The sequence below is a fragment of the Pristis pectinata genome, chromosome 22, assembly GCF_009764475.1.
Source record: "Pristis pectinata isolate sPriPec2 chromosome 22, sPriPec2.1.pri, whole genome shotgun sequence".
In the NCBI taxonomy this organism is placed as follows: domain Eukaryota; kingdom Metazoa; phylum Chordata; class Chondrichthyes; order Rhinopristiformes; family Pristidae; genus Pristis; species Pristis pectinata.
Genome location: NC_067426.1, coordinates 2,271,565 through 2,763,588, shown reverse-complemented (window position 1 = coordinate 2,763,588; position 492,024 = coordinate 2,271,565). Strand labels below are relative to the sequence as shown.

The 492,024-nt window shown below is 44.4% G+C and overlaps 4 protein-coding genes across 15 annotated transcripts; 3 read left to right on the top strand and 1 right to left on the bottom strand.

The window, feature by feature from the left end:
* Window positions 1–82,383: 82,383 nt before the first annotated feature.
* On the bottom strand, window positions 82,384–344,260 carry LOC127581677 (tyrosine-protein kinase Fyn-like). Of its 12 annotated transcripts, XM_052036284.1 has the most exons (16): window positions 343,292–344,259; window positions 332,277–332,408; window positions 331,981–332,108; window positions 295,990–296,066; window positions 230,038–230,097; window positions 141,545–141,805; window positions 127,628–127,727; window positions 118,194–118,292; window positions 117,829–117,932; window positions 114,352–114,501; window positions 108,519–108,683; window positions 105,226–105,405; window positions 97,155–97,231; window positions 93,504–93,657; window positions 86,943–87,074; window positions 82,384–84,245 (listed from the first exon to the last, which is right to left on the bottom strand). In XM_052036284.1, exons 6-16 carry the CDS (start codon window positions 141,792–141,794, stop codon window positions 84,037–84,039), a joined length of 1,620 nt encoding a protein of 539 aa, XP_051892244.1. In that variant the 5' UTR covers window positions 141,795–141,805; window positions 230,038–230,097; window positions 295,990–296,066; window positions 331,981–332,108; window positions 332,277–332,408; window positions 343,292–344,259; the 3' UTR covers window positions 82,384–84,036. The 12 variants fall into 12 exon arrangements, with proteins under 12 accessions (XP_051892244.1, XP_051892247.1, XP_051892246.1 ...); XM_052036287.1 differs by lacking the exons at window positions 331,981–332,108; window positions 332,277–332,408 and adding an exon at window positions 210,976–211,018 and having other exon boundaries at window positions 343,292–344,260; XM_052036286.1 differs by lacking the exon at window positions 331,981–332,108.
* Window positions 344,261–393,373: 49,113 nt separating this feature from the next.
* On the top strand, window positions 393,374–419,337 carry LOC127581679 (digestive cysteine proteinase 1-like). Its single transcript, XM_052036293.1, has 11 exons — window positions 393,374–393,427; window positions 393,850–393,909; window positions 396,741–396,833; window positions 398,951–399,123; window positions 402,154–402,394; window positions 404,780–404,978; window positions 407,120–407,313; window positions 412,920–413,011; window positions 415,337–415,498; window positions 417,080–417,269; window positions 419,150–419,337. Exons 1-11 carry the CDS (start codon window positions 393,376–393,378, stop codon window positions 419,335–419,337), a joined length of 1,644 nt encoding a protein of 547 aa, XP_051892253.1. The 5' UTR covers window positions 393,374–393,375.
* A 1,762-nt stretch (window positions 419,338–421,099) lies between these two features.
* LOC127581680 (digestive cysteine proteinase 2-like) lies at window positions 421,100–455,626 on the top strand. The gene is made up of 11 exons (XM_052036294.1): window positions 421,100–421,180; window positions 427,005–427,061; window positions 433,121–433,213; window positions 435,041–435,213; window positions 436,351–436,591; window positions 438,523–438,721; window positions 440,876–441,069; window positions 445,902–445,993; window positions 447,721–447,882; window positions 452,735–452,924; window positions 454,180–455,626. Exons 1-11 carry the CDS (start codon window positions 421,141–421,143, stop codon window positions 454,365–454,367), a joined length of 1,629 nt encoding a protein of 542 aa, XP_051892254.1. The 5' UTR covers window positions 421,100–421,140; the 3' UTR covers window positions 454,368–455,626.
* Window positions 455,627–464,060: 8,434 nt separating this feature from the next.
* Window positions 464,061–483,907, top strand: LOC127581882 (uncharacterized). The gene is made up of 8 exons (XM_052036710.1): window positions 464,061–464,072; window positions 465,322–465,601; window positions 470,656–470,767; window positions 472,067–472,242; window positions 475,521–475,684; window positions 477,307–477,463; window positions 480,009–480,130; window positions 482,773–483,907. Exons 1-8 carry the CDS (start codon window positions 464,061–464,063, stop codon window positions 483,451–483,453), a joined length of 1,704 nt encoding a protein of 567 aa, XP_051892670.1. The 3' UTR covers window positions 483,454–483,907.
* The last annotated feature ends 8,117 nt before the right edge of the window (window positions 483,908–492,024 follow it).

Below are 492,024 nucleotides of genomic sequence, written 5' to 3'. Positions count from 1 at the left end.
AGCCAGTCAGGATGAAAAGGAAGATGTTACACAAGGGTCAACAATTAGCAGTATTGCATTTCACTCTGCCTCATTTTCACAGTGTATCACCTGAATAAAACCTTTTATTTCAACTAGATAAATCCTTCCAGTTCTTCTGTGTAGTTTCTGTCATTAATAAGCTTATTCACCCTGAATCTGTCAGTGCTCGCTTCCCATTATGTTTCTTTGTTTCCTTGACAGTTTGATTTTTCTTAAATTCCTCTTCTGCTTCCTTCTATAACCTTTGCACATTATTAGATTTTTAGTACACTTTCTTTCCTGCATTCAACACATTCACCCCCACCAAATGTCCAAACACAATATAAAAAAAACACAATAAACATTAACTGTCTTCTGTTTCCATCTGCAGAATTTAAGGATATTTTTCTTCACACTTCTCCACTGATTGTTTCATCCATTCTCTTGAGAATAACATATACAGGGGTAAATTGAGTTATGGGGAGAGGTTGGCCAGGCCAGGTCTTCATTTCTTGGAATGTAGGAGAATGAGGGGCAACCTTGCAGAAGTGTTTAAAATTATGGGAGGCATAGATAAGGTGGACAGTAACAGTCTTTTCCCCAGCATAGGGGAGTCCAAAACTAGGGGGCATAGGTTTAGGGTGAGAGGGGAAAAATTTAAAAGGGACCAGAGGGGCAACATTTTCATGCAGGGGGTGGTGAGTATACAGAATGAGCTCCCAGAGGAAGTGGGTGAGGCAGGTACAACAGTATCATTTAAGAAACACTTGGATAGGTACATGGAGGGGCGGGGCTTGGATAGGTACATGGACGGGGAGGGGGGGTGGGTCTCAGAGGGATATGGGCTGATTGCAGGAAATTGGGACTAGCTAGGTGGACAATGTGGTCGGCATGATCTCGTTGGGCTGAAGAGCCTGTATCTGTGCTGTATTGCTCTATGACTCTATAAAACCCCTTGAGTTTGTCGTTCAGTATAGTCATGTCTGAAACTGTGCCTCGTTCCCCATGTACTCTGACTCTCTTCATACCCAAAGATCTATTGATCTCAGCCTTGAATATACTCAGTGAGGGAGCATCTACAATTTATGTTAATTGTTGGACATTACAATGTCTAATCAGACTGCTTTATTCCATTGGACTCATCCATTCCCTGATCACCAAGTTTGATGGGTGGCAGGATACATTGTATTGTGGAATCTGTTTCACAGCTCAAGACTTCTGTGAGGCTGAAGCTGTGTTGGCAGCAAACTGTGGAAAGTGTGAGAGTTTAAGGCACAGTTCACTTGTTATGAGTTTGAAAGTGACAGATAATTGTTTCAGCATATCTTTTCTTTGGAACTTACGTCTAAGAAACATGCAGAATTTCTTCAAATGTCAGTGGGTTTATTTATGTGACAGTTAAAAATGTGTGGCTCTTATATAAAACACAGCAACAACTTCAAACATTGGTGCCTGGTCTTTGAAAAATTTGTCATCTGTCGCACCACATCACAAGATACGAAGAACTACATACCGTTAGTGACTCCCTAATACATCTTTAAGTTATTGACATTCGTAAAATGGAAGTTAGGGAAGAGATTGCTTGAAAAGTGAATAATAGTGACTTGGAAACAGGGACATATTTCACCATCAGACAACATTGCATTGAGCAGAATTGAAAGGACAAAAGTGGACAAGCAACCAGACTTTCCAATTTCATGAACGGCAGCTGAGCAAATACGTAGATTAGGCCAACTGGTTCAAAGCTTGCTTGGCATTAAACTCCAAAACTGGTTAATAAACATAGCAATAGAAAAAAAAGCCCAGCTTTTATATGTTAAAGCTTTGTTAACGTTGAGTATCATCCGGGACATGCCCTCTTCTCATTACTACCATCAGGAAGGAGGTACAGGAGCCCGAAGACCAGGAACAGCTTCCTCCCCTCCGCCATCAGATTTCTAAATGGTCCATGAACCCATGAACACTCACTTGTTATTCCTTTATTTCCCCACTATTTATTTATTTTGTCATTTATAGTAATTTTATGTCTTTATGCTGTACTGTTGCCGCAAAACAACAAATTTCATGACATATATGTCAGTGATAGTAAACCTGATTCTGATATGGAGAAAGAATGAGAGAGAGAGAGAGAGAGAGAGAGAGAGAGAGAAAGAAACAGGCTCTTCAGCCCACCAAGTCCATGCTGACCATTAAATACCCAGTTTTACGCTCACCCTACCCCAACTCACTTTATTCTCTCCACAGTCCCATCAACTTTCCTCTGATTCTACCACTCATCTACACACTAGGGGCAATTTACAGTGGCCAATTAACTTGCCAACCTGCACATACTTCTATTTTTCTTGCAACACAGGCCAAGTTCTCAGTTGTGATGCTAACTACTTGCTCTACCTGCACATTAATTTCCTGTGTTTCAGGCTTGAAGACTGCGGAATCCCTTGTACTGCAGCATTCTGAGGTCTCTCTCCACTGAATCAATTTAATCTTCAGTGTTTCTGTTCCTCATCCCAAAGTGGATAAACCTCACATTTCTGCACATTCTACCCCACCTGTCCAAGGCTTAACAATGTGTGGACCTTCTCACAGCGTGCACCTCTGCACAATCATCACTAATGGAAACACACCCACTTTAATGTAAAACTCCAATAACCCCCTATCTAACCATACACTGTCTGGCTCACTGGGTAATGTCTCCCTTCCAACTCACTGAGGACCCAGTACCCACACTCTCTTTAAACTGACCGTGGTCCTGTTTCCTACGCTCCCTGAAAAATTCACCAGGTTCACTAGGAAATTTATTATAATACTGTGCAACATCTAAAATAAAATAATTTAAGAAGTGTTTTGAGGTACTAATGGGACTAACATCCAATAGTCCAGAAAATCTTCTGTGACAGCACCACCAAAGTCCTGAGCATGCTGGATTATCGGACTTTTACTATCTCTAGTCCAGATCTACTTCCATTCACTGATGTGCTAAAGATATCAGAGCATTTCCTTTCCAGTTTAAAGAAATTTTCAGCAGTCTTTAGGAACGTAAATTGAAGCAGTTCCAATGATTTATACAGGTTTAAAATCTTCAACATGAATCAGTCAGGAGATTCCCAGGAAATATATCTGCAACTGACGGCTGTGCTTTAAATGAATTTACTGTGGGTGGATTGGCATTGTTCAGGAAAAGTCCTTGTTCATTAATGTCCATTGTGTGTAATCATTCCTGGACTGCAAAATCATTCGGCCATTAAGGAGTTGTTCCTGATGTAATGCGAACTCACTAATTACAGGTCCAGATTAAATTTCCTGGCAACATTTGTCAAAAATTAAGTCTCATGAAAGCTAAACTTCCAAATAAACATAATTTTCTCCTTGTGCAGGAACACTAATTATTTGAGGCTTTGGCACTCGGGTGGTCTTAATTCTTCACTGAGAACTGCTCACAGTGGAACAGTCCAGCCGTATCTTCATAAGGCTACATAACTATAAAAAAATGCTTTAGAGATTAATTGGACCAACAAAGTAAGTGTGTGGTGATCTGCAACAGGTAAGTTGGAGATTAATAAGTGGTGGGAAACGGCAACAGCAGAAGCTGCCCTTGTAGGATAGTCACCAACTCCCCCATTCCGGGTTGAGATGGTGTTAATTATAAGCAGCAAAGGGGTTGGCCAGTGTGTGAATAAAGCACAGAGAGAAACCATTTCTTTATTTCACTGACAGGATGTGGGTGTTGCTGGTGAGACCCTCTCTAGTCACGATTGAGAAGGTGGAGTGTGCAGCAGCCCCTCTTGTGAAGATGCTCCCACAGTGCTGCCGGGGAGGGAGCTCCAGGATTTAGATCTAGTGACACTGAACGACTGGTGATGTATTTCCAAGTCAGGAGAGTGCGTGATTTGGAAAGAACTCAGAACAGGGACAGTCTGAACCTCCTTGTAGGGGCTGACAGTGTGTCACTGGTCTTATTGATCTCACAGGGAAAGCATTCTCCTGACTCACAAACAGACCAAATACATTTACATTTAGAGTCATAGAATACTAAGGCAGAGAAACAGGCTCTTCAGCCCATCTAGTCCACACTGATCTGATCTTCTGCCTAGTCCCATCTACCTGCACCCAGACTATATCCCTCCAAATCCCTCCCATCCATGTACCTATCCAAAACTCTCTTAAATGTTACAGTTGAACCCAAATCCACCACTTCTGCTGTCAGCTCGTTCCACACTCGCACCATCCCCTGAGTGAACTAGTTTCCCCTCAGATTCCCCTTATATATTTCACCTTTCACCCTAAACCTGTGACCTCTAGCTCTAGTCTCACCCAATTTAGGGGAAAAACCCTGTATGCATTCACCCTATCTATACACCTCATCATTTTGTATACCTCTATAAGATCTCCCCTCATTCTCCTGTGCTCCAGGGAATAAAGTCTTAACCTATTCAACCTTTCCCGAGAACTCAGGTCCTCAAGTCCCAGCAACATCCATGTGAATTTTCTGTGCACTCCAGCCCTCTCACCTTCCATACAGCTGTCGAGTTTCTGAAGCCCTGCTTTACCCAATTGTCTGGACATATCTGAAGCAGTGATATCACCAAAGCATTTGAACAAAAAATGTACCTCAAGAAAGCAGGTTTGTCACTTCTCCAGCACACACACCCCAGCTCACTTCCATTAAGACCAGGTTCTGCTCTCGGTTTTGGCAACTACTCTGCCCGAGACCGCAAGAAACTGTGGAGAGTTGTGGACACAGCTGGGCACATCATGGAAACTGGCCTCCCCTCCATGGACTCTGTCTAAACTTCTCACTACCTCAGTAAAGCAGCCGGCATAATCAAAGACCCCATCCACCCTAGGCATTCTCTCTTCTCCCTTCTCACATCGGGTAGAAGATAGAAAAGCCTGAAAGCACGTACCACCAGGCTCAAGGACAGCTTCTATCCCGCTGTTCTAAGACTATTGAACAATCCCTTTGTACAATAAATTGGACCCTTGACCTCATAATCTACCACATTATGGCCTTGCCCCTTATTGTCTGCCTGCACTGCACGTTCTCTGTAACTGTAACACTTTATTCTGCATTCTGTTAGTGTTTTCCCTTGTACTACCTCAATGCACTGATGTCAAAGTCAAGGTTATTGTCATATGCAGAAGTACATGTGTGCACAGGTACAATGAGAAACTTAATTGCAGCAGCATCACAGGCACATAGCACCAGATAAGCAGCATTCACAAGACAAATATAAATTAAACATAAATTATACACAATTTTAACAAGAAAGAACACAATTAGAACAAAAAAAACAAAGTCAATTTCAGTGCAAAGTGGTCAAAGTGGTCATAGTGTGACTAAACTGTAGTGATTAGGGTTGTGCCGGTTGGTTCAAGAACCAAATGGTTGAAGGGAAGTCGCTGTTCCTGAACCTGGTGGTGTGGGGACTTCAGGCTTTTGTACCTCCTGCCCAATGGGAGCTGTGAGAAGATGGCACGGCCCGGATGGTGGGGATGGATCGATGATGGGTAATCATACCAATTACCAGTTAAAACCATAGTCACTCCCCATCCCACACACCCCAGCTCACTTCCATTAAAACCAGAAATTGGAGACATGTTGGAGCAAGGCGCCTCATTTCTGAAGAATTTTAACTTGCCACAGGCTCAGCCTGAAGAGTTAACAGCACCCCACTCCTAAACCTGCCTTATTCACTGTAACAAGGCATCCAGATGACTGAACATGGGGAAGGCAGGATGATTGAACACAGCTGCCACAGGCTGAAGAATAAATCCTGGGCCATGATTGTTTCAGGATCCCTGACTGGCTGTGATCCCATTTCTGCAAATCAAACCAGGAGGATATTTCTACCTGTATGAAGTGCCCCTATTGAGAATGAAGATCAGCTTAAGTGTACAGTCAGTTCTTGATTATCCAGTACTGATTTACCAGTTTATGAATTATCTGTGTAAGGTTTAAAAGTCTCTTCCTCCAGGATTCCACTGAGCCTGTTCGATGAAGTAGAGAGGCAAAATGCCTTATCTTTGCACGACAAGCTCTTTCTACACCTATTGCCGATGTCTTGGAGAAGCACAAGCCAACCAATAAAACAAACTGATGTGGCTGAGCATTTTAACAAATAATGAGGTAATGTCCAACATTGTTGGTGAGTTTTATATTAACCTTTGTATTAACTGTACTCTGGTGTTATCCATGGAGGCACCCTCCTCAGATACTCTGGGGAACTGAGAGTCAAGTGCATTTCTGAAAAAGATCAAACTCAGGATTAACACAAGGAACAAAAGCAGAAAATGCTGAAAATACCCATCAGGTCAGGCAGCACAGATGGAGGGAGAAAGAGAGTGCATCGTTTCAGGTCATTGATTCTTCATCAGAACTAGAAAAGTGAGAAAACATGTGTGCTTCTGGTGTTTTCTGTCTTTGTTTTGGATTTCCAACATTACTCCAATTGATACAAAAAGGACCTGACCCCATGTTCATTAACCAGAGAGGATTCTGCTGAGGATCTCTCTTTGTCCCTCCCCAGTGCAGGATCTTTGAGCTCAGAAAATCAGAAAATGTATCTTTCATTGTCTGATGTTTCAAATATTTCCATGGGCACTTGGCTCTGGTACCTTCCCTTCTTTTGATCCTCAGGGGATTCTGTTATTGCTCTCAGAGTCACAGAGACATCCAACACAAACACAGGCCCATGGACCAACCATGTCCACACTGACATCAAGTACCCATCAATACTAATCCCAGGTGCATCCCAGCACCTGGTCTATAGCCCTGATGATTCAAGTGTTTGTTCAGATACTTTTTACATGTTGTGAGGGTACCTGCTTTCAGCATCCCCTCAGGCAGTGCATTCCAGATTCCAACTACCCTCAGGGTGAAAAAAATATTTCCTCAGATTCCCTCTAAATCTCTTAATCCTAACCTTAAACCTACAACCACTGGTTTTAGATGTCTCTGTTATGAGGAAAAGTTTCTCAATATCAACCCTGTCTATGCCCCTCATAATTTTATACTCTTCTCTATGGCCTGTATAGTCTCTCCTCCTTACTGAAATGTTCCATCCCAGGCAACATTCTGGTAAATCTCCTCTGCACCCTCTCCAGTGCAACCACATCCTTCCTGCAGTGTGTCAACCAGAAGTGGACATAGTACACCAGCTGTGGCCGAACCAAAGTTTCATAGAGTTGTACCATGACCTCCATGGTCTTTTATTCTAGACTCAGCTAATGAAGGACAGCATCCCACATGCCTTCTTCACAGCCTGTGCTGCCACCTTTCCCGATCTATGGACTTGTACACCAAGGTCCCTCTGTTCCTCAATATCAATCAGGGTAGGACATACCATTCTTGGTGTACGTCCTACTGTTAGTGACCTCCCAAAATGCATCACATCACACTTACCAGGATTAAATTCCATCTGCCAATGCTCTGCCCAATTTGCCAGCTCATCAATATCATTCTGGAACATAAGACCATCCTCCTATCAACAACATCACCAAGTTTTGTGTAACAAAAAGATACATGATTGAAATCTTGGTACTCCCTGGAACTTGTAATCATTTTAAATCAAGTATCAAGTATCTTTGTTGAAACGTGCTAAGAGACACCATGGGTTGGTAGATCGCAACATCCATTACCCTATTTGAATATGTCTTAATACTAATCATGTTAAACATTAATCGTGCTTTCCTGAATTATTATGGCAATATTTCATTGAAACAGTAACAAATAGGGTGAACAAATCTTTATCAAAACAATGGGATTATTCACAGTGCAATCTGTAATTGGTGTGTTGAAGCATCTCTGCATCTGATGAGGATGACTCTTGATATTATCACATGAATGTTACTTTACAGGGTTCAGGAATCAAATTATTTTAGTCAGACAAAAGCCTCATTCACCTATTCACCTTCCAATAAAAATTCAAACTTTTAATTTTCAGATGCCAGATGTTCAGACTCCATCTCTGACTCTCCTCGCAGCTGTGTTTGATCCACTTCTGTGGTATGTAAATTGGGAAGGAAGATGGGCTTCAATTCTGTTTAAAGTTCAGCTCTCCCACAGGACTTGACTGTAGGGCACGGACACATTTACAGCCTCCCCGACCATGATATTGACTGGTTATGGTGCCTTTAAATGTTGGAGGGATTCATTTTTATTACTTTTGTCATCAAAGGCACCAATTTTGAAGGAGACGGATCGCTGCAGCTCACTCACTCACTCACAGACAGCTTGATTCACTCTTACTGTTAGCTTCATTTTTGATGCAAAACCCGACTGCAAAAACCTGCACAAGATTGTTACTTTACTTTGGTGGCATGAGGCTCAAATGCCTCTCAATGCTGATTAATGAGAAAACCTAGTCTCGACAATATTGATGCACAGAGGGATCTTGGAGTCCAAGTCCATAGCTCCCTGAAAGTAGTCGCACAAGTTGATAGGGTGGTAAAGGAGGCATATGGCAGGCTTGCATTTATTAGTCAAGGCACTGAGTTCAAGAGTCAGGAAGGTATGTAGCAGCTTTATAAAACTCTGGCCAGGCAGTATTTGGAGTATTTGGAGTATTGCATTCAGTTCTGGTTGCCTCATTATAGGAAGCTTTGGAGACGGTGCAGAAGAGGTTTACCAGGATGCTGCCTGGATTAAAGGGTAGGTGTTATAAGGAGAGGTTGGACAAACTAGGGTTGTTTTCTCTGGAGCGGTGAAGGCTGAGGGGAGACCTGATAGAAGTTTATAAAATTATGAGGGGCATAGATAGGGTAGACAGCTGGTATCTTTTTCCATGGGTTGAAATGTCTATTACTACAGGATATGCATTTAAGGTGAAGGGGGAAAGTTCAAAGGAGATGTGTGGGGCAAGTTTTTTACACAGAGAGTGGTGGGTGCCTGGAATGTGCTGCCAAGGGTGGTGGTGGTGGAGGCAGATACAATCGAGGTATTTAAGAGGCTCTTATATTGGCACATGAATATGCAGAGAATGGAGGGATATGGACCGTGGGCAGGTAAAAAAGATTAGGAGTCATTAGCTTAATTAGTTCAGAACAACATCGTGGTCCAAAGGGCTTGTTTCTGTGCTGTACTGTTCTATGTTCTATAATACTTACACCCACAAAGTAACAACTAAAGCCAGTCATCTGGTCACAATCCCATGTTTGTTTGTGGGATCTTGCTGTGTACCAACCAACTGCATTGCAACTGTGCCCACACTTCAAAATACTTCACTGCGGTGAAACGTTTTGGGTTGCTCAGGACAGAATGTGAGGGACATTCCAGGAATGCAAATCGTTCTTTTCTTAGAAATGCAACAAAGTCCAGATGCTGGATATCTGAAATAAAAATAGTAAATGCTGAAAATGTTCAGCAGGTCAGGCAGCATCTGTGGAGAGAGAAACAGAGTTAATGTTTTGGATCAATAACCTTTCATGTTAATTCTTTCTTCTTACTAACTCAGAGACCCGGTCATTCTCTCGTCTCCCCGCTTCCATCAGGCAGAAGATACAAAAGCCTGAGAACATGTACTACCAGGGTCAAGGACGGCTTCTATCCCACCGTTATAAGGCTCTTGAACAGATGCTTGCACAATAAAGATGAACTTTTGACCTGACAATCTACCTCACCGTGGCCCTTGCACTTTATTTGTCTACCTGCACTGTACTTTCTCTATATATTGTGCCATCAGATTTCTGAATGGTTTATGAACCCATGACACTACCTTGCACTGTTTATTTATCTTCGTAATTCATAATAATTTTATATTTTGCATTGTACTGCTGCTGCAGAGCAACAAATTTCATGTAATTTATGTCAGTGATAATAAATCTGGTTCTGATTCTGTTATTGTTTTCCATCTGTAATACCTCAATGTACTTAGGTACAGAATTATCTGTATGGATGGCAAGCAAACAAAAGCTCTTCACTGTATCTCAGGACATGTGGCAATAATAAAAGATAAGATATCTTTATACATCAAAACACACAGTGAAATGTGTCGCCACAAGTGTCTCCACGCTTCCGGCGCCAACATAGCATGCCCACAACTTCCTAAACTGTACGTCTTTGGAATGTTGGAGGAAACTAGAGCACCCGGAGGAAACCCACGCAGACACGGGGAGAATGTACAAACTCCTTACAGACAGCGGCCGGAATTGAACCCGGGTCGCTGGCGCTATAATAGTGTTATACTAACCGTTATGACTACCAAATGTTGGAACAAGTTACCTGCAGCCACATTTCACCAGAAAATCAAACAATTAATGGAGGCAATGATTACATGAATGAACTAAGTAACAATGAAAAGTATAAGGAGTGTCACAGTGGCACAGCTCAGAGAGCTGCTGCTTTGCAGCTCCTGAGACCCAGGGTCAATCCTGACCTCAGGTGCTGTCTATGTGGAGTCTGCATGTTCTCCCTGTGAGTTCTCCCTGTCCGCTTTCCTTTCACATCCCAAAGGCATGGGGGTTGGTAAGTTAATTGGTCATTGCAAATTGCCCGCAGTATGTGGGTGAGATGACAGCAATATGGGATTAATGTCGGATATCTGTAAGTATGTGGTCGATGTTCAGCATGGACTTGACGGGCTGTTTCAATGTTGAATATCTCTGTGACTCTATGACAAGGAAAAAAATAGTCTTTGCAAGAGACTGGATGCCACACATTCTCAACTTCTGCACTTTGATTCTATTTGCTGCAAAAAAAAAGCAGATGTACAAAGGAAGTTGAAAGTAACGAGATGCAAAAGCAAATTTCTTTCCACTGCTGTATTACACAATGCAATGTGTCTTCAGAATCAACTTTGAATAAGATGTTGAATATCCAGTTTGCATTCCAAATTCATTCATTTGCATTGGTTAAATGTGTTTCTTTTACGTTACTGCTTAAACCTGAGTGCTTCCGTGCTTTTACATAAATTTTCTTTCCTTATGAACCAATCCTTTGACTGCAGAGTCTAGAAATGCAGGCCTGTGCACATTGAGTTTATTTGAAGTTAGGATCGATGTGCTTTTGAACGCTGAGGGTGATGTGGAACATGGGGATCGGGTGGATACACATGATTTGACATGATCGTGCTGAACGGCAGGTTCAAGGAGGTGAAAGCTGACTCCTCCTCCTATCTCTCACGTCCTTCGGAAGTGGCTGGGCTCCCCCTTCCCAGAAGAGGAATCAGACTCACCCAAAATGGCTGAAAACTCTGACCCACCAAAGTATTGGAGCGGATCCATTGTGACCTTCTTCAACAGACTCTCATGCTTGGTGTACGGAAGGACAGTCTCTTTCAGGGGTGCTCAGTTAGACCTTTCCTCTTCCAAGAGGGGCTGTCCCACACTAACAGGTACTCACAGGAATGCCATCCAGGAACATAGAAGAATGTCCAGTGTGCCTTATCTGCTGGTTGCTCTGAAAGCTGGGTGTCCAGAATCCTTCAAATGGGGATGGGTTACATGCACAGGAGCATGCAACGTGTCGTGGGTGTTAATTGCATTTCCTTTGCAATTCCACATATCAATTCAATCTTACGCTGCATAAAAAATATTCACCATGCCACAGAATTCCTGACTACATGTCCTGGTTTACATCCAAACTCCTTTCCATTGCACCTCTCTGCTCTATCAGATCTGCCTCCACACCAGGGGTTCGACACACAGCTCCTAGCAACAGTCTCCACTGGAGCTGACATCACTGCATAATGCAGCTGACATCAGCCTGGGTCCAGCCACGACTCTGTAGGAGATCAGTAAAAATGCCGTGGAATTAATGTGATGAAAAGTGCTTTGATTTTTCTAAAGCTCCAAATGTTTTCATCTTCAGATTCAATAAGGATAAAAGTCTAACACACAGTCTGGGTTACTGTCTTACTATATTGAGCTCTAAGAAGGTGATCTCCACATCAAACTCTTTCTGATGGCCACACACCATAGAACTCCTGTTTGATACCATGGGCAGGTTGACACAGACACTTGTGGGAAATAATGGTGGGAGTCATCACCAGAAATATGTGCTGATGTTATTGGAAGCACCCTGTCAGCACCATCAGAGCTGACGGTGTGCCTGTTAATTCATAGGGCTTGTGAGACCAACAACAAGATATATTGATGTAGTGCCTCGAATGCAGCAAACACACCTCAAGATAACTGACTCTGAGCAATAAGGAGAGGTTGGACAGACTTGGATTGTTTTCTCCGCCATATCTGGGGCTGAGGGGTGTCCTGATAGAAGTTTATAAAATATAGATTTTATATATATAGATAGGGTAGATAGAGTCTTTTCCCCAGGGTAGAAATGTCAAATATTAGAGGGCATAGCTTTATGGAGGTTTGAAGGAGATGTGTGAGGCAAGCTTTTATCTCCAGGGAGTGGTGGGTGCCTGGCATGGTGGTGGAAGCAGATGTGATAGTGGTGTGTAAGGGGCATTTAGACAGGTACATGAACAGGCAGGGAATGGGGGTGTGTGGATCATGTACAGGCAGATGGGATTAGTTTAATTTGGCATCATGGTCAGCACAGACGTGGTGGGCCGAAGGGCCTGTTCTTGCGCTGTTGTATATTCTATGAGCCAAGTTAGGAGCTCTTTGAGCAGGCAAACAAAAACATAATCAAATAGGGAGGTTTGATTAACATCTTTAAAGGAAAAAATTAAGACAACACAGAGAAATCTAGGGAAGGAAATCTGGATCTCAGGATTTCAACAAATGTTGGCAGGACCACCCATTTTGGAAAGAAAAATTGAGGAATTTCAGAACTGGAGGAGTCCAATTATAGTGCTGGAGGAAGTTCTGGAGATAGGGAGGGCCAAGGCCATGGATAGATTGGTTAACTGGCAGCCAGCAGGGGCTAATGATCACAGGGGGATGGGTGAAAGGGAGTCGGTAGGTGGGCTTCAGAGTTTTGGGTAACTTCAAGTTGATGGATGAAGCAAGGAGGGAACCAATCAGGGATGATATTGTTTTTTTTTTGTCACACGTACTGAGATACAGTACAAAAGTTAGTTTTGCAAGCCATCCATATGGATCATTTCAAAACATGTCAGGAGGTGATGAGGGTTATTGATGAAGGTAGAGCTGTGGATGTTGTCTACATGGATTTCAGTAAGGCATTTGACAAGGTCCCTCATGGGAGGCTCACCCAGAAGACTAAGATACATGGCATCCATGGTGAATTGGCCGTTTGGATTCAGAATTGGCTTGGTCATGGAAGTTAGAGGATAATGGTCGATGGAACTTATTCTGGCTGGAGGTCCATGACTAGTGGTGTTCCGCAGGGATCCGTCAGGGACCTCTGCTGTTTGTGATGTATATAAATGACCTGGATGAAAATGTACCTGGGTGGGTTGATAAGTTTGCAGACAATACGAAGGTTGGTGGAGCTGTGGATGGTGTAGAAGACTGGCAAAAGGATCCAGTGGGGATATAGATCATTGCAGCTGCAGATATGGGCTGAGAAATGGCCAAATGTGAAGTGTTGCACTTCGGGAGATCAAATGTAAAGGGACAGTACACGGTTAATGGCAGGACCCTTAACAGTGTGGATGTGCAGAGGGACTTATGGTCCAAGTCCATAGCTCCCTGAAAAAGGCTGTACAGGTTGATAGGGTAGTAAGGAAGACATAGGGCATGCCTGCCTTTATTAGTTGAGGAACTGAGTTCAAGGGTCGGGAAGTTATGTTGCAGTTTTATAAAACTCTAGTTAGGGCCACATCTGGAGTATTGAATTCAATTCTGTTCGCCTCATTTCAGGAAGGATGTGGAGGCTTTGGAGAGGGTGCAGAAGAGGTTTACCAGGATGCTGCCTGGATTAGGGAGGCATGTGCTATAAGGAGAGGTTGGACAACTGGGTTGTTTTCTCTGGCGCGGCAGAGAGCTGAGGGGAGACCCGATAGAAGTTTATAAGATATGAGAGGCGTAGAATGAGTAGACAGCTGGTATCTTTTTCTCACGGTTGAAATGTCTAATACCAGAGGACATGCATTTAGGGTGAGAGGGGGTAAGTTCAAAGGAATGTGCAGGGCAAGTGCTTTACACAAACCACGGTGGGTGCCTGGAATACATTGCTAAGGGTGGTGGTGGAGGCAGATACAACAGTGTCATTCAAGAGGCTCTTAGATAGGCACACAAGTGTGCAGGGAATGGAGGGATATGGACGTTGTGTAGGCAGAAGGGATTAGTTTAGTTGGGCATTTGATTACTAAGTTAATTAGTGTGGCATAACATCATGGGCCAGAGGGTCTGTTACTGTTGTCACGAACCAGCAACAAAAGAAACACACTGAGCATGATTTAGTGTTAAAAACTATTTTATTAATCACTACTTATGATAATACGTAAAATAAAAGTAAAAATGTTAGTATGTTAGAATTCAAAAATGTTAAACCTCGAACGTTAACCCCAAAACTAAACTCGTCGTGTGTGTGTGTGACAAAGTCCAAAACTCCCAGTTCCGGAATGGTTCTTAAAGTTCAGTTCCGCAAGCCATAAGGTGAAACATGAGCAAGGGCTTCTTCAACAACCACCGTTGTCTGAAGATAAGACGTAGATGGAGAGAAACATAGGGAGAGTAAATACGAAATCCAAATGTTCCACGATGGAACCCAAACGACACTCCAGCGTTTACTCGGTAGTGACTTCCTCACCCCGAAAAGCATCCGAATCGTGGTCGTCCACACACAAATACCTGTTTCCTTCTACAGGTCAGCAACAAAGTGAACTCCACCGGATTACTTCCAACTTCCATAACATGGATTTCAGTGGCAAACACAGTATTGTTTCTCATCCATCGATAGAGAAAACTAGCAGGCTGGTGTCTCTCTCTCGTCTCTCTCTCTCTCTCTCCTTCTTCTTCTGACTTCTCCAACAACGTCATTATGTCCTTTATCTTCTATTGACGTAAGCACGCCCCACACACACATACACACACACTCTCTATCTTAAAGGGACTTCACTGAGTCCCTAACATTGTACTGTACTGTTCCATGTTCAATGAGTACTTTGAGGTAGCACAAGGGAAAAGCAATAACAGAATGCAGAATACAGTGTTACACTTACAGAGAAAGTGCAGTGCAGGCAGACAATGAGGTGCAAGGTCCATGATGCGGTAGACTGGGAAATCTAAAGTTCATGTTCAATGTACAGGAGGTTCATTCAAGAGTCTTACAACAACGGGATAGAAGCTGTCTTTGAGCCTGGTGGTACGTGTTTTCAAGCTTTTGTACTGTATATCGTGCCTGATGGAATTGGGGAGAAGATAGAATGTCTAGGGTGGAGGAGACTTTGATTATATTGGCTGCTTTACCGAGGCAGGGAGAAGCATAGACAGAGTCCATGGAGAGGAGGCTGGTTTTCAGATGGACTGAGCTGTGTCCAAAACTCTCTGCAATTTCTTGCAGTCTTGGACATAGCAGTTGCCATACCAAGCCGTGATGCATCAGGATAGGATGCTTTCTGTGATGCATCTATAAAAATTGGTGAAGGTCGACGGGGACATGCCGAATTTCCTTAGCCTTCTGTGGAAGTAGAGGTGCTGGTGAGCTTTCTTGGCCATGGCATCTACACAGTTAGACCAGGACATCTATTGGTGATATTTACACCTAGAAACTTGAACCTCTCAACCATGTCCAACTCAGCACCATTGATACATACAGGGGCATCTGCTCTGCCCTGCTTCCTGAAGTCAATGACCAATTCTTATGTTCTGCTGATGTTGAGGGAAAGTTTGGTGTCATGGCACCATGCCACTAGGCTCTCTATCTCCTTCCTGTATTCTGTCTTGTCATTATTTGAGATCCAGCCCACTACGGTGGAATTACCTGTGAACATGTAGATGGAGTTAGAGCAGAATCTGGCCACACAGTTGTGAGTGTATAGGGAGTAAGGTAGGGGGCTGAGGACACAGCCTTGTGGGGCACCAGTGTTGAGGATGACCGTGGCAGAGGTGTTGCTGCCTATCCTCACTGATTGTGGTCTGTTGGTCAGCAAATCAAGGGTCCAGTTGCAAAGGGAGGTGCTGAGTCTCAGGTCTAGGAGTTCGGAGATGAGTTTGTTTGGAATTATCATATTGAAGGTGGAGCTTTGTTCAATAAATAGGAGTCTGACTTAGGTGTCTTTGTTATCCAGATGCTCCAGAGATGAGTGTAGGACCAGGGAGATAGCATCTGCTGTGGACCTTTTTTGGTGGTAGGCAAATTGAAGTGGGTTGAGGTTGTCTGGGAGGCTGGAGTTAATGCATGCCATGACCAGCCTCTCGAAGCACTTCATGTTGGTGGATGTCAGAGCCACTGGGCGGAAGTCATTAAGGCACGTTACCTTATTTTTTATTGGCACTAGAATGCTAGTGATCTTCTTAAAACAGGTGGGAACTTCAGATTGAAGTAGGGAGAGGTTAAAGATGTCTGCAAATACCCCACCAGCTGATCCGTGCATGATCTAAGGACATGGCTGGGGACTCCTTCTGGCCCAGATGCTTTTCATGGGTTCACTCTCCGGAAGGCTGATCTGACGTCTGCAATGGTGACCGTGGGTACAGGTGCGTTGGAGGCTGTCAGAATGGGTGGTGTCAATTTCATTGCCCTTCTGTTCACAACGTTCATAGAATGCATTGAGCTCATCAGGGAGGGATGCGTTGTTGTCAGCGATGCTGCCCATCCTTGGTTTGGTAGCCCATTACAGCATGCAAGCCCTGCCACAGCTGATGCTTGGCCTAGGACCCAATCTTGGACTGGTATTGTCTCCTGGCATCCCTGATAGCTTTACAGAGGTTGCATCTCGATTTCTGGTACAGGTCAGGGTCAGCTGATTTGAACGCCACATTCCTGGAATTCAGTAGGGAGTGGATCTCCTGGTTCATCCATGGTTTCCGGTTTGGGAATGCCCGGAATGTCCTCTTTGGTACACAGTCCTCAACACACTTGCTGATAAAGTCTGGTGATGGTGGTGGCATACTCATCTAGGCTGGCAGCTGAATCTTTGAACATGGACCGGTCCACTGACTCAAAGCAGTCATGTAGAAGCTCATCTGTTTCCTCAGACCAGCACTGCACGACTCTCCGTACCAGATCCTCCTGTTTCAGTTTCTGTTTGTATGCAGGGAGAAGGAGCGCAGCCTGGTGGTCTGATTCCCAAGTGAGGGCAGGGAGTGATTGGTAGGTGCCTTTGATGCTTGTGTAGCAATGGTTTGAGGGTGTTTGGACCCCTGGTGGGACAGGACACACGTTGGTAGTATTTTGGTAACACACGCTGGAATTGGCCTGGTTGAAGTCACCAGCTATGACGAAGAAGGCCTCAGGGTATCATGTTTCAAGGCTGTTGATCACAGAGTATAGTTCCTGGATGTGTTGGAATGGCAAGTTTAGAAGGAACAACTGGATGAACGAGAAGCAGTTGATATGTCCAGCCGGTGCTACAGGGGACTAACTCTTTGCTAAATCAGCAGCGACAGAACATAATTGAAGTTTGTCTTGGTGGCAGCTGTCGTTGGTTTTCAGATGAGTGGAGAATCTGATTTACATCCTCTGCTGTTAAACAAGTCTCCTGCGGTATTACAAATAATGTCATCTGCTAGTCTAGTAGCAAATCACATGCACTCACCCATCCAAAGCAAACTAGCATCCAAAGATCACATTACCTCTGCTTATATGTTCTCATTACAGGATGCAATAAAGAAGCCTGTTGTGAGGGTAGAGATATTGTTCCATCCCTTTTATCCTCTATTTGTGAATTATGTCCATCATTACCAAAGTGCAAAAATCAATAATTGTTGGCAGAATTGTTGTCAATGCTGTTATCTAGTGTGATGCAAGGGAATATATAAACTCAATGTTCTGCCAACTAAATTCATAATGAAAATGATTCATTGGGCTATTGATAATAGTTACCAAGTCTTCACTTAAAGCAGCTTCGGTGTCTGTGAAAGTTCCTGCTGGTGATATTAGATCTACTCAAATATTAATGCAAACAACTAAAGCCCAAGCCATTATTAGTTATTTCTGTAGCTACTTGGGCATTATCCAGAACCAATTTTCACCGACTGCTGGGCCACTAACAGAGACATACTGTCCACCTATATTTCTTGACTCCTTCCAGCAGTGAACTTATCAAGTAGCCTTACCTCAGTGCTTCCTTGGAGCCAGAATTGCTTTCCTGAAATGAAGACTTGGTCATAGAGTTATACAGCATAGAAACAGGGCCCTTCAGCCCAACTGGTCCATGCTGACCGAGATGGCCATCTAAGCTTGTCCCATTTGTCTGCGTTTGGTCCATATCCTTCTAAGCCTCTCCTATCCATGTACCTGTCCAAACTGACTTTTAAAAGTTGCTATTGTACCAGCCTCAACCACTTCCTCTGGCAGCTCGTTCCACATGGATACCACCCTCTGTGTAAAAAAGTTGCCTCTCAAGTTCCTATTAAATTTCTCCCCTCTCATCTTAGACTTCCTTATCCCTGGGAAAAGACTGAGTGCATTCACCCTTTCTATGTCGTTGTACACACACATCACCCTTATACACCTCTGTAAGAATCACCCCTAGGTTTCATGGGATTAAAACACACTCAGACTGGAGTGAAGCATGCTAAACATGTAACGAAATTCACCTAGTTTTAACAACACATCTGGTATGACTAACGATTGCTATTTTCTGGTTCTGAAACCCTGCCTACTGGAGTATAGTAAGATAAATTGGGGGTCAGAATGTGATAGATATTTTCCTTGGCATGCACTTTTATTAATGTATACAGACGTTTCTGTCAGATTTCCAGGTGCAGAGACAACACAATTATTGCTGTAACATTAAGTGTTGTTACAAATGACATCCAGGATGTTCCAAAGTGTTGTGCCAGCATTTCGAGTAAACTTTTGGTTATACAATACATGCAATTTGTGTAGAAGCCTTACAACATGAAAATAATTATGCCTAGATTGTTGCATTTTTATTCACTCACAATTTGAATGCGCAGGACTGTAAGAATCTGCAGAAAGTAATGACTCTGCCCAATACATTACGGGCATGTCCCTCCCCACTACTGGTAATCTATACAAGAGGCGCTGCCTCAAGAAGCAACACCCATCATCAAAGATCCCCACTATCTGGGCTATGCCATCATCTTGGCAGCTACCATCGGGCAGGAGGTACAGAAGCCTGAAGTCCGACACCACCAGGTTCAAGAACAGCTACTTCCCTTCAACCATTCGGTTCTTGAACCAACCAGCAAAACCCTAATCACTACAGTTTAGCAACACTGTGGCCACTTTGATCACTTTGCACTAAAATAGACTTCTTTGTTGCTCTAATTGTGTTCTTTCTTGTAAAAGTTATGTAGAATTTATGTTTAATTTATATTTTTTCCTGGTGAATGCTGCTTAAATGATGCAATGTGCCTGTGATGCTGTTGCAAATAAGTTTTTCATTGCACCTGTGCACACATGTACTTGAACATATGACAATAAACTTGACTTTGACTTTGACTCAGTCTCGAACTTGTAGTGAGATCATTAAAATCTGCTTTTGTACAATGAAAGACTTTTTTGAGAATTAAACTTGCTGACCTGATCTTTGGAGGTTCATTTGTCTGACTTCCTACTTGGAATCAATTTCCTTACTTCAGTAAAGTTGGTGATAATTTACCAGATTGAAACACATAGAATGGGCCACTTTGTTTCCAGTGTTTAAGTACTGTCAATGACTGCCTCTAAGACCCTAAGAAAGGCTAAAAGAGTGCAGGAGTTCAGACCTGGGGTCAATATCAGTGGGAGGGGTCAGTCATTAAGGAGAAATCTCTTCACTCAAGTGGGCAATGATTCTTTGGAATATTTTTCCTACTCTCTACCCCTCCCTTCACCAAGTTTTGTGGATGTTCAAATTTATTTCAGCCAGCAATGGATAGATGTTTAGGCACAGAATGAATCTGGAGATATGAGGACTGAGTAGGAAAGTGGAGTTGAAGGTAAGGATCAGCCTTGATCGTATTGAATGGTGGACAGACTTGAGGGGCTGAATAGCCTATTTCTGCTCGCAGTTCTTACGCCAAGAAATTTGGAGTGTGCGAACTCTACAGCAAATGGGAACCCTGTGTCAGAACCAAATGAGCAAGAGGACTGTGTGAAAGTGGTTGCGTATTATTAGGGTGCAGGTTGGTATCACTCGGTCACTGCCAGGAAGCAGTGGTCCACATGCAAGGGTGGTGACTGTCCGAAGGATGAGAGCACTGGTTTTGGGGCTGTTCGGTTGCCAAGGGATAGAGAGTTGAGCTTAGGGGAATGGAATGGGAGTGCAATGGGATGTGAGGACAGCGGGGATTTGCTGGAAGTATTTACTATTACAAGGGGTCCTGACAGGGGAGATAGAGAGAATCTGTTTCCTCCAGCAGATCAGAGTTGGAATTGGAATTGGAATTGGTGTATTATTGTCACTTGTACCAAGGTACAGTGAAAAACTTGTCTTGCATACCGTTTGTACTGATCAATTCATTACACAGTGCATCGAGGTAGTACAGGGTAAAAACAATACAGAGTGCAGAATAAAGTGTTATGGTTACTGAGAAAGTGCAGTGCTGGCAGACAATAAGGTGCAAGGTCATAACAAGGTAAATTGCGAGGTCAAGAGTCCACCTTATCGTACTAGGGAATTGTTCAATAGTCAGAAGCTGACCTTGAGCCTGGGGTATGTGCTTTCAGGCTTTTGTATCTTCTGTCTGCTGGGAGAGGAGAGAAGAGAGAATGTCCAGGTTGGGTGGGGTTTTTGATTATGTTGGTTGCTTTACTGAGGCAGCGAGAAGTGTAGACAAAGTCCATGGAGGGGAGGCTGGTTTCCTTGATCTGCTGAGCTGTGTTATGACTCTCTGTAGTTTCTTGCAGTCTTGGGCAGAGCAGTTACTATACCAAGCCGTGATGCATCCAGATAGAATGCTTTCTATGGTGCATCGATAAAAATTGGTGAGTGTCAAAGGGCACACGCCAAATTTCTTTATCTTCCTGAAGAAGCAGAGGTGTTGGTGAGCTTTCTTGGCCGTGGCATCTACGTGGTCAGGACTACATGGTCAGATAGTCAGGATCCAGTGGATGTAGAATAAAGGTGATTGGCAAAAGAGTCAGAAATGACATGAAGAAAAACATTTTGACTTCCACAGGAGCAACACAGGAGGACCAGGAGGAGCTGCGCTGGAGGAACGCAGCGGGTCAGGCTGAAACGTTGACAATCCATTTCCCTCCACAGATGCTGCCTGACCCACTGAGTTCCTCCAGCACTTTGTGTGTTGTTCCAGATTCCAGCATCTGCAGTCTCTTGTGTTTTGATTTTCACAGGGTGTGGTTGGGGTCTGGGATGACCTGTCAGTGGGAGTGCTGGAGGCAGTGTGCATTGAAGCATTCAACAGGAGGCTGGAGAAGGACTGGACAGGAAAGTATTTGCAGGGTCATGGGCTGAGGTTGGAGCAGTGGGACTGCTGAATTATTCTCACCTAGGGCTGGTTCTGAGCAGACAGCCCAATGGTCTCCTTCTACTCTGTAACTCTGAGGCGGACATCAATGGCCCACAATTTTCAGCAACGTTCAGCAGGATCCCTCCTGCTCCACCAAGTTCTTCCTCCCTTCTGTCGCATCGGCACTCCAAGGACCGCAAGTTGGGTATGTCGAGAAAACCGAAGGCAGCATGCTCTGGTGTAACTGTTGTCCAACAGCAACCACTCCTCCAAGTCAACACCAGACCCAAGGGCTGCTTCTGTGGATGTTGGGGGAGCCCTCTGGATGAATCCAGGTGGCCTTAGCCACCCACATTGAGCGGGTGGACACAGCACATCTCATTGACCCACAGTACGAATCCCTTGTTGCAAGAAAATTGTTACTGCGCAAAGCCAATGTGGGGAGTTTGAGCAGGAGCAGGCAGTATTCAACAGATTTACAGTTAATTTTCCCAGCTGGACATACAGCAGATCCTAATAAGTGGTCTTAATGCCCAGTGACTTCATATATAAATATACCAGGAGAACTGGTCTCAGTGCAGTCATTTTAGGTTTATAGAACAATTCACAATTTAACTTCTTCTACACCATTCTCATTCTGTGAACCTGTGTTTTACTTCTTATGACCCCAGCTTTCTTCTTCTTCTTCTTCCTTCCTTCAGAAGGATGAGGGGGGGATCTCATTGAAACCTGTCAGATGCTGAAAGGTCTGGATAGAGTGGATGTGGAGAGGATGTTTCCATCAGTGGGAGAGTCTAGGATCCCAGGGCACAGCCTCAGAATAAAGGGACGTCCCTTTAGAACTGAGGTGAAGAGGAATTTCTTCAGCCAGAGGGTGGTGAATCTGTGGAATTTATTGCCACAGACGGCTGTGGAGGCCAAGTCATTGGGTGTATTTAAGCCAGAGATTGATAGGTTCTTGATTGGTAAGGGGGTGGAGGGTTACGAAAAAAATAATCAGCCACGATTGAATGGCGGAGTAGACTCGATGGGCTCAATGGCCTAATTCTGCTCCTACATCTCATGGTCTTATGGAGCGAGGAGTACAGACGGAAAACAATGTTCCCATCCCTTGCTGAGCAGGTCTCTGCAGAACCAAATCATAACACTCCAATGACCAAAACAGTAGCCACAACAGAGGACAGTGTTGCTTGCTAATCTCCAGAAGTACATGGCTTTAATTGCTTAAAGTATAAAAAGATAGATTCCTCCAGCCCTTACTGGACATCCCAAAGCACGTTACATCCAATGAAGTCCTTTGGAAGGGTAGTCAATGTTAACTTGTTGCAAATGCAGCAATCAACTTATACACAGCAAACTCCCATAAACAACAATGTGACACAGTCAGATATCTTGTCACATGACTTGTAGGATAACTATTGGCTCCAGTATTCCGGGAAAACCCCAAACCTTCTTTGAAATAATCCATGAAATCATTTATTTCCACTTGAGAAGACAGACAAGATTTTAGTTTAAGGTTCCAACATAAATGGGATTTGATGTAATTATGGAGGAAAGCCCTAAATTAATTGCCTCCTGGCTAGATCATGGAACATATTGTTCAATTATTCTTCAGGCAGTTCAGCATTGTTGTATGGAAGCACAAACATTATTCTGACCTGTGCACTTTTAGAGCAATGTGTTAAGCATTCCAAGAGTATACTCCTATTTCACATCTTGAAATTAATTTTATGACAGAGGGGGTTATACATGCAGATGTCAGCCTTCTGAGGCTGAATGGAGATGAACTTCTACTGATCACCTTCACCTCCCCTTGACTGGTAAAGAAGGTGTGCAACATGCTTGCTTTCATCGTTGGGGCACTGAGTACAAGAGTCAGGAAGTCATGTTGCAGCTGTAGAAAACTTTGGTTAGGCTGCACTTGGAGTATTGCGTGCATTTCTGGTCATCCCATTACAGGAAGGATGTGGAGGCTTTGGAGAGGGTGCAGAAGAGGTTTACCAGGATGTTACCTGGATCAGAGGGTATTAGCTGTAAGGAGAGGTTGTACAAACTTGGGATTGTTTTCACTGGAGCATTGAAGGCTGAGAGGAGACCTGATAGAAGTTTGCAAGATTATGCAGTGGACAGCCAGAATCTTTTTCCCAGGGTAGAAATGTCAAATACTAGAGGCCACAGTTTTAAGGTGAGAGAGTGAAAGTTTAAAGGAGATGTGCAGGGCAACATTTTTACACAGAGTGTGGTGGGGGCCTGGGAACAGGCTGCCAGGGGTGGTGGTGGAGGCAGATACAAAAGTGATGTTCAATTGGCTTTTAGGCAGACACATGAATATGTGGGGGATGCATGGATAGGGATCATGTGCAGGCAAAAAGGATTTGTCTAATTTGGCATCACAGACATCATGGGCCAAAGGGCCTGTTCCTGTACTGTACCGTTGTATGTTGTGTGTTGTGTGTTCTATGTTGTATGTCCTATGACTCTTCCCTCCAAACTCACCTTCAAAGCCGTGCTCCATCAACCAGTTGGAGGTGTTCATGAATAGTTTGGCTTCCCATTAAATAAATTTCATTCACCACAGGAAACAAGTGTTTGAGAAAATTCCTATGTGGAAATTCTCTTATCAACACTTCTTAACCATGTTTTTGCATTCCAGATTTATTTAGACATATACAGTACTCTGTCACTATTAGTTAGTCAACAGGATAAAGCTGAATCAGCCCAAATGCCACAGAGAATTTCAGTCCTTATTCTGGGTCCGTGGAGCTGGTATGGATTCAGGTCAATGTAAATTACATTATAAACATCACAGCGTTTGTACAGACACTGCTGTTCCTTGTCATTTCATTTTTATTTTCTGCAATAAAGTTGCTTTTTAAAGGTTACACTTTTATTTGGTAGAGTCTTTCTGCATTTTCAAAAGGTCTGATAAAGGCCCACACAGAGGCATGAGTCTGTCAGAGAATGTGCAATCACGAGCAGAATAGTTTACAAGCTGCATGGAAGAGATTAAAGACACTTACTCAAAGATGCTGGGAGTGTCCAGTAGGGTTTAGTACTGGGACAACATTCACCATTTGCTCATAAAATCAGGAATCAGAAGAACAATTTAAAATTTGTTGTTGGCACCAAATCGAGGTGAGGGTGACTGAGGCAAAATACAGACACAGGAGACGGCAGACACTGGAATCTGGAGCAACACACAATCTGCTGGAGGAACCCAGTGGGTCGAGCAGCGTCCGTGGATGGAAACGGACAGTCGACGTTTTCAGGTCGAGACCCTTCATCTGGACTGAAAGATAGCCGGTATAAAGAGGTGGAGGGAAGGGGTGGAGCAAGAGCTGGCAGGTGATGGGTGGATCCAGGTGAGGGGGTGATAGGCAGATAGAGGAGGGGAGGGTGGGAATAGCGACAGAGGCCGGGGTGTTGATGTGTGGAAGCGGCAAATGGCTGAAGACGATGGAGTCCGGCAGGACAGGAAGGTGGAGCGTGGAATCAAGGTGGGGAGGGCAGAGGGGAACGGCAGGGGAGGGGAACCAGTGGGAGGGGTGTGTGGGTGACGGACAGATGGAGAGGGTGGGGGAGGGGAAAGAAACGGGGTGATGGGGGCTGGGGTAGGTGTAGGAAGAACTGGGTAGATCAGAAGGAGGCAGAAAAGGGGCAGAGGACCTCCATAGATGCTGCCTGACCTGCTGATTCCCTCCAGCTTTTTGTGTGGCAGGACGCAGGCTACCCGGAAATTCCATCACATTTTTATCCACTGCTTAAAAAATGATCGGGAGCTTACTACATGTCGCCTGGTTTGCAGTGTTCCTTCCAGATCCTTGTACACCTGATGTGTGAAGCTTCAGAAGAGGCCGGATATGGGGAATCCACATCTGGATGCCAGCTGTGGAGTCTTGGATTGCGTACAGCTGACTGACACCTTCCATCAGTTGTCAGATGATAGCGACTGGGCTGATTCTGTAAAAAACATACAGAATGAATTTGTTCTGCTTTTTAAGAACAGGTCAATTTTCAACATTGTCAGCTAAGTGTCAGAGTTACAGTGCTGTGAATACTCAAAGGGGATGTACCTGAGCAGTTCCCAGGTTGTGGACTCACAGAACACAGAACATAGAACACTACAGCACAGAACAGGCCCTTCCGCCCACAATGTTGCGCTGACATAGCTATTCTCTCCTACCTACAGAATGCCCATATCCCTCTATTTTCCTCTCTAGTAGACTCCATTTCTAGTAGCCCCATCCCCACCCCCTTCAGTGAGGTGCTCTTTAACTAATACCCTCTCCTGATGCAGCAGGCTTTTCCTTGGCCGCCCACCAGAACCTGATTTCCTGGAGCAGAGGAGGCTGAGGGGAGACCTGACAGGAATTTATAAAATGATGAGAGGTGTAGATAGGGTAGAAATGTCAAATACTAGAGGACCTGCATTTAAGGTGAGAGGGGAAAGTTTAAAGGAGATGTGTGGGCAAGTTTTTTTTATAAAAGAGAGTGGTGGGTGCCTGGAACAGGCTGCCAGGGGTGGCGGTGGAAGCAGATATGATAGAAGCATTTAAGAGGCTTTGAGATAGACACATGAATATGCAGGGAATGGAGGGATCATGTGCAGAAGATGGGACTTAGTTTAATTCGGTATCGTGTTTGGCACAGACATGGTGGGCTTAAGGGCCTGTTTCTGTGCTGTACTGTTCTATGATCTGTGTTCTATGTTCTAATCCAGTGCCTCAGTTAAATCATAGCCTGAGCGTGGTGAACAATTCTAATTGTTGACTTGCTCTGGAGAGTGTGCAACAAAAACTAGAATGATATCGGAACTGAGAGGTTATACCCGCGAAGAATAGTTGAGCAAGCTGTGGCTCATTCCTCTTGGAAAGAGAAATCTGAGTGTTCAGCTGATGGAGGCCTCTGAGACGCTGGAAGGGTGGTAGTGGAGGGTTGCTTTTCGGATTGGAGGCCTGTGACCAGCAGTGTGCACTGGGGTCAGTGCTGGGTCCCTTCCGTTTGTCATCTTTATGATCAATATGGATGAGAATATAGGTGGCATGGTTAGTAAGTTTGCAAGTGACACCAGAATTGGTGGCATAGTGGACAGTGAAGAAGGTTGTCTCAGATTACAACAGGATTGAGATCAACTGGGAAAGTGGGCCAAGGAATGGCAGATGGAGTTCAACTTGGACAGGTGCAAAGTGTTGCATGTTAGCAAGTTAAGTCGGGGCAGGACCTATACAGTAACTGGCTGAGCCATGGAGAGTGTTACAGAGCAGAGAGACTTCGGGGTACAAGGGTATAGTTCCCTAAAAGTGGCGACACAGGTAGTGAGGGTGGTGAAGAAGGTAGATGGCATGCTTGTCTTCATCAGTCAGGACATTGAGTACAAGACTTAGGACATTGCGTTATAGCTGTACAAGACATTGGTGAGTCCACACTTGGAGTATTGTGTGCAGTTCTGGTCACTAGGCTATAGGAAGGATGTCATTAAGCTGGAAAGGGTGCAGAAAATATTCACAAGGATATTGTCGGGAATGGAGGGCATGAGTTATAAGGAGAAGCTGGATAGGCTGGGATTGTTTTCCCTGGAGTGTAGGAGGCTGAGGGATGACCTTATAGAGGTTTATAAAATCATGAGGGGCAGAGATAATGTGAATGATCACCGTCTTTTTCTCAGGGTTGGGAAGTCTAAAACTAGAGGACATAGGTTTAAGGTGAGAGGGGAGAGATTTAAAAGGGACCTGAGGGACGACTTTTTCACACAGAGGGTGGTGGGTATGTGGAACGAGCTGCCAGAGGAAGCAGTGGAGACATTTGGACAGGTACACAGATTGGAACGGTTCAGAGGGATATGGGCCAGACATGTGCAAATGGGACTAGCTCAGGTAGGCTTCTTGGTTGGCATGGATGAGTTGGGCTGAAGGGCCTGTTTCCATGCTGTATGAGTCTATGACTCTGTATCTAGCTTTTGTAATACTGGGTGTGTGCATCCTGGCTGTTGTACTGCAAACCTGCACTCCCAAACCAGCAGTGTCTTTTGCCAAGCTGGTCCAGCATAGTTTCAATATCATCTCTTATCCAATGATGTTGAAGTTTGCCTTGAGATGTCCTGTTCACAAGGCCTGAGACAAATCCAATCTAGATAATTACAGCCCAATCAGTCCACTCTCAATCATCAGTAAAGTGATGGACCGTATCATGGACAGTGTCTGCAAGCAGTACTTACTCACCAGTAACCTACTCACTGACACTCACTTTGGGTTTTGCCAGGACTACTTGACTCCAGACTTCATCACAGCCTTGATCCAAACACGGACCAGAGAGCTGAGTTCCAGAGGTGAGGTGAGAGTGACTGCCCTTGACATCAACGCAGCGTTTGACTGAGTGTGATATCAAGGAGCTCTGGTGAAAATAGGCATCAAAGGGAGATACTCCAGTGGTGGGAGTTGTACCTTGTACAAAGGAAGGTGGTTGTGGTTGTTGGATGTCAATCCTCCCAGCCCCAGGACTTCACTGCAGGAGCTTCTCAGGGCAGTGTCCTGGGCCTAACCATCTTCAGCTGCTTCATCATTAAGCTCAGAAGTGAGGTTGTTCACCTCTGATTCCACAATGTTCAATCCTATTTCCAATACATTAGCAAATGGGCGAGTCCATGCCTGCATGCAGACAACGTTCAGGGATGGGCTGATAAGCAGCAAGTAACATTCACACCACAAATGTTCCAGAAAATCACTATCCCCTACATAAGAGTCTCACGACCTATCCTTGACGTTCAATGGCATTACGGTCGTGAGACCCAACAACAGCATTCAGAAACTCACCTGAGGCAGCTACAAGAGGTCAGAGGTTCGGTATTCTGTAGTGAGTGACCGATGTCAGTGTACCTGATCTACAGTTCCCTGTTTTCTCCCTCCCTTTCCTAAATAGTGGGGTTACATTTGCTACCTTCCACTCCATTTTAGAATCTGAGGAACTTTGGAAGATGACACCCAGTGCATCCACTAGGTCCAGAAGCAGATTCCTGGGATGGATCCTTATGATTTATCACCATTCATTTCTCCAATGTGAACCTCACTAATGCTCACTTCTTTCTCATGCTCTTTAGATTTGTACTTCTCTGCTACTTCTGAGAGGTTTTTCTGTGAATGCAGATGTAAAATATTTGTTTAATTTCTTTTCCATTTCCTTATTCCCCAAGATGGTTTCTCCTGCCTCAGTCTGAAATGTTGCTAATCTTTGCCTTTTTAAACAGCTGGGGAAACTCTTGCAGTCAGTTTTCATGCCTCTCCCCAACCTTCTTCTTCCACCTCCCTTTTCAATGGTTCTCCTTCCAGAATTCTGAAATATTCCCAATCCTTAGCTTTATTGTTCTTTTTGGCAACATTATAAGCATTTTCTTGATGTTCTGTCCCTCTCTGTAAGCTCTTCTGTTTCACGGGTTGACATTTCAACGTACTGGCTGTTCTTGTGTGCATGAGAGGGAGGCACTGATGTTGGGCTGGTAAGAAAGAGATGGAGCAGCTGTTTCAGGTAACCAAAACCCTGAAACTACCAATATACAAAAGTCAATAATAAATCCAATAAGGTATTCGATAGAAGCTTCCTTTACCTGGAAAGCAGTGTGGATCAGACTCAGAACCACAATCAGGTTTATTATCACTGACTTATATGACGTGAAATTTGTTGTTTTGCAGCAGCAGTACAGTGCAAAGACATAAAGTTACCATAAATTACAAAAACAAATAGTGCTTAAAAAAAGGAATAATGAGGTAGTGTTCAAGGGTTCACAGACCATTCAGGAATCTGATGGCGGAGGAGAAGAAGCTGTTTTTGAATCGTTGAGTGTGGGACTTCAGGCTCCTGTACCTCCTCCCCGATGGTAGTAATGAGAAAAGGGTGAGTCCCAGATGGTGAGGGTCCTCAGTAATGGATGCCGCCTTCTTGAGGCTCCGCCTGTTGAAGATATCCTCAATAGGGGGGAGGGTTGTGCCCGCGATGGAGCTGGCTGTCTACAACACTCTGCAGCCTCTTGCAATCCTGTGCATTGGAGCCTCCATACCAGGCTGTGATGCAACCAGTCAGTATGTCCTCCATCGTACATCTATAGAAATTGGAACCTGCTCCTACAGTCAGTGGTTGATACAAATAGTATTGATATATTTAGGAGTAAGAAAGAAACCTGGATGAAAGGCTTGCATTCCTGCACCTTCTGTCATTTTATGGTCAATGAAATACTTTAGACGTGGGGTCATTGCTGTGATGGAAGAAATATGGAGGCAGATCTGCACACAGCAAGCCCCCACAAACAGCACTGTGTTAATGATCAAGTCATCTGCAATCCTTTAGAAACATTGAGGATGTTCAAGTTCAATTTTATTGTAAATGGATATAAATGCCATAAAAATTTGCTTTTTGCAGCAACAGTACAGTACATGACAAACATAAGTTAACATAAATTAACATAAATTATACATAATTTACACGACAAAATAAACATAACAACAGTAGTGAAAGTTGAAAGAGAAAAAAATGAATATCTTCTGAGGTAGTGTGAGGGTTTTTCAGGTGGGTTCAAGAACCTGCCAGCAGTGGGGAGGAAGCTGTTGTTGAATCTTGAGGTGGGAGTCTTCAGGCTCCTGTACCTCCTGCCTGATGGTAACATCAAGAAGAGGGCGTGGCCTGGATGGTGGGGGTCCCTGATGATGGATGTCGCCTTCCTGAGACATCACCTCTTGTAGATGTCCCTGATGGTGGGGAGAGCTGTACCCGTGATGGAGCTGGCTGAGTCCACCACACTCTGTTGCCTCTTGCCTTCCTGTACATTGGATGTCAGGGATACATCTCCTCCCCTGCATCAAAACGATGAGATGACAACTTCTGTGTCTGCCTAAGAAAGCTGACAGGATCTTGGTTTAAAATCTCAAATGAGAAACAGTACCTCCAATTCAGCAGAGTTCCTTCAGTACTCCAGTGGAATGTCATCCCGGATTTCTGTGCCCATCTCTACGATCTCCTGACATTAAGTAAGCATCTGACCTGCTGAACTGAGCTGTAGTATGGCAGAGGAAGGAATAGAGGCCATGTTGATGAAGTTAGATCAAATGAAGAAGCCAGAGGCTTATACAGCCTTAAATACTGATTCAGACCTTTTGCGGTTACTGGTTGCTCCTGTGCTGAATATGATGGTGGGTTTATTATACTCAGAATGTACTTCAAAGGGTTGTTTTCAACAAAAACTTGATACAGCCATACTTGTGACTAAATATCTTTCAAAAAGTATTGTGCTTGTCATAAGGGAAAACACTAATGACTATATTTCAAAGGAGCACTCACAGATGTCAAATTTAATAACCGAAGTATTCTATCTGTTGTCTGCTAACTCTTCGATCTTGCATCAAAGGCTCATCTACAAGTAGAAAATTGAATGGAGTAGAATCCAGTAGGATTCGTCAGCCCGCACTCCATCTCACCGGGAGCACAGTGAGCGGTTCTGGTCAACGCATCTTGGAAAGGAGAGGCTGGCCCTGCAAGAAGTGCAGCTGAAAGGACCAAAACACAAAATGGGGTTTTATTCTCTGGAACCTTGAACGGTAAGAGTGATTCGACCTATGCTTTTAAAATATTTAGGAGAACCAATAAAGTAGATGGAGAGAAACAATTTCTGTGGGTCGGTGGGGTAGAGGTGAGTGCTGAGATTTGGAGGGCAAAGTCTAACAATTAGACCCAGGGTTCAGGAATGGAATTAGAACCCATTCCCCCACATAGAACATGGGACTACTCTTGCATATGCAGTACTCGACAATGCATTAATTGTTAACTTTAAATCTAATTTTGATAGGTTAGAACATGTGGAAACATTGGGTGTGCAGATTTGGGTCGTGTATCAGCCATGATGTCATTGAAAGATAGAACATAGAACAGTACAGCACAGGAACAGGCCCTTCAGCCCACAATGTCTGCATTGAACATGATGCTGTTAAACTTCTGCCTGCACATGATCCGTATCCCTCCATTCTCTGCACATTCACGTGTCAATCAGCCTTTTAAACACCACTATCATATCTGCTTCCAACACTACCCCTGGCAGCCTGTTCCAGGCATTTGCACCACAAAGGACTTTTCTTTTGTTCTAATTGTGTTCTTTCTTGTATAATTTTGTATAATTTATGTTTAATTTATGTTTTTCTTCTAAATGCTGCTTATCTGATGCTATGTGCCTGTGATGCTGCTGCAAGTAAGCTTTTCATTGCACCTGTGCACACATGGATTTGTGCATTTGACAATAAACTCAACTTTGACTTTGACCTACCACTCTCTATGTAAAAAACACTTGCCCCGCACATCTCCTTTAAAAGTTTCCCTTCTCTCCTTAAACTTCCAGCCCTGCCACTGTCTTGAAGGGTGAGTGGCCTCCTTCTGTTCCCATCTGTCCACCTTCCTACCAGAATACAGAAAGACTGCCAGAAGTTTCTGGGCATTAAGAAAAGCTGAGGGTAGACTTTTACTTTCTAAATCAATCACTTCCTAACTGTCAAGTTTGTAGTGAGAAATGAAGCTGAAAGAGTCAGCCATTGAGTCTGCACGCAAACCTGACTGGACCCCGGGCTCTATCACAGACTGGTCCACATTACTCAGACTAGCAAACTCCACAGTGATCCTTCTAATATCTGTCAGTCATCCTACCGTGTGCACTGCACTTGCATCGCTCAGATGTCACCCAAGGTGACCCCAACATCTATTTCTCTTTCAGCACACCACTCTACTTCACCACTCAGAGCTCATTGTAAAAGAGACTCAGGCACTGAAATATATCACAGATCTGCAGGAGAACGGGAGAGTTGCTGGGGGGAGGGGGGAGCTGGATGTAAGGCATTCAGATGCTGTGCCACTGCAGAATCCTTGAAGGATGGAACAATCTTCAGACGTTAATTGATGTCTTCAGATGCTTCAAATAATCCACATTTTCAACTCACCATGAAAGGAGATGATCAAAGATCACATAAAAGCAATGCAGGAATAGGCCTGAATGTAACCTTACGTCTATCTGTTAAAGCTGCAGCATTTCGGCTGTCCAAGGACTGCTGTGCTCGGGAAACAAATCCCAAACAAATTGCACAGCGACAAAGTTGTCCATGGCGTGAATGTTGTGGACAATGTCTGGGGCCTTTATGAAAGCAGGATTCTGGCTGCAACACATCAATAACACAGAAAACAAACCCCCCGTCTGATGACAAGCTGAATACAGCAGTAAAAAGGGACCATTCCTGATCAATTTAAGAGGACAAAATTTAAAAGATTACTTTTCCACATGAGCGTCTGGCGTTTACTGTTAAAAACATCCTAAGGGTTAAGGAAACAAGTCTCATGACAAATTGAGATGATGGAATAAAAACAGAATATGATGCAAATAGCTGTTGGTGCAGGAGGTACAGGTAATAAAACTGATTTCAGGCTCAATATTCTCAGCAGCTAAATGCCCCAAACAGCAGGGTGCCCTTCCTTGGCCACACAATGGAAGAGAGAGCACGGTGCTGCCGAGTGAGCAGTAATATTGGCTCCCAAGTGAAAACATATTAGCTCAATAAGTATCAGAATTAGACTAATGAATTCCCTCAGCTGAATCTGGTGTTAGAATCATTTTCAGAGTTTGAAATGTTCATTGTGCCTAATGCACAAATCCAAGAAAATGATTTTGTATCTCTCTGCTCAAAATGTGCTTTGGGTCATAGCTAGAATCTGCCATTCATTTTCAAGAACTATTTAAAAATATTGTCATGCTTGCCGCCTCAACAATGCCAAGTTTGTAAAGTAGTCTAAACAATTATCAAATGTAATGTTTTAGGGTCATGGGTTCATAGAGTCACACAGCAGGGAAACAGGCCCTTCGGCCCAACTCATCCATGCCGACCAAGACGCCCATTTAAGCTAGTCCCACTTCTCCACGTTTGGTCCATCTCCCTCTAAACCTTTCCTATCCATGTACCTGCCCAATGTTGTCATTGTACCTGCTTCAACCACTTCCTCTGGTGGCTCGTTCCATTCATGCACCACCCTCTGTGTGAAGAAGTTGCCCCTCAGGTCACTTTTACCTTAAACCTCTGCCCTCGAGCATTTGATTCCTTTTCCCTGTGAAAAGACTGTGTACATTCACCCTCTCTATGCCCCTCATGATTTTATACACCTCTATAAGGTCACCCCTTATACCCTTCATACACCTCCATAAGGTCTCCTATACTCCAAGGAACGAAGTCCTAGCCTGCCCAACCTCTCCATATAACTCGGGCCCTCGGATCCTGGCGACAATGTCATAAATCTGGAGCAACACACAAAGTGCTGGAGGAACTCAGCGGGTCAGGCAGCATCTATGGAGGGAGATGAACAGTTGACGTTTCGGGCCGAGACCCTTCATCAGGACAGGAAAGGAAGAGGACAGAAGCCGGAATAAAAGGGTAGGGGGAGGGGGAGGAGCACAGGCTGGCAGGTGACAGGTGAGTTCAGGTGAGGGGGGGAAGGTAGGTGGGTGGGAGATAGGGGAAGTGGGAGTGATGTGAGAAGCTGGGTGGTGATAGGTGTAAGAAGCAAAGGGCTGAAGAAGAAGGAATCTGATAGGAGAGGACAGTAGGCCATGGAATTAAGGGAAGGAGGTGGGTAGGTTGTGAGGGTGGGGGAGGGGAAAGAGAAGGGGTGAAGGCACCACAGGAATTAGAGTAAACGGGGGGGGGGGGGGGGGGGGAAGGAAAGCAGAGGGGTGGGGTTACCAAAAGTTAGAGAAATCGACATTGAGGCCATCAGGTTGGAGACTCCCAAGACAGAACATGAGGTGTTGCTCCTCCAACCTGCATCTCAATGTGACAGTAGAGGAGGCCACGGACAGACATGTCAGTGTGGGAATGAGAACTGGAACTAAAACGGCTGTTGCAGTGGATGGAACAAAGGTGTTCGATGAAGCAGTCACCCAATCTGTGTTGGGTCTCACTGATGTACAGGAGGCTGTACCAGGAGCACCGGATGCAATAAATGACACCCTTGGACTCACAGGTGAAGTGCTGCCTCACCTGGAAGCTCTGAATGTCTGGGGCTCTGAATGGTGGTGAGGGAGGAGGTGTAGGGACAGGTGTAGCACTTGGTGCAGTTGCAGGGTTAAGTGCCAGGAGGGTTATCAGTGGGGAGGGACCAGTGGACAAGGGAGTCACGGAGTCATGGAGAGAGCAATCCCTGCGGACAGCAGAAAGGGAGGGAGAGGGGACGATGTGGCTGGTGGTGGGATCCCATTGGAGGGGGTGGAAGTTACAGACAATGATGTGTTGGATGTGTAGGCTCGTAGGTGATAGGTGAGGACAAGGGAACCCTGTCCCTGTTATGTTGGGGGGGAGGGGGGAGGTCAGATGTGCGGGAAATGGAGGAGACGTGGGTGAGGGCTGCATTGATAGCAATGGAGGGGAAACCCTGGTTAGTAAAAAAAGGAGGACATCTCGGATGTCCTGGAACGGAAAGCCTCATCATGGGAACAGATGCGGTGGAGGCGGAGGGACTGGGAGAAGGGGATGGCGTCCTTACAAGTGACAGGGTGGGAACAGGTGTAGTCAGGGTAACTGTGGGAGTCAGTGGGTTTGTAGAAGATGTCTGTGGTTAATCTGCCTCTGGAGATGGAGACAGAGAGATCCATAAAGGGGAGAGAAGTGTCGGAGACGGACCGGGTGAATCTGAGGACAGGGTGGAAGTTGGAGGCGAAGCTGATGAAATTGATGAGCTCAGCACGGGTGCAGGAAGCAGCCCCAATGCAGTCGTCAATGTAGCCGAGGAAGAGTTGGGGGGACGTTACTGGTGTAGGCTTGGAACATGGACTGTTCCATGTAGCTGACGAAAAGGCCGGCGTAGCTGGGGCCCATGTGAGTGCCCATGGCTACCTCTCTTTGTAATCTTTGCAGGTTAATGATATCTTTCCTGTAACAGGGTAACCAAAACTGCACATAATACTCCAGGTGTGGCCTTGCCAACGTTTTGCTGAGGATGCATGACTTACCCTTTTTACTTATGCGTGGGATCTGGATATCCCAGGCAACTCTGGCATTTATTGTCCATCCCTAATTGCTCTAGGTTAAGAGTCAACCACATTTGTGGGACTGGAGTCACATATAGATCTGACTAGGTAGACGACAGATTTCCTTCTTTGAAGGACATTAGTGAATCAGATGAATTTTTAGAACAATTTGATGGCTTCATGGTTACCATTACTGAGGCAGGCTCCTTTTTTTCACAATTCCAAGTTCACGCCATGGTGGGATTTGATCTCATGTCTTTGGATCATTGGTCCCAAACCATAGCTGCTGGACTAATGATTTAACCACTATGGGCTGACAACAAATAATGCCTTGCCAATGATGCCCTGAACTCGAAAATGAATATTTAAAAAGTACTGAGAAATGTGTCAGGCTATGGGTCACACAAAGCTATCATCCTACTAATGGTTTGGAATATTATTTTAAGACTTTGGGGACTGCAAATCCTTAAGTTAGTAAATCGCAAGTTTAGCCAGCAAAGCAAGTACCCATAGACATCCTTTACATTGGAAAGAAAATATACAGACTCTGTTGGGAATGGCACATGAGTACAATTTACTACGATATTTAGTTTTAGCTGTTGGATAGTCACTTAGAATTATATTTGCTAAAATCTTGTATGAGCTTGAAAGTTGAAAACTCCTCTGGTTTACATGGCTACACTATTATAACACCAACCACAATCATCTTCCAAATTCAGCAAAGCATACTTTCAGATGCTGGCATGGGATTTAATGTGTGAAACTTTACAAGCAGGTAGCTCAAGGTCTCCAGAACAGAACCAATATTTGAAGGGAGGCATATCTTTTTTCATCGAGAGATCTCATTCCCAATGATACCGCCCAAAGTAGATGGTTTGAAACTCCACTTGTAAATGTTTTCATTTTATAAGGATAATTGTGGACTAAGCGGTTGTTGATTTTTGTGTGTGTGAGAGATTAAGATGATATAAAGGTACCTATTCATTATTTCAATTAAGGCCCATAGATGAAGGAAGGGCAAGACGTTGATTGCAATCAAGGGGAGATAGAGGAAAGAAAAGGCTTGCATTCCAATAGCCTCTTTCACCTTAGAACAACACTTTGTCACCAGTCAAGTAATTGTGTGATGCATTGTCACTTTTGTAATGTATGAAATATGTCAGCCAATTTATTCTAATGAAAGGTTATTGATCTGATCCATTAACTCTGCTTTTCTCCACAGATGCTGCCTGACCTGCTGAGTTTGCCCAGCAGTTACTGCCTTAGACCACAAAGAATTCCGCTGCTTTCCAAATTAAGGCCATGAGATCTTTAATGCTTTGATAAGAGCAGGCAGGGCCTTGGTTCAATGTCTCTACTGAAAGATGGTGCCTCCAATAATGCAGCACTGCCTCAGAAGTGTACAGGAGTGTAAGCCAGGAGTTAATCTAAATCATTTTAACTGAAACTTGAACCCAGAGACTTCTGAATCCAAGACACAAGTAACAGTCACTGAACAATGGCTTACTTTTTACATTAATTCCGAAGATGCCTGGGCAAAATATCAGAAACTGTATAAAGTCCTCAGATTCAACTTAGTCCTCAGTATCTGCTGATTTGCTGTCCCTGGATTCCCATCTCATGGGTCAGTCCCAGGCCCCACGTTGAACTTTTTCAGACAAATATATCAATGTATGTGTACACATTGAGGAACCAATCATAGAACCATAGAACAATACAGCACAGAAAACAGGCCATTCGGCCCTTCTAGTCTGTGCCGAAACCTTATTCCGCTAGTCCCATTGACCTGCACCCAGTCCATACCCTCCAGACCTCTCCCCTCCATATATTTACCCAATTTACTCTTAAAACTTAAGAGTGAGCCCGCATTTACCACGTCAGATGGCAGCCTGTTCCACACTCCCACCACTCTCTGAGTGAAGAAGTTCCCTTTAATGTTCCCCCTAAACCTTTCCCCTTTCACCCTAAAGCCATGTCCTCTCGTACTTATCTCTCCTAATCTAGGTGGAAAGAGCCTACTCGCATTAACTCTGTCTATACCCCTCATAATTTTGTAAACCTCTATCAAATCTCCCCTCATTCTTCTCCGCTCCAAGGAATAAAGTCCTAACCTGTTCAATCTTTCCTTGTAACTCAACTCCTGAAGACCCAGCAACATTCTAGTAAATCTTCTCTGCACTCTTTCAATCTCACTGATATCCTTCCTATAATTAGGTGACCAGAACTGCACACAATACTCAAAATTTGGCCTCACCAATGTCTTATACAACTGCACCATAACATCCCAACTCCTATACTCAATACCTTGATTTATGAATGCCAGGATGCCAAAAGCCTTCTTTACAACCCTGTCTACCTGTGACACCACTTTCAGGGAATTATGTACCTGAACTCCCAGATCCCTTTGTTCCTCCACACTCCTCAGTGCCCTACCATTTACTGTGTATGTCCTACCTTGATTTGTCCTTCCAAAATGCAACACCTCACACTTGTATCTCACAACACCTCACAATTACTCTCTGTATAAATACCATGACCATTTTCCAGACCACTTGTGTTAAATGGCTCCCTCTCTCTAATAGAGAGGCCTTTGTTTACACAACTCCACCTTGGGATTTCAAAATGGACTACTCCTTGTAGGTTTAAATGGAAGTAGTTTGTTAGTTAATATCATTTACTTTGAGGTAGTATAAATGTTTTAATATGTTTATTGACATGTGGGGGGAAATGGAAAGTTAAAAGGTTTGCATTTATTTTGAATCAGAGCATGTTTCAGGAGCTTTTCAAAATATTTTGCATCCACAGTTAATTCATAATCCAGCTACCACTGCCATGGGAGAAATTTTCCATTCATTGAAGACTCTGCAAAATCCATAAACACCAATTAACTGAATGAGCCAAAAAGTGTTTTTTTTACCAAAGAAGGGATGGTGGCCAAAATGTTGGAAATATTCACGGCTCCTCCCTATAGGGATCTTTAACATTCCACTGACCTGTTCCAACAAAGATGATATCCCAAGTTCTGGGATAACAGGCCATGCCCTTGGTGATGTGGATTTTCTTGAGAAAAGCAAAGAAAAATTAGAGCTTTGCAGATTCATTTAAATGAGCAAAATGTCTTTGGAAATATCACAAAATACACACCCCTCCTTGGTTTGGAAATATATTGTGTTCAGTTTTGGTCACCCTGCTATAGGAAAGATGTTATTAAACTGGAAAGAGTGCAGAAAAGATTTACAAGGATGTCGCCAGGACTTGAGGGACTGAGTTATAGGGAGAGGTTGGACAGGCTAGGACTTTATTCCTTGGAGCGTAGGAGACTAAGAGGTGATCTTATAGAGGTGTATAAAGTCATGATAGGCATAGATAGGGTGAATGCACTCATTTTTTTTTCCTCCAGGGTTGGGAAATCAAGAACTAGAAGGCATAGGTTGAAAGTGAGAGGGGAAAGATTTAAGAGGAACTTAGGGGCAACTTTTTTTACACTAAAGATGGTATCCATGTGGAATGAGCTGCCAGAGGACTTGAGGGACTAAGTTATAGGGTGAGGCTGGACAGGTACAATGTTTAAAAGAGAGTTGGACAGGTATTATGTATTGGAAAGGATTAGAGGGATATGGGCCAAACGCTGGCAAATGGGACTAGCTTGGATGGGGCATCTTGGTTGGCATGGACCAGTTGGGCCAAAGGGCCTGTTCCGTGCTGTATCTCTATGACTCTATATCACTGGTCATTCACTGTCCCTGGCTTGAAGCTCCCTCCCCAACATCACAATGAAAGCACCTTCAGCTCATGAAGCTGTTGAGGGTGGCTCAGTGTCACCTTGTCGAGGGTGATTGCAGGTGGCATCAAACACTGGTCTTGCCAGCAATGACTACATCCCAACAGTGAACAGAAGAAAAACAAAAATACACACCAATTTATTTAATTGCCTCAATTAAGTAAATTTGCTTATATCACCTTCAAAAATGACTAGAGTATAGAACGTAGAACAGCACACCACAGGAACAGACCTTGCGGCCCATGCTACCTGTGCCGACCTTGATGGTAACCTACACTAATCCCACCTGTCTGCACATGGTCCATATTCCTCCATGTCCTGCCTGTTCATGTGTCTGTCTAAATGCCTCTTAAACATTGTTATTGTGTCTGCCTCCACCTCCTCCCCGGCAGCACATTCTTTTCCTTATCTTTTTTTCTTTTTTCTCTTTATTTATGCCACTGTGACATCCTCCCTGATCAGGAGTGCCTACTGGATAAAGTAGAGGAATGAACAAAGTTTGAAATTTACCATTAAAAGTTGTTTGAAGTGCAATAAAAAACAGCTCCTGATTTGGTGGAAGAACTGCATTTTGAATGTTGAACTGGTGCAAGTTGCTTCAAAGCAGCTTAGAGTGGATCAGTCATACAGGAGACACCGTTCCTACCTTTAACATGAAAAGATAAATGCTAGTAGTGCACAGACTGATTTGAATACTCATTAGGATGGGGTTTGTAAGGGAGAGGGAGAAACTGCAGCTGAACCAGAGCAAACTGTATCAGGCAGGCAACGGCAAGTTCAGAGACGTGTTGACAACTGAAGTGTCACGTAATATGGAGCTCTCAGACTACCGCTGGAGAAAAGATGCAAGCTGGCATTGCCTCTAGAAATGCCTCATGGGTCAAAATCACCTAGGCTGACAATCAGGGATGATTTATTGAAAATAAATGGTTCACTGCCAGCCAGAGACTATTGAGTTAAGTCAGCTTTCCAGCAGAAAAATCCCACTGCTCTCAAGGACAGAACCACCTCTATTTCCTCAGATGGCGCAGCCCTGAGGTAACATGAGGAGGTCAGCAATGGTCGTGTTACTTCTGCTTTCAGTTATGTGAGGAGCATCAGTAACTCCAGTCTCTGTGTGTGAAAGTGTGTGTGAGTGTGTGTGTGAGACAGAGAGACAGGGAGAGAGCATCAGGAGAGAGAGAGAGAGAGAGAGAGAGAGAGAGAGAGAGAGAGAGAGAGAGAGAGAGAGAGAGAGAGAGAGAGAGAGCGAGAGAGAGAGAGAGAGAGAGAGAGAGAGAGAGAGAGAGAGAGAGAGAGAGAGAGAGAGAGAGAGAGAGAGAGAGAGAGAGAGAGAGAGAGAGAGAGAGAGAGAGAGAGAGAGAGAGAGAGAGAGAGAGAATATATTGGTGTGTGTGAGACAGAGAAAGTATGTGCAGGCACAGTAGTGTAGCGGTTAGCATAACGCTATTACAGCGCCAGTGACCAGGGTTCAATTCTGGCCGCTGTCTGTAAGGAGTTTGTACGTTCTCCCTGTGTCTGCGTGGGTTTCCTCCGGGTGATCCGGTTTCTTCCCACATTCCAAAGACGTACGGGTTAGGAAGTTGTGGGCATGCTATGTTGGCGCTGGAAGCATGGCGACACTTGCAGGCTGCCCCCAGAACACTCTACGCAAAAGATGCATTTCACTCTGTGACTAATAAAGATATCTTATCTTATCTTATGCAAGAGAGAAAATGTGTGAGATAGTGCAAGTGTGTGTATATGTGTGTGTGTGTGTGTGTGTGTGTGTGTGTGTGTGTGTGTGTGTGTGAGAGAGACAGAGAGGAAGTGTTTGTGTATGTCTGAGAGACAGAGAGTGTACATCTGTGTGTGTGACAGACAGAGGACAGAAAGAAAGTGTTTGCCTGTGTGTGTGAGAGATAGTGAGAATGTGTGAATGTATCCACGTGAGAGGAAGTCTGTGCATATGGGTGTAAGAGAGACTATCCATGGAGTGATGTGAAAGCACGTGTGAGTGAAAGAGTGTGAGTGTGAGCGAGTGTTTGTGACAGAGAATGTGTGTGGGTGAGACACAGAGAGACAGTGAGAGTGTACATGTGAGAGAGACAATTTGAGTGTACTTATGAGAGAGAGAGATCGTGTGTGCTTGTGTGTTTGAGAGGGTAAATATGTGTGTGAAAGTGGGTGTTTCTGCACGTGAGAGTGCATGGTGAGAGTGTGTGTACATACATGTGTATGTGAGTGTGTCTATTGCATGTGTGTGTGAGAGAGAGAGTTTGTGAATGTGAGTGTGAATGTGAGTTAGTGAATGAAAGGGTTTCTGTTTATCAGCTGGACACTTTACTAGTGTAGGTGGGTTGCAGGAAAATAAGTGACAGGGAAATGAGGGGAATGGGCCTGATGGGAACGCACTGAGAGATAGCACAGACTTGATGGGCCGAGCAGTCTCCATCTATGTCACAAGCTGATATGAAACAAATCTATGACATGAAGAATATGGGGATAAAACTAAAATATCCCACATACCTCTTTGAGATACAGCAGAAGGGGACCAAGGTGGCTCCACCTCAGGGTGAAGGTGAAGAGATTCCTCCCTAATGTTCCTCAGTCACCATGGGGAAGGCTGCTCAAGGAAGACCATGGTTAATGACCTTGGCACAAAAAGCAAGGTAAGAGCCTTATTCCAGGCCACCAAGGAAGCCAAGGTGTGACCAGCGACAACACTGCTGCCTGAAAGGTTTGTTGGTAATTCATGCATTATATAATTTGTGGATTTCATGCAAACTCAAAGTCTTAACAAGGGAGGATAAATACAGACTACAAAATATATCAATAAATCCATTCACAATGACATGTGAGCTTCTGCAATTTTCTCATGAAATTTCTAGCTCTTGTCATTTTTCTTTCCCGTTATTTATGTCACGTGTTGAACAAATCCAGTTCCACCGCACTCAGAGCGATCTAGGGAGCTGGCAGAGACAAGAATTTTTTTAATTTTTTCAGACAGCTCTGCGTCACCAGACCATGAACTTTCCCCCAAGCTTTCAGCTGCCACCCCTCCCAAAGCAGAACGCAATCAACGCACCAAGGCTCATTATTATTAATCACTTGCAAGGCCGCATGTTAGAGAGTGCAAAGCAGATTAGAATCTGTTGAAATCATGTTCTGTGATATTCACAATTGGGCTGATAAAAATGCTCATGAAATCTTTAGCTCCACTATTTTAACTGAAGTTACTTTATTGTTAATTTGTTTGCTGGTGGCATCACACAACATGGTCTTCTGCACAAAATATTTCTAAGAGGATGAGCAATTGTACACTGACCTATTGGTTTGACTGCAGAGGAATGGGAATGTCAAGTGTCACACAAGGCTGTAAAGATATGATTCTGACAAAGGGTGGTTGATTAACCTTGTCTTCTCTTCTGACCTGGTCTGAGGTCCAACATTTCCTCTTAATTTACTGTAACTGAAACACTGTATTTGTCAGACATTCTAAATCAATAATCTGTAGATTACTAACTCTTGGAAGAGACGGCACATGTAGGAATCTGGAGCAACAGACAAACTGCGGAAGGGACTCATTGGGTCGGGCAGCAGCTGTGGAGGCAGAGGGATGATTGCATTTCAGGTTGAGACCCTGCATCAGGATTAGGACTGAATTCAGAGGATCAGGACTGGGTATTAACACTTAATTTGTAATGAGGAATAACGTAGATTAGACATTAATAAATTGCGTTTTAGAATATTACTTCTGAAGCAAATTGGCAAGAAAATATTTCCTTCTTTTTGTCAAAGGCTGCACCCAGTGACAATTCAACAGTCAGCCAGAGTGGAGATGATTGGATAATTCCCCTGTCAATCTTACCTGGTGAACTAAATGGTATAAATAACTCAGAGTGATTTTATGCACATAATTTATATATAACAATTCTTCCATCACTGCAATTTTCAGGAAAAATTACCCTGCTTTTACTAGGAAAAGTTGCTGTAGTTTGCTTCTTCTGCTCTCTAAATGGACTATTTACTGAATAAATTGACTTTGCTGTTCGTGGTGAGACCTATGTATTCCCCCATCTCCAACTCATTGAGTGAGGTAGCATTGGCAATAAATACTCTGCCAAATTCAAAGCTATAATTTTCATTGCCTTTCTGTTGTGACATCTGTGTGGGATATTTGATAAAAAATATCTAATAAACCCATGTTCAAAATATATAGGCAGTTGACATTTCTTGATCGCACACTACAGCTAATCTTTTAAAAACTGTAAACAGTCAATTTTTATTGGCATTTTGTATGTTTTATTAGACAAAGGACAGAAAAATGCCGGCATTCTTCAGAGTGTGCACCAGCTGTAATACGGCAGTGCATTTGCTTTTGAGGTTTATGTTTGGTTTCGGCTATCAGTGCCCATCTGTGAGATCCTCCACAACCGGTTCAACTTACAGCTTCACGCAAAGAGAATGATAGAGGTGACAGCTAGCTGCCATGAATGTAGAACTGTACTCTGTCAGACGACCATCTGGGTGTTAATACCCAGTCCTGATCCTCTGAATTCAGTCCTAACCCTGATGCAGGGTCTCAACCTGAAATGCACCCATCCCTCTGCCTCCACAGATGCTGCCTGACCCACTGAGTTCCTCCCACAGTTTGTGTGTTGCTCCAGATTCCTGCATCTGCCGTCTCTTCCAAGAAGGAACTGCAAAAGGCAATGGGCTGCATCTTCCTGAGGTTGCCCTCCCATCTGGAATCCCCGCCCACGGTCTGGATGTGAAGGGCTGATCTCATCAGCCGTCAGCATCCTTGAGCTGGGAAGCTGAGCTCCAGTGATAACCACATCTCAGCCCATGTAATTAGAAACTCCATCCTGGAACATCATCAGGGTTAGGCAGAAGGGCAAGGCTGGGGGTGTAGCTTTGTCCTTTGTCAAAGCTGTCAAGAATATTAAAGGCTTTAAAATATCTTTGACATTCAGAGACATTTAAAGTGATTATAATTGAATGAATCATAGAAGCACAGAATTGTACAGCACAGAAATTGGCCCACCTCGCCCATGTCGATTGAGATGCCTATCTACATTAATACCATTTGCCTGCAGTGGGCCTGTATCCCCCCCCCAATGCCTTCCCCCTCCAAGTACGTGTCCAAACACCTTTTAAATACTGTAATTGTATCTGCCTCCACCACCTCCTCTGTCAGCTCGTTCCATACACCCACCACCCTCTGGATGGAAAGCTTACTCCTTCACTCTCCTTTAAATTTCTCCCCTCTCACCTTCAGCCTGTGCCCTCTAGTTCTAGACTCTCTTGCCCTTGGAAAAAGAATCTGACTGTCCTATCCTTGCCCCTCATAACTTTATAAACCTCTGTGAGATCATCCCTCGACCTCCTGTTCTCCAGTGAGAATAAACCCAGCCTATTCATCCTCACCCTTTAACTACAGCCCTCCATTGCAGGCAATGTCCTGGTGAATCTCTTCTGCACTCTCTCTCTTTTGCTGCCACATCCTTCCTGTGGTCTGGCGACCAGAACTGTACACAATATTCCAAGGTCGGCCCGATCAGTGTTTTGTATAGTTGCCCAACTCTTATACTCAATGCCTTTGTCTATGAAGGCAAGCATGCCGAATGCCTTCTTCACTACTCTATCCACCTATGTCACCACTTTCATGGAGCTATGGGCTTGCACCCCAAGGTCTCACTGTACATCAACACTCCTGTGGTTCCAGCTATTTACTGCAGATGTCCTACCAGAATTTGACCTCCCAAAGTGCATTACCTCAGACTTGTCTGGATCTAATTCCATATCTGACTGCTCCGCCCGACTTTCCAGCTGATCTCTGTCCTTCTGTATCCTGAGACAACCTTCCTCACTATCTCCAAATGCAGCAATTTTTGTGTTGTCTGCAAACTTACCTGTCAGACCAGAGATTCTCATCCAAAGCATTTATAAATGTTACAAACAACAAAGGTCCCAGCACCAATCCGTTTGGTGCACCACTTATTACAGACTTCCAGTTGGAGAAACACCCCTCCACCATGACCCTCTCCTTCCTATCACCCAGGTCAACCCTAGATCCAGTTGCCAATTCGGATTCCTTGTGCCTTAACCCTCTGGACCAGCCTACTGTGTGGGACCTTATTCAAAGCCTTAGTGAAGTCCACGTGAACCATGTCTACAACTTTGCCTTCAACAATTTTCTTAGCTACTGCCTCAAAAAATTCATTCAGATTGTGAGACATAATCTCCCCTGCACAATACCATCCTGCCTTTCCAAGTGAACATAAATCCTGCCCTTCAGAATCTATTCCGACAGTTTCTCTACCATTGATGTAATGCACACTGGCCTGTAGTTCCCAAACTTGTCCCTACCACCCTTTTTGAACAAGGGGACAACATCAGCTATCCTCCGGTCTTCTGCTAGCTCACCCGTGGCTAACAAAGATGCAGAAATTTGAGTTAAAGCCCCAGCAATTTCCTCCATTGTTTTCTTTGGTATCCTGGGATAGATCCTATCAGGCTCTGTGGATTTATCCACCCTAATGTGTACCAATATTTTTAGTGTTTCCTCCTTCTTAACGCAGACATGCTCCAGAATATCAGTCTACCCTTCCACAGCCTCCTCCCTGCTGAGAGGTATTCATTTAGCACCTCACTTGTATCCCCTGGCTCAACAAACAGATGACTCCTTTGGTCTCTGAGGGGGGCTACTCTTTCCTTAGCTACACTTTTGCTTCTAATCAGTAATTAGTTTATTATTGTCACATGTAGCGAGGTACAGTGAAAAGCTTTTATTTGCCTGTCATGCTGACAGATCATTCCATACATGAATACATTGAGGTGGTACTAAAGGAAAAACAACAAGAGAATGCAGAATATAGTGTTACAGTTACAGAGAAAGTGCAGCGCAGTCAGACAAAAAAAAGTGTAAGGGCCATGACAAGGTAGATTGACACATCAAGAGTTCATCTTTATCGTACAAGAGGTCCGTTCAATAGTCTTATTACAGCTGGAGAGGAGCTGTCCTTGAGCCTGGTGGTACACGTAGCTACCTCGAATATACTTCTGAGCTCATTAAAAAAGTATGAATTAAAAATGGATCAAACGATTTTTTTGAAAATAAACAGTAAAGTTAATTAAAAGCAAAAACATTTAGAAATAATTCAAAACATTAAACACGAAAAGTAATGTTTTTAAAAGTTACTTTGTTTTGCCGTTGCCTCCTTATTCTTTGTCCTGTTGGAATTCCAGACCCTGACATTCCATGCTTGTCTCATTCCCAGTGTAATGCTGGGGAGTTCCAGTTACCATGGGGTTCCACCATTGGCCTCCACATGGAAGCGAGTGTCAGAGCACAGAGGCAGGAGTGGTGGCCGTGTGTAGGGTCCGGGATATCCTGCCACTTACTGACCAGAGTGTACGTGGCTGAAGTCCAGCTGTTCCAATTACAGCAGTTGTACCAGCCAGCAAGGCTCAGCCCACAGCTGATGCTCACTGTTCACAGACAATGGAGGATCCCTTTGATCTATTACACACATCTGCAGTCTGCACTGTGGTTACTCACCCAAACCTGCCACCTCTCTCACCAAGGAGGACAAGGGCAGCAGGTTACACCACCACCTGCAGGTTCCCCTCCAAGTCGCCACCGACCTGACTTGGAGTTATATCACTGTTCCCTCAACATCTCTGGGTCTAAATCCTGGAACCCCATCCCTAACAGTACAGTGGGAGCACCTTCACCAGAAGGACGGCACCAGTTCAAGAAGGTGGCTTGCTCCCACGTTCTGAAGGACTACCAGGGATGGGCAGTGAGCTCTGTCCATCCAAGTAAATGACCAAATTAAAAGAGACGGAGCCAGCATCAGGTATTCCGGATAAGGGTAGCTCAAGTTGGAAAGTGAGAGCTTGTCAGAGCTTCCCCAGTGTGACTCCAGTAATGAGGCTGAACATCAGCTGTAATCTGGTTTGCATCACTTCGATACTGACAGTAGGCTGCAAAGCTCTCTTGCATTGCTGTTTCATAAGATAAATAACAAAAAAAAAGAGCTACAAATAAAACGTCATATGCTGAAGGCAGCCTACAGCAATTAACAGCGATGGCTGGTAGAACAATATATTAAAAACCACACTTGTAGTTTTGAAACATACATTCACTCAATGTATACCAGCATCTCAAGTTCCAGTTGTACTCAACTTTTAGTTTTAATCTAATTTCCACAATTATCCACAGCTCCAAGTTTAAACAAGTTGAGGAAAAATGCCTCAGGTAACAGGTAGATTTAAAGGGACAGGAACAATTAAAGGGAAATGTCACAAGGAAGTGGACGACGATCTAGGAAGCTTTAAGAGTGCTCTTAAAGATAGTTCAACTCCTCAGAGACATTGTAATTTCCATTGATAGTCCATCAAACTCCACGGTAATAATTAGTGAAGTTTACTAATTCAAAAGAGTCATTTACTGTGTAACTCCACTTTATCCAGTCTGTGACAAAATCTATTGTTGTTGAAAAGCAACAGCAATTCACACTGCAGCATCAACCAGGCAGTTGGACAATCAGTTAACCTATGGGTCAGGGTGCTGGTCAACCTACTACTTGGGTAAATGTCCCACGAGCTGACACTTACTGTCCATTCCCAACTACCCCTGAACTGATTAGTTTAACAAGCTATTCAGAGGGCAGTTAACAGGCAGCCATATACTGAGATGATCACCCAGAGTGGAGAAGGAGCATTCCAGATGACATTGAGAACCTTGAGTCCATGCACCTGGAGCCCACCGATGTCCAGCGTAAATTGCAGAGGGAGCTCCCCACCTCACATACAACCCATCCACCTACCTCAACAGCCACTTTCTGCTCCGTCTGAGGAAGAGTCTGTGGTTTCTATGTCAGCCTCATCAGTCACCTCAACTGGTATGGAAACAAGTCATCCTTGATTCCGACGGAACGTCTAAGGAGACAACAATGTTGGTGGAGCCATGGAACAGATGGCAGATATTACTTCCTGAAGGGCAGCATTGAATCGAATGGGTTTTTATGACAATCCATTGGTTTCGTGGTCACTCTTATTGAGACTGGACATTTGGTAAAGAACTTGCAAATTTATTTAACTATTTTGAATTTAACTTCCCTAGCCACAGTGTTGGGAATCATCGATGGCCTCTGGAGGCTAATGCAATAATTTAATCATCATGTTGCTATACCCATCTCTGGAAGAAGTGCCAACTGAATTGAGTTGTTTATTACTGTCACATGTACCGAGGTACAGTGAAAAGCCTATTTTGCATGCCACCCACAGAGATCATTTCATTACAACAGTGCATTGAGGTAGTACAAGGGAAAACAATAGCAGAATGCGGAATAAAATGTTACTGCTACAGAGAAATTCAAGTGCAGGCGGACAATGAGTTGCAAGGGCATAACGAGGTAGATTGTAAGGTCAAGAGTCCATCTTATCGTACAAGGGGACCATTCAATAGTCTTATAACACCAGGATAGAAGCTGTCCTTGAGTCTGGTTGTACGTGCTTTCAGGCTTTTGTATCTTCTGCTGGATGGGAGGGGGGAGAAGAGAGAATGTCCGGGGTAGGTGGGGTCTTTGATTACGTTGGCTGCTTTACCGAGGCAGCGGGAATTGTAGCCAGAGTCCATGGAGGGGAGGCTGGTTTCCGTGATGTGCTGAGCTGTGTCCACAACTCTCTGCAGTTTCTTGTGGTCCTGGACAGATCAGTTGCCATACCAAGCCGTGATGCATCCAGATAAGATGCTTTCTGTGGTGCATCAATAAAAATTGGTGAGGGTCAACGGGGACATGCCAAATTTCTTTAGTTTCCTGAGGAAGTAGGTGTGCTGGTGAGCTTTTTTGGCTGTGGCGTCCACGTGTTTGGACAAGGACAGGTTATTGGTGATGTTCACTTCCAGGAACTTGAAGTTTTTAAATTTAAATTTTTTTAAATTAAATTTTATTTACAGCATGGTAATGGGCCCCTCCGGCCCAACGAGTCCACACCACCCACTTTAAACCCAATTAACCTACCCATACGTCTTTGCAATGTGGGAGGAAACCGGAGCACCCGGAGGAAACCCACGCAGACACGGGAGAACATACAAACTCCTTACAGACAGTGACAGGAATTGAACCCGATCGCTGGTGCTGTAATAGCATCGCGCTAACCGCTACACTACCGTGCCGCCCAACTCTCTTGACCTCAGCACCATTGATGTAGACAGGTGCATGTACACTGCCCCCCATTCTGAAGTCAATGACCAGCTCTTTTGTTTTGCTGACATTGAGAGAAAGGTTGTTGTCATGACACCATGTCACTAAGCTCTCTATCTCCCTGCTGTACTCAATTCATCGTTTTTTGCGATATGGCCCACCATGGTGGTATCATCTGCAAACTTATAACATAGGACATTACAGCACAGTACAGGCCCTTCGGCCCACAATGGTGTGCCGACATTTTATCCTACTCTAAGGTCTATCTAACCCTTCCCTCCTACATAGTCCCCCATCTCTCTATCATTCATGTGTCTCTCTAAGAGTCTCTTAAATGTCCCTAATGTATCTGCCCCCACAACCTTTCCATGCACCCACCACTCTCTGTGTAAAAAAACGTACCCCTTATATCTTCCTCCAATCACCTTAAAATCATGTCCCCTCCTGTTAGCCATTGTCGCCCTGGGAAAATGTCTCGGACTGTCCACTCGATCTGTGCCTCTTATCATCTTGTACACCTCTAAAAGTTAGATGGAGTTAGAGCAGAATCTGGCCACGCAGTCATGAGTGTATAGGGATTAGAGTAGGGGGCTGAGGACGCAGCCTTGTGGAGCGCCAGTGTTGAGGGTAATCATGCCGGAGGTGTTGCTGCCTGTCCTTGCTGATTGCGGTCTGTCGGTCAGAAAGTCAAGGATCTAGCTGCAAAGGGAAGTGTTGAGTCCCGGGTCTAGGTTGAGTCCCAATATAATTCACATTGATTTGCTGGGCAGTGTGAGGAGTGGAATATGAATAGGAAACACTCAGAAGGTCAGGCAGCATCTGTGGAGAGAGAAACAAAGTCATATTTCAGGTCGGTGATCTCTCATTAGATTGTCAATCTGAAATGGTAACCCTGTCTCACTCTCCACAGATGTTGCCTGACTTTGAATATTTCCACCATTTTCTGTCTTTGTTTCAAATTTCCAGCATCTGTACTGTTCTTCACTTTGAGTGGTGGCATTAATTTTATTCCCAGGCTCTGTACAATCAATAGTGAGATGATATGTCTCTAGCATTAATTTCAACTACCCATTTCTTTCATTAAACAAATAATTCATCATCTGTACTGACGATATTATTGGTGTTTAAGGGATTGTTGGAGGGAGCATCTATGTAAATACTTAAGGTTGCCAGAAGTTGCAGAAATAAATAAATCAGGAGATAAGGTGGAGTCACACCAGGGGCAGATATTCCTCAGACTGAGTCCCTGCATCATGGTCAGGATGGACCTTCCCCTGCCAGCCCGCCCCATGTTTTCAATTGGGCTGACAGATGACCCTGGAAAGATTTGGTTTAGGCCAATATTGCCAAACAGCATCCTTGTAACCTGGTGTCGAATCTACACAGGTCTAGTCGTGAAATTTGGAAGTTGTCAATGCAAAGATAGTTTAAACAAAGTTGTAAACAAAGCTCCAGAGCAAATGTGATTGAACAGTTTGAAGGTCTTGAGATACTGATGGTGTTTCAGTGCAAGAGCCATGTGACTCAGAAGGAAGGATTTCATGTTTTAGCTGCAGTGAATTCTTATCTAATATACATGACTCAATTCACCTCTGTCAAAGTGACAAAAAGGATTGAAACTAAAACATTAGATCTCTTATACTTTCATTCTTCAACCTTTTCTAACTTTGTATCTTACTCACAATTCAAAAGCAGAATTATACTGTTCAGTCTGGTGACATTTACAAACTAATGCAAACATTTTACAATAATCACAGCTAAATCAGACCACCACTCACAGACAGCATATACTATTTGTCAAATGCATCTAATCAAGACCAGCAACAAATTATTCTGAAGCTGGAGTATTTCATAATGACGAATGATGAAAAATTTGGAGGAATGCTCCCCAATCAGGTTGAACATGTTCAAATTGCCTTGGGTGGCATCTATTTGCAAACTGAAATATGCAAATACTAAAGAAACTCTTTAAAAAATTAACACCAGTTATTCAGTGCTATCAAACTGCATGCCTTGTCAGCAGAAGATGATTTAGAATCAATTAAAAGAGATTCCTAAATTGATGTGAAATCATAAGGGAAGAATTCACCCTGCTTTTTAAGCATTCTTTCCCACCCTCTGACAGTGATTACACTTCAAAACCACTTAATTGTCTGAAAAGTGCTCTGGAACAACCTGAAAGGGATTTAAAAGTACATGGAAATTCAAGTCTTTCTTTTGCTTTTTAGTAGTGTTTGATTTGCTCTATTTCAGCAAAGTTACCATAATCAAAAAATGTTTTGAGGCAACAGGCAGGAATATTGGCTGCCAGCAACTTTGGAGTTTCTGTTTGAATCTGGAAGCCCCAAAGTCACTGCATTCCCACACTGGACTCTTCACTTTGATGCGAGAAGTGTTAAGAACATATAACACAGAACGTAGAACACTGCAGCACAGAACAGGCCCTTTGGCCCACAATGTTGTGCCGACATTGCTAATCCCTCCTACCTACAGAATGCTCATATCCCTCCATTTTCCTCTCATTCATGTGCCCATCCGAGCCCCTCTTAAAAGCCCCCAATGAATTTGCCTCCACCACCCTATCAGGCAACGCATTCCAGGCATCCACCAGTCTCTCAGTAAAAAACGTACCCCTCACGTCTGTTCTGAACCTACCCCCTCTCACCTTAAATGCATGCCCTCTGGTATTGGATCGCTCAATAATGGGAAAAAGATATTGCTTGTCCACCCTATCTATGCCCCTCATGATTTTATACACTTCCAACAGATCACCCCTCAGCCTCTGCCGCTCCAGAGAAAAGAGCCCAAGTTTGTCCAGCCTCTCCTGATAGCACATGCCCTCTAATCCAGGCAGCACCCTAGTAAACCTCCTCTGCACCCTCTCTAAAGCCTCGACATCCTTCCTATAGTGAGGTGACCAGAATTGCACGCAATACTCTAAATGTGGCTTAACCAGAGTTAGGCGACTAATTTGTGCAGCCTAATCAAAGGTGGTTAAGAAGGCGTATGGTGTGCTGGCCTTCATTAGTCGGGGTATTGAGTTCAAGAGCAGAGAGGTGATGTTGCAGATCTATAGAACTCTGGTCAGACCACACTTGGAGTATTGTGTACAGTTCTGGTTGCCACATTATAGGAAGGATGTGGAAGCTTTGGAGATGGTGCAGAGGAGATTTACAAGAATGCTGCCTGGATTGGAGAACATGTCTTATGAGGAGAGGCTGAGCAAGTTAGGGCTTTTCACCTTGGAGAGACTGAGGGTGAGAGGCGACTTGATGGAGGTGTATAAGATTATGAGAGGTATAGACAGAGTGGACAGCCAGCAGCTTTTCCCAGGGCGGTAATGGCCAATACTCGGGGTCACTTGTTTAGGGTGTGTGGAGGAAATTTCAAGAGGGATGTCAGAGGTAGGTTTTTTACACAGAGAATGGTGGGTGCCTGGAATGCACTGCGGGAGGGGTGGTAGAGGCTGATACGATAGGGTCATTTAAAAGACTCTTAGATAGGCACATGGATGAAAGAAAAATAGAGGGTTATGGGAGTTGGAGAGTGGGATAGATAGAATGTGGATAAGGTTTATATAGGTTGGAACAACATTGTGGGCCAGAGGGTCTGTACTGTGCTGCATTGTTCTATGTTCTACGTTCACGAGGTGGGAGTTGTGGCAATAGCCCCCCTCTCACAATGGGATATCCAATGTCCAGGTGCAAATCAGACTGAGTGCTGGGAGCTGTTCCTCCATTATCACATTGGAGGGGATCGGCTCTCAGCCACTAAGTATTGGCTTGTCTGGGTATTTAGATTGTTTAAGTGCTTTTAAAGATGAACTCCTGATCTCCCAATCTACCTCATCATGGCCCTTGCACTTTACTTGTCTTCCTGCACTGCCCTTTCTCTGTAACTGTAACACCCTATTCTGCAGTCTGTTATTCTTTTCACTACCTCAATGTACTTATGTATGGAATGATCTGTCTGGATGGCACGCAAACAAAAGCTTTTCACTGTATCTTGGAGACACCAGAGACTGCAGATGCTGGAAATCTGGAGCAACACACAAAGGAGCTGGAGGAACTCAGCGGGTCGGGCAACACCTGTGGAGGGGAATGGACAGTCGACGTTTCGGGTCGAGACCCTTCATCAGGACTCACTGCATCTTGGTACATGTGGCAATAATAAACCAATACCAAATGTTACTCAAAGTCAGTGGTGACTTTTCGAGGATAGAATTGTACCCTAACTAGACTTATTCTATGAACTCTTCATCTATTTGCAGTTATTCATTTCTCAGCTATTTTGATTAAGTTGGTATCATAGCAAACAATGGGTTAATGCCTCTGTTGAAGCAATGAAGAGAGGAATTAATCACATAATTTCATCAGAAACAGTAATTCTACCCTCCGGTCTTTGAATAAACCATCAATTTTGGGCTCAACCAGAATACCAAGTGCCTGGATTTAGAAGAAACTAATTATATGATTTAAAGTGCAATCCGCATCCTGCGAAATGCTAATGATAGCCCTGAATTTACTCAGTCAGCGAGCACCTCGAACCCTGTGTCTGCCTCCTGACTGAAGCCACTCTTACCTGAGGCATTGTGTCCACCAAGACCTTCCGCCATGAAGCTGACTCTGATGTGATTGGTGGAGTGTTGCCGGGGGGGGGGGGGGGGGGGGGGGGCGGGGTGGGGGCGGCCCTTCCAGTGATAAACCTCAGAGGAACACGTTGATATCTGATGAAGACACACCCTCAGCCTGAGCCAGTTATGAAAGATATAAATCACTGCAGTCACAGACATTGAAAAACTAGTGAAATTTGTATGTTGTGTTATGATAGTTACTTCAATTTATTTAAAAGCATTTAAATAGAATTGAAACACCTAAGACTTAACACTTAAAGCTCCTGAATCCCAAAGCCCTTCACCATCTACAGGGCATAAGTCAAGAACATGATAGAATATGCTTTGCTTGCCTGGGTCAATGTAACTCTGATAACTCTGAAGAAGGGCAACACCATCCAGGACAAAGCAAATCCCTTGAAGGGAATCCCATCAACCATGTTTATTGTTCTGGGCCTAGATACCCAGGGTATTAAATACCTTGAAAATCAGCCTTTTGCAGCAGCAGCACAGTACATTACAAGCCAAGGACAAACATAAGTTAACATAAACAAATTAACAAAAATTATACAAACTTACACGACAAAATAAACATAACAGTGGTGAAAGGTGAGAGAGAGAAAAAGGAATATAGTCCAAGGGAGTGTTAGGGTTCTTCAGATCAGTTCAAGACCCTGATGGCAGTGGGGAAGAAGCCGTTGTTGTACCTTGAGGTGTGGGTCTTCAGGCTCCTGTACCTCCTGCCTGATGGCAGCATTGAGAAAAGGTCATGGCCTGGATGGTGGATGTCGCCTTTCTGAGACATCGCCTCTTGTACGGTGGAGAGGGCTGTGCCCGCCACCACTGGTGCACTGTGGCTGCTGTGTGCACCACCGATAAGTTGCAGGTTACTCTGAGAGAACTTCCCAAAGCTGCCACCTCTACCCCGAACAAGTGCTGCAGGTACATGGGGACACTGCCACCTGGTGGCCATCCTTACTTGGTTGAACATTGTCACCGGGTCTGAACCCGGGAACTCCTTCCCCAACAGCAGCTTCACCACAACGACTGCAACAGCTCACCCCCACCTCCTAACTCTCCTCAGAATCCTGATAGAGTTCTTCTCAAGGGCAATTCAAGATGAGTACTAAATGCTGGACTCAGATCTTGAAAAATTAATTTAAAATATGAACACAATTAAATCATATAAAATGTAAGTAAATTAAATCAACAATGTGTAAGCTACGTAGAGTCCTATAGCACAGAAACAGGCCCTTTGATCCAACGTCCCACATATCAGCACTTGGTCCGTAACTTTCAATACCTTGACAATTCCAGCTCTTATCTAGATACTTCTTAAATGTGAGACATTGAAATGTGAGACAGCCTGTGTGTTCCAGATTCCAACCACCTTCTGGGTAAAAAGACTTTTTTCTCAGATCCCTCCTAACCCCTTTCCTCCTCACCTTAAACTATGCCCTCTGGTTTTAGATGATTATGGGGGAAATATTCCTCACTATCCATGCCCTCAGGATTGTGCACACCTCTATCAGATCCCCCTTCGGCCTCCTCCACTCCGAGGAAGACAAATCCAGCATGAAACTTCCTCTCCATTAGAACGAACAGACCCTCTGAACTTGCACAGGTTTAATGGGAAGATTTTCCAGGGTAACTGCTGGGAAACTGCTGGAAGTTTGTGCTCCAGTGCTGGATTCCAGGAGTATGAGAGGTGACCTTATTGAAGCCAGTTAGCAGGGCAGATGTTACAAGAATGCTTCCCCTTGTGGGAGAACCTAGAATTGGGGGGGGGGGGGGGCATCAATTCAGAGTAAGGTGTCATCGATCCAAGAGGGAGAGGAGGAGGAAATTCTTCTCTCAGAAGGTTGTGAATCTTTGGAATTTCCTACCTCAGAGAATTGTGGAGGCGGTATCACTGAAAATATTCAAAGTGGAGATAGACAAATGTTTGGATTGGATGGGAGAGGAGAGCGGAGATGTGGCCAAGCTCAGATCAGTTGTAATCTTATTGAATGGCAAAGCAGGCCAGCTCCTGCTCCTGTTTCGCATGTGTTCCACAGTCAGTGGAACGAAGGTAGCGACCAGCTGTGAGGAAGGTGGGGTGTCCACAGCCATGTCCTGGTGTGCAGGAGTAACCAACCTGCGTACACGTGGAACTGCGAGCTTGGCCTGGTAAATGTTGGTACAAGTTCTGAACATGCCAGCCATGCCCTAGACCAAGAGAGGGTGCTAACTGTGCAGTAAACATTTGTTCAAAATAACAATCTCGCTGTTACCTCTCAGAAGCACGACTTGATTATGTAACAGGTTTTTACATGAACAGAAAGGTGTGTGGGGGCAGTTTTGATCCCCTTATCCAATGTGAGGAACCAAAGGCTTGGAGGAATCTTTGGTGCTAAACAGGTACCATATTATCAGCTGCAAAGAGTAAACTGTAGGTGGAACTCAGCAAGTTGAGCAGCATCTGTGGGGGGAAAAGGAACTGTTGACGTTTCGGGCTGAGATCCTGCATCAGGACTGGGACCACCACTCTCAGTCCTGATGTGGGGTTTTGACCTGAAACATCGACTGTCCATTTCCCCTCATCGCTGAGTTCCTCCACAGAATGTTGGAATGTCATGGAGATCACAGAAACTAACTGCTGGTGCTGGAAATCTGAAATACAAACAGAAAGTGCTGAAACACTCAGCAGGTCAGGCAGCGCCTGTGGAGAGGGAAACAGGGTTCTGAAAACAGTCTTTGACCTGAAATGTTAACTTTGTTTCTCTTGCTACAATGCTGTCTGATCTACTGGGTGTTTCAAGCATTTTCTGTTCAATTCTGTTAATTGTTGTTCTGAATCATTGTCCCTGTTGATCTTCAGATGGAATGTCATTTGTTCACTTGCTGGGATATCACTTTGGCAATTCTGCGATCCCAGAACAACAATCTGGGTTGCAGCATTCTTCAGTTTGTATTTCAGATATAGAGTCATAGAGTTATACAGCACAGAAACAGGCCCTTCGGCCCAACTGGTCCATGCTGACCAAGATGCCCATCCGAGCTAGTCCCATTTGCCAGTGTTTGACCCATAATCTCCTAAACCTTTCCAATCCATATACATGTCCAACTGTCTTTTAAAAGTTGTTATTGTACCTGCCTCAACCACTTCCTCTGACAGCTGATTCCACGTAGATACCACCCTTTGTGTAAAAACGTTGCTCCTCAAGTTCCTCTTAAATCTTTCCCCTCTCACCTTAAACCTATGTCCTCCAGTTTTTGATTCCTCAACTATAGGAAAGAGACTGAGTGCATTCACCCTATCGATGCCCCTCATGAGTTTATACACCTCGAAAAGAACACCTCTCAGTCTCCTACGTTCTAAGGAATAAAGTCCTAGCCTGTCCAACCTCTCCCTATAACTCAGTCCCTCAAGTCCTGGCAACATCCCAGTAAATTTTTCTGCACTCTTTGCAGTTTAATAACATCTTTCCTATAGTTGGGCGACCAAAACCGAACACAATGTTCCAAGTGCAGCCTCACCAGCCTCCTGTACAATCGCACCATGACCTCCCAACTTTTATACTCAATGCCCTGACTGATGAAGGCCAATGTGCCATACGCCTTCTTCACCACCCTGTCTACCTATGACTCCACTTTCAGAGAACCATGTACCTGTACACCAAGGTCCCTCTATTCTACAACATTCCCCAGGGCTCTGCCGTTCACTGTGAAAGTCCTACCTGGATTTGACTTTCCAAAATGCAACACCTGGCACTTATCCGAATTAAACTCCATTTGCTGTTCCTCGGCCCAATTACTCAGCTGATCAAGCACCAGCAGTTACTTTTTTGATTTCCATGTTATTCTTTACTACAACTGTATACTAAACTGATGCAGAATCACCCCACCCTGCAGAGAATCAGTGTTGTTGTTGCTGACTGGTGTAAATTTGGTGCACCTTTTGAAAGGAGTAGACAGTGTACCTGGGGAGGCACTCACGATGTTATTCATGCAACATGGCATTGACCTGCCACTGCGTGGGGAACAGGGTGAATGAAGTGCCAGAAATTAACATTCTGTCATGAATTCGGAAAAGTCTACACCTACCTCACGTTGTGCAATGTCCTGAATATCACAATTTTATATGCAAAGTCCTGCAAGCAGGGAAAATAACGACTTCTGAGTGGAAGAAGTTGATTTCTTCAACAATGCATTATTCCTTGTTAAGAACATGGGCGATTTACTTTAAAAGCAATTTAATTTTCTCAAAATATGCCTGCCGTTAATCTTAATTTTCCTCTCAGTATGGTGCACTGTAACTGCTGAAGACACAAAATGTCGCTGTGTTGCAATAGCTCACTTTCATAATGCCCAATGCCCTATCTAAAAGCGTAACTCCTCAAAGCCTGAAGTTCCCATTGTGTGACGTGCAGATGCGTCTTTGGAATGCTGCCATTGTAATTTGGTCACTCCGCACTGGAAATTTGAAATTTCCATTTGAAATTTCAACTCTATTTCCCAAAATATACTTTGTTCATAATACATACAGTAAATATGATCAGGACTTTATCTCCACTAATTGTACCAAACTATTCAATACATCCCCTTACAATATGTCAGCACCACTGATGTTTCATCCTTAAACACGGTGAAGCTTTGAGAGGCTGTTACACAGGGTGAAGCCGCTTGGTGTCTGGCCTGTCAAAAGACTAGCTAAAGTCCATCTAGACAACGTCTACCTCCCTGCCCTCATGAATCTTCTTGTTCACCTCTTCAAAAAACTCTATTTAGTTCATGAGATACAATTTCCCACACACGGACTATCCCTAATTAGTCTTTGCCTTTCCAAATGCAGGTAGATCCTGTCTCTCAGAAACCTCTCCAGTAACTGACCTACCACTCACCTCAGGCTCACCAGCCTGTGGTTCCCTGGCTTGTCCTTGCTGCCCTTCTTAAATAAAGCACAATGTCACCTACAAGAGCTGATGATCTTTCTTTGACTTTTAATTAGTTCTCAGTAAGAAACATAAGAAAGAGAAGAAACATAAGAAAGAGAAGCAGGAATGTCCCATTTGGCCCCTCTATGCCTGCTCTGCTACTCTATAAGATCATGGCAGATCTTTTACCACACTGCTACTTTCTGGTGTTAACCTCATTATTCTTGGACCCTCTCAGTGCCCACTTGCAGCTAATATCTCAGCACCAATGAGGGACAATACATTTCAGCATTGCCAGCAACACCACATCCCAGGAATAGGTTAAACAAAATGTAACGAAAAGAACTGCATTGGCTGTAAAACAATTCAGGAGATTCTGAATAGGATGGGAAAGGTGCTATGGAAATGCAAGTCTTTAATTTGAACATGATCGTTGCAATTCCTGCATTACAGAATCAAGTTCACTTCAACAGTATTTCACTTGCCATTCAAAGGCACCATGCAAATGTAAACTTTTCTGTTCTTTAATAAACAAATGTGTTCTCCGAAGACTTTTTTTACCTGCAGTGATTTGCAGAAATTTAGACAGAACAAATTTATGTCAGAACTAGTTGTGTCAATGACAATTAATTAGCCACCTCCTACGTAAATGAGATCAAACAGCATTCTCCAATAAAACCTAGGGAGGAGGGGAATTCTCGTCTAACAAGAAACCCAGTAACAGTCTAGGTTTGTCTGAATGTTAACAGTTACGGGAGTGTACCTCTGCCATTCTGGAGATTTTCTGAGGATAGGTTTATCATTAGCCAGGTAAAAATTGCAGTGGACTACATCAAAATATTACAATTCCTTTAAAAAGATGAGCGAAAGTAGGAGACAACCATTCATTGAGGTACAGAAAGTGTATTACATAGCTTTATGTGCCCTTGGAATTCCAGGTATGAAATGCTTCTTCTGTTAGCTCTCAGTTCAACAGCTTGGGTTTTGTACTGTTGGTTTTTTTACTTGTGTTTTAGAGAGTAACAGTGTTAAGTGATTAACACACCAATAGAACATCAAACAATCAAAAGGCTTTGAAAAATTGTACTGTTTCCCAAAGGACCAATTGATGTAAGAAATTGTACAACGTTTGTCTGGCTTTAATTTGGGAACATTTTTAAACTATAAAACCTCCAAATGATCACATAAGCAGAATGTTAGAAAAGAACTCAATTTCTGTAAATTAGAAAAAAAACTTATGGAATAAATAACAATGGCAGGTGAAACGGGTCAAAGCGTTGATTCAACCAAAGGATTTTTATCATGTAAAATGGCAAATTTCTTCATCAATTATTGTGCCAAAACTGCTTCTTTGAGAATCAGTGTGGATCACACCTTAAATTGTAATGATTCACGCAAGGGTGTATTGAAAAAGATCGATGCTTAACGGCTGATATTTTACTTTTTCTTTCAAATGATGGATAGCACAAAGCCAAAACTTTCTGAGATGACATTTCATTACTTGTGTTAATGTTTGCACACATGCTTTTAAGATTTACTTAACTGAACCTTCATCCTAAATAGTAAAGGACAATTCAGATCTTAAGTAAAAATTTACGTTGAGTTCTGTGATTCTTTTGAGGCTGCTTAATGTGTGTTGCAGAAATTTAGAAACGAGACTGGTATGTGACATTGAAATGGATTGGTGCATGGACCAATATTGGGATGTGTGAAATGGCTGGAATTCAGTGCACATTCTACTTACCGATCTCAGTAAGTTGCCTCAAATTAACAGTACGAGTTAAAATTGTTCCCCAAAGAGGAGGAAAGCTCTGTCGGACAGTCACTGAGCTGGGTTCTCGTCTGTCCATTACAACAAGATAAGAAGCTTTAGAGTTGATGAAACACACAGCCAACAATGATTATGTGTGAACTGTCTTGGATAGGTGGCATCGCACATTGAGAGAAACAGAAGGATAACCACACTTCTCGGACACTTGTCTCTGCACAGGAACAAAAATGTAAAGTCTGGGCACTATCGTCTTCTGTTTGCAACCTTGCTCTGGATCAGAAAACAATGGGGTTTCAACTTCACACCAGGACCTTAAGGAAGTCTCTTGCTGTCCAAAAGGACTGAAATTTTCCAGAATTCCTTTTCTTCAGACCAGAACCTTCTCGTGGGCCTTAAGATGACAATAGATTAGGAATGTGGAAAGATGTGATCAACTGAGCTGAAGGATGTTTCTGATTCTAACTGGGTAATATAGAGTTGTAATGAAGTAATATTATACGAACATTTCCTCCTATAATAGGAGGTTTACAAAATTAAGAGGGGTATAGACAGAATAAATGCGAGTAGGCTCTTTCCACCTAGATTAGGAGAGATAAGTATGAGAGGACATGGCTTTAGGGTGAAAGGGGAAAGATTTAGGGGGAACATTAGGGGGAGCTTCTTCACTCAGAGAGTGGTAGGAGTGTGGAACAGGCTGCCATCTGATGTGGTAAGTGTGGGCTCACTCTTAAGTTTTAAGAATAAATTGGATAGATACAGGGATGGGAGAGGTCTGGAGGGTTATGGACTGGGTGCCGGTCAATGGGAATAGCGGAATAAAGTTTCAGCACAGACTAGAAGAGCCAAATAGCCTGTTTACTGTGCTGTAGTGTTCTATGGTTTTATGGTTCTAAGCACTATCCCAGTGGACATCTCTACATTCATGGGTTGGATAGCCTCCTGCATTGTAATCAGCTCTACAATTCAATGGTGAAAACCTAATCTGTGATGAGCCACTTATTAACTTGAACAAATCATCGCTTTAGAACTTCCCTACAGTGCAGGGTGTTCTAGAACCCACAACCAATTCCAACCTCCTTCCCAGCGAGGGTCCCAGCCTACATTCCTCATCACCAGGACTATCACAGGATTTGGGCACTTGGCCAGAACAGTGCTTGAACCAAGGACGAAGCTTGTGCTTCACTTTGCCTGTAACCACAATTGAAGTATCCTGCTGCTCCACTCCATCTTTTGGCAGCTCAGCCTGGAACTGACAGAACTAAGTCCAAAACCGTCAGGTGAGGGTGGGAGTTAGCCAGCCCTCTGACTCACTCCGAGATCACCTGGTTCAGAGCCTGACTCCCGAGCCCAGGAAAGAGGAAGTTGCTTTGTATATAAAAGTTCAGACTGAGCACTAATGTCATTCCATTAACGGATGAATACCACAGCATTGGGTCATAGAAAATGTAAGCACAGAAAGAGATCGTTCTGCCCATCACATCTGTGCCAGTTGTAAAAGAGGTCCTGAGCCTAACCACCTTCCAGTGTTGGGTCCATGGCCCTTCAAGTGATGGCTAGTCAAGGAAATGCCCAATCCTATTTGAATGTGATGAGGGCTTCTGTCTGTTCTATGCCATCCAACAGTGAGTTCCAAAGCCACAGCAGCCTAACTGGTTTAAAAAAAGAATTCTTCATCTCCCCTCTAATTCTTCTGCCAATTACTTAAATCTAGGACCTCTTTTCTGACACCCAGGGCAATAGTTCCTTCCTATTTACTCTGTCAGGGCCCCTGATAATTAACTTCATTTAATTGCTCCCTCAGCCTCTTCTGTTCCAAAGAAAACAGCTCCAACTGATTCAATCTTTCCTCATACCTATGATATCCCTCTGCATCCTCTCTGGTGTAATTGTGTCTTTCCTGTAACGTGTGATCAGAACCGTGCGCTGTATTCAATCTGTGGTATAACTAGTGTCGTATTCAGTTCTAGTATAACCTCTCTGCTTTATTCATTGGAGCATAGGTGACCATATAGAGGTGTATAAAATCATGAGGGGTACAGATAAGGTGAATGCACACCATCTTTTTCCCAGGGAAAGGAAATCAAAAACTAGAGGGCACAGATTTAAGATGAGAGGGGAAAGATTTAAAAGGGACCTCAAGGCCAACTTCTTCACGCAGAGTGTGGTGCGTATATGGAATGAGCTGCCAGAGGAAGTGGTTGAATCAGGTACAATGATAAAATTTAAAAGACAGTTGGACAGGTACATGGATAAGAAAGATTTTGAGGGATGTGGACCAAATGCAGATAAACTGGACTACCTTATATGGGCTTGTTTCTGTGCTGTATGACACTGCGATGATAACTCTTTTACTCTATGCCTTGGTTGATGAAGGAAAGCTTCTTTAGCTACCTTAGCAATCTTCCCTACCACCTTCAGGGAACAATGGCCACACACTCTAAAGTCCCTCTTCCTCCATTCCTTTCAATAATATCCTCCCATTTACTGTGTCCTCCCTTGTTGCCTCTCTCCAAATGCCTTGCCGCTCACTTTTTTAGATTAACTTCCATTAGCCCCTTTACTGTCCAACATCCAGACCACCCTGCAGTCCAAAGCTTTCGTTCTCAGTACATTACTAGCACCAACAGATCCGTACGCAGCGCTGGCTAAAGTTCAAAATAACATGGGATTCGTCACTTGTTCATCTGCACCGGTTTTGTTTTGAATGTGGAATAATAACTAGTTTTCATTGCAATATTTCCTGACTGATGTTAACTTATTTACCTCTATTTCTCTTTCGCAGGAAATCTGTTTGCTATCTATATTATCTGCTGTCGAGCATGTAGTTTGTCAAGAACCACAACCATTTATTTGGTTTCTCTGGCTGTCTCGGACACCCTCTGCCTCATCTGGGCAGGTATTTTGAATCTAACCAAGTTATGGCTAGGCCCACATTCTAGCTGGGTCTACACCACTTGGTGGTGTGCATCCGTCGTGTTAGAATATGGCACCATCCTCCTCTCTGTCTGGATCATCATGGCCTTCACCGTCGAAAGATACGTCATGCTATTCAACAAGAGGCTTAAGTTCCACATATCCAAACCAAAGAATACTCTGTGGATAGTTCTGGCAGTTGTAATCATCTGTTACACATTGACCATCCTTGCTTTTTTGATGAATAAGTTTGCAAAACGTTCGGTTGGAGCAACTACCTGGGTTTCAAGGAATTACACCAGTGCCCGGCACAAGGAATGTGCCCTCTTCAACCACACCTTTCCAGCAACAATTTGGCTGCACACCATTATATCTGGTGGTGTTCCTTATCTACTAATCTTGGTCTTCAGTATTCTGATAGCCTACAGGTTACATTATGAAACCAAGGTCCATTCAGAATTTGAAAATGCAGCGTTCAAAATCACCCGGATAAAAACCAGGAAGTCAGCGCAGGTCCTGCTTGCCGTCTCTTTTGCTGCTGTTGCTCTCGGCCTCCCCAGGTTCATTACCGAATGCTTGCCGAGTAGCTCAGGGGGTGTGAATTACTTTGATTACAGTGTTGTTACGAGTATGGTGCCGGACATCCTGTTCATGCTCCAGTGGTTTAATTCGGCGATCAACTTTTGGCTTTTCTCTTCTGCATCATCTGCCTTTCGACAGGAGTGTGTGGCAATCCTCACGTCCAGTAACTGTAGGAAAAAGCCTTCGGGGAGTGTGGCAACTGTACCAGTCAACACCCTGGTGACGGTGTTCCAAAGCAAGTACCACTTCACCAAATGAAGACATCTTTGCTGCAAATCACTTCAGCAACTGAAAAACTGAGGCCAAAGATTCTCCAATCAACATACCTTCTTCATGGAACAGAGAGACACTGGAGCTGCTGCTTTTGTGAATGGAATTTAACTTGCAGTAAAATGCAACCGTTGGAGTGTAGGTTCTCATTTATATCACTTACCTCTCTTGCATTCTGCTGTAATTTAAAAATACATTTATTTCAGATGGTTAGACCATGACTGTTCTCCTTATCCAAACCTCATTTCCTTTGCCAATTTGAAAATCAAGAAACTGCAGATGCTGGAAATCCAAAACAGGAATAGAAAATGCTGGAAACACTCAACAGGTCAGGCAGCATCTGTGGAGAGAGAAACAGAGTTAATGTTTCAGGTTTAGGAGCAGGGAGGTTATGCTGCAGCTGTACAGGGTGCCGGTGAGGCCACACCTGGAGGACTGCATGCATTTCTGGTCTCCTTACTTGAGGAAAGATATACTGGCTTTGGAGGCCGTGCAGAGGAGGTTCACTAGGTTGATTCTGGAGATGAGGGGTTAGCCTATGAGGAGAGATTGAGTCACCTGGGACTATACTCACTGGAATTCAGAAGAATGAGAGGGGATCTTATAGAAACGTATAAAATTATGAAAGGGATAGATAAGATAGAGGCAGGAAAGTTGTTTCCACTGATAGGTGAGACTAGAACTAGCGGACATAGCCTCAAGATTTGGGGGAATAGATTTAGGATGGAGATGAGGAAAAACTGCTTTTCCCAGAGAGTAGTGAATCTGTGGAATTCTCTGCCCTGGGAAACAGTAGAGGCTACCTCACCAAGTATATTTAAGACACAGTTAGATAGATTTTTGCACAGTAGGTGAATTAAAAGTTATGGGGAAAAGGCAGGTGGGTGGATCTGAGTCCATGACCAGATCAGCCATGATCTTATTGAATGGCGGAGCAGGTTCGATGGGCCAGATGGCCTCCTCCTGCTCCTATCTCTTATGTTCTTATGTTGAACATCCTTTGTCAGAACGTGTGTTATTATTAAGACTCTATGGCCTCCTGTGCTAACTCTGCTTCTCTTTCTGTAGAAGCTGCTGCAACTTTCAGCTTTTCTGCTTTTGTTCCTCTTCCAGTCTGTTATGGATTTCTTTTTAATTTTGGGGGAGGGGGGTGAGGTGTTGCAGGCAAGGTCTGCACTTACAGTAGATCCTGATTGCCCATCAGAAGGTGGTGGGGAACTGCCGACCTTCTGGTGAGCTGCTCCCATGGTGCTGTAGGGTAGGGTAGTCCACACAGAATGAGTTTTGCCAGGTTTTGTTCCTTTCCCGTGGGCATAAGTTCAGAGGGTTGGGAATAAAAACCCCTCAAACTGATTAAACACAGAAAGGAGCTGGAGGAACTCAGTGGGTCAGGCAGCATCTGTGGAGGGAAATGGAGCTCCTCTGTGTGTTACCCCAGATTTTCAGCACCTGCAGGTTCTCGTGTCTCCATCAAACTGATTAAGACCCTGACGAGAGGTTGCTGTGGAAAATGACAGAAAGCCAGATGGTGGAGATGTGGGCTGGTCAAGATGTGGTGAGGCTGAGGCAGTCTATTCAGGGGCAGAGTGAGTTTCACTCTGAGCTCCAGCCACACACTCTGCTGTCTCTCAGTGTCTGTTCCCTTCTCCCACACTGTCATCTTCATCTTGGTTCTTAAAGAACGTGCATTAACAGTGTGTATTTTAAGTTCTCTGTAAAATGTGGAAAACTGTCTGCTTCATTAAACCATTCTTTATGTCTGGGAGTTATACCACTGTGCCCAAGTTCTGTAGCCCCTGGTTCATACTTAACTGAACTGCAATTCAAAGAATTGTGCAAAATACAAGCTGATCACTGGATACCCCTCCATCCTTGCCTCGTGTTGCTCTCCAACCCCAGTGTCTGCCGCTGTGAGTCTGAGACAGGCTAAGCATTCTGGTTGGAAGGTGCAGACCAGGTCAAAGGTTGTTGTGAATCAATCTACAAACATCTCCCTCACCATGGAAACAGTCCAGATGCAGGGCAAGCACCTCACAGGTTTCCAGATGTAAAAATCAGCTGAGGAAAACCACAACCTGTTTAATGTGAAGGGGGCAGTGCGAGATGGACTGCCTCATACACCAGCAGTCCCAGGGACCCCAGCATACAGATCACAGCACCTCTCTGATCATTATGTTCAAGGTATTAGATAGTCATAGGCCGTTGTAAAATGTGTTTAATAAAACAAAATGGCACATTAATTTTTTAGTCAGAAATTCACTATTTCAAGCTTCCAATCATTGTCTGTAATATTACTGAATAACTGGCAGATTAACTAACAAACTGTGGCTTTGCAAGCAGTAGGTGCAACATCTTGATGTCTTAATTCAGTGATTCTGCACTTGTTCATTTTTTGCACAGTAGCAAATAAATTTTTATCTATGGGTGTGGTCAAGGATGGGGTAAGGAGAGAGTTCCATTCATTTGCAGCAAATATTGTGAATGCATTAATAGGTGTTAAAATCTCTTGACAAAAAGTGACCTGAATAATTCTTCTATGATCTGTTGTGGTAGTTTGATGGTATATAAAATAAATATCATGTTTTATACATAACAAAGAGGAAATAATTGGTGTCACATGCTTAAATATTATGCAGGAAAACTTAATTATATTATTAATAAGAACAGAAAACACTGGAAATACTCAACAGGTCGAGCAGCATCTGGAGAGTGAAACAGAGTTAATGTTTCCAGTTGATGGAGATTTAAGATGCCTTGCATCAACATCTGTATGGCCGTTCAATCTCTCCTGATCTCCACCCTATCATTAACCTGTCCTTCCATTCTCTCCCTCCTTCCCCCTTTCCTCTAGTAAAACATTTATTTTGGTCCCAGTATTTATTGACAACACTACCTCAGTCAATGAGTTGGAGGTACACGTGCGGCAAACTGAAACTAATCTACAACAAACGAAATATTTATATAACAACGTCTATTTAAAGAGTGAAGGAAGGAGAAACGACAACTTCTTCCAGTAAAGGGCAGGAAAGTGCAGTGAGTGGAGGACAGCTATGCAAACATTTTATCCATAAAATCAGTCTTAGTCCCTTACTGCAGTGAGTTCCAAGCTTAATTGACAGAGGACTGAGCCAACCTTCTCCACTCTGCAAGAGAACAGTATTGTCATTTATTTGGGAAGTATTTTTATGATATTAGGATTGCTCTTGCCCTGCCTTTGCTGCAGTTATCAGCAGGTGAGTAGTCATTATTTTCTTTTCTCCAACTACTCTAACAAAAATCCCAAGTGGTAAGTGGGCTCCTTGAGGTCAAGGTTTCTTAATTACTGTGGGGGTGGGGGTGGGGGGTAGTTGGGTGCACTTGTCAGTGGGGAGGTGTACAGCTCACCGTGGCACTGGGCAATCTCATTTTAGTGGGGCAGTGACTGCAAGGTTACCACCTACAGCCGAGTGAAGGAGTGATAAAACTCAGCGCAGGCAGTGGGATTTATAATAACAGATCCCAGGTGCCATCTGCTTGACAAGCTACTGTGGGAACGAGTAATCTTCCCTCTGCCAGATTTTTTTTAATAAAGTACTGCTTGTGACAGAATTTATTATCTCCTACCACACAGCACACTGCCATCTGCTAGATGCACAGGCTCAGAAGATTAGAGTTTAGAGGCAGTGCAGTTTGGGGAGGGATTTTGGACGAAAACATTGAGTGTAACACAAACATTTCACGTGTCATTTGCTCTGTGCATGATATGTCTGAAAGTCCATCAGCAACGGTCTCTGAGCTTTAATACTGGCAGAAGTGTTAAAATAAAGGAAGTCCCCGGTATAGCAAAGATTGCAATGTTTTGAGAGAGTTCCGTGGAATTATTGGAGGGGATGCAGACATTTAAAGGGACATTCTTTTTCTGAAGAAGGTATTATCCAATTTTCTCTTTTGTTTCAGAGGCAATGGATGGAAGTCAGGCTGATTACTGGCCTGCAATTTCTTCCTGCAACAGGCCAATGACAAAGTGGAAATCAAAAAACTGCAGATGTTGGAAAACTGAAATAAAACCAGAAAAAACTGGAAACACTCAGCATGTCAGGTCTGTGGAAAGAGAAACAGAGGTAAAGTTTCAAGCCCACAACATGAATTCTGCTTCTCTATTCACAGACACTGCCTGACCTGCTGAGTGTTTCTAGTATTTTCTGATTTTTATTTCAAATGACAAAGAAAGATTTGTTGTGTATACTTAAACAACACACACAAAATTCTGGAGGAACTCAGCAGGTCAGGCAGCATCTATGGAAATATGGAGTCCTGATGAAGGGTCTCGACCTGAAGCATTGACTGTTTATTTCCCTCCACAGATGCTGCCTGATCTGCTGAGTTCCTCCAGCATCTTATGTGAGTTGCTCCAGATTCCAGCAGCTGCAGAATCTCTGGTGCCCCTCATTACTTAAGCAACAGCAGTTTGGAACTTTATAATGTCTTTATCTTCCTAAGGTGCTTCTCAGGAACAATTATCAAACAAAATTTGTAATTCAGCCACCATGCGGAGACAGGGCAGATGACAAAAAGCTTGCTCAAAGATGTAAGTTTTATTAAGGACAAGGCAAGAGGTGACAAGAGTTAGGGAGTGCGTTCATGGGCTCGGCAGCTACATGCACAACCACCAGCGGTGGAGTGATTAAATGCTGGAATGATTAAAGTTGGGATGTTCGAGTGACTGGAATCGGAAGAGTTCAAGGGCTGGAGGAGAGTGCAGGAAAGTAGAACAATAATTGCAAAATTAAGGCAATGCAATCAGCAGACACAGCAATGATGGGTAAACATAGAACAAAGAACAGCATAGTACAGTGCAGGCCCTTTAGTCCATGACCTATATAAACACCTACTCTATGATCAATCTAACCCTTCCGTCCTACACAGCCCATAAGGGAGAGAGTCTCTCTCCCTGGTGAGCACTGAAACAAAGTATTCATTAAGGACCTCCCCTACCTCCTACCTCCAGGCACGTGTTTCCCCCTTTATCCCTGAGCGGTCCTACCCTCACTCTGGTCATCCTCCTGTTCTTCACGTACGTGTAGAATGCCTTGGGTTTTCCTTAATTCTACTCACCAAGGCCTTCTCATGTCCCCTTCTAGCTCTCCTAAGTCCCTTCTTAAGCTCCTTCCTGTCTACCTTATAATTCTCAAGAGCCCTTAAGTAAAAAATGTGAAGTTATTATATGTTTGATGTAAAAGAACATCAGAACCGGTAAGCAACATCAATAACTGGGATTTTATAAGACATGCTAGCTCCTCCCCAACAAGAGAGATTGGAAACAGGAAAATCACAAATCCTATTTTGCCACTGATATTTTGCTGGCACTTGGAGCCAACGATTAGTTCACTGCTGATCCATCAGGTAAGTAGCTGCTTACCTTCTACAGACCTGTTTGTGTCGACTTGTGGCTGGCACTGGCTAGCTTTACTGGGCAAGGATCCTCATAGCAGTGGGGCATGCATGATGTAATGCAGTCACTTGGGTGAGCCAGGGCAAGCCTCACACACAGAATGGATGAGAAAAGCATTAACAATTGGCTAAACTACACTCCCAACTGTTAAACCCACCAATGGTGTTTCTGAAGCACACGACACACGGAATTATTCAAAAACATTTTAAAAACAATTAAGAAAGTTTGAAAGTTATTAATAATTAATACAAATAAAATGCAAATGTTTAAAACCACTGAAAATGATTAGAATATTTAAGTGGAGACACAAGAGATGGAATCTGGAGCAACACACAATCTGCTGGAGGAACCCACAGGACAGGGGAGCCTAAAACTAGAGGGCACAGGTTTAAGGCAAGAGAGGAAAGATTTAAAGGGGACCTGAGGGGCAAATTTTTCACACAGAGGGTGGTGGGTATGTGGAATGAGGTGCCAGAGGAAGTGGTAGAGATGGGTACAAATATAACATTTAGAAGACATTTAGACAGGTGGGAAAGATTTAGAGAGATTTGGGCCAAATGCAAACAAATGGAACTAGCTCATGTAGGCACCTTGGTCGGCATGGACAGGTTGGATCAAAGGGCCTGTTTCCATGCTGTATAACTCTATGACTCTGAGTAAGCATTTCACATCAACCCCGGAACATCAGCTCTCATTGTGTGGCTTCACCTCACGTCTCTGGATTATTAATCTCAACTCTTCGGCTGACTCACCTGGTGACAGAACTATTATACCACCATACTGTAAGAAACTAAATACAAATATCATGGGCATTAAAGGGTCCATTCCAGTGTGTACAAGAACACAACAAAGAGCCAAATAATAGCAGCAAAGTCCAGATGCAAACTGCTTTTATTTTTCACCACAGCTGCTGTCTGACCTGTTGAGCATTTCTAGCTTCTTCTGATTCAGTTTTTCAACTTTGCACCTGTTTAATATTTTGGTTAAATACTTTGAATAAAAATTGTTAATTAGCCAAAGCCATCCAACCCCTTAAGTCTGAATCATTTGCTCCTTCCAAATTAAGATAAGCATTGTAATTAAAAATGGTTATCACGCTACCTCGGTTTTTGTAGAATCTGTCAGTTATCGTGCTCAAGGTCTTCTGAAAAGATATCCCAGGGAGGAAGAAATCAGGGCAATTCCAACGAACATTCTCAGCCACAATTTGCCAGACAGTTCCCAAACATCCATCACTAATCCTGAAAAATTAGACCCCTTCTCTTCAAAATAATGAAGAGCAGTTTGGAGGAGGAGATCTTAAAGATAGATCGAGCAACCTAAGGTGTGTGGTTTAATCTCAAAGCAGAAGTGATGATGAGTACAGGGTCAGTTCTTGCAGAATTACAAGTAGCTTGGAAGGAAGCTAATCAAATGCTAAAAATAACTGGACTCAATTTTTTTAAACGTATCTTCCTTCCTGACCCACTGCAGTCTCTCCATGTCTGGCAGTTGAGTTGTCAAAATAAATAGCAATATCATTCAGGGTAAAAGCTTATCTCAAGAGAAATGTGAACTTCAAAGGATTAAACTGCATTACAAGTAAGAGACCTGAGCAAATCCTTTTTAAGCTCCGAAGGCTATGTGTCATTTCACCCCCACCCCTCTCTCTTCTCACCATCTAAGGACACGAATAACCTCCCATTTAGAAAGCTGTGCACATAATCTCAGCAGGAATTGGAGGCGAGACAGTGAAAATGCATCCCAAATATATAATTCACAATCCTTCCACAGATTCACCTCAGAACAGATTTATATGGCTTATTGTGCAACTATTCACAAAATCATCAGTACATTAAAGTTTGGCTTAATGTTGCTGCTTGAATTCTTTGTCCATCCTTTGTATTAAACTGCAAATTTATCAAAGTTGGAACATTTGGAATTCTATATATAAAGATTACCTTAAAGCCTAAATATATTGTGTTTAAACAATATCAAACTGTAGAACTTGATGAATTAAAACCACAGAGACTAGCTGATATCACAATGTTTGAACATTTCTTGACATAAATAAAGACCTGGGTGATTAACAGTTAAAGTGATTGTTAATTTCCAGTCACCAGAAGAATAAAAACCGATCTCAAACCACAAAAATTTAGACTGGGTGGATTACACATTGGTTCGTAACCTTAATAATTAAAGAACATTTCACTCAAACAGGCTATTTGACAACATGTTTTGGATGTTGATGTATTTTTCAGCCTAAGTGGGATCCAGGCTTTGGTGGAAACATTCACTGCCCATTCTTTGAACTGAGTGTTTTGCTGAGTCACCACATTCACAGTCAAGGGACAACCTAACTGGTGTGTCTGGAGTGACATATTGGCCAGATCCTGTAAGAACATTAATGAACAAACGGACTTTATTGGCAATAATCTGTCGATGGGACCCAGACTATTTCTCCTTCCACAGAAGCTGCCTGACCTGCTGAGTGTTTTCATCATTTTCTGCTTCTGGAGAGAGTGGTGACCTTGGGTTTAGGGTGGGAGGAGCTTTAGCAAAGCAAAGACCAAAGTCTCTTCAGGGGTTGGAACAAGCCTGGCCACAGATGGTGAGAATTTCCAAACTGAGTCATTGTATAACTGGGAGCCAACATGGGTCAGCGACCAGGGGTGACTGATGAACAGACCTTGGTGCAAGTTAGGACACGAGCAGCATTGTTTTGTTTCCTCCTGAAAATAAAAGGAAGGAGGTCAACCAGGAGGGGTTGGGAATAGGTAAGAAGGATAGGGACAGAAGTACGGATGAGGGTTTCAGCAGAAGTTGAGTTGAGGAAGGAACTGGGTCATGTGACATTACAGTGGTCCACAATGGTGAGAGAACATGGAACATTACAGCACCGTACCTTCAGCCCACAGCCCATGGTGATGTCTCCTCCTCAGCTCTTCCTGTAACCTCATTACCATTGAAGAGGTGAGAAAGTTAGGTTTAGAATGGTTGGATTACTATTAGGTGAGGCAGAGAAATTGGATACATGTTGATGAAGATCTAAAGCACTTCAAGTGAAGTAATGACCGAAAACTGAGTCAAAGATGAAAGCTTAAAAGAGCATCTTAAAAGGAGAGAGCGAAAGAGAGAGAGAAGTGGACTGGTGTGAAGATACATTGCGCGTGTGAAGGAATGGATTATGAAGTGACTGAGAACTGACTTTCTGGATGTAAATGAACTAAAAGGCACCTCTTACCTGCATGTAACTATGGAATCGTTACTATTTCTGTAATATGTATACATTTTCAATCATTATGACGATGACCATTTAATACAGTAGCGGTAAATCTGAGATCTTTTAATTTGAATAGATTTAATCAACTGAAGATTAATCATAGCTAAAGCAGTAAATTTATTGTAAAAATGCATCTATCTTAACAATATGTTCTTATTTTCAGGAATTGGGGGCTAAAATCCCATCCATAGAACATTGTACAGCACAGGAACAGGCCCTTCAGCCCATGATGTCTGTGCTGACCCTGATGCCAATTTAACATTACCTGCCTACACATGGTCCATATCCCTGCCTGAACATGTGCCTGTCTAAATGTTTCTTAAATGTTGCTATCATGTCCCTGGCAGTGTGTTCCAGGCACCAACCACTCTCTCGCACATCTCCTTTAAAGTTCACCTCTCCTCCCTCCCTCCCCTCACCTTAAAGCTATGCCCTCTAGTATTTGACATTTTCACCCTGGGAAAAAGTATCTCACTGTCCATCCTATCCATGCCTCTAATAATTTTATAAACTTCTATCAGGTCGCTCTTCAGCCTCCAACGCTCCAGAGAAAACAATCCAAGTTTGTCCAACTTCTCCTTATAGCCAATACTCTCTCATCCAGGCAACATCCTGGTGAACCTCTTCTGCACCTTCTCCACATCCTTCCTGTAATGTGGCGACCAGGAACTATACACAATGTGGCCTAACCAAAGTTTTATACAGCTGCAGCATGACTTCCCAACTTTTATACTCAATACCCCAATCGATAAAGGCATGTATGCCATATGCCTTCTTTACCACCTTATCTACTTGTGTTGCCGCTCTGACGGAGGTGTGGACTTGTGCCCCAAGATCCCTCTGCGCATAAATGCTCTTAAGGGTTCAGCCATTTACTGCATACTTTCCTCTTGTGTTGCCCTCTGAAAGTGTAACACCTCACACTTGTTTGGATGAAACTCCATCTGCCACTTCTTCACCGATATTTCCGACTGATCTCTATCCTGCTGAATCCTTTGACAACCTTCCTCACTATCCTCAACTCTGTTAATTTTCGTGTTGTCTGCAAACTTGCTAATCAGCCCACTTACATTTTCATGCCAATTTATATATGTATATCACAAACAACAGAGGTCCCAGCTCTGATCCCTGCAGAACAAAGACCTCCAGTCAGAATAACTCCCCTCCACCACTACCCTCTGTCTTCTATGGCAAAGCCAGTTTTGAATCCAATCTACCAAGTCCCCAAGCATTAATGTCAGAGAACTCAGACAGTGTTTGAAGAGATTAAAGGGCACAACAAGCTGTGAATCTCTAGAACTTGCTGCTTGATTGAAGTTAACCCCATCCAGTTACATTGCCCAAACTGCACTTTCTCTTTCGCTTCTCCGTAATTGTTAAAAACTTGTTTGAGTTGCACATTAATGCCTCAGAAAGTTAGAGTTCAAACATAAAATGCTAAGCCACTTATCAACATGATCATTGTTAATGCAAAACCTATCAATCTTTCTCACCCAGAAAGAAAATTATTTAAAACATTCAATCTCATTTTCTCCAAATGGTCAATTATTAAAGGTCTGAAGTTGTCAAACTGAAAATTGTTTTCTTACCTTACCGTTCTCCCTTATTACAACCTTGTTTTCCATTCCTCTTTCTGCATCTGATTCACCTTCTTTCTCCATTGCTCCTTCTCTGAGCTGGTACTCTGGTATCCCCATCATTAACAAAGATCACAGATAGTCTTCTTCCCACAGTGCATTGTTTCAATTTGGAAATTCGGCAAAAAAAATGACTCAAGGGATTTAACAAAAAGTGGATGTACTGTGAGATCATGTGCTTGGTGAGATCCTTTCAATTCTGTCTGATGTATTTGTGGTGCAGTTGATGCCTGAGGGAAACCTCTCTAGCTAATCCACTGATTCCTGTCATTTAAATACATCTGCTACACATCCAAGCATCTTTTGCCTGGAATCGTTGGGTGGTACAGTGCATGAGGAAGCTCTTCATCACACTGAGTCTAAACCAGCTCTTATGGAGAGCAATCCAGTTTCATTTCATTCATGAAGATATTCATATAACTAGTAATTCCAACAATTATTGACCCTAATTTCCTTGTGGGGACAGTGGTCTAAACTCCTAAACTAAAGTAACTTTCATGCCATATAGGAAATGACTATCTCATGAAGGTTGTAGACTCAGCCAGCTCCATTACAGGCACAACCCTCCTCACCTTCGAGGACATCTTCAAGAGGCAGTCCCTCCAGAAAGCGGCATCCATCACTAAGGACCCTCATCATCCGGGACATGCCCTCTTCTCATTACTATCATCAGGGAGGAGGTACAGGAGCCTGAAGACCCACACTCAACGATTCAAGAACAGCTCCTTCCCCTCTGCCATCAAATTCCTGAACGGTCCATGAACCCGTGAACACCACTTCATTATTCCTTTTTTGCACTATTTATTTATTTTTGTAATTCATGGTAATTTTATGTCTTTCCACTAACTGCTGCCACAAAACAACAAACTTCATGTCATCTAAGTCAGTGATAATAAATCTGATTCTGATTCTGATTCCAAAGAGAGTCTACCCTTTACATCTCCCACCATCAGCATTCTGGGGGTCACTATTTATCAGACACTCAGTTGCACCAGCCACATTACCACAGTAGCTATAAGAGTAGGATATCCTGCAGTAAAAGACTCAGCTCCTGGTGCCTCAAGGCCTTTCCATTAGCTACAAGCCACAAGTCAGGAACATGATAGAACACTCTTCAGTTGTCTGGATGAGTGCAGCTCCAGCAACACTCAAGACATCATCCAGGGCAAAGCAGCCCATTTAATTGGCAGTTTATCCAGCACCCTAAAAGCCCCTGCAGTATCACGGCTGTGGCATGTACTATCTCCAAAATGCGCTGCACTTATTCATCTAAGTTAATCAGGCAGCACCAACTAACTATCTCTACTACCAAGATGAACAAGTCTAGGAGACACATGGCATCATCTCCCCTAAGGCCAATTAGGGACAGGCAATAAATGGTAGTCCAATCAGCAATGACCATGTTCTGTCAATGAATTACAAAAAAGAGGTATCTCATTTCTTCAAGGATATTGCGAGTACTCCTTAATCAACGCTCCAGAAACATTTTAAGATGATGTGTAATGTCCCCAAAGTAAGCAGTAGATTTGCCGAATTCACACTCCTGGAATGCCTTGGTTATAAACATTAGATGAAAATGATTTGAATTTGGGAATCTAAACTTTCCAATGTTTCATTAATAGAATTATGAATCAAGGAAGTTAAATGCTGAACATTTTAGAATTCTCCACCTGAGATCTAGGTTGTATGTGTACGATTTTGGGCATCAATCTTTTGGGAAGGAATCCTGTGGAGATTGTAAAAGGGATTTACTTGGGCACAGAGGTAGGCCATTCTGTCTATCCACTGCATGCTCCAGTCCAGTCTCCTCTTGCCTCTTTTCATCTAAATCTACTCATTCCATTTTCTTTCAGACACTTTCCCTGCCTTCCCTTAAATACATCTGTAGTGTTTACCTGCAGGTTCCCTTTTGAATCACACACCCCATCCTGACATGGAAATATTTCACCAGTCTGTCATCGTCTAAATCCTGGAACTCCCTCCCACCTGCACCAGAAGGACTACAAAGAAGGCGGCTCACCACTCTGCTCAGTTAAGAATGGGCAAAAACTGTTGGCCTTACCAGCAATGTCTAAATCACAAACATGAACTGAACCTTGTGTGGGAGCGAGCACCACATTTTCACTGCTCTTTAGGTAATAACGTTTCTCCTGAATTCCTCATTAGATTTCTTGGTAATGACCTTACATTGACGGTCTCTGGTTCTGCTCTTCCTCACAACTGCAAACATTCTCTCTGTCTCCACTCCATCAAAACCAGTCATTGGAATGGACCCAGGGATGAGTGACCTCATATATAGGGAGAGAGTGTAGGAGTTTGCTTGCTTTCTTTACTGCAAAAGGGAAAGTGAATAATGTGGGATTAACAGCTTTGATCAATTTTGATCATACAGGAAGCACTGTTTCCCATGGCAGAGTGGTCGTTAAGTAAAGGCACACAGTTCAGGCAATCGTCCAAAGAGGCAGCATTTCCTGTTCACACAGTGAGCAGTTGTGATCTGAATCACCTTCCTGAAAGGGCAGTGGAAACAAGTTCAACTGGAATTTCTGAAGGGGGCAACAAACTGCTGGAGGAGCTCAGCAGGTCGAGCAGCATCTGTGGGGGGGGAGGGGAGGAATTGTCCACTTTTTGGGTTCTGATGCAGGGTTTTGACCCGAAACGTCAACAATTTCTTGTCTCCCACAGATGTTGCTCAACCCTCTGAGTTCCTCCAGCAGATTGTTTGTTGCTCCAGATTCCAGCATCTGCAGTCTCCATTTCTGAAAGGAGATCGAATAAATACTTAAAGAGAAAAATTAACATTGTTGTGGGACTGAACAGGAAGGGGGACTAATTGGAGAGCTCTTGTTGAAGAGATAGCATGAGCACTATGGGTCAAATGGCCTTTCCTGTCACGCATTATATTATGATTTTACATTATAGAGTTGTGGACATTAATCCCACCAGAGAGCAATTTCTCTCCCTCAGAGGAACAGTTGGCGATGACTAGGTTGAGGCTAGAGTGGGGAATATGACCCTGATCAACTGAAGAGAACTTGGTGTGAAATCGGAGAATAAACCAGCAAAGAAATAATACTGTTACTTAAGTGATGATTAAATTTTAATTATCTAATATATATCTAGTCTTTTAGCTTCAGTAAAGAGGAACGCCTCAGGGTGTGGAGCTAGACTGATCAGGCTGACTTAATTTCTGTACTCCAATATTGGAATGACTTCCACTGGCAGCTTTTCAGCTCAGGTACAGCAGTGGCTTCACAAACAAAGAGTAAACTGTTTTACAGGAAAACCAAGTTAAAATGGTCTATAATCAATAAAATAAACCAGCTTGATAGCAAAATAATTGATTAAGGATCAGGGAATCTAAGGATTAATTCCTGAGGAGTACTCTGAACTTTTAAAATTGAAATAAACCACCAGAAATACGTTTTTATGAGACTGATAATCCACCCCTTTAGCTGATTACTGCCTCCAAATGATGCTTTCCTCATCTGAGTGATTTAAGGAGACTGAAAGTTCTAAGATTCATTTCATGCTAATCATCTTCCAATCTATTGATAATGAATTTAGTTTAATTTAACCTAATCAAGGATATAAGCAACATTTTAATCATAGAACTGAGATCAGCAGCGAGGTTCTGCTAAAGTATGTTTCAGGCATGGTGATGCTAGGTGAGTGGGCAACAGTTTAATTAAGATTTTCTCAGTTATACAAATCTTCAAATGTTGATTTAATGAATTTAGTTTGATGCGAATCAGAGTGGTGCAGTGTTCCAATGTACACCGTGCATGTAAATCTGCATGGTAGCAATTAGACTGACATATTCTTCGTTCTCTCGCTCTGTCAGGTTAACTCTTAACTGTCTAAAATAGCAAACCTGTGAATAATATTCTTATAATGCAATAACTACCTAGGAACTACAATAACTTCTTTAAAGGGGTCTCTTTAAAGAATATTATGAGAGGAACATTTCAGGCTATTTCGAAGGTATCAACCCTTCCACCCCTGGAAGAGTGCGTGTGACTCTAATTAGCAAGCAGTTCCCATAGAAACAGGGAAAATGAGGAGCTAAAGAGGTGGCTGCGCTGATAACCAATCTATTTATGGCTGATCCTCCAGTTCAATGCCATATTCCCACTCACACTCCATCCCTTCTGTGTCTAGAAATCTGTCTGCCTCCTTCCGAAATATGTTCAGCGACCTGGCCTCCACAGTCATGGAGTTGTACAGCACAGAATGGGGCCCTTCAGCCCATCACGTACATGCCGACCTTTTTGCCCGTCTACACTATTCCCATTTGCCTGCATTGGGACTGTATCCTACTGTGCCTTGCCTATTTAAGAGTCTGTCTAAATGCCTCTTAAACATAGTGATTGTATCTGATACCAGCACCTCTTCCGCCACTGAGTTCCAGATAACAACCAGACTCTTGTCCTCACAATCTACCTCGTTGTGACCTTGCACCTTATTGTCTGCCTGCACTGCACTTCCCTGTAGCTGTGACACTTTACTCTGCACTCTGGTATTGTTTTACCTTGTACTACCTCAATGTACTTTTGTAATGAATTGATCTGTATGGATGGTGTGCAAGACAAGTTTTTCACTGTATCTCGGTACATGTGACAATGGTAAACCAATTTACTAATTTGCCAGTCTCTGTATAAAGATTTTTCCCTTCAGATCCCCTTTGATACTCTTTCATCTCACCATAAAACTATGTTATTGATATCCCTACCATGGAAAAAAGATTCTGACCATCAACATTTCTTAGTGCTCTACCATTTACTGTATGTGTCCTACCCCCAGCTGATTTTCCAAAATGCATCACTTTGCACTCGTAGGGACTAAATTCCATCTGCCAATGCTCTGCCCTACTTTCCATCTGACCTATATCCTGCTGTAGCCTTCGACAACCTCCCATACTATCCAAAACACCACCAATTTCTGTGTCATCCACAAACTTACTAATCATACCTCCCACATTTAAATCCAGGTCATTAGTAAATATCACAGACCAATCCCTGTGGTACACCACTGGTCATAGATTTACAATGAAAAGCATCCTTCCACACTATCCTCTACCTCCTATCACCAAGCCAATTATCAATCTAATTAGCTAGCTCACCTTGAATCCCAAGTGCCCTAACTTTCTGTTCCAGCCTATCCTGTGGGACCTTGTCAGATGCCTTACTAAAGCATATATAGATAACATCTACAACCCTGTCTTCACCAATTTTCTTATTTAACCTTCAAAAAACAACCAGATTAGTGAGAGAGGATATCTCCCAGACAAAGCCATAATGACCATCCCTAATCAGCCCCTGCCTTTCCAAATGTACACAAGTCTTATTCCATCGAATTTTCTCCAATAATTTCCCAACCCACGATGCCAGGCTCACTGGCCTGCAGTTACCAGGTGTGTCCTTGCTGTCCTTCTTAACTGAAAGAACAACATTTGCCATCGTCCTGTCCTCAGAAACCCACCCCCATGAAAGACCACTCTCTGTGGACCCAATACTGGCCCATCCTTCCATTCACTCTCCCAATTGGCTGGCCTCAGAGGCAGAACCTTTGGGCTTCACAGGTCAGTAAGCTTTTGCAACCATGTCAGCACTCACACAGGTATGGCCAAACCAGGTCAACAAGGCTGCCCCAGTACAGATACATGGTCCAATCATCCCAGGCACCGATTTTAATTTCCCTCTTACATACAGAGCTAAGTTGGTTTATTATTGTCACATGTACCTACTTACAGTGATAAACGTTGTTTTGCAAGCCATCCGTACAGATCATTTCATCACATCAGTACATTGAGGTAGTTCAAGGGAAAAGCAATAACAGAATGCAGAATATAGTGTTACAGTTACAGAGAAAGTGCAGTGCAGGCAGACAATAAAGTGCAAGGACCCTTACGAGGTAGATTGTGAGGTCAAGAGTCCATCTTAATGTACAAGAGATCCCTTCAATAGCTGTCTGCATCCTGGAGACATTGGAATGGGAATTATCATCCAAATATATACTTACTAGAAATAATATGTTTGAAAAATTGTGATAATGTCAGAAAATACTAGAAATAAGGAAAACATAGGAATATTTTCACCCTAATGGTCCAGGTGGAGCTATTTTGAAACTGTTTACATGTCTGCTTTATTCAGTATTTCCAGCACTTCATAGGATACGATGAAAATGCAATAAAATGCAATGAAAGTCGGGCTTCCTGACCCCACAGTGAAGCAGCGAGACAGAGTGAGGCTTCAGGGCTGGTCAGTGTGTTGATGAGGCCCCGCCTCCTGGAACACTCTGACACCCTTTGACAGGTCACTGGGGCACAGCTTCACCTTCTTTCAAAGTCTTTGAGGCTTTTTAAACTCTTATTTGTTGCTGATTATTGGAAACTTTCAAAAAGAGTTGTAAATAATTGAAACAAAAAATATTACTTTAGAAAATGAAAAATAAAGTTGATTAAAATAATCGAAAACACTAAACAAAATAGAATAACTAATTGAACTTACGTTGTTCCTGATCCCAAGGCAGGAATCCCCTTTCAGCTGTTGGGGTGCCTTAGCCTGATCATGTCCACATGCAGTCCATTGCAAGGTGACAGCAGTGATCAAATAAGTGTGGAATAAGCTTGGGTTCCCATCCAGCTGGGCTACTGATACCCAACCAGGAACATTGGGCTGGTCTCTCACAGGTGTCACTGGGATGCAGTCGGGGCACTCTCCCGAGAAGCCCACCCATTGTGCTCCAAGTGGTGACACAAGAGATTGCAGATGCTCGGATCCAGGGTGAAAGGATCTTAGTGGTCAGGCAGCATCTGTGGAGCTAGAGAGATGGTTGACATTTCAGCCCTGCATCAATACTGAGAGTGTAGATGGGAGGTAGCCAGTATAAAGAGGTGAGGGGGAGGGGTCAGGTAGGAGCTGATAAGCGATAGGTGGATCCAGGTGAGGAGGGGTTGGTAATTGATTTATTATTGCCACATGTACTATGATACAGTGAAAAGCATTTGTTTCTGTGCCATCCAGGCAGATCATTCCACACATAAGTACATTGAGGTAGTACAAACGGGAAAAGAAAACAGAATACAGAATAAAGTGTTACAGTTACAGAGAAAGTGCAGTGCAGGTAGACAATAAGGTGCAAGGGCCATGATGAGGTAGATTGGGAGATCTAGAGTTCATCTTTTAGTGTATGAGAGGTCCATTCAAGAGTGTGTTTACAGCGTGATAGAAGCTGTCCTTGAGCCCGGTGGTAGGTATTCTTAGGCTTTTGTATCTTCTGCCCGATGGGAGGGGGGAGAAGAGAGAGTGACCGGGGTGGGAGGGATCCTTGATTGTGTTGGCTGCTTTTCCGAGGCAGTGGGAAGTGTAGGCAATGGAGGGGAGGCTGGTTTGTCTGATGGACCGATAGAGCCAGATGGGGGAGGGATAAGTACTCCGAGGAGTATTGTGCATTTGAAGTGTGAGGATTCCAGAGGGGTAGCAGAGGAGACATGGAACATGCGGAACGTGTCACAAAAGACAAAAACAAAAACTCCTCCACATTTTATTGGAGTCTGGTTGCCAAGACTGACTGCAAAAGTAACTTTAGTTCCATTTTATTTTGTTGTAATTGGGTCAATTACGAATACATCAAACAACAAATTTACATAATGTGCAACAGAGGCTGTGCAGCCCTGCTCTGGTAAGAAAATCCACTAAAACAATGTTCTACTCCAAGACATGCTAAGGAATAATGCAGCTTTTAGAGCAAGCAGAAATTTAATCTTCAGTAATCTGCACAAGTAACAATGAGAAAATAATTATCAGATTGGCAGTTGGGATCATGTTAGGTGGGTGAATAAAGCACTTAAATAATGCAAAATTAATCCTTCTGTAAAAAAAAATCAGTTCCTTTTTGCTCCAAAGCACTGCTGAAATTCAATCTGATCCCGATCCTCAAGCTTCTCCTCTGTCCCAAGCAGGTCTGACCTTCATCAGTGAAGAACTGTCGGACACAATTCACAGCTCAGAATGATCACGTTGATTAATTTCAGGGCTGGATTGGACATCAGCTCACTGACGGATTTTCTCGCGCTGCTCTTGGTACGGTCAGTTGTTGGATAGCATTGGGAGTTATAAAGATACCAGTGTATTTTCAAAAGTGGCACTTAATGAAAATTGAAGTATCAACAGCCAAGGCCAACAATGAAGTCCAATCACCATGGCAGTGACACCCTTAACTTCTCACTGGGTGTGGGTGAGCTGACCTGCCCCATGTACCAAAACCCAGTGTTTAAAAGTGGTTAACACCATGGAATGATTATAATCTTCAGTCTCATGGTGATGGAATGAATCACCTTTTTGATTTACTCCCTGGCATGGTTCCTTTACACCATATCAACATTTCAGACCAGTAACCTCCACATTTCAGCTGCTCACAAGTAATGTCATGCAGTGACTCAAACACTGTGGCATCACAGTATCCCATATTTCATCTTGTAAATTATTCACTCTTGTTTCTTCTCCATTACCATTACTTGTACTCACAAAATATTGGTGCTAAACAGACTCCATTCACAGCCAAAGTACAGGTTATTCAGTGATTAAACTAGACAAGTTGTTGGCTTCACATCACTGTAAAAAAACAGTAGCCATTTTAAATACATCTCTTTTTTCAAGGGCCTACAAAATTGTACAAAGAAGAGAATAAAATACGTCTGGAATATGGCAAATCAAATACAAAAGCTCAGTGAAATATTAATTAGAAAGAAAATAGCCATTTTAGTATGGTCCTATGCAACATTGTTAAATAAGCATCGCAGATCAGTCAATGCTTTTTCATGGTACAGTGTGCCTGAAAACAACATTCCAAGAAACAATGCAGTGACAGGCTGTGAGACAATTGCCCTGTTCTGCATTCATATCTGGTAGATCTTGATCTCAGTGTCTGGGCCCCAGCAACAGCATCAGTAATTTTCGGTAATATCCACCCCAACCTCCCAATTACCCCTCTTCCCATGCAACCATTCTGCTGTGTCCTGCATTTGTCATTAATGTACTTGGCTGTATTGGTGGGGGTGGCTGGGGTCCTGTTAATTGCAAGTGTGTGAGATGGTCTCATCCTGGACGAATTCCTTCAAGTTTTAGGCTGCAGTCCCATTAAAGCTAACTCTCCATCATCCTCTGCACAGCTTGATCACATGGTCAGAAATATTTCAACACTGGTGAAGGAATGTTCCGACAGGCCTGGCAGCTAGAGGTTCTCTCCGGGTTGGTACTGGGGTTCCGTGGCCGTGAAGTAGTCCTCCAGGAAGGACTGTAAGTACTCGAAGGTGTGTCTCTCCTCCGGATCCTTCTTCCAGCACTGCACCATGAGTTCATGAAGAGAGGCCGGGCACGCGTTTGGACATGGCATCCGATAACCTCGCTCCACCTGTTCCAAAACCTCACGATTGTTCATTCCTGAAGTAAGACGACAGAGAGGGTGAACAAAAGCCCAGCTGTCCACAATGTTCCTTATTTCTGCCTGTCTCTGGCACCGAAACCCACACAATAACCCTGCCTTTAATGTTCACTCAGCAATTTTATTACTAAATAAAGTGTTATATATGGCTTGTGTTAAACAGTGTTAAACAGTCCACCTCAGTATTAAAACCCAGTTCATTATTCAGTGCCCAACTATGAGCGATGATTTTATAAATGCACCTACAAAGTGTATGGTGGGATAAAGTGATAAAAGAGCAACAGGGTTAAGGTCCAGGACAACCTGCTGTTGAATGTCTAATGAGCTGAAACAATGGCCCAGTTGCCCTTTCTTGGTCCACCCACCCAACACATACCTGGGTGGATCTCAATGACCGTCCATTGCCTTGAGTCCAGTGGTGAGCTTTAGATGGTGATAGGGCATCAGGTCGTCCTATCCCTGGTGCTCCCCTGACAGCTGGCGAGGCTGGTGCCAGAACCTTGCCAGCTGCAGAAGTTAAGTTTTGAAGTCTCTGAATATCAGAGACATTTATAAATGCAGGCGTGGTAGGGTAGCAGTTAGCGTAATGCTATTACAGCACCAGCAACCTGGGTTCAATTCTGGCCATTGTCTGTAAGGAGTTTGTACGTTCTCCCCATGTCTACGTGGGTTTCCTCCGGGTGCTCTGGTTTCCTCCCACAAATGACGTACAGGTTAGGAAGTTGTGGGCATGCTATGTTGGCGCCGGAAGCGTGGCGACACTTGCGGGCTGCCGCCAGAACACTCTACGCAAAAGATGTATTTCACTTTGTGTTTCAATGTACATGTGACTAATAAAAGATATCTTTCTTAACTATTAAACTTGAGATAAATCGTTATTTTAATACATTAATTTAATAAACAGTCAATTAAAAACACATAATATACAAATGATGATAAACATTAAACTAAAGTAAAATAGGTAACCCACTTTGCCCCCATTCCTAGGGTCTCAGATCCCGCAGCAGGGTTGGGTGGTTTGTTAACTGAAGCCCCCTCCTGCTCTAATCCCACACAGCTCTTTGTAGGAGAATTTACTCAGGCATTGTTTGAGGCTTGTCCTCAGTAACGAGCTGGGATCTAACATTGTGCTGGAGACTTCCAAATCATTATTTCCAAACGTATATTGTTTCCTAGGTGGAACACTTCCCTTGGGAATTGTAACAAAAGTGTACAGTGACCTGGTCAAAGGAAACTGGAGGGTCCACTTTTGTATGGAGCTCATTGACCTTAATCATTGTCTCTCTCTCTCTCTCTCTCTCTGTCTCTTCTCTCTCTCTGTCCCTCTCTCTATGGGTAATGAGCATTTTCATGACCTTCACTTTTTATTTAAGCTATCCAGCATGTGCAGTATTTTGCATCTGTTCAAGGGGCAGGGCCGTCCTCACACTGCTTTGCACAGCAACCTCCTGATCCCATTAGTGAGGGAGGGAACGAGCAAATCAGACAACTCACTCACGACACCTTCTTACATTGCAAGATGGGGGCTGGCAGGTCTCCAGCCCATCTCCTCCAACACAGGAGCTCATGGCGGTAAAGAGAAAACCATAAAGGAACCTGGTGGAGCAGTTCACCACCTGAACTTTTCTTCTCGAGCTCATCTTCCTTTTTGTTTCTTCTCCAATGTATTTCCCCCCTCAGGGCCAAACCCCAAAGATTATGTTATTGATGCTCCTCCCTTTACACAAGGTGCAAACATTCCAGCCTTCCCACCTGGGGATTGCCAAAGGGTCTTCCGCCTGAAACATTCACTCAGTATCTCTCTCCATGGATGCTGTCTGACCTGCTGAGTTTTTCCAGCATTTTCTGTTTTTTACATTTTCAGGGATTGCAGATCTTAGGATTTCCATTATGAGTAACTAATCTACCTTTTTGAATCTAGGTTGGAATAGATCATTCTACCAAAGCCAGCTTCTCCTCCATTGTCTCATTCCCTCCATCTCTGTAGTTTTCTCCAATTCTGCGCTCCTGTCTATCCCTGATATTAATCTTTCCACCACTGACTTCAGTTGCATGGGTTTTGAGCTCTGAACTTCCCCCTCTCTCTCTTTTGCTCCTTTAAGGAGCCCTTTGAAAGCTACCTCTGTGAGTAACCTTTGGACCATCCACCTCAACATGTGATTTGCTTGATGACGCTCCTGTGAAACACCATTTTTACTTCATTAAAGGCGCAATATAAATGAAAATTGTTGCCAGACTGACTGTACACACTTTGTTCAAGAGTCTGGTTGGGTGCTATTGTAGACATATAGAGACATACAGCATGGAAAATGGCCCTTCAGCCCATCGAGTCCATGCCAACCATGAAGCACCCATTTACATGAACCCTATTTTATTCTCCTCACTTTCCCTTCAGATTCTACCACTCACTACACACTAGAGGCAATTTGCAGAAGCCAATTAACTTACCAACCTGCATGCCTTTGGGATGAAAGAAACCAGAGCACCCAGGGGAAACTCGCAGGGACAGAGGGAAACAGTACTGGAGGTCAAGATTGAGCCCAGGTTGCTGGCATTGAGAAGTAGCACCGTCGTTACAACTTAAACACGAGTGCCTCAGTTAGTGCAGCAGACACACGATGTGCACGTGATAATGTATGGTACAACTTCATTTACCTGGGGCTCATATGTCTGTTGATATGCATTGTCACTCTTACCTGGGTATGGAACCCTTCCCTTGGTAACCAGCTCTGTCAAGAGGATTCCAAATGACCAAACATCAGACTTGATTGTAAACTTTCCATAAAGGGCAGCTTCAGGTGCTGTCCACTTTATAGGAAACTTCGCCCCTGTAAAGGATAGCAAAGGTGATCATTTTACTTTGCTCATTAACTTTGTCTATCTATCATTTATCATCAAGAATCGCTACCATCCGGGTCATGGCCCCTTCTCATTAATACCGTCAGGCAGGAGGTACAGAAGCCTGGAGTCCCCCACCACCAGGTTCAGGAACAGCTACTTCCCTTCAACCACTTGGTTCTTGAACCTACTTGCACAACCCTAACCTTACCTCAGCAATGGAACACTACAGACCTCCTCTTGCACTGTCATGGACTTGTCTTCGATTGTGTCTTTGCTCTTTTTGCACTGAGGTCTCATTTTTGCACACTTTCTTTTCACTATGGCATAATTTTAATTTATATTCTGTGTTTCATCTGTACCTATGTGCTTATGATGCTGCTGCAAGCAGGATTTTCATTGTACAGTACCTCACTATACTTGTGCACATGACAATAAACTTGACTTGTTTCAAAGGTGACCAGAATTGCCTGTAACATTCCTGCAGCATTCTTCTCTACTCCAGAGACGTGAGAGACTACACAGTGGTACCTGAAGAAAGGTTTAACATGGCATTGGGCTCTTCAAGACTGTCACATTGCAGAAAGGTTACAGAGATTAATGTCAGTCAGTGGACTACAGGAACAGAGGTGCACCATCCAACTACATAAAGATGTAAACAGTGATGAAAATGTCAGAGTACCTCAGCATCACTCCAAGTCCAGCAACAACTTCAGAAGAGCAGTTAAACACAGAAATTCCAAGTCATTGTCAGTGATTCCCTGCTCTCCCACAGAGTGTTCTGCCATAGTTGTGGAGGTGGGATCAATTAAAGATCACTGATTTGATGAACTCAATGTAAAATTCATTTCCGGTCTCTGGGGCTATATAATGGTGGCTGAGTGTTCCACTGACTTTAATGGAAAGATTTGGCTAATTCAGAACCTCAGAGCTGCACACTTAATGCTCTGGACCAGGGAAGGACTTCTAGGCACTGATGCATTGTGCTTGAGGAAAAATGAGGTTTTAATGATCAACCAATCCATAATTACTACTGACACTGCCAGTCCTGAAAACGTAATGTTATGTTTGGAGTGGCATTCCCTCAGGATTATTATTCCAGATTTCCAAGTATTTTTAATAGAAAATGATATTTTGTTATGATAGTTTAGTTTCAATCTTTACATTACTTCTGTAAAAAATTTAAAAAGTTAATTAGAACTTTCAACTTCCTGGATCTTGGCTGAAAAAAATTCAGTCTCATTGGCTAATGGCAGCTTGATGACATCACTGCTGTTGATGATAGCTCAGACTGTTATTTACTCTGGTAAACAGGACCTTAATGGGCAGCTTCTCTCAATCCCAGTGGACAGCACCTTCTCTTCACTGCTGAGCACAAGATCCAGGCCAACGTCCCATGGACCGACGTAATGTCATCAACCTGAAATATCACCTGTTTCTGTCTTCACAGATGCTTCCTGACTTGCTGAGCATTTCCAGTATTTTCTGATTTCCAGCATCTGCAGCATTTTGCTTTTGGGGTGTTCCATATTATTTTATTGCAATAAATCATTCTGTCTGAAAATGTGTTTAAAGGGATCAAGCTGTTTCATTCAATCACAAACTTTTAATTGAAAATCAAAAACAGGAACAGAAAATGTCAGGAACGCTCAGCAGGTCAGGCAGCATTTGAGGAGAGAGAAACAGCATTAATGTTTCTGGTCCAAGAGATCCCTTATCTGAACTTGTTCTTGTTTGTCAGATCAGCTCTGACCAAGAGTTCTCAACCAGACACCTTAACTCCGTTTTTCTCCCCACAGATGCTGTCTGACCTGCTGAGTGTTTCCAAAATTATCTGTTTTTGTTTCAGCCTTTTATGAGATCTGATCAAATGTGCATTTGATTCTTTTTACTATCAATTAAAGCAGTGGTTTAACCCATGGCTTCCCCCATTGAGAAGGACAAGGGCAGCAGACACATGGGACCACCAGGACTTGCAGGTTGCACACCATCCTGGAACTCCCACCCCAACAGAGCACCAAGAACATCTTCACCGGGTGGACGGCAGTGGTTCAAGAAGGGAGTTCACCACTACCTTCTCAGCAGCAATTAGGATGGCCAATGAGTGCTGGCCTTGCTTGTGATGCCTGCATTTTGAGAGCAAATGAGAAACAAAATTTAACTCCCACTAACCAGGCTACAGTAATGGACTCTAATGAATAAATTTAACAGGCACCATTTATCTGCAGCAAAGTCAACTTTACAATTGCACAAATGATAAAGTGAAGCTTCATTAAAAGGCCTGTCAATAACATCACTGCCTTGATCTTTCTATGCATGGTTCTTGTTCAAAGTATCACTGCATGAATCCCTGTAAAAGTACTTCAGTGGTGAACTACAACTAGGAATATGGGTCGTTATAGTTACAATGATACGAGTATCAAATAATTGCCTCACTAAGTTTATCCTGTTAAGGAACTGACATGAAAGAAATAATTAAGTCAATAATTCACCAGCAAGCTCAACATGAGGTGAGGGAGGTAGATTTTCAACAGTAGAATTTGTCACTCACTGACGAGCCAAGATAATGATTCTGAGCATCAAAATACAATTTCTGCCCTGACAAATCCAAGTTAAAGATGTAGTTACTTCACCACATTTTGCACATTAATAAACACTCTTTTGCACTTCTCATAAACTATCTGACTTCTCAGAAACAATGCTTCTGCTGAAAGTGAACGTCATGGCAGAAAACAGGAGAAGAAAGGTCCTGTTTGGGGGCAGAATGTTGTGGCAGTTCCTCTCTGGAATTTCGAGAGGCTGGGCGGCTGCCTGCAGTGGGACTTTATAGATATAGGAGCTGGTTGAATGCCAGTGTTAGCCATCCCCTCCTCCTCACCCCTCCCACAGATGCAGGTTCTAGTGAGCAGCTGTTGGGCCAGAATTCCTTATTCAAAGGTCCTTGACCTAAAGCATTAGCTGTTTCTCTTTCCACTGATACTGATGAGCTGCTGAGATCTTCCAGTATTTTCTGTTTTTATTTCTGAATTCCTTACAGTTGGCATCACCCATGGACCTGAAATTCTCCTGCTGGGACTTAACATCTGAGCCCCTGACAGAATCAGAATCAGAATCAGAATCAGAATCAGAATCAGATTTATTATCACTGACTTATAGAACATAGAACACTACAGCACAGTACAGGCCCTTCAGCCCACAATGTTGTGCCAACATTTTATCCTGCTCTAAGATCGATCTAACCCTTCCCTCCCACATAGTCCCTCATTTCTCTATCATTCATGCGTCTATCTAAGAGTCTCTTAAATGTCCCTACTGTATCTGCTCCCACAACCTCTGCAGGCAGTGCGTTCCATGCATCCACCACTCTCTGTGTAAAAAACTTAGCTCTGACATCCCCCTTATATCTTCCTCCAATCACGCTAAAATTATGCCCCTCCCAACCTCCTTCTCTCCAAAGAGAAAAGCCCCAGCTTGCTCAACCTATCCTCATAAGACATGCTCTCCAATCCAGGCAGCACACTGGTTAATCTCCTTTGCACCCTCTCTAAAGCTCCTACATCCTTCCTATAATGAGGCGACCAGAACTGAACACAATACTCCAAGAGTGGTCTGACCAGAGTTTAACAGAGCTGCAACATTACCTCGCGACTCTTGAACTCAATACCCAGCTAATGAAGGGCAACACTCCATACACCTTCTTAACAACCCTATCGACCTGTGTGGCAACCTTGAGGGATCTATGGGCGTGGACCCCGAGATCCCTCTGTTCCTCCATGCTGCTAAGAGTCCTGCCATTAACCTTGTATTCTGTCTTCAAATTCTATCTTCCAAAGTGTATCACTTCACACTTCTCCGAGTTGAATTCCAACTGCCACTTCTCAGCCCAGCTCTGCATCCTATCAATGTCCTGTTGTAAGCTACAGCAACCTTCTACACTAACCACAACACCACCAACCTTCATGTCATCTGCAAACTTACTAACCCACCCTTCCACATCCTCATCCAAGTTATTGACGAAAATCATAAAGAACAGGGGTCCCAGAATAGATCCCTGCGGAACACCACTAGTCACCGACCTCCAGGCAGCATACACTTCATCTACCACCACCCTCTGTCTTCTATGGACGAGCCAATTCTGAATCCACACAGCCAGGTTTCCCTGGATCCCATGCCTCCTGACCTTCTGAATGAGCCTTCCATGAGGAACCTCATCAAGCACCTTACTAAAATCCATGTACACCACATCCACTGCTCTATCTTCACCAATGTGCTTTGTCACATCCTCAAAGAATTCAATCCAGCTCATGAGGCACGCCCTACCCCTCACAAAGCCATGTTGGCTGTCCCTAATCAGCCTATGCTTCTCTAAATGCCCATAAATCCTGTCTCTAAGAATCTTCTCCAGTAATTTGCCCATCACTGAAGCAAAACTCACTGATCTGTAATTCCCAGGGTTATCCCTACTCCCCTTCTTGAACAAAGGAACAATATTTGCCACCCTCCAATCATCTGGCACTACTCCCATGGCCAGTGAGGATGCAAAGATCATCACCAAAGGCACAGCAATCTCTTCCCTCGCTTCCCATAATAACCTTGGATATATCCCATCTGGCCCTGGTGACTTAGCTATCCTTATGTTTTTTTGAAAGTTTTTATATGACATAAGATTTGTTGTTTTGTGGCAGCAGTACACTGGAAAGACATAAAAATCTATAAGTTACAAAAATAAATAAATAATGCAAAAAAAGGAATAATGAGGTGGTGTTCATGGGTTCATGGACCGTTCAGTAATCTGATGGCGGAGGGGAAGAAGATGTTCCTGAATCATTGAGTGTGGGTCTTCAGGCTCCTGTACCTCCTCCCCGATGGTAGTAATGAGAAGAGGGTATGTCCTGAATGGTGAGGGTCTTTAGTTATTGGAAACTATCTCCACAATTAGTGTCACAGAGTCATAACAGCAGAGGCTCTTCAGCCCATCGAATCCACACTGACTAGCAAGCACGTATTTACATTCATCCTACACTAATCCTATTTTGTTCTCCTCAAGTCCCATCAACTCCTCCTGATCCTCCCACACTAGGGAAAATTTAAAGCGGCCAACTAATCTACTAACCTGCACATTTTCAGGATGTGGGAAGAAACTGGAGCACCTAGGGGAAACCCATCTATGCAAGCTCTACACAGACAGCATTAGAGTCAGGACTGAACCCGGACACTGGAGCTGTGAGGCAGCAGCTGCACAAGTTGTGCCACCGTGTGACCTCATTTAACTAAATGCCATCACGGCCTCTGGAGACGAATTTCAAGTCAGGCTCAGAAGTTCTTGTCGAGATGTGACAGCAGAATATGAACTCAAGAAATCAGGATGTGCTGATGGAGTCATTAGTGAGAGAAGTCTGTGGAACAGTTAGCTACACTTTTCTAGGTCCAGGCTCTTCCAACAGTGCCAACTCCTCCAAGTCCTGCAACTGGACACCAATGAAGCTGAGGAAAGCCCTCCTCATTGGCTGAGTTCCATGCTGGTCAACTGGCCCTGGGTTTGGTGAGTGGCCAACCCTTGACAACACAGACCACTGTCGGAATGTCTTCAGGGTGTTGCCCTCAGAGGCAAAGTCTAACTGCATACACACCCAGGTCTAAGGCTGACTGCACAAACTCCTAGGTCTGAGGCTGACTGCACACACTCCATGGAAAGAGTGCAAAGAAGGAATTGAGGGCCTGAGTTATAAGGAGAGGTTGGTCAGACTAGGATTTTATTCTTTGGAGTGTAGGAGACTGAGGGGTGATGTTATAGACAAATGAGTCCACACAGGGTTTTTCCCAGGGTTGGGGAGTCAAGAACTAGAGAACATGGGTTTAAGAGGAGGGCGAAAGATTTGAAAGGGACCTGAGGGGCAACTTCTTCATCCAGAGGATGGTGAGCATATGGAACGAGCTGCCAGAGGAAGTGGTTGAGGCAGGTACGTTAACAACCCTTAAAAAACACTTTGACAGGTACATGGATAGGAAAAGTTTAGAGGGATTTGGGCCAAAGGTGGGCAGATGGGACTAGCTTAGATGGGCATCTTGGTCGCCATGGACAAATTGGGCCGAAGGGCCTGTTTCCCTGCTGTACTACTCTATGAGCCACACTTCCATTGTGGGAACCCATTCAAATGCATTTCATGACATTCAGACTGAGTCACGAAGAACCTTTCCGTCATCTCCACCGACTCCTAACCCTGGTCCCAAAGAATGTTGCCCTGGCCCACTTCAGTAGAGATGCAGCAAATATCCGGTGAAATCCTCAGGGAAGTAGGACACAAAATGGCCACAAGCTTTGGTAAAAGTTGACAAAATGTCACTTTAAAATTAGTTTTGCACTATTGAACTTCAGGGATCGCAAAGGTACATCACACAAAGCAGCGAGAATACGTTACCTTGTCGGGCTGTGTATTCATTGTCTTCAATGAGCCTTGCCAATCCAAAATCCGCTATCTTACACACGAGATTTTCTCCGACAAGTATATTGGCAGCCCTCAGATCTCGGTGAATGTAATTCATTCGCTCGATGTAGGCCATCCCTGCTGCGATCTGTGTGCAATGAAGGAAGAACCACAGGAATTATTAAAGAGGTAGCACTTAGTGAAGTACAGGGATCAAATAAATCAAAATGATCACAGTGCATGAACTGAAAGGTCAGTTATTACTGTGATCATTTTGGAACTAATTGAATCGAGCTGCTGGGGTTAGAGCCCTGCACACTTCGAAGTTCTTAAAATGAGCACCGCAGTCAGATGGCTTGCTATCGACAAACCTCCCCTTCACATTTGGGATCTGGATTTAAATTCTGTCCAGTCTAATGGTTTTAAAGTTCTTACATTTGTCTCCGTCAACTTCCTTTCGGACAGTAATCCCTGGCACTAAGCTTCTGAAGTGCTGAGAATTAGCTCTGTAATAATTCACTCCAAGACACTGTTCTGGAAGATAGCTCAGCACCACCTTCTCAATGAAGGAGCAATAAATGCAGAACATGCCAATGACAGTGTAGCGGTTAGCGTAATGTGATTACAGCACCAGCGACCCAGGTTCAATTCCGGCCACTGTCTGTAAGGAGTTTGTATGTTCTCCCTGTGTCTGCGTGGGTTTCCTCCCACATTCCAAAAAGACGTACGGGTTAGGAAGTTGTGGGCATGCTATGTTGGTACCGGAAGCGTGGCGACACTTGTGGGCTGCCGCCAGAACACTCTATGCAAAAAGATGCATTTCACTGTGTGTTTCGATGTACATGTGACTAATAAAGAAATCTTATATCCAGGGGATGAACATAGGATGTCCTGTGTGCTTGCTTAGTCAGGGGTGCTCTGCTAAACCAAATGTTAACCCATGTTGTTGGAGTAATGTACAACAGCTTTTGCCTACATCTGTTCTATGCAGTGCCTGGTCTGGGAGTTTTTGACACTGACTGTAGAATACACAGGGTGGAAAGTCGTGTCACACTCCTTTGATGGCAGCTGGTATATTATTCCACAAAAATTATGAACATTCAAAATGAGAAGCAAGAAACAGTGAGGCAAGGTCATTTCTCATTGTACCAACTGATGAGGGAATCACTGGCTCTTCCATTCAAAATGACTTCTCCTGCTAACTCTCAGGGTGAGGGTGTGGGGGGGAGGTGAAATGAGGGAGGGGAAGAAATGGAATGGCAAAAATAGAAGGGAAAAAACTGAGCAATTTTCAAGGAAAACTGATTATTTCTTCCACTAACAAGGTCTGTAGTACAAAATAAAAATGCTAAGGTGTCTAAGAAATTTAAAAAGGTAAATCTAAATGAGTTGTATCTAAATGCACAAAGCATCCAGAAGAAGTTGGATTAGTTAGCAATGTGAATGATACAGGGTCAGTGCAAACAGGGAGCAGTGGCTGAGGGTGACCGGGGCTGGAAGATGAACACCCAGGGGTATTCAGTATGTAGCAAGGACAGGCTAAAGGGAAAGGAGATCAGGGGGCATTGTTAGTGAAGGATGGAGTCAGTGCAACAGTGAAAAAGGATAATTCAGAAAGTAAAGATGATATAGAGTCATACAGCACAGAAACAGGCTGTTTGGCCTAGCAAGTCTATGCTGACCATCAGTACCTATCTACAGTAATCCCATTTACCAGCACTTAGCCTTCTATGCTCATGTGGAATCAGTCTGGGTGGAGCTAAGAAGCACCAAGGGGAATTCCTAAAGGACAAAGTCCTGGAGTGTTAACAGAATGGTAAGTTGGTAAATTGGTTTATTATTGTCACCTGTACCGAGGTACAGTGAAAACTTTCTTTTTGCGAGCGATCCATACAGATCATTTTGTTACATCAGTATGTCAAGGTAGTACAGGGGAAAAAACATTAATAGAACGCAGAATAAAGTGTTACAGTTACAGAGAAAGTGCAGTGCAGGCAGACAGTAAGGTGCAAGGCCATGATGAGGTAGATTGTGAAGTTAAGAGTCCACCTTATCGTACAAGGGGACCATTCAGTAGTCTTATAACAGTGGGATAGAAGCTGTCCTTGAGCCTGGTGGGACGTGCTTTCAGGCTTTTGTATCTTCTGCCCGATGGGAGGGGGGAGAAGAGAGAATGTCTGGGGTGGGAGCTTTTCTGAGGAAGCGAGAAGTGTAGACAGAGTCCATAGAGGGGAGGCTGGTTTCCGTGACATGCTGAGCTGTGTTCACAACTCTCTGCAGTTTCTTGCGGTCTTGGGAAGAGCAGTTGCCGTACCAAGCTGCAATGCAAGCTGTGAATGGCTTTTTGTATGTGGAACAACCAAATGAACAACAGGTTAATCAAGAATGGATACTGTGCAACCGGAAAGGGTTAATTAAGAACCTCGTTGTTTGGGAACCTTTGGGGAAGAGTGACCATAACAAGATAAAATTCTTTACGATGGAAAGTGAAGTCGTTCAATCCAAAATTAGGGTCCTAAATCTAAACAAAAGAAATCATAAAGATAGGAGAAGTGAGTTGGCTTTGAGAGATTGAGGAGCTTCATTAAAAGGCATGACATTGGATGGGCAATGACGGAGATTTAAGGAGCAAATGCAAAAACTACAACAGTTATATATTCCGCCTGGTGTAAACGGAAACGTGACCCAACCACGGCGAACAAAAGTAGTTAAGTGCAATTTTAGATCCAAGGAATCATCACCTGGGATTGCCAGACCAAGTAACAAATCTGGGGATTAGGAACGGTTTAGGTTGTAGCAAAAGGAAGACAAAGAAATTGACTAAGATGCCAAAAATAAAGTAGAAGAGTAAACTTGCAGGGAACATAAAAACAATAAAGCTTCTACAATTAGTGAAGTCAAGTGTGGGTTCCCCTACATTCACAAGCTGGGAAATTCATAATGGGGAATGGGGAAATGGCAGGGTATTTCAGTAATACTTTGATGCTGAGATTGGATTGGACAAAGTCAGCATGAAATCCTTAAAAGGAAATTGTGTTTCTTAGTGGAATCTTTTGAGGATGTACATGGCATAAAAATAGATAAAGGAGAACCAGTGGATGTAACGTACTTGGATTTTCAGAAGGGTTTTGATAAAGTCCCACAAAATTTCAGTGTGTAAAATTGAAGTGGGGATAATGTATTGGCAGGGATTGAAAATTTGTCGACAGGCAGGAACCAGAGAGAAGCAATAAATAGGCCTTTGTTGGGAAGGAGGGGAGTTACTCATGGATTGTCACAGGGCCACAAGGAGTACTTGGGCTTTAGCTATTCACAATATACATCAATGACTTGCACAAAGGAATCAAATGCAATATTTCAAAGTTTGCTGGTGACACAAAACTGGGTGGGATTATGAATTATCAGGAGGATTCAAAATGACTTCAATAGATTGAGTGAGTGGGCAAACACATGACAGATGCAGCAGGATGTGGATAATCGTGAAGATCGGATCAGGCACTGAAAACTCCAACAGCCCACGACATCTGCTTGGATGGATCATCACACCCAGTAGAGCCTGCTTCTGAATACACGTGTATCTGGTCCCATTGCAATGAAACACAATCATGCGAGGGAAATTACCGATAGAAAAGTTGTTTCCAGTACCTGTGCTGCCATGTCAACCAGCTGCGGCAGCTTTAATATCCTTCCATCACCGTCTTTTAAGAAATCAAGCAAACTTCCTGAAAGGAAAATAAGATAACTTATCAATAACATCAACTTACAGAATCTGAGGACATGAATCAGGATTTCAATCTCTTCCTCCAATACCTAGCCACTGAGTATTTTCAAGCTGGGATGAATTGAACTTTGGACACTAAGTGCCTGAAAGAATGTATGGTCCAGGTGGGGAAGTGGTCAAGGTATTGGATTGTCCTGAGCACATTGATTAGTGGAGCAGGCCTGGGAGACAGAATGGCCTCCTCTTGCTCCTTTGTTCCTTTATTACTTTCCCTCTCTGATCTTTTATTCACCAATTCTTTTACAAGTTTTGAGTTTTACCATCACCAAGTGCTTTAGCATCAGGAGTTTGTAACGCACCCTTCATCTAATGGCACCCAGAACATACCAGTTCCAAAGACAAGTACAGAAATGTTCTGTATTTTAATTCCATGCTAAATATCTTAGGTAAATAGATAGAGTAGTCTTTTGGCATAGGTAGACAGCCAGTATCTTTCTCCCAGGGTCAAAATGTCAAGTACTAGAGGGCATGCATTTAAGGTGAAAGGGGGTAAGTTTAAGGGAGAGGTGCGGGGCATGTTTTGTTTTACACAGAGATTGGTGGGTGCCTGGAATGTGCTGCCAGGGGTGGTGGTGGAGGCAGATATGATAGAGGCATTTAAGAGGCTCTTAGATAGGTACATGAACATGCAGAAATTGGAGCGATATGGATCATGTGCAAGCAGAAGGGATTAGGTGTCATTAGCTTAAGTAGTTTGGCACAACATTGTGGGCTGAAGGGCCTGTTCCTGTGCTGTATGTTCTATGCACCATAAATTGAACAGCTCCTCAGGAACCTCTTCCCTATTAGGGCAGAAGTGAAAACTCTGAAAAACTTAGACCTCTTGAGTTAACTCAGTGACTTCTGGATCTGAGAATTGAATGGTGCCAGTTCGGGTACATTGAACTGTCGGTGCAGAGTGGACCAGTGAGTACTCTGTCTGTGGGCCTGCCCCCAGAATCCAGTAGCACAAGGGTCCAAGGGGTCACGCACCAATGAACAGGCCTTTTTCCAAGATTGTGTACAGTGGTAGGGTGGTGGAGATATTGAGGGAGTCCTGGCCATGGAGGAAGAAGGGATATTAGGCAGATTGTTAATTAGAGTGATGTTGGTTGAAGGTGTGGGGGTGGTAAGCAAAGGGATTGGGGGGTGGGTTTGCGGGAGGGCAGGACAAGTATGTTACTTAAGGGGAGTTCCCATCACTGTATCCAATGCACTTGGACAAGTCTCCCTTTAAGTACCATTGACGTAGCTGTATGATTGTGGACAGAAGCACTGATGTCCAGGCATGTGGTACAGCTTTAATCATCACTGTGCACGTCCAGGGTCCCACATCATTAGAGGTCAGACACAGAAGGGGGTCAGAAACAAACTCACAAACCTGACAGGTGACAGGAAAACCACGATTTTCCTTGCATTTGATTCTTCATTGAAATTTTCCCCGGCACCAGATGTAAACCTGAGGTAGCCCTCTCCACCACTGGGTTCCCAGCTCCTGTTTATTTTGCGGAATTATATCTTTTTCGAGGGCATGTTATACACACTCAGTACTTGCACCAGTCAGCAGTTCTGGAGAAGTAGTTAGTGCTTGTGAGAACAATTCTACATTTGGTCAGCTTGTAAATTATTCATGGCACTTTGCAATAGATGAAAGCTGAGGATTTTCCCCTTGCAATATCTTAAAAAGAAAACAGTGCCGTAAAAGGACACAGGTCCTCACAGAACATGAAACATTATATTGGGTATGAACCAGACTTTTTTTTCTCTTTACAAGACGAACAGAGTATTTGTTTTGAGAAGAATGACCTTCGCTTCCAACACTTTTAGTGGTGGAGATTATAGGGCACACTTAGAGATAAATGTCATTTACTGTGGTAAACATACTCTGTTCCTGCTGATGGGATACACAAGTTGGTCTCCATTGCCTTTCTGTTTGATCCTCCATGGTTACTGCTTTTATTGCTTTGATTGACATTTTAGTAAGCTTAATACGTGGTTTGCTCTGAACCTTACACAGCCCTTGTTTAGTCTCTGAATAGAGACACAGCACCCAGCCACTGCTCTTCACTCACTTTCAGAGATTCCTGCACTCCAACAGACATAGTGCTAATTTTCACTCTGCATCAACAGGCTTGCTCTGCAAACAATCTTTAAATTACATGGAATTATAGAATTGTCACTGCACAGGAGAAGGTCGTTTATCCTAGATTTATCCAGTTAATCCCATTCCCTGGTTTTACTTCCCAATCCTGCGACATATTTTCACCTGAGATAGTTATACAAAAGGGACTGCGGAATGTGGAATCCGGAGCAAGAAGTGAACTGCAGGAGGATCTCAGCGGATGGTCAACATTTCGGGCTGAGGCCCTGCATCAGGACTGAGAGTGCTCAAGGGAAATAGCCAGTACAGAGGTGAGAGGGAGGGGTGAGGCAGGAGCTGGCCGGCGATAGGTGGAACCAGGAGATGATGGGCAGATGGAGCCATTTGGGGGACAGGGGCTAGTGGGTGATACAGAAAGACAGATCAGGAGAGAGGCAAAAAAGGGGATAGAGCCAGGTGGGGGCAAGAGAGGCTGGAGGTAGAGTCAAAGATGATAAGTGGAGACATTAGGGGCTGCAGATGCTGGAATCTGATGTGATAAATTCCTGACTGACAGTCATTGTGGGACTTGCTTGCAGGTAGTGAATTCAAGATTGTAAATACTCACTGCAAAGGGAGAAATTTTCTAATATTACCTTGGTTTTTTTTACTAATAATCTTCAATCTGAGTCCTGTGCCTCTTGACCCTTTTGTCAATGGCACCAATTTCTCTTTATCACTTTATTTGAATCCCTCACAATTCTGACAGTTGAGTGGGATCCTTCTGTGTTGGAAATTTCCACAATTTCTTTGACCGTTTCTAACAAACCTTCCACCTCTGGAAACTGTTTGCATCCTCTCCTCAATGTGCCTTAGCAAGTGTAAATTGCTAATACACTTGGGAACACCTGCGATCGCAGGGCTAATGCCTTTGGACCTCACTCTCCACCTCCCGTATCTCTGAACGGCTCTCCATCACCCCATCTCTCTGCTTCCTGTTTTGCAGCCAGCTGTTTACTCAGCCTGCCACTGGTTCCACACACTCAATAACTCATCATGTAATGGTCTTTGCAAAAATTTTGCAAATCTACGTTTATTTAATTCATTTGCCAGCTCTTCAGAGTACTTAATGAGGTTGGTTAAGTAAGACTTTCCATTTTGAAACCTGTACAAACAATTCGATTTTAACATTTTTTGTTCCAAGAAAATTTTCTATTTGCCCCTTCAGTAGGAATTTTATTCCATACTGATCAGCACCACTGTAAACTGACTGGTCTGTGATTCATTGAACAAGTCCTTTCTTCTGTAATGTAATATCCACATCTAGGTATTACATTCGCTGTACATCTCGCCTCTGGTGCTAGACGGTTTACTAATGAAATATTAAATTACTATAATGGTGCTTCTGTTGCATCTTCCTTACAATCTTCAAAACGTATGGATGTAATCCATCCAGACTAGGGGTCTTCTACACTTTAGCTTTGATTAGTTTACTTAATATTTCTCTTTATTTTAAGTGTGGTTAAATTATTTTTAATCTCATCTTTTGATAACATGTCCTGTTCGATGACAGGACCACTGTAATGATTTAAAATTTCTTCCATTTCAATGCTGTTTCTAGTGATTTTAACCCAATCATCCGTCAGACAATCATAGAAAATTTGCAGCATGTAAGGAGGCCATTCAGCTCACCATGTCTGTGTCAGTCTGATCCCACCTTCTAGCATTGGGCCTGTAGCTCTAAAGGTCACAATCCCTCATGCACATATCCAGGTTTATTTTAGAGGTCCTCTTTCTAATAATGGGTTAATATTGCAAAAAGATGCGTATAAAGGCATTGTAGACACAAGAGATTGCAGATGCTGGAATCTGAAGCAACAATCTGCTGGAGAAACAGCTCAGCAGGTCGAGCAGAATCTGGGAGGAAAGGGATTGTTGATATTTTGGGATGAAACCCTATATCCGTTTTCCAGCAGAGTGTTGCTCTAAAGGCACTGTTGCTTAATGTGAAGAGTGTTAGCAAAAAGGCTGATTAATTAACACTGCAATTAGATGTAAACAGTTATGACACTGTTGTTACCACAGAGAGGCGGCTGTAGGGCACTGAACAAATGGGGGTTTTCAATATTTGGGAGGGACAAGCAAAAGGGAAGGGAGGTAGGACAGTATTGTTCGTGAAGAAGGAAATCAATGCAATGGTGGGATGGACATTGGCTCAGAAAATCGAGGGGTGGAATCTGACTGGGTGGAGCTAAGAAAGACCACGAGGCAGAAATTGCTGGTGGGCGTTTTCTATAGGTCCCCAAAGTGTACTGGTGATGTAGGGGATGAAATTCAACAGAAAGGGGTACAACAGTAATCATGGTGTCCTTAATCTACATATAGATAGAGTTCTAGAGCAATACAGCATGGATACAGGCCCTTCGGCCCAACCAGTCCATGCTGACCATGGTGCACACCCAGCTAATCCCAATTTCCTGCGTTCGGCCCTTATCCCTCTAAGTCCTGCCCCTCCATGTACCTATCCAAGTGCTTCTTAAATGACACTGTTGTACCTGCCTCACCCACTTCCTCTGGCAGCTCGTTCCATATACTCACCACCCTCTGTGTGGAAAAAATTGCCCCTTTTAAATCTTTCCCCTCTCACCCTAAACCTATGACTCAAAAAATTCTGCAGATGCTGGAATCTGGAGCAATACACAAAACGTGGTGGAGGAACTCAGCAGGTCCCACAGTCCTGATGAAGGGTCTTGGCCCGAAACGTCGACTGTTTATTTCCCTCCATAGACGCTGCCTGACCTGCTGAGTTCCTCCAGCATTTTGTGTATTGCATCCTAAACCTATGCCGCCTAGTTGTGGACTCCCCTACCCTGGGGAAAAGACTGTACCGTCCACCTTATCTATGCCTCTCATAATTTTAAGCACTTCTATAAAGTCGCCCCTCATTCTCCTATGTTCCACGGAATAAAGACCAACCTCTCTCTATAACTCAGGCCCTCAAATCCTGGCAACATCCTTGTAAAAGAAAGATCACTACGAAGAGAAATTGGAGGAATTTGTAAAAATGCATTCCTCACAATTCTGATACCACTGAAAAATGCTCCTTAGTTGTCAGCCTGGTTTCCTTACCCCTGAGTCAATAAGCAGAGGTAACAATCCATAGGGTTCCTTACTGGATTTTCACAGATTGGGAAACTTCACTAAACAGTTTGATGTGCAATGGATAATGTTTTAAAAATGTATTCAAGAATTCAACCAAGATTGGTCAAACCAAATCAGCAATAAATCTGTAGAGGAGAACATAGAACATAGAACATTACAGCACAATGTTGTGCAGACATTTTATCTATCTGCTCTAAGATCTATCTAACCCTTCCCTCACACATAACCCTCCATTTTTCTTTCATTCATGTGGCTATCTAAGAGTCTCTTAAATGTCCCTAATGTATCCGCTCCCACAACCTCTGCCGGCAGTGCGTTCCACGCACCCACCACTCTCTGTGTAAAAAAACTTACCCCTGACATCCCCCTTATATCTTCCTCCAATCACCTTAAAATTATGCCCCCTCGTGTTAGCCATTGTCACCCTGGGAAAAAGTCTCTGAAAACCCCAGAGTGTGTATATGATGGTTTTTAGACCAATAAGTTCAGGAACCGACCACAGGAAGGTTAGCCCAGGCTGACTGCTGTGCAATGAGAAAGGAATATTTAATCATCTTGTTATGCAATGTCTTTGAGGGAAGAGCGACCATACGCAATAGAATTCCTCATTCAGAAGAAGAGTAAAGCAGTGGAATCAGAAACAAGGGCTCTGAACCTTAACAAAGGAAACTCCGCGGGTCTGAGGCATGAATTGACTTTGACAGATTGGGCAACTTTACAAAATGATTTGATGTGCAACGGATAATGTTTTAAGAATGTTTTCAAGAATTAAACGACCTGTCTAGTACAAAAATAAGTCAGGAAAGAAGGCTCAACCATGGGTTATGAAGGAAGTTAAAGAGTGCTTTATATCCAAAGAGGCATATAAAATTGTTAGACAAAACAGCAGACTTGAGGATTGGAATCAGCTTAAAATTCAACAAAAGGGGACAAAAAGACGGATTAAGAGGGTCAACGTACAGCATGAAAGTAAACTTGCAGAGAACATAAAAACTGACAACAGCAAAAGGTTAGTGAAAACAAATGTAGATACCATGCAGTCAGAAACAGAGGGAATTACAATTGGGAACAAATAAGTAAATGGCAGAACAATTAAAGACAAACTCTGGTTCTATCTTCACAAAGGAGGACACAAATAATCTCCCTGAAATTTTAGGAAAACAAGAGTCCAGAGACAGGGTGGAACTGAAAGAAGTCAGTGTTAGTAAAGAAATGGTGCTGGGGGAATTAATGCTGAGAATTCCCAGAGTATGGTAGGATGTGGCCCTGGAAATAGTGGATCTGTCGGGGGTCATCTTCTAAAATTCTTTGCACCCTGGATTAGTTGCTACAGATTGAAAATCTGTAAACTGTAAACTGAAGTTGTAAACTGACTATTTAAAAACGGTGGAAGGGAAGCCCAGAGCAGCTGGTCTAACGTCAGCGGTGGAGAAACTGCCAGAAGCAGCGATAAAAGGTGTAATAACCAAGCACTTGGAAACCATTTGGGGGATTAGTCAAAGTCAACAAGGGTTGCAGAAAGGAAATCATTCTCAACAAACCTACAGGAGTTTTTTGACGATGTAACTGGTAAATAGATAAGCAGATGTGGTCTATTTGAATTTTCATAAGTCTTTTGATAATGATCCACATAAGAAACTCGTGTGCAAAATTAAAGCACCTGGGACTGGGGGTAACACACTGGCATGGACTGAGAATTTGGTTGACCAGCAGGAACAAACAGGGAGTAGGCGATGGCTCATGGTGTGCCTCAGTCATCAGAGACAGGACCCGACTATTCATCAAGTTAGTGATTGCTAAGAGGGAATTAAATAAGGTTTCTTTATTAGTCACATGTACATCCAAACACACAGTGAAATGCATCTTTTGTGTACAGTGTTCTGGGGGCAGCCCGCAAGTGTCACCACGCTTCTGGCGCCAACATAGCACGCCCGCAACTTCCTGACCCGTACGTCTTTGGAATGTGGGAGGAATCCGGAGCACCCGGAGGAAACCCACGCAGACACGGGGAGAACGTACAAACTCCTGACAGACAGAGGCCGGAATTGAACCCAGGTCGCTGGCGCTGTAATAGCGTTACACTAACAGCTACACCACCGTGCCTGCCTCTTACGACATACTACAACACAGAAGATGGTCAGTCAGCATGGCATTGTGGCACAGCAATTAATGCTGCTGTCTCACAGCTCCAGAGACCCAGGTTCTTGACCTTGGGTGCAGTGTGTGTGGAATTTGGATGTTCTCCCTGTGACTGCAAGTCTCCCCCAGGTGCTCTGGAGCAAGAGGTGCTGGTTGGAAGGTTAATTGGCTTCTGTAAATTGCCTGGTGTATGTGGTTGGTAGAAGAATCAGGGTGGAGTTGAGGGGTCTGCAAGCGAGAAAACTGCTGGGAAATAACTGGGGGGATGGGACTGATGGGATTGCCCTGAGACTGAGCTGGGATTGACTCGATGCACTGAATAGCCTCATACCACATCTTGAGAAATATTGAGAAATAAGTGTAACAGCTTCTAGACAACACAAAGCAGCAGTGGGGGCTGGGGTGAGGTGCAGAGGACAGAAAATGAGCTATGAGAAGATACCCAACTTGCTTCATCACACGAGGAAGCCAATTCACGCTGAATGCAAGACCAATATTAACCAGTCACCCCAGCCAATGACAAACGTCGGGTGACATGAATGATAGAGAGACATTTGGCACGTTTGAATGTTTACCTTGCGTCATGAACTCTGTGACGATGTAAATGGGCTCCTCCGAGACCACGGCGTACAGCTGAACCAACTTGTCGTGTCGCAGTCTCTTCATTATCTGGGCCTCCTCAAGGAACGCCTCGGGCGACATGGTGCCTGGCTTCAGAGTCTTCACTGCGACCTTAGTGGTGCCGTTCCACGTCCCTAAACCCATCCCAGACACAGAGACCAAACAGAGCCAAATTATTCACAAGAACCTGTCAGTGTTGGGTGGAACGTGTGGTGATGGCGGGGTATGAGAACAAAGTGAAGCGATGATGTGCCATGCTTCTGTAAAGTCTTAACCCTCTCCTATTGATTTACGGTCTTAACGAATTAAGGCCCTGAATTTACATCATAAGGTACCTGGGTCAATGCCTCCTGTCCAATGATGGAAAATGAATCACATTAAAATACTAGTCGGAGGAGGTGGGCAAGATGTGACCAATCCCCTGAGCCGGCTGATGAGACCTCCCAAGCACAGGCAGCCCCCCTCCCCAAACCACTTCCCCCCCCCACTCTCTGGTTCTTAGGTGAGCCACAGTGTAGAGGGCTGGGGCAGGGGGTGACTCCAGGCAAGGAAGTCTAAACTTTCCTTATGTGGGGGCAGGGAGGTGGGTTAATTACAGAGGAAAACAAACTGCACACATTTGGGCTTTCCTGAGCCCAGCTCTTTACTGATTTCTTCCGCAGTCTTTGTCAAAAGAAATATTGGGAAAGTGATTCATTGGTCTCCGAAGCATCTCTCTGAAACATCCCTGAGCAAATTGCTAATCCATATTTTGTGTTGGAAATCAAAGAGTTGCTGGTTCTTGACTCCAACCAACTAAAACTCAGGCAAGCTGCAAACTAGTTTAATCTTGCCAAATCACTCACATTAGACCAAAAGGGGGCTGCACCTTAGAGAGTCTTAAAGTAATACAGCACGGAAACAGGCCCTTCAGCACAACAAGTCCATGTCAACCAGGATGCCCATCTAAGCTTGTCCCATTTGCCTCCATTTGGCCCATATCCCGCTAAACCTTTCCTATCCATGTACCTGTCCAACTATCTCTTAAATGTTGTTATTACACCTTTCTCAGCCACTTTATGAATAACAAATTACGTTACATTCTCGATATCTACCTCTGGTTATCAACCATATTACACCTGGAATCAAAAATATTCTTTTCTTTAGGAAACATTACATTTTTATGCACAATGCATAGAATCTAAATAAGGGTCACAGAATGTTATTATCTCAGAGATCCTCAATACTAATATTAGGCAGTCATTATGATACTTCCTTGTGATTTTGCAGGTTGACAGTTTGATTAAGTTGCTATTGAGTTTATACTCCTGTTTCTGGCTGAAATTTGAACTCAGAGACCCTGTATAAAGGTAGTGTGATTTGTTACTAATCCAAGAACTGGCCTCAGAGCTACATGAGGAGCATGTATATCTATATACAATTATACTAAATAGGAGAGGATTAATCCAGTTGTGAATGAAGTGATGGGAAAGCAAACATTGAACTTTTAACAGGTTAATATATACTGATGGCTTGTCAGCACATTGCTCATGATCTCTAAACTCAATGACCAACTCCTGCTTGGCTCCAGACTTGTAACTCCTACGTCTTCCATGATCTTTATTTAAAGAAAATATCAGGAAAATGATTCATCACCTTACCCATAAACACATCTCCAAAACATCCCTGACCAAGTTTTTTGTCCAGGCTTAGGGATTGTCGATTTATCTCCCATGCATCTTTACCCAGTCCCAGAGTTTGCGGTGTTTCACCCGGACAAACCTTGGTTAATACTTGGCACAAACCATCAGTATGATCTGCAGGGAATGGATGCAATGGAGGTATAATGTAAACACGTTCACATGCATTGGTGTCCATAGGACTTGCAACTACTGCAGACGCTGTTGGTATCTTTTGCTTAACACATTATTCTCAGTTTGCTGGCTCCAGAGAAATTGTGAGCCGGTTTGGAAGCATAAGTAAATTTAGGTCTTAAAAAGGCGAAAATTGAGTGAAGATCTGTCCTTGTTAAACATTGTACCTGGCACTAGATTAACTGAAAGGGGAACTGCAATCACTTTTTAAATTCAACTTTGGGATGTGGACATTATCAGCAAGACCAGCATTTATTGCTCATCCCTAACTGCCCTCAAAAGCTGCCTTCTTGAACCGCTGCTGTCCTTCAGGTGAAGTACGCCAACAGAGCTGTTGTGGAGAGAGCTCCAGGATTTAGACCCAGTGATGATGAAGGAACGGTGATATATCTCCAAGCTTGGGTGATGTGCAACTTGAAGGGGAACCTACAGGTGGTGGTTTCCCAAGTACCCGCAGTCCTCGTTCTTCTTGGTGGTAGAGGTCATGTCTTTGGGAGGCGAGTCAAAGAAGTCAAGGCAGATAACTACAGTGCAATGTATTGTCTGCTGGAGGATCTCAGCAGGTCGAGCAGCATCTTCAGGGGAAAGGAATTGTCAATGTTTTGGGTCAAAACCCTGCATCAGGGTGTCGGCAATTCCCTTCCCCCCCACAGATGCCGCTTGACCCGCTGAGTTCCTCCAGCAGATTGTTTGTTGCTCCAGATTCCAGTTTCTGCGGTCTCCTGGTTCTCCAAGTGCACTGCATTTTGTAGATGACACACACATTAGCAAATACCTCTTCATTTGTCTCTGAAGCAACATGAAGAATCACTATGAGTGTAATAAATTGGGAATTTGTTGGAGATTTACAAAGTAGGGAAAGGTTTGGGAAGGGAAATCATGAAAGTTAGTGTCTTCTAGTGGGGGAAATCTCAGATTTATTTTCTACAGAGATCTTGGAATGAAGATAGCAACTGTTTTCAAAATGGAAAATATGGCACTGTCTGGAATAAGAACTGGATAAGTATACAAAAGGGAGAAATATAAAAGGAATTAGTAAAATGGACGGGGGAATGTGATTAGTGTATATAATTCCAAACTAATTGATCGCATCACCACAGATAATTGGCTGTATCTCCCCTCCCCTGCTGCTCTGTACTGTAATTTGTATTAATCCATCTGGGGCCAAATTAACTCTGAGGTTCCAACCGTCCAAATTCACAATTCCATCCAATTTCAGAGAATAATGTGCTTCTTGCACAAGGGAACCACCAGCTTCCTGAGACAAGATCAAGGCTCTGTTTTCCAATATAAAATGTGACAGGAGCGTTGGTGGGGCAATTAGCCATCAGCGTTTCACTTGTCACTACAGCTGCTGCAAGTCCACCTTTGCCTTGATGTGGCTTGATTCCTACCCATCCACACTTCCCCAAACTGCCCATTGCCCAGTTTCTTGATCAGCTGCAAGGACTCCCGAGGAATTTCCCAGACGTCTTTGGTTTTGACCGACAGGTCTGCCAGTTTTGGCATCCCTTTATGACAGGGCACCACCAAGCGACAGCACAGACCCGCAGCTCGTTCTGCAGCAAGGACACACCAGAGGCAGAGGAGAGAAGCAAGAGAGCAGACAAAGAGTTAATCATAAGAGAGCAGTAATCAACACTAAACACATGCACAATTACATCCGTTTAACCAAAGCAGGAAATGCAATGCAAGACTCTCGAGAATCCAATGTTCTGACATTTTTAGTCAGTGACTTCTCAGATGAATTAATCATGCTTCTCCACAAAATATCTACTTATTTCAGAGCACGGATTACCAGAGGAGCGATACAGTACATCCCTGCATTACAGAGGGGATGCATTCATAGAACACTGACTGTATCACGATTTTCTATAATGCAAACCATTGACAAAATTTGTTTCTTTGGCATTTTGTGTTCATTTGGTCATTTTTTTCTCACATAAATTCCTTACTAGTGAATTTTTAATCCATATCTCAAATGTTTCGGTGGTGATTCGTGAATTCTGTTACCCAAACTGCCATAACTGTACTTGATCAGGATAAATTTAGGCAGTGGTGTAAAGGTGCAGGGGTGAACTTCTCACTGGCTGGTTTGAGGAGGCCAGAACAGGGGATCAGAAGGGCAGTTTATCCATGTAAAGTTATTACATGGGCTGTATAAATAATTATATTTTGCAGTAAGTTTGAATGAAGAATATTTCCATTAAATATTCTTGCCGACACCTTTGATTGCCATCACTTCCCCTCTTCAGTGAGGGAAGTGGTAGTGGGAGCTGTCAAACCCAGTGCAATGAGGTGAATTTATCACTGAGCCTCAGAAGTAAAAGTCACACGGACGGTTGTCCATCTGCGAACAGGTTCCAGAAACACTGAAGCACATTGTTTATGTTCTATAGTGAAACTGCAAAACAGTCTCTAAATATAGAACAGAGAACAGTACAGCACAGGAACAGGCCCTCCAGCCCACCATGTCTGTGCCAACCATGATGCCAAATTAAACTAATCCCACCAGCCTGCACATAGTCTATACCCCTCCATTCCCTGCCTGTTCATGTGCCTATCTCAATGCCTCTTAAACTTTGCTATTGTAGCTGCCTCCACTACCACCCCTGGCAGCCCGTTCCTGGCACCCACCACTCTCTGTGTAAAAAAACTTGCCCTGCACATCCCCTTTAAACTTCCCCCCTCTCACCTTAAAGCTGCGCTCTCTGGTATTAGACATTTCCACCCTAGGAGAAAGATTCTGACCGTCTACCCTATCGATGCCTCTTATAATTTTATAAACCTTCCTGCATCCCGTCCTGTCCCCTCGTCTTATTCTCTCTTCTCAGATTTCCAAAACGGCCCTGTTGGTGAATCAATTGGCCGCTCTAAATTGCCCCGAGTGTGTAAGTGAGGGGTAGAACCTGGAGTTTAGTTGATAGGAATGTGGAGAGAATAAAAAACAGGTTAGGGTAGAATTAGAGTGAAAATGGGTGCTTGATGGTCGGTGTGGACTTGATGGGCCAAATGGCCTGTATCCATGCTGCATCTCTCTGTGTACTTATAAAACGTCATTGACCTGAAATTTTAACTCTTGTTTCTCCCACCACAGATGCTGCCTGACCTGATGAATATTTCTAGCACTCTCTATCCATCCCAACCTAAGAGGCTAGATAGAAGGCTGGCTACCTCCAATTGCCAGTGAATGGGAGGAAACGATTTTAGTCGGGGTAGTGGGCACAGGAGTGTGATCTGCATTCATTAATCTACTGGAATATTTCCTGGGTAGTTTTGGAGGGATGGGCATGGAGTTATTCCTAATATTTAGTTTTCCTAGTTCAGAAGAGGTTCACCAGGACGCCGCCTGGATTACAGAGTATTCAGTATAAGGAGAGGTTGGACAAACTTGGGCTGTTCTCTCTGGAGCAGCGGAGGCTGAGGGGAGACCTGATAGAGGTTTATAATATTATGAGAGGCAGAGATAGAGTAGACAGTCAGAATCTTCTTCCCAATGTAGAAATGTTGAATACTAGTGGGCATAGCTTTAAGGTGAGAGGAGGAAAGTTTAAAGGGGATGTGTGGGGCAGGTTTTTTTTACAGAGAGTAGTGGGTGCCTGGAAAGTGCTGGGACCGGTGGTAATGGAAACAGATATGATTGTGGCGTTCAAGAGGCTTTTAGACAGACACATGAATATGCAGGGATGGAGGGGTATGGATCATGTGCAGGCAGAAGAGATTAGTTTAATTTGGCATCATGGTTGGCACAGACATGATGGTCCAAAAGGACTGTCCCTGAGCTGTACTGTTCTATCTTCTGGCCACCAAGGCTCCTGGTCTCTGTACTTCTTCTCCTGACGCTTCCATTTACAGAGCTGGATGCAAACCAAAACTTTGCTTTCAATTCCCAGGATACGGCTTCTGAGCAGGGTCTCTCCCATCACTACCAATGTGCAATGTATGAAACATTGTGCTAACACTCTCAGGTAGAGAATTAAACTGTTGGTTAAAATTAATTTATATCACCAACGGACCAAAGGATCCATCAACGATCCAAATCATAAGCCATGAATTAGGTAGAACTACAGGATATTTGATGAAGAACTTCCAGTTCTTTATCTGGGACAATATTTCCCATCCACTTGCAAAATAAAAGGAGGGCATACAGAACAAGAACAGGGAAAGTTTGTTTTTGTTTATATTGTTGAGTAGATTACAGGCCCTTTCTATGACTGCCTGTGTCAATGTTCTGAACATTTTCATCCAGATTTGATCAAATTACAACCTTGTTGAGTCCAGCAACCCAGCCCAACAACAGCAACACAGCAACAGCATCCAAGATTGCCCAGAAAGTCACAAAGGCACTAAACATAAAAACTATGATTTTTAGAAATGCTTGCAGAATGCTACAGTGTCTGAAATTCAAAATGTGGGAGCTAAATTTAACTTGTTACACATTGTTGTGCGCAGTTTTCCGATTCTGTTTAAAATATTTTTTAATCAATATAAATGTCAGGAGTCATAAGCATCCATTGAAAGTAGTAACTAAAAGATCATTAGATCATGTTTGATTTGAGAAAGACATGATATCTTTCAGCTTCTTTTCACCTTATGTTCATGGTGACAATATCCAGGTCAGCATATCTTTCTACTGCATGGCTTAAATAATTGGGCACTGGGAAAAACACTGTACCATTCTACGGAGCAAAAATCTCAATACATACAACAACTAATAAAGCAAACACATGTTGTAGAGTGGAAGGTTTCATCAGTTTGGAAATAAACCGCAGAGCAGTAATCTTTGAATTCATTATAATATTTGAGAATCATGTCAGTGCATCTCCTGTAAATATGCATAAAGTAAAATTGGACTTAAGCACAAGTTTTAATTCATGCCAGTCAAGAAATGGTTGCTTCCCATAAAGGTGCAATCATACAACTGTGTTCATTGGAGGATTCAATAAATAATTCAACGGAAGTTGTAATTGATAGAAAACAGTTTGCAAAGAAAGATGTGACAATGCCCTTCCACCTGTTGAAGGTACATTAAAGATCCTTTCCTGGTCACTCACCAACGACATATCACATTGTTATGTGGATGAAGCAGCTCTGGTTCTCTGGTTCGTCTTCCACCTATAGTTGGGATGCTTGGGACTAGAGTTTGGCCACCCTACCAAAGAGTGACAGGACCCGTGTTGGGTTTGGGTTGGGCATATATTTTGATAAAATATCTTTATTTGCTTTGGGTCAGGCTCAGTACTTCATCCAGGTCAGGATTATATGCTTGGTATTATCGCACATGTTCTCAGTTCTTGATCAATACTTGGTTTTTGATCCTCAAGTAGGTCTACACCACACCTGAGCTTGTTATATTTATGGCAATGGTTGTGTTGGGGATGGAACTAATTACAAGTCCTCAGGCTCAGCTCAAGTTTGCATTGGCTGCTGTGGGGATGAGTTTGAGGCTTTAACTTTATATTCAATTTATATGAATAAAAAGCAAGTGGGTGTTATTCATTCACAGTAGGAAGTCCAAAATAAAAGTCGTGTGAGAGATACATCACCTGCTTACTCTCTCAACCTGGGAAGCAAGAATCTTAAAAAGTACAACATTTAACAGTAACTAACATTAGTACATGTTATTTTTAATATATTCATTGATGGGATGTGAGGGACATTGTCAGAAGGTTTCCCCTTGATGCCCATTGACCAGTTTTACCAGGGAAACTTGATGCTACAAAGATACAAGAGACTTCAAGTTTAACAGCACACTTGGTCAAATGCTGCCTTGATGTCAAGGGCAGTCACTCTCACCTCCCCTCTCGAATTCAGCTCTCTGGTCCACGTTTGGACCAGGACTAGGATGAGGACTGCAGCTCAGTGGTCCTGGAGAAACTCAGCTGGGTATCAGTGAGCAGACTGTTGGTGAGTAAGTGCCACTTGATAAGATAACACCTTCTGTCACTTTTCTGTCAGTTGAGAGTTGAGTGATTGGGCACGAATTAGCCTGATTGGATTTGCTCTGGTTTTGGTGGGCACATTTCCACATTGGTGGGTAGAATGCAAGTATTGAACCTGTTGCACTTTTGTAAGCCAATCACAAGGTCATCTTGACGCTCAAAAGCTATAAGGTACACTCAGGATGTTTAGATCTGTTGATAATGTAGTTTAGATTTTATGTAGTAGTCAAATTAATGCTCAGACAACATTGGCATGTAAAGAAAGAATGTATTGAAGGATTGCTTAATTGTTTCAGACCTTTTCTAAATAACTTGCATTCCATCATCTTAAGTAAAAATGTCAACTTAAATGTCAAAAATCTCGTTATATATTAACAACACTATTAATTCCCATTTTAAAAAATCATATTGCAGAATAACTGGGCCAACTGGAAATGCATTGAATGAAACTCAAAATATGCAATGAAAGCATCCGGACCAGAGTGGATTCAACATGTTGGATCTACAAGGTACCTTTTCCTGGTCTTTGAACACCTTAATGCAGAGAATAATCAGGTGTGGATTGAAGAATATCCATTGGAGGGTATGTCTGTGTTTCCTTCCTTTATCAAATTTTATAGATATTAACTTAGCCAGGGTCTGTCCCAGGGCTTCCTTATTTGATTGCCATTTGCCAAATTGATGCAGGTGTGGACCAGGGAGAGTGAGCTCTGATCTCAGATTAACAGTCAAGGACACTCTGTGTTCTTAATAGCTCAGTAAGGTAAGCACTGCCTATTTAGAACTGTGTATATTCAAAATCATTGAAGCAGGAAATTGACAGCCAAAAATTCCTGCCACAGCAAACACTTAAGACACTATTACGAATACTCAATGACAATATAAACATCAACTCTACACACTTGGGCAGTTTATTGGGGTCAATTTGATGAAATGTTCTCAATTTAACTGCAATCCCATTAAACACACTCCTGAATTTTTTAACAACACTGATTCAGAGTAGCAACTCTTACAAAAACATACCCAACACATGAATAAACATCAATATCAAAGAGCAGGAAAAGGATTGTTCAACGTGCTTTCTCCTACAAAATCAAATTTATTTAAAATTTTATGCTCAATCAATAATTGAGAGTTGCTCTGCCTTTTGAACAAACAAGGACTTTGCCAGCCTGTTGCATTGAATCATGTGGCTTGTTTATAATTCATTATTTGATCCTTCTAGTTCCTGCAGGTATCTGTGCTAAGATGCTTTGCCACAATCTCAGTCATGTGTTGAACATACCTGTGTAATGATGAACCAGCTGTTGCACTGTCTCGAACTGGGCTCGAGTCGTGATATAATACCCACCGTTATCCAGCTTACGGATCTTATAATGTTTCACGTGGTCTCCTTTTACCTCATCCCAATCCCGGATGGACAAGGAATAGGCACCTAGGACAGAAAGACCTTCTGTCACTGAAATACTTCAAGACATGGAAACTATTTCCCATCCCACTGTCCTGTCAGGTTACACATCATCTTTGCTTTCCTCACAGCAGTGCTGGTCCACTAAAGCCGATCAGCGGCGTAACAGAAGGATGTGCTGCACTAATGATTTCAGTCTGGGGCTGACAAAAGAATTCCCAAAATCAGCCGCCTAATACATGCTTTCACATTCCTCTCCCTCGATGTTTCCTGTGCCTTGTTAGATCAGGGATATCTGTTCTCCTGTACGCTTCAACAACCCTGTGAGTAGCTGTGAGCACACCTGGGGATTGCAGAGGAGACAAGAAGCCACGTGATGTTCTCCATTTTAGGGAGCAACAACGTGTGTATTTAATGCTCCTTCTCCCTTCTTTATTTTGGGCGGTCCCCTGGGGTCGAGGATCACCTGCTTTCACTCTGGTTCTATGAGCAGAAGCTGCCTGGCTGTGAATTCAAGTGTAATGTGGACCCTGCACACCAGCCATCACATAGGCTTGACAGAGTGAGGCCATGGTCCAGTGGCAAGAGGGTCCCGGATAAGTGGACTCGGGGATCTGCTGCACAAACATTGGACACGAACGCATGCGTGCGCGGAGCACACACACACAATGTGCGCGCACACACACACACACACACACACACACGCACACACACACATGCACACACAGACACACACACACAGACACACACACACACACGTACACACACACGCGCACACACACAGACACACACACACGTGCACACACACACAGACAGACACACACACGTGCACACACACACGCACACACACGCGCACACACACACAGACACACACACAAACGTGCACATGCACACACACACAGACAGACACACACACACGTGCACACACACATGCACACACACATGCGCGCGCACACACACACACACACACAGACACACACACACAGACACACACACAGACACACACACACGCGCACACACACACACACAATGTAGTCCACACCCTCTCCCTGGCCTCACTCCCCAGCCCCGAGCCGTTCCTGGCCTGGCCCCTCTCCCTCAGCCTTTCTCTTTATGTTGCCCTTTCCCCCTTCCTCACTCCCTCCTTCCCAGCTTCCTCCCCCTCCACTCACCCGTTTCCCTCTCTCTGCTCATTCCCCGCCTCCCCACACTGCCCAAAGGCTGCAGCCTGCACATTGGCACCAGGGTGTATTCCCTCCTGCAGACAGCTCATGAAATTCAGTCCAAACTGCAAGAGCTTACAACAACTGTCCAGCAAGACAGGCAAATTCTGGCCTGGAACCAACATAACGCTGCGAGTTCAAATGGCAAAGGGTCAAGAGAGTGGGGCTTCCTTCCTAAACTCCCTTTGTTTAGAACCCAGAACAGTACAGTACAGGAACAGGCCCTTCGGCCCACCACGTCTGTGCTGACCATCCAAATCCCATCTAACTAACCCCAGCTGCCTGCACATGGCCCCTATCCCTCCATCCCCTGCCTGTTTGCGTGCTGCCTAAATGCCTCTTAAATGCTGCTATTGTATCAGCCTCCACCACCTCCCCGGCAGAGTGTTCCAGGCACCCACCACTCTCTGTGTTAAAACTTGCCTTGCAAATCTTCTTTAAACTTTTCACCTTCAACCTATGCCCTCTCGTATTTGACATTTCCATCCTGGGAGGAATACCCTGTCTACCCTGTCTGTGCCTCGCATAATTTTATATACTTCTGTCAGGTCTCCCCTCAGCCTCCGCCGCTCCAGAGGAAACACTCAAGTTTGTCCAACCTCTTGTTATAGCTCATGCTCTCTAATCCAGGCAACATCCTGGTGAACCTCTCCAAAGCCTCCACATCCTTCCTGTAATGGCCAGAACTGCACACAATAGTCCAAATGCAGCCTAACTAAAGGTTTATACAGGTGCAACGTGGTTTCCCAACTGTTATACCCAATGCCTCCACCAATGAAGGCAGGTGTGACATATGCATTCTTTACCAGCCCATCCATATGTGGCCTTTTCACCCATGACTTTGATTACCAAATTAGTCGCAACTATGATGAATTCCGGACAGTTTCAACAACTTGCCTTTATATTGTGCCTCTAACAAAGGAAACTGTCCTAAGAATGTTTTATGCGACTTGGGAACAGGATGTAAAGATTCTGAATTCATTTGATGCATGTGTGTTGGACTGGTCCCAGGTGCGAAGGGTTAACCGGCCCCCCCACTCAGCCTACTGTGGGTTCAATACAAGAAAAAGGAAGCTGAGAAGATCAGAATGTAGGGTGAATGGAGTGTCTCGGCTGCACTGCTCGAGTCCAACTGTCCAACCTGTCAGACCTGAACCCCAAACCCTTGGGCTCTGCATTGAATCAGGAGGAACAGAGTTTTGCCTCTTTGTTGTTAAGCCAGGACATGATGTCCCCTCCTGGACACACTAATCTGGACTGTCCCTCCTGAGTGCTTGGGTTAGACCCCATCAACATGAATGTGGGGCTCCTGCCAACTTGCTCAAAGTGACCTCTGGCTGCTCGAATACAACCAAGTTCTCCAGTGTGGCCACAGAAGGCAGGAGGACTCAACACCTCAGGACATCCCAAACCACTCTACTATCAGTGAACTGCGCTTGAAACATTGCTGTGATATAGGAAATGTGGTAGCTAATTTGTGCACAGAAAGATTCCATAAATATGTGATAGTGACCAGAAAAATTGGTTGAGGGTTAAATATTTGCCAGGGTGCTGGGGGGTAGGGGCAGGTGGGGAGGAATGACTCTGCTATTTTAAGATCTCTTAACTATTATAATTGTTTACAAACACTCAGGAGGTGGATGGTAACCTCTTTCCAATTGTGCAGCACTCCCTCAGTACTACCCCTCCCACAGTGTGACACTCCCTCAGTAATCCCCTCCCACAGGGTGACCCTCCCCCAGTACCATCCCTCACATAGTGTGATCCTCCCTCAGTACTGCCCCTCCCACAATGTGACCCTCCCTCAGTACTACCCCTCCCGCAGTGCGGCACTCCCTCAGTATTGCCCCACCCACAGTGTGACGTCCCTCAGCACTGCACCTCCCACAGTGTGACCTCCCTCAGCACTGCACCTCCCTCAGTACTACCCCTACGACAGTACAGTATTGCCTCAGGTCTACAGGACAACAAGCAGAAGGCTGCTGTCCCCAAACCTTGGATTGGGCTGAAGGGTCTGCTCTGTCCAATCAGATGCCTGCACTTTAACTGTCCTCCCTCAATCCCGTTTTCCAGTGAAGTACAGAAATATTTATTTGCGCTCACGAGTCAAGCTGACAAGCGATGGTCTCACCTTTGGTTGTCTCACTCTCCCGGATCAGGAATGTACCCCTTGGGTTACCAGGACACAGAAGCATCCGCTCTGCATCTTTGCGACCCATCTTGCCAAAGTACCATCTGCAGATGGAAAATAAACAGAAACAAATGACATAAAATACTCCTAATGCCAGGGGCACTAAGAATGTATTGACTTGCAAGCTTTTTAATGGGAAGTGTATGATTGCCCTTCCAAGTTATAGTGTGGTCATATCTGATCTCAGCGTTTGATCAGAACCCAAAGTACAAGTGTCCATGCAAACCAGAGGCTAAAGTTGTAAACATTTAATGCCATCTGGCGTGGTCATTCTCTAGATGTCAGAAGACGGTGTAGTGACATACTCCTCTGCCTGGATGGAGTCCACAGGAGCCACGTAGTTGCTGGGAATATATCCAGTCCTTCCTGTAGTCAATGATCGAGCCTCCCACCAGTCTCCTTCCCTGAAAGTAATCAGTGTTGGATATAAGTCAACTTATTCACATTTGTTTTAAACTCAAACCTTGTAAGAGCTCATGGAGTCATACAGCACGGAAACAGGCCCTTTGGCCCAACTCGTCCGTGCCGACCAAGGTGCCCCATCCAAGCTAGTCCCCTTTGCCAGCATTTGGCCCGTAACCTCCTAAACCTTTCCAATCCATGTACCTGACCAACTGTGTTTTTAAATGCTGTTAATGTACCTGCCTCTCACTCCCTTTGGTAGCTCATTCCAATATGGACCATCTTCTGTGTGAAGAAGTTGCCCCTCAGGTTCCTATTAAATCTCTCCCCTCTCACCTTAAACCCATGCCCTCTAGTTCTTGATTCCCCAACCCTGGGGAAAAGACTGAGTGCCTTCACCCTATCAGGGTTCCTTGTGAACCCTTTAGAGAGGAGATCACCCCACAGGGAGGGGGCGATGCAAACAGTTCCGGTTTCCTCCCACATCCCAAACACATCTGGGTCAGTCAGATATCTGCCCACTGTAAATTGTTCCTGGTGTGAGGGTGAGTGGGAGGATCTGGCAGGAGTTGATGGGAATGTGGAGGACATCCAATGAGATTAGTGTGGGATTGGTTCATGGTTAGTGTGTAGGGCCTGTTTCTGTGCTGTGTGCCTCTATAATAGCTTAAAGGGAAGCTGGACAGAGTCATAGATAAATTGGTAAATTGGTTTATTATTGTAGTACAGTGAAAAACTTTTTTTTTGCATGCCGTCGATACAGATCATTTCATCACATCGGTGCATTGAGGTAGTACAAAGGAAAACAATAACAGGATGCAGAGTAAAGTGTCACAGTTACAGAGAAAGTGCAGTGCAGGCAGACAATAAGGTGCAAGGCCATAATGAGGTAGATTGTGAAGTCAAGAGTACATCTTATCGTACTAGAGAACTGTTCAATAGTCTTATAACAGTGGGGTAGAAGCTGTCCTTGAGCCTGGTGGTACGTGCTTTCAGGCTTTTGTATCTTCTGCCCAATGGGAGGGGGGAGAAGAGAGAACGTCCAGGGTTGGGGGGAGAGGGTCTTTGATTATGCCGGCTGCTTCACCGAGGGAGAGAGAAGTGTGGACAGAGTCCATGGAGGGGAGGCTGGTTTCTGTATTAGAGCCATACAGCACGGAAACAGGCCCTTCAGCCCAACTCGTCCATGCTGACCAGGATGCCCATTTCAGCTGGTCCCATTTGCTGAGGTTTGTCCCATATCCCTTAACCCCTTCCTATCCATGTACCTGTCCAAATGTCTTGTAAATGCTGTCGATAAACAAAGGAAGGAGAGACGGAGGGAATGGAAGAACATGGTGACAGGTGGAGGATGAAGAGGGTGGGAGGTGGCTGGTGGGACAGAAGGAGGAACAGACAGTACGACCGTCACCTGAAGTCTGACTGTTTCAAACACCGAGTTCCCTCTGACAACTCCACACGGGGCAGAGCTCACGACCAACGAGGGGAGCAGAGAAACAGAAGCGACAACAACTTCTCTCGAGTAAAGCAGGGTAATTTCTCCAGCCAAATACATCAAGAGGAGGACGGTGATGTGTAAACTATGTTCATAAGATAATTAGTCACTTATAGCAAAGTGGTTACTAAGTTTGATTGACAGGGCAATGACCCAATCGTCAGTGTTCGGACCGGGAAGAGCTTTATTACTTAATGCAGGCAGTGATGCTGCGGTTTCCGATTAATGTTCTCCCAGACTCATCTCATCTTTCTTGTTCCCTTCCCTATCTCTCCTCCCTGCACTAACTCAGGCTCTCCTGCCTGCCCACCCATCGCACACTTTCCCATTTGTCCTCCCCTCCCCTCCCTCTCCGATATCTTCTCAGTCTGATGATACGTCTTTGACGGAGACATAAACCCCATTTTCCCCTCCACAGGTATTGACTGATTTTTTAAATTAATTTACAGGATGTGGCGTTTATTGCCACTCCCTTGCTAACCTTGAGAAGGTGTTGGTGAAGCACAATGTTCAGTGCTGGGGGGAGTGGTAACACTTCAGTAAAACTGTGTGTTTTCTTGGGCTATTTCAAGTTCAAGTTTATTGCCATAGGCACACATCCCTAGGGTATAAATGCCATGAAAATTAGCTGTTTGCAGCAGCAGGACCAACATAAGTTAACATAAACTCAAAGTAACATAAATTATGGGCTGGCACAGTAGTGTAGCGGTTAGCGTAACGCTTTACAGCACCAGCGACCCGGGTTCAATTCCAGCCGCTGTCTGTCAGGAGTTTGTACGTTCTCCCCGTGTCTGCGTGGGTTTCCTCCGGGTGCTCCGGTTTCCTCCCACATTCCAAAGACGTATGGGTTAGGAAGTTGCGGGTGTGCTATGTTGGCGCCGGAAGCGTGGTGACACTTGCGGGCTGCCCCCAGAACGCTCTACGCAAAAGATGCATTTCACTGTGTGTTTCAATGTACATGGGACTAATAAAGATATCTTATCTTATTCCTTTTTTTGTACTATTTATTTACTTTGTAATTTATAGTAATTTTATGTCTTTGCACTGTACTGCTGCCGTAGAACAACAAATTTTACGTCATATAAGTGATAATAGTGACAATAAATCTGATACTGAACCAGACACACAGGGCAGAGATCTCATCTCTCTGGTGCTTGATGTCAAGTGCAAAACTGTGGCAGGTCTTAACTCTGGGTCTGAAGCACCTTTGCAGCTTTAATTCCTGGAAGGTCCATCAACAGATTCCTCTGCTGAACCTGGGGCGAGCTGCCGTGGTGCCTGCTCCCAGTACCGCCTGTGTTAGACATGTGGAGTGACGTTACACACACCCCTTCATGTGATCAGGTGCAGCCTTGTATCAATTACTTATTGGTTACTGTGTGAAGTCATTTTAGCCAAAGATCTAAACCTGCTTGGAGTTTTATTTATTTTAAATGTTGAAGAGAAGCTCCGGATATAGAAACGAATAATGCTGTAAATACTCCACTGGGAATGTGAGGGCAAAGATCGAGCACACTCAGGGACAGCTGCTTCCCACACCGACACTGCTGCACACACTGGACCATCACTGCCACCTGATGTTAACACCACGAATTACACCAGGTATTGGTACCAATCTCTGGTGATTTGGGATGGAGCTGAGGACCTTGTCTCTGTGCATTGAGAACACACAACGGTCCCGTGGAGGCAGCAGGAGGAGAAAACCACCTCTCAAACTGCCCTGAGAACCACCACCTCTGCCAACTGGTTCTGTGGTCTCATCAGTCACATCACAACCCACAGAAGTGGAATGGGAGCAAGTTATCCTTGATTCCAAGGGACGTCTAAGAAGACTGATGGAGCATCACTGAGTGCAGGGAACAGAAAAGAACAAGATGACCTGTTCCTTAGCGATGTTGAGTGAGATGTAACCACTATCCCTACTCAACAGAGACAACGTCCATGTCCATAGATCCCTCAAGGTTGCCAGTTGTTAAGAAGGCGTATGGTGTGCTGGCCTTCATTAGTCGGGGTGTTGAGTTCAAGAGCCTTGAGGTGACATTGCAGCTCTATAAAACTCTGGCTAGATCACACTTGGAGTATTGTGTTCAGTTCTGGTCACCTCATTATAGGAAGGATGTGGAAGCTTTAGAGAAGTTGCAGAGGAGATTTACCGGGATGCTGCCTAGATTGGAGAGCATGTCTTATGAGGATAGGTTGAGTGAGCTCGGGCTTTTCTCTTTGGAGAAAAGGAGGATAAGAGGTGACTTAATAGAGTTGTACAAGATGATAAGAGGCACAGATCGAGTGGACAGTCAGAGACTTTTTCCCTGGGTGACAATGGCTAACATGAGCGGGCATAATTTTAAGGTGATTGGAGGAAGGTATAAGGGGGATGTCAGGGGTAAGTTTTTTATACAGAGAGTGGTGGGTGCATGGAACGCACTGCCAGCAGAGGTTGTGGGGGCAGGTACATTAGGGACGTTTAAGAGACTCTTAGATAGACACATGAATGATAGAGAAATGGACAGCTATGTGGGAGGGAAGGGTTAGATAGATCTTAGAGCAGGATAAAATGTCGGCACAACATTGTGGGCCGAAGGGCCTGTACTGTGCTGTAATGTTCTATGTTCTAACTTCTTGATCCTATTAAAGATAGGTCTCTGGGTTCCTTTATGTTCATCGGAGAGGACAGATAAGCAGACAGTCCGTGTGATGAAACACCAGCGCCGTCCCTCCCACAGCGCTCAGAACACCTGGTGAACAACACCTGGTGAAACAGAGTCCTTCCCAGAAGAAAATTGCTCCAGTTCACCGCTCCAGATGAAACCCACACTCCCCCACTGCCCAACATTCTCCACTACTGCACCTTTGGATTTATACAAACACATCTTCAGTTCGACAGGAGAGCGCACTCAGTACCGGTGCTTCCACAGTGTGACCCTCCCTCAGTACCGTCCCTCCCACAGTGTGAAGCTCCCTCAGTACCGACCCTCCCACAGTGTGACCCTCCCTCAGTACTGCCCCCCCACAGTGTGACCCTCCCTCAGTACTGCCCCCCCACAGTGTGAAGCTCCCTCAGTACCGCCCCTCCCACAGTGTGAAGCTCCCTCAGTACTGACCCTCCCACAGTGTGAAGCTCCCTCAGTACCGACCCTCCCACAGTGTGACCCTCCCTCAGTACCGCACCCCCACAGTGTGACCCTCCCTCAGTACTGACCCTCCCACAGTGTGAAGCTCCCTCAGTACTGACCCTCCCACAGTGTGACCCTCCCTCAGTACTGCCCCTCCCACAGTGTGAAGCTCCCTCAGTACTACCCCCCCACAGTGTGACCCTCCCTCAGTACTGCCCCCCCACAGTGTGAAGCTCCCTCAGTACTGCCCCCCCACAGTGTGACCCTCCCTCAGTACTGCCCCCCCCCAGTGTGAAGCTCCCTCAGTACTGCCCCCCCACAGTGTGACCCTCCCTCAGTACTGCCCCCCCCACAGTGTGAAGCTCCCTCAGTACTGCCCCCCCACAGTGTGACCCTCCCTCAGTACTGCCCCCCCACAGTGTGAAGCTCCCTCAGTACTGCCCCCCCACAGTGTGACCCTCCCTCAGTACTGCCCCCCCACAGTGTGAAGCTCCCTCAGTACTGACCCTCCCACAGTGTGAAGCTCCCTCAGTACTGACCCTCCCACAGTGTGAAGCTCCCTCAGTACTGCCCCCCCCCCCCACAGTGCGACCCTCCCTCAGCACTGAACACATTGGAGAACAGAAGGTGTGAGGTTCTGTAGTTGAGAAGATAAAACAGAAAATGCTGGAAACACTTAGCAGGTCAGGTTGTATCGGTGGGAAGTCAAACAGTTAACGTTGAGGGCTCTACGTCAGAACTGGAATGGAGAGAAGATCATTGAGCTGCAGGGAGAGTGGGGGAAGTACTTCTGGACATTATTGGATTCTACAACCTCAGGTAACAATCCCTCTGTCTGTGTCTGTCGAACATCTCAGAATGTCTGTTCATTTTTTCTTTTTATTTCTTTTTCCCCTCTCTGAGATTGGAGGATGCCCATCCTGACCTTCCTGCTCTGCATTTTCCAACTACTACATTCTTATCTTTGTTTTCAGATGGTTTCCATCACAGAACATTGAACAGTGCAGCACAGGAACAGGCCCTTCAGCCCATCATGTCTGTGCCGACCATGTGACCAATCTAAGCTGGTCCCTTCTGTCTCACATGATCTTTTTCCTTCCATTCCCTGCTGTTCATGTTTCTGTCTAAATGCCTCTTAAACGTTACGATCGTATCTGCTTCCACCACCACCCCCGGTAACATGCTCCAGGCATCTAACATTTTATGTGTAAAAAGTACTTGCCACATAAATCTCCTTTAAACTCTCCCCCTCTCACCTTAAAGTCTTCCAGTATTTGACATTTCCACCCTGGGAAAATTCTCTGACTGTCTACTCTATCTGTGCCTCTCATAATTTTATAAACTTCTGTCAGATTGCCCCTCAGCCTCTGACACTCCACAGAAAACGATCCAAGTTTGTCCAACTTCTCCTTATAGCAAATACCCTCTAATCTGGGCAGCGTCCTGGGGAACCTCTTCTGCACCCTCTCCAAAGCCTCCACATCCTTCCTGTGATGGGGTGACCAGAACTACACACAACACTCCAGATGTGGCTGAACCAAAGTTTTATCCAGCTGCAACGTGACTTCCCGACTCTTGTACTCAATGCCCCGACTGAGGGAGGCAGGCATGCCCTATGCCTTCTTCACCGTCCTATCTACTAACTGCTCCCATTCACCCACTGACCAGGTACCTTGTTTACAGCTTATCCCCATGGTCACCCCAATTTTACCCTCTCCCCCACCCTCCCTGCAGACTAACAAGCTTCTTTTGTCTCCTCCTCTGATGGTCTTTGACCTACAACATTAACCCTGTCTCTCTTCCCACAGCTGCAGCCTGAGCTGCTGAGTATTGCCAGCGATCTCAGGGGAGGGGTGGGGCAGAGTGGTCAGTGACGGGTTGAACTGGACGGGGAGGGGATGATGGACAGGTGAAACCCATTGGGGGAGGGGGAGCGGATGGGAAATGTAAAGAAAGAGAGACGAGAGCTGAGTGGACGGGTGAGTGTGTGTGGGAGAAGAGGGGGTGTGGGTTACCTGAGACTGGAAAGTTGAATGTTCATACTGTTCACTTCCCACCCCTTTCCCTCTACTCTTTACACTGGAAGCCTCCCCTCTCCACTCTCAGTCTGCAAGGTCACAACCCGAAACGTCGACGATTCCTCCCCCCCACACAGATGCTGCTCGACCTGCTGAGTTCCTCCAGCAGGTTGTGTGTTGCTCCAGATTCCAGTGTCTGCAGTCTCCTGCGTCCACACCATTGGGTTGGGAGCTGCCCAAGAGCCACACGAGATGTAAAACAGAGCGGCGGAAGAACTCGGTGGTCAAACAGTGGGTCGACGCCGACCTAACAGAGGGCAGCTGGTGGCGAACCGGAAGATCCAGAACTCACGGTGCTGACCATTGGAACAGTGGTCATTCAGCCCATTCAGTGGATTCTGGCATTCAGTGAGATCCTAGCCCATCCGTGAGCCATGGAACACTACGGACCACCCTTGCACTACCATGGACCTGTCTCTGACTGTGTTTTGTTTTGCACTAATGTCTTGTTTTTGCACAGACTTTTTTTTCTCTTTCACTGTATGGTATAATTTATGTTCCGTGTGTTGTCTGTACCTATGTGCCTGTGATGCTGCTGCAAGTTTTTTACTGTACCTGTACCTCACCGTACTTGTGCACATGGCAATAAACTCGACTCCACTCCACGTAGATGTACATCTGGAGCGTGCGAGTGTGAGTTGCCTCAGTGAGCCCTGTGGGACTGCTTCCTGAACCCTTCACTTGATAGGGTTATTGCTCACACACTGGCTGGGAGAGGGAGTATAGAGCAAGCACTATACCAAAGTCAGGGAAACTCATGACCAGCCGATGGTCTACTTAATCACAGCACTGACAGATACACAACTGAGCAGGAGTAGAATGGAGGAGAGAGGCTGAACACAACACCAAGCAGGTACAGGAGGTAAAGTAGAGAGGTTGGATTGAGAGCACTTTAAAAATAAGACAGAAAATAAAATAAAATTAAAATCTGACAATTTAAAAGCCTCCAACAACAATTCACGACTTGAAGGAATGAGATTGCATAGGTTTAATTGCTCCCTTTTTGGGCCAACATTAATGGTCATCAGGTTGGTCAAGGAGTGTTTACACCTTTAATTATTGGGCACAAGTTTAATGGATTAACGTGTAAACGTAACAACTACAAAACAACCACAGACCGGCAATGTATACACTTCAGGGAACAGCTGGTGCCAATTCCCAGATCCTGGGACATCTTGTCCTTGCTACCATTTTTATATTAGTTACGAATTATGAATCATTGCCTTTCCAGCAAATTCTCGTCGTCAATGAAGAGAGAAACGATTGAGCCACTAGAGGGCAGCCAAAGCCCACATTTTTAAACAGGCTTCCAATAAATTGCTCAATGGAACAGTATTAACATCAGAAAACATTTCAACAGGAAGACAATATAACCATATCTAAAGCATTACAGTGGGTGCTGAGGGAAGGAGAATTAGAATTTGGGAGGTAATTTGAGAATGAGAATTTGCTGGCCATCAGAGAGAAAGCATTTTGACATTCACTGACTGTGACCACGGCAAGCAGAGAGACACTGACAATCCTGTTTTAATATCCTACTCCATTAATTGTCTGGAATGGGAATCTATTAAGTGCAGAGAACAGCAACTGCACTTGGCTCTGCTTCCTGACTGTAACATTTTTGTGGATTACAGTAAAACCCACAGCATTAGGATCATTGGATGAAAATCAAATCCCACTGAAAATAAATTAAGCCATTTTGTCAATGAGAAACCAGTAAAAATCTGATGGAATTAAAATCACAAAATTAAAGTTAACAGATTTCTAAACCCCCATTAAAGTGCAAAAAAATCTCAAGTTTAAGCTCAAAACTTCAAATGGAGACACGAGACTGCAGATGCAGGAATCTGGAGCAAAAAACTATCTGCTGGAGGAACTCTACAACACACACAAAACGCTGGAGAAACTCGGCAGGTCAGGCAGCATCTGTGGAGGACTGAGACCTTGAATCAGGATCCTGCAGAGTCTCGATCCGAAACATCGACCCTTCCTCTGCCTCCACAGATGCTGCCTGACCCGCTGAGTTCCTCCAGAAGTTTGGTTTTTTGCCCAAAATGTCAAACCTATTGATCATTTTGTTGTGACCTTGCACCTTATTGCACTGCACTTTCTCTGTAGCTGTGACACTTTACTCTGTACTGTTATTGTTTTTAGCTGTACGACATCAATGCACTCTGTACTAACTCAATGTAACTGCATCGTGTAATGAATTGACCTGTACGATCAATATGCAAGACAAGTTTTTCACTGCACCTCAGTGCAAGTGACAATAATAAACCAATTCCAATTTTAGTTTCTGCAGTGACATCAGAACATTCTGGAATTCTCAGACAAACTGCCTTTCCTCATGAAGTGTGAAACAGTAATTTAGCATGAACATCCCTGAAACAGGCGATCTGGTCTTCAACACATCGCTGTTGACTGGCAGTTGGCTGTGCTGCTCTGTTTCCTCTACAACAGTGACCACATTTCAAAAGTGCCTTAAGATGCCCGGAAAGAGATGTGAGAGGTGCTAGTGAAGTGTAATACGTTGTGGAATTAACACAGGGCACCTGCTCTGTACTTCCACTGTGTTTGTATGCAAGGTGAGGATGACTCGCTGCGTGTTTCAGATGCCTGACACCCACTAACTTCCCTCCAGTTGTACTTACGAGCTGTTGATTATGTGGAACTTCTCTCCTTTCCTGAAGGTGAGGTCATCCTCAGTCCTGGCATCGTAGTCATACAGCGCAACAAACAACGTCACCCCTCCTGTGAACACAAAACCACGTTTACTGGCTGCATTTATCATCGTGCAAAGTAGAGAATTATAATTCTGCTCTATGTTTGCTCAAAGAATTCCACATCCTAAAATGCTCGCTGTGACTCACACCAGAAACTTGAAGACAAAGCTCTGGGCTGGCTCTCTGTTGCAATGCTGAGGGAGTGCCACACTGTCAGAGGGGCTGTCTACACCAGACGGGCATTAAGGGCACCGTGACCCTGCTTAAATAAAATCTTACAGCCCATTACAGAGTCATCAACACACCAGGGACGAACACTCTTCATCAGTGGCAGCTTCACCAAGATACCCACAGCAGATGCTTAACAAATCTTTGCTTTTTAGAGAAGCCTTGTATAATTCTTTCCTCGTGGTTAAGGATTTTTCATCACTGAGGTGCCACTGTCCACATCCTGGGGAGACATTCTTGAACAGAACTAGACCAGCCGTGGTTATGGGCAGGTCAGGGGCTGGGTATCTGCAGCGAGAGACTCACCTCCTCAAACCACAAAGTCTTCCTACCAGCTACAAGGATTATGATGGGATGCCCTCCACTTCCCTGGATGAGGGCAGTGCCAACAGCTTTCAAGAAGCTCAACACCTTCAAGGATGATGCAAACCACTTGATCAGTGCTCCATCCTCACAACATTCATTCCCGCCAACACCAGCAGATACCTACAAGATACACTGCAGTTACTCACCCAGGCTACTATGACACCACTAATCTCTCAGCAAGAAGGACAAGGGCAGCAGATACATGGCAACACCACCACCGGCAGGTCCCCCTCCAAGTCCCATGCTTGTTAATACATCCCAGTTCCTTCATCGTGATCGGATTTAAATCTAAAACTGGACACAGCCTGGTCCATCACGGGCACGGCCCTCCCCACCACTGACAGCATCTGCAGGAGGGGCTGCCTCAAGAGGGCGGATTCTGTCATCAAGGATCCCCACCATCCGGGCCATGCCCTCTTCTCGCTGTTACCGTCGGGCAGGAGGTACAGAAGCCTGAAGTCCTGCACCATCAGGTTCTAGAACCGACCTGCACAACATTAACCCTACCTGAGCAACAGAACACTGCAGACCTCCTCTTGCACTGCCGTGGACCTGCCTTCAATTGTGTCTTTGTTTTTTTTGCACCAAGGTCCTGTTTTGCACTGTTTTTTTTACTGTCTAGTATAATTTATGTATAGTTTATGTTCTGTGTGTTGTCTGAATCTACGTGCCTGGGATGCTGCTGCAAGCAAGTTTCTCATTGTACCTGTACCTCACCGTACTTGTGCCCATGACGATAAACTCAACTTGACTTGATCCTGAATCTCCCTTCCCAACGGCACTGTGGGGGCATCTTCATCAGAAGGACCGCAGCGACTGAAGAGACAGCTCACACCATCTTCTCAGGGGTATTTAGGGGTGGGAGATAAATAAATGTCGGCTTTGACAGTGACACCCCACAAAGTAAATTAATAAAAACTAAATGCAAGTGGGAATTCCTCATCACTGACACAATTATCTGAGTGATTTTCCTGGGGAATGGATCATTCTCTCTGGTGGTTTGGGTCCATGTTGGACAAAGTGCAACTCTCAATGCCCTCAGGAATGGCCCAACATGGCACTCAGATGGAGGGGCTGTGAGGGACGGACAATGATTCCAGCTTTGTTAGTAACATCTATTCCATGGGTGAATAAACAGTGCAGGACATGCAGGGAAGGACTCCACACCATTAAGTCAAAATGAAGCAAAGCTACTAATACGAGAAGAGTTTGCATGGGCTGTTTCTCTGCTCTGTATCCAACATCATCCTGTGAACTTTCAAAGATTATGCTGGAATTTTACATCCAGTGACTGATTTGAGAAAGTCCTCCAAAAACGGGCTCCACAGAGCAAACCAATGGCAGGGACTCCTGCAAGCTCAGCAGAATGGCCCAAACATTAAGGATGCCATCGATGAACTAGGAAGTTAGGTTTGTACCAATGCCTGCAAGTTCGACACAAGGGTTTTTTTTCTAGAAGGAAACTGTGTCTATAAAAAGAGGCTGAAGTTAAACCACAGCCCTATGTCAGTATTACTAACCTCAGCCTGATGTCCTTTGACCAAGGAAGTGTGGAAATTTAGCATGTGGAACCTTGCCTCTTGCACACAATAGCATGACCTTATTTCAACACCATTTCCCTGCAAAGCCTTGGAAAATCCATCCTATTATTGCTGTTTAGGAGGCCTGTTTTATTCACCATTGCTTCTAAACATCAGCTTTTTTTTAGCTGAGGACACAAAACCTACAGTAATGAGAAGAGTGATGCCCTGTTGGAGATGATATCTTGTGGGTGAAATGTTGAACAAAGCCCTGCCTCCTCTCTCTGGGATCGATGTAAAGAAGTGCAGTTAAGGAAAAACAGTGCAGTTCTCGCCAATGTTCAGTGTCCACTATTTACACATTAATCCTATACTTATCCCATTTTATTCTCCCCACATTTCCATCAACTCCCCCCAGATTTTACCCCTCACCTACACACAAGGGGCAACTTACAGCAACCAACTAACTCACATGATTTTTGACACGGGAGGAAACCGAAGCACCCGGGGGAAGCCCATGCAATCGCAGGGAGAACGTGCAAACTCCACGCAGACAGCACACCGGACGACAGGATTGAACCTAGAGCACTGGTGCTGTGAGGCAGGGGTGCTGCTAGGTAGACCACCTGATTATCTGCTCATTAGCACATTGAACTTTGTGGGATTTAGCTGTCAGACCTCCTGCTCAAAAATATTTAGTTGGCTTTGAACCACTTTGGGATGTGCTAAAAGGAATGTCAAAGGCTGCCACGGAAATGCAAGTCTTTCTGTCATCTCCATGTGTGTGTTATTCGACCTACAGCAATAGTTTACTGCAGGATCACCAGACAACATATTGTTTCCATGGCAATTAATGTTGACTTAGGAAGTTTCTGAGTCTGTATGGCAGAGGGCTAGAATGTAGAAGTACATTCCTTCCTCAATACATCCCTTTCAGTAATTATAGGAGGACTACTCTAAAAATACTACCTTTGTGATTACCTCAGTATATTCTAATCACAGGATCATTTGTTGTCGGTGAGTGAGGCACTCATCAGGTACTCAACATGATCTTAATGGCTGCAAGTGACAACATAATTCTAACCAACTAAACAAACAAGAATCTAAGCATGTTATTACAGCACTTGCCAAGTGAAACGTGTCAGGAAAAGACAGAAAAATATTCAGTTTATCAACAACCAAACAGTTGTGTCTAATGATCAAACTGTTCCCAGTTAGAAAGGTTTCAGAACTCTTTTGTAAGAGTTGTACAAAGTTTCTCACTGAGTGCAGCTCAGCAGCCTGTGTGTTGACGGTGAGGGTGGGGGATCATTGCTCTCAAAGCCCAGGCTCCTGTTTTCTTCCTGTCTCCAGACTGTTCCCTTTATTCAGGAAGTCAGGGCAGTCAGAACTGGTAGAGTTCTCCAGGACTGGTTGGTGACGACAGCAAGAGTGTCGATTAACTTCCCCAGACTGGGACAACATAGGATGTAATGATCCTAGCTTCAAAACGAGGTGGTAGTCCCCATTCCTGGAGATCAGGGACAAAAGCTCTGATGCCATCACTCCTGTGCTTGGTGACCTACACTGGCTCCTGGATGGACAACAGCCTGATCGCAGCAAACAATCTGCTGCAGGAACTCAGCAGGTCGAGCAGCATCTGTGGGAGGAAAGGAATTGTCGACGTTTCGGGTTGAACCTTGCATCAGGACTGAGAGTGGAGAGGGGAGATGGGCTGGTATAAAGAGAAGCAGGGGAGGGGTGAGACAGGGGCCCGAGGTGATTGGTGGACTGAGGAGGGGTGTAAGATGACAGGCAGGTGGTGTCAGGTAGGGCAGGTGAGTGGGGGTGGAGTTGGGAGACAGTGGCAGGTGAATGATAGATGGAGAAAGAGAGAGAGAGAGAGGAAAAAGGGAACAAAGTACAGATGGAGCGAGATGGGGCAAGTCTGGTTGTAAAACTATTCCCATTGTTTTCAAATCCCTCTGTTGCCTCATCACTCAGCAGGACACAGTGAAGGCAGTCCCCTCCACCTCCAAACCCTGCCAGATCTGTGTTCCTTCAGTTCTGCTTTCTTGATCATCCCCAAGTTTAATCGCTCCTTCCTTGGCAGCCCTGCTTTTGGTTGCTGAGACTCCGAGCTCTGGAATCCTCTCCCTAAACCTCTCTGCCTCTCTTTCCATCTTACGTGAAAAAGGCTGCAGAGCAGGTGCAGCAAAATTTAACCAGTCTGGCTGCTGGGATGGTGCGTTGTCATAGGAGGAGAGATTGTGTAGGCTGGGCCCCTAACCTTTTGAGTTTAGAAGAATGAGATCTCATTGAAACATACCTTGGAGGGTTCAACAGGGTAGATGCAGGAAGGATGTTTCCCCTGCTTTAAGGAGTCTAGGACCAGGGCCACAGTTTGAGATAAAGAGGTTGGCCACTTAGGGCTGAGTAGAGGGAAAATCTCTTCACTCAGAGGCTGGTGATTCTTTGGCAATCTCTACACTAGAGGGTAGTGAATGTCCAGTCACTGAACTTATTCCTTAGGTCTCTGGACATAAAGTGCAACAAAAATACGGGGCCAAGTCAGGAACATGGTGCTGAGGTAGAAGATAGCCATGGCTGTGTTGCATGATGGAGCAGGAAGACTACTCTCGAGCAACCTTTAGCCACCTGCCTTAATATCATCTTCTGTGTCTCACCGTCCAGAATCAGAATCAGGTTTATTATCACAGACGTATGTTGTGAAATGTGTTGTTTTGTGGCAGCAGTACAGTGCCAGACAAAAGACATAAAAATTACCATAAGTTACAAAAATAAATAAACAGTGCAAAAGAGGAATAATGAGGTTCATGGACTGTTCAGAAACCTGATGGCAGAGGGGAAGAAGCTGTTCCTGAAACATTGAGTGTGGGTCTTCAGGCTCCTGTACCTCCTCCCTGATGGTAGTAATGTGAAGAGGGCATGTGCCGGTTGGTGAGGGTCCTTAATGATGGATGCTGCCTTCTTGAGGCACCGCCTCTCGAAGACGTCCTCGATGGTGGGGAGGGTTGTGCCCGTGGTGGAGCTGGTTGAGTCTACAACCCTCTGCAGCCTCTTTTGATCCTGCACATTGCAGCCTCTGCAACCAGTCAGAATGCTCTCCACCATACATCTGTAGAATTTTGCAAGACTCTTTGGTGACACACCAAATCTCCTCAAACTCCTCATTAGAAGTAGAGCCGCTGGTATGCCTTCTTCAAGATTGCATCAATGTGTCCAGCACTGTTCAACAGTGAAGCACCTTGGGATTTATTTGTTACATTAAACACCTTGTATAAATGGACACTGCTGTAGTTGCTGAAGAAAACTATATTGAGCACCAAATGCCTGGTTTTGGGAAATGAAATCAGCTGGACACAGTGGAGGGAAATTGGGACAGGAGTGATGGACTTTCATGCATTCATGTTAAAGTTTATAAATAGTAAATATTCTTGTACCTAAAATGGTATCAGTCGCGAGTTCATTGGTTTTGTAGTTGATGCAAAGTGCGATGACTAATGTTGTGTTCATGTTGGAATCAGCTGGTTTAAGACAAGCTCAAGAAATCTGAGACACAAGAGACTGCAGATGCCGGAATCTCGAGGAAGAACTGAGCTACTGGAGGAACTCGGTGGGTCAGGCAGTATCTGTGGAGGGAAATGGACAGTCGACGTTTCGGGTCGAGACCCTTCATCTCGACTGGCAGTTTAATGTTTATCCTCGATGGATCTGTGCACCTCCACTGCACGATCCTTCTCTTCCACCCAAGATCCCACTGATTTATTTATATTGCCTGGTCATGGTGAACCTTCTCAAATGCATCACCTCACATTTCTCCAGATTAAATTGTCTTTGCCTCATTTCTGCCCAAGTGAGCAGCCCATTGAAATCCTCCTGCAGTCTGAAGCTTCCCTCTTCACTGCCAACCACTTGGGCATCTTTTCCATCATCAGAATTAGGAGCAGGAGTCAGCCATCTGGCCCTTTGTGCCTGCTCCAACATTCATGGCTGATCTTTTACCTTAGCCTCATTTTCCTGCCCTATCTCCATTTCCCTCGATTCCCTGAACTTTATCAACTCAACAAATGAGTTTCCACAGCCTCCTAGGGCAGAGAATTCCAATTGTTATCCCTCCTCTGAGTGAGGAAACTTGTCCTCATCTCAGTCCTAAAGGACCCACCCCTGTTCTGAAACTGTCCCCCCGGTACTAGTCTCCTCACCCAGGTGAAACCGTTCCCTTGCAACTTCCAGTCACAAAATCCCGCATCCACCATCACCCTCTGCTTCCTGCCACTGACCAGTTTTGGAGACAGATCGGCACTCTCCCTTGAAGCTCAGGCATCTTTGTTTGTTGCCCAGCCTGCATTGACTCAGAGCTGGGATTGGGATAACACCTTCAGAGTAGGGAAACAGGCAGCAGATTTCCAGAAGGATGGGGAGGGAGAACAGAACTTTGGTTCTACTCCAACACTGTCAGATCTGAAAAGCCTGATTGATTGGCACATCAGGCTCAAACCCTGGAGTGGCTCCACTTGATACTTCCATGACCGCACAAGAGAGGGGGAAAATACATCCCTGTGTAGCAATAACCACATTAAGGAAGGGCGTTTAGATCTGGAGGTGAAGTGAGTGGCTGTTCTTGACACCAAGGCAGCATTTGACCAAGTGAGACATCTAGCAGCCAATGGGCACCAAGGAGAAAACATTCACCTGGTTGGATTTATACTCTGCACAAAGGTAGGTAGAGTGTTGGGGATGTCCCAACAGTGCTGCAGAGTTTCTCAGGGGAGTGTCGTGCTCCCAAACATTTCCAAGTACTTCATCAATGACCATTTTTCCACCACAAGGGCATGTTTGCTGACAACTGAACAGTGCTCAAGATGTTTAAAATTACAAGGAGCCAAGGCAGAGTAAATAGGAAGGACCCATCTTCCTTGGCAGAGAGGTTAGAAATCAGGAGGCACAGATCAGAGTCATTGTTTGAGGGATTATGTGGGAAAATGGGGAAATTGGTTTATTATTGTCACGTGTACTGAGGCACAGTGAAAAATTTCCCTTGCATGGCATCCAAACAGATCAATTCATTACACAGTGCATTGAGTACAAGGGAAAACAATAACAAAATACAGAATATGATGTTACAGTTACAGAGAAGGTGCAGTCCAGGTAGACAATAAGGTGCAAGGTCATAACGAGGTAGATTGTGAGGTCAAGAGTCCATTTTATCGTACTAGGGGATATTCAAGAGTCTTATAACAGTGGGATAGAAGCTGTCCTTGAGCCTGGTGGGACGTGCTTTCAGGCTTTTGTATCTTCTGCCCGATGGGAGGGGGGAGAAGAGAGAATGTCTGGGGTGGTGGGGTCTCTGGTTATGTTGGCTACTTTACTGAGGCAGCAGGAAGTGTAGACAGAGTCCATGGAGGGGAGGCTGTTTTCTGTGATGTGTTACAAAATGTTCTCTTGCTGTTTTGTATTAGTTTTATCATTTCCAGATACATGTGCTCAGAAACGAGCAGTCCATGCTTGCACACGGCAAAAAACAAGACAACATTGGAGTTTGCGAGTAGGATTAAGGAAAACCCCAAGGCATTCTACTCATGTGTGCAGAACATCAGGATGACTGGAGTGAAGGGAGGACAGATTAGGGATAGAGAAGGAACCGTGTGCCTGGAGTCGGAGGAGGTAGGGGCGGTCCTTAATGAATACTTTGCTTCAGTATTCACCAGTGAGAGAGAACCTGACGTTTGTGAGGATGGCGTACGACAGGCTGATAAGCTAGAACATGTCGATGTTAAGAAGGAGGATGTGCCAGAACTTTTGAAAATCATTAGGATAGATAAATCCCCGGGGCCAGACGGGATATATCCCAGGATACTATGGGAAATGAGGGAAGAGATTTCTGAGCCCTTGGCGATGATTTTTGCGTCCTCACTGGCCACAGGAGTAGTACCAGATGATTGGAGGGTGGCAAATGTTATTCCTTTGTTCAAGAAAGGGAGTAGGGATAACCCTGGGAATTACAGACCAGTGAGTCTTACTTCAGTGGTGGGCAAATTATTGGAAAAGATTCTTAGGGACAGGATTTATAAGCATTTGGAGAAGCATAGTCTGATTAGGGACAGTCAGCATGGCTTTGTGAGGGGCAGGTCATGCTTCACAAGCCTGATTGAATTCTTTGAGAATGTGACAAAACACATTGATGAGGGTAGAGCAGTGGATGTGGTGTACATGGACTTTAGTAAGGCGTTTGATAAGGTTCCCCATAATAGGCTCATTCAGAAGGTCAGGAGGCATGGGATCCAGGGAAACTTGGCTGTATGGATTCAGAATTGGCTCGCCCATAGAAGACAGAGGGTGGTGGTAGATGGAGCGTATTCTGCTTGGAGGTCGGTGACCAGTGGTGTTCCACAGGGATCTGTTCTGGGATTTCTGCTCTTCGTGATTTTTATAAATGACTTGGATGAGGATGTGGAAGGGTGGGTTAGTAAGTTTGCTGATGACATGAAGGTTGGTGGTGTTGTGGATAGTGTAGAAGGTTGTCAAGGGTTACAATGGGACATTGATAGAATGCAGAGCTGGCAGATGGAGTTCAACCAGGAAAAGTGTGAAGTGATTCACTTTGGAAGGTCGAATTTGAAGGCAGAATACAAGGTTAATGACAGGATTCTTAGCAGTGTGAAGGAACAGAGGGATCTTGGGGTCCAAGTCCATAGATCCCTCAAAGCTGCAGTGCAAATTGATAGTGTTGTTAAGAAGGCTTATGTTGTGATGGCCTTCATTAGTTGGGGGATTGAGTTCAAGAGCTGCAAGGTAATGTTGCAGTTCTATAAAACCCTGGTTAGACTACACTTGGAGTATTCTGTTCAGTTCTGGTCACCTCATTATAGAAAGGATGTGGAAACTTTGGAAAGGGCGCAGAGGAGATTTACCAGGATGTTGCCTGGATTGGAGAGCAGGTCTTATGAGGATAGGTTGAGCGAGCTAGGGCTTTTCTCTTTGGAGAGAAGGAGGATGAGAGGTGACTTGATAGAGGTGTACAAGATGATAAGAGGCATAGATCGAGTGGACAGTCAGAGACTTTTTCCCAGGGCAACAATGGCTAACATGAGGCGGCATAATGTTAAGGTGACTGGAGGAAAGTACAGGGGCGATGTCAGAGGTAAGTTTTTTACACAGAGAGTGGTGGGTGCGTGGAACGTGCTGCCGGGGATGCTGGTAGAGGCAGATACATTAAGGACATTTAAGAGACTCTTAGATAGACACATGGATGATAGAAAAACGGAGGGGTGTGTGGGAGGGAATGATTAGATTGATCTTAGAGTAGGTTAAAAGGTCGACACAATATTGTGGGCCGAAGGGCCTGTACTGTGCTGTAATGTTCTGCGTTCTAACATTCAGGTAGGGGCTGATAAATACCAGGCAGTCACCACCTCCAACAAGAGTGAGTCTGACCACTCAGCCCTGATATCACCATCGCCTTGTCTCCTTCCATTAATATCCTGGGAGCCACTTCAACTGATCAGACCAGCCACATTAATGCTGTAGCTGCCGTAGTGTACAGCTACTGCCCTCAACGTTACACATTTTCTTTCACTTACTGAAGGAACAAAGAGATGAAATAGCCAATTATGAAAATGACAACATTTACATTGGAAGCTGACAGCACGATATCTATTTCAATAGCACAAATTAGAGATCGAGTCTGTCCATTAAAAAACAATTTGCCTCACAGATACTTAACAGATGTGGGGAAAGGAAATTCAAATAATCTGCGTTGACATTCTCAGAATAATCAATCATCGTCTTTAACGAGGTCCAAACGTTGTGACTGAAATTTAAAGCCTGACTCTCGCCTTGCCATCTTAAATCACATTTAATATCCCGAGGAGCTTCTCAACAACAAGTTTAGCAAGATGCATACCAAGACAGAGGAAGCATCAGAGCGGATGCTGACTGGAGAGTCTGTTGAAGTAACTGAGAGCTTGAGGGAGGGAATTCGAAGGGTGTGGACACAGTCCCTCACTGGACAGGGTGTGGGCAATACAAAGGTTGCTCAAATGCCAGGGGAGTTGTGAGTTCGGGAAGAAGGGTTTGGAGAAGGCTGTGAACACAGGGAGGAGAGAGGTCACAAAGAGATTTAAAGGAGGGATGAGAATTTCAAAGCTGAGGAGTCAGTGACCTGGTTCCACTACTGACGGTAACAGCATTCAGGCATTAGAGTTGGATGGGGCAGGGGAAGGCAGTCAGAACTGTCCTTCAACTGTTGATGCCAGAGCTCATGAGTGTACAGATAAGGGTTGTGGCAGCCGCAGTTAGAACCAGAGTCACACAGCACGGAAACAGGCCCTTCAGCCCATCATCCGCACTGACCATCAACCACCCATTTACACTGATACTCCACTAATCCCACTTAAAACCCTCTACCTTGTTATGACCTTGCACCTTATTGTCTACCTGAAATGCTCTTCCCTGTAGCTGTGACACCTCACTCTGTATTCTGCTATTGTTTTTACCCTGTACTACCTCAATGCACTGTGTAATGAAGTGATCTGTACGATCAGTACGCAACACAAGATTTTCACTGTACTTCGGTACAAGTGACAGTAATAAACCAATACCAATACCAATTCCCATCAACTGCCCCCAGATTCTACCATTCACCTGCATGACAGGGGCAATTTGCAGTGGCGAATTAATCTACCAACTTGGAGCACCCGGGGGAAACCCACACAGTCACAGGGAGAACGTGCAAACAGATAGCACTGGAGGTCGTGATTGAACCCGGGTCACTGTAGTAGTGAGGCAGCAGCTCTACAAACTGGGCCACTGTGCTTCCTTGAGATGGAGGTGGAGGGAGCTGTGCTGAGGTGGAGGAGGGGTCAGAAGGTGTCAATGCCTCCTGACTGGTCTCGTTCAGCCAAAGTTAATGCTGGGATGGTGAGTTTGCTGTAGGGAAAAGAAAGAGAATGACCTTGGTATTCCCAAAGCTCATCTTGGAAAAATGCCAGTGCATCCAGAACCAGATGTCAACAGGAGAACTGACAGCTGCCAGGAACTGGTGGGGTGGGAAGTGGTGAGGTGGCATTGACTACAGGAGATGATTGAATGGAGGAACTCAAGCTGGAAAGAGCGCAGAGAAGATCTACGAGGATGTTGCCAGGACTCGCGGGCCCAGGTTATAGGGAGGGGTTGGGCAGATTTAGGACTCTATTCCTTGGAGACTGAGGGGTGACCTTATAGAGGTGTATAAGATCATGAGGGGCACAGATAGGATGAATGCGCACAGTCTTTCTCCCAGAGAAAGGGAACCAAAAACTAGAGGGTGTAAGTTTGTGAGAGGGGAAAGATTTAAAAGGGACCTGAGGGGCAACTTCTTCACGCAGACGGTGGCCTGTACATGGAACGAGCTGCCAGAGCAAGTGGTTGAGGCAGGTACAACAACAACGTTTAAAAGATATTTGGATAAGTACATGGAGAGGAAAGGTTTAGAGGGATATGGGCCAAACGTGGGCAAATGGGACTAGCTTGGTGGGTACCTTGGCCAGTAGGGACCGGTTGGGCTGAAGGGCCTGTTTCTGTGCTGTATTACTTTATGACTATATCAGGGAAGAAGTGGAGTCAGGATTAGATCCTTGGGAAAGCTGGGAGGATGAGGAGGTGGACGGGCAGCTTTGGGAACGAACGGACTGACAAGGCTGAAACCGACCGTGGGTAGGCCCTAGAGCTAGAACCAGAGGCGAGGAGTTGGGTGAAAGGCCGTGACTGACCATGTAAAAGGATACAGACAGAGGAGGACAATGAGATTTCCTTACCTTCTACTCATCTGCCCCCATTCTCACAACACCCATGTAGCTGTGCCCCATGGGACCCTGTTAAGTCTTGTCAAGCAAGTATGACTGCACATTTACCTTCCAAAAGGATTGGAAATGGAACCCAATTTGTCTGACTGCAATGGCCTTTTTGACATTGCTGTTAGAATGTGTGGCATTCCTGTCAAACAGCAGAACGAGGCCTTCGTGCCCTGCCAGACCATCCTTCACACAATGACCAGATATATGTACCCCAGTGATGCCAGTCTTGTTGTGGATACTTGACCCCGCCATTAGGCACAGGAGCAGACATAACCTCCTCACAGGCAGTGGGAAGTTCGGGTTACAATTCTTTAACACACAAACATACTCAAAAGCCCTTAATCCAAAATCGTCTGCGATGCTCTCGTTTGCTAAAATGCCCTTTCCTCCTAAGTCAACTAAAGTGCAAACAAGTCATCAGTTCATTTGGTTGAAACACTTAACTATCAAAAACTAACTGAAAGTTTTGCACGTTTACCAGAACATGCCACATTTTCAACTGAAAAAACAGGAAACTGGGTTAGGACCTTCAAAGGAAAGTTGGAAACAAGGACGATGGTGATTGTTACACATTGCAAGGATATTCCTTGCCCAGTGTTTTTCTTATTTCCTTTTGGCACTGTTATTTTAACTCTAGATGCACTCCAGAATTTCAGGAAACATAATGTTTTATTTCACAGAACTTGCTGGGAAAGGAGCATTGCGGGGGTTTGTGGGGGTGTTGTTGCAACTGGAGAAACACCGGAGACTACAGATGCTGGAATCTGGAGCAACACACAATCTGCTGGAGGAACTCAGCGGGTTGAGCAGCGTCTGTGGGAGGGAAGGAATTGTTGACGTTTTGGGCTGAAACCCTGCATCAGGAGAGGGGAGATGGTCAGTATAAAGAGGACGGCGGAGTGGTGAGACAGAGGTGATTGGTGGACTGGGGGTGGGGGGGGGGGGGGGGGGGGGGGGGGGGGGGGGGGGGGGGGGGGGGGGGGGGGGGGGAGGGGTGTTGAAGGATGATGGGCAGATTGAGCCAGGTAGGGGAGAAGGAGGGGTGGAGTTGGCAGATATGATAGATGGAGGCAGATAAAAAAGAGGAAGATGGAACCAGGAGGGAGGAAGGGTGAAGGTGGAACTATGTGGGGCATTGGGAGGACCACACCTAGCACTGCACAAGATTAGGTCTGATTATTATGGAGGGATATACTTGCAGGCAGATCAGAAATGATTCACCAGTTGGTTCCTGGAGGGAAGGGAGTGTCTTATGAGGAATGACTGAGCAGGTTGGGTCTATACACTGGAGTTTAGAATTACATCTGTAATGTTCTATGTTCTTAAAACTACCAAACTGGCTAAATCAGTGTTTCCAAGTGAAAATGCATCAATTCATTCCATTGCCATTTTCTACAAAAAAACTATGTAGTAACTTGTTGTGAAGTACTTTATTTTATGCAGTTCATGGTGCTGAATCATTTGCTAACATTTATTTGATTGAATAACAGGTGATCTCACAGAAACTTGAGAAACTGAGGGAATATGACAGGGTGGGTGCTGAGGGAATGTTCCGCTTGTTAGGAATCTAGAACTGGTGGGGTAGTTTCATTATAAGGGTCACTTTTGTAAGACCGAGATGAGGGTGGTAGATCTTTGGAATTCTCTGCTGTGGAGACATCTGGAAGCTTAATCATTAAATGTAATTCAAGGCTGAGATAGGATTTTGGACCATGAAGTAGGTGGGGGACAGGGAGCAAAGTGGAGCTGGAGTCAAGATCAGGTCAGTCCTGATCTTGTTGAATGGCAGAGCAGGCTCGAGGGGTTGAGGGGATAACTCCTGCTCCTGGTTCCTGTGTTCCTTTGAAGCCGTAATCCATATTAACTTAATGGAGAGAATGATCTAAGAGTCTAACCTGACACCCCTCCACCTCTGGTAGGCAGTGAGCCAGTTGGGTATCCGACGGAGCCTCCGAAAGGGCTCAGAGCAGTACTGGTGTTCTCATGGAAGCTGTTGAAGTCAGGGATCCTGTTGAAGACACCAGTCTGCACCTGATTGGTTGGGTCCGGCCCATAGCGTGGGTTTGTGTTTTGGTTGAAGAATCCATCCCCATCATCAGTTTGGGATTTTGCTGTTCCCTTCTCTTTACAATGCACACAGCCCATTATATGGAAATCTGTTAAAAAAAAGGAGAGAGGCCGTTAAATGTTTGTATCAGAAGTTGGCATGCTCCTCAATTTATTCATGTGCCTTTTTTCCAGAAGCGTAGCTGAGAGAAGTGGTGGATTTGGGCAACTGGCCACTCAGCGGTCCATTCCCATGGCCAGGAATCTCCTTGTAGATTCCAGCATTGGCAGCGGGTCAGTGAACAAGAAATGGACAGTCCCAGTGAAATGTTAGGAATGCTGGATGGCTGGACCATTGGTAGACAACCTCCAGTAGATAGATAAAGGAGGCACAGGCGACAGGAGAGACCAGATGAGGGAGTGCCAGCCGACCACATGTTTGTGGAGTAACTCTCGCTTCTTCTAACTGCACAAACTTTCACTTTCTGCAAAGAAATTTTGCCAGCTCCCTGACTGAACTACAAAAGGGGTGGGAACATCACATAACCCTCTCCTTCCACTGATTCCTGGCAAACTTCAATGGAACCTATTCTGCATGGGGAAGAGATTGGTTCAGGCACAGAGTGCAGGTTATTGGGTGTAACTGAAGGGGTTGGTGACGGGCTCCAAGGATCTGGGAACAGCCACACCCAGGGAGACAGGAAGCAGAGGAAGTGATTTTGATGAGCATTCTCCAAAAATAAATTCCAAATGATCGGCTTTGGGAGGCACAATATTCAAATCATGCTGGCTTCTGCATTAGACTTTGGTAAACATATTGTTGTACTGTAACATTGGACAACTTTTTTTGTTGTAAGTTGTGACCATGCTATAACTAACCAGAGTTGAGACATGTAATTCCCATCTGTCAAACTTGGTGCCCCCACGAAAGGCTGGTCCAGAAGGTTAGGGTGCATGGGATCCCAGGTGTGTTGGCAAAATGGATCCAAAATTAGTTCAGTGATAGGAGGCAGAGGGCAGTGGTCGAGGGCTGTTTCTCTGACTGGAAGTCTGTAACCAGTGGTGTACTGCAGGGATCAGTGCTGGGACCTTCGTTGCTTGGCATATAACTTGGATGAGAATGTAGGTGCTCTGATTAGTAAGTTTGCTGACAGCACAAAAAGTGGGGGAGTAGAAGACAGCAAAAGAGATTGAAAGGATACAGAGGGACAAAGTTGGGGAGAACGGTGGCAGGTGGCATTTAATCCAGACAAGTGTGAGGTAATGTATTCTGGGATGTCAAATACTAACAGGACATTTACAGTAGTACATAGTGATCCACTTTGATCACTTTGCACTCAAATGGACTTTCCTTTGTTCTAATTGTGTACTTTCCTGGAAAGATTGTGTTTAATTCATGTTTCATTTATGTTTTTCCTGTGAATGCTGCTTATATGATGCTGTGTGCCTGTGATACTGCTGTAAGCTTTTCATTGCACCCATGCATACATGATAATCAACTCGATTTTGACTTTGTAAATGGCAGGGACCTCAGGAGCATTGAGGTTCAGGGGGACCTTGGGGTGCAAGTTCATAGCCCCCTGAAAATGGTGACAAGGGTGGATAGGTGAGTGAAGGAGGCATTCAGCATGCTTGCCTTCACAGGCCGAGGGTGGTGGGTATATGGAATGAGTTGGTACAACTACAGCATTTAAAAGACTTTTAGACAAGTTGGGCCAAAGCAACTGTTTCTGTGCTGTGTAACTCCACATGTTTCAAAAATAAACTCTTCAACTTTGAGAAAAACAGGACCATACCTTTTCCATTTTAGTTCACTATTATTGGCTGCACATACAAGAACATTGGGTTTAACTGCAGCAAAACCTTGACACATCAACAAAACTCGGAAATGGCTTGTATCCTTTTATATTGTATTTAGCGCAAGGTTAAAGATACGGCAAAATAAACCTCCTTCTGACCCAGGCAATTTCCCCCCCTCCCCCCAACTCCCCCAGTAGAAGGAGTGTTTGGATTTTAGTGGCAGGAATTTTCTGCCCAATCATTGGTGGGGTGTGAGAGGGAAAGGATGTTGATGATGGGAGGGGATGGGAGAAGGAAATTAGTTTTGTTATAATTTGATATTTTAAGCTCAAAGTAACATGCTGAATACTAAACTAAACTGGAACACTACAGGAGTGTAATTGGAAGTAAATATTCAGATTAAATTCAACATTGTAAACTATGGTAAACTCGTCAACACAATTGAATCACTCTTCTTAAAACTAATAACTCTATGAATCAATAGTGAATATACATGATATACAGTGCTACAGAGCCTCTGCCAACTACACGCCTCCACACAGGGTTATCCAAACATGCAAACCACCTTACGCTGGTAGATGATGCTTCCTGAGCAGATGTACGCAGTTACTCCATTGCCTCGTTATAAAGGTTTTGATCGGTAAAGTCCTGGTTCGATGCCCACTCGGTGACATTAACTGTACTGTATGACAGGGCAGTGTGATCAATTCTTAGAAACCCTCGGAAATGGCCTAGTCAGCTCGGGGGAAGGGGCGGGTGCAATTAGGGATGGGCAATAATTGTAATTGGTAATTGGTTTATTATTGTCACATGTACCGAGGTACAGTGAAAAACTTTGTTTTGCATGCCATCCATACAGATCATTTCATCAGTACACTGAGGTAGTACAAGGGAAAAGCAATAACAGAAATGCAGAATATAGAGTTATAGTTACAGAGAAAGTGCAGTGGGGGGAGACAATAAGGTGCAAGGTCATAACGAGGTAGACTGTGAGGTCAACAGTCCATCTTATTGTACTGGGGGACCATTCAATAGACTTATAACAGCGGGATAGAAGCTGTCCTTGAGCCTGGTGGCACGTGCTTTCAGGCTTTTGCCAGCATTGCCCACATGTTCTGAAGTAACAAATTTTAAAATCCAGTGGTCCTGTTGCTTATTTCCATGTGCTTTGTTCTTGTTAACTGATAAATTTTCAATGCCTTCTTCCCTGGATACTTCCATGCAGTGAAAGAACCCCAAGCCCACCTTAAAGTGAAAGGTACAGCAACCTGCAGAGCATGCAAATGCTTAATAAGAATCTGTGTCACATTGATTAACATTCATATACAATCTTCAGAGAAATCATCCACTGGCTTGGTTTATCCTAGTTAAAAGGCTGTGAAGACTCATTGTAAATAACAACCAGTGAACAGACTTAAACCACCAGCAATTAGTTGACATTATCCATCAGAACAAATGATAAAATTAACTCACAAAGGATACTGCAGCCTAAAATAGCACACACTGCATGGTTGGACCAAAGTCGACAATTTTACTCCATAAATGCTTGTTTAAAATGTTAAGCTGCCTCCTCGGTCCTGTTGCATCCTGGCTTATCACACCACACGGTAAATGATCTTTGATTTGTGAAAGTGTTTACATTCTGTGTTATTCGTCAAGTAGCAGAGCTCAAAGGAGATTTGTTCTGTGACTCATTACTGCAGTATATCAAGTCACAGGCGCCGGCTGCTCTTTGAATTTAATTCATTCATCTCTCGCTTCTTTACAGTGGTTTACCATTGTCAGAAGCATGAGGCGAATCACAGCATTTGCTGAGGTGAAGATCTCTCCAAATTTAATTAGCTTACTGAAAAACTCACAAAATAACACTATTGCCAGGTATCACACCACTTGCAGCAGGGCTTGATGAAATATATGGTTGTGGAACTGTTAAAAGTTCTTTGGATGGAAAGAAAAATACAAATTAATTTGGTTTGTTTGAACATGCCATTCTTTTCAGTACATTAGTCTTTGCTCCCTTCCTGAAGATGGTAGATCCTATTGCAAGTCCTCACACCAACAGACTATTCAGCCATACACACCATCACAGCAAAATGAACATTTCCTCTCACCTGCTCAGCACAACAGGAACTACGGCTCAATATCTTAGAAGTGGAGCAAATCTGTGAAACATGATTCACCTTTCATAAAACCATGTTGCCCAGGTTTAATTATATTCAGTTTTCCTAATTGATTAGCTATTTCCTCTTTGATTATTGACTCTAGCATCTTGCCAACAAGAGACACTAAACCAGCTGGCGTACAGTTCCACAACTTCTGTCTTCCTCCTTTTTTGAACAAAGGAGTCACTTTGGCTGTTTTCCAATCTTCTGGTACCTCCTGGAATTTAGCAAGTTTGAAAAATTTCAACCAATGGGTCCACTGTCTCTGCAGCCACTTCTTTGAAAACCCTTGGGTACAGGCCATTGGGTCCTGGTGATTTGTCTGCCTCTAACCCCGTGACTTGAACTAATATTTTATCCCTTGTGATTGGGATTTTTGAAAGTTCACTTTGTTATTTGAAATTAACCCCGCTGTTATCTTAGGGATATTTGCAGTGCCCGTCATGGTGAACACTGGCGCCACAAATTAATTTAACATATTTGCCATTTCTTTGTTTTCTGTTATTACTTTACCAGCCTTGTTCTCCAGAGGTCCCTCACCTACCTTACATACCTTCTTCCTATTTATTTATCCAGATAAGAGATTTCTTTATTAGCCACAGGTACATTGAAACACACAGTGAAATGCATCTTTTTTTTTGCGTAGAGTGTCCTGGGGGCAGCCAAGTGTCACCACGCTTCCGGCGCCAACATAGCATGCCCACAACTTCCTAACCCGTACGTCTTTGGAATGTGGGAGGAAACCAGAGCACCTGGAGGAAACCCACGCAGTCATGGGGAGAACGTACAAACTCCTTACAGACAGCGGCCGTATTTGAACCCTGGTTGCTGGTGCAGTAAAGCGTTACACTAACTGCTACACTACTGTGCCTCCACAGAAACTGTTTACTTTGACATTTCACAAAAGTTTTCTCTCTAAGTCAATCTTCTCTCTTATGAGCTTTTTAGTCTTTTGCCACTAGATACTAAAAACTTCCCACCAGCCCTTCCACTTTGTGTGCCCTAATTTTAATTTAAGATTACCCTTGACCTCTTTTGATAACCATCGACTGTGCCTCGTTCTCATGGAATCCCTCCTTCTATTTGGGATAAAGTCCTGCTGAGTGTTATGGACCAGCTGTTTGGATACCTGCCACTGTTCATCTCCTCACCCATCTCTTAGCTTAGTTTCCAAGTTCGACAACTCCACCTTCACATCCTTATAATTGCCCTTAGTTAAGCAGAAGACAGTGGTTTTGGTCCTATGCGGTGCCCCGTCAAACTGCATCTGCAATTCTATCATATTGTGGTCATTATCTGCTAGGGGACCTTTAACCACACGATCTCTTATTAATCCTTGCTCATTACTCATGACCAACTCTAAGATACCACTTTCCTGAGTAGGTTCCATTACATACTGTCCTAAGAAGCAATCCCTGACACACTCCATAGCCAGGTTGTTTTATATAGAACATAGAACATTACAGCACAGCACAGGCCCTTTTCGGCCCACAATGTTGTGCCGACATTTTGTCCTGCTCTAAGATCTATCTAACCCTTCCCTCCCACATAGACCTCCACTTTTCTATCATTCATGTGGCCATCTAAGAGTGTCTTAAATGTCCCTAATGTATCTGCCCCCACAACCTCTGCCAGCAGTGAGTTCCACGCACCCACCACTCTCTGTGTAAAAAGCTTACCCCTGACATCTCCCTTACACCTTCCTCCAATCACTTTAAAATTATGTCCCCTCATGTTAGCCATTGTCACCTTGTGAAAAAGTCTCTGACTGTCCACTCGATCTATGCCTCTTATCATCTTGTACACCTCTATCAAGTCACCTCTCATCCTCCTTCTCCCCAAAGAGAAAAGCCCGAGCTCACTCAACCTATCCTCATAAGACATGCTCTCCAATCCAGGCAGCATCCTGATCAATCTCCTCTGCACCCTCTCTAAAGCTTCCACATCCTTCCTATAATGAGGCGACCAGAACTGAACACAATACTCCAAGTGTGGTCTGACCAGAGTTCTATAGAGCTGCAACATTAACTCGCGGCTCTTGAACTCAATACCCCGGCTAATGAAGGTCAACACTCCATACGCCTTCTTAACAACCCTATTGACCTGCGTGGCAACCTTGAGGGATCTATAGATGTGGACCCCAAGATCCTTCAGTTCCTCCACACTGCTAAGAGTTCTGCCATTAACCTTGTACTCTGCCTTCAAATTCGATCTTCCAAGGTGTATCACTTCACACTTTTCCTGGTTGAACTCCGTCTGCCACTTCTCAGCCCAGGTCTACATCCTATCAATGTCCTGTTGTAATCTACAGCAACCTTCCACACTATCCACAACACCACCAACCTTTGTATCATCAGCAAACTTACTAACCCACCCTTCCACATCCTCATCCAAGTCATTTATAAAAATCACAAAGAGCAGGGGTCCCAGAACAGATCCTTGCGGAACACCGCTGGTCACCTACATCCAGGCAGAATATGTTCCATCTACCACCACCCTCTGTCTTCTGTGGGCGAGCCAATTCTGAATCCACACAGCCAAGTTTCCCTGGATCCCATGCTTCCTGACCTTCTGAATGTGCCTATCATGGGGAACCTTATCAAACGCCTTACTGAAATCCATGTACACCACATCCACTGCTCTACCCTCATCAATGTGCTTTGTCACATCCTCAAAGAATTCAGTCAGGCTGGTGAGGCACGACCTGGCCCTCACAATGGGTTTTGTCCAATCAATACGTAGATTAAAATCTCCCATGACAATTGCAGTTCCCTTCAAACATGCCCAAGATATTTCTCCATCTGCGGTCTACCTACTGAGAGGTCACATTATGGAGGCCTGTAGACCACTCCCACTCGTGTCCTCTTTCCCCTGCTGTTCATGATTTCAACCCAAACCAATTTCCCGTCACTATTCACTGCCCTGTTCCACAGCTCAGCACTGCTCTGACACCCTACCTCCTTTCCCTTTTGGCAGGAACTCAGCCATGATTGAATGGTGGTGCAGACTCGATGGGCCAAATGGCCTAATTCTGCTCCTCTATCTTATGGTCTTATGGACCTGCAGGGCTGGGAGGTTGGGTCAGGATGGGAAGCTCATTTTTTGATTTGCACAGAGATGATGAACAGAACAGCCTCCTGTGCTGTGAATTTCCTCCGAGATTATCGGGTTAAGAGCAACGGTTTGGCAGCTGGAATACAAGACTGACCAAGGAAGATGTCAGAAAGCGCCAGTCATTGACCTATTCCTGATTCACAAACCCCTGAGCCTCAGAAAGAATCAGTCTAGTGCTGACAAAATATAAATAACCTCAAATAGCATCTTCACAAGTAAGAGATGTTTAAAATAAAATCAGAGACACAAGAGATTCTGCAGATGCTGGAATCTAGAGCAACACACACAAAATGCTGGAGGAACGCAGCAGGTCAGGCAGCATCTATGGAGGGAAATAAACAGTTGACGTTTCCGGTTGAGACCCTTGACCAGTCCTGATGAAGGGTCTCGACCTGAAACGTCGACTGTTTATTTCTCTCCATAGATGCTGCCTGACCTGCTGAGTTCCTCCAGCACTTTGCGTGTGTTAAAATAAAATCACTTGCAAGTGCAAACACAATCTCCTTCAATGTTGTGTGGTAAACATTTTAATATCGGACATTTCTTACACAGCTCCCAGACCATGTAACTGCAAGAGTATAAATGTAATTTATGTAAAATGGTGTTCCGTGTTCTATGATAATAAATTCAGTGGCTGATGTCCCCTCAGGGAGCCTCACAGAAGGGGAGAACAGACCAGGGAATCAGTCCTGTCTGACACTTCCCTGCTTCATTTGCCTTTATCCTCTCTGTGTCAACCTCAGTGGCTGCTTTTGATGAGGTGAAGCTGGCCTGTTCTCACTGATACTAAACATAGCCAGGGTTTCTTGACCACACACAGCCTCCTGTCCCATCCCATTGCTGACCCAGACTGGTTCAATCAGGCAGAGTTAGGTTTGCCTCCGTTTTCTGTGTCTGTTTAGCAATCTATTTTAAATCTGCAGCGCTTTTCTTTTATTAGAGACCAAATGTACAGAGTTAGTGAAAGACCTGCAGTCATTCAAAAGCGTCTTGAGGTCTGTAATGGATTTGCAAGAACCAAACATGTATTTTTATCTTCTACTTGTTGAATACTTTTGCAGTACGCTATCTTCCCGGCCACACAAAGGTCCGTCAGAATGAACAAAGTTCACGAACTTCAGTTCCAGAAGAATGAAGGACCCTTGTCTACCTCTTGTAAACCATGAGAGTGGATTATCAATTGATCCTTGATTCATCCCCTGACTTGAGCAGGCAGTGGGGTCTCTCTGACTGAGCACAGGATCCTCAGACAAAGAATCACACAGACTGAAGCTTAGGGGGAAATTCAACTTTGGGTTCAGGTGACGTCAGTGGAACAGAAAGCGAGGAGGTCGAGTCTGGCCAGCAGCTGATACTTGCTTCCACGTTCTGTGCCAGTGAGCAAAGTCAAATTTCTCCTCCAATGAGTGGAGTCAAAAGGGAGAATGAGAAGAAAGAATTTCTGGGGGAAATCCACCAATTGCCACCAAAGCAAAATACAACAGATGCTGGAAGTCTGAAGTAAAAGCAAACAATTCTGGTGGTGCTCAGCAGGTCAGGTAGCATCCGTGGAGAGAGACAGCATTAATGTTTCAGGTCAATCAGCTTCCATCAGAACTTGAAGGGAATCTCAGAACAGATGGGTCAATGGGTGGGCAATGGAGACTGTTGGGGCAATGGCAGGGCATGGGGAAGACGGGATATCAAAGGAAGGCTAAAAGAGATGTTGAAGGAGTGAAGGTCTAGTGTTCCAGAGTTATAATCAGCAGTAATTATTCCCCAGTAGAACATATAATGCACATGTGGAAAATGTAAAGCTGTAACTTTAGGTGGCAGAGGCACAGGAGGAATAGGTGACATTACAGCACACCCGTGGAGGAATAATTCAGTGTGACAAAGGGTCTCTGACCTAAAACATTAACTTGGTTTCTGATCTGCTGAGTGCTTCCAGTACTTCCTGTGTTCTGCTTCTGTATTTTGTTTCGTTTTCATTTCCCGCTGAATTCACTGCCATATATCCTTCGGGAATGCCAACCTTGGAGAAGTTCTCTCCTCTCCAACGGGACTTCCATTTGCCTTTTTTGCTTTGTTTGCTCTCAGTTCTCTTTTTGTTCTCTTCCTCACTTCTGACGAAGGATGGTGGACCTGAACCATTAACTCTGTTTCTCTCTCCACAGATGCTGCCTGACCTGCTGAGTGTTTCCAGAATCTTCTGTTTTTATCACTGTGGTTTGCACTTGTTCAGCTGATCCCTTCCTAGTCTCAGTCATTTGAGGAACTAGATCGCACCAGCAAGATAGTGAAGCAAACAAGTTCAAGGTCCACAAACCACTAGCTACATTAAAAAAATGAACCAAATTTCCAAAGCAGGATGAATGCGGCCATCAGCAGTGACAGAATGCTGTCAGCTGCTGGCATCAGTCACATCCACGAGGATCAACCAGTCACCGCATTCTCCTCCCTTCCAATTACTTCAATAGAATTAATCACTGGAAGTCAATGTGATCAGTGGGTGATATTCGCGCACCTTTCAGTGAAGGTGTCCAACCCCCTCCAAATGGCTAGCCTGGGTGTGTGCCTTGGGTAAATGCTGGGCTCCCTCTAGTAACCAGCCTCCTCTCAGCTAAGACTCAGGTGGGGTTTGATAATGCAGGGCTGCTTCAGGACACCCTCCTCTGATAAGGTTCATAAGACCAACAAATGAATACTTGGGGTCCAAATCCTTAGCTCACCGAAAGTAGCCATGCAAGCAGATAGGGTGGTAAAGAAAGTTTGTGATGTGCTTACCTTCAGTGGTCAAGACAGTGAGTACAAGTGTCAGGAAGTCATGTTGAGCTATATAAAACTTTGGTTACCCCACACTTGGAGAACTGTGCGCAGTTCTGGTCGCCCCATGACAGGAAGGATGTGGAGGCTTTGGAGAGGGTGCAGAACAGGTTTACCAGGATGTTGCCTGGATTAGAGGGCTTGTGCTATAAGGAGAGGTTGGACAAACTTAGGTGGTTTTCTCTGGAGCGCAAGAGGCTGAGGGGAGGCCTGACAGAGGTTTATAAAATTATAAGAGGATTAGATAGGGTAGACAGTCAGAATCTTGTTCCCAAGGTGGAAATGTCAAATACTAAAGGGCGTGCATTTAAGGTGAGAGGAGGAAAGTTTAAAGGAGCTGTGCGGGGCAAGTTTTTTTTACACAGAGAGTGGTGGGTGCCTGGAATGGGCTGTCAGGGGTGGGGGTGGAGGCAGATACAATAGTGGTGTTTAAGAGGTTGTTAAACAGACACATGAGTGTGCAGGAAGTGGAGGGATGTGGACCATGTGCAGGCTGAAGAGATTTAGTTTAATTTGGCATCATGTTCAGTGCAGATATTGTGGGTTGAAGGGCCTGTTCCTGTGCTGTACTGTTCTGTGTTCTAGGTTCTAATCTCTGGAGGTGTTGCCCCAGTTCAGTTTGTGTTCCCGTCGTTCTCCTGTCCCATGACAGACGGAGATACATGGAAGATTCTCTCAGTGATTGTCCTAAGTCCCACCTGGCTTGTGAAGGTCCTGCAGGAAAAGAAACCTGCTGTCTACAGCTGGCCTACACCACATGCAACTCCAGAACCACCACAACGTAGGTGACTCCAAACTGCCCTCTGAAATGAGTTTAGTTTGACCCCATGTCAAAAAGGACATTAGGATAAAGCAGAGGTGTGCAGCAGAAAATTGTGGTGCACATCATGTCAAGTTGTTCGGAGTACAAATATTTAAACTGCATAATGAGAGACAAGGTGAAAACTATCTTTAATGGTTAGTCGTCAGCTAAAGTAACAGATAGTGAGCAACTATACAGCAACCGACCTGAGCAATAAAAAACTGATCTGTCCTAACACATGAATCAGCCTCCACAACCAACTGATCTAATACACATTTCAATCATGTAGACTGCTCCATATGATAGTTTAATGTACCAATACAATATCCAGCAAAATAGATGTGGCAAATTCGCTTCCAGAGGTCCAATAAATGCCATTGGGTGGACAGAGCCTTTCATTACAAATTGAATTGGAAAGGGCGATTCCATCAAGCAGTATTTGATTCAACTAGATTTTACAAGTGTACCTGAAGGCCAACGTTAAAAGTGTCAACAATTAGAAGATATTTTTTGCGTTTCTCCAGACAGTGTCTTCACTGAGCTTTTTACTTCTGTCGTGACTGTTCTAACAGGAAGATAAAAGCTCGCACAGAACAGCCAATGGAATCACATTTTAACTAAAGTCCAGGATAAAAAAAGTGCTAAGATCAACAATAGCAATGATAACAGTGATAACAACCATAACTTACTGGTAGACAAGGAACATGAGTGAATAGGATTTTCCCTTTCTGCAGATCATATGTGAACATCCCCACCATGGACTCTGCAGAAACCAGTTAAACTCCTGAGGAAATTCTCAGCATAAATACTCCCAGGCGCCCAAAGGTAATCAGTAAAAATGCAGAGATCTGTCTAACCTTACAACCCCCATTATTAAACCAAGCAACAGCTTTCAAAGCATACGTCCGTGACTCAGCAGATCAAAGAAATGGCTGTGATGTTAACAAATCCTTTGCAGCTGTCTTCAAAATGGAAGTCACAAGAAGACTCCAGAAATAATGGGGAACCAAGAGTCCAGTGTGAATGAGGGGGTAGAACGATATCATTTCTTTGTTAATTCTGGCAAAATTGAGGGACTGGGAGGCAACAGATCCTCTGAAGCTAATGAGCCACTGCAGTCTGCTTCAGAAGATGCGACTGCAAAGAGTAGAAACATTGGCCTCAATCTTCCAGTGTTCCTCATATCTTTAGAATATAATCAGAAGGTAGCACTGCTGTTTAGCAAAGAGTGCAAATGGGATGGTTAACATCATCAGTGATAGGGAAAAGGTTAGAATCTGTGGTATCATTGCACTTAGCAAATTCTAGCTTGATTAGACAGAGCCACTACAAATTCAGGCAAAGAAAATTGTGTTTGACAGCTGTACTAAAGGTTGTCCAGATAGTGATCTCCCAGGAAGAGGTTACCCAGCGATGCCTCACAGAGACTGCTACAGTTAGACCACGGGTGAGTCACTGTAGAAAATTCTTAGTAACAGGATCAATAAGGGGGAGCTACTGGGTGTAGTGTGTTTAGATTTCCAAAAAAACTTTTGACAAAATTAGGATTGCAAGCATTTGGAATTCTCTACCACATGAAGCAGTGGAAGCCAAGTTATTAGGTATATTCAAGAGGGAAGCAGGCATATCTCAATGCCAAACAGGCGATGGGATGTGGGGAGAAGGTGGGGGCAGGGTGCCGGAGTGGGTGCTCAGCCATGATCATATTACATGGTAGAACAGGGCCAGAGGACAGAATGGCCTTCTCCAGCTCCTACTTTCTATTTCCATGTTTACTACATTAATGAAGATGGAGGTTGGGTTAAGAACAGAAAGCAGGACACAGGCGTGTACGGTTGTTTTCCCAGTTGGCTGCCTGTAGGCAGTGGGACTGCACAAGGTCTCAGCTTTTTACAACTTGATTTATTGAATCACAGAACAATAGATGGGTTACAGCACAAAAGGAGACCATTTGGCCCACTGTGTCCATCCCAGCTCTTGACCAGAACTCTCCAGTTCCACCCTCTGACCTTTTCTCCTTGTAATTTTTTTCTGCACCATGTAATTTATCCAGTTGCCTCCTGAAGGTCACAGAGGAACCTGCCTCCACCACATCTGCAGGCAGTACATTCCAGACTGCAGCCACATGCTGCCTAAAGGTTGTTTCATGTCACTCTTAATTCTTCTCCCCTTCATTTGGTACCTATGACTTCTAGTCCCTGACCTCTCCACCAATGGGAACAGCCTCCCACTGTCCAGATCGCTCACCATTTTATATACTTCCATCAAATCTTTCCTCAGCCTTCTCTTCTCCAAAGGAAACAGTTCCAGACTCTCCAGTCTATCCCTGTATCTGTAATCCCGCATCCCAAGAACCATTCCAGTATTTCTTCCCTAGACCTTCTCCAATGTCACCACATCATTCCGATAATGTGGCGACCAGAACAGAATGTCATCCTCCATCCGAGGCCGGACCAGTGTTCAGCACAACTTCCCTGCTTTTACGCTCCGTGCCACTACTGATAAAGCCCAGACGTTATGCCTTATTAAGATTCCAGGCTCCACCTTCCTTTCCCATCAGATTCCCTCATCTGCAGCCCTTTGTTGCTTCCACCTATCACCTCATTATTTCCACTCTCCTCACTGGATCCATCTATTGCCTGTCAGCTCTTGCTCTACCCCTTCCCTTTCCCCTTTACCCTGGCTCTCTCCCCTCTATCTTTCATTCCAGATGAAAGGTCTCGACCTAATATGTCGACTGTCCGTTTCGCTCCACAGATTCCACCTGAGCCACTGAGTTCCTCCAGCAGTTTGTTTTTTGCTCCAGATTCCAGCATCTGCGGTCTCTGGTGTCTCCATGCATTATTAAACCCTTTGTCAACCTGCCCGGCCACCTTTACAGATTTATGCACTCACACTTCCTGCTCTCTCTGCTCCTGCACACACTTTTTAGGACAGTATCCTTCATTTTATACTCCCTTCCCACCAAAATGCATCACCTCACATTTTACATTTTGCTGCATTAAACTTCAGCTCCCACACGCCTGCCCATTCCAGCAGCCAGCTGCAGTCCACCCCTTCCCACTTCATGGTTCATGCACTTAGATGCTCCTCCACAAACAATAATCCCCCTGACAAAGTTCGGCACATCTATAACCAAGACACCCAAACCCAGTGCTTCATTTGCACCGTTAGTCCTTGTCTCTGGTGGAGTTGTGGGGCGCAAATTGTCCGCTGCCTTTCCTCCGTTACTGCAGTGATTGCCCTCCAGATGTAGTTCCTCAGCTGTAGAACATGTTGGGCATCCTGTCCTTATTCACCAGGCCTTCATCTCTGAATCCTTGTCTAAAGTGACTTCCCGCACTTGTTAGCGCAAGTTTATTCCTCTGCAAAGAGTTCCCCAATAATTTTAGGTAAACTTGCAGTTCAAAGAGTTTGATAATATTTTACTCACTACCTCAGCTCTACAGTTTTCTGATGTGCTACAGTTAGCAAAGAAGGAGAAGCAATTTATTTCAGTCAAAGCACGGTCAAAAGATGTCCTGTGACTTGAGCCTTAGTGGAAATGCAAACTGTTTCCGATGACTGGGGGCGGATGCATTAGGGACATTTAAGAGCCTCTTAGATAACCACATGAATGATAGAAAAGTAGGGGGCTATGTGGGAGGGAAGGGTTAGATAGATATTAGAGCAGGATAAAATGTCAGCACAACATTGTGGGCCGAAGGGCCTGTACTGTGCTGTAGTGTTCTATGTTCTATGTTTAACTGCATCCAAAAACAGACGCGCTGTTTACTACATTCACAGCAAACAGAGAAATTGCACAGCTCCCAATGTTTTATTTTCATGGTTCTTTGAGAATCAATTTGCTGTTTTTAACTCTTAGGTTTAATTTGGCCAAATGTGTATCGAGCCAATATCCAGGAATCAGATGTTGTGAAGTTGGATCCAAAGTTCACCAGAGAAACAACTGAAGAATGGCTACTTATGTCCATCGAACTCACACAGGCCACTGCCCAATCAAATCAGATCATCCCCATTCCCTCCAAACCAAGATCTTTAAGATGTTCTTGCTAATCAATTGTGAAGTAAATAGATCTATTAATATCGGCATAATTCTCCAAAGTACTTTGTTGCTGGTATTAATCTATTTTCCCTGGATTGGATCTGAAAGTCATCTTGAACTTAAGATTGCCCTTGGTCATGTCACTATTTGTGGGAGCTTGCTGTGCAAAAAATGGCGGCTGTGTTTTTCACGTTGTAACATTGTGCTGTTGGCTTGCGGGCACTTACTTGAATGGAGCTGAGGAAGTACCAACCTTTCATTAGAAAGTGTTGCCTCTTACTGCACTAGACCCTGGTTCAATCCTGACCTCCGGTGCTGTCTATGTGGAGTTTGCATGTTCTCCCTGCTACCATGTGGGTTTCCTCTGGGGGCTACAGTTTCCTTCCCCATCTCAAGGATGTGTGGGTCAGTAGGTTAATTGGCTGCTGTAAATGGCCCCCAGTGTAGGTTAGTGGTAGAATCTGGGGGGAGTTGAGGGATTGTGGGGAGAATAAAATGGTCGGTATAATTGGGTGCTTGATGGTTGGTGTGGACCAGGTGGGCTGCACATTCTGCTTGCACGTTGCATAACTCTATGATTCCTCTGCCAGGATACTTGAATCCCACCACACATTACTGGCTTACGAAAAAGTTTTGGGATAATGACCATGCACAGAAGATATTCAGTTGATGAGACAAGGTCACCGTCTGCTGGCAGCTGGACAGAGTAGTTAGATGACAAAGCATTGGGATTGTATTTTTAAAGCATTTTATGTAACTTTGGGATAGCTGAAACATTCTACAGCTGAGTAAGTACATTTGCTGTAATGTAGGAAGTGTGGTGGCCGATTTGCAAACCACAATTCCGTCAAACACCAAGGTCAAAATGTCCTGACCACCAGTTTCCAAAATCACTGATAAAGGGATGAGTTTTTCCCAGGATGCTGGGGATAACACTCTTGCAGAGACAGCCTCTGTTTAACTCATTAGCGTCCCTGACAATGCAGCACTCCCTCAGTATTGGCATCTGAGATTTTTGTGCTCAAGTCTGTATAAAGGCATCAAAGATTAAAGCTAGTAACAACAACAACTTGCATTTATATAGCACCTTGTAAGTATCAAAGCATCTCAAGGTGATTATCAAACAAAACCTGATGCCAACCATTTTGGAAGCTGGGAGGAGCCACCACCTGTGGGGATACTGTGGTCATACATCTCAGAATTGGACGTTGGGCTCAGAGAGAGCAGCCTTACCTTTATCAAATATACTTGAGGCCAAAGAGGTTTTGTTCTTGAACAACTGTTCTATTTTTCCCTACTTCTTTCTGTGGGGAGGTTTGGATACCATGAGCTCAAGGAGGTGAAGGTTTGTTGGTGAATTTACTTCAGTAACAAAGCCAACCTCACATGGAAGGTTCCAAAGGCTCCCTTCTGACCCCACCTCACTTTAAGCTTTGCACCAAGCCATCACCCCTATGCCTCCTGACTTGCTCATCCTTGTTTACAAATCCCTCCATGAACTCACCCCTCCCCATCTCCAGAACCTCCCCCAGTCCCACAACCCTCCAACATCTCTTTCCCTTTCCACAGATGCTGCCTGACCTGCTGAGGTTTTCCAGCACTTTGTTTTTATTTCAGATTTCCAGCATCTGCAGTTTTCTTTGTTTGCTGCACTCCCTTCCTCAACTCCCCACCTCTCTACCCTTCTTTTAGATGCTCTTTGAAACAAACGGCATCAGCCAAGATTTTGGTCACCTGGTTTTGGTCAACAAAATGGTTGGCATCAGGTTTTGTTTGATAATCACCTTGAGATGTTTTGATACTTACAAGGTGCTATATAAATGCAAGTTGTTGTTGTTACTAGCTTTAATCTTGATGAAAGTGGAAGCTTTGATATTGCTGAACAGAAGACAGTTTAATTCAGGATGTGTACAGCCTACCATTGCACCATGAATCCATTGGGCTCTCATAAACATTCATTTATTGCATTGCACTGAAATAAGAGAAGATTTATGAGGATGTTGCCAGGACTCGAGGGCCTGAGATATAGGGAGAGGTTGGGCAGGTTCGGACTTTATTCCTTGGAGCGTAGGAGACTGAAAGGTGACCTAACAGAGGTGTACAAAATCATGAGGGGCATAGACAGGGTGAATGCACACTGTCATTTTTCCCAAGGTTGGGGAAATCAAAAACTAGAGGCATAGATTTAGGGTAAAAGGGGAAAGATTTAAAAGGGATCTGAGGGGCAACTTCTTCATGCAGAGGGTGGTCTATATATGGAATCAGCTGCCAGAGGAAGTGGTTGAGGCAGGTATAATGAAAAGCATTCAAAAGGCAGTTGGACAGGGACATGGAAAGGAAAGGATTAGATGGATATGGGCAAAATTTGGTCAAATGGAATGAGTTTTGATGGGGATCTTAGTCAGCATGGATGAGTTGAGCTGAAGGGCCTGTTTCTGTGCTGTATTACTCTATAATTCCTGTTATAGAAAGCAGAAAAAAAACAAAACCATATTCTGCTGACATTCTGCGATCGACAGGAAGGTTCGATTAAACTGACAATGTTCGACATCCGTAACGAGAAAGCAGCTGCAAGCAGTAGCAGGGTTTTGACTGGAAGATTTTGTCCCGGCGCCCAATGGCATGGGCCGGACACTGAGGACCTAGAACAACAGGAGTTTCTTCAGTAAGTGCAGGAATTCAGTCGTCAAGTTCATTCAAAGCTGGGATCAATACATGTTTGGAATTCTGGAGAATCAGAGAACACAGGAATCAAGCTGGAAGAGCGTGCTGAGGCTGCCAAAGGCTGTAAAGGCTGGAAGGGTCATGTGCATTACTCCTGCTCCTGCCTTGTACCTTCTTATGTAAACACTCACTGGGGGAAACTGAGCTTTTAATTAAATGGCAGTTTCCCAAGGCAAGCGTTGTGGAGAGCCAGGGCCCTCACTGAGCTCAAATCATAACACTGCTGATTAATCTTCCCGCTGAATCTCATCCCATGCCAGATGGAAACTTCAGGTGCACCAACATTGGCTGAATCACACACTCAGTGGCTTAACGGGGATTAACTCCAAAATAACGATCAGCTTGCATTTTCAGAGTCTGAGCAAATCTAAACTTGACTTACCCTTAGCACTGGGCTAAATCAGATCCTGCATAAGTTCATTTATAATTACGTTCCCTTGGCATTTTATTTTATGAAATACATAGAAACCACAAACCTTTGGCATAACTTTCAATCTGTCCGAAGTTAAATGAAAAGTTGTCAGTATTGAAGGAGATTGGCTGACCTATCAATCTTGCAAACAAGTGTCCCAATCAATCCACCTTCTGTTACCCCACCGCTGCACATTGAATGTAGTCTGTGCACATCTCTTAGAAAGACCAGCTGCTCCAAATGTGGCACTCTGTTTAAATCGAGCCACATCCTTCAATAGCAAAGAATAACTCCCTCTCAGGAGTTACTCTGGATGAGGTAAGCCATGAGGTCATTCAAAGGCTAATTGCTTCACAATTAAGAGATGAATAGATCTGTGTTCAGTCTTTAAATATATCAAGGGATATAGAGCAAGATGTGGGAGCATATGGGGCCTGAGTATCCAGGCAGCCGCCATCCAGCAGAACGATGGGACGGGTGAGAGGGAATGAGTGACCTCCTTCTGTGCCTTTCCCTCCAGACCAGTCAGTTTGGCCCCTTTTGTTCTTGCTCTTCCAAAAGTCGCTAATTATTTGCTGAGACACAGCTCAAGTCAACGCTTCACCCTCATCTATTTTTGGACCCACAACATGCGTGCCAGTAAATTACTCAGACAAGAGCAGCATCAGAGCCTGACACCCAGGCACCATGCACTTTCAACAGAGACTGCAAGATTGCCATCACACAAAGAACCCAGCTGGCATCTGCCTTATTAACATTGAGACAGTGAGGAGAATCATGGCAGAGTGACCCTGACCAGGATAAGGTTGGGACCTGGTCTGGCTCCTCCTCCTCTGTGTGAACGCTGCTCTCTGTCTCCATGGTTCAGCTCAGAGACGGGACCTTCCACTACACAACCTTAAATGGCTTTTACCAATGAGTGAAGGGTTGGAATTAAAACCCTGCATCTGCGTCCATCTGCATTCCGTAGCATCTTTTACTGCTCCAGGTCATCCTTATGCCCATAGAGTCAGAGAGTTATACAGCATGGAAACAGGCCCTTTGGCCCAACCCGTCCATGCTGACCAAGGTTCCTTCCTGAAATAGTCCCAATAGGCCTGTATCCCTCTAAACCTTTCATCTCCATGTCTATGCTGCAATTGTACCCGCCGCTACTGCTTCCTCTGGCAGCTCGTTCCACACACCCACCACCTTCTGTGTGGAAAACTTGTCCCTCAGGTCCCCCTTAAATCTTTCCCCTCTCACCTTAAACCCAAGCCCTCTAGTTTTAGACTCCCCTCTCCTGGGAAAAAGACTGTGAATATCCATCTTATCTATGCCACATATGATTTTATACACCTCTATAACGTCACCCCTCAGCTTCCTTTGCTCCAAGACATAGAACGGTACAGCACAGGAACAGGCCCTTCGGCCCACCATGTCCATGCTGAACACAATGCCAAATTAAACTAAATCTCTTCTGCCTGCACATGGTCCACATCCCTCCACTCCCTGTATGTTCATGTGTCTATCTAATTAATTACTCTTCAAAGGAGACACAGCAGTGAACAATGTGCTCCCATAAACATTAACTCTGTCTTTCCGCAAGTGCTGCCTGACCTGATTAGTGTTTCCAGCATTTCTTTGTTTTTAATCCAGAGTTTGGACGTGCAAGAGGCCAAAACTGGAGGAAGTTCCTGGGATTGGGGCTGAGGGTTACCTTGCCTCGTCACACTGCTGTTTTATTACTCCCTCCCATGTTCTTGCTGTTGTGTGCTTCCACTGCACAGCAAGCGTGATCAAAGTCAATACTGTGGATGTCATAAGGAACAGACATTTAACTAGATCATCCACATACGTGTTACAGCCATGTTGGTAGATTGGTATCTGGGAATCTGGGTATCCTGCAGCAAGTGATTTGCCTCCTTATCCACAAAGACTTTCCACCAGCCACAAGGAACAAGTCAGGGACATGATGGAAATGACCTCGACCTGCCTGGGTAACTGCAGGTGATGAGGGGCATAGACGGAGTGAATGCACTCAGTCTTTTTCCCAGGGTTGTGGAATCAAGAACTAGATGACATAGGCTTGGGGTGAGAGGGGGAGATTTAATAGGAACCTGAGGTACAACTTTTTCACCCAGAGAGTGGTCCGTATATGGAAAGAGCTACCAGAGGAAGTGGTTGAGGCAGGTTCATTAACCACATCTAAAAGGCACTTGGACAGGTACATGGATGGGAAAGATTTAGAGGAATATGGGCCAAATGTTGGCAATTGGGACTAGCTTAGATGGGAATCTTGGTCAGTATGGACCCATTCTATGAATCTATGACTCTAAAACATTACATTTGGTTATTGTTTTCATTGCTTTGCTGCTTTTACGACACCGACATGTGTCCGTGCTGTGTGACTATAACACTCCAGAAGCTGTACATCATCCAGGACAAAGCTGACGGACCTCTCATTCACCACAGACATTAGTGTATACCATCTGCAAAATGCACTGCAGATACTCACCCGGGCTATGCCCACAGCACCTCCCAGACCTGTGACCTCTGCACCACCAAAAGGGAACACGGACAGCAGATGCATGGGGACACCACCTGCACGTTCCCCTGCAAGCCGTACACAACCCTGACTTAGAAACACATAAGTAGTCTTTCGTCATCGCTGGGTCTAAATCCCTCTGTGCTGTGGGGAGGGTCTCACTCCATCCTCACAGCACAGAGGGAGCACCTTCACTGAAGGACGGCAGTGGTTCAAGGTGGCGGCTCACCACCTCCTTCTCATCGACCACTGGGAACAGGTAATAAATACTGTCCTTGTCAGCGATGCTCACATCCTAAATATGAATAAAATCAAGGGGAAGGAATCAGAAACAAGGGACCAGGAATTTACAACTGATAGCCAGAGCACAGAGGGAAAGTTCAATTTTATTTTTACATGGATGAACAGTTGTTCATGAATCACTTCAAGTGGTTTTGAAGCTGTTGCAAACACAAAACACATGGAGAAAAGAAGAGGAAAGATTAGAGCAGAGGATCCAGTCCAGGAGTCTGCAACGTGGGAAATGGCTGCCATCTACAACACAATTTCTTCAATCCTATCACAATAAATATATTTTACAATGCCCAGATTTTGATGATCATTTTACCAGTCCCCAACATGGAGGAGTGGATGAAAGGGCAGATCTGAAGAAGTTCATGCCGAAGCCATCATCAGCTGGGGATCTTCTGCTCACAACACCTGTCTTCCCCGCTCACAACACCCCTCTCCCCTGCCTACAACACCCCTCTTCCCTGCCCACAACACCCCTCTCCCCTGCCCACAACACCCCTCTTCCCTGCTCACAACACCACTCTTCCCTGCTCACAACACCCCTCTCCCCTGCCTACAACACCCCTCCCCTGCCCACAACACCCCTCTCCCCTGCCTACAACACCTGTCTTCCCCGCTCACAACACCCCTCTCCCCTGCCCACAACACTCCTCTTCCCTGCTCACAACACCCCTCTCCCCTGCCTACAACACCCCTCTTCCCCGCTCACAACACCCCTCTCCCCTGCCCACAACACTCCTCTTCCCTGCTCACAACACCCCTCTCCCCTGCCTACAACACCCCTCTTCCCTGCTCACAACACCCCTCTCCCCTGCCTACAACACCCCTCTTCCCTGCTCACAACACCCCTCTCCCCTGCCTACAACACCCCTCTTCCCTGCTCACAACACCCGTCTTCCCTGCCCACAACACTCCTCTTCCCTGCTCACAACACCCTTCTCCCCTGCCTACAACACCCCTCTTCCCTGCTCACAACACCCGTCTTCCCTGCCTACAACACTCCTCTTCCCTGCTCACAACACCCCTCTCCCCTGCCTACAACACCCCTCTTCCCTGCTCACAACACCCGTCTTCCCTGCCTACAACACCCCTCTTCCCTGCTCACAACACCCGTCTTCCCTGCCCACAACACTCCTCTTCCCTGCTCACAACACCCCTCTCCCCTGCCTACAACACCCCTCTTCCCTGCTCACAACACCCCTCTCCCCTGCCTACAACACCCCTCTTCCCTGCTCACAACACCCGTCTTCCCTGCCCACAACACTCCTCTTCCCTGCTCACAACACCCTTCTCCCCTGCCTACAACACCCCTCTCCCCTGCTCACAACACCCGTCTTCCCTGCCTACAACACCCCTCTCCCCTGCCCACAACACCCCTCTCCCCTGCCCACAACACCCCTCTCCCCTGCCTACAACACCCCTCTTCCCTGCTCACAACACTCCTCTCCCCTGCCTACAACACCTGTCTTCCCCACTCACAACACCCCTCTTCCCTGCTCACAACACCCCTCTCCCCTGCCTACAACACCCCTCCCCTGCCCACAACACCCCTCTCCCCTGCCTACAACACCTGTCTTCCCTGCTCACAACACCACTCTTCCCTGCTCACAACACCCCTCTCCCCTGCCTACAACACCCCTCCCCTGCCCACAACACCCCTCCCCTGCCCACAACACCCCTCTCCCCTGCCTACAACACCTGTCTTCCCCGCTCACAACACCCCTCTCCCCTGCCCACAACACTCCTCTTCCCTGCTCACAACACCCCTCTCCCCTGCCTACAACACCCCTCTTCCCTGCTCACAACACCCGTCTTCCCTGCCCACAACACTCCTCTTCCCTGCTCACAACACCCCTCTCCCCTGCCTACAACACCCCTCTTCCCTGCTCACAACACCCCTCTCCCCTGCCTACAACACCCCTCTTCCCTGCTCACAACACCCGTCTTCCCTGCCCACAACACTCCTCTTCCCTGCTCACAACACCCTTCTCCCCTGCCTACAACACCCCTCTTCCCTGCTCACAACACCCGTCTTCCCTGCCTACAACACCCCTCTTCCCTGCTCACAACACCCGTCTTCCCTGCCTACAACACTCCTCTTCCCTGCTCACAACACCCCTCTCCCCTGCCTACAACACCCCTCTTCCCTGCTCACAACACCCGTCTTCCCTGCCTACACCACCCCTCTTCCCTGCTCACAACACCCGTCTTCCCTGCCCACAACACTCCTCTTCCCTGCTCACAACACCCCTCTCCCCTGCCTACAACACCCCTCTTCCCTGCTCACAACACCCCTCTCCCCTGCCTACAACACCCCTCTTCCCTGCTCACAACACCCGTCTTCCCTGCCCACAACACTCCTCTTCCCTGCTCACAACACCCTTCTCCCCTGCCTACAACACCCCTCTTCCCTGCTCACAACACCCGTCTTCCCTGCCTACAACACCCCTCTCCCCTGCCCACAACACCCCTCTCCCCTGCTTACAACACCCCTCTCCCCTGCCCACAACACCCCTCTCCCCTGTCTACAACACCCCTCTTCCCTGCTCACAACACCCCTCTCCCCTGCCTACAACACCCCTCTCCCCTGCCCACAACACCCCTCTCCCCTGCCTACAACACCCCTCCCCTGCCCACAACACCCCTCTCCCCTGCCTACAACACCTGTCTTCCCCGCTCACAACACCCCTCTCCCCTGCCCACAACACCCCTCTCCCCTGCCCACAACACCCCTCTTCCCTGCTCACAACACCCGTCTTCCCTGCCCACAACACCCTCTTCCCCCATCTAGAACATCCTCCCGCTCTGCATCAGCCTGACGTGTTTAAAAAAGACCTGGTGCTTACAGTAACAAGTACAACACATGACTTCCATTATGTAGTCAATGAAGTATTTGTGAACATGCAAACTCCACGTAGACAGCACCAGAGGTCAGGATTGACCTCCCGAGTCCCTGGAGCTGAGGCAGCAGCACTACCTGCTGCCCTACACAGTGAGATGGGAATGGCCAGATAATGAGCTTTCACGTGTGTATCGTCCAACATGCATATCCAGCCGCAGAGATAAATGGCATCGGCAGATCAGCATGCCTGTCAGAAACTCCTCGGCCTTCAGAATAACACTGTGAGGGAATTGGCTTAAAAATGATTCATTCTTTTCTTGGAAACATCTCATTCCACTGATTTAGCAGAGGCAGGAGAAAGGTTCCCTGGAAAGGAGAGAGGTCATTCATGGGCTTTAAATGTTGGAACTAAAAATACACCAGTGAGAACTAGTGCTGTCAATACTGCCACACAATAAATTCTGTAGGTGTGGATATGATCGTTTCCCTCGGAAACATTCTGCAGCAGGAATCAAATGTCTTTTCTTTAATTGCGATCATGTTACCTCAGTGGTCTGAGGGGATATGCATCAGTATAACTTTCTGCTACAAGTGGAGACCCCCCCCTCCAGAAGGAGAATACCTGTTATTACACAACGCTCTCCAAAACAATCATTTATTCCTTTTAGTTTGAAAGATTTATTTTGAGCTTTATTTACAACAGAATACTACCCAGACTTGCTCTCGATTCTAGCTTTCTATGGGGAAGGTTCCCTTCCTGTCCCAACACCCTCCCACTTAAACTGTTACCTGTCACTCAGTCAGTCATAAGCAGGTCCAGGGCAGACTGAATGTGATATAAACGCTACAGACACCCAGGTTGGACAGTGGGTTGACACATGTTAATTGGTGTTTAGAAGCAATTTAAATGTGAAGCCCAGAACCTATGGGGTGGAGATGTGGTGGGGCCAGCAGTGAGGGTTCTTCCAACACACCTGCACCACACACCCTCCAAGCAGCCCCTCAAGCTCCCCTCCATCACCAGCCACCACCTACCTCCCCACCAAATCCCTTCAGTGGTTACCCTTTACCATGCAGATCCTCCGTGTCCCATCCTCAACTCTCCCCTACTCCACCACAGACCCCAACCAGCCCTCTTCTCAGCTTCCCCTGGCCATCCTTCTTGCCTCCTGCACCCACCCACAATATCTCCCCACTCCCCCAGGGAAGACTCCTTTCCTCCCCCACCCCCCCTCTCTACCTGTGGTCTCACTCGCTTGCCATTGATTTCAGGGCCCGTGATGTCCACTCTTCCCACAGTGATGGGGCAATGTCATAAATTGCGGCATTAATCTATGTGGATTATTTTTGCTACTTGTAGAAAAATTGTAAAGGAACTTTGAGGAAAACAGTTGATGAGGAACTTTACTCCTCCCACCCAGGAGGCAATGCAGATACAAGTTCCCCACACTGTGTGCCAGAGCTCCCTGACAGTGGTCGGGTGCAGAGAATGGAACAGAGGGGTTGCTCTCCCTCACCCTCTGCTGGTGACCCTGGAAACAGCAGCTGTCCACCTGCCCCTTGGAATGAAGAGGGCTTGTCCCTCTTGGAGAGTAGGAAGCACAAGAGGAATATCCGTTGGAGAGGAATATCCACACCGAAGATGGAATATCCATTGAGTAGATCAGTGAGGTCTGTGAAGCTCAACACCAATTAAATAAAGACAACTAAATACATAGCAAAGCTACTTGAAGCACACTTGAGTGTTTCTACTTACCATCAGTGAAGCAGTAGCTCGTGCAGAATGAACTACAGCAAGCCGCTATGGAACTTAGTTTCTAGATGATTCAACCATTGTCAAACCGATTCTTATTTCCTTTCCTGGATGACTAACAGCTGTAATTGCAGTGAGCTATGGTTTCCCTCTCCCACACACGTCACAGCAGTGTGAGGCAATGTGTGCCTCTCTCCCCTCCGGGTCAGCAAGGTCATTTCATTAAGGTTGTGGAGCACTAAGTTGTCACTGCACTGGGGTACTGAGGAACAGTCACACTGTCAGAGGTCTTGTCACTGACTGGTGAGATCCCTCACCTTCTGGCCAGTATGTATCTCTCATACAACACCTGGACATTATTGTTTGTGGTGTGTATATTCTCACTAAACATTTCCTACATTACAGCGGAGACTACATTTCAAAAGCACTCCACTGGTTATAAGGCACTGTGGGACATCCCACGTTGTGAAAGGTGCTATCAAAACACAAGTCACCTTTCACACAAGCACTGGCTCAAATATATCCCTTAAAGGGAGACCATGGAAGAGGAAACTGCTGCCAACTTGCACTCTAACTTAACTTGGGGGATGAGGGTCTCAGACATCCCAAGAGTTGTTTCAGAAGTAGGATGGTCTCTTGAGAGCCAAAGCTCGATAAGGTTGAGGGATGCTGACTGGCTCTCTCTGAACAGCTGTGTGGCACTGGAGAGGGCTTCACAGAGACGAAGGTCGCATTTACTGCAGTCTATCTGGGAACGCTTGGCAATTCCAGAGACATCTGCTGAGGAAAAGCTGGGCCCAAGAGCTCCAAGTGATGTTCAGCCTTGGCTGATTTGATCTGCTGGAGGTACTGAAAAGTGGGGGTAGAGATTCCCATCTGACTGAAAAAAAAAATTCACTGCACAGAAACACAATGGTAGGGACACAGGCAAAACTTGGTGGCACTCTCTTACACAAACAATGCACTAAAATAAAGCTGCAACACAGATTCGATAGGATTTTGCCAGGATTGGAGTTGCAGTCTTGAAGAAAAATATTCAGAAAGTGGGGTTATTCCTCTGCTTACTACCTGAGGCAGGCACAGTAGTGTAGCAGTTAGCATAACATTATTACAGCACCAGTGACCAGGATTCAATTCCGGCTGCTGTCTGTAAGCAGTTTGTACGTTCTCCCCGTGACTATGTGGGTTTCCGCCGGGTGCTCCAGTTTCCTCCCACATTTCAAAGACGTACGGGTTAGGAAGTTGTGGGCGTGCTATGTTGGCGCCGGAAGCGTGGCGATGCTTGTGGGCTGCCCCCAGAACACGCTACACAAAAGATGCATTTCACTGTGTGTTTCTTAGGTAACGTGGTTAGGAATAGAGATCTTCAAGACATTTTGTGACATTTATTGCCCTTCCATAAGTGCCCTTGAACCAAGAGCTCTGCTGTGCAGTTTTGGAGGACAGGGAAGAGTTAATCACAGTCTGGAGTCACAATCTGCTAGAACAGAAATGGACACAAAATGTTTCCACTAAAGGACTTCAGTGAACCAGATGGGGTTTTACAACAGTCCGTGACCACCAGTGCTGAGCTGAGCTGTTTATCCCAGATTTATTCAATTAACTGTGCTTAAATTCCCAGCTACTATGGTGGGACTCCAACTTGCGTCTTCAGATTATTAGTCCAGTCCTGAATCACATCCTTGAACAGTGATAGATTTGTTTTCTGAAGTCAATGGGAAGATAAGATCATTTGCTGTTGCTGGGTTTCATACCTCCTATACAGGCAGCAGCCCACCCAGAGATGAATCAGTCAGATAAGTAATTTGTCTCAAAGTTGATGACTGACCAGCCCCAGACAGCTCCGACTGAAGACGCAGCTTCCAACATCAACTCAGTGTGAATTCAGTGATCTACTCACACCTGGGGAACATCTGGCCACATCTGTCATCTCCCAAGGGCACAGTTTAGTGTTAGGTAATTGCCTCACTGTCTTCACAATGAAACTGTAGCCCCTTTCTGTCCTTTACGTGGTCATAAAAGATCATAGAATCATTGAAATATTTATAACGTAGAATTGCTCAGCCATTTGAGAGAGACTCCCAGAGCGATCCCACCTTCCAGCACTGTGCCCTGTAAGCTGCAGGTCATGGCTCCAAGTATAGATCCAAACACTGTTTAAATGTGATGAGGGCATCTGTGGGAAAGGCAAACACCCTCACCAGGCAGAGAGCTCCAGGTGCCCATCAGCGTTTGTGGAACAATATTTCCTTATCTCCTCTCTCATCCTTCCACCAGTTACTTCAAATCTCTGCCTCCTTGTTTTTGAGTTGTTGCTGACAGAAATGGGTCCTATGTCGATCTCCCACGACACTCTTTTGAAGGAATGTGGGGGAAGTTCTCTCTGGTGTCTGGTTCTATTTTAATCCTCCAACCAACATGCTGGAAATACCCAGCAGGTCAGGCAGCACCTTGACAAAGAGAAACAGAGTGAATGTTTCAGGTCAAAGACTCTTTGATGGTCTTCAAGCTGAAACATTCACTCTGTTTCCCTCTCCACAGATGCTGCCTGACCTGCTGAGTGTTTCCAACATTTTCTGCTGTTATTTCATGTTTTCACCAACTGCAGTTTTTTTTATTTCAGTTTGATGATCAGTGGTCTGTGGGTGCTTGCTCTGTATAAATTAGCAGTCACTTTCTGATAGTAAACACATCTCAAAAATGTGTCATTGGCCATAAAGTGTTTTGGGAGGACGTGAAAGGTGCAAGAGAATTGCAAGTCTTTGTTTACTTTTCCTTTCATGTGGGGTCTGTGGCTGAGCTGACACCTCAATAACTTCTGCACTGGTCCAAAGGAACAATGCCGGAGTGGGTTACACTGACGGGAACCCGGTGACGGATGCCTGGGGAGATGGGACACAAACAATGGACCATCTGCTCTACTGTCACACTGTCACCTCCTGCCTTCTGCCCTACAGTACACTGTCCCTGCTCAGTACAATGACACCAAGCGGTGTACAGCATGGGAAGACTGTGAGGACATCCAACAAATGAGAGGGCAGTGAGAGGTCACCAGCCTTGGTGCCCTTGCAAAGTGCAAGTCGGTATTTAAAAGGACTGACACAGAAAATGTCAAAATGAAGTACCATCTCTATGGAGCTCTGGTTCGGCCGCATTTAGAGCATTGCGTGCAGTTCTGGTCACCTCACTATGGGAAGGATGTTGGGCTTTAGAGAGGGTGCAGAGGAGGTTTACCAGGATGCTGCCTGGATTAGAGGGCATGTGCTATCAGGAGAGGCTGGACAGACTTGGGCTCTTCTCTCTGGAGCGGCGGAGGCTGAGGGGTGATCTGTTGGAGGTGTATAAAGGTATGAGGGGCATAGATAGGGTGGGCAAGCAATATCTTTTTCCCATTACTGAGCAATCCAATACCAGAGGGCATGCATTTAAGGTGAGAGGGGGTAGGTTCAGAACAGACGAGAGGGGACATTTTTTACTGAGAGAGTGGTGGATGCCTGGAATGCGTTGCCTAATAGGGTGGTGGAGGCAAATTCATTGGGGGCATTTAAGAGGGGCTCGGATGGGCACATGAATGAGAGGAAAATGGAGGGATATGGGCAATCTGTAGGTAGGAGGGATTAGCTATTTTGGCACACCATTGTGGGCCGAAGGGCCTGTCCTGTGCTGCACTGTTCTATGTTCTAATCCAAGGATGTGGAGTCTTGTACTGATCACAAATTCATGTAGAAATCCCACATTCTGCACTCTGGGAAGAGTAAATCTAGGGAACAACTAGACAAGGGGTGGGGGGAGCAATAACAAACATCTCAACAACAACTTTTGAACAACTGAATTCTCTGCATGCAAGGAATATTTTTAATTGCTTATTAACTCAGCAAAGGATGCATGCGATGCTTCACAGACATCCAGCAAGAATGCCAACTGTTTGTACAACAGTTTAGACTCAGGACAAATTCACTGACTCAAAGGAAACCTGCAATCCATTGGGTCCCAGTGATTCTCTGCAGCAAAAAGGTGCCTGCAGATCATCCCAAAGGACTCAAACTGGAGGTTAGAAAAATATTTGTATATAGGGAGTGAAATGATCAAACACAAAACACTGCAGCAGAGTTCTTGCAAAGGAATTATTTTATAAATGATCCTGCAAGTTCGGGGACGGAAGGAGGAGATTGGAATTACATCAGTGGTTCATGTGGAGACTTGGTGAAACGAGCAACTTTCCCACTCCACCAGTCCAGTAGAATTCCTTGAACTCATTCTTCAGCCATTCTTTAAACAGTGTATTAGAAATACTTTATACACACTTCAATTAGTTACACCCACTAATTAACCAAATGGTTTAAACTCACTGAGTTTTTTTGCTTATTTAGCAAAACTAATGTTGCAGGAAATTTTATGAATTTGCTTTTTTAGCAGTTTTGTGGCTGTTCCTTTGCAAACAAGACCACAACCACAAAACAGACATCATCTACAATCCACAGCCAACAGGTTTGGTATTCCTCCCTGGCTTGTGACTAATAACAAGAAAATGAACAAGTCATGTCTTTTATTTTCAAACAAATGAAAATCAAACTCATCTGGTGCCCTTATTCTTAAATCCAATAAGTCCCCAGGCCCTGGTGACTATATTCTAAGCTTTTGAAAGAAGTAGTTATGGAGATAATGGATGCACTAGTTGTCATCTTCCAAAATTCAGTAGCAGGGAAAATGTTAGAACTTATCAACAAGGAAGGAATCTTGTGTGCAGTTCTGGTTGCCCCATTACAGGAAGGATGTAGAGGCTTTGGAGAGGGTGCAGAAGAGGTTCACCAGGATGCTGCCTGGATTAGAGGGTATGAGCTATAAGGAGAGGATGGACAAATTTGGGTTGTTTTCTCTGGAGTGTTGGATGCTGAGGGGAGACCTGATAGAAGTTTATAAAATTCTGAGAGGCACAGATAGAGTAGACCATCAGAATCTTTGTCCCCTGGGTAGAAATGTCAAATACTAGAGGTCATGCATTTAAGATGAGAGGGGGAAAGTTTAAAGGAGATATGTGGGGCAAGGTTTTTCACATAGAGAGTGGTGGGTGCCTGAGACAGGCTGTCAGGGGGAGTAGTGGAAGCAGATGCAACAGTAGCATTTAAGAGGCTGTTAGATAGACACATGAATATACAGGGAACAGAGGGATATGGATCATGTGCAGGCAGAAGAAATTTTAGTTTAATTCGTCATTTTGTTCAGCACAGACTTTGTGGGCTGAAGGGCCTGTTCCTGTGCTGTACTGTTCTATGTTCTATACGTCCATGAATAACAGGGGATCTAGAGAATGATAGGATGGATTTATGAAAGGGAAGTCATGTTTGACAAATCTATTTTTTCAGAGAGAAGGCAGAACCAGTGGACATGGTGCATTTGGACTTTCGGGAGGTCTTCCTTAAGGTGCCATGCAGCTTATTAAACAAAATTAGAGCATGTGGGATTTCTCCCCTCCTTCTGATGTGGAGAAAAGATTGGTTAACAAACAGAAAACAGAGGAGAGGAACAAGCGGATTATTTTTGCGTTGGGAGGCTGTGACAATTGGCTGCCGCAGGGATGGGTGCTGGGACCACCTACATCAACATTTTGGATGAGGGGACCAACTCTAATATCTCCATGTTTACAAAAGATACAAAGCTGAGTGGCAGTGCAGGATACGAGGAGGTTTCGGGAGGTTAAAGACAGTTTATGTGAATGGGTGACATCAAGACAAATGGAAAATAACGTGGAAAAGGGGGAGTTCAATAACTTGCATGGAAAGCTCAATATTTTTTAAAGGTAAGAGATTAAAAAGTAGTTCAAGGGGACTTGGGTGTCCTTGTTCACAAATGACTGAAAGTTGACGTGCGTTACAGCCACCATATAGGTGAGCAAATAGTAGACCCTTATTACAAGAAAATTTGAGTTCAAGAAGAGAGATGTCTTGCTCCAATACACAGGGCCTTGGTGAAACTGTGAACAAATCTGGTCTCTCTACCTAAGGAAAGTTAACCTTGCGGTGGAGGGAATTTCATGAGGCCATTCATCCCATCAAGTGTATGCCAACTCTCAGAGCAATCCCACTGCCCCACTTTATTTCCCAGTAACATATTCTATCTCACATGCCCTTCAATTCCACTTCATTCTCCTGCCTTTCAACTACACTCGGGGTGACTTACAGTGGCCAATCAACCTTCCAGCACATCTCTGGGATGTAGGAAAAGAACCTCACATTCACAGGGAGAACGTGCAAACTCCATGAAGAGGATTCACCAGATTGATTCCTATGATGGTGGGTTTGTCCTCTGAGAAGGCTTTAAGCAGAATGCATCTTTACATTCTTGAGTTTAGAAGAATGAGAGGTGGCTTCATTGAAACATACAAAATTCTTTAGGGACTTGACAGCATGGATGTAGAATTGGTGTTACCCATGGCTGAGGCATCCAGAACCATGGGTCACAGTCTCAGAATAAGGGGGCAGGCAATCAGGACAGAGGTGACAAAAAATGTCCTTATCCAGAGGGTAGTGAATCTTTGGACGTCCTCAAGGGGGATGCGAAGGCTTAGTTGCTAGGTAACTTCAAGGCAGAGATTGATTGATTTTTTGATATTAAGGCAATCAAGAGATATGGGTTTAGTGCAGGAAAGTGTGACTGAGATAAAATGTCAGCCATGACTGCAATGAACGACAGAGCAGGGACAGGGAGGAATTGGACGACTCCTACTCCTATTTCGTGTGCTCTTATAAAGTGAGTGTGTTGAGGTTTGTGACTGCATTATAAAGGTTTGCCAGCAACATGAACGCTAAAACAGCAAATGCTGAAAGTCTGAAATAAAACCAGAAAGTGCCGGAAGTACTCAGCAGGTGCGGTGGCACTTGTGGAGAGAGGAACAGAGTCAATGTGCCGGATGACACATTTTGGGAAATCAGATGGGGGTAGGTCATACACAGTAAACTAACGAAGGTTCAAGAACAGCTACTTCCCTTCAACCATTCAGTTCTTGAAGCAACTGGCACATCCCTAATCACTACAGTATGGCAACACCATGACCACTTTGCACTACAATGGACTTTGTTTTTGTTCTAATTATGATCTTTCTTGTAAAAATTGTGTACAATTTATGTTTAATTTATGTTTTTCTTGTGAATGCTGTTTATCTGATGCTATGTGCCTGTGATGCTGCTGCAAGTAAGTTTTTCATTGCACCTGTGCACACATGGACTTGTGCAGGTGACAATAAACTCGACTCTGACTTTGACTTTGGCCTTGGCCATCTGCTCTTCTGTGCCAGTTCCCTGACACCCTTGATTCCTTATCTTTCAAAAATGTATCTACGCCCACTTAAAAATAAGCCCCAATGATCTACCCTCCACAACTATTGCAGAAATTATCCCATCCTCTACACCAGAGGATAGGATTATTTCTATAATATCAGTTCTCCTTAAACTGCTGTGATCACTGTAGCGGTGAAGTTCAGGGTGTTACTGCTCCACAATTTTGTATCTGACTATTATCTTAATTTTTTGCGGCTTGATCCTTTCCTCCATCACCTGCCCGGGACCCAGAGCAGTCTCCAACATATGGGCTCATCAGTGGCTGTCTCCTGCCCCAGCAGTTCCTTCTCCTGCCACCTGACGTCTGTGCGCATCGACTCAGCTTGCATTTCCTTTACTCTCCACAGAGATATGCTGAACTTAACAGACACAGGCAGACCTTTGAGCTTTCTCCTCCTGTCAGTGAGATTATGGCTCACCGTCTGCCTCAGCTGCTGAGTTCCATGTTCCCTGTTTCCCTTAATATCCAAAGTCTATCCACCTCGGCTTTGAATATATTCAAAGACTGTGATAGAGAGAAGGTCTTTCAAAGAAAAATAATTCTCGTCTTAATCTTGTTCTGGGCTCTAACACGGAGTGTGATTTATTTTGTAATTTATAGTAATTTTATGTCTTTGCGTTGTACTGCTGCCACAAAACAACAAATTTCACAGCATATAAGTCAGTGATAATAAACCTGATTCTGGTGTCAGGGCAAAAGGCAGGGACACAATTAATTCAGATCGACATCGTAAATCCAGAAATTTGAGTGTATACAACGGGATGACACAGAGCAAGTTAGTACTTGTGTTTCTTTCAGTTTTCAAGCCATGATAAAGCAAGCAATTACGATTATTTTTGGGTTCATTGGGTGGCAATCTGTGGCAAAACACAACTCAAGATGTCTCTGCTGCTGGGCTCTTGAACACACTGATGGCTGCCATAAATTTGTGCCAATTGATCTGGTAATTCGTTTGGGCTGGCGAAAAGCTGCCCATTTCCTGAGGATCTTTTAGTGCATCGGAAAAAAGAGCTGGCAGCGGAGGCTGACACTGAAAGTTATGGAGGGAATGAGAGAAGTGAAACCGTACTTGATCGAAGAAAAGTGGCAACAAGGCAGGGATCTGAAAAATTGTGGGAAGGGAACGGGAGACGGAAGAGATTGAAAGAAATGTCATGGATACATGTACAAAATGGAAAATATCAAAGGAGTTCGACCGTTCCTTTTTCTTGTAAAAATAAAGCATAACATAAACTAGTTAAAATATGACACATCTTATGAGGATACGGCAACAGTGATCATGGATATTCAAGACGGCAACTTAGAAATGGAGCATTTTCTGGATTGGATGAGTCATATAAATGCAAGCTCCCTCTGTAGTGTAAGACAAACACTCAGATGCAAGCTCCTCAAAGGAAGTACAGGGGACTTACAGAATCAGTCTAACACTAAAATCAGCAGGATCGCATCAATAAATAAATTCAAGCACAGATTGCAGAGACCTCTTTCTTCAAAATACTGTACTGTACTGCAAACCTTTGTAATTTTAAAGAGGTGGGTTGCACACAGCTTCCACCAAAGTTATTAGGTGAAAGATGACCTTTTGAAATTCATCGCAAAATTATTATAATTAAAATGGGCACTAACCCAGGATAGCTTTATGATTGCCAGGCTAGCTAATTTTAAAGATTAGCAAGACAGAGACCCTGATAGTATGACTCACTGCAGCACAGATTCAGCTGGGAGCTGGCAGTGACGTGGAAGTTAAAAGTTGATGTACTTACCCCACAGAGAACTAACAGTAAATCTGTTGGTGCTCCTGCACATTTCTGCCTGATTTGGGCAGGTTGGTGGCTGGGTTTTAGACCCCTTGCCTTGTGCTCACTTGTAGATTCCTACCCACTCATATTCCCCAAAGTAAAGCAAATGCTTCTTTCAATTTCCAATCCATAAACTGATCTGCAAATTCCAGCACTTTGCAGAATGTTAGGAAGGAAGATGAGGTATTGCTGATTATGAGAGCATATGGTAAATACTCTTCTACTGGATTCTGCAAAGTGCAAGGGATGTGGAGCTGTAACCAGGAAACAGCTGCACTTGCTGACTCGCATGATCCTGCTGTTCTGTACACTGAGAGCAAGAGGAAGCCCGGCTTTACAGTGGGTTTGCTCGTTGAGTTTAACTGGCTGGAGGTCCCAATTGGACACACAGGAAGAGCCAAGGCGCAGCACAATCTGCTTCGGGTCAGGGACGCAGATGCCTGCAGAAACCCCATTGTCTGCACTGAAAGCAATTTCCGTTATTTTAATAAATTACACAAATGTTTTCAGCCATGTAAATGAGGATCCGATTTCCTAACTGGCCTTTACAGTCTATGTGCTTGCCTATCAGGGATAAAACAGAACAAATACCAACCAAGAACATTAATTTAGACTCAGATCCAAATAAACAGAGGAGGAAAGGTTCTCTTTCACTGAATGGGGAAGAGAGAAGGAGTGTACTTCCTTTGCATAAAACATTATATCCCAGCTGTTCAGCCTCACTGAGGCTTATGTAAAATCAGTTACACTCCTGGCCTGATCCCTGCGTACATACAACATTACAGAATTAACCATGAGAATGCGTGGTGGGAACTCTCTGTCAACTGATCCACACGGAAAACATTATATGCCCTGCACTCTGTACTTGAATCTTCAAATCAATTTGACCAGTTTTATCTGAGATTTTTTACCTTCAAAGTTTGAACACAGATTCTAATTGAGTGGTGGTGTCATCCACTGATGCTGACCTGCCAACCACAGTCACGTGGAGCGTACTGGGAATAGTTTCTATCATCTACAATAAAGACACTGCATATGAACTGGGAGGGAAGAGGAGGTGACAAAGGCTAAGTTCCAATGTTGAAAAGACCTCAAGATATTCATTGCCCGGTATCAACAGAGCAGGAATAATGGGAATGGCACACAGGTTTTTATATTGTGGCTCAGTTGCAGCATGCTCACCTCTGCATCAGAACTCAGAGGTTCAAGCTCCACTCTGGAGGACCGGGGGAACAATAATTTCGGTGGAAACTCCAGGTCACTCCTGCAGGAGTGCTGCAGTGTCTCCAATAAGACAGTAAAGCAGGAACCTGTGTGGATTCTCAGACAGATACCTACAGTCCTTTGGTCTCTGAATGATGGGTGGTCAATGCTCCACACAATCCTGGCCGACACCTGTCCCTCAATCCCTGTTTCGAAAACAGATCATCTGATCGTCGTCACTTTGTTATTTGCAGCAACTTGCTACAGACGAATTATCCACCATGCTTCCCACATTGGCTGTGAAGCACTTTGGGAAGTTGTGAAAGCAATGTGGAAGGCTCCATATAAATGCAAGTCTTTCTTTAAACAGCCAGACCTCTTGTTGCAGTAATGTATCTCCAGCGGCCAGTGTGAAATGGGCTGTGTGGTTGGGATCTCACACCTACCCCTGCCACTCCAGTATTTAGCTACACAGGAATGTTGGGAAGACAGGTTAACCGACCAGTGACACTACACTGCCTCTTTAGTACTAGGAGTCCAAAGCAGATTTCTACCTGTTGTCTATTCTTCATGCTTAGAATTGTCAGGCAAACCCAACTGATGAAAAGCGATGTGGGCCAAATGCATGTAAAAGCATAGGAGAATTGGGGCGAAGGGCCTGTTTCTGTGCTGTATATCTCGATGGCTCTATGATCCATCAAAATATGGTGACACTGCAACCCTTAGAGAAGAAGATATCTCCATAACTCAGAGATGTCAGAAACTCAAGCTATCTTTGGCTGATGTGACATCTATTTTTGTCATTTCAGGGGGTTTAAAAGGAAATGCCCATTTTTGCATTTAATACCTGTGGTATTTATCTATGAAAATATTCTTATTAAAAGGCTACAGAGAGTTTGCGTTGTAATCTGCTGTATTATTACTTCAGTGGGAAATGCAATTTTTAATAATGTGAACATTCATCACTTGTATTTACAGGTCCCCAATCCTTGGAACATTCCAGTGGCACTGAAAACTATTTCCTTAACAAATTACTCCAAGTGCTTTCTGGAAAACACATCCACAACACAGACTTTTTGGGTTAATTTTTCACTGGATGCAAGTTTTAGTCACTAAAATAATTTTGCATCATTAATCGAGGTTAATTAATTAATTAATCACACATGAAATAAGGGATTTATTCTTGAATGGACTCTTATACGCTAAAGATGAACTCTTGATCTTTCAATCCACCTCTTCACGGCCCTTGCACCTTATTGTCCACCTGCACTGCACTTTCTCTGTAACTGTGACACAATATTCTGCATTCTATTTTTTTCATTTTGTACTACCTCGATGTATGGAACGATCTGGCTGGATGGCAAGCAAGCAAAAGCTTTTCACTGTATCTCGGTACATGTGGCAATAATAAAGCAATTACCAATTACCAACAGGATTAAAACAATAACCCAGCCAGCCACCGTGTAAAAGCAATGTCACTTAATCTGCCCTGGTAAAGGACAGGAAGTCAGCCGGGTCTGAGCCAAGGTCAGTGAATGCGTGCAAACCCAGAGCTTTCAGCTCAGTGCAAGATCTTGTCAGACCACAAGATAATGATGAGACCGAGCATTGCTTTGTGCTAAAATAATTCCTGATGCTAACCTCCAGCCTAACCCAGCAATGGACAAAGTTTTGGGTGGTTTCTCACTTGTTCTCTCTCTATCTTTCACTAGAAGCAATGTGCTATTTTGCAAATAAAAGAGAATGTTACAAAATCAGGCATTGGTTGAACAACCTTCACTGCATTCCCCATGTACAACGAAATCTTCACCACTGACCTTCATCGGGTATGCCCTATACTTTCCTCTGCAGATTCTCACCCTGCTCTTGTGGTATTTGTGCATCCACCACCCTGCTTTCTGAGGCTAACTGACTTTTTTGGGGGGGAGGAGGACAGGATATTTCCATGATGATGAATGCCTGGATTAGAGAGCATGTGCTATGAGGAGAGGTTGGACAAACTTGGGTTGTTTTCTCTGGATCGGTGGAGGCTGAGGGGTGACTGATAGAAGTTTACAAGATTATGAGGAGCATAGATAGAGTAGTCAGCTGGTATCTTTTTCCCAGGGTTGAAATGTCTAATACTAGGGGGCAAGTACTGAAGGTGAGAGGGGGTAAGTTCAAAGCAGATGTGCAGGTCAAGTTTTTGTTTTACACAGAGAGCGGTGGGTGCCTGGAACTTGCTGCCAGGGGTGGTGGTGGAGGCAGATATGATAGAGGCGTTTAAGAGGTTCTTAGATAGGCCCATGAATGTGCAGAGAATGGAGGGATGTGGACATTGTGCAGAAAGAAGGGATCAGTCTAGAAGGCTTTTAATTATTAGTTTAATTACCTCAGCACAGCATCGTGGGCCAAAGGGCCTGTTCCTGTGTCATACTATTCTATTCTATGGTACCATTCATCAAGATTAATTTTATGTTTTCACTGACCATTTGGGCAGTGCTCTGTTGTCATGTAAGCTGGCATCTCCACAGACGCATCACAGTACACAGACCCCCTGAGATCTTCCCTGATGTCCCTTCCTTTTATTTATCTTCAACCCCCTTGGTGATCCCACCTGCCTTTACTGCAATTTTGTTTCTCCTCTTGGGCTTTGCCACACATTTCACATCAATAAAGGTGAAGGGGGAAAGGTTTAGAGGGAACATTAGAGGGAACTTCTTCACTCAAAGAGTGGTGGGAGTATGGAACGGGCTGCCATCTGATGTGGTAAATGCGGGCTCGCTCTTAACTTTTAAGAGTAAATTGGATAGATACATGGACGAGAGAGGTCTGGAAGGGTATGGGCTGGGGGCAGGTAAATGAGACTAGCCGAATAATGTTTCGGCACAGACTAGAAGGGCCGAATGGCCTGTTTTCTGTGCTGTAGTTTTTCTATGGTTCTATTGTTCTATAAACCTGTTGCAGCTAATGGGACGAAATGCTGTTGATTTCACCCTAACACCATCTGGACAGGGAGAGGCTGTGTTTTACTGACACCAGTAAAATGTGTACAGGAAGTCCCCGACTTACGAACACCCATACTTACGAACCGACTTTCGTGGTCGGTTCGTAAGCGGGCCCATCCCCCAATCCTACCACGGTGGCGGTACACCTTCTTTGGCCCAACCCCAGGCCAAGTGCGTACGTGCGGCTGGGCCCATGTGCGGCCGCGATCCCCGGGCCAAGTGCGCATGCGCGGACACTGTTCCGAGTTACATATAAAATCGGGTTACGAACAGTCTCAAAAACGGAACTTGTTCGTAACCCGGGGACTTCCTGTATTTACATAGGACCTTCATTGCAGTAAAACTCACAAGATGTTTCACTGGCGTGTCAACAGTCAAGTCACGTGAGCAGATGTTGTGGCAAATGAATGCATTGTTGAAAGTGCCCTGACTGGTTGCATCGTGGTCTGGGACGGCAATTCAAATATGCAGGAACGTAAGAAGCTGCAGAGAGTAGTGGACTCAGCTCAATACATCACGGGCACATCTTTCCCCACCATCAGTAGTATCTACAGGAGGCGCTGCCTCAAGAAGGCAACTTCTATCATCAAAGATCCCCACCACCTGGGCCATACCATCTCCTCGCAGCTCCCATCGGGCAGGAGGTACAGAAGCCTGAAGTCCCACACCACCAGGTTCAGGAACAGCTACTTCCCTTCAACCATTCGGTTCTTGAACCAACCAGCGCAATCCTAAACACTACAGTTTAGTAACACTATGACCACTTTGATCACTTTGCACTAAAATGGACTTTGTTTTTTTTTGTTCTAATTTTGTTCTTTCTTGTAAAAATTTTGTATAATTTATGTTTAATTTATGCCTTTCTTGTGAATACTGCTTATCTGATGCTATGTGCCTGTGACGCTGCTGCAGGTAAGTTTTTCATTGCACCTGTGCACACATGGACTTGTGCATCTGACAATAAACTTGACTTCGACTTTGAGGCGATAGGATTGAGGGAACATGTTATGGGGGGAAAATGAGGCAAAGATGATTGGGAGACTATTCCAAGAGTGCCAATGATGAAAATATTAAAGTTGGGGATGTTTCGGGGCCATGATATAGGGACTCTGTTGGTCTGAGGGAGGAAATTGGCTAGGGCAAGATAACAGGGCAGCAAGGCCAGGGGTGAAGGGTTAAGGTTAGGCCGCAGCCAGTTGAATACAACGTGACCCAAAGTTTACAAAGAGAAGACCAGGGCACACCAGCCAGGAGTGTGTCAGATTGGTTGAGTCTTAGAATCACAGGAAATTCATAACACAGGAAGCCTTTTGACCCATTGCTCCATGCTGGTTAAAAGTGTGCTGCCCAGCCTAATCTCAGCACTGGGGCTGCGGTCCTGCAGGTCACAGCTCTCTGAATATGCATGCCTGAGCTTTTTATATGTGCTGAGGGTTTCAGCCCTCCCAGTGAATTCCAGACTTCCCCCACAATCCTCATCTCTTCCCTAATCCTGCTACTGATTACTTTTATGCCTCCTGGTTTTTGACCCCTCAGGAAAGACCGATTTCTCTCAGCTGTTTGTACAATCAAGGCTTCTCAATTGTCTCCCCTCAGCCTCCCAGCCAATTCTGGATCAACTTGCCACTCCTCCATGCACCACGTAGGCTTTTACCCTTTTCACCAGTGTACCTCGTGGAAAAAAAAACTTTGCCAAAATCCATGTGGATAACATCAAATGCACTCCTCTCAACGACGGTCCTCGGCAAAGAAATCCGTCAGGCAGGACATTCTATAACAAATCCATGCCGACTGTCCCTGATTAATCTTTGCCTTTCTAAACAAAGGTTTATATTGTTCACTTGTAGGGATTCCAATAATATTCCCACCCCCAGATTTAAAACAACCAGCCTGCAATTACTTGGATTATCCCTCCCTCTATATCCCGTATAAAGGTACAACACTGGTAGCTCTCCAGCCATTTGGCACCACTCCTGTAGCCAGGAGACTAACTGCATTCAAAGCCTCTTCAACTTCCTCCCTTGTTGCTTTAACAGACTGGGAGGTACTTCATCTGGGCCTGGAAACTTATCATTTTTTTCCCAAAGATGAGAAAGCTACTAATAATTCCTCTTTTATTATACTTACCTTTTCCAACATCTCACATTTGTTTGCCTTATCGACATCAGCATCATTTCCCTCTCTGCAGAAAGTTTCAAAAATATTCAAGAGCCTTACTCACACCCTCCGCCTCCATGTACAAGTTACCTTTCCCAGGTCACAAAGGGCTGGCTGTATTTAGTTATGTAATGTACCAATCCTTTCAATATGTTAATTTTTGTAATAAAAGATACCAGCGATGAGTCCACTCAAATCCTGACATTGACTGTCTCATAAAAACGTGCTGTTAATATCTGGAACTCCCGCTGTTCTCTGCCATCTCTAAGTTCTGCTGTAGTGTATACCAAACTCTGAAGTGAACAGACTGCTCTCAGCTCTGTTGAACCTCTCTGTGACCCAGTAACACAAAGCCCGAAGCAGCAGCCTGGGGTGGCTCTGCGGAGTAGGGTGAAAGAGGACAATTCACAACATCCCACATTAACACCCAATGCTTTTTAAGACGGAGACACAAGAGACCGCAGATACTGGAACCCGCAGCAACAGACAATGTACTGGAGGAACTCAGAGGGTCGAGCAGCGTCTGCGGGGTGAAAGGACTGGCCGATGCAGGGTTTCCGTCTGAAACATCGACCATCCTTTTCACATTGTTGCTCCAACTTTTTTTAAGTTCATTTTCAGGATCTCAGTATCGCTGGTAGAGCCAGCATTTATTGCCCATCCCTAACTGCCCTGGAGATGGGTACGAGTTGCAGACCTTTGGTGAAGGTGCTCCCACAGTGATGTTGTGGAGGGAGCTCTGGCATTTAGAACCAGTGACAATGAACTGGAGGGATCTTTCCAAGTCGGGATGGTGTGCAACTTCAAAGGAGGGCACCACCACCTGCAGGTTCCCCTGCTCCTGCTGCCTTTGTCCTTTCTGGTGATAGAGGTCATGGGTTTGGAAGGTGTTGTTGAGATAGCATGGGTGAGCAACAGCGGTACATTTGTACATGGTACACACTGCAGCCATTGTGTGCCAGTGGTAGACGGATAGAGTTGGTGGATGGATTGCCAATCAAAGGGGCTGTTTTATTCTGGATCATGTTACCCTTCTTGAAAGTTTTTGGAGCTCCACTTATCCAGCCAAGTGGAGAGTGTCCTATCACATTCCAGACATTGCCTGTGGAGGGTGAGAGGTGAAACTGCTCACCACTGGCGACCCAGCCTCTTGTAGCCGTGGTATTGATGTGAACGGTCCAGTTGAGTTTCTGGTCAATGAAGGCCCCCAGGATGTTGAGAGTGGAGGACGTGGCAGTGACTATGCCCTTAAATGTTGAGGGTAGGTGGTTGGACTTTTCTTGCTGGAGATGGCACTTTAGTGGCAAATTATTATATCCCACCTGTCAGTGAACAGTGTGTGGGTCTTGCTGCAGGCAGGCTCAAGCTTCTTCATTTGCTGAGGAGCTGCAGATGGAATTGAACATTGTACAACCATCAGAGAACATCCTCACGCCTGAACAGAAAGTCATTGTCGAAGCAGCTGCAGACATCTGGATCTAAGACTCTGCTCTAACTCCTGCAGTGATGTCCTGGGGCTGGATGATTGACTTCCAACAAGGTTCGTTCCTTTGCATGAGATACGACTCCAACCACTGGAGTGTTATCCCCTCGGTCCACCTCTGGACTTCAGCTATTCAGTCTATGTTTGGACCAAGGCTGTGATGAGGTCTGGAGTCAAGTGGACCTCAGTCAGGTCTTTGACAAGGTCCCTAATTCAATGTAACTGCACTGTGTAATGAATTGAACTGTACGATCAGTTTGTAAGACAAGCTTTACACTGTACCTTGGTACAAGTGACAATAATAAACCAATACCAATACCAATACCATATAGGAGGTGAGTCCAAAAGGTGACAGCCCATAAGGTCCAGGATAATTTGGCAAATCTGAGCTGAAATTTTCTTGGCGATAGCAGGCAAGGGGTAATGATCAAGGGCTGATGGTGCCTTTGGCAGTGATGGGGGCAGCCTTGGTCACGGCACAGTGTAGTCACGTTGGGATGCAGCGTTTTAGCTGCGGGAGAGACTGGATGGGCTGCATTTGTTTTCCTTGGAGCAGAGGAAACTGAAGATGGATCTGATAGCCATTTACAAAATTATGAGGTGCATAGACAGGGTAGATGGTAGGAAACTTCTCTCCACAGCAGAGGTGTCTACAACCTGAGGTCATAGGTAAAGGGTAGGAGATTCAGAGGCGGTTTGAGGAAGATTTTTGGAATCTGGAATATCCTGCTGAGTGGGTGGTGGAGGCAGATACACAACATTTTTGAATGATTTTGATGAGCACTTAGATCACTGTGGCACAGAAGGCTACGGACTAAGTGCGAGTAAATGGGTTTAGAATAGATAGGTACTTCACAGCCAGCATGAACATGGTGGGCTGAAGGGCCTGTTCCAAGCTGCAGAACATTCTGACTCTTGGTGAAACCCACACTGGACCAACACACAACCTTCTGCAGAGAAAATTTAACAAACTTCAGACATTATAAATCCAAAATAGTAACAGAAAATACTGGAAACACTCAGCAGGTCAGGGACCATCTGTGGAACGAGAAACAGAGTTAAAGTTTCAGCTCGCAGACCTTTCACCGGAAGCAAGAAAGAGAGAAAACGAGTTCATTTTAAGTTGCAGCGAGGGGAAGTGGTCTGGTCAGCACTTTATCAAAGATCAAAAGGGAAACGGAAAGCACTCAAGGTGGACAAGGCAGAAGAGACAGACGCAAAACTCACCGCAGAGCAGAGCAGAGCAGAACTTCTTCAGGGTTGTGGGATTGTGTTTTGGTTAACGTCTTATCAAAGGCAAGAAGGAAGATGGAAACCACTGGGAATGAACACCCTATTTACGCTTGTCTTTCACTTCTGAACATAAGCTCTTGCCTCCCTCTAACTTAAAACTAACTTGATTTTTGATCTTTCCCAGTTCTGACGAAGGGTCTTCAACCTGAAACGTTAACAGTTCCTCTTTCCACAGATGCTGCCTGACCTGCGGAGTGTCTCCATCTTCTGCCAAAGGTAGTGAACAAGCAGCCAACTGAGGGACAGTTGAAACAGAAAGGAAAAACAAACATCGTCTTTGACACTGTAGTCATTTGAAATTGAGCTTTTATTTTTGTTTTTAAGTGAACACATTAAATCATAAGAATTTAAGCCCCTGAAAACATTCTTCAGGTTTGATCATAGTCTGTGAAGGTTCATAGCTGTATAAAAGCTGTTTGCAGCTCTATAAATCTTTGGTTAGGCCACACTTGTAGTATTGTGTGCAATTCTGGTCACCCCATTACAGGAAGGATGTGGAGGCTTTGGAGAGGGTACAGAAGAGGTTCACCAGGATGCTGCCTGGATTAGAGGGTATTAGCTATAAAGAGAGGTTGGACAAACTTGGGTTGCTTGCTCTGGAGTATTGGAGGCTGAAGGAAGACCCAGTAGAAGTTTATAAAATTACGAGAGGCATAGATAGACAGTCAGTATATTTTATCCAGCATAGAAATGTCAAATACTAAAGGACATGCATTTAAGGTGATAGAGGGGAAGTTTAAGCAGGTTGTATGGGGCAAGTTTTTTTTTAACACAGAGAGTGGTGGGTCCTGGAGCGACTGCCAGGGTAGTGGTGGTAGCAAGTATAAACTGGTGTTTAAGAAGCTTTTAGATAGACACAGGAATATGTAGGGAATAGAGGGATAGGGATCACGTGCAGGCAGAAGAGACTTAGTTTAAATTTGGCATCCTGTTCGGCACAGACATTGTGGGCCGAAGGGCCTGTTCCTGAGCTGTACTGTTCTGTGTTCAGTTTAGCACAGTAACATGGAGTATGACGCAGTTTTAAAGATGCAGAACTAACTCCTGTTTGTTAATTTATTTAAAAATATCCTGAATTTGAATACAGGGATTTTGCTCCAAACCTTGGACTGAGCTCAGTGCTGGTGATGAGACTCATTTGACCTCTTTGCTTATGCTTCATGTGAGAAAATATGAGATATTAAAATCATCAGTCAGACAAACGTTGGAGCCAGTTTTTGGCACATCTCTAATATGTTCTTATTTAAGAATTATTGGTGAATGTCAAGAGAAAAGGAAATAAAGACAGAAAGTGCTGAAACACTCATTTCTATTTATTTAAGATTCGCAACATCTGATGTTTTTTGATTTTTGTCAAAGGAGAGCAATTTTATCTAGAAAGTGAGGTAGCATTCGTGGGTGCTGAATCAAGCAAGATAGAAGAACTTTCAACAGAGAAGCAAAACTGAGGGCGAGAGACAGTGAGATGGAGAAGGAGTGTCAGGATCAACTGTTACAAAAGTACAGATGCAACACACCAGGTCAGGATACACGTAGATGCCAAGGCCAAGAAAGCACACCAGCACCTCTACTTCCTCAGGAGGCTAAAGGAGTTCAGCATGTCCCCGTTGACCCACACCAATTTTTATAGATGTTTCACAGAAACATCCTGTCCAGATGCATCACAGCTTGGCATGGCAACTGCTCTGCCCGTGACCACAAGAAACTGCAGAGAGTTGTGGACACAGCTCAGCACACCACGGAAACCAGCCTCTCCTCCGCAGACTCTGTCTACTCTTCTCGCTGCCTTGGTAAAGCAGCCAACATAACCAAAGACCCCACCCACCCTGGACATTCTCTCTTCTCCCCCCTCCCATTGGGCAGAACATACAAAAGCCTGAAAGCATGTACTATCAAGCTCAAGGACAGCTTCTATCCTTCTGTTATAAGACTATTAGACAGACCTCTTGTATGATAAGATAGACTCTTGACCTCATAATCCACCTTGTCATGGCCTTGCACCACTTTATTGTCTGCCTGCACTGCACTTTCTCTGTAACTGTAACACTTTATTCTGCATTCTGTTTTTGTTTTTCCTTTGTACTTTCTTAGTGCACTGATGTGGTGAAATGATCTGTATGGATGGCATACAAAACAAAGTTTTTCACTGTACCTCAGTACAGGTGATAATAATAAACCAATTTATCAATTTACATGTCTGCAGACCAGGATCGACTGTAGCACTGTGGGGAATATTACCTCTGAGCCAGAGGGTTGTGGGTTCACATCTTACTGCATAACTCATTTAGCTGGTGCTCCAGTGCAGAACTGAGGGTGTGCTGCATTGTCTGAGGTACTGCCCTACAAATGTTTGCAAAACCAAGGCTCTATCTGCCCCCTCATGTAGACACAGCAGATCCCAATGTGTTTTTCAATGCAGAGCAGAGAAGTTTTCTCGAGTGTCCTAGCCAAAACATCCTCCTTCAACATTATTAGTAACAGATTGTTTGATTATTATTACATTGCTGTCAGTGGTGCTTGCTGGGAGTAAATTGGATGGTGTGTCTCCTATATTGCAACACTTCAAAAGTATTCTTTTGCTTGTGAAGCACCTTGGAGTGATGACAAGATACTTTGGAAATGCAAGATTTGTTGTTCCTTCTTCACCTTAAGAAATAAAACCCTTATAGCACAAAGTGCTCAGTTGGTTTATTTTCTGATCTGGAGACCACAGTTATATGCAGCACTGTGAGTGTCCACACCGTTACACGCTCCTGGTCTTGGCCACACCGGAATAGCTGCCGCTTCACGGTCGAAGCATTTAGCAATGTGCTCCGGAAAGGTTTTATTCAGCAAAAAGTAGCAAACATGATCGCCTCAGGAACTGCGGGTAAGTGCGAACAAAAGTTTCAACTGCAGTCACATAATCACAGGGACAAGCACAGCAAGGCTGTGCAATTGATCGGAAACCATCTGTGTTTAACCTGCTACTTCAACTCTTTTGAAAAAGAGAACTTGTACTTCTCCAAACATGCCAATGATTGCAGTGACAGAGTCACAAGGGAGCTACTGCAGGGACAACTTTGAGGAACTTTGAACAAAAGGAATGGACAAATTATTTTGCACAGTCAGTTCTTGCAGTGATCAGCACTCAAAGCCATCAATCCAATGAAAGGAAAAAAAAACATGCTCTGTTCACCCAACTCTAATTAAAATTATGTTAATTCCATTTGTGGTGAAGCGTGGTACCTCTGTCCTCTAGACTCTGATCTGCCCTTACAAGCAATTTATAGTTCTGCTGATAGTGAACATTTGGCTGTGTCTTGAATCAATCAGAGACACAGTGTATGTTTACAGGATTACAACCTTTTCCCTACAAATGAGGCTTTGCTGCCACACACATCTGAAAGAAATAGCCTTCAGGCAGAATGTGTGTAAAAGAGACATGCAATACCATACGCCAAACTCTCGTCTGGCAGTGCCTTTTGCTGGTAATTATTGAGGTACCAAATGTTCAACATTAATGAGAGAATATATCCTCTTTCCAGATAATATTTTAATCAAATTGAAGTCAAGGTCACATGACCATGGATGCAGTGTAGGAAGGAACAATATTTGAAGTACTGAGGTAGTACAATAACAGAATGCAGAATGAAGTGTTACAGTGACAGAGAAAGTGCAGTGCAGGTAGACAATAAGGTGCAAAGCCATAATGAGGTAGATTGTGAGGTGATGTATTTTGGGAAATCAAATAGGGGTAGGACATACTGTATACAGTGAATGGTAGAGCATGAAGGAATGTTAATGGACAGAGCTACCTAGAGGTACAAGTCCATAGTTCCCTAAAAGTAGCAACACAGGTAGACAGGGCAGTAAGGAAGGAATATGTCATGCTTGGCTTCACAGGTTGAGGCATAAAATTAAAAAGTTGGGAGTGGATGTTGCAACTTTACGAATCACTGATTAGACCACACTTGGAGTACTGAGTACAGTTCTGGTCACCAGCACAATAGGAGAGGTGTGGCTGCACTGGACAGAGTGCAGAGGAGATTCACCAGGATGTTGCTTTCACAGGTTAGGGCATAGAAAACGTAAGAGTCGGGGCAATATGTTGCAGATCCCAACATACTTTTTAATAAAGAGCAGAGAAATTCTTTCAAATCTCCGAGCCAAAGCATCCTTCTTCAACGTTATTATAAACAGATTGTTAGATTATTATACTTTACAAAACACTGATTGGGCCACACTTGGAGCACTGTGTGTAGTTCTGGGCACCAGACTATAGGAAGCTTGTGGTTGTGCTGGAGAGAGTGCAGAGGACATTCACCATGGTGTTGCCTGGATTGAAGGACTTTAGCTATGGGGATTGATTGGACAGTCTGGGCTTGTTTTCCCTGGAGTGAAGGAGGCTGAGGGGTGACCTGATAGAGGTGTGTGAAATTATGAGAGGCATTGTTAGGGTAGATAATCAAAATCTTTTTCCCATGGTAGGGGTATCAAAAACAAGAAGGCATAGGCTTAAGGTGAATGGGAGGAGGTTTAAAGGGGATCTGGGCGGTAAGTTTTATTTACACAGAGAGTGTTTGATATCTGGAACTCGCTGCCAGAGGAGGTGGTGGAGTCAGATACAATCACTTTGTTTAATAGGCTTTGGACAGACACTTGAACAGGCAAGCCACAGTCGGATACAGTCCTAATGTGGGCAAATGAGATTGGTGCAGATGGGCAAAAAGGTCAGTATGGATGTGATGGGCTGAAGGGCCTGTTTCTGTGCTGTATGAGTCTGTGACTCTATGACAATGACTCTATGACTCTACGATCACCTGTCAAGCTCCTACACTCCTAAGGCTCACATGTTCTGATATTCTTTTAGCTTTAGACCCTGGCACATTCACAGCAACACACAACCGGCTGGATAACTGGATCTTATGACCCATCTGATAAAACACAAAATGCATGGAGTTTTTTGTTGATTATTTTAAGACTGTGGTCATTTGTTGAGTTCGGAACACGTCTGAGGAGAGGAGATTGGGTGAAGGGGGGGAGAGGTGCTCAACAATGGAAAAGGTACAAAAGAGAGGGCAATTCTAGACCGAGAAGTCCAGGAAGAAATCCATGGACGATGACAAGGATTTTAAATTCAATCCACTGGGAGCCAGGGAGCTAATGCAGGGTAGCCAGAACAAAGGTGGATATTAGCCTAGGTGAGGATGTGAACAATGGGGTGATATGGAACTCAGAGGGCAGCTTGGAGAGTGATGCAGCTTGTGCACAGCATGATGTCAGGGGAAGACTTCACTGTAACAGATCTTGCATTCGAACAGCTCACACAGAACTTACAGCTCATACAATGAAGAGCCTACTGGTTGACATGATCATCTTCAGATCTTTGGAAGACATGGACAGGTTGGAGGAGATGTTAATCGGCAGAATACAGCAAATAAGTGAAAGGAAATCTGCGTTTAGCATGTTTATAGATTAAACTGAAGAAAGAAGCCAAGGGAATGAAATTGCTTCTGATGATCATTTCTGCAAGAAGAACTACCACAAAGTCTGGCTTGGTAATTAGCAACTGGCCTAGGATTGTCACATGGACTGAGGTATAGTAAACAGTTTTTGTTTGCGTGCCATCCAGATAGATCATTCCATACATAAATACATTGAGGTAGTACAAAAGGAAAACAATACAGAATGCAGAATATAGTGTTACAGTTACAGAGAAAGTGCAGTGCAGGTAGACAATAAGGAGCAAGGGCAACAATGAGGTAGATTGAGATCAAGAGTTCATCTTTATTATACAGGAGGTCTGTTCAAGAGTCTGATGGTGTGTGGTTTCAAGCTTTTAGAGTCATAGAGCTACATAGCACGGAAACAGGCCCTTTGGCCCAACTGGTCCATGCTGACCAAGATGCCCATCCAAGCTAGTCCCATTTGCCAGTGTTCAGCATTTGCCAAACCTTCCTAACCTTTCCAATCCATGCTCCTATCCAACTATCGTTTAAAAGTTGTTATTGTACCTGCCCCATCAACTTCCTCTGGCAGCTCATTTCACACAGATACCACCCATTGTATAAAAAAGTTGCCCCTCAACTTCCTATTAAATCTCTCCCTTCTCACCTTAAGCCTACTCCCTCTAGTTCTCGATTCCTCAACCCTGGGAAAAAGACTGTGTGCATTCAACCTATCTATACCCCTCATAATTTTATACATCTCTATAACATCACCTCTCAGTCTCCTACACTCCAAGCAATAAAGTCCCAGCCTACCCATCGTCTCCCCATAACTCAGTCCCTCAAGTCCTGGCAACATCCTTGCAAATATTTTCTGCACTCTCTCCAGTTTAATAACATGTTGTATTTTCTGCCCTACAGGAGAGGGGAGAAGAGAGAATGTTCGGGGGGTGGGGTCCTTGATTATGTTGGCTGTTTTCCCGAGGCAGCGGGAACTGTAGACAGTGTCAATGGAGGGGAGGCTGGATAAACAGACTTTTTTAGAGAAATTATCGAGAGGACTATTCTGCACCTCACTCTCCTTTCATACGGGGCTGGATTATTACCCTAAGGGAAGCCTAAAATTTCCTGCAACATATTCTCTCCATCAGCAAGCCTTAATGTGATCAAAATATCCCCACAGGCTGCAGTGTATACGTGGCACCTTACTACCATCAACAACATTACTGAGGTGCACAGTATGCACTTATCCAGGCTGCTACAGAGCTTCCCAGCTCATAGTCTCGGCTACCGACAAGGGTTTCCACTGCAGAGGAACTCCACCTCTCCAAGTCACACACCACCCTGGAAGTATATCACCGGTCCCTGATCAGCACTGGATCTAAATCCTGAAACTCATCGACAGCACTATGGAGCATCTTCCCCACACAGTCTGCAGTGGTTCAGAAAGGCAGCTCCTTGCCTTATGAAGCAGAACTGGGAGAAATATGTGAAGAGGTCCATAGAGAAAGAAATGTTTACATTTAATGCACGGAGAGTCAGGAAGCCTTTGGAGGAAAATGGACAGTGGATGTTTTGGGTCAAGACCCTTCACCTGGGCTCAAGAATCTGGATTTCCTGAGTCTGCCCTATCCTAGCAAGCAGAGGACACAGAGCAACTGGAACCCAGACATCACATCACCAAGGCACTCAATGTCGCCAGTTACCAGTAGAAAAGGCAGTGACAAACCTCACAAATTTTCAATCCCAAAATTCCTTAAGAATTAAACCTTAAGGAAGTCCTGAACTAGGATCCCAGGTCCCTTTGCACTCTGATTCTGAAATTCTCTCCCCATTTGGAAAATAGTCTCCACCTTTATTCCTCCTACCAAAGTGCATAAACCCCACACGTCCCTGCACCGCATTCCCTCTGCCACTGCTTTGCCCACTCTCCCATGTTCTGCGTTCCACATGCAGAAAGTCAGTGCAGTCTGAGTCTGCGATGACTTATGTCTGATATCATTTAATTTTAAAATATTCCGTTGTGAAATTTACCTCAAGCAATTCACGGCATCAGTTTTTAACACTTCAGGACAGGGTGCAAAGTATAAATTGTGCAAAGAATCAGCATTCTGTTTGATGTACAATGGCAGATGCTGCAGAACTGACAAGCAGTGTCAGTCTCCCTTGCTCTTAAACAGCAGGAGACAACAGTATGTGGAAGCCCACACTGCCATTGCTGTGGTTCAGACTTTGATGCACAATGTTAATTAAAGATTAAAGACTTATAAACATTAAATTGATCTTTGCAATCTGTACAGTGGGCTGTCAGCATGGGACAATTTACTGGCCTGTTTGTCACTAGAAGGGTTCAAAAATATTACAGGTTCAGTGATGGTTTATGAAGCAATATTTTAGATAGGACTGACTTACTCCAATTACAGCCACGGGTTACGTTTTGCAGTGCAGTCTGCTTCATGGAACATCTTATCCAGCTCAAGTTGTGACCATTCACTAAATCATTACTTCTCATCTCACATGCACAGGCTCTTCCTCACTGATGTTGGTTGAGAGAAATTTGTTCACTGTGAGCAAGTCTGACAGCGACATTCACAGCCAGACCTCCTGTCTAGTCGTGGCTCTCATTCAGATGGGATTTCCTGAACACTGACAAGCAAGTACGAGGTTCCACATGGGCTGGCCACCACAATCACCAATGCTGGTTCAGTGTGTTGTTTGACATGTTTGAAGAGGACAGCTCAAGTCCTGCGCTGATGCACAAACTAAATGGAACAGTTTTACTAATCACTAAGCAAGAACAACATTTATAGAGCAGCTTTCACCATCTAAGGACTTTCAAAAACCCTCTCAGCCAAGCAAGTACTTGTGGACAGCACTCACCTTTATAGTTTGGGAAGGTGGCAGCCAAATTGTGAAAAGTAAGATCCAGGATCAACAATCTGAGGAATGGCTGCTGTGAGGTATTGTGGATGGGGGAACGGTGACCCTCATTGTCACTGGACTCTTGTTCAAAATAACTCCACAGAATGCTCTAATATCCACCCAAGGGTCGAGGATATGGGGGTTGTTAAGCAGAGATTTTAACAGCTTCTCTCTCCATACACGCTGCCTGATCTGTTGAGTATTCGCAGCATTTTAATTTTGGGTTTCCAGCATCTGCAGTACTTGACTCTGGAGTGGATAAAGGTGCTGCTTTAATATCCCATCCATCCAAGCCCAAGGACAGCTTCTATCCCACTGTTATAAGACTCTTGAATGACCTCTTGTACAATAAAAATGGAAGTCTTGATCTCTCAATCTACCTCACTGTGGCCCTTGCACTTTATTGTCTGCCTGCACTGCACTTCCTCTGTAACTGTAACACTTATATTCTGCAATCTGTTATTGTTTTCCCCTTGTACTACCTCAATGTACTTATGTTTGGCATGATCTGTCTGGATGGCATGCAGAACAAAGTTTTTTTGCTGCAGCTCGGTACGTGTGACAATAATAAAACCAATTACCATGATCACAAATCAGCAGTGCAACATCTTTCATCCCACTCCCACTGTGACCTTTGTCTGTGGTCTCTCATACTCTACAAGGCCCAACATAAACTTGAAGAACAACAGCACACCTTCTGTCCAGACGTTGCAACACTCCGGAATCAATTCTGAATTCAACAACTTCAGCGAAGCTTGCCTTCTCTGTTAGTGTCAGAATTAACCAGATCTGCTGGAAGGTTAGACACCTGTAATGTTGGCGTTGTTTGTCCCTCTCCACAGCCTGTCTGATTTGCTGGGCAGTTCCAGTACTCTCCTTTCGGCTTCAGGGTTTCAGCAACAGTTCTGCTTTAAATGTCCCTATGGTTTCACCCTCTCAAACGGTCCTCGTTGCCGATTAACCAAGCGGCTCCATAAACAGCACAGTTACCACGCCACCCCTGGCACCTTGTTTTATCCATTCCTCCATCACCGCTCTATAACTAATTGTTTACAAACCCTAAAATGTTAAATGTTACCTCTCTCTCCAAGATGCTGCCTGACCTGCTGAGTGTTTCCACCAATTTGAGGTTTACTCCAGCATTCCCTCACTACAGCACTGGTTCCAAGGTGTAAATATCACCAATGATTTGTCCCTGGTCCAGCCACATGGACCCCTAAGCTAAGAAAGCACACCACTGTCTTCTACTTTCTCAGGAGGCTATGGAGATTCAGTATGTCCCTGATGACCCTCATCGATTTTGACAGATGCACCATAGAAAGGTTCCTATCAGATGCATCACAGCTTGATACGCAAACTGCTTGCCCAAGACCCCAAGAAATGTGAACGCCAGCCCAGTCCATCACAAAAACCAGTCTCCCCTCCATTGTCTCTGTCTACACTTCTTGCTGCCTCAGGAAACAGCCAACCTAATCAAAGACCCCACCCACCCCAATTATTCTTGTCTTCTCCCCCCTCCCACTGGGCAGAAGATACAAAAGCTTGAGAACATGTACCATTAGGCTCAAGGACAGTTTCTATCCTGCCGTTATAAGACCTCTTGAATGGACCTCTCATATGCTAAAGATGAACTCTTGATCTCTCAATCTACATTGTTACGGCCCTTGCACCTTATTTGTCTACCTGTACTGCACTTTCTCTGTTACAGTAACACTATAGTCTTCACTGTGCTTTTTTTCCTCTTGTACTTACCTGTGGATGATCTGTCTGGATGGCTTGGAACAAAAGCTTTTCACTGTATCTCGATACATGTGGCAATAGTAAACCCCTGGATGGTTGTGGACTTGAATTTATATCCACTACTCACCATCATAAGCCAAAATAGGCAACATGAAGGGGCATAGTTTTAAGGTGATTGGAGGAAGGTATAAGGGGGATGTCAGGGGTAAGTTTTTTACACGGAAAGTGGTGGGTGCATGGAACGCACTGCCGGCAGAGGTTTTGGGGGCAGATACATTAGGGACATTTAAGACACTCTTAGATAGGCACATGAATGACAGAGAAATAGAGGGTTATGTGGTAGGGAAGGGTTAGATAGATCTTAGAGCACGATAAAATGTCATCACAACACTGTGGGCTGAAGGGCCTGTACTGTGCTGTAATGTTCTATGTTCAAAATAAGCCCCCTTGTGCTTTCACTCATGTAGTGAGTGCACACAGAATCAGTCAAAATAATCCGATCTGACTGTGTCAGGCCCCAGCAGTATTCCTGGTGATTGAGCTCTTGCTCTGGGAGGGTCGTCAATGATTTTTTTCTCCAATCGACAGAAACAGCAGGTGACATGCATTAGCCAGTCTCCTGCTGCAGGTCTCCCAGTGCGTGGCCACGGGCAGCTCCAACTGTGAGCTGCAAGAGAGTACTCTGCGGAAGGTATCTGGAATAAATCCCTCTCCACTCACAGTTAACCCCTGGCTGTACTGTATAAACCCTTCAAATGTTATATGTACAAGTCATTGCGGGTCATTCCAATACATAAAGCAGTGCATCTCAGCCAGAGGTTGAATTATGAAATACACATTGGCTTTTCCAAACCACTTCACTTCTACATTTAGGAACCCTATCTGTAACACTGGGTAAAGAGTTGCAAGGTGTTGTACCAATGACCCAAGTGAATCTGAGCCATGTTTCTGGTCCTACTTACAGCCAGACGTAAACCATAGCCCAAAATGTGCATGGAGAACCAGTGCTCACCATTACAATGACTTCTACAGTTGGCACATTCACAAGTCAGCCAGAAGTGCTGAATAAATGATCCAATTCAGCTTCCTCCCGAGATCCTCACCACTGCAGAAGCTAGTTCCTCCAGCGTTTTGTGTGTTCACATAAATCCAGAAGTTACTGTCAGTGACTCCGCACCCCTCCAAGTGTATCAATGATACAACCCCCCACTATCCAATCAAAACTACTCCGAGAGACTGGACAGCTACGATTGTTGCACTAGTCTCACAATAAAAAGTACACTGAAAACGTTTGGCTTTGGTGAATCAGGTGCAACAATGTTCAGAGTCATAATTACTGTTGAACAGTCTTTCTGGCCTTGAAAAGCTGACTTTGAATCTATGTCAAATTTTTTTTTCAAAAATCAATGTTGTTAAAAAAAATTACAAATTATGAGATTTCAGTTTACCTCAACAATAATTTATGCCAAAATGTCTATTTTGCTTTGTGCAAAATGGTTTAATTGCAAGTTAAAAATAAGAGCTTTTGGCTTCCTGGTTTGCTACCTATCAGAAACCTTCAACCTGATTAGCTGCACAGCACCACTCTTGCGACACGGACAAGATCGTTTCGGTCTGATGACTGACGTCAACCAGCACAGTGAACAATGACATCCACACCACAGAACCCTGTCACTCTTCAACACCGGTGAAAAACACCATTACCCTCATTACAGACCCCAAAAATTCTGCCCCAACTCTAGTCTGTAAACCTGTCCCAAATTGCATCTCCTTTATTAACTTTCACTTGTGCTACTTCTCAAACCTCGTGTAAATTACAGCTTTGTCTTAGTTAAAGGCAATATTAGCAATGAGCAATTCTGCTGTGCAGAGACAAAGTTACAGGCCAATAGTTCTTCAACCCTTTTTTGAACAACTTATATCGCAGCTTCAACAAAATGAAACTTTCTAAGGTGCTTAACTGGCTTAGAGTTAGAGTTGTACAGCACAGAAACTGGTCCTTCATCCCACCATGTCTATGTCAACTCTCAATGGGATTAGTATCGGTACTTGATGGTCAGTATGGACATGGTGGGCTGAAGGGCCTGTTTCTGTGCTGTGTATGATTCTACCACTCCATCTATCTATACTAATCCCATTTACGAGCACTTGGTCCACAACCTACAATGCCTTAGTAATTCAAATGCTCATCTGGATGCTTCGAATGCTTCATCTGGATGCACTTACATTTGTTGAGTGTCTCCACCACCCCTAAGGTAGAGTGTTCCAGATTGCAGCCACTCTCTGGGTGGAAAAATTCTTCCTCAGATCCCCTCTAAACCTTTTACTCATCACCTGAAACCAATGTCTTCTGGTGTTAGATACCTCTGACATGGAGGAAAGTTTCTTAGTACCCTTAGCTATGCTCCAATAATCTTGTTTACTTCCAGTGGTCCCCCCCCTCAGACTCTCTGCTCTGAACAAAACAAGCCATCCGATCAAGTCTCTCCTCACAACCAAAATATTCCTTCCAGGCAACATTCTGGTGAATCTTTCCAGTGCAATTACACTTTTCCTACAGCGTAGTGATCAGAACTGTAAATCTGATTTGTTTTCTTTAACATACTCCTAACTTATTGTAGTACCATTTTGACTTCTAAAGAGAACTTCCCGTAGAGACCAGTTTCACTATCTGGAGTACTTGCCACTTCAGAGCAAGTTCAATGACAACTGTTTCTCAAGATTCAAAATAGGAAGTGAAACAGAATCATTCCAGTTATGGCCTTGGCAGCTTCCATTTTTATGCATCTGTCATGTCATCTCTTCTACCTCTTTCTTCACAAAACTGCTGCTGCTATTCTTGCCCAAGGGTCAGAGGCTCAAACATCTGGTCACAGTGCCAGGAAATAACCAGCAGTAAGAAATGCTGAAGAGTTGTGGTGAAGTTGGCCATACCCTTGTGTTGTATCAGAAGTTCTTCCTGCAGGATAATGCTGGCAGTTGACAACTTTTGTCCATAAAAGCACATTCCCTATGTCACAACAGTCAACACTTCAAAAGTGTTTCAACGGCTGTGAAGAGCTTTGGGATATCCTGATTGGGATGTGAAAGGGGCTACAGAAATCCAAGCATAAACAAAATGCTGGAGGAATCAGCGGGTCAGGCAGCATCTGTGGAGGGAAATGGACAGTCCACATTTTGGGTTGAGACCCTTCATCTGGGCTGGATGAAGAGTCTTGAACTGAAATGTCTACTGTCCATTTTCCTCCACAGATGCTGCCTGACCCATTGGGTTCCTCCAGCATTTTGTTTCTTGCTCCAGATTCCAGAATCTGCAGACTCTTGTACAAAAACCAAGTCTCTTTTTGCATATTTTTATGTCTCATTTTTTTCCCTATCCTTTCATGATGAACCTGACCTGTTAGTGTTGCACAGACAGAAATACAAAGCAGATATTCACTCCATCCTCCTGTCACTGCAGTTCTTCCAATAGGCCAATGGTGCTCACCATTGGTGAGTTAATGCCAAGGAAATGGGAGCCCAATGGGTTTCTCAATGGACCAATCAAATCCCAGCATAGCAGCTTTTGCTAGGAAAGTTAAATTCAGGTAATTATCTAAATTATGAGAGGCATAGATAGGGTAGATAATCAGCGCTTTTTTTTCCTGGCATGGAAATGTCAAATACTAGAGGGCAGAGGTTTAAGGTGAGAGGGGGAAAGTTTAAAAGAGATTTATGGGTTAAGTTATTTTACACAGAGAGTGGCGGGTGCCTGGAACGAGCTGCCAGGGGATGTGGTGGAAGCAGATATGACAGTGGTGTTTAAGAGACATTTAGACAGGTTCATGAAGAGGCAGGGAATGGAGGGATACAGACCACGTGCAGACAGACGAGTTTAGTCAGATCAGCATGGTCGGCACGGACATCATGGGCCAAAGGGCCTGTTCCTGTGCTCTACTGTTCTAAGATCAATGTAAAAGCTGGTTACTTGTTGGAACACCCCATTTGTTCACCAGTCTCCTTCAGGAATGAGATGGGTCAGCAAATCGCTCAGTTCAAAGGCAATGAGGGATGGGTAATAAACACCGGACTTGATGGCACCAGGTCGGAAGTCGATGTTCGACTGCGGGCGATGAAGAGAAAGGGGTCTGGAACTCGCTGCCTGAAAGGGTGATGGAGGCAGTAGCCCCTCGTCACACTTAAACAGTGCTTGGATGCCTCTTGGAGCTGTAGGGCCGCAGACCCAGTGGTGGTCGCAGGCGGGGTCACTCTCTTTCATCTGACATGAACCAAATGTCCTGTGTCCAGCACATAGATGTAATCACAAGGAAGGCGAGGAGGTTCGGATTGTCAACGAACACTCTAACAAACTTCTACAGATGTACTGTTGAAAGTATCCTGACTGGTCGCATTATGGTCTGGTACAAAAACTTGAATACACAGGAAGCTGCAGAGAGTAGTGGACTCAGCCCCATACATCACGGGCACATCCCTCCCCACCATCGGGAGTATCTACAGGAGGCGCTGCCTCAAGAAGGCAACCTCCACCATCAAAGATCCCCACCATCTGGGCCATGCCATCTTCTCACACCTACTATCAAGCAGGAGGTACAGAAGCCTGAAGTCCCACACCACCAGGTTCAAGAACAGCTACTTCCCTTCAACCATTCGGTTCTAGAACCAACCGGCACAACCCTAATCACTACAGTAGAGCAACACTGTGGCCATTTTGATCACTTTGCACTGCAATGGACTTTGTTTTCTTTTTGTTCTAATTGTGTTCTTTCTTGTATAATTTTGTATAATTTATGTTTAATTTATGCTTTTCTTGAGAATGTTGTGTATCTGATGCTCTGTGCCTGTGATGCTGCTGCAAGTAAGTTTTTCATTGCACCTGTGCACACATGGACTTGTGCAGACTTGGACTTTGACTCATTCAGTGACATAAATCTTCCATGATTCCTTTGTGATCACATGCCACAACCTAATGACAGCAGGGGCACACCTCCCCACAATAACCATCTACAATAGATATGATGCAGAATCACAGGCATCTTTCATATTGCCATAGAGATAAAACATGGAAACAGGCACTTCGGCCCACTGAGTCCATGCTGAACGTCAACCACCCATTGACATCAATCCTACACTAATCCCATTTATTTTTCCTTCCCACGTTCTCATCATATCTCCCCCGCACCCCCCCCAGGTTCTGCCACCCACCCACACACGGGAGGCAATTTACAGTGGACAATGAGCTTACCAACCCGCACGTCTTCGGGATGGGGGAGGAAACCAGAGCATCCGGGGGGACCCACACTGTCACAGGGAGAACATGCAAACTCCACATAGACAGCACCAGAGACCAGGACCTAACCAGGGTCATTGGCACGATGAGGCAGTGGCTCCACCAGCCGCATCACTTGACCCCCTTTAGTTTTATATATAAAACATGGCCATTGAGTCCATGCCAACCACCAAGCACTCATTTACACCAATCCAGCACTAATCCTATGTTTATCCCATCTTTATCATCACATGATATTAAAGATACAAGCGTGTTCACACACGTAATCCCTTGTGTGCTCCCTACCAGTTTGTGTTGAAATCTTTACTCAACACGAGGACTTCTACACACCCTTCTCTCAATATTTTACAACTTTGTTCTCAAATCCGTTGGTTCAAGCCTTGACAAACAAACAGATTTCAAATCGTCTTTGGTCAAAAATATTAAAAAAGGTGCAAGGCTTTTGTTCAATTCCGGTCAGGAAATTCAAACTGACAGCCAGAGAAGCTTCGACCTTTCAACAGATCTGAGGTTAGTCCACCTCCTGCTACCATGGTTACTCCCTCATTGAGAAACTGTAGCTGTCAAAAATATATAGCACATGAGAAAAGGTCATCTGGCAAATCAAGTAAACCACCATCCAAAGATCTCTTTACAAAGGAGAAAGACGTGTTTCTACAGAATATTCCTTGTCCCTTTCAGAAGGTGCCAAAGTGCTCCACAGCCAAAGATGATTCAAAGCCTTTGTTGCAATGTCATAGACTCAGCAACTAATTTGGGCACAGCAAGATCCCACAACAGGAATGTGGTAATATTGTGACTGAAGAATAAATATTGGTCAGGACACTGGGGATGTGCTACAGTTTTTCTTGAAATGAGTGGCACAGGGATCGTTTAAATTAAATCAAAGACTACAGAGCCTTGGATTAATATTTCAGTCAAAAGGTGGCACCACCCCCTCAAGTGTGTCAGCCTGCTCAGGGCTCTGGAGTGGGATATTCCCTCTTCTCATTACTACCATCGGGGAGGAGGCACAGGAGCCTGAAGACCCACACTCAACGATTCAGGAACAGCTTCTTCCCCTCTGCCATCAGATTTCTGAACGGTCCATGAACCCATGAACACTACCTTGTTATTCCATTTTGTTTTTGCAATGTTTATTTATCTTTGTAATTTATAGTAATTTTACGTCTTGCACTGTACTGCTTCTGCAAAACAACAAACTTCACGTCACTTGTCAGTGACAATAACTCTGATTCTGATTCACAGAGATCAAACAAGCAGTTACAAGACCCAGGTTGGCCACTTGACCCAACAGCAGTGCAAACCCCTTGCTTTCTTCTCCGTATTCAGGAATGACCTGGGAAACCTCATGCAACAGGGATTTGGAGAGGAGGCACTGGCATGTCTGGATTAAGCTGAAGCGTTGGGAGCTATGGAGAGGGAAGATCTACTCCATTCGGATTGGATTGCAGGTTGTCATCTCCTCAATCTATGACTCAAAGTTTTTTTTTCTGCTGAATCATTCTCAGCAGGAACAGTCACACACCATTGGTACACGCCAGTTATACATCCAGGCTTCACCAACAGCATCTCCTAAACCCAGGAGAGCCAAGAAAGACACGCAATAAGAAGGGGGAATGCCACACCTGCACTTTGCTCTCCAAGTGATACACCATCCTGTTTTTGGAAAGATTTCCCTGCTCCCTCATTGTCGCTTGGCTAAAACCCTAGAATCCTTCCCCCAGCTGCACTGGGGGGCATCTTCACCACACAGACTGCAATCATTCACACAAGTGGCTCATGAACATCTCAAAAGGCGATTAGGGATGAGATGTAAATGCCAGTGCCACTCATGTCCTGTGTATAAATAAAAAGTTTGATCAGAGATGTTGAACGTGGATGTTCTTTATTTGCTGATCACTGACACACTGTATCTTCAGTAATGAAACCCTGGTTACTCTCCCTTGACTATGCTTGGCAGGCCATGTCATTCACATACCCAAACCAAACTCCGGAACCAGACCCTCTATTCTGAGCTTTGTCGTAGGAAGAGATTTCCAGGTGAACAGAGGAAAAAATTCAAGGATGTTCTGAAAGCCTGACTCCTGGCAATCTCTGGCCCATGATCACTCAAAATGGAGAAGGGACATTCACAGAACACAGAACAGTACAGCACAGGAACAGACCCTTCGGCCCACAATGTCTGCACCAAACATGATGCCAAATTAAATTAAACCTCTTCTGCCTGCACATGATCCATATCCTTCCATTCCCTGCATATTCATGTGACTATATAACAGCCTCTTTAATGCCCCTATCATATCTGCTTCCACCACTCCCCCTGGCAGCCCATTCCAGGCACCCACCACTCTCCGTGTAAAAAAACTTGCCCCACACGTCTCCCTTAAACATCCCCGCTGTCACCTGAAATGCATGTCCTCTGTTATTTGACATTTTTACCCTGGGATAAAGATTCTGACTACTTACCCTATCTGTGCCTCTCATAACTTTATAAATTTCCTTCAGGTCTCCCCTTAGACTCTGATGCTCCAGAGAAAACAACAAAAGTTTGTCCAACCTCTCCTCATAACTTATACCCTCTCATCCAGGCAACATCCTGATAAAACTCTTCTGCACCCTTTCCAAAGCCTCCACATCCTTCCTGTAATGGGGTGACCAAAATTGCATTCAGGAAGGTACTGAGAACCTTGAGGTTATGCATCTGGAACAAAGATGCATGACTTCATCATATTGGCCTCATCCGGACCCCCAAAGGTTGAGTGGAAGTAAGTCACCCTCAATCCCAAGAAGGTAAATTGCAATTACAGGGAAAACAATCAATATATAACTATACATGGGGTTCTGTGCTCCAGTTAGGGCTTGACTGAACACCAGCGCAGTTCTGTACTGTCTAGTAACCGCATTCAACTAGCCAGCCTAATACTATGGGCCAGAGCAGCGATCTTTAAGTGTTTAGGTTTACTCTCAGCACTTGAAAGGCAACAGGACACTTCGGCTACAGAGGGAGATGACGATACAAGCAAAACCAAGTTGTAGCTGTAATCTGGAGGTAAACTGGGTTGTCCACAAGGATTGACAGGGGTTACGAATGAAAAGGAAATGCAAACAATTCCCTGCAACTCTCCATAGCAACACTGAGCATCTGGTGTGTTTTCTAGACACGCCTGCCTGGCTTCCGGGACCTGACTTTACTTATGACAAACAAAGAGTACTTGTCACATGCCACAGCAGTGCTTCAGGCACATATCGTGTTGTGTTAGTCCTGTATCACTGCTGAGAAGGCACGGGACAAGTGGGGCACAGATTTTTTAAATGGGTAAATTGGTTTACTATTGTCACATGTACCGAGGTACAGTGAAAAACGTTGTCTTGCATGCCATCCACACAGATCATTTCATTACCACAGTGCATTGAGGTAGTACGAGGTAAAACAATAACAGAATGCAGAATAAAGTGTTACAGTTACAGAGAAAGTGCAGTGCAGGCAGACAGTAAGGTGCAAGGTCATAACGAGGTAGATTGTGAGGTCAAGAGTCCATTTTATCGTACTAGGGGACCGTTCAATAGTCTTATAACAACAGGATAGAAGCTGTCCTTGAGCCTGGTGGTACGTGCTTTCAGGCTTTTGTATCTTCTACCCAATGGGTGGGGGGAGAAGAGAAAATGTCTGGGGTGGGTGGGGCCTTTGATTATGTTGGCTGCTTTACCGAGCACAGTTAGCAATTGTGTGAACATCTTTCTCAAGGCAGTTTGTGGGGTATGGTGACGGAGTAGACTGGTATCCAAAGGTTTGGACACACATCTGGGACAGGAGTTTGAATCCCACCACACTATCTGGGGAATTTCAATTCAATTAAATGAATCCAGAATTTAAAAACTCTATAATAGTAATAACTAAACTGCCTAATTGTTAAAGAAAACCTCATCTGCTGGCCTTACCCAACCTAGCCTATCTGTGACTCCAGACCCACCAACGTAGTGACTTTTACCTACCCTCTGACATGGCCCAGCGAAGCACTCATAGAACATAGAACTAGGCCCTTTGGCCCATGATGCTGTGCCAACCATGATGTCAATGCAAACTAATCTTTCAAGAGATATGGGCCAAACGTAGGCAAAAGGAACTAACTTAGATGGGAATCTTGGTCAGCTTGGACCAGTTGGGCAGAAGGGCCTGTTTCTGTGCTGTATGACTCTAATCCTAACTGCCTGCACATGGTCTTTATCCCTCCATTCCCTCCCTGTTGATCTGCCTATGCAAATGTCTCTTAAATAGATAACAGGACAATTAGGGATGGACAATAATCACCAGCCTTGCCAAATTCCATGAATAAATAAACACACAATACCCCAGTGTAAATATTGGAGGGTTTCCAGCTCCGACAACATGTCTGTCTCATCTGGGCAGAGAAGCCAGGTTAAGTGGTGTCAGCCAAATCAGACAATCACATGTTCAATCAAAGCATGAATTGGAAATTGGATTAAAATAACATTGGGTGGATTTCTTTGCCCTAGGATGCAGCTGCCCAAAGTCATGTGAACTCACCCGTGCTCCATTTAGCACCCTTAGACGATGCTTTCTTCATGTTTGGTTCGGCACAGGTTTCAGAGGGAGTCAGAGTGCGAGAAGTCTTTCCCCAACTTTTGCAATGGATATGTGATATTGATTCAGTAAAAGCAGCTCACGATGCAATGGTGACTGGACTCGGAGAATTACTTCACTGTGAAACCTCTAGGGCACACCACCGGATGTTAAAGGAGCAACAGAAATGCAGAGGTTTCTGTCTCAGTTTGTCGCACACATTTCCAGAGGACAATGGAATCCAACCACCAGCTTTGATAGACAATCACTGAAGAACCAACTAAATAGCCACGGACATCCACAAGAATTTTCAGTGCAGCATAAGCCATAAGGCAGTTGTCTGGGCTGATGTCATTCCTGGATATTGATATCTCAATATTTGTTTCTCTTTTCATCTTGATTTGTAAATTCCTCTCACCAGTGAAGTCAGTGAGTGGGTTAGAAATTTTGCCCAGGACCTATTCATTTGGGCATGTGTGCTTTGGAATCAATGAGGCAAATTGGAGCTTCATTTTAATGTGTCACATTATAAGGGCTGAGGCAGAATAAGTAGGGAGAACTTGTTTCTTTTATCAAGGCATCAAAACCAGGGGAACAGATTTAAAGTCGGGAGGGGACAGGAAGATAACATCTTTACCGAGAGACCAATGGTCCAGAACTCACTGCCAGAAAGGGTAGTCCAGGCAGAAACCTTCCCCACAGGTAAACAGGACCTGGATGTGGACTTGAAGAACTGTAAGCTGCGGGTCTTTTCACCAAGTGCTGGAGGCTGGGATTCGGCTCGAGTGTTCTTCAACCAGCAGAAGTTTGATGGGCCAAGTGGCCTCATTCTGTGCAAATATTTTCCATGATTCCGTTACATGAACAGGAGGATATAGAGACAAGAGGAGCCAATGATATCTGACTGGTCTATGACCTTCTTCCACACTCCAAACGTTTCCCCATTTTCCTTTATACTTTTGGTTAACGAACATCTATTAATCTCAATTACACTGGAAAGAGTGCAGAGATTTTACAAGGATGTTGCCAGGACTATAGGGCCTGAGTTATAGGGAAAGGTTGGTCAGGCTAGGTCTTTATTCCTTGAAACGCAGAAGAATGAGGGGCGACCTTATAGAAATATTTAAAATTATGAGAGGCCTAGATAAGGTGGATGGTCACAGTCCTTTCCCCAGGGTAGGGGAGTCCAAAGCTAGGGAGCATGGGTTTAGGATGAGAGGGGAAAGATTTAAAAGGGACCTGAGGGGCAACTTTTTCATGCAGAGGGTGGTGAGTGTATGGAACGAGCTGCCAGAGGAAGTGGGTGAGGCAGGTACAATAGTGTCATTTAAGCAGCACTTGGATAGGTACATAGAGGGGTGGGGCTTAGAGGGATATGGGCTGAACGCAGGAAATTGAGAGTTGGGTGACAATGCGGTCGGTATGGACTGGTTGGGCCGAAGGGCCTGTATCCGTGCTGTCTTGCTCTATGACTCTGTGACTTAGATTCAAAATTTGAAGAAGAGAGTAACAAACATTCAGAGAGTACCAATCTCTGAATGAAAAAAACTACCAAATTCTCTCCTGAAAGACCCAGCTCCCAAGTGCTGAGATCCCCAACCAGCCCAAATACCTTTTCCACCAATTCCCTTAATACCGCAAAAAACATTCCTAATCTGATGTCTAGGGAATATGGAAGATATAGAACATAGAACATTAGAGCACAGTACAGGCCCTTCGGCTGACATGTAACACAACATGAGTGCTGGTGCAGCAAACATGCATGCTGGAGGAACTTTCACCTGGCATTTCTGCCAGAAATTGCATAGGGATGGTGATGCTGAGGTCAATTGATTGAGCCTTAAGACCCAGGATGACATGACTCAAGTACCCACAAGAGAAATCTGATATTGGGTGAGTCCCCATGGGTTTAGAGTGAACATTGCTCAGCTTGTGAATCGGAAAAAGGTTCCCACATGGCCACATGTTTAGGTGAACAATGTCACAATGCCCTTAACTTGGAAGAAATTTCAGTTAACATTTGCTGGAATATTTTGCAATGCAAACGTGCTCTCTCTCCACCCCCACCTCCCCCCCTTCTCTCTCTCTTCTTGAAGTGTGAACGTGGAAGGGAGCTGGGGATGTGTGGTGTTGCTTCTGAGGCTGATTCTGTGCTGTTTCATCCCAACAAGATTGCGACCAGAAACAGATCCTTTTCTCAGATTGTTCTAATATTTCCTCAAGGACGTCACCAGTCCCATTGAGTGGAACTGGCTCTCAGAGCAATGCCATCTCCACACATTCCTCTGGAACCTGTTCTCTGTCACCTGTCTATCAATACCCCACTAATTCTCCCATCACATCTAAGGATAATGTACAGTAGCTAATTCACCTAACAATCTGCCCTTTCCAAGCCTAATGTATTGAGCTCTGCTGTAATCTCCCAACATCTTACTGGCATTGACCACCCTTTGTAATTTACAAATATGTCAGTTTAAAACAGAACACCGTCAGGTCAAATACAAGAGGAAGGTATCCAGCAAATGGCAGGATCCTTCAGAGCACTGATGCACAAAGGGATATTTGGGTGAAGTCCATAGCTCCCTCAAAGTGGCAATACAAGTGGATAGGGTGGTAAAGAAGGCGTATGGAATGCCTGCCTTCAACGATTGGGACATTGAGTACTTGCAGCTATAAAAGCCTTTGGTTCAGCCACATTTGGAGTATTGTGTGTAGTTCTGGTCGCTGTATTACAGGAAGGATGTGGAGGCTTTGGAAAGGGCACAGAAGAGATTCACCAGGAGGTTGTCTGGATTGGAGAGTATTAGCTATAAGAAGTTGTACAAACTAGGATTGTTTTCTCTGGAGTGTTGGAGGCTGAGGGTTAACCTAAGGAGGTATATAAAATTATGAGAGGCATGGATAGGGTAGATAGTCAGAGCATTTTTCCCAGGGTGGAAATGGCAAATAATAGAGGGCATAGCTTTAAAGCAGGAGGGGGAAAGTTTAAAGGAGATTTACGAAGCAAGTTTTTCTACACAGAGGGTGTAGGTGTCTGGAATGTGCTGCCAGGGAAAGTGGTAGTAGCAGATATGATAACAATGTTTAAGAGACATTTAGACAGACACATGAACAGGCAGGGAATGGTGGGATACAGATCAAGTGCAGGCAGATAGGATTAGCTTAATTTGGCACCATGGTTGGCATAGACATTGTGGGCTGTTCCTGTGCTGTACTGTTCTGTGTTTCTCTGACACAAGTTTACATGTGGATTCCTCAAAATACAACCTTTGTCTGCAGCCAAATGCACATCGGGGCTGTGTCATTTTAACTGGGCCAATTTCATAACTCATTGACTTGCTGATGTGTGTCCATAATAAATGTCAAAGCCGCATGTAAAACTTTCCTAATTGGTGCCATTTTCATTCGTGTCCAAAACTGGATGCTTTCCGGAGGAATGGCACACCACTGCCGGAGCAGACTGCTGACAGATTACGTTCAGAGAACAAGTGTAAGGACATTCTCTGTCAAAAACTAAACAGTGCAATGTAGTCAGAGACTATTTCACAGCACGTCTCGATGCTTTGTGTTTGCCTTATGGGAAGTACTGCTCACTGTGAGATTATGTCAGTGGATGGGGATGTATCACCTCTGTGTCCCAGTGAAACCATTGGAAGCACAACTTGAAGCAACTTTTCTACCTCATCTGGGCAGAGAATCACGGTCAAGTCGAGTCAGCCGAATCAACCAATTACACATTCAATCAAAGCATGAATTGGACATTGGGCTGTAATAATATTGACTTCCCGATTGAACTGCCCTGGACTGCAGCTGTCCACTGGGAGCCCAGAGTTGTGTAAATTAACCTCGGCACCATATATGACCCTTTAACAATACTTCTGTCCTGTCTGGTTCAGCAGCAGCTTCAGAGGAAGTGAGAGTGCAAGAAGTCTTTCCCAAACCCTTGCAATAGATCTGTGATACCAGTTCAGTAACAACAGCTCATATTGCAACAATCTGAATCTCACCTTGCAACCCCTCTCCCAAAGAGTTCACACATTGCTGATCAATAAAAACAGAGGGACACATTACTGAATTTCTGAGGTCTCTGTGCTGTTCTAACTCTGGCCTCTTGTCTTTCACTTATTTTAACCACACCAGTATTAGTGTTCACACCTTCAGCTGACTGAGTTCCAAGCTCCAAAATTTCTTCCTTAAAACTATTTCCTTTAACTAACCTAGGGGCAGGCACAGCAGTGTAGCAGTTAGCATAATTCTATTACGGCGCCAGCGACCCGGGTTCAATTCCAGCCACTGTCTGTAAGGAGTTTGTACGTTCTCCCCGTGTCTGGGTGGGTTTCCTTCGGTGCTCCAGTTTCCTCCCACATTCCAAAGATGTACGGGTTAGGAAGTTGTGGGCGTGCTATGTTGGCGTCGGAAGTGTGGCGACACTTGCGGGCTGCCCCCGGAACACTCTACGCAAAAGATGCATTTCACTGTGTGTTTCGATATACATGTGACTAATAAAGAAATCTTATCTTATCTTATCTTAAACTGGGTCCCATTTCCCTAATATCTCCCAAATTTTGTCTGACATTGCTTGTGTGGAGATGTTGTCATATTTTGCTATGTTGGTTTACACAGAACATGGGCATTGTTGGACAAAGTCAGCATTTATTGCCCTAAACTAAAGGCGTTTGAGAAGGTGTTGTCAAAGTGCTTTTCAGGCATTGTAAACCAGGCAGTGAAGGTCATTCTACGAGGCAGCTCAGTGTCACTGCAGTGGAGGCTGCAGCAGTTTAATTGAACTGAATTCCTTGCAATATACAAAACGCTGAAGGAACTCAGCGGGTCAGGCAGTATCTATGGAGGGAAATGGACAGCCAACGTTTCAGGTCCAGACCCTTCACCTGGACTGAAAGACAGAGGGGAGATAGCCAGTATAAGTGTGGAGGGAAGGGGTGGAGCAAGAGCTGGCAGGTGATAGGTGGATCCAGGTGAGGGGGTGATAGGCAGATGGGGGAGGGGAGATGGCAATAGCGTCAGAAGCTGGGAGGTGATAGGTGGAAGTGACAAAGGGCTGACCTGAAACATCGACTGTCCACTTCCCTGGGTAGATGCTGCCTGACCCTTTGAGTTCCTCATGTTTTGTGTATTGCTCCAGATTCCAGCATCTGCAGTGTCTTGTGTCTCCAAATTCCTTGCTGGACTACTGTAGAGAATAGTTCCAGCTCAGCCACATTACTGTGGGTCTGGAGTCACATATACTCCATCACAGTGTTTGCTTATATTATCTTGCAGAATAAATTCAGGACAAACACATTTCAACACTAATAACTTCCATTTTACATCGTGGTGAACTGACTGCAGTAGTAACCCAGAGGCTTGACTAACCTGGTTCAAATCAATCAAAAAAATCAATTTCAAAAATGAACAACAGTTCAAATCCACCTGCCCATTGAGGGGTAAGGGGTGGGGATGAAGACCTATTAATGCACACCTTCAGATAAACAATACCAAGTTCACCTGGTGGCTTCCTGTCTGCAGGTTCAAAGCAACTCAACAATGAGGTGAACTACTCAATAAAGGCTGAGCCAGTTAAAAAACTAGAAAAGGAAACTGTCTGAAATTGGTAATCTTTTTACAAATAGATGTTACACAATGCAATGTTTGACAACAGATGTTGGAGCGGCCACCAGTGGTGTACAACTTGCCAAAGCTGAACAAGCACATTCAGAAACCTTGATTATTCATCCCTAAAGAGACATCTCTGAAAATGTTCCTGAGGAACTGCTGCTACTCACCAAGGGTTCTTCGATTGGACCTCCTGGAGCCTCAGCCACGAGCCTGGGGACGTAAGTAGATCAGCTGTGACCTTATTAGATGGTGAAACTTCAGGAGCCAAGTGACCAGGTCCTGCTCCTAATCAGTATTTTCATTAAGGAATAAATGCAGTAGTCACAGAGGAATAGCACCACCTGACTTGGGAATACATCACCAGCCCTTCGTTGTCACTGGGATTAACTCCTGGAACTCCCTCCCAAGGTGGGAGCACCTTCACTAGGAGGACTGAAGTGGTTCAAGGAGGCATTTCACTAGCACCTTCTCAATTAGGGATGGACAAAAAATTGCCGGTTTTCCAGATCCTATGACATGCAAATCCCATGTTTAAATGAAACAAATCAAGCACGAGTTCTATCATCTAATCAGCAAAAGACTTGTGTTGAGCAATTATGTTGAAACACAGTACCAGTCAAGGACTTGGCTACAATTGATCTGCTGGTTAGATTTTCAGTAACTACATTCAGAACTGACTGTGACATTCGGTCTGAAGCCCCTCAGTGACACACAAAGCTGAGGATGTCTCCAGGAGGCAGCAGGAATGGGCATAAACCACCTGTGCACACTGGACACTAGCTTTGATGTGATGCATGTGACATAGATTGAGGGAATAGCCCAGTGAGCACAAAATGCAGAAGCTTAAAATAAAAATCAGTTGAATCTCTTCTGGAAAACCCACATAATCTTTTTTCCCAGGGAGGTGGGGACCAAAAACTAGAGGGCATTGGTTAAAGGTGAGAGGTGAGAGATTTAAAAGGGACCTGAGGGGCAACTTCTTCACGTAGAGGGTGGTCCGTGTACGGAATGAGCTGCCAGAGAAAATGGTTGAGGCAAGTACAATAACAACATTTAAAATACATTTGGAGAAGTACGTGGACAGGAGGGGTTTGGAGGGATGTGAGCTAAATGCAGGCAGATGGGACTAGCTTGGTGGGCACCGTGGCTGGCATGGAGGAGTTGGGCCGGAGAGCCTGTTTCCATGTTGTATTACTCCATGATGAAAGTAAGTGAGCCCATCAAGTGAGCCCCTAAATCCAAAGGAACCCTAGCTTCACTTTTCTGCTGCATGTCACCTTGGCAGGGAAGGAGGAGGGAGAGAAGATTGGTGGTAAGTCAGTCGAGGAAGTATCTCTCCCTTCCACTCTTCACGGAAGGATGATCCAAGTATGTGGAAACAGAGACCCAGGCTGTTCCACACAGCTGGCTGGGGAATGGAGCGTATCAGAAGGAGGATGTACAGACGAGGGAGACAGAAATAGCAGGGAGCCACAGCACCCTCTGTATTATCTGCTCTAATAAAGACACTTTGTTATATAATTTAAGAAAACAACATGCGTGCGCCACTGCTTACACAAAGCACAGCATTCATATAATGCCACACGCCAACTTAAGCATCCACCAGCTGCTGGCAACAGCTGACAGATAACTCTTACACTGTGCTAGACCTGCAGTTAATTCCAGTCACAGCAAATGGAATTGGAGAAGGCGACCAAATATCCCAAAGAACCACATGAAGTTTATATTTCAGGGGCTTGCAATTGTTTAATTAACTGCGTGTCACTTCACATCCCAATCCAAGTCCATCAGATTTCTCATGGTGGATAATTAACAGCCTGTAGTAACTCAACGTATTCAAGGCCACCATTTCCCAATGCCATGTGTCACAGAGTAGATGATTATTTTGCCACTAGTTAGGGTTCCAGGCAACTAACAGATACGTCTCCAAGCTGAGAAAGTGACACAAGGAGTTTTGGCTCCCGAGGCAGAAAGTCTAGCTCGCACTGTCAAAATCTCCCATATCAGGTTCACAAAATTACAATGCCTTCCTTCAAACAGAACTGAAAGAGAGAATGGATCTTTGGGGGGTGGGGGGGGTGGGTGGTCACAGGACTAATGGAGGTTCCAAGGATGGGGAAGGGTGAAGTTATGAAGGGATGTCCACAATAGGATGCCACTGCACAACACCCTCTGTATAAATACCAGAGGAATAAGAAAGTTATCAAGGAAATGGATGGAGATCAACATGCCAACCAAGTTGAACAACTCGGGCCCCAAACTGTGTCTAGTGAACTGAACCCAGTGATTGCCTGAGCTGATGTAATAGTTTGTCCATTTAACCTCATAATCACACAGAGCTCTGTCCCTTCTTGGCACATTAATGTTTCGAGGTTTGCTGCTGATCTGTAACTGTTATTGTACATCGCACCACAAGTAGGGTTACATTTGCATCTGTACTACACTTCACTTGAAATAAAATGTCCTTTCATGTATTAGTGGAGTACTGCCAGACACACCCTGCAGGGGTCACCAAAAGAGACATTATCACAGGCTGGCAATAACTTGGCCATAGAGGGGGCTTTAGGTGGCATCTTAAAGGAGGAAAGATCGAGGAACTTAAGAAGGAATTTCCAGACCTCATCTCCCAAGCTGCTGAAGGCATCTCTGCCAAGGGTGGAATGATTAACATTGGGGATGACCAAGAGGCCAGAATTGAAGGAGAGAAGGGTTCCTGGGGTTGTGGTGGGGGTGAGGTTGGTCGGGGGGGGAGGTGTCACAGGACTGATTGAGGTTCCAGGGATAGGGAAGGGTGATGCGATGAAGGAATTTCCACATGAAAATGAGAAATACTGAGGTGTTGCTGGACTGGGAGCCAATACAACCACCCTGCATTGTGTGGGGTGCATGGATGATGGAAGCAGATACTTCACTCGCTGCGCTCCCTCAGTACCGCCTCTCCCACAGTGTGCCCCTCCCTCAGTACTACCCCTCCCACAGTGTGACCCTCCCTCAGTACCGCCCCTCCCACAGTGTGACCCTCCCACAGTGTGCCCCTCCCACAGTACCGCCCCTCCCACAGTGTGCCCCTCCCTCAGTACTGCCCCTTTTTTTTACAAAACGTTTATTCGTTTAAAACAGAAACACTACAAAACAACCAACAGCAAACACGTTACATCGAATACAGAAAGAAACAACCCGGCCGAAACCAATACCCGCGCAACACTACGCCCGCAACCGCAAAACGCACGACACTTCACACCAGAATCGCATCCGTCTCGTCCACCACACACGCGATCCCCTGAGGGGCCCAGCGAGCACGGAACTCAGCCAGGGCACCCGAGGAGACCGCGTGCTCCCTTTCCAACGACACCCGCGCGCGCACGTAAGCGCGGAAGACGGGCAGGCAGGCCGACCTGCCGGGACCCTCGGCCGCCCGCCGCCGCGTCCCGTGGATGGCCAGCTTGGCCATCAGTACCGCCCCTCCCACAGTGTGCCCCTCCCTCAGTACCGCCCTTCCCACAGTGTGACCCTCCCTCAGTACTGCCCCTCCCATAGTGGGACACTCCCTCACTACATCAGGGGTTACAAGCGAATATATAAAGAATCAATGAATGGGCAAAGATCTGGCAAATGGAGTGCAATGTGGGGAAAATATGAAATTGTCCACTTGGCAGGAAAAATTTAAATGTTGCGAGACTGCAGAGCTCTGCGATGTAGAGTCTGGTTCTCTGTGATTCACACAGGCTGTTACGCAGTGGGAGTAGTCAGGAAAGCTGACAAAATGCTATTGTTTATTGCAAGGGAAAGCGAACAGTAAGGTGGGGAGGTTACGCTTCAGTTGAAGAGGGCATTGGTGAGACGGCACCTACAGTGTGTGGTCTTGGTTTCCTCATTTACAGAAGGATGTAAACGCGATGGAAGGGGTTCAGAGACTGACACCTGGAATAGGAGGGTGTTTTCTGAGGACAAGTTCGACAAGCTAAGTTTGTATCTCCCAGAATTTAAAAACGTGAGAGGCAACTTGATTGGAAGGTACAAGACCCTGAGGAGTCTCGACAGGGTGAACAGGCAGAAGATGTTTCCTCTTGGGGGAGAACCTAGAACAAGGGATCACTGTTTAAAAATAGGTCACCAATTTGAGATATGAAGCAAAATAGCTTTCTTTCAGAGGGTTGAGCTTCCTTGGAAATCTGTTCCTCATAAGGCAGCGGAGTTTTTGAATGTTTTTAAGGCAGCAATCAATTAATTCTTGATAAGGAAGTGAAAGGTTACCAGGAGTAGGCAGAGATGCAAAGTTGAAGTTACATTCAGATCAGCCATGACCTTATTAAATGGAAAGTGACCTACTCCTGCACCGAATTCATAAGTTCTTATTGAAGCTGGTTAAATTAAGGTTCAAGTTGGGGCATTCACTCTTAATTATGCTGAATAAATAAAACATGGCAAACACAACTGGTCTAAAGTTTGCTTTGTGGAGTTTGCACATATTGTACGAGCAACATCTATTTATGACCTTGTGCCTGATCTTGATATTTTCCCCACAGGTGAATTTTCTGGTGGTTCCAATACAACTACTTCAGCACACCTACAGTGCACCTCATCTCTTCAATGCATCGTGTCTATATGTGGGAAAATAAAACTGAATTTCTACAAAGAAATCTCTCGACTTCATGGGAAACCCACAAGACTCAGTGTGTACTTAAGAGTGCTTCAAGTCAATGAGGCTGCATCGACCTGAAAGTTCTCTTTCCCTCAACACAGAAGCTACCTGACCTGCCGTGTATTGCTGACTGAATTTCCCATCTCTCTCTCTTCAAATGAAGACATGACAATAATTAACACACTTCAATGATAAAATCTTGAAACATGCAGATATTTTCTTTATATGTTTGGAAATCTACACAGCGCATGTTTGTGGCAAAGCAGCTCACATTTCGAGGCAGCTAGTTATAAAGTTTGATGATGCAAGTGTACAGTTTGGTATTGGTATTGGTTTATTATTGTCACAGGTACCGAGGTACAGTGAAAAACTTGTCTTGCATACCGCCCGTATGTCACATCCAATCCCTTGTGCCTGCTCCATTGTGCATGGCTGATCTTTGCCCTCACCCACCTTCCCTCACTAACCCTGTATCCCCTGATATGCTTCACAACTAGCGGTAGTAATAGGATCATCTGAGCAGATTCGGTGGACAAATGATAGGCTAGGAATCTGGTTCAGGTGATGTAGTCAGACGGTCTTGATTTGTAAATTAGTTTATTATTATCACATGTACCAAGGTACAGTGAAAAACTTGTCTTTCATAGTGTTCATGCAGATCAATTCATTACAACAGTGCATTGAAGTAGTACAAGGTAAAACAATAACAGAATGCAGAATAAAGTGCGACAGCTACAGAGAAAGTACAGTGCGGGCAGACAATAAGGTGCAAGGTCATAACGATCTTGATTGTGAGGTCAAGAGTCCACCTTATCATACTAGGGAACTGTTCTAGTCTTATAACAGCAGGATAGAAGCTGTCCTTGAGCCTGGTGGGACATGGTTTCGGGGTTTTGTATCTCCTGCCCGATGGGAAGGGGGGAGAAGAGAGAATGTCCGGGGTGGGTGGGGTCTTTGATTATGCTGGCTGCTTTACTGAGGCAGCAAGAAGTGTAGACAGAGTCCATGGAGGGGAGGCTGGTTTCTGTGATGTGTTGAGCTGTGTCCACAACTCTCTGCAGTTTCTTGCAGTCTCAGGCAGAGCAGTTGCCGTACCAAGCCGTGATGCCTCCGGACAGGATGCTTTCTATGGTGCATCAATAAAAAATGGTGAGGGTTGATGGGGACATGCCAAATTGATTGCCTCTCCACATCCCAACAATTGCTCTGATCACCTACTCTGCAGTTCCCAAGTCACCCATTTTGGCTTAATGAATCCTAACACCTTTTAGATGGTTTTGTTTCACTTTAAAGGAACATTGACGCAGCAAAACCCTACAGAGCAGCTAGATAAGGGGTGAAGACATGACCCTGGATCAGAGAAAAAAATGGCCCAGTTTCACCACCCAGCTTGCAAAAGCTTCCCAGTGATGTACAGTGTAGGGTCAACAATGTGGCAGGAGATTGACTGGGAACCCAGCTAACCAGCAAAGGAACTCAGTGGTGCTGCATAGGGGGTGATGCTACTAGTGTTTAATCACAGATCACAGCTCAAAACTGCACACTACTGCTACAAACGTCAACAATCAGACCAGGGCAGATGAGGTAACATACAGGACAGTCTGGAGACATAAAGGACTTCAGATGCTGGAATCTGGAGCAAAAAACAATCTGCTGGAAGAACTCAGTGGGTCGAGTAGAATCTGTGGAGGGAGAGGAATTATCAATGTTTTGGGTCGAAACCCTGCATAGGACTGAGAGTGCAGAGGGGAGATGGCCGGTATAAAGAGAAGAGGGGGAGTGGTGAGACAGGGGTCCAAGGTGATTGGTGGACTGAGGAGGGGTGAAAGATGACAGGCAGGTGGTGTCAGGTAGGAGAGAGGAGGGGGTGGAGTTGGGAGACAGTGGCAGGTGAATGAGAGACGGAGCCGAACCGGGAGGACTGGAAATGGAGTTGGAAGAAAATGGAAAGATGTTGCATTTCTTCAAGGAGACTTTGAGGACATCTTTGAATCTTTTCCTCTGTCCACCCGATAATCACTTCCTATGAGAGAGCTCGGAATAGTGACCGTTTCAGAATAGTGGACCTGCCCACAGTAACCAGCCTCAGTGTTGGGAGTGTTAGCCTGCAAGAGGACACTGATGTTGTTCGCTTATCCTTCCAGTGAATTTGGAAGATGTTTGCAGAAACAACATTGGTGGTATTTTTCCAGTGCGTCGAGTGCCTGCCATTGGTAGCCTAGGTTTCAGAAGCATACAGGAGGGTGGGGATCACTGCTGCCTGGTACACCATGAGTTTTTTGCCAAGTCTGAGTCTTGGTTTTCAAACACCTTTTTCCTCAATAGACCAAGGCTGCACTAGCACATTGAATTTCACCATTGATGTCTACCTTTGCATGAGGTGGCTCCCAACATATCGGACATGGTCCATCTTTTCCCAGGGTCTTGCTCTGAACCTGTCTTGTCAGAGGATAGGGGAGTGCAGACTGGTAAAGGACATTTGTCTTTGTGAATGTTGAGTGTAAGGATACTTCCCTTCAACCATTCGGTTCTTGAACCAACCAGCACAACCCTAATCACTACAGTTTAGCAACTCTATGACCACTTTGATCACTTTGCACTAAAATGGACTTTGTGCCTTTTTGTTCTAATTGTGTTCTTTCTTGTAAAAATTGTGTTCAGTTTATGTTTAATTTATGTTTTTCTTGTGAATGCTGCTCATATTCTGCTGTGTGCCTGTGATGCTGCTGCAAGTAAGTTTTTCATTGCACCCATGCACACATGGACTTGTGCAGATGACAATAAACTCGACTTTGAATTTGACCTTCTCAGCCTTCAGTGAGAGCATCGACGATGTCTTGGATCTTAGCCTCTGAGTGCGTGCAAACCCAAGCTCCTTCTGTATACTGCAATCTGACAACTTGGTTCTGGAATGCAGTCGCTCCAGGCTCAACAACTTCCCATTAGTTCTTAACTCTACTCCCATGGGAAATTCATTGGAGGCGTGATGCAATGTCGGGGCAAGAATGATCGGGAGGAATGTTGGGGCAATGACACAGCTTTGTTTGGCACTGGCCTTCACTGGGAATGGCTCTGGACTGGATCCATTGGGTAATGTCATGGCCTGTATACTGCAGGAGAGCAAACACGAGACAGAGACACATGTCTGTGAGCAGCTGCATTTGAGAAGGCCTTTCCACTGACTGATTACTGTCTGCCCTGACTGCAGTAAGTTACCTACACAACACCAAAATTCCGTTCCCTCACTGTAACTGGGCCGTACCCACACACTTCAGCTTTCCCACACCATTTGACATGGTCTCCTCATACTCTGGAGTATTGCACTGATCGGTTAGGTGCAAAGTTACATTTTGATTATTCTTGTATTAAAGCCATACCTTTAATGGATACCTTGCAGGCAAGTATCTTGGATTTTTTTATTTTATGTAGTAATTCAAATAAGAGTCTCTGATTGTCTGTGCTGAGTGCTTTTTGAAATTAGATAAATCACAAATGAGACTTCAGATACAACGCGCACTACAAATGTGAATGAGTGAGATTAAAAAATCGAACACTCCAATTAACATGCTACATCAGTGAGAGATAACGACTGCCTCAGGCAAAAGGTCGACACTTTAATGGCTCTGCACTTGAAAGGATCCTGCATAGTGGATGAATGCAATTGTAGCTCATCATCTGTGAATGAGTCCAACTCAGACTGTGCAGGGATGCCAGTGTTCTAACCACCAGTACAGGCAGCTTGGAGCCAAAACATTGCCAGTTACCAGGACCTAAACTCTACTGGTTTCAATATACCTGGAGTGACACAATTTCACACAAGATATATAAATATTGTGAAGCTGAATTGAAGCACATCAACACTGGATTTCTTCCCCCTTTACCTTCCCTGCCTGGTTTTCCTGGATATGATCTAACTACTTTTTCTGGCATCTCAGTCCTAGTTGACTACTCAGCAGGGAAATTAAAGAGAATGGTCTGTACAAAACCAAGACTGTTGGTATGGCATTTACACATTGGGAAATGATCTGCACAAGTGACCATGAACGCAAGCAAATATATTGTCATATTTAAAGGCACTCACAATGAACAGCTGCTAATTCATCCTTGTAAAGAATCAGCCAATCAGGTTGACCTGGGATTTGGTGCGCAGATGGTGACGACAAGAGGCCATTGTGCCTTTAATAATACCTTCAGGACCAATCATCAGCACAGGTTAGGAGACGTTACCTAAAGCACGGCCAGACTGCCTGTCACATTCATGACTGTTAAAATGGATCTTGGGTTAATCCCACTTCCCAGCTCATGGTCTGCAGACCTTGGATTATGGCTCTTCAGGAGCTCATCTGGTTTTTAAAACACATGTAAGATTTCCACCTATACAGCCCTTTCAGCAGAGAGCTTCAGACATCAGCATTTGCTGAGTGATATAGATTTTTCCTTAATTCCCCTCTCATCCGCTCTTCCAATTATATTAAATCTCTAATCACTGACCCCTCTGCAAAGGGACAATGACACTTTGTATTCACCTCCAGGCCTCCAATACATCTATACACCCCAAGTTAATCTCCCCCCAGTACCTTGTGTCAAAAGGAAAATGCCCCAGCCTGAACAGAGTCTTACACATCTCATTCTCCAGCCCTGGCATCATCCACAGAGGTCTCCTCAGCTGCCCCTCCAATGGGAACACATGTGCCAGCAGGCTGCAACTTAATTGGTTGATTGTCCATTCCCTTTCACCCACTTCCAGCACAAGACAGGGCTCTTAACCTACTATTGAGGCCAAAGTCAGTCTTGCTTCTGGAACAAGGATAGGAATCCTTGCAGCTCCAGCTCAGCACTCAGGCAGACTGCGTTCTGTGCAATCGGCTCCAAAATCTCAGTCTAACACACCAATAATCTATTGCAATGGTGCAGTCAGTTTTTTTGTTCAATCCTGGAGTAAAATGGTCCACCCTTTGAGATGTGCCATCTAACTGTAACTCCCTCACAGTAAACCTATTATCATAACATTGTGGAATAACAAATGTGACACTGGATTAGTTCTCAAATGGTTTTTACTTTTAACAAATGTATTCAAGCACAGAGAGACTGAACAGCTACAAGATTGGGAGAATTTGACAAACTTGCCTGTACCAGGAATGCAGTCAACAAAGATGCTGAGAACAAAGAGGTTTCTGTACTTGCAACAGATTTTAGAAGCGACTTGTTGAAAGAATGAACAGTGTGTTTGCCTGAGTCACTTCACTTATGGCCAGGTTCCTGGATTCTTACACAAGTCAACAGTCCAAGGATTTTCAAGTTTGGACTTCTATCAAATATTTTTTCCTCCCTCGTCCAAAGATGTCACTTCTTGCTGGGGTTCGGTTCCACAAGTGTCACAGGGTACCTCGTACCCATTCCTCGTGCGTGAAATGTGCATCAATAACCTTTCTGGAAGGTATGGCAGTCAAGCCCAACACCTCTCGGTCAGTGATCAGAAGCAGGAATCAGTCTCTCCACAGATCGCAGAACTTGATACCGCAGTGACTGAGAATTGATTGTAAAGGCTCAGAGTCTATTATTTTTAAAAGGTGCACCATGAAAGTTAGACATTCATCTGGGCAAGCTGGGGTAGAATGTATCTCTAACAAAGGGTAATGGCTCCAACCTCTAATGTATCTCAGCTACAATATTAAAGGGACATTTCACGGCTCAGTGTTTCTGATATTTACAACTTCTGAGAATTGAGAAATTTGGCATCCAGACCTTCCTGTCTCTTCAACAACCATACTGCTAGCCTGGGTACAGGGTGGCACCTCAAAATGGAGCTCTGCTTCCTTGATAGCATCTTGTCTTAGGCAACGGTTTGTGTACACTGGGGTAGGTCACAGCTCCGTGCAAGTTCCCAGGGTCATTCGGTGGTGCAGAGCACAACATTGAAGCAAATGCCATCAGAGTGTTCACATGTAGAGTGTTGACATGTAGAGTGAGTTCACACACACTACAACGGGGCAATGTCCTTGGAAATCTTTGAACACAATTGCACTGTACCTATACTAAAATTGGAACAACGCAGGGCTTAGCATGATTCCCCATGCAAAATGATGCGCAAAGTTTTGAAATGTAAGTAAATAAAAACAATTGTGAAAAGCTTGAGAGTAAAAGGACACCTGTTTGGAGATATCACTCCAGAAGGAACAGGAAAGAAATTACTCCAATCTTCACATTAACCTCCAACACAGCAAGAGTAAGATGACTCAACAATGATGGCAGTGTAACCCTCAGCCTAAGAAGCCAGGGCATTATGCAGGTAAATGTCTCACCCAACTCTTGGCAGATGTTGCAGCCACAAGCCAGGACTTTCCCCAGAGAGGACAGTGTAAATGCGATAGAGCTGGAACCAGTATCCACAGTGATGATGGACGTGCAAGAATAACTTCAACACCCTGGGAAATATTCTTCTCGCATTCTAATCCTGAGAAGCGCTAAAAATGATTTTCATCATCTAAAACTTGTTTTATAATTAATTCAGCAAATAATGCAATTAAATGTGAATGGCTATGCACTGAGTTTAGTAACTGCAGAAGTTTTGGCTTTTTAAGTCAGAAGAACCAGGACTGAACAAAACTGATAGAATTTTACACAGAGAGTGGTTGATATCTGGAACGCGCTGCCAGAAGTGGTTGTGGAATCAGACACAGTCACTATGTCTTGGACACATTTAGACAGAGACTTGAATAAACAAGGCATTGAAGGATACGGTCCTAATGCAGGTAAATGGAATTATTGTAGATGGGCAAAAATGTCGGCATAGACATGATGGGCCGAAGGGCCTGTTTCTGCGCTGTACAACTCTATGAATAAAAGGTGGATGTGTCTTGAGCACACATTTCAAGATATGCCCTTGTAGTACTGGCACGTATAAACATTAATTCACTCCTGTTTTCATCTCGGGCCTAAGAGAATTTATATTAACGTTGGGTGTAGTTCATTGTAATACTAGCTATTAATTTGAACTCCAGAGATGACAGAGGGCAATCCAAGCATTTAGGTGATAAACTTCAAAATGCTTTTAGAACACTCTGAACGTTTGGGTTGGGCTTCATGGCTGCCCTCTGCCTTTCAATAGTTTCTGCTTCTTTTCCAGCTTCCAACACTGATCCCTAACTCTCGTGTATCTGTGCTCACTAAGCCTCAGAGAAAACAGTGCACAAATAAATCAGCATAACATCCCCATCCCAACTCGCCTTCGGACACAGCACTAATACAAGCTCAATGGGGTCCAAATTTAAAGCACAAACCACATTCATGTGAAAAGGCCCCAGGTAAAATAAGCACTTGTCACATATATTCCCATCAATAAGAGAACAAATTGGTGTCAACTATGAAAGCCTGTTGCTGGATTTCTGCAGACAATGAGGGAGAAATTTATTTTTGATTGCTAGCACAAGAAGTGTAAGAAAATACTGACTTCTGGTTGTTATCATCCTCCTGTGCTGGCAGTTCTGTTGCTTCAAGGAACTGAGTGCATGAGCAACCCATATTCTCACACTTGCTTAGTCGCACATTCTCATATCTTATTCACGTATTCCCTCATGACATATTGAATCAGTGCCAGACGTCAGAGCAATCCCATCAGAGACACTCCCCCATTTATTTCCCTGTGACTATTCTCTCTCACATGCGCATCAACTTTCCCCAGTTCTACTGCCACCCACACACGAGGGGTCATTTAGAGCGGCTCATTAACTTACCAACCTGTATGCCTTTGGGAATGCGGAGGAAACTGGAACACCCCGGGGAAACCCACACGGTCACAGGAAGAGCATGCAAACTCCACACAGACAGTGCTGGAGGTCAGGATCAAACCCGAGTCATAGAGCTGTGCTTGTGAGGAACTTCGGATTTCTCACCTAAAATAGTTTTTGCCTCCTTTATTAGTTTCCGCTGCAGCTCATTAACTCACGTTCTTCCTTTTAGGTTACAAAGCCCCAGGTTCCAGACCCACTGCAGAAACTTGAACACAAACATCTGAGCTTACAGTTGCTGTAGTACTGAGGGTGTGATATTCTGTAGAAGGTTTTGGATGAGCTGTTATATCGAAGGCCTATCAGGTTAATATAGAAGATCCTCTAACATTAAGTAAAAGGAGAGCGGGAGAGTTATCCTCCCCATGATCTCTCCCGCCCACCATCTATCCTGCATCACTATAACAAATTAATTTCCCTTAATTGCACTGTCAGTGTGGGAGAGTCATAGAGTCAAAGAGCTGTATGGCATAGAAACAGCCCACCATACCCATGTTGACACTTTTGCCCATCTACACGGAGCCCATTTGCTCATGCACGGTTTGTATCCTATGCCTTGCTTATGTCTCTGAAATGTAGTGACTGTATCCAATTCCACCACCTCCTCTGGCAGTGAGTTCCAGATATCACCCGCTCTGTGTAAAAAACTTTCCCCTCAAATCATCTTTAAAACTCCTTTCTCTCACCTTAAAACTACCCCCATGTATCTGACCATGTATTTACCTTGGGAAAAGATTATGATTATCTACCCTGTTTATGCCTCTTATATATACTTCTACCAGGGTCACCCCTCAGCTTCCCTTCCTTCAGGAGAACAAGCCCAGCCTGTCCAATCTCTCTACATAACTAAAGTCCTCCAGGCAACATCCTGATGAATCTCCTCTGCACTCTCTCCAGCGTAACCACATCCTTCCTGTAGTGTGACAACTAGATCTGCACACAATATTCCAAGTGCGGTCTAACGACTGTTCACTGGAGATGCAACATAACATCCCAACTCCTATATTCTATATCCCAACCTTTGAAGGCAAACATGCCCTATGCCTTCGTCACCACCCTATCTGCCTGTGTTGCGATTTTCAGGGAACTGTGGACTTAAACTCTGAGGTCTCTCCGTTCATCAATTTTCCTTAGTGCCCTACCATTTACTGTATATGCCCTGGCCCCTAGATGACTTGCTAAAGTGCATAACGTTGCACTTATCAGGATTAAATTCCATCTGCCAACGCCCTGCCCACCTTTCCATCTGATCTACATCCTGCTGCAGCCGTACACGACCTTCCTCACGATCTACACCACCAATTTTCATGTCATCTGCAAATTTATTAACCATTCCTCCTACATTCACATCTAGATGGTTAATATATATCACAAACAGGGATATACTTGTGCCGTGCACCACTGATCACAGACTTCCAATCAGAAATGCCTCCTTCCACTACCTGTCACCAAGCCAATTTTTTATCCAATGAACCAGCTCACCTTGGAACCCATATGTTTCTGGACAAGCCTACCATACAGGACCTTGTCAAATGCCTTACTAGAGTCCATATAGACAACAGTTACTCTCCTGCCTTGATTAGTCTTCTTACTAACCTGTCAAAAAAAATGCAATTAAGTTAGAGAGACAGGATTTTCTGCACACAAAGCCACACTATCCCTGATCAGCCTCACACTTTCCAAATGTACGTAAATCTTATCTCTTAGAATTTTCCCCAATAATTTCCCCACCACTGATGTAAGGCTTGCCAGCCTGCAGTTAGCGTAACGCTATTACAACGCCAGTGACTCGGGTTCAATTCTGCTGCTGTCTGTAAGGAGTTTGTACGTTCTCCCTGTGTCTGTGTGGGTTTCTTCCGGGTGCTCCAGTTTCCTCCCACATTCCAAAGACGTACGGTTAGGAGCTGTGGGCGTGCTATGTTGGCGCCGGAAGAGTGGCGACACTTGCGGGCTGCCCCCAGCACATTCTCAGTAACGCAAAAAGATGCATTTCACTGTGTGTTTCAATGTACATGTGAACAATGTACAAATAAATATTTTAATATCTTAATATCTTATCCCTGATAAGGATAATAATGGAATAACATTAACTGTCCTCCAGTCTCTGGTACCTCACCCATGGTGACTGAAGATGCAAAGATCTCTGTCAGGGCCCCAGTTACTTGCTCTCTTGCTTCCCATTGCATTTTGGGATAGAGCTCATTCAGCCTTTGGGACTTATTAACCCTTTTTTGTTCCAAGACATCTAACACCTCTCCCTTCGTAGTACTGAGCTGCTCCAAACTATCAATGTACCCCTCCCTGAACTCACTATCTCCCATGTCCTTCTCCTTGGTGAATGTAGATGAGAAGTATTCATTTAGGACCTTGCCCAATCCCCTAGCTCCACATGTAGATCACCTCTAAGGGTACCCACTCTTTCCCTGGCTACCCTGTTCATCTGCCCTATTTCTACCCTCATTAGCATGTGGCACAGAGGGTAATCCCAAGATTACAACCCAGAGTTCCTGCTTTTTAACCTTCTACCTAACTACCCAAATTCACTTTGCAGGACCTCATCCCACTTTCTTCCAATGTTGGTAGCACCAGCGTGTACTATGACCTCTGGCTGTTCACCCTCCCCCTTCAGAATGCTCTGGACCCGCTCCGAGACATCCCTGACCCTGGCACCAGGGAGGCAACACACCATTCTGGAGTCCGCTGTCAGCCACAGAAGCACCTGTCTGTTCCCCTCACTAACCTTCCCCTCCCCTGATGTGCATCAGAACAAACTGCGGTGTCACAAACCTGGCTGCTTATGGCGCTTTCATCTGAGAGGGAATCTCCTCCAACAGTATCCCACACGGTGTACCTGTCTGAGAAGGGAATGACCTCAGGTGACTCCTGCACCAACAACCTGCCCTTCCTGGTGGTCCCCCATCTCCTTCCTTTCTCCTCCTTTTATTCCACCGTCTACGATCGGATTCCTTTTTCTTCAGCCCTTTGCCTCTTCCACCTATTATCTCCCAGCTTCTCACATCATTCCCTTTCATCCCCCCTCTCCCACCCACCCACCTTCCCCCTCTCACCTCGACTCACCTATCACCTGTACTCCTCCCCATCCCCCCATCTTTTTATTCTGGCTTCTGCCCTCTTCCTTTCCAGTCCAGATAAGTTAAGATAAGATATTTATTTATTAGTCAAATGTACATCAAAACACACAGGGAAATGCTTCTTTTTGCTTTACTGAGAATGTGCTGGGGGCAGCCCGCAAGTGTCGCCACACTTCCAGCACCAACATAGCATGCCCACAGCTCCTAACCTTTACATCTTTGGAATATGGGAGGAAACCGGAGCACCCGGAGGAAATCTACACAGATACGGGGAGAACGTACAAACTCCTTATGGACAGTGGCAGGGTCTCAACCTGAAACGTCGACTGTTTATTTCCCTCCATAGATGCTGCCTGACCTGCTGAGTTCCTCCAGCATTTTGTGTGTGTTGCTCCAGATTCCGGCATCTACAGAATCTCTTGTGTCTCCTTCCTTTCTGCACCTGCAGTATGACTAACTCGCTAACCGTACTATCTACAACAGTTTTGGTTCCAAATTATTTTCCTAAATAACCCATCCACATAATTAACTTCAACAGAGTCAAGCTTTCTAACATAACGTGTGTTTCATTCCCTTTTAAAAGTGGCTTCACAAGTGCGCTGAACAGTTACTACAGATTATCACTGTCCATCGGGAAGTGCAGATAACTTGCAGGCATTTATTCAGCTGATCCATTTCCTAAACCTAACCTAAATTCTGTACTCACGTTCAGGACGGTCAGCACAGATCCATGTGAAGACTGAATGACATAAACACATACGTGCTGTTCACATGAGCGATCTTGTTGGCACATGTCTTGGCAAAACATAAATCTACGGAGGCTTAAAAAAATCCCATTTTATGTATTAGGAGTTCTAGGTCTTGATTTTAACTGAAATGATCCCTGTGCTTGTCCCAAGTTACATCTTAAATAAAAAACAGTTTTGGAAAGCATAATAAGTGTCCTACATTTCAAATCCACAGTGGCCCTAAATAAGTCTGTCAACTGACATCTTAGCATTTTTAAGATAACACTCCATTAATGTTTTTTAATGATTCCATTCCTATTCCATGACATTTTGCCTGAAGTACTTTGCTGCCATTTTCAAAATCTATTTTAAAGCACTTCGAAGTCATCCAATTGAGAACAACATCATTAGCCAAAAGACCTCCGATGAAGAATGGGGAACCACCAGAGCTGCGGAAGAGGGATCAGAGAGTGGACTTTACCCCAAAGGTGAGGTACCTCAGAGCATCAAATGCCAGAATGTTGTTTCTTTCCAATCGTCTCCTCCAAACATCCCACAGAAGGACTGACTATAGTGGGTCAATGGGTAGCACTCTCACCTCTGGGTCAGAGGGATCTGATTCAAATCCCATTCTGGATCATAAAAATCCCAGCTGCAACCTCAGAGCCTCACAGAGGACGTGCTGCACCACTGGAGTTGCTCTGTTCTGGATGAGACTGAGGCTCTGTTTACTCTCTCAGGTGGATGTACTGTAAAAGGCACCACTACACTGTTCTGAAGAAGGACGGAGGAGTTACCCCTAGTGATCTGGCCAATATTTATCCCTCAACCATCATTTCCAAAATTAAACATCTGGCAATTATGATATTATTGTTTGTGGGAGCTTGCTGTGTACAAATTGCCTGTCATGTTTCCTTCTACACAACTATGACAACCCTTCAGAGGTATTTCATTGGCCAAGAGGCAGGCTCGGATGTTCTAAAAGAGATATTCAAGCTGTGACGTATCATGAACTGTACCAGTCGCTCCCAGGATGGTGACAAATTGCCCATTTTTCAGACACAACCTTAGACCAATTGCTGATCACTGGTTTGACCAAGCTGAACATGACAAGTCCAATTCCTCCTCAATCAAGTGTCCTTGTGGAAGCAGTGACTGTGGTTGTCCATGGAACCAGCTAGAGCCTCCATGACCCAACAAACCCCTCAGCTACTGTCCAGGCAGATTCAAGACCCTCAAGTAGAATGCAGAGTCTGAAAGGCTAATTACTGGTATCAGTGGAAAGCAGGTCATATCAGGTTGGCTTCCCTTTACACACACAGCCTGATACTTTTTCTATTTAAGCCAATGAATAGGGAATGCAGAAGCGATGTACAATGTGCAGAACTGCCATTTCACGACATGACCAATTACTTCCCCAGAGCCCAAGGTAGTTTAAGCAAAGACAATTTCTCCATGCTGACAAATGTTGAGCTTATTTGGGTCAGGTCCAATAATCAATTCACTGGTAAATCCAGTTGTTCAATCCAGAACCTCTAAGTTGGACATCCTCAAGACATCCTGTATGACCAGCTGGCTAATAGACAATATTCAGGTTTTGTGCTGGAGCCCTTGTGCGGTGGACAACAGATACCTCTGTATCCACTTGTCAAGCTCTTTATAGATTTTGTACCTTTCAATGAGATCACTTCCCATTCTCCTCTGGGCCTTTACTCTCTAGAAGAATAAGACTCATAAGGCTCGACAGAGTAGATGGAAGGATGATGTTTCCCCTGGCTGGAGTGTTTAAAACCAGGAACAACAGTCTCAAAATATGGGGTCAGCCAATTGGGACAAAGACAAGAAGTTTCCACCCAAAGGGGGGGGTGAATCTTCGGAATTCTCCGCAGAAGAGGCTCAGTCTCTAAAGTGCATTCAAGACAAAGGTCAACAGATTTTTAGATATTATAGGAATCAAGGGATAAAGAATGAGTGCAGGAAAGTGGCACTGAAGTAGAAGATCAGCCATCATCTTATGGATCTGATGGAACAGGCATGACGGGCCGAGTGGTTTCCTCTTGTTTCTTTTTGTTCTGTTCTAAATATGCCTGGGATTTTGAAACCATATATAAAAACTGCTTGGGTGATTAATAATCAAACGTTTTTCAGCACAGTTTTTAACTCTTTCACCAAATGTGGCATTACTGCACATTGCGAGTCACCCATCAAGACCAGTCAGCAGGTAATTCAGTCAATCACACTGGTCAGTCTGGAGTCACATAGACCAGACCAGGTGAGGACAGCAGGTTTTCTGCCCCTAAGGATGTTAGTGAACTGATGGGTTTTTACCATTTGGTGGTTTCAGGGGCACAGCTACTGAAACTAACTTTCTTTCCCACATTTATTGCTTGAGTTTAAATTCTCCAGCTGGAACAAGGGAAGTAGAAAAGGGGCGAGTTGGAGCAGTAAAATCTGGAGGGTAACTGAGGCTTGGGCAGAGGCAGCAGGAATAGTATGAAGCCAATACCAACCCGAATCTCAAGCAGTGACGTATTGATCACCTTCACGTTTGATGCATACGTCACGTAGTTCCATCATAAGTCATGCTTCTGAACTGTTTCACACAAGTTAGGAACATTTGCCATGTGATCTGTGCCCACTGGAGTACGACAGAGAGCGCATCCAACACGTCACCGATTCACCTGACAGACAGACCTCATTCTTTCTATTTGAGCCAGCAGAAAATCTCCCAGCCTAAGGCTGTAAGTAACCAGACACTTTCACAGCAAACCCATAAAACGGTATCCTTGCGTAACCTTACCAAATCTTCACATTCCATTGACAATAATGAACAGCCAGGTCTAGCTAACAGTGTGGCATTCAGGTGAATTGCCAAAGATGCTGGGAATTGGAAAGACTGATCACACTAGTTAGGGGGCAAAAAATACTTTCTTCATTTTTCTGGAAGCAGAGACTAATTATTTGATTTGACTGCCCTTACCAAATATCCACCAGCATTCAGATCAACTGCTCCTGAAGACTTCTGATCAGACTGGGAAACCTGGAATACAAATAAAAAGCAACATGTAAACTTTATTGCTCTTGCCAAGCTTTACCAGATTAATCACATAATGGAGATGCAAATACACGCAGATACTGGTGAAGATATTCCAGGTTAATTGAGCAGTCAGTTATAGGACATAGAACAGCACAGCACTGGAACAGGCCCTTCGGCTCACGATGTCTGTGCCAACCATGATGCTAATCTAAACAAATCCAATCTGCCTGCACACGGTCCATACCCCTCCATTCCCTGCCTGTCATGGGCCTGTCTAAATGCCTCTTAAATATTGCTATTGTATCTGCTTCCACAATGTAGACCAAATGACCGATTCATGATGTGTAGCCTGAACTTCCTGTTCCTAAATTACCACAGTTATTAGTCATGTTTACCATTGACTTTTGTTGATAACACGCCGATTACAGTCAAACTGCATAACCTTGACTGAAAACAGAAACCACAATCTAATAACTTTATGTTCCTATTGTTGCATTTTTGATCAGATTAGTCCATCAGGTTTCCACAGTTCTGATAGATCTTCAACCTGAGATGTCAGCTCTGTTCTGAGTGTTGCCGGCATTCTGTGTTTTATTTCCCAGTTTCATATTTTGCCTTCAACTTCACCACAGCCCTCCAACAACTCTTCAAATCAATGTGGTTACAACCCAGGTCATCAGGTGCACCATGAACCATCCCTTTCACCCATCCCCACAGACCTTCTGCATTGTCAGCTACCGCAATGGCACAAATGCAAGCCTGCAAACCCTTAGCAATACCTGTGAGAGTACAAAAGTTCTATTTTGTCACGTTTGCCTCTAGTCTTTCATCTGAAATAACCTGGAATTTGAATGTGTGATGATGGTGAAAGGCTTGGCATTTGCTGTCAATACAGGACAAGACTTCTACCAACCTCTGGAGCACACACGTAAAATTAAACATGAAAATCCAGAACTTGGTGTCGGTGACTTCCCACTCCTCTGCAGGCTGGAGTCACCACTTAGTCATCAGTGAGTTGACCTAAACGTCAACATTTTTATCATCTCTCTCATCATAAGAATCATGTTCATGTTTGAAAGAGAGTAACTGAGTTTTTAAGCACATACCAAGGCTTTATTACTGCTGAACAAACTGTCTGACACTGAAAAGCATATTAAATATCTCCAGAGAGTTATTGCCTCAAAACTACTTTTGAAAATTCCACTAAGTAAAATAATTATTTTATTAAATACATTGTTTGTGATATTTCAGCTTCTACCTTAATCCAATATGAAGGTTCCAATCTGAAGGTTCTTTTTGTAAAATATTTTAAGTGCTATTAAAAATATTTTTGCTTCCTGTTTTGCTGGCTGAATATTTTTCAATATTCAAACTGCTTGACATTATCATTGGTACTGGATGCCACAGATCCATTAGGAATAGAACAGATTAGGTCACATCAGAATAGGGAAATGCCAGACAAAATTCTAAACCTTCATGGGGAGATTTCTAAGAGGTCGGCTGTAGATGTTGGCACTTTGATATCGATCCGGATAATGCGGACTGATAAAACCTGAAAACAATTAAACTCTGAATTCCTTATTTGCTTGCTGACAGTTCTTCTTCCAATCTAAAAAGCATAAGACTCCTGGTAATACTAAGCAGCATATCATTTGACTTATTGTGAGCAGTATCACAGGAGATCCATTTGTAATTCAGTTAAATGTAGCACACTCTATAATTGGACCAAGCAGCCAGTGTAAATGAAGTGGAAAATAATCCAAGCATTTCATCCAGGATCATTATTGATTTAAGAAGACAGTCTGGCCTGCAATGTACTGTTGACAGCATATCACTGACCTAGAGTTGATCTCGGCAATTTGGAAGCTGCCAGGGTTATTCAGTTTAACACTGAATCAAGGATTGCCTTTAAAGGAACAGATCAGATGAGCAGCTAAACAGAAAGATAGTACAAACACTGGGAGGTTTGCATATATACAAGTATTGCATCGAATGCTTACCTATAGCTTGTCAAAACATCAAAAACCTGAGAAGCAGAAAAGGTAATTGATCTGAAACGTATACTCTGTTTCTTTTGCTACCATGCTGCCTGATCTATTAAGTGTCTCCAGCATTTTCTGTTTCTATATCATATCTAAAAATAATTAGCAACAGTCATTTAGTTTTTTTTGTTTCTTTGAGAACTGGAGCTCTTCCCAAGTACAACACCAGTCCCCAAGAAGTTCCCCCATCTGAGGACTTGTGATTAAGTAGGATATTGATTAGGCTGCTGTGAGGATCACTTCTGCAGTCCACAACCAATCTCCAGGTCACAGATATCCGACAAACAATACCACAGGAAATCAACCAGTCCCAAAATTGTCTGCAATGCTCCAGTATTTACTCTGTGTCATTATTTCTTTCCACCTTAACAGATCTAACATCGCAACATTTGCTTCTCATCTTAATGCACTAACGTTCCAAATAGTCCGTGTTCCAGTTGTCCCTACCTCACATGGAGGCTGGGATAGTTGGTGTCCATTATCTACTTTACAATGAGAGTGGAGGAAGATGACACCTGACACCCATCTGATGCTGGATCAGCAGAAGCAGTTTTCGGGGAACTACCCACCAAATGGTGAACAGATGGAGCTGTTTCAGCCCCAGCCGCGGTCCCGAGATTGTTGGCCTCTTCCAGGGTATCCAGTGCTGTCCTGGATAGAGTCAAGGTCAAAGTCGAGTTTATTGCCATATGCACAAGTATGCACATATGCACAGGTGCAGTGAAAATCTTGCAGCAGCATCACAGGCGCATAGCCTCAGATGAGCAGCATTCACAAGAAAAATATTAATTAAACATAAATTAAACACAATTTTTACCAGAAAGAACACAATTAGAACAAAAAGTCCATTTTAGTGCAAAGTGATCAAAATGGTCATAATGTTGCTAAACTCTGGTGATCTTGTGCCGGTTGGTTCAAGAACCGAATGGTTGAAGGGAAGTAGCTGTTACTGAACCTAGTGGTGTGGGGACTTCAGGCTTCTGTACCTCCTGCCCAATGGTAGCTGTGAGAAGATGGCACGGCCCGGATGGTGGGGATCTTTGATGATGGATATTGCCTTATTGAGGCAGCGCCTCCTGTAGATACTCCCGATGGTGGGGAGGGATGTGCCCCTGATGTATTGGGCTGAGTCCACTACTCTCTGCAGCTTCGTATGTTCTCGCACACTGATAAAATCAATGGCTGGGATTCCTCAGGGAATTACCCACAGGTTCACTTGGAACCCCGGTGTTTCGCCACAGAGGTGCCGGCGGTCGAAGGTCCCCGAGCTTGTGCCAGCAGGAAACCTCCAACCGTCCCCCGGGGGTGAGTCTGTGGACACAGAGACATGGCAGTTCCCCAGCAAGCGGAGCAAAGGGACCTGATCGAGGTGTAAGATTATGAGGGGCACGGAAAGGGGAAGTAGTCAAAACCTTTTCCCGTGGTAGGGATATTGCAATCAAGAGGGCACAGGTTGAAGGAGTTTTAAAGGGGATCTGAGGGACAAATTTTATTACTGAATGGCTGATATCACTGCCAGAGGAGGTGATGGAATCAGATACAATCTCTACTTTTAAGAGGTACGTAGATAAACACAACCAGGCAAGGCACAGAAGGACACCTTCCCAATGCAGGCAAGTGGGATGAGGGTGGAAGGGTAAAAGGACATGGTGCGCTGAAGGGCTGTACAACTCTATGACTAAAAGTAAAAAGGCTGCAGATGCTGGAAAGACCTCTCTCCACAGATGCTGCCTGACCTGCTGTGTGTTTCCACCGTTTTCTGTTCTTAGCTCATCTGTTCAAGCAACCTGTTCCGGGAGGGAACGGGCACAGTGGGGATCTCATCGAATAATTCCAACAGAAGAGAACTGATGCAACTTTTGTTGTCACCTGAGGTTTTAAATTTATTAGCATTTTCTTAATTTCTCTCCATTACTGATATTTGGATAAATGTTTAATAGTTATGGAAAGTTTGTGTTTATCTCTCAAGGTCTGAGTGATAGGGTTGGCGGCTGGTTAAGCCAGCCGCAGCTGCACGCCAATGCTTTCCTCAGTAGTTTTGTGCATGCGGCTGCTTCTGGCTTCACCTGCTGAGGGGATTTGGAATTTCTCCTAACCCACAGGCCTGCCACAGAAGTTGGAGCCAACATGGTCAAGAAAGATTTCATTGGGCGATCGACATAATGCAAGCGTTAGTCAGCACCAGGATCAGGCTGTTCTACTGACTGCAAAATCCAGCCTAGTAGATCACAGCTGGCTAGGAATCAGAACCAGAGGATCAGAGCTTTCAGTGCCTCCGTACAACAACAGGTGATACACACACTCACTGAATCACTGTGACAGCTTTCTCAGAAATGGGAAAATAGTCCATGCCATCTTCTTGCAGCTGCCATCGGGCAGGAGGTACAGAAGCCTGAAGTCCCACACCACCAGGTTCAAGAACAGCTACTTCCCTTCAACCAAATGGTTCTTGAACCAACTTGCACAACGCTAATCACTACCTCAGTACAGCAACACTGTGGCCACTTTGATCACTTTGCACTAAAATGGACTTTGCTTTTGTTCTAATTGTGTTCTTTCTTGTAAAAGTATAACTTAGGTTTAATTTATGTTTTTCTTGTATATCTGATGCTCTGTGCCTGTGATGCTGCTGCAAGGAAGTTTTTCATTGCACCTGTGCACACATGGACTTGTGCACATGACAATAAACTCAACTTTGACTTTGACTTTGATCCACTGAAACTCAAGCAGGGCTTTCCTTCTCTACCCCCAGTTAAGGCCTGGTTGCTTATTGAAAAGCCAAGTCAAGTCAAATCCAGTTTATTATCAAATGCACAAGTACAGTGAGGTACAGGTAAAACAAAAAACTTGCAGCAGCATCACAGGCACGTAGGTACAGACAATACACAATATAAATTATACATAAATTATACAAGACACTGAAGACAGAGAAAAAAATACTGTTTAAAAACAAGGCAGCGCAAGAAAAACGACCCTATCGGAGACAAGCCCACGGCAGTGCAAGAGGTGGTTCGTAGTGTTCCGTTGCTGAGGTAGGGTTAGGGTTGTGCAGGTTGGTTCAAGAACCTGATGGTTGTAGGACAGTAGCTGTGGGTTTCTGAACAAACTTTTTAAATTCTTGAAAAGATGAAATCTTTTACATGCTGCTTGAGGAACTGAGACACATGACAACATCATTCCTTATGGTGTATAAAATTCTATGAAAAACCTTCCATTTGTAACAGGTTTTGCTGACAAGTAGCCAACTGGAAGGGGATACTTCACAACCCTTGAGGAACAGCGAATAACTCACACCATTCATAAAATCTACATGGAGACACAGGAGACTGCAGATGCTGGAAATCTGGATCATCACACAAAGCACTGGAGGAACTCAGCGGGTCAGGCAGCATCTATGGAGGGAAATGGACAGTCGATGCTTTGGGTCGAGATTCTTCATCTGGACTCACCTGAAACGTCAACCACCCATTTCCCTCCATAGATGCTGCCTTAAATATACTTATTTAAATAAAAAGAGCAACTTTTGTTCCATTTTCCTAAACATCTAAGAGAAGAAGCAAAGAAAGCAAGTTATCGATTCCAATCCACCTGCACCATGTTCACCTCCTTTCCTCGCCTCACTGACAGAGGCAAACATCAGCTGCTAGGGACAGAGGTAAGTTGGCTTTCAGTGGAGACCACATCCCTTATTGAAGGCCCACAGTGGTTTCTATTGTCAATGGTTCAGGCTTGTCACACGTTTGAAATCAGACATGAAGGAGACGTTATGATAATGCAAACATTTTCTCAGTTTCATTTAGAGATCTCATTCCAAGCATTTCATATAAATTATTTTTTAATGACATCCAGGAGGATAGAAGTTGGGGGATTATGTTGTAATTGTACAAAACACTGGTGAGGCCACATTTGGAATATTGTGTTGGTCACCCTGCGATAGGAAAGATGCTATTAAGCTCGAAAGAGTGCAGAGGAGATTTATGAAGATGTTGCCAGGACTTGAAGTACTGAGTTATGGAGAGAGGTTGAGCAGGTTGGGACTGTTTTCATTGAAACATAGGAGAATGAAGGGTGATCTTATAGAGGTGTATAAAATTTTCAGAGGTACAGGTAGGGTGAATGTGCACAGTCTGTTTCCCAGAGTTGGGGAATCAAAAACAAGAGGGGATAGGTTTAAGGTGAGGGGGGCCCACAGCTTCCTAACCCGTACGTCTTTGGAATGTGGGAGGAAACCGGAGCACCGAGAGGAAACCCACGCAGACATGGGGAGGACGTACAAACTCCTTACAGACAGTGGCCGGAATTGAACCCGGGTTGCTGGCGCTGTAATAGCATTATGCTAACCGCTACACTACTGTGCCTGCATGAACAAGATTGTTATGAACAACACTGTTATGAACAACAGTGTGAGTTTGTGGTCAGTAACATTTCCCGCTCCTCAGGGTTGATGACTCTTGCTGAGAGCAAGAAGCCATGCGGAATGTTTACCTCCAGGACAACGTGAAAGCTCCAAACTCATGCACAGCTGATCACCGATGACTTCCTAACTGTGCTCCTCATGAAGTACAGCAGGGGAGCACAAACCTCCACAGATGCCAGAGTTACACTGGGGAATCTGTGCTCTAATGGGTAGACCCATGCAAGTTAAGTGATCTCATTCACAGCGTCACACAGCACAGAACGAGGCCCATTGACACACTGAATCTGCTGCAACCACCGTGCCCATTTATACTAATCCTAGACTAATCTCGCTTTACTCTCCCTGTCATCCCATCAACTCCCTCCCATATACATACTAGGAGCAATTCACAGCAACCTATCAACCTGAACACCTTTGGAATGTGGAAGGGAACCAGAGCACCCGGAGAAAACTCACACAGGGAGAACGTGCAAACTCCACACAGACAGCACTGAGGTCAGGACTGAACCCAGGTCACTGTCAGGCAGCCGTTCTACTGGCTGCACCGCTGGGCTGCTCTTACTTGAACAGAGAACAGTTGAGGAAGTGTTTTTTAAATTGCATATTAAACATATTGTTAAAATAGCATTTTTGATTGTTTTTCAATGATTATGTCAGAGACATTTGTAAACATTCAAGCCCTTTAATAGGTGTTAATGCTGGGATTGGGGTGGTTTACATGACCAAAGTATTTGTGTGGTTAGACCTGCCATTCATCCTCAGGAGACCTGCACCGTACTGCAGACAACCAACTTCATTGCAGAAGTTCATGTCCAGTAGGTGTACCCACATCAGCCAGCAGATGCACAAGCTCACTGCTCCAGGCCATTGGGTGTACAGACAGAAGCAGGCCATTCACCCCATCAGGTCCATGCCAGCCCTTACTGTCCATTTCCAGCTCCATCACCATGAATGGAGTTGTAGCTTTTCGTTTAATGTTTTCAAACTAATTGACTCAAGGGATGGGTGAGAAATACTGGACTTGCCAACACCACCCAGGTCCTGAAAGTGAACATAAAAAAGATGCTTTCTTTGTAATAGTGAATTCCTTGTTTTCTTGGTAAAGAAGTCTCTCCTCAGTTCTCATTTGGATTCATTCTTACAACCATTCTGATTGCCACCTTATCCTATCAAACTCCTCCAATGGTCTATCAGTTGCCCTCTCTGTCTCCCACCTCCTAATCAGGGCATCTGCCTTACCCAATATCCATATCTTCTAAACCCTTCTGCCCCATTGTCAATGCCTCTACATCCGTCATATAATACAGAGGCCAAGATATGTATAGTAGTGCCAAACACACTGGGAGCACTCAGTGGGTCAACAGAAACAAAGACAGAAAACACACAATACTCCGAGCTGGGTCTAATTAAGATCTTTTTGTGTTCAGCACTGTCTTTAAAGTGCACCAGATATAGAGTATGGGAAAGTTGCTCTACTTTTAATTGCCTTACCATATATTTTTCTGCTTCTTTTCACTCATCAATTAGTTTGATGCGAAAACAATGGGCATTTCTGTGGCAGAATGCGGCATTAGACAATAGATCACTGTTTGTTCTTCTCACAGAGTCTGAGGAGACTGATGAAATCGACTGAAACCAAACTGATTTTATCTGATTCCTTTGATACAGGAGCAGTAATATTTTACAGTACAACGGAGCTATAAATGGCATCCAACACAATGAAAGGTTCAAAATCCCATCCTCCATGAACATTGCCAAGAATACTACCAGGGATGCAATTTAGTTCATTTAAAACCAAGATCATCCCAGAACATTTCACAACTGTTTTAGAAAAAGTTGGTTCTGAGTCAAAAACTGAGTGATTGGAAGGTTGGTTAAAACAATGAGGAGATTGCTGGAGTGTGGGAGGCAGGAACAGCAGTGAGGGCGAGGAAGGGGCTGGACTTGAGACAGGACAGTCCATAAGGGGAAGTGGAGCTGGACACTCCCCCACCAGCCCCACCCACCCTGAAAACCCTCAGGTTATGAACAAGCACCATATTCATCCAATAAGGTCAAGCATGGAAAACTTGAATCCCTGCGCAAGCCCATGGGTTCGCAGGAAGAGTTTCAGAAGGTTGAACTCAAGAAACTGAAGACTTTGCCATGGTTGTAGTGAGAGGACAGGGAGCATGAAGCCAACATAGATCAGTGAAGGTAGCATAACGTACAAGCAGGATTTGGTTTGGATAATCAGCCGTTTGATATGGAGCTCATCGTGAAACAGTATATGTTTTAGAACTTGGCAAGGCAACCGAGATTCTCCATGCTTGCCACAGGGAAACACACACAAGAACTATGGGCTACTCATTGTGAACAGCCACTTGGAGTTCTTCAGTTCTTTTACAATGTAGAATTCTGTTTAATGCTTAACCTTGATAAAAGCCATGCAAAACAGTAAATTCCATTTTATGTAAATAAAAACTATTCTTGTACAATACCTCACCACAAATATCTCCTTATGAAATTAAGGAAGAGGTCCCACCCGATGTAATTTCCACATTGCTTTAAACATAAACTATGTAAGCAAAGCATCAGGGTAGGACACAAGTAATTCAAGATTAAAAGTGTCTGAGCCACTCGCTGGGTTCTCCACAGGATCTAATAATAATGTACTGAGTTTATAACTGCAAGGGAGCTCAAGTGAAAAAATTAGACTATCAATTATTCATTTCTTATGTTATAAATTTTTATTTCAAGCTCATAAAATGGCCCAGCCAGGCTCTGGCTTCTGGGTATCAGCAGAGGTTGAATAAATTTACAATGTGGACTGGCTCCCTGGTACAAGCCGCCATTATTTCATAGTATGTTAATTCTTTCAGGGTAACAAGGGTACCTTCACACCAAGACTGATATAAACAACAAGCAAAAATGTAAAAATAAAGCTCAGTAGTTTGTCCTTAGTACCCCAATTTAATTGATATTTGATGCCAGCATCCACAAACCTGTTTTTACAGTTTCAATTCACCACCATAGTGCTCACAACTTAAATCTTTCAGTTTAACTACTTCATGCCAGACTATTGCAGATTTCCCATGTCATTGATAAGTTCAGGACAATGTAAAAACATCACAGTAATCTGAATTATCACTGGTATCTAGGTTTGCAATTCAAAATTACACATAATTACAAAAATAACTTGTTTATCCAAACCAAGAACTGTTTAAAGTCAAGCCAAGAAAAATATAACGATCAGTAACTGACCCTTTTCTGATGTGAAAACATTTTTTGCTGATTATCTTATCAAGTACTTTGTGAGAGTTTTGGATGTTGACTTTGTGCAACAACATGCTACAGAATCAGTCATGGGTGATGGGCACTTCATGGTCTCTTTCTATGCTCAGCCTTTTTGAGGTTTGAGTGCCCTGCCCACTGGCCATTAGAGTGTGAGCAGTTTGATCACTTTCCAATAGCCATCCTTAGTCTGAGCCAAATAACCACATTTTTCACCTCTGACTGACTGTCTCAGCTGTTCCAACCTCAATCAAAGAATTTAAATGATCCAAAAACTTTAAACTGTAAAACTTACTTTATCATTTCAGAAAAAGTTTGAATTTCCCGGACATTCCCTCTTCTCCCCTCACCCTTCGGGCAGAAGATACAAAGGCCTGAAAGCACGTACCACCAGGCTCTAGAACAACCTTTCTCCCGCTGTTATGAGACTATTGAATGGACCTCTTGTACGATAAGATGGACTTTTGCCCTCACAATCTACCTGATCGTGGCCTTGCACCTTATTGTCTGCCTGCACTGCACCTTCTCTGTAGCTGTGACACTTTATTCTGCATCCTGTTATTGTTTTCCCTTGTACTACCTCAATGCACTGATGTAATGAAATGATCTGTATGGCTGGCATGCAAAACAAAGTTTTTCATGGTACCTCAGTACATGTGACAATAATAAACCAATTTACCAAAATGACACATGTCAGTGACAAGGGTGTGAAAGGTCAATGCTCAGTTGTCATCAGGCACGTTTACTGTGATCAACGTTACAACGATCTCATATCCTGAGAAAACAAGAACTCAAGCTGCATCACTACTGAAACCATTTAACAGTTGAAACATCTTTTTACTCAAGATAACAACCACAGGAGGGATATTTCTCAATAAAAACGTTTTCCTCCCACTAATGAACGTCATTACAATCCCAGCCTGATTATACAACTGTGTGCCAGTCAGGTGACAGAGAGTTCAGAATCAGAATCAGAATCAGAATCAGAATCAGATTTATTATCACTGACGTATGACATGAGATAAGATACGATATCTTTATTAGTCACATGTACATCAAAACAGACAGCAAAATGCACCTTTTGCGTAGAGTGTTCTGGGGGCAGCCCGCAAGTGTTGCCACGCTTCCGGTGCCAACATAGCATGCCCACAACTTCCTAAGCCGTACATCTTTGGAATGTGGGAAGAAACTGGAGCACCCGGAGGAAACCCACGCAGACACGGGGAGAACGTACAAATTCCTTACAGATAGTGGTTGGAATTGAACCTGGGTCACAGGCGCTGCAATAGCATTACACTAACCGCTACACTACCGTGCCTGCCTTTTGTGACAGCAGTACAGTGCAAAGACATAAAAATCGATAAATTACAAAAATAAATAGTGCAAAAAAAGGAATAACGAGGTAGTGTTCATGGGTTTATGGACCATTCAGAAATCTGATGGTGGAGGGGAAGAAGCTGTTCTTAAATAGCTGAGTGTGTGTCTTTAGGCTCCTGTACCTCCTCCCCAATGGTAGTAATGAGAAGAGGGCATGTCCCAGATACTGACGGTCCTCAGTGATGGATGCTGCCTTCTTGAGGCACCGCCTCATGAAGATATCCTCGATGGTGGGGAGGGTTGTGCCCGTGATAGAGCTGGCTGAATCTATAACCCTCTGCAACCTCTTGTGATCCTGTGCATTGGAGCCTCCATACCAGGCGGTGATGCAACCTGTCAGGATGCTCTCCACCGTACATCTGTAGAAATTTGTAAGAGTCTTTAGTGACATACCTGTACCACACCAGTGACAGGGTCAGCTGGCATTGTGCTCATGGGTTACACCCACAAACGTTCACCTAAAGGTGAAGTGGCACTGTACGCTGGAGACCCCAGGTGGTCTTCTATGTCACTTCAACTCATCAAGCAAAGATTTAACTGGTGAAGGGTGGATACCTGCTTCACAATTTTTAGTCACTGAGTTAGGGTTAGGGTAAGGCCTCTACTTCCTCAGAAGGCTAAGGAAATTGTCCCCATTGACCTAAACCCATTTTTATCAATGCACCATGGAAAACACCCTATCCGGATGCATCACGGCTTGGTATGGCAACTGCTCTGCTCCTGACCGCAAGAAACTGCAGAGAGTTGTAAACACAGCTCAGCACATCACGGAAACCAGCCTCCCTTCCATGGACTCTGTCCACACTTCTCGCCTCTTCAGGAAAGCAGCCAACTTATTCAAAGACCCCACCCACCCTGGACATTCTCTCTTCTCCCCCCCCCCCCCATTGGGAAAAAGATACAAAAGCCTGAAAACATACACCACCAGGCTCAGGGACGGCTTCTACCCACTCTTATACGACTCTTGAACAGACTTCTTGTACGTTAATGATGAACTCTTGACCTCACAATCTACCTCATCATGGTCCTTACACCTTATTGTCTACCTGCACTGCACTTTCTCTGCAACTGTAACATTATATTCTGCATTCTGTTATCCCTTTTTCCTTGTACTACCTCAATGTACTTATGTTTTGAAATGATCTGTATGGATGACATGCAAAACTAAGTTTTTCCACTGTATCTTGGTACTTGTGACAATAATAAACCAGTGTTGATGATGTACACATGGGATAATGCTGCCTTCAGAGGCAACCAGAACTTACTCATTTAAAAGATTTCTTCCACTGTTAGCATGAAGGTGGTACAATTTGAGTTTCAAATATTCTTCAAAGACAGAACTAAATCAGAGTGGAGAGACACTTGAACTTGTGTCTCAGAAACATCCCATACGTCCTTGGCAGGAATTGGAGATTAGGCAGGGAGTATAATGGGAAGCCTGTCTAATGTGGGCTGTGAGGATATTTCCTACATTGACCCCTGAAATATGAACAGTGTAAGTCTACACTCCACTCTGTGCTATCTTCAGGCTGTATTCAAGGATAAAACACTGTCCACTGCTGTTGACTTCTGCCAAATTATCTTTATTTAGTCCAAAATTCAGCTTTGGAGGTATGTGGCGTTGGGTTGGATGATACAGAAATTCTAGACTGTGGGAGAGTTCCTCTCTGTATTACACAAGAAATTTCACAATTCTATTACAAAACAGCATAAGAAACCTTCCCTTGTCATTAACATAAAAACAGAATATGCTTTGCTTTAGACAAAGTACTTCCACATCCATATATCTCTATTTAAAATCTAATACTTCATGCGTGGATGTTTGGAGTGAAACTGGACAAGGGCAGTGCCATAAAATAAGTGGGAATCATGTTGAATGACCAAGATAAAATACCCTCAATCTTTAATCTGAGTAAAATCACATTTTGCCTCCATCTGCATTTTATTTATATAAACAACGTACACCAAAACCCCCATCCCTCTCTGCACTCAGCATCTGTTCATTGATGTATAAAGCAATTCCTTGCCTTCCTTCCCTAAACGTATCATCTCACTCTTGTCCACAAACCTGTTTACCTATGTTGCAAGCAGTATATGTGATCCTGATGTCTTTACAAATGTACACCAGCAATCACTTATCATTCAGAGGGTCTCTGCTCACCATTACAACGCAACTGCGTCAAAGCCATCAAGTGTCAGAGTCTAACAGGCAAGCAGAGTTAGCATGTGTCACATGCTGGCTGTAGCAAGAAAAATAAATGTTGTGTATCAGTAATTGTCCCCACACCCCTCGACCTGCTGACTGCCCTTCTCTACCAGAACTCACGTGATTTTGACTTTGGCAATCATTCAATAAAGTTCACATTAGTCATTTTTTACAGGAAGAAATCAAAAAGCCTTGCATTTCATATCTTTAGCAGGATGTCTCTAAGCACCGCACAGCCAGCGAAGGATTTCTGAAGGGCAGCCACTGGGTGTAAATTAGGAAACTCAGCAGATAATTTGCAAACAGCAAAAACTCCCACAAGCAGCATAGTGATATTGAACAAGTAATCACTGATTGTCATGAGAATTCTCAGGGTCAGATGTTGTCCATGACACTGGAGAAAGTTCCCCTGCTCTTCCTTGAAACTGTATCATGTGGTCAGCAAGATCTAACTAAGACAGCAGATGGGACTTCGATTAAAACTCTCCTCCAAAACAAAACATCCCTAGAACATTGTGGTTCCGAGGCACTGCCCCTCCACTAATGCGGTGCTCCCTCTGTACCTCCCTCCAAAAATATGGCACTCAAATGTAGTGTGCCAATGACACTGCACTGCTCCTTCAACATTGTGGCTCTCCCTTGGATTAGTGTTGGAGTATCCCTCGGATTAGTGTTAGAGTATCAACCTAAAGTTTGTGCTTCAGGAGAACTGATTTAATGAACATCAACACAATTTTTTTTCAAATTGAGGGAGTGTATTAGAACGATATCAGATATTTGGAAGTGATTATAAGAAATACTGGTGTAACAAACTTCAGCTTTCATTTACTGACTATACATTACTCACGGTTAGCCTGGATTTGAAGTAAAATATCACTCAATTATTGAAATCCAAAATTAATGCATCTCGCCAGAAAGAATCATTGCAGCTCAAGTTGGTAATGAGAACATGGATTAGACATGGAGCACAAATGAATCTGCAGATGCTGTAACTGAGTATATATAAGAATATTAGAGCCTGCTCCATCATTCATCAAGATCATGGCTGATCTTCAGTCCATTTCCCAGCACTCTCTCTATATCCCTCAATTCCCTTACTATCTAGAATATTAACCTGTGTCTTGAAAGAACTCAATGACTGGGTCGCCGCAGCTCCCTGGACTACTGAATTCCACTGGTTCACCATTCTCTGAGTTAAGAAATTTCTCTACATCTCCATCCTAAAGGGCTATGCCTTGCTCTTAAATATGCCCACCCTCCTAGGATCCTCAGCCAGAGGAGACATCCTCCCTGTATCCAGCCTACTGAGACCTGTAAGAATTTTGAAAATTTCATTGAGATCACCCTTCGTTCTTCTTCTGGAGAATACGGTCCCAGTCTACCCAATCCCCCTCATACAGCAAACCTGCCATCCCTAGAACCAGTCTGGTGACTATTTGCTGCACTTCCACTAATGCTCAGTACATCCTTTCGTAGGTAAGGAGATCACAATATTCCAGGTTGGGACCTTGTACAATTGCAAGTTCAAGTTTATTGTTGCCATAGGCACAGATACACAGGGTATAAATGCCATGAGAATCAGCTTTTTACAGCAGCAGCACAGTACATCACAAGGCGAGGACAAACATAAGTTAACATACACTTAAATTAACATAAATTATACTTACACGTGAGCAAAATAACAACAAAGTAAACAGCAACACCAGTGCAAGACTGAGAGAAAAAAAAATAGTCCAATTATAATGAAGGCTAACGTACCATTTGTCCTCATAATTGCTTCTCGTACCCGCATGTTGGCTGAAGACACTGTTGAGAAGAGGGTTCAAATGATTCAGACTGCAGCCTCGGGCAAATAAATAAATGAATGAAGGCCAAGAGAGAGGCAAATTGACACTAAATGACCCTGAATATGTTTATTTTCTGGGGTCCATGGCCACATTGGACCACACAGGACGTACAGCACCAAAGCAGGTCATTGGGCCTGGTGACTAGCTGCTCCACTCAAGCAGCCTTGCCACATCCCTCATCCAAATCAATCAGTGAGACTTCCTATTCCCTTCTCCCACATATACTTGTCCAGCCTCCCCTGAAATGCATCTTTCTCTGAGGCAATCCCTCAGGATCAAGGGTAACTTGCATCCACTCCGGTTCTGTCGGTTCTGAGATGACTGATGAAACCAAGGTGGGACCCATAGATCCCGCCACAAGTAGGTCAGGAAGTTGATGTACTTTTTCACTGGGCTTTGGTGTGCTCCTAATACATGAGCACAAGGTTCCCAAAGCCATGTCGGTCCTCCTCTCTGAGTAGTCATGGGCTCGGGATTTCCAAGAGTCAGTCTGCCTTCCCATGACGGAGCTCAGAAGGGCAGCACGGTAGTGTAGCGGTTAGCGTAACGCTATTATTGTGGCAGCAACCCGGGTTCAATTCCCACTGCTGTCTGTAAGGAGTTTGTACGTTCTCCCTGTGTCTGCGTGGGTTTCTTCCGGGTGCTCTGGTTTCCTCCCACATTCCAAAGACGTACAGGTTAGGAGCTGTGGGCATGCTATGTTGGCACCGGAAGCGTGGCGACACTTGTGGGCTGTCCCCAGCACATTCTCAGTAACGCAAAAAGACGCATTTCACTGTGTGTTTCGATGTACATGTGACTAATAAATAAATAGCTCTATCTATCTATCAATAGGGCCAACTGAGTGTAACTTGGGCCTCTATACTAGGGATGTCGACCTGGGAGAGGATGTTGTCGTTGGTTTGCTTATTGGAGGACTTTGCAGAGACAGTGTTATGATGTCTTCCTAATGCTCTGTGCCATCCACATCTCAGAGCAGATAGGAGGGCAGGGATCATGGTACACCATAGGTTTGTGCCTGTTTTAAGGTCTTTATCTTCAAACATCCTTTTCCTCAGTTGCCAAAGGCTGCGCAAGCAATTGTAGTGACTCACCGTCCGAGCAAGTGAACCAGCTCGGCAGTCGGGTCGCGCGTCGTTGGAGTGGCGAGGCCCAAGATGGCGTTGGGCCTTCGTCTTCCCCAAGCGACAGGGAGAACCCACGTGCGGGGAGGGTTTGATGACGTAGTGTGTATGTCATTGCCGTTTTAAGTGGGTGGGAACAGTCTCTCTTAAAAGGCCCACGCAAGGCGGGAAAATAAACCAGTTCTTGTTCTGAAACCCTTTGACTTGTGTCTTGTTTTCACATCGCAGTAGTAGCCGCCACACAATGATGAATTTCTGCCTTCACCGAGAGGTGACCCCCATGGTATGGAAACTGGTTCATATTGTTCAGGGCTGCGGCTTAGCTGGTGTTGTGCAGCACGAGCAGATGGGTACAGGTGTTTTGCAGATGTTGAATGAAAGCCCATACTGTTGTATACCAGAGAGGAGTTGACAATGATGGAGCTCACTCTCTGAAGCCACATAAACACATTACTCAACTACTGAGGTTGGGGTAACCTTGGATCTGGAGCAGAGGTGAGGTAAATTCTTTGCAAAAAGAACTTCTGAATGTATTACGTATTTCTTGATGCAATCAAACTGACAGTGAAAGTCACCTCTCAGATTCTTTTCACAACTGCAGGCACAGTAGTGTAGCGGTTAGCGTAATGCTATTACAGCGCCAGCGACCCAGGTTCGATTCCGGCCGCTGTCTGTAAGGAGTTTGTACGTTCTCCCCGTGTCTGCGTGGGTTTCCTCCAGATGCTCTGGTTTCCCGCCACATTCCAAAGACGTATGGGTTAGGAAGTTGTGAGCATGCTATGTTGGCGTCGGAAGCGTGGCGACACTTGCGGGCTGCCCCCAGAACACTACACAAAAGATGTATTTCACTGTGTGTTTTGATGTACATGTGACTAATAAAGATCTTACCTTATACTGTATATTTTCTCCTCCTTTCCCTCTTGCATCAGTTGGATCTTTTCTATCACAGAACAATTTTGATCTCCTACACAACGATTTCATGTTTTTCTTACAACAAAGGTTCTCAGAGTATTCCCAGCAGTCCCAATTCCTCATTTACTTGCCTGTAACCTGTTCTCTCTCAACTCCCCACTCACATACACTAGGAGCAATTTACCACACCCACTTAATCTATCAACCAGCACGTCTCTGGGATTCAAGAAGAAACCAGAGCACCCGGGGAACCCCACGCAGCCACAGGGAGAACATGCAAACTCCACAAAGACAATACCGAACCCCTGTCTGTGGAGCTGTGGGGCAGTAGCACTATCTACTGTACCTCTCTGCCACCCAATCCAAATCCACCTATAACTTGACATGATCCTGGACTGGTGCACATCTGACAAGTGGTTGGTTCTGACCAGCAACCCTCCTGACTGATTGGCAGCTTCCACCATAAAATAGAGCAGCATTTTTGGGAAGACTTGACTGACAAAAACGGAAATTTCTGCCTTTGATTTTATACAGCAGCAGTAACTCGGTTGAAAACAGCACACAGCAGCTGGAACTATGGGTAGTCAACTTGATTGTTCTGTGTTAAGTGTGAATCTACAATGGATGTTTGATGTACCTGTCCACAAGTCTAATAATATTCAATGGTGGACAGACTTGGAATTCTTCAGAATCTACTATAAATACCTGCTAATAAAACTCATCAAACTGTAATCTCATCTTCTTAACCTGCAAATTTTGAAGGTTTGTCATTCAAGGTAGTTGGAAGTTGGATTTTTGTGTTTAAGTGAAATTCTGGGGACACAATTGTCAGTTCTCCAAGGACAGTGAAGAAACAAAACAAAAATCAATGTTGGAGATGACAACAAAGTGATGAATGGATACAGTGCAGTTACTTGTCTGGGCTACTCCTGCAACGTCTCCCAAACCAACAACCTCTACCACCAACAAAGACAAGGGCAACATATCACGAAGCATCCTGACGTGGAAATACATCACTGTTTCCTCATCGTCACTGAGTCTAAATTCCACAACTCCCTCCCCAGCAGCACCTTGGGAGCACCAGGACTGCAGCGGATCAAGAAGGCAGCTCACCATCACCTTCTCAAGGGGAGTAAGGGATGGGCAAGAAATACTGGCCTGCCCTGTGAACCCAGTACTGCATGGGTGAATAAATGCACAAAAGGACTTCGTGAACAATATTATCTTCAAAAGAATTGATGGAATTTCAAATGGTAAAATTTCCTTGAAATGCAAGACAACTGGAAAGTTAGTTCCAGCGGATTTCATACTTAATTGAGTCAGTCAAAGTCGAGTTTATTGTCAGATGCACAAGTCCATGTGTGCACAGGTGCAAATGAAAAACTTACTTGCAGCAGCATCACAGGCACAGAGCATCAGATAAGCAGCATTCACAAGAAAAACAAATTAACAACATAAATTATAGAAAATTATACAAGAAAGAACACTAGAACAAAAAAAAAGCAGTCTATTGAAGTGCAAAGTGGTCAAAATGGTCGTAGTGTTGTTAAACTGTAGTGATTAGGGTTGTGCCGGTTGGTTCAAGAACTGAATGGTTGAAGGAAAGTAGCTGTTCCTGAACCTGGTGGTGTGGGACTTCAGGCTTCCGTACCTCCTGCCCAATGGTAGCTGTGAGAAGATGGAATGGCCCAGATGGTGAGGATCTTGAATGAACTTCAATGTATTAGATGTGTGACCCCATCCCAAGAAGCAGACTAACTGACAATTTGAGGCAGCGCTTCCTGCAGACACCCAGTGGTGGGGAGGGTGTGCCCATGAGATATGGGGCTGAGTCCACTACTCTCTACGACTTCTTATGTTCTTGCACATTCGAATTGCTGTACCAGACCATGATGCAACCAGTCAGGATACTTTCAACAGGATCAACATATTGATGCAATCATAAAGGAGGCACGGCAGTGGCTCTACTTCGATTGGAGTTTGAGGAGATTTGGTATGCCACCAAAGACTCTTGCAAATTTCTACAGATGTACAGTGGAGACCATTCTGACTGGTTGCATCATAGCCTGCTACGAAGGCTCCAATACACAGGATTGCAAGGGGCGGCGGAGGGTTGTAGACTCAGCCAGCTCCATCACTGAGGACATCTTCAAGAGGCGGTGCTTCAAGAAGGCGGAATCCAGTACTAGGGACCCTCACCATCCGGGACATGTCCTCTTCTCATTGCTACCATCCGGGAGGAAGTACAGGAGCCTGAAGAGCTACACTCAGCTATTTAGGAACAGATTCTTCCCCTCCGCCATCAGATTTCTGAACGGTCCGTGAACCCATGGACTTGTTATATCTATTTTTGTTCTATTTATTTCTTTTGTAATTTATAGTAATTTTATGTCTTTGCACTGTACTGCTGCCGCGAAACAACAAACTTCACACCATATAAGTCAGTGATAATAAACCTGATTCTGATTATGAAGTTTGTTATTGTTCAGTGACATGCCCAACCTTCTTAACCTTCTAAGAAAGTAGAGATGCTGGCACGCCTTCCTTGTGATCGAATCTATGTGCTTGGCCCAGGACAGGTCGTCCGATATGTTAACGCCCAGGAACTTAAAGATCTATTTCACCAAGAGGTCTTCAGCTCAAAGCATATGTTCAAAGAAATTAAAGCCACTTGATTTCCTGTTACAGCTTTTTAAGTACCTTTCAGCCAGTGAAGTATCATAGAAGTGCAATCACCGTGGTAACGTGATGGTGGCTCTGGGATTTCTTTACATCACATGGGTTTGAGACGAACTTGGTTTAACATGTCATCCAACATCCATCAAATGACAACAGTGCATCACTCCCTGAGTACTCGACTGGAAGGGTGGCCTAGATTTTTAAAACCTCTGTATTCAAATCTCTGGAGTGGGATTTGAATCCACAGCCTTCTGACACAGCTGGAGGTGTTACCTACTGACCAGCAGAACAGGAGCTCTTTCAGATTATCCCAGCTGTTTGAGTTATAAATTATTGAACATGCTTTTTGCTTTTTTTTTGCTTTATGAATCATTCAATGTGTAATATTGTTCAGTAATTTACAGTTTTAGCATTTGATAAAATTACCACCTTCTGAATTGACATAAAATCTCAGAGTCATAGAGTGAAACAGCATGGAAAAGTGCCCTTTGGCCCAAACAGTCCATGCCAACTCTGCCAGTTTACAAGCTAGTCCCATCCTCCAGTGTTTGGCCCACAGCCCTCTAAACCTCTCCTATCCATGTACGTACCTGGGTGGCTTTTAAACGTTGCTAATGTGCCCGCCTCAACCACTATTTCTGGCAGCTCGTTCCAAATACGCACCACCCTTTGTGTGAAGAAGCTGCCCCTGATGTCCCTTTTAAATCTCTCTCCTCTGATCTTAAACCGATGCCCTCTTGTTTTTAGCTCCCCCTCCCTGGGAAAAACACAAAGTGCTTTCACCCTGTCTATGCCCTTCATGATTTTATACACCTCTCTCAGGTCACCCTTCAATCTCCTACATTCCAGGGAATAAAAAGTCCTGGTCTATGCAACCTCTTCTTGTAACTCAGGCCCCCAAGTCCAAGCAACATCCTGGTAAATCTTTTCTGCACTCTTTCTAGTTTAATAACATCTTTCCTATAACAGGGCGACCAAAACTGTGCACAATACTCCAACTGTAGCCTCAGCAATGTCTTATAGAAGTGCAACATAACTTCCCGACTCCTATACTCAGTGCCCTGACTGAAGGCCAGCGTGCTAAATGCCTTCTTCACCACCTTGTCTACCTGTGACACCGCATTCAGTCAACTATGCACTTCAATACTTTTATACACATTGATGCAACCACGAAGAAGGCAGGCCAGCGGCTCTACTTCATTAGGAGTTTGAGGAGATTTGGTATGTCAGCAAAGACTCTTACAAATTTCTACAGATGTACGGTGGAGCATTCTGACTGGTTGTATCACAACCTGGTATGGAGGCTACAATGTGCAGGATTGAAAGAGACTGCGGAGAATTGTAGACTCAGCCAGCTCCATCAGGGGCACAACCCTCCCCACCATGGAGGACATCTTCAAGAGGTGGTGCCTCAAGAAGGCGGCATCCATCATTAAGGACCCTCACCATCCGGGACATGCCCTCTTCTCGTTACCACCATCAGGGAGGAGGTACAGGAGCCTGAAGACCCACACTCCATGATTCAGGAACAGCTTCTTCCCCTCTGACATTCTGAATGGTCCATGAACCCATAAGCACTACCTCGTTATTCCTCTTTTGCACTATTTATTTATTGTTGTAACGTATAGTAATTTTTATGTCCTGCACTGTACTGTTGCCACAAAACAACAAATTTCACAATATATATCAATGATATAAACCTGATTCTGATTCTGACTTGCACTCCTAGTGTTCCTCTGTTCTGTAACACTCCCAGGGCCCCACTATTCACTGTCTAAGTCCTACCCTGGTTTGATCTCCCAAAATGCAATACCTCACATTTATCTGGATTGAAAGTCATTTGCCATTCCTCAACCCACATACCCAGCTGATCAGGATCCCCCTACAATTTGTCATAACTTTCTACACTATCTACAACACTGCTTATTTTAGTATCATCTGTAAACTTACTAACCATGCCTTGTATATTCACATCCAAATCACTTATATAAATTACAAACAAATAGACAAACTGCACACTTATCAGTCATCAGCCCACCTTATTTGGGGTAGGTGATTAGATCCAAGCCACGCACTGTGTGAATTAGTGGAGTCCTGCATTTGCAAGAGGTGACCAGGAACTATAATGCACAGTTTTGCCTTCAGCCCTTCCATTCTGTCCACTCAAGGCCTTAATCCCACTCTATCATACGCACAAATGGACATAATCAAGGTGTGAGTGCACCTCTATCAGGTCACATCTCATCCTCCTTCGCTCCAAAGAGAAAAGCCCTAGCTCGCTCAACCTTTCCTCATAAGACATGCTCTCCAATTCAGGCAACATCCTGGTAAATCTCCTCTGCACCCTCTCTAAAGCTTCCACATCCTTCCTATAGTGAGGTGACCAGAACTGAACACAATACTCCAAGTGTGGTCTAACTAGGGTTTTATAGAGCTGCAACATTACCTCATGGCTTTTGAACTCAATACCCTGGCTAATGAAGGTCAACACACCATACACCTTCTTAACAACCCTATCAACGCGCAACTTTGAAGGATCTATGGACTTGGACCCCCAAGATCCCTCTGTTCCTCCACACTGCTAAGAGTCCTGCCATTAACCCAGTATTCTGCCTTCAAATTCGACCTTCTAAAGTGAATCATTTCACACTGTTCCAGATTGAACTCCATCTGCCACTTCTCAGCCCAGCTCTGCATCCTATCAATGTCCCGTTGTAACCCTCGACAACCTTCTACACTATCCACGGCACCACCAACCTTCGTGTCATCAGCAAACTTACTAACCCACTCTCCACTTCCTCATCCAAGTTATTTATAAAAATCACAAAGAGCAGGGGTCCCAGAACAGATCCCTGCGGAACACCACTGGTCACCTACATCCAGGCAGAATACATTCCATCTACAACCACCCTCTGCCTTCTGTGGGCGAGCCAATTCTGAATCCACACAGCCAAGTTTCCCTGGATCCCATGCCTCCTGACCTTCTGAATGAGCCTATCATGGGAAACCTTATCAAACACCTTACTAAAGTCCATGTACACCACATCCACTGCTCTACCCTCATCAATGTGTTTTGTCACATCCTCAAAGAATTCAGTTAGGCTCGTGAGGCCTGCTCCTCACAAAGCCATGCTGACTATCCCTAATCAGCCTATGCTTCTCCAAATGCCCATCAATCCTGTCCCTAAGAATCTTTTCCAATAATTTGCCCACCACTGAAGTAAGACTCACTGGTCTATAATTCCCAGGGTTATCCCTACTCCTTTTCTTGAACAAAGGAATAACATTTGCCACCATCCAATCATCTGGCACTACTCCTGTGGCCAGTGAGGATGCAAAGATCATCGCCAAGGGCTCAGAAATCTCTTGTCTCACTTACCGTGGTATCCTGGGATATATCCCGCCCGGCCCCAGGGACTTATCAATCCTAATGTTTTTCAAAAGTTCCAGCACATCCTCCTTCTTAACACCGACATGTTCTAGCTTATCAGCCTGGTGTACACTGTCCTCACAAATGTCAAGGTCTCTCTCACAGGCGAATACTGAAGCAAAGTATTCATTAAAGACCTCCCCTACCTCCTCCAACTCCAGGCACATGTTTCCTCTTCTATCCCTAATTGGTCCTACCTTCACCCTAGTCATCCTCCTGTTCTTCACATATGAGTAGAATGCCTTGGGGTTTTCCTTAATCCTACTCACCAAGGCCAATTTATTGTTGGAACCCCTAATGAGTTATGGAAGTTTACCCTAGTTCCTCAGGGATCAATAAGGCGTTTGTGGATTAGTACTGGCCTTGACAGCATTAACAACCCAGTTTTGCTGGGTCACCTTTCCTTGCTCTTGGAAAAGGATACTGGCCAGCAAGCACATCAGTGAGGATATCAGTGCGCAAGTTCATGGGAATTAAAAGAAACTACAGATACTGAAAATCTGAAATAAAAACTGAAAGTGCTGGAAACACTCAGCAGGTCAGACAGCATCCGTACAAAGAGAAAGACTGTTAACATTTTAGGGTAAAGACCCTTCGTCTGATCTGCTGAGTGTTTTCAGCCTTTTTTATTGACCACGATGAGAATCCCTTTCAACAGAAGCAAAGTCTGTCCCAGTTTTAGAGTAAGAGTTAGTTGCATGGTGAGATGGGCAAAAACAAATTGGGTGCCTACTGTAAGCAATCTCTGATATCATTTCCCAGTGACTGTGTTGGTATCAAGTATTGGCCACTGGGTGTTGGCAGGACAATTAGATACCACCGATGTTACACTCTTGCCCAGGTGTAATTTCTAACCCATTAGCCCCAGTAAAGGCAATGATGTAAATCCATCACCCGTGGCTATTGTTACCAGACTAGACCATTCCACTGATCTCCTCACCATCTTCCCTCATCTCACCTTCTCTTAGCTCTTCCATCTCTCTGTCCTAACTCACAACAAATTCCATTTACCCATCCACCTTGCTGTCTTATGATTAAGGGATAATTAAATTTTAAAACTCTTGTCCTTGTTTCAAGACCAGTCCTCTGCTTCGTCTTTCCCTTACAACCCTCCATTAGGTCCATGCTCCTCCAATCCTGCCCTCCTGCTCGCCCCTGAATTTAATCACTCCACCACTGGCTGCAACGCCTTCAGCTGCCAGGGTCCCAAGTTCAGGAACTCCCTTATTAAACCACACACCCTCCGAGCCCGTGTCTCTTCTAACATACTCCCTAAAGATCATTTCTTTTACTAATCTTTTGGTCACAGGCCCCAATATTTCCCTGTGTGGCTCAATGTCAAACTTTGTTCATTGAAACATGATTTGCTATTTTATAAGTGCTATATAAATGCAGGTTAGTGTTGCTGCTGATTTATCCTCTCTTTAATCTCAGTATATTCAAGCCAGCAGCATCATAGTTCCTGCTGAGGTCACATGTATGGACGTCCCGCAATGTCTGCCTTCCTGTCCATTAGCTAACGTAGTGGTCACCCTTGTTTGTCTTGGTTTCATCTAACTACATCCACTCTCTCCTCACAGAAGTTCACAGCTGTGAAATGACAATGGCATTCCCTGCGTGCGTTTGATGTGGAGGCAGAGAGGAAATCTCATCCCATCAGATCTAAAGTACAGCTATTGAGTTCGACTTCTGACCTAGTTAAAGCTGGTCCAATCACACGCTGTCTGAATGAATCATATTATGCACCATCTCTGGGCTTTGTTAATAGTTTCCTTCAGAACAGAGCAGCTGTGATGCTTGAGTCAATTTAAAATGAAATTAATTAATGCAGAAGCAATTAAACCATTAGAATTTGTACATCTCCAAACTGGTGCATTTACATTCCGATTTTCACCATGGAAATCACCTGTGGTCTCAAGGAGTTTGGATTATACAAACATTGCAAAAATTGAACATTAGTTTTCAATATTTTTAATGCTCTGATATCGGCCTATTTACCCTAATATATGAACTCATGACTATGCTCAATATGACTCATCATTTTCAATTTTAACAAATCTTTTCATTTATTTTCATTTTCAAAATGTCATTATAATCTGATGAAATGGATTCTTTGGTTTCAATTATTCATTATTCACATGTTTACATTAATTATTCTTTCATTTACTCATCTTGTGAAGAGATTGTTAGTGGTCTGAAGATGAGGTGAGAGAGAGAGGGAGAGAGAGAGAGAGAGGGAGAGAGAGAGAGAACACACAAGAGCATGATGCAAGTCACACTTGGTTTCTACACTTACAACTGAAGGAACTTTAATACGATACCCAATATTGTACTAAAGCTTTCAGTAATCCTGATAATTCTCAAAAGTCAGTGAGTTAAAAAAATATAGTCATCGGATCAGAGAGTTAGACAGCACAGAAACAGGCCCTTTGGCCCAACTCGTGAATGCCAACCTAAGTGTCTTCCAGAGCTAGTCTCACATGTCTGTGTTTGGCCCACATCCCTCTAAACCTTTTCTAACCATGTACCTGTCGAAATGGTTTTTGAATGCTGTAATTGTACCTGCTGCTACAACCTCCTCTGGCAGCTTGTTCCATATACCCACTGCCCACTGTATGAACAACTTACCTCTCGGGTCCCAGTTAAATCTTTCCCCTCTCAACTTGGATAAAATGAGAAATAGAAATCCTTGACTTCAAATGACATACAACTTTAAATTAATAAATTAGGACTGTAAGTCAGTACCCAGTAAGGTGAACATTCAAGGGTAAAGTTATTTTATTTAAGATACTTAGCATAAATATTATAGCCGAGGAGGAAGACCTAGCAACTGACTTTATACAATATCACTTTCCTGATGTGTTCCAAAACGAACACAAATTTTGACCTAATTAAATACTGCAAGCAGCTTGCAATCTTCAGTGTGTAATTCATCGTTACTTAGCTCGGCTCAGGAGCTGCATGGCTTTGCAATCACACACAGCTCACTGCCAGCTCCTGATATAGTCTGGCTGTGAATTACTGAGAGCTTTACTGAGATAAAAGCTTTTTTTAAATTCACTTGATATTTATTCCAGCACCTCTTGCAAAGTCTTTACAAAAAGTCAGGTTGATATAAACTGGAAACATCCAGCTGAGTTGAGGTGCAGTTTTCAGTATTGGTGTTAGTGTAACGCTATTACAGCACCAGCGACCCAGGTTCAATTCCCACCACTGTGTGTAAGGAGTTTGTACAGTCTCCCCATGTCTGCGTGGGTTTCCTCCGGGTGCTCCAGTTTCCTCCCACATTCCAAAAACGTACAGGTTAGGAAGTTGTGGGCATGCTACGTTGGCGCCGGAAGCGTGGCGACACTTGCGGGCTGCCCCCAGAACACTCTACGCAAAAGATGTATTTCACTGTGTCTTTCAATGTACATGTGACTAATAAAGATATCTTATTTTAGAGAATCTCCATCTGTCCCTGCACTTCTGACAACTAGGGCAAAATGACAAGGAATAACAGTCGCTAGGAGTGGCCCAGAGTTCTTCAAATAATTCCATGGATACCCATATCAAAATCAATGACATACAATTATTTTGTTCAGATAGTTAATCCTGAGATTACTATGACATTGAGAGATCCATTGGCTGTGTGACACACACATGAATCTATCCTCAGTTTATGAGAGGTGCAGTTTAATTGATGTTATTATGGTTCGATTTTGAATAGAAAGCTTCAATCTCAAGCCTTGAATGTTACTGAATGGGGTCGGGTTCCGCTGTTACTTGTGATAGGTTTGGTAAATTGGTTTATTATTGTCACGTGTACCGAGGTACAGTGAAAAACTTGTTTTGCATGTCATCCATACGGATCATTTCATCACGTCAGTGCATTGAGGTAGTACAAGGGAAAACAATAACAGAATGCAGAATAAAGTGTTACGGTTACAGACAAAGTGCAGTGCAAGCAGACAATAAAGTGCAAGGTCATAACAAGGTAAATTGTGAGGTCAAGAGTCCATCTTATTGTACTGGGGGATCATTCAACAGTTAACGTGAAGAAAAGCCCCAGTGTTCTGGAGGCAAGTTCCTGGTACAGTGCATTAGAAAGTGCAGTTGTACTTTGAACAGAAGGAAAAGGTCATTGGGAATGGAAACTCTATATAAGCAAAAATAATTTCTTCTGGATGGCATTGCCAGTGTGGCTCTTTATGTTGATAGCCATTGTACCAACATGCCCGTACTGGCGTAACAATGAGATTACATCGAGATTTTAATAGATCAATGAATGGGCGAAATTGTGGGAAATAGATTTCAACTTAAACCAAATATGGGGGCAAAGGCACCATCTCAGGTGGCACAGGGGGTCACAGAAGTAGCATCAGGTCAGATATTCTTAGGGTGCAGGAAATTCATTCTGGAAATTATGCATTAGTGCTCCTGTATCATAACCAATCTCTAGCTTTCTTTCCATTTGCCACAGTTTATAAAGCAAACAAGTTGCAATATCTTTTTTTTTCTCAAAAACAGTGCAAAAGAACAGCTGCTTTGAAACAACGTCAGGCCAGTTTAAAGAAAACTTTTTTGTTGTCTCACTAACTCCAGTGTTCTTCCAAGGTGAGGGGATTGGAATCTAACAGTTCTACGGAACATTTCCCCATGTCTCCAATGCATCACTAGGGTAGGCACCAAACATTTCAGATGATATGGCATTCACAACTAAAAGAACACAGCTCAGTGCATGGAAACCATCAGCACCTGTCTTTCATAGCCAAATCACTGAAAAGAAAAGCCATTCTGCCTATGTTGGATCATGCTAATGACCATTTCTGGGCAAAATCAGCGACACACACACACACACACACACACACACACACACACACACACACACACACACACACACACACACACACACACACACACACACACACACACACACACACACACACACACACACACACACACACACACACACACACACACACACACACACACACACACACTGGATCACCATACCTCCTTTGACCAGTTTTTCCCTTACCATTATGATAGCTTTTTACGCAACTCTTCTGTAGCTGCTGTGGGCAGAGAACCTATAGTCCTGGATATCACTGCAGGAACTCCTGAGATTCCACTTGAGCACAAGATTCCGTGTGCAAATCATTGCACCCTTCCTCAGTTCCACCAAATCCTCGTTCCTCTCGAAGGATTGAGGGCACAGACTTCCCGCGGACACCAATAAAACATGCCTATCACCAAAGCTGCTTGCAATGACATACAGTGGCCAACCCCTCTGTGGATATAACAACGTCAACATAAGCTTCAACCTGTAACATCAATGCTGTAACATACAAGCACTCTGGGGCCTGGCTCCAGCCACACACCTGGCTCACAGGGACAGAACACCAAACCTGATCCTCCTGATGGCAAACAGGAATCACTGAACACCCCAGGAGATGGCTCTGGAGGAACATGTCGTATTTACCAACACTCCCAGTAATACACAGACAACCTCACGAAAGTGTGGATCAGTCGATAATGAGGATTTACTGTACACAAATTGTGGTGAAGGATTTGATTAGGCATTAGCTCTGTACACAGCACATGATTAATGGAACAACAACAAAATCCATTTTCTAGGTTCAAATAATTTCTGCACAGTAAGCAATTCAATTCCTGGTTCACTCCTGACCACAGAAATCATAACCTGATTTGCCTGCACAGCACAAACCTAGTGTGGTTTTCCTTTGCATTGTACATCAAAGCCAACAATACAATCAAGATTAGAATCTTACTGGAACAAATGGGCTTAATGTTGGGACATAGAACTCCGATCTCAGAAACTGATGCGAGTTGATTGACAACTTACTGCTGATCTGCCCGATGTCTGAATGTTGTCCAGGTCTGGCTGCATGCAGGCATGGGCTGCTTCCTCTGCTGACCAGTTGTGAATTGAACATTGTGTAATCACCAGTTGACATCACACATCAGACAACTTCCATCAAGTTCTGATGAAAGGTAATTGTTCCGAAACACTGTCTGTTTCTCTCTCCACAGATGCTGCCAGATTTCCTTCACTATAAAAGACAAGGAGCTGACTTTCCACAAACAGACCCTTCCTATGGGCTCGGAAGGATTCGATGACCAGTGAAAAATGCCAAAAAGCAGTAGGTGCCTAATTTAAGTCACCATCTCACAATATCACTGTGAAACCAAAGCAAATGTAAGCAAATGAGGGCCTTGACCTGAAAGGTCAACTCTCCATTTCCCTCCACAGATGCCGCCTGACCTGCTGAGTTCCCCCAGCACTTTGTGTGTTGCTGCAATTTTAAGCAAGGAAGGATGGCATTTCTATGGTGCCTTTGGCATTCAGGATGTTCTAAAGCACAATCCTTCCGATGAAATAACTTCTGAAGAGTAACTTCTGTTTTAAGAATCGTAACAAGCAATGTGTGCACAGGAAGATCCCACAAACAGAACATCAACCAACTCACACTATAGTGCTGCAGGAGCTCAGCGGACCAGGCAGCATCCGTGGAGAAAAGCAGGTGGTCAACATTTCAGGTCAGGACCCTTCTTCAGGACTGAATATAGGAAAAGGGGAAGCCCAATGTATAGCAGGGAAAAGCAGAGCAGTGATAGGTGGACAAAAGAGGGGAGGCGGGGTGGGCACAGGGTAGACGCAGGTAAGGGATAGTGATAGGCAGGCGCAGGGGAGGAGGGGAGAGCAGATCAAGAGAGCAAAGTAGGTGGCAGCAGGAAAACCTCTGGCAGTGGAAGATGATCTCCCAACAGTCTCGCGAACTCTATCCACCCACTCATCTGAAAAGTGCAGGCAGGAACTTCTCTCCAGCAAGGCTGACTTGAAAGGTCCTGTGTGGTATATTTAACTACTTTAAATGTCCAGTGATACACAACTCCACATCAAATTGAAATCAACTGCAAAGAAACAACGATTCCCATGATCAGCTATTATTTTTGACAACCTCCGGTAAAGCTGGACACAGGGTGGTGAAAGGTCTCATCGGCTCAGTAGAGAGTTAAACAGTTCCACCATCCACATTCTCAATGGTTCCTTCCACAAGAGGCCCACCCACTGAGCTGAACATCATTAATTAATTAAGGTCAGACACAGCCACCACAGCCTGTGAACAAAGCCCCTAAACTTTCTTTCTTCTGTTGAATCACTCTGGTGCAAACCAGATACATTTCCAAAGCTCTTCGCTGGATGGAACCCTTTGAGTTCCTTTGCTCCACAATCCAAAACCAGTGAAGGGCTGCAGTGAGATTGAACTACAGACTGCTTTCACCTTTCCCATGGTAACAGGGAGAATGTCTATACCCTCTTTCACAATCTTAGGCTAAACCAAACACCCTCCAACCACAAAGTATTTTTCAAACAGTAGTCACTGTTAAAATGCAGCTGCAAATTGTGCACAGCAAGCTGCCACAAACAATAACCTGTTTCAGTGAGGTTGGCTGAGAGGTAAACATTGGTCAGGACACCAGGGAAAGCTGCCTCCTCTGCCGTGAAATAAGGCCGAGAGATCTTTTACAACCACTTGACAGGCCAGGTGGTCCTGGTGCAAGGTCTAAAACATGGGCCCAAAGCAATCGTTTACACCTTCACTCCCACCACTGGCAACTCTTTTGGAGGCAATCCCCCCTTCCCCCAGCGACGATAACTATTAGGTCAAGGAACAGTGCTCAGCATTCCCAGGGAGCTGGTCTCGCCACTGAATCTCTGCTGATTGTACAAGAGTGAAACAACATTAAGAATGATCACACAAGAGAATGACGATCACACAATCTGTCTACACTTCCTGCTGCCTCGGTAAAGCAGCCAGCATAATCAAAGACCCCACCCACCCTGGACATTCTCTCTTCTCCCCTCTCCCATCAGGCAGAAGGTACAAAGCCTGAAAACACGTACCACCAGGCTTAAGGACAGCTTCTATCCTGCTGTGCTAAGACTATTGAATGGTCCCCTAGTACGATAAGATGGACTCTTGACCTCACAATCTACCTCGTTATGAGCTTGCACCTTATTGTCTGCCTGCACTGCACTTTCTCTGTAACTATAACACTTTATTCTGCATTCTGCTATTGTTTTACCCTGTACTACCTCAATGCACTGTGTAATGAATTGATCTGTACGAACGGTATGGATGACAAGTTTTTCACTGTACCTTGGTACATGTGACAATAATAAACCAATTCCAATTCCAATCAACTTGATGAAGAAAGACATCAGAAACTGTCATGTTGTTGGGTCTCAGTCCGTGGCACTGCCCTCTCAAGACAGAACGTCTAGGTTGTAGCCTCTCTCAGGAGGACATAGGATACTGTCTGTGGAACTGAGCAATGGGTGGGCCTCTCACAGAGGGATGTTACAGTCATAGAGTCACACAGCACAGAAACAGGCCCTTCAGCCCAACTCCTCCATGCCGACCAAGACACCCTACCAAGCCAGTCCCATTTGCCCGACTTTGGCCCATATCCCTCTCAGCCTTTCCTATCCATGTACTTGTCCAAATGTCTTTTAAATGTTGTTAATATATCTGCCTCACCCACTTCCTCTGGCAGCTCGTTCCATATACTCATCACCCTCTTTGTGAAGAAGTTGCCCCTCAGGTCCCTTTTAAATCTTTCCCCTCTCACCTTAAACCCATGCCCTTTAGTTTTTGATTCCCCTTCTCTTGGAAAAAGACTGAGTGCCCCTCATTATTTGATACACCTCTGTAAGTTCAACCCTCAATCTCTCTCATTCCAAGGAAAAACAGACTTGGGTTGTTTTCTCTGGAGCGGCAGAGGCTGAAGGGAGACCTGATAGAAATTTATATTATTATGAGAGGCTCAGATGGACAGGCGGTGTCTTTTTCCCAGGGTCGAAAGGTCTCATACTAGAGGGCATGCATTTAAGGTGGGGGGGGGGGGGGTAAGTTCAAAGGAGATGTGTGGGGCAACTATTTTGTTTAAACAGAGTGGTGGGTGCCTGGAATGCACTGCCAGGGGTGGTGGTGGAGGCAGATATGGGAGAGGTATTTCAGAGACTCTTAGATAGGCACATGAATATGCAGAGAATGGAGGGATATGGACCATGTGCAGGCAGAAGGGATTAGTTTAATTAGGCTTCATTAGCTTAATTAGTTCAGCATAACATTGTGGGCTGAAGGGTCTTTTCCTGTGCTGTACTGTTCTATGTTCTATGAATAAAGTCCTAGCCTGCCCAACATCTCTGCATAGCTCAGGCCCTTGAGTCCTGGTAGCATCCTTGTAAATCGTCTTTGCACTGTTTCCAGTTTAATGGCACCTTTCCTATAACAGGGTAACCAGAACTATCCACTACACTCCAAGTATAGCCTCACCAACGCCTTGTATAACTGCAACGTAACGTCCCAACTCCTCTACTCACTGCGCTGACTGATCTTCCCTGCATCGAGCCTGTGGAGCACAAAGAATTTTGTATTTTTCAATGACGTCTCCCCTCATTCTGCTGGACTCCATACCCAACACCAATCACAGGTCAAAACTGGGGTTTAACTTCTGACCAGCACCTCTCACCTGGGACCACTGTTTTAAAGTTACAGTAGAAGGTGTGGACCAGGACAGAAGTAAACTCCAAGCAGGATGGGAGATGGCAGGATGTGCTACAGTGACAGCAAAAGCCATAATTCACAGCTCTTGAGCTTCAGGTAGGTGCTGCAGCCACAAGTCTCCATAAGACCATAAGACATTTCGGTAGTGCAGCGGTTAGTGTAATGCTTTACAGCGCCAGTGACCCGGGTTCAATTCCAGCTGCTGTCTGTAAGGAGTTTGTACGTTTTCCCCATGTCTGGGTGGGTTTCCTCCAGGTGCTCCAGTTTCCTCCCACATTCCAAAGCCGTACAGGTTAGGAAGTTGTGGGCGCGCTACGTTGGCGCCGGAAGCGTGGCGACACTTGCGGGCTGCCCCCAGAACACTCTACGCAAAAGATGCACTTCACTGTGTACTTCGATGTACATGTGACTAATAAAGATATCTTATCTTACATTGGAGCAGAGCTAGGCCATTCAGCCCATCAAGTCTGCTCCACTGTTCAATCAAGGCTGATTTTTTCTGACCCCATTTTCCCGCCTTCTCCCCATAACCTTTAACCCCTTACCAATGAAGATCCTACTAATCTCTGCCTTAAGTACACCCGATGACTTGGCCTCCACAGCCCTCTGTGGCAAAGAATTCCACAGATTCACCACCTTCTGGCTGAAGAAATTCCTCCTCATCTCAGTCCTAAAGGGACATCCTTTTATTCTGAGGCTGTGTCCTCAGACCCTATTCCATCTGCCATGTCTTTTCCCACTCTCCCAACCTGTCCAAGCCCTTCTGCAGACTCCCTGCCTGTGCTACATCACCTGTCCCTCCACCTGTCTTGATATCATCTGCAAACTTGGCCACAATGCTGTTAGTTCCTTCATCCAGACCTTTTATGTATAAAGTGAAAAGTAGCATTCCCAACACTGACCCCTGAGGAGCTCCACTAGTTAGATATTAGATATTAGATATTTATTTATTAGTCACATATACATTGAAACACACAGTGAAATGCGTCTTTTTGCGTTACTGAGAAGTGTCGCCACGCTTCCAGCGCCAATGTAGCATGCCCACAACTCCTAAGTACGTCTTTGGAATGTGGGAAGAAACCGGAGCACCCGGAGGAAACCCATGCAGATACGGGGAGAATGTACAAACTCCTTACAGACAGCAGTGGAATTGAACTCAGGTCACTGGCGCTGTAATAGCGTTACACTAACCTCTACACTACCGTGCCGACTGCCATCCTGAAAAGGACTCCTTTACCCCCACTCTCTGCCTTCTGCCAGTCAGCCAACCTTCTATCCTTGCTAGTACCTTGCCTCTAACACCATGGGCTCCGGAAGAGACGGTAATAGTCTCAGAGGTAGCAGCGTGATTATTTCATTACTGGAAGTATTTGTGTCACACATCCTTCCATCTTACATTACCTCTTGACTTCAATAAGAAAGAGCAGCCTGACCCTGGCCTTTAGCAACTGAAGGTTGGGTTTACATAAAACGAATGGCTCCTAAATGCAATGGATTCACCCAGCTGAGATTCAGCCTCACAGCATTAACTTCACCAAGTAGCAGCCTGGCCTACGCCTCCAAATCAGCGGCCCGGCAATAATTAGTATTCGACTGACTGTGTGTTCAGTGACCTCTTTAACCCTGAAGAACATTCACCCTTTAATAAGATATATTTAACTCAAGTAAAAGGTCAAAGCTAAGGTTCAGCTTCTGCCAACTCAGCCACTTTGAGAAGGTGAGATTCTGACGTAAAATCACTCATGCAGAAACATCTTCTTCTCAGGAAATCCCCCGGGACGAGGTTGGTTTAGTTCCACTCCAATGTTGTGGGTTCGGAGTTGGCAGACAGGCCAATGTTGGACCTGCAGATGCTTCCATAGGTATGGGTACATAGTGAGGTGGTGCACTCCTTCCACCACTTACACCGGGCCTCTCTGTGATCCCAATGCATGGACTCCGGGTTCTCAATACCATGCCAATGCTCCTTCTCCACTTTGAGCAGTCGTGGCCCAGGGATGCTGCATTCTTTCAAGGGGGCTTTGAGAACATCCTTGAATCTTTTACTCTATCCATCTGGTAATTGCTTCCCACGACAGATCTCTGACAAGAACATCTGTTTCAGGAGTCAGGTATCAGGAACGTTGATGAAGTGGGGTCCCTGTGGAGCTAGTGCTGTGTACGTTGGCCTGGGAGAGCACGCTGACATTGGGCTTGGAGAACTTTGCAGAGACAGGGTTGGTGATATCTCTCCTGGGCCTTAAAGAGCCTCTGCAGGTAGCCCAGCTCTCAAAAGCAGAAGTTTTCAATGCCTGGGAGAACTACATCAGAGTAACTCAGAGATCGAGAGAATGGAATCTGCTGCTTGGAAGTACCTGCAGGTAAGGCCTCAAGGTCCCCTTTAAGTTATCAATGAGGGTCTCCTTTGAACAGTCCACCACAGAACCCCAGCCCAATCACAAGCCTGTACTCACTCTGGCCAATCCTTCCCCTCTGATCTGAAACTTGGGATCCCAATCACCCCTCCCATCACTCACCTACCCCAATGATAACCCCTGCCCTGAACCCCAACACCAGCTCTGTTGCTCATGATGCCTTGGGCCTTGCCTGGAATAGAAATGTTCAGTGGTGAACCAGACCATTGCTAGTTTAACTCTTGGTGAGGAACCATTTCTGTACCACAATCTCATTCCTGGTCAGTTCACAGGATAACAGCACCTCTCGTCCAGCAGCACCACCCTTGTCTGCAGTTGGATAACAACATCTGGATTGGTTTGCAGTGAGCACACTGCTGCATGTTCAGTAGGGGGCAGGTTACAGTAGGTGAGGGGGGAAGAGAGATCAAGGCAGTCAATGACATGTCACAATTCGCAATTAACAGATCAAGGGAGGGGAAGAAGTGGATCAGGGGTACTGGAGGTGGGAGAAAGGGTCATCAGTCTGGGGTGAGGATTCCTGACCAAAGAAATGGGCACAGAAGCTGCCAAAAAGTCCAATGTCATGTCGGGCCCAGAATTCATTGAGGTGTGGGCGCGGGAGAACAAAGCTGAAGTCTCTGCAGAGGACTGATGGATCAGTCAGAGAGGGGGAGATCGGAGGGTGGTGAAAATGCGGCAGAGTTAGGGAGGTGGGGGAGGGAGATATGAGGTCAGGGAAAAGTGAAGGGGGGGGAAGTTCAGGACGGGTATTGTAGATCGAGAGCTGGGTGCGTTTGTGATCTTTTACATTAAAAGAAATTTTAAAAGTTGCTTGTTATAAGAACAGATGTGGCAAAGAATAAAGTGGAACCGTGGGCCACGGCAGCTTTGAGACAGAGTGAGTTAGTATTGCTTGAATCAGATACAATCACTACATTGAAGAGGCATTTAGACCGACACTGAGACAAGGCATGGATGGATACAGTCCTAATGCGGGCAAATGGGATTAGTGTAGATGGGGACAAGGGTCAGCATGGATATAGTGGGCCAAAGGGTCCAGTTCTGTGCTGGATGACTCTCCGACCATCTGATCAATGGCCTCTTCAGCAGCGTGGAGCTCTGTTCGTTTCTGGAGGTTTACCCACAACCTGCCTCAGAGACGAGTGGGAGTGCTGACCACCAAACACTTGGACATTAGACACAATCAGCCCACTGAGGTCAGACAAATCCACATACAAAAATACTGACAGTGTTTCAAATCTACCCAAAACATGTGAGTGACCCTTCCTGCTGGAGCTGTGAGATGTGAACCCACGAGTATCCCAGTTCCATCCTGGGCCTTGAGGGCTCTTCAAAGGCAATTTTAATAAACCTTATTTACAAATGACTATTTAAATTTTTAAATAAATGTATTTTAGCTCTTTCCTTTAAATCTGTATTGTTACTCTCTGGAAAGGAAGGTGCTGCAATCCCAACATTGATGCTGCCCCCCTGCTCCAAGTTCTCCTGCTAGGAAGAGGTTCACCAGGATGCTGCCTGGATTAGAGGGCATGTGCTACAAGGAGAGGTTAGACTGTTTTCTCTGGAGCAGTGGAGGCTGAGGGGTGACCTCATAGAAATGAAAATGATTATGAAAGGCATAGATAGACAGCTGGTATCTTTTACCCAGAGTCAAAATGTCTAATACCAGAGGACATGCATTTAAGGTGAGAGGGGGTAAGTTCAGAGCAGATGTGCAGGGCAATTTTTTTTAAACACGTGGTGGGTGCCTGGAATGCACTTCCAGGGGTGGTGGTGAAGGCAGATATGATAGAGGCGATTAAGAGGCTCTTAGGCCCATGAAGATGCAGAGAATGGAGGGAAATGGACCTTGTGTGGGCAGAAGGCATTAGTTTAATTAGGTGTCATTATCTTAATTAGTTTGGCACAAAACTGTGGGCCAAAGGGCCTGTGCTGTACTGTTCTACACTCTATGTTCTACCATCATGAGGGACAGACCACACTAATTTAACTTTACAGAGGTAAGGCTGAGAGGATGTGATTTTTTACCTCATTGTGTTGGAACAATACACTCCACTCCTGCTAAATCCAACCTCCCAAAGGAAATGTTTTTGTTAGGATCGTATGTAATGGCTCATTAGGATTTGATCCAAGCTAACAGTTGTTATCTTATTAATTAATGTATTAGATATCAAATTCAATAAGTGTCACTGGCGAGACCAGCATTTATTGCCCATCCCTGAATGCCCCTGAACTAAATGTTTTCGGAGACAATCAAGAGTCCACCTCATTGGCCAGAACAGCGAAGGATGGGAGCAACACACAAACTGCTGGAGGAACTCAGCGGGTCAGGCAGCGTCTGTGGAGGGAAACAGACAGTCGACGTTTCAGGTCAGGACGCTTCATGGAAGATTTATTTCCCTCAATGATGTCAGTGAACCATCAGTGGTTTCTTGGTCACTGCTACAGGGAGCAGCTTCCTTATTCCAGATGTATTACTTTACTTGAATCCAAACTCCCCAGATGGCACTGTGGGACTTCAACATGTCTCCAGATCAGTAAACCAGATGACTGCTCTAGCAGACCCACGAGGCAGCCTATGACAAGTTCCCTTGTCTGCATTTTGATTTTAATCTAAAAATTGCTAAGGTTTACGAAGTGAGGTTGCTAAAGATATGAGGCACTGGCAGGAGCATGGAATTAGGTCACAGATTAGCTATGAACTGACAGAATGGTGGAACAGTCTCAAGTGACTGAATAGCATCATCTTTTTTTAACACAACTAATTTCCAAAAATTCTGATGGTTTTCATTTTCACAAGAAAAGTTAAAAAATGTTCTTGTGATTTGGGGTTGAGCAAAGCCATACATTCTGCCAAGCTCTTGGGGCACCCCTTGACATGCAAGAGATGCAAGTGTGCATTTATTGTGACAGGAGGCAAGGAGATATCCTGATAAACCAGCTTTCATGGCTCTTTAATTCATCCTTCTGTTTAGAGCCTGTGCAAACTCTAGCCACTATTCAAAGGTTGATGTTCAGGCTCTGCATTAGAGCAGTCCCACTCTAGCCTTTTAGTGTTAGACTGTTTACACTGCCAGACAGCCTAAGCCCCACAGCTGAAAGGCAAACTGGCTGGCAAGGTCACTCGTTCAAAATGGAAACCACGTTCAGGCAATGACTCATGTGTTCCCATCTGTTTCACACTGCTTGTCAAGTAGGAAAAGCTGAGAAAAAGGAAATTTCAACTGGCTGAATGGGTGTTTTGATAAGAAAACCTTCAACTGTGCCTTGCTTATAGCACACTGTGAAAGTTCAGAGACACCCAGCTCAGTAGCAAAAACAATCCACAAGGTTCAATGCCATTATATTGTTTCTGGCTGTGGTGATGCTTTATAAACATTCCACTGAACTAAGTCAGTCATTGAAGAAGCTCTGCACAATTTCATGATCACTACCCTCAAGGAGGAAGAGCCCGTCCCTATCTCAAGGCCTCATTTCTAGAGGTAACATTTGCGGCTTATCGCTGAGAGACTGCAGCCTCCAAGTGACATTAACGAGAGAACTTGGTCTAACAAATTGCAGATTTATTACCCAAGGGCTGCAGATACCCCAGGGGGTCAGAGCCCGTCCAGCTGTTCCGTTAAGTCGCATGTAATTTCTGGGAGGATAATTTGATTAAACACAATTTTAATGTTCAAAATTGTTGTAATTATATGTAAAAAGCTGAATAGTGGAAGTGTCGATGCCCAATAAAAACATTCAATACGCACATTTAGGTGCAGTAAATCAAAGTCGCTGTGCACAGTCACGAAAGCAACGGAGGAAATAAGTATCTATATATTAGCAGGATTGAGACAAAAATGCCCAGGGACCAAAGTTGATTCTTCAGCCGTCCAAGTGACCCAAATAACCAGCGGAATGGCTGGTGAAGCAGAAATGACACTCTGCTTGTGGGATACTGTATTCAGTACTGACCAGTTCAAGAGTGAGCATCAAGACTTTTGATCCCTTTACCTCCGCTGTGTGTACGTTTTATCTAAACAATTGCTGGAAATGCTAAAAAGGAGTTTGTTGATGCCAAAATATCCCACTCAAGTTACAGAGACAGGGTCAGAGCTCCAGATAGGAAAGGTGACACTTTGGACTTTCCCACCATGTGTGAGAGTTTCTTCGGACTGATTTGGGAAGGATTTATAGAATCATAAACCGGTACCAGCACAGAAAGAAGCTACTGGTCCTGTCATGTCCAGCTGTCTCTCTCACTCTCTCAATGAGAGCAACTCCCTGGTGTCACCCCTCACTTCACTCCAGCCCTTTTTCTGCAGCTGTGTGAATCTTTCTCCACCATATATTTACCTAATTCCCTCTTGAAGGCAGTGTGTTCTAGATTCCAACCACAGGCTGCGTTAAACATTTTCTCCATGTCACTCTTAACTCTTTTCCCCTTAAATTTATCCTTGTGACCTCTCACCCTCGAGCCCTCCACCAATGAGAACAACATCCACTCTGCCTTGACCCCTCATCATTTTATAGACTACCATCAGATCTCCCCTCAGCTCTCTCCCGAAGAAAACAGCATCAGCTTCTCTATCCTTGTAACTTGTGTCAGTCATTCATTGTTGTTGACCTTTTCTCCAGTTCCTTCACATCCTTCCTATAATGTGGAGACCAGAAATGAACACAATATCCAGCTGAGGTGTTCAGCACAACTTCCCTACTTCGATACTCTGGGTCTCCATTGATAAAGCCAACTAATTGCTTTCTCAACCTCCCCTGTTACTGTTAAGGACTTGTGTACCCATTCCTCACGTGCATGTGCCCCCTTTTACAACAGCGTCCCTCATTCTATATCAAAAGGCATCATCTCATATTTCTCTGTATTAAATTTCATCTGCCCTGTATCTGCCCATTCCAACAGCCTGTTTACATCCTGCACCAACCGATCACTATCCTCTTTGCAGTTCATAACACTACCAAGTTTTGTGTCATCCCTAAGTTTAGTAATGGTGGTTTGCCACCCCAAGAGTTGGTTATTCATATAAATCACCAATCCCTGGGGAATGCCATTGCTCATCTTCCTCCACTCTGAAAAGCAACCATTCACCACAAACCTGTTGCCTGTTGTTTAGCCAAATTCATATCGATGCTGTCGATGTCCCCTTTATGTCACAGAATATAGAGCAGTACAGCGAATCAACAGGCCCGTTGGCTCTCTACGTCTATGCCGAACGTGATGACAACCTAAACTAATTCTGTCTGCCTGCACATCTCTCCATTCCCTGCCTGTTCGTGTGTCCGTCTGAATGCCTCTAAACATTGCTATTCTATCTGCTTCCACCACTTCCCCCTGCAGCAGGTCCCAGGCACCTTCCACTCTCTGTAATAAAAAAATTGCTTCACACATCTCTTTTAAAATTTCCCCCTTTCACCTTAAAACTGTGCCCTCTAGTATTTGACATTTCTACCCTGGGTAAAAGATTCTGACTGTCTACCCTACCGATGCCTCTCATAATTTTATAAACTTCTATCAGGTCTCCCCTCAGCCTCCAACACGCCAGAGAAAACAACCCAAGTTTGTTCAACCTCTCCTTATAACTATACCCTCTAATCCAGGCAGCATCCTGGTGAACCTCTTCTGCACCCTCTCCAAAGCCTCCACATCCTTCCTGTAATGGGGCAACCAGAACTGGAGACAATACTCCAGATGTGGCCTCACCAAAGTTTTATACAACTGCAACGTGACTTCACGACTATTATACCCTATGCTTCCACTCTGTCGATATTGCAGTTGTGTGGTGCTACATCAAAAGCTTTCTGGAAGTCCCTGTACACTGCATCACCCTCATCAATTCTGTCCATAAGCTCATCAAAAGATTCAATCACATTCATTAAATATGATTTGCTCTTCACAAATCCCAGCTGCTTGCCTCAATTGATGCAGGTGACTATTAATTCAGGAGCAGGTTTAACCCTTCCAGCTCTGCAGTCCATGGGGAGAGTCTGGGATCTAAGCACTACCTCCGGGGTCTTTGAATGGATGGGGTACAATGAGGCAAAGTAGGTTGTGGGGCTGGGATGAAACTCTCTCTCGCTGGGCCCACAAGCACTGTTGTAGACATTTACTTCTCCCTGAGATGTCTGTGTCTCCTCTCAGCGGCCAGATTTCCTGAGCCTTGGGAAATCTAGTGGCCACTGGTAAGCATACAATGCAGGCCAAATCAGAGACGGCCCACCTCATTAAAGTGTTCGAATTGCAAACCTGTCCCTCATTCTGCCTCTGTCCCAGCTAGGAGATGGTAGCCATATCATAGAAATCATGGAATGGAACGGAAGGAGTCTCTTCAGCCTGTGTTCACACTTGTTGAAAACAAACCAGAGCACAGGTTCTCCCCACCTTACCAATGCCCGACTTATGTAAAACCTGTACATATGAACAAGTATTTGGGAGACGGGTGGGATGAATTTACCGGCTGTTGAGCGACTCCGGGCATCTTCTGTGGGAACTCAGTTTGTAGCCACATTTCTCACTTACGGACTCTTTGGGTTATGAAGAGTTCGCAGGAACGGAACGCTGTCGTAACCTGGGAAGGACCTGTAATCACTCATCAGCTCAGCAGCCCTGAAAGTCATGGCGCATTAGCTGCTCGTCCAGTGTCCTTTCAAAAGTGGAGAGACTATCGGCCTCCACCACAAGCAGCCAGTGTCAAACCCCCACCGATCACTGAGTGAAAAACCTTTCTCCTCTACTCCTCTCTAATCCTTTCACCAACCTCTAGCCCTGGTTATCAACCTCCCTGTTAAAGGAAACATACCTTCCTTTTGCCTCATAATTTTATGCACTTAAATCTCCCCTCAGCCTCTATTCCAATATCACTAACTTCCTGTCAGACGGAATGTCCACAAAACTAGTCACCCACCCGGCAATAAATCCCCTTTGTAACCCCTCAAGAGTGACCAGCCACCCCAAACTGGGTGCGACGGTTCCGTTAACTCCCTGTCCGATGACAATGACTGCATGTGAGGGGAGGGTGGGACAGTTCTGTCAGTGCAATATATTTTTTAATAAAGAATGAGTTATTATAATTTACTGCTAATTATGGCAATGAAAAAGGATGTGAATAAAAACTGCAAGGAACGTATATTTAAGATTGTGGCTTCTAAAGTCTCGGACATGATAGAAAGATGGATGTACGGATCATCAGTGAAAATTTGAAGTGATCATCAGTGAAAATTTGAAGTGTTCAGAGGTATATAACATCATAAGAAGCACTGGTGGGGAAATAGTCAGAATCTTTTTCCCAGGGTAAGGGTATCAAAAATAAGAAGGTGGGGCTCGAGGTGAGAGGACAGAGTTTCAAGGGGATCTAAGAGGAGATTTTATTTTACGCACAGACAGTGGTTGATATCTGAAGCTCGCTGAGTAGGTAGTGGAGTCAGGTACATTCACTACATTTAAGTGACACTTAGATGGGCAATTAAATGGACAAGGCATGGAAGGATACTGACCTAATGAGGCAAATGGGAAAATAGGTAAAATGGTCAGTATGGACGTGGTGGGCCGAAGGGCCTGTTTCTGTGCTGTACAGCTCCATGACTCTGATTGCCATCACTTTTGGAATGTAGGAAGGAAGGCACAGCAAGATCCCACAAACAGCAACGTTTTAATGATCAGATCATCTGCTTTTAGGTGTTGGGTGAGAGGTGAAATATTGGCCAAGACATCAAGATAACTTGCTGCTCGTCTGGCGTACCCACATCCAGGGGAGCAGAAGGGGCCTCGATTTCCATATCTCATCCAACAGTTCACTTCCTCCGTGCAGTCCTGGAGGTCAGTGTGGAAGTTTGAGCTCAGGTCCCTGTTGCGTGACAGGAACCCACAACCTTTACACTCAGGCCACTCGCTGAACTGAATGACTGCATCCTGATTTGATTCACTATCCACAGGAGTCTCCTCTTCCATCCACAGCTTGAAGACTCTTATGGCGGATAAAGTGTCAGTGGGGTTTTATTCATCACAGCTTGATACGGCAACTGCTCTGCCCAAGACTGCAAGAAACTGCAGAGAGTTGTGGACACAGCTCAGCACATCACAGAAACCAGCCTCCCCTCCATGGACTCTGTCTACACTTCTCACTGCCTCAGAAAAGCAGCCAACATAATCAAAGACGCCACCCACACCGGACATTAGCTCTCGTCCCGCCCTCCCATTGGACCCGAAAGCACATACCACCAGGCTCAAGGACAGCTTCTATCCCGCTGTTATAAAGCTACTGAACAGTCCCCTAGTACATTAAGATGGACTCTTGACCTCACAATCTATCTTGTTATGACCTTGCACCTTATTGTCTGCCTGCACTGCACTTTCTCTGTAACTGTAACACTTAATTCTGCATTCTGTTATTGTTTCCCCCTGTACTACCTCAAAGCATTGATGTGAAGAATTGATCTGTATGGATGGCAGGCAAATCAAAGTTTTCCACTGTACCTCGGTGCATGTGACAATAATAAACCAATTTACCAAATTCCAAAATTGCAAGGAAGTCTGATTACTGACTTCCATTAAAATAAATTTTCTGCATTTACCCGGACTGTCAGGACACTGGTGAAGGATCCAAATTCTATTTCAGCAACGTTGTGAACATTACAATCACAATATAAACCCAGGCACAAAACAGGCATCTGTCGAGGTGATAACCAATCCACAGCAGCCACATATCATCACATCCTTTCCCAAAATACTCTCCAAAATCCCACACTGAAAATATAATTAGGTCTTTCCAGGTTTTTGAAGCAAAGGCAATGATGCAGCAGTTGCTGCTGGCAGATTTAGCGCCGAGAGGTTTGACGAGGTTTAACAATCCTCTTTCAACTGACAGAGGGAACCGAGAATTAGGAGGCATAGTTTCTGAAGAAGGTGCTGCCCATATACGATGGAGAGGAGGAGGAATTTCTTCTCTCAGAGGGAGCCTTTGGAGTTCTCTACTCGGGGGAGCTGAAGGGAGGGACTCATTGAGTATATTCAAGGCAGAGATAGATTTTTGGTCTTAAAGAGAGTCAAGGGTCATGGGGAAAAGGGAAGAGAGTGGAGCTGAGGTCACACTCAGATCAGCCATGTCATATGGAATGGTGCAGCAGGTTCTAAGAGCCAAATGGCCAATTCCTACTTCGAATTGTCTCTATATTAATGTGAACATTATCCATGTTTACAAGAACAGCGAACGAAGGAATGTCACATAAAACTCATGTAGAAAGCCACATAAACTTGTACATCTGCCCTCTGCCTCCCTTCATTGTTCCAAGCTCACTGTGAATGGGAGATTAAGTTACATTGTTGTTGTTGTATCAAGGCAGTAAAGATATGACAACTAAATTAAGGGCCACGGTGGGTGGGTTGCAATTTAATACTTGCACTTATAGACTTAACAAATTTTGAACATAAAATGGTAAATTACGTATCAAAAATTGCTGAAGGATCATGTTTAGCCCAAGCCAACCAGTGAGAACTTAGTACTCAGGGAGTTAAAATTGCTCACGAGGTCCTACTGTCCTTCCCAAGTTCCAGCCTCACTATATACTTGATGGGAAGCCTTTACCCAAAGCCAAGTGAGAATAGGAGGTGGTCACATGAAGAGAGGTGTTAAGTTTTATGCCTGATATGTATTGATTTGATGGTACAATTAATGTAGAGGAAGACGTGTACCAATAGTATGGCCTGTATATATTACTGTTAATGAAGTATATAGAGTCATAGAGCATGGAAACAGGCCATTCGGCCCAACTGGTCCATGCCGACCAAGATTCCCATCCACACTAATCTCATTTGCCTGTGTTTGGCCCATATCCCTCTATTATTTGAGATAAACAAGGACTACATGCCTGCATTCTGGGCAGTGGAAGTCGCCAGTATCACTCTGTGTCACAGATACAGGGACTTCTGCACTTGTGAAGTTGTTGTCAGTGATCCAGAGAACTTTCGAAGGATGCTCTGGTTACAGTTACCTCTGCAACAACTGAGCTGAGATTGCTCGAACTGGTGTGAATTTAAACTTTTTACAGACCAGTCCCACTGCAAGTACTCTGCAGATCTCATACTCAGTTGCACAAGATCTCAATGGGATGTTAATGGAACACCAAGTTTACTGCCTCGTTATTTACTTGGCCCAAAACTACTATTTTGAATGCATGAACTGTAACCGCTTTACATGAAAATTTGGATTTTAATTGTTTTTATTAACTTAAAGTTTGATATTTCAGCTTTTAATATAACCATGCACATATATTCCAACCTTTATTTAGCAGTGTTTATTTAAAATCCCATCCTGGTTTGCAGACTGCGGGAATTCTGTAACGTGGTTGGCCATTCAGCAAATTTAATGACATCACACCTACCAGGCACCTGAGGCCCCTCCTAACAGACATCCAGCAACAGCCAGCAATGAACAAAAAGAAGTCCTCACAATGGAGTTCACTAGATATTTACGAGAAGCCTTATCTTACAGCAGCTGGAATTACAATTGTTCACCCCAACCACAAATTCTGGGCCACTGTGGTGGTACATTTTAAACACACCCCTCCCTCTCCCCCTTCACCTCTCCTCCACCCCTCTCCCCTCCCCACCCCTCACCTCACTCATAGGAGCACTGTTCTGCATTCAGTAAGGGGAGAACATGCAAACTCCATCCAGACAGCACCCGAGGTTAGGATTGAACCTGGGTCTCTGGCATTGCGAGGCAGCAGCTCTACCAGATGTGCCACTGTGCTGCGCGTACATAGGCTGTGTCAATACATTATCCCCAATTCCATGTTCTGTAACTGTGTTCATCAATCTCCTGGGTAGGACCTTATCAAAAGCCTTCTGTAAATGCAAATACACCATGTTATTTCACCCCCTCCCCATGTGTTCTACAAGCCATATCCTGAAAGAATTCCAGTCGCGTAGTCAGCTCTTCTCTCTCCAAGGTGTTCAGTTATTCCATCATTCATTACAGACTCACCACTGACATTAAGCTAAAGGGTTGGTCTTTGCCCATTTATTCTCTCCCTTCTTTCTGAAGGAGTTGGGCCACATTTGCCACTCTCCGATCTGCAGGAACCATTCCACACTCTGCAGGATTTCGAGAAATGAAGACTAGAACATCTACTCTCTCTACAGTCACCTCTTTCAAAACTCTGGGATTTATTGTGTTCAGTCCCAACAAGTTCTCCAATACCACATCTTCAATAATACTTAATTCCTTCACTTCCTCATTCTTGATAAATCCCTGGTTCTCCAGTATTTCTAGAAGGAAGCTTTTTTGTATCTTCTTCCACACAGTAGTTTCAAATTTTTCTGTCACTTCCTTATTCCCCAGTATAAATTCTCCAACTGCAGGGGACCCTCATTTGACATAACTAGTCCTTTCCCTTTTCAGAACCTACAGAAGCTTTTACAAACTGTGTTTATATGTTTCCACCAGTTTATTCTCCTGTTCTAACTTCCTGTCTTCTATCAAGTTCTTGGTCTTTTTGGCTGAGAAGATTGTCTAAGGTTACCACAGGATCTACTCAACTGGGGAAGTGGGCAAGATAATGGATGATGGAAGTTAACTCAGACAAGTGTGAAGTGATGCATTTTGAAAAGTTAAACCAGAGCAGGACATAGACAGTGAAAGGCAGTGTCCTGGGCAGTGTTGTAGAACAGAGAGACCTAGAAGTACAAGTATACTTTCCTCAAAAGTGGTGACACAGGTAGGCAGAGTGGTGAAGGAAGTGTATGGTCTGCTTGACTTCATCAGCTAAGGCATTGAGTATAGGAGTTGGGTAGTCAAGTTACAGTTGTACAAATCATTGGTTAGGCTGCGGATGGAGTATTGTGTGCAGTTCTGGTCGCCAAACCATACCAAGGATGTGATTAAGCCAGAGGATGCAGAAAAGGTTCACGGGAATGTTGCCTGGACTGGAGGGCTTGGGTTGTCAAGGACAGATTGGATGGGCTGGGTCTCTTTTCCTGAGAGCGAAGGAGGCTGAGGGGTGACATTATAGAGGTTTATAACATTATGAGTGGCATAGATAGCGTGGATAGTTACAGCCTTTTCCCCAGAGTAGGAGAGTTTAAAATCAGAGGGCAGAAAGGGGAAAGATTTAAAGGTGACCTGAGGGGCAAGTCTTTCACCCAGAGGGTGGTGGGTATGTAGCTGCCAGAGGAAGTGGTAAAAGCAGGTACAATTACATCGTATAAAACACAGTTGTACAGGTATATGAATAGGAAAGGTTTAGAGGGATATGGGCCAAACACCAGCAAATGGGATTAGCATAGGGAGACATCTTGGTCAGCATGGATGGGTTGGAGCGAAGGGACTAATTCCGTTCTGTGTAACTCCATATTCCAAGTTCTCAAAGGCTCTTAGTCCTCAGATCTGCTGTCATTTCTGGCAACTTTATGGGCCTCTTCCTTTCATCTCTAACTTCTGTCAGCCACAGGTGGACTTTTCCTGGTGGGTTTTTGTACCTTTCAGGAATATATTCTTCATGAAAATCATTTCTTCCGCCATCAACATCTGCTGGGTCACCATTGACCAGAAACTCTGCTGAAACAGGCACAAGACTGCTGACGCCAGAGGCTGGGTATCCTGTGGTGAGTGACAGTCCCAAGGACTTTCCACCATTACAAACCAGGAGTATGATGGAATACTCGCCACTTGCCTGGATGAATGCAGTGCTGACAACCCTCAAGAAGCCCAAAACCATCCAGTAGAAAGCAGCCACGTGACCGATCACCCAACAACACATTGATTCTCTCCACCATGGTGAACAGGGGCTGCAGCGTGTACCCTTTACAAAATGCACTCCAGTCACTCGCCCAGGTTACTGCCTCCAGACCTCTGACTTTTACCACTAGGGGTAGCATATGCAGGGGAGCACCACCACCTGCAGGATCCCCTCCAAGACTTGAAGTATATCACTAGTACTTCATCATCGCTGGGGCTAAATCCTGGAACTCCCTCCCCAACAGGGAGGAGGGAGGCATCTTCACCAAAAGATCGACAGCAGGTGAAGGCAGGGACTCAGCACCACCTTCTCCAGTACAATTAGGGATGGGCAATAAATGCTGGTCCTGCCCACAATACAGATCCCAAAATTGTGAATAAATTAATAAGAAAATGCAGCGTACAGAACGTACTGTTTCAAAGAGCTTTGAGACATTCTGGACAGAGGACACTAAATCTGAAATATCCAATCCCAAATAAACTGGAGCAACTTTACCATTAGATCTTATTTTTATAAAGGGCTGCAGCTTCCTCCCATCCCTAATTTACTTTTGTCCATAGATTTAACGGAAGGTGGTATTTACAACTTGTACTGTGTTCACTTCCTCTGCAATTATATTTAGCAAACTCCAAAAACAGGAAATAGTCACAGGAATGAATTCCCATATCCTTTGTCACGTCTGCAAAACGGGGAAACATCTACGGCTGCGTCCCAGTCCCAAATGAGCAGCGTGGTTTGACGTGGGCAGCATCAGTAAGTAGGTGTGGGTCAAGGGCTGGGCCTCCTGTGTGCAGTGACTCACCGCCGGACATCCCAGAGCCTTTCATCCATCCACAAGGCACAACACAGGAGCACAACAGAATACCCTCCAGTTACCTGGGTGAGTCCAGCACCGACAATATTCACTGCAGTTACTCACCCAAACTACCGCGAGGGTACCTCCCAAATAGAGTCAGAGTTATACGACACGGAAACAGGCCCTTCAGCCCAACTTGTCCATGCCGACCAAGTCACCTAAGTGAGCTAGTCCCACTTGCCTTCATTTGGTCCATATCCTTCTAACCCTTTCCTATCCCCATACCTGTCCAAGTGTTTTTTAACTGTTGTAACTGTACCACTACCACCTCCTCTGGCAGCTCGTTCCACACACCCACCACCCTCTGGGTGAAAACGTTGAGATCAAGAGTTCATCTCATTCTGAGAGTTCTAGTTGGCCAAGTCTCCCTCAAGTCTCTTTGTGCTCCTGATATACTTACTGGTCCTCCCCACGTTACAAACGCCCAACTTCTGTACAGCCTGGGACAGATTTACCTGCAGGGCTGCAGGTATCTTCTGCCAGCTGGGAACTTGGTTCATGGCAACACCTGAATGGTTGAGTTAAACACCCTGGTGCAACCACACTTTGCCCACAGTTGGCAGATGTTTTTATTTACATATATGGCCAGGTGGCTGCATTTCTGACTTGCAAACTGTTCAGGTTATGAACAGTTCTCAGGAATGGAACCCTGGGGACATCGTGTATAAGGGTGTTTGGCTTTGATCTTCCCAGAGGATCAATGGAAGTGTACTGTGGGTCTCAGCAGCTCATTGTAACGTGGCCCTCAGGAAGGGATTGACAAGGCTGATATTGGGAGGCTGCTTCCTTAGGATAGAGGACATAGAACAGTACAGCACAGGAACAGACCCTTCGGCCCACAATGTCTGTGCTGAACACAATGCCAAATTAAACTAAATCCCTTCTGCCTGCACATGGTCCACATCCCTCCATTCCCTGCACATTCATGTGTCTATCTAAAAGCTTCTTAAATGCCACGATAGAGGGTTGTAAAGATTTGGAATTCCCTCCTCCAGAGGGCTGTGGAGCCTCAATCACTGAGTGCATTTAAGGTCAAGATCAAGACATTTCAGGACACTTGGAGATAATGGGATTGGGCAACAAATAGACTTGAGGTCTTACTGACTGGAGCAGGCTCAAGGGGTCAATCACTTTATGTTCTTACATCATACATTTCTTCCAAGCAAATATGATGCTGGCTTTCTCTTGGTTTGTTCTTCCCTTCTGTAGCCGAGTCCCTCAGGACCACACGTCACCAATAGAAGACTGCTGGCTGTTTAATAATCAGCCTCTGGAACTGGCGATGGGTGGGTGAGTGGGAACAGCTGTCCCTGAGTGGAGAGGACCACTTTCTCACAATGGAAGATAAGCCCACCTAGCACAACGCTGGGCGCCACACTCTGATCTTTAACACTAACAGCACATGTTCATTATTTATGCTACTAACAATGCACATAACCTCCCACATGATCATCTTTTTATGACTACAGGGAATACTATTCTTGTCGGGAGGCCAGGCTTTCAAAGCAGAGCATAATATTGAGGTACCTAAAGGCTGCAATAAAACAAAACCTTACTGGGAAGATAGGATATAGTCATTTTCAGAATCAAACAAAAATCAAACTACAATTTAAAAGCAAAATACTGCAGATGCTGGAAATCTGAACTAAAAGCAGACAATGCTGGAATTTCTCAGTACATGTGACAATAATAAGCCACTACCAATATTGCACCTTGACATTTCTTTCAATCTCGGTGTGATCTACATCAGTCGAGCACAGCCACCAAGTACAGTCTGATTCAAAAATAAAACAGAAAATTCTGCAAATGCTCTGTGAGTCAGGCAGCATCGTTGGAGGGAGAAACAGACTTGACATTTCAGGTTAAAACATTAGAATTAATACATTAACTCTGTTTCTTACTCCAATGATGCTGCCTGACCCACAGAGCATTTGCAGAATTTTCTGTTTTATTTTTGAATCAGACTGTACTTGGTGGCTGTGCTCGACTGATGTAGATCACACCGAGATTGAAAGAAATGTCAAGATGTAATATTGGTAGTGGTTTATTATTGTCATATGTACCGAGGTACAGTGCCATCCAGACAGATCATTCCATATATAAGTACATCGAGGTAGTAATAAAGAAAAAGAAAGTAAGATGCAGAATATAGTGTTACAGTTACAGAGAAAGTGCAGTGCAGGCAGAGAGATAAAGTGCAAGGGCCCTGACAAGGTAGATTGGGAGATCGAGAGTTCATCTTTAGCATATGGGAGTTCCATTCAAGTGTCTGATAACAGTGGGATAGAAGCTGTCCTTGAGTCTGGTGATCCATGTTCTCAAGCTTATGTATCCTCTGCCCCATGGGAGAGGGGAGAAGAGAGAATGACCAGGATGGGGGGGGGTCCTTGATTATATTGGCTGCTTTCCTGAGACAGCAGGAAGTGTAGACGGAGTCAACAGAAGGAAGGCTGATTTGTGTGATGGACTCGGCTGTGTCCACGACTCTCTGAAGTTTCTTGTAGTCTTGGGCGGAGCAGTTGCCATACCAAGATGTGATACATCTAGATAGAATGGTTTCTCTGGTGCATCTGCCAAAGTTGGTGAGAGTCATTGGGGACATGCTGAATTTTCCTGCCCTTCCGAGGAAGTAGAAGCATTGGTGTGCTTTCTTGGCTGTAGCATTAGTGTGGCTGGACCAGGACAAAGTGTTGGTGATCTTTACACATAGGAACTTGAAGTTCTCAACCATCTCCACCTCAGCCTCACTGATACCATGGTGAGTGTATAGAGAGTAAATTGGTAAATTGGTTTATTATTGTCACATTTACTGAGGTACAGTGAAAAACTTGACTTACATACCGTCCATACAGATCAATTCATTACAACAATGCATTGAGTAAGTACAAGGTAAAACAATAACAGAATGCAGAATAAAGTGTTACAATTACAGAGAAAGTGCAGTGTAGGTAGACAGTAAAGTGCAACGAGGTAGATTGTGAGGTCGAGAGTCCATTTTATCGTACAAGGGAACCATTCAATAGTCTTATAACAGCGGGATAGAAGCTGCCCTTGAGCCTGGTGCTTTCAGGCTTTTATGTCTTCTGCCCGATGAGAGGGGAGAGAAGAGAGAATATCCGGGGTGGGTGGGGTCTTTGTTTATGTTGGCTGCTTTACCGAGGCAGCGAGTAATGTAGACAAAGTCCATGGAGGGGAGGCTGGTTTCCGTGTTGTGCTGAGCTGTGTCCACAACACTCTGCAGTTTCTTGTGGTCACAGGCAGAGCAGTTGCTGTACCAAGCCATGATGCATCCAGATAGGATGCTTTCTATGGTGTATTGATAAAAACTGGTGAGGGTCAAAGGGGACATGCCAAATTTCTTGAGCCTCCTGAGGAAGTAGAGGCGCTGGTGAGCTTTCTTGACCGTGGTGCCAAAATGGTTGGACCAGGACAGACTGTTGGTGATGTTCACTCCCAGGAACTTGAAACTCTCAATCCTTTTGACCTCAGCACCATTGATTTAAACAGGAGTGTGTACACCGCCCCCCTTCCTAAGTCAATGACCAGCTCTTTTGTTTTGCCGCTATTGAGGGAAAGTTGTGATGATACCATGCCACTAGGCTCTCTATCTCCTTCCTGTACTCTGACTCATCATTATTTGAGATCTGGCCCACTGCAGTGCAAATTTCTAGATGGAGTTAGAGCAGAATCTGGCTATGTGGTCGTGAGTGTATGGGGAGTAGAGTAGGGGGCCGAGGACTCAGCCTTGTAGGGCGTCAGTGTTGAGAATAATTGTGGTGGAGGTGTTGCTGCCTGTCCTCACTGATTGCGGTCTGTTGGTTAGGAAGTCAAGGATCCAGTTGTAAAGGGAGGTGTTGAGTCTCAGGTCTAGGAGGTTGGAGACGAGTTTGCTTGGAATGATAGTATTGAGGGCGGAGCCGTAGTCAATAAACCATAGCATAGTAAGGGGCTGAGGACGCAGCCTTTCAAGGCACCAGTGTTGAGGATAACCCTTACTGATCGCAGTCTGTTGGTCAGGAAGTCTAAGATCCCGAGGATACAACTTCTCCCCCTAACACAAACCATCAATTCAAAGGTGGTCCGTCCTTAATTCCAGCAGCCCGCAAAAAATATTCAGTTACAAAGACCCTGTATATTCTGTACTTTGTTAAATTAACAAAGAGATGGCTGTTCCACTTACTTGAATTGTGGCCTCTGATTACCACAGTAAGGAACAGCATTCTACAGGATTATCACGGAGGATCCTTTGCCTAATTAATTCTTATGAGACAGTGACAGGCCTTGTTTAGTCAGTTTAAAAGCGCGTGACTCATAGATGCTGTGGCCGCCCACAGTTGATGTGCAGGCCTTGAACAGCAAAGAAAAATACCAGATTCATTCTAAAACTGAATTATTCTATTGATCCTCCAGATCGTGATGTTTTAAATGCGCAAGTTGATTTGTAGTCAATAAACCATGAGAGAAAAAAATCTGTTTAGAAGTCAATGTGAATGCAAGTCAGTTTGAAACATTAATGAGCTTAAAATTCACTTTAGGGCTCTTATCTTGATTTCTATGAATATTTTCCTTGGAAGGGCAAGTGATGTTGACAACACCAAGGCAATCTGAAGCAAGTGCAGAGTGTCAGAGTGTGAAAGGCTGAATTGTCAGCAATTATAGTCACTGTCAGGTTGTTTATTATTCCAATTGTTTGCACTGAGAGTCTCATTTCAGGTCCCTCACACCATTAGCTTAAGGGCTTCTCCTTCTGCTCCCCCTCTCACCTACCCGAAGTGTGACCCCCAATTAAATACCATTTATGTCTATTCCTGCTTATCACCACTAGTAACCACTCTCATCTTCCTAAGGCTCCTATACAAGGTCCTCTAGTCTGACCACACCAGTACGAGCAGAAAAAACAACCCATGGCCAATCATACAATGGTGAGGACTCTCATAGACATGAAGTCCAATGTAATTTATTACAACTGCCTCCAGCCATAATTTACTGGGTGAGTGAGAGTCTCTCTGTTCACTGAAGAACAGAAGCATCATGCTTCTGTCTTGGAGCTACCTCCTTCTCTAGTTCTTTCCTCACTGGTTCGCCAAGCTTCTAGTTTCTTCATCTCCTTTAATCAACTGTGGAAGGACATCACGTGGATTACAAGTGACAAGTTTTCTGTTCAATGTTGAAGTAACATTGAAAATTCAGATGAATTCTATGCAAATAAAAATTACCACTGTACAATAACATAAGAAACTGGAGCAGGAGGTCACTCGGGCCCTCGAGCCTGTTCCACCATTCATTAGGATCATAGCTGATCCAATCTTGGCTTCAATACCACTTTTCTGTTCGCTCTCCATAGTCCTCAACTCCTTCGCAGTTCAAATGTCTGTCAATCTTCATCTTGAACACGTTTAATGACTCTGCCTCACCAGCTCTCTAGGGTAGAGAATTCTAAAGATTCACAACCATCAGAGAGCAGAATCTCCTTCTTTTGTCTGTCTGAAAATATTCCCCCTAGTTTTAAATACCCCCACTGGTGGAAAAAGCTCTCAGCAATTAATGATCAGTCCCCTCAGAATCATATATGTTTCAATAAGGTCACGTCTCATTCTTCTGAACTCCACTCTTGCTTCATCTCTAACCTCATCATCCCAGAAATGAGCCTTGTGAACCTTCTCTGCACTGCCTCCAGACATTCCTTCAACATGGAGATCAAAACAGTTCACAGTGCTCCAGGCCTGGTCTCACCACAGCCCTGTAAAGTTGCATCACAACTTCTCTACTTTTGTGCTCCAAACCCCTTGCAATAAAGGCCAACGTTCCATTGGCCTTCCTAATTACTTGCTGTACCTACTTGCTAACTCATCGGTTTTCATGTACAAGTACACCCAGATCACTTTGTGCTGCAATATTTTGTGTCTGTTTAATTAACAACTTACTTTTTTTGTTCTTCCTTCCAAAGTTAATAACCTCATATTTTCCCACATTATACTCCATTTGCTACTTTCTAGCCCATTCATTTAACCAATCCATATCCTTCTGCAGGCATCTTGCATCCTCCTCATGATGGAGTACAAGTACATGGTTCCCTGAAAGTGGAGTCACAGGTAGACAGGGTGGTGAAAAAGGTATTTGGCACGCTGGCCTTCGTCAGCGCACAGAGCATAAAAGTTGGGAGGTCACAGTGCGGTTGTACAGGATGCTGGTGAGGCCGCACTTGGGATATTGTGTTCAGTTTTGGTCGCCCTGCTGTAGAAAAGATGTAATTAAACTGGAAAGAGTGTAGAAAAGATTTACAAGGATGTTGCCAGGACTTGAAGGACTAAGTTATAGGGAGAGGTTGGACAGGCGAGGACTTTATTCCTTGGAGCGTAGGAGACTGAGAGGTAATTTTATAGAGGTGTATGAAATCATGAGGGACATAGATAGGGTGAATGCAGGGTTTTTCCCAGGGTTGGGGAATCAAGAACTGGAGGGCATAGATCTAAGGTGAGAGGGGAAAGATTTAGGAATTTGAGGAGCATCTTTTTTTTTACACAAAGGGTGGTATCTATGTGGAATGAGCTGTCAGAGGAAGTGGTTGAGGCAAGAACAATAACAACTTTTAAAAGGCAATTGGACAGGTACATGGATTGAATAGGTTTGCACAGTAAGTTTGTGCAAGAAGCAATGTTAATAACGACCAGGTAATCTCTGAAGGTGATGTTGGACGAGAGGTTAAATATTAGCCCCAGAATACTGGGGAGAACACTCCCCTCCTCTTCTTCCAAATGGTGCCATAGGGTTTTGGATATCACCCTGGATGAGCAGACAGGACCAGGGTCAGGCACCTCCCCAACAGAGAAGGGCTTCACCAGTGTCAACTTCAGCTTAGAACACAGAGCATAAAACAGCTCAGCACAGGGACAGACCCTTCAGCCCACCATGTCCACGCCGACCGGGATGCCAATCTAAGCGAACCCCATCTGGTCCATCTTTCTATTCCCTGCCTGTTCGCATGTCTGTCTAAATGCCTCTTAAACATTGTTGTCATATCTGTTTCCACCACTTCCCCCCGCACTGTGCTTCAGGCACTCACCATTCTCTGTATGAAAAAACCTTGCTCACGCATCTCCTTTAAATTTTTCCCTTCTCATCTTAAAGCTCTGCACTGTAGCATTTGACATTTTCACCCTTGGAAAAAGACTCTCACTATCCACTCTATCTATGTCCCTCATAATTTTGTAAGGTTTATATTTTATATTTCATAATTTTATATTCTATCAGGTCTCCCCTGAGCCTTCAAAGCTCCAGAGAAAACAATCCAAGTTTGTCCAACCTCTCCTTATAGCTCATACTCTCTAATCTAGGCAACATCCTGGTGAACCTCTTCTGCACCCTCTCCAAAACTTCCACTTCCTTCCTGTAGTGTGGCGACCAGAACTGCAGACATCAAGTGTGGCTTTACCAAAGTTTTATACAGCTGACACATGACTTGCTGACTTTTATACTCAATGCCCAACCGATGAAGGCAAGCACGGTGTACGCCTTCTTTACCACCCTGTTCTACTTGTGTTGCCACTTTCAGGGAGCTATGGATTTGCATCCCAAGATCCCTCTGTACATCAATGCAAGTAAGGGTCCCACGTCCCAAGGCTTCTTGTTTTAAGAAGCTCAGATCACATCAGAGCTTTACAGCCAGTGAGGTAGCTTTTGAATCATCAGTGCTGCAGTCAAGGAAGTGGAGGGGCCGGTTCCTGCACAGCAAGATCCCACAAACAGCAATGTCAAGATGACCAGATTATCAGCTTTAGTGGTGAGGATTGTGAGATCAAAATTATCAGCCAGAATACTGGGCCTAATCCCTTGCTCCCTTTGAAGGGTTGTCATGGGATCGTAGATGCACCCATGTATGCACTCAGGGCCTCTGTTTGTTGCCCCATCCAAAAGACAGCGCCTCTGCATTGGTGCATTGGCCCAGATCACTCTGGGGTGAACAAACCCACAAATTTTTGACTCAGAGGCATGGATGTTACTCATTAAATCAGAACTGAACACACTTACCTGAAATGGTTAGCCAGCAATTTGTTCTGTTTTACAAAAAAATTAAAAATATTTTTGCGAAAACAATCAAAAAATACTGGGAAAATATCTCAATGGTTTTATTTACACATTGCTGCAAATTCTGTAAACATATTTTCGTGATTCCTCACTGGGAGCTTTGTGCAGTGGACAGTATACCGTTGAGTGAGGCTTTGTTCTCATTGGCCTCTCTATAGCGACATGTACTATGTGCTAAGTTTAAACAATGAACTCAGTCCTTGTGCTTTTCTGGATATAGATTTCAGACTTACTGTTGGTTGGAAATAGAGTTCAGTATTTTCAGTAGAATCCTCAATCCTATTCTGGTTTGACTTAGCAAACATTCTGCTCGTCAACCATCTCAAATTGCACTGAGAATGTGCAGTTGATACACACAGTCAGCAAAGATCCTTTTTTTATCTCATACCAGCGGGAGCCACATGAAGGCCCCCTTTCTACAGAATGCAATGGTCTAGGTGCAAACTTACAAGGACTTATGAGACTCAGGACACTTAAAGGTGCCACAGTAAATCAAAAACTTTCAAAAAACATGCATGCATTGCTCTAGATATGCCAAAGTGCTTACATTCAGTAAAGTGATGTAGGAAACAAGGCAGCCAAATATGCACACAGCAAGATCCTACAAGGAGCAGTGTAATGTGACCATGTAATCTCTGTGTGATATGTGATAAATATCGAATAGGACACCAGGGAAGACTCTCCTGCTCTTCTTCAAAATTGGATCTTTTACATCCACAAGGCAACAAACAAGCTTAATGTCTCTGTCCTGATGCAGGGTTTCAACCCGACACATCGACAATTCCTTTCCCTCCACAGACGCTGCTCGACCCGCTGAGTTGCTCCAGCAGATCGTGTGTTGCTCCACATTCCAGCATCTGCAGTCTCCGGTGTCTTCAAGTTTAACATCTCGCCTGAACTCAGCGATTACTGGTGCTCTCGACTCATACAGGACAGAAGCCTTTCGGCCCACCTACGCTGGCCATCAAGCACTAATCGGTATAAATCCTGCACTATTCTCGTTTTATTCTCCCCAGATTAACTCTCCCTAGATTCTATCCCTCACCTACACAAGAAGGGCAATTTTAGAGTTGCCAATTAATTTACCAAGCTGCATGTTTTTGGAATGTGGGAGGAAACCGGAGCACCCGGGGGCAACCCATGCGGTCACAGGGAGAACGTGCAAACTCCACACAGACAGCATCAGAGGTCAGGATTGGACTGGTTTGGTGCTGGCCCTGCTAGTTTTAACATTATGAAACTTAACTTAAGAATTTATTATAGAAGGCTCACAGGATATCCTACAAAGATTATAGAAACCATAAAAAACTACAGAAGGAACATTGTTTTGAATGTTCACTGAGTACTGCCTTTGTCCAACTTACACTAGGCTGGGAATTCTGCGCAGAGATTCAGTAGACTGTGAGTTCAAGTCCCACTCCAGGGATCTGTGCCCAGATCTCTAGGTTGGCACTCCAGTGCAGTATGAATGCTGAGCAGCACCAGAGACAACAGTTTTGGAATGAGTTGTTAAATTGAGGCTTTCTCAGTTTGACACACAATATTCCCTAGCATTACTCAAGGGTAAGTTTTCCCCAGCATCCTGACAAATATTGATCTTGCAATTAATACTATATGAAGAAATCACTGGTTATTATGAGAGTGTGTGGGAGCTAGCAGCATACAAATTGGCTGCCACATTTCCTTCAGTGCAACACACCAAAAAAACACTTTGGGCCAGCAAGCACCCATTGAAACTCTGCTCCTTTATTTATCAGTAACACCAGGCCTATAAAACAGTACTAGGACAGCAACAAGACATTGTAAGTGACTCAGGATTGCTGCATAGAACATAGAACAGTGCAGCACAGAACAGGCCCTTCGGCCCACAATGTTGTGCCGACATAGCTAATCCCTTCTACCTACAGAATACCCATATCCCTCCATTTTCCTCTCATTCATGTGCCCATCCAAGCTCCTCCTAAAAGCCTCCAATGAATTGGCCTCCACCACCCTATCAGGCAACGCATTCCACGCATCCACCATTCTCTGAGTAAAAACTGTACCCCTCACGTCTGTTCTGAATCTACCCCCTCTCACCTTAAATGCAGAATAAAATAAATAGGAAATAAAAAGACAGACTATATCCAAATTAAAAGGAAAGCAGGAGATTTACAAGGCATATTGAGAGATAATTAAAAACGTCACTCAATCTAAACAAGTGATGGGAGTTTGCAATGGTGAGTGAATGGCAAATGGAGCAGACTGCAGGGCAAGGTTCAGTTAGATGCAAACATTGAGACCCTTAGAATAAAGACAAGGTGGATAACTCAGCACTCCTCTCGTCCCTCCACCCCTTCCATGGCCTCATACACCTCCCCACCAGCACCCGCTCTATGCCCCAACCCCCCCCCCAACCCACACCCAGGATTCTCCCCTGGAAAACATATCAATGAAAATTAAAATCTGAAATCCATGGCTTCACGAATGTGTTACAGCCAAAGAACAACCCCGCCACCAGAGCAAGCTGTACTGGGGCTATCCCAGAACTCCCTGAACCCACAACGGACCAGACTCTGGAGTCCCATGGTTAAACTGATGCACCTCCACTGTCCCTTTGGAGAAACCCTCACTAATCCACCCCCAAGCAAGTCTCCTGCATCTCCCTCCCATGTGCTCCTACCTACCTCTTCCCCCACAACACCCTCAGATAAAATGCCCCTTAGGTCTTCACATCCTGTGACTTTGAGGCCAAAAGGAGATTTTTTCCAATAGGATACCACCCAGAGAACTCGTAAATAGCCAAGGTTTGCAATGTGCGAACCATGGTTTAACACCTCAATGAGCAAGAAATTCTGCTGTCTTTATCCATGCAAAATTCTGCATTTATCTCCCACCAAATGAGCAATCAAGTCAAGTTGAGTTTATTGCCATCTGCATAAGTACATGTACATAGGATGCAATGAGAAACTTACTTGCAGCAGCATCACAGGCACATAGCGTTAAAGACACAACATTCACAAGAAAGACATAAATTATATAAAATTATACAAGACAGAACACAATTAGAACAAAAGTAAAAAAGCCCACTGGAGCACAAAGCGGTCATAGTGTTGCTTTCCTGAGGTAGTGATTAAGGTTGTGCAGGTTGGTTCAAGAACCAAATGGTTGAAGGGAAATAGCTAAATATATGTTGTAATAAAACTTACTAAAGCCAAAAACCTCAAATGCACCCAAGCATTCTGATATGTGGGATGGCCAGGGACAACATTTTATTAAACATCTGCCCACTCTTTTAGAAAAAGCAATTGTTTCTCCAGAGGTACAAGATGATCTGTGTATAATCTGCTCAATGAATATCTAAGCTCACAATTTCAAATGCAGAAAGACGCAAAGCTTCCTGAGGCTGCAGGATGACCTACACTCAACTTCCAACAACATCCTTGACAGGATGGAGACCAGAAAACCACTCCATGACCGATCATCAACATGGTCAACAAAGGAGCACCACCCTAGCTATTTCGATGTACAGTGGATGAGTAGGAAAATGTCACCGTTAATTTTAACCCCCTATTTCAGTTAGAGTTGGGTGTAGGGAAGGTTAAAGTAGCCTGTTCCTCCTATTGGCACTTCACTCTCACCAGCTCCATCTTATTTCTCCTTCAGGAGTTTGTTTCTCAGTGACAACCGCTCTACAACACCCGAGAGTGCACAGGATTAGCCGCTGGTAAGAACAACTCACAACTGCATATACGGACCACTTTTATTGTAGTTGAACGTCCCCAGAAACACAGTCGAATAAAATTTAACATCAAGCCACCAAAAGAGATGAGTTTTAAAAGGTTGAAAAAAAAGGCAGAGGTGGAAGGAGGGAAGGAAGTCCAAAGCTTGAAGCTCTTGCAGCTGAAAGCACAGTTGTTGATGGTGCAACAAGTTCGGGGGTCAGCAGCACTGGAGCAGATGTCGGGGCTCAGTAAGAGGGCGGAGGAAATTATAGAGCCAGGGTTTAGCAAAAACCACAGAGATACTTGCAATGAAGGGTGAGAATTTTGAAATGGAGTTCTTGCTTAACCAGAAGTTAGCGTAAGCCAGCAAGTGCAAGGGTGTGATAATAGAGACAATTACTTTACTTTCTTTTTAAGTTTCCTTATGGGTTTGGAGGAGGGGCCGTCTCCTGACTGGGTTTGAGCCTAGTTTATTTTAGTTATTCTGGCTCCTATTTCACATTAGCCTCCACCCGATTCCAGTTAATGTCAGCTCTGATCCTATTTATTGTCTGTTATGCTTCAGGTTTGAGAAGCTTTCGCCACAGACAGAAAGTGAGGCCCATCAACCAGATCATGTTCACCCTCTGTGCTACAGATGTGATTGGATGCCACATGCAGAACAGCCTTCTTGTTACTGCTCAGCCAATCAGAAACCACAGGCATTGTCCCTGCTATATTTCCAAGGTAGAAACCACTAGCCCCCTCCATTTAAAACCTTTTATTGGGGGGAAATTGACAGTCGAAGTTTCGGGTCGAGACCCTTCATCTGGACAGTCCAGGTGAAGGGTCTCGACCCCAAAACGCCGACTGTCCATTTCCCCCCACAGATGCTGCCTGACCCGCTGAGTTCCTCCAGCATCTTGTGTGTTGCTCCAGATTCCAGCATCTGTAGTCTCCTGTATCTCCACAAGACCTTTTATCACATAGATCACGTAGATGCCACGGCCAAGAAAGCTCACCAGTGCCTTTATTTCCTTAGGAGGCTAAAGAAATTTGGTTTGTCCCCTTTGACTCTCACTAACTTTTATCGATGCACCATAGAAAGCATCCTATCTGGATGTATCATGGCTTGGTATGGCAACAGCTCTGCCCAGGACCACAAGAAACCACAGAGAGCTGTGGACACAGCCCAGCACATCACGAACACCAGTCTCCCCTCCCTGGACTCTGTCTTTACCTCTCGCTGTCTTGGTGAAGCAGCCAGCATAACCAAAGACCCCACCAACCCTGGTCATTCTCTCTTCTCTCCTCTTCCATCAGGTAGAAGATGCAGGAGCCTGAAGGCACGTACCACCAGGCTTAAAGACAGCTTCTACCCCACTGTGATAAGACTATTGAACGGTTCCCTTATACAATGAGATGGACTATGACCTCACGATCTACCTTGTTGTGACCTTGCACCTTATTGCACTGCATTTTCTCTGTAGCTGTGACACTTTACTCTGTACTGTTATTGTTTTTACCTGTACTACATCAATGTACTCTGTACTAACCCAATGTAACTGCACTGTGTAACGAATTGACCTGTACGATCGGTATGCAAGACAAGTTTTTCACTGTACCTCGGTACAAGTGACAATAATAAACCAATACCAACATTGGTGAGTCATTGTCACACAGCAAGGAAACTGGCCCTTCAGCCCACCGAGTCTGCACTGCATCCCAAACACAGCAAGGGGTATGGGGAGAGAGTGGGAAATGGGTGATGAGGTAGAAGATCAGCCATAAAGTATTGAACAGTAGAACAGGCTCAAAGGGTTTCACAGTTTCCTCCTGTTCCTATGTTTTTCTGTCCTTACATCCCCACAGTAGTTTCAGCGTTGCTGTTATCCAAACGCAGCCTTCCACATTACATACTAATGACACTGACATCTTCCTCCCTGCCCAACTACTGCCGTTTAACCAGAGTTCTGGCGAGGTAAAACAGCCCAACAGTTCCCCGGCCTGCTTGTAAACAGAACCAACACCCAGAGCCACAGGGAATATCAGGCAGATGATGGGAGGGACTGGAGAACGTTTGTGGAGATAAAGAAATTTAAACGTGCACAGTTGAGAGGTAGGAAATGGATTTTTTTGAAGGACATTTCCAGATGTGGCAAAGACCAGAGCGTGACGATGCAGCATTACCTCAACACCTGCTGCAGCAAACCAGAGGTTTGTCACATCTCTGAAGGGGGCCTACTCGACCCATTCAGCCTGCATCGGCTCCTAGTGAACAATCCCGTCAGCCCCCTCGCCAGCCCCCCTGCCACTCTCCCCACAGCCCTGCGGATTACCCTCCCGCCAGTGATGTCCAATTCTTTACCGCCAACCCCGACTGATTCAGTTTCCACCACAGGCAGCGTTTCAGATCATCTGCACACCCTGAATAAAAGATTTCCTCAAATCCGCCTCATACCTTTTGATCAAAAGTTTAAAACTGTGTCCCTGGTCCTTGATAGATGGATTAGCTTCCCTCCATCTTCTTGCCTAAACTCATCACGATCCTATTGATCTCCATCAAACGTCCGTGGACAACACTGCCTCCAGTCTAACCTGAATGTCAAGGATGCAGATCAGCTCCTTGCTGTCATCTCTTAACTACAGCCACATCGTGATCGGAGGGAAGGTTAGTATCTGACAGGAAAGCTCACAGACAACTCCACCGACACTGACTGACTTGCCCAGGATTTCCAGTTCTGATTTCAATTGTGGTCAAGCTGACAAGCACTAAAGAAAGTCCAGGGGCCAGTCATCAGTCTGCGCACCAGAAACGCATAAGGATTCAATCTCTACTCCAGAATTAAACCAACTCCAAAGTTTCTCTGCACCAGAACTCAACAGATAAGAGACAGAAACTTCAACACTGTTCGAAACATAAACTGCCCACGGGAAAGCCCTTCAGAATTCCTCCAACAATGAACATTTTCTACTGATGGACACTTTTGTCCAGTGGGTTTCTGATTACTTATACTCCCAGGATCTGATTACCAAGACGAAGGTGGCAAATAAATACCCAACTGCAGGTGAGCATGACCATGGTAAACCATTCACTCCTCTGTTACAGGAGGAATGGGAGGTTCAAACTTCTGGACCTGATGTGTGGAGGCTAGTCACATGTCTGCCACCCCAACCCACCTGGCTAATGGGGGCAGGACGGTCATTGCTCAGCAGAAGGTTGTTACTGGGAGCTGCAACAAATGGCCCTGTCACTTGGGTGTCTGCTAAATGGACCGCACTGTTGGGGTGGGGTAGGGCTGGGGGCTGAACCCAGAATGGACCAGGTCCAACTGTTCCTGGAGGAGAACTCCTTGCTGGTCTCTTCTGGCCCAGGCCCCTCCTGCAACCAGACCGGCCTCATGGAGGGAAAACATCAGCTTCAGTGCCAGCTGCTGGAAGGCCTGATCATAATATCGATGCCCACTCAGAGTCATGAGTGAGATCAGAAGCCATCTCTATCGATGCAGGTTTCCAGTGGGAAAGTTGAGACCAAGACCTTTCGTTAAATAACTAAATGTTTTTTTTAATAAACGGAGATAAGCAACCATCTCCATTGGTGGGTGAACAATGAACAAATTAGATGAATTGTAGTGCTCTTCATCATGAGAAAACAGTAACATATTCATTGCATCTCCCACCTGAATCGCCCAGAACTTAACATAAGCTCTTTTCATTCACCCAGATCACACTGCATCCTTTGCTCCCAGCTCACGAGCTACACAATAACTGCAAAATCAGTTTCCAAACGGCCGTCCGACGGAGAAAGGCTCCATTCATTCTCCCACACACAAACCTCACATCCAAAAATGCTGGATGCACCTCCGAGCTCACTGCAGCTCCCAGCTGTGCTAACCCACCAGTCTGTGCAAATGTGCACATCTGTATCTCCGAAACAAAGGGGCACTCAGCCTCCATCTCCCACCAACTGGTCCCTGTGTGCTGGCTGCGTCCCCCCTGCGTGCTCACAGGAGTGGGTGGTCTAGAATTAGCTGGTGTAAACTTTGTAGCAGAATCCCTTGTAAACACAAGGGCAAAGCCTGCACTTAATTGAGATGTGGTCGAGGCCTCTCCTTCACCAACAAGCCAAACTCAGCACCAAACAGTCACACAAACATTTCAACAAAAGACGGGTTTGATTCTATATTTGGGGGAGTAACATTGGTGCTTAGAGGAAGCTTAGGAAGAGGTAGTAGCCCTATTACAATAGATCTACATCAGCCACACCTTCCCAGTTATCACTACATCCTCCATTTTACTTTACATCCAAAATTCCACCGATAATCCATGAAGGAGTGAGTGCTGATTGAACGAGCTGGGTTTGGTGGGAGAAGGCTGACGTGGTACACTAACACCAGCCTTGGAACAGTTTCAGACTCCATAACTCTCTGCAATTTTACAGGAGCCCCACAAACTTTTAATTATTTTTCTATTTTTAAAAGCACAGTCATAGGGTCACAGTATCCAATGTAATAAGCTAAATATCTCTGGAGAACTGGTAACTCATGAGTAATGACTTCAGTGTCAGGAGCAAAGGTGTGGAGAGTCCATGTGGCCCAATGTTCCCGTGTGGGTAGGAACCAGAGAGCACTTCTTGCTAGACAGCTGATCGACCACCCCTACACCTGACCCACCTCAGAGAGAGTGAGTAAAACTAGTCAGCTGATGAGCATTTACAATGTGTTCTTTAGACCCCAGAGACTGTCCACATCTCTTCACTGCACTCTACTCCACTGATCACATCTGCAACACGTTTTAGTTGAATGACTACCCCCAACCTTTGCAACGGAAGCAACCTTGCTGGAACCACAGCTCACGGTTCCCCTGTGGAAATCAAGACATTTTTTATTTTAATCTTATTATTCTTGATTTGTGTTCTAATTATTACAGAGACATCTCACACAAGTATTACGGTGTAATGGGAAGGATATGTCCATTAGTTAACAAATAGCTGTTCGCCTATAATTCATCCTCTGTGTTTTATTGGAAATGTTAAATAGTTCGAAAGGAGTAACAAAGAGAAGAATGTCAAGTGTTTGCACATTTATTCCCTCAGAGACCCTGTTCTCTCCTCCAGCAGTAATGGAACAACTGGGGCAGATCAGCTATGATCAGGTGACCTACTCCTGCTCCTAGTTCCCATGTCTTTCTTGTGACGGTGGACTGCAATGGTTCACTAAGTCAACTCGGCTGTCAATACTCACGGCTGCACATGGTGAATGGCCACTTTCCCAAGATGGTGCAGAGGAGCTCCTGCTTGTGAAACAGTCAGTCAGTGCCTCTGGAAAAGAACCAGACTGAAATAAAAAAATCGAAAGCATGAAATACAAACAAGTGCATCGACTGTCACATTTACAAAGAGCTGTGGGCATGAGTCATCAGCAGGAACTCTGGACGATCAAACAGTCACCATTCTAAGATTTGAGCAGCATCTGTGGAGGAAACCCAGGGTCTCGACCCGAAACATCAACAATTCCTTTCCCCCACAGATGCTGTTCGACCTGATGAGTTTCTCCAGCACATTGTGTGTCACCCACCCCCCCCCACCCCGATTCCAGCATCCACGGTCTCTCATGTCTCCAATATTTCCAGGAACTTCACTTTATGATCGGATTCAGCTTCTGCTCCAAGGCTGGGGGTTCCATCCGTAAAACCAGAACCTCTGCTCGATGGCTCAGGTCAGCTCACCCCAGGGTCACCCGCCCACTGGCAGAGGTACCCAAGTCCAGTCACCAGATGGAAGTTAAGGCTCTCATTTCCAGCAAGATAGACCAGGACAGTCACAGCATTACTGGATTACTAAACCCTTAGCAGATTTGATGTCATTTTCTGAGTAATCCAGCAACCTGGTCCAATGATCTCGAGATACAAATAAAAATCCCACCACAGCAGCTGAGGAATTTAAATGCAAGTAATGAAATCAAACTTAATAAAAAGCTGATCCTCAGTAAAGGTGACCATGAAACAGATGGTCGGAAAAATCCATCGGGTTCTCCAAAATACTTCAGTGGAGGAAATCTGCCGTCCTTACCTGGTTCAGACGATACGTGACTCCAGACCCATCAAGTGTCCCCGGAATGGCTCAGTAAGCCACTCGGTTCAAGGATAAGTGGATGACTATTGTGTTGGCAAAGTGGATGTCCCATGAATGAATAACAACAAGAAAAGGTTTGAACTAATATTAAATCATGACAGCTTCACACAAAGCGTGTACACCCTGTAAAGCCAATAGGAAGTGTTCTGCAAGGGTAATCTTACTCCCTACAGAGATGTTTCTGTCTCAGTAAAGCGTGTGGTCAGTGGTGGATTACAATGAGCAGCACCGTTAAATATAATGAGCTACAAAGTCAGGACCCGAATTTACAGTTACAGCCGTTAGCAGTAGCCTGCTTTTCTTGCAGTTGCTCTGTGGTTGCAATGCACCTTCAAAAGCTGAGGCTCTCATGGCAGAGACAGTGAGCACCCAAAGATAGAATCTGTAGATTGCTTATGGCATAGACAGTGTACACTAGACAGGGTGATAGCCAGCACTCCCTGGCAGTGAGCTGGGTTATAAGCTCAGGGGGAAATCGTTACACCTGCCTGACGTACGCACCAGTGTGTGGGTTTACTGCTTAGGCAACCGCCTGATTTAAAGGTAGACTGGTGAAAGAACATGGGAACAGAATCATCCACCTCTCCCCCGCCCGAGAATGTTCTGTCATTTAATGCGAAGCACCGACTGTCTCTTCATTAGTGGCAGGGAAATTATTGGAGAATATTCTTAGGGACAGGATTTACGCGCATTTGGCTGTCTGCAGGGGAGGTCCTGTCTCACAACTTCATTGAGTTTTTTGAGGAGGTTATGAAGATTGATGAGGGTAAAGCAGTGGATGTTGTCTACATGGATTTTAGCAAAACGTGATCGATATCCTGGTACATCCTTTGACAACCTTCCTCACTATCCACAACTTCACCAGTTTTAGAGTCATCTGTAAACTTACTAACTAGCCCACCTACATTTTTATCTAAATCATTTATAAAACAAGATAATGAATGACTGTAGGGCAGTGAATGTTGTCTACATGGACTTTAGTAAAACAAATTCCCTCACAGTAGGTTGATCCAAAAGATTAAGACACGAGATCCACAGAGACTTGGTAGATTGGATTCAAAATTGGCTTGGCCATAGAAGGCAGAGGTCATGGTGGAGGAGTGTTATTCTGACTGGAGGTCTGTGACCAGTGGTGTTCTGAAGGGATTAATGCTGGGGCCTCTGTTTTATATATATCTATATACATATGATTGTAGATGTGCTAACTAGTAAGTTTGCAGATAACACAAAAATTGTCAGAGCTGTAGATAGTAAGGAAGGTTGTCAAAGAATACAGCACGACATAGCTCATGGAAATGTGGGCAGAAAAATGGCAGATGGAGTTTAATCTGGACAAGCGTGAGGTGTGACACTTTGGGAGGTCAAATGCATGAGGAAAGTGTACAGTAAATGGCAGGAACGTTGAGGTACAGAGGGATCTTGGGGTCTAGGTCCACAGCTCCCTCAAAGTGGCAATACAAGTAGATAGGATGGTAAACAAGGTGTACGGTGTGCTTGCCTTCATCAGTCAGGGCATTGAGTATAAGAGTAGGGAAGTCACGTTGCAGCTGTATAAAACTTTGGTTAGGCCACACTTGGAGTATTGTGTGTAGTCCTGGTCACCGCATTACAGGAATGACGTGGAGGCTTTGGAGAGGGTGCAGAAGAGATTCACCAGGATGTTGGCTGGATGAGAGAGTATTAGGTGTATAAAATTATGAGAGGCATAGACAGTCAAGAGTCTTTTTCCCAGGCTGGAAATATCAAGTACCAGAAGGCATAGCTTGAAGGTAAGAAGAGGAACATTTAAAGGAAATTTATGAGGCAGGTTTTTGTTTACACAAAGTGGTAGGTGCCTGGAATGCGCTGTCTAGGGAACAGATATGATAGCAACGTTTAAGAGGCATTTAGACAGGCACATGAACAGCTTGGGGCTAGAGGCACACAGACCATGTACAGGTAGATGAGATTAGTTTGGCATTGTGGTCAGCACGGACAATGTGGGCCAAAGAGCCTGTTCCTGTGCTTTACTGTTCTGTTCTATGTTCTCTCTGGTAGAGAGCTGGATTTATGAGAGCGGGTCCAAGGATAAGGAACTTCGGGTACGTGGATGGTTAGGAAAGGATGAAGCCATTCTTCTTAGAACAGAGAAGGTTGAGAGAGGAACAAGGTTCAAAACTGTTAAGGATTTAGTCGAATGGACCTACACGGTTTTCACTCATGGGAGAGCGGTGGATCAGAGGACACAGGTTTATTGTTCGAATGGAAAAAAACAAGGTTCTCCTTTGAGCTAAGAAGTCTGTGGGATGTACAAGGTCAAAACTGGTTGACGGGAGCTGGCAGAACAGTTCCCATTGGTGGATAGTTCAAGGACACAGGTTTTAAATTTTGGGGCAAAAGGTTTGGGGAGTGTGAGGAAAAACTACTTTACTCAAAAGGTATTGGGACCTGGAACTCACTACCTGCCGGGGTGCTGGAGACAGAGGCAGTCAGGGCCTGTGGAAGGGGATTGGATGTGCACTCGAGGGAGAATTGGCAGGGTTGTGGGGAGCAAGGTGGACAGTACAGAATCAATGGACTGAGTGGCGTCCTTCTGTCCTGCAATAATTCTATGATGATTTATGGCAACATGCGCAGTGCGAGTGACCGGGGCATTTCTCCCACGGGATTGGAGCTGTTCATCTCCAGTCACAAATGATCAGAGTGATCCCACTGAGCACAGATGTTGGAGGTGGGCCTGACCTTGGCATTGAACTTCTACACCAGCTTCTGGTGTTGCCTGAATGCCAAGCGCTTCACAGCTGTGACAGATTCACACGCATCCAGTCACAAGATGCAACGTTTGTGTGATTGACCCAGGGCAAGAAATGCACCAGTCCACTGGCAGCTGATGAGAAGACACTGGCGGGAAAGATGCTCAGAAGTTAACTCTATCCTCAGAGGCACAGATCCACAGAATTCACTGCAGTTAGTCACCCAGACTACTCCGGCAGCACCTCCCAAACCCGTGACCACTATCACGAAGCAAGCAGGTGAGAACACCACCACTTGCAGTTTTCCATCTGGGTCACACGTCATCCTGACGTGGAAATGGGTCTCCTCTCCTTCATTGTCATTGGGTCTAAATCCTGGAACTCTCCTCCTCAACACCACTGTGGGAACATCATCACCAGAAGGACTGCAGTGGTTCAAGAAGGCTGCTCATCACCACCTCTCAAGCAGTATTACAGGCAGGCAATAAATGCTGGTCCTGCCACTGAAGCCCAGGTCCAGAAAATGAATATATGAAACATGTTCACATTTAACCTGTGAGCAATCCACCATCCCTCAGACACATAGGTTTGCTGATCTTGCAGAAGGAACAATTGATCATCAAGATGCTTCAGAGGCAACAACTTAAACAACTTCAAAACCATTTCTTTCTTGTTCACTGATTGATCTCCATCATTATAACTAACGAGAATGGCACTGTATTTCAGTAGCACCTCTCTGGGCACCCAGAGCACATTCTCAGAGCGGTGATAGCCCAGCTGTGATAGAGTTGGACGTTATCCAATGGGGGTTCTTCACCCAGGTTCGAACCCCTGCTCAGAGCCAATAACTTGTCAGTCCAAGGGCTACATAGCCGACAGTTATGTGGCAAAGCTCCAGAGACCCAGGTTCAATCCTGACCTCAGGTGCTGCCTGCGTGGAGTTTGCACTTTGACCGCGTGGGTTTCACCTGGGTGCTCTAATTCCCCCCATATCCCAAAGACGTGTGGGTCATTAGGTTTATTCACTGTAAACTGCCACAAACAGGCATTGGGGGTGCTAATGGGTTAGAAAATAGGTTGCAGAGGGATGGGAATCAGTGATGGAATGGGGCTGCTCTGAGAGCTGGCATAAATCTGAAGGGCCAAATGGCCTCCTTTCACAGTGTTAGGAAATATATAAGAATTACAGCCGATGGAGTAGCTTTTGAAGTGCAGACACTGATCTAATGCAAGAGGCACGGCAGGCAATGTGTACACAGCAAGCTCCCACAAACAGCACTGAGGAAGTGACCACAGCAGCTGTCCTAATGACAGACACACAAGGTGGTATGTGAAGTAGCACCACAGGACATTTATATTAACCAGGAGAGGAGAAAAAGCACCAGTTTAAAACTTTGTCAGCTAAATTTTTGTGTGTTCGAGTCTTGTGTTGGACTTGAACCCTCAACCTGCCGGCCCACAGGTGAACATGGTACACACTGAGCCACAACTAACAGCTTATTTCCTTCACTGTTCTCTGCACCACATCCCCTGTCCACACACTTTTCACTAGAAATCAGCAAGTCTTTATGACAAACGGTGATCACATGGGACGAATAGACAAGGTGCCTGATCTATTGTCCTGGCTTCTCACAATAACATCCAGGATCATAAAAAAAATCACCACAGAAAACGCCAGTTATTCTTTGTTTTGCTTCACTGTAAATGGTCTAGTCCCAGCATGAATAATTGAAAATATAAAAGAGGTTTATTTTGTGAGGATCTCTCTAGGATGAAGACTTGCAAGAATAAGCCATGCACAATTTAAAGTGACAGTAGACAGGCACAGTTTCAGAAATATTAACTGTTAACAAAGTAAAGCTCTATTTCTTGTAGCTGGAATAAAGCTCCAAGCTGAGGAAGCTGCATTAAAAAAATCTATTTTCAGTAGTTACTCCTCACAACAGCACCAAGGTACTTCCACAGTTTACTTCCTTCACTGTTCTCTGCACCTCATCACCTGTCCACACATCTTTCACTAGAAATCAGCAAGTCTTAATGCCAGACAGTCATCACAAAAGCGTGGTTACTATACTTGTAGCTAGAGCTCTCAACCTCTGATCCACAGGCATGGGTTCAAATCCAACCACAGCAGCTGGGGAATTTAAATACGTAAACAACTCTGGAACTTAACTCAAAGCCAGTGTCATAATCAATAATGATGAATTGACTGGATTGTGGTTAAAAAAAAACCTCCATCTGTCCACCCGTGACCTACAGGGAAAGAAATCTGCTACTTCCCTTCAATCATTTGGTTCCTGAACCAACCGGCACAACCCTAATCACTACAGTTTAGCAACACTGTGACCACTTTGATCACTTTGCACTAAAATGGACTTTTTTTTGTTCTTTCTTTTTCAATCTTTTTATTAGTTTTCCAATTAATACAGATTAATATATCAATGTTTATACATGTAATACAAAGAGATCCGGAGAACAATCATGACACGGATAATCATAAAGAACAATAGAGTATTAAAAAAATCTGTAGATCCAACGATCTGTTAGTGAATGAATATAATATAAAAAGATTTATTATAAAATATAAAAGAAAGAAAAAAAATCCCCAAAACAATAAGAAAAATTATAAACAATATATCAAACCAAACTAAGCTAAAGAAAAAAAAAATTTAAAAAAAACAGAAAAAAACTCGACTAAAATTCCTCAACAGAAACAGAGCAATATTATGTTGTCAACTCAGTTCCTCTAAATTGAAAGGTTATTATAAGGGGATCTATATCATGTGAAAATATTGAATAAATGGACTCCAAACTTCCTCAAATTTAAGCGAAAGATCAACAGTACCATGACTTTTTTTTGTTCTAATTGTGTTCTTGTAAAAATTGTGTATAATTTATGTTTCATTTATGTTTTTCTTGTGAATGCTGCTTATCTGATGCTCTGTGCCTGTGATGCTGCTGCAAGTAAGTTTTTCATTGCACCTGTGCACACATGGACTTGTGGATATGACAATAAACTCGACTTTGACATTAGACCCATCAACAAAGTCAATTCTTATCTCTTTTCTCAGTGTAGGAGGTAATTGAGGATGGATAACGAATACCAGTGTTGTCAGTGACACCCATACCCTGTGTGAATGAGAGATCAGCCTACTGGCTGATGCCAGTGTTACTGAGAAAGTGCAGTGCAGGTAGACAATAAGGTGCAAGACCACAACGAGGTAGATGGTGAGGTCAAGAGTCCATCTTATCATACTAGTGAATCGTTCAAGAATCTTACAACAACAGGATAGAAGCTGTCCTTGAGCCTGGTGATATGTGCTTTCAAGCTTTTGTATTTTCTGCCCGATGGAAGGGGGGAGAATGGAGAATGTCCAGGGTGGGTGGGGTCTTTGATTATGCTGGCTGCTTTACTGAGGCAGCGAGAAGTATAGACAGAGTCCATGGGGGGGGGTGGGGGGGTGCTGTTTTCCGTGATGTGTTGAGCTGTGTCTGCAACTCTCTGAAGTTTCTTGCAGTCCCAGGCAGAGCAGTTGCCATACCAAGCCATGATGCATCCAGATAGAATCCTTTCTATGGTGCATCGATAAAAATTGGTGAGGGTCAAAGGAAACATGCCAAATTTTTCTTGTAGCACAAAGCCTTTAAAATTTGTTCAAACTCCTTTATTATCTAATTTTGAACTGATTTTTATTTCCATCACCCTCTGAAAAGTAGCTCCCAACTTTGGAGTTTGTTGTATAATCCATTAAAGAGGCAGCTTTCATGAAGAGTCCATCATCCAATAAAGCTAATTTAGTTTGGCGGCATTAGCAAATGCAATGGTTCTGCCTAACCAAGCCTCAGTAATTTAAGCCTCGTTATAAGACACACAAGAAAAATACAGCTTAATAAGCCTCTTTGTCACATATTACATTCGGATGGACTCATTTACAATGGCAACAGCACCAAGAGCAAGGAAGGAACTCATATGATGAGCTGAGATCTTATGTAGTCTGTGGTTTGCTGGATGAACGAGGAAGAACTGGTGGAACATGGAGTTTGACCTCTGGAGCAGGCTGGGACATCAAGGGATCGGGATGCACTATTATAAAAATGACCCCCAATCCAATAGTTAAATAAGGAGATTTACTTCCCTTAGACAATCCAATTATATCACAGATATGCTCCTGCGGTTGAACTCCTAAACCATCAGAAATACATTAGCCCTTTGCCAGACCCGGGATGGATAAAACTTGTGGGAGGTGTGGCAGTGCCAGGGAGACCCTGGGCCACATTCTGGGATGTGCCTGTCAGTGAACCAGCCGCTTCAAATACCAAGACTAGTACAGCTGATAATTAATGCAATGATGAACACAACTTCCTGTGGATCGCTGTTGAAGTATTTCTCAGAGATAGAGTTAATGACTTTTCATCACACACTAAAGAGAAATTTAAAATGCATTGTCTGGATTATTCAAATTTCTGTATTTACTAGAAAAGCAATCACACACACACACACACACACACACACACACACACACACACACACAGAGGGAGAGAGTGTGAAGGCAAAATATGGCATCAAACACGGATGCAGATCGTAAGAGCAAGCATGTTAACAAAACCCGTGTTCCAGCCTCTGCCGAGGTCTGGTGCGGGGAGGAGGTGCAAGTGAATGGCCTTCAGTGCAAAGGTGGCTCATCAAAACGAACAGTCAGATAACAATGCAAATAAAAACAAAAGACACAAATTTGGACTGTGTCTCGTGGTGTCTGGTTGATTTGTATTGGATTGTTAAAGCTCTCCCTGCAGATTAATTAGAAAGGTTTTATACCAGGCTGTTAATGGGTTGTTATTAGTAACTCAGCAAGTAAATCAACAAATCCACTGATTAATTTGTATTGTATGATTACACAAACCAGCTAGTGTTTCTAGAAAGGTTTTAATTGTCTAGTACAGTAATTAATTCCTGTGATCAGTAAAACAGTGCACTGGGAATATGGTAATATCGCAATTGAGTTTTTGCAGAGTGGTCTCACCAAATTGACAGATAACTGTTGTGTAGCGAACAATGGACTTAAACCCCAAGGTTCTTCAGTTCATCAACATTCCTCAGCATCCTACCATTTACTGTAGATGTCCTATCCTACTCAACTTCAAGTGTGTTCATCACGCACTTGTTGGGATTAAATTCCATCTGCCATTGCTCTGCCCAACTTTCCACCTGATCTATATCCTGCTGTAGCCTTACACAAGCTCCTTCATTATCCACAATACCACCAATTTCCGTGTCATCTGCAAACTTATTAATCATACCTCCTACATCTGTATCCAAGTCGTTAATATGTCACAAACAACAAGGGTTCCAGCACCCATCCCAATAGTAAACCGCTGGTCACAGAGTTCCAATCAGCAAAGCATCCTTCCACCGGCGTCCTCTGCCTCTTATCACCAAAAAAGAACAATTCCGACACATAATGAAGAACAACTGAGTAGATAACACTGCAGAGCAGCTTCTACACACAGTGGTTCTACCCTTATCACCAGAATCTTTTTTACAATTTCAGTTTAAAATAAACTCTAAATGTCATAAATAACCTACACAATCTCACTGGAATCAAAAATAAATGAACTGTTACCATCTTTGTAAGGGAGAAGTGGTTGACAACATTTTCAGCCCATTACTTTCGATTCTATTTCTTTTTATTGTTGACTTATTTAATAGTCAAGATGTGTGTCATTTCTGAAATGGGATAATTTAATAATATGGACCTTAAAAATAGCACACATTGCACAAGTTATGCTGGATATGGCTGTGTGTTTGAAAAGCTATCTGTTGGTGGAGTTATAATCCTAAAAGTAAGAGATAATTCAAGAAACCACAGAACTGGGCCAACAGAAGTAGGCAGTCGCCCCTCCCATCAGGATAACTAACTCGTGTTGGCAGCCACTCTCATCAACCTGCAACGACTAGTTCACCACAGCACGTCACGGCAGCTGAAACCATCCACAGGCATTTATTAATCTCCAGCCCACTGGGCCCATCGTCAGTCTCTAGTCAGGCCAACAGTCAAGGTGCTCCGCACACCCACACACCGTGACTACAGCTGCTGCCAGGGCAACACCATCAGTCTTGTAAGACGAGACCCTCTCCCACATGTACGGTGATGAGCTTTTAGCCCATGCACTTACACAGTGGGAATCCACTGTAGTGACTGCAATCTATAACTTACAGGCACCAATTTATCAATTCTCTACCTCAGTTTCAGTGGAGGGGGCAATAAGTGAGGGGACTTATTTGTGTGTGAATAGAGTGGGCGTGTGTGTGTGTGTGTGTGCATAGAACACAAGTGGGTGTGGATAGACTACGTGTATGTGTGTGTTTGCACGCGCACACGTGTGCATAGAGTACAAGTGTGTGTGTATGTACACTCGCATAGAATGAGTGGGTGCACATGTGTGTGTGTGTGTGTGTGTGTGTGTGTGTGTGTGTGTGGGGCTAGAGTACAAGTGGACGTGTGAGAACAGAATACAGTGGGTGTGTGCGTGTGTGAACTAGGGCCATGCAGCAGGGCTTGGACTTCTTTGCCATTGGATCAGGCTCTGGTCCTGCTGAATGCAGAAATCGGTGCCCAACTGCCCTCTGCAAAGGACTCATCAAAACTTGTCGAACAGACGCATTTAACAAGTGTCTTAAAAAAGGGGAGAAAGGGGTAAAGAGATGTCAAGCTTTAGGGAGGGGGTTCCCGAGCTTAGGGCCTGAGCAGATGAAGGTCTGACCACCAGCTCTGGATTTGAGTAACTCAAGGATTATCAAGTGACCAGAATGGGATCACAGAGATCTCCAAGGGTTCAGAGCCAAAGCAGGCTGGAGAGACAACAAAGGGGTGATAGTGGTGAGATTTGAAAACATTGAGGGATGGTTTAACTGAGACCATGGGAAGGTATTACCACCATGGATTCCATGTGCTGGGGAAGTGAGATTTGACGAGAGGGATATCACAGGCCAGGGTTCGCAGAGCACACCACATCCCAAATACTAACCAGGCTGCTGATGGGTCTTTACTTCCCTGCCTTCATATCAAGAAATTATCCCAAACCAGCTAACCCCTGCAGAGTCCAATGCTGCTCACTTGTACGTGTGCCCTGGAGAAGGGTGGAAGGATGCACTCCTCCCCTCCCTGCAGTAACACCTCACAGAACACTGGAAGTGAATCCATAAACTCTCTGCGGTTGTGTTGCTGGCACTAATTTGTTCATTGGAACATCTCCAAAATGTTGATCTGGTCGTGGTCACATTGCTGATTGTGGGAGCTTGCTGTGTACAAGTTATCCACCACATTTTCATCTGAACCCACAAGATATAGTGTGGTAGAACATTAACCCAGGCTGCGGATCAGCCAAAGATGTGACTAAGTTAAGTGGAGACTACTGCTTAGAAATTGGATCCCATACCACTGTTTCTTTCCGCAGTACACAATCCAAAATCAATTTCACCGAGAGTTAATGGTATTAGCAATCATTTCCGAGTGAAATCAGATGAATCACAAATTTGGACTGCACCCCTCTGGTCCTGATCAGACATACCGCTGATGATGCTGCTCGTTGGGGGATGCACACGTTCACCCCTTACGGCAGGGCTTGGAGGTCCCAGGTTCAGAAAACAACCATCGTCTGTGGAGGCAGAGGGATGGTTGATGTTTGGGCTCTGGAACCTGCACCAGCCCTGATGCAGAGTCTCAACCCAAAACATCCATCCCTCTGCTTCCACAGATGCTGCCTGACCCACTGAGCTCCTCCAGCAGTTTGTTTTTTTGCTTCAGATGACAGTATCTGCAGTCTCCAAACAACCATCATTACCAGTAACAGGTCAAGTGCTGTGTCCTTCATTGAGGTACCATCTAGTGACACTGGTACACTGGGGCTCTTGGATACTAGGGCACTGGGGCACAGGGATATTGATGCACTGGGGCTCTTGGATACTAGGGCACTGGGATACTAGGGCACTGGGGCACTGGATATTGATGCACTGGGATACTGGGGCACTGGGGCTGCTCACACACATTCCAGAGTGCTCAGTGTGCAACTAACAGAAGTACCTTCTGGAAAATGTAACTAGTGAGAAAATAACGGCAGCTTTGGCTCAATGATCGTCCCACAAGCGAGGGGTGAACCTGGCCAGCAACCCTGGGGAAGAGCCAACCCCGAGGAGCAGATACGGAAATGCACACAACACACAGACCCTCTCCCCACTGCTTCCACCCCCCAGCGGCAGCCTGTGCGCTCCAGGTTCCATTGAGAGTTGTGCTTCTTAGGATGAACGAGCTTCCCCGAGTGCTGTGTGTCAGGGTGATGAAAGCTACACTATACTGAGGCTGCTCCACCCTGGGACCCCCACAGGGTCCGATCTGACACGTCTTCGGAGGTGGAGACCACACTACTGCTCTTCCACATTGGCCCTTCACCACTCTTGCCATTTCTGGGGAGCCCAGTGCGTTGCTAGTACAATGAACATGTTTTAATGTACCAGACAAAATTTCTGGGCATACATCTGCACTTAGAGTATTTAATTTTCCACACACACAAAGCTGTGGTTTTATTTATGTCTGACAGCACAGAAACTAATCATTCAGTTCATCTGTTGTCTGTGCTCTAAATGAACCTCCTGTCATGATCTCACCTCACCAGCACATCCTCTGAACTCTCCCTTCCTACTTATCTGTCACCCCCTTAAACAAGTCAAAGCCACTCACCTCTTCCTGTCCATGTGGTGCAAGTTCCACATTCAAACCCCAGCTAGTGTTTAATCCCCAAATCTAAACCAAGCAGCTGAGATATTACAACGGTGAATTCAATCTCATTTACAGAGTGTGAATGGAGAATCCTGACTAAAAATTTTACTGGAATGTATTTAGAATGAGCTTGACAAACATTTCAGTTGGAAAATCATATTAAAGTATTATGACATCCAAGGCGCAGAAAGATTTCTCTGCACTGGAAGTGTAGTGAAATCAAATCTGCTCTTTGTAAACATTTCCTTCGATGACATACATACAGGAACTCTCCCCCCTGACAGGATACACACATTTCCAGATGGAGGAGATTAAAATAGTTAAAGCTCTAAAAATCAAATATGGTGTCGTAAAGATGCTTGTTTATAAACTAATGTCCAAAAAATGATTAAATGGCAAATGTTTGATGTGTGAGAGTTATCACTGGGACTGGGAGAGGGATACAGGAAAGTCATATGACTTCAAAGACTGCAGCCATTTCTAACTTCTGCAGTGAAGCTTGTCACTGAAGGAAAGAGCTCAGCAGAATCTGCACCGTGACATGAACTCGCGCGCCCAACCTCAGTGAATGGCACCAGATCTCAGGCCAAATTCAGCATTTCTTCCTCTAACCGTACAATCCATGAGCCAAGAGCTCACGGAATCTAACGACCGCGAGCCCACTGCCAGACCTTGGTGTGCTGAAGGCCAAAATCCAAACTAGGATTACTTTTTTAAAATTTTATTTACAGCGTGGTAACAGGCCCTTCTGGCCCAACGAGTCCGTGCTGCCCATTTTAAACCCAAATTAACCTACCCGTACATCTTTGGAATGTGGGAGGAAACCGGAGCACCCGGAGGAAACCCACGCAGATACGGGAGAACGTACACACTCCTTACAGACAGTGACAGGAATCGAACCCCGATCGCTGGAGCTGTAATAGCATCGCGCTAACCGCTACGCTACTGTGCCGCCCCAAAACAACGCTCCCCATTTAACCTATGAGGCACTGCACATATAAAATTACAGCAATTTGTGGCAGAGAAGGAGGCCAATCAGCCCACCACATCTGTGCTAGCTAAAGGGCTTTTGATCCAGCCCAGTTCTCAATCCCTGGCCCTTAAAGTGACAACTCCTCAGTGCTCATGCAGGTACTTTTCCCAATGTCCTGGGGTTCCTGCCCCTATCACCCTCAAACGCAGTCAATTCCAAATCCCCTAACAACAAATAAATCTTCTCAACTCTGCCTTTACCATGGTTAAACCGGAAAGAATACAGGAAAGATTTACGAGGATATCGCCAGGACCGGAGGGCCTGAGTTATAGGGAGAGGTTGGCCAGGCTAGGTCTTTAATCCTTGGAGCGTAGGAGAATGAGGGGCGACCTTATACAGGTCTATGAAATCATGAGGGGCATGGGTAAGGTGGATGGCAGCAGTCTTTTCCCCAGGGTAGGGGAGTGCAAAACTGGGGAAATAGATTTAGAGTGAGAGGGGAAAGATTTAAAAGGGACTTGAGGGGAAACTTTTTCATACAGAAGGTGGTGAGTATATGGAACGAGCTGCCAGAGGAAGTGGGTGAGGCAGGGACAACAGTATCATTTAAGAAGTACTTGGGTAGGTACATGGAGGGGCAGGGCTTAGAGGGATATAGGCCGAACACAGGAAATTGGGACTAGCTGGGTGGGCACCGTGGTCGGCATGGACTGATTGGGCCGAAGGGCCTGTATCCGTGCTGTATTGCTCTATCATAGACTGATAGATAACATTATCCCTCCAGAACTCAATAATATTTGCCAGTCCAAAAACATAGATGCTGTGATGATAATTATTTACTCCTGTTTACTGTTGAACAATAAAGGACAAGAAAATAAAAGCAGAAAATTGTGGAAGCCTTCAGCAGGTTAGGCAGCACTTGTGGAAAGAGAACAGAGTTAATGTTTCAGCTTCAAGACCCTTTGTCAGAACCAGTCAGCACTGAGCTGCAGTAAGCAAGTATGGTTGGCATGTTTGGGATTTCCTGCATTCCCAATAAGGCCCACTAACACTGCCCCGAAATAGAAAAACAGACATGGAATGCACCAGCTTTAAAGAAAGATGGTCAATAAAAGGCTGATTTTCGTGATGTGCTGAGATGTGCCCACAACCCTCTGCAGTTTCTTGCAGTTTCAGGCAGAGAAGATGCCACATCAAGCTGTGATGCATCTGGATAGGATGCTTTCAATGGAGCGTGTACAAAAGTTGGTGAGGTCAATGGGGACATACCGAATTTCCTTAGCCTTTCTGAGGAAGTAGAGGTGCTGGTGTGCTTTCTTGGCCATGGCATCTATGTGGTAGGAGCATGACAAGCTATTGGTGATGTTTAATCCTAGGAACTTGAAGATCTCAAGCATCTCCACCTCAGCATCATTGATGCAAACAGGGGCATGTGCTCACCTTTCTTCCTGAAGTTAATGACCACCTCCTTTGTTTTGCTGACATTGAAGGAGTAGTTGTTGTCATGTCACCATGCCACTAGGCTCTCTATCTCCTTCCTGTTTCATTATTTGAGATCCGGCCCATTATAGTGGTATCATCCACAAACTTCCCCTGAAATGTCATCCTTCAACAGTAATACTGACAATGAAGTTTGATATTACTGTTTCATGCTTTTATCTTCTTTAACCAGAAATAAATTTAGAGTATTTTTCCCCCTATTATCTTTCCTTGATGTACATCATGGTGGTGAAGCACTTTAGGATGTTTCTGGCTCATGACAGGTACTATATAAATGCAAGTGCTTTTGAAACTTCTTCACTCAGAGGGTGGTGTGAATATGGAACGAGCTGCCAGCACTAGTGGTAGATACAGGTTCAATTGTAATGTTTAAGAGAAGTTTGGATAGGTACGTGGATGGGAGGAGATTGGAGGGATATGATCCGGGTGCAGGTAAATGGGACTAGGTAGCATATCAGGTCGGCATGGACTAGATGGGCCGAAGGGCCTGTTTCTGTGCTGTAGTGCTCTATGACTCTGTGAAAGTGACAGGATTCATAAACGAATTGATCAATAAAGCAGCAGCCTGTCCCTCAACTGAGCAGTCTCCTAAATGTACAACGATTGTTGAATCAGACCCACACTGTGCTACTGGAGTAGTAATCCAGAGGTCTGGCCTAATGTAATAGGAGTTCAATTCCCTCCACAGCAACTGAGGGATTTAAATTCAGTTTATTAGATTACCTGGAGTTAAAAGCTGGCATCAATAGCGGTGAGCACAAAATGATTAGCTTGCTGTAAAAATTCATCTGGTTCATTCACATCCTCTGTGGAAGGAAGTGTACTCTACAGCAAGCTCCCACTACAACTAATCTGATAACCAACTACCATCAAATTATTGGATGGAATGCATCGTCAATAACATCAATGAGCACACATCACAAACAAAATTCATCAACCTAGGAAGCCACAAACGCTGAAGAAATTACTTTCTCTTTTACAGAGTACAGACTGTTCCAAGAAAACATAGAAAGCAGAACCATTACTGTATTTTAATTGGCAATACTCTTAGAACATTTTAAAGATTGCATTATAGATTGAATTGTGATGCAGCAAAGTTAGTGCAGCCCCTCACTATGTCCAGCTCCTCACCGGAATTAGATCCAAAATCTTTAAACCTTTTGGCCACATCAGAAGTGAACAGTGCAGCAGCAGGTCAAAGAAGTAGTAAAAGGTTGTAGCCAACTCCTGAAATGTGGATGAGAACCTCGTATGAGAGCTGGTAAACACCAGCACAACATCTGACCAACAGTACAAAATCACACAGCAGTAAAAGCCATGTGCAGATGAGACAATACTGCTGTCTGCCGTGCAATATCATTAAAAAATGCAATCAACATGATGAATTGTGATTACACTTAAATGTATGCATTGTTTCTAAATATAAAACTTCTTTCAAAATGTGACATGGAAACTGAGCACTTTGGGAGATCACATCAGACCAAATGAACAAAAAGGAAAGATTATCAGTGTTTACTTGGCCTGGCTTGTGAAATAAGTATAATATTGCATCAACTGGTCACTGACAAAAATATCAGACGGTGCCAAGGAAACGCACCTTTCCACTGCTTTTCATCATGTCCCAAAGTCAATGAATTACTTTCACTGAGTGATCACAGTGGTAATGTTGAAAACACAGCAGCCATGTTGAGCACAGGGAGCTCTGCAGGTAACGGTGTGAAAGTGACCAGATAATCAAATGAGACTTGATGAGGAATCTTCTTCTCCAGCAGTGCCCCAGGACAGAGGACAGCTCAGGCCCACTCCATTCCTCTGGGCTCTGACTGGCTGAAGTGTCCACCAGGGGACTAGCAGACTCTGCTGAAGGTGGGACAGGAAGTACATGATGGTAGTAGTGCGTGGGTTGTCCAGGATGTCATGAGCTCTTTACACAGCTTGTGGAGTAAGTAATATTGCGCAGTAAATGTTGGACAAAACACTGGTGACGGATCCCCATAAAGTACCGGCTTGGGGCTTTTTACATCCATCTAGAGAATATACAGGAACCTGGAGTCATGTCTCATCCAAAGGTACTGTCCTCTGACAGTGCCACGTCCCCAAGTATTGTTCTGCAGTATTAGCCCAGAGATCTCACCACAAGCTCTCCAATGTTGTGAGCAAGACTTGACTTCAATTAATCAGGGCACCATGTGCAATGGGGTGGTTATATCCTTAGTCCATTGATGTGAAGCTTTACCTGGGTACAGCCCCATGATACACACCAGGCACCTGTGATAGAACATGCCCATTTCCCCTCACCTCCCCTCAATGGAGTAACAATTGACTGGGGTCTCACCCATAGGCAACCCTGCCATCTGACTTCCCTCTGCAGCCCCTCTGACAATGCTCAAACCTCACGCAGTGGAGACATTCATATATTCTAAACCAAAAGGGAAATACTGGACGATGATCTGGACAACTGGTGACATTAAACGTGCCGTCCAGAATTGGAACTAATATTAATAGCCCTGCATAGTTCAACTTAAATTTAAAGGCAGCCTTATCAACAAATCCTAAGAAAAATTAAACTGCCTCACCAACTGTGCTCCCAGAGCTAAATTAAAAGTCCTCATGATAAAGATTTTGGCAAATGGTTTGATATTTATTGTCATGGGTCTCGCTGGATTAGGTCGTTATCGAGCAGCACTGCTGGTAAATGACAGTATCAGGATGAAGTTAACATTGTTCTCTTACTCCCATATCAAATAACCACTGTCCTCCTTGATTACGGACACAGTAATAAGCCTAATTGGACAAATTATCTCCCACTTTGATAGTAAAATCCAAGGGTACTGAATTTGATGAGCATTTAAATGTTTCACTGGCAGGAGGCCTGGTAACCAGAAGACTTTAAACAAAATAAAGCCAGGAGGAAATGAACAGATTTTGTTTAAAGCAGGGAGTTACTATCTGGAATATGAAAGTAATAACTTTCAAATGGGAGGGATATATACTGGAGAGAGATTTACAGGGCCAAGGGGAAACAGAGACCTAGGACAACTAACAACTCTTTCAGGAAGTTAGCACAGGCACTTGGGGCCAAATGGGCTCATTCTGATCTATGTTAGTTTGGAATTCTGTAACGGATGTGAAAAATAATCAATTCAATCAATGAGATGTGTAACCCCTGCTCAGTCCTCTCTATGAAGATCACATGGGAGTGGGGGTAATGGACTGGGGTTAATCCAGGCATCACCTACAAGCCACAAAGACATCACGCCATGCTGCTCCATCCCCATGCTCCAAACACCAGAACTTCCCCCAGTCTTTAACCATGCAATATTAAGAAAGCACTTGGCACATCTGTCCACAGATCCAGTAATCCAGTGCACCAACCACTAAAGCCAATGACCTCACACTTTTCCTTGACCTTTCCTTTGGCAATAAAAACACAAGAGCAGGAGGAGGCCATTCGGCCCTTTGCACCTGCTCCACCATTCAAGTCGAGTCGAGTTTATTGTCGCGGGCACAAGTACAGTGAGGTACAGGTACAGTGAAAATCTTGCTTGCAGCAGCATCCCAGGCACATAGGTACAGACAACACACGGAATATAAATTATACAGAAATTAAACAAGACCCAGCGAAGAGAGAGAAAAAAAACTGTGCAAAAACAAGACAGTGCAAAAAAAGGACAAGACACAAAAAAGACATTCAGTAGGATCACAGCTGACTCATGTCTCAATACCACATTCCTGCTCCATCCCCATACTCCTCGATACCTTTTCTGCCTAAAAAACCATCTCCTCCTTAAACATCTTCAGTGACTTGGCCTCCACAATCTTCAGTGGTGTAGAATACCACAGGTTCACCATCCTCTTGAGTGAAGAAATTTCTCCTCAGCTTAGACCTAGATGTTTTAGCCAATATCCCGAGGCTGTGACCCTGGTTCCAGACCGCCAAGCCTGGGAAACCATTCTCCGTGCATCCAGTCTATAGAGTCCTGTGAGAACTTTGGATGTTTTCGTGAGATCTCCTCTCATTCCTTGAATCTCTGGTGAATACCAGCCTCATCAACCCAATCTCCGCTCACTGGCAGTCCTGCCATGCTGGTGATCAGCCTGCTGAACCTTCACTGCACTCCCTTCGTGGCAAGTACATTCTTTCTTAGGTAAGGGAACCAAAACTGCAAACAATAGCCCAGATGTGGTCTTACCAATGCCCTGTGTAATTGGTGTAAGATTTCCCTGCTCCTGTACTCAAGTCTCTTCCAGTGAAGGTCTGGTACCTGCTTGCTGTACCTGCACATCAGCTTTCAGAGACCTGTGTACAAGGTGCTTTTCTACATCAAAAGCAAAAAAAACACTGGAGGAACTCAGCGGGTCAGGCAGCATCTGTAGAGGGAGATGGGCAGTTGACATTTCGGGTCAAGATCCTTCATCTGGACTCCCTGTGTACAACATTTCCCAATCTCTCACTGCTTAAATAATAGCCTGTCTTTGGTTTTCCTAGCAAAATGAATAACTTCACACTTATCCACATTACACTGGATCTGCCTTGTATTTACCCACACACCTTGAATATTTACCCTCACACCTTGAAGCCTCTGTACAACCTCCTCACAACTCACAATCCCAGATCATATCACTGTCAAACTTAGAAAGGATGCATTTGGTCCTCTCACCCTCATTGATCATATATTGCGATAGCTGGGGCCCAAACACTGATCCCTGCAGCACCCCATTAGTCACCCCCTGCCACCCCAAAAAGACCCGTTAACCAGTTTTCAACCTATGCCAGTATATTAACCCCAACTCTGCACACTAACCTCTTATGTGGAACTTTATCAAAGGCCTTCTGAAAATCCAAATACACCACATGCACTGCATCTCCCTAATCTATTCTACCAACTGTATCCCCAAAAAAAACTCAGTAGGTTTTTCAGGCACAATAAGTCCATATCATTCTTGTTATGTACTAAAAGGAGCTTTTATTAAACCCTTTTAAATTAAGTCTGCACATTAAACAAGTGTGTTAGATTATTGACTGCTTTTCAACCACCAGTCTTCTTCTAAAGTCCAATGCAGTGACACCGATCATTTTGAAAATTGCTAAGGAAAAGCTGAATTTCAAAAGCTGGAGAGGAAATAATGTGGCCCCAAAATTTATCAGCTGCTTTGATATTCACTCCACACAGTCATTGCGAGAATTAACCTAGGAACATTGCGCAAAAGGAAAACCTATGGAGCGTACATTATTTACAATGTTCCTCTTTAAAACATCGATTACAGCTCAGCATTTAACACCATCATCCCCTCAGTGCTAGTCACCAAGCTTCAAAACCAGGGCCGCCGTACCACCCTCTGCAGCTGGATCCTTGACTTCCTTATCGGGAGACCACAGTCAGTGCAGATCAGTAACACTTCCTCCTCGCTGACGATGAACACAGGCGCTCCTCAAGGATGTGTGTTTAGCCCACTACTCTACTCTCTCTACGCTCATGACTGTGTGGCTAGGCACAGATCAAATACCATCTCTAAATTCACCGATAACATCACTGTTGTTGTCAGAATCTCAGATGACGACAAGGAGGCGTACAGGAGTGAGATAGATCAGCTGGCTGAGTGGTGTCACAACGACAACCTCATACTCAACGTCGGCAAGACCAAGGAATTGATTGTGGAAGATTGAGGAATGGGAAGTCAGGAGAACACACACCAATCCCCATTGAGGCGGTGGAAGGGGCGAGCAGCTTCAAGCTCCTGGGCATCAACATCTCAGAGGATCTAGCCTGGGCCCTACACATGGATACAATCACGAAGAAGGCATGCCAGCAACTCTACTTTGTTAAGGGTTTGAGAAGATTTAGTGTGTCACCAAAGACTCTTACAAATTTCTATAGATGTACGGTGGAGAGCATTCTGATTAGTTGCATCACTGCCTGGTATGGTGGCTCCAATGCACAGGATCTCAAGAGGCTGCAGAGGGTTGTAGACTCAGCCAGCTCCATCACGGGCACAATCCGCCCCACCATCGAGGACATCTTCAAGAGGCAGCGCCTCAAGAAGGCAGCATCCATCACTAAGGACTTTCACCATCCAGGACTTGCCCTCTTCTCGTTACTACCATTGGGGAGGAGGTACAGGAGCCTGAAGACCCACACTCAACGATTCAGGAACAGCTTCTTCCCCTCTGCCATCAGATTTCTGAATGGACCGTGAACCCATGAACACTACCTTGTTATTCCTTGTTTTTGCACTATTTATTTATTTTTGTAACTTATAGTAATTTTATGTCTTTGCACTGTACTGCTGCCGCAAAACAACAAATTTCACGTCATATAAGTCAGTGATAAACCTGATTTTGATTCTGAGCACAAAAACTGCAAAGCTACTTCTCACCTTATCCCTCTGGTTATTAAAGGTCAGCACTGAAGCTGTTCATTTCAACAGGGCATGGATGATGTCTGGAAGAGTAACCTTGCTGGACATTCTAAGTGAGACATGTGGGCCAGTGTGGTAGGAATGGCCTTGGGGCTTGGACCTGACACCAGGTCCTAATTACTGCGTCGGTAAGAAAAGCTGGAAGATGGGCAGAGACTAATAAAATGAAAACCAGCTGACACAGTCTGTAAAACTTCACCCACCAGTTCACAAGCTCCAGGATCTGAGGCCAGGAGTAAGGCTCTGCTCTGGTGTGAGAGCCATAACTACAGTGAATACTAATACATTAATTGTTCTCAGAGACACAAGAGACTGCAGATGCTGGAACCTGGAGCAACACACAGTCTGCTGGAGGAACTCAGCGGGTCAAGCAGCATCTGTGGGAGGAAAAGATTTGTCGACATTTTGAGTTGAAACCTTGTACCAGTCCTGATGCAGGTTTCAACTTGAAACATCGACAATTCCTTTCCTCCCACGGATGCTGCTCGACCCGCTGAGTTCCTCCAGCAGACTGTTTGTTGCTGTTAATTGTTCATCTCTCCCATATCTTAAGGGTATCGACTTTAATTTGCAAACACTCAAATCGTAAATATAGATATGCTTTGCATCATAAATTCCTTATTTTGTTGAAAGACAATTTAGAAGTGTTTTCGATGGAGAGTGGTAATCTAGCCCCCTGTTTCCTGACCTCCCACCAGCCTTTGACACACTGATCACACTTTCCCTCCACCACCATCTGCACAGGGACAACTCTCCCAGCTCCAGTCTGACCCAGTCAGAGCAGAGACTTCCCCTCCAGCCCCCACATCATCTCCGGTGTTTTCCCGAGGACCTTTTCTTGGCCTCTTCATATTTCATCAACTGGCCCTCAATACCATAACCTGAAGACCCACATGTTCTGGAAACACCAGATCTATCCCTGCACTGCTGCTGGTCAGACCGTTTGCTTAATATCCAGGACCAGGGAAGCAGAGATCTCCCTGTGACTGTGTGGGTTTACCCTGGGCACTCCAGTCCCCCCCCCACATCCCCAACACCTGTGGGTCAATTGTCCCTAGCAAGTGAGTGAGGGGTAGAAACTGGGGCAGTTGGTAGGAATGTGGCGAGAATAAAATGGGATCAGTGTGGATGGGTGGTTGAAACTCATCTTTCCTTACTAGTTCCTGGATGGACTACACACTGCAGACAATGCACTGCCTTCCCTCGCTCCATTCACAACACTTCTGCCCACATCCTAACTCAATCCATCCTGTGTATCTGTCTTGGCCAACACTGGTTTCTAGTCAGACAAGGGCTGGATTTTAAAATGTTCATCCTGGTTTGCAAATCCCTCCATAATGTCACCACTTTCCACCTCTGTAGCCTGGTCCAGCTCTCCAACATCCCTAAGCTCCTCCAAGGCTGGATTCTGACACAAACATCACTGAATTCAGTCCCCACATCACTGATGTCAACCTGCCCAAACAACTCCTTATAAAGCTCAGCATCAAATTTTGCCAGTCAAAGTTGTTGTATGAAACACATGCAGAGTATCAAAATAATCTATTGCACGTATACAGGAAATGACCTGGTGCATTTACCTGATTTGTCATTCAGCAGCTTTGTTACCAAAGTGTTCAGAGTTTTAGAAACCACGTAAGATGATTGTTCGATGATGTGCAGCCAGACTAACAATGTGAAACAAAAGGAAGAAACACAGCCCAAGTAACATTCCAATGTTTGCCACATGAGGAAATGGCTCCATCTTCCTTAATGCTCTCTCTACCCTCAAGCAATGGTTGCAGAGCCAAGTGTAACACTCCGTGGACAATGGAAGGCGTGACATGGAGGTGTACCTGCCCTATAGCAGTGCCTGTGAAACACAAAGCAACTGCAGTCAGGCAATTTCCTCCATCTCAGAGAGTCTGGATCTCTCCTGTCATACCAACTAACATGCACGTTTCAATCTTACACTGATTTTTTTGCCCTCTTTAAATCGCAGCTGAAAAATTCATATACCTTGAATCTGCAGTGGGTTCACAGGAAATGCCTGACCATCTTTAACTATAAGGAGAGGTTGTTTTCTTTGGAGTGTCGGAGGCTGAGGGGTGAGCTGATAGAAGCTTATAAAATAATGAGAGGAAGAGATACGGTAGATAATGTCTTTTTCTCAGGGTGGAAATGTCAACTACTAGAGGGGATAGATTTAAGGTGGGAGGGGGAAAGTTTAAAGGAGATTTAGGAGGCGATTTTGTTTTATACAGAGAGTGGTAGGTGCCTGCAACACCCTGTCAGAGGCAGATACAATAGCAACATTTAAGAGGCATTTAGACAGGCATATGATCAAACAGGGAATGGAGGGATAGGAACCATGTGCAGACAGATGTGCATTTTAAGTTGGTATCATGATCAACACAGACATGGTGGGCTGAAGGGTCTGTTCCTGTGCTGTACTATTCCAATGTTCTATGTTTGTTCATTTATCACAACCACAGCCTGAAGAAGTTTCCCAGAATGCGACAACAGAGCTGCCCGAGCAGTGAACGTGGCTGCTGTCGAAACCAGACCGTCTCCCCACATCTTCTGTTAAGATTTACAGCACCGCGCCAACGGCGACACCAGAGGAGGAACCGCAACTACAAGACAGCTTGGACACACAGACAATACCAAGTCCCCACAGTTTGAAGATACTGCCACTGATTTAACACCACACCATAAACCTTGTGAGCTGCACCAAAATACTTCACCTTCAACACAGTGCCGTCTCCCGAGTGTTGGCCATGACACAGATCCCACTCCCTACAAGTTAGTTCTGTGAATCTAAACGTCTGCCAACATGGAGTTAGTTGATGCCAGCAAGCTGGAAGTCTTGCAGCAGTGTAAACCACCACCAACCACATTTCCAGTAGCTGCACATACTTCGTTGCTTAGGTCAGTACAGGAGAGAACAGTCAATGTGAATTCAACAGAGTTTAATACCAACTGAAGAACTAGGAGAGGGAGGAGGCCACTCTGCCCTTTAAGCTTGTTCTGTCATTTAACAAGGCTGATTGTAACCTCAACTCTGCATTCCTCCTTATTCCCGGTAACCTTTTCCTTCCTTGCTCATCAAGAATCCATCTGACTCTGCTTCAAGATATTCAAGGACTCTGCATCTACTGCCCTTTGAGGAAGGGAGCTCCAGAAATTCCCAGCCCTCTAATTAAATAAATAATCACTTCATCTCCCTCTTAAATAGACTGCCCCTTATTTTCTAAACAGGGGCCATCAGTTCTAGATGTTCCCACATGAGGAAACATCCTCTCCTCGTTCATTCTGCCTGCACCCAGCAAGATTTTAAATTTTTCAATCAACTCCACTCTTCTACAAACTTAGCTTCTCCAAGCTTCCCTCACAAGACAACCTGACCATTCCAGGTATCAGTACAGTAAGCCTTCTCTGACACACTAACACCCTTCCATTAATAAGAAGACCAATACTGTACATGGTACTCCAGATGCGGTCTGACCAACACCACAAATAACCAAAGCATAAACTCCCTTCTCTTGTATTCAAATTTCCTCAAAATAATTCTGTTAGCTTTCCTAATTACTTACAGTTCCTCTACACTGGCCTTTTGCAAATCATTCATTAAAACACTTCATGTCTCTCACCATTTCAATAATGTTTCTCTTTTAATTTTTCCTGCCAAGATGAACATTTGCCAGATCTTTGTCCACTGAATTAACCTGCCGATAATCACTTCATAGCCTCCATTTGTGTGTGCTGTCCTTTCCGTTAGCCAGCCGAGCTTCCATCCACGCCAATGATAATGCGCCAAATCATTTTAATGGGTTTTTACAAACTGCCCTTGAATGTATTAAATCAGTCAATAAATATTTTGAAGGCAGTACTGTCAGTAGATAACAGATAAATATGCCAAATATCTTGATGACAAAAAACAGTGTTCAAATTTAGCACTTTGCTTTACTTGGCCTAATGTCCTTTCTTGTTGGTACCTAAAGGCTCTCAATCAAAGAGAAATTTAACCTCTTGCTTAAACCTGGAGATGTTCCAAAGTAAAAATATCCCAATAATTTTTATTCACTGGCGAGCATGACACTTACTGGCCATCCTCATTACCAGCTCCAATATATGCTACATAACTCCAGAGATTCCTGCTCACTAAAGTTGGATTCCAAGTAATTTAAACTCCTGCATTATAACTTGCTGGGTTTGTTACCCTGTAAATCCACTGAGCATCCACATGGGCTTTCACGGAACACCCAAGGGATGATCTTGTTTCTGCTTTTTCAATGGAATCGAGAGAATGAAAACCTGTTGCTCAAGTGGTTAGAAACCAAATTCAATTTGTAATTAAATGCCTGTTGTAATGCTTTGCAACTTACATCAGCCCAATGAATAGGAATGTTCAAAATGACTTTTCAGTGAGTAGAGTTATTATTGACTCAGACTCCATGCACTTGTGACAGGGGGTGAAAAGGACACGAGTAGGCATGCTAAACGGGTGCATTGTACTCGCTGCCTGCTGAACACCTGATTTCCACTGAATGCAATGGAACTGAATTCAAGCAAGTCGTGCAATGCGATTCAAGCAAGTCGTGCAATGCGATTCTGCTAAACTTGCCTCCCTGCCCACATCCATCTTTACCCCCACCACCACCCCACGTCCATCCTGTACGTGTGGGTGTAGGGGCTATGAATTTGGACAATCAGCATTCAGTTGGCAGCACTCTTGTCCCACTCCAGGTTCAAGTCCTACTCCTGACACTAGAGCACAAGATTCCAAGTTGATGTTCCCATGCTGGTCTGAGAGAATACAGTATTTTCTGTCAGATGAGATGTTAAAACAAGGTATCAGCCACCCGCTCAAGTGAACGCAAGATACTATATTAAGATACATGCACCACCAGGTTCAAGGACAGCTTCTATCCCACTGTTATAAGACTCTTGAACAGAACTCTTGGACAATAAAGATGAACTCTTGATCTCTCAATCTACCTCGTTGTGGCCCTTGCACCTTATTGTCTGCCTGCACTGCACTTCCTCTGTATCCTGCATTCTGTTATTTCTTTTTGTACTACCTCAATTGGTATTGGTTTATTATGTGTACAGAATGATCTGCCTGGATGGCGCGCAAACAAAAGCTTTTCACTGTATCTCAGTACATGTGACAATAATAAACCAATTACCAAGAGCAGGGGAGTTGTCCTTGGTGACCAGACCAATACTTAACCTTCAATCAACATCACAAAAAGATCCTGGTCATTACCAGAATGCTGCTTGAAGGAACTTGCGGATAAATTAGCTGTCGTTCTTCTCACCTTCTTCAGGATCAAGGACAATTTGTTTCCACTGAGTGAAAGATGCCTGTGCGTGGTTCCTTTTAACTTGTGATAGCTGTTGCCAAGCAACTACCACATGGTCTTGACAGAGTAGGTCCACAAGACCATAACATACAGAAGCAGAATTAGGCCATTCGGCCCGTCAAGTCTGCTCTGCCAATCAATCATGGCAGATTCTTTTTCCTCAACCCCATTCTCCCTCCTTCTCCCTGTAACCCTCAACCCCTTTACCAATCAAGAAGTTACCCATCTCTGCCTCAAATACACCCAATGACTTGGCCTCCACAGCTCTCTGTGGCAATGAATTCCACAGGTTCACCACCCTCTGGCTGAAGAAATTCCTCCTCATCTCAGTTTTAAAGGGACATCCCAAAGAGCATTTTCATGTCAATTATGACATTGTGGACACATGAAGACTTTGAAAGAGATATTGTTGTAGTTATACAGTCCTACAGCACAGAAGCAGTCCCTAAGGCCCACCAAGTCCACACTAATCATCAATTACGTGGGGTCTCAACCCGAATCATTAACTGTCCCTCTGCCTCCACGGACGCTGCCTGACCCACTGAGTTCCTCCAGCAGTTTGTTTCTTGACCCACTAGCACCAATTCTACACTGAATTCATCACTGCAGGCGATAGTCACTCAACTAATAAGGTTGGAATAGAAAATGTGTGAGTGCCTCTCACTGAGCCCTCCTTCCAACACGATACCAAGCTGCTGTTCAGAAGAGCTCTGAGACATTACATTTTGTGCAGGAGAACCTAACTGCTTTGTGACAATGGCTTACTACAGATTGGATTAGACAGCAGACAATGTTTATGTAGTTCAATGTTTCCCCACAAGATTAATACAGATTAGGAAATGCATTGGATTCATTTTAGTTCATCTATTGTGAAAGTATTTACATCCACCCCCTCACCCGTCTGCAACCACTTCGTACACAGCACGTACTGAGCCAGCTAGTCCCTGTCCACCTGCTAAGTTCATCAAATAGAAGATCAACTCAAAGCATTAACTGTGGTTTTCTCTCCACAGCTACTACCAGGCCTGCTACGTGTTTCCTGCTTTCTCTGTCTAACTTCATACTTACGACATCCACAGCGGTTTGTTGGCTATTGAGTTGTTGCCCAGTTGAGTGAGGTGCCAGTTCATTTAAAACTGAGGTGTGTAGAAATGTCTTCTCTCAGAGGGGGGCGAATCTCTGGAATTCTCTGCCCCCGAAGGTGGGGGAAGCCAGATCATTGGATATATTTAAGGTGGGGATAGATAAATATTTGAAAGATCAAGGAAGCGAGGTCCCTGGGGATCTGGCACTGAGGAGATGAGGCATGAGGTAGATCAAACATGGCGATGTTGAATGGCAAGGCAGGTTTGAGGGGCCGAGGGCCCACACCTGCTTCTATTTTCTTGCGTTGAGATTGAAACAGAGTGAGCAGGCCGGATAAGTGACTGACTCATTTCCAAGCTCCGTTAAGCTCAGTAGCCCAGCACACTGATAACCCCAAAGCCATTTTCTCTCCTTGACTTTTCTTGTCCTCAAGGTCAACTGTTTAGAACATAGAACAGTACAGCACAGGAACAGGCCCTTTGGTCCACTGTCTCTGTGCTGACCACACTGCCACTTTAAACTAATCCCATCTGCCTGCACACGATCTGTATCCCTCCATTCCCTGCCTGTTCATGTGTCTGTCTAAATGCCTCTTAAACACCAGTATCGTATCTGCTTCCACCACCACCCCTGGCAGCCCGTTCCAGGCACCCACCACTCGAAGAGTGGCAACGCTTGCAGACTGCCCCCAGTACATTCTCAGTAATGCAAAAAGATGCATTTCACAGTGTTTTGATGTACATGTGACTAATAAATAAATAAATATCTTACATCTTATGTTATATCCTTTAAACTTTCCCCCTCTCACCTTAAACCTACCCCCTCTAGTATTTGACATCTCTACCCTGGGAAAAAGATTCTGACTGTCTACCTTATCTACGCCTCTCATAATTCGGTGTACTACTGTCAGTCTGCCACTCAGCCTCTGACGCACCAGAGAAAGCAATCTCCATTTGTACTGGAGGGCTGCATTCAGTTAGGGTCTCCTTCCCTCAGGAACGGAGACACCTGTCACAGAGCGAGTGTAGACAGGCCTTCCTGGATTCTTCTCTACAAGGAGCAGCAGGTTGAGCAAATACCCTCTGGAGTTTGAAAAAGGAGAGGTGGTCTCATTGCAACATTTGATTCTGAAAGGGCAGCAGCTCAGGATAAGGATTTGGACATCTGGGAGTGAGCTCATGAGGAAGTTTTTCTCTCATTGGGTAGTGAATCATTCTAATCCTCTACCCCAGAGAACTGCTGAGGCAGGGCCATTGGTATATTCAAGGAGGAGACGGATAGATTTTCTGACACCAGGATATAAGGGTAGACCAGGAAAGTGGAGCTAAGATAGATCAATAATGATCTTATCGGATGAAGCAGCAGTTCCGAGGTGCTGACAGGCCTATTCCTGGTCTTCATTTTCACTGTAAATATTATTTCTGGCAAAACTTCTTTAGACACCCACATTATTTCATTATCTTTAGTCTAAAAAGAAATAGAACTTGCTGAAAATAAAGTATCTGTTTCATTCTATTTTAAGAAAGGACTGATGCTCTTCTGGTTCATTCATCAGTCTTGTCACTATGGAGATAATACATCCTGAGTTTATTTCAATTGTATTGCAGTCACAAATGGTGGCATGGCTGTTTTGCCTCCTAAAACACTTGGATTTCAGTACTGTTTCACCACAGCTATTTCCTTCAGTTTATTGTTGCAATAAAAAATCTTACTGGATACAAAAGACCATCCAGATGAGAGCAAGGTGGGGTGCCTTCTTTTGAAAGTAGTCAAATGGACACTTGCAGAAAGAGCAGCTACACAAGGGAAATGGAAGGGGAGCCACTTCTTCATTCACCTGGATTCCTCAGCTGTTCCACAGAAAGTGAGTGTCGGCCAATGGGAAAGGTCCAGTTAGCAATGTAGGTCTGCACAGAACAGAACAAATTGCAGGCCCAGTTTCAAATGCAATGTTCTTTGGAAGTCTGCTTGGAGAAGTTATCTTGGTGACTATATCATGAGATCTGGGCATCATCAGCAAGGCCAGCATTTATTGTCCATCCCTATTTGAGAAGATGGTGGTGAGTCACCTCTTGAACCACAGCAGTCTATCCAGTGGAGCTGCTCCGACAGTGCCAAGCAGTTTCGATAACACTGAGTGGCTTCCTTGGCCACTGCAGTTAACACTGCAGTAGGTTAACAGTCACAGAAATGCCAAGATAGCTATGTAGTGCAAAGAGCCTGCAAGCTGAGCTGAACCCAGGCAAGATATAACCCAGTCACCGTCTACACAAAAGACCATGTTACACTTGTAACATGAACTGTAATGGAGGTGTGTTTGAAAGGTCCCTTTGCTTTGTATTATATTTACCCTTGCATAAAGTACAATAGAGCAGGTTTCACAAACCACACACAGTTAGTTTCAGAATGCCTGTGGCTTCTGTTTCATGGGTTCTCACAATACAATGGTACAAAACTTTCCAATGTTAATTACTTCCTGTGCTAAGAGCAACTAACTAAACTGCTGTTGAGAGACGTGTATTTTGTCCCTTTGCACAATTATGTAAAAGCTTCTCTTTAGCCAACACAACAGGCACCCCAGTCTTTCACAAAGGATGTCTTGCAACTAGTTTCCACTACCTACAACTACATAAGCTCAGTTAATTACGAAGTTTGGTTGGTTGCAAGTTACTTACCCAGCAATCCAGTATCAGGCTGAATAACTAGATACCTGAATAAGTTCTGCAATTAAAAGTAACAGAGACCATAAAACTACCAAATCCTTAGAAAAGCCCAGACTGCCATAGCCAAGAAAGTAAACCAGTGCCTCTACTTCTTCAGAAGGTTGAGGAAATTCAACATGTCCCAGCTGACCCTCACCAATTTTTACAGATGCACCATAGAAAGCATCCTATCCAGATGCATCACGGCTTGGTATGGCAACTGCTCTGCCCAAGACCACAAGAAATTGCAGAGGATTGTAGACACAGCTCAGCAAACCACGGAAACCAGCCTCCCCTCCATGGACTCTGTCTACACTTCTCGCTGTCTCGGTAAAGCAGCCAGCATAATCAAAGACCCCTCCCACCCCGGACATTCTCTCTTCTCCCACTTTCCATCTGGCAGAAGACACAAAAACTTGAAAGCACGTACCACCAAGGTCAAGGACAGCTTCTATCCCGTTGCCATAAGGCTCTTGAATGGATCTCTTGTGGGAGAGTAAATGGTAGGGCACTGAGGAGTGTGGAGGAACAAAGGGATCTGGGAGTTCAGGTACATAATTCCATGAAAGTGGCGTCACAGGTAGACAGGGTTGTAAAGAAGGCTTTTGGCATCCTGGCATTCATAAATCAAAGTATTCAGTATAGGAGTTGGGATGTTATGGTGAGGTTGTATGAGACATTGGTGAGGCCAAATTTGGAGTATTGTGCGCAGTTCTGGTCACCTAACTATAGGAAGGATATCAGTAAGATTGAAAGAGTGCAGAGGAGATTTACTATAATGTTGCCGGGTCTTCAGGAGTTGAGTTACAGGGAAAGATTGAATAGGTCAGGACTTTATTCCTTGGAGCGCAGAAGAATGAGGGGAGATTTGATAGAGGTTTACAAAATTATGAGGGGTATAGACACAGTTAATGCGATTAGGATCCTTCCACCTAGATTAGGAGAGATAAGTACAAGAGGACATGGCTTTATGGTGAAAGGTTTAGGGGGAACATTAGGGGGAACTTCTTCACTCAAAGAGTGGTGGGAGCATGGAACAGGCTGCCATCTGATGTAGTAAATGCGGGCTCACTCTTGAGTTTTAAGAATAAATTGGATAGATACATGGACAGGAGTGGTCTGGAGGGTTACGGACTGGGTGCAGGTAAATGGGACTAACGGAATAACGTTTTGGCACAGACTAGAAGGGCCGAATGGCCTGTTTTCTGTGTTGTAGTGTTCTATGGTTCTAAGATGGACTCTTGATCTCTCAGTCTACCTCGTCATGGCCCTTGCACCTTATTGTCTGTCTGCACTGCACTCTCTCTGTGACTGTAACACTATATTCTGAATTCTGTTATTGCTTTTTCTTTGTACTACCTCAATGCACTGATGTTCTGAAATGATCTGTATAGATGGCACACAAGCAAAGTTTTTCAGTGTACCTCAGTATGTGTGATAATAATAAAGCAATTACCAATTACTGCTCCCCGATCCCTTACAGGATAAAATCCATCGTTCTTCCCTGCTGTGGCCTATGTACAACTCCAAACCCACAGTAATCCATTGACTCTGAAGTGACACAACAAGGCACTAAGTTCAAGGAGGGATGGGCAGTCCTGATGCAGGGTTTCAACCTGAACGTCAACTATTTCTTCCCCCATCCCCCCCACAGATGCTGTTTAACCCGCTGAGTTCCTCCAGCAGCTTGTTTGTTGCTCCAGATTCCAGCATCTGCAGTCGCTTGTGTCTGCAACAAACATCAGCTATGCCAGCAACACTAACACTAACACTACAACAATTGGATCAACTGTCTCAAATTAAGGAGCAACCTTTATCCTCAGTTGCCAATTAGGACAAATGTAAAGAGAATGGAGTCATGTAGGCACTTGACAAAACTTCCCTGACACCATAACAGGACCAAGAATGGGGCAGACCTGATCAATGCCTACCCCTGTAAAAAACAGCGAATCAACTAACTAAGGATCACACAAGTTTGCAACCAACAACCACACAAATCAGCAGATACAATTTTCTACCCTCAACCTGAATGGAATCAGTTGACCACAAACTGACCTAAGTTAGTAAATGAAAAGGTGCAACTTTGCTCTTAACCCAGTCATTAGCATCACAGAGTCAGACAGCACAGAACCAGGCCCTTCGGCCTAACTGGTCTATGCCGACCAAGATTCCCATCTAAGCTAGTCCCATTTGGCCCATATCCCTCTAAACCTTTCCCATCCCTGTACCTGTCCAAGTGCCTTTTAAATGGTGTGAATGTACCTGCCTCAACCACTTTCTCTGGCACCTCGTTCCATATATTGACTACTCTATGGGCGAAAAAAAATTGCGCCTCAGGTTCCTATTAAACCTCCCCCCTCACCTTAAACATGTCCTCTACTTGATTTCCTAACCCTGAGAAAAAGACTGTGCGTATTCACCCTATCTATAGCCCTCATGGTTTTATACACCAATAATATCACCCCTCGTTTTCCTAAGCTCCAATGGATAAAGTCCAAAACTGCTCAAACTCTCTCCATAACTCAGTCCCGGAAACATCTACATTCTTTCCAGTTTAATGGCACCTTTCCTACAGCAGGGTGACCGACACTAAAGACAATATTCCAAATGCGGCCTCACCAATGTCTTGGAGAATTGCAACATAACATCCCAACTTTTCTTATCAATGCCCTGACTGATGAAGGCCAGCGTGCCAAACACCTTCTTCACCACCCTGTCTACTTGTGACATCGCTTTCAGGGAACCATGTACTTGTACTCCTAGGTCCCTCTGTTCTACAACACTCCCCAGGGCCCTACTGTGAAAGTTCACTGTGAAAGTCCTACCCTGGTTTGTCTTTCCAAAATGCAACACCTCGCACTTATCTGAAGTAAACTCCATTTGCCATTCCTCGGCCCACTTATTGAGATGATCAAGATCCCTCTGTAATTCCTGATAATCATCATCACTGTCATTGACAAGTTATTTTGTATGAAAGTTAAAGAAAACTGCAATCAATTCCCTTATAACCCTTACAGCTAATACAAATGACCATCACACTCACATATACTGTACAGTTGGACATGTTACAGTGACTTGATTGCCACATACAACTTACATCATTACCACTGCTGATGTTTATTCGGGACTCAACATACAGATATGAAAAACATTGCATGTTTTCTCAATCACTGATGTGTGGGAAAGAGAAATACCAGCTAGAACAGTGAACACATTGTTTCAGCACAAGGAATTCTTGCAGTGAAATTGTGCTCAGCACACGAAGCAGAAATCAATAGTTATGTGTGTTGCATTCAAAGTAAGGTTGGTGGTTTAGAACGTCTCAATCCAGACCCCCAATTTCCACACCTGATCTCCATGGAATTCTGCCATTGGTGGTAATGACGTGGTTTTAAGAATCACCATGTTCATAAGGAAAACAACAGATCAATTTTATACACCAGCTCAAGGGAGCAGAACTGTGCGGAAAAATCCCTGCTCTTCGGTTTTCAAAGTATAAAAGTGAAAACCAAACATATTGCCCAGTCATTTCAGTCCCTAGGTCAGAGCTGGTTTGTAACGGCATTACAATTCAAAATAAAACGTCCTCTTTGAAATGTGTTAGTAGATGCAATTTAAATGGTAATGACTACCCATTTTTCATTTGTCATTTGGCATTTGTCAACATCCCACCCAGCTCCAGAAAGCAGACAGTAATTGGAGAGTGCACTAACGTGATAGGAAGAGAATAAAATAGTTCTGCACAAATACAGCCATTATGCAGTGGAAGTGTTAAGGCCATCAGATCAGGACCGCTACCTGCTGCATTTGCAGAAATGAAGCATTAACACAAGATGAGAAACTGCAAGGAAAAACAACCCCAGTTATTAAATTCAGCTTTAATGCAAGTGAACATGACATGCAGTGTTGAATGAAACCCAAATTCTATTATAAATTATGTGGCTTTATTTTCTCGTTTAGTTAACAAGAGAACTGCAGCCTGAGTGAAGTCTGCATTATCACCAGCCTCAGGAATGGAAACCTGCAGGAATTTCACAAGAAAACACCAGGAATGCGAGGGCAATAGAAATCTTGGGAGGTTCTCTTCATGGGATCAAACATGCAGTGATATAACGACATACAACACAAGATTGAAGGCAGGTTTGAAGGGTGCGAGGAAGTCTTTCAGATGGGACATTAAATCAAAGCCCCACCTGCTCACTCAGACCATAAGATCATAACATACAGGAGCAGAACTAGGCCATTCAGCCCATCGAATCTGCTCCACCATTCAATCATGACTGATTTTTTTAAACCCCATTCTCCCGCCTTCTCCTTGTAACCCTTAACCCCCTCACCAATCAAGAACCTATCAATCTCTGCCTTAAATACACCCAATGACTCGGCCTCCACAGCCCCCTGTGGCAACAAATTCCAAAGATTCACTGCCCTCTGGCTGAAGAAATTCCTCCTCAGCTCAGTTCCAAAGGGACATCCCTTTATTCTGAGGCTGTGCCCTCGGATCCTAGACTCTCTTACTGATGGAAACATCCTCTCCATATCCACTCTACCAGGCCTTCTAGTGTCCCCCTCATCCTTCCAATCCTCCCTCTCTCAGGTGGACCTGGCACTACTTCAAAGAAAACTGGGGAGGTCATCCCAGTAGTAACACACACTAAACGCTGGAGGAACTCAGAGGACAGGCAGCATCTATGGATGGAGATAAACAGTTGACGTTTTGGATCGAGACCCTTCATCAGGACTGGAAAGGAAGAGGGCAGAAGCCAGAATGAGGAGGTCGGGGGGGGGGGGTGGGGGGAGGAGCACTCCAATAACTATTCCTCAGTCAAAGTTACAACTGCAGAATATCTGGTCATTATCACATTCCTGATTCCTAAATCATAGAATCATGGAGACGTACAGCATGGAACAGGCCCTTCAGACCACCAAGTCCACACCAACCACCTGCCATCCATTTATACTAATTTTACATTAATTCTATTTTGTTCTCCCCACATTCAATTCTCTCAGATTCTACCTCTCACCCACACACTAGTAGCAATTTACAGCAGCCAATTAACCTACCAACCTGCACGTCTTTGGAAAACCCAGAGGAAACGCACACAGTCACTGGGAGAACGTGCAAACTCCACACAAGTAGCACCCGAGGTCAGGATTGAACCCGGGACTCAGTCACTGTGGGTGACTCTACTAGCTACACCACTGTGACACCCAATAATTCAGAAGAATTCCATTGACTGTGCAGAGCTTCAGGGGGTCTTGAAAAGCACTGAATGAAAATCTCTCATCCTTTGAATGCTGAACATAGAACAAGTTGCCCAATCTCTCCCCCTCTCCACAAAGCCTGCACTACTGCTTACCAGGCAGTGCAGATTTACTACAATGTTTTTTTATAAATACCCGCATTTATAAACCACCTTCGTCCCCCTAAAACAAGGTACTTCACTGGAATAATCAGCCCAGAATATTTGGCCCCAAGCCATTTATAGGAGAGGAGACAAAAAGCCTGGCTAAATCACTAGGTTTTATGGAGTAACTATAGTTTGTGAAAAGCTGGCACTCTCACCTCCTGATATTTGGTTGGTCAACAGATGTTTTCAAGATGACAACAATAGATGTTTTTTTTGTGCATGGATGTCAAGGGGTTTGGACGGTGGGCGAGTGAAGTTTTACTGCAATCAACCATGATCTTCCCTGGTTACATGGAAACAACAATATTTAAGTCAGGCTGTTGCAATGGGACAGAGTAAAAGGTGACATTTCATTTTTTACACACAGTTATTTATCCAGGCTACTCCAACACCAGCTCAACTCTGCCATTGAGGTCAGGGGCAGCAGGTGCATAGGAGCACCACCACTTACCGTTCCCCTCCAAGTCACACACCACCTACTCAGAAATATACTGTCGGTCCTTCATTGCCGCTGGGTCTGAATCCTGGTACTCCTTCCCCGACAACACCGTGGGAGCAACTTCACCAGAACGACTGCAGTGTCCTAGGGTGAAAGAGTCACACAACATGGAAGCAGGCCATCCAGCCCCCCCCACCTCCACAATGGGCACTATCTGTATTACTCCCACCTTCCAGCACTTGGCCTGTAGCCCTCTATACCTGGGCACATTAAGTGCTTACCCAGACACTTCTTCAATGCGGTCAGTGACTCTGTTCTCACCACTCCTTCCTGCAGTTCATTCCAGGTACTCACCACTCTCTGGGTGAAGAAGGTCCCCCTCAGGTTTAGGGTAAAGGGATCAAATTTCTTCCCCCTTCACCTAAATCTAAGTTCTCTAGTTTTATCCCAAATGTGCAATATCTTCACTCTAATGAGGAATCACATACCGAGATTTGGCTCTCAGTGAACTAAGATCTGTCATAGCTCTGTCTCGTGGTCAACAGAGATCACTGGAACATAAACCTGGAGCCATCGGAGTGGTAAGTGAACCTCTTACCATTACAATTCCTGTCTATCAGGATGTGATTTGCAGACGATACCAAGATCGGTGGAGCTGTGAATAGTGCAGAAGACTTGTGACGGATACAGCGTGATATAAATCAGCTGCAGATGTGGGCAGAGAAATGGCAGATGGAGTTTAACCCGGATAGATGTGAGGTGTTGCATCTTGGTTGGGCTAATGTCAAGAGGCAGTCCACTCTTAAGGGCAAGACCCTAAACAGTGTTGAAGAGCAGAGAGAGTCCATGACTCATTAAAAGTGGCTAAGTGGCTACAAAGGTAGACAGGGTGGTTAAGAAGGCTTATGGAATGCTTGCATTTATTAATCGGGGTATTGAGTATAGGAGTCAAGAACTTATGCTGTATCTCTATAGAACTCTGGTTAGGCCGCATTTAGAGTATTGCATGCAGTTCTGGTCACCTCACTACAGGAAGGATGTCGAGGCTTTAGAGAGGGTGCAGAGGAGGTTTACTAGGATGCTGCCTGGGTTAGAGGGCATGTGCTATCAGGAGAGGTTGGACAAACTTGGGCTCTTTTCCCTGGAGCGGCAGGGGCTGAGGGGTGATCTGTTGGAAGTGTATAAAATTATGAGGGGCCTAGATAGGGTGGACAAGCAATATCTTTTTCCCATTATTGAGCGATCCAATACCAGAGGGCATGCATTTAAGGTGAGAGGGGTAGGTTCAGAACAGATGTGAGGGGTAGGTTTTTTACTGAGAGAGTGGTGGATGCCTGGAATGCGTTGCCTGATAGGGTGGTGGGGCAAATTCATTGGGGGCTTTTAAGAAGAACTTGGATGGGCACATGAATGAGAGGAAAATGGAGGGATATGGGCTTTCTGTAGGTAGGAGGGAATAGCTATGTTGGCACAACATTATGGGCCGAAGGGCCTGTTCTGTGCTTACTGTTCTATGTATGTTCTGATATGGGGAAAAGTTTCCTGCAGCCTACCCTTTCTGTACCCCTCATAACATTATATACCTCAGTCATGTCCCCCCTTTACCCCCTCTGCTGCAGGGAGAACAGACCCAGCCTCTCCAGTTTCTCTTCATAATTGAAACGCTCCACCCCCCAGTGACACGATGGTGAATCCCCTCTGCACCCTCTCCAGCACTGTCACCTTTTTCCTACACACAAAAAAACGCTGGAGGAACTCAGCTTCCGCAGCACTTCTTGTACATTGCTCCAGATCCCAGCATCTGTAGAGTTTCTCACATCACTTTTTTCCTATCGTGTGGTGACCAGAAGTGCAGACAGTACTCCAGTTGAGGCTTGACCAATGTTTTTATAAAAATGGGACCATCGCCTCTCTGCTCTTGTATTCAATGCCCTGACTAATGAAGGCCAGTATCCCATATACCTTCATGACCACTTATCTACCTTTGTTGCCACCTCTAAGGATCTTTGGACTTGTACATCAATGCCCCTCTGTTTCTCAATACTCCCAAGGACCCTACCATTTATGGTGTATGTCCTAGCCTCGGTGGGACTCCAGAATGCATCAGCTCACATTGATCAGGATTAAACTTCATCTGCTGCCCACTTCACCGACACATCACTATCACCCTGCAGCCTGACACTACCCTCCACACTGTCAACAACTCTGCCAATCTTTGTGATATCTGTGAACCTGCTGATCATGTCTCCTTCATCCATATCCAAATCTTTCATGTATATTACAAACAGCAAGGGTCCCAGCACCGATCCCTGTGGATACCACTAGTCACAGGCACCTGATCACACAAACAGCCCTCTACCATCACCCTCTGTCTCCTATTACCAAGCCAATTTTGGAGCCAATTTGCCAAGTTGCCCTGGATTGCACGAGCACTTAAATTTTGGACCAGTCTCTCATGTAGAACTTTACTGAAGGCCTTACTGAAGTCCATGTAAGTCACATCTACTGCAGTGCATCAATATACTTTGTTCCCTCCTCAAAAAATTCAATCAGATTGGTGAAACAAGACCTGCCCTCAACAAAGCCATGCTGGCTATCCCCGATTAGTCCCTGCCTTCCCAAGTGATCATTATTCTGTCCCTCAGAATTTTTTCCAATAGTGCCCAAACTACTTATGCTGGACTCACCAGTCAGTAATTACCAGACGTCACTGCTGCCCTCCTCAAAAAGGGGGACCATATTTGCCATCCTTCAGTCGTCTCACTTATACTTGAAGTGAGCACCCCTTCTGTGTCCAGTGAAGACGTACAAGTCTCAGCCAGAGCCACAGCAATCTCTTCCCTTGCCTCCCATAGCAGCCTGGGATAAATCTCATATGGGCCTGGGGATTTATCCACCTTTAAGCCCACTAAGGCATTAAATACCTCCTCTTTACTTATGGAGACTTGCACTAGAATTTCACCTTCCCCTTCACTGAGTTCCCCAACTACAGAGTCCACTTCCTTTGTTAATACTGATGAAAAGTATTAATTTAGGACCTCACCTACACCTTCTGGCTCCACGCACAGATTGCCCGTCGGCCCCAATGGGCCCCACTCTTTTCCTGGTTAATCTTTTGTCTTTGTTTTGTGATTCAAGGAGGCAGCTCATCACCAACCTCTGAAGGGCAACTAGAGACAAGCAGTGGAGACTGGCCTTGCCAATAATACACACATCCCTAAAATATTTTGCTGCCAAACTATAGAACAACCAGTAAACCAAATTAAATTCAGGATTGAAATTAAAAAACAACTTTCACAACCTTCACATTGATAATTCTTCAAAATAAGTCAGGTTTTATTGTGTCCATTACAGAATAAATGGGCAAGTACTGACGTAGAAATCCCTGGAGCTCGAGTTGGGGGAAAGTTACGTTTAACGTGCACAACCTGCAGAGGTTGTGAGGGCAGATATATTAGGGACATTTAAGAGACTCTTAGATAGACACATGAATGATAGAGAAATGGAGGGCTATGTGGGAAGGAAGGGTTAGATAGATACTAGAGCAGGATAAAATGTCGGCACAACATTGTGGGCCGAAGGGCCTGTACTGTGCTGTAATGTTCTATGTTCTATGTTCTAAAAATTAAGTTGAAAAGTGAAGATAATTACAAATCCATTCTAAAAATGAAGTTAGGTTCTGCAGGCTGTGTCAACTAAGGTTGATTATTCAAGTTCAACAGCATGGATGTTTCGCTAGAGTTTGAAAATATTGCGTGCGGGGGTAATTGAGAAGTTTAAGGTAGATTTATTTTTGTAAAATAAATGCATGAATCGTGTCAAAGTCAACCTCTTACACAAAGGCCATGAGTTTACAATGACGGAATTAAAACCCAAAGTGGGATGAGAATCAATCTCTCTGTGAGACTGCATGATTAACCCCCACATAACAGAAATACATAGCACTGAAAGGTGTTTTAACAAAACCAGGAACAATTTACTTAAATCCAATTTAGCTTAAGAAATGGCATGTCAGAAATACATTCACAGTCCAGCTTAAAATCTGTGTACACAGCTGGTGAGCTTGATATTCATGTACTGAGGATCCTGAATTTGTTTCAGCCAAACACCACAGAAATCCAAATCATGATTAAATTGCAGGGGAGACACAAGACATTGCAGAGGCTGGAATCTGGAGCAACAGTCTGCTGGAGGAAACTCAGTGGGTCGAGCAGCGTCTGTGGGAGGGGAAGGAACTATCAACAATCCCTGTCCTCCCACAGATGCTGCTCAACCTGCTGCATTCCTCCAGCAGATCGTGTGTTGCATTAAATTGCAGGGGTCCAGCATTCACAAAAAAATATAACCTTGCAGAACCTCTGGACAGCGTAAGGTGCTTCACAACCAGTATAAGCCACTGCTGTAATCCAGTATTTACAATGCTTACACAGCAATCCCCTAAAACCAGCAACGTAACAATCCTCTACTCTGGTGGTGCTGAGTGAAGGGTCAGGATATCAGCAATCACTGCTCTGCTCTATCTCAATGGTGCTGGGATCTTCTACTTGTACCCAGGAAGTTTTGAGTTAGCCGCTCATCTAATACCATGAATCACCTCCAACAGTACAGTACTATCCTCTGTCCTGCACTGAAACCTCAGTCTCAAGCCACTTTCGTGAGTCTTGAACCCAAAACCTTTAGGTTCCAAGACTCCCTTCCACCAAAGTCAATTCTACCAAAAAATACCCCAGAACTTAATAAAGTAGAATGATTCCAACATAGAAAAATTCATGTAGGGAATTGACTGCTCAGCACCTGAATGGTAATTCTGTATGATCACAGTTGATCCTCTATTTCAAGACCACACTGTGTCACTTTAATTCTCATGCCATTCCTTATCCGACCAACAATCTGCAGCCTCCTCCACTGCCATGTGAGACCTGACACAAACTGGAGGAACCACAGCCCTATCTTCCGTCTGGTTAGTTGACAATTTTCTGGAATGAACATTGAATTTTCCAACTTCAGGTGAACTGCTCTCCTGTTGTTTCTCATTATCCAGCTTATGTCCCTTTCTCATCTCACTTCTGTAAAAGGCCTCTGACTAGTCAGTACGTGTGCTCCTCATCACTTGATCCGTCACACCCAACCTCCAGATAGTATTTTGTCTCACACCTCATAGCTGTTTTGAGAACTGTAAGCCCTCGACTCTATTCCCAGCTCTGAGGAAGGGTCCTTGACCCAAAATGTTGACTGATTTCTCTTTCCACAGACGCTACCTGACTGGCCAAGTTCTTCCAATATTTCTGTTTCATTCCACATTCATGGTCTCTTCTCATACCCCCCCCCCCCCCCGATGCCTTTTAAAGTCAAAGTCAAAGTTGAGTTTATTGTCAGATGCACAAGTCTATGTGTGCACAGGTGCAATGAAAATCTTGCAGCAGCATCACAGGCACAGAGCATCAGATAAGCAGCATTCACAGGAAAAGGATAAATTAAACATAAATTATACACAATTTTTACAAGAAAAAACACAATTAGAACAAAAACAAAGTCCATTTTAGTGCAAAGTGATCAAAGTGGTCATAGTGTTGCTACACTGTAGTGATTAGGGTTGTGCCGGTTGGTTCAAGAACCGAATGGTTGAAGGGAAGTAGCTGTTCTTGAACCTGGTGGTGTGGGACTTCAGGCTTCTGTACCTCCTGCCCGATGGGAGCTGTGAGAAGATGGCACAGCCCGGACGGTGGGGATCTTTGATGATGGATGTTGCCTTCTTGAGGCAGCAACCTCCTGTAGATACTACCGATGGTGGTATTATCTACAGTTATATCTATAACAATGATTATATCTATTAATTCTTTGTTGTACTTCATCTGGGGCAAGTATATCTTTTCTGAGGTAAGACAACTAAAACTGTACACAGTACTCCAGGTCCTGTATAATTGTAGTGAGACATCCTTGCTCCTGTACTCAAAACCTTTGAATTTGCTTGCTTCTCAAGTGCTTGCTTTCAACGACTGGTGCCCCGAGGACACCCACATCCCACTGAACAACAATGTTTCCCAATCTACTTTCTGTTCCTCCTACCAAGATAGACGGCTTCACACTTACCCACATTGTATTGCAGCTGCCACCTATTTGTCCACTCACTCAGTGTCACAGAGTAAGACAGCAAGGAGAAGGCCCTTGTACCCAACTGGTCCATGCCGACCAGGGTGCCCACATAAGCTAGTCCCATTTGCCCACGTTTGGCCCATATGTGCAGGTCTAGGAAGGCCGGAAAGGTGCAGAAAATATTCACAAGGTTGTTACCGGTACTGAAGGGCTTGTGTTATAAGGATGGTCTGGAAAAGCTGGGGCTTTTATCCCTGGAGCACAGGAGGCTGAGGGGTGACCTTATAGAGGTATATAAAATCATGCGGGGCGGAGATAAGGTGAATGGTCACAGTCTTTTCCCCAGGGTAGGGGAGTCTAAAGCCGAAGGGCTTAGTTTTAAGGTGAGAGTGGAAAGATTTATAGGGGACCTGAGGGGCAAGTTTTTCACACAGAGGGTGCTGGGTATATGGAACGAGCTGCCAGAGGAAGTGGTAGAGGCGGGTACAATTACAATGCTTAAAAGATATTTTGGCAGGTACACGGACAGGAAAGGTTTAGAGGGATATGGGCCAAAGGCAGACAAATGTGACTAGCTCAGGAGGCAGACAGGAGACACAAGAGACAGCAGATGCTGGAATCTGGATCAACACACAAGATGCTGGAGGAATTCAGCAGGTCAGGCAGCATCTATGAAGGAAAATGGACAGTCAACGTTTTGAGTCGAGACTCTTCATCCGATGGTGGAGGTTCTCGACCTGAGACGTCGACTGTTGGTTTTCCTCCATAGATGCTGCCTGACCTGCTGAGTTCCTCCAGCATCTCCAGTGTAGCTCAGGAGGCACCTTGGTCGGCATGAACAAGTTGGGCTGAAGGGTCTGCTTCCATGCTATATAACCCTGTGGCTCCATGAAACCCATTGAAGTGTTAACTGTTCGTCTCTCCATGGATGCTGCCTGATGTGCTGAGTATTTTCCTGTTTTCCAGCTTCCAGTTGCCTGTGCTCAGAGCAACACCACCTGTCATGTGTGTTAGAAAGCAGAATCCCAAGCCTCACTGACAACGCACTCTGCCTCACTTCATCTCAGCCCTGAAGCTGTCAGTATCTTTAATACATTTCTGGTTTTTCACTATCTCACTTATGACAGGATGCACTGACATTTCCTGTAATTCACTGGAATCAAACAATACATCAGCCCAACTCCTACCCCTCCTCCTCTGCAATCACTGCCTGACCTGCAGGATTCCATCGCCTGTTTTCTGAAGACAGTGATGGCTCTCACTTCACACATGGGAAGTAAACAACAGAGTTCATATCTTCTGCTACTTGAGTAATATACCACACTGCCGGTGTACATTACCGGACAGAGAGCAGCAAAGTTAACCCTCTGACTCATTTCCCAAAGTCACTGAAGTGGATGATCTGTTCATTGTCCCTTTGCTTTTTGCCAGTTCACCAGATGCACTTCAGTGGTCACTCTGCCACAGGGAAAGCCACTGCAAAGATCCTCCTGAGCAAATTCCTCCCAGAATCTGCCCACGTTGAGGGACAACAAACACAATTTTCATCACATGACACGTGCAAGAGAAACACGGAGCCAGGTCTTTCTTGAACTCGCAAAATCCTGATGCTGTCAGGTTATGGAAAATTCTTCTCAAACCTGACCACCCTCAGGATTTCACCACTAAGCTTTGCCTGCTTCATGAAGACATTCAAGGCACTATCCCAACAAATGAATCTAGCACAGGCTCAAACCCAGTGCAGACAGGAGTCACGCAAAACTCTGGCTGCTGCACCTCACCTCCAACAAGCTTCCATCCGGAGTGGATAAGTGGAAAATTATCCAACTTCTGTTGCCTCCACTTCAGAAACGAGAAGCACAGCCACTGAATTGCTCTAGCTAGACAATGCCAGTATATGCATCCATTAGAAAACTAAGCTCCAAGTCATTGACGACTCATTCACCACAGTTTATGGGAGGATGAGCCTTACATTAAACATCTTGTAGATGCTCTATCACCTGTACCTGCTGCAGAACAATTAAGATTCTGAAAAACATGGATCACTTTCCCTACCTTGGGAGGCACGTCTTAATGAAGGTAGGCATCGATAATAATAGTCAGGACCAGTACAGTCTTGGCTATCTCTAAATATGGTGTCCAAAGCAAGACCTCAAATATGGTGGTATATAAAATGCTAAGAGCACAGGTAGGGTAGATAGTCAGATCCTTTTCCCAATGGAAGGGGCATCAAGGGGGGAAGGGTGGGGGGGGGGGAAGGCTTAAGGTGAGAGGAAGGAAGCCGGAGATGGTGGTGAAATGAGACACAAGCACTGCACGTCAGTGACATTCAGACAAGCAGCTGCAAAGACAAGTCATGGACGGATACAGAATTAATGCGGGTAAATGGGATAGGGTGGATGGGCACAAAGGTTTGTACGGACATGGTGGGCTGAATGGCCTGTTTCTGTGGTGTACGACTCTATCCATCTCAACCAGCTCTCGTGGGCAGGCCCCATCATACACAGGCCCGAGCCTGATCCCGAAACAGATCCTCCACCCTAAGCTCCATCACTCCAAAAGATTTCCAGAAGGTTAAGGAATACACTTCAAGAACATTCTCAAAGTCCCTTTGAAAAAAGTAACAACATATCTTCTACCTATAGCAACACAAGAGGCCATGCAGCCCATCAGGACCATGCCAGCCCCATTCCCCCTCATTCCTTCCAACCCAACAACTTATTGGTATTGGTATTGGTTTATTATTGTCACTTGTACCGAGGTACAGTGAAAAGCTTGTCTTGCGTACCAATCGTACAGGTCAATTCATTACACAGTGCAGTTACATTGAGTTAGTACAGAGTGCATTGATGTAGTACAGGGTAAAAACAATAACAGTACAGAGTAAAGTGTCACAGCTACAGAGAGAGTGCAGTGCAATAAGGTGCAAGGTCACAGCAAGGTAGATTGTGAGGTTATAGTCCACTCTAACACGTGTCCGTCAACTCCCCTTTAACTCTTTGCTGCTAATCAGGGCTAAGAGGTAAATGACAGTAGCCAGCCAGCACATGTTTGGAATATGGAGGCACCCTCCACGGTCACAGGGGGAACATGCAAACTCCACACAGGCAGCAGCCGGATCCCTGGAGTTTCAAAGCGACAGCACTAACTGCTGCACAGCCACAGAAACAACTCAGGGGAGACCCTGGCCCAGGGTCACACAAGGGTAGTTTAAGAAAGCTTATGGGATGTTAGTTTTCATAAGTCGAGATCGAGTTTAAGAGCCACAAGGTAATGATGCAGCTCTACAAATTCTGGTTAGACCACACTTAGACTACCGTGTCCCGTTCTGGTCGCTTCATTATAGGAAGGATGTGGAAGCGTTGGAAAGGGTACAGAGGAGATTTACCAGGATGCTGCCTGGTTTGGAGAGTATGCATTATGAGGAGAGACTAAGGGAGCCAGGGCTTTACTCTTTGGAAAGGAGGATGAGAGGAGACATGATAGAGGTGTACAAAATATTAAGAGGAATAGATAGAGTGGACAGCCAGTGCCTCTTTCCCAGGGCACCAATGCTCAATACAAGAGGGCATGGCTTTAAAGTAATGGGTGGGAAGTTCAAGGGAGATATCAGAGGGAGGTTTTTACCCAGAGAGCGGTTGGAGCATGGAATGTGCTGCCTGGGGTGGTGGTGGAGGCAGGTACTTTGGTCAAATTCAAGAGATTACTAGATAGGCATATGGAGGAATTTAAAATAGAGGGATATGTGGGAGGAAGGGGTTAGATAGTCTTAGGCGAGGTTTAAATGTGGGCACAACATTGTGGGCCGAAGGGCCTGTATTGTGCTGTACTGTTCTCTGTTCTATAAAACTGGGAAGGAGCATCCGGGAAGGCAATGAGAACATCAAATCTCCACACCAGGAACATGCCGAGGGCAAGGATAAACAGAAGGGGGGTAGACCAACTCCCAGCTACCCGTCCCATCCACCCCCCGCCCACCTGTGGAGGTGTCTACAGGTCATCATTCACCTCAGAACCCGCAGAACTGGAACGGAAGCAAGACTGACATCCCACTGGGCGGCGCAGCGCTGCTTCCTCACCGCTCCAGAGGCCCGGGTTCGATCCCGACCTCGGACGCTGTCGATGTGGAGTTTGCAGGTTCTCCCGGTGACCGGGTGGGTTTCCTGCACGGTCCCGGGTGATTTAATTGGCTGCTGTAAGTTACCCCGAGAGTGGGCGGCGGGGAGGAGAGGCGGTGACAGTGGGATAGTCTGGATGGGGCCAACGTCCTGCTTTTACGGAAAGGGAAGCTGTTTGTGGGGTCTTGCGGTGCGCAGCCCGGTGTATGAAGCTGGGGTTCGGGACCTGCAGTCGCTGCCGCACAAACTCCGCAATCAATGCGATCCGCGGCGTGAAAGCGGAAACTCACGATGCGGTGGAGCTCCCGGCGCAGACCCCGCCATACGGAAACCGGGCGGCGGGTCACCCGCCCCCGGGCACAGCGGCGGACGGTGCGGGACGGCTGTGCGGTGACCGAACTCACCGCTGCCTCCGTTTAGCGGGCTAACTTTGCGGGTTCTGGTTTTAAATCACCCGCTGGTACAGGCAGCGTGGAGGTGGGAACCCACCCCGTCCCCCCGCCGCCCGGACCGGGCGCCCACCCCATCCCCCCCGGACCGGGCGCCCACCCCATCCCCCCGCCGCCCGGACCGGACGACCACCCTGTCCCCCCGCCCCCCGGACCGGACGCCCACCCTGTCCCCCCGCCGCCCGGACCGGACGCCCCCCCCGGCCCCCCCGGGCACCGAACCCGTCCCCCCGCCGCCCGGACCGGGGACCGAACCCGTCCCGCCACCCGGCGGGGATCAGGCCGGCTCCCACCGCCTCGGCCTGCCCTGCGCACCCAAACCCGGCTCGGCTCCCACCCCGGACCCGGCTCCCGGCCCCTCGCTTACCTGCGGGCGGTCGGGCGGCGTCTCCCGGTGAGGGGGAGAAGCGGACGGGCGGCGCCGGCAGCTCCCGGGCACCGACCGGCGGCTGGATTCACAGCGGCGGCTGCCCGCACTCAGCCGCAGCCCGGAGCCTCACGCACCGCCTCTCCGGAGCGAAACAGAAATCATCCCGGGACCAGGACTTCCACCCACGCTGCAGCGAAGGGTCCCCCGCGGGTGTCTCTCAGCCCGGCGCCCGGCCGAGCCGCTGCAGAGCCTAAATCCGCCCGACTCTCCACCGACAACTGGCGAGGGCAGCCCGCTCAGGGCATTGCAAGGGGAGCGCCGGTGTAACGGGGACACAGCGATAGGGTGCAAACTTCCACTAGCGTCAGTGAACCACACGGGTGGTGACCGTCGGCAAACACACGGGCGGGGGAAATATAAACAACACAGGAAATGATAAGAGAGACCACAGCAGAAGTTGGAGCTGATCACGGCACAAGGCTTCCAGCTTTCTGTTTCTGATCGTGAGGTGCTGATGATGAGGGTCCCACCCGGGTGGGGAGAGACTCCCGCCACTAAATGTCCTCACTCGCCATTCCCAGTCATTCACTCAGTTGCTCAGGTCTGACACCTCAGGAATTCAGCCCAACGGAATCAGGGAGCTCACAGTCCAGGTGAAGGCTCTGGACCCGAAACGTCGACTGTCCATTTTCCTCCATAGATGCTGCCTGAGATGTTGGTCCAGATTCCAACATCTGCAACTTCTGGTGTCTCCATAATCAAGGACCCCTCCATTTCCCATCGGGCATAAGATACAAAAGCTTGAGAGCAGGTACCACCAGGCTCAAGGACAGCTTCTGTCCACTGTTAAGAGACTCTTAAATGGATCTCTGGCGATGAACTCTTCATTTCCCAATCGATCTTGTCGTGGCCCTTGCACCTTATTGTCTACCTGCACTGCACTTTCTCCGTAACTGTAACACTTTATTCTGCATTCTGTTTTCTTTTACTACCTCATTGTACCCATGTATGGCATGATCTGTCTGGGCAGCACACAAACAAAAGATTTTCACTGTAGTTTGGTACATGTGACAATAATAAACCAATACCAAACTGGTCACAACCTTGTGATTGGGTACCATCAGCTCTCAGCTGTCTTACCTACACCAGAACCTCTGCTCCTGATTGGCTCCTCTGTGACCTTTCCTATCTAGGTCCATCTACAGTACCACCATTAAACTGAGAATAAATAGGGAATAAGGAAATGGCAAGTGCCATTAGACAAATATTTTGCAGACACCGGAGACTGTAGATGCTGGAATCTGGAGCAACACATAATCTGCTGGAGGAACTCAGCGGGTCGAGCAGCGTCTGTGGGGGGAGCTGGACTCGATGTTTCAGGTCAAGACCCTGCATCTGGATGTTCTGCATTTGTCTTCACAGTGGAAAATGCCAAGGGTGGTTCAGTGGTACAGCAGTCATTTCTACTGCCTCACAGTTCCAGTGATCTTGGTTCAGTCCTGACCCTGTGTGTCTGGATTCTGCAAATTCACCCTATGACTGTGTGGATTTGTTTACTCCTGGTGCTGCAGCTCTCTCCAACATCCCAAAGTTGTGCTGGTAGGTTAATTGGCTGCTGTAAATTACCATTTATTGTTCATTAATCAAAGGAACATTGATGGGCATGTGTGAGAGACAATAAGTTGGAAGGAGACACAGGAGACAGCAGATGCTGGAACCTGGAGCAACAATCTGCTGGAGGAACTCAGCAGGTCAGGCAGCATCTGTGGAGGAAAATGGACAGTCAACGTTTCCGGTCAAGACCCTTCATCTGGACTGACTCAGTGGGAAGGGTTCAGGAGTGGCGAATGGGATGGATGGGATTGCTCTGCTGGAGCCATGGACTCAGTGGGTGAATGGCCTTGTCCTGTGTTGTAATAAGTCGGGCAAAGATAAAAGAGGCATCACGTGTCTGGGAGCTGGGTGAGCATGTCAAGCAACAGAGCATCTCCTTAACCAGATGACTTAGAGCAGGCAAATTCAATGTTAAATCAAGTAAATAAAATCAACAAGGGAGAGGAAGTTTGAATTGGGAGGTGGGAGTAAAACACAGAAAGGAGCTATTAATGTAAATGTTTTAAAAATCCTTATCAATTATTTGCTGAAGAGATGAGACTTCATACTCACAATATCTCTCAGATCCAAAGATGAAATTAAGCAATCATTAAGTATTCTGAATAATACTGAACAAAAAGGGTCATTCAGCTCATCAAGTTTGGGCTGGGATACTTAGGACTGAAATAACAAGACTTCACCTTTCTTAGGCAAATTTAAATCAGTTCTGCCGCTAAAGCACGATTCAAAACATTTCTCAGGAGGGCAGGCAGCAAGATATTGACTTCGGAGATAAGAGTGGAGCATCTTATAATGTATTCTGCATTTTACTAAGGAACTACCACTCACCTCAAGGTGTTTGGTGTGTGTAAATAACTGAGCACTATTAACCTTGCCATAAGGAGGTGTGAATTAGGAACAGAAGAGGCCATTGGACCCTCCCAAGCCTCAAGCTCCATTCACTAAGTCCACAGATGTTCCTGTGCTCAAACAACTCTGGGTACCTCTTGATCTTATGTCCAAAAATTTATGGATGGTCTTGAACATTCATAATGACTGAACATCCTCAGCCCTTGGGTAGAGAATGATAATGGTTTATCCCTGATGAAATATGGAATAGACTGGGGTTGTCTTCTTTGGAGGAGGCTGAGGGGAGATTTATTTGAGGTGTAAAATGTTATGAGGAGCTAGGATATAGTGAATAAGAAGGACTGATTACCTTTAGCAGAGACTTAAAGTAATTATTAGAAGGATTAGAGGGGAGATGAGGGTGATTGAGGTCTGGAACACACTGTCTGTAGGGATTGGAGGTGGGTGGAGAGGAAAGCAGAACCCCTCAGCACATTTAAACTGAACTGTATGTGTGCTTGGAAAGCTGTGAGCTCGAGGACTAGAGGAAACCTCCTGAATACAGAACGTGGAGAGGATGTTTCCATCAGTGGGAGAGTCCAGGATCCAAAGGCACAGCCTCAGAATAAAGGGACGTCCCTTTAAAACTGAGGAGGAGGAATTTCTTCAGCCAGAGGATGGTGAATCTGTGGAATTTGTTACCACAGGGGGCTGTGGAGGCCAAGTCATTGGGTGTATTTTAGGCAGAGATTAATAGGTGAGTGGTCAAGGGTTACAGGAAGAAGGCAGGAGAATGGGGTTGAAAAAAAATCAGCCATGATTGAATGGTGGAGCAGACTCAATGGGCCGAATGGCCTAATTCTGCTCCTATATCTTATGGTCTTATAGGAAGGTGGGTTCAGGCTGGGCCTCAATAACCTCCCTCTGTGTTGTGACTTACAAATGATTCCCCACACAAATAAAGTTCTCCTTATCCCGAGCCTGGGCTGCCTTCTTGCAGGATGATCAGCCAAGAGAAACAGTTTCTTGGCAACTACCCTGTCAGTCCCTCTCAGACTCTAGAATTTGCATTTTCAGTCAACCCAATGGTTACAGAAGGGCCATGCAGTGTATTGGCCAACCTACCACTGGCTTCTGTTAAGTTCAGCAAAGAAATGTGTGCAGCCTTAAAAGAAAATCGGTGTTGAATAGTCTTCATGATCTCTCCAAGCACTCTTCTCCAGATGCAGAAGCAACAAAAGTATGGAAATGTGCACTAAACACAGCACTTAACGTATGTCTGGAGAAACACCTCCTTAATCTATTTTAGCTTTGCAGGTGCCAATAAATGTAACTCTAAAGCTTAGGTCAAAAACGATCAAGGCTCTAATTGCACAATCTTGTATATAATAAAGACAGCCTCCTTCTTGTGCATTGAAATTCAGCAAGGTTAAACAGTTCTCTGGAAAGTGAGAAACTTGGCCATTTGTTCAGCCACAAATTGTGAGCCATTATCTCAGCTTTGCTTTTGATCCGTCTGCTAACTGGGGAATGGGGATGAGTTTGAATCCATGGTCCACAAGGTGACAGAGAAGTACCAAAAGCAGGCAAAGTTTCCAATGATATACTACCTTTCAGGTCCATGGTCCATTTCATAGGTTCCTATTACTTGGTGATGAAGACACAAGGTTATTTGTGTACTTGAAGCTCCTGCAGGCAACATTGAGGTGAGTGAGCGAATAATCTGTCTCTGTCAGCTTTGTTTGTCAAGGGGGGCATTGTATAAATTTCCTTGCTCTTCATCAAGTGCTGCTGTGGAAGCGGAGCAGCTTCTTCCCCTCCGCCATCAGATTTCTGAACAGTCCATGAACCCATGAACACCACCTCATTATTCTTTTTTTCTGTACTATTTATTTATTCTGTAATCTATGGTAATTTATATGTCTTTGCACTGTACCGCTGCCACAAGACAACAAATTTCATATCATATACATCAGTGATAATAAACCTGATTCCAATTCTGGATTTGTGTTGGCAATAGGCAGCACATCTCCCAGTGTGGTATTTCCTTGGTACTAGGTTAAGATCAAGAAACTCAGTGGCACCATAACCTTTCTCGGAAGTAAGCTGATGTCCTCGCTAAAATGTTGAGCAGGTCATACATTCACTACCTAGAGACAAAATTCCAGCAAATATCAGACACAATTCTTCAAATCCTAGGTAGCCTTCGGTAGTAAATTAAAACACACATGCCGCATTGTTGGAGGAGAAGTTCTTAAAATGTAATTCAAATCTTAAAGCAAGGCATTAATGAGCATGGCATCATTTGAATTGAGCAGTGACTTGTTATTGCCAATCAGTTTGTTTTAATTAACAGCATCAAAAATATCTGATCAATTAGCCATTGACAAAATTTCTGGCTACACCGTCAGTCCCTGCACGACAGAATCCTAAAATTGTATAATTGTAGCAAATGAATGCAAGGAAATAAATATTCATTACAGCAACAATTTTACACACATTTCTATTAATGAAGGGAAATGTCTTACTAAGCTCCAGAGATGGAAGAAAAACTAATTACCTCATCAAATAATGTGACTGAGAGTTTAATCCAAGAATCAGATTTTAATAAGGGTTTTACTGAGGGTAAGGAGGTAGTGAGATTAGGAGGAGGATTAGGTTGTGGCTGTTGCTGCTGAGAACACAGCCACAAATGGTGGAGGGACACGACTGGATGCAGCCCAGAGACAGGAGTCAGATGAAAGGGGTTCTGGAGATGGGGTTGGTGCATTTTAGAACATTACAGGGATAACAAGAGACAGGGCCAATGAAGAACATTGGCCTGCTTGTGACTCCAGGCCCACAGTTACATGGTCAGCTTTGAACTGAAATGGCCCAGGTGAACAAAAAGGATGAGATTGATTTAAGGGAGCAGTTACCACCACCCGTGGATAACTAAAGACTAGGTAATAAACATGACCTGGTCAATAAAAACAACAACTATACAATGACCGTGACTACGGATGAGGTGGGTGATGCCATGTGTCCAGAATTTAAGCCTTTGGCCAAAGATGACCGCTTCACTCATATCTGAGTTTCACTAGAGAAAATCCCAGTTCATCCTAGACAGGAGGTAGGTAGGACAATCTGATCCACCCCAAAAGTGGCAGAGGAGGAAGCCACGAGTTTGATATGAGCAGCTTCAGTGCAGACATCACAACTGAGACCACTGTACATTCAATGCAACAGCACTGAAAATTGAAAGAATCGAAGAGGAACCATCAAGTATCATTGCAACATGTTTTAAAATTTAATTGAGTTTTGACTTACTGGAATATAGAAAGTTGCTTCAACTCCCAAATCTCATCATTTACAGGAATTAGCGAGAGCACACACAGCGGTCAGTACACAAGGCCGGCAGGAGCTTAAACAAGTCAGGCTTATTACCCATGGTAGTTGTATATCAACTGCAGTAACAGATCAACTTCAAGCCTACAGCCTCTACCTTTTATCTGAGCTGTTGCTCGGCCCCTTATCCATACAGATGCTGAATCATCCCTGATGAAAGAAACTCAAGACAAACTATTTCTTGAAGGTCTACTGTCTTGCCTTGACCATTCTGACATATCAATCCCCAAAGAGGATAAAGAGCGCTTAAAGGCTTCTGGCTGGCTTATCATTCTCCTCTCATCCTGCCAACCCCCAAGTCACTGTGGCAAAGACTCACCAAGTTCTTCTGTGAGCCAGGACCTGTGGGGGGAGGACACCTCACCCCATCCCCTGCTCTAGGCTCAACTGGAACTGCAATCATACAGCACAAACCATACAGCACAAAACAGGCCCTTCGGCCCACCATCAGGAAAAGAACGAGGGGCAACCTGGAAGTCTCTTTTAAAAGGCTGGGACTAACATGATCAGCTGAATGGCATTTTTCTATGATGAGGAAAAATTTCCTGACTTACGGTTACAGAGTCAGGAGACATGGAGTCAAGCCCTTTGGCCCAATTCGTCCATGCCAACCAAGATGCCCATCTAAACTAGTCCCATTTGCCCAGGTTTGACCCATATCCCTCAAAATCTTTCCTAATAATACTTAGAAATAGTATTGGGTAGGAGTGATAGCAAACTAGGCCCATATAGGCTGTTGTGGGCTGGAGGAAGGACATTGAGGAACTCACCTCAAAGTCTCATCTGAGTCATTGACTGCCTCTCTGTCTCAAGTACTCCTGGGGAGAGCCTGGGTGATGAACCTGCACCTGTCATGGTTGTGGGTGTTGCTGAGCCAATTCTCCTCTCCTACCTATACTGATGGTAACTTACACTGGGCAATGCACCTACCAGAACAGAACACACGTCTCTGGGATGTGGGACACATGCAAGTGATGCAAGCAGTTCAGATGGTAAATGGTATGTTGGTCTTCATTGCAAGAGGTTTTGAGTACAGGAGCAAAGATGTCTTAATTCAATTAAGGAAGGACTGAGGAAAGTTTCTTATTCCAGATTTAGTTAATTATCTCAATTTCAATTCCTCAGTGGCCATGTTGAGATTTGAATCATATCTCTGGATCCCTGATTTAGGCCTTTAGGTAGCTAGTCCAGCAACTTAACCATTTATTGACTAGCCTGATATTCCCTTTATGTGAAATCCGTGGAATGTGAACAAATAACTGGGAACCTTGGGGTAGCACAGTGGTGGAACCAGTAGAGCTGCTGCCTCACAGCTCCTGAGACCCGGGTTCGATCTTGAACTGTCTGTGTAGGGTTAGCAGGTGAGTCTCCCTGGATGCTCTAGCTTCCTCCCACATCCCACAGATATGCAGGTTAATTAGCTGATGTGAATTGCCTCTAGTGTGTGGGCGAGTGGTGGGATCTGGAAGGAGTTGAAAGGAATGTGGAGAGAATATAATGGGATGAGTGTAGGATTAATGTAAATGGGCACCGGATGGTTGGTGCAGACTCGGTGGGCTGAGGGGTCTGTTTCTGTGCTGCCTGCCTCCCTGACTCTAACTTTGACCATGAACTGGAGTGAAGTCTGTGCACAGGATTTGACCTTCCAACTCACGGAACTTTATGCTTCAGCAGAAACTCAGCTCATCTGTCAACTGTGGGAAGAGTTCTCTCACCAGCTCTTGGTCTGTTGTTCTGCAGGTTTCATGCACATCCAGGAGCTTTCTGAATGTAATGAAGGTCTCTGCCTCCACCACCCTTTCAGGCTCTGAGCTTTTGCTGAAAGGAAATTCTCCTCAATTCCACTCTAGCTCTTTGTACCTCTTTCACGCGATGTTCTGGGGTCCATGGCAGAGTCCACTGTGTGGAGGTAACGGCAGGCTAGCTTGAGTAGTGAAAGCTGGTTCCATCCTTTTCCACGTCCTTTCTGCTTCTCATCAAATAAACACGGGAAAATATTTCTGTTCAAAATGAATTCACATTTCTGGTGCAAACAAATGCCACCAAAACCAACTCTGTAACACCTTCACTGCCCAGATTATTGGAAAATGTGTGTGCGGTTACTCCTGTTAACACCCAAACACACTTTTATTTCACATTTTTTACATGTTACACAGTGCAGTGATGTGATAAATTTTCCAGTGAACCCAGTGAGTTTAATGAGAGCAGGAAGTATACCAGTGGTCTAGACCCCAGCTCCAGCCACACACACACACACACACACACACACGTTCCTGACCCCTGGTGCCCCAGCTGCAGCTGTACACTCCGTCCACAGTCTGGACCCTGGTTCTGGATACACCCCGGACCCCCAGTTCACATTCCAGATGAGTGAACCGGATGCCGGACAGTCAGGGTTTCCAGACAATCCGACACTGGACTGTTGGAGTTTTACTGTAATAATTTCCTCTCTCTTCTCATGAAATACATTTTTATTCCCCCTAATAAGGCAGGTACAACCTAATCTTTACAAATCTGGGAGCTAGTTGTTTTACAAGGTGTTTCTTCTTCGAGATAACACTACATATTTGTTACAATCAAACTTGCTGGAGATTTAGAAAGCAATATTGGTCCCCAGGGCTCCACAGTAACCAGGCTACAAAGCTGTATTTTGTCATGATCTGCATTTAAAATAATTTATTTTCATTAACTGTTCCATATTATGGAAGAACAACACATTCCACATTGCATCTTTGACAGTAATCTGTAATGATTCCTAAAAGTTAAATGGAAGATTAATAAGAAGGTTCATTTGCATCTATTCCCATTTGGGAATCACTTGGCATTTTCCTGAGGTCACTAAAGTCCCAAACAATTCAATTCTGGGATTTCCAGTTTCCATCACTTTGAGTATTTTGTATTGTGAGCCAACAGTTGTGTGAAACTTCTTGAGATTTTTTACAATGAGAAAAATGTTTTATAACTCATATTGTTGTTTAATGTAACTTCCAGAGAGTAAAAGGAAGATTCAGAACTAAGTTTAACTTTGTTTGGTTACAATCTCTTTTACACCCTGTAACTGGCACTGATACAGGTGGATTAATATTCAACCAATTGGACAGCTTGAGGAGTCAAAACAGATTGGACCAGATTGTCCAACCTGACATTCACCTTCCCCTCACTGCGTACTCGTGGCTACAACATGTGTCACTCGGTGACCATTGCTGAGCTCCTGACCGAACCCTACAGCCTGTCCCCATGGCTGATGGTGCGCCATTAGCAATCGCTGTCACGTGGGCAGGTCACATGACTGGACCTCATACATGCTGATGATGTGACTTCCAGTTCACAAGTGACTGACATGGTAACCCCTGGCGACATTTTTCAGCTGTGACCTTCCTTGGGGTGGGTGGTTGCCTTTATACCTACATCCTCCTCACCACCACCACCCCTCCCCACCAAGCTCCAGCCCCATAACAGGGCCACCAAGAAATGTCACAGTGGTTTCCACATCAATTATTTCAGAAATCTGAAAATCTTTTTAATGCTTAGATAAACTAAGACCAGTTTCTGCATTGATAGGATTGTAGAATCCCAGAATGGTTACAGCACAGAAGGAGCTCATTTGCCCATGATGTCTGCACCACATCTCTCTTGTTCCACTTCCCCCTTCCCCCATGTCCCCTCTCTCTGTAGCCTTGCAAATTTTCCTCCACCACATCCGCAGGCAGTGCTATCCAGATTCCAACCAGGCGCCATTCTTAATTCTCTTTCCCTCTACCTTGTACCTGTTCCCTCAAGTCGTGACCCCTCTGCCAATGGCAACAGCTTCCCACTATCGTCTCTGACCAGGCCCCTCCTCATTTTATATAGTTTATCAAATATCCCCCCTGCCTTCTCTTCAAAGAGAACAGACCCAGCCCCACTAATTTACCCTAGTGACCATAGTTCCCCATCCCCAGGACCATTAATTTAGATGAGGAGTCTCGACCCAGAATGTTGACTGTCCATTTCCCTCCACAGATGCTGACCAACCTGCTGAGTTCCTCCAGCAGATTTCTTGCACCTGCAGTCTCTTGTGTCTCCACTAATTTAATAGTTTGATCAGATTCCAGCACCTGCAGTCTCTTGTGTCTCCACTAATTTAATAGTTTGATCAGATTACCTCCACCTTGTTGATTGGTATGTTGGACAATAATTATGCAAACACACAATGTTCACAAGATTAACTTGGCCCAATTTCTCCATCCACTGCCGCTGACTAGGCAGAGACTGCATTCCTTCCCGGGGGCTCACCCAACCAGTAGCCTGGCACCACTCAAAAAAAACTCTTGGTGGAGCGGGATCACTGAATGGTGGAGGCTTCTGCCAGGGCAAAGGCCTGGAGATTCCGACTCCCAGCAGTTCCGGTAGGGACCAGCCTCACCGGCAGGCTGGGAGTCAGAAGGTGGTTGACTCAACAGCTGGCAAGTCAGTCTGCCAGTTCTTCCACCTTCAGACCAGAGACGAAAGTAAATCCCGGTAACTACTCCTGGGAAACTGGTCAGCAGGTTGGAATGATTCAGCCTAATCTGAAACCTCACACAGCCCTGACTTACACAGTGTCCATTCCAATAACGACAGTTACTGATCCCACTCACTGCATAGGCAATGCCTATCATGCAAGGGTCCCAGAAATATCCTTGTTCAGATGTATCTCTCAGTTCCATTGCAACATTTGTACACTAGCAACTAAACCTTAAACCTTCCAATCCTGGTCAGCAGAAAGGCAAAGGGAAATGGCAATCATGAAAGCACAAACGCATTGTCCTAATTAGTAACGTTTGTTTGCTGGTATGATTCCTTGGGTCATGACCACATTCCTCAAAGATGTCACTGACCATTCTGACTTTAGATTCCAGTTGTGATGCAGGTGGTACCTAACAGCAAAGCCAATAGACCCCACATATGAGTCATGGATAAGCTGCTAGAATAGACTGAATTGTTATTATAAAGAAATAACCTTATCAGTTAAGACAGCACCATTAGAACAGTGAGAGAGTAGCAGCACTTTGAAACAGATTGTGTTTGATATTAGTGAGTTTCTTACAATCAATGTTACATTGGTTGCTTTTTCCATGAACATTTCTTTTAAAGATTACAGTTACCACCCACTTTTCTCCTGTTGAGTAGCAGCTAAAAAGCCCATATGTTAAAATACTTATGGATTTAGCAGTTTCTAATCTAATTGTTACATGAAGGGTGGTTTATTAATGGATGGTGAGCTGTTTTGTACATGCACCTTATGCTGCTACCACTGAGTTGTTGCTGCCTTGTAGATGAATGATGCAAGTGCAAAGAGCAGCTGACATCTTATCTTCTGTTAAGAGTAGCGGGAATGGAAGATGGTATGTTGTGGGATCAAGTTGTTATGTGTTCCATTCTCTGCTCAAGTTGACCAAAGTTGAAAAGTGACGCCAACTGTGGCTTAATGGCTGTCTTGTCTCTGAACCAATTACTCTCAGTCCACAGACTTGAGCATAATATCTGGCCTGACACTGTATGCCATGCTGAGGGAGTGCTGCCTTATCTAATAAGCTGTTTTGTGGCTGAGATGAGAAACCAAGGTTCAACAGGCTCTCTCAGGCAGATGTGAGAGATCTCATGGTGCTATTTCAAAGAAGAGCAGTTGAGTTTCCTCGTGTCTGGGGAATATATATCCACTCCAACATCACTAATATTGTGTTTTGTAAGAGAAAGATGTTGGTCGGGAGAGGCAGGGACTCTCACAACGTTTAAGAAGTACCCAGGTGAGTACTTGAATTGCAAATGTGACCAAATGAGGTTACAATGGATATGTACTCAGTGGTTGGCAAGGACTTGATGGGCTGAAGGGCCTGTTTCTGTGCTCTATTGACTCGATGAAAACAGATGACATGCTCATTACCGCATTGCCATTTGTGGGAGCTTGCTGTGTACAAATTGGGTGCTGCCTTTTCTATATTATAACAGTAACCGCCCTGCAGAAATACTTAAATGACTGTGAAGTGGGCCAGTTGGTCATCTAATCTCTCACATCAACATTGACATTCAATAAGGTCATAGCTGATCTTTTCCCTCAGTGCTACTTTGCTACACCAGCCTCATCTCCCTCGATTCCTTTAATATCAAAAAATTGATTGACCTCTGCCATGAATAGACTGACTCTCCATGGCCCTCTTGTATAGATGGTCCCAGAGATTCATCTCTGTGGAGAGATTTCTTCTCAATTCTGTCTTGAATGGCCAACCCTTTATTTAGAGACTGCAACCCTTGGTCCCCAACACTGCAGTTGGGAGAAATATCATCTGTCCACCTACCCTGTGTCACCCCATTAGACTTCTGTACGTTTGTATATTTTGTACATGAAAGATATTTAAAGAAATGCCAGTCTTTGGAGAGTTTATTGTGTGGAAATTTGTCCTTGGTCACCAGTATTAACCTCCCCTCCCAAAATTTACTGGCTCAGATTACATTGGATCCCTGTGGTGGTCACCCACCTGGCACAGAGGACTGACTGAATCAACCCTTTACAACCACAAGTCCTTCCCTGAAACACAAGGGCTGCAAGCATCAACTAGGCCTCAGCTGGCTTTTCATCAGCCCAATGTTGTCAAAATCCTTTAAGCTATTTTTAAGCAATTAATCAGTTAGAAATACTACAAAAAAATAAAATAATCGTACATTATTTAAAACCAGCTTTCTCTCTGTGTAATGTTTAGCCATGGAAGGTGTACTTTGTTTGAGAATATATAACTTGCAGCTGGCAATATGCTGGTTGGAAGAGTGCACAAGATTTTAATGGCATGTAGTGAGTGATGGTTTGAAGTGGTGGAAGTGACAAGCAGGATAGACAAAGGAGAGTCAGTGGATGTTGTTTACTTGGATTTTCAGAGGGCCTTTGACAAGGTGCTGCACATGAGACTGCTAAACAAGATAGGAGCGTATGGTATTACAGGAAAGGTACCAGCACGGATAGAAGATTGGCTGACTGGCAGAAGGCAAAGAGTGGGAATAAAGGGGGCCTTTTCTGGTTGGCTGCCGGTGACTAGTAGTGTTCTGCAACGGTTGGTGTTGGGTCTGCTACTTCTACGTTATATGTTAATGACTTGGATGACCGAATTGATGGCTTTGTAGTCAAGTTTGTGGGTGATACAAAGATAGGTGGAGGCACAGCTTGTGTTGAGGAAGCAGGGAGTTTGCAGAAGGACTTGGACAGGTTGGAAGGATGGGCAAAGAAGTGACAGATAGAATACAGCGTGGGGAAGTGTCTGGTCATGCACTTTGGTAGAAGGAATAAAGGCGTAGACTATTTTCTAAATGGGAGCGAATTCAGAAATTGGAGGTGTGAAGGTATTTGGGAGTCCTAGTGCAGGAATCCCTAAAGGTTAACTTGCAGGTTGAGTCAGTAGTAAGGAAGGCAAATGCAAAATGATGACTAGAATATAAAAGCTAGGATGTAACGCTGAGGCGTTATAAGGCATTGGTCAGACCACATTTGGAGTATTGTGAGCAGTTTCGGCCCCATATCTAAGGAAGGATGTGCTGGCATTGTAGAGGGTCCAGAGGAGGTTTACAAGAATGATACATGAATGGGATGAAAGGGTTAATCCATGAGGAGCGTTTGATGACTCTGGGCCTGTACACACTGGAGTTTAGAAGGATGAGGGGGGATCTCATTGAAACCTACTGAATATTCAAAAGCTTGGATAGAGTGGACGTGGAGGGGATGTTTCCAGTAGTGGGAGAGTCCAGGACCAGAGGGCACAGCCTCAGAATAGAAGGGCATCCCTTTAGAACAGAGATGTGGAATAATTCCTCTAGCTAGAGGGTGGTGAATCTGTGGAATTCATTGCTAGAGACAGCTGTGGAGGCCAAGCCATTGGGTGCATTTGAAACGGAGCTTGATAGGTTCTTGATTAGTGAGGGCATCAAAGGTTACGGGGAGAAGGCAGGAGAATGGGGTTGTGAGAGAAAAATAAATCAACTATGATAGAATGGCAGAGCAGACTTGATGGGCCAAATGGCCTAATGCTGCTCCTATGTCTTATGGTCTTATGTCTAATGGTGGGAGATTGATGATGAGCTTCAATAGGATGTTTCCACATGGTATGTTCGTTGATGACAACATTTCTAGCATGGGTAGCACTAACAGTCTTAACTCCACACCTCAAGACTCTCCTACCATTGCACGCATGTCAGTTAAAACTTGTGTTAAAACTCAGTGAACTATTTACTCTAAGTTTGTGAATGGTTGGTAACTGATGTTATGTCAATGTCAATTAATGGAACGACATTACTTGATATGAAAATCTTGACTTGAATATTCTGTATTTATATTTTTTAGAAATTTTTATGAGTAAAATATATTTTGAAATAGAAAAAGCAGAATTTCTGTAATACAGCTACTTAATGATGTAGATGTTTTGCCTAATAAGAGAGATGTTGGCAGCAAACTCCAGTGTTTGGCTTCATGAACTTGCAAGTGAAGTGACCAGCTATGAGAAGGAGGAAGAAGAGTTGGATTGTCCGAAGAGGAGGGAAGCGCTGCCTTGTTTCCGCATTGTCCTTTCGCATTGTGAAGTGCTTAAGCTTTCTTATGGAAGTCATTGTGGATCAAGGAGGAACTTGTTCATTACCATCTGGTGAAATTGGACAATGGAGTTCTGTTAGTAACTGAGAGGGCTATGTCACAGTGAGGTCTGAATATCTTGTGCCCATCTGTTTTAACCTTGTGCCAGTCAATAACTCATTCCTTGCCGTGCCTCTGGACAAGAGAAGATCGCTCAGGCTCCCACTCTAGATTTTTATGATGCATCTTTTGCAAGTTGTGCAGCCATGGGTTTGTGTAAAGCTGGGCTGAGGTTTAGTCCTGATGCCCATATTGGTGCTAAGGCGCACCAACTGGGTAATACCTGGGACAGACAGAATCACTGCACGAAGGGAGGAAGGAAATGGGAATAAAGCTGCTGTATTCAGGGGACATAAAAGATTACTGGCACATTTTCACAAATTACATGTTCACAGAACTGACCTCCTCTGAGGAAATTTGGATATTTAGGGGAAAGAGTGAGCTGGGATTGGTGGAACACTTGTGGTGATGGGGCAGGATTTATGGACCTTCCCCTTTCCCTGTATTTTGTCCTCTGGTGTCTCATTTGATGGATCAGAGTGAAGGGAAGCAGTTGGATAAATCACTTCATCACTGCACATCAGAAGAGATATTGGCCGGGGTTTCTGTTGGAAACTACAGTGAGACCAACAGAAATACAGCTGAAATTCTCAGGCGCGGTCCTGTGTTATTTTGAAGTGTAGAATTAGAAGCTGAGGAATGGAATTGCAATCCTGGGTTTACCAAGAGCTGTTGGACCTTCACTCCCTGAATGTTCCAGGTGGAAAGTGTTTAAAGTGAATCCTTGCCATTTGCCATTTCAAGCTGCAATGTGTGATGAATAACAGCACGAGCTTAAAACCATTTACTTATGTTCACGCATTTAATAATATATTATGCACTTTTCATTTGATCTTTTCTTTTAAATTAAACTAACGTGTATGTTAAATATGAAATAGGAGTATAAAGCAGTTGAATTCTCTGCTGAAAGTTGGATACACAGAAGCTTCATTGCAAACACTGAGTTCCTACTTTGTGACAGTGAGCCGATAAGCAGATTTTAATCATTTGATTAAGGAATAAGTATTATCCTGGGCATCAGGGAGAGCTCTCCTGCTCATAGAATCATGGCCATAGACTGGAAAAAGGCCCTTCAGCCCACACTGGCAATCAGGCACCTATTTACACTAATTCTGCTCTTATTTATTTTATTCTCCCAACACCCCTGTAACTCCCCCTCATCTACACACCAGTGGTAATCTACAGAGGCTAACTAACCTGCAACCCACACGTCTTTGGGGTGTGGGAGGAAACCCAGGGGGAAATCCATGCAGTTATAAGAAGGCATGCAAACTCCACGCAGACAGCATCAGAGGTCGGGATTGCAATTGGGTCACTGTGCTGCCTTCTTGGAAATAATGCCAGGAACCTGTTACATTCATTCAAGTGGGCATTTAGGGGCTTGGGCAATGTCCCATCAAAAAACACAACCCCTTCAGCAGTGCAGCGTTCTCTCAGGACCGCACTGGAGCGCTGGCCTCGATTTCTGTGTTTAAGTCCCCAGCAGGGGTTTGAATCTGGAGCGTGTTGATCAGAGTTAAGTATGTGCAGCTGACACTGATTTTACAGGAAATGATTGACTGACTCAGCAAATCAGACAGCTTCCGTTAAGAGGAAAATTGAGTTTACAAATCAGGCCGATTACCTTTGATCAGCTCGATTTGGTGCAGGACCTGACCACAGAACTAGGGAGAAGTTGAAAGTGTGGAACGAGTGCTAGAGTAGAGGTGGCAGAAATGCAGACCGTGTTTTAGAAACAGAAATGAGTAATCATCCCCAAAGGTAGCTGCTCAAGGATCGGTAGGCATGCATTTAGCTGGTAAACCCTTTACCACTGGAGTCCCTCACTAAACCACTCAACCTCCTTGGCCCTCTCTCCACTGATGCCCGTTGATACCCACTTTGGTCACCCGCACTAAAACCTTCTCATTGTCAAAGATTGCTTGATAATCCTCTGGTGAACACCACAGATGTTCACTGTCAGCGCCATATAAATGCAAGATGCTGTTATTGATGGATAAGTTATGGAGTGAGAAACTCTGCCCAATTTTTAAAACATGTCAGGTTGTTGATATGGGAGAGTGGCGGACAATAGCATGCACTTGGTGGAAAAAGAACGGAGTCTGTGGATAAAGAAAGATGCTTATGGTCTGCAAAGTACCTACTGGGGGAAGACTGGATGTAACCTTGACAGGATAAAGGCAATGAAGGCACGCTGGCCTTCATCAGTCAGGGCACTGAGTATGAAAGTTAGGGTGTTATGTCGCAGTTGTACAAGACGTTCGTGAGGCTGCATTTGGAATATTGTGTTCAGTTTTGGTCAGCCTGCGATAGGAAAGGTGTCATTAAGCTGGAAAGTGCGCAGAAAACACTTATGAAAATTTTGCCAGGACTCGAGGGACTGAGTTATGGAGAGAGGTTGAGCAGGCAGGGACTTCATTCATTGGAGCTTAGGAGAATGAGAAGTGATCTTATCGAGGTGTATAAAATCACGAGGGGCATAGATAGGGTGAATGTACACAGACTTTTTCCCAGGATTGGGGAATCAAGAACTAGAAGGCAGTTTAAGGTGAGAGGGGAAAGATTTAACAGGAACCTGAGGGGCAACTTTTTCACTCAGAGGGTGGTCTGTATATGGAACGAGCTGCCAGAGGAAGTGGTTGAGGCAGGGACATTAACAACATTTAAAAGACACTTGGACAGTATATGGATAGGAACAGTTTTAGAGGAATATGGGCCAAACCCGGGCAAATGGGACTAGCTTAGATGGGTGTCTTGGTCAGCATGGACTAGTTGGGCCGAAGGGCCTGCTTCCGTGCTCTATGACTCTACAAGGGGTTAAAAAGCCACGGACACGTGGAACAGACGTCATCATTGTTCATGTAACCATGAGCCCTGGGTTTGTTCACAGCATTGGTGAGAAACAGCATGTAAGTGAGGAAGAGGAGGGGGCCAAGGATGGATGCAGGGGCCCAGGGTGGGCCGACCTCTCCACTCAGTGTAACCCCAGGATCACCTCTGGGTGCCGAGACTGGCACAAGCGTGTCCATCTGCACCGTGTGTTCCATCCTGTGGTTCCTCCCAGTGCCAGAGCCCTGTTACTGTTTAGCAGACTTTAGTAGCCAAATTGTAATGCAGTTGAAGCAATTCAGATTCTTTGCACTTGGGGTGGAAATTGAATATGAAAATACTTTGGGAGTGAGGATTTTATGGCTTTGGATTGCAGAAAACTGAGAGCTAGCAGTTATTTTTCTCTTCAACCTGCTGAATATGGCTGCAATACTCCACCAATCACTGTCTAAGTGCTTTGTAAAACACAGATATTGCCAACCGTGCCAGATAGGGCAAGCTCGGTTTTGTTATAAACATCCAGTTCCTCATTCGGTCATGGCAGTAGAGCAAAACGAAGTCAACGTCTGTAAAAATAACTGCTTCAGCATATGTTCCAGTCTGGAGGTGGCAATGCATCTCCAAACATGTTACCAGTGAAGCTGCACCAGAAATATAGTTTCTAGACCAGAAGGAAAACATTAAAAGTGCCCAACTGGCAGTAAAAACCTGTGCTGACTCATTAGTATGATCTTCTGTTACTGCCTTCAGAACTTGTTGCTAAGTGCCTCTCCACTGAGCTGTTTGGTACAGGAATAAATTGGATACTAACCATTAATTGCCATTGTCAGTGAACGTGTGATCCATTGGCACATCTTCAAGGAAATGTTGCTGCAGATAATCAACTGAGACTGTTCCATCTGCATTTTTGAGATGTAAATTAAGATATTTTGTGCAGTGAGGAGATTTGACTGGAAGCACAGTGTTTCCTTGTGGAGACACAAGAGGCTGCAGATGCTGGAATCTGGAGCTACACACAAAAAGCCGGAGGAACTCAGTGGGTCAGGCAGCGTCTATGGAGGGAAATGGACAGTCAATGCTTTGGGTCGGGATCCTCATGTTTCCATGTGTTGCCTCAGTTCCAGGCATCAGTGTAATGTTATTCTATTGCTGGTCTCTAGCTATCAGACTAGCTTGGTTCTGTTCTGCTTGGTGCCCTCAGCTGAAGGAGTGGTGGAGATGCTGTAAATCTCCTAGATGGACCTGAGCTTGGATGACGGACTGAAGGTGGTGGATGGAACAGTCATGTTCCAGAGGAGGAAGTGGGCAGGTCTTCTTCTGGAGAGACACCAGTGTGAAGCTCAAATCAGAGTCTAGTCAGATGACAGTGCTGCTGGCTTTAAGGTGAAAATATCCTTTGTGGTTTTTGCTGCTAATTGCGATGTATTGAATGGATAGTGTGGGTAAATGGATGCTGTATGTGACTGTGTCCCAGTCTGAGACCTTCTCTGTGAATCCATACCAGAGGTAAAACCTGACCGAGAATGGTTAGCAGAGTGCTGTTAATCAGCGTAAGTCTGCAGAATAGAATGGGAGATTGGAGGCGGGAAAACACGAGCCCTTCGATATCCATGTTTTGAATGAATTTATGGAACCTGTCCAGTTTTTATTCATTCTTTCCTGGGATGTGGGTGTTAATATAAGGTTCTGGTTTCCTCCCACATTCCAAAGACGTACGGGTTAGGAAGTTGCGAACGTGCTATGTTGGCGCCGGAAGCGTGGCGACACTTGCAGGCTGCCCCCCAAATCACTACGCAAAAGATATATTTCACTGTGTGTTTCAATGTACATGTGACTAATAAAGTGATCTCTCTCTCTCTCTCTTCTAGTTATAACATTCAAAAAACACTTGGACAGATACATGGATTGGAAAGGAGCAGAGGGATAAGTCAAACGTGGACCAATGTGATGGCTCAGATGGGCATCTTGGTTAGCATGGGTGAGTTGGGCCAAAGGGCCTTTTCCCATGCTGTGTTGCTCTATGACTCTGTGACATCGGTGGGTCTTCAGGCACAAACAATCTGGAGCAGTTAAGGGTGGTATATTTCATTTCCAGTAGAACTAATTGGTAAACAATGACTAACATTGCAATCTGTAGTGAGAGATTTCATTCTGAGTCCTTCGAACAAATGATTTCTTTCCTGTGTTTGATCTTAAAATCTGTTTTCTGTGCATGCAATAGGTTTCTTGGAACTTTTTTTTAACTAATTCTTGACATATACTTCTGCAAATATATTTCCTCTCGAAAATCTTAACGTTGGCTAAACCAATTTTGTTTCTTCTAGAGAGAGAAAAACAGGAATAAACTATATGTGAAGTCAGCTGAAATTTTGTACATACTGTCAAAATGTACAATGCAAGGAACTGGATGGAAATTGTAATTTGAAGATGAATTCGATGTTAGTCTTGAGGACTCTTAAAAGACCTGTCCATTCAAATTAAATTGGAAGCAAGCTGGTTCATTCAATGCCTTTATCAGTAGTATCAGATATTGCTGACTGCGGTAACCTCTACGGGACACAAAGGTGTCACATGGTCAAAGGAGCAAGAATGCCAATTGTCCAACCTGCCTTCTCAGGGTTTGAAGTAATTAGAACAGATTTTTGATTTACTGATGAAGGGTGCGGGTACTAGACACAGTGTCAGAGGAATGAAACACAACAGGTAAAACCCTCAGAGTTACAATTGACACTGAAGCTCAGCGTTTACTAGTTAAAAGAATGGCATATGCTAGAATAATAGATGTACACCATCTAGAGCAAATTTACACCCTGGACCATCTGTGGACAATATTTGACTCCGGTGACTAGTGGTGTGCTGCAGGGGTCGGTGTTGGGACCCTTGGTGTTCATTATTTATATAAATGATTTGGATGCGAATTCACAAGGCTCGATCAGTAAGTTTGCGGATGACACGAAATTAGGTGTTGTTGATAGTGAAGAAGGTTGTCGTATATCACAGGGGGATCTTGACCAGTTAGAGAAGTGGCCTGAGGAGTGGCAAATGGATTGCAATACAGATAATGTGAGGTGATTTTGGAAAGTCAAATCAGCATAGGACTTGTACTATGAATGGTAGGTCACCAGGGAATGTAATGGAACAGAGGGACCAAGGAGTACAAGTGTATCGTTCGTTTAAAGCATCGTCACAGGTAGACACGGTGGCTAAAAAGGTGTTTAGCATGCTTGCTTTCATCAGTCAGGGCATTGAGTATACAGGTTGGGACATTATGTCGCAGTTGTATAAGTCGTTGGTGAGGCCGCACTTGGAGCACTGTGGACAGTTTTGGTCTCCCTGTTATAGGAAAGACGTGGTTAAACTGGAAAGAGTGCAGAGAAGATTTACGAGGATGTTGCCAGGACTCAAGGATCTGAGTTATAGGGAGAGGTTGGCCAGGCTGGGTCTTTATTCCTTGGAATGTAGGAGAATGAGGGGCGATCTTATAGAATTGTTTAAAATAATGAGAAGTATAGATAAGGTGGACAGTAACAGTCCTTTCCCCAGGGTAGGGGAGTCCAAAACTAGGGGGCATAGGTTTAGGATGAGAGGGGAAAGATTTAAAAGGGACCTGAGGGGCAACTTTTTCATGCAGAGGGTGGTGAGTGTATGGAACGAGCTGCCAGAGGGAGTGGGTGAGGCAGGTACAATAGGATCATTTAAGAAGCACTTGGATAGATACATGGAGGGGTGGGGCTTAGAGAGATATGGGCCGAATGCAGGATATTGGGACCAGCTGGGTGGGCACTATGGTCAGCATGGACTAGTTGGACTGAAGGGCCTGTATCTGTGCTGTATTGCTCTATGACTCTATGATTCTGGAGTGGAACTTGTATTGAACAATATTACACCATAAGCTATCTATTAAGCAATATTAAACTTTGTAATGGACTATCTATTGAGCAGTGTTACAATCCGAAAAGGAACATCTGGTAAGCAATGTTACACTTCGTAGTAGATAATCTATTGAGCATGACTAAACCATGGACCAACAGTGGTATTGTGTTCGACACCAGTGTATTCACATGGTATAGACCACACTTCAGGTATTTTGCAATAAAAAAATCAGTGCATCAATCAAATAGAGAGCACCCTAGACAAGACTTCAAAGTTGAGATTAGCACCAGTAAATCACCATAACTTTGAAAAGCATAAGTTGCCCAGCAACTGGCTCTTTAGCTATACTCCAAGTGTGAGAGTAGCTACCACACACCAGAAGAAGGTGCAATCCCAGTTAAAAATTATTGGTTGGTGGAAGGCCAAGCGAATATGGCGCAGGTAAATTGGAACCAAAGTTGACAGTTGGAGGGTTGAGGAGGCTAGATCAATGGAGATATTTAAAGAGGCAGTAGACAATTTTTCAAAGGCCTGGGAACCCAGGGCTATCAGGGACCTGGTGCAGAAGAGTTGAGGCCCGGGACAGATCAGCCATGATAATAAATGGCAGGGCAGGTGCAGCAGACAAAACTACAGCAGAACAATGCACTGCCTTGATGGTTCAGGCAGAGCTGAGGCACATTCCCACGAGGGACAAAGGAAGAACAGGTCCTCAGCTCACTGGGTGATGCAAGAGATACAGAAGATAAAGCAATAAAAGCCTGTGTATGATGTGTGGGGTTGTAAACGCTACTGAGAGCCAGGCTGATTACAAAAGAGTCAAAGGGGAAGTGAAAATTAAACCAAGAAAGGCAAAGAGAATGTTTGAGGAAAGTTTAGCTGCCAGTGTAAGTGGGAAGTCTCCTATGGGCATATAAGTAGTAAAAAAGTAGGAAATGGAAATGGGGCTTCTCTGAGACATAAAAGGGAACTTGCAATGGATGCTGAAGGCAGCATTAAAAAGCGAGAAGAGTATTTGTATCTACCTTCGCCAAAGAAGAAGGTACTTCCAAAGTGAAGTGAAAGAGACACTAAATGCATTAAAAATTGATAGCTTGAAGTTATTACAAAAATTAGCTGATCATAAAGCAGGTACATTGCAAGGACTAGATGGGATGCGGGAGGAAATTTTGGGGGCATTGATCATACCCTTCCAATTGGATACCCAGAGCAAGGATAAGCCCAGCAAATATGGCCAGTCAGTCTGACTGGGTGGTGGGAAAGATTTTAGAAACATTGATCCAGGGCAGAATAAATAGTCACCTGGAGGAATATGGATTAATTAACAAAAGACAGCACAGATTTGTTAAGGATAAGTAATCTTCATTCAGTTTGGTAGGATTTTTAAAGCAGTAAGAAATAGACTTGAAGAGAATAAAACAGTCAATGTGGTATACATGGACTTGCAGAACGCTTTTGATAAGGTGCAACTTTTGATAAGGCGCTGCCTGGGGTGATGGTGGAGGCTGATACATTGGACAAGTTCAAGAGATTGTTAGATAAGCATATGGAGGAATTTAAGTTAGAGGGATATGTGGGAGGAAGGGGTTAGATAGTCTTCGGTGTGGTTTGAAGGGCGGCACAACATGGTGGGCCGAAGGGCCTGTATTGTGCCGTATTGTTCTACGTTTCTATGGTTAACTTAACAGGCTTATCAACAAAGTTGAAGCAAGTGAGATAGAAGGGACATTGAGGGGAAGTTGGCAAAGTAACTGATAAGAGAGGATCATGGGGAACGGATGTTGAGGAAGGTGCTACCCAGAGGTCAGTGTGAGTGCTATTACTTTTTAACATCTATATTAATGAGACTTGAGCCACAATTTCTAAATATGTGGATGACACAAAACATGGCAGTATTGTGAACTGCAAATAGTGATAGATTACAGTCGGGTGTACACAGGCTGTTGGAATTGGCATGTGGCAGATGAAACTTAAGGTGGAGAAATGTAAGCTGGTGTGTTTGGTAGCAAAGACGATGAAGTGTGGAGAAGCAGTACAGAATAAACCGTACTGTTCTGAAAGGGGTAGGAATGCAAGGATCTAGGGGTCCAGGTGCACAAATTATTGAAAGTAACAGGGCAGGTTGAGAAAGCAGTTAAGAAGGCACTTACAAGTCAAAGCCTAGAGTATTAAAGTAGGGAAGTCATCCTGAACATCCATAAAACGTTGGAATATTGTATTCAATTCCAGTCACCTTATGAAAGGAAGCATGTGAAGGCATCAGAGAGTTTCCAGAGGAGATTTACAAGAATGGCTCCTGGTCTGGTGTACCACAGTTACAGGGACCGGTTGCAGAACTGGGATGGTTTTTTTGAGAAAAGAAGGTTGAGGGGTGATATGATAGAAGCATATAAAATGATGAGGGTTTGTCATGAGTGGATAATAGTTGGCTGCTTTGGTGGAGGGATCAAGGAATAGAGGTCACGGAAATAAAATAAAGGGGAAGGGAATGAAGTGTGACTTGAGGAAAACCTTTTCCACGCAGTGTGTGGTCAGAATCAGGAACCCACTGCCTCCAAATGTGTGGGGACAGCTTCCACTGCGGCCTTCAGGTGGAATTTCCCCAATCTTTTTATAACTAGGGCTAATTTCATTCAGAGTCACATTGATTCTAAATCTTTTGTTTTGCCGCAATTTCCAAGAAGTTTTCTGAGTCTTTTTCACAGAAATTGGGTGAATTTCTCTGCTGTTTCCTGAGTTCCCAAGATAATTTCTCTTGCCTCAGTCTGGAAGGGATTCACAATAATTTTGTTTTTTTTAATCTATGTCTGTTTTATGCTTTGCACCAGATGACTCCTGAACTCAATTCTTCCTTCCCTTTTCAATTTCTTGGTTCTCCTTTGCTGAATTCTTCTACTTTCCCAATATAAGAATGCTTCCAAGACTGAAGCATTCTGAAATATTTAATTCTCAAACTTGGTCACTTTGCAAAGATGCCTCCCTAAAGTTTTTTGGCCTACACCCATTTCTAGTTGTACCACTCATTTATCTTTCTTGTTATGAATGCTATATGCATTCAGATAAAGAGACTTTAATGTTGTATCTTTACCATTTTGGCCTTATTCTTAGTCACCCACTTCTGTCTCTGATCAGTTCTGCAGAATATTGTGACTGCTCCTGGAACAGAGTGTCCCAGTAATTTACCCTGTCCTTAATGCAATGGAGTGCCCCCAATCCCAAACTCTAGTTTAATGCTAAACCAGCTGCTTGCACTGCACGCACACAGAAGATGGTTTCCATCAACTCCCACACACTGCGTCAACAACATATCACCTGTCCTACCATACCTGCCTTAATTTTATTCATAAATTAATTTAATTTTTGGGGTATATAGCCACATCATTGCTCTTGCCTCACCAAAGTCTCTTACCCAGTTCTTAGACACGGCTCTCTGTGGGCAGTACAAGCGGCACTAAAACGCACGTGACAATCGGTCACAACTCCACGTAACCCCAATACCTGACCATGCCAGTGGGTGTTTATCAGATTCCTTTCCATCAGGTGGGGCAGTGCCGTGAGTCGCACCTTGCTAACGGTACCAGTGATTTTATTGAGGCCTATTCGATGGGGCATATTGTTTACTTTCTGACTATTTTACACAGGAATGGAACCTGTGTTAAGGCTTTCAATGAAATTTGGATCAATATATCACCCTCCACATCATTAGAAAATACAGAATCAGATTTATTATCACTGACTTAGATTACATGAAATTTGTTGTTTTGTGGCAGCAGTACAGCACAAAGACATAAAATTACTATAAATTACAAAAATAAATGAATAATTCAAAAAGAAGAATAACGAGGTAGTGTTCATGGGTTCATGGACCGTTCAGAAATCTGACGGCGGAGGGGAAGAAGCTGTTCCTGAATCGTTGGGTGTGGGTCTTCAGGCTCCTGTACCTCCTCCCCAATGGTAGTAACGTGAAGAGGCCATGTCCCGGGTGGTGAGGGTCCTTAGTGATAGATACTGACTTCTTGAGGCACCGACTCTGGAAGATGTCCTCAATGGTGGAGAGGGTTGTGCCCGTGATGGAGCTGGCTGAGTCTATAACCCTCTGCAGCCTCTTGTGATCCTGTGCATTGGAGCCTCCATACCAGGCTGTGATGCAACCAGTCAGAACGCTCTCCACCATACATCTATAGAAGTTTTTAAGAGCCTTTTGTAAGACCTTTCAAAGACAATGAAATATTTCTGAAGTGTAAATTTGAGAAGCAATTTGATCAACAGCAGCTTTCACAATAAGCATTGAGATAAGTGATGACAAAGTCAATTTTATTTTCCAAATGTTGGTCAGCACAATTCCCTGTTCTTCTGCAACTCTCATCATGTGTTAACCTGAGAGGATATATGTGACCTTGATTGAGTGTCACACCTGAAAGACAGTATAGGTAGAAGGACCAGCTTAAGGCAAGTCTTGAACCTACAACCTTCAGCTTCACAGACTAGCGTGCCCCCAGCGAGCCAAGGTCAATGTGTAATTGGTGTGTCACACAAACCATCACCCCATTTAAGGTGACTCATTCCAGTTTTGCCTTTACTCTTTAACCAGCAGCAATATAACCATAGATGGGGTGAACACACACAGTCTTTTTCCCAGGGAAAAGGAGTCAAAAACTAAAGGGCACAGGTTTAAGGTGAGAGGGGAAAAATTTAAAAGGACCTGAGGGGCAACTTCTTCTTGCAGAAGGTAGTGGGGTTATGGAATGAGCTGCCATAGAAAATGGTTGAGGCAGGTACAAATTCAACATTTAAAAGACATTTGGATAAGTACATGGATAAGAATGGTTTAGAGAGATATAGGCCAAATGCAGGCAAATGGGACTAGCTCAGGTGGGCACCTGGGTCGGCATGGACCAGTTGGGCTGAAGGGCCTGTTTCTATGCTGTATTACTCCCTGACTCTCTATGAATCCCTGATGTTTATAATTAATTCCATTCCCAGCTGTTGTGAAGAATGTCTAAAACACTGACTCTACATAGATGCTGTGTGATCTCTTGACCATTTCCATTTGTTTCTGGGTTTGGTTTAGCTCGCCAGCTAATTACTTTCTCCATCCATCACCTGCTCTAGAACTACACGGACTCTCTCGGCTCTGGCTTTAGGGGCATTGGAATCAGCCAATAGACAATCACCAAGTTAATGCCATTGACTGGTCAGGTATGAGCTGTGACTTCCAACGTACTTCACAATGTCCCTAAATAACTTTACCTATAATATCACATGGAGCATAAATGCAGGCACTGACCTGATTCTCCGCTGATGTTTTTATGAAGTCCTTTGCAAATGATATTTAATTCAGCAAGAACTGACAGCAACAGCAGAGATGTGTTCAGCTTTATATTGCCTCGTGCAATTGCTAACAGATGCTGTGCTGACTACTTTTTTGCATTCTCGTGTTTTCCACCAGAGGTTGTGTTCTGCCTTTGGTCTGGCCCAACCAGTGATCTTTTATCTTCCTCCTACACCCTTTTAGAAGCATGGAGACCATTATTGGCAAAGCCTTGCCTTTCGCACCTTCTCATTGACCTCAGTCCCAAGCCAAAGTTCCACAATCCAATGCAACAAAATTCAAAGTTTTCCCAAGTTAACCTCTTAAATGAGGGATTGGGAGACGTGCTTTTAGTGTTGTCAACTGAAAACTATGCCGACGAGGGATATTCATCACCAAGTCAGCTTGTTGTGCCCATAGACCATTACAGTTTAATACAATGGCAATAAAAATTCACTGCTTCAAACAACATGCCAGCATTTGATAGAGGTTTAATAGCAAATGGATTTAGTTGCTCGGAGAATTGAGGTGGTTTGGAAACACACCAGAGTGTGGGAAGGCTTTGTAAATATGTTAACGCAGAGTTGCACTGCCCTCTGTTGGGTGTTCTTTGTACTGCCTGAAGTATTTGTGCTTAGAACATAGTACAGCACAGGAACAGGCCCTTCGGCCCACGAGGTGGTGCCAAACTAATTAAACTAGTAATTAAAAGCTGAACTGATCCCTGCTGCCTACACAATGTCCATAGCCCTCCACTCTCTGCATATTCATGTGCCTATCTAAGAGCGTCTTAAACCCCTCTATCGTAGCTGCCTCCACAACCACCCCTGGCAGCACATTCCAGGCACCCACCACTCTCTGGGTAAAAAAACTTGCCTCTCACATCTCCTTTGAATTTACCCCCCTCCCCACCTTAAATGCATGCCCTCTGGTGTTAGACGTTTCAACCCCGGGAGAAAGATACTGGCCGTCTGCTCTTTCTATATCTCTCATAATCTTATGAACTTCTAGCAGGTCTCCCCTCCACCTCCACCGCTCGAGAGAAAACAACACAAATCTGTCCAACCTCTCCTTATAGCACATGTTCTCTAATCTAGGCAGCATCCTGATAAACCTCTTCTGCACCCTTTCCAAATCTTCCACATCCTTCCTATAATGTGGTGACCAGAATTGTTCACAATACTCAGGATGTGGCCTAACTAGAGTTTTATAAAGCTGCAACATAACTTCCCAACTCCTGAACTCTGCCTCAACTAATAAAGGCAAGTGTGCCATACACTTTCTTTACCACCCTATCACCTGTGCGGCCACTTTCAGGGAGTTATGGACCCCAAGATCCCTCTGTACATCAACACTATTAAGTGTCTTGCCATTATTGTGCACTGTCCCTTTAAATTGGTGAATTTAAATTGGTAAGTTGGTTTATTATTGTCACATGTCCCGAGGTACAGTGAAAAACTTACCTTGCATACTGTCCATACAGATCATTTCATTATAACAGTACATTGAGGTAGTACAAGGGAAAACAATAACAGAATGCAGAATAAAGTGTTACAGTTACACAGAAAATGCAGTACAGGCAGACAATCACGTGCAAGGTAAATTATGAGGTAAATTGTGAGGTAAAGAGTCCATCTTATCGTATTAGGGAACTGTTCAATAGTCTTATAACAGTGGGGTAGAAGCTGTCCTTGAGCCTGGTGGTACGTGCTTTCAGGCTTTCGTATCTTCTGCCCAGTGGGAGGGGGGAGAAGAGAGAATGTCCGGGGTGGGTAGGGTCTTTGATTATGTTGGCTGCTTTACTGAGGCAGCGAGAAGTGCGGACAGAGTTAACAAATAAATAGTTTCGGCACCAGAGGCTGAGGTAGAGTTCTTTCTGTTGAACTGTGCCCTTGATTGGTGCCCAGCACATGGAGACCTTTAACCACAGAATGAAGCCAGGTGTCATCACTTTTACACAACTGGGCACAAAAATACTATGTCACTCCAGTGCACTGGAATCGGGGCATAAATAAAAAAGGGTGTTCCCCACTACACTACAAACCAAATCTTGTCAATAAATAAATAATTCTGGAAATGCCAATCTATAGTAATCCCCCTGCATCCATTAATCCCACATCCCTCTCTGCCCTGCTCACTCAAATACTTGACTGGATGCCTTTTAAATGTTGCCACTGTTCCTGCCTCCACCGCCTCCTCTGGCAGCTCATTCCAGACACCAGCTACTCTTTGTGTGAAAAATTTACCCCTCAGGTTTCCTTTAAACTTCTTCCCTCTCACCTTATTGCTCAGGACACCAGCAGAATGTGCCGCTCTTTTTCAAAGAATGCCCTCAGATCTTTTCCATCTGCCTGAGAGGGCTGGCAGGGTCTTGGTGAAATGCTTCATCAGGGAAACAGCACCGTTCAGCAATAGAGCTCTACCTCAGTGCTGCATTGGAGTGTCAGGCAAGATTACCTGCCGCACTCCCTGAAGTAAAGCCCAAATGCTCACGCTTCTATCTCAGAGATAGACTGCTGCCTGCCAAGCCAAGGCTGGCATATCACTGGGGCTCAGACTTCTCCAGAACATAGACAGCCAGTGTTCTGTCTCTGACAAACCAACACTATTCCTGCTCAGATCAGATCAGCTGTTGAAAACTTTCATGAAATGAAATTTTCTCATCTTCAGCTTTGTAGCATGTTAATTGAAGCAGGAAGGCTTATGTACTTTAGGCCAAATTTATCCTTCCAACACTGAATCTGTCCAGCTGTTCAAGAACAGCTTCCTTCCTACAACCATCAACTGACCTGCACAACCCTAACCCTACCTCAGCAACGGGACACGACAGACCACCTCTTGCACTGCCATGAACTGGTCTCTGTGTTTTATTTCACACTGATGTCCTGTTTTGCGCAGTCTTTTTCTCAGCACTGTCTGGTATAATTTGTGTATAATTTATATTCTGTGTGTTGTCTGAATCTACGTGCCTGTGATGCTGCTGCAAGCAAGTTTTTCATTGTACCTGTACCTCACTGTACTTATGCTCATGACCATAAACTTGATTTAACCTGTAGATAGGCACTCTGTCTGTGAATCACAGTGTAACTTGCCTGAGCAATATGTATTGCCTAGTCTGACTGGCCTGTCCCTGTGTAATTCATAGCTAAATAGCTTGCTGATCATGGCAAGGTTCACATGGATATAAAGGTCATGTGAGGAAACACAGCCCAGGAAACCCAACTCCTTCAATCATTCTGGCAGGAGAGGAAAGGTCAGGGGAGGAAGCTGATGAGAAATCGAGGGTATGTACAAAGCATTTACATTTTGCAAACCTCCAAACTGCAAACAACAAAACTGCAAGGTAAAATCTTATTCATATCTTGGTCCAGATTCCTGCTACATTAATACATCAGCTAAATAAATCTGGATGTGATAATCATTACTCCTGCACAGGAAATGAAAATCAAAAAACTGCAGATGCTGAAAATCCAAACTTAAAACAGAAAATGCTGGAAAGGCTCAGTAGATCAGGCAGAGTTCACTCAGCAGGTTAGGCAACATCTGTGGGAAGAGGAAAAGGATAATTGTTTCAGCTTGAAGACCCTTCATCAGAACTGACAAGAGGTCTCCAACCTGAAATTTCCACTCGGTTCTTTTTCCACAGATGTTGCCTAACCTGCTGAGTGAATTCTGTTTAAATTCCTACTCAGGAATGGACTTCTGCAGTATCGGTGCTTTAACGTGCTGTTTATAACTGCCCACCTCGTCTCGACCTTCTGTCTGTATAAACTGCTGTTCCATTTGTTGCAATGCAATTTGGTGCAAGATGATAAGAGGCATAGATCAAGTGGACAGTCAGAGACTTCTTCCCAGGGTGAAAATGGCTAACACTAGGGGACATAATTTTAAGGTGATTGGAGGAAGGTATAAGGTGGATGTCAGAGGCAAGTTTTTTACACAGAGAGTGGTGGGTGCGTGGAACGCACTGCCGGCAGAGGTTGTGGGGGAAGATACATTAGGGACATTTAAGAGGCTCTTAGATAGACACATGAATGACAGAGAAATGGAGGGCTATGTGGGAGGGAATGGTTAGATAGATCTTAGAGCAGGATAAAATGTCAGCATCACTTTGTGGGCCAAAGGGCCTGTACTGTGCTGGACTCTGTCTTTACCTCTCACTGTCTTGGTGAAGCAGCCAGCATAATCAAAGGCCCCACCCACCCGGGACATTCTCTCTTCTCTCCTCTTCCATCGGGTAGAAGATACAGGAGCCTGAGGGCACGTACCACCAGACTTAAGGACAGCTTCTACCCCACTGTGATAAGACTATTGAACAGTTCCCTTATACAATGAGATGGACTCTGACCTCACGATCTACCTTGTTGTGACCTTGCACCTTACTGCACTGCACTTTCTCTGTAGCTGTGACACATTACTCTGTACTGTTATTGCTTTTACCTGTACTACATCAATGCACTCTGTACTAACCCAATGTAACTGCACTGCGTAATGAAATAACCTGTACGATTGGTTTGTAAGACAAGTTTTTCACTGCACCTTGGTGCAAGTGACAATAATAAACCAATACCAATAATGTTCTATGTTCTATGTTTAGATGAACTCATATCCTCTCCAGCACAAATCCCATACTAGCACTAAAACTGAATTAAACCAATTGACTGAACAAAATTCAATAAATTACTTGGGCAAGAAAATTAACCAGCATTGAACAGACAGAAAATACATTCCACCTCGATCTTCAGCCTTGGAGAATGCCCTGTAAGCCAAAACATTTTAATCTGGGATGGAGGCTTTGTGGTGTTTACACTGTGATACTGAACCCAATGTTCTGCAACTGTTAGCACTGATATAACACCTTGAAAACAGAAAATATCCCAAGGTGAATGAAGTCCTGAAGTTCATGGGGCAAATTGAGATAAGTGAGCAATGTTACTCATCTCAGTGACGAAGCAAACTCAGCGAAAGGACCACTCATCAAAGCATAAGGACATAGGAATAGGAGCTGAAGGAAGTCATTCAATGCCTTGCCTCCTCCAATAAGATCATGTCTGGTCTTCAGTGTTCATGTCTTTCCTTTATTCCCCTTGACCCATAGTATCCAAAAATCTACTAATCTCAGCCTTGAAGGTACTTGAATTTCTACAGTATCCTGAGGTACAGAATCTCCGCAGAAAGAAATCTCTCTTCCATTCAGTCAAAATTTTTGAAACCAAACCTGAATCCTGTCAGAATTTCCTACATTTCAATGAGATCTCCTCTCATTCTTCTAAACTAGAGAATACAGTCCCTGTGGACTCTCTCTCCTCATACAACAACCCCACCATCCCTGGAATCAGTCCAGTGAACCTTTGCTGCTCTCTCTCTATGGCAAGTGGAGCCTCTTCAGGCAGGGAGACCAAAACTGTGCACGTTATTCTAGGTCTGCTCTCATCAAGAACCTTTATAATTGCAGTAAAGGCACCTTTACTTCTTTACACATGCTTTTTGAATTTTGGGGTCTTGTGCACGAACGCACAAGCGTTCCTTTGTCCACTCTCTCATCATTTAAAAAAACTCTGCTTTTCTGTTTTGTGCATCAAAGTGGATGAGCTCGCATTTTCCACATTATGTTCCATCTCCCATGCTCTTGCCCACACAGTCAGCTTGTCCACATCCTCCTGAAACTTATTTACGTTCTCCTGCCTACTTTTGTAAGCAAACATGTGATATGTAACTATGGGCTTGCCCATAGAAGGCAGAGGGTGGTGGTCAATGGGTCTTATTCTGGCTGGAGGTCCGTTACTAGTGGTGTTCTGCAGGGATCCGTACTGGGACCTCTGCTGTTTGGGATATGTATAAATGACTTGGGTGAGAACATGGATGGGTGGGTTAGTAAGTTTGCTGATGACTCAAAGATTGGTGGCATTGTGGATAATGTAGGAGGTCGCCAAAGGATACAGTGGGATATAGATCGGTTGCAGATATGGGCGGAGAAATGGCAGATGGAGTTTAATCTGACCGAGTGTGAAGTGTTGCACTTTGGGAGATCAAATGTAAAGGGACAGTACATAGTAAATGGCAAGACTCTTAACATTGTCGATATACAGAGAGATCTTGGAGTCCAAGTCCATAGCTTCTTGAAAGTGGCTGCACAGGTTGATAGCGTGGTGAAGAAGGTGTTTGGCAGGCTTGCCTTTATTAGTCAAGGCAATCAGTTCAAGAGTCGGGAAGTTATGTTGCAGCTTTATAAAACTCTGGTTTGGCCACATCTGGAGTATTGCATTCAATTCTGGTCACCCCATTATAGGAAGGATGTGGAGGCTTTGGAGAGGGTGCAGAAGAGGCTTACCAGGATGCTGCCTGGATTAGAGAGCATGTGCTATGAGGAGAAGTTGGACAAACTTCAATTGTTTTTTCTGGAGCAGTGGAGGCTGAGGGGAGACCTGATAGAAGTTTATAAAATTATGATAGCCATAGATAGAGTAGACAGCCGGTATCTTTTTTCCCAGGGTTGAAATGTCTAGTACTAGAGGACATGTGTTTAAGGTGAGAGGGGGAAAGTTCAAAGGAGATATGTGGGGCAAGTTTTTTACACAGAGAGTGGTGGGTGCCTGGAGTGCGCTGCCAGGGGTGGGGGTGGAGGCAGATATGACAGTGGCATTTAAGAGGCTGTTAGGTAGACACATGAATGTGCAGAGAATGGAGGCATATGGACCATAGGCAGGCAGAAGGGATTAGGTGTCATGAGCTTAACTAGTCCGACACATCGTGGGCTGAAGGGCCTGTTCCTGTGCTGTACTGTTCTATGCTTTATGTTCTAATTTGGTCCTGTCAGCCAAATTACCGATATAAATTGTGAATAACTGGAGCCCAAACGCCAATCCCTGTGGCACCTCACGAATCACAGCCTGCCTACCTTAGAAACATCCACTTATTCTCACTTCTTGCTTTATGTCCAGTGGCCAATTCTCAATCCACATCAATTCATTACCCCAACTACACGCACTCTAACATTGTTGACCAATTTATGTGGGACCTTGTTGGAAGGCTTCTCATAATCCTGGCAGGTCATCCATGTCAGTATCCTCTCCTGCCTTCTCCCTATATCTCTAACTCCCTTCAGTGTTAAAATCTACCTCCGTCCTGAATATATTGAATGCCGTGGCCTCCACTGGTTCAGGGGCAGAGAGTTCCACAAGTTCACCACCCTCAAGGGAAGAAATTTCTCCTGATCTTGGTCCTAAATGGCATCGCCCGTATCCTGAGGCAGTAATCTCTCGTGCTAGAATCTCCAGCTACCAGGAACACCCTCCCTGTATCCTGTCTGTCCAGTTTGACTGCTATAGCTTTATAAGGCCTGCTTTCACTCTGCTATACTCCAGGTACATGCTCCTAATTGACTTGATCCCTCCTCATACATCAGTCCTGTTCCCAGTCTCGTAAACCTCTGTTGCACTCCTTTCATGACAGGAACATCCTTTCCCTGATAAGGGACAGTATTCCAGACGTGATCTCTCCAACACTGTGTACGATTGTAACAAAACTTCCCTATTTCTAAACTCCAACCCCCTTACAATAAAAGCCAATGTGCCTTTCTATCCATTTGTGACACCTGCCTGCTAACTTTTTGTGAGTTATGTACAAGAAGCCTAGATCCTCTGCACTTCATTCATTAAAAAATCTCTCCATTTAAATAATAATTTGCCTTTTGATTCTTTGTAATGCATGATCTCACACGTTCCCACAATACATTCCATTAGCCAGGTTTTCACCATTCACTCCATTCATCGATTTCCTGTGCAGGGTCCCAACATCCTCATCACAACATGTCCTCCCGCCTATTTTTGTGTCATCAGCAAACCTGGATACCTTACACTGCCCCTCCCCCAGATAGTTTACATAACTTGTAGATAATTGCAGGCCAAAAACGGACCTTTGGGGCACTTCACCAGGCTGAAAAATATCCACTTATTCCCTGCCTTCTATGTGATAACCTACCTTCAGTCTATGTTAACACACTTCACTCAACACCATGAGCTCTTATTGAGTGCATTAGCCTTTTATGTGGCACCTTGACAAATGCCTTCTGGGAATAATGAAGTTCTCTCTGTCAATACTGCTTTGAGTCATAGACCAATACAGCACAGATACAGGCCCTTCGGCCCAACGCTTGATGAGCTCAAGCAAATTCGCCCAACATGATTTACCTTCCATAACCTCATGTTGATTTGTTTGATTACATTAAACTTCTTGACATGACTTCCTCAATTATAGACTCCAGCATCTTGCCAACAAGCTAACCAGCCTTTAGTTACACCCTTTCTGTCATCTCCCTTCTTAAACAATGGAGTCACATTCCCAGTTTTCCAATCTCTTGTAACTCCTGGAACTTAGTGAGTTTTGAAAGCCAGCTATCTCTGCAGCCATTTCCTCTAAAACCCCTGGGGTTCGGACCATCGGGACCTGGTGACTTATCTGCCTTTAGTTCCAATAGTTTTTCCAATACCTTGTCTCTCATGATAGGAAGTGTTACAAGTTCTTCCATGCTGTTTGAAACCAGTGCAACTATTATCTTTGGGATGTTCACAGTGCCCTCCACTGTCAACACTAATGCAACGTATGGATTTAACTTTTATGCCATTTCCTTGTTTCCTGTGAGTAATTTCTCTGCCTCCCTCTCTGGGCATCCCACACTGACCTGCACTCCCTCTTGCTTTTTATTGTGCCACAGAAGCTCTCAAGGCCAACATAGCATTTGTTTCCCTAAGTGGTTGCTGCATCTGAACAAATGCTTCAGCAACTGATGTACAAAGACATTCAGTCCTCATCACACCTCCCTTTTCTCAATCTGCCACCATTCAGACAGTCATCTGTCTTTCTGCTTTAGCTCACATCTCCCTTCCACACACACCCACCCCACACTGGTTTGTGCCACCTGCTAACAATTACATTTAGTTCCTTCATCCAGATCATTGTCTGTCAACCAGTTGTTCATCCAAGGCATAATTACCTCCAATCCCATGTGCTTTAATTTTGCTCACTGATGTCTTGTATGGGACCTTGTTAAAACCCTTCTGAAATACACCACGTCTATTCCACCAGTTACATCCTGAACAAACTCCAATAGATTTTCAAGCATGATTTCCCTTTCAAAACCCCAAGCTGACTTTTCAAATCCTGTCAACGATTTCCAAGTGTTGCCTGATTACATCTTTTGTTATAATTCCAGCACTTTGCCCACAGCCAGGCTAACTAGTCTGTAATTCTGATTTCTCCCTTCCTCCTTTTTTAAATGGTGGGGTTATGTTTGCGATCCCCAAATCTATTGGGACTGCCCCAGAGTGTAAAGAATTTTGGAAGGTGGAGTCCAAACAAGAATATAACAGGCAGAACTCATGTTGTTTTCTGAGCTCCACCCTCCCAGTCTACCAAATGAATCTGGCAATCCTGCACTTGCTTCAACACCTCCTTGCAAATTAGGACCATAGAACCATAGAACACTACAATACAGAAAACAGGCCATTCGGCTCTTCTAGTCTGTGCCGAAACTTTATTCCGCTAGTCCCATTTACCTGCACCCAGTCCATAACCCTCCAGACCACTCCCGTCCATGTATCTATCCAATTTATTCTTAAAACTTAAGAGTGAGCCCGCATTTACCACGTCAGATGGGCTATAGGGAACAGGCAAAGATCAGAGACAGAAACAACGTTTCAGATAGATGGCTTTTTTGTCAAAACTGTTCTGATTAAGGTCATCAGTCTGAAGTGTTGATCTGTTTCTCTCTCCATGCCTGCTGCCTGGCCTTCTGCATTTCCTGCTCTAATTCAAGTTTCTAGTATCTGCAGGATTCTGCCTTTGTGGCAGAAAGAATCTCCCCCCAGATTCTACCACTCACCTGCACACTAGGGGGCAAGTTACAGCAGCTAGTTAGCCCACTGACTTGCACATTTGGGATGTGGAAGGAACCCCACGCAGTCACAGGGAGAAGGTCACACACTCACACAGAGAGCACCCGAAGCCAGGACTGAACCCGGGTTTCTGGAGCTGTGAGGCAGCAGCAGCATCCACTGCGCCTCCTGAACTGAGGTTACGATCAGATCAGCCAAGATCTTATGGAATGACAGAGAAAGCTAGAGGGCCTCCTCCTGATTTGTGTGTTGGGAACCAATCGTCTACATCTGACAGAGTCCTGTGCGCCATTTATTCCTGCAGTAAGACTGTACCAATGACCTGAAACCAGCCTGATGTGGAAGGCCTGGAGCAGGACATGTCAAGATGTCTCCATCAAACTACAAGAAGGTATTTCAAAGGCAAGGAAATCAGTGTCATGGGAGGAAATCTGCAACCACTGAGTGAGACACAGAGATGGTTCCACCTGGTAGGGAGTCACCAGGGACTGCAAAGGCTGGAATCTGGAGCAACAGACAATCTGCTGGAGGAAGTCTGCAGGTCAGGCAGCATCTGTGTAGGGAAATAGGTGTCCAGATGAAGAGTCTCAACCTGAAACATCAACTGTCCATTTCCCTCCACGGATGTTGCCTGACCTGCTGAGTTCCTTCAGCACTTTGTTTCTCACTCTTGGATCAGAGTGGATTGGGAATGGGAAAGAACTGTTACCTTCAAAGAAAAAAGTGTGCGTTTGGCATCTGAGGTGCCTCAGGAATAAAAGGAAAGAGGGCCAGTGTGTTATTGTACCTGTTGTAGGCAGCTCAATAAATCCTTTATGGTGTGGGTCTGAAATGAAAAGTGACAGTCTAATGTTGCTCTATTAAAAATATTTCTAATCCAAGAGGCCAGCAGTTGTTGTACTTTTTGTTTTCCTTCAGTGATGTTTGTTAGTACCTGAACAATCTTTAACCTTGGTGGTGCTGAGGCATTTCAAAGCTCAGGATCAGGAGACAGCAGAGTGCTTCGATAAGATGTGCTCAGTCCATTTGGTGTAACACGCATTGCGGAGAAATAAAGATAGTTAGACCTGGCAGTACACGGCAATCAACAAAAGAGTCAGTGGCCACTGCCAAGCAGGAGTGTTGATAATTGGAACTGCCACAAAGTGCCTCCTGGGACCCTTCTCTGTGAGTGTGGTTCACCACCCTGGACTCAGCTGTCCCTCAGAGGCAGCAGACACACCTCTGAGCCGAAGGTCATGGGTTCAATGGGTTCAACCTCCACTCCAAACTCGGGCACAAAACCAACTTTCACTTCTCAACCAAACCAGACTAAGTGGTCACACATTGACATGATAGAATCACTGTAACTTACACAAAGAAGGAGGCCTTTCAACCTACCACATTATTGCTGTGTGTGGAATGTTGTTGTGTGTAAAGGGACACAGCTTTACCTCCTAATTCATCAAAACTACTTCACTGGCTGTCAAACTCATTGGAAAGTCACAGTGAATGCAAACACGCCAGGTGTACACGTGTTCATGCTTTTTGGAGCTCAGCTCAGCATCCTCTTATAGAGGGTCACAGTCAAGATCTCAGGTACCTTCCGAGCCAAGCCTTGCTCCTCTCTGCTGTCAGCGCCAACTGAACCAAAACTATGCAAGCCAGCACTTTATTCCTGCCATATATGTAATTATAGAATCATAACAGGTTTTACATCGTGTACACAGTTTCCAACAAGAGCAATCCCATCAAATTGTTATTCAAATTATTGTCTCTCCTGCTTTTCTGATTCCCTTTTGAAAGTCCTTTGCTGATTCTGTGTCCACCACCCCTACAAGCAGTGAGTTCAGATCATTGCTGCTCTCTGTGTCAATGTTTTACCTACCATTCCTTTGAATTTCCTGTCCCAAATTTTAAACATGTGCACTAACCTCCCAAATCCCATGGAAGTTGTGCAAAACCTGTTTTTTTTTCTTTCACCAAGGACCTCCATACATTTTCCTGAATATAGATGATTTGCCATCGTGCAGTTGATAACGTCACACAGCCATTGGGGTGGTATCCTTCCATAGCTGGGGAGCACGTTTATCAGGGGGGTCAGAGCACAATTGAATCTCTCATCTTCAGTCTCAGCCTGAAAATCATTTCTGATCAAGAGTCACTAAGCTGAAACATTATCTCTGCTCCACTCTCCACAGGTGCTGCCTGACCTGCTGGGAGTTTTTGACACTTTCTGCATTTAGTTCAATTTCTAGTTTTGTTTCCTTGGAGCCTCCAATAATTCCAGCTTTGGGATGTCTTTCCTAATATAATTTACTGAATATTGGCAAATGCACCAGGAACTTCATCAAATTTCTGTAATTAATGCAAGTCTAACATAAGGGATTTTTAAAAGAGGATAATATTATATCTTATTGTATTGTGTAAGTCATTGGTGAGGCCACACTTGGAGCACTGTGGACAGTTTTGGTCACCCTGTGTTAGCAAAGAGGTGGTTAAACTGGAAAGAGTGCAGAAAGACTTATGAGGATGTTGCCAGGACCAGAGGGCCTGAGTTATAGGGAGAGGTTGGCCAGGCTGGGTCTTTATTCCTTGCAACATAGGAGAATGAGGGGCGGCCTTATAGAAGTGTTTAAAATTATGAGAGGCATAGATAACACAGACGGTAACAGTCTTTTCCCCAGGGTAGGGGAGTCCAAACTAGGGGGCATAGGTTTAAGGTGAGAGGGGAAGATTTAAAAGGGACCTGAGGGGCAACTTTTCCACACAGAGGGTGGTGAGTACATGGAACGAGCTGCCAGAGGAAGTGGGTGAGGCAAGTACAACAGTGTCATTTAAGAAGCACTTGGAGAGGTACATGGAGGAGCGGGGCTTGGAGGGATATGGGCCGAATGCAGGAAATTAGGACTAGCTTGGTGGACACCATGGTCGGCATGGACTGGTTGGGCCGAAGGGCCTGTATCCGTGCTGTATTGCTCTGTGACTCTATGACTTTATGACTCTATAAACAAGTCAATGTTTGATTCAGTATAGGTCAAAAGTTTTGCTTACCTTACATTGTTTTAATTTTGGAAGTATTTGAGATTATATGAGTTACAGAAGAATTTAGAAGAACTTTGTTGTTCGGAGCAGGCACTGTTTGTCTTTGGAGACAAAACACAAGAAGATCCTGAACAATATCAAAAATTATCTGGCAACAACATGAAACATAACTAGCAAAAAACACATGAAAAATATCAAAGTACAACAGTGGTGAAATGATAAGCAGACAGTAACACAAACAGAACACTCGGAGACACAGAGAGATGATCCTTAAAATAGAAAAAAAACAAATCTGTTTCACTCAATGAATAGTGGGCCATGTTGAAAGATTACCTGCAACTAAAAAAGAGCCGAGGATGTTTCACCCGGGCACTGAATTTTCATGATCAAATTCACTGAAACTCTCCCATTTACAAAGGAAGTCTTCAGCAGATCCATAACCACAACTGGTCCTGTGACTTATACATCTTCCCCGAGCATCTAATGACGGGACATCCTCCACTTCACAACGAATGCTGTGGCTGATTCTGTGCTGCCATAATCCTTCCCATTTCTCCACCTCTGGGCCGATACAAGAGCTGTATTAATCTGACAGCTAGTGAGGGTTTCACAGAGAACTGATAGTTCTCAGCAGGGCACACATTGATGGCCACTCCACTCCAGTGCAGAAGTACAGAATGCTCTAGATGTCAGATGTAGGTGCACCTGACCAGTCAGTCTGCCCTGGACCTAACTCCAAGTCCAGTGCTCATTCTGGTTCTGACAGAGCTGAGCAGCTGGATGCACTTCACATCTGGACACATGGCTTTACACGACTAGAACATCTGGTGCAATCCCATTCAGGGGCTGCCTACCTTCATTAAAGAGCTATGGGAAAACAAGGGTTTTTGTTTATTTTATTTTAATTATAAAAGTCATTTATGTTGGTTAGGTGTGTTTTTAGTGAAGTTTAATGTGATGGAATACAGTCCACTTGTCCACAAGAAGTTCAATGACATCCAGGACAAAGCAGCCCACTTGATTGGCAGCTCATCCACACCAGAAACATTCACCGCCTCCACCAATGGCTCCTCATGGAGGGAGTATGTACAAAATGCACATTGGTTATCAGTATTGGTTTACTATTGTCACATGTACTGATGTACAGTGAAAAACTTGTCTTGCATACCATTCCTACAGATCAATTCATTACACAATGCATTGTGGCAGTACAGGGTAAAAACAATAACAGAATACAGAGTAAAGTGTCACAGCTACAGAGAAAGTGCAGTGCAGGTAGACAATAAGCAGCAAGGTCAAACAAGGTAGACTGTGAGATCAAGAGTCCACCTTATTGTATAAGGGAACCATTCAATAGTCTTATCACAGTGGGATAGAAGCTGTCCTTGAGCCTGGTGGTACGTGCCCTCAGGCTCCTGTATCTTCTCCCTGATGGGAGAGGAGAGAAGAGTGAATGACCCGGGTGGGTGGGGTCTTTGATTATGCTGGCTGCTTCACCAAGGCAGTGAGAGGTATAGACAGAGTCCATGGAGGGGAGGCTGGTTTCTGTGACATGCTGGGCTGTGTCCACAACTCTCTGTAGTTTCTTGTGGTCCTGGGCAGAGCAGTTGCCATATCAAGCTGTGATGCATTCGGATAGGATGCTTTCTGTGGTGCATCAGTAAAAGTTGGTGAGTGTCAAAGGGGACATGCCAAATTTCTTTAGCCTCCTGAGGAAGTCAAGGGACTGGTGAGCTTTCTGGGCAGGGTCAGCGGGACATTTTGTTGGTACTTTGAGGACCTGTGTAGTGTAAGTACATGTGTATGACATATACCCCTCTTAAAACCGTCCAGTGTAACTTCCCGCAAATGGCAGCAACTCACCAAGGTTTCTTCAACAGCTCCTCCCAAACCCCCAGTCTCCGCATGTTGATGGTAGAAGACACAAGGGAGCAGCATCACCTGCAGAGCCCCTCCCTGTCACCACTCATCCTGACTTGGAAGTACACTGCTGGCCCTTCATTCTTGCAGAGTTTAAGCTCTGGAACTCCAGCAGCTCTGTGGGAGCACACTGGCCAGGAGAACTGCAGGGTTCAAGAAGGTCGCTCCCCATCACCTTCTTGAGGCAAGGAAGGATGGGTAATAAGAAGTTGCCCCTGCAAGCCATGCCGATATCCCACTGTTGAATTAATTAATAGGATTTAATTGAGTGCTTCAATTTTCCAGCTCAGAACTCACACTGACTTGAAAAAGTTCAGTCCCAGGAATGTGACCTGAAATCAAAGCTCGGAATCACAATCAGAATCAAAATCAGATTCATTATCACTGATCTATATGATGTGAAATGTGCTGTTTTGCGGCAGCAGTATAGTGCAAAGACATAAAATTACTATAAATTATAAAATAAATAAATAGTCCAAAAAAAGGAATAACAAGGTAGTGTTCGTGGGTTCATGGACCATTCAGAAATCTGATGGTGGAGGGGAAGAAGCTGTTCCTGAATCATTGAGTGTGGGTCTTCAGGGTCCTGTACCTCCTCCCTGATGGTAGTAACGAGAAGAGGGCACATCCCGAGTGGTGAGGGTCCTTAGTGATGGATGCCACCTTCTTGAGGCACCGCCTCTTGAAGATGTCCTTGATGGTGGGGAGGGTTGTGCCCGTAATCCTATGATCCTGTGCAGTGGAGCCTCCACACCAGGCTGTGATGCGACCAGTCAGAATGCTCTCCACCGTACATCGATAGAAATTTGCAGAAGTCTTTGGTGACAGACCAAATCTCCTCAAACTCCTAACGATGTAGAGCCACTAGCATGCCTTCTTCATGATTGCATCAATATGTTGGGCCCAGGACAGGTCCTTGGAGATGTTGACACCCAGGAACATAAAGCAGTGCTCCAGAGAATGGAAGCACAAGAGATTGCAGATGCAGCAAAAAGCAAACAGCAGGAGGAACTCAGTGGGTCAGGCAGCATCTGTGGAGGCAAAGGGATGCGTTATAGGAAATTAAACCAGGGCGGTTAAACCAGGTGCCATACATACTGAATGGCAGGGCCCTGGGGAGTGTTGTTGAACAGCAAGATCTTGGGGTACAGGTACATAGTTCCTTGAAAGTGAGCCAGGGAGACATGGTGGTGAAGAAGGTATTTGGCATGCCTGCCTTCCTGATGCAGGGTCCCAACCCAAAACATTGACCATCCCTCTGCCTCCACAGATGCTGCTCGGCCCACTGAGTTCCTCCAACACAAATTCTTCCACAAATACTTTGCTTCAGTATTCAGCAGAGAGAGAGACCTTGACGTTTGTGAGGATGGCGTACGACAGGCTGATATGCTCGGGCACGTCGACGTGAGGAAAGAGGGTGTGCTGGAACTTTTGAAAAACATTAGGATAGATGAGTCACTGGGGCCGGATGGGATATATCCAAGGTTATTATGGGAAGCAAGGGAAGAGATTGCTGCGCCTTTGTCAACGATCTTTGCGTCCTTACTGGCCACAGGAGTAGTGCCAGATGATTGGAGGGTGGCAAATGTTGTTCCTTTGTTTAAGAAAGGGAGTAGGGATAACCCTGGGAATTACAGACCAGTGAGTCTTACTTCAGTGGTGGGCAAATTACTGAAGAAGATTCTTAGAGACAGGATTTATGGGCATTTAGAGAAGCATAGGCTGATTAGGGACAGTCAGTATGGCTTTGTGAGGGGCAGGTCGTGCCTCACGAGCCTGATTGAATTCTTTGAGGATGTGACAAAGCACATTGATGAAGGCAGAGCAGTGGATTCAAGATTCAAGATTTGCTTTATTGTCATTTCTCTGAGTATTTACATACACAAAAAAAATGAAATACCGTTTCTCACCAGCTCATATCAGTGCAACAAAAAGAACAGTGATAAATATCTAAAATAGTCTATAAAAACATCTCTAAAACAAAACTAAAAACATATCAACACCACATATTCATATCTGTTAAAGTGCCTTGATGTATTAATAGGTGCTTATTCAGCTCAAGATGAAGTTCAACGTATCAGGTAACTAACTATCAAACTGTTTCTGTATTGACGTGGGTATGTCCGTGTGTGTGGAGGGAGAGCTTATCAGTGGAAGGGGAAGGGGACACAGTCCATTCCTGACTGCTTGTGGGAAAAAGCTGTTCAGCATCCTACTAGATCTAGAGCAGATGCTCCTATATCTCTTCCCCAACGGCAGGAGGGAAAACAGGTGGTGAGAAGGGTGATGGAAGTTCTTCATGATGGCCGTAGCTCTGCGAACGCAGCGTTGCTGACAGATCTCCATCAAAAAGAGGAGAGGGGCACCAATGATCCTGCCAGCTGTCTTCACCATCCTATTGAGCTGCTGTTGTTCGTAGGCCTTGCAGCTACCAAAACAGGAGGTGAGGCAGTAGGTCAGGATGCTTTCAATGGTGCCCCTGTAAAAAGTGATGAGGTGTGGAATAGGGAGGCCTGCCTTTCTGAGTCTCCAGAGGGGGTAAAGCCACTGCTGGGCTTTTTAAACGATGGCTGCAGTGTTAATAATGGAGGTTAGATCATCCGCTAGGTGAACCCCCAGGAACTTAATGTTGCTGACCCTCTCCACAGCAGCACCGTCAATAGTCAGCGGTGTATGATCGTGCTTGCCAGCCCTCCTAAAATCAATCACCATCTCCTTTGTTTTGTCCACATTGTGGGCGAGATTGTGGAATCTGCACCACGCTGTTAGCTGCTCCACCTCCGTCCTATATGCAGACTCATCACTGTCACTGACGAGACCCACCACCGTTGTGTCATCAGCTAACTTAATGATGTAGTTGGTGCTGAATCTAGCAATGCAGTTGTGTGTGAGCAGGCTAAACAATAAAGGGCTCAGGACGCAGCCTTGAGGTGAGCCTGTGCTCACTGAGATGGTTCCAGATGTATGACTGCCAACTCTAAATACCTGCAGCCGCTGCGTCAGGAAATTGAGGACCCAATTGCAAATGCCAGTGTCCAACACCACACTAACAGCCTCAGCTTTTCTACCAGCTGTTGTGGAATGATCGTGTTAAATGCTGAGCTGAAGTCGATGAAGAGGATCCTGGCGTATGCATTCTTCCCCTCCAGATGTGACAGTGTGAGGTGGAGCAAAGTGGAGACTGTATCCCCTGTGGATCGATTGACTCTATATGCAAACTGTAGGAGATCTAACTTTGCAGGTAAATAGGTCTTAATATGCTGCATGACCAATCGCTCAAAGCATTTGGGACTTGGGGGTACTCATGCAGGATACCTTAAAGGTTAACCACCAGGTCGGATCGGTGGTAAAGAAAGCGAATGCTATGTTGGCATTCATTTCAAGAGGTATAGTGTATGAAAGTAAGGAAGTGTTGATGAGGCTCTACGGGGCACTAGTGAGGCCTCATTTGGAATACAGTGTACAGTTTTGGGCCCCATATCTTAGGAAAGATGTGCTGATGTTGGAGACGGTTCAGAGGAGATTTATGAGGATGATTCCCGGAATGAAAGGGCTTACGTATGATGAGTGTTTGTCGGCTCTTGGACTGTACTCACTGGAGAAGAATGAGAGGGGACCTCATAGAGACATTTAAAATATTGAAAGGACTGGACAGAGTAGATGTGGCTAGGCTGTTTCCCTTGGTGGGTGAGTCCAGGACCAGAGGGCACAATCTCAGAATTAGAGGGTACAGGCTTAAAACAGAGATAAGAATAAATTTCTTTAGCCAGAGGGTGGTGAATTTGTGGAATTCCTTGCCAGGTACAGCAGTGGAGGCCAGATCATTAAAAGCGTTTAAGGAAGAGATAGATAGATATCTAAATAGTCGGGGTATCAAGGGATATGGGGATAAGATCGGAAAATGGGGTTGGAATAGTGTGTTTTTTTTTCGCGGCCCCCACCCCCCCCCCCCCAATTTCTCATTTCTTTTTATTTTTTCCCTTTTCCTTGGAGCAGACTCAATGGGCCGAATGGCCTACTTCTGCTCCCTTGTCTTGTGATCTTGTGATTTCATTATTATTGGTGTCAGGGCCACAGGGTGGAAGTCATTCAGGCAGGCTGGGTTAGGGACAGGAATAAGGAGGGCACTTTTGAGGCAGGTGGGCACCACTGCCTGGCTGAGCGAGATATTAAAGATGTCCGCAAAGACATCCTTCAGCTGTGATGAACATGGATTTTAGTAAAGCATTTGATAAAGTTCCTCATGGAAGGCTTATTCAGAAAGTCAGTAGGCATGGAATCCAGGGAAATTTGGCTGCATGGATTCAGAATTAGCTCGCCCATAGAAGACAGAGGGTAGTGGTAAATGGAGCGTATCCTGCTTGGAGGTCAGTGACCAGTGGTGTTCCGCAGGGATCTGTTCTGGGATTTCTGCTCTTTGTGATTTTTATAAATGAATTGGATGAGGATGTGGAAGGGTGGGTTGGTAGGTTTGCTGATGATACAAAGGTTGGTGGTGTTGTGGATAGTGCAGAAATTTGCTGTAGATTACAACAGGATATTGATAGAATGTAGACCTGGGCTGAGAAGTGGCAGATGGAGTTCAACCCGGAGAGTGTGAAGTGATGCACTTCAGGAGATCGAATTTGAAGGCAGAATACAAGGTTAATGGCAGGATTCTTAGCATGTGGAGGAACAGAGGGATCTTGGGGTCCACGTCCATAGATCCTTCAAGGTTGCTGCACAGGTCGATAGGGTTGTTAAGAAGGCATATGGTGTGTTGGCCTTCATTAGTCGAGGTATTGAGTTCAAGAGCCACGAGGTGATGTTGCAGCTCTATAGAACTCTGGTTAGACCACACTTGGAGTATTGTGTTCGGTACTGGTCGCCTCATTATAGGAAGGATGTGGAAGCTTTAGAGAGGGTGCAGAGGAGATTTACCAGGATGTTGCCTGGATTGAAGAGCATGTCTTATGAGGATAGGTTGAGCGAGCTAAGGCTTTTCCCTTTGGAGAGAAGGAGGATGAGAGGTGACTTGATAGAGGTGTGCAAGATGATAAGGCATAGATCAAGTGGACGGTCAGAGACCTTTTCCCAGTGCGACAATGGCTAACACAAGGGGGCATAATTTTAAAGTAATTGGAGGAAGGTATAAGGGGGATGTCAGAGGTACGTTTTTTTTTACACAGAGAGTGGTGGGTGTGTGGAACGCACTGCCGGCAGAGGTTGTGGGGGCAGATACATTAGGGACATTTACGAGTCTCTTAGTTAGCCATATGAATGATAGAGAATGATTGGAGGAAGCTATAAGGGGGATGTCAGAGGTAAGTTCTTTACACAGAGAGTGGTGGGTGCGTGGAACGCACTACCTGCAGAAGTTGTGGGGGCAGACACGTGATGCAAGACAAGCTTTTCACTGTACCTGGGTACAAGTGACAATGATAAACCAATACTAATACCAATACATTAGGGACATTTAAGAGACTCTTAGATAGACACATGAATGATAGAGAAATGGAGGGCTATGTGGGAGGGAAGGGTTAGATAGATCTTAGAGCAGATAAAATGTCGGCACAACATTGTGGGCCGAAGGGCCTGTACTGTGCTGTAGTGTTCTATGTTCTATGTTCTAACAGCTTTTTTGTTGCTCCAGGGAGCTAGTTACTAAGAACAAAAATCACACAAGAAATTCTGGAGATTTACAACTTGAATATACACAGTAACCATAAGAACAAGGAGAGTCAGGGTAAATGTTGTTTATCCGGTTTTAAAAAATGATTTCAAAAGTTTTTTCTTTTAATTTCCAATTTCCAGAATTGCAGTTTTTTTGATTTATTTCAGTCAGTATAAATGGGTCATTTTTGGGTCGACACTTCCCTCAACCATTTACAATTCACTGAATAATCATCACTTACATCAAGAGACTGAGTGCATTGCAGCCAAATTTAAACAATACAAAGTGGGAAAGTTGCAAAGAGCCTGCAAAAGTTTTGTAAAAGGACGACGGGAGGTTAATTGAGTGGAAAAAATCTGGCAGGCGGATTATAATGTGGGCAAGGTAAGATTTGCCAATTCATGATTTGTTTTCCTTTCAAAACTAATCTAAATCAACTCTAGAGATTTGTTTGTGACAACAACAAACCGTCTGGGTACAGGTGTTGTTCCTCATCATCTTGTTGGACTGACCGTCAGAATCGAGGGTGACTTGCTTCCCCTCCGGCTCTGGGTGTTCTGAGGTGACTGATGAAGTCAATGTGGGAGTCACAGACTGGGGCAGGATAAGGCAGCTCGGGCAGAGGGAAGGGTGGTTAGTGCAGGGTGTCTGTGCACTGCCGAAAGATGGACTCAAGGTTGGTCATTGGTAATTGGCTTATTATTGCCACATGTACTGAGATACAGAGAAAAGCTTTGTTTGCATGCCATCCAGACAGATCATTCTGTACATAAATACATCGAGGTGTAAACAAGAAAAGCAATAACAGAATGCAGAATATAGTGTTACAGTTACAGAGAAAGTGCAGTGCAGGTAGAGGAACAAGGTGCAAGGGCCATGACGATGTAGACTGAGAGATCAAGAGTTCATCTCTCTCGTAAAGAGGTCTGTTCTAGAGACCGAAGCTGTCATTGAACCTGCGGTCCGGATCTTTAACCTTTTGTGCCATCCTGAATGATCCTTCTCCTCTTCCAGAGATTCCCAGGAGTCAGTATGGATGTTGAAATTTTTCAGGGAGGTTTTGAGCACGTTCTTAATTTTTTGTCCCTCTGTCTCCCTGTTAATCTCTTCAGTTAATGCAGCTCAGAACAGTAAAGGCATGTTGGTTATAGACACACTAGTCTCATGAAGTCAGTTGCATCCAGTAGAAAGTGATAGGAGAATGATGGTGACAGACTGTTTCCCAGATCCTCGGAAGTTTTTCCTTCCAGTAAGGTTTCCTCCTGCTCTGTGCCGTTGTCTCTTCTTTCTGGTCATGTTTGTCTGTTCCATTTCTTGCCCGATACTTGGTATACCTTTCCTCTTTGATCTCACATTCTCCAGTTTCCTAAGCTAAATTAGTCTGAGCACAGAACATAGAACATTACAGCACGGTACAGGCCCTTCGGCCCACAATGTTGTGCCGATCTTATTAAATTAGTAATCAAATGCCTAATTAAACTAATCCCTTCTGCCTAAATATCCATATGCTTACATTTCCCACACATTCATGTGCCTATCTAAGGGCCTCTTGAACACCTCTATCGTATTTGCCTCCACCCCAAGTAGCGCACTCCAGTCACCTGCCAACTCTCTGGCTGCCAAAGGCAAAGCCATTAAATTTAGGGTTCAACTAATGCAAAGCTGATTGGGGAACCAGGCTGTGGTTGGATTTTGATGAGGAACTTGAGGGGTAGATGTGGATTTGATAATTCCCCTGGCCAGGGATTGAGAGCAAGGAGGTCAGTAGATCGGTACTGATGAGAAGAGGGTGGCAGATCTTAGGAACTCTTTACCAAGAGTCTCTGTGTATCTGCAACACAGGCAGTCCCCGGGTTACTAACCCCTGCCCTACGGACACCCCCACATACAGATGAGCTCCCATAATGTTATTAAATTCAAAAGTCCATCATTTATGTTTATTCCAATAAACAGCACAATTAGTTTCCTCTCTCTCTCCACTCTTACTAATTGTCCTTTCTTATCAGTTTTGTGAGCTTTCGATGTCATTTGTTACAACACTGTGGAGGTGTGGAGGATTGGTGATTTTGTGTATTTTCTGATTTACGGACATAATTGACCAATGGCCGTCTGAGAGAAGGGAACCTGTTGGTAACCCAGGGACGGCCTGTGCAGAGACCGGTAGGTTTTTGGATATGAAGGGAATGGAGGGAGAGGGGTGGGTGCAGCGAAGTGACATTGAGGTACAAGATCAAGTCAAGCTGAGTTTATTGTCCGATGCACAAGTCCATGTGTGCACAGGTGCAATGAAAAACTTGCAGCAGCAGCATCACAAGCTCAGAGCATCAGATAAGCAGCATTCACAAGAAAAACATCAATTATACACAATTTTTACAAGAAAGAATGATTATTGGAAGAAAACAAGAAAGAAAACAGTCTATTTTAGTGCAAACTGATCAAAGTGGTCCCAGTGTTGCTGGACTGAGGCAGTGATCAGGGTTGTGCCGGTTGGTTCAGCTACCAAATGGTTGAAGGGAAGTAGCTGTTCCTGAACCTGGTGGTGTGGGACTTCAGGCTTCTGTACCTCCTGCCTGATGGTAGCTGTGAGAAGATGGCACGGCCCGGATGGTGGGGATCTTTGATGATGGACGTTGCCTTCTTGAGGCAGCACCTCCTGTAGATACTCCCGATGGTGGGGAGGGATGTGCCCCTGATGTATTGGGTGAGTCCACTACTCCCTGTAGCTTCTTATGGTCCTGTACATTCGAATTCAGCAGCACCACAGGTAGCTAGGTTCAGACAACACACAGAATATAAATTATGCATAAATTATACAAGACGAAGAGAGATAAAACCTGTTTCCAAACAAGACATTAGTGCAAAACACACTCAGATTCAAGTCCACAGCAGTGCAAGAGATCGTCCTTGCCCTCTGTTGCCGAGGTTACAGCGTGAGGGAGCAGGAATGAGGGGCCGAATGGTCCAGCCTCTGCACGGAACCCTGCCTCCCGGGAGGGAGCCCCGCCCTGTGGGTGTCCCGGTGTCCGGCCCGTCCTGCTCCGAGCCGGGCAGAGCGCAGTGATGGGGCCGGTGGTGCTCTGCCTCGGGGTCCTGCTCCTGGGCGCCGTCTCAGGTACCGAAACACCCCGGGCCGGGGAGGGCAGGGGGTGCAGCTCCCCCTGCGCCGCTTCTGGAGGAGGGGGAGTCCTGGCAGAGTGTACCTGGCGGTGGTGACTCGGACCCACGCTGTCCAGGAAGGGGGGGGCTGCGAATTCCAAAGTTAATGCCCCCCCAGGCACAGAACGGTGAGAACGGGGGTGTGGGGTGAGCTCGGAACCTCTCAGCGGCAGAGCTCCCTGCACCTCGCGTTACAGAGGGAAGCAGCGTGTCCACACCGAGCCACGGGAGCGCACACCCAGACCTTCACAAGACTGGCCATTGCACACCTGTACAACGCATTCGGGTCAAGGGATGATGCAATGAATTGATTCTAAATTCCCTGCCGCACTGTTGTACGTTGCCCTAACTTCTGGTTCAATCTATTTTCCGGAACAGCTCTGGACTCCAAACCCTGGACCGAACCGCCGACGTTTGCAGATATTTACCACGTCTCAGGTAAGTGCGGGAAAGGCGCCCTGTTCCCCCACACTCCCGGAGAAGGGCTTCCTCTCTTGCCAGATACAAGAGCACTTCAGCATTTCTTGTTCAAGTTGCGGTGGGCGGCATGGACTCGGTGGGCCAAAGGGCCTCTGCATCTCCATCTCACTCTGTGTTTGGATGCTGCTATATTTGCCCTGTCTCTGTCTAACTCTACCTACATTCGGTCTCCAACCCCTGAGGTTGTGACAGATGTTTTCTGGTGATTCCATCAATTCCTAAAGACCCTGGGAAGTGTGTGAGGAGCACGAGGGAGGTAGCCAGAGATTTTGACTAAGATCCTGACCTTCTCCAGCCCCACTGCTCCCTCTGGACACTGGTGTTAACCATTAATTAAAGTTGGTCTTTGGCCTATGGTACCTGTGGCTGGACAATTAGCTTATCTCATTTAGGTAATGAGGCATCAGTTTTCGGGAGGGTGTGAGTGTGGTTCCACTCCGACAGAAAAATAATTCATAAGGATTACCTAGGAGTACAGGTGCATGGTTCGTTGAAAGTGGCATCACAGGTAGACAGGGTGGTGAAAAAGGTGTTTAGCACACTGGCCTTCATCAGTCAGGGCACTGAGTACAGGAGCTGGGACATTATGTTGCAGTTGTATAAGTCATTGGTGAGGCTGCTCTTGGAGCACTGTGTACAATTCTGGTCGCCCTGTTACAGGAAAGACATGGTTAAACTGGAAAGAGTGCAGAGAAGATTTACGAGGATGTTGCCAGGACTCAAGGATCTGAGTTATAGGGAGAGGTTGGCCAGGCTGGGTCTTTATTCCTTGGAATGTCGGAGAATGACCTTATAGAAATGTTTAAAATAATGAGAGGCATAGATAAGGTGGACAGTAACAGTCTTTTCCCCAGGGTAGGGGGCATAGGTTTAGGGTGAGAGGGGAAAGATTTAAAAGGGACCTGAGGGGCAACTTTTTCATGCAGAGGGTGGTGAGTATACAGAACAAGCTGCCAGAGGAAGTGGGTGAGGCACGTACAGCAGTGTCATTTAAGAAGCACTTGGATAGGTACATGGAAGGGCGGGGATTGGAGGGATATGGGCCGAACACAGGAAGTTGGGACTAGCTGAGTGGGCACCATGGTCAGCATGGACTGGTGGGGCCGAAGGGCCTGTATCTGTGCTGTATTGCTCTATGACTCTATCAAGCACAAAGTCATTATAGATTCTGGAACTCCGAAGTAAAAGCAGGAATCCTGGATATGGCCACAGGTCAGGCAACATGATGAACAGCTCTGGTGGAGCACCATCAGCCTAACAGGGAGCTCCTTTTCTCCTCTGCAGACACTTCCTGACCTGTTGAGATTTTCCAGCATTCTGTTTGTTTTTAATTTAAAATAGATCAAGGTCCCCCAATAAGGTGCAATTTATTTTTTTTAATTATGGAGATGGGGAGCTTGTGTTTATCATTACAGCTGTTATGCGACTCTGGATACATTTGTAAACTGAGCATCAGATTGCACTGATATAGTCAAACAGTGATAGACTTAAAGGAAATTACAGGTTATTGCTGCTTTATTGCTGTGGTCTGGTTGTTTAACAGGTATTATTTCCATAGAACCATAGAACAATACAGCACAATACAGGCCCTTCAGCCCACCATGTTGTGCCGACCTTTAAACCTCGCCTAAGACTATCTAACCCCTTCCTCCCACATATCCCTCTATCTTAAATTCCTCCATTTGCTTACCTAACAATCTCTTGAACACCTTGTTTCCGTAATTACAACCGACCAGGCACTTTTTGATGCAATGTTTGCCACACAAGAATGTTGCTCAGTGGAATGGTAGATCAATGATGCCTGGGGTTTTGGGCTTTCCATTGCCTTGGGACAATGTCACAGAACACAAGGATCCCACTGCAATGACTGCAGCTCCTCTCAGGCTTACTGCTGTGGGTAAGTGTTATGAGAAAAAACAGAGGGAAGGAGAGTTCAGCAGATTTGAGGTCAACATTTAGGATTAGGGGAGTGGATGACAGAAACCAGAAGATGAATAGTAAAAGTAAATGAGGTCTTCCCTTACAAAGTGAGAAATTAGTGATTGGTCATTGGTTATTATTGCCTCATGTACCAAGATACTGTGCCTTTGTGTGTGTGCAATCCAGACAGATCATTTCCGTACGTAAGTACATTGGGGTAGTACAAAGGGGAAAAGCAGAATACAGAATATAGTGTTCCAGTTACAGAGGAACTGCAGTGCAGGCAGACAATAAGGTGCAAGGGCCACGATGATGTAGACTGAGAGATCAAGTGTTCATCTTTATCATATAAGAGGTCCATTCAAGAGTCTTATGAGTCTTCAAGAGTCCATTCAAGAGTCTTCCCTTTTGTACTCCCTCAATGTACTTACGTATGGAAATGATCTGTCTGGATGGCACACACACAGCTAGAAGCTGTCCTTGAGCCTGGAGGTGCATGTTTTTAAGCTTTAATATCTTCTGCCCAACGGGAGGGGGGAGAGGATGGAGACATAAGAGACTGCAGATACTGGAATCTAGAGCAACACACAAGATGCTGGAAGAACTCACTGGGTCAAGCAGCATCTACGGAGGGAAATGGAGAGTCAATGTTTCAGGTCGAGACCCTTCACCTGGACTGGTAAAGAGACTGAGCAAAGAGGGAGGGGTCCTTGATTCTGTTGGTTGTCTTGCATGATATTTATTGACAATAACATGTGCTTTGTCAAATGTGAAGGTACATAGAGATGTGTAGGATATTCAGTTTTTTCCACTTGCAAGAAAGACTTCTTTCTGTGTGTGTAAAGTAACTGTTTAAAATCTGTTCACAGGAATGTTCTCATTGCCGTATGCTGAGATTAAAGAACCCTTTGAAGCTTGGTACAACCTGTCTGGGAATGTCAGTCGCATTGAGTACTACCATGGTACGGATTCCAACCTGATCCATTAATATACTGGTTGAGCTATTGAGATGTATGGTTGTGGGACAAATGTGTAAATTTATCACATAGATTCTTCTAATGATCTTTAAGTTGGACAAACTTGGATTGTTTTCTCTGGAGCAACAGTGGCTGAGGGGTGACCTGATGGAAGTATATAAAATTATGAGAGGCATGGACAGGGGAGATAGAATCCTCTTCCCGGGGGGAAATGTCAAAGACTGGATGGCAGAGGTTTAAGGTGACGGGGGAAAATTTAAAGGAGATTTACGAGGCAAGTTTTTCACACAGAGAGTGGCGGGTGCCTGGAATACGCTGCCAGGGAAAGTGATGGAGGCAGAAATGGCAGCAGTGTTGAAGAGGCACATGAACAGGCAGGGAATGGAGGGGATAGGCAGGCAGATGGGATTAGTTTGGATTGGCATCGTGGTCAGCACAGACATGGTGGGCCGAAGGGTCTCTTCCTATGTTGTTCTGACCAAACATTGGTCCCAATCAACTGAAGCAAAATGGTAAGGTTGTGGAACGGCCTGATGGGAAAGCCATACTGCCAAATTGTTTTATATTTTTCAGAATGGTCGAATTTTAGAGTCTGGAATTAATTACTTGCACCAATTGATGAAATTGATGGATAATTGTGCCAACGTTGTTGGCCATCTCTAGATATGAGTTTGTGCGAGCAAGAGCACAAATTGCTTCAAAAGTATTGAAGGAGCAGCAGTTAGTGGTTAACACTCCCACATCATTGCTGTTTTGTGTAGAAGGTCGCAGGTCCTGCCTCTGTGGAACGAGGCACTGAAGGACCTTTCTTATTATTATAAAAGAGGAGTTTTTTTGTTCATGGTCGGCATGGACTGGTTGGGCCGAAGGGCCTGTATCCATGCTCTGTGACTCTATGACAAACATATCCAGACAAGTAATTATTTCTGCGGTGTAGCTATGTTGGTTCTCAAGATCCTAGCATGGAAAGTCACAAGAACCACATTGTTCCTCTGAGTTTAGCTGAGTTTCATGATTTCACAAACTAGAGGAACAGCACCCCATATTCCGCCTGGGTAGCCTACAACCTGACGGCATGAACGTTGAATTCCCCAATTTCAGGTAACGCACACACTCTCTGTTCCTGTCCCTCTCATTCTGATCCACCCAGGTATTGCACACCCACTTCTTTCCAACCCCCACCCAATCCCTTCTATCCAGTTATGTCCCCTCCCCTTCATGGTTCCATATGACCATCACCCACACACTCAACACACCCCTATCCCGTCATCTCCCCCCTGCCCACTCTTCCCATCTGTCCACCACCCGTCCCTTGTGGTTCCACTCACCACCTTCCTTCGTCATCAGGTTCCACCATCGGCAGCCCTTTGCCACCTCCACCTCTCACCTCCCAGCCTGTGTCACCACCTCCAACCCTCCCTCCCCCTCCTGGCTCCATCAACCCCTCCTCCCCTGGATCCACCTATCGCTTGCCGGCTCCTGCCTCACCCCTCCCCCTCACCTCCTGCCTCCCCTTTACACTATCAGTCCTGATCAGGGTCTTGATCTGAAATGTCGACCATCCCTTTGCCCCACAGATGCTGCTCAGCCTGCCGAGCTCCTCCAGCAGTTTGATGTGTTGTTCCAGATCCCAGCACCTGCCGTCTCTGGTGCCTCCATCATTTCTTTGAGCTTCTTTTGACACAAGCTTTAAGTGGTAAGAACTGGTATGGTGCAGCATTCGTGCTGATGCCTCGTGGGTCCAGGGACACAGCTCGCCCCTGACCTTGGGCACCGTCTGTATGCATGTTTCCCTGGAACCATGTGGGATTACCCCCTGCCCCCCCCCCCCCACCCCCCGCCATCCCCATCCACATCCCAGAGATGCAGTGGTAGGTTAATTGTCCACAGTAACTTACCCTTCCGTGTAGGTAAGTGGTAGGAGAATCAAAGGGGAGGTGATGGTTATGTGTGAGAGAGCAGAAGTTAAAAGCACAGGGAAATAAGGAGAGGAGGAATGGGATGGATGGAATCACTGTGCGAAAAGACAACATGGACCTAATGGGCTGAATAGCCTCCTTCTGTGAGATAATTTGTAAGTAAGATTCTTCCCAATTCAACAGGTCAGGTTATAACCCTACAGCACGGATTTGAAGATCCCGCTGGAATAAGTTACAAGATTTCTCCAGAGACCACAGAAACTGAGATAAACGTTATCAAGTGTTTCCAAGTGAATGGCACCATTGATGATCCCATCCTTCCCCAGTCTGTCTTTCCGAATCTGGAAAATTTTAAGGTAAGCTGATTTTATCACTGGCCACATGTTAGAACTTGGGCTGTAAAGCTGGTGGAGCTGCTGCCTAAAGCTCCAGTGATCCAGGTTCAATCCCGATCTCCGGACCTGTCTGAGTGGAGTTTGTACGTTCTCCCTGTGACCACGTGGGTTTCCTCCTGGTGCTCGGGTTTCCCCCCACATCCCCAAGACACATGGGTTGATAGGTTAATTGGCTGCTGAAAATTACCTCCCGTGTATGGGTGAGAGGTAGAATCTGGGAGTAGGTGATGGGAATGTGGGGAAAATAAAATGGGATTAGCCTTGGATCAATGTAAATGGGTGCTTGATGGTCAGCATGGACTTGGTGGGCCAAGGGCCTGTTTCTGTGCTGAATGATTCCATAACTCAAAGCGAAATGCATGAGTTCAAAATCAGGCTCTGTTCAGCACTGGGCACCTCCAGTAGATTGGTTCACCTATGAGAGAGCAGTGACAGTCATACAGGGTGTTGGTGAGGCCACATCTGGAATACTGTACACAGTTTTCGTCACCTTACCTGCAAAAGGATATAATAACATTGGAGGCAGTCCACAGGAGATTCACCAGGGTCATTCCTGGGATGAGACGATTGTCCTAGCCAGAGAGACTAAACTATTTGGGTCTGTGTTCCTTGGAGTTTAGAAGAAAGAGGGGTGACTTTATTAGGTCCCTGAGAGGATTTGCAGGATAGATGTTGAGATGTTTTCATTAGTGGCAGAGTCTAGAATGAAGGGACATAACTACAAGATTAGGGTCCAGACACTTATTACAGAAATACATCGAAATTTCTTTTTAGAGGGTGGTGAATCTCTGGAGATCTGTAACCCAGAGAGTTGAGAAGCTAGATCATTAGGTAGTTAAGGTGGAGGTAGATACATTTTTGAAGGATAAGGGAATTGACAGTGATGGGGATATGGCACAGAAGAGGAGGTGAGGCCTGGGTCAGATCTACCATGATCACACTGAATGGCAGGACAGGCCTGAGGGGCTGGGTGACCTGCTTCCTATTTACTTGTGTTCTTGTGTGCAGCATTGATTTACTGGGGGGATATTGTGCTTCAAGGGTTAAGTTGAGTAGCCAGGCTAAATAAATTTGGCTTGAATTCCTCTGAGCTTGTGAAGTTGAGGTGCAATGTTTGAGATGAAGGCCTTTGATGGTGCAGATAGAGAGAAGTTATATCCTCTGGTTGGGAATCCAGTACACGGGGCACTCTCTCTAAACCAGAGCCACATCATTCAGCATTGGACCAGAAGCAGATTTCACACAAGGCGGGCTGGAATGTGAAGAGTGGATCATCTCCCCAAGAGAAGGTGATCTCTGGGTGGCCCCCGGAGTTGTCTGCTGAGGCTGTGGAGTGTGCAGAGACTGTTCTCACATTGGCTACCGGTGGGAAGTGGAGCAACCGTGCTGGTTAACTCGTCTGAAGTCTCATCAGTTTGAACATTTCCTTATAACAGTAAAATCGAACAGCACCATTAGTGCTTTTCATCAGGTGGCTTATTTTAATGATCAGCTTCAATTTCCCGGTGTGCTATTGCACTTGAGGAGTATAACGTGCCTCGTGGGAGAGTAGATCGGATTGTACAGTGAACATCTGATAATCCAGCACCCTCTGGACTTTGGTGACAGACTGGCAGATTTTCCAGATTATTGGATGTTATTTCCATCAGTACCCCAACACTCTTTTTATTTTCTTATTATTTAAGAGGTTAACCAGTATTATAATAAATTTTCCAGTACAACAGCTAAATTTAAAGACTGCAGGAATAGGGCCTCAGTGAGTAAGTAGGGAGTGCAGCAAGTATCACCGTGTGAGGGTGCGTGCATGAGGGTGCGTGCATGCGTGAGGGTGTGTGTGTATGTGAGAGTGCGTGTGTATGTGAGAGTGCGTGTGTGTGTGTGTGTGGTGTGTGTAGCCGTCAACCACACTGGTGGCTGAGAGACCAGACCCAGCAAGGGCAGTAGATTTCTGTTCCCGAGCGATGTTAATGAACCAGATAATAGTTTTGTGATCACTAGTGGTTTATTTAGTTGCTTTAATTTAAATTCTCCAGTGGCCTTGGTGGGATTTAAACTCGACTGGCCAAATCAATAGACCAAGCCTTCAGAAACAAGAACAGTAACTGAACCACTCCACTTCTGCACCCATAAGTGTACAAACCTTGGTTTACATTTGCTTCATGTACTGTGTTTTGTCCAACACCCAGAGCAAAACTGATGAACCAGTTTTGATCTCCCAAGGTCCATACATACACTCAAGGTTCTCCATCCGTCTGATCACTGACACCCACAGCGCCCAGCACACACATGATGGCTTCAGACAATGTACAACACGTGCCTGGATGCAGAGGAAGAGGCCATACCCTCTGCAGCACAGACGTCCACACTGCCTTTGAACCCCACCTCTGCCCCCTCCCACCTCAGGAGCCAGCCCCAGCCCAGCATTAGGTTTTCCTTTGGCCCCTGACCCCAGGAGCTCACTGACAATTCATGGCCTTCATCCACACTCATTCACCTTCTACCCACCATCTGGGTAACCTGACCCCCTCTCCCACCCCCTTCACCCCCTTTCCCAGCTGGCACCATCCTCACACATTGTACCTGCACCCCTGTGAACAAGCCCTCCTCCTGCCCAGTGACCCTCTCCCCCCTCCCAGTAGAGACCCTTATTTCTTGCCCCCTCCCCCACTGGTCCCTGGAAGCCGGCACTTGCACCAGTTACTCAACCCATCGACCACTGCTGACCCTCGTACACCCCCACTCCAATCCCTGTCTAATCCCTGAACCTCCCCCCACCCCTGGGCTCTTCCTCTGAACCCTGCCCTACCCCCTGTCACAGGCTGGTTTGGGCTTTGAGAGGTTGAATGGTGTCACATTTTCTCAGAGTTGGCTTTTGAACCTTTTGTGTTGCTGACCTGTTGCAAAATATCGGAAGGCCTTTGGGAGGTGACCCAGAGCTAGCAGAGTTTCTGTTCTGCAAGTCTAACTTTGTAATGTCCTTTTTTCCTTTAGTTTCTAAAGGAAGAGGATTACAACGGTCAACACTGCACGGTGTGGCAAAATATTACCTATGTGCACAAAAAGAAGAACAGGTACACCATATGGATCACCAATTCCACCCTGGGCCCCATTCCAGTGCACTATGTAATGAAGGGGTACAACACCCTGCTTGGCACACATTACGACAAGTATGAAGTTGATTATCACTCTGTCCACTTTGAAGTGGATCCAAGTGTCTTCAAGCTGCCTGAAGGTAAATCCTGTAACTTAATTAATTAGTCAAGTAAATTGGTTTGTTATTGTCACATGTACCAAAGTACAGTAAAAAACTTTGTTTTCCATGCCATCCATACAGATCATTTCTTATCTTGTATCATTTCATCACATCAGTACATAACACAATGCAGAATAAAGTGTTACAGTTACAGAGAAAGTGCAGCAGACTGTAGGTACAAGAGCCACAACGAGGTAGATTGTGAGGTCAAAAGTTCATCTTATTGTGCTAGGGGGCTGTTCAATAGTCTTGTAACAATGGGATAGAAGCTGTCCTTGAGCCTGGTGGTACATGTTTTCAGGCTTTTGTATTTCCTGCCCGATGGGAGGGGGGAGAAGAGAGACTGTCTGGGATGGGTGGGGACTTTGAATATGTTGACTAATTTCCCAAGGCAGCGAGAAGTGTAGACAGAGTCCATGAAGGGGAGGCTGGTTTCTGTGATGTGCTGAGCTGTGTCCACAACTCCCTGCAGTTCCTTGCAGACTCAGGCAGAGCAGTTGCCATACCAAGCTGCGATGCATCTGGACAGGATGCTTTCTACGGTGCATCAATAAAAGTTAGTGAGGGTCAAAGGGGACATGACAAATTTCTTTACCCTCCTGAGGAAGTAGAAACGCTGGTGAGCTTTCTTGGCCGTGGCGTCTACGTGTTTGGACCAGGACAGGCTATTAGCGACGTTCACTCCTTAGAACTTGAAGCTCTCAACCCTCTTTACCTCAGCGCTGTTGATGTAAACAGAACCATATGCACCACCCCCCTTCCCGTAGCCAATGGCCAGCTGTTTTGTTTTGCTGACGTTGAGGGAAATGTTGTTGTCATGACACCATGCCACTTGTTAAGAGATGTTGGTGTTCATAGAGTTACTGAAAATGTAGAATGCAGACGGGGAATCCCACCTCCCACACTGGCCCCACAGGTCCCACCTCTTCAAGGACACATCCCAGGGTTAAATGTGACGTGGGTTTCTCCATCTCCTACCTTCTCAGGCAGTGAATTCAAGATGCCCAACAGCCCCTACGAAATAAACCTTTCCTCATCTAATCCTTTGACCAATTATTTCAAATCTCTAACCCCTCTGCTGAGGGAAATAAATCCCTCCTACTTACCTGATTGTGCCCCCTCATGATTTCACACATAATATTTCAGTGCTGGCAGAGGACAACCTGTTTTGGGTGTGTGGTGTGACTACCTAGCCTGGGCCGGGTGTGTGGTGTGACTACCTAGCCTGGGCCAGGTGTGTGGTGTGACTACCTAGCCTGGGCCAGGTGTGTTGTGATGCCGTTGGAGATAACTGGCACACCAGCAACCCTTCCTGCTTGCAGTATTCTGAATCGAGAGATTCTGCAGAACCATTCACATGGCACAAAGCTCTGGTTTCCAATTGGTCTGTTTCCACTGATTATCTATTCATAATGGAAATTATAAAGTAAGTTGCCATGTATTTTTAAAATCATAGATTATGAAGTACTACAGCTTGGTGTCACCCTGGTTGCTTTTGATGCTAATAGTAACTTAAATGGGAGACATCAGTGATTTCAGGTTATGTCATAGAGAGAGAGAATGGAAACAGGCCTTTGACCTACTGAGTCTGCACCTACCATCAAGCACTCATTTTTACACTAAACCCTTCCCAATAATTTTATTCTCCCCACATTCCCATCAATCCTTTGAGATTCTACCACTCACCTACACTCTAGGGGTGACTTACAGCAGCCAATTGCTGTACCAAGCCACACATCTTTGGGATGTGGGAGGAAACCGGAGCACCTGGAGGAAACCACGCAGTCACAGGGAGAATGTGCAAACTCCACACAGACAGCACTGGAAGTCGGGACCAAACCTGGGTCACTGGTACACGAGCTACACCACTGTCCCTCCAACAGGGCAACTTTAATTCTCAAGCACTTGGAGATTGTTAACAGAGAAACCGTTCTGGGAAGAGAAAAGGAACTCAATTCAAAACTGACTCCATCAGCATCGAAGGTCAGAAAGAGAGGCTGAGATACACAGGATCAAGGTGTGTTGTGGAAGTGTGAAGCAGCTGGAGAACTAACAGGGGGTCCTGAATACTTTTACAAGTTGAAGACTTGGAATTGCAGCTCCATTCTTTATCTGGGTACACTTAAATTTTATTGAGAATGTGTCTGATACATTGAGTCTGATTCTCCTCATATAGTAAGCTGTCACATTGATTACATTTTAACCAGAAAGCAAAGATAAATATCATATTTATGCATTACTAACATCTTAATTTATGTTAGGTTTAATGGGGATGATGTTATTTCCTGCACTTGTGCTGTTAGAAGCACTGAGAATGCTGGACACCTGTGCTGATATTCTTTGCATCCCATCTGATTATTCCAGGTTTGTCTTGTGAGGGGTTCTCTGGTCCTGGAGTGGAACACAGAATCCTGGCCAATCCCATTGAAGATTTGGTTAACACGGATAAGGAAGACCGGGCTCATCGGTTCTTCCAGCATTACAAAGAGAAGTTTGGGAAGGAGTACGAGGAGGGTGACGTGGAGCACGAGTTTAGAAGGACTACCTTCACTCATAACATGAGGTAACACTGAATTTGGAACCTTGGAAATCATTACCTTTGGTAGCCCTAAGGGTGTAGGTCAATCTCGCCAGGATTTTCGCTCCTGGGATTTGCTTTACCTCCACACCAATCAAAGCACGGGGTTTTGGTGGTTGCAATTCTCATTCTGGCAATCAACGTTGCTCCGATTGTATTCCTAAATATAAGCACGTCTGCAAAAAAATAAATTAAACCCTTCATTGCTCATTACTCAGTGATATGTTGCGTAAACATCCTTTATGAAGGGTTAAGTACAAGCATTAATACTAAAGCATTATAGGATTATCTCGAACATCAGCTAAGAGCAAGAAATACTCCTCAATGTAGATGGACACTTTTATAAAATAATCCAGCAATTTTGGCAGAACATTTTGCATTAATTTAAGTGAAGATCTTTTTTAACATAGGGTAGGAGCTGGCACAGACTCCATGGGCTGAATGGGCTCTGGTAACAATTCCACAATTCTATCCTATTCTAAATTGCCTTTATTCAGCTTCTTATGACTGTTTATGACCAACGGTAGCATATCACTGCTTTGACAATCACTAGGCAAGAAACCACAGAGGTAATACTGCCTGCAGCAGTGAATAATGAGATTGTTTGTGTTTGGCTGAGACACGAAGCTTGGCCAGGGGAACACTGTGCCCTTCTTCAAATAGCCCAATGGATCTTTGGGAGGCCAATTAAGTAAGAGCTCAGTTTCACTTCTGATCCCAGAATTTGTAGGACAACCAGCCGTTCCTCACGGCTACAGAAGAAGTTGGAGTGGTATTTAATATGTGGCTGTTCTGGTATTGTAGCCCTCCTCTGATACATTCACCAATTGTCTGCTTAACATGTAAGTATGATACAAAATGCATCTGTCCCACCAGAAGAGTATTGAGATCATTTAATTCATGTGGCAATATGTATAATTGATTCCCTCAAAGCCAAAAGATGTCATGGAGATTTTGAGGATGCATCCTGTATCACTGCTTGAATCTTTATCATTCTGATTGCTGTCTGTGAGGGCTCTGTTTGTAGATATGTGCACTCAGCAGGCTTGAAGTAAAGAAACCAACTTTCTGAAAGATGAAAATTAGCCTCGACCTTTGTTCAGTATTAAGGCAGAACAAGAGTGTACTTGGCCAATTAATTCCAGGAAAGGGAATATTTCATGAGACTGGGTAGCATGGGCCTACATTCATTATTCAGAAGGTGATCTCAGGGAAACCTTGAACTTCTTCTGGAGTGACTGGAGGGGGTAGAATGGGAAGGGTGTGGTCACTGGTTGAGGGGGGTGGCCATTTAGGACCAGGAAGTTCTTCACCCAGAGCATTATGAATCTTTGGAGTTCTCCACCCCGAGACTGTGTCAATGCACAGTCACTAAGACGGATAGATTTTGGACACTGGGTAGAATGGGGGGCCATGGAGGTTGGAGGGAGGAGTGACCTTGAAGCACAGGAGCAGGAAATGGGGGTCAAATGGTTCTCTCCTGCTACTGAAAATAATGGCAACATGGTAGTGTTGTAGTCAGTACTGCTACCTCCCTGTTGCAGGGATCTGGATTCAATCCTGAGTTTAGGCACTGTCTGTGTGGAGTTTGCACATAGTCTCCAGGACCACAGTGGTTTCTTCCCACATCCAAAGCTGTGCTGGCAGGTCAAATGATTACTGTACGTTAGTTCGCGGCGTACGTAGGCAGCAAAAGAATCAAATGGGAGTGGATGGACATGTGAGGAAGAGCATGCAGGAATACGGGAATAAGGGGAGGGGGAAAAGGACTGGTGGGACTACTTTCCTGGGAAACAGACGGACCCAGTGGATTCAATGGTCTCCTACATCATCAGAAGTAAGTCGCAGAATTTATTGAAATTTTTTAACAACTGAAATTTTCAGTGAAAAACTGTTGATTTAATTTTAGTTCATAATAGTTACACAAAATACAACTGACATGTTGATATGCCAGTCATTGTAAAACCAGTTGGAGGTGAAGTCCACAGATGAACTTGTTCAGTTGTTTCACCAAATATCTATGCTAATCAATTCTCTCCTTCACAAGGGGACAAGCTTCGTGATACAGGAAGCTTCCTTCACTCTATTATCCACTAATCTGTTTCAGTGGGGATTATTTTTTTAAGGTACATCCATTCAAAGAATCGGGCAAACATGTCGTATAAAATGGAAGTTAACCATCTTGCTGACCGAACTGAGGAGGAGACAGCAGCCATGAGAGGAAGGCTTAAGGGATCCTTGCTCAACAATGGGCAGCCTTTTCCTACAGAGCGTTACATGTCCGTGGTTCTTCCTACCAGTCTGGACTGGAGGTTATATGGTATGTCATCAGTTTCGGGAAGGAAAAGTATTATCATAGGTTGAAACTCTCCAGTCCGGCATTCTATGGTCCAGCGACTCCCGTAGAGTCTTAGAGCATTACAGCACGGATACAGGCCCTTCAGCCCAACCAGTCCGTGCCGACCACGGTGCCCACTCTGCTAGTCCCAACTTCTTGTGTTCAGCCCATATCCCTCCATATACCTATCCAAGTGCTTCTTAAGTAATACTATTGTACCTGCCTCAACCACTTCCTCTGGCAGCTCGTTCCATACACTCACCACCCTCTGTGTAAAAATGTTACCCCTCAGATCCCTTTTTAAGGTATTTTTGTTAGTCACATGTACATCGAAACACACAGTGAAATGAATCTTTTGCGTAGAGTGTTCTGGGGGCAGCCCGCAAGTGTCGCCACGCTTCCGGCACCAACATAGCATGCCCACAACTTCCTAACCCGTACGTCTTTGAAATGTGGGAGGAGACCAGAGCACCCGGAGGAAACCCATGCAGACACGGGGACAATGTACAAACTCCTTACAGACAGTGGCCGTAATTGAATCCGGGATGCTGGCACTGTAATAGTGTTACACTAACTACTACACTATCATGCCTTAAATCATTCCCCTCTCACCCTAAACCTATACCCTGGGGAAAAAATTGTTATCATCCACTTTATCTATGCCTTTCATAATTTTAAACATTTCTGTAAGGTTGCCCTTCATTCTCCTAGGTTCCAAGTAATAAAGACCCATCCTGCCCAACCTCTCCCTATAACTCAGGCCCTCTAGTCCTGGCAACATCCTCATAAATCTTTTCTGTGCTCTTTCCACATCTTTTAACCACATCTTTTCTATAAAAGGGTGACCTAAACTGTCCACAGTGCTCCAAGTGCAGCCCCACCAACGACTTGTACAACTGCAACATAACGTCCCAGCTACTATACTCGATGCCGTGACTGATCCCGTGGTCCAGCATGTTTTGAATCTGTAGTACAGATCTGTCTAATTAACTAATTCTGACTAAAATGTAAAATTAACTAAGATCTGTACTAATCTGTAACTAATTAACCTACCAGTGCAACTTTTGTAATCCCAGTTGGTAGTGTTTCCTATTTATAGAAACTTCAGGTTAGAGACAGTTCTCAGAACCCTTACCTAACCTGGGGGGTGTCCATTTCTCAAAAACACCGTTCTCTTGCCCAGGAGAAGATGATGGGGGGGGGGGGGGGGGGGGGGGGTTGGAATTTCTGTGGTCTGACACCGGCCAGGTCCCAAAGATACTAAACCAGAGAGTTTCAACCTGCAGTTTTATTAATGTGAATGCTTCACGTGACCTTTTCATCTGATGTTGCCCTCCTCCCACCTGCCCTTCCCAACCGATTAAACTGGTTAATTGTTCAGTTGGACGTCCGAGCTGAAAATGTCAATACACCGCTCTAAACACAGTGAAATCACAGAATGATTACAGGGTGGAAGGAAGCCATTTGGCCTGTTGAGTCTATATGAGCTCTTTGTTAATGCAACCTAGTCCCAATGCACTTGACAGGAGTATTATCAAATGGAAGCTGACACCAGGGTAGACAGGAAGATACCAGGGTGGATGAAAGTTTGGTTCCAGTGGTGCATTTTAGGGAATGATCTAAAGCAGGTAAAGAGGGGAAGGGGTTTAAGAACATTGAACATTACAGCAGAGTACAGGCCCTTCAGCCTACGATTAGTGGGCAAATTCCAGAGCTTGTGCCTCAGTAGCTGAAAGCATAGCCACCAATGGCAGAGGGAGTAAATTTGTCAATGATCAAGAGGCTAGAATAGGGAGAGAGTAGAAATCTTTGAGAGTGGCAAGAGATTAAAGAGAGAAAGAGAACAAGACCGAGGAAGGATCTGAAAACAAGGATGATAATTAAAAACTGACTATTGTTGAACCAAGGAACCCACTTTGTTCCCACATTTGACATGATGATCATGTCGAGTTATCGAGTTGTACAGCATAGAAACAGGCCCTTCAGCCCACTGTGTCTATGCTGACCATCATGCCTATCTTTATTAATTCCACCTGCCTGCGTTGCTTCATCTCCCTCTGTGCCCTGCTCATTCAAATACCTGTCCAGATGCCTGTTGAATGTTGTTATTGTTCCTGCCTCTGCCTCCACCTCCTCCTCTGCCCAGGAATTCAGGAGATTTCAATGGAATGAATTTCAGAAGCAGAGCACAATGTGCTGATCCAGCTCAAAACAAGGTTCCATCAATTCAACCAATTGCCCTGACTGCAGTGGAGAAAGCTGCAGAACTCCACACCCTGGGGGACCACCGAGTCACCGGCAGAAATTCTGGAATCTCCATGTTAAACTTAGCATGAAGAAATTCCTAAACTGTTGTCAGCAGAGTAATGTCAACCACAATGCCCGGAGTATTTAGGTTTCCATTGTCTTTGTTTCCCAGCTAGCACTGATTGGTGGTGTGTCCACTTCCTGTTAAATCAGGTAATTGGTTTATTATTGTCACATGTACCAAGACATAGGGAAAAGCTTTTGTTTGTGTGCTATCCAGACTGAATATTCCATACGTAAGTACATCGAGGTAGTACAAAAGGAAATAACAGAATGCAGAATATAGTGTCACGGTTACAGAGAAAGTGTAGTGCAGGCAGAAAATAAGGTGCAACAGCCATAACGACACAGATTGTGAGGTGAAGAGTTCACTTTTGTCATACAAGAGGTCCGTTGAAGATTCCTGTAACAGCGGGATGGAAACTTCCTTGAGCCTGATGGTATGTGTTTTCAAGCTTTTGTATCTTCTGTCTGATGGGAGGGGGGAGAAGAGAGAATGTCTGGGGTGGCTGGGGTCTTTGATTATGTTGGCTGATTTCTCAAGGCAGCAAGAAGTGTAGACAGAGTCCATGGAGGGGAGGCTGGTTTCCGTGATGGATTGAGCTGTGTCCACAAGTCACTACATTTTCTTGCAGTCTTGGGCACAACAGTTCCAATGTTTTACAGTTTTAGCATCAAACCTGTTTAAAATGCATTTTTAAGGAAGAGAAATGGGGCTTTTACTGGTTATTCCCATCTGATTATACCCTTTGCCATTTAGTTAGTGCATCGAACACAGTTTAAAAAGAAATATCTCATTGTGGAACCTTGCACCTCTGTCGATCTGAAGGTGTAATGCTGGTAGATGTTGCCACTCATCAACCTTACCAGTCTCTGTCATCTGTGTGAAACGTGGTCACAGAATGAAAATTAAATTCAAGCAATACCACATCCTCATCCCAGCAGAAAAGATTCACACCACTATATTTGTTTTGAGCTGCAATTACTATTGTTGTATGACCAAAACAGGGGAAAGTGCTCATCCAGTTAAATCCATCAGATTTTTGAATGGTCCATGAACCCATGAACTGACAAATGAGCCAATTCTTTTATTTGAGACTGGTCGGTGCTGGCACATCTAACCCACTACTCCACCACTGGATTCACCATTGAGCCAAGTGGTGTTGCGCTGGGGTGCTAAGGATAGGGGTCTGGGTGCACTTCACACCTGGCCCACAAGTTAACAATGAATGGAATGGAAATCACTGAGCCTGTCGGCAGAAGCGACATCTAGAAAATGCTTGAGTTATTTTATTTTGTAATGTAGCAGTTAGCATAACACTATTACAGCGCTAGCGACCCAGGTTCAATTCTGACCACTGTCTGTAAGGAGTTTGTATGTTCTCCCCATGTCTGCATGGGTTTCCTCCGGGTGCTCCGATTTCCTCCCACATTCCAAAGACGGATGGTAAGGAAGTTGTGGGCATGTTATGTTGGTGCTGGAAGCGTGGCGACGCTTGCGGGCTGCCCCCAGAGCATTCTGCATAAAAGATGCATTTCATTGTGTGTTTCAATGTACATGTGACTAATAAAGGTATCTTATCTTTCTGGTAAACTATTTTAGATTTATATGTGTGGATTGTGATTCCCTGAGATAAATACTTCTAGATATAATTTTCGTATTGTATTTTAAATTATTATAAAAGATATTTTTTATAAAAAAGGCACTTGTTTTTCAGCTTCCATCTTAATCATAAAATGAGTTCATGTCGGCTCAGTGTAATGGGTGGCTGCTGGTCAGCACGGACTCAGTGGGCCAAAGGGCCAGTTTCCATATCTCTCTATGATTTATTTATGTGTCCCAATCTTTATTATTTTACTTTATTTTACATTATTTTGATGTTTTTATTTATCAGTTAGTATTTTATAATGTTTTAATTAAATTTGTTTTTCTTTTTTGATAATTTTAAAAATTGAATAGTTCTTGTGTTTCTGATCATTATTTAAAAACCATTCCAAAGCTGCCGACAGCAATAAGCTGCCAAAGGTCACGAGAGCACTCTGGGTGTGGGGTCATGGGGGTCACAGAGGGACGGCAGCTGAGGTCTCATCACCTCGTGAGGACCTGCTTCACCCCACTGCCTGGGGGGCTGTCTCTGCCCCCAGGTTAGTACAGGCAGGGGGAGTGCAGGACGTGTGGTCGGGATGAGTCCAGGCAATGGGCCAGATTGACTTAGCTCCCTTTGAGAAAAAGAATTTCTTTTGATGCTGCACTCCTTCAGTGTCGTAGGAGGCAGCTCACTTCTCTGTTTGGCATCTCCGGGGGTCAATGGGAGGATTGGCAAACTAGGGATCCATCTGGTGCTTTTTGTTCCTTTAGGGAAAGAAAGGGTACTTGCATACCAGAGGGCATGCATTTAAGGTGAGGGGGGCAAGTTCAAAGGAGATGTGCCGGGCAAGTTTTTTACACAGGGAGTGGTGGGTGCCTGGAATGTGCTGCCAGGGGTAGTAGTGGAGGCAGATATGACAGGGGTGTTTAAGAGGCTCACGAATAGGTACATGGATATGCAGAGAATGGAGGGATATGGACATTGTGTAGGCAGAAGAGATTAGTTTAGTTAGGCTTTTAATTACTGGTTTAACTAGTTCAACATAACATTGTGGGCCAAAGGGAAGAAGGTGCTCCACGCTTTGTGCTGAAATTCTGGGGTCAAGTTTAAATCTACAGTTTCCTGACAACAGGATGAATATCATCAGTGAACTAGCATTGAGGTCAGATGTGATTTTTGTTTTAATCTAATTTTAACCCTACAGATTTTTGCAGTGGTTACAGAAAGTCTTCGTTAAATCTCACAATCCATTCTTTAACTGGCCCCATTGTTAAATATAATCCTAACACTGAGCAGTAGATTCTTAACTTTGGACTATGTGGCTCCAGAAAAAAAATACCTGATGCAAAGTTTAAGGAGATTTGATTTGATTCCTAGTCAATTGTTGCAAAATATTCAATTCCTACAAGCATTAGTGTACTAAGGTCAATCTTCACTTATCAGTCAATGCAATTTTGGAATGTTTTATTTTATAGAAATATACACACTGAAAAACTACTGAAACTTTATGTGGAAACTACAGCAAGATACTTGTGTTACGCAGGGAGCAGTAGTGATGATCCTTCTGAAATCATAAGCTCTGCGAAGACTTTGTGCCAGATAAATTCACTGAGACAATTTATCAAACAACTTTTAATCTACTTGAGGCATCGTGTATATAAGTCCTAATTTTGAACTATATATGTCTCTCAGGAGCAGTGACACCTGTGAAAGACCAAGCCATGTGTGGTTCCTGCTGGAGCTTTGGAGCAACTGGTGTGTTGGAAGGTGCCCTCTTTCTTAAGGTGAGATGTTTATTCAGGAAATAAAACAGCTTGTTGGATAGACAATGTGTGAAAGTGGAAGGGGATGCAGGAAAAGACAAGGGAAGATCCCAGCCAGCGTGGTCCATCAATCCTCCCATTCCAGAGCATCCAGAGTTTCTTCTTTTTGCAACAGGTATCAGGGCAGACAGTGAAGAGAAAAAAGCCCCAGACAAAAGCCTTCAAAATATTAAACAGGCTATGTTCATTTTTCACAATGCCTTTTGTCTGCTGCAATCGCTAGTATAGTGGGATTAACTCAGCCACAGAAACCAAACAGATAAAAGGAAAGGAAACTTCAGATCTGAAGTTAAAAGAGAAAATGGAGGAACTGCTCAGCAGCACAAAAACATCAGGTAAGAACATGAGAAATGGAAGCATCGACTGACCCTCTATGGCCATCCTAGGGAAAAGTTCCAAGGATTCACCACTCTCTGGAGTAAGGAATTTCTTCTCCACTCAAGTCTGGAAAGAGTGGAGACGGATTGGCAAGGTGGCGGTCTGACTGTTTGATAGCTGCGCGTATTTAATGAAACTGTTCAATTGCTCATCTCCCCAAAAATAGAGGCAGACTCTGACGTTGCTGAGACAGTTAACAACTTCCTGGTTAAATGTTGAACTATTTGACTTTACATTTCAGTTAATGCTCCATATTTCTCTCACTTTAAGGGGGAATGAATGAATGTTTCTTTTGGGAGTGAGAGGACTAGTGTTATTGAAAGGATTCAGGGCCCGATCCCAGTATTCCCCTCATATTGCCCCATGGCTATATGAACCTGCCATGGATAATGAGTCAAGTTAAGAGATTTGGAAACGTTAATGTTCTGTTCAAAGGGACCTGGGTGTCCTTGGACACAGATCACTGGAAAGCAACAGGGCAAACAATAAGAAAGGCAAACAGTATATTGGTCTTTATCATGAGAGGATTTGAATATAGGAGTAAAGATGTTTCGATACAATTACATGAAGGTTTGGTGAGACCACACCTTGAGTATTGTGTGCAGTTCTGGCTTCTTCGCCACAGAAAAGGACATATTTGCCATTGATGGAGTGCAGTGAAGGCTGAAGGCTGGTTCCTGGGATGGGACTCGTCCATACTGACCAGGGTGTCTACCTCAGCGAGTCCCAGTCACCTATGTTTGTCCCATATATCCCCAAACCTTTCCTAACCATGTACCTGTCTCAATGCCTTTCAAACGTTGTAATTTGTACCCACCTCTACCACTTCCTCTGGGAGCTCGTTCCACACGCCCATCACCCTCTGTGGGAAAATGTTTTCCCTCAGGTCCCCTTTACATCTTCCCCATCTAGCTGTGCCCTCTAGTTTTAGACTCCCCTATGCTGGGAAAAAATACAGTGATCATTCACCTTCTCTATGGTCCTCATGATCTTATACACTTCTTTAAGGTCACCCCTCAGCCTCATGCACTCCAGGAAAAAAAGCCCCAGTCTTTCCAGTCTCTCCCTATAACTCCAGCCCTCCAGGTCCCGTAACATCCTGAATCTTTCCTGCACCCTTTCCAGCTTAATGACACCCTTCCCATAGCTGGGTGACCAGAACTGCGCACAGTACTCGAGGTGCAGCCTCACCAACATCCTATACAGTTGCAACATGATGTCCCAACTCTTGTACTCAATGCCCTGATCGATGAAGGCAAACATGCCAAATGCCTTCTTCACTACACTGTCTACCTGTGTCGCCTCTTTCTGGGAACAATGTATTTGTATTCTTAGGATTCTCTGTTCTACACTCCCCCGGGCCCTGCCATTTATTGTGTAAGTGCTGCCCAAGTTTACCTTACCAAAATGCAACATTTTGCACTTGTCTGAGTTAAATTCCGTCAGCCATTCCTTGACACACTTTCCCAGCTGATCTAGAAACTGCTGTAATCTTGGACAACCTTCTTCCCTGTTCACTACACCACCAATGTTGGTGTCATCTCCAGACTTACCAACCAGGCCACCTACACTCTCACCTAAATCGCTAATATACATGACAAATAACGGTGGACCCAGAACCAATCCCTGTGGCATTCCACTATTCACAGAGCCCCAATCTGAAAAATGCCCCAACACTCCCATCTCCTCCCACCAAGCCAATTTTGCATCCAGTTGACTCGCTCACCCTGGATCCTATGGGATCTCACCTTCCAGATCAGTTTACCATTGCAAGGCCTTCTCAAAGGCTTTGCTAATGTCCATGTAGATAACGACTACTACCCTGTCCTCGTCAATCCTCTTGGTCAACTCTTCAAAAAAACTCAGTCGAATCCAGGAGACACGAATTTCTTCTCGTTCTCATTCCAGACAGGAAATTTAATCCCTCTCTCACAGCAAATGTTGATCGACTGCACCTGGGGCTTTGGAAACCATGCCTGTGATGGAGGCTTGGAGTGGAAAACATTCGAATGGATCATGAAACACGGTGGAATTGCTGATGCAGAATCTTATGGTCCATACATTGGGCAGGTTGGTACAGAGGTTACAGGCTGTTCGGATGAAAGTCCTAAGTGAAATGCATCTGGTGAGGAATTTACTCAGATGACACAATTTTCCAAAACATCTGCAGCCTGAAAGGCACCTGTGAGAGGTCTCCCTGAAGATGCTCAGCCAGGTTGTTTGGATAAGCATCAAAGCATTTGTTCCACAACCTACTCCATGTGCTGCAAGAACAACATGACCCTTATTCCCAGCCAACATGGCCACTCCCCGCTCTTCATCCAGCCCCTGCTGTGATGGGCATTGTTCTCTGCCTCACTCGTCCCCCACCCCTTCCCTTTGTCTTTGCTCCCCCCGACACCCTGCTCCAACATTTCCCACAGCAACGTCACTTTCTTCCCTCCTCAGCCTCTGTGTTCATTCTCGGAGACTTCAATCTTCTCCTGAGCTCTTCTGTGAAGTCACCAACTCCAGGGCGTCCTGAGCTTGTAGAAGCTCCCCTAAGCATCTCATGGCCCAGGATCCCTCTGTCTTCCATGGCCTTGCTCCTGCCATGATCTGAGTTACCAGCGAGATCTTGTTTGCCCCTTCCTTCCCCACCCACATCTCCCGATTTACCCCACTCTTCTGCACTAATCCTGGGGATGAACAACAATCTCTGCAATGCTTCCAACATTGAAACATCCAAAGTCCAAACCTTTGAGCCACCATTCACCATACTGAAATCAAAGGGACCACATTTTCACCAACAATGTTATTACATCACATGGTTGGTGCAAACAACCAAGACTTGAGATCAAATGCGGCTTTCAGTCAGAAGCACTGAGCAGATTGATACAGGAGAGCCTGTTGATAACAAGGAATCAAGGGGTATGGTGAGTCAAGCAGGAAAGTGACCCTGAGGTAAATAATCTGTTATCATCTTCATGTATAGTGGAACTGGTAGGATTGGCCACCTCCTGCTTTTATTTCTTATGATTCATCCGATCTTTAAACATTCCAGGAACAGCTTCTTCCCCTCTGCCATCAGATTTCTGACTGGTCCATGAACCCATGAACACTACCTTGTTATTCCTTTTTCTTGCACTATTGATTTATTTCTGTAATTTATAGATTTTCTGTCTTTGCACTGTACTGCTGCCGCAAAACAACACATTTCACGTCATACAAGTAAGTGGTAATAAATTTCATTCTGATTCTTTTCAGGTTCATTTTAATTCTGCTCAGTCGTCACTCCATGCACACAGTAATCCATTTAAACATGAATAAATACAACACCTATATTTAGCTTCCTAAAGCATTAGGAGGTAATTTGCAGAATTTGTTGTTGAGCAGCACATGTATTTGTGGGGTGCGTTCTCAATCCACTCATGAATAACACTGCATCTATTGTCCAATAAACTCAACCAAGTTAAAGATAACACTCGGGTTACTAAAATGTTTGAGGCTCAGTTTAGATCAGATAAACAATTTGTCAAGTAATATCAACTAAATGCACATTGTTACTGTTAAACAGGATATTCTCAGCTTCATTAGTTTGGTTTCTATTTGATGATCTCTGCACTTTGAATGTTTTTCAGTTTCCTTCACTTTTAATTTATTTACTTTTAGAATGGATTCTGCCACTATAACCAGTCCATACTGATAGCAAAGGTGAAGAGCTATACAAATGTTACTTCAGGAGATAGTGAAGCTTTAAAAATGGCCATCTTTAAAAATGGCCCAGTGGCTGTTGGAATTGATGCGTCACACAAGTCCTTCCGATTTTACAGCAATGGGGTTTATTATGAACCACAATGTAGTAAGTATTCAACTTTCACATTAATGGAAACAACTTTGCAATAGGTATATGCATTAAGATAAGTGTAACATTTTTTATTCCAATATGGTTAATGTTTTTTTCATTTTTTTGGGATCTGGGCGTCACTGGCAAGGCCAGCATTTCCTGCCCATCCTGAATTGCCCTTGAGAAGGTGGTCTGAGCCGCCGCCTTAAACCACCACAGTTTTTCTGGTGGAGCTATCCCCAACAGTGCTGTTGGGGACAGAGTTCCTGTTTGAACATAACAGTAATGGTACAATGGAATGGCTTGCTAGACACTTGAGACATGGGGTGAGTCTTGAGTCATGTGTAGATCAAACAGGGTGAGGATATTTGTTATGTTTAACATCGCTGCTGCAATTATAATTTTGATCACTATGCACTCTGCATCTCACCAATACGTCACAGTAGAAAAATGCATAAAAATTACAGCAACCTTTCAACCTCTTCCTAGTATGCACCATAGAAAGCATCCTATCTGGATGCATCACGGCTTGGTATGGCAACTGCTCTGCCCAGGACCGTAAGAAACTGCAGAGAGTTGTGGACACAGCCCAGCACATCGTGGACACCAGCCTCCCCTCCTTGGAATCTGTCTTTACCTCTCGCTGTCTTGGTGAAGCAGCCAGCATAATCGAAGACCCCACCCACCTGGGTCATTCTCTCTTCTCTCCTCTTCCATCAGGTAGAAGATACAAGAGCCTGAGGGCACATACCACCAGGCTTAAGGACAGCTTCTACCCCACCGTGATAAGACTATTGAACGGTTCCCTTATACGATGAGATGGACTATGACCTCACAATCTACCTTGTTGTGACCTTGCACTTTATTGCACTGCACTTTCTCTGTAGCTGTGATACTTTATTCTGAACTGTTATTGTTTTTACCTGTACTACATCAACGCACTTTGTACTAACCCAATGTAACTGCACTGTGAAATGAATTGACCTGTACGATCGGTATGCAAGACAAGTTTTTCACTGTACCTTGGTACAAGTGACAATAGTAAACCAATACTTTGCTTATATAATCCAATAAGTTCATCAACTCTTCTATTATTTTCTCTCCATTGTAAAAGTATGTTAGCCCTAAACCTCCCAACACAAGGCCAAGCTCACAATCAAGCTCATCTGAAGGTGGTTTAATATCACTGTGTGCCCCTTCCACTGCCATGCCATTGAGGTACCAGTGGGACATATCCCTCACTCCCACACTGAATCTGAAAGGATTTGTGCTTGAATATAAAATGCTTTAAGAAAAAAAAATGAAACTAATTGTATGTGCCTTTGGCTGGTGTTTGAGTGTAGGCAATCAGGATTGGAAGAATCTACTTGGAGGAAGGCTTTGTCTTCATTGGCCTGTTTGAGTGACATGGATAGCTGAGGTCATTGAGTCATTAATGAAATAAAGACAGAATGATTTAAGAAGTAGAAATGTTTTTTGGGAAACCACTCTTTTGCTCTTTTATAGTAACAAGAGTGGATTCACTTTAAAAATTACCAGATCTTTTACATAGAGTTGTATATTCATAGTTCAATTCAAATTTTCATTTAGATATCTGATAGAGTTATTTGCATTTTGATGGATTAATTTATCAATATACATCTGTCTCCTAGCCCATGTTTTTTATTCTCAAACAAAAGGAAAAGTGACATATGATTAGGGTGATGTATTCCCATTAACACAAACAGTACTTTCTCCAGTTTCTCTCCAGGGTTGACACAGAGTCTGTGTATAAAACTATAGAGATCACTGTGCTTACTGTGAAGTTAAGCGCATCGCTAAAATTGATTCAAAGAAAGATAGGAGTGGACGCATTCCATGAAAATGTTTTAATGTTATGATGTTGCTGTTTTTAGGAAACAAGCTGGAAGATTTGGATCATGCTGTGCTTGCCATTGGCTATGGAACAATTAATGGTCAGCCATATTGGCTCATTAAAAACTCTTGGTCAACATACTGGGGTAATAATGGATTTATACTGATGGCTATGCAAGACAACAACTGTGGAGTTACTACAGACGCAACATATGTCACCTTGGAGTGACACACACTTGTTTATTTGTCGTCCCCTCATCAATCATAATGTTCAGTCAGAATTTTTCTCTTGTGCAGATTATTGCAACATCTTTTCTTATGATGAAAACCGTTTACATAACAATTAATAGGTAAATGCAAAACCATCACACTATTGCCCTTTAAAGTTTAAATTTTATTTGTTTTTTTCTACTTTTGTTGGACTGATGAACACCATGCAAGGGCTTGCAGATTGTGCCACCTTCTTTTATGGAATGATTTCCAAACCTGATAATGAGAAGTAAAGAATGTATGGTCAAACAGAAGCAATAACTGTCTTTTGACGTAATGTATTTGCCTTAATAAATCATTGTGAAGTTCTTCATAAAATTCAGCTCTACTTCTGTGTGTGGTTTCCTGTTAAAGTGTTTTGCAAACAGGTCAGAGTATCAGAGTGATAATTATTTAAAAAGGAAGTCACATTCAAGTGGGGTATTTTTATTCAATATTCCTCATTGTACACTGCAGGATATTTTTACAAAGCAAGAAATCACCCTCAACCCCCATTAACTGCAGTCGGGACAGTTCACCTTAGCCTGTCAATATTTCAGCCAAATCATTGTCACAATCTTTAAAGACAACATTGTCAATACCTTGTATTTAAATAGTGCCTTTTAATATGGTAAAATATCTCAATGTGTTTCATAGGAACATTAATCAGTGTTATTTTACACCAAGCAAAATTAGGAAGCTATTGAGGCAGATGACCAAACATTTGACACAAGAGAGAGGATTTAAGCAGAGTCTGAAACAGGAAAGAGAGAAAGGGAGGCAGAGAGATTCATGGAGGGAATTCAGAATGAGTTAATGTTTTAGGTCCATGACTTCAGTGGACCTTACAGTGGCACAGCAATTAGCCCTGCTGCCTTACAGCTCCAGGGAGAGGGTTTGATTCTGTTGTATTGAGTTTGGATTTTCTCCCTGTGACTGCATGGGTTTCCCCTGGGTGCTTCTGTCTCTTCCCAAAAAAGTGCTGTTAGGTTATTTAGCTGCTATTAATGACCGCCCCCAGTGTAGGTATGAAGCAAAAAGAGTAAAAGGGAGAAATTAATGGGCATGTGTGAGAGAATAAGTTGCAGAGCTACAAGGAGAAAGGAAATGGGATTGATAGGATTGGTGTCTGGTATGGACCTGACTGGGCCGAATGACCTTCTTTGCCATGGTAGGCAAACAACTCATCAGATTGGTTTATTGCCATGTCCACCAGGGTCCAATGAAATTCCTTGTCCACATGAAGCTCACAGAGTAAACAGTAGACTTGGTAATAATAGATACAATGACGAGCATAAAATAGCAGAAACATTGGTCAGAAGACACTGTTGGCCAGCTGAGGGTTCTGGAAGGAACTACTAACCAGCAAGTGTGCACAGCGATGCACCCTGCACCACTGTGCCCACGCTGCAGTGGGGAACGTTATGGAAGCCCTGCATTTGGCATTAAAATCGTCATATTTAATGTTTTAGCACTTAAATATTTACTGATAGCAATATTTAAGTGTTGCATTCTTCCATGTTATTGCGCAATTATTTAACTCAAACCCATCCCGTTGGGGTCAATGAGTTTTGCATTTAGAGGTTACATAGATTTTGCAATTCGCCCTGGGCCACCGCGCTGATTGGCCGCTGTTGGAGCCGGACCCCGCCTTCCGCCGCGCTGATTGGTGGCTGTTGGAGCCGGACCCGCCTTCCGCCGCGCTGATTGGTCAGCGGATTGGAAACCGCTTGTGGATTGAGTGACAGTCGTGGCAGTCACGTGAGAGCGGGGAGGCTGCGGGATGTGTCGCTGGATTGTTGCGTTCCTGGGCATCTGGCCAGGTAACGGGACGGGACAGGTAACCGGGGAGGGAGGGACAGGTAACCGGGGGACAGGCGGTGGGTGCAGGGGGGACAGGTTGGGGATCAGGTAGGAGGTGCGGGAGACAGGTAACTTGGGACAGGCGGGGGGTGCAGGGGGGACAGGCGGGAGATCAGGTTGGAGGTGCGGGAGGGATCAGGCAGGGGGTGCGGGGGACAGGTGGGGGTGTGCATTGCTGTGCACAGTTGCTGGTTAGTAGTTCCCTCTGGAACCTCCAGCTGGCCAACAGTGCCTTCTGACCCAATGTTTCTGCTATTTTATGCTCGTCGTTGTATCTATTGTATTATTACCTTGTCTACTGTTTACTCTGTGAGCTTCATGTGGACAAGGAATTTCATTGCACCTTGGTGTAAGTGGCAATAAACCAATCTGAGGCAGGGATGGCACAGAGCAGAGCAGAATTAGTTTGGGAGGTGCTGGGCAGAGGGGGGTAGTGCATCGTCAGAGGTGCTGAGGAGAGGGAGGCTCACGGTCGGTGCTGGGCAGTGACTCCGGGCTGTGAGGGAGCTCCACTCACCCTGCAGTGCTGGGTAGAATCTGGCACTGAAGGCCAGTGCCACTGAGCAACAAAAGAGAAGGAAGTGGTCGATTCTGACTGGGCTGTGACCCTGTTGGTCACCCTCCTACAGGAAAGATGCCATTAAGCTGGAAAGAGTGCACAAAAGATTGCCAGGACTCAAGGGCCTGTGTTATAGAGAGAGGTTGGGCAGGCTGGGACTTAATTCCTTGGATTGTAGGAGACTGAGAGGTGTATAAAATCATGAGGGGCATAGGTAGGGTGAATGCACGCAGTCTCTTTCAAAAACTAGAAGGTGTAGGTTTAAAGTGAGAGATTTAAAAGGGACCTGAGGAACAACTTTTTCACCCAAAGGGTGGTGGGTGTGTGGAACGAGTTGGCAGAGGAAGTGGTTGAGGCAGGTACAATTACAACATTTAAGACATTTGGACAGGTACACGGACAGGAAAGGTTTACAGCCCCTTGAGCCTGTTCTGCCGTTCAGCCAGATTATCTGATGTCAAATTCAGTTCCTCTTTCCTACCTCCTCTGTCTCCACTATTGTCCAAACAATCTGTCCATCTCTGAACCATGAGTACGTTCAATGATTTAGTCTCCATGGTGCCTTGTGGGGGAGATTACCAATGTTTTCCAACTCTGTGAGAGAAGGAATTCCTCCTCCACTTTCCTTCTGTAGTAGATCCCCCTCCTCCCCCCCTCCCCCCCCCTCCCCCCCCTCCTCCCCCCCTCCCCCCCCTCCTCCCCCCCTCCCCCCCCTCCTCCCCCCCTCCTCCCCCCCTCCCCCCCCCTCCTCCCCCCCTCCCCCCCCCTCCTCCCCCCCTCCCCCCCCCTCCTCCCCCCCTCCCCCCCCCTCCCCCCCCCTCCTCCCCCCCCTCCCCCCCCCTCCCCCCCCCTCCCCCCCCCTCCCCCCCCCTCCTCCCCCCCCCTCCCCCCCCCTCCTCCCCCCCCCTCCCCCCCTCCCCCAAAGAGAACACCCTCTGAACATCTCTGTAAAGACCCCTCAATTATTTGTTTAAACAAAATCATCTCCTTTCTTCTCACCTCTATCATGTGTAGACCAGAATCAGCTGATGAGTGTGAATCAAGGATCAGGGTCCTTGTTGGGGTGGGGAGTGTGCTGGACCAGATTCTGCTCACCTGACCCCTTTGAACACTGAAACATTCCCCACGAGCAGAGCAGAGGCTGCTTCTGCACGGCCAGCCCTCATCACCTGTGGGTCTGGGTGAAAATCGTGAAGTGACAGTAAGGTGTGTATTGGACACAGCTCTGGTTGTGCTGTTTCCTCTAAGTAGTAGTGTGTCAGAGGCTTGGAGAACATAGAAGGAACGTCAGGTGCCTAGTGTACCTCCATGTCCATGATTTTCCTGGTTTCCTTTTGAAAGAATTACGCAAACATACATGTGATTATGTTTGCTATAATTCTTTCAAAAAGATTCTTCAATAGAATTTCAAAGCTATTAGTACTTTGGTTAGTAGGGGGGGGGGGGGGAGGGGCCATTTGACCTAACCAGTCCACGTCAGCAGTTAGACTCTATATAAGCCTCTACCTATCCGTCCTTGTCTACCTCCATCAGTGTAACCCACTAAGATCCTTCAGATTTATCCCTCTAAAGTATATCTGTGCCAATGGCCACAGTTGTTCCCATGGAAAACCAGGTCCATGTTCTCACCACTGTTGGGTATTGGCCTTGCCTTCAGTTGCCAAAGCTCTGAAATTCCTGCCCTGATCCATTCTTGCTGCCTCTCCTCTTGTCCAAAGCTCCCTGGACTGCTTTTAAACCAATCTGTCCAAATTCTTCCTCATCTTTATTAGAGTAAAGGTTCTTTATAAACTTAATTGTTTTTTTCTTTTGAATTGAATTGAGTAGCGTAGCGGTTAGCATAACGCTATCATAGTGCCAGCGATCGGGGTTCGATTCCCGTCGCTGTCTGTAAGGAGTTTGTACGTTCTCCCGTGTCTGTGTGGGTTTCCTCCGGGTGCTCCGGTTTCCTCCCACGTTCTAAAAGACATACGGGTAGGTCAATTTTTGTTTAAAATGGGCGGCGCGGACTCGTTGGGCCAGAAGGGCCTGTTACCACGCTGTAAATAAAATTTAAAAAATTAAAAAAGTTGGGAAGTCCTATTGCAGCTGTATGAAACTTTGGTTTGGTCACATTTGGACTGTTGTGTGGCATTCTGGTTGCCCTGATCTAGGAAGGATGTGGTGGCTTTGGAAAGGGTGCAGGAGATTCACCAGGATGGTGCCTGGATTAGAGAGCATGAGCTATAAGGAGAGGTTGTTTTCTCTGGAGCAGTGGAATCTGAGGGAAGTGTGTGTGTGTATATATAGATGTAGATATACATATAAAAAAAAACATTATGAGAGTTATAGATAGGGTAGACTGTCAGTCTTTTTTCCCAGTATGGAAATGTCAGACACTAGAGGGCATAGGTTTAGGGTGAGAGAGGGAAAGTTTAAAGGAGATGTACGAGGTTTTTTTTACACAGTGGTGGGTGCGTTGAAAATGCTCCCGGGGAGGCGGTAGAAGCAGATACAACAGTAACATTTAAGAGGCGTTTAGACAGGCACATGAAGAGGCAGGGAATGGAGGGATACAGACCATGTGCAGGCAGATTGGATTAGAATATATTGGCAGCGTGGTCGGCCCAGATATGGTGGGCTGAAGAACCTGTTCCTCTGCTGTTTATGTTCTAATTCCTGGTTTGATCGATGACCTATGGTTTTGCTGCTTCCTCCCAGTGGAAGCACCATCTGCTCTTCAAAACCTTTCATAATTTTATCGACCTTGCCAAGTCTCCTTTTGGCATTTACTTTTAAGTGGAAAGTGACACAGAATATTGCAGATCTTAGAACTCTTGAAATAACAGACTGGAGGTACAAGGCAGCAGACCTGTGCAGGGAGAAACGGGGCTAATGTATTTCACCTGTATCAAAACATGAACCTTGTTTCTCTCCACAGATGCTATGTAATCAGTTATTTCCATTTACTGATTTTAGCTAGAAAAGAGGCCCCAACCTGACCACCTTTTCCAAATAATATCTTCCCTCTTCCAAACCCTTTTGCATCCACTCCATACGAGTGTATGAATTAGGAGCAGGAGGAGGCCAGCTAGAGCCTGCTCTAACAAGATGGTGGTTGGGCTGACTATAACCTCAAATCCACATTGCTGTTTACCCCAGTAACCTTTTACCTCTTTGTTTATAAAGAATCTGTTTGCTACTGCATTAAAAATCTGTTTCTACTGCCCTTTGAGGATGAGAGTTCCAAAGATTCATGTCCTCAGAGAAAATACTTTGCCTCATCTGCCCAAAATGGACAACCCATTATTTTTAAACAATGATCCCTAACTGGAGGTTCTCCCACAAGAAACATCCTCTCCAGGCCCACCCTCTCAGGACCCCTGGGGATCTTTCATGTTTCGATCAAGTACCCTCTCACTTTTCTAAGCTTCAGCACCTAACAAGCCTGGGTTGTCCAATCTTTCCTCATCAGACCACCACCACTCTAGGTACCAATCTAGGAAACCTCCTCTGGACCTTCGTGGCAATCAGAGTGCTCCATCTATAGCTAAGGTTAGGTGTACATTTATTGAGAGGTTTTCTACATTTCAGTTCTGTCTGTCTGGAACCGAGTTCTGGAGCTTGGTTTGTTTTTCTTGGTGCTTTTTGATCAGATGCAACATTTAGTCGTGTGACTTCATTAGCTGTTTAATGATGTTAAGTCATTACATAAAGGTAAAATGAATAAAGGTAATTTCATTTCAGTGCTAAAGCTCAGTTAATGAACTTGAGATTCAGAAACCCAAGACAGCTGTCTAGAAATTAACCCTAATTTTTTGTTAGCTGTTTTCATTCCAGAGCCATGCAATTGAAAATTGATTTAACTCAGTGTAAATTCTTTCTATGTGTGTTTCCAAATCAAATCACACCAGTGGGGAAATTCAGCTGGGCCTTTCACGTTGAGTCTCCCGACCGCTGCCTCGCCACAAATCTGGTGTCCATGTCATAATGTCAATCCTCAAGGAACCCCCTTTTGGAGCTTTGCTGGGGAATTGATGTCAATGACCTCTGGTTTTGTGGTCCTCCACCAGTGGAAAGGCTATCTATTCTACCAAAGCCCTTCACGGCTTTATTGACCTCTGCTAAATCTCCTTACACTCTTTAATTTCAAGTGGAAAGTAACCTGGAAGCAGTGTCCTGGGGTTGCCTGTCCCAGGAGACTATGATCTTGATTCTGTATCACCTATCTGAAGACTGTCAGGAAGGTGAGAAATTTAGCTTAGTCCCACCCTGCCCAGGATGATGCTCCCAATCCCTCATCTCTCTACCTTGCAGCAACAATGCTGGTCTTTCCATTGGCCAGGCCACCTGAGCCTCCGATCAGCAGAGCTGGATGGTACCTGGTCATCCACCCACGTGGTCTGCTCCACCATTCTCCCTCCCCTTCCAGACCCAGTCAGGTCTGACGTCGGGCGAAGAGTACCAGGGGACAGAATTTTGATGCAGTGAGACAGCAGCCTAAACTAATTGTTATCATGCTGAGGGTGTGCTAGAACTTCTAGGCAAGCATGTGTCGGAATTGGAATCAAGTTTATTATCACCAACTGGTGTCGTGAAATTTGTTTTGCAGCAGCAGTACAGTGCAAAGACTATAAATTACAAAATAAATAGTGTAAAACAAGCAATAACAAAGCAGTGTTCGTGGACCGTTCAGAAATCTGATGGCGGAGGGGAAGAAACTGTTTCTGAATCATTGAGTGTGGGTCTTCAGGCTCCTGTACCTCCTCCCCAATGGTAGTTACAAGAAAAGAGCATGTCCTGGTTGGTGAGGGTCCTTAATGATGGATGCCGCCTTCTTGAGGCACTGCCTCTTGAAGATGTCCTCAGTGGTGGGGAGGGTTGTGCCCGTGATAGAGCTGGCTGAGTCTACAACCCTCTGCAGCCTCTTGCGATTCTGTGCATTGACTGGAGCATCCATACCAGGCTGTGATGCAACCAGTCAGAATGCTCTCCACCATACATCTATAGAAATTTTCAAGAGTCTTTGGTGACATAGCAAATCTCCTCAAACTCCTAACGAAGTAGAGCCACTGGCGTGCCGCCTTCGTGATTGCATCAATGTATTGGGTCCAGGATGGATCCTCTGAGATGCTGATGCCCAGGAACTTGAAGCTGCTCACCCTTTCCACTGCTGACCCTGAAGTATTTGGTGATCACACTATAAAAGTTGTGTATGTTTTTAACTAAAGTATTTTCTTTTCTAGTGCTGGATGCCAAGCCTTTGAAAGCTCCTTCATTTGGAGAAATTTACCATGTTTCAGGTACGGTGCATGCTTTTTAAGTAAGACGAGTTGTGCAAATATAGTGCCATTATGTGAAAAAGGAAACCCTGAACGCTTAAGTGAATTGTCCTATTTTTGGCAGCCTTTTACCTAAAGCTTTACGGGGTGAGGAGCAAAATAGAACAGTGTAGGAGCAACTTGGAAAAATGTCTTTGAATCTTAAATCGAGGAAGTCAGGGGAATCGTGTTGTTGCTCAATGTATTGTCTCGTCAGGTCACCACTAGTTTTTAATGAGCATTCCGTTCCACAATACGTAATGCCCAGAATGAGAGGGATATTGACCTTTTTAGTGACACTGGAGTTGTAATTCATCCTTGGTTACTTATGGTATATGACACACGGCTGCTGGGCAGGAGGGTACAGGCTGTGGCCGCTAGTGGTGTGTGCACTTGGTGCAAGTACATCAGGATGAATTTTCCACTCTGTGTTGTAAAACACAATAAATGGAAAGCTCAGCATGTGCCACCTTCACATTCCCATCACAATGACCTTTCACATTTGATGAAGTTGGGTGGAATTGTTTTTCTGATTCACTATCTATGGCGTTGATAGTGACCCAAGTAAGATGATGAGCTAAATTTCTGGGGAATGATAGGACGGGACCAACTGAAAGCTTTAAAATATCAATGCTACTTTGAATAAGATCTGTTGTGTAACTTTGCAGATATTTGATCAGTCCATCTATTGTTTTTATTTTCCTTAAAACAATGGCTTTTGGACAATCTCAGTAAGGAATACTGGGTCCAGTTAATCTGCATCAATCATGTTGCAAGCACTTCACATGCCTTGGTCTTCTTTGAACACTCACAATGGAAATTTCAAGGCTTCTTTATGTGTAACGATTACCCAGGCAAAGCTTGTAAGACATTTGCAAATTGACAGAACTGAGTCAGAGACTCTGTCAGTGAACTGCAGATGTTGGAACTTTGCATTAAAACAATATGCTGGAAGCAGCAGGTTGGGCAGTGCAGGCAAGCTTGTTCTGGTACTGGAAATTCGCCCTTACAGAATTCGCACATCACTACCCAAAAATTTGAGAGAAATTCGCTTACATGGAATTTGGGTGGGGAAAAAGAAGTAAATAAATACAATTTTTTTTCAACTCGCGTTTATTGAGGCATGTGCAATGATGTTGCTTTGCTTTAGAACATAGGACATTACAGCACAGTACGGGACCTTTGGCCCACGATGTTGTGCTGACATTTTATCCTGCTCTAAGATCTAGCTAACCCTTCCCTCCCACACACCCCTCCATTTCTCTATCATTCATGTGGCTATCTAGGAGTCTCTTAAATGTCCCTAATGTATCTGCCCCCACAACCTCTGCCAGCAGTGCGTTCCATGCACCCACCACTCTCTGTGTGTAAAAAAAAACACATACCTCTGACATCCCCCTTATACCTTCCTCCAATCACCTTAAAATTATGCCCCCCTTGTGTTAGCCATTTTTGTCCTGGGAAAAAGTCTCTGACTGCCCACCTGATCTATGCCTCTTATCATCTTGTACACCTCTATCAAGTCACCTCTCATCCTCCTCTCCAAAGAGAAAAGCCCTAGCTCGCTCAACCTTTCCTCATAAGACATGCTCTCCAATCCAGGCAGCATCCTGGTAAATCTCCTTTGCACCCTCTCTAAAGCTTCCATATCCTTATAATGAGGTGACCAGAATTGAGCTCAATATTCTAAGAGCGGTCTAAGCAGAGTTTCATATAGCTGCAACATTACCTCGTGGCTCTTGAACTCAATGCCCCGCCTAATGAAGGCCAACACACCATACGCCTTCTTAACAACCCTATCGACCTGCATGGCAACCTTGAGGGACCTATGGACATGGACCTCAAGATCCCTGCTAAGAGTCCTGCCATTATCCTTGTATTCTGCCTTCAAATTCGATCTTCCAAAGTGTATCCAAGTGTCCACTTTTCCAAGTTGAACTCCATCTGCCACCTCTCAGCCCAGCGTTACAGAAAATCATTATGCGGACCGTTTTCTAGGAACGCAACCATACCCCCACCTCCCTATAACGCAGGGTAATTGCTTTATTATTGTCACATGTATGAGATGCAATAAAAAGCTTTGCAGCTATCCAGACAGATCATTCCATACATGGAGGTGGTACCAGAGCGGGGAGAAAAATCAGTGCAGAATATAGTGTTACAGTTACAGAGAATGTGCAGCACACGGTCACCTGTATCTGTGGAATGAAAAACAGTTAATGTTTCAGGTCAAAGACCTTGCATCAGAACTAAGTATCTGTATCAAACTGCTTTCTGGCAGTAATCTTTTGAGTTGAAGTGGCAGGTACTTTTTGTTAGCTGTGTAGGATGAGAAGGAGCGAGTGATATTAAAGCAGTTTGAAATCAGAAATGTCCAATACTATTCTGGCTTTGCTTCCAACCTTCCCTGACGTGGGAACAAGATCCATACAGAACAGTAATGTGAGGCTTGATCCGAAATAGCAGAGTTGGTCCCAGGAGCTGCCAGTCAGCATTATTCCTATTTGCTGCTGAGATTGCAGAAGGGGCTGTTATGGTTTCAGCTGTTTCAAAACAACCCTGTAAAGTGTTGCAACGAAATGCAATAGTCTAAATGTGATCCTGAATATTCCATTGTCAGCAGTGAATAATCAGAGATTTACAAGATTGCCCAGGGAAAAATAAATCAGACACCAGGCCTACGTGCACTGTTCCAGCTGCATTCTTGAGTGTATTCCAGGCCCACTGAACTTCTTGGATCATCTATAAGTTCACTTCCTTCCAAATGCAAAGCTTTATTTGAGGATCCCTCCACTAGTGCACAATTTAAGTTCTGACTCTGCTTTAGATTTCTACAACAGTGTAGCAGCATTAGAGAACCACCAATCTTTGTGTCATGGTGCCTGTCACTTAGAAAACTGTTTACAGTACTGGGTTCCTTGCTTCAGAGGAATAACACTGGAGGGAAGGGGAACTACTGTGATAGTAAGTCTAATCTTTAATGTCGTAGTTTAGTAATAAGCACATGATTTCTTGAACAATCAAGAGACTGGGTTTAGGGAAATGAGATCGGTGATGATTTTATCTTGTGGTCTGGGTCGATTGTCTGAATAGGACTTGTTTCCCAGTGTTGATTTGTCAGGTACCTCGAAGTTCACTTGCAGGTTAGATGGTCGTCCCTATTTTATTCCTCAGTTCCACCCAAATTGCTTCAGTAGTTGAGCCCTCCTGTATGTCCTCTGAGCACTACTGTGACATTTTCCCTGATGAGTAATGCCTCCCCTCCCCCTTTAACGCCTCCACCTCTATCATGTCTAAAACAACAGAACCCCAGAACACTGAGCTGCCCCTCCTGCAACCAAGTCTCACTAATGGCTACAACATCATAATTCCACGTATGGATCCACACTCTAAGTTCACCTGCCTTACCTACAATACTCCTTGCATTGAAATAGATGCAACTCAGAACATTAGTCCCACCACACTCAACCTTTCGGTTTCCATCTTTGCTTGTAGTCTTAACACTACTTTCCCCACAGCCCCTCTACTTGCTGTCCTGCCAGTCTGGTTCCCACCCCCCAGCAACTCTAGTTTAAACCCTCCACCCTTCCTCCCCCGAGCATCACTAGCAAACCTTCCCCCAAAGATATTGGTCCCCCTGCAGTTCAGGTGCAAATCGTCCCGTTTGTACAGATTCCACCTGCTCTGGAAGAGAGCCCAATGATCTACAAATCCGAAGCCCTCCCTCCTGCACCATCTGCTTAGCCATGTGTTAAACTGAACCATCTTCCTGTTATCTTGCCTCAGTAGCATGTGGCACGGGTAGCAATCCTGAGATCACCAGGAAGGAGATAGAGAGCTGAGTGGAATGGTGTCATGACAACAACCTTTCCCTCAATGTCAACAAAACTAAAGAGCTGGTCATTGACTTCAGGAAAGGGGGCAGTGTACACGCATCTGTCTACATCAATGGTGCTGAGGTCGAGAGGGTTGAGAGCTTCAAGTTCCTAGGAGTGAACATCACCAACAGCCTGTCCTGGTCAAATCACGTAGATGCCACGGCCAAGAAAGCTCACCAGCACCTCTACTTCCTCAGGAGGCTAAAGAAATTTGGCATGTCCCCTTTGACTCTCACCAACTTTTACCGATGCACCATAGAAAGCATCCTATCTGGACGTATCACGGCTTGGTACGGCAACTGCTCTGCCCAAGACCGCAAGAAGCTGCAGAGAGTTGTGGACACAGCCCAGCTCATCACGGACACCAGCCTCCCCTCCTTGGACTCTGTCTTTACCTCTCGTGGTCTTGGTGTGGCAGCCAGCATAATCAAAGACCCCACCCACCCGGGACATTCTCTCTCCTCTCCCATCGGGTAGAAGATATGGGAGCCTGAGGGCACATACCACCAGACTTAAGGACAGCTCCTACCCCACTGTGATAAGACTATTGAACGGTTCCCTTATACAATGAGATGGACTATGACCTCACAATCTACCTTGCTGTGACCTTGCACCTTATTGCACTGCACTTTCTCTGTAGCTGTGACACTTTACTCTGTACTGTTATTGTTTTTACCTGTACTACATCAATGCACTCTGTACTAACTCAATGTAACTGCACTGTGTAATGAATTGACCTGTACGATCGGTTTATAAGACAAGCTTTTGACTGTACCTCGGTACAGGTGACAATAATAAACCAATATCAATCACCACCCTGGAGGTCCTGTCTTATAAATTAGCACCCAACTCCCTGAACTCACTTTGCAGGACCTTGTCACTTTTCCTCCCTATGTCATTGGTACCAACATGTACCACGACCTCTGGCTGCTCACCCTCCCTGTTAAGAATGCTATGGACTTGATCCAAGACATCTCTGACCCTGGTACCTGGGAGACAACATCCCATCCGAGAGTCTCGTTCTTGTCCACAGAACCTCCTGTCTGCTCCCCTGACCAATGAATTCCCTGTCACCACCTCTTGCCTCTTCTCCCCCCTTCCCTCTTCTCCCTCCTTCCCTTCTGAGCCAAAGAGCCAGACTCAGTGCCTGAGACCTGACCGCTGTGGCTTTCCCCTGGTAGGTCATCGCCCCCCACCCCCCCAACGGTATCTAAAAGCATATACTTGTTATTGAGGGAATGACCACAGGGGTACCCTGCACTGACGGCCTATTCCCTTTCCCACTCCTAACGGTCACCCAGCTACCTGCCTCCTGCAACCTAGGTGTGACTGCTTCCCTGTAACTCCTGTCTATCAACCCCTCAGTCTCCTGAATGATCCAAAGGTCATCCAGCTCCAGTTCCCTAATGCAGTGTGTAAGGAGCTGCAGCCGGATGCACTTCTCGCAGGTGTAGTCATCAGGGACACTGGAGGTCTCCCTGACTTCCCACATCATGCAAGAGGAGTACGCCACTGCCCTGGGTGTCATTCCCACTGCTCCACCTGTGCAATAATAAAGAAAGAAAGAGAGCTTAACAGAACCTCCACCTCCAAGCCTCTTGAGCCAAAGTCTCAGCTCCCCACTCTTACACTGGCCATTCTGCTTCATCCTACCTGCCTTTTATTGGCTGAGTTGCCATGCGCTTAGCCAATCAGAAACAACTTAAAAAAAAAGAAGCTGCCGGCTCCTCCTCTGCTGCTCTGGCTGCTGGAACTGCAACAAAAAAGGGGATTCCAGAACTTGGAGCCAAGGCCAAGTCTGGAATTTTAATTGGATGGCAAGGGGTCCATGATGGCTCCCATAGAGCAATCTCACCAGTGCCATTCTCTCACTTGCCCAGTAACTTCCTTCAATTCTTTTGTCATCTTATCCACACTCCGAGGATAAAATTCAGTGGCCAATTAACCTGCCAACTGCATGTCTTTGGGATATGGGAGGAAACCCCCATGGTCACAGGGGGAATGAGAAACTCCACACGGACAACAGCGGAGATCAGGATCGAACCCAGGTCCCTGGAGCTGTGAGGCAGCAGCATTATCTGTTACACAAGTGGGCAGTGTGGGATGTTGCTTTGACAATGAAATCGGTTTTTCTCCTGTGGTTAAAAGTTGCATTTCTTGCAGGAATTCTGTCACTACCGTATGCTCAGATTAAAGAACCATTTGAAGCCTGGTACAACTTGTCCGGCAATGTCAGCCGCATTGAGTTCTATAAAGGTATGGCTGTGCTCTCTGTCAAGTACTGTTCTTATTCAGGTTGAGAAAAGTAACGAGTAAGTAAGCCTGCTTGTTTCATGTTTGAATTTCCCCTAATAGATTTATTCGGACTGAGCTTCTGCTAATAGTGAGCTTCACGAAAGAGAGTTTTGGGAGAGCATTGTAGTTAGGTTACCTCGATACCCTGTGGACTAAGAAACATCGGTATGGAGATTCAATTATTTAACAATTACGAGACTGAAAATCTATTACCCAAAGTGCATCGTGATAATCAGGTTTATTATCACTGACACGTCATGAAATTTGTTGTTTTGCGGCAGCAGTACAGTGCAAGGCATAAAAGTGACTCGTTATTCTACTTTCACACTATTTATTTATCTATCTATCTGCCGGTAACTTATAGTAATTTTTACGTCTTGAAGCTGCGCACCCTTTCCACTGCTGACCCCTCAATGAGGCCTGGTGTATGTTGTCCTGACTTCCCCTTCCTGAGTGACCATTTCTTGGTGGTTTCAAGTCACTCTGGACATTTGACTGGATGACACCTAGCGTGAATCAGCTGTGCGTTGGGGTACACAGGATGATATCACTTTTAAAGCTCTCCTGGAGAATTTGAATCGGGTTGTCCTTGGGATGACCATCGTTGGGCAGTCCTACAACAACCTGGCCCTACTGGTCTGGTGCTGCACTGGGAGGGTAAGTCCCTTTCATCCTTTTGGGCCCTTGCACCACCCCACCAAGGGGCTGATCCCCTAACCCTGTGATCTGCTGTTGGAGGTTTCTATCACCAACTGCCCCATGCCTGACTATGCCACTTACTGATTGTCAGCCCTGATCATTGATGTGATGCTTCTGAACATCTCCCCTTCTTCCCCAACTCAGAACAAGGACAAGCCCCAGTACCATGCTTTGATACTTTTCTCATGGTCTATGTAGCAGCACCACCTCCCCAACCCAACCCTCCAGCTGAACACCATCTCAACTTGAAAATAGAGCTTAAAAACAAACGACTGGAGGAACTCAGTGGGTCAGGCAGCATCAGTAGAGGGAAATGGACAGTCAACATTTCAGGTTTAGACCCTTGTTTTTTTTTGCTGATTTCAGCAGCTGCAGTCTCTTGTGTCTCCTCTGACTTGAAAATATATCACTGTTGCTCAGTCAAAATCCTGGAATTCCTTCCCTCAAATCCTGCAGCATCCTTGTCAGTGAGGCTGCAGTGGTTAAGGCAGCTCATCTCCATCTTCTCAAGGGATTCGGGAATGGGTTGTGAATGTTGGCCTTGCCAATGACTTGTACAGCAGGAAGATACATCGAAAGAGGTGCTCACGGCTGATCTGACTGGGACCCAGAGTAACGGGCATCACATTTTCAATTCAGTGAAAAATGTACTGCCCCGGTTTGATCGGGGCAGCTGAAGTTTGCAGTGAGGGATGAGCCAATGATCAACACATCCACCAGGCATAACCTTCATACCCAGTAGAATGTTGTGCAGTAAAGGCAGTGGGGAAGGAAGGAGACCACAGTGTTAAAAGTGACACCCTTTATGCATTATTGAGTCATGTGGGTTTCCACTCTTGGATATTCAGTCAGTGAGAGTTTGGATTAAAATAATACATTTTATAATTTGTTAAATTGCAGCTTTCCATTGCTGTTTTGATTGTGTTGGCTCAGGATCTTGCCACAGCGGGAAGAAATTTTTTTAAAGGTGGTTTAAGGCCCATTGATAATGGACCAAGACTGATTAGCCCGTGCTATTTTGCTGTCAGTAAGCATTAGCCTGGTTGTTATGGTTTATGTGGTTATGAAAATTCTCTCCCAATTTAACAGGTCAGGTTATAACCCTACAGCATGGATTTGCAAAGCCGGCTGGAATAAGTTACAAGATTTCTCCAGAGACCACAGAAACTGAGATAAATGTTATCAAATGTTTCCAAGTGAATGGAACCGTTGATGATCCCATCCTTCCCCAGTCTGTATTTCCAGACCTGCAAGGTTTTCAGGTAAGGAGGCTATTATAAAAGGAAGCTGAAGAATGAATTGAAATGCCAGTCACAGAGGGCAGAGCTGGGAAGTTCTTGTTATGATTTCTAACAATGCATTTACCTCAGAATACCTCCAGAGTATGTGACTTCCATTCACTGCCATAAATGCTGTTGGAAATGGTTCAGTGTGGTACCTAAAGGATTGGTGACTTATGAGTGCTCTGTGTGGCAATTATTGCGTGGAGTTTGTGTTACCGATGGTTACTATCTGCTGAAACTACACAGTGGATGGTGGAAATTGGGAAACAGTGTCGGAACTCCTCAAATCAAGCAGCGTCCATGGAGAAAAATAGTTAATATTTCTGATGAAAGGTCATTGGCCTGAAACATTCTTACCTGGGTTGTTGGCAGTACACATCGGTTAAATGAATTATGGGAGCTGAGTATAACATGCTGATGCTGATCCGATAAAACTCCTTTTCCGGCACACTAGGGCTTTGGTGCCAGTCTGACAGATTTTCTTAACTACTGGATGTTATAAGTACTCCAGCCTATTTTTAATTCATGATAGTGTAGCGGTTAGCACAATGCTATTACAGTTCCAGCGACCCAGGTTCAATTCCAGCCGCTGTCTGTAAGGAGTTTGTACGTTCTCCCTGTGACTGCGTGGGTTTCCTCCGGGTGCTCCGGTTTCCTCCCACATTCCAAAGACGTACGGGTTAGGAAGTTGTGGGCATGCTATGTTGCCACCAGAAGCGTGGCGACACTTGCGGGCTGCCCCCAGAACACTCTACGCAAAAGATGCATTTCACTGTGTTTCAATGTACATGTGACTAATAAAGAAATCTTATCTTTTTGGATGTTACACAGTAATATTGTTTTTCTGTGAAGCAGTGAGTTTAAAGAGGGTGGGAAACATTGCCAGATGAGCCAGGGATTGAGCCATTGGAATTTTCCAACAATTGGATAGTGGATTATTGGAGTTTTACTGTCTTTAGCACATTTGACTGGGATGAATCCCCAGAAATAACTTCCTCTTTCATTCCTGTGAATTTCCAACAGTACCTGTTTTGGGGACGACCAGCTGGTCTTTAGCTATTTTTTTAAAATTCAGTAGCTCACTGTCACCTGTACACACACTTCCTCACTTTTCAGCTGCTAAAGGAAGAGGACTGGAAGGGACGACCCTGCACTGTGTGGCAGTCTGTTACTTTGGAGGGTAAGAAGAAGAACACCTACGCCTTGTGGGTTGCCAATTCTACAGATGGTCCCGTTCCTGTCCACTATGAAATGAAAGGATACAACACCTTGTTTGGCTCTCATTATGATAAATATGAAGTAGACTACAAAGATTTAGACCGTGATGTAGACCCAAGTATTTTCAAGCTTCCTAAAGGTAAGACATCTGGCAGGCAGTTATAGTCGTAGAGTTGCTCCAGTTTAATTGATCAACACCATATATGGTTATTACTTACTTTTTATTCTGCATTGGCTTATAAGAAGGGGCTAGGATGAAATTATCCAGTTAATTGCTCAAGCTTTTTAAACTGTCTTTTATCTGTACATTTACAGCTTTTTCAGCTGGCATGAAAGAATGGGTTAAATGGCCTCTTCCTGTGCAGTAAATGTTCTATTTTTATAATCTGACAAACTAATATAATTTAACAGTAAAGGTGTCCTGCTTAACTGACTGTATAACTCTGCATTGTGCCTGTGCTGCAGCAATGTTATGCAAATATTTGAATTCCTAGTCTCGTTCTTGATGGTGTTGAATGGAAATATTTTGTTTTTGTGGGGAGGGTACAGCTCTGAACGCGTCATTCTATGGTTTCTGTCTTGAATCTCCTCGTGGCTGTCAGAGTATGTGGTCATTTGTGCTGAGGGAAGCAACCAAGATTGAGCAACGCACAGAATGCTGGAGGAACTCGGCAGGTCAGGCAGCATCTATGGAGGGAAATGGACAGTCGACGTTTTAGGTCGAGACCCTTCATCTGGGCTCACCTGAAACGTTGACTGTCCGCTTCCCTCCACAGATGCTGCCTGACCTGCCGAGGTCCTCCAGCAACTTGTGTGTTCCTCCAGATTCTAGCATCTGCGGTCTCTCCTGTCTCCTCTGTGTAGCCAAAGATTGAGGTGAGAGGAGTTGGGGTAATTCACCTTCTTTATGGGTCTACTTTTGTCCCTTGAAAATCACAAAAAGAAGTGTAGATAATGGAAATCCTGAAATAAAAATAGAAATTGCTGGAAATACTCAGCTGGCAGCATCAGTGGAGTCAGAATTAATGTTTCTTCTGAAGCGTCTTCTACCTGAAATGTTAACTCTGTTTCTCTTTCCACAGTTGTTGTTTCCAACGTTTTCTGTTTTTGCTATCTTTTATCCCATAACTGCTGAAAAAAGAGAGGCATTTTAGGGTGAGATTTCCTCATTTATGCTGAACAGAATTTTTTGAAGCTAATGGAAAGAGCGTAAGAAACAACAGACCGGTGTTTCAGAACATGTATACTCGTATTCTTAGTTGTTTCTTGCACCCTTTCTGTTAGCTTCAATGTACAGAGATTGAAGTAGCAGTGTATGTTCAATACAAAAATATGGTAGCATAGTGGTTGTTACTGGACTGGTAAGGTGGAACCAGGATTAATGATCTGGAGAAATGAGTTGGAATCCCACCAGTTATATAATTTAAATTCAGTTTGAATAAATCATGAATAAATAATTTAAAAAAAATTGGGATCAGTAATGGTTACCAAGAAACTGCTGGATTGTTGTAAAATACTGCAGATGCCAGAAGTCTGAAAGAAAACTACAAATACTGGACAGACTCCGCGGGTTGAGTAGGATTTGTGGAGTGAGAGTAAATATTTCAGGTGGATGACCTTTTCTCAGAGCCAGCAAAAGTTAAAAATGAAGCAAGTGTTAAGTTGCAGAGAAAGGGAAGGGGTGGAGAGAATGAAGGGAACCTCTGTAATGTGGTGGACCAAAATCATTTGGTTTACTGGTGTCCGTTGTGGAAGGCAATCTGCCATCCTCCCTGGTCTGCCTAGTATTTGGCCCTGGACCCAAAGTAATATGCATTGAACTTTAACCTAGCAAACCACTCCCTTCGGGTGAAGTAGGATGGACACTAAATGATGGCATGCTAGTGAAATCCACCTTCTGGGAATTAACAAACGTACAAGTTTCACAGGAATCTGTGGACGCAAGGCAACATATAATATAGTTTGTAGCTTATTTTGCAGGAGACTTTTGGATAAATACAGGTTTTGGAACTAAAGTAACTTGTACAGCAGAATGATGCATAGTATTTGGAGACTGTTTCATTGTTCCAGGTTTGCCTTGTGAGGGTTTCCCTGGTCCTGGAGTGGAACATAGAATTCTGGCCAACCCCATCGAAGAATTAGTTAACACAGATAAGGAAGACAGGACTCATCGCTTCTTCCAGCATTACAAGGAGAGTTTTGGGAGGGAATACAAGGAAGGTGACGTGGAGCACGAGTTTAGAAGGACTACCTTCACTCATAACATGAGGTAAAGTTGCTTATCATTCTCTATTACCAAATATATCTGTATGTTAAATGTCTTTATTTCAGAGATTTATGTAAGAACAGATTGGGTACAAGTACAAGTTGTCGAGCTATCAATCCATTTAAAGGTGTAAGTATTGGTTTAATTGCAATTGCATTCTTTCTCCAGAACTTGATCTCCTCATTCAATGGAATGACATTGTAAGAGTGTTTAACTGAAATCTATAAGATGCAAGATAAGATTTCTTTATTAGTCACATGTACATCGAAACACGCAGTGAAATGCATCTTTGCGTAGTGTGTTCTGGGGGCAGCCTGCAAGTGTCGCCATGCTTCTGGTGCCAACATAGCATGCCCACAACTTCCTAACCCGTACGTCTTTGGAACGTGGGAGAAAACCGGAGCACCTGGAGGAAACCCGCACAGCCATGGGGAGAACGTACAAACTCCTTACAGGCAGCAGCCAGAATTGAACCCAGGTCACTGGTGCTGTAACAGCGTTACACTAACCGCTATACCTCCATGTGAAAATTGGATTTCTAAATGTTATGGCCCTGAAAGCTGACAAAAATGCAATCAGTGAGTTCTTCTCAAAGCCAATTAAAGTACAGCTTTATTGGGTTGTAAGTGTCTGTGAATGACCTTGAATACTATATACGAACAAAATAGAAAAATGGACACACAGGGATCATTTACTATTTGTTTACGCCAACATTACTGGGAAGGGAAAAATAAATATCTATAAAAGCTTATGACCATCTTAGTATTCAGCAAATCATTTGACTTGCATCTAACTTTTCAGAAAAGTAACTGCACTTCAGATGATGAAGCAACTTGATGAAGTATTTGTGACCTGCATCCAAAGCTGTTGCAACGTTCTGTGTGGGGCTGAGATCAGCTTTTGTGATTGATGTGAAATCAACATTAAAAAAACTGTAAAATAACAATGAACATAAGGCAGTTTATCCGCCATCAATTTTTAAATAATTTGCAATACTTTTTTTACTCGTGTACTAAAACTGCATTCTTGTGTAGCCCAACCCCCTGCTCTGAGTCCCAGTATGAGCTGGAAAACCCTGTTTCTCCAGACTCTCACTCAGTCAGAGGCCTCCATCCACTTGGTGATCCAGGAGCACCGAGAAATCTCAATGGAATTGGATGGATTGGCCGCTGGTGAGGGACCTTCTTCACCAGCAAGTAGGCAGATGTAAGATCAACAATTCAGCAGTTGCTGAGGGACTCCACCAACCACCCACCTCCCTCCAAGCTGATAGGATGGTAAGTACTGGCAGGTATAGCAGTGACAACGCCAGATGATCTGACCCATGGGTAGTTTAGATGGAGAAAGTAGAGGGAAGCTGTTCCCATTAGTGCATGTTCCAATGTTCACTATACACAGGTGTAGAATTTATGCAAGGGGAATGTGAGGAAAAACTTTTTTTTACTCAGTAGTTATGATCCAGAGCTCACTGCCTATGGGGGTGTGGAAACAGTCAATCATGCCTTCAGAGGGGAATTGGAGAGAGAATAATTTGTCCAGCTCCGAGGAAAGAGCAGGAGACCTGGGGTCCTCCTCTGGCCACTGCACTGAATGGCTCTCCTGTGCTGTAAAGTTCTGAATGTGCTGATGGTGTTGCTCTGTGGGGGGTCAGGCCAAATGGTCTCTTCCTGTGCCACAGCATTTCTGCAAGTCTAATGTCAGTTGATGCTTCTACCTGCTTCCCCAGCTCTGAATTTAGCATTGATAAACATGTTAAGTTTTCCCATCATGTTAATGTTATGCTGAAGGCTACATTTACTAGTTGGTAATATTGAACACCACCAAGAGATGAAAATGGTCATGAGTAGATACCCACTGTAGTCCCGTTCTAATGCTCTACTCTGAATCAGGGAATCACACCACTGCAGTGAATTAAGCTGTAATCCACAACGTCAGCCCTCTTAGCACTTTCCTGTTTTCCCCATGTACTTCAACTGGACACCAAACGTACTAAGATTAAATTTATCATTCACATTTGCCTCTTGATCAGATGAATTCAAGAAAACAGAAGTGGTTTGTTTTGTGTGGCATTTGATTTGGGAAAATGAGCCAACTTGCATTAGACTTCCTAGCCATAAAATACTTCTATCTAAAATAAATTGTTTATTTTCTTTTTAGGTATGTTCACTCAATGAATCGTCAAAACCTGACCTACAAAATGGCCATCAACCACTTTGCCGACAGGACTGGAGAAGAGATGACAATTATCCGAGGAAGACTGAGGAGGACCACACCGAACAAAGGCCAGCCCTTCCCTACACACCGGTACAAATCAGTCCTGCTGCCTGCCAGCATGGATTGGAGACTGTATGGTATGTCTATACCTGGCCCCAGCACAACTGATGCGAGTTTTCAAAACCCACTGGCTATCGGGAAACTGAACCTAAGCTGTTTGCTTTTCTTCCTCCTCTGGGGTCCAGCAGAGTGGCATTGATTCAGACTAATATTAACAATGTCAAATATATTGAGGTTAAATTTATTGTACATATTTGTATCTTGATTGGATGAATTCGCAAAAACAGAACTGGTTTGTGTGGCATGTGCTTTCAAAAATGTAACTAACCTAAGTCAGACTTCCTAGCCATTAAGTACAGGAAGTCCCAGGTTACGAATGCCCGTACTTACGAATGCCCGTACTTACGAACCGACCTCCGAAAAGCCTATTATTTTTAAAAAATCGAGTTACACACAATGGTTCGTACTAACAAATGGGCAGTTCGTTAGTATGGGATGAACTGTAAATATTTACATGTATGGTTTAATGCAATGGTTGTCCATATTTGCATCTGATTGTGAAGAATTTTAATGTTCATTTGTAAAACATGGTAGAAGGATCGATTCGCTTGCACAACGATTTGAGTTAGATGCTTTCTGAACACCCGACCGTGTCTTAGAACAGAGGCGGTGAACACTGGATCCAGTTCATTTATAAAGCTGATAATCTCTTTGAAGAAACAGTAAATTTGAGTGCAAGGATATATGGTGTACAATATAAATATATCATCCTGCACATAAATGTTTACAGATACATGCATCGCCCGGTGTTAGGGAAAATCTAACAAAATTGGGAAGAAAGTGAAGACATGGATAAATATGGGAGTGGGTGGGAAGGGTGGTCACGGAGACAGAGGGAGGCGGTAGGATGTACACCAGACCCCTACCCGCTGCAAAGCGGCAAATTTCTGTTGCAGACATTTTGTAATCGTTTTATTTTTGAGGAATGTTTTCAAACCACCGGCGTACTGTTTGATATTTTGTCAGCATTGGACTCACCGAACGAGAGATTTCTGCCTGAGTACAGAAGGAAGCATGGGGCCGGGCGGTGAGGAGAGGGGGCACGGGCTTCAGCCGGTGACAGCCTTTGTGTATAATTGCATTTTATTTTTGGCATGGGGTCTTCATTTATTTTTGTTCGTCAGAGCACCTTCAAGTGCTGAGGATGCAGTGGAAGGAGCAGAGAACGCTCAATGTCATCGGAAGTGAAAACCCACGCAGTCTATACTGTGAATGGAGCTGGAATCAGCATTTTTTAAAATTCCATTAGACACCGTGCACCTTGCAAATGTGAATGCAGTGCGGGAGGTTTAATCAGCCCACTTGACAATTAAATTATCTTCAAATTGCCATCGGATAATGTGCTAAAAGCTTTGGCAGTGAGTGTACCTCTTGCGCTGAGAGTTATTCGCACATTGAGGAATGCTGATAACTGCTCCGTGTTCGGTTAACATCACCCGCAACCCACTGAACCTTAACTCGCTGCATCCCGCACGGAATAAGAAAAGAATTATTACTGCATTACTATATTTATGATGTTTTAAGTAAAATATATACTATATACTAAGACAAACATTTGACTAATTGATGCTAGATGTGAACTGTACGTAAATGTTCCGACTTGCATACAAATTCAACTTACAAACAGACTCAAAAGTGGAACTCGTTTTTAATCTGGGGACTTCCTGTATTTCTATCTAACATCAACTGTCAATGCTCCTACTATGTGTTTTGATTGTCAGTTAAGTACTTTTGATGTGATTTTGCTCAAGTGAGTTGTATGTGGTGCTATTTATGGGAGCTAGGGTATTTATCAATGGGAATACATCTCAGAGAGAGTGACTTTTTTTAATGGCACATTGTGTAAGTGGGAGTGGGCATTTGATGAGATGCAACTTGTGCATGCCAACCAAATTGCCTACCTGAGCCAGTCCCATTTGCCTGCATTTGGCCCATATCCCTATAAACTTTTTCTATCCATATATTTGTCCAAATGTCTCTTAAAGGTGGTAATTGTACCTGTGTCTACCATTTCCCCTGGCAACTAGAAGATTAGCTGAAATGATGGGTTTCACAATAAGTTGGAGGATGCAAGGGAGTCTTTAGATCAATCTGGAGCATCGAGCTCCATGTGAGAGCTACCTAGCATAAAGCTGGCATGGGTTAAATCACTTCATTGCTTTGCAGGGGGAGGAACGGTGTGGTGATTGGAGGTGGAATTGGAATGTAGCACTGAAAAGGAGAATAGATGCATAAAGAATTGTGAGAGATGGATAGCATCAGAGCCAGAAATAATAGTTTTAGGTAGACTTAGAACATAGAACAGTACAGCACAGGAACAGGCCCTTCGGCCCACAATGTTGTGCTGAACCAATTACATAAGTGATAAAATTCCCAACAAAACTAATCCCTTGTGGCTTCACAATGTACATATCCTACCATTTCCCTCACATTCATGTGCCTATCTAAGAGCTTCTTAAATGCCCCTATCGTATCTGCCTCCACCACAACCCCGGGCAGCACATTCCAGGCACCCACCACTCTCTGTATTTAAAAAAAACTCCTTTGAACTTACCCCCTATCTATGCCTCTCATAATCTTATAAACCCCTATCAGATCTCCCCTCAGCCTCTGCCACTCCAGAGAGGACAACCCAAGTTTGTCCAACCTCTCCTCATAGCACATGCCCTCTAATCTAGGCAGCATCTTGGTAAACCTCTGCTGCACCCTCTCAAAAGCCTCGACATCCTTCCTATAATGGAGCGACCAGAACTGAATGCAATATTCCAGATGCAGTTTAACTAAAATTTTATAAAGCTGTAGCATAACTTCCTGACTGTTCAACTCAATGCCTTGACTAATGAAGGCAAGCATGCCATATGCCTTCTTTACCGCCCTATCAACCTGTGTAGCTACTTTCAGGGAGCTATGAACTTGAACCCCAAGGTCCTTCTGTTCATCAGCACTGTTAAGGGTCTTGCCATTAACAGTGTACTATCTCCCAAGGTGCAACACTTCACATTTGGCTGGGTTGAACTCCATCTGCCATTTCTTCGCACATATCTGCAACTGATCTGTATCCCACTGTATCCTTTGCCAGTCTTCTACGCTATCCACAGCTCCACCAACCTTCGTATCATCTGCAAATTTATTAACCCACCAATGTATATTTTCATCCAGGTCATTTATATACATCACAAACAGCAGAGGTCCCAGTACAGATCCCTGACGAACACCACTAGTCACAGACCTCCAGCTAGAATAAGTCCCATCAACTACTATCCTCTATGGGCAAGCCAGTTCTGAATCCAAACGGCCAATTCACCGTGGATCCCATGCATCTTAATCTTCTGGATGAGCCTCCATGAGGGACCTTGTCAAACGCCTTACTAAAACCCATGTAGACAACATCCACCGCTCTACTTTCATCAATCACCCTCGTCAAAAAACTCAATAAGTTAGTAAGGCATGACTTGCTCTGCACAAAGCAATGCTGCCTGTCCCTAATTAGGCTGTGGTTTTCCAAATGCTCATAAATCCTATCCCTAAGAATCCTCTCCAGTAACTTCCCTACCACTGACGTGAGACTCACAAGTCTGTAGTTACCAGGGTTATCCCTGTTTCCCTTCTTGAATAATGGAACATTAGTTATTCAACCAGTCCTCCGGGACCTCGCCTGTGTCTGGAGAGGACATGAAGATATTGGTCAAGGCGCCAGCAATCTCATCTCTTGCCTCTCTCAATAACCTGGGATATATCCCATCAGGCCCTGGGGACTTATCCACCTTAATGCTCTTTAAGAGACCCAACACTACCTCCTCCCTAATCTCGAAATACCCCAGCACATCAGCACGCTCCACACTGATCTCCCTATCCTCCACCTCCTCCTTGGTAAATACTGATGCAAAGTACTCATTAAGGACCTCACCCACATCCTCCACTTCCAAGCACATGTTCCCTCCTTTATCCTTGAGTGGTCCTACCCTCTCCCTAGTCATTCTCTTGCTCTTGATGCATGTATAGAATGCCTTGGAATTCTCTTTAATCCTACTTGCCAAGGACTTTTCATGGCCCTTCCTGGCTTTCCTAATTACCTTTTTGAGCTCCTTTCTGGCTTCTTTATAATCCTCAAGTGCTCTGTTTGATCCTAGCTTCCTAAGCTTTACACACTTTTCCTTTTTCTTCTTGACTAAATTCACCACCTCTCTTGACATCCAAGGTTCTCTTACCTTGCCATCCTTGTCCTTCCTGGAACATCCCTGTCCTGTACTCTGTGCAGTTGGTCTTTAAACACCCTCCACATGTCAGATGTGGACTTGCCCAAAAACAGCTGTTCCCAGTTAATTCTCTCTAGCTCCTGCCTAATGCCCCCGTAATTTGCCCTGCTCCAATTTAATACTCTCCCGCAAGGTCCATACTTATCTATAGCTATCTTAAAACTGAAGGAGTTGTGGTCACTGCTCCCTAACTGTTTTCCCACTGAAAGGTCAGTCACCTGGCCAGGCTCGTTACCCAACACTTCTTTGTATATTCTCTGGATCGGGTTCTCAGAGGCTTTCACTGCATGTCTGTAAATGTATGAAGTGTACTGAATGAGGTTAGAAAGCTGTAGGTATAGTTTGTTATCTGGGATTATGATACTCTGCAATAACAGAGACCTGGCTAATGAAAAGGGCAGGAATAGGTTCTAAATTTACCCAGAAACAAGACATTCAGGAAAAGGAAGGAAAGATGGGGGAAAGGGAGAGGAGCTGATTTGATAAAGGAGGATATTGCACTGCTGAAGAGAAGATTTTCCAAATTGGCCAAGCAGATAACCTACTTAGTTGTGGTTCAATATTTTAATTTAATTTTTCTTTAACCTCCCCAGGTGCAGTGACCCCTGTGAAGGATCAGGCCGTCTGTGGCTCCTGCTGGAGTTTTGGTACCACTGGTGCAGTAGAAGGGGCGTTCTTTCTGAAGGCAAGTGATGTGCTTGGAAATTGTTACACTGGTTGTCCTGGAAATATCGTCTTGGGCTGTCCTGAGGACCAAGGATGGTCTTGCTCCCACTCTGGTTCTGAGGGGCTGATTAGACTCTACCATAGCTGTGACAGCAGTAGATTGATAGGGTGGGTGGATAGGCAGTATGGAAGGTGATGTGTTCCTTCACTTGAGTTCCATCTGTTCCTGCCCAAGAGACTCGAGGTTCTTGGTGCCACCCTAAATGCTCCTTCTCCATTTAGAGCTGTCGCAAGCCGGGGACTGCCAGAGGCTGGTGAGATGTTACATTATTTTCAAGGAGACTTTGATTACACGAGGAGGATTTCAGTCTCTTTTGAAAGTTATCTGACTATTTCTCCCTCTCTTTTCAGAGCCATGAATTATTCTTGTTGGAATGAACAATTGGAATGAGCCCAGTATCAAAGCAAAATGTTGCAGATGTTGGAAATCCAAACTAAAAACACAAATGCTGGAAATACAGGCCAGGCAGCATCTGTGGAGAGAAACTGAGTTAGATTTAACATTTCTGGTCTTTCTCTTTCCACGAATACTACCTGACTTGTTGAGTATTTTCAGCATTTTCTCTTTTTTAATTTCAAAATGCTCTGGATGCTGAAAATTCAAAATAAAACAAAATGCTGGGTAAACATTGGACAACAGATATGGAGAAACTTAGCATTTCATGTTGATGATCTTACTTGTAACCATTTTTCATGGCTTACAATATTTTCAGCAGTTTTCATTTAGCTCTCACTAATCATGACCAGATTCTTGAACTCGTTAAGCAATGGCAGGATTTTCACAACGGAAACACAGCTTTGGTCTCGTAATATAACACACACTAGAAATTGTTCATACAACATCCAGTAACATAATGGCTCATTCTTTACCCAAGTCCACTTTCATGCTCAATCCCCAAAATTTGCAATGCCCTTAAAGCCTAAAAGTCCTTCAGTCTCATCCTTGAGTATGCATACTTACTGAGCATGTACAGCCCGCTGGGGTAGAGAATTTCAGAGATTTGCAACATTCAAAGTGAAGAAATTTCTCCTCGTCTTAATAGCCAACCACTTCTCCTGACCGTGTCCCTATGTTTTAGACTCTTCCATCAAGGGGAATGGACTTCCAACATCTAGCCTGTCAATCCTCAGGAACCTCAATAAATGGAAGCAATTGTTTCATATTAAGGCTTGTATTGGGATCTTCTTTGATTAATTCAGCATGTTGGTTTGGTTGTTTCTTGGCCATGATTACATATAAAGCATTTTTTTTTAACTATGTACATTACTCAGTCATGCCAGGTTATTTCCAATTTGTATTGGAGATGAGGCACAAAACCCATTAAGGTATCTATAGGATAGTCCTGAAAGCTGCTTGACCAATTGACCTTGTATATAAATAATGATAAACTGGTAAATCCCAGTTGTTTGTTGCTACTTAATGTGAGGGTATGCAAAAAAAAAACCCTAAAATATATTAATTGGGCTCCATTTTAGTGGAGGATATTCAAAGGAAATCCATCCTTGGTCATGGTGTCTACTGGGAACAGCCAGTAGACAATGTGTTTTCTAATGTGCAGCAGTGATTACATTCAACAGTACTTCACTGGCATGCTTTGAGATCTCCTGAGGTTGTGAGTCCAAGATTTCCTTTATTATAGAGAATGAAGGTTTGTCACTTTACACTCTGATTGTTTGTGCTTACAGACAGGATACTTGATCCCACTGTCACAACAAATGTTGATGGATTGTTCTTGGGGTTTTGGAAATCTTGCCTGTGATGGGGGAGAGGAATGGCGTGCATTTGAGTGGATCATGAAACACGGTGGAATTTCGACCACGGAGTCATATGGTTCTTACTTGGGACAGGTTAGTTTCAAACGTTATCTGCTGAGATGTGTTTTCTTCCAATTTATTTTAAACAAATATTAATTCTGAAGCAAATTAGATTGCTTCCTATATCAAAACTAAATCTTGCTATTTGGTTATTGGGTTTGATCTCCCAGTTGTTAGTAATTTGAATGAGAACACAATGTAAAACTGAAACATAAAAATAATATTGATAGGTAAAATTTATACTTGCAAAGATTTTTGGAGGAATTCTGCTTTTATTTTGCTAAATAAAATATCCTAAATATCAAAGAATATGTTGTAATAAGTAATCTTGCAGCTTGTAAAATTGACTATGCACATGAGCTTCACAGAGCAAAAAGTAATGGTAATTCTGAAGCATGGACTCTAGGGATATAATTCTCACTTGAGGAATGTCATTGATTGATAAAGTGAAAATAGCAGCACTTTGAGTCAAAAATCAGCTTGCTGTTGATAATGAGAAAGAGACCTGAATTAATGGGCACTTAAGGAAGAGAGGAAAGTGACATGTGAAATCCAATCCTGACAAGTGTGAGTTAATGCATTTGGGGAAGAGAACAACCAAAGGAATTCATGAAAAAGGTACAGATGGATCTTAACTGATGGATTGCCAAAGGCAGCAAAACTAGGTTGGCTTCTCTGTCCTCTGTCCAAATTGGATAAAATGAGTCCAGGCTCATGGAATGTCAATAACACAGAACTCTTTTACGTTATTAAGATGAGCATATTCTACAAATAAAATTTTAAATATAACCAATACAAATAAAGATATTAGAACATAGAACACTACAGCACACTACAGGCCCTTCGGCCCACAATGTTGTGCCAACATTTTACTGAAAATGTATGGTGGAGAGATATAAGATAGCAGTGGTGGGCACAATTAAGAAATATCCCAAGCCATTTTAATGACAAGAGGGTAACTAGGAAAATTGTATGGACCAAAGTGGCAATCTGTGTGTAGAGCCAGTGGATCCATGTGAAGTCTTAAATGACTACTGTGCATTTGAGTACATTATGGAGAAGGACATTATAGCGAAGTTCAGTGAGGGAGCTGTGGAATTCTAGAATAGATTACTGTTGAAAAGGAAGAGGTGCAAGACCTCTTAATGGGCTTAAAGGTGGAAAAATGCCCAGAGATGAGATGCTGGGAGAGATTGCTGGGATCCTGGCAAAAATTTTCAAATCTTCTGTCCTCACAAGAGTTGGGGTCAGCAAATGTGGAAAGCAGGGTTAAGCTAGGTATTTACAGGCCAATAAGTCTGACATCAATGTAGGAAAATTATTGGAAAAACTGAGAGGCAGGATTAATTTGTAGTTGAAGAGAAAGGGATTAATCAAAGATGGTCAGCAGAGATTTATTAAGGGGAAGTCCTGTCTGAATAATTTGAATTTTTTGAGGAGGTCACTGAATGTGAGGATGAGGATAGGGCAGTTAGTATAGTCTACATGGACTTCAGTTTGACAAAATCCCACATGGGATCCAGGGCAATTTGACAAATTAAATCTGAAATTGGCTTGGTGCTAGGAGGTAGAAGCTGATGGCCAAGGGTTGTACTTGTGTTTGGAAGCCTGTTACTAATGGTATACCACAGGGACTGATACTGAGACAAGTACAGCAAGATCCCCCTGTTCCTCAGTACTTCCCAGGGTCCTACCATTCACTGCATAGGCCTCCCAAAGTGTAACATCTCACATTTTTCAGGATTATATTCCAACTGCTATTTCTCTGCCCATCTTACCAACCAATCGATGGTGTTTTCTGGACAATTACTTTCGTTCATTAAGGGGAAGTCCTGTCTGAATAATTTGAATTTTTTGAGAAGGTCACTGTTGTTCATTATGCACATTAATGATCTGGATGTGAAAGGAGGAAGTATGATTAATAAAACTGCAGATGACACAAAAATTAACATTGTGGTGAATGGTGAGAAAAGTAATTGTGTAGAAAACAACATCGATCGCTTGGTAAGATGGGCAGAGAAATAGATGGAACATAATCCTGAAAAACGTGAGATGTTACACTTTGGGAAGTCTACACAATGAATGGTAGAACCCAAGGAAGTACTGAGGAACAGGGATCTTGCTGTACTTGTCCAAAGAACCCTGAAGGTGGTAGCACAGGTAGGTAAGGTGGTTAAGACGGTATGCAAGGAACTTGCCTTCATTAGCTGGGGCACAAAATAAGAGCAATGAGGTTCTGGTACACCTTTTTAAAACATTAGTTAGTTAACAGCTAGAGTACTGAGTGCAGTCTGGCTGTCACACTGTAGGAGGGGTGTGATTGTGCTGGGGAGGTTACAGAGAAGATTCACTGGAATATTCCTTAGGATGAAGTGTTTCAATGACATGGAGAGACTGGATAGGCTGGGTTTATTTTTGGAGTAGGATGGGCCAAGGGGAAGCTGATTGAGATGAATAAAACTAAGAGGTGTAGTGAGAAACTTTTCCCCTTAACAGAAGTTAGAAGGTGTAGATTTCAGCTAAGGGACACGAGATTTAGAGGATTTAAGGAAAAACTGTATTCCTCAGAGTGTGGTTGGAATCTGAAACATACTGCCTATGAAGGTGGTGGAGGAGGCAGGTACTTTCACAATATTTAAGAACCATTCAGCTGAACAGTTGAATTACTGTGGAATAGATGGCTACAGGTGAACTGCCAGGAAATTGGATTACTATAGATAGTCAATAACCAGCAGGGAATGGGGGGGGGGGGGGGGGGGGAGCAAAATGGGGTAAGTGAATTGATAGAACACTGAACTCGGAGAGACAACTTACTTTTGGAAGTCAAAACAACCACAGTTCTGAAGCTAAGAATCAGGGAATGACTTGCATTCTGTTAATCAGTGAAACTGTCCAAATTCCAGGCTGACCTCTGCGGTGTCAACATGCTGATACAAAACTTGACCACATGATTGATAGGAAGAAATCTGAGATTTGCTACCAATGAACAATTGGGCAGAAAACATGATAGTGTGGGTTGGGGACATCAAGTACTTCTCCCCACCCAGTCTCTGCAGGCTCCTGAAAGTTTTATAGACTTCATTTAAAAAGGCTCTATAGTTTAACTAAACTATAGAGCCTTTTTCCAGACTCTAACACTCAAAACTGTAGTGCTGTGAACTGACATTACCCCTGTACTCTAGCACAGTTTTAACCCTTAACGCAAGAGACAGTAGCTGTTGTAGGCCTGGTGCTCCCCAATGCAATACTTGTTCCCATCATGGAATAATTCTGATGTAATGTATGTCTCGTCCCAATCCACTTTTGTATTAATTCCCAGAATACTTGCTGGGTAATGGCAAGATCACTTGGTAGTTTGGTTATTTTAATCTGGACTTCTGGTTTAAGCAAATCAATATTGTATCCACATCTGCTAACACATTCTTCCAGTTTAGATTAGGCAACTGGTCAGATATATCAATATTTGTTTCTTTTCCTTGGTGTGATGGTTATAGGATTCTGTGTTTTACCAACACTACTTGAATAGGCTCTATACAAAATGCTAAGGTTATAACTGGACATCAAACAATTTGCTGGAGAAACTCAGTGAGTCAAACAGCATCTGAGGGAGGAAAGGAACTGTCGACCTTTTGGGTCGAAACCCTGCATCAGGACTAGACTTTGAAGAAGTTTGTAACTGGGCATATCAGATAACTGCTATGAGTGAAACATGTATAGTTCTGGTTAAATGGTATATCCTATCACCCCATCAGGTGCATTGTTGTGAAATACATGGTGTAATTTGTGCTCCTCCCAGAGAATCCATACACTAATCCTTCATGGTTGTGTAGTCTGTAGCATCAGATTAGTTTCCTTTGTTTGTTCATCCCAATACATCTGTAGGAAGCTACTACTTCGGTTCACTTGTAGACACTTAAGCTACATAAATAGCATTATTCTAGTGTTCTGTTATTTGTATCCTGTTTAAATAGATTTGCAATGTTTGTAACTCTAAACTGGACAGATGCAGCAGTTGAAATAAGAGGAAGTCTCAATACTAACCTTAATATTGTATCATTGGGAGGATCATCCTTTGATGGGTCCTGAACTTTAGTTAAATGAAGTCTATAAAACTTTCAGGAGCCTGCAGAGACTGGGTGGGGAGAAGTACTTGATGTCCCCAACCCACACTATCATGTTTTCTGCCCAATTGTTCATTAGTAGCAAATCTCAGACTTCTTCCTATCAATCATGTGGTCAAGTTTTGTATCAGCATTTTGACACTGCAGAGGTCAGCCTGGAATTTGGACAGTTTCACTGATTAACAGAATGCAAGTCATTCCCTGATTCTTAGCTTCAGAACTGTGGTTGTTTTGACTTCCAAAATAAGTTGTCTCTACAAGTTCAGTGTTCTATCAATTCACTTACACCATTTTGCTCCCCCCCCCCCCCCCCCCCCCCCCCAGTATTCACAAGGTGCATGATGCAAGCACAATGATCAGACCGCTAATGTAATACTTCAGTGGAATATCCATCAGGGTATATGTTAACTAAAAGGGAAAACAAGCTACAGGTACTGGAAATCCATGCATTTCTGGCACTTTTTTTTTATTTCAATCAGTAGAGCAACATCTGTGGAGAGAGAAGCAGTTAATGTTTCAGATCATTAATCTTAAGAATTTTAACTAATTTTATCATGATTTTCAAAATAGTGAATGATACATCCTGAGGACTATCAATTTTTATTTGTTATAAACAAAATCAAAATTATATTGGTGGTAATGCCTAGTATTCTGTGAACCATTTCAGTTGTATTGATCATGTTTTGAAATCCATTGGTTAGATTTCCATTTTAATGTTTTCTCTTTGGTATTTATTTTGATCTTACTGTTTTCATTGTACCCAGAATGGATTCTGCCACTATAACCAGTCCACACTGATAGCAAAGATGAAGAGCTATACAAATGTTACTTCAGGAGATAGTGAAGCTTTAAAAATGGCCATCTTTAAAAATGGCCCAGTGGCCGTTGGAATTGATGCGTCACACAAGTCCTTCCGATTTTACAGCAATGGGGTTTATTATGAACCACAATGTAGTAAGTATTCAACTTTCATTGAGCCAGGTGAAGGAAAACACATTTTTTTGTTCCTTAAGTATATTGGTATTGGTTTATTATTGTCACTTCTACCAAGGAACAGTGGAAAAACTTGTCTTAGAAACCGATCTTACAGGTCAATTCATTACACAGTGCAGTTACATCAAGTTAGTACAGAGTGCATTGAGGTAGTACAGGTAAAAAAAAAACAGTACAGAGTAAAGTGTCACAGCTACAGAGAAATTCCCTCACTTCCTGCACTAATCCTGCACCCACAATTACCTTTTGCTACTGCGCAGTTCCCAGCGACCAATGCCTCACTCCTACTGCACAATGGAGCAATCTCTGAACCGCAACTTGACCTTGGACAGCAGAATCCAAAATCCCACCTCAAACTGCCCTGGTCTGACTGTGATGGTTCTTGGCAATCACTGACATTTAGAAACTGTTTTATTGAATTAATGAAAAATATAATTTTAAAATTGATTAAATATGTGAAATTGCTATACATTTAAAACAAAATGAGATAATGAAAAACTCTGTCTCAGTAAGGGTCAGTGGCCCCATTCAAATGAATGGGGCAGCATTAGCAATACCACCCATGACTAGTGTAAAGTTGAGCAGTCAGATAGAAAGTGCAACCAGGCCCCTCTGCTCTGGAACTGCCCCTGGACTTGGTGGTGGTCCAAGGGGCAGATCGGGATGTTATATGAACCAACATCTAACCTCTACTTCCATCCTTGTGAATTGCACCATGGAAGCATGGAATGCAAAGAACACTGGTGTGTGGGAAGGATATATCCAGTGCTTCTCTTACAAGCCATTATACAAAGGCAAGTACAATTTGATCCATTGATTATGGAAAATTTCAGGCAAATTTTTAGTAAAATACTGAATTATTTTGCTCACCGTGATTCCATAAAAATGGTTGGTGTATGAATTGAGATTTTGGTCATGACTAATCATTGTTACAGAACAGTAGGGTCTTTATTTTACAACCAATTGATCATGTTCCCAGCCTAAATTTTCTGTTACTTGGTGGGGGGTGCAGTGGTGGTGGGGGAAGGGGTGAAGGAGTTTCTGGCAAAACCATAAACATCTTTTAATAGAAATCTCAACCCCATTAAAATAAACTGCCATGACTGCCACAATAAAACCACTTCCAAGTTGAACTTGTATTTGAATATAGTGGCATTATTTAGGAAGCATGCATTTTACTGAACTGGACTTACTTAACATAATGTTGCTATTTTAGAAAAACAACTGGACGATCTGGACCACGCTGTGCTTGCTGTTGGATATGGAAAGCTTGATGGTGAAGCATACTGGCTCATTAAAAATTCTTGGTCAACGTACTGGGGTAATAGTGGATATGTGTTGATTTCCATGAAGGACAATAACTGTGGAGTTGCTACAGATCCAACTTATGTCACACTTGAATGAATGCTGATGAAGACACAATTCTTATTGGCATTTACTTTCGTGGATTTGCACTTTTGATGCAAAGAGCTTTAAATAATTGTTTTAAATTTGTACTGAACATTGTGAAAAAAATCTATACATAAAATTACCAAATCTGAATAGATTTAATCAATATATAGTCCCACCACTGTAGCTTGTTTTGCTGTGGTAATTTAATATTATGCTGGTTGCAGCTTTTAAACACTGCCTTATTGTTGAAATGTTAACATTGGTGCAAAGAGTACTTAATTCTTATTCAATTGTTAATGTTGAATGCTTTAAAAAAATATTTTCTGGATAACAGCTGGCTCTGGTTTAATGTCCATTTTATTATGCTCTTCTACTTTGATTTTTAACATCTGAACTAACTTTGTGCATACGTGTGCATTTGAATATAATGAAGTCAATTTTGAAACTTTATAGCAAAGTATAAGTTCTGCAACAATGTACATGAATAATATCCCCCTTTTGATTATGGAACAGGATATTGAAACATAGATATTTCTAAGATGGTTCAACAGATTAGATTCTGAGAGTTTTGACTCTTCAGGAATTGAGAACCAGGGATCAGAGAGTCAATTAGGTGCAGGCCAGTTAAAACAGAAGAGGTTTCTTTAGAGGATGGTGAATCTTTGGAGGGCTGTTGTGGTTATGTCCTTTAGTGCACTCAAAACAAAGATAGGAAGGTTTCTGGATGTTGGTGGAATTGGGGGACGTGGAAAGTGGTGTCAGAGATGGACGATCAAACGTGTTGAATAGTGCAGCAGGCTTGAGGGACCGAATGGCCTCCTAGTTTTTTTTCTTATCTTTGATTTGCTGTTTTTGCTGTGTGAGAAAGATATATTCAGTGCTTCTCTTACAAGCCATTAGACAAAGGTGAGTAAATTTGGTCCATTGATTATGGAAAATTTCAGCAAATTTTTAGAAAATACTGATTTACTTTGCTCACCGTGATTCCATAAAAATGATTGGTGTATGAATTGAGATTCTGATTATGACTAATCACTGTTTAGGAAACACTAGCTTTCCTATATTTGTTTCTCATGAGAACAGTTTTCTTTCTGTAGCTGCATGAATAATTTAGTTTAAATAAATACAAAATTTATGCCCATCAGCCCTAGTTTAAGATGAAGGATTTGAATTAAAATTTAAAAATAGCATAAAGAACAGCCCTTAAGGTCTACTTGGATAAATTTTTGTAAAAAAAATATTAAAAACTGCTAACAAATGTTGACAAAGAATATTTTTCATTCATTTTGCTCGAAGGTGCTGTCTGTTGCTTTCTGAACAAGCATGACTGTGGGAATACGGTGCTCAGTGTCAGCACAATGGTGAAAAAAATAACCAGGAAAGGCAAATGGGGAGAAAGGTGAAAAGTATGACATGTGTGTGATGACATTTGTTACGGACTCAGTGAAAGTCCCTTTAAGATAGAGAGAGTGTGTGTATTTGTGTGTGTGGCGTGCTTACGTTGTTATGGACTCAGTGAAAGTCCCTTTAAGATAGAGAGTGTGTGTGTATGTGTGTGTGGGGCGTGCTTACGTCAATAGAAGATAAAAGACGTAATGACGTTGTTGAAGAAGTAAGAAGAAGAAGAAGAAAGAGAGAGAGAGAAGGGAGAGAGACACCAGCCTGCTTGTTTTCTCTATCGATGGATGAGAAACAATAACTGTGTTTGCCACTGAAATCCATGTATGGAAGTTGGAAGTAATCCGGTGGAGTTCACTTTGTTGCTGACCTGTAGAAGGAAACAGGTATTTGTGTGTGGACGACCACGGTTCGGATGCTTTTCGGGGTGAGGAAGTCACTACCGAGTAAACACTGAAGTGTCGTTTGGGTTCCATCGTGGAACATTTGGATTTCGTATGTACTCTCTCTATGTTTTTCTACATCTACATTTTATCTTCAGACAACGGTGGTTGTTGAAGAAGCCCTTGCTCATGTTTCACCTTATGGCTTGCGGAACTGAACTTTAAGAACCATTCCGGAACTGGGAGTTTTGGACTTTGTCACACACACACACGAAGAGTTTAGTTTTGGGGTTAACGTTCGAGGTTTAACATTCTTGAATTCTAACATACTAACATTTTTACTTTTATTTTACGTATTATCATAAGTAGTGATTAATAAAATAGTTTTTAACACTGAATCATGCTCAGTGTGTTTCTTTTGTTGCTGGTTTGTGACAACGTCAATAGAAGATAAAGGACGTAATGACGTGGTAGAAGTTAGAAGAGAGAGAGAGAGAGAAGGGAGAGAGACACCAGCCTGCTAGTTTTCTCTATCGATGGATGAGAAACTATAACTGTGTCTGCCACTGAAATCCATGTATGGAAGTTGGAAGTAATCCGGTGGAGTTCACTTTGTTGCTGACCTGTAGAAGGAAACAGGTATTTGTGTGTGGACGACCACGATTCGGATGCTTTTCGGGGTGAGGAAGTCACTACCGAGTAAACACTGAAGTGTCGCCTGGGTTCCATCATGGAATGTTTGGATTTTGTATTTACTCTCTCTGTTTCTCTACATCTACGTCTTATCTTCAGACAACGGTGGTTGTTGAAGAAGCCCTTGCTCATGTTTCACCTTATGGCTTGCGGAACTGAACTTTAAGAACCATTCCAGAACTGGGAGTTTTGGACTTTGTCACACACACACGACGAGTTTAGTTTTGGGGTTAACGTTCAAGGTTTAACATTTTTGAATTCTAACATACTAACATTTTTACTTTTATTTTACGTATTATCATAAGTAGTGATTAATAAAATAGTTTTTAACACTGAATCATGCTCAGTGTGTTTCTTTTGTTGCTGGTTCATGACAAAATTGGGGGCTCGTCCGGGATCCAATCCAAAGATTAACGAGTGTCATCTGGGATCGTTCCCCAGATTGACGAGATTCGTTCAGGATTCAATCCAAAGATTTTTGAGGGAGGTCTGATAAATTCTTTTTAATTGGCTTGTGTGTGTGGAAACCAGCAGCAATGGATATTAAGGCATTTTTGGAGCCACCAACCCAAAAGGGATTGGAGGTGGCAAAAAAGGATGATCTGATAAAGATTGCTACAAAGCTAAACCTTACAGAAGTAAAGCAGTCTATGAGAAAGGCAGATATTCAGAGACTGATAGCTGGCCATTATGTGGAAAAGAAGGTGTTTGAGAAGGAAGTGTTAAAACAGTTTCCTGGCAGTGAAATAGCAATTTCTGAGGCACAGGTGCAGCTGGCAAAGATAGAGGCTGAACGAGAGCAAAACAAATTAGAAGCTGAACGAGAACAAAAGAAATTAGAGGCTGAACGAGAGCAAACCCAGTTAAAGATAGAGGCCGAACAAAAGAAATTAGAGACTGAACGAGAGCTAACTCGGATGAAGTTAGAGGCTGAACAGGAACGAGAGCTAACTCGGACGAAGATAGAGGCTGAACGAGAACAAAAGAAATTAGAAGCTGATCTAGCAATGAAGCAGATGGAATTGAAGAGGATGGAGCTGGATAGTGAGGAGAAGGAGAAACAGAGGCAGCATGATTTACAAATGAAGCGAAAGAGTTTGGAATTTGATTCTGATGATGGGTTTTCAGCCAGCAGGGAGGTTCGATTAGTCCCTCCTTTTGAGGAAGATCAAGTTGATCAGTATTTCCAACATTTTGAAAAGGTTGCTGAGAATTCAAACTGGCCAAAGAAAGGATGGGCTCTTATGTTACAGAGTGTGATTAAAGGTAAAGCTCAAAAAGCTTATTCTGCTTTGTCTGTTGAGGATGTAGCTGATTATACCAAGGTAAAACAAGCTGTGTTGAAGGCCTATGAATTGGTACCTGAAGCTTATAGACAAAAATTTAGAGACTTGAGGAAATCTGCAGATGGAAAGAGAATATGTTTTGAACGATGGTACATGGCTAAAAATGTAGATGGGGATTTTGATAAATTGAAAGAATTGATACTAGTGGAAGACTTTAAAAGATGTGTTCCAGCTGAATTAACAACATATTTAAATGAAAAGGCAGTGGAAACTTTACAAGAAACTGCTAGGTTGGCAGATGATTATGCTTTAACCCATAAATCCAAATGGGGACAACCTAAAACCTTTCAAAAGAGTTACAAGGACAATCTAGGTAAACTGGAGATTAAATTGGGAGGTAATCAAAAAGGGAAGGATGAAAAGAAGCCAGGGCTGGAGAAACCTGTTGAGCGTACTTGTTATTACTGTAAGAAACCTGGCCATGTGATATCTAATTGTGCCCTTTTGAAGAAAAGGAAGGAAGCTGTGCCTAATGCTTGCTTTCAGGCAATTAAAAATCAAAAAGGTTTAGGAGATGCTGTTAAAGATCAGTCCTTGCAAGAGGTAAAAGCGGAAAAGTTGGAGGAGGTGAGAAGGGAATTCCGTTCTTATGTATCAGAGGGTTTTGTTTCACTGAATGATGAGTCACCCCAGGTGCCAGTGAAAATTCTTAGAGATACTGGGGCTTGCCAATCTCTCTTGCTGGACAGTGTTTTAAATTTTGGTGAAGAAAGTGACACTGGTGAGGTAAATCTAGCGCGAGGCATTACAGATGACACCATATCTGTCCCTTTACACAGGGTGATTTTAAAGTCAAAGTTCGTAGAAGGACCAGTCGAGATAGGGATAAGACCTAGGTTACCAGTGGAAGGAGTTTCTTTGTTATTGGGAAATGACCTTGCAGATGGAGAAATTGTTCCTGTGGTATGGTTAATGACCAAACCAAGGATTGATGAGTCTGAGAATGATCCAGATGTTTACCCATCATGTGCGGTGACTCGAGCTAGAGCTAAAGAATTAGCCAAGACAGACAGTCCAATGCAGTCTGATGTGGTTCCTTGTGACAGTCCTAAACAGGAAGAAAATTATGATGCCTTATCTGAGACTTTTCTGTCTTCACTGGAGGATCAACATCCTTATAGTGAGCCTGAATTTAAAGATTTGTCTTTGTCAAGGAAGGATTTTATGGTGGAACAGACAAAGGACCCTGAGTTGACAGAATTGAAAGAAAAAGCACTCTCATGTGAGGAGATTGAAAAAGTGCCAATTGGATATTATGTCAAAAATGGAGTGTTAATGAGGAAATGGAGACCTCCTCATGTTCCTGTTACTGAGGAATGGGAAGTTATTTATCAGGTTGTTGTTCCAAAAGTTTATAGGGATGAGATTTTAAACCTGGCCCATAGTATGCCGTTGGGTGGTCATTTTGGTGTGAATAAAACTGTAGGGAAGATCTTGAAACAATTCTATTGGCCTGGTTTGAGAAAAGATGTGGTGATGTTTTGTCGAACCTGTCACACATGTCAGATGGTAGGTAAACCAAATCAAAAACCCCCTGTGGCTCCGTTGAAACCAATTCCTGCTTTTGGTGAACCCTTTTTGAAGGTGATTGTGGACTGTGTTGGTCCATTGCCGAAGTCTAAAACTGGAAATCAGTATTTGTTAACCATCATGTGTGCCACTTCTAGATTTCCAGAGGCAATACCCCTTAGAAATATTAAGGCCAAGATGGTGTCAAAGGCTCTTTTAAAATTTTTTACCTTGTTTGGTTTGCCAAAAGAAATCCAATCTGATCAAGGTAGTAATTTTATGTCAAATTTTTTTCAACAACTAGTCTATGAGCTGGGAGCAAAGCAGATTGTATCCTCTGCATATCACCCAGAATCTCAAGGAGCTCTGGAGAGATTTCATTCTACTCTCAAAAATATGCTGAAGACATATTGCTTTGAAAACACAAAGGATTGGGATGAAGGCGTTCATTTACTTTTGTTTGCCGTTAGAGATTCAATCCAAGAGTCAATAGGATTTAGTCCGTTTGAGCTTGTATTTGGACATAGGGTGAGAGGACCTTTGGAGTTGTTAAGAGAGCAATGGGTTAATGAAGAAGTGCACTTGAGTCTGTTGGACTATGTCCAAAAATTTAAAACTCGTTTGGAGAGAGTCTGCCAGCTAGCGAGAGAGAATTTGAAAACCAGCCAGATAAGAATGAAGACATATTTTGATAGACGTGCTCGGCCTAGGACATTCGCAGTGGGGCAAGAGGTGTTGGTATTTTTCCCTAGCCAAAATAATCCCTTGCAATCTCGTTTTTCTGGACCCTATGTTGTTGAATCTCGAGTGACTGATTTAACATATATAATCAAAACACCAGATAGACGTAAGAAAACACAACTCTGGCATGTAAATATGCTAAAGCCTTATTATGAGAGGGATTCAGTTGTGGCCTTGGTGGATGATGTAAAGGTTGTTTCTAGAATGCCTGATGTTGATGCTGAGGAAGGCCAATTTAGACCAAATATTGTTCCATCGAAATTAAAAAACCAAAATATCCTGGAGAACCTTGAAACGAAGTTGGACCATTTACAAGTTTCACAAAAACAACAGATGAGAGAATTAATTTTGAAATTTAAAAATCTGTTCCCAGATGTTCCAAACAGAACATCGATAATTACCCATGATGTTGATGTTGGGGATGCAAAACCAATCAAACAACTCCCATATCGAATGAATGTGGAAAAAAGTAAACTTGTTGATCAGGAAATAAAATACATGTTGGAAAATGATATTATTAGACATTCTACTTCAAATTGGAGTTCGCCCTGTGTTATTGTACCTAAACCTGATGGAACTGTTAGATTTTGCACAGATTACAGGAAAGCGAATGCTGTAACAAAGTCAGATGCTTACCCTATTCCTAGGGTGGATGATTGCATAGATAGAGTGGGAAAGGCAAAATTTCTTACAAAGATTGACCTATTAAAAGGGTACTGGTGTGTTCCATTAACAGATAGAGGAAGGGAGATTTCAGCCTTTGTAACCCCTTCTGGATTGTATGAATACAATGTTTTGCCATTTGGAATGAAAAATGCTCCGGCAACATTTCAAAGAATGATTAATTTAGTGATTCATGGGTTAAAACATACAGATGCCTACATTGACGACTTAGTGACTGGGAATGATACTTGGGAAGATCACATATCTGCGTTAGGTTGTTTGAAAGACTTTCCAAGGCTAACCTTACGGTTAACTTGGCTAAAAGTGAATTTGGCCATGCCACTGTGACGTATCTTGGTTATGTTGTAGGTCAAGGCAAGCAAGCTCCTGTTCAGGCAAAAGTTCAAGCAATATCTGAGTTCCCTATTCCCACAGGTACGAGGACTGTTAGAAGATTTTTGGGAATTGTTGGATATTATCGAAAATTTTGTAAAAATTTTGCTGATATTGCTCTTCCCCTAACTAATCTTCTGAAGAAGGGAGTAAAGTTTGTTTGGACAGATTCTTGTCAAGAAGCATTTGAGAAGCTGAAAGCCATTTTATGCTACCATCCTGTGCTCAAATCACCTGACTTTGAAAAGCCATTTTCATTAGCAGTAGATGCCAGTGATGAAGCTGCAGGAGCTGTGTTGTTGCAGAAGGGTGACCTTGATGATATTGACCATCCTGTAGCTTACTTTTCAAAGAAATTTAATGAGCATCAAAAGAATTATTCCACCATAGAGAAAGAATTACTGTCGCTTGTTTTAGCCTTGCAACATTTCAGTGTATATGTTAGCACCGCTCAGAAACCATTGACTGTATATACAGATCATAACCCATTGGTGTTTCTGAGCCGAGTCAAAAACAAGAACAGAAGGCTGTTAAACTGGAGTTTAATTTTGCAAGAGTTTGATCTCATGATAACTCACATTAAAGGCAAAGATAATGTGATTGCTGATTGTCTTTCCCGATGTTAAATGGGAAACATGTATCTGTACTAATCTGATAGTCTGTAGTTGTGTAGCATGATAATTATTAACATTACTAACTGTATGCGCGGTTAAATTTTTCTTGGGAAAAATTTTTTTTTAGGTGGGAGGTGTTACAGACTCAGTGAAAGTCCCTTTAAGATAGAGAGAGTGTGTGTATTTGTGTGTGTGGCGTGCTTACGTCAATAGAAGATAAAGGACGTAATGACGTGGTAGAAGTTAGAAGAGAGAGAGAGAGAGAAGGGAGAGAGACACCAGCCTGCTAGTTTTCTCTATCGATGGATGAGAAACTATAACTGTGTCTGCCACTGAAATCCATGTATGGAAGTTGGAAGTAATCCGGTGGAGTTCACTTTGTTGCTGACCTGTAGAAGGAAACCTGTGTGGACGACCACGATTCGGATGCTTTTCGGGGTGAGGAAGTCACTACCGAGTAAACACTGAAGTGTCGCCTGGGTTCCATCATGGAACGTTTGGATTTTGTATTTACTCTCTCTGTTTCTCTACATCTACGTCTTATCTTCAGACAACGGTGGTTGTTGAAGAAGCCCTTGCTCATGTTTCACCTTATGGCTTGCGGAACTGAACTTTAAGAACCATTCCTGAACTGGGAGTTTTGGACTTTGTCACACACACACGAAGAGTTTAGTTTTGGGGTTAACGTTCAAGGTTTAACATTTTTGAATTCTAACATACTAACATTTTTACTTTTATTTTACGTATTATCATAAGTAGTGATTAATAAAATAGTTTTTAACACTGAATCATGCTCAGTGTGTTTCTTTTGTTGCTGGTTCGTGACACATTAAAATGTTAATTGTGAAGAAATAATGAAGATAAAGACTGAACTGGACTTTAATTGGTTTTACTGGTTTTGTTTTATCTAGTTTTCTACTTGTAAAGACTGAATGTTGATGCACCTCCTGACTGAAACATTTCTTCCCAAATTTCCAAATAATCGATATCCTGCTGTATCCTTTGACAATCTTATAGTCATAGAGTTGTACAGCACGGAAAAGGCCCTTTGGCCCATATGTGTCTACGCTGACCAAGATTTATATTCAAGCTAATCCCATTTTCCAGAACTTGGCCCATATCCCTCTAGTCATCCATATACCTGTCCACATACTTAAATGTGTCCAATGTACCTGCCTCAGCCACTTCCCTGGCAACTGGTTCCATATTATCTACCACCCGCTGTGTATATATATTCAAAATAAAAGGTTGCTCCTCGGGTTCTCATTAAACCTTTCACCATAAAACTGTCCTTTAGTTTTCGATTCCCCAACCCTGGATTTTATACACCGCTATACGATCACCCCTCAGTCTCTTATACTCCAAGGAGTAAAGGCTAAGCTTGTCTAATCTCTCCTTATAACTCGGTCCCTCGATTCCTGGCAACATCCTCGTAGATCTTTTTTGTACTTTTCCAGTTTAATCACATCCTTCCTATAACAGGGTGACCAAAACTGAACACAATACTCCAAGTGTGGCCTCACCAACATCTTGTACAATCATATAACCTCCCAACTTCTATATGCAATGCCCTGACTGATGAAGGCCAGCGTGCCAAAAGCCTTCTTCACTTCCCTATCTCCCTGTGACTTCACTTATTTCCTCACTGTCACCTAGTATACAAGGGATTATCGAAAGGAGACATGCAGAGGGCAGTAGAGAGAAAGAAAATACGAGTCTGATTATAGCATTGGCAGGCCACAGACCTACTGCTGTTGTGCTCTCCCTCAGAAACTACTTCTGCAAATTCAGGCAGAGAAATGAATGAGCATGCATATATTATAGTACAGAGTTTCTCGTTGTGAGAATTAAAATTGAAAGGTCAGGTAAGCTAAATTATAGCATTATCTAAACTTTTGAGATGAATAAAGTCAAATATTTAGATTAATGTCATATATCCCTCAAAGTAATATCTGACAAGTCACAATGGAAAGGCAAGTAAAAACCAATTAGACCATAGACCATGCTCTTGGAATACCCTACCCAACTCTCTAGAGACTACACTTTACAAAATGTAAAAGTCCCAACCTTCTAGCTTTCTGTGGTAGGTAAATATCCTAAAACTTAGTATCGGTCTAAAATGCTTTGCGTAGGAGTCAGCTGTTGGATCAGTGAACTTTCTGCTGAAATCTAATGACTGGTCTCAAACAGCAAAGTTAAACCTTTTTCTGATACAATCAACTATAGAATGGAGACCCGAGACTGCAGCTGCTGGAATCTGGAGCTAAAACCAAATTGCTGGAGGAACTTAGTAGGAGTTCCTCAGGCACGGTAGTGTAGCGGTTAGCGTAACGCTATTACAGCACCAGCAACCCGGGTTCAATTCCCGCCACTGTCTGTCAGGAGCTTGCACGTTCTCCCTGTGACTGCGTGGGTTTCCTCCGGGTGCTCCGGTTTCCTCCCACATTCCAAAGACGTACGGGTTAGGAAGTTGCGGGCGTGCTACGTTGGAGCCAAAAGCGTGGCGACACTTGCGGGCTGCCCCCAGAACACTCTGCGCAAAAGATGCATTTCACTGTGTGTTTCGATGTAACATTTCGGGTCGAGACCCTTCAATCTGGACGAAAGTTCTCGACCTTGAAACATTGACTGGCCATTCCCACCACAGATGCTACATAGCCTGCTGCATCCTCCAGCAGTTTGGTTTTTGTTGACTGTAGAATGGACTCTGGTAGAACAGAACCCCGATGAGCTGCCGTTCAACAATTCAGAATTCCTGATAGTTTGGAGTCTGGCTCCTCAGTGATGTTTGCTATGTTCCCTTTAAACTCACCAGGACCCCAGGCTCACAGGAAAATTTATCATAATGTTGTGCAACGTTAAAAAAGAAATGAATTAAAAATATGCTGAAGTAGTGATAACATCCAATAATCCGAAAATTTACCTGCCTTGTGCCGGATTATTGGAGTTTTACTGCACCATGAACCACTGAATAACTGTTCCTTCTGATGCTTTATTACTCCAGGATAAACTTCTGCGAGGTCCTGGTTTAAGAATACATTCCATGTGGGGAAAGAGAACTGTCAGTTTAATTTAAACTGGACGTTAAACCCAAAACTTTGCCTTTGACGTCCCCTGACCTCCTGGGTCAGTTTCGGGCCGCTGCTGCCTCCCTGTCCCGGGACCGAGCTTCCATCCCCGCCTCCACTGGGGCGTGTCAAAGGGCCGCCCGTGGTCTGATCTGTAGTTTGAAACCTCGGCTTTGAAGACCCCTTTTCACGGTCCCCGCCTTCACGACCGCACACCAGGCCCGGCCGGTTGCCGAGCAACGGCAGGCCGTGTCCCGCAGAGGGAGCTGACCCCCGGCTGCGGGGTTAGTGCGTGTTCACGTCACCACGTCGGTGGAGAGGACGGGGGGGAGCGGATGCTGGGGGGAGCGGATGTCGGCGGGTCGCGGCCGACGATGAGCCGGACGGGCGGCGGCGGCGCCGGGCTCCTCCTCTGTGGCCTCACTCACTGTGTGCTCGGTACCGTGTCAAGAGGGCCGGGGGGAGGCGGACGGGCCGGGTTCGGGGGACTGACGGGCCAGGATGTCGGGGGGTGTCTGACGGGCTGGGTCTGGGGGGGATGTCGGGGGGGGTGTCTGACGGGCTGGGTCTGGGGGGGATTTCGGGGGGGGGTGTCTGACGGGCTGGGTCTGGGGGGGATGTCGGGGGGGGTGTCTGACGGGCTGGGTCTGGGGGGGATGTCGGGGGGGGTGTCTGACGGGCTGGGTTTGGGGGGATGTCGGGGGGGGGTGTCTGACGGGCTGGGTTTGGGGGGGATTTCGGGGGGGGGGTGTCTGACGGGCTGGGTTTGGGGGGATGTCGGGGGGGGTGTCTGACGGGCTGGGTTTGGGGGGGATGTCGGGGGGGGGTGTCTGACGGGCTGGGTTTGGGGGGGATTTCGGGGGGGGGGTGTCTGACGGGCTGGGTTTGGGGGGATGTCGGGGGGGGTGTCTGACGGGCTGGGTCTGGGGGGGATGTCGGGGGGGGTGTCTGACGGGCTGGGTTTGGGGGGGATTTCGGGGGGGGGTGTCTGACGGGCTGGGTTTGGGGGGATGTCGGGGGGGGTGTCTGACGGGCTGGGTCTGGGGGGGATGTCGGGGGGGGTGTCTGACGGGCTGGGTCTGGGGGGGATGTCGGGGGGGGTGTCTGACGGGCTGGGTCTGGGGGGGATGTCGGGGGGGGTGTCTGACGGGCTGGGTCTGGGGGGGATGTCGGGGGGGGGGTGTCTGACGGGCTGGGTTTGGGGGGATTTCGGGGGGGGGGTGTCTGACGGGCTGGGTCTGGGGGGGATGTCGGGGGGGGGGTGTCTGACGGGCTGGGTCTGGGGGGGATGTTGGGGGGGGTGTCTGACGGGCTGGGTCTGGGGGGGATGTCGGGGGTGTGTCTGACGGGCTGGGTCTGGGGGGGATGTCGGGGGGGTGTCTGACGGGCTGGGTCTGGGGGGGATGTCGGGGGGGGTGTCTGACGGGCTGGGTCTGGGGGGGATGTCGGGGGGGGTGTCTGACGGGCTGGGTCTGGGGGGGATGTCGGGGGGGGTGTCTGACGGGCTGGGTCTGGGGGGATGTCGGGGGGGGTGTCTGACGGGCTGGGTCTGGGGGGATGTCGGGGGGGTGTCTGACGGGCTGGGTTTGGGGGGGATGTCGGGGGGGGGTGTCTGACGGGCTGGGTCTGGGAGGCTGGATGTCTGACGGGCTGGGTTTGGCGGGGGGGGGGGGAACTGACGGGCTGGTTTTGGCAGGGGGAGGGTCTGATGGGCTGGGTCGGGGGGGGTTGGGGACTGATGGGCTGGGTTTTGTGGGGGGGTGGGAATGTCGGGGGGTGGAGTGTCTGACGGGCTGGGTCCGGGGGGCTGGATGATGTTTGACGGGCTGGGTTTGGGGGGAGGGGTGGTGGGGGGACTGACGGGCTCGGTTTGGGGGGCTGGATGATGTCTGACGGGCTGGGTCCGGAGGGGGGGGGGAGTCGGGGGGACTGACGGGCTGGGTTTGGGGGGCAGACAAAGCTGTCATTTTGCAGCCCCAGCAGCCCGGGCACTGTGTGAAGTCTGCATGCTTTTCCTTTGGCTGCGTGGCTTTCCTCCGGATGCTCACGTTCAAGTTTATTGTCATAGACAGACATACCCAGGGTATAAGTGCCATGACTACTAGCTTTTTGCAGCAGCAGCACTGTACATTACAGACATGACGAGTATAAGCTAACATAAGCTCTGCTCCAGTTTCCTCCCACGTCCTGAAGATGTTAATTTGCATCTATGAAATTATTTCAGAATCAGGTTTATCACCACTGATGTATGTTGTGAAATTTGTTGTTTTTCAGCAGCAGTACAGTGCAAGACATAAAAATTATTGTAAGTTACAAAATAGTGAAAAAGAGGAATAATGAGGTTGTGTTCATGGGTCCATTGACTGTTCAGAAATCTGATGGCAGGGGGAAAGAAACTGTTTCTGAAAAGTTGACTGTGGGTCTTCAGGCACCTGTACCTCCTCCCTGTTGGTAGTAACATGAAGAGGGCATGTCCCGGGTGGTGAGGGTCCTTAATGATAGATGCCACCACCTTGAGGCGCCGCCTCTTGAAGATGTTCTCACTGGCAGGGAGGATTGTGCCCGTGATGGAAATGGCTGAGTCTACAACCTTCTGCAGCCTCATTTGATCCTGCACATTGGAGGCCCAAATTTTGAAGCTTGTTGATTAGTACTGAGGGGATGATGGTGTTGAACGCAGAGCTGTAATCAATAAACAGCAGCCTGACGTATGTTTTGCTATTGTCTAGGTGCTCCAAAGCTGAGTGGAGAGCCGGTGAGATTGCATCCGCTGTAGACCTGTTGTGGCGGTAGGCAAATTGCAGCGACCCTAGGTCCTTGCTCAGGCTGTGCCTAAGTGTCAGGCAGTCATTGTGTGTGTAAGAGGCAAAATAATCAAAGGGAAGTTCAGAGAGTTGTACTCATGCACTGATGCTAGGAGGAAAGATGAGTTCCTCCAGTAGATTATGTGTTATTCTGCCAATGGATTTGGAGGATTTCACGAAAATGGTGTAGGAACTTCACCAGTGCTTTGAGGTGCCTACTGTAGGTTGTCAGTCTCAAGTGTTCAGGAAGACAGGGATCACTGCTTCGCAGTTGATTTTGCACTAGGTTTGAGGTCTTGATCTTCATGCTGTCTTTTCCTGAGATGGCCAAAGCCTGTGCAGATGGCAGTGATGAATTTCATCATTGATGAATGCCTTCAATTAGAGGTGGCTCCTGTAATATGGGAAACATGGTCCACATTTCCCAGGATTTCATTGTGCACACTTATCGTTGGAGTGTTGCTGTAGGGGCAGGTTGATAAAGAATCTTTGTTTTGCAGCTGTTAAATGTAAGGAACATTCTCTCGTGCTTCAGTGAATGAGTCAACAATGACTTGGACCTCAGTTTCCCGCAAGCACACACACAAGCATTGCCTGTGTGTAGCAGCTGGAGGACTGCACTTGAGGTGGCGTGGATTGAGCAGTTTCTCATTTGTCCTGTAGATAAGTTCCACTCTAACGGGAAGCTTGTTGGAGGTGAAGTACAGCTTAGCTACGAGAAAGACTGAGACAGGAGGGGTATAGATAGGGTGAATGCATACAGTCTTTTTCCCAGGGAAAGGGAATCAAAAACTAGAGGACGTAGGTTTAAGGTGAGAGGTAAAAGATTTAAAAGGAACCTGAGGGGCAACTTCTTCACACAGAGGGTGAGCTGCCAGAGAAAGTGGTTGAGGCAGGTACAATAACAACATTTAAAAGACATTTGGATAAGTACATGGATAGGAGGGGTTTAGAGGATATGGGCCAAACACAGGCAAGTGGGACTAGCTTCCTGGGCACTGTGGTCAGCATGGATGAGTTGGGCTGAAGGGCCTGTTTCCATACCGTATAACTTCATAATTCTAGGTGTTTTGCAGCAATGAAGCAGCATTGCTTGACACCAATTCACACTGAGATTGATTCTGTTGTGACCCCTGTGATTATGATCATGTCATCAAGTAGCAGAGTGAGTTGAAGACAAACTTCTTTAGGCAGCCAAATTTGTGAAGAAGCTCCACAGTCCCTCTTGATCGAAAGAGTCAAATGTTTTGTGAAGCCAAAAGAGGCCTTGCATCATATTTCCTGCCATTCTCGGTACTTCTCTTGGAGTCGATACATGGTGAGGACGGCAAAACACTAATTAGGCCGCAGCTAGAGTCCTGTGTAATCTTACCAATCCTTTGGGTCAAAGATGACTTTTTTCTACTCCAGTTTCCTGGATTCTGAAATAGCTGATGAGTGTTGACTGGGATCTGCAGACTCTGATGGCCAGTGAGTGGGGCGTTTGGGATCTTGTACACATAACGTTTTCACTGGGCTTCCCCATAGTCCCACCATACTGCCAAGGTGCTAAGTACTCTCCCAGATGCTGCTCCATTTTGATCAACTACAGGTCAGGAATTCCTCTGAGTTGTTGATGTTATAATTTTTCAAGGAGCCTTTGAGGATATTCTTGAACCATGTCCTTGTGGAAACCCCTTTCTAATGAATAAACTGAGAACTGAGTTCTGGTGTTGGGGGTCTGGCATCAATGTGGTCCACCCATCGGAACTGACCAAGAGCAATAGGAACTCTCGTGCTGGTACAGATCTGGTTTCTGTGATACAGGAAGAATATGAAATCACTCCAGACAGATCAGAGGACATAGACAAGGCTGTTGCAGGGCTGAAAAATCATAGTTATAAGGAGGAATTATCCTGAACTGGGTTGTTTTCTCTGAAACAAAAGGAGACTGAGGGAAGATTTAATTGGAGTGCAGAGAATTTTGAGAGACCTAGACAGGGCAAATAGGAATGACTTGCTTCTCTTTGCAGACAAGGTAACAACTAGAGTGCATAGATTAGATTGTAGTTACTAGTAGGCATGGAGGGGACCGAAGAAGCATTGCTTCATAAAGGAAATGGGGTGGAGGTGGGAGAGAGGGGGGCTCTGGAACTCCCTGAGAGGTTGGTAGAGGCAGAAACCCTCACCATATTTAAAAAGGTGATCACTTTGAGTGGATTGGGCAGGAGTGCTGCAGTTAGAGGTGACATCTTTCACGTGAAATGTTAAAAAGCAGTGCAATATATTTTCAATGGAACAATGACTGTAGTTCAGAAGTTTCTTACTGGTGTGGGACTTCAGGCTTTGTACCTCCTGGCTGATGGTAGCTGCTAGAAGATGGCATGGCCCGGATGGTGGGGATCTTTGATGGATGTTGCCTTCTTGAGGCAGCACCTCATGTAGGTACTACCATTGGTGGAGAGGGTGTGCCCCTGATATATTGGGCTGAGTCCACTACTCTGTGCCGCTTCTTGCATTTCTGCGCATTGGAATTGCTGTACCAGGTCACGATGCAACCAGTCAGGATAATTTCAATAGTACATCTGCAGAAGTTTGTTAGAATGTTCAGTGACAAGCTAAACCTCATAAGAAAGTAAAGACGCAGGCAGGCCTTCCTTATGATTGCATATTGGGTGCTCAGTAAGAATTTTTTTTACTTATTCGCAGGTGGTCTGCTGGCCCTTGGAAATGTGAGCTTGACTTCTAAGAACTTCAGCCTTCTTTTGACCTGGGTACCTGAAGAACGTTCTCCTGAAATCTTGTACTTAACAAAGATAAAGTAATTGCATACTTTGATTACCTTTTTAATTTGTTTCTACTGTGCAAGTGAACTGCTCTGTACCCAAAGGATACCGTGCCTTAATTGTAGCATCCTTTATTAAGAGAAGTTAACTGTGAAGGTGAGCTTGGGGACTGGCAGCAGGCAAGAATGAAATCCCATGAGTGATTCACCTCCTTAATCCCCGCGGTTTCTCCATTATCTACAAGTCTCAACTCAGGAAAATATGGAACATTTTCCACTTTCCTGATTAAGCACAGTTCCAATAACACTTAAGATGACACCATTCAGCAGTCTGTTCTACTGATACATCGTCCATTAACTTAAACCGTCAGTTTAGAATGGCTGGAGCACATACTTTCAGCAAAAGGCACTGCAGCAATTAGCCAAGGCTTCTTTGACGGTGCCTCACAAATCCATAATTTCCACCATCTCGAGGCACAGGGTCCAAAGTCACAGGAATTGCATTGTTTATGAGTTCAACTCCAAGTCACACACCATCCCAATTTGGAAATCTATCAGCAAAACTTAAGTCCCTAATCTAACTGCACTGGTAGTACCAGACTGTAGCCACCTTCTCAAAGGCAAATGTGCCTCCGTGGCACCAATGCCCACATTCCCTTCATATATATCAAAGAAAAATGAATTCTTGTCTGATTATGATCATTCTTACCCTCTCATTTTCTGATCTTGGTTCTCCTTGAGTATCATGCTGTCTACAGCTTGGTAAGCTGAAGAAATGCATTGGTTTCTACTGGTGCGACTTGGTTAACCATCAGATGTGTTCTTCTCTGTTATCTAAATTTATCAATGAAAATAGAAGCCGGGTAATGTTCTTCACTTTTAACACAGAACGTGTAATTATAAAACCTAAGTTTAATAACACAAGAAACCAATAGCTCTATAAAGATTGTAGGAAAGTCCTTTTTGTTCATCCTATCCTTAAGAGCCAAGAACCTAGCAAAAGAACACATCAGGACTTTGTTCCTGGATGCTCAGAGAGACATGGTGATTGTCCAGGTACAATGAGAGTTCATGAGGAAAGGAATCATGATAAATAGTGAAGTACCTTAGTGAAGATTTGTTCTCTTTTTAACGTCAAATCTAGAATAATCCACAAATGAAAGTCTTAAAAAATCAATTAAACTCCATGAAAAATCATTTTGATTAAACGCCATCTTTAAATTCTGAGAGGCATTGTAAACAAATGGTAAATTTGTATGAAAAACCACCTGTATGAGCTGTAGGAGAAAAAATGAAAACAATTCATTTCTGAATGTTTTTTTTGTATTATTTCAGGCCCTCTGATGTTTGGCTTTCTTTCCCTAACTGCACCAATCTGTCTGGAGAAGGCTGTGATGTTACATGCACTATTGAAGACTGCTATAGAAATTATCAAGCCAAAGTTGGACGCATTGTGCCTGGGCATCCCACTGCTTGGAGCCTGTCCAGACAGTTTTATCCGTTTTTTGATTGTATGCATTTTTATCCACATTTTATCAGTTTTCTATATTTTAATAATGGTCATTTGGTGACAACATATTTTATGTGCTAAGATTACAACGTGCTTTCTAAACATTTGCGAGATGTAGGTGTTACTGATAAAGCTGACGCTTACTGAACATCCCAAATTTCCCATGAACTCAATGGTTTGCTAGGCCATTTCAAAAGATATTTTAGCGGCAGATGCATTGATGGGGATCTAGAGCCACAGGCCATGCTACATAAGTAATTCCTTTTGTCAGTGTGTTCCTGGTTACCATTACTGATGCGATCTTTCTATTTCATTGATTTAATTATTTGAATTTAAAATACTGTGCTGTCCTGGTAATTCTGAGTTGGTTCCAGATCAATATTGTAAGCATCTTGATACTAGTCAGCTGGCTTAGTCGGTGGTGGCATATCCCTGCTATCATATCTACAGGCAGAATTAGAATACAGAATTATTATTGTAAAGAGAAAGATTCCTCCGAGATGTTGGAGTAGGGATGAAGAAACTGTGCTGATTGCCAGCAGAGCATATCCAGAGCAGTAGTTCACTGAGATTTCCTTTTAAATTGGAATTGCCACCATTAACGCCCCTTTCTAAAATGTCTACTTGTAATTTTCTATCAAAAGAGAGAGGGGGCTGCTAACTATGGAAATGGGATAACTGAGTTATTGGGCCAAGCTATGCAAGTAGGATAAATTATTCATACATAATTTCCAATAAAAAAGGGAGAGGAGCTTGATGGAATATTCCCCAGGCTGCTTCGTGAGGCGAGGGAGGAGATTGCTGAACCGTTGGTTAGGATCTTTGAGTCCTCGTTGTCCACGAGGATGGTACCGGAGGTTTGGAGGGTGATGAATGTTGTCCCCTTATTCAAAAAAGGTAGTACAGGGAATTACAGACCAGTGAGCCTTACATCTGTGGTGGGTAAGCTGCTAGAAAGGATACTAAGAGATAGGATCTGTGATCATTTAGAGAATCATGGACTGATTAGGGACAGCCAGCATGGATTTGTGAAGGGAAGATCTTACCTCACTAGCCTGATAGGGTTCTTTGAGAGGTGACCAGGAAGATTGATGAGGGTAGTGCAGTAGATGTGGTCTACATGGATTTTAGTAAGGCATTTGACAAGGTTCCACATGGTAGGCTTCTTCAGAAGGTCAGAGGCCAAGGGATCCAGGGAGGCTTGGCATTGTGGATTCAGAATTGGCTTGCCTGTAGAAAGCAGAGGGTTGTGGTGGAGGGAGTGCATTTGGAACGGAGGGCTGTGACTAGTAGTGTCCCACAGGGATCAGTTCTGGGACCTCTACTTTTTGTGATGTATATTAATGACTTAGATGAGGGGGTGGAAGGGTGGGTTAGCAAGTTTGCAGATGACACAAAGATCGGTGGTGTTGTGGATAGTGTGGAGGGCTGTTGAAGTTTACAGAGGGATATTGATAGGATGCAGATCTGGGCTGAGAAGTGGCAGATAGAGTTCAATCCGGAGAAGTGTGAGGTGGTACACTTTGGAAGGACAAACTCCAAGGCGGAATACAAGGTAAATGGCAGGATTCTGGGCAGTGTAGAGGAGCAGAGGGATCATATCCACAGATCACTGAAAGTTGCCACACAGGTGGATAGGGTAGTTAAGAAAGCTTATGGGATGTTAGCTTTCATAAGTCGTGGGATCGAGTTTAAGAGCCACAAAGTAATGATGCAGCTTTACAAAACCCTGGTTAGACCACACTTAGAGTACTGTGTCCAGTTCTGGTCGCCTCATTATAGGAAGGATGTGGAGGTGTTGGAAAGGGTGCAGAGGAGATTTACCAGCATGTTAGATAGGGATTAGAGAGTATGGATTATGAGGAGAGACTAAAGGAGCTAGGGCTTTACTCATTGGAGAGGAGGAGGATGAGGGGAGACATGATAGAGGTATACAAAATATTAAGAGGAATAGATAGAGTGGACAGCCAGCGCCTCTTTCCCAGGGCACCGATGCTGAATACAAGAGGGCATGGCTTTAAGGTAATGGGTGGGGAGTTCAAAGGAGATGTCAGAGGGAGGTTTTTCACCCAGAGAGTGGTTGGTGCATGGAATTCGCTGCCTGGGGTGGTGGTGGAGGCTGATACGTTGGTCATGTTCAAGAGATTTTTCGATAAGTATATGGAGGAATTTAAGATAGAGGGATATGTGGGAGGTAGGCGTTAGATAGTCTTAGGTATGGTTTGAAGGTCGGTACAACATGGTGGACTGAAGGGCCTGTATTGTTCTATGGTTTCTATGGAATTTCTACAGCACTTTCCATGACCTCAGGATGTTCCAAAGCACTGAATAACCAATAAAATTCTGCTGAATATTTTCTGATGCAATATAGGAAATGTGGCAGCCAAATTTGCAGAGCATTTTCACAAGACCACAAGACAAGGGAGCAGGAGTAGGCCATTCAGCCCATCGAGTCTGCTCCAAGGAAAGGGGAAAAAAAGAAATGAGAAATTGGGTGTGGGGGGGGGGTAGTTTCATAAACAACAGTGTGATAATAACTAAAGTGATATGATAAGGCAACAAAAACAAATAGAGCTTAAGAGTTTTATTAAGACTTAGGAGTTTTCAGTCCATGCATAGTTTGGACACCAGTACTGCTGAAAGGATATCCTGATGTATTTACTCGATCAAATATATTCTAGATGTGAAAAAATGCCTAATCAAGTGTTAATGATAGAACATTATTTTCTGAATTAAAAATCTATTTTTAATGCACATCATCCTATCAGAACTATTTTTTTTGCCATAATTCCATCCATGTCAAGAAATCCAGATACCTGTTTATTATCTGGACAGTTAACTTTCTTCTGAAGAGTGGGGCCAAGGAGTATAGGAAGGGACTTGATTTTTGATGCTCATATTGACGATGAAAATTCTGAATAGTTTCAATCCCTCATCTCTCCATTTTGAGGCACAAAATAAATGGCAAATTGGTTTTTATTTTGAAGTTGGACATTTGATACCCTGACCATATTTAGACATTTCTGGTCGGTCCACTCAGAAAATAAATAGGGGGAACAAATGCCCTTATGCGGCCCCCCTCCTCCCCCCACCCCCCAAGCCAGTATTGCCTTCCCACTCTGCTTGCTCTAAAGTGTAATTGGCTTATTCCATCTAAAGGGGCTTAATTGTATTTAATGGCTTGTTTAAAATGAGAAATCTGAAACTGGGATATTCTTGTTAACCTACCATGTATTAAAGTACCACGATAGTAATCCATAATTTCTGTTTCTTTTGAAGTGGAGCTAGGTGCACCTCAACTGCAAGTAGTTTTGAAAGAAAAATCCGTACTCGTGCTGCTTAAAATTAAATTAGCAGCGTGCAAAGAAAAGGTGTTGAAAGCGTGTCTGATTGATAACTTGAGCTACGAAGTGGAATTCTGGAATGCAGATGAACGTGTCAAAGTAAGTATTCGTGGAGTTGTACAGCACAGAAACAGGCGCTTTGGCCCAACTTGTCCATGCTGACTGCTGTGCCTATCAACACTAATCCCATTTGCCTGCATTAGGCCCGCATCCCTCTACTCCATTCCTATCCAAGTACCTGTCCAAATGCATCATAAATGCCATAATTGTATCTGCCTCCACCACTTCCTCTGGCAGCTTTTTCCATATAACCACCATCCTCTGTGTGGAAAAATCCTACCCTTCAGATAGTAGAACACAGAACAGTACAGCACAAGAATAGGCCCTTCGGCCCAACATGTCTGCACCGACCACGATGCCAGTGTAACTAATCCCATCTGCCTGTGCATGGTCTGTGTCCCTCCATTCCCTGCCTGTTCTGTCTGTTCAAATGCCCCTTAAACATTGCTGTTGTATCTGCTACCCCCTCCCCTGGCTGCATGTTCCAGCCACCTACCACTCTTTGTGTTTTTAAAAACAAACCAGTAGAACAACTTGCCTTGCACATCTCCTTTAAATTTTCCCCCTCTTATCTTAAACCTATGTCCTCCAATATTTGACATTTCCATCCTGGGGAGAAAAGATTCTGACTGTCTAACTATCTGTGCCTCTCATTATTTTATATATTTCTATCAGTTCACCCTGCAGCCTCTAACACTCCAGAGAAATTGATCCAAGTTTGTCCAACCTCTCCTTATAACTAATACACTCCAATTCAGACAACATTCTGGTGAACTTATTCTGCGCTCTCTCCAAAGCCTTCACATCCTTCCTATAGTGTGGTAACCAGAACTTCAAAATGTTACCTCACCAAAGTTTTATACAATTGCAGCTCCCCAACTTTTATACTCAGTGCCCTGACCGATGAAGGCTAGCATGCCATACACCTTCTTTACCGACCTATCCATGAATTTTGCCACTTTCAGGGAGCTCTGGACCTGTACCCCAAGATCCCTCGGTACTTCAATGCTTCTCAGGGTCCTGACATTTATTTTATAGAACCTTGTAAGTTTTTGCAGTAAAGCAGGGCCAGTAGAACTTCATATCATCCTGGTTTCTATTGCAATTTAAAGCGTGCTTGCAGCATAAAATAACTTCCATTACAGAATTTGGCTCTTTGATGTGTAACTTACTGATTTTCTTAATAATTTTGAGAATCATTTATATGTTTGCACAGCTTTTCTGGTGATTTATTTGATCTTTAACCACCAGGAGCTCTGCTTATCTGATGCTCTGTGCCTATGATACTGCTGCAAGTAAGTTTTTCATTGCACCTGTGCACACATGGACTTGTGCATCTGACAATAAACTCAACTTTCACTTTGTTTATTGATACTTTTGCAAAGTGATCATTCGGTTTTTGCTTTGGCAGATTTGATAATCTCCTCCTGTACTTTTTGCCCAGGAATGGTCAGAATGTGGGATTCGATGTTGAGATGCATAGCGTGAATACATTAATAGGAATATGGGGTAATCATGAGGGAGAAGTCATAATCTGTTTGTGAGAATTTATTTCTGAGTCTTTAACTTATTGGTGATCAGTGTATGTTATGTGCCTTCAATCTAAATTTTATAGAGTTTAAAATTTGCTATATTTGTATTCACATTTTACTTTTGAACAGCGACCAATTAAACAAAGCTCAACTGAGAACAAAATAGAAATTAAAAAAGATCGCTTGCGTGGCAGTAATAATTGTGTATCTGCAAGATCTGTTTACAAGAGTACAATGAAACAGAGCAATTTCTCTGAACCGGTTTGTTTCAATCTTAAGGCCAAAGGTAAGTTTGTATAATTTGTGTGTGGATTTTTATGTGATATTTGGTGTTCTGTTCATTTTAGTTTTCAACCAGTAGGAAGTATCTGCTCCTACATCTGTGTTAATATCTGTGCATTTGGAGATAATTTAAAAGTGCTGGAATTATTTTATTATTAAGATGTTTTGCCTCTTTCAAAGTTCACTGAGTTCCTGCTCACAGAAGCTTTCTACCTTGAAATAATTTGGTTTTTGGCAGAGTTTGCATAATGTATAAATCCAGTGACATAGATTTAAAGAGAGTTGTGGAACATTTTTCATCCAAAGGGAGGGAGGGTCTGGAACTTGCTGTTTGAGAGGATGGTGGAGGGAGAGGACTTCACTGAATTTTGGAGCACCTGATTTGTCTTGGCCTACAGGCCTATGTGCCAAGTGCTGGGAACTGGGATGAGTATAAGTACATCTTTTTAATCTGAAGGAGCTAGGCAGCCTCTTTACTGTAAACCTCTCTGATTCTGTGGTTATGAAGTATAGAAGGTCACGAGCCACTTCCTTTTGCACAACCGTAAGTTACTAGTGCACTCACTGTGGAAAGGTTGGGTCGATGAGGCCTGTGACCCCTGGAGTTTAGAACAATGAGAAGGAACCTTGGTAAAACATTTAAAATTGTGACAGGGCTTGACAGGCTGGGTGCAGGGAGTACATGCTCCATGGCTTTGTGGGAGAGGGTGGGGGGAGTAGGTGCAGGGAAAAGAGTTATCTCAAACCAGACATGACAATCTCGAGATATGAGGTAATGCACTCAGGACTAATGTCTTCATTCAGAGGACGGTGAACCTGTGGAATTTCCCACCACTGGGCTGTGGAGGCCAAGCTGCTGATTATTGAGAGAGGAATTTCTAGAAACAAAAAAATATCAAAGTGTATGGGTAGAGAGTGGAATTTGACATTTGAGGTAGAGGATCAACCATTGGTATTGGTATTGGTTTATTATTATCACTTGTACTGAGGTACAGTGAAAAACTTGTCTTACAAACCGATCTTACAGGTCAATTCATTACACAGTGCAGTTACATCAAGTTAGTACAGGTAAAAACAATAACAGTACAGAGTAAAGTGTCACAGCTACAGAGAAAATGCAGTGCAATAAGGTGCAAGGTAACAACAAGGTAGATTGTGAGGTCATAGGTCATAGTCCATCTCATTGTATAAGGGAACTGTTCAATAGTCTTATCACTGTGGGGTAGAAGCTGTCCTTAAGTCTGGTGGTACGTGCCTTCAGGCTCCTGTATCTTCTACTCGATGAAAGAGGAGAGAAGAGAGAATGTCCCGGGTGGGTGGGGTCTTTGATTATGCTGGCTGCTACACCAAGACAACGAGAGGTAAAGACAGAGTCAAAGGAGGGGAAACTTTACGGAGGGGAAACATTACGGTGTCCGTAATGCGCTGGGCTGTGTCCACAACTCTCTGCAGCTTCTTGCGATCTTGGGCAGAGCAGTTGCCATACCAAGTCGTGATACATCCTGATAGGATGCTTACTGTGGTGCATCGGTAAAAGTTGGTGAGAGTCAAAGTGGACAAACCAAATTTCTTTACCCTCCTGAGGAAGTAGAGGCACTGGTGAGCTTTCTTGGCCATGACATCCACGTGGTTTGTCCAGGACAGGTTGTTGGTGATGTTCACTCCCAGGAACTTGAAGCTGTCAACCCTCTCGACCTCAGCACCATGATCACTTTGAATGACTGTGCAGGATCAAAGGGTTGTATGACCTTCTCCCTGCTCCTATTCTTGTTTCTACATAATTTACGCTTGAATACCTACCTTGTCAGTTCTCCCAAAGAAGATTTTTTCAGGGCCATATAATCTTAAAATAGGAAAACTCTGAAGTTGTTTGCTGTACAATTTTGGAAAAGTTTTGTGCCTCAGTTGATAGAACTAGTGTTTATATTAATTGACAATTACATAATACAAAAGGGTAATCTGCAATAATCCAGGTGTCAACAGCCCAGCTATTGCAGGAAGATATCAGGTTAACCTCTCTGATTGCTGTCGTTTGTCCATGTAACTGACAGTAACTTTGGAATATTCACACAAGCATGAAATCCTGAGATTGCTATCTGCTCTAAGAGATGTTTTTCAAGCATCAGCTCCAATACTGATCATAGAACCCAGGGCAAGTGGCGTATTTCATTAGGTTCTCAGCACTTGTACTGAAATGTCTGTGAAAGCAAGTAGTTGGCATGGGAATGACATCTCCATGATTTGAATGGAGAGGGAATTCTATATGGCATCCTGGTGAGTTTTAATTAACTTACATTTTTAAATTACTTTTGTATTGATGTTTCATTTGTTGTTGTGTTTGTTCTTAATTTCTAATAGTTTGTGCATTAAAACTTTAAACATTACTCTGAGTATATTTGAATATTTCTGATGTCAGACATTCAGAAACATTCATAGCTTTTGACTTTCACTGTGGGTTCTTTTTTCAGCTGTTTTCTGTCTGTCCTTCTCTGGCTGTACAAATAAAGTAAAACATTAGACATTTTTTAACAGTACCTTTTTCCATCCAGGACACCAGACTGCTATGATTTTTGCCATCCTGGTCTCTTTGCTGGGAATGTTCATTCTGATACCCATAATTGTGGTCAAAGTGAAAAAAAAAACATCAGGACTGAAGATCCCAGAAGCCTTGGTTTGTAAAACTGATTACCATTCTTGGTCTCTGTCATTTGATATAGACAAATTGCTTCTTAATAAGGAACATAATGTAGTTGAGGAACAGCAGGCCTTCTGGTTGATCTATAATCTGCATTGTTAATATATTCTCAGTCCTATATTTTAAGGTTGTACAGTAGGATGTCCAAACTTAAATAGACAATGATGGAAATACTTAGTAGGTTGGTCAGCTTCTGCAGAGAGAAATATTTCAAGTTGATATATTATCGAAACTGATGTAACTCTGTTTCTCTCTCCATAGATGCTGCCTGACCTCCTGAGTATCAGTAGCATCTGTTTTTATTCGGATTACCAGCACCTGCTTTTTTTTTAGCTTTTAGATTAATGTTCCCATGTTCTGATGGAAAAAGTAGAGATTTTAAAAAGTTGTAAGTTGAGAATGGTCAAAATGGAAGGTCTGTGGTCAGATGAAAGATTAGAGAAATGGACTGACAAAAGTGGAGGTGGTACAAGCAGAAGGAGGTGAAAACCAAAAGGTATATCTGGGCTAGTGTAAGCAGAAAGAGAATAACTGTGAATGCCGATGTACTAAGGTTCAAAGCTGGAATGGCTGAACACCTGATATTGTTGATTCTGCAAACCAAATAATTTTTGGGTCTGGGGCCAATCTGAGATAAGACATTGACCAGAGCTTCTTTACACCTTGGAATGCTGAAGATTGTCCCTGCTCCTAGTATCATTTGGCCAGCCAGGATCCTGCAAGTGCTGGAGTGTCCCAGCTGACGTATTTAAACAGTCCCTTGCTTGTTGTGGGACGAGTGCTGAGCCTGTGCTAATTAAACTCGCTGCTGAAATCAGCTTGGACATCACTGATTACTTAAAGAGGATATGCGGGGGTGGGGGAATGCCCAGTGACAGCATCTGGGTAGAATTTAGAAATAAAAAGTGGGTGATAACTTTGACGGGATTATACCATAGCCTCCCTGTTGTCAGCAGGAATTAGAGTATATATGTAGGGAAATCACAGACAGGTTTAGGAATGATAAGGTTGTAAAAGTAAGTGATTTTAACTTTAAGGGAAGTGCTGAGGGATTAGATGGGGCAGAATTTGTTACATGTGTCCAGGAATGTTTTCTGAAGCATTACGTAGAACCATACTAGAGAGGGGGCTGCACTTGACCTCCTCTTAGGAAATGAGGCCAGGTAAGTGGTTGACGTATTGGTGGGGACCAGTGACCATAATTCTATTAGTTTCAAGATGGTCATGGAAAAAGAAAGGATTGATCCTCAGGTTAAAGTCCTAAATTGGGCGAAGGCTAATTTCAATGGCAGCAGGCAAGAACTCTCAACAGTTAATTGGGAGAGACTGTCTGCAGGTAAAGCGACATCTGGCAAGTGGGAGGCTTTTAAAAGTGAGATTAGAAGTGTACAGGGCCAGTGTGTTCTTGTTAGGGTGAAGGAAAAGATGGGGAACCTTCAGTTTAGGAAAAAGGAGGCATATGTCAGGTTCAGGCAGCTGGGATCAAGTGAGTCTCTTGAAGAGTACAAGGAATGTAGGAGCATACTTGAGAAGGAGATTAGCAGGGAAGAAAGGGGCCATTGTGTGGCCATGGCAGTTAAGATAAAGGAGACTCCTGAAAGATACTATAAGTATAAAAAGATTCACAAGGATGTTGCCTGGATTGGAAGACTTGAGTTATAAGGAGAGATTGGATAGCCTGGGTCTGTTTTCCCTTGAGCAAAGGAGGCTGAGGGTGACATGATAAAGGTATATAAGATTGGGAGGCATAAATGGGGTGGATAGCCAGTGTCTGTTTCCCATGGCAGAGGTGCCTCAAACTAGAAGGCATCGGTTTAGAGTGAGTGGGAGGAAGTGGAAAGGGGATCCGAGGGGTAAAATGTTCACAGAGTGGTTGATATCTGGGATAAGCTACCAGAGGAGGTGGTGAAGGCAGGAATAATAACATTTAAAGGCATCTGGATAAGTATTTGATTGAGCAGGGATTAAAGGGATATCGAATTAATGCAAGCAGGTGGGATCATTATAGATGGGTATAATGGTCGGCACAGACACAGTGGGCTGAAGGGCCTGTTTCTATGCTGTACTACTGTGACTTCATGACTTTCCTCTGGTTGCTGCTTTGGAGGCTGAGAAAATTTTGGGCTAATTGGAAAGTTTCTCCATGCCCTTCGACTTGGCACCTTGAATTAGTTCTGCTGAAACAATCAACCACAATCTTGACACTGAGCCACATAGGAGATGTAAGCCATGCAGCCAAGAGAAAATTTGATAGGTTTGAGCGTCTTCAAGGAAAATGGGGCTGAAAGAGTTTAGAAGTGAATGCTGGAGCAATTATTTCAAGGTTTGAAGTGGCAGAGTGCAAATATTATGGATTTGAAGGATGCTGCAGAGATAGGGGAGGGAGAAACCACAGACCCATGCCAACTGGAATCAGTAGTCTTTTTGTCTTTTGGGATTGCCTGTGCATGTTTTCTTTAATCCATTAACTGCAGGTTCCCCGAAAAGCTTATTTACTAATAGCAGATATAGATGTAAGACTAATAAAATTATATTTTATAGTTAGTAAATTTACAGGAGATACATTTTGTTTTATGTGTAGGAACCATACCATTATTAAACTAGTTTTCTTTTATTAGGATTTCACAAAGAACATAACTTTTACCCAGATGGAAGATTACCAGCCAGTTGAATGCAGTTTGCTATATGTTATTCACTGTAACAAAAATGAAGAAATGAATGAAGAAAAAACTGTCCTCGAAAGAAATATTCGGCAGGAAAATATCAAAACCAGTGTTTTGGGTGATCTGGACTGTTCAAGTGAGAGTGATGAGGAAAATGAATGTTCCGATTACACTGAGAATCACTGGATTCCTGATGGAATGATCTTTGACGAAGATGAAACACTTGATGATGATTTCCATCAGACATCTAATACAGAACCATATCAAAAAGCAAATTGCTCTTTCACTTCTAGTCACATTGCTATTGACATCCAGAGTCAAGACTCTGATTGCTCTAGTCATCAAGCACTTCAGACTAAATTATATGCTGGTGATGCCAGTTCTTCCAGTGTTACTTCAGTGGTGCTTAACAGCCAAAACTACAGTGACAGTATTGGTCTGCTTGAGGATGGTGATAACAGCAACAATGGTGATATTCCCTTAACATCTGTGAAGTTACTCATTTGTAATGGGGAGTATGATGATGGTACTGATCTGTTACCTTATAACCCATCAGTACTTGATCATGATTTGAACTTTCAAGACAATGTAGCCTTTGAGCTTGTGTCCAACCCTACTTGCCTTTGTGAAGTGTAGGGAAACAGGCAAACGGGTTCCTAATATATTTTGTAAATTTACAAGAAAGATACCAGGAGTTTGGAACCCCCTACAAAGCTCAAGTATGGACAGTTTTCATTGTAAATTTGTAATTAATAGTACCTTATTACTCAGAAGTATTGAGAGAAGGTGAGTAGTGACTACATGGTGTTGGCTTGCATCAGCCATGATGTTGAACGGTGGAACAGGCTCAGGGTGTTACTGCCCCTGCTATCCTGTTGAGTGTATTAATCAGTGTATTGTCGGCACTATTCAGTAATTATAAAGTTGCCAGTTCACATTGAAGCTTAACGAAAGTTAGTATTTTAAAATTATTTCAATAGTCCAGACATACAAGTATTACACTATTTTTTTAAAACTTTTTTAAATATTAAAGAACATTTCTAGAAAATCTGGTCATTATGTTATTATTAATAAATGTGGATTCCCTAAAGCTTTAATTTTGGTTATTCAGAATCGATGTTGCTATTTATTCTTCTAAACATTTAGCGTAAGGAAAGACAAACAATTAAAAGCACCTTTTCATAACATCCCAAAGTACTTTACAGTCAAGAAAATACTCTAGGTATATTGTGGGCACTGTTTAAGTGTGGAAAGTCTGACAGCTGGTTTGTACGTAGCAGGTTTCCATAAAACGGCAGATTGACACTGACTACATAGATCTGTTTTTATTTTAGTACTTCTTAATGAATGACAACACTGAAAATAACTTCCCTGTTGCCCTCTGAAATCGTGCTGTGAGTAAGCAGACAAGACCTGCATTTAATGTCCATCGGGGTGATACCTCTGACAAAGGATTTGTTTCTCTGTACTTCAAGATTGTTAGCTTAGAATTTTGTGCCCTTTCTGGAGTGGGTCAGGAACCTGGGACTTTCTCACTTGGATGAGTGTTACCCACACAGGCCCTACTAAAATTTAAGTTTAAAAAGTTTTATGCCAAGGCTGTTGTGCATGGAGTAGATAGAACTGTGAGTTGTCGGTGAGGTGGAGAGTGTAGCTCAAGGATTGATTGTGTTGATTCAGTTCCTTAAATTGAAAAGCAAAATGATTACAAACTACCACTGCCTTTGGGGCAGAAGAGGGAGTTAGTAATGGAAGGAGCAGAAGATGACTCGCATTTTAAAGGCAGTCAGAGGAGCACTTTTAGTTCTTGTGTTTCAGAAGACAAGGAGTTGGCTGTAGATGCAAGGTGAAAAAACAACTTGAGATTGGCAGAGATGGAAAATATTGTCAAATGCAAAACTTAAATCATAAAACATAGAACAGTACAGCACAAGAACAGCCCTTTGGCCCACAATGTTGTGCTGGACGAATTAATCCCTGACGGTGGCAGCACAGGTGGAAAAGGTAGAGAAGGCAGCATACAGAGAAACAGGCCCTTCAGCCCATCATGTCCATGCCAACTATCAAGTACCCACCTATAGTTCATCTTATTTCCCAGCACGGTCTGTCACCTTCCACACCTTGCGATTTAAGTGTTTGTCAGATAATTAAATGTTGTGAGTACCTATCTCTACCTCCCATTCAGGCAATGCATTCCATTTTCCAATCACCCTCTGGGTGAAAATTTCTTCCTTAGATCCCCTCTAAACCTCTTTCCCCTTCCCCTATAGATTTTCTCTTTAGATTCAGCCACCTCTGCTATGGGGTACAGTTTCTTACTATCTATCCTATCTATGTCCCTCATAATTTTGTATATCCCTCCCCCACCCCCCCACCCCACAGCCACCTCTGCTCCAAGGAAGACAAACCCAGCCTACCCAATCTCTCCTCTAACAGAAATGTTCCATCCCAGGCAACATCCCGGTGAGTCTCTGCATCCTCTTCAGTGCAATCACCTTTCCTACCGATTGATGATCAGAGATGAAACAATAATCCTGCACTGGCATAAGCAAATTTTACTAAGTTGTGCTATAACTTCCCCGCTGTTATATTCTCTGCCTCAACCAGAGGAGGCAAGTATTCTGTATGCCTTCTTCTCCACCTTTTCGACCTGTGCTGCTGCCACCAGGGATTCTTGAACTCGTACACCAAGGTCAATACTCTCTGGGACACGACCATTGATTGCGTATGTCCTACTCTTTTTTTGACCTCCCAAAGCGCATCACTTACACTTGCCAAGATTAAATTCTTTCTGCCATTGTTCTGCCCATCTTACCAGCTGATCAATAATGTACTAATATCTTTAACACTTCCTCCTTCCTAATATAGAGAGGTGGATTTTCGTGGGTTTCGCTTCGGCAGACATCGGGACTTCAGAGCAGATAAGTTTTTTTTAATAGGGTTTTTATTATAAGGTTTAGTTTTTATAAGGTACTTTTTTATAAGTTGTTATATAAGTTTTAATCGGGAATAGTGAAACCTTCGAAACCGCCGTTTTTTTTTACCTGCTTTTTAAACTGCCCGCGCCTTACCTCCTGACGTCCCGCGCCTGCGCAGTCCAGCCCCCACTTTTCCCATTGTAACCCACTAGTTAGGAAGAAGAAGGCAGCATACATAAGGTGTAAGCAGCAAGGGTCAGACAGGGCTCGTGAGGAATATAGAGTAGCAGGGAAGGAACTTAAGAAAAGGCTGAGGAGAGCGAGAAGGGGACATGAAAAGGCTTTGGCGAGTAGGGTTAAGGAGAATCCCAAGGCTTTTTCCTCGTACGTGAAGAGCAGAATGATGGCTAGAGTAAAGGTAGGTCCGATTAAAGACAAAGGTGGGAGGATGTGCCTGGAGCTGTGGAAGTGGGTGAGGTTCTCAATGAATACATCCGTATTCACCAAGGAGAGGGGTCTTGATGATGCTGAGGACAGTGTTGATAAGGGTAATGTTCTAGAGTATGTAGATATCAAGAGAGAGGATGTGTTGGAGCTGTTAGAAAATATTAGGACAGATAAGTCCCCAGGGCCTGACGGAATATTCCCCAGGCTGCTTTGTGAGGTGAGGGAGGAGATTGCTGAACTGTTGGTTAGGATCTTTGGGTCCTCACTGTCCACAGGGATGGTACCAGAGGATTGGAGGGTGGGGAATGTTGTCCCCTTATTCAAAAAAGGTAGTAGGGATAGTCCAGGGAATTACAGACCAGTGAGCCTTACGTCTGTGGTGGGTAAGCTGCTAGAAAGGATACTAAGAGATAGGATCTATGATCATTTAGAGAATCATGGAGTGATTAGGGACAGCCAGCATGGATTTGTGAAGGGAAGATCTTGCTTCACAAGCCTGATAGGGTTCTTTGAGGAGGTGACCAGGAAGATTGATGAGGGTAGTGCAGTAGATGTGGTCTACATGGATTTTAGTAAGGCGTTTGACAAGGTTCTGCATGGTAGGCTTCTTCAGAAGGTCAGAGGCCAAGGGATCCAGGGAGGCTTGGCCATGTGGATTCAGAATTGGCTTGCCTGTAGAAAGCAGAGGGTTGTGGTAGAGGGAGTGCATTCGGATTGGAGGGCTGTGACTAGTGGTGTCCCGCAGGGATCGGTTCTGGGACCTCTTCTTTTTGTGATATTTATTAATGACTTAGCTGAGGGGGTGGAAGGCTGGGTTAGCAAGTTTGCAGATGACACAAAGATCGGTGGTGTTGTGGATAGTGTGGAGGGCTGTCGAAGCTTACAGAGGGATATTGATAGGATGCAGAGCTGGGCTGACAAGTGGCAGATGGAGTTCAATCCAGAGAAGTGTGAGGTGGTACACTTTGGAAGGACTAACTCCAAGGTGGAATACAAGGTTAATGGCAGGATTCTGGGTAGTGTGGAGGAGCAGCGGGATCTGGGGGTTTATATCCACAGATCACTGAAAGTTGCCTCACAGGTGGATAGGGTATTTAAGAAAGCTTATGGGATGTTAGCTTTCATAAGTCGTGGGATCGAGTTTAAGAGCCGCAAAGTAATGATGCAGCTTTACAAAACTCTGGTTAGACCACACTTGGAGTACTGTGTCCAGTTCTGGTTGCCTCATTATAGGAAGGATGTGGAGGTGTTGGAAAGGGTGCAGAGGAGATTTACCAGGATGTTAGATAGGGATTAGAGAGTATTGATTTATGAGGAGAGACTAAAGGAGCTAGGGCTTTACTCATTGGAGAGAAGGAGGATGAGGGGAGACATGATAGAGGTGTACAAGATATTGAGAGGAATAGATAGAGTGGACAGCCAGCGCCTCTTTCCCAGGGCACCAATGCTGAATACAAGAGGGCATGGCTTTAAAGTAGTGGGTGGGAAGTTCAAGGGAGACGTCAGAGGAAGGTTTTTCACCCAGAGAGTGGTTGGTGCATGGAATTCGCTGCCTGGGGTGGTGGTGGAGGCTGATACGTTGGTCAAGTTCAAGAGATTGTTAGATAAGCATATGGAGGAATTTAAGATAGAGGGATATGTGGGAGGAAGGGGTTAGATAGTCTTAGGTATGGTTTGAAGGTCGGCACAACATGGTGGGCTGAAGGGCCTGTATTGTGCTGTATTGTTCTATGGTTCTATGTAAACATGTTCCAGAGTATCAGTGTACCTCTCCCCTAACACTCCATCCTCCACATCCTGGAGAAACAAAGGACTGCAGATGCTGGAATCTAGATGAAAAACACGATGATGCTGGAGTAACTCGGCAGGCCAGTTCCTCCAGCATCATCGTGTTTTTCATCTAGATTCCAGCATCTGCAGTCCTTTGTGTCTCTAGCATCTATGAAGGGAAGGAAAGAATCTGAGTTCGTGTTCCAGGTTGATAACCTTTCATCAGAACCAGCCAGTTGCAAATACTGGAAGGCTTGGCTACCTGAAATTGGTGACATCAATATCAAGTCCTGAAGGCTGTAACGTGCCTGGTTGGAAATCCAGATGTTATTCCTCCAGCTTACATTGGGTTGCATTAAAATAGCGCAAGAGGGCAAAGACAGAGCGGTCACAGTGGGAGGGATAGTTATGCATCATTGCATCCACCTTTTTTATGTGTGGGAAATATAGCCGCTAATCTTTTGGATGGATTGTGAATGAACAGAGGATTTTTTCACCCAGAAGGTGCTCAGGATCTGGAACACACTGCCTGAAATGGGTGGTAGATGCAGACTCTCAGCATGGAGGTAGTTTCAAGGTGAACACCTCAATCATCAGAAGGTGTTGGACCAAGTGCTAGTAAATAGGATTAGTAGAGATGGTCAGCATGGACATGTTGGGCACGTTTCTGTGCTGTATGACTGAATCTATTCAAAGAATAGAGCCCATTTCAAGCTGTCCACCCAAGATAAAGACTTAATTCTCAGAGATCAAACAAATCAATATTCAGCAAAACATTATTAGATGTGACTTCATTTAGATAAAAGAACTCCAGGCGATATTCCATCATTTATACAAGTAAAAATGAAAATATTGAATACTATATTGAGTCATTGTAATCTCAGTTGTAGATTTCTGCAAATAAGTTGTCTTAATTTAAGCAAGCAAGGAAAGGTACAGGTCATAGAGAGTCCTAATCATCCAGCGCAGAAACGGGCCTTTAGCCCAACTTGTCCATGCCGACTGTGGTGTCTGTCTACACCAATCCCAGTTGCCTGCAATAGGCCCATATACCTCCACTCCTTTCCTATCCAAGTACCTGTCCAAATACCTTTTAAATATTGTAACTATATCTGTCTCCTCTGGCAGCACGTTCCATATAACCACCATCCTCCATGTGGGAGAACTTCCTCCTCAGATCTTCTTTAATCTTCTCCCCCCCTGCACCTTAAACCTATGCCCACTAGTCTTGGACTCCCCTACCCTGGGAAGAAGACTGACTATCTACCTTATCTATGTCCCTCATCATCTTATAAACATCTATAACGTCACCCCTCAGCCTCCAATGCTCCAGTGAGAACAAACCCAGCCATATCCAATCTCTCCTTGTAACTTAACCCCTTCATTCCAGGCAACACCCCAGTGAACCTCTTCTGCACTCTCTCGAATGTTACCACATCCTTCCTGTGGTCTGGCGACCAGAACTGTACACAGTATTCCAAGTGCAGTCTGGCCAATGTTTAGTACAGCTGTCCAACTCTTGTAGTCAATGCCTCAGCCTATAAAGGCAAGTATGCCGAATGTCTTCTTCAGTACCCTATCCATCTGTGTCTCCACTTCCAGGAAACAATAAACTTGCACCCCCAAGGTCCCTCTGAACTTCACTGCTCCTGAGGTCCCTGCCTTTTACTGTACATGTTCTACCAGTATTTCCTGGTACAGCAACTGCTCTGCCCAGGACCGCAAGAAACTGCAGAGAGTTATGGGCACAGCCCAGCACATTACGGAAACCAGCCTCCCACGGACTCTTGTCTATACCTCTCACTGCCTTGGTCAAACAGCCAGCATAATCAAAGACCCCACCCACCCAGGTCATTCTCTCTTCTCCCCTCTCCCATCAGGCAGAAGATACAGGAATCTGAGGGCACATACCACCAGGCTCAAGGACAGCTTCTATCCCACTGTGATAAGACTATTGAACAGTTCCCTCATACAATGAGATAGACTTTTGACCGCACAATCTACCTTGTTTGACCTTGCACATTATTGTCTACCTGCAATGCACTTCCCTGTTGCTGTGACACTTCACTCTGTATTCTGTTATTGTGCAAGGTACAAGTGACAATAATAAACCAATACCAATAATGTCCCAAAATGCATAACCTTACACTTGTCTGGAATACATTTCATCTGCCATCGCTCCACCCGACTTTCCAACTGATTGATGTCCCTCTTTACCCTTAGACAACCATTTTCACTCTCTACGACTCCAATTTTTGTGTAGTCAGCAAACTTACTAATTAGACTATCTATGTTCTTATTCCAAGAGATCTATGTATATGACAAACAACAAAGGTCTCAGCTACAATCCCTGCAGTACACCACTGGTTACAGACTTCCAGTCAGAAAAACCCCCATCCACCACTACCCTCGGCCTCCTATCACCAAGCCAATTTTTGATCCAGTTTGCCAGCACATATCAGATCCTATGTGCTTTGGCCTGGATCAGCCTACCATGTGGGACCTTGTCAAAAGCTTTGCTAAAGTCCACATATGTCTACTGCCCTGCCTTCATCGATTTTCCTAGTCACCTCTTCAGAACTCAAGCATATTTGTGAGACAGGATCACCCCTGCACAAAACCATGCTGACTCCTCCTAATCAGTCCCTGCCTTTCCAAGTGATCAGAAATCCTGTCCCTTGCAATTTGTTCCAATAAATTTCCTTTTTACTGACGTAAGGCTTACCAGCCTGCAGTTCTCTGGCTTATCCCCACTGCCCTTTTTTGAACAAGGGAACAATGTTAGCCATCCTCCAGTCTTCTGGTACCTCGCCTGTGGCTAATGAAGATGCAAAATTTCTGTCAGAGCCACAGCAATTGCTCCCCTTGCTTCTTACGGCATCCTGGAATAGATCTAACAGGTTATGGGGATTTATCTACCTTGATGTGTACTAATATCTTTAACACCTCCTCCTTCCTAATATAAGCATGTTCCAGAGTATCAGTGTAGCTCTCCCCTAACACTCCACCCTCCACATCCTGGAGAAACAAAGGACTGCAGATGCTGGAATCTAGATGAAAAACACGATGATGCTGGAGGAACTCAGCAGGCCAGGCAGCATCCATGGAGAAAAGCAGGCGGTCAACGTTTGGGGTCAGGACCCTTCTTCAGGATTAAAGATAGGAAAAGGGGAAGCCCAATGTATGGGAGGCAAAAGCAGAGCAGTGATAGGTGGACAAAAGAGGGGAGGTGGGGTGGGCACAGGGTGGTGGTAGGTAGATGCAGGTAAGAGATAGTGATAGGCAGGTGCAGGGGAGGAGGGGAGAGCAGATCCACTGGGGGACGGGTAAAAGGTAAGAAGAGAGAGGAAAAAAGAGGCTAGGAAAGGGAAGAAGAGAAGAAGCATGGGGGGGGGGGGGGGTTGGTGGGGGTGGGATTACCTAAAGTGGGAGAATTCCACAACCATATCCTCCTCCCTGGCGAACACCAATGGGCAGTATTCACAGGACTCCACTCGTATCCCTTGGTTCCACAAATAAGTGTCCTCAATGGTCCCTGAGAGTTGCTGCTCTTTCCCCAGCTACCCTCCTGCTTCAGGTTTGGGGATTCTCCTTAATCCTGCTTGCCAAGGCAATTTCCTGTCCCCATTTTACCCAACTAGTAATGTTCTTGAATTCTTCCCTAAATAAACTTCGTATCAGAGTGCAAGCCATGGGTTTGCAGTTTTCTTGTCTATCGATATGTTACACTTAAAGCTTCTAACCATTTGTGTCCGTCGCTTAGGATCAAGCCAAGGCTAAATCACACAGGGTGGATCTGAAGTCAGCAGCAGGCAAACAACATTTGCCACTGACCTCATTTTGAAAAGAAAGCCTTGAATTTTGCAGACCTCAGCTGAAACTTGCTGAAACCAGTGGGAGGAGCCACCACAATGAAGCATCCTCATTGTGAGGCACACCACTTGGGTTGCCTAATAGGTCCACCCAAACAAGGTACAAATTTGACAGTCTGCTAAGTAATACCCCCAGAACTGTAAAAGTCTTTAAAACTTTTAAATAATTAAGATTCAAGTAGGAATCTTAAAATATTGTT

What these genes read in the sequence shown, in the direction of transcription:
- LOC127581677 (XM_052036292.1), bottom strand. Translation starts at nt 176,113, where the DNA reads ATGTGCAGGAGCACCAACAGATTTACTGTTAGTTCTCTGTGGG. An exon ending in CAGAGGTGGAGGGGTGTCAG is followed by an intron (nt 127,728 to 141,544) that starts GTTAGACTCTTA and finishes TTGTGTTCACAG; the next exon opens with GAGGGGTGACGTTGTTTGTT. An exon ending in GGAGAGTGAGACAACCAAAG is followed by an intron (nt 114,502 to 117,828) that starts GTGAGACCATCG and finishes TTTCTGTCCTAG; the next exon opens with GTGCCTATTCCTTGTCCATC.
- LOC127581679 (XM_052036293.1), top strand. Translation starts at nt 393,376, where the DNA reads ATGGGGCCGGTGGTGCTCTGCCTCGGGGTCCTGCTCCTGGGCGCCGTC. An exon ending in AAGGTGCCCTCTTTCTTAAG is followed by an intron (nt 413,012 to 415,336) that starts GTGAGATGTTTA and finishes TTCTCATTCCAG; the next exon opens with ACAGGAAATTTAATCCCTCT. An exon ending in TTATTATGAACCACAATGTA is followed by an intron (nt 417,270 to 419,149) that starts GTAAGTATTCAA and finishes TGCTGTTTTTAG; the next exon opens with GAAACAAGCTGGAAGATTTG.
- LOC127581680 (XM_052036294.1), top strand. Translation starts at nt 421,141, where the DNA reads ATGTGTCGCTGGATTGTTGCGTTCCTGGGCATCTGGCCAG. An exon ending in AAGGGGCGTTCTTTCTGAAG is followed by an intron (nt 445,994 to 447,720) that starts GCAAGTGATGTG and finishes TTGTGCTTACAG; the next exon opens with ACAGGATACTTGATCCCACT. An exon ending in TTATTATGAACCACAATGTA is followed by an intron (nt 452,925 to 454,179) that starts GTAAGTATTCAA and finishes TTGCTATTTTAG; the next exon opens with AAAAACAACTGGACGATCTG.
- LOC127581882 (XM_052036710.1), top strand. An exon ending in TTGTACTTAACAAAGATAAA is followed by an intron (nt 470,768 to 472,066) that starts GTAATTGCATAC and finishes GTATTATTTCAG; the next exon opens with GCCCTCTGATGTTTGGCTTT. An exon ending in GTTTTATCCGTTTTTTGATT is followed by an intron (nt 472,243 to 475,520) that starts GTATGCATTTTT and finishes TTTCTTTTGAAG; the next exon opens with TGGAGCTAGGTGCACCTCAA.